General features: G+C 42.1%; 6 protein-coding genes and 2 long non-coding RNA genes across 8 annotated transcripts; 4 read left to right on the forward strand and 4 right to left on the reverse strand.

Moving 5' to 3' along the window:
• Window positions 1-35,770: 35,770 nt before the first annotated feature.
• Window positions 35,771-50,155, reverse strand: LOC149445692 (uncharacterized). Its single transcript, XR_016306377.1, has 2 exons — window positions 40,211-50,155; window positions 35,771-37,138 (listed from the first exon to the last, which is right to left on the reverse strand). It is a non-coding gene; the product is annotated as an uncharacterized LOC149445692 (long non-coding RNA).
• A 238-nt stretch (window positions 50,156-50,393) lies between these two features.
• Window positions 50,394-52,708, forward strand: LOC149445693 (uncharacterized). Its single transcript, XR_016306366.1, has 2 exons — window positions 50,394-50,467; window positions 52,458-52,708. It is a non-coding gene; the product is annotated as an uncharacterized LOC149445693 (long non-coding RNA).
• A 37,113-nt stretch (window positions 52,709-89,821) lies between these two features.
• SCYL1 (SCY1 like pseudokinase 1) lies at window positions 89,822-149,059 on the forward strand. Its single transcript, XM_089653609.1, has 19 exons — window positions 89,822-89,980; window positions 103,497-103,637; window positions 105,962-106,084; window positions 107,072-107,289; window positions 107,375-107,465; window positions 108,429-108,584; window positions 111,553-111,711; window positions 115,358-115,465; window positions 116,316-116,429; window positions 119,792-119,947; window positions 121,867-122,055; window positions 122,163-122,238; window positions 122,362-122,565; window positions 127,366-127,496; window positions 128,168-128,257; window positions 129,191-129,439; window positions 140,670-140,751; window positions 146,270-146,433; window positions 148,861-149,059. The coding sequence occupies exons 1-18, from the start codon at window positions 89,876-89,878 to the stop codon at window positions 146,392-146,394; spliced, it is 2,517 nt and encodes an 838-aa protein (XP_089509735.1). The 5' UTR covers window positions 89,822-89,875; the 3' UTR covers window positions 146,395-146,433; window positions 148,861-149,059.
• Window positions 148,992-337,026, reverse strand: CDC42BPG (CDC42 binding protein kinase gamma). Its single transcript, XM_089653608.1, has 37 exons — window positions 335,645-337,026; window positions 263,409-263,500; window positions 262,595-262,678; window positions 244,787-244,882; window positions 242,715-242,863; window positions 239,023-239,116; window positions 237,768-237,968; window positions 231,415-231,663; window positions 230,856-230,935; window positions 228,797-228,882; window positions 228,626-228,709; window positions 220,860-220,957; window positions 218,274-218,516; window positions 217,867-217,968; window positions 217,480-217,748; window positions 213,136-213,241; window positions 211,842-211,966; window positions 208,484-208,598; window positions 204,453-204,601; window positions 204,090-204,178; window positions 203,948-203,997; window positions 203,253-203,333; window positions 198,699-198,767; window positions 191,440-191,545; window positions 191,228-191,361; window positions 185,400-185,524; window positions 181,493-181,574; window positions 181,058-181,274; window positions 176,392-176,454; window positions 169,556-170,143; window positions 167,887-167,984; window positions 161,283-161,367; window positions 160,378-160,498; window positions 158,423-158,540; window positions 154,700-154,778; window positions 154,497-154,582; window positions 148,992-149,876 (listed from the first exon to the last, which is right to left on the reverse strand). Exons 1-37 carry the CDS (start codon window positions 335,820-335,822, stop codon window positions 149,829-149,831), a joined length of 4,839 nt encoding a protein of 1,612 aa, XP_089509734.1. The 5' UTR covers window positions 335,823-337,026; the 3' UTR covers window positions 148,992-149,828.
• A 29,082-nt stretch (window positions 337,027-366,108) lies between these two features.
• On the reverse strand, window positions 366,109-392,924 carry ZFPL1 (zinc finger protein like 1). The gene is made up of 8 exons (XM_089653611.1): window positions 392,706-392,924; window positions 377,624-377,739; window positions 373,854-373,965; window positions 373,387-373,580; window positions 373,073-373,148; window positions 372,814-372,981; window positions 369,869-369,992; window positions 366,109-367,242 (listed from the first exon to the last, which is right to left on the reverse strand). The coding sequence occupies exons 2-8, from the start codon at window positions 377,723-377,725 to the stop codon at window positions 367,056-367,058; spliced, it is 963 nt and encodes a 320-aa protein (XP_089509737.1). The 5' UTR covers window positions 377,726-377,739; window positions 392,706-392,924; the 3' UTR covers window positions 366,109-367,055.
• Window positions 392,925-392,982: 58 nt separating this feature from the next.
• On the forward strand, window positions 392,983-428,034 carry CDCA5 (cell division cycle associated 5). Its single transcript, XM_089653610.1, has 8 exons — window positions 392,983-393,260; window positions 398,665-398,759; window positions 410,192-410,254; window positions 410,803-410,895; window positions 412,934-413,026; window positions 419,678-419,716; window positions 420,002-420,499; window positions 427,802-428,034. The coding sequence occupies exons 1-8, from the start codon at window positions 393,203-393,205 to the stop codon at window positions 427,880-427,882; spliced, it is 1,020 nt and encodes a 339-aa protein (XP_089509736.1). The 5' UTR covers window positions 392,983-393,202; the 3' UTR covers window positions 427,883-428,034.
• Window positions 428,035-465,537: 37,503 nt separating this feature from the next.
• On the forward strand, window positions 465,538-507,061 carry LOC149445698 (uncharacterized). The gene is made up of 7 exons (XM_089653613.1): window positions 465,538-466,656; window positions 477,115-477,143; window positions 486,492-486,623; window positions 488,206-488,272; window positions 492,829-492,942; window positions 500,347-500,748; window positions 505,336-507,061. Exons 1-7 carry the CDS (start codon window positions 465,538-465,540, stop codon window positions 506,299-506,301), a joined length of 2,829 nt encoding a protein of 942 aa, XP_089509739.1. The 3' UTR covers window positions 506,302-507,061.
• Window positions 507,062-511,576: 4,515 nt separating this feature from the next.
• SAC3D1 (SAC3 domain containing 1) lies at window positions 511,577-530,630 on the reverse strand. Its single transcript, XM_089653612.1, has 3 exons — window positions 530,347-530,630; window positions 517,781-518,407; window positions 511,577-512,892 (listed from the first exon to the last, which is right to left on the reverse strand). The coding sequence occupies exons 1-3, from the start codon at window positions 530,492-530,494 to the stop codon at window positions 512,411-512,413; spliced, it is 1,257 nt and encodes a 418-aa protein (XP_089509738.1). The 5' UTR covers window positions 530,495-530,630; the 3' UTR covers window positions 511,577-512,410.
• Window positions 530,631-576,716: the final 46,086 nt, after the last annotated feature.

Here is a 576,716-nt window from a genome sequence, read left to right on the forward strand (position 1 = left end):
CCATAGACTTGAAGGACGCCTACCTACACGTGCCCGTGGCGGAAGCCTCTCAGAGGTTCCTCAGGTTGGCAGTGGGGGGGGAGGAAGGGGTTCGACACTGGCAGTTCAGGGCTCTTCCATTCGGCCTTTCCTCCTCGCCAAGAGTATTCACCAAGGTTCTGTCGGAGGCACTGATTTCTATCCGCTTGAGGGGGATTTCAGTGGTGGCCTATCTGGACGATTTGCTGCTCTTCGCGGATTCAGAGGCTCACTTACGGCAAGACCTGGTTATAGTGAGGAACCATCTGGAAAGCTTGGGGTGGATTTTGAATCTGGAGAAGTCCTGCCTGGTGCCTTCTCAGAAGGTGATTTACTTGGGCTACACTCTAGACTCGGTAGACCAAAAGACCAGCCTGACTTTGGAAAAAGTCACCAAGTTGGAGGCCGGAGTCAGATTACTGCAGGGGAGCAGGTCGATGTCCATAAGACAGGCCATGTCGGTACTTGGATTGCTGACAGCGTCCATTCCGGCAGTTCAGTGGGCAGGTCTGCATATGCGTCCCCTCCAGTTGTGGATCCTGAGGGTTTGGGACAGGAAGTGTCACTCCCTAGAACGCAGGGTCTTGGTGCCCCCCAGTGTGAAAAGGTCTCTATGGTGGTGGAGGAGATCGTCCAGCATAACTCAGGGGCTGTTGTGGTGCTTTCCGATTTCCGTGGAGGTCACTACGGATGCCAGCGCCAGGGGCTGGGGAGCCCACCTGGGAAATTTGGTGACTCAGGGGGAATGGTCCTTAGGGCAGAAGGACAAATCCTCGAATTGGAAGGAATTGAGGGCAGTGTGGGAGGCTCTGCACTCCTTCCAGGCGGAGGTCACGGGCCAGCACGTGCGTGTCCTGACGGACAATGCCACGGCAGTGGCTTATATAAACAGGCAGGGAGGGACGCGGAGCAAGGCCCTCGGGGCCTTAGCGGCGACACTGTTGTCCTGGGCAGAGCTGAATTTGGCATCCCTGTCTGCGATACACTTAAAGGGGGAGCTGAACCAGAAGGCAGACTTCCTGAGCAGGACTCGGCTCAGGGAGTCGGAATGGGCCTTGAACCCCGATGTCTTTCAGGAGATTGTGCGAAGGTGGGGATCCCCGGATGTGGACCTTTTTGCCTCCGGAAGGAACAACAAGGTCCCAAATTTCTTCTCTCTATCCCGCTGGGACGGGTCCAGAGCGGTGGACGCATTAGGTCAGACGTGGGACTACCGGCTTTGTTACGCCTTTCCCCCGGTTCCTTTGCTCCCCCTGGTCCTGAGGAAATTCAGGACAGAGGGGACCTCGTTAATCCTGATAGCTCCCTTCTGGCCGCGGCGGGCGTGGTTTGCGACCCTGAAGAGTTTGGCCTCTCGTCCACCCTGGGAGCTGCCTCCAAGAGTGGATTTGTTAACACAGGGGCCGGTTCTTTGCCCCAGCATAGGAAGATTGCGGTTAACGGCCTGGTTTCTGAGCAGCAGCTCCTCTTAGAAAAGGGGTTCTCGCCTAGGGTGGTGGCGACATTACTGGCCAGTAGGAAGGAGGAGACCCAGGCCATTTATGGTAGGGTCTGGGGTTGCTTTACAGCCTGGTGTGACCGGACAGCTGTGGCAACCCATAGTTTGGTTTCTGTGTTGGAATTCCTGCAGGCGGGAGCGGACAAGGGATTGTCTGTCAGCACGCTCAAGGGCCAGGTCTCGGCCCTCAGTGTGTTCTTGGAGACGCCCCTGGCCAGGGAGGCGTTGGTGAGTAGGTTTTTCAAAGCTCTGGTGAGGCAGAGGCCTCCGAGGTCCAGACCATTTCCAGTGTGGGATTTGGCCAAGGTGCTCGGGGGGATGACTAGGGCTCCGTTCGAGCCCTTGGAGTCCTGTCCAATAGGTGAGCTCACCATTAAGACTGCTTTTCTGGTGGCGATTACCACGGCGAGGAGGGTGTGTGAGATGGAGGCCCTCTCGATCAGAACACCCTATCTCCGTATTTTTTCAGACAGGATCGTTTTCAGACCAGACCCGTCCTTCATTCCGAAGGTAGCTCGGAGTTTCCAGAGGGAACAGGACATTGTCCTTCCCTCATTTTTTCCTAACCCGGTGGGGGTAGATCAGGAGAGGTATCATTGTTTAGATGTCAGAAGGTGCGTTCTCCAGTATCTAGAGAAATCTAGGGAGTTCAGAAGCACCGAATCCCTTTTTGTTTTTTTTAAGGGGGCTAGAAGAGGCAAGAAGGCGTCTAGAAGGACGCTGGCCAGCTGGCTGCGGCTGGCGATTACAGGAGCATATCAGGCAGAAGGCCTGGAGGTCCCGGAGGGTATCAAGGCACATTCCACCCGAGCTGTGGCGGCTACCCAGGCAGAGTTAGCAGGGGTTTCCCCAGGGCAGATTTGCAGAGCGGCAACATGGTCCAGCTATGACACATTTGCCAAGCATTACAGACTGGACCTGGTCTCGGTGCAGGAGCAGGACTTTGGTCGTAAGGTCTTACAAGCAGTTAGCCCGCCCGAAGGGTGAGTACTCGCTTATCCTCTCAGAGTGCTGGCCTGAAAGACGGTAGGGGAAAAACCAAGTTACACTTACGGTAACGTCTTTTCCAGGAGTCTTTCAGGCCAGCACCGGTTTCCCACCCACTGTTGATATTGGTTATGTGAAGATGGCTTATTGTGATTATGTTGTCTCGCATTGTGTCTCCCCAGATGACCGGAGGATGCTTGGAGAACTGAGGTCAGAGGGGAGTGGAGCTTTTTTATTGTAGGTGGAGGTGTTTCCTCAGATGGGGAGGAGCCGAGGTCTCTCAGAGTGCTGGCCTGAAAGACTCCTGGAAAAGACGTTACCGTAAGTGTAACTTGGTTTTTTTGTTTCATTGGTTGTAAAGGAGAGGGCCAGGAAGCCAGCCACCTCATCCTTAACAACAGATGAATCATCCCCACTGACAGCTGAATGTAAAATTTGAAACATTGCCAGCAACTGACAGCTAAATTTACAAAACAAAACATTGCTGTCAAAAAAATGCGTAAAAAGTGGCGTGGGGGCAGGTATGGGTTTTAAGGGAAAAAATGGAGGGGTGTCCCCCCCCCCCCCCAAAATCCATACCAAACCTTTAACAGAGCATGCAGCCCGGCAGGTCAGAAAAGGGGGGGGGGGGGGAACGAGCGAGTGCCGCTCCCCTCCCCTCCTAAACCATACCAGGCCACATGCTCTCAATATGGGGGGGGTGTTAATAAGGAGGCCCAGATCCTGGCCCCCCACCCCATGTGAATGAGTATGGGTTACATAAAAAAAAAGAGACGTCATGGGGATGGCCTCGACCCTTGGTTATTTAAAAGCTGTCAAACAGCGGAGGCAGGAGCGGTGGCACAGGCGTTGATTGACGATGGATCTACACCTGGGGACACTTATTTTTTTTTTATTAAAGGGCTTGTCAAATACCTGTGTTGCGTTTTTATTAACTTTTTTGGGGGCACCCTTATTAAAGGGGGCGTCCAGATTCTGATAAGCCCCCAGACCCCCACAACCACCATACAGAGTTGTGGGAAGGAGGCCCTTGCCCTCATCAACACAGGAAGAAGGTGTTTTGGGGTGGTGGTGCTTTGGGGGGACCTGCTCCAAAGCACCCCCCCACTTGTCACGTGCCCCCACCCTTTTCCTGGCCTGCCAGGCTGCTTGGGTATGGGTCTGGTATGGATTTTGGGTGGGACCCCATGCTATTTTTTTTTTATTTTGGTGTGGAGTTCCCCTTAAAATCCATACCAGACCCGTAGGGCATTGATGGCAATGGTTTGGGGTTTTTTTTACATTCAGCTATCAGCGGAAAATCCTGTTGCCAGCTGATGACTCATCCATTGCTAAGGATGGGGGGGGGCTGGCTTCCTGGCCCCCCTCCTTAACAATGGCCCTGCTTCTTAACACTCAAGCTACTAAATGTAGCTTACACACTAGGCTAAACACTGCTATATGCCGCCAAAAAAAATTAAAAAACATTAGTGGTTTTTGTCCAGCATTTTTACAGCAGTTTTTAGCTTCACTAGTGAGACCTAAGTATTCTGAATTGAGAGAAAACATGAAGCCAGCATTATCCATGGAGAAATCTGATCAGACTAGTAACCCCCACAGGAATTAGCAGGGGATGTCTACTGCAGAATCCAATATGTACAGGGTTAATAACCTTCCTGATTTTGTTTTACTGACAAAATATGGAAAATGTACTGCCAAGGCATACTTTTACTGACAATCTGAAATATGACAAAAACTCCTATTAAAAATGAAGACAATTCATATTTAAACCTTATGTAAAAATTAACAATACCTAAAACAAGTGACCTGCTAGCTTTACAATTCAAAATTCAAAACAGAGTGACAAAATGTAAGCATGACTAGGATTATGAAAGATGGAGCAGGAAAACAAGTTCTGTGACATTTTGAGAGCATCATGGCTAAGGATAGTCATGGTCAGGTTGAGTGTTACAGTGGGAGTGATTTAAAGATGGATGATGGAAGAGAACCTTAGTTTAGTCACTTTATATTGCACAGCTATGTCTCTGTCTTTACATCACAAAATACTTCTCATTACTGTCCCACAAGGGACAATCTCACTTAAGTGACACATAAATCTCAGGACCATTTTTTCTAAAGTTACATTTTCAGTTACATATGTTGGGACATTTAACACTTCTCAGGACTCATACAACCCGTATAGAATCCAAGGATCAGGAGCAAAGCTGACTATAAACAGGTAGTTAAAAAAGTGAACAGATTCCTCTATTCACACAAGCAAGGTAGATGGAGGAATCGCTTGGCTGGGACATCATATTCTGACAGCAGGACCCACTGCTACCAGAGTACACCTGATCGGCAGCTGCTGAGAAATGTTTTCCAATGTATCCCTTCAACAACAGTCCATCAAGCAATCCACTTCCTTTGAGCAGGAATGCCCACACACTGATTGAAATTTGGTCAGTCCCTGCTGAACCAGCTGAATGTCTATTAGTCTACGGTCACCTTAACCAGCTGCCGACCGCAGATAGCCGAATGACGGCTTCACTGCGGCCGGCCAGTTCTGGGTGGACGTCATATGACGTCCTCCCAGAACGCGCTCTCCTGCGCGCCCCAGGGGGCGCGCACCCGGCGATCTCCGTGATCGCCGTGTCCTACGGACACAGCTGATCACGTGATGTGGTAAAAGGCCAATCACAGCGGCCTTTTACCACGTGATCAGCGGTGTCCAATGACACGCTGATCACAGGGAAATGCAAGTGCCGGTTCTCGGCTGCACTTTCCTCACGCTGTCAGATCGTGAGGAAAGTACTGCCGAGAACCGGCAGTTGTCAGAGCGAGGATCGGCACTGATGATCAGTGCCCTGATGATCGGTGCCCAGCAGTGCGCCCACTAGCTCCGCCCACCCGTGCCCATCAGTGCACCCACCTGTGCCACTCTGCAGTGCCACCTACATGTGCCCAGCAGTGCCACCCACCTGTGCCCACCCACCAGTGCAGCCCAGCAGTGCTGCCAGTCAGTGCCACCAGTCAGTGCCCAGGGGTTGTGCCAGTCAGTGCCGCCAGTCAGTGCCCAGCAGTGATGCCAGTCAGTGCTGTCTATCAGTACCCATCATCAGTGTCACCTATCAGTGCCGCCTATCCGTGACCCCTAATTAGTGCTGTCTATCAGTGCCGCCTATCCGTGCCACCTCATTAGTACTGCCTATCAGTGCCCTTTAGTGCTGCCTATCAGTGCCGCCTATCAGTGCCCATCAGTGCTGCCTCATCAACGCACATCAGTGAAGGAGAAAAAATACCTGTTTGAAAAATTTTATAAAAGAAACAAATAAACTTTTTTTTTTTTTTTTCAAATTTTTTGCACTTTTTTTATTTATAGCGCAAAACGTAAAGCGCCCAGTGGCGATTAAATACCACCAAAAGAAAGCTCTATTTGTGAGAAATGATCAAAATTTCATATGGGTACAATGTTGCATGACCGCGCAATTGTCAATCAAAGTGCGGCAGCACTGAAAGCTGAAAATTGGCCTGGTAAAGAAGGGGGTATAAGTGCCTGGTAGGCAAGTGGTTAAAGATGTTATAAAGCTTAAACATTTTTTACCCTATTGTATTCCTTGCATTAAAGTAAAATAATGTGTAGGTATCAGCATCCCCCCCTCACCCCCATTTTACCTACCATTCGATCCAGTGCTGTGCCTGTCTACAGCAGTCGCACTTCCTGTTCTCACTGGCTGCCGCTGCTCTCTCTCTGTCTCTTCACTGGCTCAGACACAGTGGCAGGAGCCATTGGCTCTTTCTGCTGTCCATCAAAGCCAATGGCAAGGGAGCAGGAGGCGGGCTGAGTCACAATTGTCTGTGTCTATAGACGCAGACAACAAGGCTCGGGAGCGAGCCCACACAAGTGCCCCCCTTAAAAGCAGCTTTCTATAGGAGCCAGGAGCGCCATCAACGGACCCAAGAATAGGAGGTTTGAGGCCACTCTGTGCAATGGAATTATAAACCTGATTGTTATTTTATGTATATATTTATATTAATTGCATTTACAACCACTTTAGGTAACACAAAACACTGAATACAGAGTACTGTAGTCAGGATAAGAGGGGGGAGGGAGAGATAGAAGGCAAAAGTAAGAGGTAAGAGAAAAGGAGGGGGAGAAAAGAGGGAGAGAGTAAGGCTCCATGCACACTAGTGTTTTTTTTTTTAAACTCAAACGCTATCATAGCATTTTTTAGTAGTGTTCAGAAGCGTTTAGGAGTGTTAGTGTTTTATTAGCATTTTTCCAGTACGTGTAGAGGAAAAAAAAAGCTAGAAAAAAGCTTTTAGGAGCATTTTAGAAGCGTTTAGCTTTCTTTCTGCTGGAAAAACACTCCAAAAAAACTACAATTTTTTTCTGCTCCATGATACTGAAGCTCAAAAAAGGCTAATAGCCTAAAGTAGCATGCATGAACATATAGGATAACACGATTTAGCTTCTAAGAGCAGAAAAAATGCTAATAGCGTCTAGGAGCTTAAAAAAGCCAGTGTGCATGGAGCCTGAGAGAGGGGAATGTTTAGTGAACATAATAGAATTATGACCCCTCCTGAGGTTGGTCTTCCTGAGGCTCAGGCAGTGGAAGTGGAACAGATAGATAGCTGAGTGCTTTAAACCACCACCCAATGATCACAGAATCTCTTTATTTGGGCACAGTGTATGCATTAGACTATTCTATTGAATGCCATGTGGTTGGAGAGCCAGCTGGCGTAGGGGGTAGAATGGGAGACACAGAAGATGCAGCCACTTTATGGGGGGGTGTTAATGGTGCCTGAAAACATCAATAGCCAGTCATTGTATTTTTTAGCTTTCTCTTGTCCACTGACTTTTGCAGGAAAGAGCAATTAGAGTGTTTTTTACAAACCTGCATTATTTGATTAATCCCCATATTTCTTCTTTCATTATACTACTGTGATAAAACCCAAACATATATTGATGACTGGTGACAGCTACCAGCTCCAGATATAATAACTCAGCAGTACAAATCTCAAAGTATTCTAAACTTCTTAAGTAGATAAATATGATGACAGATTGTTGAAATGCCAACAAGATCATTCATTCAAGCTACATAAACAGTGAGTAATGGCTAATGAAAATCCCCGACGTAATCCCAGGGACTTTGTACTTAAACACTTTATGAATGGAACATGCCAGAAATTTTGATCGACTGTTACACATTGTTTATACTCCATGACTATTAAGTAAGTGATCTAATCTGATGAGTCTACCTGAATACAATATAAATTTTCTTTAGCTGCATCAGGTACTGGTCACATTTCATGGTTCTTCACCACCTCTATGACTTTCCTGGAAGTAAAGCTCACTATACACATTATTATCTGATTGTACAATTCTCGCACAACCTCCTTTAGATATATCCAAACAATGTAATAAAAGCACCTATTAACTATCCAATCAATCCGTCACCAATTACGCAGGCTCTTGCACTACATACAGTAGTTGTTCCCAGTCTAAAGGAAATTGTACAGTTAGGTTGTAAAGCGTGATGAGCTTTAGATACACGTCATTATGGAACTGAACCCAGTTTGTGTTTACCACTCAAACACCAACACGTCTTGTCTAGTCAGAATTAGACTTCATCAGGCTACAGCTGTGAAAGAAGTGGACCTATTTATTGAGCTCTCCATCAAACAACATATTTTTTAATGCCAGCACAAAACCAACAGAAGAAACTCCTTGTTCAAAAAACAGCGGACTTTACCGGCTCAACATGAGAGCATATATACACCATAAAATTCATAAACTTTATTACAAGCATTAAAATGACATGCAGAAAATAAAAGAAGAAGACTGGACCCCCAATAAGGGGGCCTATATACAAAATACCCCATATAGCAGGGGTAGGCAACCTTAAAGGGGTAGATATCTACCTAAACAACATAGGAGGAGCCAAAGATCATGGGTGCAGTGTCGCCTCCTCACGCCGGATTTAAAACGCTAATTGTTGTACTACTGTGTCACAATTGCGTGCATTGCATGGGTTTAATCAGGTGGTGAGGAGGCAATATATCGTCACCTTATCACCTGTCAAACACACTCTGATCACTTTTCAGAGAAGCAGCAGTGCCTGCTGCACTTGTGAATGAGCCCTTAGGTTCATTTGGCAGTGGCTCCCTTAGGGCTTGTTCACACCCGGCGCAGCAATAAATAAACTCCCTATTGGTGAGTGCTAACACCTACCAATCATGACCAATTCAAGTAAATGGGCCACTCTACAAGCGCCCCGCAACTGCATGCTTCTGTGGGATTCAAGGGCGTAAAGCAGGTGGTGAGAAAGCAACACACCACTGCCTGCTTTAACCCCTTGTTTGCTGTACTGCACAAGATTGCAGGGCACTTGCAGAGCAGACTCATTCACTTGAATGGGTCTTGCTTGGCAAGTGCTACAACCACCAACCATGACAGGGCATATAGGTCCTGCTGCGACATGTGTACAGCGCTGGCCACTGCAGCTAAAGGGGGTGCGGTTGGGTCAGTGGTGGTAAAAACATGTCTTAACTATGGGGTTTTACCACCCCCCACAAACTGAAAATGTAAATGAACCCGTACTGTTCTGAGCCACCTGTAAGGCTACTTTCATAATGATGTGCTGCAGTTTACCTGCACCACAGGTGCAGCCCAGTGCATCTTCAAATTTCCTGGGTTTGCTGCGCTTTGCCATAGACTTCTATTACATTCTGCAGGTGTGTCACAATTGCGCCAAACCTGTAGGATATAATAGAAGTCTATGGCTAAAGCATAGCAATCCTGCAAGAAAGCTTCAGGTACATTGCACTGCACCTGCTGTGTAGCTAAACCACAGTACATCAATGTGAAAGTAGCCCTGTACTATTCTGTCCAGTGTATTGCTTCACAACTGACCTGAAGATCTCTTTTTTACTGCTGCTGGAGACTGCTAGCCAGGATAAGAGGTGGAGTGCAGTTGGTATCACACGACATGGGACAGGAGCCGGCACTACAGTGGAGGCATCGGCTTCATGCTCCCTACTACAGATCCAACATTACAAGTAGTCCCTCTGCATTGCACTGTTTAGTGCCCTGGGATGGTGGGTCAGCAAGCCCAGATCATGATCTAACAGTCACCTGACCACAGTCTATTGGTAGCTGACCCGCCATATAGGATTGGAACTATAAACCTTATGAATGTACCAATATAACCAAATATGCTCCAGAATGATATAGTATAGGTGTGTTTGTCCAAATCCAAAGGTCAACACAGATCACACTGGACTTAGCTTCCTCGGGACCGCGAGGAATGTCGGTGTCAATCAGTATGGCTGTGCAGCAGTTACTGTGTAAAAATAATTCTTGTGGGCAGACATAGAGGTCTCAGGAAAACATAATCCCTTGAAAGGCCACATACATATACAGGGGTACAGATGGCTACAAGCTGGAAGTGTATAGTATAAATATTCTCAAGATGTGTTGCATCTTTAATACTGGAACACCATGCTGGTAAATAACAGAATAGAATGTATCTCCACTATAGGGGGGCATACGTTAAACAATTTTCTTGTACCATTTTTCTTTAGATTTACCAAAACCATATAATATGAGGTCAAACCTAAACACTTTAATTTTGTATGCAAACAGGTAGGCCCTTGCACTATATGGTTGAAGGTAAATCTAAAGGAAATCGAATAAGAAAATTGTATATAGTATGGCCAGCGTTAATGGGGATATATTCTATTCCATGGAAGGGCATTTTCTCTTTGCTAATTTTACCATGATGTTGATATCTCTTGTACTATAAGGCTAAGAATTTTTTTTTATTTGCGGGGGGGGCTCCCTTGAGACATGCAAGTAACCAAATGATGTGAAAAAGTTTTGTGAAGGGTACTTGCAGACTTATTTTTTATTTTGGAATGCATAGGTGGAGGTGCATAGTTTAACAGGGCAGGAAGCATTTTGGCAGCCTTATGGTATCCTCCTGGCTTCTTTTGGGATTGTATGTACCTAGGTGAAATGAATGAAACAAAAATATAAAAAATGTTTGCACATGAAAAGCAAAAAAAAAATGTAAAAGGGAGGAAGGACAAGAAGGACTTATATGGGACTTATTATGATTACTAAAAGGCAGTCAGAGAATAAATAGTAATAATTTTAATTAAAAAATAAAACAGTTTATGTTACTTACCTGATTTGTATAGCAAAGTAGAATTTAAAGTGCATCTACAGACAAAATGTAAAAAAAAAAATAAAAAAAATGTATAGCTGAGGAAGGATATTCTTTCTGCTGTCAGTTTTACCCAAGCTTCATGGCTGCTGCAATTTTAACTCGCTGTGCAGGGTTCAATGGCACCATATCACAATCACAAGCTGAACACTCTGCTCACAGTTGTGGTATGGCAATGCAATGCAATGTAAATTGCTTTGAGGATAAGACAGAGTTCAACAGATTATGCCTGGAGGAACCATCTTCCAATGGATTGCTTTTCCGAATATATAAAATACTTATCTCTATCCCCACCCAACCCCCCATCCAACAGGCCTATATGGGAAAATGGGAGCAGATACTGGGTGAAAAGCTAGCCCTACAGACATGGCAACTAATTTTGGTCACAGTCTTCCAAAAAGTTCACTTTGTACCTTATATAAGGAAAACCAGTACAAAATGCTCTTTTACTAGTAACAACCCCTGGATCTTCTTCACGCCATATACCTCTCTGCTGACAATTGTTTTTGATGTAAGAAGGACATGTATGTAAGGATGTAAGAAGGAAAAGGAGTACCTTGCATCATATACTGGTCTGATATACTGGATATCGTACGTACTCTCCAGCGCCTCAGGAAATGCACAGCCAAAGGGAAATCAAGGGAACCAGGACAGCGACAACCAAAGGAAATGCTTCAGGGGTGCAGCCCTCCTCAGACAGGGAGATCAGCCACTAGATAAAGAATAAACAGGTAGCGCACACACCTAGTGCATTATCCAAGGTTTATTCAAAGGTATAAAGGATAAAAACATACTCACAGACGAAGCATGTATCTAAAAATCCATTTCCCATAACAAGTTTTTATTTTTTATTTTTTTTTTAAATTTATGCAATCAATTAAAATATATATAGTCTGCAGCTACATACGATATATTTTTAACTGCAAATCATCTACAATCCAGCACGTCTTAAGATCTTCACTTTTATTATTTTTACCTCTATTTTTATTATTGTTGTCAGTATTGCTACTATTATTTTTATTTATTTATATTTACAAATGATGAATTCATTTATTTCTTTATTCACTTTTCCGTTTAGTGTATGTATGTATGTATATATATATGCGTATATGTATGTGTGTATATATATATATATATATATATATATATATATATATATATATGTTTATATGAATTACCAAATATTGCACTTTAAATAACCCCAACTCCTCGCCCTTTAACAAGTAGAGGAGGTGGAGCTCTGCTCCCAAGGCATTTAGCCATGGTTATTTACCGCTTGACCTTCATAGAGGCTGGTCAGCAGCTCTGAGGAAAGGGACTCGTCCCCGAAATGCGTCAGCCATTTGACCACACTGACAGTTGGAATACCTTGCTTGCCAATGTGGCCATCTTCATAATGCAAATGCTTTTTAGATACATGCTAAATCTGTGAGTATGTTTTTATCCTTTATACCTTTGAATAAACCTTGGATAATGCACTAGGTGTGTGCGCTACCTGTTTATTCTTTATTTGTTCTGATATACTGGCTGATGTGCCCTTTCTGGTGGACAGTCCATACTCTTGTCCACTCCATGTTTGGATCCTGGAAACTCTTCAACCATAAAACATTTCTCTTGGGACTCCCTCCCTAAACATTTTCCAAAACCTTGAAAAAACTCCTAGTGCAGGTATTGACAGAGGCGAGGTGCTTGGTTGCACTCAAAAGGAAACAGCTCCCTCTCTAGTTGAATTACACACCAGGATTCAGGATGTGAAGAGGACGGAATATCTAAACAATTCCTTAGCTATTCATAGCCAGATCTGGCAATTGTGGGACCTTCTAGAAGCTTCTCTCATCTAATATTTCTCTTGTAGGCCCAAGTTAATGTCTTATGCAGAGCAAGCAGTGGTGATTGTCTCTGGTCTTGGTTGGGTGCCACAGTAAGTGGACGTTCAACTCTACCTCTTCCCCCCTTTTCTCTTCTCCTACTCATCTCATTTTTGCACTTCCATTCTCATATAATTGGTACAGGGACTGTTTGCCATTAGCTGAGTTCCTAGGTACAGATTGGAAACACACTCGAACCATTATTTTCTTCCCCTCTTACTGAAGGCAATTCCCACGTTTTCACTTAGTCAAAGTCTTGATGGCAGTCACATTATTGTGCTCAAGGTTTACTTGTTCAATCATTTGCACAGATACCTGTGTTTTGAAACCTTTGTACTATTGAACTTTCATTGTCCTGTACCTCTTTTCTATGTGTTAAAAAAAAAACAGGCATTCAGGAAATGGCAGTAGCCTTTTAGCTGCTTCTATACCACCCCCAAGTCCAAATGAAGCCACAGTCTCAGGGCCTGTTCACACTAGCAGCACAATACAGGTGACATTTTATTCAGTTCTATCAGCCGCAGCACGGTGCAGCATGGTGGCTTGCACTGCACCTCTCTGCACTACAAAAGTACTGCATGATGTATTTTATTTTGTGAACACCAACACATCACACTAGTGTGAACTGAGCCTTTGGGATTGCACTTGGCAAGTCTGCCCACCTCAGTCCCAACACATCTGGTGTGAACAGACCTTTACTGGGGAGATTTTAATTTACTTCCTGTCTGAAAACACAACAGGAAGTGAAAGTTTATCTTTTGAAATTGAGGAAACATGCTCGATTAAATAGTTGTCACAGGAATAGGTGTCCTAAATGAAAGATCTCCCTTTACCTCCTATCCAGGTGACTACTGTAAAATGTTACATTTCCCATCACCAGAACAAACACAGAGGGAGGATCTTGTCAGCTGGGACACAAAGAAATCTGACAGGAGTTTTAAATACTCCACACTATCCAAAACTAAAAAAAATAAATAAATAAAAATGGCTGTAGACATACTTCGATAAAAATTGTTACAGTGTCATTATCTGTTGCTGACAGATATAGATATTAATAACATAACAAAATACACTATAGTGATCACTGATCATTGGAAGGAGTTTGTAAAACAAGAGATGCTGGCATTGGCTCTTTAAGGGCTCGTTCACACTTGACTGTTTTACCAACTCTTGCCAAACGCCCCTATAGCATTTGGCAAGCGTTGGTCCGGCGTTTGCGGAGCGGTTTTTAACACTCGGCAAACGCTCCACAAACGCCGCATGCGCGGTTCAGCGGCGGTTGCTAGGCGTTTGCCAAGCATTAAAAACGCCCTACAAACGACTATAATGAAGTTTGAATGGTGTTACCACTCCACAAACGCCCTGCAACCACGTCGCAACTGAGCGACACCATAAACTAGAATAGGAGGCTTCAACGCCTCCTGACTCAACCAGAGACATCCGTTTTGCCGCGATGCGACGCTAACGCTCCCGTTAGAACAGCACCATGTGCTGCAATGTGCAGAATTGTCCGAGGCGGTTGGGAAGCGGTAAAAACGCTTCCCAAACGCCTTTCTGCCGCCTGCACACAATGCTAGTGTGAACGTAGCCTTAATCCAGACCAGTATCTTGGCTAGTAATCTGACAGCAGGTCCTGTCAGTTGTACCTGCTGGAGAGCACAAAGCAGGGAGAACATTGCTACTTATATCATGTAGCACTGCCCCTTGGGACAAGCTGAAATATATTATGGGTCCTGCGCTCAATAGATCCAACCCTAAGCAAACCCAATCCCTCTGGCACAACTGGTAATGAATAGCAAGTATCCTGCCAAGAAATTTGCTGACACAGGGTTAAATTAAACAAGAACAATTTTATGGAGAATGAAATGCAGTGTAGAGGGGTGGGGTTCCCCTTTCAACTTCAAAACTTACTTTTCTTCTTTTATGCAATGCAGTAAATTTGGTCTGCCACTAGAGGGCTTCACAGCCAAGAGTCTCCAGATGGCAGAGTTGCACTTTAAGCAGAATACCACTGATATCAAACAAATAAACTTACTTATGCTCAATGAAATGTATTACCCACACCGGTGTATGATTCTGCTTCTGAGGGGCGTTAGCCAAAAATCACCTCAGAGTCAGAACAGAATGCAATAAAGAGGTACCTCTAATAAGGCTACTAAGCCAGATTCCCCCACTTCAGTCCTTGTAACGGTGGAGCTCTAGTTGGTGCACTTTTAGTCCTTACAATGAAGTAAATAGCAGCTGAAGGCTTCTTTGGAGTTTCAGCTGGTGTGGGTTACATCCAATTTCACTAGGTTTCTGGGCTGAGAGGGTCCAACCTCAGTGTCTAAACGCAACACAAAGCACCCCAAGACCAGGGGCAGTCGCAGGATGCAATCTCCCAGTATGTGTCAGTCCCCGGGGCAGACAGTCTCAATTACACTGGTGGTGAGGGGCAAAGCAGGCAGGGGGATCTGTGGCTTGCACAGGGCCCTGGATGGGTGAGATCCCAGCAGTGGGGTGCGGATGTCCCAGTCTATATGCAAAGTGTAAATGGTGTGTCTTACTCTCTCCAGGGGGACAGCTCACCAGACTCTGAACACACAGCAGGGTCCCTCTATCCGCGCTGGGTGCTGTAGTGCCTCCTCCTCTGCTTGGACGGGCTCCACATGTCCCTGTCTTTTCTCCAGCCTCGTGTCTCCCTGTTCTCCCCTTCACTTCCTGCTTCCTCCCCCTCCCAGCGTTCTTTGCTGTGTAGTGGATGAGTCATGAACTTGGCAGAATGCCCAGGTTTTACAAATAGGAGAGAGAGAGAAAGGACTGACTGCTGAACATGTGATTCCTTCTGAATCCTATTGTGCAAGGAGCCTGCTACATCATGTACAGCATGTTCTTAGTACTTAAATTCAATTTTAAAAGATCTAGCTTGTATGGCCAAAGTCTTACCCTGGTAAAAGGGTCATCCAACTTAAACTGATATTCTAAATCGAATACATACTGTTATGAAGAGTCACAAGCCAGGATCTTATCTACCATGGGATCTGTGTGCAGGATCTGCCACCTGCTGCACTTAACACAATAAGGTCTGCTCTCCCATTGACTTTTTATAATATAATGAACATTTCTGTTCCAACACTAAAGGAGGGCATTTAAAAAGCAGTGGTATGGCCACATTGGTGCTTTTAAAATAATAATTAAAAAAAACTGCACATTTATATTGCACAGCATTGATCAGCAAACAGAAGTCCATGAACTACTGCAGACTCCATACTGTGGCCTGCGTTTTATGTATGGGCTATAAAATGCAGACTGTTGTGTGTAGTTCTGTGAAGTATAATGGACAGCCCATTGTGATATCTGCTCTCCATAATAAGTGAGCCCCCTAAGAACCCATTCACACCTATGTGTTATCAATGCTTTATTAGGGAACACCCATTTATTTTGAATAGGTTCCCAATGCTCATCCACACCCCAAACAACACACATGACCTTTAAAGTGCCACAACACAAAGGTACACCAGGAGCTTTAGTACCTTTAGTACCTGTGCTGTGTTGGGGTGGGATGAAAAAAAAGGAACCAGTGCATTTTTGGTGCATGGATGTGCATTAAGGAACCAATAGAATTGGATGGGCATGAACACATCAACGCATCTAGCAACTGTATGTTGTAACACATGTAATGGCCCTAAAACTGGATTTTTGTATTTTACCATAAATTCCTTTTTTTACATTCCATTAAAGGGACACAAGAAGTATTAAACCTTCAGGTTATAGTGCCACCTACAGAAGGAGTGGAAACTGACAAACAAAAAAAATAGACTGTAGGCCAGCCCAGGGTTTAATCTCATCTACTACCAGCATTTCTCAGTTTTGTAGCAAAGCAGTATGAATAGTAAGATCATAAACACAGAGGACATAACCCTCAATGGAGTAAGCACAGAAATCCTATAGTTTTTTCTTTTTCATTCAAGGACACAGGAAGTCCTAAACCTTCAAGACGTCCAAAAGCAGTCAAACTGAGGAGTGGGCAATGCAAACAATGGCTAACATGCCCAATATAAAAAAAAAAACAAAGAGCAGAAACTGCTTGCAGCTCAAAGAGTGGTCAGAAGGACCTTTTGCCTTAAGTCACTATCAGATGAGACTGAAAAATCCACCAAATAGAACTTGAAGAATGTGTAAACAGAAGACCAGGTAGCAGCCTTGCACATCTGAGAAACAGAGGCCCGATGTGAAAAAGCCAAAGAAGTAATTGCTGCTCTAGTGAATTGAACCTTTTCTGGAAATGAGGCAACCTGATCCTTAAACTTCAGCTTACTGTCACTTTAAAATAGTTCATTTGGACCAAGCTGGTCCAAATGAACTATTACCTTCACTAACAGATGTGCCCACTTTGAGCGCTGTATAAACTGTATGTATCATCAGCTACATACAGTATACAGAGCTGTAGTCTGGCAGCAGGACAGGGACTTCTAGGTAGGCTGATCGCTGCACAGCCATTCAGAGAAAGCTTTGTAGTTTCGGAATCAATACAAGGCTTCTTCTGATTGCTTGAGGTGGTGTGGAGGGAAGATGACATCGCAATCTCCACCTCAGCCAGTCAGAGGAAACCTTGTACTCATTCAGAAACTACAAAGCTTCCTTGTGCTACATACAGTTTATATAGCGCTCACAGTGAGCACATCTGTTAATGAAGGTAATAGTTAATTTGGTATATTCACTCTTAAAAAAAAAATAATGAATGCTCAAAATATGCATTTATTATTTTATTTTACTAAATATCCTGTAAAGTATAGCACTCTCGAGCAGTGGATCTTGGGTGACAGGCTCCTGCAGTTACTTCCTGCAGCTCTCTGCCCATACCTCTGTATGGGTTTTCAGTTACGGAACTGCAGGAAGTGTCAACAGACTACAAGTGCACTGAGCTGCCCACTCATAGTCCATTGAGAACTACAAGCCCATCTACTGCGGTGGAAGATGGCACTTGTAGTTTATTCATTCACAGATCTCTGTGATTACATAATGTGGCTGTGCGGTTGGAGCCCCGCACAGCCGCGATAATTTTAAAAGTGACAGTGGCTGTGGGGGAGAGAAACCCACGCCCTCTGTCGCATGGGGTTCATAGGGTGAGGCTTGGCATGCTTATCAACATATTTACAAAAAGTAAAGCTGAAAAAAGATGTCCATCCTCCTAGGACACTAGTATAATACTTAATATTACATTTATTTATATCAAATGTTTACCATGTTCATAGTTTACAATAAGACTTGTTATACAGACATCAGCAAAATGACAGCACCCGTGGACACAGGAGAGAGCACAGACGCAGTCAGTGTGGTTTCAGTGACTCAGAACACACACATGACGATAAAGCTGTACATGTGGGATGTGGTGACAGCAGTGCTAAGTAACTGCCTAATGAAGAACCTCCCTGGAGTGTTTACCAAGCTCATTAATGGCTTTGGTGTGTTCCAGGCTGATAACACCAATACCTTTTATTGCAGTAGATAAGGCTGAAAATTAGATCAGTTGGATGTAAACATGTGTTGTGATCTCAGTGCTTTGTTCTCAGAGTTCTGTTACAAAATAAGTGATGACACCTTATAACTACATTGCATCCTAATTCACTGTATGCTACAATGTCATGTTTTATAAAATTGGTTTCGTAGGGGGGTAAGTGTCGGGCTTTAACTACTTGTCTACCGGGCACTTTTACCCCCTTCCTGCCCAGACCAGTTTTCAGCTTTCAGCATTTTTGCACTTTGAATGACAATTGTAAGGTCATGCAACACTGTACCCAAACCCACAGGGTTTTTTTTTTATTTTTTGCTAAACAAACTAAAAAATACAGAAAATTTAGAAAAAATAATGTGTTTTCTTAGTTTCTGTTATAACATTTTGTAAATAAGTAATTTTTTTCCTACACTGATGTGCAATAATGAGGCTGCAATGATGGGCACTGATGGGCATTGACAGGCATCACTGATGGGCACTGAAAAGCAGCACTGATTGGAATTGTTAGGCAGCACTGACTGGCACTGATAGGCAGTACTGATTGTAATTGTTAGGTGGTACTGACTGGCACTGATAGGCGGCACTGAAAGGCAGCTCTGATTGGAATTGTTAGGCGGCACTGAAAGGCAGCTCTGATGGGCATTGGTATGTGGCATTGATGGGCACTGATGTGTGGCAGTTATGGGCACTGAAAGATAGCACTGATGGGGCTACACTGATTATCAGGGCACTGATGATCAGTGTAGATGTCCCCACTGAGGAATGTCAGTGTGAGCAGAGGACTGCCGATAACCGGCATTTCCTATTTACATGTGATCAGCTGTGCTTGGACTCAGCTGATCACATGACAGAGCCTACGTCATCGGCTCTTTATTGCAATCGGTGATTCGTTGTGTCCGAGTATCCCTGGGGGCGCACATGTGCAGCTAGCGTGGGAGGACGTCATATGACATCCTCCCAGACTGTCCTCCCGTCATTTCCTTATATGGCAGGCGGGAGGTGGTTAAAGGGGAATTCTGGTCAAAATGTTTGTAGTTCTTTTTTATTTTGACAGGGTAGGGAAGTTTGAGCATCTTCTTTAACCCTTTTTGCCTGCATTGTGCCAAGTGTAAAGTTTGGTGGATTATGGTGTGCAGTTATATTTCAGGTGTTAGGCTTGGCTCCTTAGTTCCAGTGAAGGGAACTCTTAAGGCATCAGCATACCAAGACATTTTGGACAATTTCATGCTCCCAACTTTGTGGGAACAGTTTTTGGATGGCCCCTTCTTGTTCCAACATGACTGCGCACCAGTGTACAAAGCAAGGTCCTGACCTCAACCTGACAGAAGACTTTTGGGATGAATTAGAGTGGAGAGTGCAAGCCAGGCCTTCTCCTCTGACATCAGTGCCTGACCTCACAAATGTGCTTCTGGAAGAATGGTCAAACATTCCCATAGACACACTCCTAAACCTTGTGGACAGCCTTCCCAGAAGAGTTGAAGATGTTATAGCTGCAAAGGGCGGGCCAACTCAATATTGACCCCTACGGACTAAAATTGAGATGCCATTAAAGTTCATCTACGTGTAAAGGCAGGCGTCCCAAATACTTTTTGCAATATAGTGTATATGCACTACATGATCAGGAGGAGGTTGTTTTTATTGCTGTTTGTGTCCCTGTTAAAAAGTTTTGTCCAGTTTCTGTTTATCAAAACAGAAAGTGAACAGAATTCCATCATGGGGACATAGGAATAACATGCATATTTTCTATAATAATGGGGGAAAGGTATGAACCTCTGTCGTGCTTTTACTGTTTTGTCCCCACTGGGGCAATTCCCTCAAACGTTCCTCACTCCATCCTAATCTTCAAAAGAATGTTCACAGTAGTTGTTCTTTAGTAACATTTGTCATTCAGTAATATTGAGTAGAACACGCCAGTCTGGGGATTATAGTTCCTCCTTACCTCTAAATTGGAGCTTTTGAAGAAGGGACACCTTAGGATAGAGAAGACATGTGGGGCATGATGAAAATGAGCATGGCTAACTTGTCCTAACTATTGGGTCTGTAGTCCTTGTACCCACAAAATACTCCATAATTACTGCGCTACGAATGAGAGTCTCACATAAACTAAATAGATAAAGAAAAACAAATATAGACAGATAGCTAACACTTTGTCTGAGCCTACCTTAAAGTGGTTGTAAAGGCTCAATGTTTTTTACCTTCATGCATTATAAAAAAACCTTCTGTGTGTAGCAGCCCCCCCATTGGCTCCCACTGCTGTAAATCAAAGCCAGTGAGCCAATCAGGAGAGAGAGGGGAGCGGGGCTTGAGCCACGGCTCTGTGTGTGAACGGACACGCAGAGCCACAGCTCAGGAGCGCGCCTGCTCGGGTGCCCCCGACAGGATGGAGGGGCCAGTAGCGCTGGTGGGTGACCCGAGAAGAGGAGTATCTGAGCTGCTCTGTGCAAAAGCACTGCACAGAGCAGGTAATTATGACATGTTTGTTGTTTAAACAAAAACAAGACTTTAGTATCACTTTAAATAACTTTGTTAGCTGTAAACTACATAGTAATGATTAACTGTTGATAAACACTTTCATCAGGATTCTGTAATACACAACATAACATATAGCGTGCATATGTAATATACTACACAGCACATGGAGTGTAGCAGTCAGGACAATGCAATGTACAACATAGTGTACAGAGTGCAGCCGCAAGGAGAATGTATCATAGGGCCCCATACATTACTGGTCAGTGGGAGGTAGAAATACCTTAGTGTCAGTTGTGGGAGAACAAAGGGTCTGTTGTCATTGGGTGGGGGATGCTCTAGAATTAAAAAAGGAAAAAATGGCCAGGGATCAATGGGGAAAATCCCCTGTGATTGGTGGTCAAGAAATGGGGTGCCTGGGGTGTGTAGTTGGAGGGAAAAAAACAAAACACCCAGTGTCAGCAGTTAGTGGGAAGGAAAACCTCTGGAATCAGTGTGTGTGTGTGGGGGGGGGGGGTTCATTAGTGTCTAGCAGGGGGGGCAGGGATGAAAGATAGTGCCTAGTGGAGAACAACAGTGCCCTGTATGGGGTGGGGTAAACATTGGTGTCCATGGGCATTTATCTTGCAATGCAGTCTATGACTTACCTCTGCTTTCTAACCTCCTCTCATATATTGATCTCAGCAAACAAAAACACAGCTGACCACTGACAAAAGTTAGAGTTAGTCTAACATCCAGGGGCGGACTGACAACTCATGGGGCCCCCGGGCAATAGGGGATCATGGGGCCCTTGTGTCCTTGCCCAAACTCAAAAAAGCCTATGAAAATGGTACCAGGGGCATCTCATGGGGCCCCCTGACCCTGGGCCCTCGAGCAGTGCCCGAGTTTCCAAATGGTCAGTCCGTCCCTGCTAACATCACATATATAGCATTTTTCATTTTAAATGCATGTATGGCTGTTCCATTTTCCCTCACAGCACCAATTACAGGCATTTATTGCATCTCAAAGAGATCACAGCACTCCTCTTGACAATACCTTCATCTGCTTTTCACCCCAGAAGGATGGTGCCATCTTTGTTCAGACATTGTCCTGTCTCACAATCAGGGGCGGACTGACCATTTGGTAACTCGGGCACTGCCCCAGGGCCCAGGGTCAGTAGGGGGCCCCATGAGATGCCCCTGGTACCTTTTTCATAGGCTTTTTTGAGTTTTGGCAAGGACACAGGGGCCCCATGATCCCCTATTGCCTGGGGGCCCCATGAGTTGTCAGTCCGCCCCTGCTCACAATCTATTTCCTGGACTGAGGTGCCAGTTCAGTTCTTGGGTTTGTTTACAAATATCTTCCACAGATCAGCCCCTGTACATAAGGAATCTCCTCACCTGAGGCTGATTGCTCAAGGACTGCTTTTTAACAAAAATGGGTAGAGATTGAAAGGGGAAGCTGTTACTGTATGCTATGACAGAACAAGAATTTATTCATGAAGACTTGTGAAGTAACTAAAGAGTCCACTTTCTTGACAAGGAGGACAGCAACTGGTTTATTTTCTTATATGAATAAAGTACATTTTAAATAGTCAAATAAATACATATTCATGTAGTCATCTTACAATTATTTTCCATGGAAATAAATCTACAGAAAGTAGGGAATAAAAAAAGGAAATAGTAAGGGAGAGCAAGGTAGTTTTGTATTGGTAAGGGTGTGAGTAACAGAAGAACAGTAGGGTGAGAAGGAGGAGAGAAAGAAGCAAAAACTAAATACCAAAAACATTTTTTTTAATAGTCTACCTGATTTATCAGTTTCACAGGCAATGCTATTGTAGGTAATAGGTTAAAACTGTAACTAGATGTTGTAGAACACAAGTAGGAAATGTATAGCCAGCCATACACTCACCGGCCACTTTATTAGGTACATCTGTTCAATTGCTTGGTAACACAAATTACTAATCAGCCAATCACATGACAGCAACTCAAATCATTTAGACATGGTGAAGACAACCTGCTGAAGTTCAAACCGAGCATCAGAATGGGGAAGAAAGGGGATTTAAGTAACTTTGAACATGGCATAGTTGTTGGTGCCAGATGGGCTTGTCTGAGTATTTCACAAACTGCTGATCTAGTGGTATTTCCCCGCAAAACCATCTCTAGGGTTTACAGAGAATGGTCTGAAAAAGAGAAAATATCCAGTGGGCGGCAGCTGTGTGGACGAAAATGCCTTGTTTATGTCAGAGGAGAATGAACAGACTGGTTGCTGCGACATTCAGATGATAGGGCCAGAATTTGGCGTAAACAACATAAAAGCATGGATCCATCCTGCTTTGAATCAACGGTTCAGGCTGATGGTGTAATGGTGTGAGGGATGTTTTCTTGGCACTAGCAAGGTGTACCTAATAAAGTGACCGGTGAGTGTATATGGATCGAAATTCATCCAGTTCAGCAAGGATTGGCCAAATTTCAATCCCTGTATGGGCAGGCGGGTTGTACACAAGTCGATCTATCAATTGACTTGTTTACAATCAGCCTACTGGAAAGTTTTCTCCTGATCAGCGCTGCCAGCTATAGCCGACAGTGTGGATCAGTGAATTCTGATGGTGGGGAAGTCTACCCACTGTCAGAATACAGTAGCGCAGTGAGAAGGATTCCTCCTTTCACATCGATTGTGTAAATGGGGAAATCAAGTCATCTTATTTCATTCAACCTGCTGGCCAGCCTAATACAAAGGTTCTTGAATATCCTAAGTCAACAACAGCTAATAAGAAAATTGTGAGAAAAAAGTGGGGACTGCCACCACTAAGCTCTCTTTCTGGAAATGCTAACTGCCTGGCTCTCATGCGGACACCCTTGAGTCAGTACTTTCAATTACTAAACTGGAGCAGGTAAACCAATAGGGACATCAGTCTTTTCTGCAATAATTTGCTTTGTATGCCTCCCCTGTCTTCAAACTCAGAAAGTATTCAAACTGAGATAGCCAAGCAGCTAGCAGTTTTAGAAGGTTAAAATTGGCAGTTTGAAGCTTTTACAACAACAGGTTTCCTTTACTATGAGAAGAGGGAGGGAGTATGTGTTTTTATGTGTGATCACGTCTATAAAATACAGTATGCCTACATAAAAGCTCACAAATTTGATGATAATAAATGGCTAAAGTCAGAACAGCATAAAGAGATCTGTTGTACTGTGAAGTTGGGTAAGTAATATCAATGACAGCACCAACTGCTAACTAATACTGCTGCAATGTCTATGAATAAAGCAGCAGAGTAAAGCAGGCATTCAGAATAGCTTTCTGCTGGTCACACCTGCCAATTACAAGGAGACGTCTTGAACAAGAACCTCACTGACCAGTGCAGCTCTGTCTTCCTTCCTTTGCTTCTCACATGTGCAGTAGAAGCCATGGAGGTCAACTGTGTGAGTCAGTTATTCATACTGCCCAACTCCACCCTTATAATTAAAAAAAAAAGTAGCCAGACAAGTTTAGAAATAAAAACCAGTTGTGCTACAATACTCACTTGCTCTCTGGAAATGTCCCCTACAAATTCACTGCTCTGAGATCCAGAATTGGTCATTTTCTGGGATGAAAGACTCCCAGTGTCATCCAACTTACAGGTGAAACTCAAAAAATTAGAATATCGTGCAAAAGTTCATTTATGTCAGTAATGCAACTTAAAAGGTGAAACTAATATAGGAGATAGACTCATTACATGCAAAGCAAGATAGTTCAAGCTGTGATTTGTCATAGTTGTGATGATTATGGCTTACAGCTCATGAAAACCCCAAATTCACAATCTCAGAAAATTAGAATATTGTGAACATATGGAGCAAGCCCAGGAGGCCCAGAGAAGGGTTTATAACTGGGGTGCCAGGATTCATACCTTCAACCCTGGGGATAGAGTGCTGGTGCTAGTTCCCACCGTGGAGACATGGAGAGTAAATTCCTCGCAAAGTGGCAAGGTCCCTTTGAAATTAGGGAGAAAGTAAGTGAAGTAAACTATAAAGTTTACCAGCAAGGGAAGGTAAACAGAGCAAATAAATCACGTTAATCTCGTAAAACCTTGGAAAGACAGAGTTTACTGGCAGTACCAAGCCCCCAAAAGGACGTGGTCCCCATGGTACCTATAACTGAAACCTTGTCAGTAGTCCAACAGAATGACATTAAGGAGTTTGTGATAAAGAATTAGGATTTTTTCTCTCACCTACCTGGACTGACCACAGTAATACAGCATGACATAGTGACACAGCCTGATGTCCGTGTAAATGTAAAGCCCTATAGAATACCCAAGGCCAGGCGGGAAGCAGTGGCAAATGAAATAAAGAACATATTAGAGTTGGGAGTGATCGAGGAATCTCACAGTGAGTGGTCAGGTTCCACAGTGTTGGTCCCAAAGCCAGATAGAACAATTAGATTTTGTAATGATTTCAGAAAATTGAACAGTGTGTCTAAGTTTGATGCTTACCTGAAGCCTCGGGTGGATGAGCTTATTGACAGGTTGGGAAAGGCCTGATACATAACTACCTTAGATCTGACTAAAGGATACTGGCAGATACCCCTAACAGAATCTGCAAAAGAAAAGACAGCATTCTCTACCCCCGAGGGGTCCTTCCAATATAAGCGGATGCCGTTTGGTTTGCATGGTGCTCCTGCCTCATTCCAGAGAATGATGGACAGAACGTTAAGACCACATCGCCAATACATAGCTGTCTATTTGGACGATGTAGTCATCCACAGTCCAGACTGGGAGTCTCACTTGTCCCGGTTGCAATCGGTAGTAAATTTGCTTAGGAAAGCAGGTCTTACCGCCAACCCCAAAAAGTGTGCCATAGGCTTGGAGGAGGCCAAATATCTTGGCTACACTATTGGTCGAGGACTGATTAGGCCTCAGATCAATAAAATTGAGGCGATTCAAAAGTGGCCCCAACCTATAAATAAAAAGCAAGCCTGGGCATTTCTTGGGATCACAGGCTACTATAGGTGTTTTATACCTAATTTTGCCACCATTGCAGCCCCATTGACAGATCTGAAAAAAGGTAGGGAGTCGGTCATGATAGAGGGGAATCCTGAGGCGGAGACAGCATTTCAAATGTTGAAACAAGCTCTCTGTGCCCAACCTGTGCTTGTGACTCAAGATTTCACAAAAGACTTTGTGGTACAGACTGATGCCTCTGATATGGGACTCGATGCTGTACTGTCCCAGATCAGAGATGGGGAGGCGCACCCCGTGCTCTTCCTGAGCAGAAAGCTTAATAAACAAGAAAAAAAATGTTCATTGCCTGGTTGGGACAGTTGCTCAGCCACAGTGGCTTGAGCGGGGGGGGGATATGAAAGGTGAGGTGATCGATGGACACTACATGTCACCTCGCATGCGATCATATCTGGGAGATTAAGGTGGAGTCCACTCCGGGTTTTCTTGGCCACTATGGCAGAGGTTGTTACGGACCAGATTTTGTGGTCCACTGATGACCACCAGCAGGCGGTATAAATCAGGCAGGACTGTAGAAAGAAGTTGCTCTTGGCCTGGGACTCAGAGAGCCATATCTGAGTGAGCTGTGGATGAAAGTTTGCATTGTACAAGAAACGAAAAGGTTTGCATACTGTTTTCATTTTGTTGGTGACAGGGAGAAGCCCTTCACCGTTGAGAGAGGAATCTCCTGTTTAGTTAGTGCCTGGATGGCGAGGGTTTATTTTGATGTTTTGTTTTTGTTTATGATGCTTGCAACCTTTTAAAAAAAACTGATGACAAGTCAGATTTTAAGAAAGCCCTGCTGTCTGGACTACCTTTTTCCCAGGGAAGGTGATCTCCCACCTGAGCTACCCCCAATATATATACACATATATATATATATATATACACATATATTGTGGTATACTATTATATTTGTAGAGTGGGGCTTATTAATATATTTTCCAGACAAGAGCCTAAGGAATTGCGGTTGAGGCCTATTCACTCGAAGGGTCCTAAGACCCTTATACTAACAGTGGCCTGGTTCCAGATATTATCCATATATTTTATAACCTGCCGATGGTTTGAGCATTAGTGCGTGGTTATATATACTCCCTTTTTTTGTGGCATGTTTATGTATATATACATGCTAATGAAATGATGAGGTTTTCTCATGTGGGTCTCCTACATTCGCCTTTTTTTCTTTAGCTTAAATACAGTTGCTGATTAGGACGAAGCAATCCATACTTGATTGGAAACCATAGTTATTCAAACATGAGGAAATCTGAGAACTCTCCTCTCTTTTGCACTCAAGGCCATTTATGTAGGTATTCACAGTATATATGTTATTCTCTTGGGTACTATCTACAGTGAGGAACAGAGGTATTTGAACACCCACACCATTTTGCAAGTTCTCCCACTTAGAAATCATGGAGGGGTCTGAAATTCACATTTTAGATGCATTCCCACTCTGAGAGACAGAATTTAAAAAAATTTCAGGAAATCACATTGTATGATTTTTAAAGAATTTATTTGTCTTGTACTGCTGAACATAAGTATTTGAACACCTAAGAAACAGCAAGAATTCTGGCTCTCAAAGACCTGTTACTGTGCCTTTAAAAAGACCACCCCTACTCCACTCATTAATCTAACTTAGTAGCACCTGTCTGAACTCTTTAAAGACACCTGTCCACCCCACAGTCAGTCAGACACCAACTACTACCATGGGCAAGACCAAAGAGCTGGCAAAAGATACCAGAGACAAAATTGTGGACCTCCACAAGGCTGGAAAGGGCTACAGGGCAATTGCCAAGCAGCTTGGTGAAAATAGATCAACTGTTGGAGCAATTATTAGAAAATGGAAGAGGCTAAAGACGACTGTTAGTCTCCCTCGGATTGAGGCTCCATGCAAGATCTCACCTTGTGGGGTATCACTGATGATAAGAAATGTAAGGAATCAGCCCAGAACTACAAGGGAGGAGCTGGTCAATGACATGAAGAGAGCTGGGACCACAGTTTCAAAGGTCACTGTCGGTAGAACACTACGCCATCATGGTTTCAAATCATGCATTGCACGGAAGGTTCCCCTGCTCAAGTCATCACATGTCCAGGCCTGTCTAAAGTTTGCCAATGACCATCTGGATGATCCAGAGGAGGCATGGGAGAAAGTCATGTGGTCAGATGAGACCAAAGTAGAACTTTTTGGCCTAAACTTCACTCATCGTATTTGGAGGAAAAAGAAGGATGAGTTGCATCCCAAGAACACCATCCCTACTGTGAAGCATGGGGGTGGTAACATCATGCTTTGGGGGTGCTTTTCTGTGAAGGGGACAGGACGACTGCATTGTATTAAGGAGAGGATGAATGGGGCCATTTATTGTGAGATTTTAAGCAACAACCTCCTTCCCTCAGTCAGAGCATTGAAGATGGGTCGTGGCTGGGTCTTCCAACATGACAACGACCCAAAGCACACAGCCACGATAACCAAGAAGTGGCTCCGTAAGAAGCATATCAAGGTTCTGGAGTGGCCTAGCCAGTCTCCAGACCTAAATCCAATAGAACATCTTTGGAGGGAGCTGAAACTCCATGTTGCTCAGCGACAGCCCCGAAACCTGACAGATCTAGAGGAGGAGTGGGCCAAAATCCCTGTTGTAGTGTGTGCAAACCTGGTCAAGAACTACAGGAAACGTTTGACCTCTGTAATTGGAAACAAAGGCTTCTGTACCAAATATTAACACTGATTTTCTCAGTTGTTCAAATACTTATGTTCAGCAGTGCAAGACAAATAAATTCTTTACAAATCATACAATTTGATTTCCTGAATATTTTTTTTTTATATTCTGTCTCTCAGAGCATTGTGGCCCTTAGGGGTCGCATGGTTAAGGTGAGGAGGCACTTTAGCCACTTTTGGATTATGATATACAGGTGTGGCATGCTAACATGCATCATGTTTGGAGTGAAGAATTGAAGCACTGACATTGCGGTGTTTGTTTGCACATGATATGTCTAGCACTTTGTTATTGCACTTTATTGTGGATTTTACTTTTAACTAATATTCATACTCCTACTGAGCACCTGTCACTTTCAGTTAGAGTGTGCAATGTTATTGTGCATTATTTCACTGTGCATATATTGTATTTTGGCACTATCTAGTTAGCATACGCATGACCGGTTTTGCACTTTATTGTGGATTTTACTTTTAATCAATATTCATACTCATACTGAGCACTTTTCACTTTCCGTTAGAGTGTGCAATGTTATTGTGTATTATGTTTACTGTGCATATATTGTATTTTGCCACGATCTAGTCAGCAAATGCATGACCTGTTTTGCACTTTCAGCACTTGGCACTTATTTATTTTTTGGGGGGATTATTTAGCACTAGTTATTAATACCTTTCAAAACAGTGTGGTCACTTTAAATGTATTTTTATATCATTGTACTTACTTATTTAGTTTTTTTATGTGAAGCGCTTCACCGATATTTGTTTTTTCAAGGCCAAATATTGACATTTTAATGAATACCTGGTATTGCTTAAAGCGGAACTCCACCCAAAAAGGGAAGTTCCACCTTAATGCATTGTCCCCCCCTCCCTGTTAAGGATTGGCACCTTTGGGGAGTGGGGGGAGCGGGTACCCAATTCTGCTGAGATCACCTAAGGCAATCAGAAGCAGAAGTTGTCCTCCACCCTCCCTCCCTGTAGTTTTCCGGGACATGTGACAAGTCCCAGAAGACTACAGGACCATTCACAAAATGCAGCACTACTCCCGCATGCGCAGTAGGCACCTGGCTGTGAAACCGCAAGCTGTCACAGCCGGGTGCCCACACTGAACATGCCAGCGCCAGGGAGAGAAGACGACTGATGAAACCAGCCATGGTGAGGACACCTCTGGATCATGGGACAGGTAAGTGTGTTTTAAAAGGCAGCAGCTAATTTTTGTAGCTGTTTGTTTTTTTTGGTTTTTTTTTTTTTTTAAATCAACTGGAACTCCACTTGAAAGATGAATGTCAGGTATGGTATTTTTTTTACATATTTACTTTGGTCCAATCTAATGTACCTGTCCGATGCCCCTGGAAGCTGGAAGTCGCTAAAGCAGATGCTACTCCAGTGATCTCCACTTGCTCCTGGGTCCTGTTCTGGGCAGCTGGCCTGATGCACTGTGAGCACACGGAGTCAGCCACTCAGCATGGCACCATTGAATGCTTTGCATTTTGTGAATGAATGCAGCGTTCTCTGATTGGATTAGGTGGAAAGGTGGGGTGTTTTTTTTTCCACTGGATAGAACTTACCAATGTTTTCTGATGGGTGAAAATATTTTCTGGATTGCCCAATTATACATTTCTCATTCTATTTGTTCATGGATAGGGTTATTTTTTATTAAACTGAGCAGATCTTTTTGTACCTAAAAGGGGCATGGTGTGATTGGGGGGGGGGGGGAGAATTCAAGTGCCACAATGGCAAGGGTCTTGCACACAGCAGACGTGAGCTTACTGCATGAAGCCATAACATTGGGTGCATAGGAGCCATGAGAAATCTTCCAGCGCCTTCTCTAACACCACTTCCCAGTCCTTTTCATTTTCTTCTATGTCTGCCTCTTCTAGGGCTGGCATATTGAGAACCAAATCAAGTACAGACAGTGGAGCTGTAAAAGGAGCCTGAACAGCGATGGCTGTATTAAAGCTATTAGTTGTATGAGCAAGTGTGACATTGCTGCAAAAAAGTCTGCTTTAGTCAGGTAGACCACTTGTTGTGCTCCTGAGATAGAACTATAATCGGATGCAGAGACCAGTATTAGAACTGGGTCCTGCTCTGATGCAAGGGAATTCTCTTCACTATGAGAGTGAATGTTGTACAGGCCTTCAGCTGAGTAACCGTAAGCTTTTACCCTGGCTCATGCCATTGCTACAGGAGAGTATTCCCCTGTGGAGTACCCACAAAGTAGGGTGCAAAAACAGGGTGTGTCTAAGTACATAGCAACCCTGGTGCAGACCATCCTGTAGTGACGTCCTCGTAGCAAAAGGGCAGGAAGAAGCACCTAAATACCGTACCTTATAAGGGGATTTAGGCAAATGTGGCAGTAAACTGTACAAACTGTGGTATGATGTTACCTCTGAGACTAAGCTCTGAGTGGATGAATTTTAGCACCAAGTTTGAAAACTTTACACTGTAAAAGTGCCTAAATTCGAAGCACAGTCCCTATTTCCTTATAGTTATAACATATGAATGCATACTATTCAGGATTGTGGGGTTACAGTAACAGAGATACAGGGTTGACTGTCTTACCTGCACATATTACTGGTCCCTCATATAGGGTCCTAGCTTCGCCCATCATAGTGGCCACACCCCAGGATGGGTCTTTAGGGTCTAGGTTCGATAGGGATGGACCACACCTGGACCTGTATAGCACCCTGCACCACATTATACAAAGTGCCAGGGTGAGCTCCCACACAGGTTCCAATGCCCGAAGCAACATTGCAGGTTGTCCCCACAGCATGAAGTCTACATATGATCCCTACAATTGTACTAATCTGGATGCACTGCTTCTATTGTATTAAAAGACAAAGTGTTGAATAATTTATTATAGAATCCAAAGAGGAAATAATAAACCCATTAAGCGAAGATTTCTTCATAAGGGAGAAAAGGTCTATCACCTTATCAAAAAACTGAGCACTCATGGAGTGGGGTGGGGTGGGTTGGGTTATAGGGGGAACACCCAGGGGATGTCCTCAAATGCTTGGGTGTGTCTAGTCACCTGAAGGTACCAGCCTATAACCCAAGGTCTATGAATACTATGGACACTAGACTTGGTCTGGTATATTTAACAGACTATGAAGAGCAGTGAAAGTCTTTTCTAACTTTAAGTCTTACATACAGTGAGTTAGAAATATTTATTGTCCTAGTGAATGAAATGTAGGATATGGTTGGCTGTTAAAGCGGAGCTCCACCCAAAAGGGGAAGTTCTGCTTTAAGCCTTTGTCCCCCGCTCCCCATTAAGGATTGGCACCTGCAAGGGGAGTAGGCACCCAAATTTGACAGGTACCCGCTCCCACTGCGATCACCTTGGCGATTGTCCTCCCCCCTCCCTCCCTGTAGTCTTCTGGGACATGTGACAGGTCCCAAAAGACTACAGGGCTATTCACAAAGCACAGCGCTTCTCACGCATGTGCAGTGGGCACCCGGCTGTGAAGCCGCAAGCTGTCACAGCCGGGTGCCCACACTGAAGATGCCAGCGCCAGGGAGAGAGGATGGCCAGTGAAACCAGCCGTGGTGAGGACACCGCTGGACCGAGGGGCAGGTAAGTGGCTGTATTTTAAAAGTCATCAGCTAGTTTTTGTAGCTGCTTTTATTTTTTCAGGTGGAACTCCACTTTAAGACCAAAACATTTACACTTACAATATGGCTTATGTAGCAATTTTATATGCTGTAATTTTTATTTGCCATATTCTTTTTCCACAAAAGTGGAGTTATCCTTTAACTGCTTTAGTTTTAAAGATTCACTGCTGGAAGATATACATTTTGTGCCTTTAGTACCTAGGAAAATTAGAGTGGAAAAGAATATTTGCTAGGTTATAAATAAAATATCCAGAAATGTTATTTTGCTTAACTGGTACCCTGAAAATTTTAACTTTTGTCTGGAATTCCCCCTGAAAGATAGCAGTCAACTTCCTGGTATGAGGATCCTTAGACACTCTGCTTACAGCCTTATAACTACATATCTATAGTTTTAGAACTAAGGCACTGTGCACCTCTGATAGTCTCAAAAGAATTTCTGATATTATGCTGCTCACTGCTTTTACTGGAGGCTCTGAAATGAGGAATCAAAGCATGTCTGCCTTAGAACAAGGCAAGGAAATTAAGGGGAACATTAACTGCAAAAAGACCAGAGGTCACACTGGTGACAAGACCTTTGCTCTCTGCCTGCATATTCTGAGCACAGCTACTAGAGTTCAGTTCCTCTTATCTATATGTAAAGCCCATCTCCAGGGAAAAAAATAAATAAAAATTTCCCATGCCGCAGGGCTGTGCCCTCACTGCACAGGTGGACTGCTCATTTGGTCTAGGGGTCAGCAGAAAGCTCATACTTACCCGATCCTCTGGAAAATGGCACACCCCACAGGTGGACTGTTCCTGGTCTATGGAGCCTGCTGTCAGAATAGTCCACTATTCAAGACCGCTTGAGTGCATGCAGAGGTGCAGCACTGGTCTTCTGCTGGAAGGATCAGAGAATCAGGTAAGTATATCTCTACTATCCTCACCCCCGAAGAGAAAAAAAAACAAAACAAAAAAAAAAACAGCAGTTAATCCATGCAGTGCAGGCACAGCCCCACTGTATAGGACTTTTTTTTGCCCGGAGTTGGGCTTTAATTATTTTTCCAGGACACAGATCATACTCATCCTTCCATTACAGAAATACAGAAAACATTTTAACCACTTCCAGTCCAGACAATTTTACTCCCTTCCTGTCCAGGTCAATTTTCAGCTTTCAGTGCTATCACACATTGAACAAATTGCGTGGTCATGCAACACTGTACCCATATGAATTTTTTAGCATTTTTTTGAGACAGATAAAGCTTTATTTTGGTGTTATTTATTCACCACTGGGATTTTTAGTTTTTTTGCTATGTAAATGAAAAAGTCCAAAAAATTTGCAAAAGTGTTTTTCTAATAAAAATTTGCAAATAAATAGTATTTCATCATAAATCTTGGCCAAAATTTAATCAGTTATCTTTTTAGTAAAAAAAATAACCCAAATTATTTTATAACCAAAAATTATAATTTTTAAACTTATTTTCTTATATTGTTTTTTTTTTTTTACATACTGTCACCCTAGCAGTAGTGTCACCATGGTGACACTGTACTACTTGTGGCGGGTGGTGATTTTTTTTTTTACACCGATTGCTTTTACAGCCCTTATGGGTGTAAAAGCAATCATTTCTCCTCTCTAGATGCGTTCTTGCAGCCATTGAGAACTACTGTGTGAGCCGTGATTGGTCTCAGCTTGTCACATGGTACAAGGCTGTTGTGAATAGCCTTGTACCATGTGACCTCTGTGATCAGTCACAGATTTCACTAGTAAGCAATGATGTCAGAAGTGACATCTTGCTTACTACTCTGCATGTGATCACTGATTGGCCAATCAGTGATCACATGATTGGGACCTCGTACAGAGGTCCTGTCCGATGATCGGTATTCCACTTTGTCCAGAGGACACAGCGGGCATCGGATCGCGGTGCTGTGTGCTCCCAGGGAGCACGCACAAGCAGGGTGCGGGGAGGCCGTTTAAAAACGGCCACCCGACCCTGCACTGCCACCGTCTGGCCGTTTATATACATGGGCCGGACAGGAAGTGGTTAAAAGTAAAAACAAAAATGCAAATAAACACTTTACATTAGAACATATGTATTTCTGTTAATTGGAATGGATTTGTTCCCTGTACTGAAATGACCCTCCATATAATACAGTGTCAGGTCTCTGCCACCATAATAAACAGGGAGTCATGGTGCTCAGTATGCACTGACCTGTTTTCAGAGTTATAGCAAATGCTGGTGACTCCAATTTCATAACAATCAAATGTCCCTGCAAATTACTCATGGAGAGGCTTTTGATTGTTCAGGACCCAGATTGGTTACACCAGATGCAACTTGAAAATGCATGCACTAGCACATAATTGAACTGCATTACTATGCACTTGCAGATGGTACTGGAAGTCACAGCACCCAGAATGTGTATGCAGTATATCTTCTCAAAGAATTGTGAGGCATCAGTTTGGTCTGAATAAGCCCCTACTGACATGAATGAATTTCAAAAAAGCACCATGTGGTTTTCTTGCTTCACAGTATGCAACATACTGTACACAATTGTATGTGGGGTAAATTAGGCCACAGAATCATCTACAGTTACAGGACCAACAAACCCAACATGCTACTAGTCCTCTTAAGCTTGGTAGAGGCAAACAGACAGGATAGGAAACAGTTCTTCACACTCAAGCTAGTTTCTAGGAGAGATAGCTTGATGTAATAGGAATGGTTACAAATACACTAATGGCCAGTATATTTTGGTAGTGAAATGGTTTAATGCCACAACTATATGGGCTAACGTAAACTTGCCCTTACAGTTCTAAACCCCACCTACATTGAGAGACAAAAGACAAATGCCATTTTATATTTTAAATGGTTTAATTACACAATACAAAAATCTAGTATACAATTATCCCGCTGAATTTGTAAAACATTTCAAGTACAAACAGAACATTGACAAAAATAACATACATCAGGGCTCAACAAATCCCAGGCGCCAGGTCGCCACAATGACAAGAACATATGTCCTGGCACCTGAACACCAGGCAGCCCACCCTGTCCCCTCAGTCCCACCACCCCATGTTCGCAGTTGGCCCCTCTCCTGGACCACAGAGTGGAGCCCAACTGGAGCCCCCCATAGCACACCTCTCACGGTGATAGAATCCCCCCAACTCTCTCTGCACAGCCCCACAAAAGCCAGCCCCCTGGAGGACACCACAGCCCCCCCCCCCCCACAAAGAGCCCATGGAGCAGCAGAGAACATAGCCGCAGTGCCACACACTAGAGCCCAGTCAATGCTGCCTTTAACAACAGTGGCCAACACCGTGTGCAGACCGGAGTCACTGGAGCCACAAAGTCCCGCCACCTGCAGGACAGCCCCACCCAGCACAGCACTGACCCCCCCCCCCCCCCCCTACACACACCCTCCCTAACTAGGCAGACACAGGCTACCCTTCCTGGCACCAGATCCTTTCCACTGACGCCATCTGGAGGAGCCGCTGTTGGAGAGCTGGGAGGACTGGTACTTCCCAAGGTGTGTGACAGTGCCCTTCTCCTGTTCCACTGCCCCATCCTGTGATGCTTCCCCCCTTCTGTTCCACTGCCCCATCCTGTGATGCTGACCCCCTTCTGTTCCACTTCCCCCTCCTGTTCCACTGCCCAATCCTGCGACACTGCCCCTCTCCGATTTCAATGACCCCCCATCTGCCCCCCTCCGACACTTTACCCTCCTGTCCCACTGCCCCACCCACCTGTGACGCTTCAACCCCACCTGTTACACTGCCCCCATCCTGTGACACTTCCTCTTGTCCTGCTGCCCCCCCCCCCACCTGGCTCCTAACCTTTTTAACTGGCTCTGAGATTCAAAACAAATTTTTCAAGCCTTGACATACATTGCTTTTCTATGCATGATATACTTTATTTGTTGCTGTATCGGTGCACTACCATCAGCAACCATTGGCAACTTGCACTTTTTAAATGAGAAATTACAACCTAAAACTAGGTAACCAAGTTTGCAATTATTTTTTATGAAACTTTTAAAAGGTAATTCAAATTAGAAAACGATTCTAACGCTGGTAATACACTCGTATATTTGCCTTAATCCACCAGACTAGGATTAATAGACAAAGCTAGAGATCAAACTAGGAAATGTATATACAATAGCATACGTTAATAAGCCTTTGTCCAAATAAGACAAACCTAATACACAGTGCAATTATCCGTTTTTCTTAAGCGTAAACAAAAGACATTTATGCGTATATGTAATATAGAATGAGTAAAGGAGAGAAATAAAAGGTTGGAAGAAAAGACAGAATCAACAGAGCTCAAGTTCGGAATCATATTAGTTCTAAGTTTATGCACATAACCTATTAATAATTTTGTATTTGAATTTGATCTTACAGAATGAGTACTGCTTGGACTTTGAAGAAGGGGACATAACCCAAAAGCTTGTCCTCAAAATTGTATGTTAGTGCAAATAAAAAAAAGTATCACGTCAGTACTCAATTGTTTCTGTTGCAAATGCACTAATACGGCTACAATCACCTCAAGCATCTTACAGATCTGTAATTTTAAATATATTATTCCAACAGGACCACCTGGTACTAAATATCCTTCTAATATGAGACAAGATGGCGAAAGGCCTCTCATAAATATGAGTGTACTGTATTAACATCCAAGATTTTGAAAGTTTTAGAGGACTTCCATGCATTAGTAATTATAAGCCCGGCTGCAATTAGAATGTGGGCAATTATTGTTCTATATTGAACAGGGAATAAGCTTAAGGTAAGATTTAATAATGCCAAATGGGGGGTTGGTCTTGTAAGTACCCCAGACACTTGAGAAATTAATACAAAAACATCATGCCAAAAACTTTGTATAGAACTGCATTCCCACATAAAGTAATAAATTACCCACACTACCGCAATTTCGCCATCAGGGTGATGCGTCGGGGTACATCTTAGATAATTTATATGGGGTGATGTAGCCACAGTATAGAATTTTTAGAGCTATCCCAATGATTAGTACTTTTTTTTTTAATTTAAATTCAGCAATCCTCATTATCATCTATCTGTACATACTCCATATATTCTAAACAGCAGAAGACCATGACAACTGCAGATCAAACAGGCTATGATGGCATGTTCCTTGGCTGTAAAAGTGCTTTAACAAGTTTATGCTTGCAGGTTGTCACATGTTTCCCAGCAGATTGTAATTTGTCTTGCTACCACGTTGGGGATTGAGTAATAAAATAGTGGTGGTGTGCATGGTAGCCATCCTGCAAGGTTTCTGTTCACGTAGGGTCTTTACACAATCCAAATAGTAAGCCTTTACAGATATTTGAGAGGTCTTCTGATCATAGCAGGTTTCTAGTGCCTGAAAAGACAAAAAAAGTCTACAAAGAAATCTAAAACTAGAACTAATCAACGGATGTCATTTTTTTCTTTACCACATTTAATTGCAACAGAAACCATTTCCTTTCAGGTCCCTTTATAGTGTATAAACCACTCCTCACTGAATTATCTAAATACCAATGACTCAGTGTAACACCTTCCACTCCAGAAAGGAAAGTACAAACAGTGATAATGAGCCACATAAATATTAAATAAAATTTTTTTTAATTATGCGTGCAAAAACCCAAAATGTGATCTGAAAATGAATCTTCTAAATAAATTCAAAAGGTCACTAAAAATCATCTAGTGTCCAAAAAATGTTTAAGTAGTGAACTGTCCAAAGATATGCGTAGTCATACACAGTTCTTCCTTGTTCCCATATTACCTCAAAATAAAGAAAGTGCATTATCCTTATAACTTAATATGCCTACAAAACTCCTCAGTGTACCTGTGTGGGAAAAAAATATAAATAAAAACACTATGTGCTACCAGCATTAAGTGACTGCAAACGTGAAAATCTATCACAGCAAGAAGGATCCAATGAATAAGTCAGAATGACTAAACATGTCAGGAAGTTATGTCAGATGATGTAGCTGGAAGTTCTGAATTGGCCATCTTGGAAGGGGTTTATCCACCTGGGAGATAGTGAGTTTTATACTTTTGCTGCTGGTTTTTAGCTGCGCTAACTCTGCAATTTTAAATGTAAGCAGTTCTATGAAAGTGCCTTCAAGTTCTTTGGAGGTCTTGCATTATTGCTATATTTTTCTCTTTGTGGTACAATCATTGTGCGGAGCATGTGAAGACAGGATCCATGATAGCTGGTGGTCTATTCTAAACCCTGTTTACTTGTCCTGTGGTAAGGTGCCCCCTTCATATGTATGCAGTGCCATTCAAACCACTGATCATGCATTAATTTTTTTTTTTTAACCACAAATTACCGCAACTATATTGCCAAAAGTATTGGGACAGCCCTCTAAATCATTGCATTCAGGTGTTCCAATTCCCTCCATAGCCACAGGTGTATAAAATCAAGCACCTAGGTATGCAGACTGCTTCTACAAACATTTGGGAAAGAATGGGTCACTCTCAGGAGCTCAAGGAATTCAAACATGGTGCCGCGATAGGTTGCCACCTGTGCAATTAGTCCATCTGTGAAATTTCCTTTTTACGAATATTCCACAGTCAACTGTTGGTGGTATTATAACAAAGTTGAAACAACTCAGCCACAAAAAAAGGCAGAGCGGGGTCAGTGCATGCTGCAGCACACAGAAGTCGCCAACTGTCTGCAGAGTCAATAGCTAAAGACCTCCAAACTTGGTGTGGCCTTCAGGATTAGCACAACAGTGCACAGAGAGCTTCATGGAATGGATTTCCATGGCCAAGCAGCTGCATCCAAGCCTTACATCACCAAGTGTAATGCAAAGCATTGGATGCAGTGGTGTAAAGCACACTGCCACTAGACTCTAGAGCAAGAGATGTGTTCTCTGGAGTGATGAATCACACTACTCTGTCTGGCAATCTAATTGATGTGTCTGGGTTTGGCGGTTGCCAGGAGAACAGTACTTGCCTGACTATATTGTGCCAAGTTTCGTGGAAAGGGGATTATGGTGTGCGGTTGTTTTTCAGGGGTTGGGCTTGGCCCCTTAGTTCCAGTGAAGGGAACTCTTAAGGCATCAGCATACCAAGAATTTTGGACAATTTCATGCTCCCAAGTTTGTGGGAACAGTTTGGGGATGGGCCCTTCCTGTTCCAACATGACTGCGCACAGGTGTATAAAGCAAAGTCCATAAAGACATGTGAGTTTGGGGTGGAGGAACTTGACTGGTCTGCACAGAGTCCTGACTTCAATACAATAGAACACCTTTGGGATGAATTAAAGCAGAGACTGAGCCAGGCCTTCTCATCTGACATCAGTGCCTGACCTCACAAATGCGCTTCTGGAAGAATGGTCAGACATTCCCATAGACACTCCTAAACCTTGTGGACAGCCTTCCCAGAAGAGTTTAAGCTGTTATAGCTGCAAAGGCTGGGCCAACTCAATATTAAACCCTATGGACTAAGACGCCATTAAAGTTCATGTGTGTGTAAAGGCAGGCGTCCCAATACTTTTGGCAATAGTGTACATTGTGTGAAGCTGGCATATGTTCATTTTATGCCAACGTTGTACTTGCGACTCTGTTGCTCGCTATAGAGGATACAGCCAGCAATGTGAAGCACTTACCTACTTCCTCACAGAATTAGCTGTCACATTCCCCAGAGCTAAAGGAAACTTTGTTACTGTTATCTCTTTTTTTTAAGCTGGGGGGGAGTGGGGGGGGGAGTGACAGCTAGTTCTGTAAGCTATAGTGGGGAAAAAAAAAAAAGCTGGCAATTGCATTTAAATGACAGCCAGTGAGGGAGCCTCTCTGTATACACTGCTCCTCTCCTGCCCCCTTGAACACACAGACATAGTGATAGCCAGTCACTGTATACACTGCTCCTGTCCCGACTTTCTCCCCCGACCCATCTGCAATACAGTCTCCTGTATCAGCTAAATTTTTCCTATTAGCAAAATGCCGATAGGGCCATTTTTGGCCGATAAGTGTCGGTGGCCAAAATTTTGGTGCATCCCTAATATTGTGGACAAGAAGGTGTTTATGTGTAAAGAGTGTTCATGGAATATGTAGATATTTTGAAAGCTCAAAGACACCGCAGGGAATTGAACCCTGTCCCGGACTCCAGGAGTGCCAACCACCGGTATCTTTTGCTTTTTTGATTATGTATAAAGCAGGAAAAAGCAAAACCTGGAGGAACAAAACTTGTTCTCCCAGTAAAAGAAAACCTTTACAGACTACTGGAAGAGCACTGGTCACATTTTAAAATCTTCTAAGTCTTGATGCTTACTGACTTCAAACGCAACCTGGAAAAAAGTTGAAAAAAAAATATTGCACCCCATCCCCTCAGTATAGTTTTGTTAGCTCCCCATAGTTGAGAAAAAGCTAGGCAACACGCACACACATTTCTGGATCCAAAAAGGCCAACAGACTAAATATCGAGACAAGAAAATTAAGGTTACCTTAAATTTAAAAAAGTTAGTTAAATTATCCATTAGCAGAGGAACTCCAGCTTTTTCTGGATGCCGAAAGTCGCCACCCCACCTTTTCAGAGCAAACTTATTTTCTTGACTCCTAGAAGACTTTACACAATGCAAAATTAATCAATCCCCACCCCTTCCCTCCCACTCATTCCATTATTATTGGGATCTGGGTTATCTATAAAGGCAGTGCAGGATATGCCTATGTATACATTGTATAAACATGGACAGTTCCATACAGATTATTCTAAATATTGATATATTAAAAGGCAGAGGAGAGTTTTAGAGCCATAATAGTTTGAAGTGGCAAATACATACACACCTCTTTAGCCAAGCCCCACTATTTCTTATGCTTTAAACAAAGAAATCCTAATTCTTGGGTTGTGTCATCCCAGGCAATTACTGTGGGTTTTGACACAGAATGAAAATTAAAGGGTTTTATCTTGTGTCACAAAGTTTAAGTAAAGGACACAACAAAGGAGATACTTTGGCAAGGAAATGAGGGGTATCCTCCCACTAAGATTGATCTCAAAAGTAATACATACCACTAACATGGTCTAAACGATGATTTGCAACTCTCACATAAGCAAGCCTTGGCTGCCCTTCCATACAGAACGATATGCACCTCCTGCATTTTAATACATATAGGATCATCCTCCAATGTAAAGGAACTCTAATAGCCCACCCAGAAGAAATAAGCAAGTAACTGGAAGTCTAATCTTTCTCCATCTGTATGTTATGGACCTGCAAAAAGAATCTGGGACAAAAAGGGTGATTACAACCGCACCCCCCCCCCCCCCCCCCCCCGGTTATTGCCTCCATACCAACACTAACAAGATAACAGCATTGCCAAGACTCATGAAGTTGTGAGATATTAGCGAGTCTGACATTTCCACATATGCCAATAATTAATCTTTTATTTTATAAAATAAACACAAAAGAGTGTTCTAGTAATTGGATAGTGGCAGGACAATATTTTATATTGAGTGCTGTATATTAGAAGTTGCACTGATAAAAGGAAGACCTCTTAAAAAAAGGGCTTACATTCCAGTCCCCTTTAACTACTCAGTGTCATTCTAGCAATTGCATTGCAGATGGGGACACATTTGTGCCAAATAGGTTTCCATATATTACTCCTTTGGTATTGTTGAATTCTAGCAATTCGAATAAGGCAATTGCACTCATAAGGAGATACTTGGCATAAAATGGGCACATTTTGGATTTACATTTTCCCCCCATTTAAGCACATTTTGTTGCATTAGCATCACCAATAAAAGTAAACATGAATGGTGATTATGGTAAATAAACCCTCTAAAGAACATTTTCCGTAAATTAAGACAGCACGCTATAAAACCAAAATTTTAACCTGCCAGCTTTAGGTCTTCCATCACCTTTATCTCCAGTGATCTTGAAATTCATGAAAACATCTGAGGAATACAAGCTACAGAGAAACTTCCTTTTCACTAGACTTCAAAAGCTACTTTAAAGTTCCAAGCACCCTTCTGGATTGAAAGATTGGAAACACAAGCAGCACGTACACAAAACACAGCAGCTGTTTATAAGTCATACTGTATGAGATAGTCACTTGCTGAGCAGTGCTTTGTCAGAAGTTTCTGCAAAAGAAGAAGAAAAGAAACCCTTCCCCAAAAGGCTGCAACACACCACTTTCACAAAACATTCAGATCTGCCATGTAGCAAACAAGGACTCCACATACAAAATCTTCCAAAACCTTAGATTGGAGGAACTGGGGGTCATTTCATTCACTACAATCTAATGAAGGAGATTCATGCACGTTACCTGCTAAAGATTCCACTGTTCTAGAAAGTCTGAAAACAAAGCTGGACAGAGTTGTGAACTCCCCAATGCCCCTTTCCAATGTACGATGACAGCCAGACAAGAATTTTATGCTCCCAAATTTCACCTTAGAAAAGCACTAAATGCCAGACTGCTTGGAATGTTATAAAAGGACAAGCCTTGAAAGACTTCTGGTGATCCCAGCAGTGCCACATCTGCTTTGATGCTTCTGAAAGAAAGTCTGAAACAGAAAGTTTGCCCAACCCCATACATAAAGCCCTTAAAAGCAACATAAGCTATGGGATTTCACTTTTCTAAAAGAAATGTTATCATTTGTCATGTTCTGAAAGGAGGTTAAGTGATTTTTGGCTATTGTAAAAAAGCCATTAATGTACAGATACCAAGATTCCATTAGTCTACAAAAGGATTATGATTCTTTCCATGCTAATGATGTGAAACAGCCAGAAAAGTCTTAACTATTATGCCAGTTGGGTTACTTCAGCTTCACGGTCACTCGTTAAGACCAAGAGCCCTAGGAGACAAAAATACTACAATATCAGTCCCCCTCCCTCCCCAAATCTGTAAACATGTAAAACATACGTCTATACTAACAAGATGTAAAATGTTACATTCCTACAGCTTTGATTAAGTATTTAAAGAATACACCTTTAAGATGTCACAACATATGGGTTTAAGAGATTTCGCTAACTGCAGTCAAGGAGATGGAAGTTGCAATCCTTTCCACATTAAGATGTGCAACAGGTCCTAGAACTAAAGATGCAACAAGCCTGTTGGGTCACTTCAGCTTCATGGTCACTCTTTAATCCTTAAAAACCAAAAGCCCTAGGAGACAAAAAGGCTACAATATCAGACACCCACCCCCTCCCCAAAAATATATATAAACATGACAAATTACTATGTTACCAACAAGATTTAGAGAGCACACCTTTAAGATGTCAGAACACAAGCTACAAGGATTCCTGCTACCTATGGTTGTAAAATGAAAAATTATCAGTTAAAAATATCACTTATCTGTGACAGTAGTTTCCAATTCAAGATCAGCAAGGACACTAGTAGAAAGCTTTGCAGGCCATACTTTGGATCGATCAATTTGCACACAGCCACTGAAACACTGAAAATTGACTTCACTTCCACTTGGTCAGCTTTAAAATTTAAATCTTCCAGCAAATACAAACATCATTGGAAATTCCCTTCTTCATGAGATTTGTAAAGACACATTTCTGTGTTTTATTGCAGACATTTCTCAATGGCATTTCAGACTCCACTAAATAATCTTCAAGACTTCCATTTTCTATATAGGATTTTATTTTTCATAGATCATTTAGAGGTGATCTTATTCTAAAGCATGAATGTCTTTATAAAAAGGTACAAGAATGTACACTTCTCAATCCTGGTGAGATTATATCTACATTTTAATTTTTCTAATATATTTCTTTGAGAGCATGTGGCGCTTTGGTAATTGGCATCTCTTTTAATATCTTTCTGATATGCTCTTTATTTGCTGCACTTCCCCAAAATTATATCTCTCCTGAGGAATTATGGATTGTCAGATGCAGGATATCGCCAAGGTTTCACATTAGGCACCTAAGGAATGTTATATTCTGCCATTTCCATCCAATATACCTTATTTTAGAACACTGTCATTCTCAGCGCATTTGACTCACTTCAAAACGATGGCTCTGAAAAAAGTAGACACAAGAGGTTGCCCACAGCCCCCTCCCACTTCCCCAAAAAAGACATTTTTGCAACTCTTAACCATTACTACTACCACCTTTTGTTTATTAATCAGATTTATTATTTGTCACACCCTTACATAAAGGGTTGACTGTTTACATCCTTATAGCAAAAATTACAACCACAAGCTCCTAATCTATTGTATTCTTGATCCTTCAGTTTAAACATTAACAGTTAATAAGTTATGACAGCAGGCTACTTAAACAAAATTTTACTATGTTAGTTCACTGGTCAGATTAAGCCAGGTTGAATGCCGATATTTACTTTATTACCAAGTATATACATCATCCCTTCCAATAAAAATCAAGCTTGCAGATGTAGAGCAACTATGCGAGACTAAAACTACACATGAACTAACTAAAACCACAATAGTGGAAACCCCCCCCCCCCCCCCACTAGAGGAAAAAATTGGCAAAAACCCACCCTGAGCAATACATTTAATAGGAGCTGGCAGGACAGAAACATAGGAGCTGCCATTGCTGAACGGTTTAAAAAAGTGCATGCCCCAAGCCTGTTATCTGCCTTTTGTCACAACGTGGTTAGCAATTGACATGAAACAAGTAGAATCTGCTTATTTCCAGCATATGAGTCAACAGCTCCTGAAGCAAGGATGACAATCCTGACCCAGGCACCTTCAAAACAAAGGCAGCTCCAGTGTGGCTATCCTGACAGGTTTCCTTTAGGACTTAAAGCAGACCCACCCAATTAAAAGAATGCCACACTTTCCTCTTTACAGGATTTAACCCTTTGAATGACTGAGAAAATAAATAAAATATATCTTACCGATCACCACCAGTTGCGTTAGCCACCCTCCAGTTTCCATACACCACCTCACACAGGCTACCTACATAAATTATTGACATACTAGCTGGGACGTCTTTAGTTCTTCCTTAAATTGTTACACAAGGATTTGTTCACAGCTGACAATGCTGAAGGGTAACTGGAAAGCTCACTAGAGAAAAGAACCTGAAAAACAAAAGCTGAAGAACCCCATAACCACCCCCTTTTGCCCAGGCTCTTACTTACAAGCCAATGTGGTTCGGACCAATTAATTGATGGTATGGATTATAAACACGAGTTTTTGCTATCCAGGGCCATTTCTAGAAGATTCTACCTCTTATCCTGCTTTTCCATGCCTCATAGAGCTTTTCCAGGGGTCATTTCTAGAAGACATTACCTCCTATTCATCTTTTTCATGCTCATGGCTTTTCCAGGACCATTTCTAGAAGAGATTTAACCTCCTATTCATCTTTTTCTGTGTGGTTTTCTAGGTGTCCTGAGGTCAAAAGACCTCTTGGTGAATTTCTGTACAGATCTTTCCATCCATTATTTTTGCTCAGCCTAGCTTTATCACTTGGAAGCTCACTAGAGAAAAGAACCTGAAAAACAAAAAGCTTAAGAACCCATAACCCCCCCCCCTCACCCAACCCCTTACTTACAAGCCAATTTGGAGTTTGTGAATAATGCATTGATGACGTGGATTATAAGAATGAGATTTGTGGGGCCATTACTAGAAGATTCTACCTCATGTTCAGCTTTTCCACGCTCTTACAGCTTTGTGGGGCAGTTTCTAGAAGACATTAACGCCTATTCATCTTTTTCGCACATCATGGCTTTTCCATGGCCATTTCTAGATGAACTTCTATCTCCCATTCGTCTGTGTTCTTTTCTAAGTGACCTGATGTCAAAAGACCCCGCCGAAATCCTCTAGAGATCTTTCCATCCATTATTCTTGCTCAGCCTAGCTGTACAACTTCATGTGCTCCAATCCATAACTTATGCACAACTTTTCACGTTCTCCCATCCAGAGATTACGAACAGACATCAGCTGAAACAACTGCTTCAAAAAGGACACCAGCTTTGCATACAAGGGAACAAACTTACAAGATGCAGCCTTCACTAGGACAACTCTTAAGCAATCACGTTAACAGAATTCCTATGCTGTAAATTTCATCCACCTTTTCAGTTCAGTTGTTCCAATAAAATCTTCCCTCTTCATCTTAAAAATCTATCACTCGGTCTACCATCTTGACTCGCGATTTCATGTTCGTTTCTTGCCTAAATTACTAAATCTTTTGAAGTGTTGAATAAACTACAGCTAAGTTCATTCTTGGGTTTCCTGAAAGCCAATTAAAGCACTGATTTCTTCAGCTGTTGCTACCACCTTACTGTATGTGTTCCATTATATTTAGTCCTAATGCCAGGATACTTCTTTATTATTTATTCCTGTGTTGCTTTGTAGGTTTGATTCTAGATTTCTTGTCTACACTAGCCTTCCCAATTTAAAGGTGTCTTCTGATGCAAACTTCTAACCTTCATTTTTTCAATCCACTAGGGTCCTGATTTTCTGTCTTGATTTTTTAAGGATAGATTCTACCTTCTTATTTTGTCTTGCATTTTCAAGGTTAGTTACCCTTTTGTCTTGCTTTCTCATTGTTACTTCTATGCATCTGATTTTCTGTATTGTCAAAGTTTAAAATTTACACTTCACAAACTTGAAGTCTGCCCATGTAAAATTCTTCTAGCCTTCTTAAGCTTTCTTCCCTTGCCTGCTTGGAATATGTTCTATTCTTGAACGCTCTTGTCAGTAGTATAATATCTTGCCAAATAAGTGTCCATGAATGCAGAACCACTGCAAAAAGAGTTAGTCTAGAAGACAGCAATTCTCCTGATATACTAAACAATTTATATAAACATAGCCTATACAGCAGGACCATAACTATAGAAGTACCTGCTGGAAAAAATACATCCTACATTAGGTACCTAGCAATCTATTAAGCTGTGAAATTTACAACAAGCCAATAAAAACTACTACATTTAAACTTAAATATATGCTGCCTAGCATCTTAATGATACTTGTAAGAATATAGTTTTAATGTAGACTTTTTTGCATTCCAGCTAGTTAATCTTCATGGCTTCATTTTCTAAAATGACTTCATTTTTCAGAGATAATCCTGTTTTGATTTTATTCTAAGGCATGACTGTCTTTAGATAGATATACTTCACAATTCTGGTAAGATTACCTATTTGAGCACATTTTGGCAACTGTTTTTTTAACGTTTTGCAGATATATGCTTAAAAGATGCACTTCCCCAAAATGACCTCTCACAAGGAACTGTGGATCATCAGATGCAGGGTATCACCAAGGTATCACATTAGGCACCTAAGGAATTTTATATTCTGCCATTTCCATTCATCCAGCCAATATACCTCATTTTAGAACACCGTTCTTCTCAAAGCATTAGACTCCCTTCAAAAACTTTGGATCTGAAAAAGTAGAGACAAGATGTTGCCCACAGCCCCCTCCCCATACTCCCTCCCACTTCCCAAAAGAAGAGACGTTTTGCAACTCATAACAGTATTTCTACTACAACCCTTTGTTTATTAGTCATTTTGTCTCACCCTTACATAAAAGGGTTGACAGTTTACATTATTATTATTATATCAAAAATTACAACCACAACCTCCCAATCTAAATATTTCAATTGAAACTAATACATTTGCAATGAATACACATGACAGCTGGCTACTTTTAGGTAACATTTAGTTCGCTGGTCATAATAAGCCAGGTTAAAGGCCGATATTTACTTTATTACCCAAGTGCATCTATCTATCACAACAAAGTTTGTATAACAAACATATGTTAATCAGCCTATTAAATTACATATGTGGAATGACCCAAGCCCAACTGAATACAGAAAAAACTATATAGCAATACCTGGACAAAAGGTTTCAGTCCGTGTTCATGTAAGCATTGCGATGTGCTTTCCTTATACACAGTACTAGGAACTGCAAAAGACTAAAGGAAGAAGGATTGCAGAGCCACCCCATCCCCCCTCCTCCCAGACAGTAAATATACTTAAAAAGGATCTGGCAGGATAGAAACATAAGAGGTGTCATTTGAATTGCAATGAAAGTGCATGCCCCAAGGCTGTCATTGCCTTCCTTGCTTCACCATGCAGTGAGTCACAGAATTGACAATCATAATCTGCCCATTTCAGGTCCATGACTCAGTGTAGCAAGGATAAGGATGACAGCCCTGAACCAAGCACATTTAAAACAAGGCAATCCTAGTTCTTAATTCCCAACTAGTTTAGCTAGATTCCAGCCCCCCCTCCCATTAAAGGATTGCCACACGATACAGAATTTAACCCTTTACGTGACTGAAGAAAGAAAAATCTTACCGATCATCACCAGTCGGCTTATCCGCCCTCATGTTTTCATACACCACCTCACACAGGCTACCTAAATAGCTATTGATATCATACTAGCTGGGGCTTCTTTTAATGCTTCTTAAATCTGTTACAAGGATTTGTTCACAGCTGAAGGATAACTGGAAAGCTCACTAGAAAAAAACCTGAAAGACAAAAAACTGAAGAACCCCATAACCACCCTTTCACCCAACCCTTTACTTACAAGCCAAGTCGGAGTTCAGAAACAATTATCGATGGCATGGATTAAACAGATTTTGTTCTGCTATTCGGGGATCATTTCTAGAGGATACTACCTCGTTATTTTCAGCTTTTCCGGGGCCATTTCTAGAAGATTCTACCGCTTATTCAGGATGTCCACTCTCTCATGGATGTTTCTAGAAGACATTACCTCCTTATTCGGGGATCATTTCTAGAGGATACTACCTCGTTATTTTCAGCTTTTCCAGGGCCATTTCTAGAAGATTCTACCGCTTATTCAGGATGTCCACTCTCTCAGGGATGTTTCTAGAAGACATTACCTCCTATTCATCTTTTCCACACTCCTTGCTTTTCCGGGGCCATTTCTAGAAGTGATTCTACCTCCTAGTCATCTGTTTTCTCCAAGTTTTCTGTCCTGATGCCAAAGACCTCTAACTGAATTTCTGCACAGATCTTCCCATCATTTTTTTCTCAGCCTAGCTTCACCAATTTTCATGTGCTCCCATCCAAAGATATCAGCCGAAACAACTGCTCCAAAGAGCACCAGCTTTGCATACAAGAGTTCACAAACGTACAAGATACAACGTTCACTAGAACCGTTAGACCATCTAGTTGGAAGTATAAACCAGTCAGTATAGATCTTCCCTAACAGCATTCCTATGCTGTCATTTTCATCCACCTCCTGTCCTTTTAAATTTCAGTTGCTCCATTTCTGTTTCATCAAGCTCTTCTAAATCTTCCCTCTTCGTCCTAAAAATAAAAAAAGATCACCCTGTCTGCCTTACCATCTTCACGTGTTCTTGATTTCTTGCCTAAAATGCTAAAGCTTTGGATAAACTATGGCTGTAGTCATTCTGGGGCGTCTTGCATATTGAATGGCCTAGATTAGATCTGAGTGCCCATTTTCTGCCATTATAGTTAGTCCTAATGGCTGGGATTACTTCATGTTTTTTTTTTTCTACCTTTCTTTGTAGATCTCTTCAGTCTATACTAGCCGTATTAGTTTAAAAGGCACATCTTCTGACAACTTCTAGACTTCATGTTTTTCTCAGTCCACTAGGTCCTGATTTCCTGCGGTGCTTTTAAAGGTTAGATTCTACCCGTCTGATTTTCTGTCTTGTATTTTCAAGGTTACCCTTCTGTCTTGCTTGCTCAATGGTACTTCTACCCTCCTGATTTTCTGTCTTGTATTTTCAAGGTTACCCTTCTGTCTTGCTTGCTCAATGGTACTTCTACGCTTCTGATTTTCTGTCTTGCTTTGGCTTCCCAAGCCTGAGGTCCGCCCATGTTAAGCTCTCTTCCCTTGCCCTCTAGAAATATTTTCTATCCTTGAAGCCTCTTCTCAGCAGTATATCTTCCCAAATGTGTCCATAAATACAGAACCACTGTAAAAAGAGACAGCAATTCTCCTGACATTCTGAACACATTACATAAACAGTCTATACAAGATTAAACCAGCGGGGCAATCAGTTAAAAAGTCCCCCGCTGGGGACCAGAATATAAATAAGGTGCCTAGTAATAAACTAATATGCTTCCCAATACCAAGAAATAATATATTACATTTACCCCTAAACACATGCTGCCTAGCTAAGAACCCCTTTAGCCACCCACTAGCATTGCAGCCCACCCACAAACCAAGTCCCTAGTGCTGTCTTGCTCTTCCGTAGTCTGGAGATAAACAACTGAGGCTTACCTTATATACTCTCGGAGGGCTCGCCCCTTGCTGGAATGTATCCTTCCGCCCTATAGCGCTCCCAGTCGGCCAGTGTGAAAAAAAACCACGAAAATAACTTCATGACCTTACAGAAGTACGAAGCTTTCAGCATGTTCGAGCCTCCTTCATCCGAGTTTTGTTGCGCCGCCCACCAGCAAGCGAAACTACATTACCGAATTGTTTATTATACCCTGTAAACATAGATCCGGCATGCGAGCGGAAGGATATCTACCAGAAAGCTGGATAGAGCCGGTCACGAAGGCCTTATTGCGCAGCAAAAATGGTTGCGCAGGCGTGGAAATTCGGGCGTTCCAGAATGTCCTTGAAATGCGCATGTGCTGTCATTTGTGGAATGCAGTAGCTGTGCAGGACGTGAGGGGTGGGGGAGGGGTGAATGAGCCAAAACCTAGTTATGAAGTAAATAAAGAATGTAGTACCATGATCTATGTTCAGAAGCGATTGCAAATAAATATGTAGAAAGTAGTAGTGACAATACAAGCCATTGGCTTTCAAATGAACATGATTGCCATAGCAGCAGAGGCTGGAGCTGAAGCTTAACAAAGGTAAACAGGGTTGGCTGCTTATCCCTTTAAAACTGAACACGTTACACAGGTTTTGTGGCTGATTAAGGTGGTAATTATACTCATGTGGTGCCTTATCTGCATTCAATTAGTCTCAGAACCTGTGTAATTAACCACTTGCCCTCCTGAGGATTTATTCCCCTTCCTGACCAGGCCATTTTTTGCATTACGGCACTGCATTGCTTTGACAATTGCACGGTCATGCAACACTGCACCCAAATTAAATTTACATCCCTTTTTTTGCCACAAATAGAGCTTTCTTTTGGTGGTATTCGATCGTCTGTGCATTTTAAATTTTTTGCACTATAAACAAAAAAAGACTGACAATTTAGAGAAAAAAACAATATTTTTGACTTTTTGCTATTAAACATGCCCGGTAAAAAAATAAAAAAAATCAAATTTCGTCATAAATTTAGTCCAAAATGTATTCTGTGACATGTCTTTGCTAAAAAAAAAATCCCAATACTTGTAAATTAATTGGTTTATGTGAAAGTTATAGCGTCTACAAATGGCGGTATATATACTGGGATTTTTTATGTTTACTAGTAATGGCGGCGATCAGAGACTTATAGCGGGACTGCAGCGGGCATTCTGACACTGGGGGGGAACTGACTTGGTGTCACTGACATCCCCAGTGACACCAATATAGTGATCGGTGCTAATAAAAAGCACTGACACTGTACTAATGGAACTGGGCAGGAAGGGGTTAACATGTGGGGCGATCAAAGGGTTAACTGTGTGCTGTGTTACTGTGGGCTGTGTTAGTGCTTTCAACTGTAAGCACGCTGCTTATGCAGAGCCATACAAAACAGTGTGCAGGAGCTGAGAGGGGAGAGATCTGTATTGTTTACATACAGTTCTCTCCCTCCGTTGATAATGCTTGTGATCACCAGGTGCACCGGGACCGGTGATTGATAGCCGAGGCTGCGAATAGCAACGTGTGTAAGACGCGCGTCCCCTACCTAGAAATGCAGGATCATGTATATATACGTGATTTTGAGCACCCGTGCCGCCCTGTAGCAGTATATCTGCTATAGGGCGGTGGGAAAGCGGTTAATATGTGTTCGGTTTTACCCCTGGTTCACATATATGCCGCTGTGTGGGCCGCGTTTTGCACGGGCATGAGAGCCTATTCATTTGAATGGACTCCCATGCCCGTGACACACGAAAGAAGTCCCTGCACTTCTTTGGAAAACACAGCCCACACAGGAACCTCGGTTCCTTGTACGGTTGCGTTTTCCAGTGCAGGTGGCGTGCCATTAGAACTAATGACACCCGCCCGCGGGTTCTCATTTCTCTGTGCGGGTGGTGTGGCTGCACGGATTTTCGTGCGGATCCACAGGGGCACCTCTGGCACAGATGTGAACCTAGGGTTAAAGGGATGAGGTGACAACTATAGCTAAGCATGATGAAAACTGCGCTGCTACAATGGTATATGGATTCTAGTTAAGGACTTCTGAAATCAGCAGTCATTTGGTATAAGGGGTTCCTTGTCCATATATATCAATAAATATTCATGACTGAAGCTGATTCAAGTGAATTCGCTGGCAAGGTGTGAGCTGGAAAATTGAAATGCTTCCTTTGTAACAAATTATTCTGCAGCACAAAAGGTCTCGGCGTGCCGGCATTGTCTGGAAATTTCCAGCACACGGTATTCTGCATTGCGGGGAGGAAGCAAGCCAAAGGTTCAGTCTGGGTCCCGCCTAGAGAAGCACACTCATCCACTCGCTCCATGATCAAGGTCTTATTATTTGTGGTTGCTGCTAAGGAAAGGTTTGCAGTTGCAGAAATAAAAACCCATCCATAGTCAAATTGTTACAGAATGTAAACCATCTTAGTGAAGCCTTAGGACAGTCTGACAACACATGGGATAGAAATGACTGGAACAGATCATCTCTACATTTCAGAACCTCAGCTTGGTGGGTTGGAAAATGTCAACCAATTCCCTGTTGTAAAATGTGTTTATTTACAGTATTTTGGCTGAGTCAGACGAGAACACAAGGGAAATGTCCATCACGGGAAAGCAGCGGATCGCCTGTGTGTCACCTGACACCCCCTGACAACTTTGTCTACCACATAATACTGACAGAACAGCTCACACAATCCGAGAACTACGTTCCATCATGGATACTTTATTCCTACAAATTCCTATAGCTTCAGTGATAAGAAGAGGCCAACAAAAGAGAAAAAATTATTATAAAATAAACAGCCACATATAAATCATTTTTGAGAACTTCTCTACGGTACCAAACACCAATTTTCCAGCCATTTAAACTGTATTTTTTTCTTTGTGAATGTCAATTTTGTTGTAGTAGGTTATATATATCATACAGATGGGTCTTAACAGGCAGGTTCAGGGCATGCCCAGTCATGTTATATTATATAAGGATTTTTGTATTTTTAATGTTTCATTTATAGCATTATTAACCTCTTCACGCCGACAGTATGCAAACATGCAGCCTCTCAGAGGCTGGGCCTTGACACTGAGCGGCCGCATATTTGCATATCATTGGTAAACAAACATGCTGAGAATGCACGCCCTGCTTGCACCCAGCACATGTCGGTGTCCCATGGAAAGGTCCGGATCTCTCCTTGCGATTGGAACCTTTCCGATCATGTGACTGCCATGACAGCCAATCATGGTGGTCACATGACCCCAAACCCCGCCCAGCTTCAGAAACCCTTTAAAGGGCCAGGAGGCACCGGCATTAAGGGGTTAAAATACCTGCTCTCTGTCAAACAGAACTTTTAAACTTTTTTTTTTTGTTTTGGTATGTGTTAGGGCTCTTTCACACGGACATTCCGATCGGGTCCGCCTGAATAATTATGCAGGCGGACCCGATCGGAACCTCCATTCTCCTCTATGGAGCAGCGGGTACAAATGGAGATGCGTCCGTTTACACCCACCTACATCTGATCCGATCCGCCAAAAAGGGATGGCTGGGGATCCAATTCCCCTTCCGTCCGTTGGATCGTGTCAGATGAAAACAGACAGGCGGGTCCATTTTCATCCGATCGTCCATTGAGGAGAGCAAGCTGCTCTGTGTCTGCTCTGCAGCAGCGGTGCAGACACAGAGCTGTCATCCAGTTGCTCAACGGGGATCAGTGGAGAGAGCCCCCACTGAGCAAGCGGATTCGCTAAATGGGACCCTTTCTCAGTCTAGTGCCCAGACTCCCATGTCATTTACTTGACAATCCCTTGCCTATTACGATCCTTTCACAAGGGCGTTCCATTTTTTCATCAGTTCAGTCACGGTTTTTCAAAGAAAAAACGGATCAGTTCACATCAGTTTTTCATCGGTTTACATTCTTTACCAATGCAAAAATTGACTGTATGTCCGTTTACATCTGTTTACATCCATTTTTGTCCGTTTACATATTTTTTTGTCTGTTTACATAAATTAACATCCGTTTTTAATCTTTTACATTTTTTTAATGGAAGAAAATAGGATTTTCTTCCATTCAAAAAAGGATGTTAACGAATGCGGACATTAACAGACGTACACAGATGATCATCCGTTTACATCCACTAGTCCATAGAAATACATTGTTATCTGTTTTTCACCTGTGAACGGACAGATGAAAAACAGACATACGGAACACACGTGTGAAAGGGTTCTTAGACTAGAAAATGGCCATTACGGTTTTTTCACTTTCAACTTCAGTGGGGTTTGGATTCAGCACCTGAATTTTAGTTCTGTTCTGGTAACCTTGCACAAACTGAACCCAGATACATTTAGATCAGCCCTACTAATAAACAAGACATCCTTTTGGCTTGCAGACTCAAAACTATAAACTAGGATTATAGACCTAATAAACCAAAAGTAGGAAGGCAGGGACACATGAGCAGTCCAGTTAAAATTTTGCAGGAAACATCGCACACATTTTATGGATTCGGCTGGTGACTAATTTTCAAAAGCAGATTAATTGTTTGCACTCATTTCTATTCAACACCATTAAAACTTACCAAATAAACTTAAAGTGGAGCTCCACCCAAAATGGGAAGTTCTGCTTTAAGGACTGCTCCCCTGATCCCCAATAGGATTGGCACCTATGGGGGGTGGGGGGAGCGGGTACCCGAATTTGACAGGTACCCGCTCCCACTTCCGGTCCGATCACCTAGGCCAGTGGTCGGCAAGCCGCGGCTCGCGAGCCACATGCGGCTCTTTACACACATTAATGCGGCTCTTCTGTGTGCCGGGCACCCTCTCCCCTCCCTCCTCTCGGGCGGCCGCCCCTAAAGTCAGGACTCTGCAGCTAGCCCAGCAATGGGCAAACTACGTCCCGCATACGGCCCGGCGGACCTTTTAATCCGGCCCACGGAGCGTGGCAAACATTGGCTGTCAGGATGTAGGCGGGGCAGCGTGATGAACTCCTCTCCTCTCACAGTCTGCCCTGAAGACCGGAACGGCTCGGGAACACGGCGAGAGGAACGCGCGGAGCAAAGGTAAGTGAATTGACACAATATGGGGAATGAATTACTATAGGGTGGATGAATTACTATGGGGGATGAATTACTATATGGGGGATGAATTACTATGGGGGATAAATTACTATATGGGGGATGAATTACTATGGGGGATGAATTACTATATGGGGGATGAATTACTATATGGGGGATTAATTACTATGGGGAATGAATTACTATGGGGGATGAATTACTATATGGGGGATTAATTACTATGGGGGATGAATTACTATATGGGGGATGAATTACTATGGGGGATGAATTACTATATGGGGGATGAATTACTATGGGGGATGAATTACTATATGGGGGATGAATTACTATATGGGGGATGAATTACTATGGGGGATGAATTACTATGGGGGATGAATTACTATATGGGGGATGAATTACTATATGGGGGATGAATTACTATGGGGGATGAATTACTATATGGGGGATGAATTACTATGGGGGATGAATTACTATATGGGGGATGTATTTTCAGTTTTAAAAATGTGGCTCTCAAAATAAATTTCAATCGTGGTTTTGGCGAGATTTGGCTCAGTTGAAAAAAAAGGTTGCCCACCACTGACCTAGGCGATCGGAAGCGGGAGGTGTCCTCCCTCCCTGTAGTCTTTTGAGACATGTCACAGGTCCCAGAAGACTACAGGACCATTCATGAAGTGCAGAGCTACTCGCACATGTGCAGTGGGTACCCGGCTGTGAAGCCGCAATCTATCACAGCCGGGTACCCTCACTGAAGATGCCGGCCTCCTGGAACACAGGATGGCCGGTGAAATGGGCTGCGGGGGCCACACCACGGGACCGAGCGACAGGTAAGCGGCTGTTTTTTGAAGCTGCTGACTATTTTTTGACAGGGTGAGTGGAACTCTGCTTTAAAGCAACATTAAACGTTCATTTTTTTAAAATTAAAATAACAAACAGGTCATACTTACCTGCTCTGTGTAATGGTTTTACAAATGGTACAAAGCAAAAAATATTAAAATTATCACTAAATTTTATTACAAAAAAATGGAAAAAAATTACCAGCAAAGCTAAAAAGTGCACAATCTTAGATATGGCTCTAGGTAGATATTCATATTGAAGACCAAAGTCATATTTTAGATACATCAATTCATATTAAAGACTTAAAGTGGAGTTCCACCTGAAAAAAAAATCAGCAGCTACAAAAACTGTAGCTGCTGACTTTTAAAATACAGCCACTTACCTGTCCCTCGGTCCAGCGATGTCCTCACCACGGCTGGTTTCACCGGTCGTCTTCTCTCCCTGGTGCCGGCATCTTCAGTGTAGGCACCCGGCTGTGACAACTTGCGGCTTCACAGCCGGGTGCCCACTGCGCATGTGCGAGAAGCGCTGCACTTTGTGAACAGCCCCGTAGTCTTCTGGGACCTGTTTACAGGGAGGGAGGGTAGGAGGACAACTTCCGCTTCCGATCACCTAGGCCAGTGGTCGGCAAGCCGTGGCTCGCGAGTCACATGCGGCTCTTTACAAACTTTAATGCGGCTCTTCTGTGTGCCGGGCGCCCGCTCCCCTCCCTCCTCTCGGGCGGCCGCCCCAAAAGTCAGGACTCTGCAGCTAGCCCAGCAATGGGCAAACTACGGAGCGTGGCAAACATTGGCTGTCAGGATGTAGGCGGGGCAGCGTGACGAACTCCTCTCCTCTCACAGTCCGCCCTGAAGACCGGAACGGCGCGGGAACACGGCAAGAGGAACGCGCGGAGCAAAGGTAAGTGAATTGACACAATATGGGGAACGAATTACTATACGGGGGGATGAATTACTATATGGGGGATGAATTACTATATGGGGGATGAATTACTATATGGGGGATGAATTACTATGGGGGATGAATTACTATGGGGGATGAATTACTATATGGGGGATGAATTACTATATGGGGGGTGAATTACTATGGGGGATGAATTACTATGGGGGATGAATTACTATATGGGGGATGAATTACTATGGGGGATGAATTACTATATGGGGGATGAATTAATATATGGGGGATGAATTCCTATATGGGGAATGAATTACTATATGGGGGATGAATTACTATATGGGGGATGAATTACTATGGGGGATGAATTACTATATGGGGGATGAATTACTATATGGGGAATGAATTACTATGGGGGGATGAATTACTATATGGGGGATGAATTACTATATGGGGGATGAATTACTATATGGGGGATGAATTACTATGGGGGATGAATTACTATGGGGGATGAATTACTATATGGGGGATGAATTACTATATGGGGGATGAATTACTATGGGGGATGAATTACTATATGGGGGATGAATTACTATGGGGGATGAATTACTATATGGGGGATGTATTTTCAGTTTTAAAAATGTGGCTCTCAAAATAAATTTCAATCGTGGTTTTGGCGAGATTTGGCTCAGTTGAAAAAAAAGGTTGCCCACCACTGACCTAGGCGATCGGAAGCGGGAGGTGTCCTCCCTCCCTGTAGTCTTTTGAGACATGTCACAGGTCCCAGAAGACTACAGGACCATTCATGAAGTGCAGAGCTACTCGCACATGTGCAGTGGGTACCCGGCTGTGAAGCCGCAATCTATCACAGCCGGGTACCCTCACTGAAGATGCCGGCCTCCTGGAACACAGGATGGCCGGTGAAATGGGCTGCGGGGGCCACACCACGGGACCGAGCGACAGGTAAGCGGCTGTTTTTTGAAGCTGCTGACTATTTTTTGACAGGGTGAGTGGAACTCTGCTTTAAAGCAACATTAAACGTTCATTTTTTTAAAATTAAAATAACAAACAGGTCATACTTACCTGCTCTGTGTAATGGTTTTACAAATGGTACAAAGCAAAAAATATTAAAATTATCACTAAATTTTATTACAAAAAAATGGAAAAAAATTACCAGCAAAGCTAAAAAGTGCACAATCTTAGATATGGCTCTAGGTAGATATTCATATTGAAGACCAAAGTCATATTTTAGATACATCAATTCATATTAAAGACTTAAAGTGGAGTTCCACCTGAAAAAAAAATCAGCAGCTACAAAAACTGTAGCTGCTGACTTTTAAAATACAGCCACTTACCTGTCCCTCGGTCCAGCGATGTCCTCACCACGGCTGGTTTCACCGGTCGTCTTCTCTCCCTGGTGCCGGCATCTTCAGTGTAGGCACCCGGCTGTGACAACTTGCGGCTTCACAGCCGGGTGCCCACTGCGCATGTGCGAGAAGCGCTGCACTTTGTGAACAGCCCCGTAGTCTTCTGGGACCTGTTTACAGGGAGGGAGGGTAGGAGGACAACTTCCGCTTCCGATCACCTAGGCCAGTGGTCGGCAAGCCGTGGCTCGCGAGTCACATGCGGCTCTTTACAAACTTTAATGCGGCTCTTCTGTGTGCCGGGCACCCGCTCCCCTCCCTCCTCTCGGGCGGCCGCCCCAAAAGTCAGGACTCTGCAGCTAGCCCAGCAATGGGCAAACTACGGAGCGTGGCAAACATTGGCTGTCAGGATGTAGGCGGGGCAGCGTGACGAACTCCTCTCCTCTCACAGTCCGCCCTGAAGACCGGAACGGCGCGGGAACACGGCAAGAGGAACGCGCGGAGCAAAGGTAAGTGAATTGACACAATATGGGGAACGAATTACTATACGGGGGGATGAATTACTATATGGGGGATGAATTACTATATGGGGGATGAATTACTATATGGGGGATGAATTACTATGGGGGATGAATTACTATATGGGGGATGAATTACTATGGGGGATGAATTACTATATGGGGGGTGAATTACTATGGGGGATGAATTACTATGGGGGATGAATTACTATATGGGGGATGAATTACTATGGGGGATGAATTACTATATGGGGGATGAATTAATATATGGGGGATGAATTCCTATATGGGGAATGAATTACTATATGGGGGATGAATTACTATATGGGGGATGAATTACTATGGGGGATGAATTACTATATGGGGGATGAATTACTATATGGGGAATGAATTACTATGGGGGGATGAATTACTATATGGGGGATGAATTACTATGGGGGATGAATTACTATATGGGGGATGTATTTTCAGTTTTAAAAATGTGGCTCTCAAAATAAATTTCAAACGTGGTTTTGGCAAGATTTGGCTCAGTTGAAAAAAAAGGTTGCCCACCACTGACCTAGGCAATTGCAGCAGAAGCAGGAGCAGGTACCTGTCAAATTTGGGTACCCGCTCCCCCCCCCCCCCCCGCTACCCAAAGGTGCCAATCCTTAATGGGGAGTGGGGGACAAAGTCTTAAAGCAGAACGTCCCCTTTTGGGTGGAGCTCCGCTTTAAGTCCCCGGCTTCCTCTGACCATTTGGAAACTCGGGCACTGCCCGGGGGCCCAGGGTCAGTAGGGGGCCCCACGAGATGCCCCTGGTACCTTGTTCATAGGCTTTTTTGAGTTTGAGCAAGGACACAGGGGCCCCATGATCCCCTATTGCCCGGGAGCCCCATGAGTTGTCAGTCCGCCCCTGCTCCAGGTGTTGATATGGGTCTTCTAAGGCAGGCCATAGATGATGCGATTTTCTTTCCTGCAACCACAGGTACACCTCCTGTGGAGCTATTGTGTTCACCTGGCAGGAGGGGGAGGGGGGGATGGGGAACCATCCCTGCTGGGAGAACACAGTGATTACTCCTAGCGGCTATTGCCAATGGCAACAATCACATGTAAAAATCCGACATGCTGGTTGTACAATCAGCCTGCCCATGGATGGATCATATCTGGGCCGGTCCCAGCTGAACCGGCTGAGATTTGAACCATCTATGGCTGGCTTAAAGTGGTTGGAAACCTTTATATATACTGTACATAGTGAAGTGACTGGTCTCAGGTGATACGCAGGGATGAAACAAGTCCTCCCACATAAGTTGTACTTGTTTATCTGCAGTTTTCTCTTCTCTACATCCGTACAAAGTGCTGAATTTATAAAGCTTGTCTGAGAGTTCAGAAAAAAGGGAGTGGAGAACGGAAATTACACTCAGCAGAGCTAAGTGCAAAGAGTTCTGAGTGTTGATTGGAGAGAAGGGACACACTCTCCTCCACACAGTTCACAAGAACAGAGCTGAGCTTGTCACTGGAGGTCTCTTCCTGTCACCATGTTTCTCTTGGTGTCAGGAAAACTTGTCAGAAGTGATTCATGCTGATAGCAGAGGAATGAAGCAGCAGACAGGAATGACACTTATTGCTCTGGATTGAGACAAGTGCACACTATAGGGGTATATGCTTTATTCATATTTCATGTCTGAGGTATGAAACCACTTTAAGCCTCTAGACAGCAGTATATTTGCGACTCTTTTCCTACCTTCACCAACCTTTTTTCCCTTCTCATCTGTCCCAGTTGTGTCCTCCCTCACCCTTTACTGTGTCACCTATGTTCAGAGCAGGGGCGGACTGGCAACTCATGGGGCCCCCAGGCCATAGGGGATCATGGGGCCCCTGTGTCCTTGCCCAAACTCAAAAAAGCCTATGAAAAGGTAACAGGGGCATCTCATGGGGCCACCTACTGACCTCGGGCAATGCCCGAGTTTCCAAATGGTCAGTCCGCCCCTGGTTCTGAGATTTCTATATGCTCTTGATTGAAATTATGTATTTCAATTTTTATTTTGTAAAACTCTCAACAATGAGACAGTATTTTCTCCTTACCTGTATGTTTATACTTTGAGGGCCAGTTCACACTACATGCAATTCAGTTGCTTTTTTCTGCATCCAAAACACACAGAAAGTAGGTTATATGGTTGTCACTGTCTTATTTCACATTGGTGCTTGCAGTTCCAGTGCGTTCAAGTTGCAGAAAAAAAAAGTAGAACAGGTTGCATTTTTCATGCACAAAACTGTACTGGAACACGGTAAAACGCATCAAAAACACACCGGAACGCACCAAAAATTCACTGGAAAGCACATGTCCCTATTTAAATTAAAGAAAAAGAGAGGGGAAAAAATTAAACAGAAAGCATTAAAACACACTGGAACGTGTCAAAAACACATCAAAAACACACTGGAAAAATGTATGGCTCAGATTGCACAGCACAGAATTTGCATGTGATTTGCACAGGAATGTGGTGTGGTTCCTGTGCAAATTACATGTGATATGCTGCACCGCAGAAGTGTGAACACGGGCTCATGTATACTAGAAAAACATGAGGGTTTTAGCTGTTGCTGATCACTATCATTCCTACATGCCAGCACTTGCCTCTGTTTCTGTTTGCTTTTAGCAGACAACGCCCACATCCTGTTTCATGTCAATTGCTACAAATATTTGTAACCAAAACAGCTACTTGGAGAAACTGCTACTTTGTTCGCATTAGAACGTCACAGCTTCTGATTCACTGTAGAATTGTTTCATATTAGAATTCTTTTCTAGCAATGTTAGTAAGTGATATAAGCAAAAACAGTTTCAGCCTGGCTCCACACTTGTGCAGTGCGACATATCGCATGTGATTCGCACAAGAACTGCACCACATTCTGTAAATTCTGTACAGTGTGATTTGAGTCATACATTTTGTATGGCTCTAATTGCACCACATCCACACCAAAAACATGCAGGACCCTTTCTTTGGTCTGCACTAGAATCGGATCGCATGGGTATTCACACCTATGTGATCTGATTCTGCACATCGCACTGCATTTTGTGAACTGATTTTGGGGTGTTGTTAACTTAACATACACACCCGCAGCGGTTCGCATGAACAGGGTGCGATTGTGATGCAGTGTGGAATTCGCACAGAAACCGCTGCAAATTCCGCACCACATCAGTGTGAACCCGAGCTAAAGCATTTATCAAGGTGTGTGGAATAAAAAAGGGATTGGCCCCCTATAGGCAATACAGATTAGTTTTTATTCCATACAATTTGAAAAAAAAAAAAGAACCCAAATATGACACACAAATAATCTTTTTGATACAAAAATTGGCATAAGAACTTGTGGAATAAAATGGAAGTATATTTAAAAGAGAAGTATAGTTTTGTTTTTTCCCCAAAAATTATACTTACCCAGGTGGATGCAGCATTTTCCCGATGCTGCATCTTTCCCCCTCCAGCTAAAAGGCAAGGTTCACACCTATGCAGTTTGATCTGTTTCTGCAGTGCTTTTTGCGGTGTGTTCTGCGTTTTTGCACATATGTTTTTGCCACTCTTTTTGCGTTTTGCATCAAAAACACATAAAGGCACAGCAAAACACATTACATGCTTTTCTGCAGCGTATCCATTGAAGTCTATAAAACCAAAAACACAATATTTTACGTTGAAAAAAAAGTCCCTGGCCCTTTCCAAAAAATGGATTAGGTGAAAATGTGGAGATGTGAACCTGTCCCATAGGAAATCATGTTAAATGGACTGCAGTGCGTTTCAGCAAAATGCAGTTCAGTACGCTTTTTTTCTGCATCACAAATGCATGTACAGTGTTTTCCATGTATTCCAATGGCCCTGGTTCACACTAGTGCAGTCATCAGTTCCGGTTGGTTTCCATTGCTGAGAAAAATGTAGAACATGCTGCATTTTTTCGGCACAGAACCATACTGGAACATAGCAAACTGCATCAAAACTGCACCGGAATGGAGTGTGGTGTGAACTGTAAGCAAAAACGTATCTGGAATGCATCCGGAGTGCATTTTTGTAGCGTGAACTAGCCCTGGGCTGTGGAAGGGGAGGGAGCGGCTGGTTCAGGCTCTGAGTGGCTCACTGAAAGGCTTTTTGAAGTCTTTGAAGTCGGGATCTTTCCCCAGCCTGGACTGTCTAAGTGCGACTTGGCAGACATCTGTGTGACTTCATGCACAGATGTCTATGCAAGTTGCTCCTGCAATCACAAAAAAGTAGTGTAGGAACTACTTTCAAAATTGGTGCAACTCCGGCAGAGTCACAGTCGCACTAATTTGAATCGTTCCATTGCAGACAATAGGGTGATTTGAAATTGTCAAATCACATGACTAGCCAGATTGGTATGAGCCAAGGTTTAACTACGTGTTGCGTCCAAACCGCAGCGCAGCAGTGTGAAATGGCACTTGGGTCTCATTCATTCATCCTACATAAGAGATCCCAGGTATTCCAATCACCAGCAGCTGCTCAGTCTGTACATCTGAGTGACGGGTTGAAAAGAAGTGGGACTGTCCATTGCTATAAACATGTATTAACATGCATCTGCACAGCAAGCGGTTACCTGCAGTTAGGGACAAATGTCCAGCCCTGGATATAGATAGATTGAGCCCAAGGACAGATGTGTATCCTTAAAATGTTACTAAACCCAGGACCCTGCATTCACTATACCTGGTCTCCCACAGTACACAGAACATGGAAATGCAATTATTTTCGTAAATATAAACTGCTAAATACATTTTCCCATCAGCAGTTAGAGCAGTCTTGTGACTTCTATCAGTGTTCAGCTGAGCACTGGTTAAAGCTTGTAGATGTTTACAGCAGCAGATGGTCCCACCTATTTTTAAGCCATCACTTTGTGTGGTTACCCATCGTTTTCTATAGACTTTTTATTATGTTCCACATTTCTATCATGTTCTGCATTTCTGGTCCATATAATATTCTGCTCACCCCCTCAGTGACTAAGCTAGCTTATGCCCTCATAACCCTGTGGGAACCTGATAAGGGGAAATGGATGAAAATAAACATGTGCAGAACATAAAAATGTGTTTTGTTTCGGATAAATTTGTTATGTTACTGTAGCACTACCCCCTTAGGGGCTGCTGAATTGTGGATCCCTCTAAACTTTGCACGGCCAGGCAACACGTATTTTACCATATCTGCACATACTCGAAGCAGTAAACAGTCCTTGAGCTTGTTTTTGGAGTTATATTAAGGGGTTAATAATTTGGATGGGGTCTAGGGGTTTATGAGATGCCCGAGGAACTGCAAACTTGAGGGCAAACGTCTTAGTAACCTGTACAATGTACAAAAATGTGGATTAGAAAAATAGCACTGTCTCTTTAACCCCTTCACGCCAGCTTCTCCCAGCCCTTTAAGGGTTTCAGAAGCCAGGAGGCGGGGCAGGGTTTAGGGTCATGTGACCGCCGTGACACGCTGTCACAGCGGTCACATGATCGGGAAGGGTCCCCATCAAAAGAGGAGATCGGGACCTTTCCGTGAGTACCGGACATGTGTGCTGGGCGCGTGCTCTCAGCCCATATGTTCTTTTTTAATAGAACGCAAATGTGCGGCCGCTTGGCGTCTAGGCCCAGACGCCGGGAGGCCGCACATTTGTGTTCGGTCGGCGTGAAGAGGTTAAAGAGCACTGACGTCCCCTTGATGTACCTCCTCAGACCCCAGATGAATCCTTCCTTGTCACCTGGCTGCACTGAGGGTATCCCTGGGCAAGGGATTCCAAGAGCTGACAATTAAGTAGTCCCGGATGAGAACTACTTGGGTCTTGCACCTGACCACCCTCTCTCATTATCTAGCTCAGGGGGTGTAGAAGTACTCATACTGTCCAGTCCTGTTTGGTGGGTTGGTGGCTGCTTTCAGGCCTTATGCTGGGCTGATCCTTTTCCAACTGCACAGGATGTCCTCCCTAGGAGACTTTGGGCAGTGGAGATCCTTCTTTCCAGCAACCAGCCTGCAGGTAGGCTCCTCTATCTGGGGCCCCCTCCCAGGCTCCACACTCCAGCCTTCTCTCAGTCCACCCGACTCCCCTGCTGTACAGTTTCTGTCACATTTAAGGGTTATACTTGGTAACCAAACCTGGCCTTCCATCAGGGGATTGGCCAAGTTTGACTTAACATGCAGATCTGGGCCTCCTCCCCTTCTTCTCCCCTCTTCCAGAAAGTTCTCAGAGTTTCTGGAAGGGTGGGAGTTCCTGATGTGTAGAGCCTCTCAATCTGTACTGAGGTGAACTCACTACCTCACTCCCATGCTGACTCATCCCAGGTTGCTACCCAGCATCTAACTAACAAAACAACAAATCTTAGCTACCTAGAGGGCAATGGATTACAAATTGTGTTTCATGGATTCCTTTCAGAATTTGTTTATTTTGGTTTGTTTATTAATTTTCTAACGAATTCCAAATTTTCAGAACGATTCGAATCGATCAAAAGTTTACCAACCGATCCAAATTGAATGTGAATAATAGCTGGTTGTTAAGGAGAGGGCTGGGAGGCCAGTCATCACGTCCTTAACAACTGGTGACTCATCTGCTGTCAGTGGTTTTCCCACTGACGGCTGAATGTAAAAAAAATTGCCAGCAATGAAAAAAGAAGAAAAACATGTGGAACCCCCCCCCCCTCCATCCATACAGCTAGTTAGGTCAGAAAAGGAAAGGGGTGGGGAAATGAGCCAGAATCCCCTCCCCCCCGACCCATAGCAGACCACATGCCCTCAACATGATGACGTTGGATCTACTTCGTGGGACATTTATTTTTTAATAAAGGACTTGTCAAAAACTGGTGTTTTTTCTCACTTTTTTGGTGAAAGAGTAGGGGTACTATGTACCCCATACTCATTCACTTGGGGTGGGTGGAATCTGGGAAATTCCGATAAGCCCCCTGCACGCACACCCCCACAACCACCGCCGAGGGTTGTGGGGATGAGACCCTTGTCACTATAAACATGGGGACAAGGTGCCCTGGGGGGGAGCCCCCCTACCCCAAAGCACCCCCCCCATGTTGGGGGCATGTGGCCTGGTATTGTTTATGAAGGGGGGCACTCTCCCCCTTTCCTAACTTGCCAGGCTGCATGCTCGGATAAGAGGCTGGTATGGATTTTGGGGGGCCCCACGCTGCTTTATTTGATTTTCGGCAATTCTTTTTTTTTTTACATTCAGCTCTAAGTGGGGAAACTACTGACAGCTGATGAGTCATTGGTTGTTAAGGACGGGGCGGCTGGTTTTCAGGCCCTCTCCTTAACAACCAGCTATTCTTCACACAGAATTCGGATGGGTCGATCATTTTTTGACTGATTAGAATTCTAAAGAATTTTAACAAAATTTGTTTCTATTGTTTTTCAGAAATTCGGATACATCCAAATCTCCAAATAATCAAAAATGTGTGTGCCTAACAAGTGTATGTGTGCTGATTTTACTCACAGACTGGCTGTCTTTTTTTCCCTGATCTTAGCTTTAAACATTAAGTGAGATCAGGGACACAGAACCAGCCAGATCTATGTTCTGTGTTTACTAACACACTGATTTCTGCAGGTTCACAAACAAAATCATTGGCTATGAGCCTACTGACAAACTCGCAGTGTGTCCAACAACAGCATGAGTAGCAGTAGGCGGGAACAACAGAGTCTCCAGCCAGCAATAAATCCACAGCTGCTGGTCGGCAAGTGGTTAACTCATTTATTCTTTTCTCTTAGTTGAACTAGATGGACTTGTGTCTATTTTCAACCTATGTATCTATAACAGTGGATATATAATAATATATACATTGGATATAAAAATGAATAAAGAAATCATTTGTATATTATGGAGTATATGTACAGAATGCTTTTTAAAAATTATGCATTCTTAAAAAACACCTCCTTCTTGGCTAATTTACATAAATGCTCTGTTCCGGGGAGGATAAATCCGAATATCCTTCCATGTATGCTCGCCACACACATTCCATAGGGCGTGCAGCAAAGCAATCTGTTACCTCTGTGTCCAGCGGACATTGCAGATTACTGATCATGGTCCTGGCCTGAAGTGAATGTCCCTCATGCCTGCAGTCCACTCACAGCGTCCCTCATCCCAGGGGCGGACTGACCATTTGGAAACTCGGGCACTGCCCGAGGGCCTGGGGTCAGTAGGGGCCCCCTGAGATGCCTCTGGTACCATTTTCATAGGCTTTTTTTGAGTTTGAGCAAGGACACAGGGGCCCCATGATCCCCTATTGCCCCATGAGTTGTCAGTCCGCCCCTGCCTCATCCCCGTAGTCCACTCACAGTGTCCCTCATCCCCGTAGTCCACTCACAGTGTCCCCAATCACCCCAATCCACTCACAGTGTCCCCAAACACCACAGTCCACTCACAGTGTCCCTCATCCCTGCAGTCCACTCACAGTGTCCCTCATCCCTGCAGTCTACTTACAGTGTCCCTCATCCCTGCAGTCTACTCACAGTGTCCCTCATCCCCGCAGTCTACTCACAGTGTCCCTCATCCTCGCAGTCCACTCACAGTGTCCCTCATCCCCGCAGTCTACTCAGTGTCCCTCATCCCAGCAGTCTACTCACAGTGTCCCTCATCCCCGCAGTCTATTCACAGTGTCCCTCATGCCTGCTGTCTACTCACAGTGTCCCTCATCCCCGCAGTCCACTCACAGTGTCCCTCATCCCCGCAGTCTATTCACAGTGTCCCTCATCCTCGCAGTCCACTCACAGTGTCCCTCATCCCCGCAGTCTATTCACAGTGTCCCTCATCCTCGCAGTCCACTCACAGTGTCCCTCATCACCGCAGTCCACTCACAGTGTCCCTAATCACCGCAGTCTACTCACAGTGTCCCTCATCCCTGCAGTTTACTCACAGTGTCCCTCATCCTCGCAGTACACTCACAGTGTCCCTTATCACCGAAGTCTACTCACCATGTCTCTCATCCCCGCAGTCTACTCACAGTGTCCCTCATCCCCGCAGTCCACTCACAGTGTCCCTCATCACCGCAGTCTACTCACAGTGTCCCTCATCCCCGCAGTCCACTCACAGTGTCCCTAATCACCGCAGTCTACTCACAGTGTCCCTCATCCCTGCAGTTTACTCACAGTGTCCCTCATCCTCGCAGTCCACTCACAGTGTCCCTTATCATCGCAGTCTACTCACCATGTCTTTCATCCCCGCAGTCTACTCACAGTGTCCCTCATCCCCGCAGTCCACTCACAGTGTCCCTAATCACCGCAGTCTACTCACAGTGTCCCTCATCCTCGCAGTCCACTCACAGTGTCCCTCATCCCTGCAGTCTACTTACAGTGTCCCTCATCCCTGCAGTCTACTCACAGTGTCCCTCATCCCCGCTGTCTACTCACAGTGTCCCTCATCCTCGCAGTCCACTCACAGTGTCCCTCATCCCCGCAGTCTACTCAGTGTCCCTCACCCCAGCAGTCTACTCACAGTGTCCCTCATCCCCGCAGTCTATTCACAGTGTCCCTCATGCCTGCTGTCTACTCACAGTGTCCCTCATCCCCGCAGTCCACTCATAGTGTCCCTCATCCCCGCAGTCTATTCACAGTGTCCCTCATCCTCGCAGTCCACTCACAGTGTCCCTCATCCCCGCAGTCTATTCACAGTGTCCCTCATCCTCGCAGTCCACTCACAGTGTCCCTCATCACCGCAGTCCACTCACAGTGTCCCTAATCACTGCAGTCTACTCACAGTGTCCCTCATCCCTGCAGTTTACTCACAGTGTCCCTCATCCTCGCAGTACACTCACAGTGTCCCTTATCACCGAAGTCTACTCACCATGTCTCTCATCCCCGCAGTCTACTCACAGTGTCCCTCATCCCCGCAGTCCACTCACAGTGTCCCTCATCACCGCAGTCTACTCACAGTGTCCCTCATCCCCGCAGTCCACTCACAGTGTCCCTAATCACCGCAGTCTACTCACAGTGTCCCTCATCCCTGCAGTTTACTCACAGTGTCCCTCATCCTCGCAGTCCACTCACAGTGTCCCTTATCATCGCAGTCTACTCACCATGTCTTTCATCCCCACAGTCTACTCACAGTGTCCCTCATCCCCGCAGTCCACTCACAGTGTCCCTAATCACCGCAGTCTACTCACAGTGTCCCTCATCCTCGCAGTCCACTCACAGTGTCCCTAATTATGGCTGCATCAGTCAGTGGGCTCAGTTCACAAAAGCCGTGTCTACAGCTTTACGAACTGCAGTAAAATACCTCTCAGCATTTTTCAAAAATGTTTTTGCCATTCACAAAAAATGCTACTAACATATCACATGAGCTATTTTATGAAGTGATGTGGTATTTCAGTACTGAAAACTAATGGTATTTTCACACTGGTGGTAGCTGATGTCTTTAACAACCAGTGAATAACATGGTTGTTAAGGAGCTGGCAGCCACCAGTGTCCTTAACAACCAGTAAATAACATGTTGCTGTTGTTAACATGTTGGAGTGGGTGGCCATGACTTATTTTCTGGCAGCAGGGTTCCCTCGCTGACAGCAGAATGTAAAAAAAAGAATTGCTGACATTAGAAAAAGTTTTAAAAAAGGCACAGGGGTCCCCCCACTCCAATTTATACCAGACCTTTGAGTTGAGGCCCAGCATAAGAGTCATGGTTGTTAAGGACACAGTGGACGCATGTTCCTTAACAACCATGATATTTACTGGTTGCTAAGGATGCCTGCGACCACCGACTCCTTAACAACCAGCTAAAATCAAACACATTCCTTAAATATCCAAATTATGAAAATGTAAAAGTCAGCGCTATTCAATAAAACAAAAAAAAGCTTCATGCAATGAGTATTGATATAGATTACACCCCTTGAAACATGAATAATAATTGCTGTGCTAAAATTAAATACATAAAACCATTAAATACTGCAGGAGTATCATCTTTGCGTTTGGTGATTCTTTATGAAGTTGAAATGCTGCTACTGACCTCTAGTGGAATGGAGAAGTACAGTTTTCATTTCTGACAAAGCTGGAGCGAGAGAGCTTCTGAAAGATATTCATTAGAGATGAGCGAATCGAACTTGGCGAAGTGGAATTCGTTTCGAATATTGGGAAATATTCGATTTGCGCCGAATCCGAAAATTAGCCAACTTCGGATGCACGAATCGAATTTTCCCAAAAATGGCGGCGACATGTGTGGCGACGGAGCGGGGATCTCTGGGAAGGCGCGCAGACAAGGCGCGCTGACCCATAATGCATTCATTCATGACATGTGATCGCATTAGCCAATCAGCAGCCAGCCAGCCAGCACTGTGTAATGGTGGAGCTATAAATTGCGGCCATCTTACAATTCTCCATTAGCCTCCGGTCATTCAAGAGAGACAGACCTGTCTGTATTAGGGACAGAGTTACGGCCAGAGAAACTTTAGGGACACAGAATCGTTACTTAGGGACACAGAATCGTTACACAGGGACACAGAATTGTTACTCAGGGACAGACACAGAATTGTTACTGAGGGACACAGAATTGTTACTCAGGGACACAGAATTGTTACTCAGGGACACAGAATTGTTATTCAGGGACAGACACAGAATTGTTACTCAGGGACACAGAATTGTTACTGAGGGACACAGAATTGTTACTCAGGGACAGACACAGAATTGTTACTCAGGGACACAGAATTGTTACTGAGGGACACAGAATTGTTACTCAGGGACACAGAATTGTTACTCAGGGACAGACACAGAATTGTTACTCAGGGACACAGAATTGTTACTCAGGGACACAGAATTGTTACTGAGGGACACAGAATTGTTACTCAGGGACAGACACAGAATTGTTACTCAGGGACACAGAATTGTTACTGAGGGACACAGAATTGTTACTCAGGGACAGACACAGAATTGTTACTCAGGGACACAGAATTGTTACTCAGGGACACAGAATTGTTACTGAGGGACACAGAATTGTTACTCAGGGACACAGAATTGTTACTCAGGGACAGACACAGAATTGTTACTCAGGGACACAGAATTGTTACTCAGGGACACAGAATTGTTACTGAGGGACACAGAATTGTTACTCAGGGACAGACACATAATTGTTACTCAGGGACACAGAATTGTTACTCAGGGACACAGAATTGTTACTCAGGGACAGACACAGAATTGTTACTCAGGGACACAGAATTGTTACTGAGGAACACAGAATTGTTACTCAGGGACACAGAATTGTTACTCAGGGACACAGAATTGTCACTGAGGGACACAGAATTGTTACTCAGGGACACAGAATTGTTACTCAGGGACAGACACAGAATTGTTACTCAGGGACACAGAATTGTTACTCAGGGACACAGAATTGTTACTCAGGGACACAGAATTGTTACTCAGGGACAGACACAGAATTGTTACTCAGGGACACAGAATTGTTACTGAGGGACACAGAATCGTTACTGAGGGACACAGAATTGTTACTCAGGGACACAGAATTGTTACTCAGGGACACAGAATTGTTACTGAGGGACACAGAATCGTTACTGAGGGACACAGAATTGTTACTCAGGGACACAGAATTGTTACTCAGGGACACAGAATCGTTGAATTAAAGAGTATGTCAGACAACACGCAGAGGAGTGGCAGAGGAGGCAATGTTTCAGGAGCGAGCAGACGTGGCAGCAGAGGAAGGGGTCGAGGCAGCACTAGTCGCAGCCAGAGGCCAGTGCTCCCGGTGTCATCCAGCGGTCGTGTCTCCACCGACAACCCTGCCGTCATCGATTGGTTGGCTCGGTCGTCTTCCTCTTCCCAGGTCACCTCTGACACCTACAGCCAACGGTCGGTGGGTACGTCAGACACAACCGTTAGTTGGCATGGCCCGGGAGCAAGCCCACTGAAATCACGTGTCCTCGACCTTCCCCTGTCCTTTGGTGTTCCCTCACCAAGCGAAGTATCGCATGCTGTGGGCTCAGCCCCACTGTACAGTGAGGAAGAGCTAACAGAGGGCGGTCAGGAACGGGGGGAGACATCCGCCTCTTCAGCAGCCAGGCGAAGAAGTACTGGCGAGGAGAGTGGCTCGGTAGCCGGTCTAGAGACAGGTCTGTCTCCTGACCCACACGCAGCCGAGGGGGCTAGTAGTGAGGCGGAGACCCTAATTGATGATGATGAGGCTGATCGCACTTGGCAGCCTCGTCGTCATCTGCCAGGCCCGTAATCTGCCATGGGCCCCCGTACCGACTCCTCATGCTGCTGCCAGGCCCGTAATCTGTCATGGGCCCCTGTACCGCCTCCTCATGCTGCTGCCAGGTCCAGAGTGTGTCATGGGTCCCTGTACGGCCTCCCATTGCTGCTGTCTCCATCGCCACACTCTGCCATGTGCCACTTTCAGGTCTCCTCACACTGCTGGTGGGTTCCATTTTGTCATAGGGTGCTGGCAGATTACGGGCCTCCCATTGCTGCTGCCAGGCCCGTAATCTGTCATGGGCCCCTGTACCGCCTCCTCATGCTGCTGCCAGGTCCAGAGTGTGTCATGGGTCCCTGTACGGCCTCCCATTGCTGCTGTCTCCATCGCCACACTCTGCCATGTGCCACTTTCAGGTCTCCTCACACTGCTGGTGGGTTCCATTTTGTCATAGGGTGCTGGCAGATTACGGGCCTCCCATTGCTGCTGCCAGGCCCGTAATCTGTCATGGGCCCCTGTACCGCCTCCTCATGCTGCTGCCAGGTCCAGAGTGTGTCATGGGTCCCTGTACGGCCTCCCATTGCTGCTGTCTCCATCGCCACACTCTGCCATGTGCCACTTTCAGGTCTCCTCACACTGCTGGTGGGTTCCATTTTGTCATAGGGTGCTGGCAGATTACGGGCCTCCCATTGCTGCTGCCAGGCCCGTAATCTGCCATGGGCCCCCGTACCGACTCCTCATGCTGCTGCCAGGCCCGTAATCTGTCATGGGCCCCTGTACCGCCTCCTCATGCTGCTGCCAGGTCCAGAGTGTGTCATGGGTCCCTGTACGGCCTCCCATTGCTGCTGTCTCCATCGCCACACTCTGCCATGTGCCACTTTCAGGTCTCCTCACACTGCTGGTGGGTTCCATTTTGTCATAGGGTGCTGGCAGATTACGGGCCTCCCATTGCTGCTGCCAGGCCCGTAATCTGCCATGGGCCCCCGTACCGCCTCCTCATGCTGCTGCCAGGTCCAGAGTGTCTCATGGGTCCCTGTACGGCCTCCCATTGCTGCTGTCTCCATCGCCACACTCTGCCATGTGCCACTTTCAGGTCTCCTCACACTGCTGGTGGGTTCCATTTTGTCATAGGGTGCTGTATGGCCTCCCATTGCTGCTGCCTCCACCGCCACACTGTGGCTCCACACTCTGGTTTTGGCCCCGTGACTGCCCAAATGAGTGAAGTGTGCGGTGATTCTAAGATCGACGGCACTCATCTGCATGTCATACTGACTGACAGTATTATTTCTCTTCCCCAGCAGACTCCAAGGGCATTTAAATTAAAGGTACAGTGTTCTGCACTAATATAAAGGCTCTCTGAAGCCTAGAAACACCCTTTTTATAAGTTGAATTCGCAGCGAATATATTCGACTCGAATCAAATTTATTCCGCGAATTCGCCGAATCAGCCGAATCGAATTTTTGAATACTTCGCTCATCTCTAATATTCATCACAAGTGCATATTGCTGTTCTATCCTGAGGCCCCTTTCACACTTGCAGACCATTTGTTTCATCAGTTCAGTCAGGTTTTTTCAAAGAAAAAAACAGATCAGTTTACTTCAGTTTTTCATCAGTTCTTCCATCAATTTTTTCTATCCAGTTAAACACTTGAGTTCCAGGTACATCTGTCAACGGATGGATGAAAAATGGACAAACGGTCTGCAAAAAGGGGCTTTAGAGTCCATTCACACTTGTGCAACTTGCCATACGACTTTGGACCGCAAGTCCAAAGTCGCATGACAATTCGCACCCCATTTTCTTCCAATAAGTACCATTCAAATCTGTGCGACTTCAAGTCACACTGACTTGACAGTAGTTCCTGTACTACTTTGGTACAACTTTTGGTGCAACTTTAGTCCAGTGAATGTAAAGTCACATCAAAGTCACACTGGAAATCGCACGACTTTGGAGATGCGCTAATGTGAATGGAGCCTTAGACAGCATTGTGTTGCTGTAAGCCTGCAATTTACCTATTTGGTGGAGGATTAACACAGCTGGTGTTTGTCATATTGATGGTGAAGGTTTGAATTAAACCACCTGAATCCATTGGTTGCTCACAGGATGCACAAGAGATATATGTTGAGATTTATTGTGCTAAAGGACTTTTAATTTGTATGGACACTATTATTTTTGTTTATATCGTGATCTATGTACTTAATTTTAGTGCAGCAATTCCTTAATTATCGCATGCCTTGATCACTACATATTTACCACATTTATTTATTATGCATTTTTATGCAATATTTACCAAGTGTTTTTGCTTTTTGAGGCAAATACTGCACAATAAAATAGTGAATTGAGATTTTCAGCATTGCATGCAATATTTAGTAAAAATGTTAGATGACCTAAATATCCCATGTGATCTGCTTTAATGAATAGAGCCCTGTGTCACTTATCACCACCACCTACTCACCATGGACTCAATTTACAAAGAGTTATGCAGGCCATAGATGGGGAGAAAACCGGCCGATTTTTCTTTAAAAAAACGGAAAATCGGTCGTTCAAGCGGCCGACGTTACCAGGAATGGTAATGAAAAAAAAATTGGCCTATTTTCATCCCGTCTACAGCCGGCAAAAAGTGTTCCTGTCGAGAGCTCCGCTATTTCTTTGACAGTGCTTTGACATTTATAGCGGCTGCAACAATGTATCTATTTGTATCCATTTCAGATACAGATGTTTTTATTCGGAAACAAATAGATACATTGTTGCAACCACTATAAATGTCAAAGCACTGTCAAAGAAATAGCGGAGCTCTCTGCAGGGACACTTTTTGCCAGACTGGAATTCTTCTTCCTCTTCTTCTTCATCCTCTTCTTCTTCATCCTCTTATTCATCCTCTTCTTCATCCTCTTTTTCTTCATCTTCTTCTTTATCCTCTTCTTCTTCTTTATCCTCTTCTTCTTCATCCTCTTCTTCCTCTACTTCATCTTCCTCTTCTTCTTCATCCTCTTCTTCTTCATCATCCTCTTCTTCATCCTCTTCTTCTTCTTCATCCTCTTCTTCTTCATCATCCTCTTCTTCATCCTCTTCTTCTTGTCTTCCTCTTGCAGGTCACTGCTCATGCGCAGATTTTTTATCGGTAAAAAGATCGCCCAATTTGCCCATAATTGCCGCGAAAATCGGCCGATCGGCAAAATCGGACAATCTTTTTCAACTTTACCGATAAAAAAAATCTGCCAAAATACAGAAAAACGGACGAACAATTAACCCACTAACGATCCAAAAATCGGCCGATTTTATTTTCAGCCGAAAAATCGGCCGATTTTCAACCCGTCTATGGCCTGCATTATTCTACTCTTAAAGGGGTCAAATCACTAAGAGATAAATACCGCAAGATTTTTTTAGTTAAATTAACTCATGTGGTATTTATTTCAAAAGTAGTCAATTCACTAAAAAACATGCGTTATTTACCAAATGCATTACATATTTATGCTTTGCGATATTTAGCACTTAAATTTTGCGTTATTTTTGGTGCTGTTTTTACATAATACTTTTTTTTGTAGGCTAACATTGCATCAGAATGCACACAGCAATACTGTGAAACTATGAAAACATTGTATTGTGCTTTCATTCACAAAATGATCTTCCTCTGATGAAATGTTACAATTTATTTTCATTCCTGAGCTCAGAGGACATTTTTACACCGATACATTGTATACTTTTCACTTTCTGGCCAGTGCAGAGTTCCTCTAATTGTTATTTTGTACATTTCTAAAATACCGCCAGCAAACACCAGGTGATAAATAAGAATGTGTTTTTTTTTTTTAGGCACTTGCCCTCCAGAAGATTTACCCCCCCCTTCCTGAACAGGCCATTTTTTGCGTTACAGCGCTTCGTTACTTTAACTGACAATTGCGCAGTCATGCAACGCTGCACCCAAATGGAGTTTACGTCCTTTTTTTTTTCCACGAATTGAGCTTTCTTTCAGTGGTATTTGATCGCCTCTGTGTTTTTTATTTTTTGCGCTATAAAAAAAAAGGACTGACAATTTTGAGAAAAAAATATATTTTGGACTTTTTGCTATAAAACATGTCCAGTTAAAAAATTTAAATATCAAATTTCGTCATAAATTTCAGTCAAAATGTATTCTGCGACATGTCTTTGCTAAAAAAAATCCCAATACGTGTAAATTAATTGGTTTACGTGAAAGTTATAGTGTCAATAAATGGATAGATAGATAAGTGAATTTTTTTTCTACTAATAATGGCGGTGATCAGTGACTTATGGTGGGACTTTGGTGGACATTCTGACCCTGAGGGGGAACTGACTTGGGGTCACTGACATCCCCAGTGACACAAAGACAGTGATCAGTGCAAAAAAAAAGCACTGACACTGTACTAATGGCACTGGGGAAGAAGGGGTTAACATTGGGAGGCAATCAAAGGGAGTGTTTTACTAGGGGACCGGGGGGGGGGGGTGCTTCACTGTAAGCACACTGATTGGGACAGTGTGCCCAAACTGACAGGGAGGAGGGTTGCCTTGTAAACAATGCAGCACTCCTCCCTGTCAGTGTTTGCCAGTAATCACCAGCTCTGGCGGGTAATCACTGGCTTGAACCCGGTGATTGACACCCGTGGCTGTGATCGGTGGCGCAGGTAAGGCGGTCGCACGTGTCGCTTGCACCCCCTACCCGGGAATGCGAAATCACGTATATATACATGATTTTGCGCAGTGGTGCTGCCCCGCCACAGTATATCTACTGTGGCTGGTTGGCAAGCAGTTAATGTTAATTGCTACAAATATTTGTAACCAAAACAGCTACTTGGAAAAACTACTACTTTGTTTCGCATTAGCATTTAACAATTTTGAGAAAAAAACTATATTTTTGACTTTTCGCTATTAAACATGTCCAATAAAAAAATGTAAAAAAATTAAATTTCATCATAAATTGAAGGCAATATGTATTCTGCTACATGTCTTCGCTAAACAAAAATTCCCAACACGTGTAAATTAATTGGTTTACATGAAAGTTATAGCGTTACAAATGGCGGTATATATACTGAGATTTTTTATTTTTACTAGTAATGATGGCAATCATCAACTTATAGCAGGACTGCAGCGGACATTCTGACACTGGGGGGGAACTGACTTGGTGTCACTGATATTTCCAGTGACACCAATACAGTGATCAGTGCTAATAGTCACTGGGCAGGATGGGGTTAACATGAGGGGTGATCAAAGAGTTAACTGTGTGTAGGGAGTGTTTTACTAGGGGGCAGTGTCTGTGTGCTACAGAGATTGTACAATCAGATTGTATAGTGTATGGAAATCTTTATACAAGTACATAGGAGGGAGTGGATGGAGACACTCAATTGTCAGGCTCCATTCACATCTCCACGTAGTGAAGACTCACATTCCTGCATGCATTTGTTTTTGTTTTTTTGGAGCATTTTCACTCATCACGAATAGGGCAGCCCATTCACTTGAATGGTCTGCCCTACACACAACAATCGTCCCAAATAAGCTCCAGAACTTTTTTTGGAGTGGAGCACGGTGCGTTACCACAGTTTTTGGTGTGCTTGCCGCACGTGGGGTGCCTTTAACATGTAATGACAACACAAACATGATGCACATTTGCAGAGTGTTTCTGAAATGCATAGCAAAGCATGCATTTTCTGTGCTGTCTACCATGTGTTCGGAAACACACAGATGTGAATGGAGCCTCATTGTTCTGTGTAAATGCCACAATTTCACTTTCAGGCCCCATTCACACTGAGAGTAGAGGAAGCACATATTTTTTGGCTTGTTTTTCCAATGACACACATAGCTACTTTGTCACGTGTAGCACAGCCCATTGAAGTCAATGGGCTGCCCTATGTGTGTCACTGGAAAAACAAGTCAAAAAATATGCACTTCCTTTACTCTTAGTGTGTATGAGGCCTGATTATCCAAGAGTCAACGACTACCGCTTTGATCTGAATAAAATGAAAGAATCCACATTGATTTGGATCATTCGTTATGTCATTACATTATTTCAGATGCTTCAAACATTATCAAAAGGCCCAAACGATTGCATCATGTCATTTGAATGACACAAATGAATTCAGATACATTCCTAATATTTGCTGTTGCACAGAACTGTGCTCAGATTCTTAGGAGGAAAATCAGAGTCCTCAAGTTGCTGCTAAAGTTACTGGAGTATCCCAGAGTCATCCTAAATCTATCCCAGTTCAAGTTCTGCAATTAAGCATCAGAAAAACATATCCTAGACTGTTCACTGAGCCAAAGGAGTGACTGTGATTGTGTGTCTGGCTGCGGATGCAACTACGGGAAAAGACCTTATGGACCTTACCCACTTAGACAGCATACAGGGTACACATTGCTCAAGGCTAACCTGCCAGAGATCTCATGCTGCTGTATGTGTCTGTGTGCCTGCTTGGTCAACAACTAAGATCAATGAACATTATTATCAAATCAAACATAAGAGTGCGCTAAAAAACATATAAATGTCTATAAATCAATATGTGAAAGTCCAATATATATTACTCGTGTGACAAAATATATAACACCGTGAGCGATCCACCACCAAATAAATCAAATGCACTCACCAGAGATAAGTGCTGATCAAATTATAGACCAGCCTTAGTGATTTTGCTCTGGGAGTGAAGAAAACAGCAACCTCCAGACTTTGGATGCAATATTCTGCAGTATTAAATTCCAGCTGAAAGACACCCCTCTGTAGTATAGGCAGTTAATAAGGAGGAATACTCTGCAGCCACTCTTCCATGAGTGGGCAATCACCACAGCTCCATGTACATCGGGACCACATTCAAAAATAAAGAAGAATATAATGGTGCAGCATGTATTTACAATATCTATTGATTAAAAGGTTTAAAAGCCACTCACAAATAAGGTGTCTAGCTGACACCAGCATCAGTCGCATAGGCAGGGAAAAAAAACGCAGCCCCGCTCATTCAGCTGTCTCCCGACAATAGCAGGGAGCTTCCTGGCGTCAGCATCCGATAAACCACGCTTTATATAGCGCCAATTGTTTGCTCAGTACCAGGGCGAACTGACCATTTGGAAACTCGGGCACTGCCCGAGGGCCCGGGGTCAGTAGGGGGCCCCATGAGATGCCCCTGGTACCTTTTTCATAGGCTTTTTTTAGTTTGGGCAAGGATAAAGGCGCCCCATGATCCCCTATTGCCCGGGGGCCCCATGAGTTGTCAGTCCGCCCCTGCTCAGTACTTTACAATATAAAGAGAGACAATACAGCAATGATACAGTTCAATACAAGAGGGTTAGGAGGGCCCTGCTCCTTGGAGCCTACAATCTAAGAGGGAGGGGCTGGTGGTACAAAACGTAATAACTGTGGTCGATGAACTGATAGAAAACCTGAAGAGAGAGGTTTTCAGAGATCATCTAAAAGTGGGCAGAGTAGGCAATAGTAGGATAGATTGGGGTAGAGAGTTCCAGAGGATGGTGGAGGCTCTGGAGAAGTCCTAGAGACGAGCATGAGAGGAGGAGACAGGGGAGCTAGAGAGCAGGAGGTCTTGCGAGGAGCAGAGAGGACGGTTTGGGTGATATTTGGAGACAAGATCGTTGATGCAATTTGGGAGAGAGTTATAAATGGCTTTATATGTTATTGTTAATGTTTTGAATTTTATTCATTGGGCAATGGGAAGCCAGTGGAGGGATTGGCATTGAGGGATGGCAGATACAGAACGGTTAGTAAGGTGGATGAGTCTGGCAGCAGCATTCATGATAGACTGAAGTGGGGATAGCCTGCGATGAGGTAGGCCAATGAGGAGGGAGTTACAATAGTCAAGGCGAGAGATAACAAGGGAGTGAATAAGTTGCTTAGTGGTTTCCGGGGTTAAGAATGGGCGTATCTTGGAGATGTTGTGGAGGTGAAGTCTACAAGATTTGGACAGTGATTGGATTTGGGGCTGAAAGGACAGATGGGAGTCCAGGATTACACCTAGTACCCTGGCATGAGGGGAGGGACTGATGGTTATATGATTGATCTTGATGGAGATGTCAGGGGAGGGGGAACAGGCTGGAGGGAATAGTATGAGCTCCGTTTTAGAAAGATTTAGTTTGAGGAGGAAAAGAAGTAGCGGCACTTGTTTTGTTACATTTTTTGGGGTTGTGTTTAATATATACAAAGAGAGATCACACAAATACTTTTAAGTATAACATTTATTAAAAGTAATGACAGATACATATACAAATAAAGAAAATATAACAAGAATGCTTAACTAAAGATGCTCTTTCCGCCACGGAGTCCCATCTGCCTATGCAGTCTGGCACTGGTGATCACAGACGCATGCGTGATTGCAAGCTCTGGGTCCAGACTAAATATTTCCACACTAGCTGTGTTTTATACTGGACTTGTATGTAGGGATTAATATGATGATATTGTGGCGCCCATAAAACTGTGTACTCAAACAAATAAATTAAGCCGGCAGTGTACCGGTTGTATGGGTTAATAGCTGCCCCTATAAAGTGAAAAACACTTAAATATAAAAAAACAGTGAATAGGTAGGCGCTAAAGCAACCATGCAATAAAATTTAAAATAAAAAACGAATCATATTTTTTCATCTTATAGCAGATGTAATCAAATGTCAAATCAAATGTGACATTACATACTTCCTATGGCATCTAGCCAATGTTAAACATCCAACATTCATAAAAGTAATAATATGGCAATCACAATGTATATAGTGACAGTCACATATAAATGCATTGCTGTAGACCAAACTGTATCTGCTTTCACCATGTGCGATGAAATAAGTGAATTTCACGCTCACCAAAGGAAGTTGACCCCAAATAAGGTGGTCAAATATCGCATTGTTATATTAAAATGGAAGACCAGCAGCAGTCTGTCTTGGGATATCCGTCCTGGTTATCAGTACATCCTTGTTGCCCCAGTAGAACTTTCACAAGATTTCAAATATAGCAGAGATATAAGGGTTCTTAACATCAGGCTCTCCTTATCATGACGGTAATGCTCCACACAGATGTATAGGTGCCCAAAAGACCGGCACCAGTTTATATAGCCTGTGCAGGAGAAACTCGAAAAATTAGAATATCGTGCAAAAGTTCATTTATTTCAGTAATGCAACTTAAAAGGTGAAACTAATATATGAGATAGACTCATTACAGGCAAAGCAAGATAGTTCAAGCCGTGATTTGTCATAATTGTGAGGATTATGGATTACAGCTCATGAAAACCCCAAATCCACAATCTAAGAAAATTAGAATATTGCATGCAATCAATAAAACAAGGATTGTACATAGAACAATATCGGACCTCTGGAAAGTATAAGCATGCATATGTACTCAGTACTTGGTTTGGGCCCCTTTTGCAGCAATTACTGCCTCAATGCAGCGTGGCATGGAAGCTATCAGCCTGTGGCACTGCTGAGGTGTTATGGAAGACCAGGATGCTTCAATAGCGACCTTCAGCTCTTCTGCATTGTTCGGTCTCATGTCTCTCATCTTTCTCTTGGCAATGCCCCATAGATTCTCTGTGGGGTTCAGGTGAGGCGAGTTTGCTGGCCAGTCAAGCACAGTAATCTCACGGTCATTGAACCAGGTTTTGGTGCTTTTGGTAGTGTGGGCAGGTGCCAAGTCCTGCTGGAAAATGAAGTCAGCATCCCCATAAAGCTCGTCTGCGGAAGGAAGCATGAAGTGCTCCACAATCTCCTGGTAGACGGCTGCGTTGACCCTGGACTTAATGAAGCACAGTGGACCAACACCAGCAGATGACATGGCTCCCCAAATCAACACAGACTGTGGAAACTTCACACTGGACTTCAAGCATCATGCAGTGTGTGCCTCTCCATTGTTCCTCCATACTCTGGGTCCTTGGTTTCCAAATGAGATGCAAAAGTTGCTCTCATCAGAAAAGAGGACTTTGGACCACTGAGCAACAGACCAGGTCTGGTTTTCTTTAGCCCAGGTAAGACGTTTCTGACGTTGTTTGTTGTTCAGGAGTGGCTTGGCAAGAGGAATACGACATTTGAAGCCCATGTCCAGGATCCATCTGTGTGTGGTGGCTCTTGATGCACTGACTCCAGCCTCAGTCCACTCCTCGTGAAAGTCTCCAACACTTTTGAATGGCCTTTTCCTGACAATCCTCTCCAGGCTGCGGTCATCCCTGCTGCTTGTGCACCTTTTTCTTCCACACTTTTCCCTTCCACATAGCTTTCTATTAATGTGCTTTGATACAGCACTTTGGGAACATCCAACTTCTTTTGCAATTACCTTTTGAGGCTTTCCCTCCTTATGGAGAGTGTCAATGATGGTTTTCTGCACAACTGTCAGGTGAGCAGTCTTTCCCATGATTGTGATTCCTACTGAACCAGACTGAGAGACCATTTAAAGGCTCAGGAACCCTTTGCAGGTGTTATGGCTTAATTAGCTGATTAGAGTGGGACACTTTGAGCCTAGAATATTGCACCTTTTCACAATATTCTAATTTTCTGAGATTGTGGATTGGGGTTTTCATGAGCTGTAAGCCATAATCATCACAATTATGACAAATCACGGCTTGAACTATCTTGCTTTGCATGTAATGAGTCTATCTCATATATTAGTTTCACCTTTTAAGTTGCATTACTGAAATAAATGAACTTTTGCATGATATTCTAATTTTTTGAGTTTCACCTGTATAGTCCAAAAAATGGTCTGCATGTGCTCCAAGCCTTGCTTTTGCTGGGCTGGATGTGACATCACAGGAACCGGAAGTGACGAGATCAGTCATGCTTCTACGTACAGCGTCTTCAAGAAGACTTCTTTCACTTCTTTGGAGTCACTGTGCACATGCTCAGTTTAGTGTGTATGTGCTAGAGATGTGTTTCACTCTCCTTTAGTACCTATTCATTACTCAGAAGTCTGCTGTTTGTATATTGGAGTGCTGCTGCTTCTTTTCCTCATGTTCATTTTAACCACTTACGCTCCAAAAGGTTTTACCACCTTTATGACCAGGGCATTTTTTGCTATACAGCTCTGCACTACTTTAACTGGCTATTCCGCGGCCATGTAACACTGTACCCAAACAAAATTTTCATAATTTTTTTCACACAAATAGGGCTTTCTTTTGGTGGTATTTTATCACCACTGGGGTTTTATTTCATAATATATAAATGAAAAACGGCTGACATTTTTGAAAATAAACAAAACAATATTTTCTACTTTCTGTTATAAAACATATCCTTCAAAAATAAAATGTCTTCATACATTTAGGCCAATATGTGTTCTGCTACATGTATTTGGTAGACAAAATCCCAATAAGTGTATATAATTTGGTTTGTATGAAAGTTATATTGTCTACAATCTATGGTATATATACTGAAAATTACGTACCTATGACTCTATACTGGTAATGGCGGTGATCAGCAACATGTAGTGGACTGTGATAGTGTGGTGGGCAATATGGCACTAGCTAATGCTGGCTGGGAGGTGCACTAACTGACTAACTGACACTGCTGTCAATAGTGATTCACAGCTGGCACCACTCAGTCCACAAAAATGTTATGTGCTGTCACCCACAATAGGAGCTGGGTGCATTTCTGGTAAATTGACAGGTATGAGAAAAGGTGCATTAAAGCAGAGATTAGCTGCTTTATTATTTTATCCTAAAAAATGTTAAAAAACATTTTCAGCTGTTTATTGATGCCTGATTTCTCACTGGGTAGATTCCCATTCTCTGCCTGCCCTGGTGACCATTGACAATGGGACAGAAAGCAATGGGAAATCCAAAAGTTATGCCCAGAAATGGAATAAAGAAAACACCACTTCCAATGACAAGTTCTCATTATGTTGGAGAGATCTCCTTTCACACCCTGTTGTGTTTCCAAGACAGGAAGTGAAGGTAAATCACAGACAGCAAAAAAAAAAAAAAAAACTGTTAGGAGAGTTTATCCACAAGCCTACAGGGCATTATACCCTCTTCCTGCCCAGGCCAATTTCCAGCTTTCAGCACTGTCACACTTTGAATGACAATTGCGCGGTCATACAACACTGTACCCATATGAAATTTTTATCATTTTTTTGTGACAGATAGAGCTTTATTTTGGTGGTATTTAATCACCTCTGGGTTTTTTATTTTTTCTTAAACAAACCAAAAACCACTGAAAATTTTGTAAATAAGTGATTTTTCTCCTTCACTGATGTGTGCTAATGAGGCTGCAGTGATGGGCACTGATAGGCTGCACTGATGGACACTGATAGGTGGCACTGATGAGGAGGCACTGGTAGGTGGCACTGATGGGCATTGACAGGCATCACTGATGGGCACTGAAAGGCAGCACTGATACATGGCACTGATATATGGCACTGATAGGCAGCACTGATAGGCGGCACTGACTGGCACTGTTAGGCGGCACTGACAGGCACTGATAGGCGGCACTGATGCGCACTGATAGGCAGCACTGACTGGCACTGATAGGCGGCACTGACTGGCACTGATAGGTGGCACTGATGCGCACTGATAGGCAGCACTGACTGGCACTGATAGGCGGCACTGACTGGCACTGATAGGTGGCACTGATTGGCAGCACTGATAGGTGGTACTGATTGGCATTGATAGGTGGCACTGACTGGCATTGATGGGTGACACTGAAAGGCAGCTCAGATGGGCACTGATATGTGGCATTGATGTGCACTGGTAGGCACTGACATGTGGCACTGATGTGGCACTGATGGGCACTGGCACGAGGAATTGATGAGCACTGACGTAAGGCACTGATGGACACTGACGGGTGGCACTGCTGGGGCTACACTGATCATCAGGGCACACTGATCATCAGTGCCCTGATGATCAGTGTACATGTCCCCTCCGCGGAAAGCCGATTACTGTCTCTCCTCTCGAGCTGTCAGCGTGAAAGCTAGAGAGGAGAGAAATGCAGATAACCAGCATTTCCCTGTTTACATGTGATCAGCTGTGATTGGATACAGCTGATTACATGACCGAGCCAGCATATTCGGCCCTTTCCGTGATCGGTGATCCGCTGTGTCCGAGGGACACAGCGCACCGCCAATTGGCACGCTGCGCGCTCCCTGAGTCGTGCATGCGCAGTGAGAATGGGAGGACGTCATATGACATCCTCTTAGAATGAGAGAACCACCTTGCGCCCGTCATTGTACTATAGGAGGTGGTTAAGCACTTTTACCACTAGAGCCATTTCATATATTTTCTGAAAGCAGAGATTTTGGTGAATAAAATAGAGGTAGTTCCAATTTTTATGTCACACAATATTAGCCCAATCAGGCACAAAATTTCAGTAAAACATACACTAAAGTGAATTTGCATGAGTCTGTCAAATGGGAACATACTTCAGTATTATACACGCGCAGTTCGTTTTGTTCCGAATCAAAATTGAGATGAATTTTTTGTTCTTTGGAAATTCAGATTTATCCAAATTTGTGACTTACAATAGTAATGAATCCAAAATAAGGAATAGAATAGAAAATAAAAGAATAGAATAGAAAATAAAAGAATAGAATAGAAAAGAATAGAAAATAAAAGAATAGAAAATAATAGAATAGAATAAAAAATAGAATAGAATAGAAAGAATACAACTGTCTTCCGAAAATTGAATTTCAAATAGAATAAATTCAAATTAGAGTAGAATAGAATAAAATAGAACGAATACAGCTGTCTTCCAAAATTTTAATACATTTGAATTAGAATAGAATAGATTAAAATAGAATAGAAAAGAATAAAACAGAATAGAACAAACAATATAATAATATAGTAAGAATATAACTGTATTCCGAAATTCGAATTTCAAATAGAAAAAATTAGAATAGAAAAGAAAATAATAGAATAGAAAAAAACTATAGAATAGAATTCAATAGAATAGAATACAATAAAATAGAATATAACCATCTTCCAAAATTTGTATTTCGAATAGAATGAATTCAAATTTCAAATAAATTAGAATTAAATAGAAAAGAACAGAATAGAAAAGAATAGAAAATAAGAGAATAGAATATAAAAAAACAATAAAATAGAATAGAATAAAATAGAAAGAATACAGCTGTCTTCCAAAATTTGAGTACATTTGAATGAGAATAGAATAAAATAGAATAGAATAGAAAAGAATAAAATGGAATAGGACAAACAATATAATAATATAGTAAGAATATAACCGTCTTCTGAAATTCAAATAGAAAAAAATTAGAATAAAAAAGAAAAGAATAGAATAGAGAAAAAAACAATAGAAGAGAATGGAATAGAATAGAATAAAATAGAATATAACCATCTTCCAAAATTTGAATTTCGAATAGAATAAATTTGAATTTCAAATAGATTAGAATAGAATAGAAAAGAACAGACTAGAAAAGAATAGAAAATAAGAGAATAGAATAGAAAAAAAAACCTATAAAATAGAATAGAATAAAATAGAAGAAATTTTACTGTCTTCCGAAATTTGAATCAAATAAATTAGAATTCAAATAACAATTCTAATTCAAATGCCAATCAAATTTTCAAAATTTGGTTGAATTGAATTTGGATAAAATCAAATTCGAAAACGAAACGAATTCCAAAAAACAAATTAAATGAAATTAACAAAACAAAATGCTTTAAGTAATGAAATGAAACAAAACGAATTATTTTGTTCTGCACATGTCTATTTGGTACCCTAAATCCTATACAGGTAACACTTTTAAAGCCCCTACGGGTCATTTGTTTCCAGTTAACTATGAATAATGGGCCTCGAATTACTGCTCCCACTGTGGCATGTGCGGCAATATGTAACATGTTTAACACAATCATTGTTTTTATACATAGGCACCCCTGATGTATGTGTTTATGTTTGAATGTGTGTGTATATGTGGGGAGGGGGCTCTGATTTTTTTGGCTGGGGGGGGTTTAAGTGCTAATACAGAAAAACTAATAAGGTCCCATCTGCTGCCAGAGCTGTACAGGACTGTAGCATACCTCCCAACTTTTTGAGATGGGAACAAGGGACACCTATTAGAAAAATCATGTAGGCATAGGACACACCCCCTGCCACACCCCTTTAAAGGAGAATTAAACAAAAAACGATTAGTTAAACCCACACTTTCTTTACCACTACTATTCCTTTATACTGGCTTTTGAAATGTACAAATGCTACAATTTAGAAGATGGATGAAAGGTTTAGCACTGGGAAACACTTTTTGAAAGGTAAAAAGTGCAGTTTATATATAGCTACATAGATCAAACCAAAATGAGGGACAAATGAGGAGGAAAGAGGGACTTAGTTCAAAATCAGGGACAGTCTCTTGAAATCAGGGACAGTCCCTCAAAACCAGGGACAGTCCCTTGAAATCAGGGACAGTCCCTCGCAATCAGGGGCAGTTGGGAGCTATGTTGTAGGCCAAGTGCTGTGATGTCTCCACACTCATAGTCCATTAAAGTATAACTAAAGGCAACCCCTTTTTTTTTTTAGTTGTCTATAGAGGAGATGGATTAGACCCCCTGTTAGGTTCTATTGCTGTCTGTGCCCCCATTAGGGAGACTCACCCTCTCTGTTTGTCCTGTTTACCATTATCATTGAAAGTAAAAGAAAACCCCACATTTTGAGTTGTCCCCAGAACAATAATAGTGAGGAAATCTTCCAATGGGGACACTAGTTCTGGTGACCTGGGGGTCCCCAAGGAATTCCTTTAATTTGCAGAGATTTCCTCTCACTTCCTGTTTGGCTATAGGACAGGAAGTGAAGGGAAATCTCCCCAATGGGACACAGATGGCGAAGAACAATCCAACGTGGGTTATAACCCTCCCTTATGCAGGCCATAGATGGGTCGAAAATCGGCCGATTTTTCGGCCGAAAATAAAATCGGCCGATTTTCGGATCGTAAGTGGGCTATTTGTTCGGCCGTTTTTAGGTATTTTGGCAGATTTTTTTTATCAGTAAAGTTGGAAAAAAAATCGGCCGCTTTTGCCGATCGGCCGATTTTTGCGGCAATGATGGGCAAATCGGCCGATTTTTTTACCGATAAAAAATCTGCGCATGAGCAGTGACCTGCAAGAGGAAAAGAAGAGGATGATGATGAAGAAGAAGATGAGGATGATGATGAAGAAGAAGAAGAGGATGATGATGAAGAAGAGGATGATGATGAAGAAAAAGAGGATGGTGATGAAGAAGAAGAAGAGGATGATGATGAAGAAGAAGATGAGGATGCTGATGAAGAAGAAGATGAGGATGATGAAGAAGAAGATGAGGATGATGATGAAGAAGAAGAAGATGAGGATGATGATGAAGAAGATGAGGAAGAAGATGAGGATGATGATGAAGAAGAAGAAGAAGAAGAAGAAGAGGATGATGATGAAGAAGATGATGAAGAAGAGGATGATGCTGATGAAGAAGAAGATGATGAAGAAGAGGATGATGATGATGATGATGAAGAAGATGATGATGAAGAAGAAGAGGATGATGAAGAAGAAGAAGAAGAGGAGGAGGATGAAGAAGAAGAGGAGGATGATGAAGAAGAAGAGGAGGATGGTGAAGAAGAAGAGGAGGATGATGAAGAAGAAGAGGAGGATGATGAATAAGAAGAGGAGGATGATGAAGAAGAAGAGGATGATGAAGAAGAAGAAGAGGATGATGAAGAAGAAGAAGAGGATGAAGAAGAAGAAGAGGATGAAGAAGAAGAAGAGGATGATGAAGAAGAAGAAGAAGAAGAAGAGGATGATGAAGAGGAAGAAGAGGATGAAGAAGATGAGGAGGATGAAGAAGAAGAGGATGATGAAGAAGAAGAAGAAGAGGATGATGAAGAAGAAGAAGAGGACGATGAAGAAGAAGAGGATGATGAAGAAGAAGATGAAGAAGAAGAGGATGATGAAGAAGAAGAAGAAGAGGATGATGAAGAAGAAGAGGATGATGAAGAAGAAGAAGAAGAGGATGATGAAGAAGAAGAGGATGATGAAGAAGAAGAAGAGGATGATGAAGAAGAAGAAGGAGAAGAAGAAGAAGAAGAAGAAGATGAAGAAGAAGAGGATGATGAAGAAGAAGAAGAAGAGGATGATGAAGAAGAAGAAGAGGATGATGAAGAAGAAGAAGAGGATGATGAAGAGGATGATGAAGAAGAAGAAGAAGAGGATGATGATGAAGAAGAAGAAGAAGAAGAGGATGAAGAAGAAGAAGAGGATGATGAAGAAGAGGATGATGAAGAAAAAGAAGAAGAGGATGATGAAGAAGAAGAAGAAAAGGATGAAGAAGAAGAAGAAGAAGAAGAGGATGATGAAGAAGAAGGAGAAGAAAAAGAAGAAGAAGTAGGATGAAAAAGAAGAGGAATTCCAGTCCAGCAAAAAGTGTCCCTGCAGAGAGCTCCGCTATTTCTTTGACAGTTCTTTGACAGTTCCTTGACATTTACAGCGGTTGCAACATTGTATCTATTTGTTTCCGAATAAAAACATCTGTATCCTAAATGGAAAGAAATAGATACATTGTTGCAACCGCTGTAAATGTCAAGGAACTGTCAAAGAACTGTCAAAGAAATAGCGGAGCTCTCTGCAGGGACACTTTTTGCCGGCTGTAGACGGGATGAAAATCGGCCGATTTTTTTTACCATTGATGGTAACGTCGGCCGCTTGAACGACCGATTTTTCATTTTTTAAAAGAAAAATCGGCCGTTTTTCTCCCTGTCTATGGCCTGCATAACTCTATCCAAAATCCAAAAATGGAAAGACGTTTTGCCTGTAGTTCTAGTTTAACATTCCATCTCCACAGTTGAAGGTCCATACCTCTGTACAGCCCTGAGCTGGAGGAATAGTCTGCAGGAGCCACAGCATTCCACAGTCCACTGATGCCGGCTGCAATACTTTGCAGGTTCAAAAGCAAAATCAGAATAAATGCACCTTCTCGCAATAGAGATGCATTTATTATTTTTTGCAAAAAGTGGAATTCTCTTTCAACTCTTCCACACTCCAAAAACGGATGTAGATATACTTTAATGGAACACTTTTTTATTTTTAAAACTGATATCAGTGTGGTTGGAGGTACAGGATTTTGTTCACGTCCTGATCTTTTTAACTACTCATTTTATAGTCAATGTTACCTTATAGCATGTCAATAAAGATCGTTGAAAAAAAAGAGGTTTACATGATGATGCGGTCAGTCGGCGCCACGTGATCAGTCTGTGACGTGTCTCGGTAGACACGCCTTCGCCCGGTCCACGTCACGGTGACGTGTCTACCCCGTTGTGAAGATGTGGTTCTGGTCCCGGGACCCGGCCCGAGATTTCCCCTATGAGGTCACCGGAGAACGGGAGGAATTACCGGGAGGCTGGGGGATCCAGAAGGGGAAGAAGAAGGTACTGGGGCAGTGAGGCGGGGGTGATGAGGTGTATTGTATGTGATGACAGTCCTATAGATCAGTACACATCGTACACCGGGTCATGTGACTGCAGGAGTGAGCAGACATACACAGACAGATGTGCTGATCATCCAATCCTTCACCAGGCCATCCTGAGATGATGCTGGGCTCCCTGCATTTACTGAGGGATGCTTTAGAATGCATTTGCACTCCAGAGCTCACAGCATGTCAGCGTACACCAACCATTCACAGGTCATGTCGGCGTACACCAACCATTCACAGGTCATGTCGGCGTACACCAACCATTCACAGGTCATGTCGGCGTACACCAACCATTCACAGGTCATGTCGGCGTACACCAACCATTCACAGGTCATGTCGGCGTACACCAACCATTCACAGGTCATGTCGGCGTACACCAACCATTCACAGGTCATGTCGGCGTACACCAACCATTCACAGGTCATGTCGGCGTACACCAACCAGTCACAGGTCATGTCCGCGTACACCAACCATTCACAGGTCATGTCGGCGTACACCAACCAGTCACAGGTCATGTCGGCGTACACCAACCATTCACAGGTCATGTCGGCGTACACCAACCATTCACAGGTCATGTCGGCGTACACCAACCATTCACAGGTCATGTCGGCGTACACCAACCATTCACAGGTCATGTCGGCGTACACCAACCATTCACAGGTCATGTCGGCGTACACCAACCATTCACAGGTCATGTCGGCGTACACCAACCATTCACAGGTCATGTCGGCGTACACCAACCATTCACAGGTCATGTCGGCGTACACCAACCATTCACAGGTCATGTCGGCGTACACCAACCATTCACAGGTCATGTCGGCGTACACCAACCATTCACAGGTCATGTCGGCGTACACCAACCATTCACAGGTCATGTCGGCGTACACCAACCATTCACAGGTCATGTCGGCGTACACCAACCAGTCACAGGTCATGTCGGCGTACACCAACCATTCACAGGTCATGTCGGCGTACACCAACCATTCACAGGTCATGTCGGCATACACCAACCATTCACAGGTCATGTCGGCATACACCAACCATTCACAGGTCATGTCAGCGTACACCAACCATTCACAGGTCATGTCTGATTATCTGCTGAGCCATTTCTTGTTTTGCAAATGTCTGCAGCCGATCTGCGACTGTCTCCCCCCCCCACCGATCTGCGACTGTCTCCCCCCCCCACCGATCTGCGACTGTCTCCCCCCCCACCGATCTGCGACTGTCTTCCCCCCCACCGATCTGCGACTGTCTTCCCCCCCCACCGATCTGCGACTGTCTTCCCCCCCCACCGATCTGCGACTGTCTTCCCCCCCCACCGATCTGCGACTGTCTTTCCCCCCCCCCACGATCTGCGACTGTCTTTCCCCCCCACGATCTGCGACTGTCTTTCCCCCCCCACCGATCTGCGACTGTCTTTCCCCCCCCACCGATCTGCGACTGTCTTTCCCCCCCCACGATCTGCGACTGTCTTTCCCCCCCCACGATCTGCGACTGTCTTTCCCCCCTCCCCCCGATCTGCGACTGTCTTTCCCCCCTCCCCCCGATCTGCGACTGTCTTTCCCCCCTCCCCCCGATCTGCGACTGTCTTTCCCCCCTCCCCCCGATCTGCGACTGTCTTTCCCCCCTCCCCCCGATCTGCGACTGTCTTTCCCCCCTCCCCCCGATCTGCGACTGTCTTTCCCCCCTCCCCCCGATCTGCGACTGTCTTTCCCCCCTCCCCCCGATCTGCGACTGTCTTTCCCCCCTCCCCCCGATCTGCGACTGTCTTTCCCCCCTCCCCCCGATCTGCGACTGTCTTTCCCCCCTCCCCCCGATCTGCGACTGTCTTTCCCCCCTCCCCCCGATCTGCGACTGTCTTTCCCCCCGATCTGCGACTGTCTTTCCCCCCCCTCCCCCCGATCTGTGATGGTCTTCGCCCCCTCCCCCCGATCTGCGACGGTCTTCCATACCCCCTAGTGTGCTATGGTCTTTCACACCCCCATCTGCGACTGTCTTCCCCCCCTGGTCTGCGAATGTCTACAACTAATCTGCGAATATCTGCCCGTTCTCGCACATTTGTAGAGAGCATTATGAACAGGATCGTGGAGGAAATAATCTCCAGGAAAAGGTTGGGGGGTGCACAAATTATCAGTGAGGGTTGGTGTGCAGTGTGGTCTGGCGGGATCATTGCAGTGCTGACCTCGGCGCATCACCCCCTTCACTTAATTGAAATGTCACACAGACCCTCCATTACAGTGGATCTAAAGACTATAGGTTTTTTTTTTACCTTCATGCATTCAGTGTGCAGCTCCCCCCTAATATTTACCTGATCGGCTCTCCCCGATCTTTTCCTCCTCATTGGCTGAGACACAGCAGTGGGAGCCATTGGCTCCTGCTGTTGGCAATCACAGCCAGTAGGGGGCTGAGTCATACTCTGTATTTCCTATGGACATACAGGATCAGCTCAGGAGCGAGCAGGCATAAGTGCTACCAGAGCATGTAGCTTGCTCGGGGGGGCACTTGGCAGGGGGAGGGCCTATTAGCACCAGCGGGGTGGCAGGTAACTATGACATGTTTGTTATTTCAGTTAAAAAAAACATCTCTTTACAACCATTCACAAATGCAAGTGGCCACTACACGATGCGAGGAGGTGGATTGCCTCACACTGAAACAAAATAGGGTTTTTTTTTCAGCACACACTGCCCCCATTACAGTGGTGTGAGCTGGGCACATAGGAGACATTTTGCCTGGTCTTGGGGGTGCCCTGTGCTGGAATAGCCACCCAACCGTGTCCTATCGCACCTGGTATGAATGTACCGTTTTATCTGTCTTACTGCTTGCTCCAGTAGGCTCCCAATGCTGCCCCCTCTCTAAGGTGCTTTGGCTGCAGTCATACTGCTGCCTTCTTCATGTACAAAGCCACTTGCCATACATTGCAGATGAAGACCCTGAGGGACCGCCTGCAGCCCAGAGCACCACAGAGGTGGTAAGATAAGTAATGCAGTCTTATCACGTCTCCTTAGACCTAACCAGCATTTAAAGTGGTTGTAAAGCCTTAAGGCTTTTTTTTTTTTTACCTTCATACATTCTATGCCCCCCCCCAATACTTACCTGAGCCCCATCACAATCCATCGATGTGCATGAGAGCCTAGGCACTCCGGGGAATCGCCCTCCTCATTGGCTTAGACAGTTCATCACAGCCAATGAGGAGAGAGAGGGTGTGGCTGAGCTGTGGCTCTGTGTGATTAGACATGCAGAGCGGCGGCTTGGGAATGAGTTTGCTTGGTGCCCCCATAGCAAGCTGCTTGCTCTGGGGGCACTTGGTAGGAGGGAGGGCCCAGGAGCAGCAGGGGACCTGAGAAGAGGAGGATTGGAGCTGCTCTGTGCAAAACCATTACACACAGCAGGTAAGTATGACATGTTTGTTATAAAAAAAAAAAAAGATTGCTTTTAATATTACTTTAACATTTGGAGTGCAAAGAGAGGCCCCCACTGCAAGTGCTCGTGTATACACGCATTGCTCTGTGAAGAGTAATCCATGGTGGATCACTTTCAGAGTGTGGTGCAGGCATATCTGACAGGCATCCAGGAGGTGATACTGCTACCTCCTGAATCCCTTTTTCTTTTTTTGACAGCCAAACAGGCTGCTTGATTGGGAACACAATGCCAACACCACAAGCCTGGTATTGGGCTTCTTTAAGTTGAATGTGTCACATTCAGCCGCATTGCTGTCTACTGAAAGTGACAGAAGGATCATTTTTGCAGCACTGTAGTGTAAATCATTGCAACCATGGCATTCACCCCCCAGCACACCCCCAATCTAGCTTAAAGTGCAATTCTGATCAAACTCAAGATACTGCCACCCCCTTTCTAACACCGCTTTTGAGTAACCTGTGTAAGGCTAGGTTCACACCTATGCATTTTCCGCTGTTTTGCAGAAACGCACAGCAGTCCATTTATCATGATTTCCTATGGGACAGGTGCACATCTCCACGTTTTCACTTGGTGTGTTTTTTTAGAAAGGGTCAGGGACTTTTTTCAAATCAAAACTTTGCGTTTTTGTTCCTATAGAATTCAGTGGAGACTCTGCAGAAAAGCATGTAGTGTTTTTGATGCGTTTTATTCTTTCAACAAGTTGAAAAAAAAAACTGCAAGTGCAAAAACATACCACAGAAAGTACTGCTGAAATGGATAAAACACAAACTGCATAGGTGTGAACAGGGGCGGACTGACAATCATGGGGCCCCCGGGCAATAGAGGATCATGGGCCCCCGTGTCCTTGCCCAAACGCAAAAAAGCCTATGAAAAAGGTACCAGGGGCATCTCATGGGGCCCCCTACTGACCCCGGGCCCTCGGGCAGTGCCCAAGTTTCAAATGGTCAGTCCGCCCCTGGGTGTGAACCTAACCTAAGAAAAGATCTGTATACCTACCTATTATCAGGGTGCCCATACATGGATCAAAATTCCCTGTCCCTGCTGGACTGGCTGAATTTCGATCCATGTATGGCCGGCTTTATAGAGTCTGACCAGAATCCTACTTTAAGAAGGGGCAGTAAAAATGCAGCTCAACCACCTATTTTTACTAATTTCCCCAAATACAAGTTTAAACTAGACCCAAGGATAGATTTTGGCCAATTTCCATTTTTAAACCGGTTCAATTATCTGAAAAGGATTTCCTTACTGTGGAACTAATGTCCACAAATATTCACCTCCCTAGCAACAGTTCAACATCCAATTGGTCCCTCATCAGCTTCGGCATCTTCTCCTTGGTTACTTCTAGGTGCTGGTCTTTGTATTGATTGGCAGGCTTAGGATGACGTAACTCCTGCACATGTGTAAGGCTGCTTTCACATTGAGAAGTTTTTGAAGCGTTTTTGCGTTTAAAAAAACGCCTGAAAAACTCAAGAAATTGGCTTCCCTGTGTTTGTGAATGTATATCTATGTATGTTTTCGCACTGAGGCGTTGCGCTTGCGGTGCGGTGTAAAAACTCCTGCTTGCAGCATCTTTGAGGCATGTTTGGGGAGTTAAAAAAAAAAAAGCCTCAGAAACACCTCTTCCCATTGAAATGAATGGTAACCGCCTCAAAAAAGCTCCAAAAATTCACCGCACACGTGGGAAGGTCTGTAAGACTATGCTTACTGAAAATGTCAATTCACTATTGATAGTATGCGGTATTTACCGACAATAGCAAAAACACTCGGTAAATACGGCATAAAAAGACCTTAAAGTCAATTCACAAAAGAAAATAATTAAATGCATGCAGGAATTAAGTAGTGGTGCAGGCATGTGGTATGTACTGGTATCTCAGTACTGTCATGTGCTGTCAAGGAATGGGTGGCCGCCCAGTCCCTAATAACCTATGAGTAATCAGCTGACAGTGGGGTTCCCCACTGACAGCTGAATGTAGGAGAAAAAAGAAATTGCCGGCAATTAATAAATAATAAAAAAAACTGCATGGGGTCCCCCCCCCCATCCACACCAAGCCATTCAGGTCTGGTATGGGTTTTAAGGGGAACCCCCATGCCAAAATAAAAAATGCCCCCCCCCCCAATATCCATACCAGACCCTTATCCGAGCATGCAAACCCAGCAGGTCAGGAAAGGGGGTGAATGGGTAGTGGTACCATGTACCCCATACTCATTCACATGGGGGGGCAGGATCTGGGGGTCCTCTTGCTACAGGGGGGCTTCCAGATTCCGATAAGCCCTCCACCCGCAGACCCCCACATCCCAGGGTTGTGGGGAAGAGGCCCTTGTCCCCATAAACATGGGGACAAGGTGCTTTTTTTTGTCGTGGGCGATCACCTCAAAATCCATACCAGATCGGAAGGGATTGGTATGGATTTAGGGGGGACCCCACGCCGTTTTTTTATTGTTTTTAAATTGCCGTCAATTCTTTCTTTTACGTTCAGCTGTCAGTGGGGAACCCCGCTGACAGCTCAAACATTAATGCATGTTTTTCACTACTAAAATACCGCATGACTTGATAAAATAACTCATGCGGTATTTTAGTAGCGTTTTTTAGTGAATTCAAACTTTTTTTTAAAAAAATGCTATGCGGTATCCTACCGCCTACTCAGATACGGTAAGATACCGCTTAGTGAATTGTCCCCAATATCATCTATTAAACAATCAAAGAAAGGTGCAGTGTTAAAACAAGAACATAAGTATGATAAAGTGCAAAGTGATCACTAATTATTATCATAAACATCCAAAATGGTAATAAAAAGAATAAGTATTATGTTGTATAAGGTATATCACCACAAGGTGATTAAAATGGTGAAAATTTGTCCCCAAAAAGACGTGAGGATCGCTTCAGAATCACAATCAGTGTGCATGGGTAACTGATCCGAGGGTGCCAGATAAAGTGATTAAATATGCAAAGTGCGCACTCACCAGAAGTGCGCTATAAACACACATTTGAGATAATATCCTGTCTCATCCGGTATATTCAGGTCATCAGCTCCCAAGCTCGGCCAGGTTCCAGCGTTCTAGCGTTTCGTGCTAGGCACTTAGTCTCATAGGGTGCGGGCTTGTGGTGTCCTTCATTGGGCTCTCCTTTGTGAGCGCCATCATTTGCAGAAACCATTTGAGTGGTGACCCAACGCAGTGATACACGCTAAGGGATCCCAGAGAACCTCACACAGACGTGACCAGACCCTGTCTTAAGACCCTAATGGTGTATTGGAACCTGGCCGAGCTTCGCAGCTGATGACCTGAATATACCTGATGAGACAGAATGTTATCTCAAATGTGTGTTTATAGCGCACTTCTGGTGAGTGCGCACTTTGCTTATTTATTGACTTCATCTGGCACCCTCGGATCAGTTACCCATGCACGTTGATTGTGATCCTGAAAAGATCCTCACGTCTTTTTTTGGGACAAATTTTCACCATTTTAATCACCTGGTGGTGATATACCTTATGCAACATTATATTTATTCTTTTTATTACCATCTTGGATGTTTATGATAATAATTAGTGATCACTTTGCACTTTATCATATTTGTGTTCTTGTTTTAGCGCTGCACCTTTCTTTGATTGTTTACATTTGAAGGTTGTTTTTTGGTTACCTTTGGTGTACCAGCGGCTGTTTTTGTTAGTAGCGCTCGCTGATACTCTCTTTGCAATATCATCTATTCTATTGCATCATTTGTTGCTAGGGTTTGGGAATAAAAACTTACCAAAAACGTGCAAAACTGCCCAATTTGAGCAACAAAAGTAAGTCACATGTCCAGGATGTTCCACTTGAAAAACGCTCCAAAAACGCTAGTCATTTTTCAAGCGAACCTGTGTGAAAGCTGCCTAAGAGCTCAATTAGGGGCTTTGTTCATGGATCTTTTCAGGGATCAGCAGGATCCCTTGTTGACTGAAACGGATACAGCTGGTGTAGAAGGGCTTAGATAATTGACACGAGGACAGGCTTTCCCTCTATTCCTGTTCGTTAACTTAAAATGGTACATTTTTCCATCCCTTTCAGTCTAGGTGACAATGATACCAGTACAAAGAGAGAATGTAAATTTCTTGGTATATTCCAGGGACAGCCTTGTCTTGTTATACAAGTTTGACACTGGCTGTAGGGTAGATGACATTATTACAGGATGCAGTTGATCAGCATACTTGCCATGCTTGGAACATATGCAGTCATCAGAGGATTATTACATATTTCCAGTTATTATATGCATTCTACTTAGTCATTGGTAACTGCTCTTGATCTGACATATCCAATTAAAATAAAAAATGTGATAGCCACACAATGGAAGTGAGTAGGAACTGGGTCAGAACGAAGCACACTGCGCTGCACTGTATTACTGGATATACAGCGGCTGGAGCCTTTTGTAACAATGAGTAATCATTTAGACCGCACGATATAGGGTCTGGGATTAAAAATCCCATTTCAGTCTTTGCAGATGACACCAAGCTGTGCAGTGGAATAACGTCCTTACAGGATGTCTCCAATTTACAAGCCGACCTCAATGCACTGTTTAATTGGGCAACTATGTGGTAAATGAGGTTTAATGTTGATCAATGTAAGGTTATGCACTTGGGGGCTAAGAGTATGCATGCATCATACATACTAGGGGGGGTACAACTGGGGGGGTCAATGGTGGAGAAGGATCTGGGGGTTCTGGTAGATCACAAACTTAATAATGGCATGCAATGCCAAGCTGCGGTTTCTAAAGTGAGCAAAATCCTCTCTTGTATTAAAAGAGGTATAGACTCCAGAGAGAGATATCATATTACCCCGGTACAAATCATTAGTAACACCTCATCTGGAATATGCAGTTCAGTTTTGGGCACCAATTCACAAAAAGAACATTGGGGAACTGGAGAAAGTACAGAGAAGGGCAACCAAACTGATACGAGGCATGGAGGAGATCATCTATGAGGAAAGATTAGAGGAACTGAATTTATTTTCTCTTGAGAAGAGGAGATTAAGAGGGGATATGATCAACATGTATAAATACATCAGTGGTTCATATAGTGAACTCGGTGTAGCGAGCGGTGTATTCACCCTGAGGTCATCACAGAGGACAAGGGGGCACTCTTTACGTCTGGAGGAAAAGATATTTAATCTCCAAACATGGGAAGGTTTCTTCACAGTGAGAGCTGTGAAAATGTGGAATAGACTCCCTCATGAGTTGGTTTTGGCCAGCTCAGTGGATTGCTTTAACCACTTGCCCTCCTGAGTATTTACCCCCTTCCTGACCAGGCCTCTTTTTGCTACTCGGCGCTGCACTAATTCAACTGATAATTGCGCGGTCATGCAATGCTGCACCCAAACAAAATTTACATCCTTTTTTCACACAAGTAGAGCTTTCTTTCGGTGGTATTTGATCACCTGTGCGCTTTTTATTTTTTACGCTATAAACAAAAAAACACCAAAAATTTGGAAGAAAAACAATATTTTTTACTTTCAGCTATAAAAAATATATAGTAAACTCAAAGTTAGTTATAAATTTAGGTCAAAATGTATTCTGCTACATGTGTTTGGTAAAAAAAATCCCAATAAGTGTATATTGATGGCTTTGTGTGAAAGTTATAGCGTCTACAAACTATGGTATAGATACTGCAATTTACACCATTTTTTTTGCTATACAGCGCTGCGCTAGTTTAACGGACAATTGCGCGGTCATGCAATACGATACATAAATGAAATTTATATCCTTTTTTCCTACAAATTGAGCTTTCATTCGGTGGTATTTGATCGCCTGTGCATTTTTATTTTTTGCGCTATAAAAAAAAGGTCTGACAATTTTGAGAAAAAAAACAATATTTTGGACTTTTTGTTATAAAACATGTCCAGTAAAAAAAATGTAAAAATCAAATTTAGTCCTAAATTTCTGCCAAAATGTATTCTGCGACATGTTTTTGCTTAAACAAAATCCCAATACCTGTAAATTAATTGGTTTACATGAAAGTTGTAGCGTCTACAAATGGCGGGAAAGATACTGGGATTTTTTTTTTTCTTTATTATTCCAATAATGGCGGCAATCAGCGACTTATGGCGGTGATCAGCGATTTTTGACAGTGATCAATGACTTATGGTGGGACTGCGGCGCACATTTTGACACTGAGGGGGGGGGAACTGACTTGGGGTCACTGACATCCCCAGTGACACCAATACAGTGATCAGTGCCAAAAAAAATAAAACACTCCCACTGTATTAATGACACTGGGGAGGAAGGGGTTAACTTTTATTAGGTAAAGAAAGGGTTAACTGTGTGAGGGGAGTGTTTTACTAGGGGCGGGGGTGTGTACTTCACAGAAACATGCTGATCCCGAGAGATAAGTCTTCTCTCAGGTTCAGCGTGCTCTGAACTGACAGATAGCATGGCTGTATTGTTTAAGTTGCAGCTCTGCTATCTGTCAGTGATTACTCGGTGATGGACTCCCGCTGCCACGATCGGCGGGACGGGTAGGGCGGGCACGTGCCTTGCGCGCGCTCCCTACCTGTTTTGCATACCGACGTTAAAAGACGGCGCTGTGTGCACAGGTGCCGCCCTGCCGCAGTAAAAACACTGCGGTGGGTCGGCAAGCAGTTAAAAAAGGCCTGGATTCTTCCTTAGATACACAGAATATAACTGGATACTAACATTTATAGGTAAAGTTGATCCAGGGAATATCCGATTACCTCTCGGGGGATCAGGAAGGATGTTTTTTCCCTGCAGGAGCAAATTGGAACAGACAGGTGCCAACTGTCTGAAGAGTCAATAGCTAAAGACCTCCAAACTTTGTGTGGCCTTAAGATTAGCACAAAAACAGTGCATAGAGAGCGTCATGGAATGGGTTTCTATGGCCGAACAGCTGCATCCAAGTTTTAAATCACCAAGTGCAATGCAAAGCGTCGGATGCAGTGGTGTAAAGCACGCCCCCACTGGACTCTAGAGCAGTGGAGACGTGTTCTCCGGAGTGACAAATTGCACTTCTCTCTTCGGCAATTTGATGGATGTGTCTGGGTTTGGCGGTTGCCAGGAGAATGGTACTTGCCTGACTGCATTGTGCCAAATGTAAAGTTTGGTGAAGGGGAGATTATGGTGTGGGGTTGTTTTTCAGGGGTTGGGCTTCCAGCAAGAGGAACACTTAAGACATCCGCACACCAAGATATTTTGGACAATTTCATGCGCCCAACTTTGTGGGAACAGTTTGGGGATGGCCCCTTCCTGTTCCAACATGACTGCGCAGCAGTGCACAAAGCAAGGTCCATAAAGACATACATTTAGGTCCATGTATATTTGGACCCAGGCACAATTTTAGTTTTTTTCAGGTATTTACCAAAACATATTCAAGTTGTAGTTATATAATGGATATGGGCTGAAAGGTGCACACTCTCAGGTTTAATTTGAGGGTATGTACAGTTGCAAGAAAAAGTATGTGAACCCCCTGGGATTATGTGGAGTTTTGCATGAATTGGGCATAAAATGTGATCTGAACATCATCTAAGTCACAACAATAGAAGAACACAGTCTGCTGAACATAATACTACACAAACATTAGATGTACCCCTCGTATGTTGTTTGTTATTGTTGTACTGTGCCATGTATTGTTGGGGTTGAGGTCAGGACTCTGACTGGGCCACTCCAGAAGGCGTATTCTGTGCTGTTGCAGCCATTGTTTTGTTGAATTACTTGTATGCTTTGGGTCATTGTCCTGTTGCATCACCCATCCTCTGCGGAGCTTCAGTTGGCGGACAGATGGTCGTACGTTTTCCTGCAAAATGTCTTGATAAACTCTGGAATTAATTTTCCCATCAAATACAACAATCCGTCCAGGCCCTGAGGCAGCAAAGCAGCCCCAAACCATGATGCCCCCTCCGCCATGTTTTACAGTGGGGATGAGGTTTTGATGTTGGTGTGCTGTGCCTTTTTTTCTCCACACATAGTGTTGTGTGTTCTTCCCAAACAACTCAATCTCGGTTTCATATGTTTTGCCAGTAGTGCTGTGGAACATCCAGGTGCTCTTTTGCAAACTTCAAACGTGCTGCAATATTCTTTTTGGACAGCAATGGCTTCCTCCGTGGTGTCCTCCCATGTACTCCATTCTTGTTTAATGTTTTCCTTATTGTAGATGTGTCAACAAAAATGTTAGCGTGTGCCAGAGATTTCTGTAGGTCTTTAGCTGACACTCTGGGATTCTTCTTTACCTCATGCAGCATTCTGCGCTGTGCTCTTGCAGTAATTTTTACAGGACGACAACGCCTAGGGAGAGTAGCAACAGTGCTAAACTTTCTCCATTTGTAGACAGTCTGTCTTACCGTGGACACATGAACATCAAGGCTTTTGGAGATACTTTTGTAACCCTTTCCAGCTTCATGCAAGTCAACAATTCTTGATCGTAGGTCTTCTGAGAGCTCTTTTCTGCAAGGCATGGTTCACATCAGACAGTGCTTCTTGAAACCAGTAAACCCAAAACAGGTGTGTGTTTTTTAAGGGCAGGACAGCTGTCAGCAACACATCCAATATCATCACACTGATTGGAGTCAAGGTTGGCTCACTCCTGGCTCCAATTAGCTCTGGGAGAAGTCATTAAGCTAGGGCCTCACATACTTTTTCCTCCCTGCACTGTGAATGTTTACATGTTATGTGCAATTAAACCATGGCAACATCTAATGTTTGTGTAGTATTATGTTCAGCAGACTGTGTTCTTCTATTGTTGTGACTTAGATGACGTTCATAGCACATTTTATGCCCAATTCATGCAAAACTCCACGTAATCCCAAGGGGTTCACATACTTTTTCTTGCAACTGTACTTAAGCTTTTTTACCTTAAGGCATACTTTTGGCTAAGATAAAAAAAGTTCCATGGTCTCCTATCCCCCAAGACAACTTAATTACTTACCTGATCCTGATCTTCATCCAGTGCTGTGCTCGAGAGCAGCAGATCTGTCTCCTCACTGGAAATGGAAGGAACAGTGGGAGCCATTGGCTTCTGCTGCTGTCAATTTAATCCTTTGAGGAGGAAGCAGGGGGTGGAACCAAGCTGCAGTGTGTGTGTCAATGGACTTACAAAGCTCTGCTTGGGATTGGGCCTGCATGAGTGCAAGGGGCTTGCTATGGGGGCACTCAGAAGGCAGGAGTAGCCGGCAGGGGACCCCAGAAGGTGCGGGGGCCACTGTGCAAAACCATTGCAAACGGCAAGTAAATTTGACATGTTTGTTATTAAAAAAAAAAAAAAAAGTTAACTTTACAATCACTTTAATTGCTCATTGAGCCTAGGGGTGCATGAAATAAATATAATATTTATCTTATTCCGCACGTCAGCAGGTCTCTCTTGCTGTTTGACTGGTCCCGCAAAGCCTCCTCTCTAAGGTGCTCCTGACCATGGTCACATTCCTGTCTTCTGCGAGTACAATGCAGTTTAAATCACCTTGTATTGTACAAGATGACACCGAGGGACCGCTCACAGACCAGAGCTTTGGGAGAAAACCGCACAGGAATAGGGTTAGGGTCAGTAATACTGCCTGTTTGTGTACCCCCCTAGACATAACGAGCAATTAACTGGGGTGGGCTCTTCTACAAGGGTAGATTTCATCTTATTCCTGATGTTGGGGCCCCCAGTGAATGTTTGGAAAATATTACTGTTAATTGAAGCAGTGTTTAGGGGTGCAAGCCAGTCCATTGGAGAGCCAGGCTGCTGATGTTATGTGTGAGAGCTGCAATCCAGCTTTCTACAGTAATTTGCATATTTAATATTACATTTGCAGCTTGTGTGCATTTCAGTAATAAATCACAAGGGCGGGTATGGCTTAAAGCTGCCAGCTTCTTTCTCTTACTTTCCCTCTCTTCTTATCTCTTCCTCTCCTGTGATGCTTAGTCTTATGGTAAATTGTATTTATTTCATAAATATTTTATATTTATATTTTAATCTATGAATACGTACATATGAAGTATTTCGTCTCTTGATTTTAGACAAGCTTAATAATATATATATGTTATAGTTACAATCCAATGACAAGTTCCCTTCTTATAGATCTAAATCTTTCTCCTTCAGGCTGGTGGTGACCTAGTATCTGTATTCACTTACGATATCCGTCCGGGGGTAGATGAACAGACGCAAGCAGCCAAATCGGCATTAAAAAGAATCAAGACACTGCGACACCCAAATATTTTATCATATGTGGATGGATTAGAGGTATTTAGTCACTTGAGCTTTCCTATGCTGTTAAGAACATCTAATGACTGCAAGAGCACCTTCTACAAACAGTTATTTTTTTGACTGCTTAATGACTACCTGGTATTAGAGCTGCTGTATTCAATAGATTCTCCTTCAGTCACACATCCTCTTACATATTTAGCTGTTCAACAGTCCTAACTAGACCTAGTGTGATTTTTAACCACTTCCAGTCCGGACACTTTCACCCCCTTCCTGTCCAGGCCAATTTTCAGCTTTCAGAGCTATCACACTTTGAATGACAATTGCGCGATCATGCAACACTGTACCCATATGAATTTTTTAGCATTTTTTTTAGACAGATAAAGCTTTATTTTGGTGGTATTCACCAATGGGATTTTTATTTTTTTGTGCTATATAAATGAAAAAGTCCACAAATTTTGAAAAAAGGTGTTTTTCTTATAAAATTTTGCAAATAATATTTCCTCATAAATCTTGGCCAAAATTTATTCAGTTATCTTTTTAGTAAAAAAAAAAAAAGAACCCAAATTAGTTTATAACCAAAAATTATAATTTTTTTAATTTTGTTTTTTTGATTTTTTTTTTTTTAACATACTGTCACCCTAGCAGTACAGTGTCACCATGGTGGCACTGTACTACTTGTGGGGGGTGATGTAGATTTTTTTTTACACTGATTGCTTTTATACTTATAAAGGCTCTAAAAGCAATAATTTCTCCTTCTCTCTGGCTGCATTCTTGCAGCCATTGAGAAATGCTGTGTGAGCTGTGATTGGTCACAGCTTGTCACATGGTACAAGCCTGTTGTGAATAGCCTTGTACCATGTGACCTCTGTGATCATTCACAGATTTCACACGTAGTAAGCAGTGATGTCAGAAGTGACATCTTGCTTACTACTCTGCATGTGATCACTGATTGGCCAATCAGTGATCACATGATCGGGACCTCGCACAGAGGTCCCGTACGATGATCGGTGTCCCACTGTGTCCGGAGGACACAGAGGGCACTGGATTGCGGTGCTGCGTGCTCCCAGAGAGTGCGCACAGCTTGAAAATGCTGGCACCGTTTATGAATGGCAACCCACACCTCATATGATGGAATACACATCTATTCTAAAAATTCCTTAAGAGAATGAAAGCACAGTAAGCCTATTATAGGGTAGTAAGGAGGTGAGCGTACAGCTTATAAATCACAATAAGAAGTCACTGGAATTTATCATCACTAAGAGTTGACAACATTACTAAAGATGTCATTGGAATTTATAACCTCACTTTAATCACTGGAAATGGTTACTTCAATTTAATTAGAGACTTATTTATTATTTTTTATGATATATTATTCACTGGATGTTTGAACAGATATTTGATTACATTGTTTTTATTTAATATTGTTTTCACAGGGGGTTTTATTTATTTATTTTAAACAAAAATTTTTTTTTTCTTTTTTTGATTATATTTTTCAATTGTACGGGTACACTATTTCATTATTTTATTTATTTGCTGGATTAGGAGCGCGACATTATTTATATTTATTTTATTGACACATAAATAGAGGATGTGTTGGATGTCAGCGAACCTATACTTATTATAATTGGTGGCTCATAAGTACTACTCATATTTTCTGTAACCCGCCCGTGGACTGCCACCATCCGGCCGTTTATATACAGCGGCCGGACGGCAAGTGGTTAAGGCTAGGATTTAATGTGCATCTTTCCTGCCATCATAACAGTTCTCAACAGATCTGTTTTATAGATCTGTATGTAGGAATGTCAGTTTTTTGTTTTCTTATTCCAAATGAGTTACATATATGTTTATAATTGCTAGCAGTTTTTCTAAATGATTGCAGTTTATTTTAATGATTTTTTTTATAACATACCTATCATAGTAAAGTAAAAAGAAGTCAGCAAATGGTCATTTAATGCATTTCTTACTCACTTGAAAAGATCTCAGAAAATGGAGAACATTCCAAATATACAGTATAATTTGTTTACTAAAGATCTGTTCTAGAGCATTGCTGGATGATTTGAACTTTTATGCTCAATGTTGTTGTACTGTTTTTGCTAATTTAGGAGTCATCCCAACCAAAAGTGATAAGCAGATGGGTTGTACTATATTTTCTCCAGGAATGCTGCAAAGAGATCTGTGTACCTGATATAACAACCTTTTCCCCTCTAGCAAAGCAATCACATTGTTTAGCTTTGTGTTTGTATAGGAGGGGTTGGTAGTGTGTACACAGGGTCTACAAGCAGTTCTTTAGTAAAAGAACTTTGTGATTTAACCCACTTTTGTCCTCCCTCTAGATCTAAATAATTTTTCTTTCCCCACAGACTGATAAATGCTTGTACGTAGTGACAGAACCACTGACAACTCTGGGGACATATATCAAATCCAGGAGTGACTCTGGCGGGATCAGTGAATTAGAGATTTCCTGGGGTCTACACCAAATTGTGGTGCGTGTTTTCATCATCAATCCATTTTAACTTAGATATTTGTCATTTTCATGAAAGACACTGGTAAAGTCCATTAATGGGCTTCTGCAGGCATATGGCAAGAATCACCCTTGATCTGCTTTTCTGAAGTGATGGAAAGCCACTTATAGTTCTCTGACCCTGCGCATAGCTTCTTGAATTTTGAAGGGTATATCAATGTAACCTTGCAGTCATTGAATTCAATCTGTTAGTGCTGCATTATATGAAAAAAAAAAACACCAAAGAGCGGCTGCCCTTTGGTAGCCTTGGAGTTGTACATCCAGACAGTTGAGAGTGAATGTTGCCATTTTTAGGGAATTCCAGGCAAATATAATACAAACCCCTTTTATTGTAGTTATCTATTCATTACAAATCATAAAATGTATTATTATTTATTTCCTGTACAGTAGGTCTCAGACTGGGAGATGGAGGGTCACTGCTTTCAGCTACAGGCTCTGCTTCTTAGACATGTTCAGACTATAAGCATGCTAACAGGAAGTGATAGGTGACATAATCAGTCTGATGCTTCACCTGCATAGCTAAATCTCAAACTGGGTAGGGAATAGACAGAGCTGTAAGAATTCATGGGTTTATATATGCAGATCTCATTGTTTACATGTGTACCGGGACTTACACACTGATCAGAAAGCAGATCCTCTGCATTTGGGGCAGTGCGTAAGTCACAGTACGCATGTAATCAATGGGTTTTATGTATTTACCCTTACTGCTCTGGATTCAGCCAGCTTGTCAGGGCTGGGCACTTTTAAATGCTAGGCAAACCAAACTAGGAGCCAAGTACTTATAAACTCGGTTGACAACTTTAAGAAAATAAATTAAGGCATAAAGATATTTTCTTTTTCTTTTCTTTTTTTCCGGCATATCGCCTGTCTGGGATTTGTCTAGCCCTGATTCATTGATATTGGTATATGTTCTCATAAATAACACGTGTGTCTTTTTGTTTGCATCTAGAAAGCGCTCAGCTTCCTGGTCAATGATGGTAACCTCATTCACAACAATGTCTATATGTCATCGGTGTTTGTTGATCGGGCAGGGGAGTGGAAGTTGGGGGGGCTGGATTATATGTATCCAGCAGGTAGTGAAGACAGTGCACCTAGAAAAGGACCTGAGCTGGAGAAGTACAATCCCCCTGAGAAGTCAGACCGCTCAAAGACATCTAAGGAGAAGTGGTATGTGGAAACACTGTACTGTATTGAAATATTTTCGCTGATTTGATATGGTCCCATTTTTGACAATGTGACCTCTCTGTAACAGGTCAGCTGACGTGTGGTGCCTTGGTTGTTTGATATGGGAGGTCTTTAATGGTCCCCTCCTTCGCACAAATTCTCTGCGTTCACTAGGAAAGGTCAGTGTAACGTATTGTATATGAGATAAAGAATTGTTCCAATTCCTTGTGTCATCTGTGATGGCTCTTTTTACATATATTCTGTGATTCTTGGCCTACTCCCTGGTATGGCAAGTGATGTGCACACGTATGGTAAAAGTGGAGACTTCTTTCCATGTAAGGGATACATTTAAGCCGGACAGCAAGATAAGAAGGCCTCAACACTGCTTTTTACTGAGGCAAGAGCAGTGTAGAAAGCACATTAACTCATAGCCACCACTTAGAACTTTTACTAAGCGGATTTCAGTATACTAAAATATGATTGGCTGCATTTGGTTTCTGTCTTTTGCACTATTGCTCTTTGCAGCCCAAGAAACACATGAATGTCCCAATTTTAAGACTTTCATTTATTTTAAATCATTTGACTTAATGCGGGAACTTAGCTGCATGTAGCAATTTATTTATTTATTTATTTTTTGGTCGTCTACCTCCCAAGTGCAAAAGATGTAAAAAAAGAAAAAAAATTATTTTAGTTTTGTAAACTTGGGTGTTTTTTTATTTTTTTTTGTGCTTTAAGGCACAAAAGGAGGCACTGCCTCCTGGGATGGTTACTTCACAGCTGTGCATCTGTGTAAGCGTCAGTTTTCTGTGCAGGTGCACAAACACTGCGGGCGGCGAGGGTGCCCATACATTAGAAATGGCGGCATTCATATGCGTGCACCCATAGTCTCTACCAGGTCTCAAAAACCTAGTAGAAACCGGTGTCGCATCTGTGCATACACCAGACCTTGCATGATGGGAGTGCTGAAGAGGGACAGGGATGGGTACAGCAGCAAAGTTCCACTTTAAGGTTGGGGATGTAGTCACAGCATTGATTTATTTTTATGTATTTACAGTAAGGTCATTAAACATTTTTTTTAAATTTCTGTACATGTTCCTTTTTTATACACAGAGCTGTATATCATAGTTATTTTGTATCTGCAGATCCCTAAATCACTGGTGCCTCACTACTGTGAACTTGTCGGTGCCAACCCTAAAATTCGCCCTAACCCAGCACGATTCCTCCAGAACTGTCGAGCCCCTGGTGGGTTCTTCTGCAACAGCTTTGTGGAAACCAATCTGTTCCTGGAAGAAATACAGGTCAGTTACTGTTTTACAATGCTTTTACTTTTGAGAAGTCTTTCCCTTGCAATTATTTTCAGTTCCTGTTTGTAATGTAGTTTAAATTTGCAGAAAGCCTATAAGACTGTAGGATTTTTTGGTTTTTGTAACTGAAAATCAAAATGCAAAATCCAATAAAAAGTTTGCAAAAAAACTAAAATCTAGGTTGCTTTACATGTATAATTTAAAAGGAGCCTATCCACCCCTTTCCCCAAACATAAAAAGATAAAAGATATGTACAGCTCTGAACTGAAAACACATCACAGTCATCTGATAAATGAACATTTATATGAGTAAATGTAAACTTTCCCTTAACATAATTCCTGCTTTCCTGTGGCACTGGTAACATAGCCAGTACCTTCCAACTACCCCCCCCCCCCCCTTTAGAAGGATCCCCTGACAAGCAGCATCTAGCAGCTTTTGCTAATGTGCGAAATCAGGCACAGGCGTTATCTGTAGACCAGCACAGAGACCAAGGAAGAAGAATCTGGCTACAGGTAACGTGTGTGTGTGTGTGTGTAATTTTTTTTTTTTTTTTACATGGTAGTGTGGGTTTCACGGCAAGTGTCAGATAAACTAGTGGGATTGGGCAAGTACAAGACAAAAGAGGAAAGTAACTATAAGGAAGTTTAATTTTTTTTCAAATACACATTTCATTAGTGCTGGCTGTTTATTGATGATGAGAGAGATCTGCTTAAACTGTCCACACTCAGAAGGTACTGCTTTCTCATTCTAAGTGGAACAAATGGCACACACTGGATTATAATCATCTGGTAAGTACAGCAGAATATTGATTGGTTGGTAAAATGTGTCTACGCCACTGGTGTCTGCTGCCTAAAATGGCTATTTATTTTCCCTTAGGTGTTGCACAGTTTTTCTTTATTGTCCATTGAGGAACACAGCTTGGTAATAAGCAACCTACGGTTATATAGCTGCCTACTGGAGAAAGAGACTCCTAGCATATAGAAAACTAAAGGCCATCCTACTTGAAGCTAACACCCTTCCAGCCTCACACTTGTTCAGTGTCACATAGTGTCCTTAAGAGAATAGACGTTTCTTTCCCTTATGCTATATTTTTAACTTTATTAGGAAGATTGTTTTCACTTTCAGTAAGTTTTTATTAAAAGTTTTACAAAACACAAAGCATAACCAGTGTTGGTGCATGGGTAAATACAATGCATCAATAAATTCTCAAATGGCAACCATTGTTGGTTAGCATTGTACCTAGGAATGCAGAATTTGAAGATTGATTTCATTTTCAGTAAGTTTTTATTACAATTTTTACAAAACACAAACCTATATTGGCATGTGAGTAAATACAGTGCATTGATAAATTCTCAAATAGTAACCATCGTTGGCTAGCATTGTATCTAGGAATGTGGACTGAGCACTAGTTGGGTGCCAAAAGGCACTGGTAGGTTTAATGCAGGGGTCTGATCCACCAAATGAAAAAACAAAAAAATATATAAGCAGAGGCCTCCACGACAAGGGGGGGGGGGGGGGTCAAGGAAAAGATGTAGGGAAGGAGAGGGAGAAGGACGTCAGGGACACCCTAGCAGGAATCCTAGGACCTCGGAGCCTATGAAAGTGTATAACTTGCCATAGACCTAGATGGGTGAGCATGTTGTTTCCACAGGAAGAATGTTTGTTTTCTACTATCAACAGCTACTGATAGATTAAGGCTGAATATTAGAAATCCTGAAAGTCTTTCCAGCTAGCCAAGAAGCACACATTTTCTGAGTTTATTAAGTATCCTAGATTGCAAGCTCCAAGGAGCAGGGCCTTCCTATCCCTCTTGTATTGAACTGTATTGTTGCTGTATTGTCTCCCTTTATATTGTAAAGTGCTGAGCAAACTGTTGGCGCTATATAAATCCTGCATAATAATAATAATATACTGATGGTTTTTCTGTGACAGCCCTGTGGTTGGCAGTGACAACCAATCTGTGTTCCAGACATTAAAGGACTCTGCTTTCAGATTAAGCCAGTAAATCTGTGCATCCCTTGCTGAACCAGAGTTGCCACAGATTTCCTGTCCACGTCTCTGGAGACACTCTGTTGTGAGTGGATAGCAGGACTTTTTTCCCCTCTTGCACCTGAGGTGTATATTGTGTGTGCTATTTGCTACAGAAGTAGCTGTCACTGGCTGGGCTGCTATAGGTAGCAGTACTGATCAGTGTTTTCTGACGGCCAGGAAGTCTTCCCGCTATCAGAATATGAAGGCTCAGAGGGGAGGATTCTCCCATCAGCCTCAAATGTGTAGATGGGGGAATCAAGTGCCTGCTGGTTGAACAAAAAAAAATTAATTATGTATGGGAAGCTTTAGTCATAGAGTTTAATCCCTGGTTCACACTGATGTGGTGTGGCACATCGCATATGAATTGCACAGGAATTGCACCGCATTCCTGCGCAAATCACAAGCTATTTCTGTGCGGTGCAATTTGAGCCATACATTTTTGTATGGCTCAAATCGCACCACATCCGCACCAGAATCGTGCAGGACCCTTTTTTGTCTGCACCAGAATTGGATCGCATGGGTGTTCACACCTATGCAATCCGATTTTGCACATTGCACTGTGTTTTGCAAACCAATTTTGAGGTGGTTTTAACTTAAAATACACACCTGCAACGTTTTGCATGAACAAGGTGCACTTATGATCCAGAGCAGAAATCACACAGAAACCGGTGCAAATTTCTCACCGCATTAGTGTGAACTAGGGCTAAAGGGCACAGGAGAACTATTTATTTCTGTAATACAAAGGTAGCATAATTTAAACAATGTTTCAACTGCATAGAATACATCAATCAATCAAGGTCTGCTTTAATTTATTCTTCAATTATTATTTTGCAGCATCAGTTATTTGGCCTGTGTGTTATTGATGTACATTTTTACTGTTTGTAAATTTGATTATCAGTAATTTCTTTATTTCACACATTATTTTCCACAGATTAAAGACCCCGCTGAACGACAGACATTTTTTGAACAGCTGAGTGAAAATCTAGACTCTTTTCCTGAAGATTTCTGTCGCCATAAAATTCTTCCACAACTTCTTACAGCCTTTGAATTTGGCAGCGCTGGCGCTGTTATCCTAACACCCTTATTTAAGGTAAGCCTTTTGCCTGATTGACACGATGTGCACTGTACTGTACTTTTCCCTGAAGTAGTTTTGACTGTTGAAATGAACCAGTCGGAAACTGGAAGTGGTGGATAGTGCACATCCTATTAATCCTATAAAGCACTGTTCTGCACGATTACAAAGGAAATAAAAGTATATAGGAAGCATACACCCGGTTCCAAATTATTATGCAAATTCTATTTAAGTGTCACAAAGATTAAATATTTTGTTTTTCAGTTAAACTCATGGATGGCATTGAGTGTCAGAAATAGTTCAATGCCTTGGACACAAGGTATGAAAACATTAGATATTTCACGAAAACTTAAGCGTGATCATCGCACTATTAAGAGATTTGTGGCTGATTCAGAGCACAGACGGGTTTGTGCAGATAAAGGCACATTGAGGAAGATTTCTGCCAGATCCATGCATTGGATCAAGAGAGCAGCTGCTAAAATACCATTACATAGCAGCAAACAGATATTTGAAGCTGCTGGTGCCTCTAGAGTCCCACGGACATCAAGGTGTAGAGTCCTCCAGAGTCTTGCAACTGTGCATAAACCTTCTATTCGGCCACCAATAACCAATGCTCACAAGCAGAAACAGCTGCATTGGGCAGAAAAATACAGGAAGACTAATTTTCAAACAGTCCTGTTCACTGATGAGTGCCGTGCAACCCTGGATGGTCCAGATGGATGGAGTAGTGGATGGTTGGTGGTCAGCCACCCTGTTCCAACAAGGCTGCGACATCAGCAAGGCAGTGGTGGAGTCATGTTTTGGGCCAGAATCATGGGAACAGAGCTGGTCGGCCCCTTTAGGGTCCCCGAAGGTGTAAAGATGACCTCTGCAAAGTATGTGGAGTTTATGACTGACCACTTTCTTCCCTGGTACAGAAGGAAGAACTATGCTTTCCGTAATAAAGTCATCTTCATGCATGACAATGCACTATCTCATGCTGCAAATAATTCCTCTGCATCAATGGCTGCTATGGGGATAAAAGGAGAGAAAGTCATGGTGTGGCCTCCATCCTCCCCTGACCTCAATCCTTTTGAGAACCTTTGGAGCATCCTCAAGCAAAAGATCTATGAGGGTGGGAGGCAGTTTACATCCAAACAGCAGCTCTGGGAGACTATTCTGACATCTTGCAAACAAATTCAAGCAGAAACTGTCCAAAAACTCAGAAGTTAGAAGTCACAAAAACTCAGAGTCAGAAGTTCAATGGATGCAAGACTTGTGAAGCTGCTATCAAATAACGGGTCCTATGTTAAAATGTACTGTGACCTGTTAAAATGTTTAAAAAGTTAAAATGTTGTTAAAAGTTTGATTGAAATAGCTTTTGATTTCAGTAAATATGCTGCAAACACAACAAATGACAATTTTCAGTTCTTTACAACCTATAAAGTGTTTTGAAACTTACTGTGCGTAACAATTTGGAACAGTGCATTATAAGTTTTTTATGTATTAAAAAAATCCTATTATCATTAGGAGGTTTGTTCAATAAAATTTGAATTGTACTCTTAATAGTTGATAACATGAGAATAATGCTGACTGTTATTTACATCAATTATTTAGGTAAATAAGAAAAATTTAATTTGCATAATAATTTGGAACAGGGTGTATAACGAGTTTTCTTGTTCGGCAAAACGTAGGTAGGGGCTGATCATGTTGCAGGTTGGTTATACTATTAGTATAGCACCTCTGCTTGTACGGCTCTTTTGAACACAAGAACAAACAGGGTGCTGGATTTGGATTTTCTAAGGGTCACTAAAATTCGGTTCAGCAGCACTCCACAAAACTGGAACCACGCTTATTCCCGAGGTTCTCCATAGGTCCCTTGAGTTACAGGGCCTCCATGTTGGCTGGCTGGAGGAGAGGGTTGCCCTATATGCGGATGATCTGCTCCTCTTTCTGAATGAACCTGGCCCATCCCTACAAGGGGCCCTCAGAGTACTCAACTCTTTGCCAAAGATCACAGGTCTCTGAGTCAACTGGTCCAAATCAAAACTGTTTCCCATAGATCAAGGGACACCAGGCCTTTGCCTCTCCTGAGCTGTCGTGCAGTGGGTGGACAGTTTTTCGCTACTTTGGTATCAAGATTTCTCGTTCTGCTACAGATTTTGTCAGGTTGAATCTACTACCCATTCTCTTTGATGTAAAGGCTAAACTCCAGGGGTAGGAGAACTTGCCACTATCATTATTGGGTAGAATAAACCTTATTAAGATGAAAATTTAGGCAAACTTTACCTATCTGTTTAGGAATTCCCCCCAGTGGATACCTAAATGCTTCTTTGTTAAACTAAACCAATCCTTTTCCTCCTTCCTCTGGGGACCGCGTCCGCCTTGCTATAAACTCTCCACCCTGCTGAGACCCTCCACTCAAGGGGGGCTGGCATTACCTGATTGCTTCAAGTGTTTTTTGGCTTCTCAACTGGTTACTACCCATTGGTAGCTCTACCCTGACACATCAAATACTGCCACCGTTTTGGAAGCCGCAATATTGTCCTCCCTAGAATCCCTTTAGTCACTCCTTTTCAGGGGGACCAATGCCCCATACCCCCTCACACCGTCCATAGTCGCCACAATCGAGGCTTGGAAAGTAAGTCTAAGTTTCGAGCCCCAAACCCCACACCAAATCTCCCCAAATACCCCATTATGGCTGAATCCTACCCTGCCATATCTTTATATTCTCCCTCCCACAGGGTTGGGCCAAATACAGAATTAGGTTGCTTTCTCATGTGATTGACCAGGGCAAGCTGTTCTCATTCTTGAATCTCCAGATGAAATATAATATTCCTGAGATACATCTGTTCCGATACTGGCAACTATTTCATGCCTTTGGTGGCCAATTTTCTAGTGCCCCTGTCATCTTAACTGTATCTGACCTTGAACTCTTTTTGAGATTGGATTGTTCAGATAAACCTATGTCTGTTCTATACAAGCATTTATGTATGTCTACCCTTCCTGACCCGACTTCCCTCTGGAACAGATGGTTAGTTGACATACCCGATTTGGATGGGAAAGATTGGTTGGATATTTGGGATTTCCCCTTTAAATAACTTGTCTCCCTCAGAGACAGGCTCATTCAATTTAAAATAGTACATAGAGCGCATTTTACCCCCCCCCCCCCACCATAGAGTACACAAAATGGATCCCGCTTATTCCCCTAATTGTTGGAGATGCTCCCTTGGCCCGGGGGACTTCGTGCCCTGCAGATGCTATATACTTGGAGTGCAGAAACGAATGGGCAGCAGTGCACGAGCAACGCAGTCGCAAGGAAACCACATATATGTGAACCAGAGGTAAGGAATTGTTTCTTTATGGCTCAAAATATACCATAGTTTTGTGACAAATGCCCTTGATTTAATAATAATTCAATGATGACAGCACCATGAGTTTGTTCACCACAGTGTCTGCTTATGAAAGGTGGAGTGCACTGAAGCTCACTTACTACTTTAATGAAATTTGGGTTACAGCTGTCATTTATACCAAATGACAATCTATTTCATGCTAACCCTAACTTTGAGAAGTCCCTTCTTAGTACAAGGAAAGTGTCTGTACTTTCACTAGAGTTCCTGAAGCCTAGAAGTCTAAATGTGTGAATGTGAGATACTATGTATCTTATTTTCCCCTTCTATTACAGATTGGAAAGTTTTTGAATGCAGATGAATATCAACAAAAGATCATTCCTATCATTGTTAAAATGTTCTCCTCTACAGATAGAGCCATGAGGATACGACTCTTGCAGCAGGTAAATACCAGTTCTTGCTGGCCATACATGTGTAGATTTTCTGAGAATATTCGTAAGAAAAATTGTATGAAAATTCTTTGGTCCGTCAATGAATGTAGTTCGAAAATGCTCTTTTTCTTTTAACATTTAATTTTAACCTCTTCACTCCTGCCGCACACAAATGTGCGGCCTCCTGGCGTCTGGGCCTAGATGCCGAGCGGCCCCACATTTGTGTGCAATAAAAAAAAAACGTGCTGAGAGTGCGCGCCCTGCGCGCTCCCAGCACACATGTCCAGTACTCATGGAAAGGTCCTGATCTCCTCTTTCGATCGGGACCTTTCCCAATCATGTGACTGCTGTGACGGCGAATCACAACTGTCGCATGACCCTAAAACCCTGCCCCGCCTCCCGGCTTCTGAAACCCTTAAAGGGCTGGGAGGCGCCGGTGCCAAGGGGTTAAAATCAATGTAATTTATGAATAACCATATACACTGTCCGAAAATTCATTTGAGAAGTTTTTTTCCTTCCTGCCCCTACTGTTTTCCCACCACTACTGTTTAAAACGAACATTGTTTTGACCCCACTAACGATTAGAAAATCAAACAAATATTCTTGAAATGAAAATTCTCAAACGAAAATCTATACATGTATGGCCAGCTAGTCAGGTAATCCATGTATAACTTTATAGCAATGCTAGCTCTGTGTCTGTGGAGAGAAGTACGCTGTTTTCTAAAGCTAAATATATATTTTATATATTTTTTATCTTTCTTGGCAACTGGCGTTAATGAAGCAACTTGGCATAGTATAATGTTCTGTTTCTGTTGCTAATTACATTTGATCATTTTTTCCTTCTTTATTTTGCTCGAGGCAGATGGAGAATTTCATCCAGTACTTAAATGAACCAACAGTCAACGCACAGATCTTCCCACATGTGGTCCATGGCTTTATGGATACTAATCCTGCAATCCGGGAACAGACAGTGAAGGTACTGCCAATATGGTGTCATTTGCTCTTTGTATTGCATGCTCTATAAGCAGTCACTACTTAAAACAGTTACTTTAGGCTTTCAGTAAAGTTAAGGAACATGTCTCATTGAACATTATTGCTTTTCTCATTGACGCACAGTGGTGGATTGGTCTATTTGCCATTCAGTCAATAAGAATAGTTAGATTTTCTCTGATGTCATCCCTATCAATCAATACTGTAAAGAGCTGAAAGGAGAGCTCCCGCCCAAAATTATTGCTGTAGTTTTGGACAGAAGATGATGGGAATCACACTTTCATGTTGATGTCAGGACGCTTTGCATTGTCATTGGGCTGAATCATATTCATGGCAATCATAATCATATCAGACATAAAGGTAGTCATGATCATAGGGAGGAGGTTTCAGAAATTTACCATTTTAGATATCTTAAAGAAGCAGCAATAGACCGATCAGCCATAAAATTATGAACACCCACCATAAGCCACTAGACCACTGAAGTTATGCTGTAGTATCTAGCAACAAAATGTCAGTAGCAAATCCTTTAACCCTTTTACTGCCAGATACGTATGTCATATGGACCTGACAGCAGGGGGTTTTATACGCACTCCCAGTGGCTGCTATGTGTATATCCGACAAGCCGACTGCCTGCTGTCAGATGGAAGTGATCCGGCGGCTGGGTATTTACTTGGTGCAACCTCATCTTTTATATTTGCTAAAAAAATTGGGTATTGTATTGTTTGCCCTAAAATTAACTTTAGTGTATTTTTTATTGAAAGTTTACATTCCCTAGACCTATTCGCTAATAATGTCTAACATAAAAAATTGTAACTACCACTATTTTATTCTCTGGGTTCTCTGCTTTCAGAAAATATATAATGTTTTAGGGGTTTTATATAATCTTCAGACCTAAAATAGTTGTTTAAATGTGTGCAAAAAAACGCAAAAATGGCTTTGGCAGCGACAGGATTAAGTTGCGAGGTGGGGCCTCAATGGATTGGACTTGTTTTTCCAGCACATCCCACAGATGCTCGATTGGATCGCGATTAGGAAATTTTGTAGGCCAAGTCAACACCTCAAACTAGTTGTGTTTCTCCAGCCATTCCTAAATTTATCGGACCAGGCCACCTTCTTCCATTGCTCCGTGGTCCAGTTCCTAATGCTCATGTTCCTATTGTAAGCTGTGAACATGGGTCAGCATTGGCACCCTGACTACACAACAAGCTGCGATACACTGTGTTCTGGCGCTGTTGTATCAAAACCAGCATTAACGGTTTCAGCAATTTTGAGCTACAATAGCTCTTTCATTGGATTGAACTACACAGGCCAGCCTTAGCTCCCCACGTGCATTTGTGAGGCTTGGCTTCTCACCCTGTCACCAGTTGACCTATTTTCCTTTCTTGGACCACTTTTGGTTGGTCCTAAGCACTGCAGATCAGGAACGTCTCACAAAAGCTGCAGTTTGGGATTTGCTCCAGTCGTCTTGCCATTACAGTACGGCTCTTGAAAAAAATCACTCAAATCCCTATACTTGCCTATTCTTTTGTGTGCTTTCAACACATCAACTTCAGAGACAACATGTTCACATGCTGCCTAAAATATTATACCCACTTTCAGATGCCACTATAAAAAGATAATCAATGTTATTCACTTTATAATCAGTGGTCATAATGTTATGGTTGATTGGTGTAACTTCTACACTCTAGGTCCTCTAATCACTCTTCACGTGAAACACAATGTCTGGTGAAATATACTGTATGTTTTTACCTTCTCTAAACTGATAGAAAGCTAGCAGTGCTGGCACAAATAGCCAGATACCTTGAAGAGTTCTCTGGGAGCCACAAAGCTCAGGTAGTTCTAATATGTGAAAACAACTTTGGTTCCCATTTCCAGTTCCAATTCTAATTTCAATTGTTGGTCAGTGAGGCTATCCATCACTAGAATTGAGCAATCGCCATGGGAGGAAAGCTAACTGGAAGCTTCACGTGTATGTGACCATGTGTGCAGGTACCTTTTGTGCATGGCTTTCTGCAGTTTAGGGGAGTGTACGTGAGCACAAATTCACTTTTAGGCTGTAAATTAATTAATGGTCAATCTTGACAAAACCACAAATTATTTTTGCTGCTTAACCACTTCCCGTCCGGCCCATGTATATAAACGGCCGGACGGTGGCAGTGCAGGGTCGGTAGGCCGTTTTATAAATGGCCTCCCCGCACCCGGCTTGTGCGCGCTCCCTGGGAGCACGCAGCACCGCGATCCGGTGCCCGCTGTGTGCTCCGGACACAGTGGAATACCGATCGTCGGATGGGACATCTGTGCGATGTCCCGATCATGTGATCACTGATTGGCCAATCAGTGATCACATGCAGAGTAGTAAGCAATATATCACTTGTGACATAATTGCTTACTACGTGTGAAATCTGTGAATGATCACAGAGGTCACATGGTACAAGGCTATTCACAACAGCCTTGTACCATGTGACAAGCTGTGACCAATCACAGCTCACACAGTAGTTCTCAATGGCTGCAAGAATGCAGCCAGAGAGAAGGAGAAATGGTTGCTTTTACAGCCTTTATGGGTGTAAAAGCAATCCGTGTAAAAAAAAAAAAATCTTCATCACCCCCCACAAGTAGTACAGTGTCACCATGGTGACAAAAAAAAACATAATATAAAAAGTAAAAAAAGTTTAAAAATTATAATTTTTGGTGTTAAACTAATTTGGGTTATTTTTTTTTTTACTAAAAAGATAACAGAATAAATTTTGGCCAAGATTTATGATGAAATACTATTTTTTTGCAAAATTTTATAAGAAAAACACTTTTTTTAAAAAATGTTTGGACATTTTCATTTACATAGCAAAAAAAAATAAAATTCCAGTGGTGAATAAATACCACCAAAATAAAGCTTTATCTGTCTAAAAAAAAATGCTAAAAAATTCATATGGGTACAGTGTTGCATGACCGCGCAATTGTCATTCAAAGTGTGATAGCGCTGAAAGCTGAAAATTGGCCTGGACAGGAAGGGGGTAAAAGTGTCCGGACTGGAAGTGGTTAACGAAATTCTGTAGAATCAACATTTCCATCTTTCTTAAATTAGGCAAAGTACACGTTTCAACTAACCTATAGCAACTCCTCATCTTTCATGTGTTTTGCCACACTAAACTGAAAAAACAATGAAATGGATTGCTAGGTGTGTGCAATTAGTGTTGATTGTATGATGTTTTTTATAAAGGGAAAATATTTAGTTGCAGAATATCTGGAATGACTGCATTGTCAGCTCTTGTTTTTAGCAGTTGCATATATCTTGTGGTGTTGTAACACTCACTATCCATTGAAGCTGATCCTTTTTTTTATCCCTTTGTTTAGTCCATGTTGCTGCTGGCTCCCAAATTAAATGAAAACAATTTAAATGTGGAGTTGATGAAGCATTTTGCCCGACTTCAAGCACGGGATGATCAAGGGCCAATCCGGTGCAACACAACTGTGTGTTTAGGCAAGATCGCTTCCTACCTCAATCCCGCTGTAAGTAAACATTTTACTATGCTATTATACTGTATGTATTTTTATTTCCTTTATTTCATATAATACCATTTAAGGGTTTGCTTCATGGATTTGTAGATCAAATTTTTACTGCCAACATAATGGGGTCTATTTATACATTCACACAACTTTCACCTGAGTTTACCACATTTGATATTGGAAAAATGTGTGGACCCGAAGTGAAAGTTGTGTGAATCTTTTGTGTAAATGGCAAAAGATTAAAGCATTTGCTTTGAGCGATTTGTACAGGCTTCCTCCTCAAAGAATTTGAGGCACAGCACTGAATCTATCCAGGACTCGGGTAAGTATTTGTGGGGGGGAGGGGGCTGGAGGGGAACAACTAGTGCAAGGTTTTTTTTTTACCCTAATGCAGGTAATGCACCGAGTAGAAATCCTTCTGCCTTTAGAACCACAGGACCGCTACCACAAGAATCCAGCTGTTACCTTTTATTGGTCTGAAAGGCCTCCTTTCTGGAAAAAGCTTAATATGGCTGAAAGGGCTAATTACTTATTTATTACAGGTACTTATATAGCGCCATCAATTTGCGCAGCGCTTTACATGTATATTGTACATTCACATCAGTCCCTAACCCTCAAGGGGCGTACAATCTAAGGTCCCTAATTCACATTCATACATACACATACTAGGGACAATTTAGATCAATTAACCTACCAGCATGTCTTTGGAGTGTGGGAGGAAACCTGAATACCCGGAGGAAACCCACACAGGTACAGGGAGAACATGCAAACTCCAGGCAAGTGGTACCGTGGTTGGGATTCGAACCAATGACCCTAGTACTGCCGGGCTTAAAATTACAAGACTTTAACCCCTTGACGCCGACGTGACACAAATATGCAGCCTCACGGAACTGGGCTTTTTTCCATGGGGCCGCATATTTGCGTACTTGTCTTTTGTGCTGGGAGCGTGCCGCACTGCTCGCTCCCAGCACAAAGACTGCAGTGTCACTGAGAGCCCCGGGTCCCGTTCTAACGATCGGGACCCAGGACTCCTGATTCCGGGCCACATGATCGCTGTGATAGCCTTTGATTGGCTATCACAGTGATCAGTCACTGTGCAACCCGTCCCCCTTGTTTTTTTCTATCTCTATGAATGGAGAAGAGAGATACATTGTATCTCTAACTCCTGGCATAGCGAGAAAAAAAATGTTTGTTAATAAAAAAAAAAAAAGTAGATAAATATTAAAAAATAAAATAAAAAATACTTAGATCAAGGTTTGATCTACGTCCGTTCCAGGGTTATTGTTTGGGTCAATGTCAGGGTCAAAGGTCATGATTTAAAAAAATAAATTGGTGTCAGTGTGTTTTAGGTTAAAAAATAAAAAAGACAAAAACAAAATGCGCACTATTGTTTCTGGGCTGTACTACAGGTACAAACAACAAATAACATACACATATATGGTATCGCTGCGATCGTCAAGAGCTGGAGAATTTATTTTAGGTTGTTCTTTGGTGGTAGGTTATGGTAGTAACAAGAAACACACAGCTAAATAAAAAAATTTTTTTTTTTTTTTACTATTTTGGGACAGTTTTCCTTTGATAATACAAAAAAATCAGGAGCTGTCCATTACCATTTACCACCAAATGAAAGCCCAATTTGTCCTGAAAGAAAAAGTGGTATAATTCACCTGGATGTACAAAGCAGTTGTAATGATATGTACGGTTTTACTAACACATGTCAACGTTGCAAAATTGTGCTTAGGCATTTAGATTTGTTTTACCCTTAGGCATGAAGGGGTTAATGACAAAAGCACTGGAATCAGACCAGTGTACATCTGCTGGCTATTAGAAAGAAGATAGAATAAAAAGAACAACCTGCAATGTGTTGGAGACTCTTTATACAGTTAAACAAATGGTACACTAAAGTCACAATTTTCCCTCAGACACGGCAGAGGGTCCTCATATCAGCATTCAGTAGAGCTACAAAAGATCCATTTTCCCCATCGCGTGCTGCTGGTGTTCTTGGTTTTGCTGCTACACACAACTTTTACTCGATGAATGACTGTGCTGGTAAGATCCTACCTGTGCTTTGTGGTGTCACAATGGATCCAGAAAAGAGTGTTCGAGATCAGGTGAGAGAAATACAAGACATTGTGTGTTTTATATTTACTGTAACAAAGCACAGATGAAGATGGATATCTTTCTATTTCCATATGACATTACTTTATCCATCCCCTAGGCCTTTAAAGCAATACGCAGCTTTTTGGATAAACTGGAGTCTGTGTCAGAGGATCCAGCCCAGTTAGCAGAGCTTGGTAAGTGAAAGATGGGTTTTGCATATGGGGTAATGGAAAATATAATTTGCTTTCTCTTTAGCAATTTTAGATGTCTTTCTTTAAAGTGAAACTTGCATTTTATAAATTTGTCTGTTTTTACAGAAAAAGATGTACATGCAGCATCAACTAGCCCAGGTGTTGTAGGCGGCTGGGCTGGCTGGGCTGTCACGGGTGTCTCCTCCTTGACCTCCAAATTTATCCGGACCAGTGCAGCAGGAGGACAACAGGATGTGGCTCCTGCACAGGCAGCAGCATCAGGGCCATCCGTATCCCCAGCTACAGCACCAGCAGAAGCCAGTAAGCCGGGTGAGTGTCCCATGCAATTCCAAGGCTCACAGAGATTTTCCAGCCTTTATACACCGAGTGGCTCTTTCTCTGTTAAAGCATATTTAGGGAAGATGACACTCCTTTATCATAACAAGGTATTTGTCATCTACTGCGTAAACAGGCAATTTGTCCTGATTAAATTATTCACTTTGTGACAGAGCTGCTGGGGTTCAGTCATCAAGTTCAAACAATACTCAGTGATTGACAGATAAAAGAATTAAAGTGGAAGGCAAGTCAAAACCTAACTGAGCTTCAATCTGCTCCCACCCCTATTCTAAGCCTATAATAACAACCCTGTAAAAGGAACGTAGTCTACAGTTGCAAGAAAAAGTATGTGAACTCCTTGGGATTATGTGGAGTTTTGCATGAATTGGGCATAAAATGTGCTCTGAACGTCATCTAAGTCACAACAATAGAAGAACACAGTCTGCTGAACATAATACTACACAAACATTAGATGTTGCCATGGTTTAATTGCACATAACATGTAAACATTCACAGTGCAGGGAGGAAAAAGTATGTGAACCTTTGGACTTAATAACTGGTTGACCCTCCTTTGGCAGCAATAACCTCAACCAAATGTTTCCTGTAGTTGCAGATCAGACCTGCACAACGATCTGGAGTCATTTTGGACCACTCCTCTTCACAAAACTGTTTCAGTGTAGCAATATTCTTGGGATGTCTGGTGTGAATCGCTCTCTTAAGGTCATGCCACAGCATTTCAATCGGGTTGAGGTCAGGACTCTGACTGGGCCACTCCAGAAGGCGTATTCTGTGCTGTTGCAGCCATTGTTTTGTTGAATTACTTGTATGCTTTGGGTCAATGTCCTGTTGCATCACTTATCCTCTGCGGAGCTTCAGTTGGCAGACAGATGGTCGTACGTTTTCCTGCAAAATGTCTTGATAAACTCTGGAATTCATTTTCCCATCAATGACAACAATCCGTCCAGGCCCTGAGGCAGCAAAGCAGCCCCAAACCATGTTGCTCCCTCCTCCATGTTTTACAGTGGGGATGAGGTTTTGATGTTGGTGTGCTGTGCCTTTTTTCTCCACACATAGTGTTGTGTGTTCTTCCCAAACAACTCAATCTTGGTTTCATCTGTCCACAGTATATTTTGCCAGTAGTGCTGTGGAACATCCAGGTGCTCTTTTGCAAACTTCAAACGTGCTGCAATATTCTTTTTGGACAGCAATGGCTTCCTCCGTGGTGTCCTCCTATGTACTCCATTTTTGTTTAATGTTTTCCTTATTGTAGATGTGTCAACAAAAATGTTAGCATGTGCCAGAGATTTCTGTAGGTCTTTAGCTGACACTCTGGGATTCTTCTTTACCTCATGCAGCATTCTGCGCTGTGCTCTTGCAGTCATTTTTACAGGACGACCACACCTAGGGAGAGTAGCAACAGTGCTAAACTTTCTCCATTTGTAGACAGTCTGTCTTACCGTGGACACATGAACATCAAGGCTTTTGGAGATACTTTTGTAACCCTTTCCAGCTTCATGCAAGTCAACAATTCTTGATCGTAGGTCTTCGTAGGAGCTCTTTTCTGCGAGGCATGGTTCACATCAGACAGTGCTTATTGAAACCAGTAAACCCAAAACAGGTGTGTGTTTTTTAAGGGCGGGATAGCTGTCAGAAACACATCCAATATCATCACACTGATTGGAGTCAAGGTTGGCTCACTCCTGGCTCCAATTAGCTCTGGGAGAAGTCATTAAGCTAGGGCCTCACATGCTTTTTCCTCCCTGCACTGTGAATGTTTACATGTTATGTGCAATTAAACCATGGCAACATCTAATGTTTGTGTTCTTCTATTGTTGTGACTTAGATGACGTTCAGAGCACATTTTTTGCCCAATTCATGCAAAACTCCACGTAATCACAAGGGGTTCACATACTTTTTGTTGCAACTGTATACTTCCCTATTCTGAAGTCACTCTGGCCCTGTCACATGATCTCTTCAGCAGCTGAGCCTGGACGATGACGTCACTTATAGGCTTACTACGGGGCATCCATTGACTGCTGTCCCTTCTCTGCACTGAAGTCGGCGTTGCGACCTGATCATGTGACCATACCAGAGTGACTTCAGAATAGGTAAGTATATACATTTCCTTGTACACGGTAGTTAGAATAGACTTAGAATGGGGGTGAGAGCAGGTTTAAGCTTAGTTTGGTTTGGCAGAGGAGGGGGTGGGTGGAAGGTAGCGGTAGAGAGGTACCAGAGACCTGGGCTGCCACGCACCTAGATTTCCCCCCTCTCAAGGATAGGTGGTCTGGTTTGGGGTGTCAAAAAGACAATAGGCAGGTAGTCTAGTGCTTCCATTATCATGAGCTGTCCATCAAGTAGCCAATTATGGACGGTCACCCATGAGACTGTGATATTTGGAGTTTTTTAAAATGGCTCCAACAGGACCAGATGTGTGAAAAATTGGAGGGATTATCCTGTGTGGTTGCGATCAGTTCCTCCATATCTGCTATTTTACTGAGATGAGAAAGCCAGCCATGGACCGATGGTACATGGGTGGAGCCCTAGAAGACAGGCACAGAAAGTCTAGCTGCATGGACCATGTGCTTGGCAAACTACTTGAAATATACTTAGCTGGGCAGGGGAGTGCGGTGAAGTAGAAACTGGGCTGAAGAATAGTCCCAAGGGGAGAGTGGAGACTAAGGTAATACGGTGCAACTGCGCCCAGTATGTCTGAATTGATGGACAGTCCCATATGTAGCATGGAGCCCACTGCTGCACTGCATCTCCAACAAAGATTTGAAGCTGAAGGATTGAACTGGTGGATCTTTGACAGGGTCCTGTACCAACGTGTTAAAATTTTATACCTATTCTCCTGGGTCAAAACATTAGTGGAGCCTTTATAAGTAAAGGGATGTTCTCAGTCTGCTTCTGACAGGTTAATGGCTAGGCCTTTTTCCCAGGAGTGACAGGCTGGGGGAGTGCCTTTGGTGAATGAGTACTGACCAGTAGTGAGTAATTGACACCAGATGTTGTTGGGGCTCAGATCTGGAGCAAATGAATTCAAATGGAGTGAGGGGGCAGTTCCATTTGTTTAGGTAGGCCGTAGTCTGGAGGAAGTGCCCTACTTGAATGTATGTCCAAAGCGGAAAAGTCTGATCTTGCATAGTTGTGGCCAGAGACCTGTAGCTCATCAGTTGGCCATTATTAAAAAAAAAAAGTGTTTGGTGCGGATATGACGGTGGGGCCAGACTCTGTCATGGAAATATTTAGGCATCCCGTGGGGGAATTCCGAGTATAGATGTATAAAGGTCAGTTGACCTGGGACAGCTTTGCCTGCTGCATGGAAGGTTTTCACAGATGTCCTATGAGTGGATGATCGAGGAGCGCTTGGGGAACATGTTTTGGGGAGAGCCAGGAAGCGAACCCTAGGGGCAACTGTGAGAAGGAGTCTTCCAGGTCAACCCATGCCTTAGTGGAGGAATCGACATTCCAATCTGCGATCCTGGAGGGATGCCATGCCCAGTAATATTTTTAAAAAACTGGGAGTCCAATCCCTCTGGACTTAGGGAGCACCAGTTGAGCGTAAGAGATTCCCAGGCATTTGTGACCCCAAGGAAATTGAGTGCAACACTGCCTGCAGGAATTGAAAAGGCAGGGGGCAAATGAATAGGCAGGGCTTGTAAAGGGTAGAGGAGGCGGGGGAGGATATTCACCTTTAATATAGCTGTTCTCCCAAACCATTAGAAGGAGGGCACGCTCCCCTGTTGTAAATCAGAGTTGATACCACGTAATGCAAGGAGGAAGTTTTTCATAGAGTTCGGAGAAACTGTGTGGAAGCTGAATGCCCAGGTATGTTATGGCTTCGGATTTCCAGATAAAAGGAAAGTGGGATTTGCAAAATATCACAAGTTCTGCCGGGAGTGTAATATTTAGGGCATATGATTTGGTGAAGTTGATCTTTAGGTTTGAGATGGTTTGAAAGTATGCAAAATTTTTGAGTAAGTTGGGTAAACTGACATGAGGTTCAGACAGAAGAAGTAGAATATCATCTGCAAACGTGGCTATCTTGAAGTCACGCCCTGAAACAGAGAGGCCTTTTATGACTTTTAGATTTCAGTCTGTGGAGAAGTGATTTAGTGATTAAAGAGGGGAGGATAGGGAGGAGACGGTTACCCAGTATCTTCACGTATAATCTGATGTCAACGTTTAGCAACGATATGAGCCTGTAATTGGCCACAGAATTAGCGTCTTTGTCTTCCTTGGGAATGACCGAGATGATGTTGAGAGTGAGGGTGAGTAGAGAAGGTATTGAAGACCAATAAGAAGGGGGGCGCTAGTATATCTAAAAACGTTTTGTAGTAAGCTCCTAAGAGACCATCGGGGTCAGGGCACTTGTCAGGTTTCAGTTGTTTGACTGCCTGTTCCAGTTCCTTGGTGATGAATGGGCTTTCCAGGTTCTGGGCTGTGTCGGCCGAAACAGGTTTTGAGCTATAATGCCACAAGAAGTCAGTGATCATGCGAGATCTGGAACCTCCACCATCGTGGGGCATGGACTCGGGAGATTGTATAAGTTTTTGTAGTAACGCTCGAAGTGAGAATCAATGTCAGTGTTAGTGCCGTCGCTGCCCTGTATTCGATAGACCATCATACAGGCTTCCTTTGCACGAAGAGCTCTTGCCAGAAGTTTGCCGCTAATGTTAGCTTGCTCGTGTTGTGTTAGAAAATTATTACGCTTCATTGTTTTATCTAGTTCTTCCAAAAGTTGAGAATGCATACGTGTCAAGTCTTATATGCTTTTATGTATTGGTTTAGATGCTGTTCCTGCATCGGTACCTCCTGCTAACTTATCATCACCTTCTCACTATGAACCTGAAGAAGAGGACAATGAGGTTGATGAAAACACTTTAGACCGATGGGATGATGAAGACTGGGGAAGCCTTGAGGTAAGGAGTCATATTTGACTTGCATGCTTAATATCTAAAATATTTATATATAAAAAAAAGAAAAGCATGGTCATTCCATACAGAGACTCCACACAGGTCTGGGGAAATATATGCCTAATGTATGGCCAATATCTCAATCATAAAAAAAAAAACGGGTAAAAAAAAATTACATAAAAACTAAAAATTGTTAAAAACACAACTGGCCATACCACTATATAATCAAACTGTACAATCTCCCCTTAACCACCAAAACCATACAACAGGAGGTTGGAACTAAGCAACCCACCCAATCTGCATCCAGTGAGGTAGGCCCCTGCATCACACAGCCAACGTTGACTCCAAAGGGAACTTCACAATCAGATTGCATAGTGTATGACCACCTTTAGGAGTTATTTTGATATGTATGGGAGTATGTTTGATAGCTGCATATACATGTTTAGTGATTAATACACTTAGTACATAATTTTTTAACTAGTGAATAAGAGTTTGCAGAAATATGTAATATTTAAGTTGTTTTTCTGACTGACTGAACATTGTATTTGAAATAAAAAAAAAAAAAATCAGTTGATTTAACCAGGGGAGCCAGAATTTTTCAAATAACTGCATTTGCTTGCTTGGAATGCAGGGTTTTATTTACTAATAGCAAATGTATCCATTACTTTTGTGCACAGGATGGAGATTCGAACAAGAGACAAACAGAAAGTGATGACTGGGACACAGCCTGGGGCCAGAGCAGTAGTAAAAAGACCCAGAATGATATGGTAAGAGCAATAATATATCCTAACACTAAACCTAAAGCTTCTCGATTATCAGCAGAGACCCTATAGGTTGTATGCAGGAAAAACAAAATAATTTTGTTAAGCAACTCAATACATCAGTTTCCTGCAAGAGAAGGGGTATTATACTCTCCTTTCCAATAGCCTGTCTCCTACTTTTCTGTCCATGTCAGTCCCTTTGGTATTCAACAATAACAAGTAGTGTGATGCCTGTGTCCCCTGCCCTCACTGTGATTCCATACTTTGACCCCTACTTTTCTAAAAGACTCGAACATGGGGGTCAGAGAGTTGAACGATGCACAGCTTCCTGAATTGTCTTATGATGAAGAATCAATTGTAAGGGACTACAGAACTGGGTCAGAGAGGAAGTAGGAAACAGACAGGTGAGTTTAATACCTTTTCCTTTACAAGGAACTGCCATTTTAGCTGACAAGGTCCCTTTGAAATACGTTACCAGACATAAAAACACATATTGGACAAAAAGGGACAAAAACTCACTTCAATTTGTCTGCTTGTGTAACACATGCTGTTATTGCTCTTGTTACTTGATATTCTATATGATCCTTCACAGCAACTCTAGTTCCCACTGTCCCCCACAAATGTTACCATAGTGTTCACAGCTTGATGACTACTATCACTAGTCTTAGGTTCTCCATAAGAAATCATTGTAACAAGAGCTCACACTCCCACACCTTGTCCCTTAACCTCTTTTTAACCCTTTTCCCTTGGATGTTAACATGTGATGTGTTCATGACCTTTGGTATGTTGTCTGTACACATCCTTTACAGAACACTAGTGTTTGTACATAATATATTGGCATGCAGCAGTGTATAGATACTTCAAGATCAGATTTAACGGTACAGTTGGTGTGCGGAAAATGTTTTGTTTTATATATAGTTGGATTTATTTCCCTTTTAGGCTACAAATTCCAAATCTAAAGCAAATACTGTGAGTGACCAGAGACTTACGGATACCAGAATGTCTGCTGCTGATGAAAGTTGGGGCTGGGAAGATTCTTTTCAGCCTGTCTCCGATTCTAAGAGCCAAACACCACCTACCTTCTCCCCACCCGAAGGCACAAGAGCAGCCAGTGAATACAATTGGGACAGTGTAGGTGGTGGGAAACACGTGGATTTCTTCTCAGCGGCTTCAGAGAAAACCAATCAGGTAATTGAGACGTAATAAACTATTGATAACTGTTCACCATGTGCATATAGAAAATCAGCCATTTTGTAAAAGTAGCTTCAGTAGTAAGTTGTACCCTGAATCACAATAATTTCACATTGTTTGTTTGTTTTTCCTTTTTTTTTTTTTTTTTTTTTTTAAGAAAAAAAAGAGCTTCAGTAGTATGTTGTACACTGAGTTACAGTAATTTTAAATTTTTACTTTTTGTTATGATAGCACTTTATACAATTATTAGGTGTGTGTATAGTACTTCTATGTCCTTTAGGGATTTGCACAATGTCATCAACTTTCCATTCTTTGGAAGAAAGACAGCCACAACAATAGGGGCTTGTGTTTTGTTATTGCCACTGCAGACAAGTTTTCCTTATTCTCAGTAGTGGAAGTTTTTTTTGCTAAACAAAATGAAAGTGGTTGTAAACCCTTGCATATACCCAGTGAACTGACTGGTCTCAGGTGATACACAGAGATGAAACCAATCCACTTACATAAGTTGTATCCATCTATATGCAGTCTTCTCTTCCCTACATCTGTTCATATTCCTGAATTTTATAAGCTAGGCTGAGAGTTCAGAAATAAGGGGGTGGAGAGCTGAAGTTGCACTCTGCAGAGCTCAGTGTGCAGAGCTCTGATAGCTGATTGGAGGGAAGAGACACACCACCCTCCACACAGCTCACAGGAACAGTGTCACTTGTCACCATTTTTCTCTTGGTGTCAGGAAGAGAAAAAAGTCAGGAAAACTTGTCAGAAGTGACTCATGCTGATCGCAGAGGAACAAAGCAGCAGACAGAAATGACACTTGATGCTTTTAGTAGAGACAAGTTCACACTATAGAGGGATATGCTCTGTTCATATTTCATGTCTAACAACCACTTTAAGGATACAAATGTAAACCTGGATGTGGGTATGGTTGCTCTTGTGTTCTTCGCAGTGTCACGCCGGGATGTACTGGATAGACACTTGTAACTTTCACTAGGTGCCTCCTTTGTATGGTCTCTGCGAATACATTTAGATGGGCATCCAGGTAGCAGCCAAAGTTCTTACACATCAAGGTTGGTTTAGAAGAGCAGTTCCTTGAGGCTTCCAGAGAACACCAGAAAGCTGTCAGCATCAATGGCCTGAGCAGCTGAAGGTCACATGTTCTGACTGCATGTGTATATATTTTTTTAAACATCTGCCTATCATTCCTCCTTTGTACAAAGACACTTTCACATACAATTTGGGAAAATGAATGACACCAGCTTACATTCAGTAGGGCCCCGATATACACCAGGCTTGCTGGACTGATGCTTTATTGATATAGACTGTATTTCAGCTTCAACTGAGTTACATTAAACATAACTTTTTTAACAGGCTTCTCCCAAACCCAAATCACCCATCTACAATTAACTTAGTAAGTAGATTCTGTCTTGCTATATTTCAGTTAAGGATTTTTATACTCACAGAAAATTCTTTTACATGGAGTCCATCGAGGGGCACTGGAAGTCATCAACTGTTGAGTGGTACTCTGTTTACAGGAGGATTAGACAGTGGCAAACAAAAATTGTAGGCCAGCTCAGCATAACGCCTCCTACGATCAGCATGCCTAGGTTTTGTAACAAACCGTACCAAGAGCATGATCAATAAATACAGAAGGGTGGGACCTGTGTAATTCAATGGACTCCAAGAAAAGGGTTTTACATTGAGTACACAAATCTTATTTTCTTTCTTGTCCACTGAGGGACACACAAAATGATCAACGGTCAGTATGTCCAAAAGGAGACCAGCTTGAGAGGTATGCAACAGCAATTGCTAAAAAGCCCAAAGAACAAGAGCTAGAGACTGTCTGCAGCACAAGAACTGCCTGAAGGATCAATACCTGATCTGGCACTGGATGAATTTGAGCCCTCTACATGGTAAGGGGAACATTAAAACAAAACCGGGAGGAGAAGATGCAAGGCAGTAGTCGTCTTGGAGGTGTGCTTGGGGTCATTATCATGTTGGAATATTGTCCTGCGGCCCACTCCCTGAAGGGAGGGGATCATGCTCTGCTTCAGTATGTCACAGTACATGTTGGCATCCATGTTTCCCTCAATGAACTGTAGCTCCCCAGTGCCGGCAGCACTCATGCAGCCCCAGACCATGACATTCCCACCACCATATGAGGCATAGCACGTGCACTCAACTTCTTTGGTCAACCATGGCGAGGCCTCTTCTGAGTGGAACCTGTCCTGTTAAAGTGTTGTATGGTCTTGGCCACAGTGCTGCAGCTCAGTTTCAGGGTCTTGGCAATCTTCTTATAGCCTAGGCCATGTTTATGTAGAGCCAGAATTATTTTTTTCAGATCCTTAGAGACTTTCCCATGAGGTGCCATGTTGAACTTCCAGTGACCAGTATGAGAGAGTGAGAGCGATAACACCAAATTTAACACACCTGCTCCCCATTCACACGAGACCTTGTAACACTAATGAGTCACATGACTCCAGGGAGGGAAAATGGCTAATTGGGCCCAATTTGGACGTTTTCACTTAGGTGTGTACTCACATTTGTTGTCAATGGTTTAGACATTAATGGCTGTGTGTTGAGTTATTTTGAGGGGACAGCAACTTTACACTGTTATACAAGCTGTACACTCACTACTTTACATTGTAGCAAAGTGTCATTTCTTCAGTGTTGCCACATGAAAAGATAGAATAAAATATTTACAAAAATGTGAACTCACTTCTGTGAGATACTTTATATCTGTATCCATATGATCCTAGATCTATGCTCTCTTGTGCGGTGGGTCAATTTGAATTAATTGAATTGAATTAAAATCTTGATAAGTTCCTCAGGTCAGCTGGGGGCCTGGCTTCAGGCCAGTTAATCCATTAGTGCATCAGCAAGTCCAAGATGGATCTAATAGCAGAGGTCAGGGTCATTCCACTCAGTGTCAGAGTGCCCCTGCTGAAATTCTGCCGCATAGTCCTCAACTGGTCTCTGAGCCTGCTGAAGAGAATGAAGTATGGACTCAGCTGTCACAGAGCACTGAAGGTTATGGTAGAGCTGAGCCATGGATTCAAACAAAAAAGTTATGGTATTCAGGTGTGGACTATTCTGTTATGATGAGCCAAAGTTTGCAGTTCCCCCTAGAGTAGCGAGATAAAGAAATCCACCTTGCTGGATTCTACTGCGAAGGTGCAAGGTTCAGTATACAGTATAGTTGGTAGGCATTCTTGAAAACCAAAAACTGATGTGGTCTGCAAATCTTTCTAGTGTTGGAACTCGGGTTCAGGTGGTGGAGCCACTGCCTTAGGTACAGGAGTGGTGGCTTCCAATATGGAAGGTGCTGGAGGTGGAGAACTCTTAGGGGCAAGTATAAACTGGGATAGTGATTCAAGGCAGCCCTCTAGCTGGAAATAACCCTCCTGAAGACATTTGACAGTTTGGTTAAGTGCCATTACAGTGGGGCAAAAAAGTATTTAGTCAGCCACCAATTGTGCAAGTTCTCCCACTTAAAAAGATGAGAGAGGCCTGTAATTGGCATCATAGGTAGACCTCAACTATGAGAGACAAAATGAGAAAAAAAATCCAGACAATCACATTGGCTGATTTGGAAAGAATTTATTTGCAAATTATGGTGGAAAATACTGTAAGTATTTGGTCACCTACAAACAAGCAAGATTTCTGGCTCTCACAGACCTGTACCTTCTTCTTTAAGAGGCTCCTCTGTGCTGCGCTCGTTACCTGTATCAATGGCACCTGTTTGAACTTGTTATCAGTATAAAAGACACCTGTCCACAACCTCAAACAGTCGCACTCCAAACTCCACTATGGTGAAGACCAAAGAGCTGTCGAAGGACACCAGAAACAAAATTGTAGACCTGTACCAGGCTGGGAAGACTGAATCTGCAATAGGCAAGCAGCTTGGTGTGAACAAATCAACTGTGGGAGCAATAATTAGAAAATGGAAGACATACAAGACCACTGATAATCTCCCTCGATCTGGGGCTCCACACAAGATCTCACCCCGTGGGGTCAAAATGATCACATGAACAGTGAGCAAGAATCCCAGGACCACACGGGGGGACCTAGTGAATGACCTGCAGAGAGCTGGGACCAACGTAACAAAGGCTACCATCAGTAACACACTACGCCGCCAGGGACTCAGATCCTGCAGTGCTAGATGTGTCCGCCTGCTTAAGCCAGTACATGTCTGGGCCCGTCTGAAGTTTACTAGAGAGCATTTGGATGATCCAGAAGAGGATTGGGAGAATGTCATATGGTCAGATGAAACCAAAATAGAACTGTTTGGTAGAAACACAACTCGTCGTGTTTGGAGGAGAGAGAATGCTGAGTTGCATCCAAAGAACACCATACCTACTGTAAAGCATGGGGGTGGCAACATCATGCTTTGGGATGTTTCTCCGCAAAGGGACCAGGACGACTGATTCATGTACAGGACAGAATGAATGGGTGCATGTATTGTGAGATTTTGAGTGCAAACCTTCCATCAGCAAGGGTATTGAAGATGTAACGTGGCTGGGTCTTCCAACATGACAATGATCCCAAACATACCGCCCGGGCAACATAGGAGTGGCTTCATAAGAAGCATTTCAAGGTCCTGGAGTGGCCTAGCCAGTCTCCAGATCTCAACCTGCTAGATAACCTTTGGAGGGAGTTGAAAGTCTGTGTTGCCCAGCAACAGCCCCAAAACATCACTGCTCTAGAGGAGATCTGCATGGAGGAATGGGTCAACATACCAGCAACAGTGTGTTCCAACCTTGTGAAGACTTACAGGAAACGTTTAACTTCTGTCATTGCCAATAAAGGATATATAACAAAGTATTGAGATTAACTTTTGATATTGACCAAATACTTATTTTCCACCAGAATTTGCAAATAAATTCTTTCCAAATCAGCCAATGTGATTATCTGGATTTTTGTTCTCATACTCTCATAGTTGAGGTCTACCTATGATGCCAATTACAGGCCTCTCTCATCTTTTTAAGTGGGAGAACTTGCACAATTGGTGGCTGACTAAATACTTTTTTGCCCCACTGTATTTGCTGACAGAGAACGTTCATAGGTGAGACCCTCTCATTCAGGCACCATACGGCTGAATGGTACTGAAATGTAGACATATGCAGAGCCCAAGAAGATGAGCATGGCCCTTTGCACAAATCCTGTCAGCATCCCTGCAAGTTGAGACAGGATCTGCATGGACAATAGAAGGGCACAAGTGCAAGGGTACATACTGGAAATTGGAAGCTCTGGTATCAGATAAGCAGGGGTACAGCTGGTGGTACACAATAGATTTGCCAAATTTAGTTATAAGTGGAGTCAAGTCACATGCAGGGTCCAGTAACAGCTAAGCGAGAAGGCGCCAGATCAGATTCAGGAACATTCAGAAGTCGGCAGTGTGCAGGCAGTAAAGAATCTTGGTCAGAAGTCCAGGCTGAAGTCTGCATCTGAGATGGGCAGCAAAACTTAAAAGGCAAGGGCAATCCAAAACCAGGTCAAGTGGAAGTCAGGTCAGTATGAGGATCAGGAACACAGGAGCGAGACTGAAGACCATTCAGCAATGATCCTGTGTAGAACTCAAGTTTTAAATACCTGGATGTGCCCGCATATCCATGTGTGCTGATGCATGTACTTGAGTGCAACATTGCACTTGCCGCTAGGCTAATGTGCATGCTTATAAGCATTTACATGTTTACTGGCATAAAAGCCTGACAGCTGGCACAATGTTCCTGACATCTGCTCTCTAGCAATGTCTTTGTTGATGATGTCAAGGGAAGGTGCAAAGAGATGTCATCTCTCTAAGACCAGAAGGGTCAGGCACTCCTTGGATGCAGCCCAGTGCCTTTACCAGAGAGCTCTGCACAGTTGTTTAAAAACGATCTATACGGGAAAAAAGTCAAGACACTTCCAGCAGGCCAATACATCTAAAATGTAAACTTCCAATCATCTGTTCCACACACTCAATCATAAAAGCATGCACTGCTGCAATGGAGAGATCCCTTTTGATTGATTTAGACCATTGTGCCATAGTTTGAAAATTAAAGTCACAGCCAGAATAGGGCAGAGGGCAGGACCTGCCAGCGAGGACTGGGTTTTAAAGAGGTATTCTAATTGTTGGTCGGTAGAATCCTTGAAAGTGAGGACACCTTCTGCTATAACCTAGTGTTAACCCTGTGAAGGTGGGTAACGAGCAGACCCACAGTTGTTATAGACCACTGTTTAGCAAAATTCTTCCAAACAAATCCAGCCATCGCTCAGAGGGCAACAGAGACCCATCAGGGAGCTTCCAGTTCCCGTAGAGGAATTCCTTAACCCCTTCACGCCTAAGGGTAAAACAAATCTAAATGCCTAAGCACAATTCTGCAACATTGATGTGTTAGTAAAACCGTACATATCGTCACAACTACTTTGTACATCCAGGTGGATTATACCTTGTTTTTTTCAGGACAAATTGGGCTTTCATTTGGTGGTAAATGGTCATGGATAGCTCCTAATTTTTTTTTATTATTAAAGGAAAACTGGGCCAAAATAGTAAAAAAAATCATTTTTTTAAATTTAACTGTGTGTTTCTTGTTACGACCATAACCTACCACCAAAGAACAACTCAAAATACATTCTCCAGTTCTTGACGATCGCAGCGATACCATATATGTGTATGTTATTTGTTGTTTGTACCCGTAGTACAGTCCAGAAACAACAGTGCGCATTTTGTTTTTGTCTTTTTTTTTTTTTATATAAAACACACTGTCACTGACATTGACATTAACACTAACTGACACTGATACCAATTTTTTTTTAAAAAATCCTGACCTTTGACCCTGACCTTTGCCCTTGACCCTGACCTTTGACCCTGACCTTGACCCAAACACTAACCCTGGTACTGAACTAGATCAAACCTTGATCTAGGTATTTTTCTTTATTTTTTCTTTTATTTTTTAATATTTATTTATCTTTTTTTTTTTTTTACAAACTTTTTTTTTCTCTCTCTGTGTCAGGAGTTCGAGAGATACAATGTATCTCTCTTCTCCATTCATAGAGAGAGAGAAAACAAGGGGGCCGGGCTGCACAGTGATTGATCACTGTGATAGCCAATCAGAGGCTATCACAGCAATCACGTGACCCGGAATCGGGAGTCCCGGGTCCCGATCGTTAGAACGGGACCCGGGGCTCTCAGTGACACCGCGGTCTTGGTGCTGGGAGCGCGCCGAGCGGCGCGCTCCCAGCACAAAGACAGGTACGCAAATATGCGGCCCCACGGAAAAAAGCCCAGGTCCGTGAGGCCGCATATTTGTGTTACGTCAGCGTCAAGGGGTTAAAGACTAAATAGAATAATTTGTCACCAGGATCGCCTCAACAGAATGGTTTGCTGTCTCCCTGGTGCCAGGGTTCGGCATGTGGTGGACCGGGTTGATAAATTAGCCCAGCTTTCTTGGTCCATGTTGGAACCAATGACAGAATACATGAAAGGTGGAGGCTCCATTAAGAATCAATTTAAAGAACTAGGCTGCAGGTTTAAGGGAAGGACCTCCAAGGTGATATTTTCTGAAATATTATCTGTGCCGCGCGGAACTCCAGAAAGACGGGGAGATTAGAGAACTCAATGCATGGCTGAAGACCTTTTGTAAGAGGGAAAGATTTGGGTTTGTAGAGCACTGGGCTGACTTTTCATTGGGGTACAACCTATATGCTACAGATGGTTTGCACCTAACTGGAAGGGGGTCTGCTGTGCTGGGGGAGAGGTTTATGGGAAGGCTGAAGGAGTATTTAAACTAGGATCCAGGGGGTAGGTAGAATTAGATTATAACGGGGTAGACAGATCAGACAGGGGTCAGTACTTACTGGTGGCTGGAATGGGGAAAGATGGGGGGAAGGCTATGGTAGATGATGAGAAGGTTCTCATGTTACAAACAACCAGTGGAATTCGTACCATTTGTATGAAACTAAACAAATATGCAAAATACGTGTGAACAAGGTGTCAATTAATTAAAGTGTTTGTTCACCAATGCCAGAAGTCTGCCAAGCAAAATAGGTGAGTTGGAAGCTTTGGTGCACGAAGAGAACTATGATTTCATTGGTATTGCTGAATCTTGGCTTCATTCTTCACATGACTGGGCCATTAATATTCTATGTTCTCTTTCGGAGAGACAGGGTGAATAGGAAAGGTGGTGGTGTCTGTCTCTATGTGAGAAGTGATCTCAGAGCGAGTGTGAAAGAGGACCTAGTTGATGGAGAGTGTGATGAGGCTGAAGTATTATGGGAGGAACTGCACATGGGGGTGCAAACTACAAAGGTAATCATTGGAGTTTGTTATAGGCCTCCCAGTGTTAATGAGGACGTGGAGACTTTCACAGATCATAAAGAATATGCAGAAAGCAAATAAAGGCCACAAAAATTGAAAAGGAATGACAGATTGCAAAAGATAGCAGGACCAACCCCCAAAAAATTCTTCAAATATATTAATAGTAAAAAGGTCCAGTCCGAGCATGTAGGCCCTTTACAAAATAATCTAGAGGGGGTGACTGGGGGCAAAGAGAAGGCAAATTTATTAAATACCTTCTTCAGCTCTGTGTATACAAAGGAGCTTGGGGGAGCTTGTTCATAATGCGCATGGTATTGACACACCTCCAGATGATCCACAATGGCTCACAATTGATATGATCCAAAAATATTTAGACTGAATAAAGCACCTGGACTGGATGGCATACAGCTTCAGGTCCTTAAAGAATTGAGATCTGTCATTTCAAAGCCATTGTTTCTAATTTTTAGGGACTCTTTAATGACTGGCATAGTACCACTGGATTGGCATAATGCCAGTGTCGTGCCAATATTTTAAAAGGGGTAAAAATTTTTACCAAGTAATTATAGACTTGTTTAACTTCTATAGTTTGGAAAAATACTGGAGAGTTTAATAAAAGACCACATAGATGAGCTCTTGCTTGAAAAAATATTTTTTGATGTCAAACAAATCAGATTTTTTTTTTATGAGGAGGTGAGCAAACCTTAGACAAAGTAGTGGCTGTGGATGTGGCATACTTGGAATTTGCAAAAGCATTTGACACAGTTCCCCACACACGTGTAGGGGAACGTCTACATGTGTAAGGTAAAGTCTACAGACTTGGAAAAATCAGTTTGTAGATGGATAGAAAATCGGCTAAAAGATCGTATTCAGAGAGTAGTGGTTAATGATTCATACTCTGAATGGTCTAGGGTTGTCAGTGGTGTACCCCAAGGTTCAGTGTTGGGACCCTTATTTTTTAATATATTTATAAATGATATAGGGTCTGGGATTACAAATCCCATTTCAGTCTTTGCAGATGACACCAAGCTGTGCAGTGGAATATCGTCCTTACAGGATGTCTCCAATTTACAAGCCGACCTCAATGCACTGTTTAATTTGGCAACTATGTGGCAAATGAGGTTTAATGTTGATAAATGTAAGGTTATGCACTTGGGGGCTAAGAATATGCATGCATCATACATACTGGGGGGGGGGGGGGGGTACAATTGGGGGAATCAATGGTGGAGAAGGATTTGGGGGTTCTGGTAGATCACAAGCTTAATAATTGCATGCAATGCCAAGCTGCGGTTTCTAAAGCGAGCAAAATCCTCTCTTGTATTAAAAGAGGTATAGACTCCAGAGAGAGAGATATCATTTGTAAGACCTCATCTGGAATATACAATTTAGTTTTCGGCACCAATTCACAAAAAGAACATTGGGGAACTGGAGAAAGTACAGAGAGGGGCAACCAAACTGATATGAGGCATGTCGGAGATCCGCTATGAGGAAAGATTAGAGGAACTGAATTTATGCTTTCTTGAGAAGAGGGGATATGATCAACATGTATAAATACATCAGTGGTTCATATAGTGAACTCGGTGTAGAGTTATTCACCCTGAGGTCATCACAGAGGACAAGGGGGCACTCTACGTCTGGAGGAAAAGAGATTTAATCTCCAAACACGGAAAGGTTTCTTCACAGTGAGAGTTGTGAAAATGTGGAATAGACTCCCTCAAGAGTTGGTTCTGGCCAGCTCAGTGGATTGCTTTAAAAAAAGCCTGTATTTATCTTAGATACACAGAATATAACTGGATACTAACATTTATAGGTGAAGTTGATCCAGGGAATATCCAATTGCCTCTCGAGGGATCAGGAAGGAAATTTTTTCCCTGCAGGAGCAAATTGGATCGTGCTTTGCTGGGTTTTTTTTGCCTTCCTCTGGTTCAACTGTGGGTATAGGATTATAACTTTTTTTTTTTTTTTTTTGTAATGTTTGAACTGGATGGATTTTTGTCTTTTTTCAGCCAGACTAACTATGTAAATGTAATTTGGAAGGTCTTTTACAGCTGTAGGAGCTCTGAAAGACCTGAGGTTGGAGACAGCAGGCTGATCTTCTGGATGCAGATATGTATGTACTGCATCACTTAGAGCCAAGACAGTCTCTTTTAAAGTTGGGGCAAGAGTAGAAGACTGCAATTCCTCCAAGATGCTCTCTTCAGCGATAGACTGAGACAACTTAATATGTCAGAAATGATCACTGCCTGATTGTTCGTCTGCCTCTATGGCCCCAGGTAGATCAACAGCAGACTCTGTGGGGGAAGGCATGTGAGCGCACCTAGGCCCTCTGCAGGCAGAACCACTGAGGGACTGTGTGAAAGTGGCCACAGAGTCAGAAGTGAATGTAGTAGAGACCCAGTCAATAAGGCAGGGAACTTGGCCTCATCAGGCAAAGCTAGAGAGGATGGTGGAGTAGACTCTATAATCACAGGGTAGATGAATTCCAGATTAGTCACTGTAGATGGACAGTAGGAACGAATGGCAACATGCTTTCTTGTCACTGAATGGCAGGAAAGAGAGTATGCATGAAACTCAGCAGATGACATTAGTATTAGTTAGACTGCGGCATTACTGGTTGTAGGAGAGTTATTCGGAACTGGCCACAATGTGTTTTGTTTGCAAGTGTTAAGTCTTTCGGTAGGTGGCAGTATAACCAGACAGTTGATGGCATCCTGCATCCCAATGGACGAGAAAGAAACATCGGTTTTGAGATGCATGTGAAACTCTTGAATGACACAAGATGATATTGATTTAGAAATGGATAACAAATGTCTGAATAGATTTACAAAAGACAGTGTGCATTCTGCAGCAGTTTAATCCAGTGATAATAATAGATTGAGTATTCAGGTTCTAGCTCTTTGGAATGTATACTGATCACACATTTTTTTTGTGGCACAGAAAAAGGATGAAAGTCGCAATTCAGATGCTATAGGAGACTGGGGTGGAGATGACAACTGGGAATCTGTGGAAGCAGACCAAGGTGAGATAAAGCAGCCTTCAACCAAGCTATTGTTTTTACTGATCTATATGAAAAGCCTGAAATTGTTACTAATAGCATTGCAGCCCTCTTTTATAATTTGTGTTGGCAAAGGATGCCCTTAATTTGCAAGGATTTCCTCTCACTTCCTGTTTGGCTATGGGACGTACAGGGAAATCTCCAAAATGGAGAGCACAGCTGGCAAAAACAAACCCAAAAAAATTGATAGGAGTTATAACCCTCCCTTGCTGTATTCAAATTGAAAAAAATTGGCCTATTATTCTGCTTTAAGTATACCCCCTGACATCTAAGCTTATTCTGTCTACCCTATGAAAGGAAAGATCTGTATACTTACCTATTCTGAAGGCAGTCCAGTCACATGTCACAGCCAACCTCGGATGCCCCATAGTAAGCCTATGGGTGATGTCATTCTCAGCAGTCTCTCAACTTCACTGAAGCCAGTGCTGGGACCCGATTGTGTGACCGGACTAGAGCACCCTCAGCCTAAGTAAGTATGCAGATCTTTCCTTTAACAGGGTAAATAGAATAGGCTGAGATGGCAGGGGGTAGATTTAAAGTAGAACAATAGGGGGGAGTAGATTTAACTATAAGTAGTGCTTGACTGAACTTCCACTTGGATGCTTGGTCTGCCTGAGCCATCTAGAGATGCAAAAAAAAGTTTCTTGCAGAACAAAGCTGACCGTTAAGGCACTCGCCATGATGGCTGCCACGTATTACCATCTTGTGGATGAGAGTAGAGAAAGCAATGTCTCTAGTGCCAGCTCCATGACCAGAGAACTGACCCTTAGTGGTGCTGATAACCATATGCTGGTTCAGGCCCAGTTGCTGCAAGGGAAGGAATTCTTGTCTTTTGGCATTATAGAAATTACATGTCCTAATTGCACGGGACACATGCCTTATATCCATAGACCTTGGGTTATAATTTCAGGTGATTTGACAGCTTTTGAGGACCGGTCCCTGGGTGTCCCCCTATAACACTACCCCATTGCATGAGTCCTCAGGTTTTGCTAGTGTCCTAAGGTGAAGGACCTCCTCTCCCTTACTAAGAAATCTCTCTTGGCCTAACTAGTTTATTTTAACTTCAACTCTTCACATCTTCTAATACAATAGAAGCAATGCAACTTTGGTAAAACCTTTTGGAGCTGGATCCAGATCCCACACCATGTGCAAGGTCTGTAATGTTGCTTCAAGCACTGGATCCTGCATGGGCACTCACCCTGGCACTTGATGCAATGCATGTAGTTGTAAGTTTCTATACAGAGCCAAGGCTGTGGTTTATCCCTATAGAGCCCATACCTTGAAGGCCCCTTTGGGGTTATGTACACCTTAAGCGGCAAAGTCTGGACCCGATATAGGGACCAGAGACATGGAAAGGTAAGACAGTTACCCCACAGCAAGTATGGAACAGAATATCTCCATTACTTGCTTCCTGGATAGTATGCATGTAGACATTAAAACTATCAGGAAATTGGGAATGTGTTTAGAATTGGTTCAATTTCACTGTAAAGTTTTCAAACTTGGTGCTAAAAGTCAACCACTCTGAACTTTGTCTCAGGTGAATGACCAGGTGTTACATCATACCACAGGTTACTGTCACTTCCACCTAGGGGCCCTTAGGTACTCAGGTGCTGCTTCCCACCCTTATTCTTTGAGGACTTCATTACAGGATGGTCACCATTGGGTTGCTGCTTACCCTATATTCCATGCACTGCTTCTTAAGTACCCTACAGGGGCATACCCTTATATATAATAATGCTGGAAACCAGGCACACGGGAACTGCAGCAAAAGCTCAGGTGAACATTCACGCCGCTGAAAGTCTTCAAAACTGAAAAAGCTTGGAGTGATGATGCTTACCTTGCCCTGGAGCATGATCCTATTTTAACACTGATCTTTGCACCTGATTCTAGCTCTATCTCAGGCTCGCCCTACCTGACTAGGGCAGACTATTCTCATTATATCATAATTTCTCAAACAATTTACAGCTCTGATACAGCCATCACTGTCTAGTGCTCAAAAGGGCAAGGCACTTTCTCCACCCCCTACCTGAGTTGGAAGATTTATCTCTAGGCTGCTATATACAGTGGGGATCGAAAGTTTGGGCACCCCAGCTAAAAATTTGTATTAATGTGCATAAAGAAGCCAAGGAAAGATGGAAAAATCTCCAAAAGGCATCAAATTACAGATTAGACATTCTTATAATATGTCAACAAAAGTTAGATTTTATTTCCATCATTTACACTTTCAAAATAACAGAAAACAAAAAAAATGGCATCTGCAAAAGTTTGGGCACCCTGCAGAATTTATAGCATGCACTGCCCCCTTTGCAAAGCTGAGACCTGCCAGTGTCATGGATTGTTCTCAATCATCGTCTGGGAAGACCAGGTGATGTCAATCTCAAAGGTTTTAAATGCCCAGACTCATCTGTCCTTGCCCCAACAATCAGCACCATGGGTTCTTCTAAGCAGTTGTCTAGAAAACTGAAAATAGTTGACGCTAACAAAGCTGGAGAAGGCTATAAGAAGATAGCAAAGCGTTTTCAGATGTCAATATCCTCTGTTCGGAATGTAATTAAGAAATGGTAGGCATCAGGAACAGTGGAAGTTAAAGCAAGATCTGGAAGACCAAGAAAATATCAGACAGAACAGCTCGCAGGATTGTGAGAAAAACAATTCAAAACCCACGTTTGACTGAAAGATCTGGCAGACACTGGAGTTGTGGTACACTATTCCACTATAAAGAGATACTTGTGGAAATATGGTCTTCATGGAAGAGTCATCAGAAAACCTCTTCTATGTCCTCACCACAAAAATCATCGTTTGAACTTTACAAATGAACATATAGACAAGCCTGATGCATTTTGGAAACAAGTTCTGTGGACCGATGAGGTTAAAATTGAACTTTTTGGCCGGAATGAGCAAAGGTACGTTTGGAGAAGAAGGGGCACAGAATTGAATGAAAAGAACCTCTGTCCAACTGTTAAGCATGGGGTTGGATCAATCATGCTTTGGGGTTGTGTTGCAGCCAGTGGCACAGGGAACATCTCACGAGTAGAAGGAAAAATGTATTCAATAAAATTTCAGCAAATTTTGGATGGTAACTTGATGCCATCTATGAAAAAGCTGAAGTTAAAAAGAGGATGGCTTCTACAAATGGATAATGATCCTAAACACACCTCAAAATCCACAGGGGATTACATCAAGAGGCGTAAACTGAAGGTTTTGCCATGGCCTTCACAATCTCCTGACCTCAACATAATTGAAAATCTATGGATAGACCTTAAAAGAGCAGTGTGTGACAGACAGGCTAGAAATCTCAAAGAACTGGAAGACTTTTGTAAGGAAGAATGGGCAAAGATACCTCAAACAAGAATTGAAAGACTCTTTGCTGGCTACAAAAAGCGTTTACAAGCTGTGATACTTGCCAAAGGGGGCAGTACAAGATATTACCTTTGCAGACACCATTTTTTTGTTTTCTGTTATTTTGAAAGTGTAAATGATGGAAATAAAATCTAACTTTTGTTGACATATTATAAGAATGTCTAATCTGTAATTTGATGCCTTTGAGATTTTTCCATCTTTCCTTGGCTTCTTTATGCACATTAATACAAGTTTTTAGCTGGGGTGCCCAAACTTTCGATCCCCACTGTACCCGATGTGACATCTTCCCACACTACGCTTGGCAATGTTGAATTGCTTACTTCTGCCATATGCAGAAGCCTTGGAATTGCCACACTTAATTCTCCTTCATGTTGCCAGGCTGCTTTGGGTATTAAGATACCTAAAAAAGAAAAAACAGCCAGTCCCCTTTCATGAACAAATAGGACAATCTATGAAGAATGGGTCAACCCAGAAAATCTTTTCATACATCCGAGAATCATGGCCAAGCTGTAGCCAGTGAAAAAGAGTTCCCAAAAAGTGGTCTGTTCCTATAAGAGACCCTGCCGTTCCAAGTCTTAGCCAATTGCTGTCCGGGGCAATTTTTCAAAATGTTTATACAACTGCAAAATTAGCATTTTTTTTGGCTGGACAGCTACCTAGATCTTCCAAACATATATTTTCAGAACACAGAAGCCCTGGAAAATAAAATGGTGGCTGTTGCAATTTTTTTTATGTTGCACAGCTGTTCATGAACCACTTCAACACTGGGCACTTTCACATTCTTTTAACCACTTCCCGAGCGGCCGTTGTATATAAACGGCCGGACGGTGGCACTGCAGGGTCGGGTGGCCGTCTATAAACGGCCTCCCCGCACCCTGCTTGTGCGCGCTCCCTGGGAGCGCGCAGCACTGCGATCCGGTGCCCGCTGTGTCCTCCGGACACAGTGAAACACCGATCGTCGGACGGGACCTCTGTACGAGGTCCCGATCATGTGATCACTGATTGGCCAATCAGTGATCACATGCAAAGTAGTAAGCAAGATGTCACTTGTGACATCATTGCTTACTATGTGTGAAATCTGTGAATGATCACAGAGGTCACATGGTACAAGGCTATTCACAACAGCCTTGTACCATGTGACAAGCTGTGACCAATCACAGCTCACTCAGTTCTTCTCAATGAAAAAAATCTTCATCACCCCTCACAAGTAGTACAGTGTCACCATGGTGACACTGTACTGCTAGGGTGACAGTATGTAAAAAAATATAATAAAAAAATGTAAAAAAAAATGTTTAAAAATTATAATTTTTGCTTATAAACTAATTTGGATTTTTATTTTTAACTAAAAAGATAACGGAATAAATTTTGGCTAAGATTTATGATGAAATATTATTTATTTGCAAAATTTTTGGACATTTCATTTACATAGCAAAAAAAATACAAATCCCAGTGGTGAATAAATACCACCAAAATAAAGCTTTATCTCAAAAAAATGGTAAAAAATTCATTTGGGTACAGTGTTGCATGACCGCGCAATTGTCATTCAAAGTGTGATAGCGCTAAAAGCTGAAAATTGCCCTGGTCAGGAAGGGGGTGAAAGTGTCCGGTCTGGAAGTGGTTAATAAAGGCCTTGTCAAAGACTGTCTTTTTTCACACTACATTTTTTTTTTTTTTGTGAATGGGTAGCGGTACTATGTACTGCATACTCATTTACATGATGAGGTGGGATCTGGGGCCCCCTTTGCTAAAGGGGCTTCCAGATTCCGATAAGGCCCCTGCCCACAGACCCCCACAATCACCGGTCGGGGTGGCTCGTTCCCCTCGGTCTTCCCCCCCCCCACCCCTTTTCCTGACCTGCATACTCGGATAAGGGTCTGGTATGGATTTTGGAGGTGGGGAACACCATGCCATTTTGTTTTGTTTTTTTTCATTTTGGCGTGGGGGTCCCCCTCAAAACCCATACCAGACCTGAAGGGCTTGATATGGGTGGACCTCCTGTGCTGTGTCCCTCACTGGAAGAGAGAAATAATTTAGTTTCTTTTATAAACTGTGGTGTGTTTGGTACTACTGTCTGTTATGCGATGCTACATTACATAATTGTGGTGATTGTCACACATGACAGCCCTGAGCAAAGCTGAAATAGCAAGAAAGAAAAGAGAAGAACGGCAGCGAGAGATGGAAGCTAAACGGGCAGAAAGGAGAGCTGCCAAGGGACCCTTAAAACTAGGAGTACGAAAGCTGGATTAAGGAGAGCAGAGGGACAGCAGCCAATAGTAAGAGATGATGGTATGTACTATGGTGCTTCTATGTTTGTATCAGGACATGTGCTATTTTTACAGGCAGTAATTTGTGCATATACAAAATGAGCTAAAGTTCATTTAAATTAGTGCATGCAGTCAGTCCATTGTAAAGAACAAAGTTGAGCTGGTAAACTAAATTTACTTCACGGAACAAGGAGTGAAATCCTACCATTGCACAGTGTTTTCAGCAAAAATGTAAGCATTAGATTGCCAGCATCAGTCTGCACTGTCTTGCTTCCTGTGGGGTGAATTTACCCCGCTAAATGCATGTTGTTCACACTGATTTCAGCTTGTAAGAGCATTGGGTGCAACAAGCTTTGTTGGAACTTTTCAGTTTAAAAGAGACATTAACCTTTGGGAACGTGTTACACTAGTTTTTTTAAGGTGGAACATGTTCCCATAGCTGCAGGCACCCCATCCCCTTCCTCTGACAGATAGAAACCTCTCCCCAAACTGTCAGATAGAAACCTCTCCCCAAACTGTCAGATTTGGAAACAGTGCTGCTGTGCAGGGCTCCGCCCAGACGGCCGCATCACTCATTCAGAGTTCTGTGAATGAGCGCCTACAAGTCCCGCCAGACTTAGCGGCTGTTGGCTTGTAGTTTTCAATGAACTACCACAGTGCTGTGGAGCGCCGTGAAGCTTCCTGTCCGAATACCTGTTTTCCGTACCAGATGTACAAGCAAGCAGATTTTCTGACAGGTCTGCAGGAGACCTGCATGGCATCAGTGATCTACTGATCAATGGTGCAATTCTTTCCAGGCTCCTGCAGACAAAAATAATTGCACTTTTTTTTTTACCTGCCAAAAACTGTGCATTTATTATTTTTGTCAAAAAGGTAAACTTATCCTTTAAGAATGTAAAACACAAATCCTAACATGAATGCAGGCTGTTACTTTAAAAAAATCTTGCTAGAAAGACTTCAGCATTTCTAGAAGCATGATTAATGCCTGCTAGCAGCGTGTTTTAAAGTGACGTTCCGTAATCCCGTTAAAGTGATAGTGTTTGTTATTTAAAAAAAACAAACCTTTACTACCAAAAAAAACTTGGTTTTGCACAGCCAATGCCAAATCTTCCTATTGTGTGATCCCCCACTGGTGCTCTGTAAATACCGCTTTATTTCCAGGTCATTTTTCAGTGCTGTTATAGGTTTACTGACAGTTACTCTGAGATGCATTAGTGTACCCAAATACAGTTCTATTGTTTAGAGAGATAGTTGCACCAGTTTTAGTAAATTTATCCTATAGTGACTGGTTTACTTTACAGGCCCATGCCATAACAAATTGATATTTCAGTTTTGGTTAAGACTTTTGAGCTGAATCATCCACCATCTTCTTAAATTAGCAGGTGTTCCCTTGTGGTAGCTGGTCTGTCTTCTCCCAACAGACCTCTACGATGTGGGCCGTTTGTTTTCTGTTCTGGAGTAGTAGGATGGTATATTTATCTTTGTAAAGGCTACAGCAGTAATGGAATAGAAATTCTGGAGGCAATAGCTTAGTACTGGAGGCCTTGAGATGAAAAGCCAGCATGTACCTCAGCTTGTCAGCCATCATGAAAAACAGGAAGAACCACCTTAGTGAAATTGACCTTTTGAGGAAATCTATGGCTAGCTGGTGCCAGTTCTGAAATTAGGTCCCTGACAATAAGTGACAGGTCTGAGGAACATCACCTAAAGAGTTTGTCACACTGGCAACCTGTGTGCTCTTCTAATCTTCATTTATGCTTTACACTGTCTAGTATCTACCCCAGCACTGAGGAAGGTGGACTTGTAAGATCCTGAAATGCATTGAAAAGATTTTCAGATCTGTTATCAAGATAAACTTTTGCTGGATGTGATGCCGACCACTAGCACCCTCATCCTTTTATTTACTTTTTCTCAGAAAGGCATGGAGCACAAGCAGTATGTCATGATTTCAGTTCTAGAATTCTGAGGTCCTTTTTGTTAAACAGAGCATTGTTAAAATGTGACCACAGCCAACAAGTCAGTTTCTCCTTTATTTTCTAAATGGGAATTAGTATCTGGATGCTATGGTTAACAGACACTTGATAAAAAGTCCTGTGTGTAAAGTTAAAGAGGAAGGGATACTCACCCTAATGTTAATGAGGTCCCTACTGGCATCAGCATCTCCTTTTAGGTGCTGGTCTTTGACAGGCCAGTGCATGATGACATCACTCATGCACATGCATGGGAGCACTGTGCTGGAAATGTAAATTGAGCTGCACATGCGCAGCTCCATGTACAGTACATGCTGCAGAAGATTGCATATGGGCAAGTACAGTCATTTTATTGCAGGAAAAATATTGCAAGTCTCTTCTGCAATAAAGAACCTGTCTGAGTTAACTTTAGTTCTGCTTGAGGTTGTCGCTCTCAGTTACCAATTTCTAACACATCAATTCTTCTGTTTGTTTGACAGGACATAGAAAGTGGAAATTGTGACATTTTCTGGAAATATGTGGACATGGTCAGAGATTTCATAATATTTATGGTGTATAAATTTTATCTTAAATACAATGCTGTATATTCACAGCAAGAAGGAAATGACACTTTCCAAGTCAGAATTTATTTACTGTTTTTTTTCCTTGTACATAATATAATAAACTCCATAAAAACCATATGTATTTTGCAATTCAGTTATTGAAAGACAATGATTTGTATGTGATGGGCTGGAACAAAACAACAGACTCAAGTTATACTGAAGCTTACTTTTGACCATCCTCTTTGCAGTCTATCATTACTGCCAAGTAGGAGGCCATCGGTAACTAAATACATAGCATTAGAAACCATCTTCAGCCAAAACTTTCTTCAAGGTTTTGGACACAGTGGGGACTGGGCTGAATGTTCAGACTTTTTTTTTTTTTTTTTAATTGCTGTCCAACATTTCTTTATTGTATCTAAAAAGAAAACATTGTCTGGTGTAGAGTTTTAATAAAGACCTACATTATTTTTAGGCAAATCAAATATAGTTCTATTTTTGATGGGATGAGCAGGAAGTATTAATTGCGTAAAAACTTAAGTCATAGAGGAAAAAAGGATATTAGTTAGCAGGTGAATTTCTAAAAAGTAATTACAATACTTGCAGGGGTTCCCTCTTATTTATAAGACGTAAGGGTCAGACTTTATAAAATTTAACAAAAATTACACTTATAAAACAGTCATTATAAAATGAAACCTTTCAATGTTTTCGAACGATGATACAAATCTGTATTACTTGGCACCACTTCTTTAAGAAGTCTGTTCAAAGTTTACATGCAGGATCTTCTACGGTCACATCCAGATTAGAGTTGCTTCTTCCGTCATTTGGCTGATAGATCAGGCATGCATTTTCTGGATTTGGCAGTGACTAGAACGGACCTCACTGGATACAAGAGTAGACAAATCCTCTTAGGATGAGGTATTAGACAGGTTTAAAAAGCTGGTCGTGTCATAAGTCTGCAAAAAATAAAAAAGAATCCTTAAAGGTGAAAAATGACTTAAATTTACAAGGAAACCTATACTGAGGAAATATGTAGGCTACAATTATGAAACACTTAAATGCTAGTACACTGGGTTTCATGTTTAATCGCTGCCCAACTTGCAGACCCAGGAGTTCTCAATTTACTTGCTGCATGCTTCTTCCTGGGTCGGTGACTCTGAAACCAGAAACAACCTGCATATACCTGCAGCAGTCTCCAAGCCTTAAACCTCAATCCTGGGCCTTTCTACAAGGTAGACCTCCAGCACTTCCCAATAGGAATGTACAGGAGGGAGCAAGTATGTGTCAATATGTCCAGGCATTGCTGGAGTTTATCCTCATCTGAATGGCAAAGCATTGGAATGTGTAAAGGCAGTGCTCTTAGTTTGCTGTAGGTATGAGCACTTTAGAAGAAGAGTCTGCATTTTATACCGAATAGTTTTAAGTTTCCTTTCATACTAGTGATAGATATGCTGTGCTTTGCTTTACAAGAAGACTGCGTTAAAAACAATTTTACCAGGCTTTTCCTCAGAGGCAAAGCTAACAATCGTGGATTTCATCTCCTACATAGTTTATCCATTCACATATAATGGCAATCTACTCTGAACATAACTCATGAGCACTGTTTACATATTTCTTCTGAAGACTGTATAGCAGTCTGTACTTTTGCTAGTTGATGTTGTAAAGTGTAAATGTTTCCTAATATTCAGCCTGCCTAACTTGGGCCTAATCTACAAAATGTAACAAGTAAAAGACATCCCACTGTTTGATTAAAGGATTTTATAGTGAGCGTAAAATTCCTATTTTTCCTTACTGGGTCCATTAAGAGATGAGTCTTATTAAGAAAAAGTCTTCTACTGACACCTACAGAAGAAACTGACACTTGGTGCATAGAAAACTGAAGGCCAGCCCTCTTAAATTTAGGTTCACACCTATGCAGGTTGCGTTTGAGGCGTTTCTGCATTCCGTTTTGTTCACTTTTTCTTTTTCATTAAATTTTTCTTGTTGCTAGGTAGTTTTTAAACACAAAATGCATAAAAAAACCTCAATAAATGCTTTTCTGCAGCGTTGCCATTGAAGTCTATAGAACCAAAAAGGTAAAGTTTTGTGTTCAAAAAAAGTCCCTGCCCCTTTCCAAAAAACGCACTGGGCAAAAATGCAGAGATGTGAACCTGTCCCATAGGAAATCATGTTAAATGGACTGTACTGCGTTTCTGCAAAATGCTGCAGAAAACGCTTAGATGTGAACCTAGCATTAGGCCCCCACACCATACCCTCTCAATTGTAGGAGGCAGGCCATGAAAAAGTGGTATGAAGGAGGGAGCTTTGCGCCACCATGGACGAGAAAAGGATTTTAACAGGTAGTACAAAAAGCATATTTCCTTCTCAGCCATTTGGGGACACAAATTTTGAAATGTCAGGTTATGGTGCCATCTATAAGAGATTGGGACACTGAAAAATTGTAAGCCAGCCCTATAGAACACTACCAAACCCCCCACCCCCAAAGTACCTAGGTGGTTTTAGATCTTTTCTTCAATTCCTCAGCTTCAGCCATGTCCAAAAGGACTCCTATGTCCAGTTAGGACTTTTTTTTTTTTTAGCTGTTTGCTAGTGGGGTACCCCACACATAATGGAACCAGAGCACATTTAGAGAGCCTCTGTGGCCAGAGTCTCTCTCTATGGGTCTATCCCGAAAGAGACTGGTTTTTGATGTACAGCCATCACCTGCCTGTGGCTTAGGTTTACAAGGGGTTGTTTCCAACATTATTAGTGCAATGCTTATTACCCTTCAGGAGGCTCATCCTTCTGGTCTAGGTCTTGGGTCTTATAAAGCGCCAAAATCTTTCCACATTTTAAGGTATGCCTATATACAGAATGAAAAATACACTGAAGGGTCCTGAGTCCCTGCTGAGTGTTACAAATTGCCTGACTGCCTTCATACTCAGGGCTTAGGTCTGATTCCCCAGAACAGATGGTCCCTTCTTCAGCAGGGGAACCCACTGCAAGTCAGCCTATTGCACCTCACGCAGTGAAAATAAGGTTTCGATGTTTGACGATAAACCTCAGAGGAAGTTAACAGGTTATAAGCATGGTTGGGATAACAGACTCTGGTTGTTGAAGACCAGGTTCTGAGAGAAGGATATTCCAAAATGACAAGCAAGAAAAAAAGAAACAGGATAGAAGATAGGTTCTTGAGGCAGTAGACTTAGAGGCCATAGAGTGTTCGAGAACAAGATCACAATACTATGCTTTTTTTTTTTGGTCAATTTAGAGCTATGAAAATGACCTCAACCTTATGTCTTATAATGTTGGTTGCTGTAAAGGATTATGTCAGAGCATCCACCGCTTCCACCATTGGATCCCAATTCCTGGAGACAAATCTGTCTTTGTGCTGGCATCTCAGGTCAACACAACCAATTTCGGCATCCACTAACAGTCTTGTGTCCTGGAATATTTTGGAAAGTACACTGTCTGGCATCTCTGTCAGACTCAACAAAAAAGATCTGTATAGTTACCCATTTTTAATCCACGCTGTTCCAGTCACATGATCCTGCAGCTCTGGCCCCCCTGTGTCAGTGAGCAGCTGCTGCAGGAGAGAGAAATGCTGACAATGGCTGAGCTATGGGTGATGTCACAGCTCTCAAAACTCAGAGCCATTGTTGAGAACTCCCATACACAAAGCTGTAGGATCATATGACTGGACCAAACGCAGGTTAAAAAAAAATAATAGGCAAATAAACAGATCTTTTTTACACAGGTTAAGTAGGATAGGCTTGGGGGTGGGGGGCTGGGAGGTGAAGGAGATTGGCCTTTCATTTTCTATGTGCCTAGTCTCCATTTCCTCTTTAAGAGGAAGTACAAGGTGTGACCATATAATTCGTGGAATGCCCACGGCATAGCATTATGGTGCTATGTCAGAACACACTTGAGTGCGAGTGACTGTATGACTCATTCTAACTTGGGTTAGGAGTAGAAAAGAATGGCATAAGCATCTACTCCCATGCTGGAGGGTGGACTTCCCAGAGGTATGAACCACAAGTGGGATGCCTAGAAGCTGCACGCCTTGCTGCCCTCAAAGGACCAGGGAGATCCAGAGTACTGCATACAAAGAAATAAGCAGAGGGCGCATGGGCCTAGTGCATTACCGATTGGCTCTGAGGAAGAGGCAAGTCCTCGAAATACGTCAGCCATTTGGAGGTCTAGGAGTCCCATTACGGAAATCATCCAGTGTGACTGGACCTTGCTGTACTTTATAAGATGTGCCCTTGATATTTGTTCCTTTGTGAGTATATTACCATTTATTTACATAAGAAATGATCTTTTAAAAAGGTAATGCACTAGGTCCGTGCTCCCTCTGTTTCTTTGCATGCAGTTATGGAGTAGAAGATATAACGTGTGCGCGTTCCGCTGTCGGCGTAAAATGAGTGACAGGAATCTGAAGCAGCGGACTAACATCAAATTGTGCGTGAAAATTGGCAAAAGTGCAAGTGAAACTTAAGCCTGTTATAACAGAGCTAATGGTGAACATTTTATGAAGAAATCAAGTGTTTCTGAATGGCATAGGTGGTTTAAGGTGTCCACGGTGATGCAAGAAGTGGGCAGCCAAAAATGCAAAGGACGGATGCAAATGTGGACACAATTCAAACCCTGGTACGCTCAGATCGAAGATTGAGTATGCGAATAATGGCAGAAGAATTGAACATAGGGAAACAGAACAATGGATTCGAACAGAGGATACAGGAATGAGAGATTTCCGCAAAGATGGTGCCTCGAATTTTGACATAAGATCAGAAGAGATCCTGCCTTCAAATTTCATCTGATCTTTTGAAAAATGCAGGTGTGCTTGATATTTTTTTTTGTACAGTCCGTTCTAGGAATTAAATTATTACACCTTCCCCCTTATCGTCCTTGGAATCTTACAATCAAGCTGTGTCCCTCTGTTGAAAATATCTCTTCTGTTCAGTGTAAATAGAATGTATCTCATCTAAAGACCTTTTGGAGGCCGATGACTTAATATGAATGTTACATACACCACTGACTTGTTTTAGTTTACTTTGTTTCCTTTGAGCTGTTAGAGGTCTTGGCTATACAGGTCTAGAACTGAGTGAGTTTTATGCTCTTTGACCCAGAACAAAAACAATTCAGGAGTTATGACTTTACTCGCTGGTTACATATTCTGGGACAGGTTTCCTTCAATCTGGCTGATACTACGGTACCAGTTCAGCTCTTTGGACATACATAGTACATCCCCAGAGTGAACCTTTAATCACAAACTAATTGCTGGAGTAGCAGCCATCAGTGTGTACAGGTGTTAAGCCGCCTCCCCGTTTGACAGTGAAAGTGATGCGGCAGTGCCAAAGCTGCCATTCACTTTCATAGAGCTAGCAGCAGGGGGCACATGATTGCGAATGGTGTCTTTGCACAGGAGTGCCTCAAACCCACAGAAAACAATGGGCAAAATGGAGAAGAATAAATTATTTCGGAGGACCACAAAATGGCAGCATTTTGATAATTAACATGTCATTCTAAACAATTAAAGCTTATGACTAAACACATCTTTATTTTACTGAAAATGTCAACTGGAATGGTTGTTTTACCTCATTTACTATGTCAGAAGAGGGTATTGGGCTGAGAGGTGAGGAAAGTGAATCTTCCGATTGGGAGCTGCAGGAGCTTCGCTTTACTAGAAAGAAAGAACATACAAAAATTCAAACAATGAAAATGCAACCATGGCCATATATGTATGTGTATGGAAGAAAAAAAAAAAAAAAAATCTATATATACTGGTGATATAACCTACCAGTATCACTGCTGGAAGATAAAGGTCTTTCTGTCCCAACTGCATCATGTCCACTACTATGTCGTTTCTCTTCTTGTGCCTGGCAGGAATAGCATAAAATGAACATTTCATTAAAACTGCAGCTTGCAACTATGTAGAAGAAACATCCATAGTGCCATCTACTGGCCACCCAGTGCACAGCTGTTTATATAGATAAGTTGGAAGCCTGTTACAATCAATGGATCTGTAATGCAAAACTGAAAATGCCTGGTTTTGCAGCCTTTCTGCGCAGCTAACTTTATTATCTAGGATAAAATGACACTCCAGCAACACATACACACTTATTTTAGGATGATTTATGTCAATACTAGAGCAGACAGGATATGAGGTTTGTACTGGAAAAAGTGTGTGTGTGGATAGATAGAGACACCCCTACTGAGCTGCTGGACTTTTTGGTCCCCATATTCTTGCACAGCCAGGCAACTTGCATTTTCAGCAGGCACATGTAGTCAAAAGTCCAGTCCATGGGCTTGTTTTTGTTGTTTTATTGAGGGGGAAAACAACTTGGATGGTGATAAGGGAATACGGGATGCCCAAGCTGACTTGCAAAAAAAAAAAAAAAAGGACAAACTTCCTTCTCTATGTACACAAAATTATGCAGATCCTGGACTGTACTCCCTCTGGAATAATCAGTAGCAAAGTTTCCTCTCTTAAGAGCTCTATGTCTCCTGAATGAGACTCACAAAGTTCCAACCCTTCGTAAGAAAATACCAGCCCACCTGAGTGCTTTGTGAGGTTTCGCAGAGCAAGGGATTTAGGTTAGCTGTGACACTGTCTCTGTGAAAGCATGCTGGATATTGCATCTGGCAGTCTTCTTGCAAGTAAAAGCACAGAAAACAAGTGTTTTAACTTTACTTGCAGAGTCTTTTTCCATAAATTAATTTTTTTTTTTTGTGTTTTTTTTTTTAATCACTTGCTATGGGCAGTTTAACTTGCTGGAAAAATTGACCAGTTAATTCCCTAGCACAGCCCCTTTCTTCCTTCTGAAAGCCCTCTCTTCTGTGTGTCTAAAGACTCTCTGTGCTGGTTTAACCCTGTCATTGCCAGATCAATTTGTTGTACAGAGGTTTTTATACATACACTATATTGCCAAAAGTATTGGCACACCCCTCCAAATCATTGGATTCAGATGTTCCAATCACCCCCATCGCCACAGGTGTATAAAATCAAACAGCTAAGCATGCAGACTGCTTCTTCAAACATTTGTGAAAGAATGGGTCGCTCTCAGGAATTCAGTGAATTCAAGCGTGGTACCGTGATAGACTTATTGCACGGGTGACAACCTATCTGAGAAATTTCCTTGCTACTAAATATTCCTCGGTCAACTGTTAGTGGTATTATAACAAAGTGGAAGCAACTGGGAACAACAGAAACTCAGCCACAGTGGTAGGCCACGTAAAAACAACAGAGTGGGGTCAGCACATGCTGAAGCGCACAGTGCACAGAAGTTGCAAACTGTCTGCAGGGTCAATAGACTTCCAAACTTTGTGTGGCCTTCAGTTTAGCACAACAGTGCATAGAGAGCTTCATGGAATAAGTTTTTATGATTGAGCAGCTGCATCCAAGCCTAACATCACCAAGCAATGCAAAGCATCGGTTGCAGTGGTGTACAGCATGCCACCACTGGACTCTAGAGCAGTGGAGACATGTTCTCTGGAATGACGAATCACAATTCTCTGTCTGGCAATCTGATGGACGTGTCGGTTTGGCAATTTCCAGGAGAATGGTACTTGCCTGACTGCATTGTGCCAAGTGTAAAGTTTGGTGAATTATGTGTAATTATGGCGTGGGGTTGGGCTCGGCCCCTTAGTTCCCGTGAAGGGAAATCTTAAGGCGTCAGCATATCAAGACATTTTGGACAAATTTCAAGTTCCCAACTTTGTGGGAACAGTTTGGGGATGGCCTCTTCCTGTTCCAAAATGACTGCACACCAGTGCACAAAGCAAGGTCCATAAAGACATGGATGAGTGAGTTTGGGGTGGAGGAACTTGACTGGCCTTAATCTGACAGAAAAACTTTGGGATGAATTAGAGTGAAGACTGCGAGCCAGACCTTCTCGTCCGACATCAGTGCCTGACCTCACAAATGTGCTTCTGGAAGAATGGTCAAAACATTCCCATAGACACTCCTAAAGCTTGTGGACAGCCTTCCAACAAGAATTAAAGCTGTTATAGCTGCAGAAGGTGGGCCAACTCAATATTAAACCCTACGGACTAAGACTGGAATGCTATTAAAGTTCATGTGCGTGTAAAGGCAGGCGTTCCAATACTTTTGTCAATATAGTGTAGTTCGGTGGCTGCAGTCACCGGAGGGGGGGGGGGGGGTCTGTCTGTCTGTCCACCAGCTGTCAGATGGAAGCAATCCAGCAGCTGTCAAATAAGAAACTGCAGCGATTAAAATAACAGTCCTGGCCGTCCCAGTCCTTCACTGCTATGCGTATGGCTAGAGTGTTGTTCTTAGGCTGGCCAATTGTAAGAACAACACTCTAGCCATACACATAGCAGTGAAGGACTGCGATGGCCAGTACCACCACTTTTCAGAGGGAGGATTATCCTTGGCCTGGCTCATATCCTATTCCTAAAAGGGGACCTCCACTGATTGATTTAATGCGTATTACCATTACGCATCTGGTGAGTGTGTATTCTTACCCCACTATTTTGGCGCACCAGCACTGAAGTATTGCTGCCGTTCACCATATACCTGCACAGGATTGTCACTTATGGACTAATACCGTTTAGCTGCCATTCATTTAATATAATTTTAAAGCAAAGTTCACGTTTCTTCAGAAAAAAGCTTATGCCATCAAGTGGCCCCACCAGATATGACAGCCTGCGTGGCTTTGTAAAATGTTCATTCATTTTAATTGTCACACTTCTAAGGCCATTTGACCATTTCCCCCTGGAAGCCTGGCCTGAAAAATCCCCAGCTCACAATCCCCACAGAAGTCATACTCCTGTAATGCTGGGAATGAATATCCAACAGTTTTCACATCCTAGTGCCAAAGAAGGATGTGGGGATTGCCAATTTGGAGATTTTCAACAAGGCAAAGGCATGACAATAAAATTTTTGAACATTTTGCAAGGCTGCAGTTTTTTAATGTCTACTGCACCCCCTTAACAGCATAGGCTATTCACTGTTAAAGGTAAATTTGGCCTTTAATTCCTCCAATTACCTCCCTACATAACCTTTTACACAACTGCCAGGGAAGTGGAATACTGTACAGTGTCGTTGAGTGACACCACTGAGTCTACTGTGGCTGTAGTCTTAGGCCTTTTGGATGTGTACATAAGGGAAGCTTTTACAGGTAAATAACATGCACAAAGTGCTAAATTCAAATATATTATTACAGAAAGATCTTAATTGAAACGATGGTCGGTGACATGTTCTATTTAAATGGGAAGTTCGATATATAAAGATTATTTTCTTTAAAAGAGAAAGAGTGGAAAATGCAATAGGATTCAACCAAATCTATCCTTTGTTTTGTCAAACAATTGCCAAAAGATCACCTAAAATATCAAGTCTAATCAAATGTCCATGTTAACCCCAGCATTAGACACCATCTCTCTCCCTTATATAATCTGTAATTAAAGCAAGTACGGTTACGGAAGACAACTGGGAGAAAATCAGTCCCATTCTGATGGATAATGGGACCCCAACCCACTGTCAGCATAAATGAGTACTTACTATTGGCAAGTCTTTCAACTGATGCTTTCCATCCCCAGGACCAACATGTACCAAATGATTAAAGTTCTTAGGACTGGAGATTAGCTTTGATCTCAATTGAGGATCTTTCATCATAACCCTGCATGACACCAGAGGAAAACTATTATATTTGCAATTAACAATGTATCTACATTAAAAGCAGCAACATTTTGTAAAAAAAAAAAAAAAAAAACCTGCTATAAAGCTGCACACGTAAGTAATCAAAACCACATTAGTTAACTAGCTTGATTTCATAAGAAATTGGTGCTGTCAGACTGGCCAAAGCTTTATGCCAAACAAGTAAAGGGTCTCTGTTGTAAATGAATAGATAAAGGACTGTTGTGAGAAAAGAAGCTTCCTGGCTATCATATGTGAGCACCACCTACTTCACCATTCAGTTCAGCATGAAACCGTGTGGGGAGCAAGATGGCAGCCAAAAGAGGATAGTGCCAAAAAAAGAAGCGAAATAGGAAAAACTGACTTCATGGTGAAGGTTAAAGTGCAACCAAAGCCAAAATGTTTTTCAAATTTTATGTATATTAGCAAAGGTTAGAACCACTGCAAGGTTTTTACTGGTTCCTGCGTCACCACTGGGCATTTTTTCCTGCACATCCAAACTGATGGGAGGTCTCCCTTCACAATAAATAAAACCTTCAGTCTTTAGAATAAAATCTAGAAACTTAGTCTGCTTTTCGCTATTGCCCTGCCTACCCCTATTTCACCAACAGGTACACACAGCAATTAAAAGCAGACAGATTATACCCACTCTAAAGAAAATAAATACAAAAAAAAAGGCACAAGTTAAATTTGAAGGATGTACAGTGTAAAGAGCCATAATCCTGCTCATTCTTCGGTTGAAATTCTCTAAGCCTCAGTTCATACCTGGTGTCTTGCGGTATTCATTCATTTTGAATAGCAACCCAAATACGAACACAGCTCACTTCAGCACACATGTGTTGTAACTTATAACACAGGGGTGTGAATGATCAATGTGTTTCTTTTATAAGAAATGTCTTCTGCACAATTTTGGCTTTTGAACACAGTGGTGTGATAAAGATGGCCGACACACACGTATTAAGGCAATGCAAAGGGGACTGAAACAGGGAGGACTCAGAAGGGGTAGGTCAACAGAGTCATTTTAACTTCCACTATCTGCCCTAGCCAAACGAAACCGAAACATGGAACAATTGTTAAAACAGGTAAACAAAGTACCTGGGCGCAGATACTGTAGTATTTAACGGTTCTCCTAGGCAGGGCTCAAATAAGCCTCATATGAAGAACTAGCGGGGGGGGGGGGACGACACTATGGGGTTACTTACTTTACCTGAGCGCAATCTTGATCCAGCGCTGTGCACGAGAGCAGAGGCTCTCTCCACGCTCTCCCTCCTTACATGACAGCTTGCTAGCAGTGGGATCCATTGGCTCCTGCTGCTGTCAATCGAATCCTTTGATGAGGGAGCAAGGGATGGAACAAAGCCTCGCTCGTCTGTGTCTATGCACACAGGCAGCAGGGCTCGGGAGCGAGTGTGCACAAGTACCCCCTTAGCAAGTGGCCTGCTAGGGGAGTACATGGCAGGAAACAGGAGCGCAATCGGGGGACCTGAGAAAAGTAGGATCAGGGCTGCTCTGTGCAAAACCATTGTACACAACAGACAAGTATAACGTACAAAAAAAAAAAACAGTTTAAAAATCACTTTAATCTCACCCTAGAGAACTGATAAACGGTGGAAAATGGGCCTAAAACTAAATATTTTTGTTTGCTAACAAAGTGGATGTTTGCAGAGCAGAGAGACAGCAACTAATGATATAGCAGGGACAACTATTTTCCATCACTTTGCCCTTTTACTTTGCATTTCATTATTTCTCTGTCCAGTTATTTGCATGTTCTCCTTTGGAAAGGAACTTCTGTTAGTTAACAGTGTAAGTTATAACACCACCTTCTCTGCTGCTGCCGCTCCTCATCTGTAATCCGGAAAGAGAAATGCCTCTTGCTTTTTGTCTTCAGCAGCTGTCGCCGACTGTTGTCTGATGTCTCCGGCACTTCAAACTCATCTTGATCTGCAGGGAAAGTTAAACCACCAGCCAATTTAAAAATTTACAGAAGTAGTACAGAATAACTGTAATCACAATAAGGTGCTAACAAAACTAGAGTTACCTTGGGCATTGATATGTATCCTGATAAAATACGTATACAAATACCATAGTTGGTTAGGTCTCTTTCACATGGGGAATGCTGTTGACTCACCATCCGCAGTAGATTGCTTTGTCAGCAGAAGTTAACCCGTGGTTAGGAGACTTCTCCAGCATGCCTATTTGAAGAGGGATTTTACACTGAAATGCCTCTTCATTGTGCTGCAAACGCATCCACAAGACAAGGTTGCAGTGCACCACCATTCACTTCCATCAAGCATGTTGCCTAAAGTGACATGCCCAGCTTTCTTTTGGCATGCACCTATGGCAGTGTCTTTAGGGTCATCCAGGGGTAAATTCTGGGTTTTGACAGGTGGCTAAATTGAAATGATCTGTCAACTGCCCAGTTTGTCGCACTGACAATATCCATTTTAAAGTGGCCTTAAAACATCTTCTCTAAACATTATTAAAATGACTCAATATTTTAAGCCAAGCCTACTAGATATTAGGTGCTAGCTGTGGCTTAAGGCAATGGTCCAAGTTTCTTGAATATTTGAATTATGCATACTTTTCTTGAATAAAGAGTGGCTTTGTTAATTCTCTAAACATGTTATGTTATGTGATAGGACACATTTTTTCTTAAAGATAACACCATATTTTACATGTTTCGAAAATAAAAAGCAAAAATAGAAAAAGGAAAATGTGCACTAACCTGCTAATTTATTACGTAGATACACTAAGCGAACTTTCTCTGTTCCAAAAACACAGAGAGATCCCTCTTGATTTAAGGATCGAACCTATTGGGAAAGTGAATGTATATTACACATATAACAAATAAGAAAAATAACAAATCTCATTTCATCTAAACTAAAAACAGATCAGTTGCCAGACTTTATTATGGAGTTTTACATTTCCTGGGGTCTCATGATGACTGAGATTTTAAAGCTTCATAGAACTGTATATCATTTTCTTTTACAGAATTATTTTAAAATTACCAGTGCCAAATGTGTAGAATATATAAAATCTAGAACATGCCAAGCAGTGAAGTTAAAATAACAGCAAGTTTACGGGTGTACCATGGAAGTCATAATAGCAAGGATTTAGTAGTAAGTCTATAAATCATGTATTATTGAACATGGGCACATCAAGGTTACCTCCTTAATGATGTGACTTAAAGGCTAAGTTCACCTTTTGAAAAAGATAAGAATTAATAAATGCACATTTTTTTAACATGCATTCATTTTCTATGGAGCCTGCAGAGCCTTGCACCCACAATCAGAAGGGGCCCAAAATCCAAGGAGCACCTCCAGGTCTTCTAGGGGAATAAATTACACATCTAGTTTCCTGAATAGCTATCACATTTTTGGAGGCCCTGGAGGACCAGGGCAGTGGACATACCTACAGAATGACCATACTGTGTAAAGCAAAATCCCCAAGGTAAACTTTTTATCAGGGCTATTTGGATGATTTCTGTTATCATTAAAATGTAAAAGGCGCCAAACAACTAACATAAATCACCCAAATAGCCCCGATTAAAAATTAACATTCCCTGGAATGTTTACCCTTCGTACAGACATACAAGGTGACACACATGGGTTAAAGTGGCAACTAAATGCTAATTTCCCACATCTGTGGCTTTTTAAATTGCAATTAGTGTATGTGTATAAATAGTCAGTTTGTTAGCTCTCACATGGATGCAATGAGCAGGCTAGATACTGAGCCATGAGGAACAGAAAATAACTGTGAAAAGACCTGCATAACAAGGTAATGGAGCTTTATCAAGATGGAAAAGGATATAAAAAGATATCTAAAGCCTTTAATATTGTCAGTCAGTGCTGATCAAACAATTATTAAAAAGAGGAAAGTTCTGAGATCTCTTGATACCAAGCCCAGATCAGGTAGGCCGATAAAGATTGCAGTCACAACTGCCAGTAGAATTGTTCTGGATACAAAGAAAAATCCACAGGTAACCCAATGAGAAACGCAGGCTGCTTTTGTTTCAAGGAGCACAATAAGACTATACTTGAGCAAAGCCATGATACTGTGCTACATGGACAAGTTTCCAGAAAAAAAGCCTTTACTGTGCCAATGCCACCAAAAAGCCCTGTGACTCATGTCAAGGTGTTGTAAGGCATATTGTAACTGGGCTTTTTTGTGGCATTGGTGCAGTAAAGGCATCTTTCTGCCAACTTGATCATGCAGCTCATTTTTGTTCAATTAGTGTCGTATTGTGTTTCTTAAATAAAAAACAAAAAAAACCACACCAACTTTTTCCAGAGCAGAGTGTATTTCTCCTGAGGTTTCCTGTGGGATTTTCTTTTTATATCCTTTTCCATCGATTATACATTTTCCATCCTGTTCCATTACCTTGTTATGCAGGTCTTTTGACAGTTCTTTTCTGCTCCCCATGACTCAGTATCTAGCCTGCTCAGTGCATCCATGTGAGAGCTAACAAATTCACTGACTATTTACAGTATACACAGATAGTGTGTGAATGAGATATAGAAAATCTGCGTTGGTTCAAAATGTGATCTAATACAAAGAATTTAACAGATGTAAATATATTAGTGTAGCGCTAAAAAGAGAAATAAATAAAAATGATAATAGTGCAATCCCAGCAATTACCATGTGAAACAAAATGTGACAGTAGTCAAATACTTAGCAATCTTACTAGGATATATATAAAAAGTTACACGTGTATGCTCGTGGCCATCTTGCAAGTGGTAATATGTGGATCTTTCGGATTTAACAACGCTGCATTTTATCTTGGAGTTTGTAAGTGCATTCTTATAGCTTAATAAATCATTTTAAGATGAGTTTACACTATGGGAATTTAATGCACATGCCACCTTTGATACCTGATAGCATATGACCTAACCGTCACTACGGAGTGGATGAATGCTATTTGTGCCGTATTGGAGTTTCTCAAGAAGGCATGACTCAGCGTCATTCGTTAATATTGAGCTGTTTTTGACCATCCTATAATTTGATGGTCAAATATATCTGGTAAGCTTCTGAGCACAGAGTGGAGTGACGGGTTTGCACGGATACCACTTCAATACTTCGCTACCGAAGACTCACGTTTGAACTTGTGACTTACTTTTATGGAATTGGGACACATTTTTAAGGTTTTTCACATATACAATTTGTACCTTATATAAATCCTAGTAACATTGCTAAGTACTTGACTACTGTCACACTGCGTTTCACATGGTAGCTGGGATTGCACTATTTTATTTATTTCTCTTTTTAGCGCTACACTAATACATAAATAATTTATACACATACTAATTGCAATTTAAAAAGTCACAGATGTCAGAAATTTACCTTTAAATTGCCATTTTAACCTATGTGTGTCACTTTGTGCGTCTATACCAAGGTCAAACATTCCAAGGAATAACTTTTGATCAGGGCTATTTGGATGATTTTGGTTATCATTATGATTTAATAAGGAGCCAAACAACTATGTGATAATAAGTGGCTTCATATGATCACTAACCCTAATTAAAAAGGCAGTTTTCTGGCATGATCAGTCATATTTTCAATATAAAGGCTTACGTTGGTGTAGTGATACTGCAACTGGTGTGGCGGTGATCAGGGGCAACATGACTGGTGTGGCAGTGATCAGGGGCAACATGACTGGCGTGGCAGTGATCGGGGGCAACATGACTGGCGTGGCAGTGATCGGGGGCAACATGACTGGCGTGGCAGTGATCGGGGGCAACATGACTGGCGTGGCAGTGATCGGGGGCAACATGACTGGCGTGGCAGTGATCGGGGGCAACATGACTGGCGTGGCAGTGATCGGGGGCAACATGACTGGCGTGGCAGTGATCGGGGGCAACATGACTGGCGTGGCAGTGATCGGGGGCAACATGACTGGCGTGGCAGTGATCGGGGGCAACATGACTGGCGTGGCAGTGATCGGGGGCAACATGACTGGCGTGGCAGTGATCAGGGGCAACATGACTGGCGTGGCAGTGATCAGGGGCAACATGACTGGCGTGGCAGTGATCAGGGGCAACATGACTGGCGTGGCAGTGATCAGGGGCAACATGACTGGCGTGGCAGTGATCAGGGGCAACATGACTGGTGTGGCAGTGATCAGGGTTATTATGACTGGTGTAGCAGTGATCAGAGGCAACATGACTGGTGTGGCATTGATCAGGGTTATTATGACTGGTGTGGCCATCAGTGACACTGTGAATGGGTGGCGGTCACTGGGGACACTAACTGGCAGCACTGGTCTGGTGACATTGTACTGCTGTGGCGGGCAGTGATAAGATTATGGCTGGCGACCCTGACATACGATATCAAAGCAGCCAGCCATTGTACATGATCACCTCCAAAACAGTATGAGGTCATCATAATGTAAAAAAGTTTTTTGCACTGATTGCTTATACAGCCATAAAGGCAGTAAAGACAAATGTTTCTAATTGTTTTCGGCTGCATTCCTGCAGCTATTGAGAACTACTGTGATAAGCTGTGATTGGCTACAGCTATTACATGGTACAGGGAGGTGGTGCTTGGCCCTGTACCATGAAAATCACTATGCCAATTGCAGACATCACAGTAGTTCTGAATAGCTACAGTTGCAAGAAAAAGTATGTGAACCCCTTGGGATTACGTGGAGTTTTGCATGAATTGGGCATAAAATGTGCTCTGAACGTCATCTAAGTCACAACAATAGAAGAACACAGTCTGCTAAACATAATACTACACAAACATTAGATGTTGCCATGGTTTCATTGCACATAACATGTAAACATTCACAGTGCAGGGAGGAAAAAGTATGTGAGGCCCTAGCTTAATGACTTCTCCCAGTGCTAATTGGAGCCAGGAGTGAGCCAACCTTGTGATGATATTGGATGTGTTGCTGACAGCTGTCCTGCCCTTAAAAACCACACACCTGTTTTGGGTTTACTGGTTTCAAGAAGCACTGTCTGATGTGAACCATGCCTTGCAGAAAAGAGCTCTCAGAAGACCTACGATCAAGAATTGTTGACTTGCATGAAGCTGGAAAGGGTTACAAAAGTATCTCCAAAAGCCTTGATGTTCATTTGTCCATGGTAAGACAGACTGTTTACAAATGGAGAAAGTTTAGCACTGTTGCTACTCTCCCTAGGCGTGGTCGTCCTGTAAAAATGACTGCAAGAGCACAGCGCAGAATGCTGCATGAGGTAAAGAAGAATCCCAGAGTGTCAGCTCAAGACCTACAGAAATCTCTGGCACATGCTAACATTTTTGTTGATACATCTACAATAAGGAACACATTAAACAAGAATGGAGTACATGGGAGGACACCACGGAGGAAGCCATTGCTGTCCAAAAAGAATATTGCAGCACGTTTGAAGTTTGCAAAAGAGCACCTGGATGTTCCACAGCACTACTGGCAAAATATACTGTGGACAGATGAAACCAAAATTGAGTTGTTTGGGAAGAACACACAACACTATGTGTGGAGAAAAAAAGGCACAGCACACCAACATCAAAACCTCATCCCCACTGTAAAACATGGAGGAGGGAGCATCATGGTTTGGGGCTGCTTTGCTGCCTCAGGGCCTGGACGGATTGTTGTCATTGATGGGAAAATGAATTCCAGAGTTTTTCAAGACATTTTGCAAGAAAACGTACAACCATCTGTCCGCCAACTGAAGCTCCGCAGAGGATGGGTGATGCAACAGGACAATGACCCAAAGCATACAAGTAATTCAACAAAACAATGGCTGCAACAGCACAGAATACGCCTTCTGGAGTGGCCCAGTCAGAGTCCTGACCTCAACCCGATTGACCTTAACGGAGCGATTCACACCAGACATCCCAAGAATATTGCTACACTGAAACAGTTTTGTGAAGAGGAGTGGTCCAAAATTACTCCAGATCGTTGTGCAGGTCTGATCTGCAACTACAGGAAACGTTTGGTTGAGGTTATTGCTGCCAAAGGAGGGTCAACCAGTTATTAAGTCCAAAAGTTCACCTACTTTTTCCTCCCTGCACTGTTAATGTTTACATGTTATGTGCAATGAAACCATGGCAATATCTAATGTTTGTGTAGTATTATGTTCAGCAGACTGTGTTCTTCTATTGTTGTGACTTAGATGACGTTCAGAGCACATTTTATGCCCAATTCATGCAAAACTCCACGTAATCCCAAGGGGTTTACATACTTTTTCTTGCAACTGTATGTGAATGGCAGCCACCTTTACTACTGATGCTTGGTACTTATATTGGTGATCTGCTGTGCCCCCCAGGGGTTTGCATGAGGCACAGATCTGGGAGGATGTACAGGTATGTTCCCCCCAGATCGACACTTGCCAACTAGATTAAATAAATCATCATATGCATGAGGAAGGGTTTCTGCGCGATCATACGAGAATAAAAATCTTGTCTGTGTGCTGGCAAAATATTTCTATGTTGTACATCGTGAACAGATGACACCCATTTAACCACATGGTCAATTTCAGTACAATGTGCAAAAGGAACATGCCACATGCCTTTTATTAATTCAGAGCAGGATCTACTCCACAAACTTAGCTTAGAAAAGTGGTGCAAGAAAAGAGTCTACACCAATATCTGTTAATTCCCCCCATGGTCTTCAATTCACACTAGCAGCTGGAGCATGCCCTGTGTACACATTCAACTTTTTAGTAGGCCTTATCTGCAGTATAGTTTGGAAACTTTTCTAAAATCCAGGCAAACAACTAAAGACACAATAATGAAAACATATATGGGAGAGTTTTCACCTTCCAAAGAATTTGTATTTTTCTTTCTATCCCTGCAATTTCCACAGCTATGCGACACCATAGCCAGTTATAGAACAACACCTACATTAATTTAAAAAATCTAAAATAATAAAATACACTGGTCCTCTTTACCCTAAACCTCCTAACTATACAGTAGAAGAGCACCAGACTGCTGAGATTACTCCACTGATGGCTCTGTTCCTTCTTCATGTCAATATGTTTCTTGTCAATATATTTGAATAAAGCTCCCAGTCCTGCCCCTCACTCTTCCAAGTACGAGTGCTGCTATACAGTATGTAGGATTACAAGAGGCGGATAACAAGTAAAAAAAAGCTATAGCTGCCTTAAGTTCAAATTTAAAAGCAGCCTACGTTTGTGCATGTAATGCAAAGTGACCAAACTATGCTGGAGTAATGTCTGTGTGGCGGAATATGAACTAACAGCAATCATGTGAAGTGCCCTGGTTTCCTGTAGCTGACTAGGACAAACCTGTGTGCTTCATGAAGGACTAAAATAATGAATAAGGCAGTTCTCTCGCATTGACAGATGTATGTACATGATGAAAAAGCTTACCTTCTTGAGATGAACAGTTTGGATCCACTCGCTTTTTCGTACATCAAATATATCCACTGCATTTTCACTGAAAATGGTCAGGTGAGGAGACGTGTATGCTGGAAGGAAAACAAATCTGTTATACTCCATTTTCCATTCATCCTGACTTCACACTTAACAGTGAAGGATCCACAAGCAAATGTACATTTTTTTTTTTCCTAAACATGTATTACAATCAAAACATTTTGCCGTATTGGATGGAGTAGGGAAGAATAACCTGTATACATTTTTTATTGCTGTGCCCTCCTTGGGTAGGATTCACCCACTCTATTTATCCACTGTCCCCAGCACTGAAAGTGAGGAAAATATAAACTTTTGAGTTGTGTCTAAATAGAAACACAGGTTAACTCTTTAAATGGGGACACACTGGAGCTCGTCTAAACAACTGTCTAAATGGGAAATACCTCTTAGGTTGCAGAAATGTCCTTTCACATTCTGTTGCATCTCTGGAACAGGAAGTGAAATTTCCCAACAGGGCGCAAAAAAATAAGGGTTTAAACCCTTTAATATCCATACAAAAACTAAAACGGTAAAAAACCAAATCGAGCATATAAAACTAGTTAACCTCAAGCACTAGAAAGTATTTCATTGTGGGATGTTCTGGCTGGTAAAAGTGGCCAAGATTTATTGGTATGAGCTACAGGTCAACTGAAATGGTTTTAACCTCCAAAATACCACCTAAACCGAAAAACTTGGCCACAATAATATTAATATATTAGGCTTTCATTCTATTCTATTGTAAATGACAGCAAATAATCCCACTCCCACATAAATAAAAGCAGGAGCCATAATAAACTTTACTAGGATTATGAAATATTCTTTCCATTTTGACAGACAAGCACAAACTGCTATCTGGCACAAACACTAACATGTCAGCCTACTTGAAGCAATTGGTCTTGTGAGTAAAAAAGGAATGGCTTTCCAACAGTGGAAATTGCACTTTACCATTTCCACTTTGCTTATACATTTCAAAACACATGGTATATTCCATTCTTGATATACAGATGAATAATTTGTTCTGTCCACATTCTTTACTGTAGCACCTATGAAATGCACACAAAATGTTTGCATATACCAGAACAAGTGCTATATATGAGACTTTAAAAACTGGTATAAAAAATCCCCCAAAACATTTAAAAAATAAATAAAAGTAGTGCATTATTCAGGGCCAGAATACATCAATAGACCCAGCATGCACACAAGCTTTGGTACCCAAAGCAACATCCTTCTGCTATGGTAAACTCTTTTGTATATATTCTTTCTTTTCTGGTCCTATTACAAAAAATACAGGTGTGACTATGTATATATTAGAGGACTGTAGTTCCACTAATGTAGGGGTTGGGGTGGGGGAAAGGTAGCCAATAACTATACAGTTAAGTGTCACCCCTTTGTTTTTGCTACCTATAAGCACTCCTAGGCCCCTCTATCCTGTATTTTATACCTAAACCATACAAAGGTGTCAAAGGATTATTGGATTTGGAAAACTGGAAATTTTGAATTTGGGCATTGTTAATGTCTTAAATAAAAGGCAAGAGCCATAATAAATACTATATTGAATGCAAAATTAGAATAGGAATCAGCCACAGGTAGCAGTACCACAGCAGACGCCACATCATAGTATAATACTCACAGCATGCCAGTGGGGGTGCAGGCCACATAATCTCCTGAGATCGAGACTTTTTACCATCGGCATTCACATAGACTCCAAATGTGGAAAAGCACAGTAAGTATTCGCTAAGGGTAAGCCTTGCTGCACAAAGAGCATCATGGGCAGTCTGTGCCAGAAAAGACAGTTTAGGTTCATCTGGGTGGGGTAGGTTAAATGGAGCTCCTTCATTTAGGAGAGGGTAAAGAGAAAATCCAGAGGAATAGCCAACACAAAGTCTTTCCCCCAAGATGTCCATACACTGCACTACTCCAGGTGCCTGGAACTCTTTAATCTTCCGTGGAGGACCTTTGCGATTTATCAGCTGGAAGCAGTTGACTTGACGCTTGGAAGCAGCACAAAGAACAGCTGTGGAGCCTTGGCAAACTAGACCAGATGTAATAGCCTGACATCCCTTTGCCTCAGGGATCTTCACTCCAGTTGAATCCGGTATTTGGTCCCAAGGGAACAGGCGGACACTGTGGCTCTTTCCACTAAGCACAACCAACTGCTGGACTTCTGAGACCGAGCGCAAGGAAAGTACTCTCTTACAGTCTCCTAGCTGAGTGATTTCTAAAGAAACAATTTTAGAGAAAGAAGTTAATCCATTTTGGTGTACAGCAAAGGTAGTGTTCTGTATGTTTCAGTTCAGATATGAATAGTTATAACATGCATGTCTATCTCACAATGTGCATTCCCTCCCCAACCCATAACCAATATCATAACTGGGAGGATTATGATGTGAGGCCAAAAGGGGCATGCACTGTGCAAAAATATAGTGTTTGTAGTATGCACTGAAATAGTGACAGTGGTTGTGGAACACTGTAGCAAACTGAAGAGTTAAAAATCCGTGCACAAATATAGGGCAATAGTGGTGAAGGAAAAAAAAAAAAAGTGCCCAGCATCAGTGGGTGCACTGGAAGAAAAAAAGTCCCAGTAACTTTGGTGTCCCTGGAATGAAAAAAATGGCCCTGCTTCGGAGGTGTACCTGGGAAGAAAACAATTTTCCTTCGCTGATGATGTCCCTAGGAAAGCCAAATGGCCTGGGTCAGTTAAGTCCCTGGAAGGAAAAAATGTGCCAGTGGTCTCCCTGGAAGGAAAAGAAATCCTTACATTGGTAGTATCCCTGCATCAGTAGTGTCTCTGGAAGGAAAAATGTCCCTGCGTAAGTGGTGTTGCCAAAAGGAAAAATGAAAAATGGTGCTTCATCAGGACACTGGGGAACAAAAGCTCCTCCATCAGTGGTGTCAGTCTGAGCAGGACTACTTGGTATCTATGTAAGTGGGCTGAAGGAGTGAAGGGAAGATGGAATGGGGGCTCTGAGGGAGGAGGTGTGCTGAAGGACTCTAAGGGAGGGAGGAGGCTAAAGAGTTCCTGGAGGGGTTCTGAGGAGGAGAGGGACAATCTAAGGCCGAAATCCCCCCCCAACACTTTGCGTACTCACTGTTCAGACCGCCTTCTACATGGCGCCAACCAGCAATGCAGGCAGTTTCACCTTATCTCAGATTATGTGATACAGTATGTTACATGGCAAGGGGAGAGAGGAAGAATGGGAATCTGCCCTTACTTCCCAGCAGTGCGGTTTTCAAAAATTTCCTTCAATTGTCATTTTTTAATTCTACGTTTGATTTCAGGATGCATATGACAACAATTATGTTTTCTTAAAAGAAAATCACATTCTCAGTTGGAATGTTGATTACAAAAATTCCATCCTGCTCTGCCAGTATTCCTGGTCACTAAGGTCAAAATGAATGTTCAATTAAACACCTTGGCTTTTTAAATAAAATTCTACTGGCGTAGGACAAGGTCAAGTGCTAGCTTGGGTTAGGAGTTAGCAGGGGTTATACTGAATATGTACAGTATGTAAACATTCAAGAGTTTAATTCTCCTTTAAGTAAAATTAAAAAGATCACAAAATTACATAAAGCCGGTGTGGGCAGAGGATTCCCCACCCTACTTCGACAGTAGGGGGGGGGGGGGGTGGGCAGAAGGAATTGGAACATGTTACATGTGCCACCCAAAATAATACAGGTGGAACATGCAACATGCTCCAAAAGGTGAACTTATACTTAATATAGAAATTATACATGTAGAACACCTGAGGAAGTCACTTGTACTGTATTAAGGACTTATCTAACAATAAAGCTCCACGACCTGTTGCCTGCCAAGTTCTATAACATCACAGGAGCAACCAACACCATATGGGAAGGGAACAATATATACCCACTGGATCGAAGGCATACTTTAAACTTCTGGATAAGAAAGAGAAAGATCCCTCCCTTCTAGGGTCATATAGACTTTCACCAATAGACGCTAAAATCTTGTCTAAATTTGTGGTGCCATTCGTAACAGATATCCTCCCAAACATTATACACCAATCTTAGGTTGGCTTTGTCAAGGGCAGATCAGCAGTATCTAACATCCAAAAGTTCATAACCTTGGAATATGCCAAATCGTATCCTACAAAGAAACTGGCAATTTTACCTTGGATGCTGGGAAAGCCTTTGACAATATCAGTTTTCACTTGAAAATCAAAACCCAGACAATGCACCACTTTGCCCAAAAATTGTTGCAATTACAAATGTTTATACATTCTCATGTTTATTTCTTTTGTTTGTTTCTCCACTTTTTGCGTCATACCAATACAAAGTCAAATCTGACACATTCCACACAAAACCCCAAAAATGGACTGGACAAAATTATTGGCACCCTAAATTTAATATTTGGTACCACACCCCTTGGAAAAAATAACTGAAATCAAACGCTTCCTGTAACTATCAATTAGTTTTTTTACACCTCTCTACTGGAATTTTAGACCACGCTTTCGCCAACTGCTCCAGGTCTCTCAGATTGGAAGGGTTCCTTTTCCCAACTGCTATTTTAAGATCTGAACACAGGTTCTTTATGGGATTGAGGTCTGGACTGCTTGCTGGCCATTTTAGTACTCTCCAGCGCTGTGTCTTAAACCATTTCTGTGTGCTTTTTCGACGTGTGCTTTGGGTTATTGTCCTGCTGTAACACACATGAACTCTGATGGAGACCCAACTTTCTGACACTGAGCCCTACATTGCACCCCAGAATTCTTTGGTAGTCTTCAGATTTCATAATGCCATGCACATGGTCAAGACATCCAGTGCCTGAAGCAGCAAAGCAACCCCAAAACATCAGTGAACCTCTACCATGTTTGGCTGTATTCTTTTTTCTTTAAAGGCCTCATTGCATTTTCTGAAAACACTAGAATGATGGGCTTTACCAAAAAACTGTAACTTTGTTTCATCTGTCCACAGCACATTCTCCCAAAAGGATTTTGGCTTCCTCAGGTAAGTTTTGGCAAACTCCAATCTTTTTTAGGCTTCTGTGTCAGCAGTGGAATCCTCCTGGGTCTCCTATCATAGCATCCCTTTTCATTCAGATGGCGACGCATAGTGCAAGCTGACATAGTTGTACCCTGTGCCTGCAGGTCAGCTTGAATTTGTCTGGAATTTGATTGAGGTTCTTTTCCACCATTCAAACAATCCTTTGCTGAAATCTTTGATCAATTTTTCTCTTTCGTCCAAGAGCAGGGAAATTAGCTATGGGCTGTAAACTTCTTAATGTTGCACACAGTGGACAAAGGAACATTACAATCTCTGGAGATGGACTTGTAACCTTGAGATTGTCCATGGTTTCCCACAATTTTTGTTCTGAAATCCTTAGAAAATTCTTTGCTGCTCTTTTTTCCCATGACACACACACGCGCGTTGAGTAAAATTTTCACCATTTTAACTGGTTGCTGGTGTGATTTCTATATTGCCAGCACCTGTTAACTGATACAGGCGAGATTAAATACAAATTATAGGAGCATCACAAACTTGGAATGCAATTATTTCTTACAATTTTGAGAAGGTACCAATAATTTTGTCCAGTTCATTTCTGGGATTTGCGTAGAATGTGTCAAATTTGGCTTTTTGTTTCTCCACAGTTTTGTTTCATACCAATACAAACAACAGAAATAAACACGAGAATACCTAAACATTTGTAATTGCAACAATTTTCTGGGCAAAGTGGTGCATTATCTGACAGAAATGAAGGGGTGACAATATTTTTGGCTATAACTATATCAGTGATGCCCCTTATCCCCACTTCAATTTAGTGACAGGCCCTCTTCCGTAGATATTTACCTTCAGCAGTGCCCCTCCTTGGGATCTGCATAAGGCATGGATAACTTAGTACTGCTCTCTTAGTAGATGATATACGGAAGCTCAACTCTCCCTGGTCACTGGATATGCCCACAGCACAATTTATTTATGAAAGTTAGCAATTTAGAAAAAGCAAAATATTACCTCTTACACACCAACACAAGGACCGTTGACACAGTTATCTACCTTTGCTATAGGAAAGGATCCCATTACCTATTTTAGGGTTGAAGATAGGTTGAACCACATCCTCACATATAATTATATTTGAATTAACACCATCAGATTGTGAGAATGTTGGGAGAGCTGGATGTATGAGATTAAACTACCTCCTTAACTATTGCCACCTTGTTGAAATGATTAGTTTTGTTAATCTGTTGCATCCATCAAAAACCATCCCAGTATTGATAAAAAAAATATTTACAAAACACAAAATAAAGCCAAGACACGCCTTATTTTACACAAAAGGCCATATCTATTTCTAAATTATTGAGCACCTCGTCCTTCAGTTGGGGTGGAGTTAAATCTTCCAAATATCAGGGTTTATCATTTAGCCAGGCAGGTTGTGTCCCCCAGATCTCCTTCTGTGCTCTGGTTCAGAAATGCCCCATACTTTTCTACAGCTGCAGATCATAAAACGTACTGCAAAGCCAATGGAACTCCTAGGTTCTTCCTTGGCTCTGACATGGCATATGACCATTAAATACAACCCTATTTTCTGAGTCACTATTATAGCATTGTAAGAAATATGCAGAAACAGGGATTCCCCCCATGGATATCTAGATATTAATGCATGGCAATCCTAGATTCCTTCAGAGCATAAAGCTTGCAGCATACACCATCTTGCAACAAACATGTTTAACAGTTATTTTTCCTTTCTCTACTGAAACATTTAAACCTAAAGCTTATCAGGCAGCCTCCTAGGAGGTACACCTACCACTACAACAATTTTTCTATTATTTTCAAGTGATTGACTATGGAAAATTCTGCTGTTATGATAGGCAGAAAGCTTTCAAAACTGTAGTGGTCGATCGACTGCAACAAAAGCAAATCTACTCCAACTCAGATCTCTATAAACCACTTAACATTCATTTCACAAAAGCGGCCTAGACCACCAACCTAAAAATTTAGAATAAGGATTTTCCTGACCTGGTGGATAAGGTACTGGAATGCTACAATAATACACACAGGTTACTTGTCCGTGAAACAGAGAGAAACTCGATACAAGTCCTATGTGCCATTCCTTATCAATAACACCTCACCCATTTCTTCAACATGTCCAAAACATGATCTCTTTTGCCTGACTCCAGTCCATCAACTGTGGCACTGCCCAAAAATTTCTACCTGCTTGGGATCAGCTAGAGAATGTCAACGGTAGGACAAACAGGACCATACCTATGTTAGTTTTATTCAGCTATGAATCCAATATTCACACCGCTGGCTAAACTATAAAAATCTCTTTCACAACAGATACACACATGCCTATTGACTGCAAGCTGGACCATGTTAAGGCAATGGACTTCACCCTTACCACCAACCATAGCAGAGATTAGAAACAAACTCAAAATTCTCTGGTACATAGACAAATTGCATGCTAAACTGCATAGCTCTACCCCTACCTAAAATTTCTTCAAAAGATGGAGGAGAACCTTCATTGTACATCTAATAAATCATTCCAAGATCATGCAGCTTATGTCCAGATTCAAATGTGATATGCAAGGGCCAATCTAAAGAATATACACTGCAGACAAACTTTATTCCTAAATCTCAACAAGGGATGAAACATATTACTATTAACAGCAGTCTCCCTTATTTTGTTCTTTATTTAATAAATATTTTATCTTTTCAGGGTTATAGGGTAGTCCTGTTGCCCCAGTAGGAGGGGATTTTTACCAGAGGAAATAGGACTCCATGTCTCCAGCTCTGATGGCATGTCTCATGTCTTTTGTATTTTTAACATATGAAAGGGTTGGATGGTTGTGGGATCTTCAGAGTATACATTGTAAATATACCAATGAATGCAGTTATGCTTTAATTAAAATATTCTGCAACTAGCCTAATCTTCTGTAGCAGCAGCACTCAGACTGAAAGAAGGAAAGTCTGTTCTAAGAACAAGTCAGATGTGCTGTGGTATACTGTGCTGTGAAGGGACATACTAACGGGAAGAGAATGATGATCTCATCAGACTGATGCTCCTTTACTGTCCAGTCACAAGCTTTGAGCAAGGAAGTGGCTAAGCTGTATTGCTGAACTGCTATAGAGTAGTCAGGTCACCTACCTGGAAGGGATATGTGGCAGGCCTGGGTTATTCACAGGACTGAAAGGAATACAGCTAATTTGTCAGGTGAAAAAGCTCCCAGAAAATCAGATTAGGAGACAAGGAAGGCAGAGAGAGCACGTGTGAAAACCAAAAAAAAATATAAATAAAAAAAAAGTGCACAAGCCTGTAAGTGCTCATAGCAACTAGTGATGCAATGCACTGATATATGAGCCACCGAAAATTCATTGGCCAAAAATAGGGTTATTGACATTTTGCCGATAGGAAAAAAAAGGTGCAGATAATTGACTTAAATGCAAAACTGCGTCCCATTAACTTCAATGCAGATTCTTCATAAGTGTTAATATTCATCTGTAAAAGGTGCCTACCATCATTATTCATATGCAATAAGAAAAGTCCTTCTTCTGTTCCCAAAGCAACTCTTTCTTGATCTAGGGGAAAAAAAAAACCAAACAAACATACTGTAAATTGCCACTCTCCAATCACTGTATTCTATTACCACTATGCAAAGGCTACTTAACCACTTCAAGTCCCCTTCCAGTCCAGGACATTTTTCAGTTTTCAGCACTGTCACATTTGGAATGACAATTACTCTGACATGCAATACTGTACCCAAATGCAAGTTTTATCATTTTTAAAACGGATATATTATAGCTTTCTTTTGTTGGCATTTAATCACCACTTTTTACATTATTTGTAATATAAACGAAAAAGACCAAAAAAAAAAACAAAAAAAACACACCCACATACTTCTTAGTGTCTGTTATAACATTTTTAAAATAATCTTTTTTTCTATAAATTTAAGCCAAAATGTACTTATTTAGGCTGTGTGAAATGAATATATACCATAGTTTGAACTTAAAAAAATGAACAACCCTGATGCACTGACTGCCCATCTCATTTCTTCAGGCCCTAAAATGGCAAAACAGTACAATCACTACACAAATGACTCATTTTTGGAAAATAGACAGGTCAAAGTATGTAATAAGAGCCATGGTGAAGTTTTAATTTTTTTGTCACAATATCATGACAAAAATTTGTAATTCTAAGTTATTACGCACACACGGCATAGACAATTACATCCCAAAATACATTCTGCCACGTCTCTCTCAAGTATAAGGATACCACATGTGAGAATTTTTCACAGCCTAGATGCATAGAGGGGCCAAAAATCCAAGGAGCACCTTCGTGTTCCAGGGGCATAAATTATAGATCTAATTTCTGGACTACATTTTTGGAGGCCCTGGAGCACCAGGACAGTGAAACACTCACAAAATGCAGTATTTTGAAAAGCAAACACTCCAAGGTATTTTCTGAAAGTCATAGTGAGTCTTGGGCCCAATATGTCAATATTTTGTGTGGCCACCATTATTTTCAAGTACTGCCTTAACTCTCTTGGGCATGGAATTCACCAGAGCTTCACAGGTTGCCACTGGAGTCCTCTTCCACTTCTCTATGAGGACATCATGGAGCTGGTGGATGTTAGAGCCCCACAGATGCTCAATAGGGTTTCGGTCAGGAGACATGCTTGGCCAGTCCATCACCTTTACCCTCAGCTTCTTAAGCAGGGCAGTGGTCGTCTTGGAGGTGTGTTTGGGGTTATGTTGGAATACTGCCCTAAGGGAGGGGATCATGCTCTGGTTCAGTATGTCACAGTACATGTTGGCATTCATGGTTCCCTCAATGAACTGTAGCTCCCCAGTGCCGTCAGCACTCATGCAGCCCCAGACCATGACACTCCAACCGCCATGCTTGACTGTAGGTAAGACACACTTGTCTTTGTACTCCTCACCTGGTTGCTGCCACACACACTTGACACCATCTGAGCCAAACACGTTTATCTTGGATTCATCAGACCACAGGACATGGTTCCAGTAATCCATGTCCTTAGTATGCTTGTCTTCAGCAAACTGTTTGCGGGCTTTCTTGTGCATCATCTTTAGAAGAGGCTTCCTTCTGGGACAAGAGTCATGCAGACCAATTTGATTCAGTGTGCGGCGTATGGTCTGAGCACTGACAGGCTGACTCCCCACCCCTTCAACCTCTGCAGAAATGCTGGCAGCACTCATACATCTATTTCCCAAAGACAACCTCTGGATATGACGCTGAGCAAGTGCACTCAACTTTTTTGGTCGACCATGGCGAGGCCTGTTCTGAGTGGAACCTGTCCTGTTAAACCGCTGTACGGTGTTGGCCCCCGTGCTGCAGCTCAGTTTCAGGGTCTTGGCAATTATTTTATAGCCTAGGCCATCTTTATGTAGAGCAACAATTCTTTTTTTCAGATCCTCAGAGAGTTCTTTGCCATGAGGTGCCATGTTGAACTTCCAGTGACCAGTATGTTATGGAATATAGAGAGTGAGAATGATAACACCAAATTTAACACACCTGCTCCCCATTCACACCTGAGACCTTGTTACACTAAGGAGTCCCATGACACCAGGGAGGGAAAATGGCTAATTGGGACCAATTTGGACATTTTCACTTAGGGGTGTACTCACTTTAGTTGCCAGCAGTTTAGACATTAATGGCTGTGTGTTAAGTTATTTTGAGGAGACAGCAAATTTACAGTTATACAAGCTGTACACTCAATACTTAACACTGCAGAATGACACTTTGCTACAATGTAGTCACATGAAAAGATATAAAATATTTACAAGAATGTGAGAGGTGTACTCACTTCTGTCAGATACTGTACTTACCTAGGCGGATGCAGGATCAGTCCGATGCTGCATGTGTCCCCTATCAGCTCTAAGGGTGATAACTCAGCGGTCATATGACTTCCTGATCGCCAAGTTCTCACAGCCACTCTGAGCAGAGAGCGGTGACTGTCAGTCACCGCTGTCTGCTCTGCCCCCGTGTGGAGGGATCAGCTGGCTCAGGTTCTCAGCGGCTCGCTGATAGGCTGACCCAGGTTCCAGTCCAGACTCTGGGGTGGATCCCGACTTTAAAGTCCGGATCTTTCCCCAGCCTGGACTGGCTGAGTGACATCAGCTGACAGCGGACTTCAGTCTGCGGTCAGCTGAAAATTGGTCACAGGAGTTCAGAATGAACTGCACACCTATGATCCACAGGAGAAGTACAGCCAAAAGAGCTTTGGCTGTACTCCTTTAACAGTCCAGGGTTAGTATAGGCAGAGGTAACACTGCACTCGTGTGGAAGCAATCAGGAAACCTGCTTCTGAATTACACTGGTCTGGAGACACTAGTATTGGTGTAGTGACATTTAGGGATAATGTTGCAGGCTTACTCTAGTGTGATGACAGAGACTGGTGTGGCAATGAGAAGGAGCACTGTTGCTGACATACACTGATCTGGTGACACTAATTAGTGTGGCAATGATCAGGGACAATATGACTGGAGTGACAGTGATCAGGGACGCTGTAACTGGTGTACTGTATAGTGCTAGCCACACTGTACTGCTCTGGAGAAGTGAGCAGGTTTTTGTTCACTATTATTGCTTATAAAGTGATGATCCCTGTATAAACAATGTGACTTTAACTGTGTTTGGCATCAATTCATGATGCCATTGTTTACTATTGCAATTGATATGATTGGCCACAGCTATTTTATGGTACAGGGCCATTGTGGTTGGCCCTGTACTGTGATCACTGTGACCAATCACATAGATCACAGTAGCAAGGAATGGTATCATGAATGACAGCCATTGTTTACTACTGGACATCACATGATACCAGGGCCAATCACAGCAGCCCAGTACCCTGATTGGTGATCCACTATTTTGAAAGCATGCATGAGTGGGCAGTGCAGGAGGACATACAGGTATGTCCATTCGCAATGTCGCTGCTCCTGTCTGGCCATTTATTTACATTGGCCAGATGGGAGGTGGCTAAAGCTAAACTTCATCATTCATTTAACTATAAATAGTTCATTTAGACCAAACTGATCCAAAAGGAACTATTTCATTCACTAACAGATGTGCCTGCTGTCAGTGCTGTATAAGCTAAGCATCACCAGCTTCACACAGTATACAGAATTGTGCTCCTTCAGCGTAATGGGGACTTCCCAAACTCAGAACAAAATCAAGTCTGGCTGAGTGCAGCTCAGCCATTCACAGGAAGGTTTGTATTTTTATGAATGAATACAAGGCTTCCTCTGATTGACTGAGGTGGGCAATCTCCAATCTGCAAGGAAGCCTTGCATTTACTGATAAAATACAAAGCTTCCTGTGAATGGCTGAGCAGCAATCTGTCCTGATTTTACCCGGGGAGCAGATGGGAAGTTACCATCTGGCTGCTGAAACACAGAGCTGTATACTGTATGTAGTTGAGTCTACATACAATGTATACAGTGCCGATAGGGGGCTAAAGCGTTCGTGAAGGAAAAAGTTTATTTGGACCAACTTGTTCCAAAATGAACTAAAGTTAACTGAAAGCTGAAGTTAAGATTTAAGTCTTTGTGGTAACAGCAGAAAAATATATGGATCAGTGTTGCTGTATATTTCAATATGTCAGTTGAGCAGTCAGTTAAATAGAACAGCCAAAAACACCTGTTTAGGGCACATTTTCTTTAAAGCTGAACTCTAGACAGATCTACAAAAACAAAGCAATTATGCAGCTCTGTATTCATTAATACATCCAAAAAATTATGGTTGAATGGAAGCAGTGTAAGTACCTGAAACTGACTTGATATCAGCCTCCTGCAGACCTGTAAAGTTTGGACTGAGGGTGGAAGAAGCAGCACAGTGAGACAATCTGTTTTGCTGTAGTGCCAAGTACATGCTGGTAGGAGAAGATAGAGGAGCCACAGAGATCTCATCTGTGCTGTGTATTGCTTCTCCTTTTCACCGTCCAGTCACAGGGTGTGTGTTGGGGGGGAAAAGTGCTGTGTGGCAGAGCTGTGTAAATCTCAAAACAGTATGGACAGAAATACAAATCCTTTGGCAGGTAAAACAGCTTCCTTATATGCATTTCATCTGTGTATTTAGGTATTTGCCTGGAGTTTAGCTCTAAACTTCTTCTCTCTGTGCTAACGGTAGAGAACAGAAATAAACTAAATTCAATTGTGATCCCATTACCTAGGATGGCTGCACACTGCGCTGTTCTTATTAGCGGCAATGCACTATCATAAGCTTCCTTCAGCAAACGGACCGAGCGGTCTTGTGGCTTCTGTTCATTCAGGAGTGACTTGAGCTCTTTCAGTACCTGAACCCATTTCTGCATATCCTCTTCAGTGTCTGCCAGCAGGAGCTGAGTGGATGTGGTGGGTGGGGATGAGAGCTGAAAGAAGGTCACCTGCAATACATGGAAATGAACATGCGAGTGCCATCAATGTCTGGAGTACTCGGAACCATGGATACATAAAACTCTGAATATATGTGCGAATAGTGAAAAAATACACAAACATAATTAGGGTATCAAAACTACCCAAAACAGTAGACATAGCTTTAAAATGAAATACAGTATTTGTTTTGACAAAAATATAGAATTAGGAGTGAGTGTACACATCTTACCCGGAATATACAAGGAATGTCTTTGGGGTTTGCATGAATCACATCAGACTCCAATACTGAACTGACTGAAAAATTATTGTCCCTTTAAAGAAATAAAAAAAGAACAAAAAGCAACTTAATCTCATTTAGTGGTAAATAAGTTTAAGGGTCCATTTACACGGGGCGCTCTACTGCAAGCCCTATGTAGTTCCGTGTTTTCTCGGCACAAGGATGCACAGGAGTTGCATGCATCCCCGTGCCAGCGTCCCATTCATTTCTACTGAGACATATGGCTGCACGGACACAGTTGCTGCATCCTAATAGGACATACAGATGAGTGAGGGTCCCTGAACACACCCTGTATGCGTACAGGGACCCACACCCTTAATATGGCATGCGGGCAAGTGCCGGTTCCCAAACACATACAGGGTGTGTTCAGGGACCCACATTCATTCTCATGTCATATGAGGACACAGAGGCTGTGTCCATGCAGCCATGGGTCCCAATACAAATGAATAGGATACTGGTACATGGATGCGTGCCACACCTGTGCATCCCCATGCTGAGAAAACACAGACCTGCACTGGGCCTGTAGCAAGGCACCATTCACATGGATCAATTTGCTCCATGGCCCAAGCAGGGCCGTCGTTTTACTGGCACGAGGATGCAAAAGTGCAGTGCACATCTCTGTGCCAGTGTCTCATTTTAGTCTATTGAGACATGCAGCTGTAGAGACACAGCCGCTGTGTACCTATGACATGCGGCTGCGGGTCCCCAAACTCACCTTGTGTGCCTTCAGAGACCTGCACCACCCACATGTCATATAGGGACACAATGGCTGTGACCATGCAGCCGCATGTCTCAATAGACTAAAATGGGACGCTGGCATGTTGATGCACAGGTGCTGTGTAAAAGATGGCCTGCGTGGGCCACGGAGCAAATCGCCCCATGTGAACAGGGCCTAAAGCACCTGTGTAAACCTGTGCGAATGGACCCCAAGTAGCAGGACAGTTAAAAAATATTGTGATTGTCTAATAGACTGCAAGCCCCTACCGTAATTGCAATAATGGGTTGCTGGGAAATTTAGGCTGACCATACACTATACAATCTGATTGTAAAATTGCCATTAGATCTATCAACTATGAAACACAAGAGCCTACATGATTCAGTACTAAATGAATAGATTGTTTAGGTTCTCAAATTACATTTAGTTATGGTAAAACTAAAGGAAATTGTACAGGATTGTACAAGCAGATTGTAGAGTGCATGGCCAACTTTATGAGTCCAACAGTGTTGCTTACCTCAATAGAAGAATATTGCTAGTGCTATTGCTGCTCACCTTTCAAAAGGCTAGTTCGCTGGCTCCTTTTCATGGCAGTACACCGTGAATCACTATTCTGAGCAAGTACATAGATCAGAAAAGTCATAAGGCCTTATTTTTCAGTCAGTGACACACAGTATTGATGCAAAAAGGTCAGCCAAGCAACTAACGTTTTCAAGTTAGGAAGGCAGCAATCACAGCCTTCATGTTTCTCTGAAGACAAGCATTCTTTAAGATGAGCCACTAATGCAGAAATCAAAGCTCAACAATCCCCTATGCTGCCATCTCTTACTTGAACCAGTCTGTTTTTTTAACTATTTATTTCCACTTTACAAAGTCAAACAGAAATAGACAATCCATCTAGGAAGCAGATGATGACTACCAAGTATCAATAAACCAACATGTGAATAGCCCCATTGGACCCCTATACCAACCCATGAGAAAATTACAGCCTGTTATCTCTGTGGGACTGAGGGGCTCATATAACACAGATGACAGATAGCTGCAGGCAAGAGCATAATACAGTGGATATAAAAAGTCTATACACCCCTGTTAAAATGGCAGGTTTCCGTGATGTAAAAAATGAGACAAAGGTAAATCATTTCAGAACTTTTTCCACCTTTAATGTGACCTATAAACTGTACAACTCAGTTGAGCAACAAACTGAAATCTTTTAGGTGGAGGGAAGTAAAAATAAAAAACAAATAATATGGTTGTATAAATGTCCGCACCCTTAAACTAATACTTTGTTGAAGCACCTTTTGATTTTATTCCAGCACTCAGTCTTTTTGGGTATGAGTCTATCAGCATGGCACATTTTGACTTGCCAATATCTGACCATTCTTCCTTGCAAAAACACTCCAAATCTGTCAGATTGTGAGGACATCTCCTGTGCACAGCCCTGTTCAGATCACCCCACAGATTTTTGATCGGATTCAGGTCTGGGTTCTGGCTGGGCCATTGCAAAACTTTCATTTTCTTCTGGTGAAGCCATTCCTTTCTTGATTTGAATGTATGCTTTGGGCCGTTGTCATGCTGAAAGATGAAGTTCCTCTTCATGTTCATCTTTCCAGCAGAAGCCTGAAAGGTTTGTGCGAATATTGTCTGGTATTTGGAACTGTTCATAATTCCCTCTACCTTGACTAAGATCCCAGTTCCAGCTGAAGAAAAACAGCCCCAAAGCATGATGCTGCCACCACCATGCTTCACTGTGGGTATGATGTTCTTTTGGTGATGTGCAGTGTTTTTGCGCCAGACATATCTTTTAGAATTATGGTCATAAAGTTCAACCTTGCTTTCATCAGACCATAACACATCTTGTCACATACTTTTGGGAGACTTCAGATGTGTTTTTACAAAATTTAGCCGGGCTTGGATGTTGTTGTTCTTAAGAAAAGGCTTCCATCTTGCCACTCTACCCAGCCCAGATATATGAAGAATATGGGAGATTGTTGTCACATGTACCACACAGCCAATACTTGCCAGATATTCCTGCAGCTCCTTCAGCATTGCTGTAGGCCTCTTAGTAGCCTCCCAGACCAGATTCCTTCTCATATTTTCATCAATTTGGAGGAATATCCAGTTCTTGATAATGTCACTGTTGTGCCATATTTTCTCCACTTGATAATGACTGTCTTCACTGTGTTCCGTGGTATATCTAATGCCTCGGACACTCTTTTACTGACAGATACCTTTTAACAATGAGATCCGTCTGATGCTTTGGAAGCTCTCTGCGGACCATAGCTTTTACTGTAGGATGTGACTAAGAAAATGTCAGAAAAGACCTGAACTTTATTTGGGGTAATCAGAGGCCCTTTAAATGATGGCAGATGTGTACGGATTCTTATTTAACATGACTTTGAATGTGATTGCTTATTTCTTAACACAGCTACATCTCCAGTTATAAGAGGGTGTGCACACTTCTGAAACCACATTATTTTAGTTTTTTATGTTTACTCCCCCCCTAAAAGATTTGTTTGTTATTGAATTGTACAGTTTATAGGTCACATTAAAAGGTGGAAAAAGTTCTGAAATTATTTATCTTTGTCCCATTTTTTTACATCACAGAAACCTGACATTTTAACAGTGGTGTGTAGACTTCTTATATCCACTGTATAACCACACTGACATACAAAGTGCTTATGAGACAAGACATCTCAAGCCATCATGTGCAGTGTAATGTAAAGCAGACACTTTTCTGGATTGGTTCTGGGAAAGTTATGACACTAGTGCTAGGAACATATTGTGAGGTAATAAATGGTGCAATTAGCGTTTAAAGGTTATGTATAAAAAGTTATAAGATTGTCTTTTTTTATCACATTCTTACATAATAAAGTTGACATTTTGCAAACAGCACCAATCCCATTATATATGATGAGTATTTAGTGGTGATTGAAGAAATGACTACCGTATATATTCCCATCAGATGGCACTTTCTTTGCTGAAAATTTTAACGAAAGATATGCTTACAGATCATTTATTTTATAAGATAGAATAAAAGCATTTATTACTCCCCATCAAAACAGTAAACAGTGGGAAAATGCACACAGAAAACCAAGATTGGTAGTGTGCACATTTGACACCAGGATATTGCACTCTGGTACAAACCTCATGTCAATGGCCTGTAGAATTGTGTTTGCTTGATTGTTGACATCGTATACGAAGATCTTGAAATCACTTATGATTACGTAGGATCTCTGCCATCCCTTCTTTACTCCAGCTGGCTTGGGGACCTAAATACAGATTTTATTAGTTATACGCACAGACACACTGGTATTTACTAAAGCTGGAGAGTGCAAAATCAGGCTGACTTCTACACAGAAACCAATAAGCTTCTAGGTTTTATTGCCAAAGCTAAACTGAACAAGCTGAGGTTAGAAGCTGATTGGTTTATATGCAGAAGTGAGCCTGATTTTGCACGGTTTAGCTTTAGTAAATAAACCCCACTATTTTACAGGCTGTATACATCATCTCACGTCAAATCTTTTGGAAAAGTTACGATAATAAAGTGGGACTATATAGACACAGATCATTGCACATATAGCACCAATTTTATACATTTGCTTAGTATTGATACTCAAAAGTAGATTTCCTGGACAATTCTATTTCTAGCTACTGTGTTCTACTAAAATTTTAGCTGTAGAAATCAATCATCCAGCTCAATATACTGGAAAAGTCAGGTATTGCAAAATGACCAAAAACAGAAACAGTTTCTGTATTAGGATCATTTTATTTCCATGATTAACTGTCCGCTGGCAATGCACTATAAAATGGTAGGAAGGGAAAGCACTTCAGTTTCTATGGCTTTCAAAGAAGATAATGGTGGAGGAGCTTGATCCCTGTAAAACTATTCAATTAAGACAGGCAGCAGCACCTTGGAACAAGCTAATAAACTTACTTCAATGCATGCAAAGCCAGTCCTTTTAAAATGACTCCAGGATGTCAGATTCAGATCTTCAGTCACTAAGGTGGTGATGTGGAACATAGTATGAGTGTAGCATTAACAGAGCAGCACATTTGTAGGCAGGCATAGTAGTCCCGTAGATGATGAGCTGTGGGCATGGCTACAGACATTTGTATTAAGGGGGGACAGATTAACTGAAGCCTCTCAAAGCCACACAGTGATTTTTTTTCCCCCACATAGTGTGAAAGTTTTTAATGTCAGGTAAACATTGTGTAGGCTTCTAGAACAATTATACACTTTTCTTAGACTAGGTTCACAACAATTCAGTTTGCGTTTTATCCGTTTCTGCAGTGCTTTTTGTGGTGTGTTTTTGCACATGTGGTTTTTTAATTTTTTTTTCTTGTTGCAAGGCAGATTAAAAAATTAACAAAAACGCATCAAACACACACTACATGCCTTTCTGTAGCATTTCCATTGAAGTCTATAGAACCAAAATCACAACTTTTTGCTTTTAAAAAAGTCCCTGTCCCTTTTCGAAAAACGCATCGGGGAAAACACGGAGACGTGAACGTGTCCCATAGGAAATCATGTTAAATTGACTGCAGTGCGTTTCTGCAAAACGCTTCGTAAAACGCTTAGGTGTGAACCTAGTGTTATGGATCACAGGAGTTCAATTAGTTCTGAACTCCTGTGACCCATTTTCAGACAACAGCAAGCTAAAGCCCACTGATGTCAGAGAGCCGGTCTGGGCTGTAAAAAGGCTCCAACCATATGGTAGATATCCACCCAGAAGCCTGGACGAGCACCTGGCTCAGCCTCTCAGTGATCCACGAGAGTCTGAGCCAGTCCCTCCACGACCCAGTGCTCCAGTGTGCGATGGAAGGGCAGAGCAAAGAGTCGGAGACTGCTCTTAGCAGAGGGGGAGGACTGAGCAATCAGCGGTGTTTGATCGCTCAGTTCTCAGTGCAGAGGCATTGAGGGACAGATGAAGCATTGGATCAATTCTGCATCCACCTAGATAAGTATACATTTTTTTTTTAAGTCCATACTTCTTTTTCAAAGGAAAGCTGTACTGAAAGAATATGTAAGTTAACCAATGGAAGAAGGATATGTATTGCATGTTCTCCCATCTTCCAGTTCCTCTTGTTTTGCACTTTTATTTATTTTTTTAATTGTGTAGTTTGCTTTAGGTTAAGCCGTGCTTTACAGTGTTGGCACATTTACATTCTAGTAAAGCCCTGCAATACAGAGGATTTACCCAAGATGGCCATTACTTTCCAGAGCAACTTTACAACAGTTGCACATTACATGGATAAACCTGCACAATGTATATATGTTGTAACAGGCATGAGTCACTCATAATCCTGTCCAATCTTAACAAGAGGTAAAGATAAAATTTTACATACGGGGTTGAAAGTATTAGAGCCTCATGTGAGGATTAAGGAAGGCAGTTATCTGTTAAAAATTAGACTTTTAAAAAAAAAAAAACACAAACATTTATATCAACCTTGGTGGATGCAGCATCGACCTGATGAGGCATCTATCCCCTCCCTCCAGCTCTGCAGTAAGATCTGCACGATCAAACTGATCACTCAGTTCTCCCTCTCTACTCTGAGCAGAGAGCCGTGACAGTCAGTCACTGGAGTGCCGAGCTGTGGAGGGGGTGGAATGGCTGGTTCAGGCTCTCAGTTATTGATCCTTGCAATAATATAGATTGTTTAGGAGGGTCTTGCTAGATAAGAAGAGTACCCTTCCTGCTGATCTCCAAATTCGAATATCCTCTAACTTTGATACAGAAGTTTTTTTGGGTCTGTTTGGGCAAAGACAAAATTATATGCTCTGGCACATTGCTTCCAGGTTTGAAATGCCTGTGACGTGGGAGGTTTGGTTAGCTCACTTCATCGTCACCATTAAAGACTTTTAAAATATAGCGAGTTTTTGGGCCAAACACCTATAGCATAGTCTTGAAAGGCCTTCCATCTAATATATATGCCTATAGCAGGACCATTTAGGTAACAGTAATTCTGTACTTGGGGGTTATAGAAACTTGCCTTAGTATAGGTCAATTAGGCAGCTCCGGCCAGTAGAGAACAATGAACTATTTGTTTATCTCTGAATTCTAATATTTTCTGGCTTTGATATATATTTTTTTCTGGGTTTGTTCTAGCAATGACAAATCCTATGCCCTGGCACAATGTTTCCAGGTTTGAATTGCCTGTGAGGTGGATGTTTGGTTAGTTCAGCTTATCTTCACCATCAAAAACCTAAATTTAGTTTTTTGGCCAAACCTATAGATCTAGAAAAGAAGCAACATAGCACAGTCTTGAAGGTCTCTGATTTGGTATGAAGAGCTATAGCAGGATCTTACAGGGTCAAGTAATCATGTACAGTGTGGAAGCCCTGAAGCATGACTCTAGGGGTTATCTAACCATAGTGGGTTCGACTGCCAGATGCAGTATCCCACCTCAATGCCCACTACCAAGAAAAGCATAAGTGAGATATGATCTGAGAAAGCCCTTGGTAAGTATTCCACAGTTCATAACACATACAATCTGGAAAAGGTGTGGTATGTCTCTGAGTAACAGGAATATTTTTGGGTACTGAGGCTTTTCCATCTCCAGACATGTAGGATGCATATCTATCAAAACAGGTTGCTAAGGAAAGTAATTAGCGAGAAGTACCCCTCAGGAAAAAAAAAAAAAAATTATATATATATATACACATATATATATATATATATATATATATATATATATATACATACAGTTGTGACCAAAATTATTCAACCCCCAATGCTGTAAAGGGGTTTAGGGACTATAGTGTACATTTGGAATTGTATTCAGAATCAAATCCTACAAGGACGTTGTAACTACCCAAATGCAACTAAAATGACATCAATTGTTTATGTAATACAGTAGTAAATGGTTCTTATGTGGTTTCTTCATTGCCACAATTATTCAACCCCTTAAAGACTACCACTCTGAAGAACAGAGGTTCATACAGGTGCTTTCCATCAGGTATTGAAAACACCTGTGGATGTCACCGAGCAGCAATCAAGCATAATAAGCACCAATTAGGCAGCTTTAAAATGACTGTGATACTCAGCTCCTTCTAGACATTTACTGGTGTGGTTACAAACATGGTGAAGGCAAGAGAATGGTCCAGGAAGACAAGAGAAGAGGTGATTTCTCTTCACAGGAAGGGCAATGGCTATAAGAAGATTGCAAAGATGTTAAACATACCAAGAGACACCTTAGGAAGCATCATTCGCAAATTCAAGGCAAAGGGCACTGTTGAAACGCTACCTGGTCGTGGCAGAAAGAAGATGCTGACTTCGACTGCTGTGCGCTACCTGAAGCGTAGAGTGGAGAGAAGTCCCCGTGTGACTGCTGAGGAACTGAGAAAAGATTTGTCAGATGTGGGTACAGAAGTTTCAGCCCAGACAATAAGACGCACACTGCGTAATGAAGGCCTCCGTGCCAGAACTCCCAGGCGTACCCCCTTGCTGTCTCCAAAGAATAAGAAGAGTCGACTGCAGTATGCCAAAAGCCATGTGGACAAACCACAAAAGTTGTGGGATAGTGTTCTGTGGACTGATGAAACAAAATTAGAACTGTTTGGGCCCATGGATCAACGCTATGTTTGGAGGAGGAAGAACAAGGCCTATGATGAAAAGAACACCTTGCCTACTGTGAAGCATGGTGGAGGGTCAATCATGCTTTGGGGCTGTTTTGCTTCTGCAGGTACAGGGAAGCTTCAGCGTGTGCAAGGTACCATGAATTCTCTTCAGTACCAGGAGATATTGGATGGAAACGTGATGCAGTCCGTCACACACCTGAGGCTTGGGAGACGTTGGACCTTTCAACAGGACAATGATCCCAAGCATACCTCCAAGTCCACTAGAGCATGGTTGCAGAGGAAAGGCTGGAACATTTTGGAGTGGCCATCGCAGTCACCAGACTTAAATCCGATTGAGAACCTCTGGTGGGACTTAAAGAAAGCAGTTGCAGTGCGCAAGCCTAAGAATGTGACTGAACTGGAGGCCTTTGCCCATGAAGAATGGGCGAAGATACCCGTAGATCGCTGCAAGACACTTGTGTCAAGCTATGCTTCACGTTTAAAAGCTGTTATAACTGTAAAAGGATGCTGTACTAAGTACTAAGATTGAATGTCACTTGGGGGTTGAATAAAACTGATAATGCTGTGAGCACAGAAAAGACATTTGTGGTTATTTCATTATAACTGTTATGTTATATTTGTCTGACCTACAAGTGCCTCTTTAATGTAAATGTAAGCAAGATGACTGAATGATCAAAAGCAATGTCAAACTGGCCAAAACACTCAATTTCAGTGGGGGTTGAATAATTTTGGTCACAACTGTATACACACACACACACACATACATACATACACACATACATATACACACAAGTGTTTTTGAATGGTATAGGTGGTTAAGGTGGTGTGAGAAGATGACATAAGACTTCAATGACATAAGAAGTGGGCAGCCAAAAACGCAAAGGAAGGATGTAAATGTGGACAGTGCGTGAACCCTTGTACTCTCAAATTGAAGATTGAGTGTGTAAACGATGGCAGAAAAATTGGACATAAACAGGGAAACAGTGTGGCAGATTCTAATGGAGGATTTGGGAATGAGAAAGATTTCTGCAAAGATGGTACGTCGAATCTTGACAGAAGTACGTTGTTTTCAAATTTCATCCGATCTTTTGAAGAATGCAGACGTACTTAACATTTTGTTTTTAAAAGTCCATTCCGGGAATTAAATGATCACACCTCATACGTACATACATGCAAACACACTGGTCAGGGGATCTATAATAATTTGTTTAATTTAAATTTTAGTTTAGAACAAGTGCCTACACACAAGGTACTTGTAGACATGACCTATCCAGAAATACAAGCTCTATAAAACAACAATATTGCTCTCTGTAAATATTTACTTCGTATAAATTGGTGGTCAAAAACAGATAATTCATGTGTAATATAGAAGAATGAAGAGGAAAATACCCACTGATAAGTATCCTTCCAGAGCTGTTCCACTTCCAGTCCTTGGATCCACTCCATATATCTTCTTAGTCTGACTAGGTGGAGAAGGGCAGATATTGGCACCCTCCCGACATGACACATGGCACATGTAGCCACAAACTATACACATAAAATAAACAGTTAGATTGGTCTCACTTTATACTGTATTTTTATTTTTTGCTTTGTTGTGTTCCTCACCTTCACAGCACAATCCTTGCCGTGCCACTCCAACCATAACAGAGGTACAGCGCAGACACTTTGTTGGAGATGTGAAATTTTTCACTTTAAAAGCATGTGACTTAGGCTGTAACACAAATGTTCATACATGAAGTGAGAAATTCTGCAGACATTTTTAAAGAATAGAAAATTACTGAAAGCTTGTAGCTTAGCCCTCTGGTAGTAAAAGGGCTTGTACTGTCTAGCACTTTGACTGCAGTAGCAAGCATATGGTGTATCAGCATAGCACTGGCCTGTGAAATTGAAGGGTGACATGCTAAAGTAAGAAGCAACCATTTTGTTGAACTCCGTTCCCCCTCCAGGTGCTGAGGTGTAGCACGTTCACCCTCAAATACACAGTATTATAAAGCTACAGTGTTAAGTTCTTTAGGACAAAAAGGGAGGTAAACATATTTAATAGGCAGTAAGAGGTGAAGGAAGATACAGTGGGTATAGAAAAGAAAAATTAAATTTTCTTGATTTGCAACCTGAAATGAAGACAGACATCGTTTTTGTTTTATCCAGCTGTACTCAGTGAAACTTAGAACATTAAAGTTAAAGATATAACACCAACATGTCAGGAAAAAAAAAAAAGTCAAAAACAGAATTACTGGGTTGGAAAAAGGATCACCCCCTTGTGTCAGTATTTTGTTGAACCACCTTTTGCTTTAATTACAGCCTTTAGCCTGTTGGGATATGTCTCTACTAACTTTGCACATCTAGACTTTGCAATATTTGCCCACTATTCTTTGCAGAACTGCTCAAGTTCAGTTAAATTTGATGGTGACTGTTTGTGGACTTCAGTCTTCAAGTCATTCCACAGATTTTTAATGGGGTTTAGGTTTGGGCTCTGACTAGGCCCTGCAAGGACATTCACTTTTTCTCCTTCAACCACTGTGTGATCATTTTTGTTGTGTGCTTTGGGTCATTGTCATGTTGGAAGGTAAACTTTCTTCCCATTGACAACTTTCTGGCAGAGGGCAGCATTTTCCTCAAGAATTGGACGGTATCTTGCCCCATTTTTCCTTATATCCTGACAAGTGCTCCAGTCCCTGCTGCAGAGAAACACCCCCATAACAGGATATTACCACCTCCAAGCTTTACTGAAGGAATGGTGTTATTTGGATGGTGAGCTGTACTGGATTTCCGCCAGACATATCGTTTAGTGTTGAGGCCAAATAATTCAGTTTTAGTGTCATCTGACAAGAACATCTTTTTCCATGTGGGCTCAGAATCTCCAAGGTGCATTTTGGCAAAGCTCAGTCGTGACTGCATGAGGCCTTTCTTGAGGTGTGGCTTGTTTCTTGCAACCCTCCCATACAAGGCACATTTGTGGAGAATTAATGGAATGCGTACCTGATGCATAGGCCACATCCATACAGGTGTGCCTGATGCCTGGGCGGCATCTGTACATGTGTGCCTGATGCCAGGGTAGCATCTGTACATGCGTGCCTGATGCTTAAGCCACACCCGTACATGCCTACCTGATTACCTGATGCTTGGGCCACACCCATACATGCATACCTGATGCTTGGGCCACACCCGTACATGCTTACTTGATGCTTGGGCCGCACCCATACATGCATACCTGATGCTTGGGCCACACCCGTGCATGCTTACTTGATGCTTGGGCCACACCTGTACATGCACACTTAAATGCATACTAACAGACTGCATACCTACACTTGCGTGACCTGCATAAAATTGCAAACTTACATAGCATACTTGTGTGAACTAGGTACTAGTATAATTTGCAAACTTACATGTCTATGTACCTGCATAGTTGCATGCTTGCTTGCCTGTGCAATCGCAAAAATGTAAACCAAGATGACTATGGACATATCTCTGCAGGATTGCATAGTTAGGCGACAATGTAGTTGCTGCTTTTTTTTTTTCTTTTACTTATAGTCCCAAAATAGGTAGCCAGTAGAGAGGTAGGTACACCACCCTGGAGTCCAGTGTTCGCGTTTCACGATACCAGTGGTGTCAAGGGTAACTGGACCACTGTGTTTGTCTGGCATTGCAGCTAATCCTCGTGGCGGAGCTGCAATGGACTATGACAACATTACCCTGTGTGCACCTGATCTAGTCTAAACTTGGACTCTAATCAGGGTCAAGCCCTGGATATTGCTTGGAGGGGAGACTGCCTGGGTATACCAGGTGTTGTAAGCATTTTCCCTCCAGAGTCTGAGATGGATGTGTTTTGAGAATTATCTCGGGCAGAGGATGCTAGGGCAGTCTATGCGGCGATTTGAGTCACTTAACAGGTTCGCAGGCACTAAACCAAACGGGTGTGAGGTTTATCCTAGGTTTCATTGCACTAGACATAGGTCTAGACATCCTCCTGTTTCAGATGGGATCAGTCCAATTAGTGGTGGCTGCTCTGCAAGAGATAGATTTCGGGTGTTGATAGCTCTTAAAGTGTTACTAAACCCAGGACCCTGAATTCACTATATCTGGTCTCCAACAGAACACAGAACATGGATATGCAGTTCTTTTAGTAAATATAAACTACTAAATACCTTTTCTCATCAGCAGTTAGAGCAGTCTTGTGACTTCTATCAGTGTCCAGCAGAGCACTGGTTAAAGCTTGTAGGAGTTTTCATTCTCCTCTAGGAGGATGCAGAACCCCTGACCTCTGTCCAGACAGTGCTGAGTGTGTTGAACACATGCACTCTCCCAAGAAAAAAAAACAAAAAAACACCTCTCTAGCAATATACACCAGACCTAGCATGTGTGGAGTGACACCAAACCTCTGTTCTATCAGGAGATATTTAGGAGAGAATGGAAGAAGGGGAGGTTAAACCAGAACACCACTGGTTTATCGTGAAAAGCGAACACTGCCAGATTACCCCTCCTCGAATCAACTGGACTCGAAGGCGGTGCACCTGCCTTTTTGCTGGCTACCTCTTTTGGGACTCAAAGTAAGAAAAAAAAAAAAAAGGCAGCAACTACATTGTCACCTAACTATGTAATCCCGCAGAGATATATGTCCATAGCCATCTTGGTCTACAGTTTTGCAATCTCACAGGCAAGCAAGCATGCAGCTATGCAGGTACATAGGCATGTAAGTATGCAAGTTATACCAGTACCCAGTTCACACAAGTATGCATGCAAGTATGTAATTTATGCAGTTCATGCATGTGTAGGTATGCGGTCTATGTTAGTATTCATTTAAGTATGCATGTATGGATGCGGCCCAAGCATTGGGTACGCATATACGGATGCGGCCCAAGCATTGGGCACACATGCAACTTAAGCATCAGGTACGCATGTACAGATGTGCCCAGGCATCAAGTACGCACATACAGATGCAGCCTAAGCGTCAGGCACGCACGTACCGATGCTGCCCCGGCATCAGGCATGCATGTACAAATGTGGCCTAAGCATCAGGCACGCACGTACGGATGCGGCCTAAGCATCAGGAATGCATATACAGATGCGGCCTAAGAATCAGGAATGCATATACAGATGCGGCCTAAGCATCAGGAATGCATATACAGATGCGGCCTAAGCATCACGTATGTATGCACTAATGCATGTACAAATGTAGTTTATTCAATATAGAGTTCACAAAACTATGCAGGTATGCATGCAATATTGTAATACCATGCTGCAGCTGTCCCGCTTTCTAGAATCATATGGTTTCAAAGAACTGCATCAAAATTAAATGCATTGGTTCCATGCTAGGCAAACACATATGTAACAAACAGCCTGAATGCAGCCTCCATGCTGCTTCAGTGCAGCTAAATATAAGGTCCTGTAGATCAAGAGCAAATGCACTTAAAGGAGTTGAGTCTCCAGAATAGTTAATACCCCTGCAGGGGTGTGTCAAAAACAATTGTACAAGCCCTCCGGGATTATGCAGGCTAATGCAGGGTACAACAATGTCCTGTCTGGTCATGCAACTCCCCAAAAGGAAATAATTACACACCATCATCCAGTCATAGACTGTTGTTTCTCAGGAGCTTCACAAACCGCCAGCTACATGGGATTACAAACACAAGCTAAAAGGGCTGCCATCTACTTCTTGCCTCCATTGCCCCAGTGTAGGCTATAGAGAGAGGCCCCACATGACCTTTAGTGGCTGGAGGAGAAACTGCAGCCCAATTCTCCCTTAGAGACACACACAGCATAGCCTGGCTAGCTCAACAGCACACTGCCCCCAGTGGCTACCGAGAGAATGACAAGTCCGATTTTTCAAAGAAACACTGAAAATGCAAACTTACCATTCCTGCTGCAGGACCCTAAATCATAACAGGAGTCCAACCTTCACCCATCACGTCGGGCTTTGTCATGCAGACCTTCAAGGTCCCCATATTGTGGGGCCACTGCTGCGGACCTGTACACCACTCGCTAGAAAGCCCCTTGGTCAGTATTATAGTGCACAGGGTTCCACTATGCAGGGTCCATCACCGAAGGCTGCATTACAGGCAAAACCCAAAGGATTCTTCTCTTTATCCAGTGAGGCTCAGGTACCATCTATTTTACACAGCTTTCCGAATGGATCTGATTAAAGTCCCTGATTCTACAAGGGAATCGTTCTGGACCTTCAGGTATGCTCCAAGAGCACATGCAACATTTCAGTGACCATCCATCTTACAGACACTGTAGGTGGGGTTATATAGGGGAGGACTTCCTCTCTGATTGGTCAGCCAGTGTCCATTCACCCATAAGTGGAATATAACCCACATAGTCATTATTATAGCCTGCTCTGTGTCCCATGTTGTACAATAATGAAATAGACTTCACTGTGCTTCTAGGCATTGATAAAGACTTTGACATTTTGTTTTTTGTATCCATCTCCTGACTTGTGCCTGTCAACAACTTAATCTCAGGGATCTTTTGACAGTGCCTTGAAACCCATAGTTGATTGTTTGATTCAGTTGCACTACCAGGGACTTAAATGCTCCAGGAAAGCGCTTTTCATGCTGAGCTAATGAAATGACCACAGCTGAAAGTCAAACAGCTTTGTGTGCCATTCAGAAGGTGATTAGCTACACCTGACTGAGTTATTCTGTTTTTGAGTTTAAATTTTTTTTCCTGACATGTTGGTGTTCTTTCTCTTGGATGTTATAAGTTTCACTGAGTAAATACAGCTGGATAAAACAAACTGTGCCTGTCTTCATTTCAAGCTGCAAAGCAACAAAATGTGATTATTTTAAAGGGGGGCAATAAGAGAGAAGAGGAGAGAAGAGAGGAAAGTGAAAAGAGAAAAAAAAAAGAAGAGAGAAGAAAAAAGAAAAGAAAGGAAGAGCATTGGTCCTCCCGGTCTAAATCCTGGGCCTCAAGATGTCCTGGTGTCTGGGGGCTTGAAGATATGCAATCCAGGGATTTCACACCTTCTCAAACCTAGCTTGCTGGTCCCTAACAATCCAAGATACTTCAAGTTTGACCAAGGTAACGTTAGTCACAGGTGATTTCCATGCTCCCGCTATGGTTATTTTAGTGGCTGAGAAGATAAAGAAAATTAGGGTTCGAAGATGTCTCATCCGAAATGTCTGAACAACGCTGTTTTTGCGCTTTTGGGGATATTTCATCCTGTTGCCGAGTAGACAAGAATATACAGATTCAAAATTATTTGATCTTTGGGCAAGACCACCAGACATGGTAAATATCGCCTTCCTGCCAACATTCTTGGAAGTGGAGAGATGAGGTACCAGGGTAGAGCTTTGCTAGCCTTGCCGGAACAAGGTACCATTGGGATAGTACCTTGTAGTTCGTCTCTACTAGAGTCGTGTAGAGTATTCCTTTGTGTACTATAGTTAACCACTGTATCCACTTCTCCTCCGCCATCGTCTCCCCCAAGTCTGACTCCCATGACGTTTGATAGGATGGCTTGTTATATTGACTATTAAATAGAGCATATAACTCAGATATTCCCCCCCTGGGGGAATCAGTATCTGGAACTGGGTCCTACTGGTTATATCTACCTGCCCCTTGCTCAGAGTCTGCAAATAGTGATTAATTTGGCACAGGTGAAAGGTTTCTGTAGGGGCATCTGCAATGTTTCTAAAAAAAAAATAAGATGACTGTCTAATTCCTTTATGGTCTAGAAAGTGTGCTATACTATAGAGACCCTTGTTGACCTGTAATAAATTTTCGTGTAGCAGAAATTCTGGCAACAATGTAGACTGTACAATTGTCTGACAGTAACCAAAGAGGACACCTATTGCTGGAGAAACATTTCTCATACAGAAGTAGGCCAATAATGGACATTATTATTATTCAGGATTTATATAGCGCCAACAGTTTACGCAGCGCTTTACTACACAAGGGCAGTAATTCCTACTATATTAAATTTCATTGTAATTGTACTAAGAGGGCCCTGAACGTTAGAGCTTACAATCTAAGAGGGAGGGTCAAGAGATACAAAAAGGTAATAACTGTGGGGGATGAGCTGATGGAGAAAATAAAAGTACAGTTGTTGGGTGGGGAAATGGTAGGCCTCTCTGAAGAGAGTGATTTTCAGGGATGATCTTAAAAGTGGACAGAGTAGGAGACAGTCGGACAGACTGGGGTAGGGCGTTCCAGAGGATGGAAGAGGCTCCAGAGCAGTCCTGGAGGCAAGCAAGGGAGGAGGTGACAAGTGAGCTAGAGAAAATAGGTCTTAGGAGAAACAAAGAGCACAATTAGGTTGGTATTTTGAGACTAGGTTAGTGATGTAGCTGGAAGCAGAGTTGTGGATGGCTTTGTAAGTTGTTAGTATTTTAGATTTCATTTTTTGGGAGAGCAGAAGAGAGTGGAGGGATGGGAAGAGAGGGGTAGCAGACACTGAGCGGTTGGTAAGGTGAATGAGTCTGGTAGCAGCATTCATGATGGACTTAAGGGAGGATAGGCTATGTAAAGGTAAGCCAATGAGGAGGGAATTGCCGTAGTCAAGGCGAGAGAGGACCAGGGAGTGATCTAGAAGCTTTGTGGTGTCATTGGTTAGGAAGGGGCGTATTTTGGGAGTTTGAGGCAAGCTGCTTTGGACATTGATTTGATGTGGAGCCAAAAGGATAGTTCAGGATTACACCCAGCACCTTGGCATGGGGGGACAGGTTGATAGTTGAGCTGTTGATCTTGACAAAGAAGTCAGGGGAAGGGGCACGTGGGGGAGGAATTATTAATATTTGAATTAAAGTTTGCATTTGGGGTTGTGTGGTAATAGTGGCAAGTCATCTGATATCCCCGCACCAACCAGAAACTTATCTGAAGATTATCCTCAAAGGTAAAAGAACAAACGCAAGCAGACTTACTTTGTCTGATGGCTCTTCTGTATATTCTATGATTCCAACAGACCTTCTGTTAATCTTACTCTTCACAGACTAGAAAAAGAAAAATATTGTTTCTATTTAAAAATTCATGCTGAAAGCAGTTACCAGGAGAGCAACACCCGTCTGTCTGTTAGAATAGCACTTAAACTAAATAATAGATTAAAAACGTTTGAAATATTGTGGACAGCATCAATCAGCAAAGCCATTAACCTGATCAAAAAGTTGTGGGCTTCTTCACATACATTCGTTCTCTTCAATGGCACCCTAGTGCAATACAGCAACACACAGTAATGAACTACCATATGTTGAAGTGGGCTGCATCAGAAAAAGGCGCAGGTGAATTTTTTTTTTCTGTTTGTTCTGGTGCGTTGGCAATTAAGTAAAAAATAATGGACAGTTCTAAATAAACAAGCAGTAACATGCACCTGTGTTAATGCAATGCACTGAACATAAAAGGTGTGAAGAGACACTAAGTTTAGCCACTACATAATGTTCACCATTGTGTTAAAATCAATCTGCATATAGAGTTAATAAATTCATGGACCCCACTGACCACTAATCTTGCAAGACATGTGGTATCCCACTAACTACTAATATTAGGGAACATGTTTTACATCATTGACCACTTGTATTGAGGGATACATTGTACCCTACTGACCAATGCTGGGAAGGATTGTACCCCAATGATCATCATTATGATAAATATTCATGGAAATGTTGTACCCTACTGACCACTAATATTGGGGGATAGGTTGTACCCCATTGACCACCCGTGCTAGAAATGATTGTACCCTAATGATCACCAACACTGGGGAGGCATGTACCCCTCAAACTACCAATGCTGGGGAGGATTGCACCCCACTGACTACCAATGCTGGAAAGGATTGCACCCCACTGACCACCAATGCGGGAAAGGATTGCACCCCACTGACCACCAATGCAGGAAAGGATTGCACCCCACTGACCACCAATGCGGGAAAGGAATGCACCCCACTGTCTACCAACGGTTTGGGGAATGGATAATTTCTCCCCACCAATTGCACCAGGCCACGGTTCCAGCAAAGGCAGGGCATCAATTTTCCAAGCAGTGATCGGGCAAAGGGGGGGAGTGGCTTTTTTTTTCCTTCCACTGACCAGCAACTGTGGCCATTGCTTGCCTTTACTGAGACAAGCACCAGGTCATTTTTTAAAGATTTTTTTTTTAAGTCACTGGCCAACAAAGCACGGTCATTTTATCCCTCCACTAACCAACAGTTGGGCAGGTTTTCACTCTACTCCCAAATTCCAGGACCTATAGTCCCTTTACTCACTGTTGCCAGGGTTTTTCCCCCTCTGCACCTCAACAGCAACACATTTTTTCCCCCTTTATGCTCTGACACCTGGGCATTTATTCACTATAATCACCAACACTGAGATTTTTTTTTCCCCCCTACAGATCAGACAACAGGTTATTTTTTTCCTCTGAATCACCAACACAAGTGTATTCTTTCATCCCTTGTGCATCAATTTTTCCTCCCATTAAGCAGCAATGAAAGGGACCCTATGTTACATGCTTATTGACAGTTACCCACTACAGTATATGCTGTGTTTTACGTTACATACTCTTGACCCAGTGAAAAGTAGACCTTATGGTGCCACTCCAAGCTACGTATGGAAGGAAAAGGATCACCCCACCGGCAAGTGAGAAGAGGGGAGCATGAGTCTGAGCGATTCCAGTGTCAGCCAATACAAATGAAAGGATGGATGCTGCTCAACCGATCCCAGGAGTGCAATGTTGAGGAATGGCTTCAGCCGCTGTACTGGAAAAGCCCTCTGATGCATTTTGCCCTACCCACCAGGGCTTGGTCACAAAGGTCAGAGGAAACGTGTCAAAGGGCATGTCCAGTACGGCGGCTGAGGCTATTCCTCAACTTCGGACTCCTGGGGTTGGCTAAGCAGTGTCCATCCTTTCACTTATATTGGCTTATACTCCAGACCCATGCACTCTAAATGGTATGTTTTCATTAAATAGTTCTGACTCCTGCAGGATGCAGCTATTCAGTTCTGACCACTGTACTACATACGGGATGCTGTATATTATATACTTCTGAACCTTGCACTGCAAATACTATGTTATGTGTTCCATACATTGACCACAGTACTTTGTTGGCTATGCCATATATTACATACTTATTACCAAGCGTTTTTATGGTTTTAGCAGTTGATGGTTGGTAAATAGTCTACAGCAGTTTTAATTTGCTGTGCCTGGCAACATTGACATTTTTTCTTTTCAGCCAGGCGATTGTTTTGTGGTTATTAAGCTTGATAATTGATTCCAAAAAGGTAAATGGTATAACCACTGCCACTTTAAAGACAATTAAGCTACACTCATTTTTGCTATGGCTTCTCCACCCAGCATGCACCACTTTCGCAAATTCCATATTTGGAGGTATGAGATAGAGATAGAAAAAAAAGTTTCCCTACGAACTTCCATTGTGCACCTGTTACACACACAAGTGCCAAATAAAAGGCCACAAAACTGCTATTTGCCAGTAAAGCGACTCTTTCAGTATATAAAAGTATGCCTCAAAAGATTACATCCCCAGGTGAGGTTTGCTGCGACTGAATTTCAGGAGAGCCAAAGTCATTGGTCTGCTGCAGCATTTAGATTCCTACTGGCTTCCAGATCATTACAGGACTCAGTGGTGACACAGATGTCAGCAAAAGAGTGTTCCATTACTCCCTAGGACAATCATACAGAATCCAAAACAATTGTGAAGGGGGGGAGGGGTTGGCTGGATAAAGTATGTTACCACATATGCATCCTTCTCTTCTGTTGATATATATCTGCACCCCTTACCTTCAGCTGCCACAATTCCCTTCTGTCATATAGTTATAATAGAACTAGTAGTGGTTAAACACCAATACTTTGTGAATGGATATCTCAGAGTTAACAAATAGGGAAACAATTCACAAAGCTATTTTCTCTTGTTTGGGTGTTGAGTAATAAGCCTCATGGTTTCCATGTCTTCCAAAATATTTGTGCTTCACTGAAGATTCTTGTTAATTTCTCATTAACCAGGTTTTGTTTCAGTTAGGCTAATTAGTATATGTCTAGAGACTGTCTATTCAGTTTTAAGAAAAATTAACCCAATCAGTTTTGTAAAGTTCAAACATGGGCAAAAAATAGTCTTACAAATATCATACTAACTCCTATATATTATTAGATATTCCAACATAAAAGTCACTCCTCAACACATCGGGGGCCCCTCCTACATAATAAATAGCGGCTTTAAAGGGGAAAAAAAACTGAATTCACCTTACTCATAGATTATGTACTGCAGTATGGCAGTTTGAAATGTCACAAACCTTCCAGAGGGATGCGGAGAATGCCAAATATCCCAAATCTCACAAGAAGACTCTACAGCACAGTGCAGAAGCATGTTCTCATATTTGCCATGGCTGGCTTATTCCTGAAAAGATTAGTTGCTCAGCTAATATGGCTCAAACACTTTGAGTTACAGACCTAACACTGGTATGCAAAAAATAAAATCAGCATGACTTATCTGCACATTAGCTCCAGGTTAGTGACAAAGCAAAAGGAACAAGGTATCAGCCTAGCAAACTAGCATTCCCAGGAGGGAAGCCGCTATAATGTCCTTTATTTCAGGTTTGCTTTAAGACAAAACTGTTTCATCTCCAATGCCGTATACAGTATATTACACTCATGAATACAGCGTTCCTAATGCACCTTTCGACATTCATTTATATTGAAAACAGAAAGCTTACCTGAACCCTCAAGTAAACTTTAGGTATTTCACCAGCTTTTTTGCTTCCAAAACATCTTTGCAGTACTAGCAGATCCTAATCTCCAGAACAGATCCACCACATGAGGGTGGCATCTACATTCAGGCAAAGGCGCTTACTGGCTGCTCAAAGGCAGATAATGGGTGCTGATTCTACAACCTGAAATACCGATTAACTGGTACTTGATGAAAGCCAGAAGATCTTAAAAGGGAAGTATAAAAGAGCTGTTTGGATCAGTTTAGCTTTGGGAGCAACAGATGGGAAGTGTTCGTGTCATGGATAAAGTAGAAGAGGATTTTGGTCCATTGCAAGTTAGATAGCTCTCTGTTGGAAAATATATACTAGTTCCTTAGTCACTTGATGTGCAGTGATGTGAAACAAGAACTTTATTGCCCTGCAGTTAGCAACCAAATTGTGAGTCCCACAAGCAGCAGTCTCACTTAAGGTGGTAAGCTAAATGACAGACTACCTTTTCAAAGTATGCTAAAAAGTTTACCTGTTGTGAATGTTGCAAGTTTAATATGAAAAAAAAATGTGAATGTATAAATTCGATATCAAACACTTTTATAACTCATTTACTGCAAAAGATACTAGTTTTAAAATACAAAATTCTGTAGTGGGTGCTTCCAACTTTGACATTTCAAAGGTTTGAGAATGAAGGCGGTGGCCATAGGCAGCACAGTTCTAAAAATGTAACAACTGCTGGCACTTTTCCCTTACTGAATGCAATCCTAGTCATCACATACTCACATCAGTTCTGTCTCCACGTCTCAAAATAACATTGCTGAATGTTTGGGGCAGCTCAGAAGATTCTGTACTGACCAGATCCTTCTGAAAAAAAGAGAAAAAATACTATCAGAAAGCAATGCTCAAACTCATCAGTTATTTTTGGACTTGTGCTATTTTTTTTTTTTACACAATTCATGCTAGCTTGTTACAGACTTGAATTTTTAAACACTTTATGATTGCATTATATACACATTGCTTTAATATGCAACTTCTGCCCTTTGTTTTGGGCTAAGGTGGCCCAAACTATTTATATTACATTACTATGTGGCCACTGTGTGCATTGTATCATACTGTTGTAACATCAGCTACATACAATATACATGGATGTGTTCTAGAAGCAGTACAGGCAACTTCCTGTCAGCTGCTGGAACAAAACTGAATGGGCATGAATGCTTCTCGGCCATTCAGGAGAAGCCTTGTAATTAATCAATGAATGCAAGTCTTCCTCTGATTGGCTAATATGGAGAGATGTGCAGATAACATCACAATGTAGAAAAACGTCATCCCTAATGCCTCCACCCAAATCTCTTATAGGTGTTTCACGTAAATAGATCATTTTTTATCATATTCCTTCTTAGTGCTGTTGGAAGACAAAGGGGCACAGTTCAACACAAAACTGATAAAGTATTTCTGCAAAGAATTTAATGTGCTTGTACCTCCGAACGAAAGGACAGAAATGGTATGAGTGAACGCTGTGGCTTGTTTTCTGAAAAACAAACAATGTTATGTGGATAAATTAGAATAACCAAGCACTGTTTCTGCAATAAGGCTTTATCACAAATGATGTCCATGTGTTACCTGCTGTAACCTTTGACTTTGCTTCCTCACGCAGTTTCTCTAGTTCTGCTTTCAGCTTCTTGTTTTCTTCTTCTGCCTCCTGTAGCTTTCTATTTTAATTATGAAAATAGAGTCATAAAACATGGCAGGCAAACTTACTTTATTATTCTTCATTATTCTTCATGTCTAATGCACTCATATGGCAGCATACTGCCAAGACAAAAGACATCTGATTGTTAAACATAGTCATAAAAGATCATTAAATGCAGTGTTCTAGGAAAATACAATGGAATGACTTATAGATGAATCCAGAATATCACTCAAGAAAGGGGAACCATTATATAACTTGATGTAGACAAGCAATATACACTTCAGACAACTCACCTATCTGTTTCAAGGTTCTCAGATTTGAATTTGTTCAACTCTTCCTGAACAGTCTGCTTGGCTCGGATCTCTGCCTCAAGGGCAGACTGGAGTTCTAAACGTCCTGAAGCCTCTAATTTCTGCAGTCTGCGTGCTTTCCACTGGCTTTCCTACAATGGAAGACAATGCAAAAATAAAATGGTCTCCACTGGGACTGTGGTGTAAAAATCCTAGAGGTCAGCAACGGATGTCATTGGTGCATTCATCATGGAAAGATATGTAACAACATTTGTATTTTGCAAATCCACAAGAAGGTTATATATACAGTGGGGCAAAAAAGTATTTAGTCAGCCACCAATTGTGCAAGTTCTCCCACTTAAAAAGATGAGAGAGACCTGTAATTGGCATCATAGGTAGACCTCAACTATGAGACAAAATGAGAAAAAAAATCCAGACAATCACATTGGCTGATTTGGAAATAATTTATTTGCAAATTATGGTGGAAAATAAGTATTTGGTCAATATCAAAAGTTCATCTCAATACTTTGTTATATATCCTTTGTTGGCAATGACAGAGGTCAAACGTTTCCTGTAAGTCTTCACAAGGTTGGCACACACTGTTGCTGGTATGTTGGCCCATTCCTCCATGCAGATCTCCTCTAGAGCAGTGATGTCTTGGGGCTGTCGCTGGGCAACACAGACTTTCAATTCCCTCCAAAGGTTTTCTATGGGGTTGAGATCTGGAGACTGGCTAGGCCACTCCAGGACCTTGAAATGCTTCTTACGAAGCCACTCCTTCGTTGCCCGGGCGGTATGTTTGGGATCATTGTCATGTTGGAAGACCCAGCCACATTTCATCTTCAATGCCCTTGCTGATGGAAGGAGGTTTGCACTGAAAATCTCACGATACATGGCTCCATTCATTCTGTCCTGTACATGGATCAGTCGTCCTGGTCCCTTTGTGGAGAAACAGCCCCAAAGCATGATGTTGCCACCCCCATGCTTTACAGTAGGTATGGTGTTCTTTGGATGCAACTCAGCATTCTCTCTCCTCCAAACATGACGGGTTGTGTGTCTACCAAACAGTTCTATTTTGGTTTCATCTGACCAGATGATATTCTCCCAATCCTCTTCTGGATCATCCAAATGCTCTCTAGCAAACTTCAGAGGGGCCCTGACATGTACTGGCTTAAGCAGGGGGACACGTCTGGCACTGCAGGATCTGAGGCCCTGGCGGCGCAGTGTGTTACTGATGGTAGCCTTTGTTACATTGGTCCCAGCTCTCTGCAGGTCATTCACTAGGTCCCCCCGTGTGGTCTTGGGATCTTTGCTCACCGTTCTTGTGATCATTTTGACCCCACGGGGTGAGATCTTGCATGGAGCCCCAGATCGAGGGAGATTATCAGTGGTCTTGTATGTCTTCCATTTTCTATATATTGCTCCCACAGTTGATTTGTTCACACCAAGCTTCTTGCCTATTGCAGATTCAGTCTTCCCAGCCTGGTGCAGGTCTACAATTTTGTTTCTGGTGTCCTTCGACAGCTCTTTGGTCTTCACCATAGTGGAGTTTGGAGTGTGACTGTTTGAGGTTGTGGACAGGTGTCTTTTATACTGATAACAAGTTCAAACAGGTGCCATTGATACAGGTAATGAGTGCAGAACAGAGGAGCCTCTTAAAGAAGAAGGTACAGGCCTGTGAGAGCCAGAAATCTTGCTTGTTTGTAGGTGACCAAATACTTATTTTCCACCATAATTTGCAAATAAATTCTTTCCAAATCAGCCAATGTGATTGTCTGGATTATTTTTCTCATTTTGTCTCTCATAGTTGAGGTCTACCTATGATGCCAATTACAGGCCTTGCTCATCTTTTTAAGTGGGAGAACGTGCACAATTGGTGGCTGACTAAATACTTTTTTGCCCCACTGTACAGTGCATCCATAAAGTATTCACAGCGCTTAACGTTTGCCACATTTTGTTATGTTACAGCCTTATTCCAAAATGGAATAAATTCATTTTTTTCCCTCAACATTCTACAAACAAAACCCCATAATGACAACGTGAAAGAAGGTAATTTTGAAATCTTTGTAATTTATTAAAAATAAAATAAAAAAAAAAAAAAACACATGTACATAGGTATTCACAGCCTTTGCGCAATAGTTTGTTGAAGCACCTTTAGCACCAATTACAGCCTCAAGTCGTTTTGAGTATGATGCTACAAGCTTGGCACACCTATTTTTGGGCAATTTCTCCCATTCTTCTTTGTAGTACCTCTCAAGCTCCAACAGGTTGGATGGGGAGTGTGGGTGCACGGCCATTTTCAGATCTCTCCAGAGATGTTTAATCGGGTTCACTCCAGGACATTCACAGAGTTGGCCCGTAGCCACTTCTTTGTTATGTGGGCTGTGTGCTTATGGTTGTTGTCCTGTTGAAAGATAAACCGTTGCCCCAGTCTAAGATCCAGGGCGCTCTGGAACAAGGTTTCATCAAGGATGTCTCTGTACATTGCTGCATTTATCTTTCCTTCGATCCGGACTAGTCTCCCAGTTCCTGCCGCTAAAAAACATCCCCACAGCATGATGCTGCCACCACCATGCTTCACTGTAGGGATGGTATTGGCCAGGTGGTGAGCGGTGCCTGGTTTCCTCCAAACATGACGCTTGGCATTCAGGCCAAAGAATTCAATCTTTGTTTCATCAGACCAGAGAGTTTTGTTTATCATGGTCCGAGAGTCCCTCAGGTGCCTTTTAGAAAACTCCAGGCGGGTTGCCATTTGCCTTTTACGGAGGAGTGGCTTCCGTCTGGCCACTCTACCATACAGGCCCGACTGGTGGAGGGCTGCACAGATGGTTGTTCTTCTGGAAGGTTCTCCTCTCTCCACAGAGAAGCGCTTGAGCTCTTTCAGAGTGACCATCGGGTGCTTGGTTACCTCCCTGGCTAAGGCCCTTCTCCCTTGATCGCTCATTTTGTCCGGGTGGACCACTCTGGGAAGATTCCTGGTGGTTCCAAACTTCTTCCATTTATGGATGATGGAGGCCACTGTCCTCATTGGGACCTTCAATTCTGCAAAATATTTTCTGTACCCTTCCCCAGATCTGTGCCTTGATACAATGCTGTCGCGGAGGTCTACGGACAATTCCTTGGACTTCATGGCTTGGTTTGTGCTCTGACATGCACTGTTAACTGTGGGACCTTATATAGACAGGTTTATGACTTTCCTAATCATGTCCAATCAACTGAATTTCCCACAGGTGGACTCCAATCACGTTGTGGAAACATCTCAAGGATGATCAGTGGGACAGGATGCACCAGAGCTCCATTTTGAGTGTCATTGCAAAGGCTGTGACTACTTATGCACATGTGGTTTTTTTCATTTTTTATTTTTAATAACTTGCAAAGATTTCAAAACAAACTTCTTTCATGTTGAGATTATGGGGTATTGTTTGTAGAATGTTGAGGAAAAAAATTAATTGAATCCATTTTGGAATAAGGCTGTAACATAACAAAATGTGGCAAAAGTTAAGCGCTGTGAATACTTTCTGGATGCACTGTATATACCTGCTGATTTAGGGTTTCTATTTCTTAGTTAAAAAGCTTATATTCTGCTGTACACAATCGCTGCATAAAGTAGCTCGTTTTGTTTGAAGGGATGGCTAAAAAGCTGCTCTCTGATCTCTCTGGATCTGCACAACAGCCCTATGCCGACAATTTAGTTTCTCAGTGTTAAACTACATGCCACATATACATATACTTACATAACCCCTAAATACCCCCATAAGACCAGAGTTTCACTAAATCCTCTTAATCCCTCTTCTGAAACACTAATATTTTTTCATGGCAGTTTAAAAATAATTTCTGCTAAATCGCTAATTCTCCCATGCCTATAATACCAGAAACAAAATGGGAAACTGATGGGCCTACAAAACCCTTATGGAATGCTAAAAACTGAACGTAAATGTGTCTATCACCAAACATATCTAACCTTAAAAGATTAGGATTTTTAAAATTTTATTTTTCTTGAAAAATAAAAAAAAAATTAAAAAGTTGCATCTTACCCCTGTCTTGCTGGATGGCGTTTGATTTCCGGAACTCTTCAATGCCTCAAGCTCTTCAGTCATTTTGACAGATAAAGCCTGTAGATATATACGAGACTGCTTCTCATCATTCACCCTAAAAAATTAGACACAGTGGTCAATATTGTGTAGTGAACTCTGTAGAACAATGCCAAAACACAAGCAAATGGATCTTTCTGAATAAGTAAAATCAGAACCCTGATAGGACAATGTGTGCTTTACAGTTCAGGGCCTCCGTTCTTTCTCCAGGAGTAATTTCAGCCAAGGGGGTAGAGGGGTATTTTCACATCCCTGCAGGCAAGCTATGGCAATGCAGCCTGGAAAGCAGGGAACGTACAGTTTTTTTTTTTCCTTAATGTTTTCTTAAAGTTTTATACCATGAAAAGAATAACTGGATGACACAAGAGCAGTCCACAGAGCCTAAGATACACCAAGACTATAAATAAAAAAAAAAGATTTAATGGAATGAACATGGCTGTATTATCTTAAGTCTCCTCTGCATACCTCCCAACCCCTCACCTCTTCACCTCATCAGAGAATGCTTTGTATTCATTGAAAAAAAATACAAAGTGTTCTGTGAATGGTCGCAGTGCCCAGCTTGTGGTTTTCTGTGGTCACGTTGAAGAAGGGCAGCCAATTGACATTGGATTTGAAACACTGCTGCTATCACTGTAGTAGTAGTGACTGCTACAGTGATTTACAGCTTTTACAGATATCAATCAGGTATGCAATAACCATACTTACAATGGATCAATGTAACTATGCAATAAAATTCATGACTAAACAGCTTTAGGTCACCAGCAGAAGTTACAACTTCCAACATGCATTTACTGCAGCAGGGGCAAATGGGATTATTATCAAAGTTGCTGCAGGTACAGTGGGGCAAAATAGTATTTAGTCAGCCACCAATTGTGCAAGTTCTCCCACTTAAAAAGATGAGAGAGGTCTGTAATTGGCATCATAGGTAGACCTCAACTATGAGAGACAAAATGAGAAAAAAAAATCCAGACAATCACATTGGCTGATTTGGAAAGAATTATGAAGAAGAATGGCACCTGTTTGAACTTGTTATCAGTATAAAAGACACCTGTCCAACACCTTAAACAGTCACACTCTGTTCGGTAGAGTAGCAGAATGTATTTTGGGGTGTAATTCCACATATACCCATGGCTTGTGTGAGCAATATATCATTTAATTGACAACTTTGTGTAAAAAAAATATATATATATATGTTTTTGTCATTTTCCAAAAACTTGTGGAAAAAAAATAAATCTTCAATGGACTCAATATGCCTCTCAGCAGACAGCTTTGGGTGTCTACTTTCTGAAAAGGGGTCATGTGGGGGTATTTGTACTGTCCTGGTATTTTAGCACCTAAAGAAATGTGACAAGCAGTCCGAAAGTAAAAGCTGTGTAAATTCCATTATCTATACCATAGTTTGTAAATGCTATAACTTTCACACAAAGCAATCAATGTACACTTATTGGGATTTTTTTTTACCAAAAACATGTAGCAGAATACATTTTAGCCTAAATTTATGATGAACTTTGAGTTTACTATATATGCTTTATAGGCAAATGTAAAAAATATAATTTTTCAAAATTTTCGGTCTTTTTTTGTTTAAAGCGCAAAAAATAAAAAAGCGCACAGGTGATCAAATGCCACCAAAAGGAAGCTCTATTTGTGTAAAAAAAAAGATGTAATTTTGTTTGGGTACAGCACTGCATGACTGCGCAATTACCAGTTGAAATAGTGCAGTGCCGAATGACCCATAGTGCAATGGAAGAGGAAGGTAGGAAAGGAAGGAAGAGGAAGGTAGGAAAGGAAGGAAGAGGAAGGTAGGAAAGGAAGGAAGAGGAAGGTAGGAAAGGAAGGAAGAGGAAGGTAGGAAAGGAAGGAAGAGAAAGGTAGGAAAGGAAGAGAAAGGTAGGAAAGGAAGAGGAAGAAGGGAAGGAAGAGGAAGAAGGGAAGGAAGAGGAAGAAGGGAAGGAAGGAGGTAGGAAGGAGGTAGGGAGGTAGGAAGGGGGGAGAAAGGTAGGGGGGGAGGAAGGAAGGAGGCAGGGGGGAGGAAGGAGGCAGGGGGGAGGAAGGAAGGAGGCAGGGGGTGGGAAGGAAGGAGGCAGGGGGTGGGAAGGAAGGAGGGAAGTGGAAGGAAGGTCAGACTCACATGGCTCTGTCATCACATGGCTACCAGCTGCTCTGTATAATATTTCCTGCCCACACATCTTCTGAGAAGCAGCACAGACTAGAGTGTGGGTGGGCAAAGGGGGAGGCAGAGCAGTGCGGAGGATAGGTGGAGGGGCTGGGGACTGAGGAGCAGACAGGAAGTGGGGGGGGGGGGGGCCTGGAAAGGAACTGAAGGATCAGGAATGATCAGTGCAGCGGTGGGGGCACGTACAAGCAGCGATCTCCCTTTCACTGAAAGCCATACAGGGAGATCACTGCCTGTAACTTCCCCCACCGCTGCCCCTCCCACACAATCCTAGTCCCTACACTGCTCGCCCCAACGTAATTTCCGTTCCCACAATGCGAGTGTGCGAATGGAAATTTTGAGGGCTGTATTATAGGTATATATTTTAAACTAAAAGAGAAAAATACCCTGTCAGAAATCGTGAAATGTTGGCATTGATCTTTAAAATATGACTGATCATACCAAGGATTACCCAAATGGCCCTGATCAAAATTTCATATACCATGGAATGTTTGGCACTGGTACAGACACACAAGGTGACACACAGGTTAAAATGGCAATTTTTAAATTGCAATTACTGTCTGCGTATAAATGGTCAATGAGTTTGTTAGCTCTCATGTGGATTCACTGAGCAGGCTAGCTATTGAGCCATGTGGATCAGGAAAGAACTGTGAATAGACCTGCGTAACAAGATTATGGAAATTTATAAAGATGGAAAGGATATAAAAAGATATCCAAATCCTTCAATATTGCCATCCAGTACTATTTAATCACTTATTAAGAAGAGGAAAATTCAGGGATCTCTTGATACCAAGCCAAGAACAGGTAGACCAGGAAAGATTGCAGCCACAACTTTCAAAAGAAGTTTTCGGGATACAAAGAAAAACCCATAGGTAACCTCAGGAGAAGGAGCACTATATAACGATGCTCAAAAAAAAAAATGAGCTGCAAGGTCAAGTTGACAACACTTTGACACACCTCACCAGGCTATTTTGTGACTTGTGCAGTAAAGGCTTCTTTCTGGCAAAAATGAGCTACAGGTACAGCTCAGTTTTGTTCAAGTATCGTCGTATTGCACTCCTTCAAAACAACCACACCGTCTTTTTTCCAGAGGTTGCCTGTAGGTTTTCCTTTGTCAAAACTGCTTACCACTGAAGAATGTCTGTGATTTGGGCCTCCCAGTTGGCCAAAGTTTCTTTCTTGTCTTCCAATAACTGTATTTCTTCCTCCAGTTTTCTTTGAGAGGCAGCCATTCTTTCTGATGTTGCAGTAATCTGCAAAGCAAAAAAATGCTAGTTAATCTTACAGCATGCGAGTAACAATCTTAAAGATAAAGAGGTGGACAGTGTGGGGCCTAGATCCCAATATCTGTTCTTGATATGTCAAAAGGAATATCAGGGCCACGAAAGAAAAAAATAGAGAAGTGGCCCCATGGGATTGTCACCCCTAACACCCATTTGTTTTTTATATACATTTTACTCTTAAAGGGCTGTGATGTGATGATTGTTAAGTGCATGTCTCTCTATGGTTGCTTTGCTGGTTCTGTTCTGTGTTTCAGGTAATGCTGCCTGCTGTTGATAGGAAGATTTACCTCAGCTGCTGAGCACTGGATTGGTAACAAATCTTTAGACGGGAAACATCTAGCCAGTGAGTGTACCCTTTCACTTATATCACCTCCTGTAACTAGGGGGAAGTCAGCATTTACCTCGGTCAGCTGGATTCACCTCTTGATTCTCCTCAGCCTTCTGTCTGGATCTTTTGACCTGCTCTACCACCCTCCCTCCCCTTTGTTATTTTTCCCTTGTTGCAGTCCACCTACATGTGGAGTAATGTCGCCCACTTTGTGGGTGGATAGTGGTTGGTACGCTGTTATTTGGTTGGCATAAGATATTACTGCTTGAGTCTTGGTGACAAAGCATGTTGGTCTGTTATTGGTTAACAGTTCTGTTTGATATGGAAGACCCATCTTTATAAGGTAATGTTGCCCACTTGGTGGGTGGACAGTGGTTGGTAAACGGTTATTTGGTTGGAATAAGATATTGCAGCTTGGAGTCTTAGTGACTAAGCAAGTTGGTCTGTTAATGGTTAACTGTTAGCAGTTCTGTTTGTTGATAAAGGTTAAAGTTCATTTCATAATTAAAACAGATTTAAAACCAATAACGGGGCTGCAGCCTAAATGTTTCCACAATACTTGTGTATTTATTTTATTGTTTAGGTATTTTTTATGGTATGATGGGTGTTAATGGGGTGTACAATCCCCTGCGATATACATTGCACTGAAGATTTCAGTTGTCTGTGAGCAATGGCAATAAGCAATGGCAAGTTAAAAGTAGGGGTCTGGGAAACATTAGACCTTGAAAAATTGGATATTTTAGATAGAAATGGACAGTACTAACAGGAAAAAATATATAAAAACTAAACAAAAGCCATTCCAAGGTCTCACCCTCTGCAAATCTTCCTTGAGTTTTCTGTTCTCTTCCTTCAGTTGACTCTTCTCCCGTTCATTTGTCTTCTTGATTTCCTGAAGTTCCTCCTCTTTTGCTCTTGCACTGATTCAAATGCAAAATAAACAAACTAATATTGCCTATAAAAATTACATTTTATCCCATCAACAGGAAATAAGCAGAAATCAGGTACAGTAAGCAGGAGCGTATGATAAGAGTAGGCCAGTACCACATACCTGGAGTGGGAAACATTTCACAAAGTCAGACTAAAATGAGCATGGACCTAGCATAGATATGCATGAATGCTGCCATTCTGGACTCTTTAAGATGTCTTTCAGTCATCTCTGCTTTAGATATCTGATGACAAGCAGCCCTATGCCTTGCTTACTGAGTAGTGAGACTCCATCCATTTAGTGTGGGTTGAATAGGGCGAAAAGGAGTGAAGTGGGGAAAGTTATAACCTGCTTAAAGTTCTGATTGAGGTCTGTGTCCCTATTTGGGACATTGCCCATCACTTTCCTCATTGCTATACTCCAGCTGTAGTGATATCCCGTCTGTAGTAGTGACTGGAGAAAGTAGGTTGGAAGAAATTTACATGTGTGTGCATACAGGCTTATTATAAGCAGCGAATGTGACATTCACCAAAAACATTCACTGGTTATGAATCATTCCTTTACTCTATTTGGTCACATAGGAGAGTAAGCATTAGTGGTGCATACTGGGCAAGTGGCTGGGTCAGTAGAGTGCTTGGCTTTAGGGAGCAGTTAATTTTAGTGTTAGAGCCACATAGTTTGGAAGGGTGTTATTACATTGTTAATAAACTAATGCTATTGGAATACTCCAGTCTCCACTTAAAAATTCACATATCTCACATACTGTTGGCTGCATATGGGAACAAACGTATGATATTTTGCAAGTTTATTTGCCACATAGTGGGTTTCCAATTTTTGTGCAGATGCTCAGGCTTGTTTTTTTTGATACATTCACCAGGAAGATTCACAAGCAGTGAATTTTGGTAAAAGCCACATTCATTGCTTTAAAAATATGCCCCATAACTCCTGGTCAACGTGAACAACTTAACTCCCCAATAACTGTATTGGAAATTCAACAAGCTATTAAATACTCAGTAAACAAATAAACCCCAGGTCTAGATGGATATCCCGCCACTTTTTTATACTCCTATCCATGAAAATATCCCCTGTGCCAACAGATCTCTAAGTGTATTCTCATCCATAACACCTAGTAAGCTCGAAAGAGCAGGGCCCTCGATCCCCTCATGTTTTGCATTGTATTGGTATTGTTCTGTCACATGTTCTGTCCCCCTTTGTAATGTACAGCGCTGAGCGAACTATTGGCGCTTTATAAATACTGTATAATAATAATAATAATAATAACACTCCATATCCCAAATTTAATAAAGCCTATACCCCATTCATATTGAAACAAGGGGAAAAACAGGAGTACATTTAATCCTACCCCCTAATCTTGTTACTTAACCCAGATTACAAGATATTAGCAAAAAACATGGCAGACTGCATTCAAACCCCTATTTTCACACTATTCAATCCCTCATCAACTGGGCTTCATAATAAACACTTTACTTTGGGCATAAAAACTGCCACTGCAGCGACAGTCAAAGAGAAGCTAAATTCTTCTCTCTCAATGATGCTTTGATCCTTGATGCTAAAAAAGGCCTTTACAATAGAATAGTCCCTATAAAGCAAATATTCTCATGCAGGGCTTTTATGACTATTCCCCTTCTTTATCAAATATGTCTGTCTATCACAACTCCCATGCAAAGCTGATTAATAATAAAATCTCATCCACAATATCCATGTTGATGCCCCAGAATGGCAATCCCCTTTCTCTCATTCTTTTAAACCTAGTAATCAACCCACGTTTCAGATTTCTAAAGCACCAACTAACCTTTTTCAAGGCTTAACTATATCACAAAACCATCAAAATGACAGCCTTTACAGGTGATCTCCTGTTATGCATTTCTTGCCCTAAATCTTCTCTACCAAACATATTATCCCTTAATCATTTAGTTTGATTTCTGGTTACACTATCAGTTTTGACAAATCCAAAGCACTTTACCTAACCAACCCACCAAACCACCATGGAATAATCGTTACCCCTTTATTTGGTGCAAAGACAAAAATTACTTATCTCAGAGTATCTATTCCCAAAAACCCTCATAACTTGTACAAAACCCACCACTAAATTATTGTGCTCCCTTAAAACTCTGCTTACTACCTGGTCGCATTTCAATATATTCTACATGGGCAGGATTAGTTCAATAAAAATGGTATCATTCCCTATACTATTTTACACTATGCAGGTCCTCCCTATTTAGCTTAAACATTCTAATCTTAAATATATCTATAGGATGTTCAGAGAATTTGCCTGGGGCATTTGAAGAGCAATCAAAGGTCTGCATATTTTAGAACAATCCCCAGTAATGGAAGACTTAAATTTTCCAGATCTCGCACTGTACAGCTTGGCTTCTCTCACTAGATATGCAAGTGACTGGTTTTACAGCACTTCAGTGTATATGGATACAGAACTGGGATTAGAACATGTTAACTTGCATCAACCTAACATACACCTTCCATATCCATAAAGGCCTTTTGCATCAACATGGTATACACGGTGACTGTAAATAATCTCCTATATACTACTGGGCTTCATAATTCCTAACAAAGATTCATAACTCATAACATAAAAAAATACAAAAAAAAAAGCTTCCTGGTGCCAAATTCTGTAGATGAAAAAGAAGAAGCCAAATGCACAGGCAAAACACGTTGAACTTATTTTGATAAATGCATGTTGTTACTATGTGCTTAGTGGTAATTTTCTTTTTAATACACATGAGGGGGGCATTGTGCTCAACTATGACTTGCTTTGCTCATCTCCTCTTTTGAGGAGCATGTTTGTACTATGGGTCCTATCATGGATATATGACTCCTATGTCAATAAATGGTTATATGTATCTTAATGTGTGGTCTCTTACTGTGCCCAAAGAATCCAATGTCTTTGCCGTACCTAGCAATTCGTTTTCATACTCATAACATGTTAAATAGACATATATCCCTTTAACCACTTTTTGTGGAAAAAAAAAAAAAAAACAGTCCCTCCAGAATTCACAGTACTTCTCACCCTCAAACACAATCAAGAAGGACACTGCTAAATCAAATTCCTAGAAAACACAGAGAAAAACACAAGCAACGAAAATCCTCAAAAAAGTAGCCATGGAGAAATATCCACACTTCTCTAAAAACCCATTTCTTTTCATCAAAGCAAATTCTTACATTAACTTCATCGTTAAAAAAACACCCACCAAAAGACTGGGAAAACCCACTGGACACACTTCTGGGGTTACCCTAACCCAGATAAACAAAATAGTCTCAAGTTTACACAATTTCCTCTGCCAATCTCTGGACTGTGCGTACTTGTGTGAAATTCCTGGTGTTCCTGCCAGTCCCTCTGCTTTCCTATCAAACACTGACCACACTAGGCATGAGAGCTCTGCGTGGTCAGTTCTCTAGCTGTGCTGGAAATGCAGTGTGCACTCCTAGAATGATCAGGCTTGGGCTGACATGCCCCCCTCCCTTACACAGCTATTCACTGGGAAGACCAGTGTGCTGCGGTTTCTGCACGCCTCCATGTGGCTAAGAACAGAGAGAATATGATCACTTGAAGAAAAAAAAAAAGGGGGGGGTAGAATGTTTTTAGGTCTATACACAAATGTTTTACATTTCATTTCTATTTTAAATTGTATGGGTGGTTTTACAAGGTGAGGGCTTACATATACTTTATCTCCAGAGTGGGCATTTTTGGATTCATTGACATGCCTGGAGTCAAAATCTCCAAAGGTTGCAAAAAACTGCCCACTATTATACCTCTTGTGGCAAAGAAAGGCCTCATCCATGAATAGATTTACCCTGACCCTCCTATTTCATGGTTTATAGAAAAGCCATCATAGATATTCCGTATGGAATGGGTAGACACAGCTAAAATGACTATTGTTCATTGTTTCCTTCTCGGCCAACTGTTGCAGACATCCTTAATGTTGAATGCATTCTAGTTTAATACAAATAAAAGTAAAATAAAAAAATAATTGCCTCAGGGATATAAAGCTGAGAGAAGTTCTAACCTTTTTCCACTCCAAGATATAGGCAAAAACCAGATATTGTAGTTAGAAAAAAAGCCAGCAAAGAGAAGAACACAATTTCACATGGTACCAGACTGATTGCTAAGAGGAACAAGTCTACTTTTCTTCTGCTTTTAAAATACTCAAATTGCTTACTCAGGTGAAGAGAGGACAGAAGTAAAACCACTACCTGTCATGTCTGTTTTTTCCAATGGCCTCCTGCATTCCCTCCATCTCATGTTTTAGTGATATCAGTTCTGTCTCCTTCTCTCCTAGTTCTCTACGGAGCACTTTTGTCTCATTGGCATGATCAGCCTCCCGACGTACAAACTCTTCTCGCAACTGGCAAAGGTCACTCTCCAATTGTTGACCCCTCCTTTCAAGTTCCAGTCTCAGCTGGGTCATCTCAGAAACATGAATTGAGCCACTGATGACAGGAGAAGCAACAGCCTGCTGTGTCTGCACAGGGACAGGCAAATGGTTACAAACATAGCTGATGTAGATATGAGGCATAAAGAATTGTTCATTCAAAACGGAAGAGATGTTACAGAAGAGATCAGAACCACAAGCTCATTACCTTTACTCTTTCCAAATCTTCTAGAGCCTGAGTCTCACTCCTCTCTCGCAGTTTCCTCTGCCTCTCCACTTCTATGGACAAATCTTCTGCTAATGATTCGGCCTAGTAAAAAAAAAACAAAACACTTTTGGCTATGTCAAAAAAAGGAGGAGGTGGTGCCCAATGCTTTCACTAAGTTGAAGAAAACTCATGGTAAAGTGCCATAATTTAATAAGCATAGTTCCTAGGTACCATCATATAACTCAGTAAGTGCCAATATAATTCTCAAATCACTGCTGATCAAACAACTTTTAAGTAATTTCCTACTTTGGTCCTAATTTAGTTTTGATGTAAGAAAACCTTTTAAACAGCTCTTCAAATTTTTTTTTATGAGGACATGCCCAACCACTTAGGCTCACATCACTCACCTCTCTTCTACTAGCTTCAGCTTTCTGCAAGTCTTTTCTTAATGTCCTCACTTTCTCTGCTGCTGCTTCTGCCTCATCTTCCTTTTCATGCAGCCTGCGAGACAGACGACCATTTTGGGAACTCTGCCCTTCACACTTCTCATCCAATGCACGCAGTTCCTCCTGGAGCCTTCTCTGTTTCTCCAGAGTCGCCCTAAGTTCTTCTCCTTGAGATTTCAGCTGCTCCAACATTTGAGAGAGGTCCTAAGTAGAAAGAGCAAGATCACAAGTAGGGTGGAAGCCTTATCTCAAATGAATTAGATGAATTTAACCACTTCCTGTCCGGACACTTTTACCCCCTTCCTGTCCAGGGCAATTTTCAGCTTTCAGCGCTATCACACTTTGAATGACAATTGGGCGGTCATGCAACACTGCACCCATATGAATTTTTTACCATTTTTTTGAGACAGATAAAGCTTTATTTTGGTGGTATTTATTCACCGCTGGGATTTTAATTTTGTTTGCTATGTAAATGAAAATGTCCAAAAATTTTGAAAAAAAGTGTATACAATTTTGCAAATAAATAATCTTTCATCATAAACCTTGGCCAAAATGTATTCCATTATATTTTTAGTAAAAAAAAAAAAAAAAATAAGCCAAATTAGTTTATAACCAAAAATTATAATTTAACACATTTTTTTTTTACATTTGTATTTTATTTCTTTATATTATTTATATTTTTTTTTTTACATACTGTCACCCTAGCAGTACAGTTTCACCATGATGACACTGTACTACTTGTGGGGGGTGATGAAGATTTTTTTTTTTTTTTTTTTTTTTTTTTTTTTTACAGTGATTGCTTTTATACCCATATAGGATATAAAAGCAATAATTTCTCTCTCTCTCTGTCTGCATTCTTGCAGCCATTGAGAAATACTGAGTGAGCTGTGATTGGTCACAGCTTGTCACATGGTACAAGGCTGTTGTGAATAGCCTTGTACCATGTGATCGCTGTGATCATTCACAGATTTCAAATGTAGTAAGCAATGATGTCACAAGCAATGATGTCACCGGATCGCGTCCTGCGTGCTCCGAGGAAGCGCGCACAACTAGAAAATGCGGGTGCAATTTATGAACGGCAACCCGCCCCTAGAGTGACACCATCCTGCCATTTAAAAACAGTAGGCGGACGGCAAGTGGTTAAAGGAAGCCTGTCATGAGAAATACATGAAGGCTTCTATTATTGACCAATCATTTTGCAGATACCATTTGCTTGGCTGTCCTGCTTTTGTTTGTGGCGTGCAAAGCTCTTCCATGTGCACATCCCTTCCATTATAAATTGGGGTGACTGCTATTTTTGTATAGTTTGCTCACTTGAATTGGCATAGGGACACATTGGACGCCTTCAGTTGCCATTGTGCTCTTGCTGTGTTTCTAATGTGTCCCTGGGCCTTTATATTGGACATTTTCCCCCTTTCACTAAGATCACAGCAGTATACAGATCTGCTTGTGTATATGAAATCTTACATTCATTAAACATTTTTTGTTTTTATGTACAAATACTATTTTCCACTTCCTGGTTTCTTAAGGCACTGGTGATGTCACACTAGCCTCTCAGCTGCATCCTGAGAACTTCCTGTTACATGTTCCAGAAGGCACATCCAGAGTTCTAGGGCGAGTTCCAGGAAGTAAAAGGGAGATGGATTCATCTACCCTTTGTAAAAATGCCAATCATGTGAGAATAATGGGGAGGAAATAATATGTACCTGTTTGTAGATTGACATTTCTAAACATTTTTAAAAGGTGCCTTTCTTGTAATTTTCAGAAGGGGGATGCTTCTCTTTGAGGACTGGGCTGCTTTCATGTATCGGTTGCTACACGTGCTCCAATATGGAGACTCTAAAATATAGGAGTTAGGACTGCACTTTACAGAGGAGCCTTGACGAGCCGTCCACATATTGTGAGAGAAAGAAGTACTGAAGCCAAACAACTAGAATTTAGGGGGTGGCCAGCAAAGGAAGTTCACATATTTCTGTCAAAGCAGGTGTATTGTAAATGACCACTATAGCAAAAAATATTGCACTCTGATAACCGTATGGGGTTAAAACCCTGTAATGATAGTATTATATAAATTCCTTTTTATGCCACATGCCTTTATATTCCTAGATTGTAAGCTCCGAGGAGCAGGGCCCTCCTATCCCTCTTGTATTGAACTGTATTGTTGCTGTATTGTCTCCCATTATATTGTAAAGCGCTGAGCAAACTGTTGGCGCTATATAAATCCTGTATAATAATAATTTATATTTTCTATACATTTGCATACAGATCAAGCTTTCCAGCAAGAGTGACAGTTACAGGGGTTGGACAAACAATACAGCACTGCTGGTATGCTTACATTGGGCATGTGTTTCTCCAAATTTACATGCAGACTTAAGCAAGTAGAAAAAATATAGCAGGTCTACTGGTAGATGAACAGGTAAAATCACAGCTAAGAGACAAAGAAAACAATACTGCTGTGGTAATACTGGGGGACAGACTGCTATATATATATATATATATATATATATATATATGCAGTTCTACTTTAAATGACCTTCTAAATTCTACCTTAGTACATCGGTCTTTTTCTTGTTTGAGCGTTTTCACTTGTTTCTCCAGGGTTTGGATATGTGCTCCTGAAATAGAATCCTGCTCCTTGGACTTGTCTATGGAACAAATAAGTATTTATACAACTACAGTAGTTATTGGCCAGTGCATTATGGTAATAGGATCATAAAACATGAGGTGAAAAAATTGGTTTTGTTTTCTACATACTTACCTGTAAAATCCATTTCTTGGAGTACATCACGGGACACAGAGCAGGCCATAATAATGACTATGTGGGTTATATGCCACCTATAGGTGAATGGACACTGGCTGACCAATCAGAGAGGAGGTCCTCCCCTAGATAACCCCTCCTACACAGGAAGTACCTCAGTTTTTGAAGAAAGCAATGAAATTCCAGAAAGAGGGGAGGGACCTCTGAGTCCCGTGATGTACTCCAAGAAATGGATTTTACTGGTAAGTATGTATAAAACAAATCCAATTTTGTTTAATCATACATCACAGGACACATAGCAGGCAATAATAATGACTATGTAGGCCATCACAAACCAATAAAACCTTGAGGGGTGGGTGGCATCACACTTACCACCGTCAACATCCCAAAAGGAGCTACTCAGCAGTTCGCAAAACACTGCGACCAAAGGCAGATATCTCCGTGGTTCTGACATCCACCTGGTAAAACCTTATGAATGTATGAACCAAAGCCCATGTATCAGCCTTGCAAACCTGAGCAACTGAAGCCTGCTGGCGGTTAGCCCAAAATGCCCCCACACTCCACCTGATAGAGTGTGCTCTCACCCAAAAGGGTGGAATCTTGCTCTTCAAACCATAGGCGTGAATGATTAACTGACGAATCCACTACTTGATTTGGATGCTGCCTGACCTCTCCTGGGTCCTTCCAGCAAAATAAACCAAGAATCAGCCTTTTTAATCGGCACCTTTATTCTCAAAAAGACCCTTATTGCCTGAACCACATCCATGGCATGTAAAGATCTTCCTCTTGCCGACTGAGACCTAGGAAAAAAAAGAGGGAAATATCCTGATTCAAATGGAAACTAGAAACCACCTTTGGCAAAAAGAATGGATGAGGCCGCAACACCACCTTATCCTGATGTAAAAACAAATAAATGGTTCTCTACAAGAAAGAGTTGCTAACTCAGCCGCCCTTCTTGCAGAGGTGATTGCCACCAAAAACAGAACCTTTCCAGTTAGCAGAACTAAGGAATTTCCCTGAAAGGCTCAAATGGTGGTTTCTGTAAAACTGCCAAGACCAAATTCAAGTCCTAAAGGACAGAGGGGCTGTCTGACAGGAGGAATAGTACGCATCATTCCCTGTAAAAAAAAAAAATACAAACCAAATAGTGATAAGCAATCAGTGTTTGGGAAGAAAAAAAAAAACAGCCAAGGCTGAAACCTGACCCTTAATAGTACCAACAGCCAACTTCTTTTCTACTCCTGATTGGAGAAAAGACTAAATTCTCCTAATCAAATATTTCCACAGGTGCCATATTTGAACCTCACACCAGGAAATATATGCCTTCCAAGTTCTATAAGCATAAGCAGTATTACCAAAGCATCCACCCCTATCGCAAGAGGGTCTCGCATTCTGGACACAAACCTGTCCACCTTGCTCTTGAACCTGGATGCCAATAGATCTACAACTGGGCACCCCCAATGCTGCAAGATTGCCTAGAACACTTCGGGATGCAGAACCCATTCTCCCAGAAACAACTGCCGATGACTGAGGTAGTCTGCCTGCCAATTCTCTGTCCCTGGAGTGAATACTGAACTGGAACATGCCCTTCTGCCCAAACCAGAATGTGATGTACCTCCTCCTGAGCCCTCCGGCTCTTGGTACCACCTTGGTGGTTGATGTATGCCACTGCTGTGGCATTGTCGGACTGGATTCTGACTGCTCAACCATGAAGCCTGGTCGCCCAATATCTCAGGGCAAGCCACAATGCCCGTAGCTCCAGGATATTGATAGGAAGGATCTTTTCCTGTCCCCTGGACTGTGGTCTCCTCTAGAACAGCCCTCCAACCCAAGAGGCTGGCACCGGTTGTTACCATCTTCCAAATCACTGGTGGGAAAAATCTATATGGCTGGGGGACAGAGATATAGGGCAATACAACGTTGGAATCTTTTTGTTCCATGCCGACAGAATATTCCTCTGTAAAGGCTTTTAGTAGAACTGAGCATAGGGCACTGCCTGAAATGAGGATACCATCTTCCCCATTAACTTCATACAGAGACGAATGGAGGGATACTTCCTGCTCCTGAAACTCTGAACCTGATCTCTTAGGGCATGGCTTTTACCTGGAGGTACAAACACCTTTGCCTGGACAGTGTCTAGGATCAACCCCAAATACTCCAGACTCTGTACTGGCTGCAGAGCCAGATGTGGCAAGGGCCACATTTTTTCTCAGGCTTGGACCAGACTGACCCCTGAGCAGTATATCCTCCAGATAGCATAAAATCGATACTCCCTGAGTTCTGAGCAGCCCCAGAACTGGAGCCAGAATTTTTGTAAACAAACTTTTGATGACCGAGAAATATCGCCACATGCAAGTATGCATCCTTGATGTCTATGGATGCTAGAACGTTTCCCTCTTGTAAAGATGCGACTACTGACCAAACTGACATCTGAAATTAACAAATCTTTAGGAACCAGTTTAGCCCCTTTAAGTCTAGAAGAGGTATTACATCCCCATTCGGTTTTGGAAATGTGAACAGGATTGAATGAAATCCATGGAACCTTCCGTTCGTTGGAACCTCCGCTATCACGCCCTGAAAGTTCCTGAAATAAAAATTTCCTTCTCAATGGTTTTGTAGATACTTTGGACCTAAGAAACCGGGAGGAGGAATTCCCCGAAACTCTAGTCTGTACCCCTGAGAAACTGTATAAGTGACCACTTTTCAGCTCTTTCCAGACCTCCGGAAAAAAAAAAAAAAAAAAAGTCTCCCCCCTCACCCTGCGCACACGAGTGGGGGTGCCCCTTGATAATGAAGCAGACTTAGAATATGACTTGGCGGATTTCTGCACCCAGGGTTTCCTCTGACCCTGGCCCTGAAATGTTCCCCTAGACACAGAGCCCTATGTACAGAGAAATGCTTGCTAGTTCCACCGAGCAACTCTGACCACAAGACCCTGTGCATGTGCACCGACAGAAGGGCCATGCGAGAGATCTGCTGAATCAAATCCTTAAGGGCATAAACTGTAAAATACAAGGCATGCTGTAAATCTGCCAAATCCACAGCCGTATCCTCCTCCAGAATAGATGGTCTTTCAATCACCCGTCTAACATGGTCATTGAGACTCTGACATATACCGACAGCAGCAACCGTTGGTTGTGAGGCAGCCCCTGCCAGTGAAGAGATCCTTGAGGAGAGATTCTAATTTTCTATCCTTAAACATCTGAGCATTATCCACAGGGCAAGTTAAATGCTTATTCAGGGACAAGACACAATCAGCATGCCCTACTAACATATTTCTTCTTCATAGCATACAGAAGGGAGAATCTTTTAGACGGAATAAAAACTATCTGGGTGATCCCAGTCAGCATAGATAACTTGCTGCAAAAGAGGATGCACTGGAAAAGCCTGAGTGCTTTGTGGCAGCTTTGATGAGCCCAAAGAGGAATAAGAAACCTCAGATGCCTCCACGGGGGGTAACTTGAAACCTGACCGGACCATAGGGTCTTAACGAATTACCTCTGTGAGTGAGAAGCAGTGACCCCCTGTTTCTCATCAGGCTGTGACTCCTCTGACAGAGAATCAATTGCCTGACCCTCTTCAAGATCCTCTACTGCATCTTCGTTACATAGTTGCATGGTTAGTCTGGCTGAAAAAAGACAAAAGTCCATCCAGTTCAACCACAGAAAAAAAAACAAAAAAAAAACAAGTTATAATCCTATACCCACAGGTGATCCAGAGGAAGGCAAAAAAAACCAGCAAAAGTATGATCCTATTTGCTCCTGCAGGGGATAAAATTCCTTCCTGATCCCCCGAGAAGATATTCCCTGGATCAACTTTAGCTATAAATGTTAGTATCCAGTTATATTGTGTGAATCTAGGAAAGAATACAGGCCACTTTTAAAGCAATCCACTGAGCTGGCCAGAACCAACTCTCGAGGGAGTCTATTCCACATTTTCACAGCTTTTACTGGGAAGAAACCTCTCCGTATTTGGAGATTAAATCTCTTTTCCTCCAGATGTAAAGAGTGCCCCCTGGTCCTCTGTGATGACCTCAGGGTGAAAAATGCTACGCTGAGTTCACTATATGAACCACTGATGTATTTATACAAGTCGATCATATCCCCTCTTAATCTCCACTTCTCAAGAGAAAATAAATTCAGTTCCTCCAATCTTTCCTCATAGCTGAGCTCCTCCATGCCTCTTATTAGTTTGGTTACCTTTCTCTGCACTTTCTCCAGTTCCACAATGTTCTTTTAGTGAATTGGTGCCCAAAACTGAACTTCATATTCCAGATGAGGTATTACTAATGATCTGTACAGAGGTAAAATGATGTCTCTCTCTCTCTGGAGTCTATACCTCTTTTAATATAAGATAGGATTTTGCTTGCTTTAGAAACCGCAGCTTGGCATTGCATGCCATTATTAAGCTTGTGATCTACCAGAACTCCCAGATCCTTCTCCACCATAGATGCCTCCAGTTATACCCCCCTAGTATGTCGAATGCATGCATATTCTTAGCCCCCCCCAGTGCATAACCTTACATTTATCAACATTAAACCTCATTTGCCACAAAGTTGCCCAATTAAACAGTGCATTGAGATTGTACTTGTAAATTGGAGACATCCTGTAAGGACGTTATTCCACTGCACAGCTTGGTGTCATCTGAAAAGACTGAAACACCATTTTTAATCCCAAACCCTATATCATTTATAAATATATTAAAAAGTAAGGGTCCCAACACTGAGCCTTGAGGTACACCACTGACAACCCTAGACCATTCAGAGTATGAATCATTAACCACTACTCTCTGAATACAATCTTTTTTAGTTTTCTATCCATTTTTCTATCCATTTTTCTAGCCAGTTTTCTATCCATTTACATACTGATATTTCCAAACCTGTAGACTTTACCTTACACATTAGCCGTGTGTAGGGAACTGTCAAATGCTTTTGCAAAATCCAAGTAAGCCACAGCCACAGCCACCCCTCTGTCCAAGGTTTTGCTCACCTCCTCATAAAAAGAAATCAGATTTATTTGACAACTTCTGTCTTTCATGAATCCATGCTGCCTGTTGCTTAAAATATTTTTTTCTCTCAGCAAGAACTCATCTATGTGGTCCTTTATTAAACTCTTCAGTATCTTCCTAACTATAGATGTTAAGCTAACAGGTCTATAATTACTTGGTAAAGATTTTGATCCCTTTTTAAATATAGGCACCACATTGGCCGTACGCCAATCCAATGGAACTATGCCAGTCATTAACTAGTAGCCGACCGCAGATAGCCGAATGACGGCTTCACTGCGGCCGGCCAGTTCTGAGTGGACGTCATAGGACGTCCCCCAGAACGCGCTCTCCTGCGCGCCCCAGGGGGCGCGCACCCGGCGATCTCCGTGATCGCTGTGTCCTACGGACACAGCTGATCACGTGATGTGGTAAAAGGCCGATCCCAGCGGCCTTTTACCACGTGATCAGCGGTGTCCAATGACACGCTGATCACAGGGAAATGCAAGTGCCGGTTCTCGGCTGCACTTTCCTCACGCTGTCAGATCGTGAGGAAAGTACTGCCGAAAACCGGCAGTTGTCAGAGCGGGGATCAGCACCGATCATCAGGGCACTGATGATCAGTGCCCTGATGATCGGTGCCCAGCAGTGCCACCCGCAAGTTCCGCCCACCTGTGCCCAGCAGGGCGCCCACTAGCTCCGCCCACCTGTGCACAGCAGATCACCCACCTGTGCCCAGCAGTGCACCCACCTGTGCCCAGCAGTGCACCCACCTGTGCCACTCTGCAGTGTCACACACCTGTGCCCAGAAGTGCCACCCACCTGTGCCCAGAAGTGCCACCCACCTGTGCCCAGAAGTGCCACCCACCTGTGCCCACCCACCAGTGCCCGCCCACCAGTGCAGCCCAGCAGTGCAGCCCAGCAGTGCAGCCCAGCAGTGCCAGTCAGTGCCCAGGGGTTGTGCCAGTCAGTGCCGCCAGTCAGTGCCCAGCAGTGATGCCAGTCAGTGCCGTCTATCAGTACCCATCATCAGTGTCACCTATCAGTGCCGCCTATCAGTGCTGCATATTAGTGCCGCCTATCAGTGCTGCATATTAGTGCCGCCTATCTGTGCCACCTCATTAGTACTGCCTATCAGTGCCCTTTAGTGCTGCCTATCAGTGCCGCCTATCAGTGCTGCCTCATCAACGCACATCAGTGAAGGAGAAAAAATACCTGTTTGAAAAATTTTATAATAGAAACAAAGAAACTTTTTTTTTTTTTCAAATTTTTTGCACTTTTTTTTATTTATAGCGCAAAAAGTAAAGCGCCCAGTGGCAATTAAATACCACCAAAAGAAAGCTCTATATGTGAGAAAAAAATGATCAAAATTTCATATGGGTACAATGTTGCATGACCGCGCAATTGTCAATCAAAGTGCGGCAGCGCTGAAAGCTGAAAATTGGCCTGGTAAATAAGGGGGTATAAGTGCCTGGTAGGCAAGTGGTTAAAGAGTCCCTAAAAATTAGAAACAATGGCTTTGAAATGACAGGGGTCAATTCTTTAAGGACCCGTGGGTATATGCCATCTGGTCCAGGTGCTTTATTCATCTTTATTCTGTCTAAATATTTCCAGATCATATCAGTTGTGAACCAATGTGGATGATCTGGTGCTGTATCAATACCATGCCAATTAAGGACAACAGCTCCACCATGCTCCTTTGTATACACAGAGCTGAAGAAGGCATTTAACCAGTTCCGCATTGCCCTATAATAGAAATACTGCTACAGGGCAGCACGGGTGCGCAAAGTCACATATTTATACGTGATTTTGCAGTTCTGGGTAGGGGGCGCGCACGAGCCCTACTCTCGCCGCCATTCACGGCCTTGGCTGTCAATCACCGAGTATCTCTGACGGGGGAGAGACCTGTATGAAGACAATACAGATCTCTCCCCTGTCAGCTCCTGCAAACTGCTTTGTATGGCTCTATAACGCAGGCTCCAGTGCCCGAAGGCCGCATTACAGGCAAAACCCCAAGGATTATTCTTCTTATCCAGCGAGGCTCAGGTACCATCCATTCTGGCTAACAGATTTTTGAATGGATCCGATTGAGTTCCTTGATTCCCAGTTGAATTGTTCCAGACCTCCCAGTATGCTCACAGAGCACATGCAGCACATGTTCAGTGACCATCCACCTTACAGACACTAGCAAAAAAACTGATTACTTTCTGTTTCAGAGGGGTTATATGAGGGAGAACTTCCTGTTTGATTGGGCGGCCAGTGTCCATTCACTGATAGGTGGCATATAACCCCCAGTCACTATTATGGCCTGTTTTACGTCCCATGATGTACAATACAGGAATGTTAAAATAAATGAACCAGGTAAAGTAGTGTACAATGTGGATATACAGTATCGGCAGCCACATAACAGAATAGTCCATTTTTTTTCTGTAATTCACTACCATTACCCCTAAATAATGACGCCAGAGCATAATATGCAAACTTGGCTTATATAAGCATGCATGTCTTTGCAATGATAGTTTTAAACATAATTATATTCAGCTCTTCTGTCTATATAGGATCCAGTACTCACCTGATAATTTCTTCTGCAGAACTTCTATTTCGATCTTCAAACTGCGGATCTCATTGTCTTTGTTGATTGTGTTTTGCACAAGATCTTCAAAAACAAAGCATTGAATGTTCAGAATGCAGTACAGTACAGACAGGCCTTGCAGAAGTAATATTATTATGTACATGTACTCACCTTGATACTGATCTTTTTCCTGCCCCAGTTTATTTCCTACACCATTACTGACACAGTTGATCAGTGTTCCAGCGTCTGACAAGGAGCTAAATTTGTATTTTAAACAGATACTTAAATAACAGAAAGTGGAATGAACTACAAAAAAACTAAGCAATTAGTTGAACAACCTGAAAAAGAACACACCCAAACATCTTCCACCACATTTACATAATCTTCAAGGCAAAACCATAAAATATAGCAAAGAATATAACCCAGCAAATCCAAAAGTACATAAATACACAAGACATAAGAACTGCATATTTGCCAAAAAATTAAAGGGAAAGAAACAAAAAGGAGATTTACAAAAACTGGTGCATTTAGAATCTGGTGCAGCTGTGCATGGTAGCCAATCAGCTTTTAACTTCAGTTTTAAAAATAAATACATAAATATGTCATAATTACCTGCTCTGCACAATGGTTTTGCACAGAGCAGGCCCAATCTTCCTCTTCTCAGACCCCCACCCCCAATCCTGGCTCCTCCTCCTTGACCAGTGCCTCCAATAGCCAGCTGCTTGCTATGGGGCACTGGTGCGTGCTCACTCTGGAGCCCCGCACTATGCGTCCATAAGACACAAAGCCATGGCTCAGGCCCCGCCCCCTGCTTTCTTCTCATTGGCTCACTGGCTGTGAATGACAGCAGTGAGAGCCAATGGCTTCTGCTGCTGTCTGTCAACGAAGAGAGGAAGTCCCGGGATAGCAGTGGCTTGTCTTTACATCGCTGGGGGGGAGCAACACACAAAGTTTTTTACCATCATGCATAGAATGCATGAAGGTAAAAAACCTTCAGCCTTTAAAAACACTTTCAGCTTGTTCGATTAAGCTTTGGCAATAAAACCTGGAAGCTGATTGGTTTGTGTGCAGAGCTGCACCAGATTTTGCACTCTCCAGTTTTAGCAAATCAACCCCATAATGTTTGCCATTGCTGTTTTTTCATTCTGCAAATGCTTGGTGCCTGGATGTCATGTTTATCCTTTAACTTCAATACCCTGAGCCCCTAATTGAGAAGAAACTAGCAGAGAAGAATTTTTTACTTCAATCTGACTTTCCTAACCTGAATACTTTTTAATTTTTTTTCTAGATCAGCCACTTTAAGTACTAAAGCAGAGGGTCAGCATAAAGGGTTTGTTTAGATGCGTATATGAAGCAGGCTTTCAGGTGCATTCCACCTGTGTTTTAAGCCAGTTTAAAAATATTCTGCATTCCATCTGTATTCCTTCAGAAATTTTTGTGACCTGCAACTGACCTTCTAATCCGCATTTGACCTACATTAAAGTGGAACTACATTTTAAAATGTGAGCAGACAAGCTCTTTATTGCAGAAAAGACATCCAAAGTCTCTTCTGCAATAAAATAAAGCTGCCTGTCTGCTTGCAGTCCTCTCTAAAGCTGCACATGCACAGTTCCGTTTACATTCGGGCACAGTGCCTGTGTGATGGAATGACTGAACTGTGAACCAGTAATGGAAAAATGTGTGCTGCTCAGGCTACAAAGGAAAGCAACCCTGTGTCTACCACTATGAGTACAGGCCAAGGAAAGAGCTCCAAGCAACTGTTACGCAAAGGATAGATCCCATGAAGCCACACATCTATGTAGACCCGCTGGTGTTGGAATGAATGGCCATCTCAGCCTGGGGGAGTGGCCTAATTGGAGCCTAGGCTGAGACTGCCATTCATTTCAATACTAGCGGGTGTGCATAGATATGTGGCTTCATAGGATCCATCCTTTGCTTAATGGAATGACTGAACTCGTGCACATGTACTGGAGATATGTCGTCCCCGTGATGACCAAGATGACCAGAGAGATGATGTTGTCAGATTGTTTAAGCAGAGATAAGTATTGTGAACTCTAGTAGTTCTTTAAAGCTGCTTCATGCTGCCGTTTTATCCACATTCATTATGGGGGGGAAGTTCTGGGGGGTTACACTTCTGGCACCATGCGGAGACAGTAATGGCAGACCTATATTTCGCCTAGGAAATAATTGCCTTCAGTGATTGGTCATATATTCGTTCTTGTATACTTACCAGTTGGATGTAAATGTGAATCCCACAAAAGGCAGAAGATGAGCAGCAAACCCATTGAGGTTATTTGGAGGTAATGTTTCCTGGAGAAATGTAAAATTATATTTAATCTGTAAAATGCTATTGATGGTTCATATATTAAATTTTCCAGCAAAATATAAATGCATTGGAGTAGGGATATTTATATAACCCTGGGATAACAAAAAACACATGCAATAGCACAAATATCACATGGCTGTAAAACTCCTCTTTAAGGAAATTTCCCTTGACTTTTTGTCTGCAAACTTGACAGGAAGAATAATAATAAAAAAAAAAAAGATTAAAAACATGACAGTGATTCTATCCACTCACATAAAAACAAAAAGAAAGTAGAATGGTCTCTCTTTACATTTTAGGGAACATTTGCAACTTAAATCAGCTGTATGCATTTCTACTCTGCATTAATGTCCTTAATATATCCTATGTCATGTGGAATATCATATAGACTTGGCACAGTTAACATGTGCTTAATTTTTTTAGTTAGCATAGAAATTGAACAAATAAACAGAAAATCATCACCAACCGAACTTTTCAAAGAATCATCATCCACATCAAAGTTGGAGGTGTCTGCTGGGTTGTCAACCTCAGGAATATAGGGTGGAACAGCAGTATGTATGTTATCCCAATCTACTCCGCTAAAGAATGGGTGTTTCTTAAAATCGCTGACACCTCCTCTTCCAAGGCGTTTCTCTTGCCGGCATATAAGTCGCTTGATGAGATCCTTTGCATGCTCAGATACATCAGTAATGTCAGATGGAAACTGCAAATGTTCCTGTACCAGAAATAAAAGTTTAATAGTCAAGCACTATATAATAACCTAATGTGGAATAATTTAAGTTTCAATTTAAAAAAATAACAGGTGCATTGATAAAACACCCATATGACCTTATTTCAGATATTTGTTTCACTTATTTAACAATCATTTGCAACACCTAGTGATAAAATAGCAAACTTGGTAGCGGGAATGAGTTAACAAAGATCTCTTGTGTAGCTCTGGACTATTCAGGTGACTACCAGCAAATAGTATCAATCTCTTCATAAAAAGATTAAAGTCATCAGCTTAGCCCTAGCCTAAGGTTGGTCATACATGAGTCAGTTTCGACCAGCAGGATGAACGAAAAAAAAAAAAAAAACTGACCTGATTCCCTCATCCACTTCTTCAGGTTGATGGAGCAATCCTCCCCACTGTGTCTTTGCATTCTGATAGTGGAGAGACTTCCTAACCATCAGAATACTCTGGGTCAGTACTGCAGTCTTATTGCCTGCAGTGCTAATCAAGCAGAAAAAAAAAACACGACCGGGCAGTTGAACAAAAGTCAAATCGGTAGATCGATTTCTGCTCAACTGCTATAGCCACACATGGAACAAAATTCATCCAATCCTTGCTGAACAGGCTAAATTTCGATCTATGTATAGGCAGCTTAGGAGTGTTCTTTAGCACAATTTAAACATGCATGGGAAATCCTGGGACATCTGACCTCACCAGCATTTCCAGGGTGCTCCATGATCAAGCTCTGCCCTGCATTCCCTGCAACCTCACTGCAACATTATACTGCTTTTATAAGTAGTACCCTCTAGTGTGCTGCTAGAATAGTGTAGGCAAATCTATTGGGTATGACACATGGTAACTGTGCGAGTCTGTGATTAAGGTCAGGTTACTGCAGGTCAAGCTGGATGACTTAACAGTTCTGGTTGTGGAGGACCATGGAACCTTCCAGAAGCCAGGGAGCAGAAGGGGTGGAGATCTAATCTACATGCTTGTGGGAGACTAGCCAATCTCAGGTTTGGAAACACAGCAGCCCTCGTGAGGGTAGCGCTACATATGAATTATAAATAAATATTTAAAAAAATAATAAACTAATATATATATATATATATATATATATATAAAACTTTTTCCCATATAAATGAAACTATTGGAAATAGATCAGGTACCCCATGAAAAAACAAAAAGACACTGCAGGTGTCTGACACAAGCAAAGGTTGTTGTTTATGGCGTATTTGCATATTTGCCAAAACACTCTCACAAGCATGTGTGATGTCCTACAGGATTTTTGTGAATGAAAACCTGTGAAAATTGTGCCATCTTTATCAATTCCTGCCCAAACAAGTCTAATTTGATCTGATCTCAACGTTGCACTATATTTATGCAGATTTCTTCCTGCTTGCTGCAATTAGGCAAATCTTTTTTTTTTGCTTTGGATAGAGTAGAGAGGGATAAGAACCCCTGTCAGGTTTTTTTGTGTGTCTTGTGTCCTTGTTAGGGAGATTCACCCTCTATGTTTACTGTCATCACAGAAAGTGAAGTAAAAGAAAATTAAAAATAAAAATAGAGGGCAAATCTTCCAATGGGGGACACTAGCTCAGGTGACAACCATGGATTCCCTCACATTTCCACTCACTTCCTGTTTTGGCTATGAGACAGGAAGTGAAGAAAATTCTCTCCAAAAGGGACACAAAGGGCAACAAATCCGTCCCTTATTCTATCCAGAAAAAAAAAAAAGGAAAATTGCATCATATTTACCGTAATTTTCCTTTCCCGACGCAAAATCATGGCAGCATACATGTGATATAGCTCTGCCCCTAAATCCACTCACAGGACATTGTATAATTTATACAATTCTGACTGAGAGCAACCTCCCCCATTCACCGTACAATCAAGATCAAACAAGGGAGAGTTCGTATGCTGCCATGGATTGGCGTCAGGAAAGGAAAATTACGGTACGTATGATACAATTTTCCATTTTTCAATGACAACATGGCAGCATACATGTGATAAATAACTAGCTAAACAGGGAGGATTAAACTGTATAGTAAAACTGCATTACAATGGACATGGAAGCCTAAACTACCATTCTGTTGAATTCCATTGATGTATAAGTCCCTGGATCTTCCCTGTAGTGCCTGAGGCAGGTGCTCTGTGGTAACTAGCCTGCTGCTTTGCAAAAGTCTTCATAGACACTTTGCATGCACTACCCCGAATGTAGAGATGGTCCTGGCTGAATGAGCCTCTACAACTTCTGGAGGCTCTTGTCTGGCTGCACTGTTTTCAGGATGACCTTGACACTCCCAAGATAAGATTCACTGCAGCTTCCTCATTTGAATTTGCCTGATGTAAACACGAACAGCCTCCCATAGGATTTAAACTAGAAAGCAGCTTGAAGGTAGGCATCTTAGATACCTGGTACATCCAACTTGTGTAGGTTAGGTACCATCTGTGCCAAAGAGGATGGAATCACCAATTTGTAAGATGAAAACTGAAGCCACCTGGGGACAAAGGTGCTCAATGGACAGACCCCAACTTGTTCATAAGAAAGAAGAAGATGTAATACTCTGTAGCTTGAAACGCTTGCAGGTCCAAAAGTCTGCCCCCAGAAGTTATCGGGGGACACTGCTTCTCAAGTGATGTCCTACTGAAGACAGAGACCTGGCAAGGAAATCCAGTGCCAGAATAAAATCCCACAGGGGAAATGTTTTTCCTCCTCAGTGCCAAGTCTCAGGACCAACCCAGTTGTAGATCTTGGAGGACAAAAAGGAGAATGGGGAAGGTTGCTCTCAGTCAGACTTTTATAGATAAACACAGGTCCTGTGGATGGATATAGGGGCGGAACTACAGGTGAAACTCGAAAAATTAGAATATTGTGCAAAAGTTCATTTATTTCATTAATGCAACTTAAAAGGTGAAACTAATAGATGAGATAGACTCATTACATGCAAAGCAAGATAGTTCAAGCTGTGATTTGTCATAATTGTGATGATTATGGCTTACAGCTCATGAAAACCCCAATTCCACAATCTCAGAAAATTAGAATATTGTGAAAAGGTGCAATATTCTAGGCTCAAAGTGTCTCGCTCTAATCAGCTAATTAAGCCATAACACCTGCAAAGGGTTCCTGAGCCTTTAAATGGTCTCTCAGTCTGATTCAGTAGGAATCACAATCATGGGAAAGACTGCTGACCTGACAGTTGTGCAGAAAACCATCACTGACACCCTCCATAAGGAGGGAAAGCCTCAAAAGGTAATGGCAAAAGAAGTTGGATGTTCCCAAAGTGCTGTATCAAAGCACATTAATAGAAAGTTATGCGGAAGGGAAAAGTGTGGAAGAAAAAGGTGCACAAGCAGCAGGGATGACCGCAGCCTGGAGAGGATTGTCAGGAAAAGGCCATTCAAAAGTGTTGAGGACTTTCACAAGGAGTGGACTGAGGCTGGAGTCAGTGCATAAAGAGCCACCACACACAGACGGATCCTGGACATGGGCTTCAAATGTCGTATTCCTCTTGTCAAGCCGCTCCTGAACAACAAACAACGTCAGAAGCATCTTACCTGGGCTAAAGAGAAACAGACCTGGTCTTTTGCTCAGTGGTCCAAAGTCCTCTTTTCTGATGAGAGCAACTTTTGCATCTCATTTGGAAACCAAGGACCCAGAGTATGGAGGAAGAATGGAGAGACACACACTGCAAGATGCTTGAAGTCCAGTGTGAAGTTTCCACAGTCTGTGTTGATTTGGGGAGCCATGTCATCTGTTGGTGTTGGTCCACTGTGCTTCATTAAGTCCAGGGTCAACACAGCCGTCTACCAGGAGATTTTGGAGCACTTCTTGCTTCCTTCCGCAGACGAGCTTTATGGGGATGCGGACTTCGTTTTCCAGCAGGACTTGGCGCCTGCCCACACTGCCAAAAGCACCAAAACCTGGTTCAATGATCGTGGGATTACTGAGCTTGATTGGCCAGCAAACTCGCCTGACCTGAACCCCATAGAGAATCTATGGGGCATTGCCAAGAGAAAGATGAGAGACATGAGACCGAACAATGCAGAAGAGCTGAAGGCCGCTATTGAAGCATCCTGGTCTTCCATAACACCTCAGCAGTGCCACAGGCCGATAGCTTCCATGCCACGCCGCATTGAGGCAGTAATTGCTACAAAAGGGGCCCAAACCAAGTACTGAGTACATATGCATGCTTATACTTTTCAGAGGTTCGATATTGTTCTATGTATAATCCTTGTTTTATTGATTGCATGTAATATTCTAATATTGTGGATTTGGGGTTTTCATGAGCTGTAAGCCATAATCATCACAATTATGACAAATCACGGCTTCAACTATCTTGCTTTGCATGTAATGAGTCTATCTCATATATTAGTTTCACCTTTTAAGTTGCATTACTGAAATAAATAAACTTTTGCAAAATATTCTAATTTTTCGAGTTTCACCTGTATATCACATGTTTGCTCCCATTTTGGAGTCAGGAAAAAGGTTTGTCTTTAATTCTACTTTAATGTTAAAAGGCAGCAAGATCTCAAACTAAAAAGATGAACTCTGGATCCACCATGTCACTACATTATTTACAAATTACTGTTATGATACCTGGGTTGGATAGCGTAAAACCACTGATACTTAAATAGCCAGGACCAACCCCTTTCAAGATTTTTTTTTTCTTAAATTAAACATATTACTGATAGCAATGAATGGTTTGCAGCCTGAAAGCCTCTATTAAACCACAAAGATTTATTATTTGGTATGCAGTCACTATGTATGAAAACTACATGCACATTGTAATGTAGCAGCAATAATACAACACAATTTTGTTTCGCAAATAGGTTTTACTGGACATAGAAAACACATTTCAGATATCTTCTACATTTAATAATATGCATTTAATCTACCAAAAAAAACGTTTTGACAAGGAACAATTCAGGAATTGCTTACCATGACACAATACTATGCTACATTCGGCCTTATCATTTCTTTCCCATTATTAACATTGCCAGCAAGTCACATTTTTTAGCAACTAGGGAGGGGGCTCAACCCTATGCAGGGAAGGTACATTATGCTTATTTTTGCTTTTGGTTACTTGTTAAAAGGGATCCTATCCACTCCTGAAGCATGTAAGCATAGTAGAACCTTCATAATCTGCTCCATCAGCTTTTTATGTATATATAAATCCTCACCTTAATCCATTCAGTTTACAATATAAATATCTTTTTTCCCCTTTTTTATAAGTGATCACATACTCTCTGTTCCCAGCTGCCTAAGGAGCTGGGGGTGGAGAAACAGCAGAACATGATTTTTCCCAGTGAATGGCTTAGAAGGGGGGCATGTCAGCCAAAGTCTGATAATTGGATTAATTCCTAGCATTGCTAGAGAAATGACCATGCAGTGCTCTCCTCCCTAGTGTGGTCAATTTTTATTTGGAAAGCAGAACGACTGGAAGGATCATCAAGGATTCCATGTGGTACAGCAGTCATAACAGGAATATGAAATGTTGGCTTGACATTTTTAATGCACTCTTTTGCTGCAAAACATGTAGCAGACTAAACAGGGCTTTTATGGATAAACAAATTTAGATTTTTTTGTTAAACATCAGCAAAGCTCTCATTGCCATTTCTAACTACTCTGCCTAGCTGCTGATGTATATCTACTGCACTGTCTCAAGGTTACTGAGGTATAGTCTATAATTTTCAGACTTTAACATTCTGTATGCTGCGCAAAAGCCAAGATGGCCGGGTCTAATGGGGAATAACTGGGATGGGGTACAGACTGCAGACAGAAGAGTTTTAGTTTACTAATTATGCAACACTTAGTGGTTTATAAGATGAATACAGGTCTGCACTTTCCCTTGGGAAAGGACAAGTGCTTTTACAATGCACTGGGATGTCATTCGAAATAAAGTAACTGAATTCCAAACATTTGTAACAATGATTAAAGTATACACAAAAAAACACTAAATAATTACTCCCTTTTACTTTCTCATATGATAAAAGAATATTCTGTGAAGATGAGGACATATGACATATCTGACTAAATAGAGAATTGCTAAATAAACGTAGAGAACTTAAATTAAAAAAAAAAAAAAAAAAAAAAAAAAAAAAAGTACCTCATGATTCATAATTTTTCCATAGGTCTCTACAAGAGACTCTGCATAGAAAGGAGTTTCCCCAAACAGGAGTTCATACATGGAGACTCCTAGAGACCACCAGTCACATTCTGTTCCATACTTCCCCTTGCCATCCTCCATAGCTTGTAAAATTTCTGGAGAAATATAGTCAGGCGTGCCAACTGCCACTGAGGATTCCACCTATTAATCAAAAAAAACAAAAAGCAAACACAAAATTAAAAGTCTAAGCCAACTTAATGTGTTTTTGACTCCTAGACCAAATTTAGAAGAAACCCAAAACATCCTACTTCCTAGGACACCACACTAAATGAAGCTCTCTTCCTGTACAGCATAGTACAGACCAGAAATGAAGATGTAATGCACTTTGACTTTTTGTCAGTGTCCATTTTCCAGGGAATATATGCTCATACATTTAGGCGGAAAAAAAAGTGAACTAACTGCATAACATGTTTTGGAAATTTACAGCTGCAGCAGTTGAATAGGTACTATAAAAAAAGAGCACACATTAAATCCTAAGAAAATCCTTAGATAAATTTGGGTCACCTATAACTAAAGTAATGTTATGATGAGTAGTTGACAATAGTCGACGTTCGAGGGGTAAAATCAAGCTTTTATTCCAAATCAGCCCAGCTACTCATGTGCAAGATATTCAATTACATTGGCAGTGCCTTATGGTGATATCGCCAGACAGAAGACTATAGGATTTAAGTTATGATCAATATAATTTAAAAAATATATTTATGTGTGCACAAATAAAGTATTAAAGTGATTTTAAATGCTTCATAAAAAAAACAAACAAACGAGTGCTCTCATAGAAAGCAGCTTTCTTTGGGGGCACTTGTGCGGGCTCTGTCCTGAGCCTCGCTGTCTACGTTTGACATGGATAGTGGTACTTAGCCCCACCCCCGACTTCCTTATCACTGGCTTGGATTGATAGCAGTGTAAGCCAATAGTTCCCGTTGCCTTAGCAAAGCCTATGAGACTGGGAAGTAAGGGCAGAGAAGAGCTGCAGACAGGCACAGTGCTGGATTGAATGAGTGTTCAGGTAAGTAAAAGGGGGGGGGGGGGAGATACTGATACTGTAACCCTTCCCAACACTATTTAAAACTTAAAGTTTTTCACTAGAGTTACAATATGTACACCATATATCTTTCGTACCAATGAGATCTTGAGGTCAAATGTACATATTTTCAATCACAGAATAATTTTGGGAGAATACAAAATGCACAATTACCATGCCATCTGGTTTCATCTTCAGACATGATCCAAAGTCTGCAAGTCTGATGTGGCCTTTCATGTCAATGAGAACGTTATCTGGTTTTATATCTCTGTGTAGAGGAAATAAAACAGCAAACTCAAAATTACTCTACATACAATTACTTGTAATGTTGTTTAGAATAGTTAAGTCCTCATGCACACTGGACGTTTTTACAGCTGTGGTTTTTGGCTTTTGACATTTTTTTCTACTGCCAGTAAACTCCCCAGCATGTTACCCTATGTGTCCATGCATACAGACTGTAATCAGCGTTTTTTGGCTGGAAAAAAACTAGTGGGTTTCTAGAGGAGTTTTTTAGCTGTAAAAATGATCTCATGCTGAAAAACACGGTAAATCGTGGCAAACTGGCATTTTTGGATGTTTTTTTGAGCAAAAAAAAAATGTTTATTTGGTAAAAAAGATTTGGTATAAAAAAAAAGCGGGGGGGGGGCTAAAAAACACAAGAGTGAAAAACCGCTTAAAAACGCCGCTAAACACTAATGCAAAAATGCTAAAAAAAGTTGAAGAACTTACGTTTTTAACATGACTTTATACAGCTAAAGTTACCAGCGTTATTAAAACGCCCAGTGTGCATGGAGCCTAAGTTAAGAGGCCAAGGTGAAAATTCCATTCAATTATTGTATATTTCATAGATAAAAGGATCGCAAACTGAACAGAAGAAAATCGAAAACATGCTTGGATGTACATAATGTCCTTCTGCTTAATATGCTAAATAAATTTACAGTGTAATAATAAATTCACTGAAGGTAAGGTGATTATGAAAAATCATCTTTGATGTCCACACACACTGCAGTACCATGAGGACCCAGCTTTTAGATATAGATGTGCAGATATAAAGTAACATTCCACTTTCATTACAAAATTTAAATAATTCTTGTAATTGCTACACATCCACTTTGAAACATAATTATATCACCAATTATCTCTCCACATCAACCTGAAGCTATCTACAATTTCTCCAAGAACACAAAAAAATTTGTTGCTTCATTGCAAACATGGCAAAAGCTTTCTGGGGTTAATCTACACAAATTGGAATGACACCACCCCCCACCCCCCATTGACTTCTCCATCACATCCAACAACGACACCATCAAACCCGCCCCGCAGGCCAGAGTACTTGGTGTCATTCTGGACTTTAAACTATCCTTCCAGCCCCAAGTCCAATCTTTAACAAACTCGTGCAGACTCCACCTTCGCAACATTGCCAAAATACGCACGTTCCTAACCCCAGAAACCACTAAACAGCTCATCCACTCCCTCATCATATCACGACTCGACTACTGCAACTCCCTCCTCACTGGCCTGCCTCGCCGCTGGCTATCCCCGCTTCAGTCGATCCTGAATACGGCTGCCAGACTCATTCACCTTTCCAACCGCTCCATTTCCGCCACCCCCCTCTGCCAATCCCTCCACTGGCTTCCGATTGCATAACGAATCAAATTCAAAATCCCAACACTGACGTACAAAGCTGTCCACCATACTGCCCCGTACTACATCACTGACCTAATATCCAAGTACCGCCCAGCACGCACACTCCGCTCCTCACAAGACCTCCTCTCTAGTTCTCTGGTCTCCTCCTCCCATGCCTGCCTCCAGGACTTCTCCAGGGTGTCACCCATCCTCTGGAACTCCCTGCCCCAACCCATCAGATTATCACCTACTCTCCTCTCCTTTAGGCGCACCCTGAAAACCCATCTCTTCAGGGAAGCCTACCCCACCCCCTGCTAACTTGCCAACCTCCTCCACTCTTCCTACCACTCCATCCCCCACAGCTGTCTCCTCCTGTGCCACCATCCCCTCCCTCCTAGATTGTAAGTTTGAAAGAGCAGGGCCCTCGATCCCGTCATGTTTTGCATTGTATTGGTATTGTTCTGTCACATGTTCTGTCCCCCTTTGTAATGTACAGTGCTGAGCAAACCATTGGTGCTTTATAAATACTGCATAATAATAATAATAATATTGTTCAATTTGTGTATTTGGGTCACAGTTTTCACCAGACATCTGCAGAGACCTTTGGATACCTTTTTCGGCATCACAAGTGCTGTCCCAGGTTTACTACAGAATGCCTTTCACCTCTGAAGATAATTTTTTTTTTCCTCCTAAATCCACATGGCTGTTGAGCATTTACTGCTGTTTTATTACCAAACTGGGACCAATCAAGTGACTATAGATGGATTCTACCTACTGCTCTGACCTCCAACTCTGCCCATGAGACATAACACAACCACTAGCAACTGCAAGAGATAAAAACTCAGGAAAGACTTTATTCAGTTTGCCCTTCATATGTCTTGTATACCAAAAGTGTATTTTATCATTCTTAAAAGAGAAAATGGCCAAATGGCTAAAGTCTGCTGTCAGCTGCCATCACAAAGCAGGTCCAGGCTCTGCAGGGATCCTTACAATGTCAGGTTCTGTCTAGATGCTTTGATTGGCAGCTGTCTCAGCCTACCAGAATGCAGCTAAGAAAGTGAGCCAGATGCTCCCAACCCATGCATAGCCCAGTGCTCCAGTAAGCGCTGGAGGGGCAGAGCAGAGTGCGAGTGACTGACAGTCAACGCTATCTACTCAGTGAACACTGAGAAAGAGTGATCAGCAGTCATGTGATTACTCAGTTCTCGTTCTTAGAGCTGGTGGGGAACAGCTGCTGCAGCCATCTACGCCAGTATGTATGTTTATTTATATTTTCCAATCCCACACTTCTCCTCTGATTATATTAATAAGATTCATTGCACTATGTTGCTTTGTAATATGCTTCTTTAATATTTCACAGTTTTTTTTTTTGATTTTTTAAAGTTGAATTGGGGGTACAGTGCCCCACTTGCTTTCAATGCAAGAAACATTTGCATACATTATGTTAAATGACTTTCATTAACAAATAACTGCTGCCTCCTGAATCTACAGTATCTAATCATTTATATTACCATTTGCCTTCACATCAGTGGATGTGGAACATCAGTCTACATGGATAGACATGGATATGTTTTTAGCCAGGGGGACCAAATCTTACCAGACTTACTTACACAAGCTCATGCCTTATAAGTTAATTTGTGTAAGGAGAGAGCTTAGTTTATTTATGAGACTTTGGTAATAGGCAATTTTAGGAGGATGCAAGGATTCCCACTATATAGCTATAACCTTTTTTTTAGCATAAAATAATAGTTGCAAAAGATAGTTCTGAGCAAGTGGATGTTTCTGAATCTTGCAAGTACCTTACAGCATCTGGTTGGGTTGCTCAGAGTTTTAGTAAAAAAGGCATATCTCAGTTTTCTCTTAGATCTTTTATTTACTTTATTTCAGACTGAAACATTTTTGTCCACTTGTGACTTGCTAGCATTATTGTTTGTTTTTTTTTAAAATCAGCTATTGCTCTGCTGTCTTGTTGGTTTTTCTCAGACAGGATTGCTTCATAGTGTAGGCATAAGTATTATAATTATTATTTTCATTAGCCTAGTGCCTTTTGGAGCACTGCACAACATTTCATTCTAGTTTTGCAGCTGAAATATAAAATTAAAAAGTGTGTTTTAAATAAATCTGAACACATTTAAAAAGACACAAAAAAAAAAAAAAAAAGACCTTCAGGTCATCAGACCTCTGTTTAGCTTACAGCAGATATGGTTGCACTAGATTTCAGAATTCAATAACCATCTTACCTATGTACGTAGTTCAGTTTATGTATGGAGTCTATGGCTAACACCATTTCTGCCAAGTAAAAGCGAGCCATGTCTTCTGGTAGGCGGTCCTCAAACTTGCTAAGTAGAGTCAACAGATCTCCTCCAACATAGTAATCCATCACTAGGTACTTTTAAAAAATGCATTACATTCAGATCATCAGAGAACAATGTAAAACTGTTCATGTTCAGTGTAAGGACTACAGTATGAAAGAAGCAGATTTCCTTAACACATTACAATTCAAATATATTTAGAACAAATAGACATTCTGAGTTATTCTTGTAATGACTGTCAGAAAGCAATATTGAATGTGAATTTCACGCTTCAATAATGGTTAGAGAGACCTTGTCACCAGACTGTATCAACAAAGAACCCTTTCCAAAAGTGGAGTGGTTGGAGTCATCAGGCCACCGTCCCCTAGTTGGTTACATTTCCAACATCTTGACAGCAGCCATGTGACCGTTCAGTAGCATTCTAAAACCCACAGCTGGATAGAGTGTAGTGTAGCAGTAGATGGAAACTTTAGGCTGGTGAGGATGGCAGGTGGTATACGTATAAAAGTGTGCTCTCCCTTGTTTGGTGGTCAAATATGTAACAATCTGCTAGAATGAATCTTCAAAGAATATGACTGGATATATGAATTATCAAAAAGACACATTGTGTCATTGATTTTGAGCAAAACTGACTGGAAAGAAAATCCTTCTGTTCATAAATAAGACCATCCTGTGCATGGCCACCATTAGACTGACAGCATTAACAAAACTACAAAACAGACCTTCCCTCTACATTTTTGAATGCTGCTAAACAGTGGATTACAGGAGGCTGATATCAAGACAGATACAAGTACTTCTAGATAGTGACCGGCTAAAAAAAAAGAAAAATATACAGCATATGTGAACATTATTTTTATTGTGTATCAACTAAAAAGAGCATTTCTGTACATGCAGACTGAACTGAGATGCTTCGCTTTACTAAAGTGAGTTCCAATGACTGTGGCATAAAGTCATTATGGAAAAGAATGTGGGCTAAAATGAGCACAGTCTGAGCAATCGGCATATTCACAAATCCTATTAATTGCTATCTTGCTATCCGATTGAGCTGGAGCAGGTTTTCCTTAGAAAACATACATACAAATAGCACTGCCCTTTTTTACACCAAGCCAAAATTTTTGGTAGCTGTTTGCAATCTGGGGAAATCACAAGCCACACACCTTACAATATAGAACCTGGTTACTAAATCTGGAAAACACCCCCCCCCCCTAAAAGGTCACTAGAGGCAACACCTTTTCCAATTTTAATATCATATATGCATTTATCACCTCTTCTCCTATTTTATGTAGTCACACAGCAGAAAGTCTATTTTCTTGCCGATGAAGTTTAAATCCTGCCACTGCCACTATTCATATCTAAAATAGAAGCTAAATGAATACATAACAAAGGGCACTAACAGTGATATTGCTGTATAAACAGTTGTTTGAAGCAGAAATTCCAAATGCTATCATCTGGTGCATCTAAAGTGACAATTGACATTGTAAGGTTAGTATCACTAGAGTTCTTTAAATCAAGTAAGCCTAGGCAGGCTTATGAACTGCAAATTCACAAATACTTCTGCATAGCCACCACTATGCTCCCTACTTAACTGCACTGCCCCATTTACTGTGTCGCATTAATCACCCAGAGCTCTTGGCTATGGTGTACGCTTCCTCTTGACTCCCATAATGCACTGCTCTGTGCCTGAACAGCAAATAGCTAGGCCCTTACACTACCAGGAGTCAAGGGCCCTTACACTGCCAACCCTACCCTTTTGAAAATACAACCTTTCAGAGGGTCAGTTCTACTATTTTCAGGTGGCTAAAACATCAGAATTAGAGGAAGGGCTAGCATTGTTGTGGTGGGATCAAGTACAGGATTCTCACTACACACCATCAGTTGCCAATTAGTTGCAATTTATAAAACTGTTGTTATAAAAATGTTTGTACTCTAAAGGATGACGAAAAGTGTTGATTTTGGGACAAAAACACCATGATTTATCAACACCCAGCAGAATATCTTACCAGGTAGCTATCATCATGAAATGCATAGTGTAAGCTTGGAATCCACTGTGTGTCACCCTTCACCAAAACATCCCTTTCTTCACGAAAACAAGCAGTCTGCAAAACAGAATACCAATCATTTTAAAAGTGTATAGAAATTTGACACAATAATTACGTTGTTGATTTATCTTTTTTTTTATATTTACAACTGGTGAAGGGAAAGTTGTGACAACTTTTTATTTACTAATCACCTTCCATTCATCTCCCTTACATTATCATCCCCAATGTTCGGTCCGGGAAGCGATATTATCATGCCATTGTTTCAGTTGATCAGTACCTCACCATATACGTTTTATTGAACCACAAGTGTTATTGGTGCAGGTAGATGAATGTGAACACAATTAAGCTATGTTGTTAAAGAGAGTGGAAGGAAAGCAAAGCACTCGGAGAACACACAGTCACTTCTGTGCATGTTCACATTGGCACTCCCTTGTGGGTGCCAGTATTTGTATTTTCTAGCTTAATTCACACACAGCCATCAACATTGTAATGCAGATTTAGGTCGACTGTACATGATCAATGCATGAAACTGCTATTACTAGTTATGAAAAAGCTAATTGTGTCAGGTAAGGCATTATGTAGTCTCTTCAATGATTTACATGTAAAAGATCAGCATGATGTACATCTAGCAGTCATATTTGCTCATTACAGAAGCAGGCTTTGCAAAAATATTGAAAGTCAAACATGTACAAGTTAAAAAAGTATCACATCAAAATCTACTTTAAACCCCAAAACATAAAATTATTAAACTGCAGCTTACCAACTCTTAGATTTGGTGGCTGCAGTAGTTTTCCTTTTAGGTTTTTTTCTTATATTTTCACCTGGTGATCTGGCCAGTAAACCTGTTATTTTGGAACTTACTTTAACAGACCAAACTGTCCCAATAAAGGGGCAGCTAAAGGGTTGTGACAAACCTTTTAACACTGAGAGGAAAAAACTGTTTGCTGTAACTACTTATAAAGTGTTACTGCGAGTTCAGCAATTTAGTGAAGTCCATCTAAATCTGCTAGTCTAACATTACCCTCTCCCCAGACTGACAACAGCGCCCAAAAGGTGTCTGCTTTACTACTTTATTCAGAATGCAGACCCTCTTCATTTTAATAACAGAAATGCAACACACACGTAGTGTAGTTTATTACGTTATGCAAAGTATTTCCTATATCCCACTGCACGAAAATTTGTGTTATCAAGACATGCACTGAGATCTCCTGCATGATATACACCATATCTAGATATATATGCAATAAGAACACCAGCTTCTGAGTCACTGAAATGGTATATGATGTGCTGAGATGCTTGTCTGTACTTGCTTGATCTCTGGAAGGCATCCCAGACATGTCAGGGAATAGGACCAATGACACATCTTGGCATTCCAGTTTGACATAACCCGAGGGAAATGGAAGGCCAGCACCGCATCTCTCAAAAACCTGAGTTCACGACACTTGCGCTCTCTGCAGAAGGCAAATTTTCACTATAACCTACTGGGGACACATGAAAGCTTTTATCGCATACAAAAACAGAATGGCTATTTTCCAAATGCCTGCAGAGCACTCCACACTTGTAGTATTCCTGCAGGTTCAGCCTGTTTTGCTGTACAGTTTACTGATAGACTGATCACTTAAATCTTTAGGTTATATGGCTGAGATTTAGAACACCTTAGCTAGCTTTGAACTGAACTAGCAGATAGAGGCTTGTGAACATTTTTGTTATATATATGTATTTTTTTTTTTCAAATGACCCATGTAATGCTAATGTTTTGTGATGTTGGCCGTACAATTTCAGCTAGGGAAGAAGCAGGTTTATGCAAGTATGGAATAAAGAGTCTACTTCGCAACAACCACCAATCCGTTCTGCTCAAAAATTCCATTTTTTTTTTCAAACAAGTCACTAAACCAAACAGTCAGGAAGAGAATAAGGGCTCATGCTGTAGCAGTTCAAATAGCTCTCAATAAAACAACAATGTTGGAGAAAGTGTTTTGTGCAACAATTAGCTGTACTGCAATGGCAGGCTGGATTGAAGTTTTGAACCATTTAGTACACACAGTAATGTTTTACTGTCAGCAATATGACATGTAGGTGGGCTGCCTCTGGCAAACCCCCTGTCTAGATCCAGCCCTACAATGCAAAGAAAGTATTCATACCTCTTGAAATGTTCCACATTTTGTCATGTTATAGCCAAAAACTTAAATGTAATTTATTGGGATTTTGTGTGATAGACCAACACAAAGTGGCACATAATTGCGAAGTGGAAGGAAAATGATAAATGGTTTTCAAAATGTTTTACAAATATTTGAACAGTATGGTGTGCATTTGTATTCAGCCTCGTTTACTCTGATACCCCTAACTAAAATCTAATGTAACCAATTGCTTTCAGAAGTCACCTAATTAGTATCTAGAGTCCACCTGTGTGTAATTTAATCTCAGTATAAATACAGCTGTTCTGTGAAGCCCTCAGAGGTTTATTAGAGAACATTATTGAACAAACAGCATCATGAAGACCAAGGAACACACCAGACATGTCAGGGATAAAGTTGTGGAGAAGCTTAAAGCAGGGTTAGGTTATAAAAAAAATATCCCAAGCTTTGAACATCTCACACAGCACTGTACAATTCATCATCCAAAAACGGAAAGAGTATGGCACAACTGCTAACCTACCAAAACATGGCCGTCCACGTAAACTGACAGGCCAGGAAAGGAGAGCATTAATCAAAGAAGCAGCTAAGAGGCCTATGGTAACTCTGGAGGAGCTGCAGAGATCCACACCTCAGGTGGGAGAATCTGTCCACAGGACAACTATTAGTCATGCACTGCACGAATCTGGCCTTTATGAAAGAAAGCCATTGTTGAAAGAAAGCTATAAGAGGTCCCGTTTGCAGTTTGCGAGAAGCCATGTGGGGGACACAGCAAACATGTGGAAGACCAAAATCGAACTTTTTGGACCTAAAAGCAAAATGCTATGTGGCAGAAAACTAACACTGCACATCACCCTGAACACACCATTCCCATCATGAAACATAGTGGTGGCAGCATCATGTTGTGGGGATGCTTTTCTTCAGCAGGAACAGGCAAGCTGCTCAGAGTTGATGGGAAGATGGATTGGAGTCAAATACAGGGCAATCTTTTGCAGAATCTAGCAGGTTTTCTTCAAAGACTTCAGACTGGGGCAGAGGTTCACCTTTCAGAAGGACAACCATTCTAAACATACAGCCAAAAAGGAGCATGCATGCTTCGAATGCAAACCTGCCCATCAGCCTCTTCTGGACTTCCGATTACTTCACCGCTGTCAGCGTTGGGATCCCCCAGCCTGCCTGGAGCCTTGGTGACGACCAGCGCAACCATCCTAGGTCTGGGGAGACACTACCTTCAGTGGTCCGGATAGGATTCCTTTTGAAAGATGGCTATATGTGATATGCAGTTTAAACAGCTTCTCTTGTTAGTAAATCGTCTTTTAACCTACATACTACACTCCAAAAGTGTTGCTGTTTTCTTTCTTTTTTGCCCATCACAGAGGAGCTTCTACTCTGAGTGCATTTTGGGACATAGTCATATGGACTTATTCCTTCAAGGACAATGGACTATTAACCCTTCTATATATATTTCATGTATTTATGGTTTCCCCTCCCCCGAGTCTGGACTCCCTTAGGGTCACTATTTTTCCCCCATCTACCCAAAAAGACTTGCAGCTGTAATTGCAGCAAAAGGTGGTTCTACAAAGTATTGAATACTAATGCAAGCCACACTTTCATATATTAATTTGTAAAAAATATTTTGAAAACCATTTATCATTTTCCTTCCAGTTCACAATTATGTGCCACGTTGTGTTAGCCCATCACATAAAATCCCAATAAAATACATTTACGTTTTTAGTTGTAACATGACAAAATGTGGAAAATTTCAAGGGGTATGAATACTTTTTTTAAGACACTGTATATGTATATGAGCTCTTAACCACTTCCAGTCCGGATACTTTTACCCCCTTTCTGACCAGGGCAATTTTCAGCTTTCAGGGCTATCACACTTTGAATGACAATTGCGCAGCCATGCAACACTGTACCCATATGAATTTTTTACCATTTTTTTTAGACAGATAAAACTTTATTTTGGTGGTATTTATTCACCGCTGGGATTTTTATTTTTTTTTGCTATGTAAATGAAAATGTCCAAAAATTTTGAAAAAAAGTGTTTTTCTTATAAAATTTTGCAAATAAATAATATTTCATCACAAATCTTGGCCACAATTTATTCAGTTATCTTTTTAGTAAAAAAAAAAAAAAAAAATAAGCCAAATTAGTTTATAACCAAAAATTATAAATTATAAAGGATGTGAAAACAATAATTTCTCTTTCTCTCTGTCTGCATTCTTGCAGCCATTGAGAACTACTGAGTGAGCTGTGATTGGTCACAGCTTGTCACATGGTCCAAGGCTGTTGTGAATAGCCTTGTACCATGTGACCTCTGTGATCATTCACAGATTTCACACGTAGTAAGCAATGTCAGAAGTGACATCTTGCTTACTGCTTTGCATGTGATCACTGATTGGCCAATCAGTGATCACATGATCAGGACCTCGTACAGATGTCCCGTCCATCGATCGGTGATTCACTGTGTCCAGAGGACACCAGATCGCGGTGCTGCGCGCTCCCGGGGAGCGCGCACAAGCAGGGTGCGGGTAGGCCGTTTATATACAATGGCCGGTCGGGAAGTGGTTAAAGGATACGTTCACCTTTTAGAACATGTTACACCAACCCCTGTGATGTCCCCGCTGTGACAGCAGGCCAGGGATCTTCTCCCCATGCCTGTTGTAACAATTTTAAAAAAAGATGCAGCCTTTCTGTGAATGGGTAATTACAACTATCATCAGCTTATGCAGCTGACGGCTTGTCGTTCTCAATGAATACCTACCAGAACACTATGAGCGCTATAAATAACTCACAGATGCCTCTTGTCATTGTGCAACTGCCCGCCCATACGAGGTATGAGCAGACAGCTTACACTGAGTCTGCAAATGCCCTGCATTGCACCCGTGATCTGTTGTCGGGGGTGTAATGCTTTACAGGCTCCCAAAAAAAATAAAATCTTTCTTTTTTTTTAATCTGCAAACAATTTATTTTTTCTACCTGCTTACCTAGAATTTAAATTTCTTTGAGTACATCACAGAACATCAAGGCACTGCTCACCCTATCATGGTTTTTACCGATCATAAGAACTTGGAATATCTTTGAACCGCAAAACTGTTAAGACCAAGACAAGCTTGATGGGCCTTATTCTTTTCAAGGTTCAATTTTCATTAACATACCGCCCAGGGTCTAAAACCGGGAAAGCAGATGCCCTGTCCCGTATGTTCCCAGACACTCCACAAACTGCTGCTCCCAGTACTATTCTATCTCCACATAATTTCCTACTCATTCAGCCTGATCTAAAAGCAGCAATTAAACAAGCATCACTTTCATATGCCGGGCCTGAGAGATTATCCTTAAGGAAGCATGATGATTTTTTGTGGCATGAGGACAAGATCTTTGTTCCCCAGGAAGTCAGGCCACAAATATTTAAGATATGCCATGACCACTTGCTTGCAGGTCACTTCGGGGTACAGAAAACAACTGAACTTGTCCAAAGATCCTTTTGGTGGCCCAACCTGAGACAGGACTGTAAAGAGTATGTTACCTTCTGAGCAACTTGTCTACGCAATAAGGGCAGCCATACCAGAGCCTGGGGCTTGCTGAGACTCCTGCCAGTTCCTGAACAGCCTTGGAAGATGATTTCTAGGGACTTTATTGTGGACTTACCTCCCTCTGAGGGATTCACCACCATCCTGGTGGTAGTGGATAGACTGTCCAAAATGGCTCACTTCCTGCCCATGGTAGGTACTCCTTCCGCTACTGAAACTGCTCAAACATTAAGGAGATAGTAAGACCACACGGGATACCCAACAATATAGTTTCTGACAGGGGGGTACAATTTACGTCCACATTTTGGAGATCTCTGTGCAAAACCCCGTATATCGAAGTATGTCTCTCTTCTGCTTATCATCCACAGAGTAATGGGCAAACAGAGGACTAACCAAACTTTGGAGCAATACTTAAGATGCTTCTCCACCTTCTCTCAGGATAACTGGGCATCTCTTCTTCCCTGTGCAGAATTTGCCTACAACAACTCTGTCCATGCTTCCACCAACCAGTCTCCTTTCTGGGCAAATTACGGTTTTCACCCTTCTTTCGTTCCAGATGCCATTCCAGAAGCATCAGTACCTGCAGTCCAGGATAGGTTAACTTTCATACAATCCAATTACCAGATACTCTAGAGGACCATGCAAAAAGCTCAGGAGGATTACAAGAAACTATTTTATAAAAGGAGGAGAGGTACCCCTGGGTGGAAAGTGGGAGACAAAGTGTGGCTTGCTACAACCAATCTCAAACTTGCTTGCCCTTCTCAAAAACTAGGTCCCAGGTTCATTGGACCGTTTAAAATCAAAAGGGAGATTAACCCTGTGGCCTTCAAACTGGACTTACTCGACTCTTATAAGATTCACCCGGCCTTCCATGTTTCCCTATTCAAACCAGCCGTAATGTGCCCTATCCCTGGAAGAGAGAAACCAGCCCCACCGCCAGTCACGGTAGGGGAAGATATCGAGTTCGAAGTTGAAACCATCTTGGATGGACAGAAAAGGGGGAGACAGATTCAATATCTGGTTAAATGGAAAGGGTTATCCACCAGAGGATAGTTCCTGGGAACCAGCAAAAAATATGCAGGCTCCTAAGCTGCTTCAAGGATTTTTTTTAATAGATTCCCTGAAAAACGAGCCCACCTGGGCATCCAGAGGCTGCCCCTTGGGGGTGGGCACTGTCAGAGGAAAAGACGAGGAAGTCCAGGCACATGCGCCAATGCGCAATATGGCCACGCCAATTCGTGCAAAGAAGTGCGCATGCGCATAGGCGGGCGACACACAACCATGCATTCCTGTGCACGAAAACGCACCGGCACACACAGGGTACACTAATTACTGACACTCAGTGGCCTTTATAAGGACTGTAGATCTGCTCAGTAATTGCTAGATTATCGGCAGCCCCTCCCGTTCCTGTGTTCCTGAGTTTACTACGGATTACCCATTACCAACCCAGCTTGATCCTGTCTACTGCTCTGTGTATGATCCTGGCTTGCTCCTTACCTTGATCCTGTCTCCTGCTACTCTGTATATGACCCTGGCTTGATCCTGACCTTGCTCCTGTCTGCTGCTCCATATTAAGCCTGGCTTAGAGGGCTTTTGAACCCAAGGCTTCTGCTGCCCTACCAACTTGCCTTTAGTACTAGATGCTTGTGAGTGCCAAAATGGTCTGGAAGACTAAGCACTAGTCGCCGAAGCTCCAGACCCCCTATAGGGCATATGCTTAGTCTGTTTACTGACAGAAGCGCACCCCCCCCCAATATTTTCTAGATATACTTATCCAAATCCTCACCACACAGGCATTCGCCATGAAAAGGAAACCCAATTAGCAATTTTTTGCAAGGAAATTTAGCTGACCAGCTTTTCAACCACAAGATTCTGCGCTTTTGTACAGACAAAAGAGCCAGTCGCAAAACCTGCAGTATTGAATCTTTCAAGGCATCCACAGCAAAGCATAAAGCACACAGTAAATCTGCCAGATCCAAAGCACACTCTACTCCCTGACCAGAAGGATTCCTAATCAACCATTTAACACGGTCTTACAGGAACTGACAGACTCCAATTGCCACCACAGTCAGCTGAACAGCAGACCTGGCGAGAGCAAAGGAAGCTTTTAGCAAAGATTCAAACTTATCAGCCTGGTATTTAAACACTTGAGCATTGTCCATAAGGCAAGTCAAATCTCTATTCAGGAAAGAAACAGCAGCGTCCACAACTGACATGCTCCATTTCTTAACAAATTTCTCCTCCATAGGCTACAAGAGTGAAAATCTTTTTTTAGGAGGTAAAGAAAAAAAAAAAAACTCTATCCAAGTGCTCCCAGTCTGCATAGATCACCTGCTCCAACAGCGAGTGCAGAGGAAAAGCCTGGGAACTCTGTGGAGGCCGTAGTGACCCCAGAGAGGAGTAGGAAACCTCAGATTTCTCCACTGGGGGCAACTTGAACCCAGGGCGGAACATTCCAGTAAGAGACTGAACCAACAACCTCTGGGACTTCAATGCAGACACTGCCAGGCCCTCCTCAGAAACAGACCCTTCGGGAGCAGAGTCCTCTGCTTGGCCCTCCTCCGATTCATCAATAGCCTCTTCCTCAGCCTCTTCTACCCCTTCTTGCTCCAACATAGGAGGCTCAGGGGAGGGGGATCTTTCCTGCTTCTTACCTCCCTGTGTAACAGAAGCAGTCAGGCGAGCAATCTTATTTTCTAAACCAGCCAATGCTGATACTAAATCGTCTTTAGTCATGTATGCCAGACACAATGCCGGACAAATGTAGTGGCTCAGATTGGCCTGTGCCTTCTAATCTGTCAGGGTAGGCTAACACAGCGTTCCCCCTACTCCATTTTCTGGAAGATATTACTCACTCCAAGCGAACTGCCAATACTGCTAAGGCTTGTGACAAATTACACTTGCTTTCCTATCAGATTACTCACATTAGGCTAGGCTGTAACCCAACCAACAGCAGCTATCACAGCCCAACCACCAGAAGCACACGAATCAAGCCTCCAGTCGGGCCTGGCCACCAGTACCATGCACCCAAAACTCACGTGCACAGCAGAATAGCCTGCTCTGTGTCCACTTCTGCAGCTGACTGGATTTCACATGTATGCACACAGTGTCTAAGAAAGATGGCCACCCGCCACTTCTGGCCACCACAGTGCATGTGCAGGCGTGCCCCATGCACATCCACCGTGGCTGTGCACACTCCTGCAACTGTGCATGTGCCCCGTGGCCTAACGGCCAGCCGGAACTCTCCTCATCCACTTACTAATAGCAGTGGTCAACAAAAAGACAGCCAAATCAAGCAGGCGGGACTGCATAGTGGATGTGGTGCAACAAGAAACTGCCACCCGTTCACTTAATTTATGCCACCTAGGAACATAGAGCTGGCTTCTCAGCTGCCCTCTGGTGACCAAGACTGAACAAGCTCTGTGCTGTTGTACAAAATGGGCAGCCTTAGTTTATATATATATATATATATATATATATATATATATATATATATATATATATATATATAAGAGCTGTATGCTACAACAGTTTACAAACTACAGCACATACTAAACAATATATGTTCTCTCCTTTATTTCCTATCTCTACTTTTCTTTTTTTTTTTTTTTTAAGAAAAAAAGAAGAGGGAGCAAACTCAACAACCTCGCCACGGATTTTGTCCACAGACAAAAATCAAGTGCTTACCCATCACGGCGGGCTTTTGCATAAAAGACCATCAAGGACTCAGTCCCCCTATCTTTTCCTGGGGCCCCTGCCTTGGACCTGTATAGCACTCTGCTGGAAACGCTTTGCCCAGATAACAACTGCACAGGGCTCCATTATGCAGGATCCAGCACCGTAAGGCCTCATTACAGGCAATCCCTGCATCTTCCATCTTCTCAGCAGGGTAGGGTACCATCCATTTTAGCGTCCAGCCATCCGAATGGATCTGATTACATAGTCCCTTGAATCCTTATTAGAACCTTTTTTTGAGACCAGTAGTACCACTACAAAGAGCAGAACTTCAGTGACCATTACCTTAAAGACACTGGCCAAAAAACTGAGGGACTTCCTGTATAGGAGTGGTTATACAGGGGAAGACTTCCTGTTTGTTTTTGTCTACCAGTCATGTTTATAGCCTGCTCTGTGTCCCATGATGTACCATAAAGAAAGATGTGCATTTATTTTATTTTTTTTAACCACTTAAAAGTGGTAGTAAAGTCTTTATGAGAAACTGAAATGTTGTGCCCCCTGCAGGTTTAGGCCATAATGTACTAGTATGCAGTGCATACTAGTACGTTATGAGAGACTTGCCTACAAATGGAGACCTATAGCCCTGAATTGTCACGGCTCCCAAAGAGTCCTGGGAGCCTCCACGTTAACCCAGCCCTACTTCCCGGTTCCAAATCTTCAGCAGTTTGATTGGACAGGCTGCAGTGACATTACTCCCGTGCATGCGTACGGGAGGCACAGGCGCAGCTTAGATCGCCATACCCGCTGACAGGCAGGGGGGCATTTATGACAGAAGAGATCTCTAGATAGTCTCTTCAGTTATAAAAAGGACCGCCCACTCGCAGTACATTACGGCAGCTACAGGCAGAGCAACATACCGGTAAGTCACTCTGGCTGTACTAACACTGGCGGGTAGCACGCCTGGATATGGATCCACCGGACAAAGCAAAATGCGAATCCCGGTAATCAGGACCCGGTAGTCATGTGATTGCTATGCGATCACATTGGTAGCAAAGCTGTCATGAATCAATCCGATTCATAACAGCTTTGCTTCCCTTCCTAGTAAGCTGTGATTGGCCCACAGCTCTCACATGGTGCAAGGGCCAATCACGGCACCCTGTATCATATAATTAGCTGTAGCCATCACTAGTATTTTGAACTATCATGAACCTAACCCATTCACAACAGCTCAAAGCAAGCGTTGTATTGCAGGAGCAATAATCTTTGTTGCCTCTTCAAATAAAATTATAAATAAAATTACTTGATCAGCCCCCCTTCCCCCTAGAGTAGTACAATATTATTTTTCTAATGATTAAAAAAGAATGTTCACAAAAAATTTAAATATTGAGATTTTTTTTATTACTTTTCAGTCACCCACCCACAATGTGCTGGCAAGAGGCGGCTCTGGGCAAATAATTTTTTTCAACATTTTCGGTCTTTTTTCATTTATATCACAATAATAAAAAAACCCAGTGGTGATCAAATACCACCAAAAGAAAGCCCTATTTGTGTGAAGGACATACATTTAATTTGGGTACAGTGTTGCATGACTGCGCAATTACCAGTTGAAACAGCACAGTGCCGAATAGCAAAAAAATGGCCTGGTCAGGAAGGGGGAAAACCTTCTAGGGTTGAAGTGGTTAAAGGTGAACTTATCTTTTAAAAATGAGCCCTAGGCAGGCATAAACGACAATTGCAGTTTTGTAATCCTTAATACATCAGTAAATGCATTTTTTAAATGCAAGAAGTGTAAGTACCTGAATTTAATGTGTCATCAGCCTTTTACAATCCCTGTATAAAACAGCTGGTTTGTGAGAAGAAGCAGCACAAGGAGCCAATCGGTTCATGTGCTGACCAGAAGCATGTGGATAGAATAGAAAGCAGAGTGACAGAGAGATGAGCTCATACATAGGGCAGGTCCAAGCTGATCAGGGCTTTGGGAAAGTAGGTTGAATAATGCTGTATATCAGACTGAGAACATCTAACAGAAGAAAAAAACACTGCAGGGTAAATCTCTGAAATTAAGCTGGTTTTGGTATTTATTTTGTTATAATAGACTATTAATTTTATCTTATTTTTGGCTGGAGTTGTTAATTTAATACATTTCAAAAAGCTCATTGAAGTTTATGAAGCTTGGTGCAGACTACCACGGTTAACCTCCTCCTGAAATGGCAAGTTGCCATCTGTCTCTGGCTGCAACAGTTTTTTAGTCACTGACCAGGAATAGGATTTGCAGCAAAATTATAGTGGCTCTAAAGGCTCAAGGTTTTTTACCTTCATGCATTCTATGCACCAAGGTAAAAAAAACTTCCTGTGTGCAGCATCCCCCCCGGGCTCCCCCTAATACTCACTTAAGTCCCCTCTGGATCCAGCGATGTGCACTGGAGTCTTGGCTATCCCTCTCCTCATTGGCTGAGACAGAGGCAGGAGCCATTGGTTCCCACTGCTGTCAATCACAGCCAGTAAGCCAATGAGAAGAAGGGAGGGTGAGCTGCGGCTCTGTGTGTGAATGGACACACGGTGCAACGGGTTCCCCGATAGCAAGCTGCTTGCTGTGGGGGCACCCGACTAAAGGGAGAGGCCATGAGAGTCTGCAGCGGATCTGAGAAGAGGAGGATCTGGGCTGCTCTAAAGGCTGCTAAGTAATCACTTTAATACAGTACTCCCTGTCAGCATGTTGTCTGTTTTGCAGGTAACTAAATGCCAAGGCTACATTTTACTTTAGGTCTACCCCCTATTGTGGGATATCTAAAAGAATAGTCTAATCTCTGCAGGGACTGCACATCCTAAAATAAAAGGTAAAAGATAGCTGTCCTCCAGCATGTTTGGCAGACCAGCCTGGTTAAATGGCAGTCAAATTTCAGATTTTTTTCATTACGCATGACATTTAACCCCTTGGCGTTGGCGCTTCCCGGCCCTTTAAGGGGTTTGTGATGCCAGGAGGCCAGGCAGGGTTTACGGTCATGTAAATGCCACGATTGACTATCACAGCGGTCACATGATCGCATTCCTGTGAGGTGTCGGTAAATGTGCCGAAAGTGCGCACCTCTTGACGTGTGTTTACTTCGGATACGCAAATATGTGGCCTCTCTGCATCAAGGCCCAGCTGCCAAGAGGCCGCATATTTGCGTACCTTCGGAGCCAACAGGTTAAAACAGGAGTTACACATGCAAAAGACAACTTTACTGGTTTACCTATATGAAAAATGTAGGCGCCTGGCATTGTTATGCTACTATTGCATAACTCCCAACTGTCCCTGATTTCAAGGGACTGTCCCTCATTTGGAATATAGTTCCTCTGTCCCTCTTTCCTAATCATTTGTCCCTCATTTTGGTCTGATCTATACAAGTTGTATAGAAAATGCACTTTTATCTTTCAAACCGTGCTAAACCTTTCATCCAATTTCTAAATTGCTGCATTTGTAAATTTCCAAAGCCAATATAGTAGTGGTCAAAAAACTACTTGAGGGTTTAACCAACAATTTTTTCTTTTTTATAATTCTCCTTTAAGAGGGCGTGGCAGGGTGTATCCTATGCCTACATACTTTTGCTAATAGGCGTCCCTCGTTCCCATCTCAGAAAGTTGGGAGGTATGCTATTGTGTCTACAATCTTGGATAACTAATGCTTAATTGATGGCATATGGCAACTGTACTTTGTTCTGAGGCATTTGTCCCCATACATTGTAAATACTGGCATAGTAATTCTGCTTTGGAGAAGTGAAGAGTATGCAAATTAGGTGAAATAGTACTGCTACTAACAAACACTCAGGTTATCTAAAAAGTGTATTTGCCACCTAGTGAAACATATCTGTAATGTATATATGAATATTCTTTTGTCGTTTGTCATAGGTCTAAAGAGTTACATAACATGCCCTTTTGTCCAACATTCTTTCAAAGATCTGCACTGACACAACATAGGCTTCTTTGTGCTACATATGGGCTAGGCTTCAGAACTAGTAACTTACAAGCGTTTATAAAGTCACTTCTAAAACCGTGATTTCCTGCTCTAATCTGATTTATGCTGACTCATAAACAAGTCTATAATCTACACAAGTGTCTTTTCAACAAGCTGTCATCCTCCCTTTTCCCATTTCACTTCAAAGGATGTATTTAGAATTACAAACCTTTGGTTTCTTGGCAATTTAGGGAAAATAAACCTCACTTAATAAAATAGTACTCTTAGGTATATTTATATGTATGTTCAGCACGAAGAACTGCATGTTTACACTAACAGCAATAAGGCATTGCAAACGTAGTACAAAATGAGTGATTCTGGTACCTACATATGACAATCTGACAAAGACCTAAATAGCTTTAGATGTGGTACTTCAACTTTTATGCATCAGAAGTTTAACCCTGACATAACGCTGCATGGTTAAAGCACTGTACTTAAAAGGGGATTAACAAATGTAATCTTTGAAAGGGAGAGAGCGCGAAGAGAGGAGGAGAGAGCGCGAAGAGAGGAGGGGAGAGCGCGAAGAGAGGAGGGGAGAGCGCGAAGAGAGGAGGGGAGAGCGCGAAGAGAGGAGGGGAGAGCGCAAAGAGAGGAGGGGAGAGCGCAAAGAGAGGAGGAGAGAGCGCGAAGAGAGGAGGAGAGAGCGCGAAGAGAGGAGGGGAGAGCGCGAAGAGAGGAGGGGAGAGCGCGAAGAGAGGAGGGGAGAGCGCGAAGAGAGGAGGGGAGAGCGCGAAGAGAGGAGGGGAGAGCGCGAAGAGAGGAGGGGAGAGCGCGAAGAGAGGAGGGGAGAGCGCGAAGAGAGGAGGGGAGAGCGCGAAGAGAGGAGGAGAGCGCGAAGAGAGGAGGAGAGCGCGAAGAGAGGAGGAGAGCGCGAGAGGGCAAACAGCGTGAAAAAGAGAAAGAAAGTGAGAATTAGACACATGATTCCCTAGCAAAAAAGTAACTTTTGCTGAAATACTGTTCTGCAGACACAATGCCATTTCATTAGTAATTAAAAATGTTTATGTCAAAGGATACATGTATATTAAAAGTAAATTTCCATATATAACAAATCCCCTGATGTCTTCATCAAATAACATTAGGTAAACTTATTAGACATGACTGTCACCTGACTGCAGCTTGTGAGCAAACAATCTCAACAGTGAGCATGCGCCGGTGGTTGTTTTATACTCCTAAATCCTGAAGAATGCAGAGTGGTGTGGAGACATCTAGTTCACAGAAGGCTTGTAAACCAGGGCAAGCAACAGTGAAATTAGGTCTAGTCTGAGGTCTGTAAACTTGTAAACTTACTTGAAGAGGACAGCGGAGAAACTGCTTATGTAGTATTTTACTTACACAGTGCACTTATACTTTAAAGAAGAACTAAAATATCCAATCATTAACTATAAGAATCATTAAGCTGCCAGCATTAGTAAATAGATAGGAAAGTATCTTACATTTATTTGTTCTATTTTTTATTTATTCAGTTGCTTTTTGGTTTCTGGCATGGGCCTAAATGATGTCATATATCCTATGAGTCTTTTTGGGCATTTCGTTCTTTCATCTTGAAGAGGAGAAGAGGAAGGGCTTTCTTATCCAAGCACGCCCTTCAGCCTGCATGCCTAAGCTAAGAGCAGATGGATTCCATCTACATGAATAATCTGCTCTTAAGATGGCAATGGCTAGAAATGCTAGGGGGGTGTTTTCTCAACAAAATAAAGCATGGAGACATGAGTGGATGGGTGAATTTGCTTTGAATATTGAGTATTGTCCGTGATACTTTTATTTGCAGTAACATACAATTTTCAGGACAAGCTTTTGGGGTATGTCCCCTTCTTCAAGGTCCAAGCAGTACAACTTGACAAAGGTTTAGCAGAATGTTAAAAGAAAATCTCTGAGGGGGGTTAGGAAAACTTTTGAACAAAGAATTTTATTTCTATTTTTCTATTTGATACAAAAGATACCGACCTTAATTTGGACATGGGGTTCCTCACTCATTATCCAACAGTTTTATGACCCCCTCTGTGACTGTTGTCCCAACTCCCCCAGTCTTTGCTTTTGCTCTGTCTTATCTTTAGTCTACTCCTAGTTTTATAACCATTGCTGTGTACATTTGTGTGTTTTTTTTTGTGTTTTTGTTTCCCCCTCAGAGATTGTTTCTTTTAACTTTCTGCTAAACCTTTGTGAAGTAGTATTGCTTGGACCTTGAAGAAGGGGGGCATACCCCATACCCCAAAAGCTTGTCCTGAAAATTGTATGTTAGTGCAAATAAAAAAAAAGTATCACAGGCAGTACTCAATTGTTTGTCGCAAGTGCACTAATACGGCTGCGATCACCTCTTGGAATATTAAAAATTAAACAGTGTTTTCAGTTTGTGGTGCTCAGTTACAGTTTAGATCTGATTTAAGGACATGCTTTCAGGTTAATGTCATTATTGGCAGCCATCTCTTTAGCAAGACAGGAAAATTATCGTGCTCTACATGAGGTGACTGCTAGCAAGTGATAAACTGAACAATCACACATGTAATATAACTGTAATGTTTTAACAGTTGCTGCAAAGGCCTAAAGATGACCCAACCTCAAGCAGCAAAAGGTGAGGTTCAAGAATGTGGTTGTGGTCTGTAACCCCCACTGCAGCCAATAGGAATGGATTATCAATCTTGTAGGTAGCTGTGAAGCTATCAAAGTTCTGGTTACAGGATGATGCAACGCAAGCCAGGACCCGAACTGAGCTGAAGACCTTATTATTACATTTTCCTCAAAGAATAGCACATAGTAGCTTTATAAAGGAAGGCAAGGAGCACGTCTACATTTGTTATGTAGCATACTTCTCTAGTTATAAATGCAGAGCTGACACTTATACAATATTTAGCCCACAGAGCAACTTTTACTTTACAGAGCAACAATTATTTTATACTGAAGGCAAAAGGAAAACAAAAAAAAAAAAGCACGCCAGCCTTGTGCAATACAACAGATTAAAAAATAAATAATCATTGCACTCTAAAAACTTGCTTCCTCTGGCCAGAGATGGGACTTTAAAGGATAAGTTCACCATTTAGAAAAAAAATAAATGCACATTTTTTTGCAGGTAAAAAAGTGTGCAATTATTTTTGTCTGCAGGAGACTGTAAACTAATGCATCAGCGATCAGCAGATCACTGGTGCCATGCAGGTCTACTGCAGATCTGTCAATATATCTGATTGCTCAAACAGGATGTCCGAGCAAGCAGATATACTGACAGGAAGAATGAACTAACTACCAGGCGCTTCACAGCGCCAATGTAGTTCATTGAGGACTACAAGCCGACAGCCACAAAGGCTGTTGGGGACTTGTAGTCTCTCATTCACAGATAACTGTGAATGAGTGGTGTGGCCCTGTGGGTAAAGCCCCGCACGGCCATTTAAAAAAAAATTGACAGCTAGCGAGGGGAGAGACGATCCCCCGCTAGCTGTCAAAGTGGGGACTGAGGGTAGTGGGGGCCGGTCTGACTGTAACATGTTACACCCTGAATATGGGTGTAACATGTAACATGTTACAAAAGGTGACCTTATCCTTTAAGCTAAATGCATATCCAAGGATATTGGTATCCTTGAATGTGCATGTAGTGTTGCCCCATGTTTCCCAGCCAAACCTGTGAGAACAGCAAAACCAGTGTGATGTGCTATGTTTATACTGCATCCCTCATGTACTAACCATAACTGAAGTCATACTGTTTTCACCTTTCCTAAAGTTACCTTTTCTTGTTCATACTGTAACTGAAGGCTGGAATTAAAATGCACCCATGATCTACTAAAACACAGGTGCAATGCTCTGCAGGCTCCTGTGAAAAATAATCAACGCACATTTTATTTCCTGCAAAAATATGTGCAGTTATATTTTTCACAAAGGTGAACTGAGCCTTTAAGCAGTTGGCCAACCTATATACATAAACCATTTGGTTATTATTTTTCGTTAATTTTCTGGCTAAGGCCCAGTAGAAGTAGTAGAAATGAGTCTCAATTGTTGAGTCACCTACAGGAATCTCTCCCGGTCTTTGACCAAGTTTGCAAAGCTATATCATTCTCTACGGACAGTTGTGAAATACTAGTACAATACTTTCCTGACTTCTGATGCAAGGTGCCAATCAGCCAATCAAAATCTGAATGCTTTGAAGTGAACCCAAGAACGCAACTGGATGCACTATTGGGCCTATCCATGAACAAGAGGAGAAAAAGTGATAGTCAAAGTACTGCATCCTGCATAATGGAAGCCACTTCAAATAGCACTCCATCTTCAATGCTTTGCCTGCGTTGATTAAATGATGATTGACCCCTATGAAAGGGAGGGGGGAGGTTCTGCATGGCATTGAGGCCCTGGCAGCAGCCAGGTTCACACTCTTCAAACATCCTTCTTGCATGTGTATGTCTGGCTTTCTCGATTTTTTTTTTTTTAATTTGCGGATCATCAATATTACCTCAGCTCGTTTTAGCATCTCCCATTTGTGTAGGATTTTCATGGCAAAGATCTTTCCACTTCCTTTCATTTTTACCACAGCCACCTGGTTAGAGACAGGGAAGAAACAAACCATTTAGAATAGTAGTAAGATTATGAAATGGAAGTAAATAAGCAAAATAAAAGAATGCAGCATACATATAAAAGTTCTTGTATTACCCTAAACAACATTCTATTTGCGATTTTGTGTCATTGGCAACAAAACTACATCCAATACAGTTCCTGTATACTAAACCTGTCACGTGGGATCACTTCATATATGTCACGATTCATCATCCTCTTGCTATTTGACCCACAAGTGCATCCCCCATTTGATTTTTTAAAATTATTTTTACTTCAACAGTGTTTTATCCCAGAAGACGACTAAAGCCCCATGACTAGAGGTGAATAGGGATAAAGCAGTACCAAGAAAAAAACGCTTTACATACATTTAGGAATAAACAAACCTTTGCCTGAATACAGTGGTGGGAACACCAGAGAATCAATTAGAGCTTATAATTGGGAATCAAGACTCCCAAATTTGGAATGCCAAAGTGGCTTTTAGTTCACAATATGCCTATATTGAAAAAGAAACCAGAACGTATGCTGCACAGCAGTTACATGTACAAGTTTCATTATTTAGTTCAAATAGTACATAAAATAACTGGGAGGATGAGAATTAGCTCTCATGTAGCATAACTGGTAAGTGTATGAGTGTCTGGGCCCATGCCACTGCAATGATTACTACTGCCACCACCACGGTTGCTGTGACAATGGCTTTAAAAAGCACAACTTACCTCCCCAAATGCTCCTCTTCCAATTACTTTTAAAATCTCAAAGTCTTCTCTTTTAAGCCTCATCTGCTTGACTTTTGAGGAAAATGGTTCAGCTGACGAGAGAAAAGAAAAATTAGTTAGTCTTCTGCATATGCGTTTTCTATCAAATTCTCCGGTTTCCTCCATTTCTTCCTGTTACCATCAAGATTCCACCTTGTAGTGTCATGTACAGACCAATCACAGACTTCCTACTCCAATTCAGTCTATACATATGAACAAAAAAAAAAACATAAAACAAATCAAAATCTGTGCAATCTCCAAGATTGCAGAGAATATATAAGTTTTACTCTCAACTTGAAAGGCTATTTCCTTTTCTCCAATCTTTACAAGAAAAGATAGCAACAACTGATACGATTGTTATTGTTACTTTATTGTGCTCATTACTGCACATTCCAAACCCACACACTGCACAGTTATTCCAACATTTAAATCTGTCCCCACATTGGCAGAAATGACAAAGGGCACATTTGCTCTGGCATAACATGTCATGCTGCAGTGTTGAAACAAAGTCTTATTTAAAAACATAATACATCTTCATAGTATAATTACATAAAGACTAATCAACTCCTATTATATAAGTCCAAATATGAGTAATGTGCTACAAAAAATAAATAGTATAACTGCTCAAGAATACATTTTGTTGGCTTTATAGAAAGTGTTGCAGTAGCAAGTTTTTTCTTGCTGCATCTTCTAGAACACGTGCCAAACACAGAGCCCGCAGGTCAAATTTGGCCGACCGGGCCATTTCATGTGCCCCTCGTACCTCTCCTGTAGCTAGGGCACCCCCCGCCCCCATCTCAACCCCCACCATGTCTCAGTAGTCCGCAGCAGAGAGGAGAGAACTCCTCCTACAGATCCAGCACATGTCTGTGCAGCTGCAGCACCCCCTTGTCTCAGCACTCAGCAGACTGACAGCTAACTCCAGACCTCCCCTGTTCCTCCTCCAGATCCTGCACTTTCTGCTTTTCAGCTGCACTTCCAGTTTCTTTCGGGCGGGAGTACAAGATACGGGGTGGGGGGGTATACTGTGATATAAGTTAGGAAAAGGCTCTTGAATTCTGATCGTGGGGGGGCTCTTGACATCTGATGTATGGGGTGGGGAGCTCTGGACATCTAGTCTTATGAATACAACTGGTCCTTTGAAGATCACAAACCAACCCATCCATGTCTCCATACTTTATTTTGCTAAGAAATCACGTTGAACCCCCCCCCAGCATTTCTGGCCATGGCCATCTTCTTGAGTAAGGGCAGATGATTCATGTAGCATTTACTTCCTGGAATTCATCTGCCATTAGCTGAAGCATGCAGACAGGAGGGTGTGCTTAGGTCAGAAAACCCCTTCTCCCCTCCTGAAGACTCTTGGGATGTATGAAATCATTTGTCTAGGCCTGGAAACTGAAGAAATGTAAAGAGACGTTTAAAAAAAGTTAATATGAAAATACTTTTCTATTTACTAATGCTAGCAGTGTAAGGATTAAAAATAGTCAGTGATGACTGAGAGGGTGAAGTGCTGCTTCAAGTGACAATCACAAAGTGCTCTAGCTCATAGACAGAAATACATCTGCTTAAGGTCTATCTAAAGCCAAAGCTTTTTATCATTTGGATAGAGTGGTGAAGGGTTAGCATCTCTGATAGTGGTTTTCAGTGTTTACAGCTGTTGGTGTCTGTGTTACTGAGATTTACCACCTTTGTCCCATTGGCTGAACGTAAAAGAAAAGCCAATCTCTTCTTTTTTTTTTTTTTATTTCTCATCAGAAAAATATTAGATGAAAAGCCTCACAATGGGAACACCTGTTCCAAGTGACAACAGTTTAAGAGGGAATTTCCCTCACTTTAGAGAGATTTCCTCTCACTTCCTGTTATTTCTACACAGAAAGTGACTGCAAGTCTCCCCAATGACACACATATGGTAAGAAACCTGACAGAGATTTAACCATACACGATTCAGTGCTACATAATAGTTGTGCTTTACTGCCCTGTTATACAATACAAGTTTATGGGTCAACCAAGTCGATAAAAAACAATATACTGCTTGTGAGGCTAATATCTTATTAGGACAAAAGGCTTGAGTGACTACAGTAAAAATTGCAGTAAAATACAGCACTCCCGAGTACAAATATTTATTAACATCACAGAAAACCCTCAAAAATATTTATTTATTACAGGTACTTCTATAGCGTCATCAATTTACGCAGCACATTACATGTATATATATATTGTACATTTACATAATTTCCCTAACCCTCAAGGAGCATACAATCGAAGGTCTGTAACTCACATTCATACATATCCATACTAGGATCAATTTACACAGGATCCAATTAACGTACCAGCATGTCTTTGGAGTATGGAAGGAAACCCACACAGGCCTAGGGAGAACATGCAAACTTCAGGCAGGTGGTGCCGTGGTTGGGATTCGAACCAACGACCCTAGCACTGCCAGGTGGAAGTGCTAACCATTTAGCCACCGTGCTAAATGTGAATCAAAATATATTAAAAATATATTTTAAAAAATACAAAATAAGTCAAAATACATACTCACTAAAAAATAAACTATACTTTCCATTAAAAAATATAAATATAAATTCTGACTCAAAGCAACACTTGAATAAATGCATTAAGGTGGAAGTAAAGTCCAATTTTTACAGGTAAGTCGAGTATAAAGCATATCTGTAGGTACAGTGAATATTTCATAAACGTGCAGTTTAGGAGATATTCACACAGGATGCATCCAGAAACATCACAGGCGCATGGGCTCTGAAAAGACAGCATACCTTTCCAGCTCCATGCCACAGCCGTAACTCTCGTGCATGCATGGGAGTGACGTCATTGCAGCTCGGCCATTCATTCAGAGCCCGCAAACCGGAAGAAAGACCAGGCGAAGATGGAAGTCCTGTCAGCAGTGACGGCGTGCCGCTGGTAGGCTTCCATACTAGCACATTATAACATTAACTTGCAGGTGAACTTTTTTCCCCTCGCTTTACGGACTTTAGTACCATTTTAAGCAGCAGAGAAAATAATATATATAATAATATTAAATAACACACAGACATTGTTTCAAGTGAACCCCTGACTCAGAAGCCCAAGTTTAGTAATTTAGGACAGGTCCTCAACATTGACATGTTTATACAGACTGTGCGATTACAGAGAGCCTCTATTTTTAAAAAGAGAAACACTCTGTATTATTTGGCTGCATGCTTCATGTTCTGAAATCATTTGGCTGCATGCTTCATGTTCTGAAATCATTGAGTGGCTACTATAGCAAGTAACTGGGCAAACAGTTGCAAAAAGTCACAACAGTGTTACATGACTTGTCTTATGCAACGTCTGTCGATCATATTGACTCAATGATTGACCTCAGGCAGCACAGACTGGAGAACGTACAAAGGCACAAAAATAGCAAGTCGCATCATGCAATAGTACTGTATCTCTATTGAATACCAGACTATATTTCCTGCACAGGAACAATATCAAAATAAAGACATAAAATGTAAACAAGAATAGTTTGTCATTTTGAGAACGGCCAGAGAACAGTGTTTTTTTATTTTTTTACTAGCGCCTCTAATAATGCGGACATTTCAATAGTAAGCATACATATTGTCAATTAATGAAGGGAAAAAAAAAAAGGAGGTGGTATGATGAACATAAAGTAAATATATCCAACGTGAATATTTGCCTTTCTTGTCCTATCACATGATGGCTACACATGCAAAATTATGCAAAATGACAAAATGTTTCCATCACATGACACCATTCCACGTCTGCACTCTACTAAAACTGAGAAGGATCTTTCTTTGGCAATAACCAAATATAAATTATTGTTATTACAGAGGCAATAAATACAAACTGGGAAACCTTAAACCATTACCTACAGTTCTCAAACAAGCTATATCCTTTTCAAGGTTTTAGAATATAGCTCAAGATTGTAGGATTTAAAGGGTATGTCAGGAGAAATATTGATTTTTTTAGGTTTCAAATGGGGGGGCAGATTAGAATTCCTGGTTAGGATCTTCTGAGGGAAAATCTGCAACAAGGAAACCAACTGAAATCTGACAGTGTTGCTGACATTTACCCAAGAAAAGGCTTTGCTGGACCTACACTTTAAAAGAAAACCCCAGCTTTCATCCATATTTAGAGTGTATTATGAAACTGTCTCAGTCTGGGACTCTTCCCCTCCCCCAATCTCCACTAAAGAATGCAGGATGGAGGAGCGGGTTCTTTTCCCTGTCAGCTCCCAGCACATTTTGAATGCAGCATGGCTGTGAGCGGCTCTGCCCGCACGGAAGTGCATCATCCATTCACAGAAATCAGTGAATGAAAAAATACATAGGACTCATAGCTCCTAATGGAATGGAGCACAATTGTGGGGAGTCCATTGATATTTCCTCCAGCCCATTTCCTCCAGCAAAGTCTGCTCCTCAGTATGTACCTGGGGCTGGAGAAAAAGCCTTCAGGAGCCAGAGCAATGCACTGATGGTGGTTGCAATGCTATAAACGCTCCAAATTAATTTCATATCTTTTTAATGTAAAAAAATAAATAATGCACCCATATTGGTTAAGGTGGATTACAGCTGTCTATTGTGGTAGATTTAAAGTATACCTGGATGATATTTAATCCCCCCGGTCACTTCAAAGCCGATTTTTAAATTGTGTGACTTACAGTAAAGTCATACGAATTAAAAAATCGGGTGACCTGCCAATTTCAGTTGCAATTTGCAAGACTTCTGACACAGATGTCTATGCAAATTGCAACAAAAGTAGTGCATGCACTGCTTTAGAGATCGGTGCGGCTCCGACCAAGTTGGAACCGCACCAATATGACCGCTCTAATAACGGACAATAGGGTGCAACTTGGCATATGATTTGCAAGTCACATGGCATGCAAACTGCATGCCAAATCGCACCTGATGTGACCGGGGTGTAATTCATTGAATAACAAAAAGTACTGTAACAAACAATTGCCATTTTTAAAAAAAAAATGCCTATTTTTATCCTATTTTCATCCTTCATTGCATCTCTGTGCTGCTAACCTCCTTCAACCTCTTTTCACCACCTCCCACACACATGCACTTGATCCAGCAACTAGCAAAGTTATCGTCCCTGTTGAATGGACACATCTGCAGGGACACCACTGCTTCCATACAGAGCAAGGGTCCGACTGACTGACAGGGATAGGATCTCTAGTCAAACTTTTGTCGTCTAATAAAAATTAAATGTACGTCATTGCATACCTTTTGTGTAACAACTGTATATATTTACACAACCAAGCCAAAATTTCAGAAGCTAAAAATTGACAATTGATCTTGGAAATAAAGCCATTTTTGGGACAGTTGGCTCAGATCAGCATTCATAGTGGCAAAACTTGGCACACTCAAGGAAGCATTTCCTCTGGTGATTCAAACAAAATAAATATGAATCACAGACCTTTCACGTGCCACATCTAAAATTATCTGCACAGAGTGCTACTTTTAGACCACACCTAATATATAAACAGAGTTTCTTGTGCAAATTCAGTAACTGGATTTTGCATAGTCAGGGCAACCGCCTGGCCTTTCAGTTACAGAAATTATAATTAACCAGAAAAAAAATGTTTACAATAGTTTCATTCAAAATTAATACAACAGATACACAGCATGAGTCTCTCAACGCAAGGAAATATCTCAACTGTCAGCATATATTAACCATCTTAGGACCACCCACTCGCATTGTACTGCAGACAGGTGGCTCCTACAGGCACAGCGACGTACCTGTATCAGAAACATGTAGAAACAGAACTGTCTACATTCTGAATGCAAGGAAAGAAGCGTAACTAGATTTTGGGGCCTACAGAAGAAAATTAAGTGAATCTGAAACCTCACTTAATGAAAAACACCAACCACTTCAAAAAGTACCCTGAAGACAAAACATTCTATTGGACACTCCTGAAAGGGGAAAATTAGTGACTACCTATTCAGTAACAGAATTACATCTTAAAGCAGAACTCTGGGTAAAAACATATTTACATGTCCTTGTTGCAGATTTCCTACCTTCACTGAAAAGGCTGTCCATCTTCTGGTTCACTCAATAGTGGCTCTGAAATAGCCTATTCATTTTCAAATCAAACCGTTAATTCGCTTTGGTATCCTGTTTGTAAGACCAGTGGCTGCTATGCCTCCTATTCCCCCAGCTACTGATCTTGGCACATCCCATCTGTAGTTCTTTCTCCAGGAAGCAGTGATGTAATTCAGCCCTACTTGCAATGGTGGGCGGACCGAGACTCTCAGAAATATTCAACATGTACAGGTCTAGTGTACCCGCCCCACCCACATTCACAATTCCCTGTGATTGATGGGAACCGTAGTTTCCTTTTACTGCAGAGAGGAGAGAATATTATGTAATACCTGCTGTTACATCTCCTCCTTGGTAGATCAGATGCTGTAATCTTTTCAATTACAGAGACGAGGTCATGAAAATTCAATTCAACTTTTCTCCTAAAACGGTAAAGATTTGCAAACGTTTTTGTTAACCATTTAGTGTTTTTTTTGAGGGGGTGTTCTAATGGATGATTTTTTTTGCCTATCCCAGAGTTCTTCTTTAAATGACAGTCACAAAAGCTGTTGTAGAAATAAGTGAGCCCATAACTATTTCCTATGCAATAATCTAAATCTAATCAAAAATTTAATTCCAGGCACATATAAAGACACAGATGTAATGCAGATGCTCATAAAAATATATATTACATGTATTTGCAAATGCAGCTATTCTAAATATCTGAAAAACTGGGTAAGCGCGTGCCTGTAATCTCCTGTACGGCAGCACTGTGGTAGAATGGTAGAGGGGGTCAATTAGGTTTAATTTTGCAGGTAAAACAGCTCTGATATACAGCACATATTTCAACAGTTTTCTTAGCGGTTTGCCTGAAGTCCCAGAATACTTGGTTCCTCTTGCCAGCTCATATATTTCTACAAGATGAGAGAAGCCACAACCTGTGCTGTGGGGGAGCAGGTATTCCACCCATCAGACCAGTCAAATACTTAAAGTGGTTGTAAAGGCTCAATGTTTTATTACCTTCATGCATTCTATGCATCAAGGTGAAAAAACCTTCTGTGTGCAGCAGTGCCCCCAGCCCCCTCAATACTCACCTGAGCATCATCGCAATCCAGCAATGTAAACAACAGACTTGGCTGTCCCGGGTCTCTGCCTCCTCATTGGCTGAGACAGCAAGCGCAAGCCATTGGCTCCCGCTGCTGTCAATCACAGCCAGTCAATCAATGAGAGAGAGGGGATGGGGCCAAGCCGCTGCTCCGTGTGTGAATGGATACAAGGAGCAGCAGGAGCCCCCATAGCAAGCTGCCTGCTGTGTGGGTACCCAATAGGAGGGAGGGGCCAGAAGAGCCTGTGGAGGACCCAAGAAGAGGAGGAACCAAGCTGCTCTGTGCAAAACCACTGCACACAGTAGGTAAGTATAGACATGCTTGTTATTTTTCCAAAAAAAATAAATAAATTAACCTTTATAATCCTTTACTGTATAACTAAAGCAGAACTTTTTTTTTTTTTTTTTTTTTTTTTAGTTTAGGATAGATTGGAGAGTGGTTAGAAGTCTTGTCAGTTTTTATTACTGTATTTGCTCCCATTAGGGAGATTCACCCTTTCTATTTGTCTTGTTTACCATCATCATTAAAAAGTGAACGTAAAAGAGAACCCAAAATTTTGAGTTGTCCCCAGAAAAGTAATAGAGATGAAATCTTTCAATGGGGATGCTAGTTCTGGTGACCTAGGGGTCTCCAAGGAATTCCCTTAATTTGCAGGGATTCTCTCACTGTTTGGCTATGGGACAGGAAGTGAAGGGAAATCTCTGCAATAGGACCCAGATGGCAAAAAAAGAAAAAACACAAACCAGGGGTTATAACCCTCCCTTGCTCCATCCAAAATAAAAAAAAAGTGCCTATAGTTATACTTTAAACAAAGTGGGGAGCATAGAAGCAGCAGCTTTTTAATACCCGAGACTTTAGAAAGGCATGCATATCCTGTATCTTTTACAGGGGGGCTACTGAGTACACCCTGTGGTCACTTTAAAGTGTAATGTAAAGTCAAGATTTGTTGTTTTAGTTTTGGATAGAGCAAGTAAGGCAGGAGTGTCCAACCTGCAGCCCTAGATGGCTATGAATGTGGCCCAACACAAAATGATAAACTTACAAGAAAAAAAAATTTTTTTTACAGTAAAAATGCATTTACACTTTGCGAACACATGCAGTCAAAGGAAAATTTGACAGCATCTCTTTACTGGTTTTATTACTCACATTAGGTACACATTATATCAGTATCATTAACTTGTGATCTGCTTGACTTTTTCCTGCTCATCAGCTACCCTTATTGTTAGGGTATTTTATGTGTGGCCAAAGAAAGGTGCCAAGGAAAGGAAAGTTTGGACACCCCTGAAGTAAGGGGAAAAGCTGACAATTGAGAAGACTATACACAAAGCTCCTGCTGCTTTCTGCATCATCCAGGATCTTCCATTGTTAGAACACCAGGGTGAAAGAAGACTAGTGCATCAAGTAACTGGCAAGAAGACAACATTTTTTTAAAAAAAAGTATAAAATACCAATTAGGAGGGAGAGAGGTGGGCTTTTAGAGAGGGACCACACAGAGCCCAGCACTTGGCTTTGAAGTATTGCTGGCTATAGCTTAGCTAGATGCGAAGTTTTATGAGAAACTTTGTGGTTCACAGATCCATTTTATTTGTCTCTATCACTGAATCAGTTCTGTGTAATTACAAGGCAACTCCACACAGCTCAGCAAAAGATAGGCAGTGTGAATAGTTATTTGCTCTAGGGCAAGTGTACACGTGTTTGTCATACTTTCACATTAACAACTTCACTGATCTCAGCAGATCATACAGTATATATGACACACTCTGGAAAATGAGTACAATTATACAGATCTTTTTAAATGTATTTGGAGTAAACATTTCTAATATACAGGCAGTCCCCAGGTTCTGTAGGTTTATTCTTAAGTTGAATTTGTATGCAAGTTGGAACAGGCACATTTTTAAAGTGTAACAATAGCTAAAAAAAAAATATATATATATTTTTAAGTTTTGGATAGTATAGGGAGGGGTTAACTGGCCATACAGTGATGTGGAATTGCTGACAGGTCCACCCTATAGTAGGCAGTGAGCATGCGGCGAACAGCAAAATGGCCGCTCAGCAGTTTCCTGGGGACCAGTGTGACATCAGGCTGCCTCCATTCTTAAGTACGAGTCGGATGTAAGTCGCATGTTTGAAACTCAGGGGCTGCCTGTATTTAGAGTATATTACAGTGATAGATAGATCTATATATATTTATTTTTATTTATATTAACTGATTTATACGGAATTAAACCCTTGACTATCACAAGTAAAAAAAATAAAATGTTTATTCATTTCAGCTTTTACACATATACACCCACTATGGACCAGAACAGTTTTTACATTTGTGCCATGGGTCCATTTGACAAGAACTTTGTCATTACTTAGGATGAAATAGTAACGAGTATAGTTTTTGTTGTGACAAGCAAGGCTTTCGTTTGGCGATATGGTCTTACAAAAATGATTCTTTCAATGTAATCCATAAACTAGAAAGTAAAGAAAACAAAACATGCACCTTTTAGACTGATCAGTGTCCAATTTATATAAAGAAAAAAAAACTGGAGATAAAAAGTAATAATTCTTTGATTGGCCTGTTTAAAAAAAGGAAACCAAAATGTGATTCTGATACCGAACACTGCAAAGCAAAAAGAAAACCACAACAAGCAAAACAAAAACTACGTTTTATAAGGGTTTTTTAATGGTTAAAAAATAGAAAGGAAGAAAGATAAAAAAAAAATCTTTAAAAAAATCTTAGGCGATAAGATGAAGGTGTTAACTAGGATTGAAAATTATGTTATCTGAACATTTCATATTCCTGATATTTGTTTGTCGTGTTATGTACTTATGTTAAAAAGAATCCAGTTTTCTGTTCTCTTTGTATTGCTTCCTTTGTGTGAAATCCCTGGCGTTCCTGTCAGTCCAAACTCCCATTAGGTTTGACAGCACATGCATCCCAGCATGGTCAGTTTTCTGGGTGTGCAGAGAGACCAGCCTACCTGCTTTTTATAATGAGTTGCAGTCCAGTGCAGCAGCTAACTGAACTAATGTCTGTGTGCCATTTCAATAAAGAAAAAAAAAAAAATATAAAAAGAATAGTGCAGTGATCCTACTGGGCTTGACTGCCCTGCATGCAACCCACATGCGCTGTAATTTGTAAAATATTTATGCAGGAGCAACATAAGTGATGCTGAAGGATTTGAGAATTATAAAGAATCTTTTGGTCCCTAGTGGAACATATTTGCAGTGTCAAAAAACTATTGGGAAAGGGCAGAAATCGAAGATCCCAAACATGTAGATGTCTAGATTGGAGTGCAAATATTCTGCCAAAACTGTAGTTATGCAGATTGCCCTTTGTCTGTCCAAACCAAAAGTCTGTGGAAAACAAGTTGGCCACAGAAAAACTGAGAAAAGCAGCTAAGAACAGAAAAGAAAATAAAATAAAACAAAAACACAAAACACACAACAATTGTTTTGTGTCAAAGGCTAAAACTTCTCTAAAAAAGGGGAAGTAGGGATCATGGCAAGATTGATTACTATTAGGGCAGCACAGTGGCTAAATGGTTAGCACTTCTGCCTGGCAGTACTAGGGTCGTACCAACCACAGCACCACCTGCCTGGAGTTTGCATCTTCTCCTTGTGCCTGCGTGGGTTTCCTCCCACACTTCAAAGACATGCTGGTAGGTTAATTGGCTCCTGTCTAAATTGGTCCTAGTACGTGAATGTACGTTAGGGACTTTACATTGTACGCCCCTTGAGGGTTAGGGACTGATGTGAATGTACAATTATGTATGTAAAAGCACTGCATAAATTGATGGCACTATAAACGTACCTGAAATAAATAAATAACTAAATTACTAGGATTTGCCAGACCATAATAAAGGAAACTTTGTTAAGATGCCAGACTAATGTAGGTACTGTGTTAAGAGCAGTTATAGAAATTCCTACAAAAAGGGATAAATACACAGCCATACTATACAAAATAAAACCACCAAAACATTTAATACAATAATTCTCAACAAACCAAAGCCTGGTCTCTCTATTACTTGATGGCACTGCGGATATTCGCAGGGTCAGACAGGCATCTCTTTTTGCGTTCAGTAGGTTGACTGACTCCAAAATTCTTTAGGGCTCGTTCACATGCAGCCAGGGGGTTGTAAAAGCAGGTGACTGAGCTGTGGTATTATCATCCCCTGATCACCCACATACATAAGAGCATGCAGCCACTCAGGGCTGTACATGTGAAGACAATGCGAAACCCTTTGTCGCGTTCTGTGGTGGTTCAAGTGAATGGGGCTATGTCATGTGCGGTTGCGGTACAGTGATTCAGAATTTTCAGGGTTAAAACAGGCAGTGAGAAGACAAAATATCACCTCATCACCTGTGAAATGCCCTTTGAAAAGCAATCTGAAGGCAAAGGCTGCCACACATGAGAACAAGCAATCAGAGAGGACTTTCTGCAATTCCCTCCAGTTACTGATATGACAGGATGAGGGTAAGCTTCCCTAACTCCTTACAATAGCAATACGTATATATGCAGCAACAATGGACCTTAATGCCCAGCTGCTGCATATGCATAATTTAAGGTTGAGGGTGACGGACTGCATATATAGTCAACACTGCCCCCGTAGCTTCTGCTGTACCCCAGTTGAACCCGCACACACTGTAGCATCTCTGCTCCACCAGCAATCACTGCTGCATTCACAGACTCCATACACTTGTATGCAGCCTCCACCGCCATTGTGGCCTTGGTGGTATTCATAGTCAGCCTTCACAGCACTCTCTACAGCAATAGATCAAACCCTTGCATCACCATTTCTGCACCCCAACTCCTGCTTCCAGGTACCTAGTATCTCTTTCATTCTCCAGTTCCTCATTACCTGACACCTTCCTTTCTCCAGGCTTGTATTTGTTTAGTGGCCTGTGGGTGGTAAGAGGCTAAGCCAAAACTCCTAGTGAAGAAGTCCCTGGAGGAACACTAGCTACTGTACCTTCTAGATTTTACTCTCACAGAAAGCAGCTGCACAGGAGTCAGGTAGACATCTCAGGTTGTGGCACACAACCCCAGTGTCCAATCCTGGCTGGCCAAGTGCTGGAAGCTCACTACAGCACCTCAGGTTTGGTTCTGCTGCTCTGTCAGAAGTGATCTAGCACCTGAGAGGAGCACTACAGGCTCTGGTAGACTGAGGCAGTGGCATGGGAAACAGCATTGGCAAGAAAGTAATCCACTGACATCAATATCACCTGTCACCAGTGGCCTCACCACCTCACCAAGCATCAGTCCCCCCCCCCCCCCCCGAGTGCCAACTGCCCCCCTCCCCCTGTACTCCTACAGAGCAACAAATAACCCTCTTCCCACTGAGTACTAATACATCTGTCTCCTCCCACTGCCCCACTGAACACTCATGCCACCTAGCCTCTCTCCTTACTGGGCATATTTTCTCCCACTGACATTGAAATTTTTTCCTTCTACAGACAGCAGACATTTTTCCCTCCTACTAACCAGTAATAGAAGGAGTACTATTGCACATAGTAGTGCTGTCCACTATATGCATCAAGTTCTACTTAAAAAGTGCTATACGTAACTTATTCCTACCCAGTCTGAACATTTTTTTGTTTTAATAACTTTTCTTGATTTTGAAAAATGGTTTTACAGATGTGATGTAAAGTCTTCATATAGACACTAAATCCAAACTCCTAACATTTACATTAGAACTGAATACAAAAAAAAAAAAGAGGTCTGTTAAAATGTTGATGAGTAGACAGGAGTAGCATGGAAATCTAAGGCCCAGTCAACAGCTATAAATCAAAAAGCATACTAAAGAGTTCAAAAGGACTGCATGTAGGTCCTGAAGCCTACTTCGACCAAATGTCACACGAGTATTATTCTCAAATTATTATTGTGCAAATGGGAAAACCTTTTCAAGAAAAAAAAAAGAAAACAAAAGAGCACCAGAGAAGGAGGAAACAAAGCAGAAAAGGTACAAGAAAAAAAAAAAAAAAAAAAGGTAAGGAGAGGAGCAGAAAAGGGTAAAGAAAGAAAAAGAAAGAAGAGTTCCTATCTCGTCCAAAGGTCTGTCCCATCTTCACCTTTTGTCTTGAACTCAAGTAGCAGATAGTATATATTCACAGGTTCCAACACCTCACAAATCTCTCCTATTTTCCCCATAGGATTCAAAATTTTCATGTAGCATGATCCAGATCATCAGTCACAGCAATATCCACCACAGATGACTTCCACCCTCTGGCAATGGACATTTTTGCTGCCAAAAGTGCTGTAAGGGCACTTTTGGGAACAATGACATTTGTAATGGAGTGGATGAAAGTATGTTTCCAACAATATTAATTTCTTCTTTAAGTAAGCCTTAGCCAAAGTGTCCTTAATTTATTTTTTTAAAAGAGAATATTGTCTCTGTCTGTAAAACTCTCACTTACAGAAGAGTAAGTTAAAGCAGAACTCATTTACTGTGACTTTAAAATAGCTCGTCTGGGCTAAACTCGGATTAGCTGAGATGGAGAGTAGACAATGTCACGATCTTTACCTCAGCCAATCTGGGGAAGTTTTTTGTTGTTTTTTTTTCATTCATAATACAAGGCTTTTTATGAAGGGCTGAACAGCACTCAGCCTGACTTGATTTTGTTCCAGGAACAGGAAGATTCTCCAGAGGCACCTGGAGGACCTGGATAATAGGGGCCATCGACATAATTTGCGCCTCAGGGGGTTGCCCGAAATGGTGGAGCAAGAACAGTTGTCTAAATCAGTTCTCCATATCAACAATAACCTACTGGACCGAGATCCAGAGACACCTATTGAAATGGAGCGCATTCACTGTGCACTCCGACCCCAGGGAAGGGAAACAGACCCCCTTGAGGGACGTTGTCTGCTGTTTAGTGAGTGTTTTCACTATCAAAAGAAGATATCTTACTCAGTGCCAGGAACAGACGCCGCATTGTATTCAATGGGATCGAGCTTAAACTTTTTCAAGATCTTTCTGCTATTACATTACAACACAGGAGAGACCTTCGTCCCTTACTTGATCTCTTACGAGCTAGGCAGATATTGTACTGTTGGAAGTTCCCCTTTTGTGTATCAGTCTCTTCCATGGGCCGTACAGCCCTGCTCCGAGTACTGGAAGAGTAATCCCACTTCTGTGAATGCCTGGATATTCTGACGCCTGACCCGCTGGACTGGTATAGCGCATTCCCTCCCTTGGTGCAGGAGCAGTCTGCTCCTTGGGAAGTACCTGGCCCTCTCCCTCATACCTGCACCCGGCGCTCGCTGCTTTTCGATTCCCCATCAGCAAGTCATCGCAGGGAGTCAACGCCAGCCCAACAGCCTCCCCGGCTGATAGGAGAGCCCAACACAATGATTAACTATACTTTGCCTATCCAATTTTCACTACGGAGCCCGTTCGGGATGTGAGTGACTAACTCCCGGGTTACGGTGATACCTATCCTTGCTATGAACTTACCTCCTTGAAGATTAGGCCATTGTCCCACACCTCATGCTCCTCTGGCTCCTATCCCCTCAGTGGCCTATGGATGCTAGACCCTCTCGATTAAGGGACTACTTTGTTCTGGGGTGCCCTCCATAGTTCTGGAGTCTGTGCCCGTCATGGGGTAACATCCCCTTGGTCTCCACTATCAAGACTCTATCCAGAGACCACTATTGCCATTGAGGGACATAAGCTGTTAACAGTTCTGTTTTTATCCTGATGGCTTAGACATATTATCCAGTTGTACTGTTACGGTTTTAAAATGCATGCTGGATTTCAGCTCACGGACATGTATACCCTCTCTGCACCTTAATCTCTCCTTTCCTCCGGATTCTGTACTTCTTCTGCACGGATCCTGGCGGAACCGTAATACTCCTCTGGTTTTGCGCTCTGCTCCTTCCTTCAGTTCTCCTGGCCCTTCTCCCTTATATATCGTAAGTGTTCCTTTATGTCGAGCTTATTTTTCCTTACTCTTTACGGGTCTATGAGCTGAAATTTGACACTTAATCCTATGCGTTTATGATTATGCATGCCGTGGCTCCCCCACAGGGAGGCTCCCTAGATGCGCTCCTCCTCCTGCAGTAATACAGAATATACAGTATGTTGTTTATTGTTGTATAGCTGGTATGGTATCTACTCTGCAAACCACATGTATATAGCTTAGCAGAGCTCGGGCGGGTAAGCATCGCAATCTAGGCCTTGGAGTTTATGTGATTCTCTGAAAATCCTTATCCTGCATGCATCGGTGTCCGGTCAGCACCCTGAGAGGTGGGCCTATATTTCCTTGGATCCCCGTACTCACATCTGGATGTGTCCTATATCCGGCCCCTTTTGGTTCCCTGATCCTGTATGCACGCCCCCATGTCCAATTCCCTGCCCCTCTAAGTCTCTCTCCTTTCTCTCTCGATTATCCTTGCGTGTTTTTTTTTTTTCTCTTGCCTCCCCCTCTTCTGCACACTATACTCTTGTTACGCATGTACCTTCCTGGTCAGAGGGTTTTTCACCCCCTGGTCGCCTTTGCCCACACCCCCATAGAGTAGACTCAGACGAGTCTCCTGAACTCTCTGGCCTCCTCGCTCTCTCTTCTAGGTGGCCTAGTGTTCTAGTCCCACCTCCGGACATTCTTAAATATTTATATGGGCAGCACAATGGCTAAATGGTTAGCACTTCTGCCTGGCAGTACTAGGGTTGTTGGTACAAATCCCATCCACGGCAACACCTGCCTGGAGTTTGCATGCTCTCCCTGTGCGTGTTTCCGCAAGGTACTCCGGTTTCCTCTCACACTCCAAAGACATGTTGGTAGGTTAATTGGATCCTGCCTAAATTGGCCCTAGTATGTATGAATGTAAGTTAGGGACTTTAGATTGTACGCCCCTTGAGGGTTAGGGACTGGTGTGAATGTACAATATATATGTGTAAAAGCGCTATGTAAATTGATGGCGCTATATAAGTACCTGTAATAAATAAATAATATACCCCTCTTTCCTTTCTCCCTTTCCTCCCTGTTCTTCCTTCCACCACTCTCTTCACATCTCCTGCTCCCTCCACAATCCCCCCCCCGTTTTTTCCCATCCTTTTATCTCAGACTCCTCCGCTCCTCCCCTCCCCCCTTTTTTGTACCCCTCTCCTATCCCCTGTGCAGGCCTAAAGCCCCCTGGGGGAGCTCAGGTTTCGTTGCACAGCTTGAGACCCCCAGAGCTGTCTTATAAGATGGCCTCACACAGGCAACGATGTCCCCAATTGTATATTAAATTACTATCCCTTAACGCAAAAGGCCTAAATGTGCCAGAGAAGACACCCCAAGTCCTGATGGTGTCCCATCAGCTCAAAGCACATGTAGTCCTGCTTCAAGAGACACACTTCAAATCTGGAGCTATTCCAAAGTTACAGGATGGCTTCTACCCCCTGGCATACCATTCTTCCAATGTGGCATCCAAAAAAAAAAAAAGGGTGCATCTATTCTATCTAAATGGGTTCCCTTTCAACTGAAAGACAAACTAGAAGACCCCGAGGGCAGCTACTTGCTCCTCAAGGGCAGGCTTGGAGCACGACCAGAAACCATAGCAAATGTGTACGCCCCAAACGCCAAACAAGGGGCCTTTTTTTGCACTTCTTGCCGAGTTTGCTTCTGGGTTGCTCATCCTCGGGGGAAGACTTTAATTTACCCCTCAATACTTATTTTTCCCTCCTCCATTGGAAGCACTCCATAACTGACTACTTCTTCCTCTCGCAAGCAGACCTCCTTTTCCTGCAACAGGCTATGATTGAGCCAATGGTGCTATCCGACCACAACCTGATCACGCTTACCCTAGCATTCCCTGAAACACAGACTAGATCCAAAACCTGGCGACTCAACGCCGCCCTCTTGAAGGATCCCGTGGACATCCAACACCTCACATCCTGTGTGCACGCAACTTTTTTGAACGCAACAACTTTTTTTTTTAAGGTACCTCTCCTCTTGGGAGGCACATAAGTGTGTAATCCAGGGAGAACTCCTTGCCCTGGAGGCCAAGGGGAAAAAGGAACATCAGGCTGTGACATAAATGTACAGATTTGAGTAGATAAGATGTGACCTGTAGAAAATATGACAATGTAGATTTAGCATTCCATGTTATAATAATATAAGATGTGTTCAGAATTAAGGCAGAGGCATATGGTCACCCATTAGTGTCTGAAAAGAGACAGAGCTTCCTCAGGCTGGAAGTGACACCTGGGTGCCAATAAGATTTGGCACCTTCGGGGGAAACCTGGAAGGAAAGGGCTGGAGACAGGTTGGATTCATGACACAGCGGGAGACCAGAGCTTTGAAGTATATCAGTTGATCAAAGGAATAGGTTTCATCTCTCATAAAAGCTAAAATATTAGTTGCAGAGAGATGAAAATACTTCCTTCTGATTGGGCACTCTGTAGGCTATATCTGCATATAAAAACTGTATTTGTGGCCTATGTAGAATGCCAGAAAAATGCAGGAAATGGTTATGTGGCGCCGGATCGCGACAGCTAAACAGTGATTGGTACTGTCGCGATCGGGCTGATGTGCTGGTGTCGGAAATTCAATCCCTGACTTGGTGATTCAAACCGTTCCTGGTCTAATCAACTTTGGGCATTTCAGGACCCAGAACATCCTGTGGGCGGGTACAGGAACACCCCCCCAGAGTCAACTGGCCAAGGACTGATGTCCAGCCCACATCCATATTCCCATAAATTGAGGACCCTGAATTATGGACATTGTGATTCATATGGAGCTAGTTCGATCAACCAACGGATTGCTGACTTTCCCTGACTTGCTCCAGTCGCAGGATAAATCTTGGTAAAAGTTTTATTTCTTGTTTTTATTCCCTTTTATTTTATAGTGAATAGTCAATTGTGTGTCTTGTATTTTCTGTAACATTTTTTATTCTTTGTACATATTTTATGCACTGTCCACTTTCGGAATATTAAATCTTAAAATTAATAAGCGACTTCTGGGTACTTAAGCGGGCTCATATCTCCGGAGAGATTAGATTGTATTGTATTTTAGTGTCTTTAAAAACTCGGTCAAGTTCATTACCTATCTGTATGCAATTGCACTGTGTGTTGGCAGATTGCGTGGATTGTAAAAGGTAGCAGATCTGCCAGACGGAGATCTGTGTGTGTGTGGTGTTCCAACAGACCGTTCTGTGGATAAACTGTTGGGTGGTGGCAAGCTACCGTTTGTGGTGTGTCTGGTGTGCGGTTGTGTGGACAGTGGAAGAGTGATTAACACCGGGGTTCTGGCTTGTAGGATAGCTGGAGGAATGCTAGAAGGTTGTGTGATTGCTAGGCTGCTCCTGAACCCTAGTTAGTGCATCAGATTGTATGTAAGATTTGTATCTGCCAGTGTGTGTGGTCGGCCAGCTGGATTGGAGTGGAATCTCCCTCCAGTGGTGGCCAAGAGGTAGTGCGGGCTGTGAAAGTGTATCACGGCCGGTCTTACTATATATATTCAAAGTTAAGTCCCCCTTATTCCCTCTTAACCCAAGTCACGGCCGCACGTGCACGCCTTGGTTAGCTAGTCTCTGTGGGCGTGTGGGTGAACCGTGACACAGGCGTTACTTTACTATCCTGAACTAGCTCCCTTGAACGCACGCATAAACTAACCAGAGCGTCAGCCACTCACCAGGAACTGACCAAAGTCAGATCCCAGCTCCTTGAAGAACTGGAGGAGAAGAAATCTGTCACGTACCTGATGGGAGACTGAAATGACGAGGTCGGCCTCACTTGTGTCACTAGCCCTGACCCCGCTGGAGTTGGAACAGAGGGAGTCTAGGACCCAGGGGAACAAGAGAGCCAGTAGTTGTTTGCAGCTCTTGCAGATGATGACCTTGGAAGGCTGATGATCCTCTGATTTTGGCACAGTAGTAGTAGGCAGAGCAGGTTTGTTAGATTGCCAGGCGTGCACCAGAGCAAGTCAGGTAGTGAGGACAAGTGACACGAGCAGTGTCATGGAATAGCCAGGGTCATCAACAGTTGGGCAGCACGGTACAGAATCAGAAGGAAAAGCCAAGGTCAGGAGCAGAGTCTCAATCAGGAGAGCAATCAGAGTCAGGTGAGGAACAAGTCGGGTCAGCAACAAAGGAATCACACAGGAACAAGCAGGACACGGGGGAGCTGAAGACCAGTCAGCACTGAACATGAGCAGAGACACGCCTTAAAATAAGCCGTCTGGCGCCAATCTTTGCCGTGCGTGATTGCGCATTTCTGCGTGCATGCGCACAACCGGCAATTCACCTGTGGGAATTCCTATGCGCATGCGCATTTCCGATCGCAATTCGTCTTGCCGGAAATCCCTTACAAAATCTAAACGTCAACTTACTCTTAGAAGTAGGTTATTTTACGAATACGGCAACAAGCGTGGCCATCTTTTAGCTAGAGGAGTGCAAGCAAAACTCTCCTCATGGGTGATCCATCACGTGCGGGACGCTAAGGTGGTGTTACATGCTTCAAATGAATTGAATGCGGCGCAGTTTGAAAGATTCTATAAAGATCTCTACAACCTTTCTCCATCCACCATAGCGACTCCAACGGCGACTAAACTTGAGTTGTTAATGAAGGACTCTCGAGCGCTACGATCCAAAATGGATATCCCACACGGCAGTGCATGAATTGGAGCTTCCTCTCTCACCAGAAGAATTCGACTGAGCACTGAAAGACATGAAACCGGGCAAGAGTCCAGGCCCCGACAGTCTTACTCTACAATACTTCAAAACCTTTACCGACTATCTCATCTCAGGCCCTGATTTCTTGAAGCATTTTGACCCTTATTAACCACAAAAGTACCACTGAATTTCCTGGAGGCCCACATTGTAGTCATACCAAAAGAAGTCAAAGACAGAACCCAGGTTACCAATTATCGCCTGATGTCCCTCCTGAATGTAGATGTAAAAAACTTTTTGCGAAGATTTTGGCCAATAGGCTGCTTCCCCTGCTCCCATCTCTGGTTTCCCCGGACCAGGTAGGTTTTATCCCCGGTAGGGAGGGCCGCAACGAAAGCTCTGAATTTGCACTACTGGCTGACCTCCCACTCGCAACCAGGATTTTTTCTCTCATTGGAAGCGGAGAAGGCGTTCGACAGAGTGGCTTGGGATTACATTGATTCAGTACTGCACTCAGTGGGACTTCTTGCCCGCATGTGTGCTTATGTACGGGATCTCTACCACAACCCCGTAGCTTGGCTGAGAGTTAATGGCCACTTGTCGAACACCATCAAACTTCGCAACAGTATGCAACAGGGTTGCTCCCTTTCCCCGTTGCTATTTGTCTTGACCCTGGAGCCCTTCATAAACAAAATTACACCTGAGCGTAGATATAAAAAGGGCATCAAGGTCAAAGATCGCATTTACAAATTCTCAGCGTTCGCGGACGATATACTTCTCTATCTAATCTCTATCTTCCCTGGTCTCCTCCTCCCATGCCCGCCTCCAGGACTTCTCCAGGGTGTCACCCATCCTCTGGAACTCCCTGCCCCAACCCATCAGATTATCACCTACTCTCCTCTCCTTTAGGCGCACCCTGAAAACCCATCTCTTCAGGGAAGCCTACCCCGCCCCCTGCTAACTTGCCGACCTCCTCCACTCTTCCTACCACTCCATCCCCCACAGCTATCTCCTCCTGTGCCACCATCCCCTCCCTCCTAGATTGTAAGCTTGAAAGAGCAGGGCCCTCGATCCCCTCATGTTTTGCATTGTATTGGTATTGTTCTGTCACATGTTCTGTCCCCCTTTGTAATGTACAGCGCTGAGCGAACTATTGGCGCTTTATAAATACTGAATAATAATAATAATAATAATCGGACCCTCTTATTTCTATTCCCAACCTTTTGCGAGAACTAGAGCAATTTGGTCATATCTCCAATCTAAAAATAAACTATACGAATTCTCTTGCTCTCAATATAATGCTACCAGAGTCCGTGGTAACTCTTTGCAGATCCAACTTTCCTTTTACATGGGAGACCGACGCAATTACCTATTTGGACATCCAAATCCCTGCAAACCTGATGAACCTCTACCCCTGGAACTTTATACCGGCCTTGGACCGTTTGCGCAAAGACCTTGGGTCTTGTACGAACTTGCGAATATCCTGGTTTGGGAGGGATACTTCCTCTACCAGAAGTAAACTATACCCATCCGTCTTCCTTCTTCCTTCTTCTGCACCTTCAGACATGTCTGCTTGACTTATCTGGCAGTGCAAGCACCCGAGACTCAGTTACTCCTGCCTCACCCTGCCTAAGAACAAAGGTGGCATAGGTCTGCCCGATATCCAATGATACTACCGGGCTTGCCTACTCTCGCACATAGTAGACTGGCACATTCATGACACAATCATGGGCTGGGTCTACCTAGAGCAGACTCACACACCACACCCTTTCATTGGGCCAACCCTGGAGACATGCTTCTCGGTGCTCGGGACTCACCCTGGCTCAGATGGAGTGGGTCCCATGACACCACTGCATCTCAACCCGGCTTTCGCCCCAGGTATGTCCCTGACTTACTTACTACAGTTCTGGCCACACTGCGACATTCAGGCAGCACAGTTCATTTTCAGGGGTGTCCTCCTGCCCCTTGACGTGCTAAATAGCGCTCTCGCTCCTCATGCCTTAACCTTCTGGACTTATGCACAAATATGACGACATTTTCTTCTCTCTCTCAAGGAGCAGGTAATGTTTGGTCTAGGTCCCATACGCCCCTAGAGAATCTCTGCAACAAAAAGCATCCACAGAGGCACGTGATCTCTACTCCTTTCTCTTTAGCGATGTAACCGCACACAGGAACAAAATTATGCATTGCTTGGGAACGGGATCTTGGCATTTCCTCATCTTCTGCGGATTGGGAGTCTGTTCACTCTTACACAAAGGCACCATGAATGTAAATGTCCAGGAATGCGGTTATAAGCTATACTCTCGTTGTTACAGGACCTCCTCTTCCCCATAAATTTCTCCCCACTGTTTCCAATCTATGTTGGCATTGTGGTATGGAAGAGGGGACGCTGCTCCATGTGTGATGGTCATGCTCTGGGTTGAAACCCCTTTGGGAAAAAGTCCACCAATTGATTTATAAGGTCACGGGTTCGAGTTTGGACTTCTCTCCAGCGCAATACCTTTTACATCACACTCCTGTCTCCATGAAATTGTACCGTCACTCTCTGGCCATGTATATGATCCTGGCGCTAAGAATGTATTCCTGGTCACTGGCGCTCAATGAAAATGCTGTCATTGGAGGAATGGTTTCGAAGACTAAACAGGATGGAGGAGTTGGAGGAACTTATTGCAATATCTATAAAAGCCTTTCTATATTCTCCACCACCTGGTATGTCTGGACCCAATTCAAGATGACCTCAGGATACCTCAGTCTTCTCTCACAATATATGGCTCCCATCTCGATCAGGACTTCTGCCTCCAGACGCATCTTGCCATGCCTGAGAATTTTCTTCTTTGTTATTTTCCACCCATACCAGCAGGGGATAAGAGAATCCTTCTTTCCACAGCCTCTATTACCACTCATAACTTTCCTTTTTGTCCCCAGTTTCCTTTTCTGTTTTCTCTCTTTACTCCACAAGTGTTCTGATATCAGGCCTTAGTCCTACCAGTGGCCCAGAGATACATCCCAGTATTTACGATGGTTTAAGCAGGGCTTCGTTGGGACATCGATCACAGTGTACCAGTTCTGGTATCTCATCTCCAGTTATTACCATTTTCCTATCAACAAGTTGTAGGTTTTTGTACATTCTTTTGTGCATGCCATATTGACCTAAATATCCCTTTGTCAGCGGATCTGTATACAAATGTTGTTTGAATGTATTCTGTTATGACTGTACTGAATTTTCTGTCAAACTCTTTATTGGGGGAGAAAAAAAAAAAAAAAAAACTTGCTTTGGGCAAGCTTGGCCCACAATAACTATATAAAGTTACAGTAAACCTGGAGTTTGGCTTTGAGGAGTATTTGCTTGGTGCAAGGACTGCAGTGTATGTTTGTGAAATGTGTACTGTGAGTAGTCTCCATCTGTCTCATGGTTTTTTTTCTTTCCAGATTGTCTCTTGCTCAACTACTGATGCTGGGAAGTATGTTTTTTTTTTTTGAGTTGTATTACTGATCTTTAGGACAGAATCCTCTTTTTAATGACAATGTATCACCAAACCATGTATACAGGAATAATGAGGTAGTCTGTTACTCCCACATTAATCATCACAACATTTGTAAATTTGTTTACACAGAATATCTCTGCACACATGAACAAATTTCACCCACATCAGTGCTCCGTGAAATTAAATACAGTTCCCCCTCAAACAGCTGCCAGTTTTACAGCCAGTCTATGTGTACAGTTGCCAGTTAATGTTTGTTGGCCCCTGGCCAAATTATTTATTTAGCAAGTGAAAAGTAGTAAAACTATTTCTGGAAACGGTGTGTGGGGGAAAAAAAAAAAAAAAACCACAACAAATTGCTTGTTAAACCAAGATACTTAAATGAAATATATTGCAGATTACCAATCCTTGACAGTCATGCAACACTTCACCCAAAGTTAATTTTATCTCTTTTTTTTCAGACAACTTTCGTTTGGAGGTATTTAATCACAGCTTTTTTTTTTCATTTTCTTCTAAATAAAAAAAGGAAAAAGGCCAAACATTTTGGGGGAACAATTCTTACTTCCTGTTAGTAAAAACTTTGCAAATAAATAATCTCTTTGTAAATTCATGCCAAAATGTATTCTGCTACATTTCTTTAGTAAAAATTATAGCCTATAAACTTATGGGAAATCAATAATGTTACTGACTGCCTATTTAATTTCTTGATGCCCTAAAAATCCCAGGATAGAACAAAGACACGCAACATAAACCTTTTTTGGAATGTAGACAGTCCAAGGTATTTAGGAGGAATGGTGCATTTTTTTAAGTTGTAATTTTTTGTCACTTTATTTGGAGCATAAAATCAAATAAAATCGTTATTTCTCACACAGTGCATAGGTACACTTAAAAATACATCTCAAAAACACATTCTGTTACTCCTGAGTATGGGAGCCTAGATGCGATGCATAGAGGGGCCCAAAATCCAAAGAGCAGCTTTATGATTTCTAGAGGCATAAATTACACATCTAATATCCTAACTACCGATCACATAATTGGAGGCCCTGGAGCATCAGAACAGTGGAAACATCCAAAAGGCATAGTAAGTCTTTTGAAGACTTCATTTTTTTTTTACCAACAGTTTTTGGAAAATGCAGGATAGAAATTAAAATGTATTTTTTTTTTTTTAACCACAAAGTTGTCAATAAGATTTTTCTAGCACATAGCCTAAGCATACTTAGATTTACACCTCAAAACACATGCTGATACTCCTCCAGAGTATGGCGTATGGCGATACCACGCGTGAGACTTTTTCACAGCCTAGCTACATAGAGAGGCCCAAAATCCAAGGAGCAAATTCAGGCTTTCTAGGGTTATAAAATCTGCATCTAATTTCCTGACTATCGATCACACTTTTGGACACTGTTGTGGTGGTGATCAGAGACACTGACTGGCTACATTTTTGAGGCGCTTTCAAAAAGGTGAGGTTGAGGGGCAGTAAAACCTTATGGATGAGCCACAGTTTTACTGTCCCCTCCCCCAACTGCTACCCCCTTTAGCTGCAGTTGGGGATATACACACGCCACAGCTGAAATGCTTTGCTTCGCAGCCATGGCATGAATTTTTCCCACCATTTTCTGGGGGTGTAGAGCTCATGATTGCGACCCATTCAAGTGAATAGGGGCATTTTATGCAGGGTACAAGGAGTTAAACCAGGCAATGAAGAGGCAACAATGCCTCCTCACTGCATGTAAAATGCTCTCTGATCCAAACACGGAACACACTTCAGAGAGCACCGAACATGTGAACGAGGCATTATGGTGACATTCGGACTGGTGTGGTGGTGATTGTGGACACTGAGTGCATACACTGTTCTGGTGACATTGTGCTGCTGTGGTGGTGATTAGACATTGGATGGCTGCACTCACATACAGTGATATCAGAGCGGCCAGCCATTGTACATCACCACCACAGCAATGCATTGTCACTATAGAGACACTGTACTTGCTCTGGTGACAATGGCTAATGATCTGAGACACTGGCTGCTGCACTGCCATTCAGTGTCATCAATAGACAGAGCAGTACAAGGTCACCCAAGCTACAGTGTACTGCTCTGAGGGGCATGATCTCGCCCCCTTTATAAATATACTGAGTACTTCCTACAGTGCCAGTCATTGTAGTAAGCACTCAGGTTCCTCTCACAGGTGATCACGATGAGAGGAAATGGCCCAAAGGATGCAGGCATGCAGTGTGATTGCTGTGACTGGTTGCAGCTATCACATGGTATAGGGCCCATTTCATTGTCCCTGTACACTGCTCTGGGATCTGCTGTGTCCACCTTAGTTAGTATCCCCTGATGCCTGGGACATGCAGTTCCAGGCGCCAGGCAGGTAGTTTTTTTTCTACATTCGGCCCACAGCAATGCTCACTTGTCAGGTGGAAGCATTCGAGTGGCTCCACCGCCGCCCAATTGCTTCCCCACACGCAGGTAAAATGCCCCCCACTATGTATCCCGGGCTCTGCTTGCCCATCTGTGGTCACCGCAGGGTAGGAGGGAGGGAGGGAGGAAGGAGAGCACACACGTCCACTCTCCTACCAATCTTGTTCCTGACCCGGAAGTGACGCATAGGATGTCACTTCCGTGGTCCCCGTTGACAGTTTCCCCAGCCACCATGGCCAGGAAAGAATGTAATGTAGTGTGATCTGCAGTGCATTACATTCAGTGGAGCACAGAGAAGACATACAATGTGACAGTGGATGCGAAGAGAGGAACCTCCACCCACTGCCACAGGGAGAGGGACTTTGGGGACAGGGGGTAGGCCAACAGGAACCTGTTACATGTTACACCCTACACATGTGTGTAACATGCTCCTAAAGACAAACCTATCCTAAAAATGAAATAACCTCCTGCGCCCCTATCTAAATCCCTAAAATAACAATGTGAATACATTTAAATCATATACCTAATGATCTGTAATAAAATTTACAAAGGGAGATGCAGCGCTAATACTAGTAACAAAAAATGTGAAACAATTATAAATCACCCAATATAAAATTGCTTCATATGATGACAACATTCCATACATATATAAATAAGTGAAAAAACATGCAAAGTGATACAACCTCTCAGGCATTGCCTTTATAAAGAGGTTACATGATGAAGTGAATATCCATACACAAAATACATATCCAATTAGTGTCAACAACACTCACACATGTGATATGATCCTCCTGGGTCATAAATGTGATAAACAAAGTACAAATGGGACCATACATCTAATGTGCTCAAAATGATCCTAAATTGGATCAGAAAGTGAAGAGTTCAAAAGGACTCTTAATAGTGGTCAGGTGCTAACTGACCCAAAATGCACTTAGTGCATATATGATTCCCCCACTCTATAAAAAAATATTCCAAAACCTCCATAAATTCCTATACGGTGAAAACTCCTCGTGCTGGTGGATATATAGGTGTATCAAGTGACAGGAAGCTATCCAAAATCAGCTGCAATTCACGCTCACCTCCATGCCTCGACCCGTAAGGGCCAAAACACTTATAGGACCACTAACATGGATCCTCCATGCATGGAACTCTGGGATCTGGTCACTCTCCCCACAATCGTCTCCCCTCAGATATAGGCTTACTGGTAGTAGACCTCCTCTCCAAGCGGATATGTATCTCATCAAAAGACATAAATGAACACTTCCATAGTGTAATACCATTTATTTAGGACAAAATGGAATAAAATCCTAAACAAAATGCACTCACATTTAAGTTCAGCTTGGTCACAGCATTGATATGAAAACCTCATGTATCAGGTGTAATTGCATGGGTGTACCAATATGGCGTCCTAACCAGAAATGCGTGACCACGTGCCGACGCGTTGTGTCACGTTAATCACATGGACTTCATCAGAGCACGTAGTGACGCACTTCCGGTTTGGACACCATATTGGTACGCCCATGCAATTACACCTGATACATGAGGTTTTCAGATCAATGAAATTGGTTTATGTGAAAGTTATAGCGTTTACAAATGGCGGTATATATATAAGATTTTTTTTTTAGTTTTTACTAGTAATGGCGGCGATTAGTGACTTATAGTGGGACTGCAGCAGGAATTCTTACACTGGGGGGAGAACTGACTTGGTGTCACTGACATCCCCAGTGACACCAATACAGTATTCAGTGCTAATAAAAAGCACTGACACTGTACTAATGACACTGGGCAGGAAGGGGTTAACATCTAGGGCGAACAAAGGGTTAACTGTGTGCATTTTACTATGGGGCTGTGTCTGTGTGCTTCACTGTAAGCAAACTGCTTTGCAAGGCTGTGCAGGAGCTGACAGGAAGGAGAACTGTTTTGTTCTACCCCTCCGTCCGAGATCCTCGGCAAATACCGGGCGCCAACGAGTAATCACTGGGACCCGGTGATTGACAGCCAGGTAGGGCACACGCCCCCTACCCGGAAATGCAAATTCACGTATATATACACAGGTGATTTTGTGCACCCGTGCTGCCCTGTAGCAGTATATCTGCTATAGGGCGGACGGGAAGCGGTTAACTGACAATTGCGCAGTCATGCAATGCTGCACCCAAATGAAATTTATGTCCTTTTTTCCCCACAAATGGAGCTTTCTTTCTGTGGTATTTGATCGCCTCTGCATGTTTTAGTTTTCACGCTATAAACAAAAAGGACCAACAATTTTGAAAAAAAAAAAAAATTTTTTTTTCACTTTTTGCTATAAAACATCCAGTAAGAAAATTTTAAAAATCTAATTTAGTCATTAATTTAGGCCAAAATGTATTCTGCTACGTCTTTGCTAAAAAACAAAAAATATCCGTGTAAATTAATTGGTTTACGTGAAAGTTATAGCATCTACAAATGGCGGTATACATACTGGAATTTTTTTTTTTTTTTAATACTAGTAATGGCGGCGATGAGCGGCTTATAGCGGGGCTACGGTGGGTATTCTGACACTGGGGGGGAACTGACTTGGTGTCACGGACATCCCCAGTGACAACAATACAGTGATCAGTGCTAATAAAAAGCACTTACACTGTACTAACGGCACTGGGCAGGAAGGGGTTAACATCTGGGGCGTTCAAAAGGGATAACTGTGTGCTGTGTTTTACGGTGTAAGCATGCTGCTTTGTATTGCTCTGATATGCAGTGCAATACAAAGCAGAGTGCTGGAGCTGACAGGAGAGAGATCTCTATTGTTTACAATCTCCAGCCCTGACGCAGTGATCAACAGCTGTAGCCACCAATGGCAGCGCGGGCAGGGCGCGCACATGCCCCCTACCCAGAAATATAAAATTATGTATATATATATATATATATATATATACATATACACACACACACACACACACATACACACACATACATATACACACACACACACACACACGTGATTTTGCGCAGCCCTGCCGCCCTGTAGCAGTAGTTCTCCTATAGGGCAGTCGGGAAGTGGTTAAAGTGCAGTTACATTTTATTTCACAAATGTCAAACATAAAAACAAAGACAATGGCAATATTGGCATTTGCAAAGGTTGTCCACTTGTCCAGTGTACTGTGCATTCTCACAGGACTTAGGATCCTCAGCTTTCCCTAAACCAGTGTTAATTTTGTTGATGGAAAGATTTTTTATCATAGTTTTCTTCAGCTTCATGTTTTAAGTGATGAAAACTAAAAATTTAAAAAAAAAATTCAGTTGATTCAGATGACTAAAATATAACCAAAACTAAAATGGCATTTTAGTGAAAAGACTGACTAAAACTAAATCGAAATCTGAAGTCAAAAATACCAGAAGTTAAAAAGCCATATTCTTGTTTGTTTACAAAACTTGGTTTTATTTATAATGTTACTTGATACTTGTTTTCATTAACAGAACTTTTAAAATGTTTCTAGTCAGGTTATATGTGCAATGGCATTACAGCCAACAGAGTTTTTATTTCCATATTTTAAAGTTGCACTTCTGGTTTGTCAAAAAGCAATATTTTTGTTTATGATACTGGAGATTTTAGTCAATTAAAATACAACTAAAACAATTCAGATGACTAAAATATGACAAACTAAAAATGGCATTAAAGTCAAAAGACTAACTAAAACTAAATTGAAATTTGACATCAAAATCAACACCGCCCTGAACATGGCCCTGTGACCCCACACCTGCAAAGCGAAAACAATTTCACCAGTACACCTAGGATTCCTCAAAACGGGTGCAAAGCTTTATTAATTGGTCACATGGTGCATATACCCATGCAAAGGCTAGATAGATGATAGGCCAAGTAGGTGGAGACACAAACTACTGCAGGTAAGTGTCACTACAAGTGTCACTACAAGTGTCTCATAGCTATAGGAAGCCAGTAGCAGGCTGTCCATTTAGGGCTAGTTCACACTAGATACAATTCAGTGCATTGTTTTCTGCATCACAAACACATGCAGTGTTTTCCATGTATTTCAATGGCCCTAGTTCACACCAGTGCAGTCTATTCCAGTCAGTTTCCGCTGCAGAAAAAAAAAAGTAGAACATGCTCCATATTTTCTGCACAGAACCATACTGGGACATGGCAAACTGCATCAAAGCTGCACCAGAACTGCGTGTGGTGTGAACTGTAAGCAAAAACGTATCAGGAGTGCATTTTTGTAGTGTGAACTGGCCCTCAAAGCAGAAGTATTCCTTTTGGAGCAGGCCTAAAATACTATTTACTTAACTGAAAACTGCAACATATTAAGTCTTATGCTGGGAGTCACTTAATCTGGAAGAAGAGTGGAGAGTTTGTGGGGGAATCGGGAGAAAATAAACAGACAGATATGATTTTTTTTAATTTTCATAATTTTTTTTATTTTCAGATTCTCTGGGGGGGATGCATGGTTTATGTTTTTGACCAAGATAGAATTGGCCTAACAATATCATTTGGTAGAAAAAGAATGTACATTTTCATAAATGTCAATAACAGACTATCTGAAATGATCAGGTCCTGCTGTGCATTTGTGGGAAAAGAGCATACAGTATCTCACAGAGTACACCCCTCACATGCTGCAGCTCAGTTTTAGGGTCTTGGAAATCTTATAGCCTAGGCCATCTTTAGGTAGAGCAACAATTCTTCAGATCTTCAGAGTTTTTTGCTATGGAGGTGCCATGTTGAACTTCCAGTGATCAGTATGAGAGAGTGAGAGCGATAACACCAAATTTAACACACCTGCTCCCCATTCATACCTGAGACCTTGCAACACTAATGAGTCACATGACATTGTGGGGAATGGCTAATTGGGCCCAATTTGGACATTTTCACTTAGGGATGTACTCACTTTTGTTGCCAGCAGTTTAGACATTAATGGCTGTGTGTTGAGTTATTTTGAGGGGACAGCAAGTTTACACCATTATACAAACTGTACACTCACTACTTTACATTGTAGTATAGTGTCATTTTTTCAGTGTTGTCACATGAAAATTTACAAAAATGTGAGGGGTGTACTCACTTCTGTGAGATACTGTATATCTAAGATGTAAGCGAAGTTATTTCAGTGCTGTGTACCATGATTCCTTTAGATTTGCGTATTTAAGAGGTGCAAGTACATATTTTCTGCATTCATAGGTTAAGTAGTGCAGACACCCTCAGAGTAATCCCATATTACTGCATTCTTCCAAAAGGCTGAAATGATGGGTATCGCTCATTGTAGGAGACCTGAAGAGGAAGCAAGTTCGGCAGACCAGCATACATCAAGGAAAAAAAAATTTTTTTTTAAGCTTAACAAGCAGACATTTGCACTAGTCACAACTATACATACCTTCAGATACATGAGTGTGAAGCCGTCCTTGCATACAGAGGTTACACAGTTGGTCAGGATGAAAAAATAGACACTCGTCCATCTTGTTCAACCGTTAAACACACTATCCTATACCCATATATAACTAAAAAATCTGTGCTAGGATATTAAACACCAATAAATAGCAGCTGGACACTGTACCTTGATACCAGGCACCTACTCAATATCGTACAAATAAAGTGCAGCGCTTAAACATTATAAAACAGAATAAAGTGCAAAAGGGATTCAGAATGTTCATAAGTGAAATATCAAAATGATGAAATCAAAGCAGACCAGTCCCCAAATCCTGTGATGAAATAGGAAGACTTCCGAGGATAGCCAACGTGACACCAACCACTTGCATGCAAGGTTTACCAGAAAGTGTGTGGCCCCCTATTAGGAGTGGTCAATCACGCTTTTTAAAAGACCTCCTTGGAAATGGATGGAGAGAATCTTCCTCTGGACACCCAAAAAAAAAAAAAAAAGTAATCCTCACAAGCCGATCCCTATATGTGGTGACTCCAACCACTCCAAGTTGTACAAGACCAGAACTCATGGTGTTAAACCGGGAAGGAGTGGAGGAATATTCTCTGGAAGAAGAGAAATAAAACGGTAATCAGGATAACCAGAAGGAGGCTCTTCTCTCTCCTCCAGAGGATGGACTTCAGCGTCTTGTATGGAGATGTGAAGCAGGACGTCAAGGATGTCTCTGGACCCCGGGAAGGAGTGCAGGAATATTCCCAGGAAGAAGAGAAGTAAAACCGTGATCCGGATAACCAGAAGGAGGCTCATGCATCTCCTCCAGAGGATGGACTTCAGTGTCTTGTATGGAGAGGTTTCTGGACTCCTTTATTCCAGTTCCAGTGAAAAATGTTGGACTCTCCCACGTATCTTCACTCTCAGGGTGACCAGAAATGTGAATCTCTCCGGCGGGCACACACACCTCAGTTTCACCCCAAACTCAGTCCTCCTCTTGGCCTGCTCCAACTTTATTGCGATCACAAGGGATGAACAACACCCTTTGTGATAGCAGCATGGGCAGTGACAGGTACTCTCTTTTTTGAGAGATCTGGGGTCCATCAGACCTCAGATCTCTCCTCTGCCCTTTAGAGCATCAGATCAATTAAAGTTCGGTTTGATCTGATGCTTTCACAGGCTGGTAATGGTCTGTTTACATCAGACTGGAACCAGAAGTGACAAAATATTCGTCGTTTTCAGTTCCTTAGACCATAGAGATAATCAGAGACGTTCCGGAGAGATAGGAGAGCCCTATAAAAGGTGGTGGGATAAGATGCCCTCCCCAACATTTAGTTTATTCTTTATTACTGAAAAGACCGATACCAAGGTATCAAAGCAGCTGCAGCCAAGGCCCTGGCATAACCACTGCAACTCTAGGACATACAGGGACATCCCTGGGTGACAAGTGATTAAAGCAATCTACTGAGTTGGCCAAAACTAGTTCTTAAGGAAATCTGTCCACATGTTCACAGCTCTTACAGTGAAGGTTTTTCATATATGAAGGTTATTTCTCTTTTCCTTCAGATGTAAAGAGTGCCCCCTTGTTCTCTGTAAGAACCTGCAAGTGAATACTATTACACTAAATTTACTATATGAACCACTTATGTATTTATACATGGTAATCATATCCCCTCTGATCTCCTCTTCTCAAGGGGCTCAGAGTCAGCTGGCTTTGAGGAAAAAGATTGCCCTCCAAACACATAAGCCATTCTTTGGTTCCTGGACGGCACCTATCTGGCATCTGAGGGTCCACTGGGTCTCATTATTCATTGTACCAAAAGGCAGCAACTTGATATGTGATCTTTTACTTCTTGTTTGGGAGTGCAATTTTATCATTTTAATAAACTTTCCTAGGATAATGCACTAAGCCAGTGCGCTCTCTGTCTTTTTACAGTTATCTGGACCACCCCGATTGTTTGAGAAAGCAGCAAGGCTTCACTTATTCGTTGGTTTACTCCCTAAATACTTACAAAAGGAGAATGGTCCTGCCGCACTATCACATTCCCACTATAAGTCGCTGATCGCTGCCATTACTAGTATAAACAAAAATATTAGTTTAAAAAAAATAAAACAAATTCCAGTACACACACACTTGTAGACTAATGCAGGCCATAGATGGGGAGAAAAACGGCAGATTTTCGGCCGATTAACGAACTATCGGTCGGTCTAAAAAACTTACCTGACCACCAATTATTACGAAAATCGGCCGATTAATGAGTAACCTATAACGGGAAATGATGTCATTTTGTGACCTTTGTGATCCTTTTTCGGAAAACGATCGTTCGTTTTTGACCATCAATGAGGATAAAGTCGGGCGTTTTTCGAAAATTTTCCAACATCACCGATAATCTGAAAGTCCAAAATACACGAAAAACGGCCGACAAAATCGTCCATTAACGATAAGATAATCGGCCGGTTTTATTTTCGGACGAAAAATCGGCCGTTTTTCTCCCCATCTATGGCCTGCATTAGTTTCACGCAAACCAATTAAATATGCACTTAATGGGATTTTTGTTTTACCACAGACATGTAACAGAATACATTTTAGGTTAAATTTATGAAGAAATTTTATTTTTTTTTATTGAATAGGTTTTAGAGCAAAAAGTTAAAAATATTAGTTTTTTTCCCCAAAAATATTTGGTCTTTTTTCATTTATATACTAACAAATCCAGTGATAACCAAATACCACTAAATAGAAACTATTTGTATGAAAAAAAATTATATAAAATGTAATTTTTGTACAGTGTTGGATGACTGCACAATTGTCAGTTAAAGTAGCACAGTGCCAAATAGCAAACAATGAATAAAAAGGAGATGAATGCCCAGGGTCCAGAGAAATGCAACTTCTAAAGTATGGTTCATTTATGAAAAAGTAGCAACACATACATCAAGCCAACGAGCTTTGGGGAAATAGACTCCCCCCTTCCTCAAGGCTGTTGCTGTGTTCTATTTAAATGGGAATAATTACCATGAACAGTTATGCTGAATCAAGGTTTCAGAAATCAGAGTAGCAGAACGCTGTCTTTAGTTGCATGGGCAACTTTTTAATGAACGTCTACGAGCCATACTTTTGAAGCTGCATTTCTCTGGACGCTGGGTGCTCCTTTATTTTTATCCAAGTCTACATGCAGAAACAATCGTAAGGTCACACAGAAAAGGCAGCAGAGGGCCCATTACCACCATCCATCACTGGGCACTATCCACTGGAAGGAATTCCTTCCTTTTTGCCAACACAAATACCCATCCAGGACCAGTGACCAATCTAGTCAGTCCAGAACTGTCTCAAACACAAGCTGAATAGCAAAAATGGCCACGAAGGGGGTACAATTTTCCGCAGGTCACGTGGTTGATGAGAAAACAAAATGAATTTATATAACTGTAGTATCAGGCTGCAACATAACAAAATTGAAAAAAGTGAAGGGGGTCTGAATACTTTGGGAATATACTGTATGTTAACTTTTGGGTAGATTACAGATTCTGACTTATGAATTGAGTTTATGCCAATATATATATATGTATGTATGTATGTATATGGTGTTCAACTCAAACCAGAACTTTAATTTTAAAGGTATAATATATACACGCTGTAGTGTCCTATTACTGATAGGCGGCGCACATGTGGCGGGCCAGTCCAAAGACTCTTAATCAAGATGGCAGAGAACAGTGTTAGTGCGTGCATGAAGCAGTATGTGGGGATGAAGTTTCTTGTGAACGAAAGTGTAAAACCTGCAGATATCTACAGAAGACTTCATGCACAGTGCAGTGATAAGATGCTCAGCCACAGTAAGACATTTGAATGTTGTAAATGTTTCAAAGACGGCAGTATGTCAGTCAGTGATGATCCCAGCCCACAGCAGTCATTCCTGTGAATATTCCGTGCATTGAACGCATGATCCCAGATAATCAACGCATAACCTGTCGTAAAATTGCACAAGAGACTAATCTTTCTGTGGGAACGGTGAACACATTCATTCACGAACATTTGCATTTTTTTAAAAGTTAGGGTACGCTGGGTACCAAGAGAGCTTTCCTCTTTTGACCGACACTGAAGAGTTGAAGTCTGCACTGCATTAAAGGAGCATTTTGACGGGGAAGGCCAGGATTTTCTGGATCGCATCATTACATGTGACGAAACCTGGGCACATAAATTTCACTCCGGAATCAATCTAAGCATAAAAGCAGTAGAAGCATGTGAACTCACTCACCACCAAAGTTCAAACAATTGCATCTGCAGGTAAAGTGGCATTATCCATGTGGATTTTCTAAGTGAAGCAGGCTGTCGTAGGATTGTTCAGGTGTACTGACATCTTTCTATGATGAAGCTTTCCAGGCATTAAACGCTGGGATAAGTGTATAAATGTAGCCGGAGAGTGTATCGAATAATAAATGTACAGTCATTCCCACTATTTAAATTTATTATTCTATTATATAAATTCAAAACTCCCAGTTTGACTTGAACGGCCCACGCACGCACACACACACACACGCGGTTCGCTTTCCATTTTATAAAAAGGTGAGGATTCACATATACTTTACCCTCCTGACCTCTGGATGGTTTTACCCCCTTCATGACCAGGGCATATTCAACACTGTGCTAACTGCTATAACTGGCAATTGCTCAGTCATGCAAAACTGCACCCAAATGAAATCTATATCATTTATTTCACACAAATAGCTTTCTTTCGATGGCATTTGATCACCACTGTTTGGCCTTTTTTCATTTATATAGTAAAAAAACAAAAAAACAAAAAACAAACAAAACCACACAATATGTTTTACTTCCTGCTAAAAACATCCATTAAAATACATTTCTTCATAAATTTAGGTCAAAATTTAAAATTTGCAACAAGTCTTTGGTAAAAAGCAAACTGCGTTTTTGGGGACACTATACTATTGGGGACACTAGTATAATTCTGATCACGATTAAGATACTGATCTGTACAGACACTATACTAGAAATGGCAGTGATCGGCGACTTCTACTGTAGTGAAACTGCGAAAGTGGCAGTCAGTCAATCTGGCGCTGACACTAGCTGGGAGGGACACTAACGGACATTGCTAGTGACACCAATACAATGATCAGTGATAATACTATACTACTGACACTGGCAGGGAGCGGGTTAACATCAAGAGGCAATGAAGGGCTTAACTATGTGTCTAAATGTGTGCTGCATTTACTCACAGATCTGGATGTTTTTCCCCCCTGATTTTTAGGGATAAGGAACAGCCAGAATGATGTGTTAACAAAATTCTGTGTGTTTGTAAACACAGAACTCGGTGCTATGATTGGCTACATCCAATCAGCAGGTTTCAGCCAAAATCATTGGCTGAAACCTGCCGACAAACTCCTTGCTCTGTCCAATCACAGCATGAGTCATCAGGGGACGCATACATGCATGCCCGAAAACCAGGAAGTTCACAGCAACCTACGGGTACGTCACTGTGCCGCCCGTTACAGTAAACATACGAGCAGCAAGTGGTTAAGATAAAATAAACATTCAAACAGTATTTTCTGAATCTTTTCTCAACCCCACCACCCAACAATAACCCTAAAAGGTTGACTAACTTTGGAGGTACAAAAGAACCAAAATTCGATTTGTAACTGTGTAACCACCTTAAGGTCCCAAGCCACACCACACTGGCTCAGGGACAACCCCAACTCTTCGTATATGCCCCCATGTCCCAAATTCCCAGTTAACCCACCCTTAACTGGGATTCAACAGTAGACACCATACCATAGATGGGCCTCTAATATGAGATATAACTTTTAAAAGCCTGGCCACTAAAACCACCAATTAAGACCAATCCAGAATGCAGGGTGGGAAGTTTCTTCTTTGTCTTTTCACACATGGCTGCTTTCCAACTGCTTGAAGATATTCAAATCACTCTTTGACACCCCGCAGCCCCTCTACCTTCAGTCAAGCCAATCTTTGTAAGGAACCTCATATCTTCTGATCCTTAGAGTTAACCCTATTTATCTCCTTGAGTACCCTGTTCTCCTAGTCATGTTTCATATATATATATATATATATATATATATATATATATATATATATTTGTTTTGTTTTTTTTGCTACAGGCATATCTGCTTCTGCGAAGAATGTTACACATTAGAAGAGAGCAGCAGCACTGTCAAATGCCAGGTCCACTCTGGGAATGGTATAAAGTCTTTGAAATAAAGCAAAATGGTACCAATACATGACACATGTGCAGTAATGGCAAATGGATAACAACATTGTATCACTACTACACATATGCAATAGCATCAAAATTTTAGTGTAGAGTGGTGTTAACCACAACAGCCATACCCAGAGGGAAGCACACTCAGCATGGTCCCTGGAAGAGTTGAGCCTGTGTTGCAATGGGACATGGCTTTTTAATTTCTGTAATCTCCCACCATCTCCCTACCCCTGAACGTCTGCAAAAATAAAATAAAAAAAAATATTATTATTAAGAATAATAATCACCCATCCCACACTTCCTCCATTTTGTAACTGAGGGGACGTGTACTGACCAGGTTTCATGTTACAGCCACATATTTAGTTGACCAAAAAAGGTAACAAATAAGAAAAGTTTGTTATTGGTAATCATGGCTCTATATCTAGGGGTATCTTGAGAATAATTAGTAGAGCCCTAAAAAAAAGTCACTCTTTGGTGTTTTCACAGGTATTTATTTTATTGTAACAAAAGAAAATTTTGCTGAGTGCACTCAATTTTACCTGTGCTGCGCCATTTCTACAGAAACTAATACACCCATATATAATTTATATCTGGTGCAAAATATTTACTTGTCGGCATAATCAAACCGGTTTGCATGTTAATTGATGTTTAATAAGCAGCGTTGGTCGCTGAGAAAAATATTCTAACAAGTGATTTGCAAAGAAGAACACCACTAATTATAAGATAAACAATAATGTGCAGGTCTGAAAACACCCACACTATGTATTTATAACCAATCTTTCTTCTCAGCCAAATCTTATCTTATGCATACTTCCAAACACAGCACTTACACCCCCCCCCCCCAGACTGTGGTGCATAAACACTCAATGCTGCTTATTCCTGATCTACAAATTGTATTTTGAAGACATGCCATATGCAAAAACACATACAGGTTATATGCACCTAGCCATGTCTACTGTATTGGTATAGAGCAGTGGTGGGCAACCTTTTTTTTCAACTGAGCCAAATCTCACCAAAACCACGATTGAAATTTATTTTGAGAGCCACATTTTTAAAACTGAAAATACATCTCCCATATAGTAATTCATCCCCCATAGAGTAATTCATCCCCCATATAGTAATTTATCCCCCATAGTAATTCATCCCCCATATAGCAATTCATCCCCCATATAGCAATTCATCCCCCATATAGCAATTCATCCCCCATATAGCAATTCATCCCCCATATAGCAATTCATCCCCCATATAGCAATTCATCCCCCATATAGTAATTCATCCCCCCATAGTAATTCATCCCCCCATAGTAATTCATCCCCCCATAGTAATTCATCCCCCATATAGTAATTCATCCCCCATAGTAATTCATCCCCCATATAGTAATTCATCCCCCATAGTAATTCATCCCCCATAGTAATTCATCCCCCATATAGTAATTCATCCCCCCTATAGTAATTCATCTCCCATATAGTAATTCATCTCCCATATAGTAATTCATCTCCCATATAGTAATTCATCCCCCATATAGTAAGTCCCCCATATAGTAAGTCCCCCATATAGTAAGTCCCCCCCATATAGTAAGTCCCCCATATAGTAATTCATCCCCCATATAGTAATTCGTCCCCCATATAGTAAGTCCCCCCCATATAGTAAGTCCCCCATATAGTAATTCATCCCCCATATAGTAAGTCCCCCCTCATATAGTAAGTCCCCCCCCATATAGTAAGTCCCCCATATAGTAATTCATCCCCTATATAGTAAGTCCCCCCTGTGTCAATTCACTTACCTTTGCTCCGCGCGTTCCTCTCGTCGTGCTTCCCGCGCCGTTCTGGTCTTCAGGGCGGACTGTGAGAGGAGAGGAGTTCGTCACGCTGCCCCGCCTACATCCTGGCTGCCCCACCTACATCCTGACAGCTGCAGAGTCCTGACTTTTGGGGCGGCCGCCCGAGAGGAGGGAGGGGAGCGGGCGGCCGTCCGAGAGGAGGGAGGGGAGGGGAGGGGAGGTGAGGGGGCGGCCGCCCTGCACACGCCCGTCCGAGAGGAGGGAGAGGAGGGAGAGAAGGGAGAGGAGGGAGAGGAGGGGGAGCGGGCGCCCGGCACACAGAAGAGCCGCATTTAAGCTTGTAAAGAGCCGCATGTGGCTCGCGAGCCGCGGCTTGCCGACCACTGGTATAGAGAGTTGTTCTTCTGGTCCCCAAAAGCAATTACAGTAGCTCACTTTGTTCCTACAGTAAAGCTTTATGCTGTCATGGACTGAACATTTTCTTCTTCACAATACACTATGTAATTAATGAATTAATTTGAAGAACCAAAATGACCTTGTTTTCTGGTTAAAGAAAATAAATAAATCAGCAGACATTATACACACCATCTAAAAAGAAAAAAAAAAAAAAAAGTTTTGGTTGGACGTACACTGTAAGGTGCAGGACCACACAATGACCAAGAGCACACCAGTCACAAAGGTTCACAAAGGTTGAAGCGGATCTTATAGTAAAAATGCAAGGTCCTCAAAGTGTTACTGAACCCAGGACTCTGCATTCACTATATCCAGTCTCCCACAACACATAGAACATGGAAATGAAATTATTTTAGTAAATATAAACTGCTAAATACCTTTACTCAGCAGTAATTAGCAGTCTTGTGACTTCTATTAGTGTCCAGCAGAGCACTGTTTAATCTTATGGGAGGAATTTTCATTCTACTCTGACTGTCCTATGAGGCTACATAACCCCTTACCCTCTGCCTGGACAGCGCTGACTGGCCCTGTGCTGATAACATTCACCCTCCCTCATAAAGAAAGAAAAAACACTTTTTAGCAATACACACTAAACTGAACATGTGCAGAGTGTCTCCTAGAGCTTTGCACTATCAGCAGATGGATTGGGGACAGCAGCAGAAGGGGAGGATCAGAGCAGACAGGAGCAAACAGCCTTTTTACACAATACGGAGGATTAACCCCTTAGGTTGCACAATGAGTGCAACAAGCATACTTTACTTCTTATATAGACTGATTTTTACTGTTGTGGGTTTAGTAACACCTTAAACTGCTTCCCGACCACCCTATAGCAGACATACTGCTACAGGGCGGCAGGGGTGGGGGGGGGGGGCGCGCGCCACCAGAGCCCGGTGATTACCAAGCATCTCCGACGGGGGGGGGGGGGGGTAAGGACTGCTTTGTTTACTAACAGTCCTCCTCCCTGTCAGCTTGGGCACACTGCTCTGGACGGCTGTGCTGTGCACAGCCGTCCAGAGCAGTGTGATTACAGTAAAGCCCACACACACCGCCCCCTATGTAAAACATTTTCGGCACACCATTAACCCTTTGATCGCCCCTCATGTTAACCTCTTCCTACCCAGTGCCATTAGTATAGTGTCCATGCTTTTTTTTTTTATAGCACTGATCACTGTATTGGTGTAACAGAGGATGTCAGTGACACCAAGTCAGTTCCCCCCCATTGTCAGAATGCCTGCCTCAGTCCTGCTATAAGTCGCTGATCGCCGCCATTATTAGTAAAAGGAAAAAAAAATACCAGTATCTATAGCGCCATTTGTAAACGCTATAAAACTTTCACGTAAACCAATTAATTTACACGTATTGGGATTTTTTTTTTTTTTTTTTTAGCAAAGACGTGTAGCCATTTTTTACTGGATATGTTTAACAGTAAAGTCAAAAATATTTTTTTTTGTATTCAAAAATTGTTAGTCTTTTTTGTTTATAGCGCAAAAAGTAAAAAAATGCACAGGCGATCAAATACCACCAAAAGAAAGCTCAATTTATGTAAAAAAAAAAAAAAAAGGACAAATTTCATTTGGGTGCAGCGTTGCATGATGGCACAATTGTCAGTTAAAGTACCGCAACGCCATAACGCAAAACATGGCCTGGTGGGGGGGGGGGGGTAAATCCTCAGGAGGGCAAGTGGTTAAACTTTCTAGAATCTGTCCCCTATCATCAATAGTCACTTTGTTTACAAAAACTGGAGGAAAAAAATCCATACGGCCTAGGCAAGGGTGCAGCATAGCTCCTGGCAAAATCCCAGAGAACAGGCCAAATCACATGAGCACATGCTGCTTCACTGCACTGTTAACTTAGCTCAAGATTTGGCCTTCTCTGCATTCCCAGACATCTCATCACAAGGAGAGTGACATTATCCCCCTACAGTACAGAAGCTGGGGGGAAAGGAAGCACATGTGTCACCTTTTTTCTACAATTTATTTTCTTATTTGCTGCACACTGCATTGGGGAAGGTAAGCCCAGTCAGTAAGTAGACCTTCTTGGAGGTGCAAGCTTTAAAAGAAAATCTGTACTAGGAGAAACGGACAGGCAGTCACTGCCAACTTCCCTCTGAACACTGGTTGCCTGTCGAACGTCAATGTTAGCAAACGTTCCGGCACCGCCAGCGCTGAATGATGTATGGAATGGCAAGAGGTACTGAGGTGTGCTGCAGGGTCTATTGATGCTGGCTGATGGGGTATCTATTGTCACTGAAAGAGATCTATTGTTGCAGGTGGGAAATCTATTGTTGCAGGTGGGAAATCTATTGTTGCAGGTGGGAAATCTATTGTTGCAGGTGGGAAATCTATTGTTGCAGGTGGGAAATCTATTGTTGCAGGTGGGAAATCTATTGTTGCAGGTGGGAAATCTATTGTTGCAGGTGGGAAATCTATTGTTGCAGGTGGGAAATCTATTGTTGCAGGTGGGAAATCTATTGTTGCAGGTGGGAAATCTATTGTTGCAGGTGGGAAATCTATTGTTGCAGGTGGGAAATCTATTGTTGCAGGTGGGAAATCTATTGTTGCAGGTGGGAAATCTATTGTTGCAGGTGGGAAATCTATTGTTGCAGGTGGGAAATCTATTGTTGCAGGTGGGAAATCTATTGTTGCAGGTGGGAAATCTATTGTTGCAGGTGGGAAATCTATTGTTGCAGGTGGGAAATCTATTGTTGCAGATGGGGGTGAGTCTAATGTTGCTGGGGGTCAATTGGGAGATATCTTCAGTTGAGGGAGTGATCAAGAGAAAGCGAGAGATCGATCGAGCGATCGAGCGAGCGATCGATCGAGCGAGCGAGCGATCGAGCGAGCTATCGATCAAGCGAGCGATCGATCAAGCGAGGGGGAGAGAGAGATCTCGAGAGAGAGAGAGATCTCGAGAGAGAGAGAGAGATCTCGAGAGAGAGAGAGAGATCTCGAGAGAGAGAGAGAGATCTCGAGAGAGAGAGAGAGAGAGATCTCGAGAGAGAGAGAGAGAGAGATCTCGAGAGAGAGAGAGAGAGAGATCTCGAGAGAGAGAGAGAGAGATCTCGAGAGAGAGAGAGAGAGATCTCGAGAGAGAGAGAGAGAGATCTCGAGAGAGAGAGAGAGAGATCTCGAGAGAGAGAGAGAGAGATCTCGAGAGAGAGAGAGAGAGATCTCGAGAGAGAGAGAGAGAGATCTCGAGAGAGAGAGAGAGATCTCGAGAGAGAGAGAGAGATCTCGAGAGAGAGATCTCGAGAGAGAGAGAGAGAGAGAGAAATCGAGAGAGAGATCTCGAGAGAGAGAGAGAGAGAGAGAAATCGAGAGAGAGAGAGAGAGAAATCGAGAGAGAGATCTCGAGAGAGAGAGAGAGAGAGAAATCGAGAGAGAGAAATCGAGAGAGAGAGAGAGAGAGAGAGAGAGAGAGAAATCGAGAGAGAGAGAGAGAGAGAGAGAAATCGAGAGAGAGAGAGAAATCGAGAGAGAGAGAGAGAAATCGAGAGAGAGAGAGAGAAATCGAGAGAGAGAGAGAGAAATCGAGAGAGAGAGAGAGAGAGAAATCGAGAGAGAGAGAGAGAGAAATCGAGAGAGAGAGAGAGAAATCGAGAGAGAGAGAGAGAGAGAGAAATCGAGATCGAGAGAGAGATCGAGAGAGAGAGAGATCGAGAGAGAGAGAGATAATTTGACATAAATCATGGCTACTAAAATAGGCAAATGAGCTATGATACCTACAAATTTAGAACTACTAAAGCTTGATCAGTTTGCTTGTCAAATCAGGAAATGTGAGTAAGGCCCTGTTGACATTTGAGTGATACTGGTGTGTGTGTTTGTGAAGCGGCACCATTCATTTTGGATGGGCCTCTCTCTGCTACAAAAACAAGCCAAAGAAGCTCATGTACCAGAGCCAGGCACGTTTTTCTGCTATTTTTGTGCTTTTTTTTCACATGACAATCGTGGCAAAAAAGTAAAAAAAAAAAAAATATATATATATATATATATATATATATATATATATCACACCATGTTTGGGGTGCCATTTGGAAAGGATGGCACCACAAGCGTGTGGCACATTTTGTTGCGATTCTGGAATCACAGGCAGAATTGTACGATTCTGTCTGCAATTTCAATATGTGAAAGTGTGAAAGTGTGAACTGGGCCTAAAATTTCCAAAAGTTCATCGCAGTCCTCAGATTAATTCCCCCTCCCCCCTGACACACACGCTCTAAGTCTTACAACTGTATACAAGCATATTTAAGAGCCAGTGAGCCAGAACTAGTTTAGCAACTTCATTCTTCTGTAGTTTATGATAACCTATATTTCTAATAATTGTAAATTTGCTGGCTTTGATCATATACCTGTCCTGACTTGCTTTTATATATTAAAAGTGTATCTTTATAGTGGTTAGTGACTTAACTGTTAAAGAAGCCTACAGAAAGGGCACCTGCCATCCTTCCCACCTAGCAGAGGACAAAACGGTGGTACCCTTCATTAAGACACAATCCTACAATTTACTTACAATGGTACCTTAATATGTGTTGTCATGAGAATACTAAACAAGTATGGCATCCATGGCAGGTTTGCAGGGAGAAAGCTATTATCCAAAAGGAACTTTGCTGCCAATCTAATGTGCTGTGGATGAATGAGACCAAAATAGAACTTTCTGGCTTAAATGAACAGTTTTACATGATGAAAAGCAAACACTTCACTTCAGCATAAAAACCATATATCACATTTGTGAAACAGAACTGTAAAAAAGTATCATCGTTTGGGCCAGCTTTGCTGCCTCAGGACCAGAATGGTTTGCTAGTATAGATGAAAATAGAAATTTTGAATTGTAAAAAGCAAATTCAGGAGAATTACGGGGCTTTTGTCCCTGAACTGAAGCTCGAGAGTAGAGTAGGTTATGCAGTTAGACAATGACCATAAACACCGAAGTCACCGCTACGTCTTAGTCCTATAAAAATGTTATGAAAGACCTGGAAGGGCCAGTTCATGCAAGGAAGCCCACCAAGGTGCTAAAATTTGTTTAAGAAAATTTCCAGGACTTTAACATTTACTGGAATAGTTTAATTGCACCTATTCACCTATTCTGCCAAGAGAGGCAGACCAGTTACTAAAAAGCAAAAAAGGATCAATATACTTTTGCCAAATACACAAAGTGTACAGTTAATTCCGATCATTTTATAAATGAACAAGGATTGTTTCTGAGTCCTTTATAAATCTAAAGTTCTCATTAGATTATATTAAGACTTCTTTGTAAATATGGCCTAAAACTTGATTTTCCATTGAAGTACTGAAAATGTAAAAAAAGGATTCACAAACTTTTAAGTATCACTATACTTTTTTTTTTTTTTCAATGAGACGGGGGAACCAAACGGCCCAAGAGAGGTCACACAAAGATATTCTGATATATTAAACACATAGGTATCATTTGTCTGTTTCCATGTACCTGGTGCAATACTTCCGAGAAGGTAACCAAATTTCAGTATAAGTCGGAGAAGAATTATGGATGTCAGGAAATAGAATAGCAAGAAGAGGGAAGAAAAGGAGAGAAGCGAGTAAAAGGAAAAAAAACAAACAAAAAAAACAGTGCACAGATGTTACAGATCAAACTAATCACACTCCAGTTAAGCTATATAAGACCCCATAACAAAGACCTGGGTATCTACCTTGCTACAGTAAGCGCAGATTCAGAATGGGTGACTGTCTGCTAGTAGGTTTCCATACATGTGAAATATCTCTAGGGCCTCCACTTGTCCCTGAATTGTTCTTCTGTATTATGAAGTGTAGCGGTCAATTCTTCCATATGATGGATATCTTCAATTTTAGAATACCACAGGACTCTGGTTGGTGGCCGAGGTTGCCTCCACAAAGCAGGGATGCATGCCTTCGCTGCATTGAGTAACTGCATAGTTAGAGTTTTCTTATATTTCCGGAAGGGGTCTCTCCGTTAGGTGAAGCAAGAATGTGGCCGGATTATCTTTCAGGTCAACAGAGAATAAATGTTTAAATGGTAGGCATCACCTTCTCCAAAAAAAGTCAGAACAGTACAGGACTAGAAGACATGAAATATATTTCCCAATGCTGCGTTTCAACTCCAACATAGGTCAGGGATAGCACTGTTCATCTTATGAAGAACGTAGGGTACTCTGTACGACCTTGAAATCATTTTGTATCCCACTTTCTTTTGTGGGCCAGAAAATAGGTTTTGTCTACTTGTTGTGGCGTCAAGTGGAGATCTAAATCTTCCTCCCAATGACGGACAAAATGATGGTCTTAGGTCAACAAAACAGCTGTACAACAAAGACAATGTATGTCTCGATGATTCCCCCATTCTGCGCAGTGATTCAAATGGAGTAAGAGTGAGAGGAATATAATACACTTTTTGAAAGGTCTTCAGGAAATGTCTAAGCTGGATAGAGCTCAAATCATCGAGAGGAGGTGTTGAAAGCCTAGAAATCCCAGAAAGAGGGGCGAAGCCCATAAGATGGGATATCCCTTCCTGCGCTAACTTCCACACATTTCTACTGGTAAGACCCAGACTAAAGTCAGGGTTTCCTATGATGGGCATTATTGGAGAAGGCCATGGTGACAGGACTGTCATACGAAAGACCTGCCTCACTAATGCCATAGTAGCTCTGAACACGGAATGAGTCTGCAGGTCCCAAGGGAATGAGGTGGCGATCCAGGGTGATGTCAAGAGAGGAATAGAGGCATCAAAAATCTCCATGGCTACCCACTGTTTGAGACCTGCATTACAATGCCAGTCCACAACCCTCACAAAGAGCATAGCTCCATAATACCTGAAAACATCAGGGAAACCAATACTTCCCCTCAGACCACTATACTTTTAACAAAAACACATATAGCAAAAAGGGGGGATTATACCAACACTCTACTTGGTTTTACAAACCTAACAACCTTGAAAGGATGGAGGTTCATGGCGAGTCCTTTAAAACTGAAAATATCTAGCCACTTGTGAAAGAAAGCTGGACAAAAACTATCCAAAATCTGGATATATAAACTATTCAAAAATATTAAAAGGAACACTTTGAAAACATTAGATCTCAATGGGGGAAAATATCATGCTGGATATCTGTACTGATATGGACTGGGTAATGTGTTAGGAACATAAAGATGACCCATCGTTTGATGGAAATGAAAATAACCTACAGAGGACTGAATTCAAAGACACCCCGAAAATCAAAGTGAAAAAATGATGCAGAAGGCTAGTCCATTTTGCTGAAATTTCATTGCAGCAGCTCAAAATGGTACTCAGTAGTTTGTATGGTCCCCATGCTTGTATGCATGCCTAACAACGTTAGGGCATGCTCCTAATGAGATGACGAATGGTGTCCTCGGGTATTTCCTCCCAGATCTGGACCAGGGCATCACTGAGTTCTTGGACAGTCTGAGGTGCAACCTGGTGGCGTCAGATGGACCGAAACAGGATATCCCAGAGGTATTCTATTGAATTTAGGTCAGGCGAGCGTGGGGGCCATTCAATGGTATCAATTCCTTCATCTTCCAGGAACTGCCTGCATACTGTCGCCACATGAGGCCAGGCATTGTCGTACACCAGGGAGAACCTAGGACCCACTGCACCAGCGCAGGGTCTGACAATGGGTTCAAGGATTTCATCCCGATACCCAATGGCAGTCAGGGTGCCATTGTCTAACCTGAAGAGGTCTGTGTGTCCCTCCATGGATATACCTCCCCTGACCATCACTGACCCACCACCAAAACGGTCATGCTGAACGATGTTACAGGCAGCATAACGTTCTCCACGGGTTCTCCGGACCATTTCACATCTGTCCAATGCTCAGGGTGAACCTGCTCATCTGTGAAATGTAGTAGTGACACTGACCCTAGCCAAATGCAAAACTAGTGAAAAACAGTCAGAAAAGATGAGTAGGGTAAAAATGTCAGTGGCTTCCACCTGTAAAACCATTGCTGTCTTGGGAGGAGTCTCATTGTTGCCGATCTAGTGCACCTGTTAATTTCATTAACACCGAAACAGCTGAAACTAACAACCCCCCTATGCTACTTAACTGACCAGATCAATACCCCAGGAGTTTAACTGATTCTATGCTATACTCCAATTAAAAAGTGTTTTGTTTTTTTTGTATTTCAATGGTTTTTATTAATTTTAAACAGTATAAAACAGAGTCAACAAAACACGCCCACGCAGGGGCTATCAATTGCACCGATAGAAAATGCATAATAGAGCAGACAACGCTCTAATTCCAATAAGGCAAAACGTATGCCCGCGCAGGGACTATCAATGGCACATAGGTTACAATAACATCAGTGAAACTCAGATTATCGCACCTAAAGACAGCTGTCCACTGTCACATCAAAACAAACAGAAAAGGAAAGAAGAAAAGCAGTGAAGAAAGAAAGAGAAAAAAAAAAAAAAAAAAAAACACACACCAAAGAGCAAGGGTCCATGAGCGCCAATACAAAACTCCTTCACCTCCCTACACTGGCCGGGGGGAGCGTGGGAAAGGCATATTGCAACCACGGCTCCCATATTTTCAAAAAGTTATGTTGAGAGTCGTTGCATATAATCGACATCTGTTCATTGAGCATCATAGTAGTCATACGATCCCGCACCCCCTGAAAAAGTACAAACGGACCCTTCCAGGCCTGGGCAATTGTCCTAGTGGCCGATAAAAACAAATAGGAAGCCAACCGCTGCTGACGAGCCAAGAGGCCCGGTATGGGGCAATGAAGCAAAGCATACCGAGCATCCCGGCGTATGGAGAGATGAAACAAAGTGAAAAGGAGGCCAAACACACGAGACCAAAAACGAACCAACCTTGGTCATGACCACCAGATATGCAGTACATCGCCACGATGGCCACAACCCCGAAAACATCAATCACTACAGGCAGGGTTAGCCTGGGCCAAACGAGCCGGCACCCAATACCAACGAAACAATACCTTATAGGCTGCTTCCAGCGTGGTCGTATTAAACGAACATTTAGCTATGAGTGACCAGGCTTTATTCCAGTCCTCCGGATCCACAGCCACTCCCAGGTCGCGTTCCCACTGAACTACATATGAAAGAGAAGTGTGCGACGAGCATCTGTTCAAAGCTGCGTAAAGAAGGGAGATAAGGCCCGGGGCGCCCGGACGCTGCTGGCAAAGCCGTTCAAAGGCAGATTTCTGATATGGGAAAGCAGAAGTGGCCCTCAAAAAAGTGTTTTGTTTTTTTTGAGCAGTGTATTAGCTGTGGCATACGGAGGGTAGTATTCCAAATTTCACATTATATCCCAAACCTGGCCCTCTAAGGGCTGTGATATAGTGAGGCTAGGCTGCAGCCATTATAAGCCATGTCTGTGAAGGTTTTCATTTATCCAAGTCATAATATAGCTAGTAGTAGTCACATTCAGCTGGACTTTAACCACTTGCCATCCTGAGGCTTTACCCCCCTTCATGACCATTCCTTTTTTTGCTATTCGGCGCTGAACTATTTCAACTACTAATTGCAGTCATGCATTGCATGATCTCTTTATCTCCCTTTGATTACATGCACGGGCACGAAATGCGTTAGGGAGGTGCCCTACCCTGTGACATCACTCCGCACGGCCCATGTGGACAGCCATCTGGGTTGCTGTTAAACACCAGTCTGTGAGTGCATTTGCTTTGTTATCACCCCTATACTTTTAAAAAAAAGTACTACACTATTGGAGATTTTTTTTCTTTTTGGCTTGTTTATTACGAGCCTCCCCCTCCAAGGTGAATCCTGGTGACCCTGCATTACCTGCATGTTTGGTTCCCCCTGCCGTTTGGAGAATGTATTTCTGGAGCCTGGCTACTTCTATGGTGTGCTACCTGCTTTGCTGATGCTTACCAGATGACCCCTAGTGTTACAGTTTCCAGATGCAGATGACCAGGTCTTGATTTACTCAAACGCGCATTAGTTTGCGCTTTCTGGTTAGCGCAATCTACACTCATTCTTATAAAACATCACGGTCATGGATTTTCACCTTTTTGCTGCTATTGAACTTAGAATTTCTATACATCCCTATATGCACCTTATGACGTCAAGTCTGGATGTTTTCACACGTTACTGTTTTTAGCGCTATAGAGCGCAAATTTATATGATTGATTGCTGATGCTGTTTTATATATTATCTAGGTTTTTATATATTATCTATTTATCATTAGCGCTGCATGTATACATATTATGATATATACACGTGATCCTGCGCACAGGGGCCGCCCTGCAGCAGTAAATGTACTGTGGGAGGTCCTTATGCGGTTAACGTTTAAGACATTTCATAGCTTATTCAAGCCACTTCTTCAGTTTTAATAAGTGGCTGGGATGAGCTACAAAAACACCTTCAACATTACAGAACAAGCTCAGTTGAACGTGACTAACCACTACTAGATATACCATGACCTGGATAATTGAGAACCTTCAAAGACATACTGGAAAACATTTTGGTGTATACAGGGGTGGGGCATATATATATATATATATATATATATATATATATATATATATATATATATATATGTGTGTTCAAAATATTTTATTTTTATTTCCATACACACAAATGCATTGGAAACACTACACATTCTATTCCAAATCAAAACATGAAGAAAAATATATCAGATTTGTGTTGTTCCTCTAAAAAAAAAAAAAATTGAAGAAAAGTGATTAGACTGTTCAAAAAAAATAGCAGCGTTTGTATTCTTCTTTACAAACTCAAACATTCACTATATAAACTGAAAAATGTTTGCTTTTCTTTGAATCACTTAATATTTAGTTGTATAAGCACGGTTTCTGAGAACTGCTGTACATCTGTGTTGCATGGAGTCACCCAACTTCTGGCACCTGTGATCAGGTATTCCAGCCCAGGATGATTGGACTACATTCCACAGTTCTTCTCTATTTCTTGGTTTTGTCTCAGGAACTGCATTTTTGATGTCACCCCACAAGTTTTCTATTGGATTAAGATCCGGGGATTGGGCTGGCCACTCCATAACGTCCATCTTGTTGGTCTGGAACCAAGATGTTGCACGTTTAGTGGTGTGTTTGGGGTTGTTGTCTTGTTGGAACACCCAACTCAAGGGCATTTCCACTTCAGCATAAGGCAGCATGACCTCTTCACGTATTCTGATGTATTCAAACTGATCCATGATCCCTGGTATGCAATAAATAGGCCCAACACCGTAGTATGAGAAACATCCCCATATCATGATGCTTGCGCAACCATGCTTCACTGTCTTCACAGTGTACTGTGGCTTGAATTCAGTGTTTGGGGGTCGTCTGACAAACTGTCTCCGGCCACTAGACCCAAAAAGAACAATCTTACTTTCATCAGTCCACAAAATGTTGCGCCATTTCTCTTTAGGCCAGTCAATATGCTCTTTGGCAAATTGTAACCTTTTCAGCACGTCTTTTTTTCAACAGTGGGACTTTTCAGGGGCTTCTTGCAGATATCTTGGCTTCACATAGGCGTCTTCTAATTGGAACAGTACTCACAGGTAACTTTAGACCTTCTTTGATCTTCCTGGAGCGGATTGTTGGCTGAGTCCTTGCCATTTTGGCTATTCTTCTATCCATTCGAATGGTAGTTTTTAGCTTTCTTCCACGTCTTTCAGGTTTTGGTTGCCATTTTAAAGCATTTGCAATAATTTTTGCTGAGCAGCCTATCATTTTCTGCACTTCTTTATATGTTTTCCCCTCTCCAATCAACTTTTCAATCAAGGTACGCTGTTCTTCTGAACAATGTCTGGAACGACCCATTTTCCTCAGAATTTCAGAGAGAAATGCACTGTAACCAGCATGTACAACGTTTGCTGCCTTCCTTCCTTAACCGCTTGCCGACCCGCCGCAGTGTTTTTACTGTGGCAGGGCGGCACAGCACCGTCTTAACATTGCTGTGCAAAACAGGCGCGAGGCGCGTGCCCACCCTACCTGTCTCGCCGATCATGGCAGCGGGTGTCAGTCACCGGCTGACCCGCCGGGTGCCGGTGATTACAAGTAATCACTGACAGATAGCACAGTTGCATTGTTTACATTGCAGCTCTGCTGTCACTTCAGAGCATGCTGAACATGAGAGAAGACTTTATCTCTCGGGATCAGCGTGTTCCTGTGAAGTACACACCCCCACCCCCTAGTAAACCACTCCCCTCACACAGTTAACCCTTTCATTACCTAATAAAAAAGTTAACCCCTTCCTCCCTAGTGCCATTAGTACAGTGTCAGTGTTTTGTTTTGCACGGATTACTGTATTGGTATCACTGGGGATGTCAGTGACTCCAAGTCAGTTCCCCCCCAGTGTCAAAATGTCCGCCGCAGTCCTGTCATAAGTCGCTGATCACTGCCATTATTAGTATAATAAAAAAAAATTCCAGTATTTTTCCCGCCATTTGTAGACGCTATAACTTTCACGTAAACCAATTAATTTACACGTATTGGGATTTTTTTTAACAAAGACATGTCGCAGGATACATTTTGGCAGAAATTTATGACTAAATTTGATTTACATTTTTTTTACTGGACATGTTTTATAGCAAAACGTCCAAAATATAGTTTTTTTTTCTCAAAATGGTCAGCCTTTATTTTTATAGCGAAAAAAACAAACAAAAAATACACAAAAAAAAAAAAAACCGCACAGACGATCAAATACCACCGAAAGAAAGCTCAATTTGTGGGAAAAAAGGATGTAAATTTCATTTATGTACCGTATTGCATGACCGCGCAATTGTCTGTTAAACTAGCGCAGCGCTGTATAGCGAAAAAAATGGCGTCAATTGCAGTATCTATACCTGTCAGGGAGCGAGGAGCCAGACACACAAGGAGGTGCAATTAAAGGTAGGTTTATTAATAATACTTAATTACTAAAAATAAGACAAGAGTCTATGCAAGTCCAACAGCGGAAATCGTTGCCAAAGCCGGGATCAAGAGCCAGGAAGAATCGTCACCATAGCCGGGATCAGGAGCCAGGAACAATCGTCATCAGAGCCAGGATCAGGAGCCAGGAAGAATGGTCGCCAGAGCCGGGATCAGGAGCCAGGAGGAGTCTTAGCCAAAGCCGAGTCGGTATCCAGGAAAGCAATGAGTAGCTAAACAGGAGCTTGCTGCTGTGCAAGAGACAGGACACGTGTGCAATGGACAGCCACAAACAGCAGACTTATATGTGATAAGCCGCCACCTCCTGGGGGAGGAGCTGCAGAGGGCTGAAAGCATAAAAGGATCCCACAATGCTTTGCAGACATCTAAGATGAATGCCAGCACATGGAGCAGCACAAGCCCTGAGGAAAGGTAGGACCTTGACAATACCATAATTTGTAGACGCTATAACTTTCACACAAAGCAATCAATATACACTTATTGTGATTTTTTTTTTTCAACCAAAAACATGTAGCAGAATACATTTTGGCCTAAATTTATAACTAACTGAGTTTACTATATATTTTTTTTAGCTGAAAGTAAAAAAATATTGTTTTTCTTCAAAATTTTTGGTCTTTTTTTGTTTATAGCGTGAAAAATAAAAAGCGCACAGGTGATCAAATACCACCGAAAGAAAGCTCTATTTGTGTGAAAAAAAGGAACGTACATTTCGTTTGGGTGCAGCATTGCATGACCGTGCAATTATCAGTTGAATTAGTGCAGCTCCGAGTAGCAAAAAGAGGCCTGGTCATTAAGGGGGGTAAATCCTCAGGAGGGCAAGTGGTTAAATAAGGGCAAAAATTGCCACCTGTTTTTCAAAGAATGAATGACCTCACTAATATTGTTGACCTCACTATTATTTTGAACATGCCCCTTTCAATTAGTGATTTAATTACACAGAATCAGTAGCATGCATGTCATGACTGTTGGATTTATATTACTCTACTACACCGTCTAGTAAATTATTTGCCATGTAGAAATATCATTTCTACTAAAAACAGTGATTGATCAGGTTAGTGATGTCTGACTGCTATTATTTTGAAACACAACTGTATATTAAAACACAAAAAACACTCTCTCCCCTCTCTCTCTCTCCTCTCTCTCTCTCCAGAAACTAGCTATACTTCAACCTCAGATGTAGACATCATGGACTTACTCCTAGCAGTCTGCAACAACCACTAAATGAGCAAGTGAGACAAACATATTTAACCACTGATGCTTTGAGACAGAAAGCTGATAAAATAAACAGAATTTGGCTTGAAAATAAAACGACCTGCTTGACATCCTAGTAAAAAGTAAATGCATTTACAGAACAAGCTCAGCTAGCTGAACATGTTAATGGCAAAAAAAGACAGTAGATCAACAAGTTCACCAACTTCCTACTATGGACCAGCAACAACAGAACAGAAGAGTTAATCTGGAGAAGGGATTATTGTGGAATACCCCCAAGCAGGGGGTAGGCAACCTCTGAGAGGTGGAAATAGTCTTGGAAAACATGGAAGAAATCAAAGATCACCAGGATGCCATGCTCTGTTTTTTTTTTTTTTTTTTTTAGAAAAAGAAATGAACAAGCAAGCCCCCCAATAAAAAGCAAAGACGGCATTAAGAAAACTTAGAAAAATCTTATACAACTAATGTTACCATAGAAATATAAAAACGTAGCCTATCTTAAAATTTAGCTCCAGGGAGAAACTCGGCATTCCCTTTCACTCATTTTTTTTTTTCATGTCTGGGGAACAAATGGTCGCCCTCACAAGGCTAATGCTGGAATTCATCATGAAAGCAGACCATCTGGTACTGCAGGCTGATTATTTCAACTGGCTATTTACTCTGATTTTTGGCCAGTGTGAGTAGTATGTAGGGCAGTGTACCGAGGTCAATAGTTATGTAGGTCAGTGAACAGAGGTCAGTAGTTATGTAGGTCAGTGTACAGGAGGTCAGTAGTAAGTACAGCAGTGCACAGAGGTTAGTAGGATGTTGGGCAGTGTACAGAGGTCTGTAGTAGTTAGGGAAGTGTCCAGAGGTCAGTAGTACATAGGGTAGTGTACAGAGGTCAGCAGTATGAAAAGAAGTATATGGGGATCAAAAGGGCGAGGGGGGGGGGGGTCGGGAGGGTCAGGAGTGCACGGTGGTGGTGGTCAGGAGGGCACGGTGCTAGGAGTTCAAGAGGGCATGGTGCTACAAAAAAAGGTTAAAAATCCATTTTCTTAATTTTCTTATGCAGAGTGGTGCAAGAAAGCTGTCATGGCAGAGCTGCATGTTCCGCCGCTGATCCTCGCTGGACCTCATCCACAGGTGCCTCGGCTAGAAATGGAAAACTGAACTAAAGGACTGAACTTTTGCTATCGTACTCTGACGGTCTCTGTGCTGGATATCAATCACAACTACAGAATATTCCATTGAAAACCACTTATTAGTACACAGGGCTCATATTTCACTTAGTGGGGTTCAGGCATTATCATGCAGCCAGAAGACAAAGGGAGATGCACTGTGTTCATGAATAAATCAGATTACCACTCTTTTTAGTGACACTTATAAAAGTCACCCAACTAGCTGTAAAAGAAAAAAGGCAAAAGACTTAAAACAGCTAAAGAAGGCAAAAAGTGATCAGACAGGAAAGATACACCATGCTTGTAAGGACTCCTAAGATATACAAAGAAGGTAATTCTCTCAAACTGATTATTAGCAGCATCAACTCCATCATACAGTATATAACATTGCTAAATATTTTACTACTATCCTATCACCCTTTAGCTGGCAACATGGTACCCAATTAAATTTGTCAACAAGGTACATAAAATTAAATTAATGACATAAGAAACAACAGCAACCTATAATGCCATATCCTTTAAAAAACTTGTATACGCACTGCAGGGGCTATAGAGACTATAAGGAAAAATCTGAACTGAGAAGACTCCTTGACAGTCAAACATAAATCAAGCCAGACAGAATATGTTACTAGCTGGACCCTTTTCTCAACTCCACCTATTTCAAGTACAAAAAAGAAAAAAAAAAAAAACTCTACAGACAGAAACATGGCTTTGCTATGGGATTACCTGCATCACCATTGTAGCGAACCTGTACGTAAAAGAGGTGGAGGAAGGAGGCTTGAACAGTTTCAGGGGAAGAACACTAAAGCTGGGTATACATATCACAATTTGGCCAGTTCAGCCAATGGTGCTCAAGGCGGTACTCAAGTTGGTGTTGCAGTGTGTAATGTTGCCAACCCATTCAAAATATATAGGTTGCCTTAATGCACAGTAGTGTAATGCCCATGCATTATCCCTTTTGCTCCCAGAGCAGTTTTTTTTTTTGGAGGGGGGGGGGGTTTGTTGGGGTTTTTATGCACGTAAAATGCATGTTATGCTTGAAGACTAGTTAAAACATAATATATTTTAAATATGACAGTAAATATGTTCTGAAAGTAGAGACCGTGGAGAATAAAAACGTTGTAGGTCTAAATTTTTATGTCACATGATATTCGCACAATAGTTTATCAAAGGCATATTTTCAATAAACAATACACTCAAAAGTTAATTTAGTGCACACATTGCAATATTACCCATTTTGATAAAATATAGAAATGATAGGGCTGTGCCAATGAACAGATACCAAACATGTCATCTTAAAGTTACGTGCACCTGTGGAATGGGGATAAACTTCAGTACAAAATATTGTCCATAGGTACCACTTTAAAAGCCCTTACAGGTCATCAGCTTAGGAGGCAAAATAAATATCCCCATGTGATAGCCTGCCACACGAAATACTATCTTTATTGAAAGACAGGGGGTTTATTAGACCCCGGATGTTTCATCTGCACTGCACTCCACCTGAAGCTAATGGAGCACAGATCGTCTTCCATTAGCTTCTTCTCCAGCCAAAGAGCCCAGGAAATGTGGCAGTCAAAACTGCTAGGGACGTAATACATACAGGCTCTCTAGCTAGGAGAGATCAACAAACAGATGTTAGCTTGTTTCCCTCCCCTCAGCAACCCCTACTATGCTTGCCCTGGGCCTGCACTGGAATAACTGAGCCCTGGTAAAAATACATACAAAATGCAAACAATGTGCTCCATAAGACCATAAATTGTGCAATACCTCTACTTGAAGTATCGATACCATAATTATAGTGCTGCAAATTCATGACTAGTGTAGAAGAGATGTGTTGGAAAATGCTAAGCAGCTAAAACCATATCAACCCAACTTTCTCGTAAACCTCTCCCCCCCCCCCCCAAACTCTCCCTCTACAATAAATGTGACCACACACTGTTGGGAGTAAAAATGGCCTTCAATTAACAATTCAACTTAAATCACAAAAACATTCCATAAAACAGAAACATACAGGAAAAGTTGTTGGTCTAGGAAGGCACCAAACAATATTGATCTCCCCCTGCGGAAACGTAACCTTAATATTCCTACTAGGCCTCCAGCCGCAACATACCAACTCGTAGACAAAGACACTTTCTGCAGTGTAGAACCTGCACCTTCCAGTTAAATCTTGGTTAACTAGAATGCACCTGGGCACACCATACCACAGATGGGTCCCGACCATACACTTTTTCTTAAAACATTTTTCCGCCTCCAAAAGACCAACAACTGCCCCCAAAACAAATCAAGCACGGAAAGACCCAAAAAACACTCCAGGGGAGGGCAGTTTCCTCTTCAGCTGCTATACCAGCACTGGATCATCCGACCCCCCAAAACTCCTTAAAATCATCAAAGATCCCACCCCGTGATACTATCACCAATCCAGGTAACCTTCCTGTTTTAACCCATCTCCTGTCTTTTTCCCCTCTTCACCTAGTCATGTCTGCCCAAAGCTATTCTTCTCTCTCTTTTCTTTTTCGCTACGGGCACCACTTTATTGGTATATAATGTGGTAAATAATTTCAGATATATCCTAAATGGGAATTAATACCATACTCCCACTGTTATAGATAACACGACTTGTGGTTGTATTGATAAGTGCCCACAAAACCAATATATAAAAGGTCTCAAAAACAAAGTTTTATAGAACGCTTAATACTGTTTAGCCAGTATTTACAATTTAGCCAGTTAATTCAGATCTTGTTAAAACAGCTTCTCAGTGCTCCTAGTGCTGTGATCCACTGTGCTGCGATATGTGACGTAGTGGCCGCTTACATTAAGTATAGATCTATACTTTCATACAGGTCTAATAGACCTCTTACAGGTCTCGACTTTTACATAAAGTACCATCAGCTTCAGCTCCTTTCCACAATATACTCAGCAATAATGTTCATGCAAGCAGAAAACATTTTCATTGTGTAAAAACTATACCAAAATCTATTTATTCTTAAAAAGTATTGCACTCACATTTAGATAAAAAAAAAAAAAAAACACCCATGACTGGGTACATGCGCTTTTGGTACAACCGATGTAAAAAAGGTAAAAAAGTCCACTCTCCTGGGCTTATGGTCTTGGCCACAACTGTAAGTGATGTCACCCGGCACTGTCCAAAGCATACATATAGCAGTAAGCCATGCCTGATTACGTCACGATGATGAAAACGTGTTGGATGGAGCTGACGACACCACTTCCAGTTTTCTGTATACTAGCGGTGGAACGCAGGCAGTGTTCAAGTTTTACATATTGGTTTTAAATTTGTAAGTGCATGACTTTGTTTTACATGATTTTAAAACCCAGTATGACACTATGGAAGCTTCCCTCTCTTGATGTTGCATGAAGTGGTCCATGTGGAGGAGGAGAGGAGGATCTAAGGATTGGAAGGACATCACACCAGCACACAAGGGATCGAGGATCAATCTGAGCACTTCACAACCTCCTTTTAATAAGGTCAACAAAAAACTGTGGTGAGTGCAGTTGATGAGGGAGCAGAAGTGGAAACAGTGGCTTGATCACAATAATTTGTAGAAAAAGTGCATGGTCACTGAAGCACCACGATCACCAGAAACTGCACTGAACTTTTACTGTAGGGGAAGGGGTATTGTAGTCCCAGCGGACCACTTGTCACTTATTATTATGGATTTAATTGGATTTGTTGATTTCTTTATGTTTTTATACACTTATATGATTAGAAGGCATTTATAGTGAGGGAGGTGCACTGTATGTATATTGTCACATTTTCTGAACGCAGTAATGTTTGTCCTTAGTGGATTAATTTTACATGCAGTATTTTTTTAAGGTAATTTATTTTGTGCAATAAGTATACGAGATACACATGGTACATGAGGGCTCATATGAGTGCATTGTAGCACCTGCACAATTATGGCACTAGTGGATATCAATTTACTAAAGGCAATCTATATATTTTTTCAATCGTAGATATCACACACACACACACACACACACACACACACACACAATTTCACAGGACTGGGGGGGGGGGGGTGCATTATAGCACTTTATATATAATTTTGATAAATAGGAAGCACTACACCATTTATTTTTATAGGAGTAAGCACCACATTTTGTGATAATTCTATGTGGGGACACAGATTAAATGTGAGCAGCTGTTCAACCCTTAGATTTCATTCAATATCACTTTGAAGTGGTAGTGTATAGGACACTCTTTGCTCAAATTTCTTCTAACAGTGGTGGTTTTCAATTAGTAAAGTCCATTAATTTCTAAATTAATTGTGAAACTGGTTGCCACACCTGAATGACGTTTAGTTTAATGCATTCTCTGCATCAAGATAAAAAACAAACAAAAAAACCTTCAAATGCTCAGTGCCCCCCCACATACTTATCTGAGCTGGAGCTCCCTCCTTATTGGCTCAGACAGCAGCAGAAGGCATTGGCTCACACTGCTGTCAATCATAGCCAGCGAGGAGGGAGCAGAGCCAAGCCATGTTTGTCAGTGGACACAGAGCTGGCAGGAATGACCTCATTGCATGGTGCTTGCTATGGGGTGCCAATGTGGGACCCGAGAAGGGGAAGATCAGAGCTGCTCTGGGCAAAACCATTGCACATTATTATTATATTTTATATAGTGCCAAAAGGTTTGCTCAGCGCTGTACAAAATAGTGGGGGACAGTACATGAGACAATACAGTAACAAAACAATATACGAGGGGTTCGAGGGCCCTGCTCTTTCGAGCTTACAATCTAGGATAGCAGGTAAGTATACCATGCTTGTTATTTAAAAAAAAAAAAAAAAAAAATGAGCATACAATTGCGACACAAACGTTATATTGTAATTGAATGTTATTAAAAATAATATTTCCTTTTCAATCTCTAGCCGCTGTAGCTTTCTGTAAAATACACTTCAAAATAGCAACCTGGAAGAGTTCTGTACACAGATTGTGTACAGAACAAATGCCCCCCAGAAATGTCAATTCTTGCTTGTGTGATCGACTCACTGACTTGATCCCCCCCCATCTGCCCTAGAGTATGTCAGATTTTGGGCATCCCCTGCAACTCAAAGGGTTATCTTTGGTCCCATGTCTAAAGGAAAGCAGACCCTGCCACTTTCTGTATTAGAACCCTGCAAGTGCAGCAGCGGATGATAAAATCACTCCTATACAGAGTAACTTTGCATATGGACACAAACAGCTATTTCTTTAGGCTAACAAAAAGGTAGGTACCTGCAACAAAGTGGCAAAATCCCTACAAGTACATTGATCACCGCAGGAGAATGTTTTTTCCCCCCTCAATAAAAGTAGAGTTACTCTTTAAGTCTAGATTTCCACTTGCGGTTGGGAAGGGGCAGCCTATCTTTTGTAGAGTTTTGGTAGTGTTTACTTGGAAGAAAAAATGAATGCTCCCAAACGCTCCTAACAGATTTTTTTTTTTTTTTTTTGAGTGTTTTTTTTTCTTCATCTACTGTAAAAAAGCTAACACTACTAGAACGCTACTTCAAGCAAACACAAAAACGCTATTATCAGCGTTTTTTCATCCAGCGTTTTTGGAGCTTATAAAAACCGCTAGTGTGCATAGTCTGAAAAGCGATCTGTTGCGGAATGCTCTTCAGAGGGTGATGCTAGTGTAAACAAGCTTTGAAGGGTAATAAGGGGTTAAATTCAAACTTTTTTTTATTAAATGTCCCTTTAATCTTCATATGAATGGAACTGTAAAAAATGTAACAACATATTGCATTTTATTTCTGAATCACATATCCTGATAAGGGTTTACAAACACTGCTTGGAAGCTCAGTTTTTGACAGCTGCAGCCACTGCTGTATTACTCAGTCATTTTGAAAGCAAGGAATTTTTGGTAAAAACAGAGTGGGGAAGCCTGCAGGGAAAGAGGACCAGGGGAGCTACAAAATGTCCTGTGTACATAACATACTTAAGGTCTGAAGTCACCTAACAATAGATCACCATAACTGCAACTAATTGCTGCAGGATAGAGCTGTCCTGGCCTTTGGGCTAAGGGAAAGTGCCATATACCTCAGATGATATCACTGTTCTATGGAGCACTTGTGTGCAGCCTGCTGTACCCCGCACCGGATCAGCAGTCTAAAGTGGGGTGCTGAAGAGCACGTATGCTTGTCAGGCACCAGGGATCTAAGATCTCATGCACAGTTGCTAAGCTGTAGTCTCAGCTTAATACATTTCTATGCACCATCCCTGATCTCTGAAAAAAAAAAAAAAAAAAAAAGGGATCCGTAGCTGACCCAATGGCGTCTACATTACACATTCAAAATCAAAGTTTTGACAATGCAGAAAAATACAATTACAGCAGATCATTGACTGTTCACAAGGTTGATAACAGAGCAAGTTGCTTGTTAAACAAAAAAAAAAAAAAAACAAACAATTATGGTAAGAATTATTATATGATCATCTGTAAATACAGTTTAACCAAATAGGATACCAACGCTTTTTTCATTTTCTTGGTGGCGTGTACAGATAATAAAAAAAGTCTGCATTTAAAAAGGAGACCCCATGCAGCCATCAACAGCTCATTCTAGCAGTGTTTTTACCAAATTAAAAAAGTTCTTCAATCTAAGAATTAAAAAACCAAGCCAAACCAAAGAAGAAAAAAAAAAAAAAAAAAAAGAAAAAAAAAAAAAAAAAGGGTCAGCAGCTACAAGTCCTGTAAAAAGAACACCTACGTGTCCAAGGATCCAGCGCAAGCTCACAAGGGCTGGTTCTTCACCAGTCTTTGGGTCCCCGGCACCGCCATCTTTAGTGTGGAAAGCTAGCTGCGAGTCACAATTTCACAGCAGACTTCCCACTCAATGTCCGAGCCATGGTCCGAGCCATGTTGTACTTCGTGAACAGCCCTACTGGCTTCCGGGTCCTGTGACATGTGCCAAGAGGCTGCAGGGAGGGAGTTTAACTGGACACTCTGATCACCTAGGTGATCCAAGCAGAAGTGGGAGAGAGTACCTAAGTACCTGACAAAGCTAGGTATCCACTTCCTCCCCAAACGTAGTTGGGGAGTCAGAAAAGAGGAACTCCCCCTTTTGGGTGACATTCCTCTTGAATTACAAAACAGGTGATGGAGCTTGCACAAAAAAAAAAGTTGTTCAGGTGTACCTAGGGTAGTAGGACATCTTAATATAGCACTACTAACAGGTGAAAATTGCAACAGGTTCTGGTGTCATAACGAGCTGCAGAAGAACCAAAAGATATCTGCCTGTCTATGGTTGCCATTTTTCAGTTATTCTATTGTGGTTGTAAGGAAAGATGGTGAAACTACCCTCATCTCCTTTATTTGACCCCAAAATCTCTTAATATATGAGACTTTCCTAAGTTATCTTGTAAAGAGAATGAGGGAGCGACAGTCTGTTTTGTGTGCATCTGATCTGCAGCAGTCACGCAGCCATAAATCCTAAACATTTTTCATTAGGGCCTCATGAGCTGTACGACAAGGAAACATTCTTCAGGGTTTTGCATGGACATGTTCTACCTGAAAAACAAGCATTGTCAGATCACTTGAAGGACAGGCAGCAGAAACCTCTTCTTACACAGTTACCACTTCAAAACTACAGAAGAAACATTTGGAATTTCACGTACTAATGTATTTTAAGCCCACAGACCTTGACACTCTATACAAATTGTATCAATAAAGTGGACCTGTCCTGCAAAAAAGGTACATAGCAGTCCTTAACATCTCAGAGCAATTTTTCTTTGCTGCTTAGAAAAAAACATTGGTTTAGAAGTATGATACAACATAACAAGTTAAAATATTCACCTTTATGACCAACCACCTAATATTGAATAGGCTAACTTTTGCCACCAAAGCTGCCCTCACCCAGTGAGACATGGATGCCACTAAACATCTGAAGATATGCTGTGGTGCTTGGCACCAAGCCACCAATATCAGATCCTTTAGTTCCTGTAAATTGCAAGGTGGGGGGTCTCCATGGATCAGATTTGTTTTTCCAGAACATCCCACAGATGCTCAATTGGATTGAGATCTGGAGAATTTGGAGGCCAAGGCAACACCTCATTGTTGTGCTCCTCATACCATTCTTCAACCATTTGTGCAGTGAGTGGGGGTGCATTATCCAGCTGAAAGTACCACTACCATTAACATAAAAGGGTGTGCTTGATCAGCAACGTTTAGGTAGGTGGTACGTGTCAAAGTAACATCCACATGAATGGAAGGACCCAATTTCCCAGCATAACATTGCACAAAGCTTCACACTGCCTACACTGGCTTGCCTTCAGGCAGGGCCAGTGACGTCATCACGTTATACCAGAAGTGATCAGGCACCAGGCTCAGTGGTGCTGCTCATAACTGTAAGTGTCAGTTCTTAAGGTGATATACACGCTTTTTTTTTTTGTTGTGCACTAAATTAGTACACTTAAAAGTGAGCGTTTTATTGGATTTTGAAGAAATAATTGTACATAAAGCACAGTACATTTATTTTTTAGTTAAATCTGGGAGGATCTGGGTGTGATGAATACTGGAGCTACTACCCATCTAAAAAGGGAAAGAGCACTTTAAGTACACATGGGGAGGAAAAGGAAAGAATGATCTTGAGGCCATTCAGCAGTGTTTGAGATCCTTAAAACGGAAATGTCCACATTTGACATATAGATTTTATGGGTCAAATACAAAGGGGAGTGGTTTACAAGCACAGAGGGTGAAGCACATGAATACATTTTATTTGAAGCACAAGAGCACTTTTAAAATTTAAGAGCACTGGAGTAGGACTTTATTCATATATTATAATTTGCATAAATTCAATTTTTATTAGTATTTATGTTTTTTTGAGATAGATATAGACACACACACAAAAAAAATAGTCAAAAGTATTGGGACACCTCTAAAAATCATTGGATTCAGGTGTTTCAGTCACATCCATGGCCACAAGTGTATAAAATCAAGTACCTAGGCATGCAGGCTGCTTCTACAAACATTTGTGAAAAAAATGGGTCACTCTCAGGAGCTCAGTGAATTCAAGCATGGTACCGTGATAGGTTGCCACCTGTGCAATAAGTCCATCTATGACATCTCCTTGCTACTAAATATTCTACGGTCAATATTCCACAGTCAACTGTTAGTGGTATTATAACAAAGTGGAAGCAACTGGGAACAGCAACTCAGCCACGAAGTGGTAGGCCACGTAAAATGAGCAGGGTCAGCGCATGCTGAAGTGTACAGTGCGTAGAAGTTAACTGCCTGCAGAGTCAATAGCTAAAGACCTCCAAACTTTGTGTGGCCTTCAGATTAGCACAACAGTGCGTAGTGAGCTTCATGGAATGGGTTTCCATGGCTGAACAGCTGCATCCAAGCCTTACATCACCAAGTGCAATGCAAAGCGTCGGTTGCAGTGGTGTAAAGCACAACGCCACTGGACTCTAGAGCAGTGAAGACGTGTTCTCTGGAGTGACGAATCACGCTTCTCTGTCTGGGTTTGGCAGTTGCCAGGAGAATAGTACTTGCCTGACTGCATTGTGCAAGTGTAAAGCTTGGTGGCGGGGGGGATTATGGTGCGGGGTTGTTTTTCACGAGTTCGGCTTGGCCCCTTAGTTCCAGTGAAGGGAACACTTAAGGCGTCAGCATACCAAGACATTTTGGACAATTTCATGCTCCCAACTTTGTGGGAACAGTTTGGGGATGGCCTCTTCCTGTTCCAACATGGCTACGCACCATTGCATAAAGCAAGGTCCATAAAGACATGGATGAGCAAGTTTGGGGTGGAGAAACTTGACTGGCCTGCACAGAGTCCTGTCCTCTACCTGATAGAACACCTCTGGAATGAATTAGAGTGGACACAGAGTCAGGCCTCTCACCCGACAACAGTTCCTGACGTCACAAATGCGCTTCTGGAAAAATGGTCAAAACGTCTCAGAAGAGTTGAAGCTGTTATAGCTGCAAAGGGTGGGGCAACTCAATATAGAACCCTACAGACTAAGGCTGGGATGCCATTAAAGTTCATGTAAAGGCAGGCGTCCCAATACTTTTGGCAATATGGTGTACACACACACACACACACCCCTCAGCGTAAATGGAGTACAACCTTTTGAAAAGTAAGATTTTAATATCTCAATGAACACAAGAAGAATTTCCAAAATTTTGACAAAACAATTTTATAGAACATTTGTTTAGCTCATTACATGAAAGTAAGGTTAATAATATAAAACTTAGATTACAAAATCTTAAAAGCTTCAGTTTTACTCAAATTAGTTGATGCAAAAACAAATACACCCCACAACCAAAACTACTAGATCTAGTATTTTGTATGACCTTCATGATTTGTAGGGACAGCACCAACTCTTCTAGGCATGGAATTCACACGTTGGTGACATATTGCAACATCTATCTTTTTCCATTCTTCAAGAACAACCTCTTTTAGAGCCTGGATGCTGGATAGAGAGTGATGCTCAACTTGTCTCTTCAGAATTCCCCATAGGTGTTCGACTGGGTTCAGATCAGGACATATACTTGGCCACTGAATCACTTTCACCCTGTTCTTCAGAAATGCAACAGTGGCCTTAGATGTGTGTTTTGGATCATTGTCATGTTGGAAAAGTGCACGACAACCAAGGGCACAGAGTAATGGTATCATCTTCTCTTTCAATATAGAGCAGTACATCTGTGAATTTGTGATACCAGCCACACTCATGCAGCCCCACAGAAGGACACTGCCACCACCAAGTTTTACTGTGGGCACTATGCAGTTTTCTTTGTACTCCATCTTTGCGACCAAGTTTAGGTAGTTTGTACATGTCAAAGAAACATCCACATGAATGGCAAGACCCAAGGATTCCCAGGAGGGCAATTCATCAGACCAGGCCACCTTCTGCCATTGCTTCATAGTCCAGGTCTGATGCTCACGCGCCCGTTGTAGGTAATTTTGGCTGTGGACACGAGTCAGCTTAGGCACTCTGGCCAGTCTGTAGCTCAGATGCCACTGTAATGAGAAAACCAATGTTATTCACTAAACCACTGGAAGTACGCCCTGTAGCAGTTTCACTTCTACAGGGCGGACTCCCTGCGCAAAATCACATATTTACGTGATCCGCACTTCCGCTGTGGGTGCACACACCGAGCAGTGCTGTGATTCGGTACATCACCGATCACTCATCAGATCCACGCCAATGAGGTTTGATTGGACCTGCTGATTGGTTGTACCAAATCAAGGCTCAGCCTGTGCTTACAGAACACAGGGACAGAAAATGATGCAATCTTCTCTCCCTGGAGCTCAATCCGTTCCAGAGAGAGAAGAAAGCAGATCTATGTGAGAAGAAGTACTACACTGACAATTAGAACACAGTTAGGCACATTTTAACCCCTTCACTGCCCTGTCACCAGTGTCATTAGTACAGTGTTTTTGTTTTTTTTTTACTGATCACTGCATAGTGTCACGGGGCGATCATTAGCGTCAGATAGCATCCCTCCCATATAGCGTTAATTTGCCCGCAACTACATTACCATCACATTTAACCCTTTGATTGCCAGGGACACGCTCACATTACACACTAAACTTCCATTGTTAGTATGTCTGCACAGTTCAATATATTGAATTAAAAAAAATGAAAATAAATAAAATACTAAAAACACAAACACACATGAAAAGATTGCATACATTATGCTTTTGCTATGCTACATTAAGGGCCATACAACGTGAAAAGGCCTTTGACACAGCTCCTCATCCTAATGTAAAAAGCATGCAGATAAGTGGCCTTGATCGGGCACTGTCATGCACTCAGGGCAGCTGACCTGCACATCTGTCACATTAGGACAAGTGGTTGTGTCCATACAGCCACTGAATCTCCATAGACTTGGGCACTGCCTGCACACATCACTTGGTGGCTTCAGTTGCACAAACAGCCAAGTCACAGTGTGTGGGCCTCAGCACCCATGTGAAGTGAGACCTAAGCCTGGCTCAGCATCTATGTGCGTGTGACAAACCCATGGTTTCTTGTGTTACCCCTATACATGGTAACATGCAGTATATGCGCTTTATATTGTGTTGCCATTCATTGTGAAGGAAGGAAAAAGGATGTAGATTCCCAAGTGCACATTAAATGCAAAGTGTAAAGGAACCCAAAGGGCCCATTCACACCAGAAACTGCACTTTTTTTCCTTGTACATATGTATGCATTTGGCCTGTGAGGTCACTTCCTTTTTTATTTTCTTTGGGTGTCTATGTGCATTGTGATGCGTTGCAGTGCATTTGCATGCGTTTGTGCGCGGTTTCAGTGCGGAAAAATGCAGCATGCGGTTCTTTTCTTGCACTGCACTGGTGTGAACTATGCCCATAGGATAGCCTGGATTTTGGACTGTCTATGCAGTTGGAGTGCAGTCCTAAATGCATCCAACTGTAACTCACTGCCTTAGGTGTGAAAGGGCCTTAAGATGCATTACATAGTTGTATTGTAAGATGGCACAATAATACCCTGCTCATTGGTAGTGTGATAAAAATAGCATAAGGATGTAATGTGTAATATACCGTTTTAAAATGTCAAGAAAGCCAGAAAGACCAGTCCAAACCACAGACTAAAGATACCGATACCTCAGTGATGTGGTCAGAGGACAGGTTGGGCGATAGTGATCTCACAATATGACAAAGTCACACCCTCTCAGCCTCTTTGAAGTACCCCTATGCATGATAGGATGTCACAAAGAACAATATTTTTCTACACTTGCGTACATTTTATATATTAATATACACAAGAATTAGAATAATAAATCTGTACACTTCCTGTATGTAGAAAACAGCATTCATTCATACCTCCCACCTGTCCCAGATCCTGCGTTACTGTCCCGGGATTTAGGACAATCCCGGTGTCCCGCGGGTCCAGGAGATATTCTGCTGCTGGGTACTGTGACTGATTCCAATACCCGGCAGTGGCTCTATACAAGCACCGTCAGGTGAAGGGATCACCTGCCCAACAGGATATTCATAGTTCAAGCATTGACGTCATTAGTCAGAGCTGGGAGGTTGAGTGGGACAGGAAGTCTGCATTTCTCAACTAAGTACAAGGCTAGGGTCATATTCATGCATTGCATAACCACACAAAATTATATGCTTTCCTGCAACAAACGTGCAGCCCTTTTGCAGATGCGCAGCAGGCGCTCCCACATATCTGCTAATGTGTGCAGTTGCACCAAAACGCATGGTAAGAAAGTAAATGCACAATACAGCCATCTTTCATGCATGCTTCGCTTATCAATTAGCCTCGAGAGTATCCCTTGTCCTGATCAAAGTGGGAAGGTATGCTTATTAATACCACACCAACAAAATTACTACCACTTATTCTTACACTATCGTAAATCATTAATATTTATGTAATTAATCATTCATTCCATTGGCCTGATCTACAAATGTCCACATACTTACAAATCATATGTTGTTCAGTGGCGATATATGCAAATGTGTGAGAAATTTCCATAATATAAAATATGACTAAGCTATGAGAAGCAATAAACTAGGTAATAAAACAAATATATATATATATATCAGCAGTAGGGGCGGACAATTTAATCTAGAATCAAGAGTGAGTCAGTCATTCTCATCTAGGCGTCAGCAAGCCTTTTTAAGGGAAATGTGTGCCGAGATAAAATAGGGCATCTGCCAAGTATGCCCTTTCTTCTGAAAATGTTAACAACCCCCCCCCCCCTCTCAAGGCAAACCAATCATTTAGGCCCTGTTAACAATTGTATGCTCCATTGTGGTGCGTTAAACACGGATTAACATACCTTCTTCATTTGAATAGGCAAACAATGCAACACAACCCGGCCAAGCTATGTATCTTCCTATCCAATGCAGCACCACAAGACACAGTATGTGCATTACTATGCAATGTGTTGCGCTGCAATGTGGGTGCATTGGCAGTGCAATTTACTACATTACATATGGCATGGTACGACGCATTGTACTGTGTGTTATCTCAACACATAGATGTGAATCAAGCCTGAATTTTTTCGAGTCACTGACCTGAACAAGCATATTGATTAGTTCGATGGCAACATCCTTGTAACAGATGCATAAAACTGAAGTTCAAGGGTCAGCATTACTGCCAGGAAATAATCATTTTCAGAATGAGGTCAGCAATATCAGCCTGGGTATTTCTCTCAGAATAAATTTCCTTTATTAAATCCATGAACATGCACCTCTGTTTTCAACTGTAGTTTTGTTCTACATTTTTTGGCTACCAAGTTCCAGGGAACAGTCTATCAACTGTAAGTTGAGAATGTTATATAACACCAAAATTTACATTCCAGGAACATCTACATATGGAAGTTAAAAAAAAAATAAATTTGAATTTAGGGCCCGTTCAGACCTATGCACTCTTCATGTGATGTGTTAACATGAGTTGTTGTTTGTGAATGGACTGCCAACATCCCAGGACATATCAAAAATTACAAACAAGCACCATTTGTTCCAAAGCAGTGCACAGTAGTGTTACTATATATTATGGTGTGGTAAAACGCATAGAAAATGAATAGAACCACAATGCACTAACAGTTGTACAGTGCTTTGAATGGGCCTGTACCAATTAAAAAAGAAAGCCCAGTTTCCATTTGTTTTGGATAGAATGGAGCAGAGCCAATACTCTGTAGTCTTTATTGCTGTCCCTGACCCTTTGAGGAGGTTTCACTTCTCTCGGATGTCACCAGGACAGGAAGAAACAGACAGCAAAACAACCTGCAGAACCAGTGACTGCAGCAGATCCTATCGCCACTCTTTTCTGAACAATCTAAACTCCATCAGTTCAGTATTGGTTTCTCTTTTCTCTAATCTCAAACCCTGATGAGCGGCCCTTTTTGGGAAATGTGTTGGGATTTATTGGAAGATTACTCCAAATAAAATTAAATTCCTTATCTTTTTATAAATTTGTTTATTGCTTTAAAAAAAAATAAACATACCTATAGAAGGTACAGTAGGAAGGCATGAGACCCCTGAGTTAATGATAATCAAAATAATAAGCAAGAGGCCAAAAAGCAAAAATATGGTCTCAAGTTGACCTTGCAGTGTCATAAACTAAAAAAAATGGAATGCCTCACGAAATTTACAATATCTTTCCCCCCACTACACTCCAGCAATCTTAAACCGACAGCTGTTTTAACCTTTCTCCTTTTATCAAAAGTGTTGTGTTGCAGTCTACGTCTCCACTGGAAAGTTGTTTTTATTTTCCTGACAGAGGGGAAAATATGCCAAGAGAAGCATAGGCTCTGAAGTTGGAATTTAGGCTGCATTCACACTTGAGCGTTTTGTAGCTTGAAGCTCCAAAAAAGCTCAAACTTAAAAATCAATTGTTCTCTATGGTGCCTGTCCACACCTGATTGCACAAACAGGCACCATACAGAACTGATTTAAGTTTAAGCATTTTTGGAGCTTCCATCTTCAAGCTACAAAACACTCAAGTGTGAATGCAGCCTTAAGGTAAGCATAGTGCTGAACAGTAGGTGCTTTAATCTGTCAAATCACACCTGGTTTGTTAGAATACTTCTTCTGACAGCATTTCCACAACCCAGACTTCTGGGGGTAAAGATAAAGTAGCCTATCCCTCAACCATTCATATCTCAGTGCTGTATTGACCATTTGCCAATTCAGCGCTGTCATATGGGTTCCAAGCCCAAGCCTATGCATTTACCACTTTACACAAAGTCAGTATTTGCAAACCTCAGTATCTGCAAAAGGATAACCAAACATGTACAAATTAGGACTTCACGATGCCTACTGCCCCAGATGTTAAAGTAACTCCAGCCTAAAGCCTGGTACACACACTAAGTTTTTTTGCATTCAACACACTGAGCTGAAAAAAAAAAAAAAAAAAGGAAGATCGCTGTACTAACTAAAACGTTCAGTGTAGCAATCTCTCCCATTATGCCTTCATGTTCTGATAGAGGGAACCCCCTCTGCCAGAACACACTAATCAGCTCTTGCAATCATTGGCTGCAAGCACTGATTGGATGCTTGGTTTTCAGCATCTGATCAGCAGCTTCTGTTGGAAGGGCAGCGGTACACATGGTCCGAAATTCATCCGGTTCCTACTGAACCGACTGTATTCGAACCGTGTGTATCCAGCTTGACATTTTTCAAGATCTTGAGAGTGGGAAGAAATTACAGCCTCTGATTTTTTTTTTTTTTTTTTTTATTGCTTTTTGTCCCTATTGGGGAGAGACTTACTACATAGTAAACAAAATGCTACATTTTATGGTTGTCACTGGAACAGTAATGGTAGGGAAATCTAAAATTTGGGACACTTATTCTAGTGACAGCTATCAAAGGTGGTACTTCCCTTTATTCTGAGGAGAAATTCACTTACTGCTCTTTGTATCTCTGGGGACAGAAAGAGTACAATGCAACACTTTCAAAGTTAAGTCATTCCACATGACAGCACTAGTTCTTGCCAATTTGCCCAGCACTGTCACATGAGGATGGGGAGTATCCTCAGCCCTGTGTAAGTTCTGACTGGAGTGTATCAGATCGTACATAGGGCCAGCTTTCTTCACTCCCAGTAACCAAAGGATACTGAGGGGAAACAAAAAGGTAATAACGTGCTATTAGCAGGGAAAATCAACTGAAACTAGTGCCTTGTTCTACATAGGTAAATCACAGGTTCACTTTAATATATCAATCCATCCAAAACTAGAATTTGCAATAGTCAGTGACGCAGAGTTCAGGGGACAGTAGTAAGTCACTTACTACTGACACCTGAACAAGTGTCCCAACAGCTAATGTTGGAACCTGTGCAGTCAACCAGGGGCGGACTGACAACTCATGGGGCTCCTGGGCAATAGGGGATCATGGGGCCCGTGTCCTTGCCCAAACTCAAAAAAGCCTATGAAAAATGTACCCGGGGCATCTCATGGGGCCCCCTACTGACCCCGGACCCTTGGGCAGTGCCTGAGTTTCCAAATGGTCAGTCCGCCCCTGAAGTCAACTCAGACTCAATTTAACCACACTTCTTTAACCCATGCCCAATATCCATTATTCAACGCAATTAGAAACACAACCACTTTTTGCAGCAGTGTGCAGGCAAGGGGGCAAACTTTGAGACTAGCACATAGGTCTGCTGACCCCGATCCTACATAAAATAGAGGACTCTCAGTTCAACAAGAGAAGACTGCGTGGCTGCGAAGAGCTAGGAGCATCAGTAGAAAGATCTCCACAATAAAGACTCCAAAAGGTTCCAGAAACCAAGGAATGTTTCAACCACCCATTATCCATGCATATGCAAAAGATCAGCATTAGGTGAACAAACCCTTTAAATAGGTCACCATTTAGATTAAAAAAAAAATATGAAGATTTAAAATGTAAACCTCATTGCTGAGCCCAAAAAAATAGATTTAGGTCTGTGGGCCATTATATTTAAAATCCAACAAATAGCTCTAAACAGGACCCATGGTCGGAATATTTGACCTCTAAACTAAAGGTCTCTGGATGACATCAACCTCACCCACATTTCTGACATTAACCACATAGCATGCTTTAATAGCAAACATATCACACAATGAATAATGAGAAACAGATTTGCATGTTCTTACCCCAGGCCAGGAATTCTGTCACGTTCTTGTCCCGACGGAAAGGTGCTGCATTGCATTCCTGACACAAGCAGACAAGGATGTCTAAAAGGGTTTCCACACTTAAAGACTGACATCCAGTTCCATAGGGGCCTTTGAGGAACAGGTCCTCCAAATCCTTTAACCTTCTCTCCACAGACATCTTGATGATTCTCCCACACAAAGGTTCTGGCCAAGCCCCTTTCTTTCACGCCAGTTCAAAAGAGCCCACTATAACGCGTATACAGTTCATCCAAAGTTCCACAAAGTACAAAGTCTTGAAAACTGAGGAATGTTCCTTCAATGAAACCTTGATGTCTCCCAAAAATTCTAGGCCTCAATGATTGTGTCTTGGTAAATTGCACAGATAATTTAAATACTTATTTAAAAAAGTGACATTTGGGGGGGAAAAGGGTGTCTTTGGCTTTTTCCAAACTTCTCCTAGCTTATGGCTAGCATTGGATGCAATGAGGAACCTAGTCACCCATTCCTATCACACACCTGGATGCCTAAACTGGTTTAGATCATACACTGGCCATGCATCTACAATCATAAACATGTCATCCATACCATCACCCACACACCCAGCCACACTTTCCCCAGCTGTCACACACACAAGCATTTACACAACCCATTGTGGATGTAGCATGTAAGATTGACACACAACAGCACCATTCTTATAGGACACACAGTCACAGGGACAGATTCTCATGCTTGTCAATTGTTCACACCTTCCATTGCAGAGAATTGCAAGCCTTCAACGTGAACGCACAGGGGGTCAGCCTCCCGCAGCAGCACTCACTCACCTGTGTGATGACACCTCCAGGTATGTGTGTTCACTAATGCACCCACACCCCTGTGTTGTCCAATGCCATGGACTACCTGTTCCTACACCAAAAACGAAGGAGCTGAATGGACTACCTGTGCCCACACCAGAAATGAAGGAGCTGAAAGGACTACCTGTGCCCACACCAGAAATGAAAGAGCTGAAAGGACTACCTGTGCCCACACCAGAAATGAAGGAGCTGAAAGGACTACCTGTGCCCACAGCAGAAATGAAGGAGCTGAATGGACTACCTGTACCTACACCAGAAATGAAGGAACAGACTTGACTACCTGTACCTACACCAGAAATGAAGGAACAGACTTGACTACCTGTACCTACATGAGAGCACTGAAGAGTCTGCCTGTACCTACATTAGAAATAAAGGCGTAGACTGGACTACCTGTTCCTACACTAGCAATAAATGAACGGAATGGTCTCCCTGTGCCTACAATAGTAATGAAGGAGCTGATTCCCCTCCTGGCACACGGTGAGCTCTTCCTGAGGTGGCCGCAATCAGCTCCCTTCTTCCCTCACCTGTACAGGTCACGCCCAAACACCGGAGGGGGCGTGCCTACACGCCTCCCTGTGCACACCTGGGAACGCCCCCACCTTTGATTGGCAGCTCGCACAGCTAGTGAAAAGTGACTGATCGCAGCAAAACAAAGTCACGTGGCAGCCGGCGCTAAATGATTTGTCCAGGAGACGATGACCAGAGTTCCAGCTTCGGTGTGACAGCTCGGTGTTGTATCGTACAGAGGCAGCAATGTCGTCCAATGACAAGATCCGGCAGGTTGTGGAGTTTGCCAGCTTGTCATTCTTCAGAGGTTCCCAGCCTTCCAAACCTGCTGGGACTTGTCCTCCTGTACTAGTGAAGGAGACTAGGAGCCGACTATTAGCCGGACAGGGGTGCAGTAACCTGGAGTTGTATGGTTGCTGGTGGATTACATGACATGTAGAAAGGAAATATCTTACCTGTGTTTATCCCTGTATAGTGTTCAGCTCAATTTCCCATAAAACGAGCAATATTTGTTTACTGTGCTCTAGGGATCAACAACGGATGGTTCCACGGAGAAGTAAGAAAAAAAACAAATACTAGACTCAGTAAAAATTTAGAATTTGTTATGTTAGGGCCAGGGGCGGACTGACAACTCATGGGGCCCCCGGGCAATAGGGGATCATGGGGCCCCTGTGTCCTTGCCCAAACTCAGAAAAAGCCTATGAAAAAGGTACCAGGGGCATCTCATGGGGCCCCCTACTGACCCCGGGCCCTTGGGCAGTGCCCGAGCAGGGGCGGACTGACCATTTGGAAACTTGGGCACTGCCCGAGGGCCTGGGGTCAGTAGGGGGCCCCATGAGATGCCCCTGGTACCTTTTTCATTGGCTTTTTTGTGTTTGGGCAAGGACACAGGGGCCCCATGATCCCCTATTGCCCAGGGGCCCCATGAGTTGTCAGTCCGCCCCTGTGCCCGAGTTTCCAAATGGTCAGTCCGCCCCTGGTTAGGGCTCATTCTAACATGCAGCAGCCATTGCCGCCTCATGTAAAGCGATCCACGGTGATATCTCACCACTTGCCCTCCTGAGGATTTACCCCCCTTCCTGATCAGGCCATTTTTTGCGTTACGGCACTGCGTTACTTTAACTGACAATCGCGCGGTCTTGCAATGCGGGACCCAAATGAAATGTATGTCCTTTTTTCCCCACGAGCTTTCTTTTGGTGGTATTTGTGCATTTTTTAATTTTTTGCACTATTGAAAAAAAAAAAAAGACCAACACTTTTGAGAAAAAAACAATATTTTTGACTTTTTGCTATTAAACATGTCCAGTAAAACAACAATTAAAAAAATCGAATTTTGTCATAAATTTAGGCCAAAATGTATTCTGCTACATGTCTTTACTAAAAAAAAATCCCAATAAGTGTAAATTAATAGGTTTACGTGAAAATTATAGTGTCTACAAATGGCGATATATTATTATTATTATTATACAGTTTGCTCAGCGCTTTACAATATAACAGGAGACAATACAGCTCAATACAAGAGGGTTAGGAGGGCCCTGTTCCTTTGAGCTCACAATCTAAGAGGGAGGGGTATACTGGGATTTTTTTTTAATTTTTACTAGTAATTGTGGCGATGAACGACTTATAGTGAGACTGCGGCGGACATTGTGATACTGGGGGGAACTGACTTGGTGTCACTGACATCCCCAGTGACACCAATACAGTGATCAGTGCTAAAGAAAAAGCACTGACACTACTAATGGCACTGGGCAGGAAGGGGTTAACATTAGGGACAATCAAAGGGTTAACTGTGTGTTGGGTGTGTTTTACTATGGGGTGGTGTCTGTGTGCTTCACTGTAAGCACACTGCTTTGGATGGCTGTGCTGTGCACAGCCATCCAAAGCAGTGTGTCTGAGCTGACAGGGAGGAGAACTGTTAGTAATCAAAACAGTTTTCCTTCCCATCGGAGAGTCTCGGTAATCACCAGCTGGGATATATGTGATTTTGCACACCAGTGCCACCCTGTAGCAGTATTTCTGCTATAGGGCAGTTGGGAAGCGGTTAAAGTATAAATAAAAGCAAAACTTTTTGTTGTTGTTTTGGATAGATTGGAGAGGGATTAGAACACCTGTCAGTTGGTATCACTGTCTGTACCTAGGCTTAGTTCACACTGCAGCGACTTGGGATCCAACATGTGAAATCCCATGTTAGTCAATGAGAGCTGTCCTAATTGGCACTACTGTCGTTGCTCCAAAAGATTCCTGTACTACTTCAAGGCGACTTCTATCCGACTTGTGCCCCCCCAAGTCGCGTGACCTTCAGCTCATAGCAGTGTGAACCGACAGATTCACTCTCTCTATTTGTCCTGTTTACCATTATCATTGAAAGTAAAAGAAAATCCCAAATTGTCCCTAGAAAAGTAATAGAGAGGGAATTTTCCAATGGGGCACCAGTTCTGATGACCTTGGGGTCCCCAGTGAATTCACTTAATTTGCAGGGATTTCCTCTCACTTCCTGTTTTGGCTATGGGACATGACGTGAAGGGAAATCTCCCCAATGGGACACAGATGGCAAAAAATAAACTGAAAAAAGTTTTACCCCTCCCTTACTTTATCCAAAATGAAACTAAAAGTTTTGCCTATAATTCTACTTTGAGATATAAGAATTAACAAACAATGGATGGTTCTAGGGAAATGTAAAAAAACAAAACAAACTGGCCTCAAAATAGATTTAGATTTTGTTATGGAAGGGCTCATTCTCATGTGCTGCAGCCATTGCCGCCCCATGTAAGGTTGGATTCACACTATAACGGTGTGGGAAACTGTGTGATTCGGACAGGAATTGCACCACATTCCTGTTCAAACCACATGCGATTCTTGGCAGTGCGATTTTCATTTTGTATGGGCTCAATTCCCACTGCAACCCCAGGAACCTATTTTTTTGCCTCACGTTCACACCCATGTGATCCAATTTTTGCATTTGCACTGCATTTTGCAATCTGTTTTGGGGTGTCATTGATTTGACATTGACACAGGTGGCAGATCGCATGAACGCAATGAGATGTCAATGGGAATACTCAGGATTCACTGCGTTTCCCACACCCCATATATGTGAATTGGCTCTAAAGAGATATTGGGTGTTATATATTGCCTCCTCACTGTTTTAACCCTAAAAATTCTGATCCACTGTGCCACAACCACATGCATTGCACTCGGTTGCCAGGCTGTTGAGGTGTGGCCCCAAACAAAAAAATGGTAATACTTCCCACTTAATGCAACATGCTGTTTAATGTTTGCCCCAGCGATTGGGCATGGTAAAACCACAGCTAAGCTACCTATTTTTACTGTCCCTGACTGCCCTTGTGAATCAGCCCTTAAAGCAGAAATAAAGGCAAACTTTTTTCATTTCTTATAAAGTAAGTCCCCTTTCACACAGGGCAGACTCTGATTAGATCAGCAGGGTATCTGTCCCCTGGTCCTCTGCTGATCAGAGCAGAGTGTGCGGATGACAGGTCCGTGTCTGCTCAGTTTATGCAGAGTGGACACGGACAGAGCCTGTTCTGCTCTATGGATTGGTGGGTGTAAATGGACTCTGCTATGCGCTTACACCCAACTACCCTCCAATCTGCCTAGATGGAGGGGACGGATCCACTTCCATTTTTTTTAGTGGACCAGATCGGATTGGAGGTAGACAGGTATAAACAGACACAAATCCATTTACACCCGCTGATCCATAGGGCTGAAAAACTGACAGGCAGACCTGACTTGGGCCATTTGTATAAAAGGGACCTAAGGGAGAATTATAACTCTTTCAGGTTTTTCTTTTCTGCCCAGTGTCCCAGTGAGGAAATTTCCATTTACTTCCTGTCCCACAGCCAAAACAGAAAGTAAGAGGAAATCCTTCCAAAGTGAGGGAATCCTTAGTTATCACCAGAACTGGTGTCCCCAGTGGGAAAATTCCCTTCTATTCCTTTTCTGGTAAAAACCACAAATTTGGGATTTTCCTTCACTTAGGTTATGACATTAAACATGAATATAGCGAGAGTGAATCTGCCCAACAGGGAAGCAAACAATAAAAACCTGACAAGTGTTCTAATCCCTCTCCACTATGTACAAATCTACACTGCTCAAAAAAATGAAAGGAACACTTTTTAATCAAAGTATATCATCAAGTCCATTAAACTCCTGGGATATTGATCTGGTCAGTTAAGTAGCAGAGGGGATTGTTAATCAGTTTCAGCTGCTTTAGTGTTATTGTTATTGCACTGATTCCAGTCATTGTATAAAATCCCACAAAAATACAACTCTAGTAGTAAAAAGTAAGGCATGTATTTGATCATATTTAGTAAATCAGATCTACTCCATTTATGTATACATATACTATATTGCCAAAAGTATTTGGACACCTACCTTTACACACACATGAACTCTATTGGCATCCAAGTCTTCAGGTGGGAATACACGATAAGAAAATCGACCGACCGGTCATCCGATGACTGAGAGGCATTTGTTCGTTGATTGAAATCATGGCCCACATTAACCAATCTAAAAAAATTGTTCGTCGAGCAATACGTAGTGTTGACGGAGTGTGCGTGTGACCTTGTAGCCACGCCCTTCCGGCCAGAATGAGCGATATACACAACAATTAACAGCAATGAATATAATATAGTTTATTACATTACCAATATACATAAATAGTGATACATAAAAATATAATATGCATAATTCTGGTTTCATTATCTCATTAGGCCAATCTACTTTTAACATTTGGATTTTTCGTTCATGTTTACGAAGATTCCTTGGACATAAACATCCGGGTCATCTTCTGTTTCCGCTCATGCGTGATAGTGCTTGATAGATTTTTTTTAATATTACCGTCATACCACCGCATAGAAAATCGGTAGTTCGTATGCGAAACGACAACATTTTTCACTGTTGTTCAACTGGATTTTTTAGTTCACAATATCGTTATCGGTTAAAACATCCTACTTATCAACAAAGAGAAAATCGTTCGATCAGTGTTTCCGCAAAATTTTTTGGATGATTTTCTTATTGTGTGTATGGGGCATTAGTCCAAAGGGTTCAATATTGGGTTGGCCCACCCTTTGCAGCTATAACAGCTTCAACTCTTCTGGGAAGGCTGTCCACAAGGTTTAAGATTGTGTCTATGGGAATGTCTGGCCATTCTTCCAGAAGGTCAGGCACTGATGTCAGACGAGAAGACCTGGCTTGCAGTCTCCGCTCTAATTCATCCCAAAGGTGTTCTGTTGGGTTGAGGTCAGGACTGTGCTCAGGCCAGTCGAGTTCATGCACCCCAAACTCGCAGTCATATTGGAACAAGAAGGGGCCATCCTCAAACTGTTCCCACAAAGTTGGGAGCATGAAATTGTCCAAAATGTCTTGGTATGCTAACGCCTTAAGAAATCCCTTCACTGGAACTAAGGATCCAAGCCCAACCCCTCAAATACAACTGCACACCATAATCCCCCCTCCATCAAACTTTACACTTGGCACAATGCAGTCAGGCAAGTACCGTTCTGGCAACTGCTAAACCCAGACACAGATTGCCAGACAGAGGAGAATGATTTGTCACTCCAGAGAACACGTCTCCACTGCTCTAGAGTCCAACGGCAGCATGCTTTACACCACTGCATCCGACACTTTGCATTGTACTTGGTGATGTAAGGTTTGGATGCAGCTGCTCAGCCATGGAAACCCATTACATGAAGCTCTCTACCCACTATTGTGCTAATCTGAAGACCACACAAAGTTTGGAGGTCTTTTTCTATTGACTGTACAGACAGCAGGTGACTTCTGTGCACTGTGTGCTTCACCTGACCCCGCTCTATCATTTTACATGGCCTGCCACTTTGCGGCTGATGCTGTTGGTCCCAGTTGCTTCCACTTTGTTATAATCCCACTATCAGTTGACCGTGGAATATTTAATAGCAAGGAAATTTCACAGATGGACTTATTGCACAGGTAGCAACCTATCACGGTACCACATTTGCATTCACTGAGCTCCTGAGAGCGACCCATTATTTCACAAATGTTAGTAGAAGCAGTTTGCGAGCGTAGGTGCTTGATTCTATACACCTGTGACCATAGAGGTGATTGGAACACCTGAATCCAATGATTTTTAGGGGTGACCAATACTTTTGGCAATATAGTGTATATGGGAGGACACAGTCTGCGTGCCCTGGTCATTTATATTTTATTCTTGTATTGTTTGAGAATACTAGACCACTTAGGTGATCACTGGTGTTTTTGGATAAGGTAATCCTAAATCTGTAATTCTGCATCTCCTTTAATTAAACTGGATACGGTGCCAAACAAAGATATGATGAAAGGCCTGCTTGAGCTAGCTGAAGGAAAGGGAATATAAATAATGTATGAAAGTCCCTAAGTTAAACTATATTGAGAACCCATTCGGACTTAAAGTACCCTGCTCAAACAAATTAAAGGAACACTTTTTAATTAGAGTATAGCATAAAGTCAATTAAACTCCTGGGATATTGATCTGTCAGTTAAGCAGCAGAGGGGGTTGTTAATCAGTTTCAGCTGCTTTTATGTACAAGATGGGCAACAATGAGAAGACCCCCAAAACAGGAATGGTTTTACAGGTGGAGGCCACTGACATTTTTTTCCCTACTCATCTTTTCTGACTGTTTTTCACTAGTTTTGCATTTGGTTAGGGTGTCACTACTGGTAGCATGAGGCGATACCTGGACCCTACGGAGGTTGCTCAGGCAGTCCAACTTCTCCAGGATGGCACATCAATACAGTGGGGATTGAAAGTTTGGGCACCCCAGCTAAAAATTTGTATTAATGTGCATAAAGAAGCCAAGGAAAGATGGAAAAATCTCCAAAAGGCATCAAATTACAGATTAGACATTCTTATAATATGTCAACAAAAGTTAGATTTTATTTCCATCATTTACACTTTCAAAATAACAGAAAACAAAAAAATGGCGTCTGCAAAAGTTTGGGCACCCTGCAGAGTTAAAATCTTGTACTGCCCCCTTTGGCAAGTATCACAGCTTGTAAACACTTTTTGTAGCCAGCCAAGAGTCTTTCAATTCTTGTTTGAGGTATCTTTGCCCATTCTTCCTTACAAAAGTCTTCCAGTTCTTTGAGATTTCTGGCCTGTCTGTCACGCACTGCTCTTTTAAGGTCTATCCATAGATTTCAATTATGTTGAGGTCAGGAGATTGTGAAGGCCATGGCAAAACCTTCAGTTTACGCCTCTTGATGTAATCCCCCGTGGATTTCGAGGTGTGTTTAGGATCATTATCCATTTGTAGAAGCCATCCTCTCTTTAACTTCAGCTTTTTCACAGATGGCATCAAGTTACCATCCAAAATTTGCTGAAATTTTATTGAATCCATTTTTCCTTCTACTCATGAGATGTTCCCTGTGCCACTGGCTGCAACACAACCCCAAAGCATGATTGATCCAACCCCATGCTTAACAGTTGGACAGAGGTTCTTTTCATTAAATTCTGTGCCTGTCAGGGCAGGGGCCGAGGAACGGACAGGCAGGCCTAACAATGTAACGCACTGGCTGACGACAACCACCACCCACAGACCGAAGTCCCTCAGAGCGCGGAGTCTAAGTCCCAGGCTGCCCTTCACCAGGGCCCCTGATGGTGGGGATGGACTTGACGCAGCCAGGTACCAGGTCGCGGCCCCCGAGACACCTCAGCTGCGGTAATGGCCGCCGCCAATGGCGTGTAGCTGGTGGAAGAGACAAAAGAGTAGTCACACAAGCCGGGGTCAACAACAATAGGACAAAACAGTACAGGACAGCAGACGAGAATCACAGGTCACGAGCCGGGTTCAGCAACAGAGGGTCAGATCAAAGGAGCATACAAAGAATAGTCGAGTCACAAGCCAAATCAGATACCAGGAGAGTCACGAGAGTCAGAACAGAGTAATAGCAACATAAAGACACAAGACACAAGTGCAAAGAGTATGTGCGGGCCACAGGCTTATATGTCATCAGCCACACCCCTCTGGGGGATGGACCTCAGAGACCTGAAGGCATAAAAGGATTCCCACCATGCACAGCAGAATCCAAGATGGACGCCAGCACATGGAGCAACAACCTCAGGGAAAAGGTAGGACCTTGACAGTGCCCCTTCTTCTCCAAACGTACCTTGCTCATTCTGGCCAAAAAGTTCAATTTTAACCTCATCGGTCCACAGAACTTGTTTCCAAAATGCATCAGGCTTGTCTATATGTTAATTTGCAAACTTCAAACGATGATTTTTGTGATGAGGATGTAGAAGAGGTTTTCTTCTGATGACTCTTCCATGAAGACCATATTTGTACAAGTATCTCTTTATAGTGGAATAGTGTACCACAACTCCAGTGTCTGCCAGATCTATCTGGAGGGATCGTGCAGTCAAACGTGGGTTTTGAATTGTTTTTCTCACAATCCTGCGAGCTGTTCTGTCTGATATTTTTCTTGGTCTTCCAGATCTTGCTTTAACTTCCACTGTTCCTGATGACTGCCATTTCTTAATTACATTCCGAACAGAGGATATTGACATCTGAAAACGCTTTGCTATCTTATAGCCTTCTCCAGCTTTGTGAGCGTCAACTATTTTCAGTTTTCTAGACAACTGCTTAGAAGAACCCATGGTGCTGATTGTTGGGGCAAGGTCAGATGAGTCTGGGCATTTAAAACCTTTGAGATTGACATCACCTGGTCTTCCCAGACGATGATTGAGAACAATCCATGACACTGGCAGGTCTCAGCTTTGCAAAGGGGGCAGTGCATGGTATAAATTCTGCAGGGTGCCCAAACTTTTGCAGACGCCATTTTTTTGTTTTCTGTTATTTTGAAAGTGTAAATGATGGAAATAAAATCTAACTTTTGTTGACATATTATAAGAATGTCTAATCTGTAATTTGATGCCTTTTGGAGATTTTTCCATTTTTCCTTGGCTTCTTTATGCACATTAATACAAATTTTTAGCTGGGGTGCCCAAACTTTCGATCCCCACTGTACATGCCATTGCCAGGTTTGCTGTGTCTCCCAGCTCAGTCTCAGGAGCATGGAGGAGATTCCAGGAGACAGGCAGTTATTCTAGGAGAGCTGGACAGGGCCGTAGAACGTCCTTAACCCATCAGCAGGACCAGTATCTGCTCCTTTGTGCAAGGAGGAAGAGGAGGAGCACTGCCAGAGCCGTACAAAATGACCTCCAGCAGGCCACTGGTGTGAATGTCTCTGACCAAACAATCAGAAACAGACTCCATGAGGGTGGCCTGAGAGCCCAACGTCCTCTAGTGGGCCATGTGCTCACTGCCCGGCACCATAGAGCTCAATGGACATTTACCATTGAACACCAGAATTGGCAGGTCCACCATCCACCACTGGTGCCCTGTGCTTCTCACAGATGAAAGCAGGGTCACCCTGAGCACATGTGACAGACGTGAAAGGGTCTGGAGAAGCCGTGGAGAACGTTATGCACCCTGTAATATCATTCAGCATGACCATTGTGGTGGTGGGTCAGTGATGGTCTGGGGAGGCATATCCATGGAGGAACGCACAGACCTCTATAGGCTAGACCAGGGGTGGGCAAACTTTTTGACTTGAGGGCCGCAATGGGTTCATATATTGGACCCGGGGGCCGGACCAAGAGTAGATGAATGATGTGTATGTGTCATCCATAGTAAGTATAGTAATATTCCCCCATAGTAAGCATAGTAATTAATCCCCCATATAGTAATTCATCCCCCATATAGTAATTCGTCCCCCATAGTAATTCATCCCCCATATAGTAATTCGTCCCCCATATAGTAATTCGTCCCCCATAGTAATTCATCCCCCATATAGTAATTCATCCCCCATATAGTAATTCATCCCCCCTATAGTAATTCATCCCCCATATTAAGTCCCCAAGTCCCCCCTGTGTCAATTCACTTACCTTTGCTCCGCGCGTTCCTCTCGCCGTGTTCCGTTCCGGTGTAGCATGAAAATCTGTCTCCTATGAGGATCTGTCCCCCTCGACGTATCTGCGCATGTGCCAGTTTCAGGCATTAGCAGCCGATCGGCGATCTCCGGCACATGCGCAGATACGTCAAGGTGGACAGATCCTCATAGGAGACAGATTTTCATGCTACACCGGTCTTCAGGGCGGACTGTGAGAGGAGCCTAGCGGGAGCCTAGCTCCGCGGGCCGGATTAAAAGGTCCGCCGGGCCGTAGTTTGCCCATTGCTGGGCTAGACAATGGCATCCTGACTGCCATTAGGTATCATGATGAAATCCTTGGACCCATTGTCAGACCCTACACTGGTGCAGTGGGTCCTGGGTTCCTCCTGGTGCACGACAATGCCCGGCCTCATGTGGCGAGAGTATGCAGGCAGATCCTGGAGGTTGAAGGAATTTATACGAATGAATGGCCCCCACGCTCGCCTGACCTAAATCCAATAGAACACCTCTGCGATATCATGTTTCAGTCCATCCGACGCTGCCAGGTTGCACCTCAGACTGTCCAAGAGCTCAGAGATACCCTGGTCCAGACCTGGGAGGAAATACCCCATTACATCATCTGTTGTCTCATTAGGAGCATGCCCCGATGTTGTCAGGCATGCATACAAGCACATGGGGGCCATACAGACTACTGATGACCATTTTGAGTTGCTGCAATAAAATTTCAGCAAAATGGACTAGCCGGCTGCATAATTTTTCACTTTGATTTTCGGGGTGTCTTTGAATTCAGTACTCTGTAGGTTTATAATTTTCATTTCCATCTAACGATGGGGCATCCTTACGTTCCTAAAACATTACCCAGTCCATAGCAGTATAGATATCCAGTATGATATTTTTCCCCTTTGAGATCTGAAGTGTTTTCAAAGTGTTCCTTTAATTTTTTGAGCACTTTTGTATTTTATATTTGAATAGTTCATACATTGAAATAAATTGTTTTACAAATTCATTTTAGGGTGGAATTATGGGGTTTTATGTAATACTGTTTAAGGATAAGTTCACCTTTGGGAACATGTTACATGTTAAACCTGTTTTCAGGGTGGAACATGTTCCCAATCCTACACCTGCCGCCCGCTATCCCCCTCTCCTTATGAAAGAAGTACTGGGAGACGTTCCCTGTACTAGCTGTCACTTTTCAAACACAGCACGGCTGTGCACGGCCCTGCCCACATGGCTGTGTCATTGATTCACAGTCTTCTGTGAATGAATGGACTACAGGTCCCGACAGCCTTAGCGGCTATCGGCTTGTAGTCCTCAATGAACTACCATGGCGCTGTGAGTTCTGTGGTAGTTCATTGATTCTTCCTGTCAGAAGTGTCAGCTTGCTAGTACAAGATGTATGAACAAGCAGATACACTGACAGTCTGCAGGAGACCTGCATGGCATCAGCGATATGCTGATCACTGGTGTAATGCTTTAGAGGCTCCTGCCACATAAAATAATAAATGCATATTTTTTTTTTTACCTGCAAAAATATGTGCTTTTATTATTTTTTGTGGAAAGGTGAACTTATCCTTTAATATAAAAAGTGGTAAGTAAATGTTTCAATGTGCTCTTTTCTGTTTTTCTTCGATTTGAGGGGTACAACATTGATGAATTATTAATAATAAATGATTAGGAAGATAAAAGGACAGGAGAGTAGGACAAAAATAACTTCTACCTTCTGGTTTGGATATATGATTGGAACAAAATTAGTGTTCATTCTAGATTGCAGACTGATGGGTGATTAATAAACATATGGAGAACAATTAAATGGGACTTTCAAGGTGCCATACACAAGGAAGGTATACTTCAAATTCACTCATATTTGGATGCATATAAATAATTAAAAACCATAAATAAATATACATAACATTTTATGGGTGCTTAGCACTCCTCTATATACACTTGTCATTAACCATCTCTAGTGAAATACATAATAGCAAAATTAGATTACAAGAGCAAGAAATTGGTACTATAAGGCCTTGATAACACAGGCGTTGAAAATAGGCAGTTGTTTTGTGTTTTTACTGCTTCTAGATCATCTGTCAATGCCACTAACATTTGTTCAAACAATGAGCAGATAGAAGTGCTCACACTGCAGCATTGGAGTTGCTTTGCATTGGGACAACACTAAAATAACTTTGCCTACAGCGTTCTGGCTCATTCACATGGGCGACCAGAGAGTGAAAGCAGGCGGATGAGCTACAGCTTTATCACCTACCTAAACAGAGACATGCAACCACTTTCAGCCAGGCTGTTCACATGTCGTGGCAAAAATAAATCCCTCCACTGTCAGAACCAGCATGAGGGCAACCAGCCCAGAGTAAAGTAGCATGCAGCTTCTCTGGCAGTTCCAGTGAGGTGGCCCCCTGTGTCTTTGAGCCTTGGATCCCTCCAGATCTTCACCTGTCTTCACCTAGAGCTAACCTGGATGTCACTGTGAGGATAACTACAAGTAACTGTGTTCTGAACTGTTTTACTGAGTTCAGGGCAGTCTTTAATGTGGCGCATAAGGGGCAGCTGCCCTGGGCCCTGTCATTGTTGTAGGGTCCAAAGCAGCTGCTTCTCGAGCCCATGCTGTCTGCAAATAGCGTACTTACCAACAGTCCCGGGATAGTCCTGCTAATTGGTCCATTGTCCCAGCAGGCTGGGTCCCAATTGTCAGAATTATGCAGTAAGTCTCCTTACTCTTTCCCCTGGTCACTATAGTGACCAGACTCCGAGGCCACAGCATTAGGATTGAATCCTTTTCACTGTGGGGAGACAGTGGACTGATCTGCAGGCAAGCTCCAATCCCCGCAAGGAGCCTGCAGAAAACCACTGTGGCTGCGGAAAGAAGATCTCTGCACTGTAAGTCCCAAAGTAATTGTAGGCAATAAGTGGCAACACCCCAGTGACATGACCTGGATGGTGGTAAAAATGGTGCTGGGGGTACAGTGGTGAAAAAGATTATGGTTGAAATATGTCAGTGGTACAGAGGTATGCAAGAGGAGTATTGATGGCAGTGGTAGAGAGGCAAAGTGCAGTGGTGGCAGGCGGCACACGGGTGGCAAAGGGAGTGCAGGGTGTGGAAGGGGGTACAGTGTGCAGAGTTGTTTGTGGGAAGGGACAGTGCTAGCAGTTGTGTTTTTGGGTACTGGGGGGATAGAGGTGATGGACATTGGTGACAGATGTGTATGGTGGGAGTGCAGTTGTGGCAAAGGTGTGTTGGGTAGGGGGCCGGGTAGGTGTGCAAGGAGGTACAGTGGTGACAGAGTTAGTCAAAGGGGCATGATGATGTCAGATATGTGCGGTGGGATTGCAGTTTTTAGTAGAGGTGTGCTCAAGATGTGCAGAGTTGTGTAACTGGGTATTTGGTGAGGGTGAAAAAGTGATTGCTGAGATGCGGTAGTAAAGGTGTGGGAAGGGGTACAGTGGTGGTAAAGATGTGGGATGAACAGTAGTGATCTGCTGTAACCTCTAGCAACCAATCAGTGAGCAGTAATGATGTGCAGTAATCTCTAGCAACCAGTGAGCAGTAATGATGTGCAGCAATCTCTAGCAACTAATCAGTAAGCGGTAATGATGTGCTGCAACCTCTAGCAACCAATCAGTGAGAGGTATTGATAACATTCATCAACCAATCTGTGACCAGTAATAATGTGCAGTAACCTCTAGCAAATAATCAGTGAGAGGTAATGATGTGCAGTAACCTCTAGCAACCAGTGAGTGATAATGATGAGCAGTAACCTCTAGCAACCAATAAGCAAGCAGAAATTATGTGTAGTAGCTTCTAGCAACCAGTGAGTGGTGATAATGTGCAGTAATCTCTAGCAACCAAGCAGTGAGCGGTAATGATGTACAGTAACCTCTAGCAACCAAGCAGTGAGCGATAATGATGTGCAGTAACCTCTAGCAACCAATCAGCAAGCAGAAATGATGTGCAGTAACATAGCATCCAATCAGTAAGCAGTAATGATGTGTAATAACCTCTAGCAACCAATCAGTGAGCGATAATTATGTGCAGTAACCTCTAGCAACCAATCAGCAAGCAGCAAAGATGTGCAGTAACCTCTAGCAACCAATAGGCAAGCAGAAATGATGTGCAGTAAGTTATAGCAACCAGTGAGCAGTAATGATGTGCAGTAACCTCAAGCAACCAATCAGTGAGCGATAATTATGTGCAGTAACCTCCAGTAGCCAACCAGAGAGCAGTAAGGATGTGCAGTAACCTATAGTAACCAGTGAGCAGTAAGGATGTGCAATAATCTCCAGTAACAAATCAGCAAGCAGAAATGATGTGCTATAACCTCTAGCAACTAATAAGTGAGCCATAATGTGTGCTGTAACCTCTAGCAACCAGTCAGTGAGCCTGATCTGCTGCAGTAAACTGATTTTGAGTCTAACTGCTATTGTATGTCTCAGAGGAGAGGGGGGCCCCAAGAAAATGTTTGCCCAGGGTCCAATCAGTATTAAAGACAGTCCTGACTGAAGTAGTGATTATCAGCTAGACTTACAGAGTCCCACAGAGACTATGCTGGGCAGCTGCACACTATTCTGGTTGAGCAATAGAGCAATTGCTGTGAAGAATCCATGTTTGTGCAGCTATATACAGTATAGTAATCTGTTTTCTATTATTCTGCAGTATATGCATGCTCCTTGCTATTCTCACCCCATTGTGCATTATGAATTCTAACATTACACCTGAACTAAAACCACAACTTTTTTTTCTTTGCTGCATTGTGGAAACTGCAGTACATCATGGAGTTCTCTCTGCATAACACAGTAGAGAGAACTCTGTGATTGGATGAGAGTGAGTTACACAACTTTGACAGGTCACATGACCAGGCTTTCCTTCTAGCCTTTTGTTTTACTAATATATTTTAGTCTCTCTCTTCCATGAAGTCCATGCTGCTGTGCATGCGTACACCTGTTCAATTGTTTGGTAACAAAAAATGCTAATCAACCAATTGTACATGGCAGTAACTGCATAGGCAGATAGACTTGGTGAAGATGACTCCTGAAGTTCAAACCGAACATCAGGATGGGGAAGAAAGGGGATTTAAGTGACTTTGAACATGGCATGGTTGTTGGTATCAGATGGGCTGTTCTGAGTATGTCAAAAATTGCTGATCTACTGTGATTTTCACTCACGAAAAGAGAATATATCCAGTGAGCCATAGTTGTGTGGACAAAAATGCCTTGTTGATGTTAAAGGTCAAAGGAGAATGGGCAGACTGGTTGCTGCTACATTCAGATGGTAGGGTCAGAATTAGGCGTAAACATAAAAGCATGGATCCATCCTGCCTTGTATCAATGGTTCAGGCTGGTGGTGGTAGTGGTGTAATGGTGGGGGATATTTTCTTGGCACTAGCAAGGTATACTTAATAAAGTGACTGGTGAGTGTAGATATAGTATTTACTATGTATTTCTTTCTTTCTTTCTTTTTTTTAAGTAAGGCTATACCTCTTAAAATAGACCCCCTAGTCACTTTACAAATTGAAAATATGAAGGTAGATTTAGATGTGTCTAAATCTCCCTTGCCTCTGAAGCCTGATCCACATTCAGAATATGCTCCAGAGGCTACTGACAGGCAGCGAGGAAGAGATGCAGTGCCTACTCACCACCCATTTTTGTTGACAATCACGCACCTGCATTACCCATAGCCATGATTGTATATTCACACAGCTCTGCAAGCCATGGATTTTAATTAGTATCTATGCCCTTTTTTAGGTCTCTCTCAACCAGGCCTTCCAATTATGTCTGCTTGTCAGTTTTTGATTCGCATCTGATCAGAAGCTCCCTGCAGCTCTGGGGGCTGGTTGACATACAGTTAGGTCCATATACATTTGGACACAGGTACAATTTTAGTTTTTTTTCAGGTATTTACTAAAACATATTCAAGCTATAGTTATATAATGGATATGGGCTGAAAGTTCACACTCTCAGGTTTAATTTGAGGGTATGTACATCCAAACTGGAGGAAGGGTTTAGGAATTACAGCTCTTAAGAGTAGCCATCCCCCCTTTTTCAAGGGACCAAAAGTAATTGGACAAATGAATATAATCATAAATAAAATGTTCATTTTTAATATTTTGTTGAGAAGCCTTTACTGGCAATGACTGTCTGAAGTCTGGAACTCATGGACATTACTAAAGAGTGGGTTTCCTCCATTCTGATGCTTTTCCAGGCTCTAACTGAGGCTGTCTTTAGATGTTCTTTGTGGGTCTTTCTGCCTTTAGTTTTGCCTTCAGCAAGTGAAATGCATGCTCATTGGGTTGAGATCAGGTGACTGACTCAGCCATTGCAGAATATTCCACTTCATTTCCTTCAAAAGCTCCTGGGTTGCTTTTGTAGTGTGTTTTGGATCATTGTCCATCTGAAATGCCGTCAACTATGCTGCATTTAGCTGAATCTGGGCTGACAGTATATCTCTAAACACTGCAGAATTCATCCGGCTGCTTCTGTCTTCTGTTACATCATCAATAAACACCAATAACCCAGTGCCACTGGAAGCCATGCATGCCCATGCCATCACACTGCCTCCACCATGTTTTACAGATGACGTTGTGTGCTTTGGATCATGAGCTGTTCCAATCCTTCCCCACACTTTTTTCTTCCCGTCATTCTGGTACAGATTAATCTTAGTTTCATCCGCCCAAAGAATGCTTTTCTAGAACTGTTCTGGCTTTTTTAGATGTTTTTTGGCAAAGTCTAATCTGGCTTTTCTATTCTTCAGGCTTATGAATGGTTTGAACCTTGTGGTGAACCCTCTGTATTTGCTTTTGGGAAGTCTTCTCTTGATTGTAGACTTTGACAATGATACTTTGCATCCAAAGAACACCATACCTACTGTGAAGCATGGGGGTGGCAACATCATGCTTTGGGGCTGTTTCTCTGCAAAGGGACCAGGACGACTGATCCATGTACAGGACAGAATGAATGGGGCCATGTATCGTGAGATTTTGAGTGCAAACCTCCTTCCATCAGCAAGGGCATTGAAGATGAAACATGACTGGGTCTTCCAACATGACAATGATCCCAAATATACCGCCCGGGCAACGAAGGAGTGGCTTCGTAAGAAGCATTTCAAGGTCCTGGAGTGGCCTAGCCAGTCTCCAGATCTCAAATCCATAGAAAACCTTTGGAGGGAGTTGAAAGTCCGTGTTGCCCAGCGACAGCCCCAAAACATCACTGCTCTAGAGGAGATCTGCATGGAGGAATGGGCCAACATACCAGCAACAGTGTGTGCCAACTTTGTGAAGACTTACAGGAAACATTTGACCTCTGTCATTGCCAACAAAGGATATATAACAAAGTATTGAGATGAACTTTTGATATTGACCAAATACTTATTTTCCACCATAATTTGCATATAAATTATTTCTAAATCAGCCAATGTGATTGTCTGGATTTTGTTTCTCATTTTGTCTCTCATAATTGAGGTCTACCTATGATGCCAATTACAGGCCTCGCTCATCTTTTTAAGTGGGAGAACTTGCACAATTGGTGGCTGACTAAATACTTTTTTGCCCCACTGTAACTGTAAATAGACTTCTGTCCGTTTATACCTGCCTACCTTGTCCCTCCATGTCAAGAAAAAAAAAATGGTTCCAGAGCTAAACATGATGGATCAGATAGCCATATGTAAACAGACACAAGTTTGTTTACGTCTAGCCACCCACAGAGCCATCACAGGTCTATAGATGCCCTCTGTCAAAATACAGACTGGAGACCCAAACAGGTAAAGACTAAACTGACATTCATCCTGTTTAGTTCCAATTCACCAGGGGATCTGTTCTCAGATCCCCTACTGAACAAAGTTGAGAAAGCCCATGTTAAAAGGGCCCTACCGTATATGCTAGTGACATACTGCATTATATATTTCATTTTGCACACAGTTCCACTTCAAGTGCTGCAACTTAGGCAAAAAGATAAGAGACTTAAAGGCTGTTGAAGATGATCAGTTACAGAAACATGATGTGGACAGTGCACAGTTTTGTCATTCTCATTGTAGAGACATGCATATTCGAATCAGACATATTTGTACTTATGGAGAAGAGAATTAGAAGCACTGCAGTGCCAGTTGTCTCAAGGAAAAACAATAGTGAAGAGGCATAAAAATTAAACAACGCCTATTGATTATTTCCCTGAGCAGACTCAGCAGACACATCAGGGTTATTTAACTAAAGGAAAACAGGATGTTCATTTGCAAGGGAATTTTCCCTTAGCTTAGCGAATTAGGGGAAAATTCACTTTGCAATTATTACCCTCTATCCAAAAGGAAAAAAAAAAGTCTTTTTGCTTGCACGTGATTTCATGATGGAAGTCAGCAGAGCTTCACCTCGGATAGGTGACATAGGATCATTGCCAGATCTGACGGCAACTGGTGGAATTGAGCAAACATTTTTTTTTATTTGTAAATGCCTTGAAATTTATGTTTTAGGTTTGAAGTGTAAGTCCACCCTTTCACAAAAACATGAAAAGGTGACTTATGACTGTACACCATTCCAATCCCTCTGGCCAACTGCACTTACCTCTGTGGATGATTAACTGTCACTGCCCACACAGCTGGTGCAGAGTTTGTAGGATTTGAAAGCTATGGTCTTTTCCCAGGGTGGATCTGAGCAATTCCGATTGGTTATGTGCTGGCATGTGACCGCTTTCATCAGTCAGAATCCATCTGATCCATCCTGGTGTTCCTTAGGAAAGAAGGGGAAGAAGACTATGGCTTTCAAATCAGCAGACCCCTAATCTTTTGTAATGGTTCTATAGGATTTTTAAATTATTATTACTTTTTGTTTTTACCACTTTCTATTCTGGGTCTGTTTGTTAAAGGATTCCCGTAGATGTCTACAAGGAAAAATTCTACACCACACAGGAAAAAGGGAGGATGGAATGAATGTATACAAGGTGAATTCCAAAAAGTTGGGATGCTGTGTATAATCCACATAAAAAAACAGAATGCAAGGATTTTCAAATCTCATAAACCCATATTTTATTCACAATGGAAAAAAAGCAAGCATATCAAATATTTAAACTGAGAAAAATGTACCATTTAAATAAACAATGAAGTCATTAGAAATTGATGGCAGCAACATAAGTTGGGACAGGGCAACAAAAAGCTAGCAAAGTAAGTGGTACTAACAAGGAAGAGCTGAAAGAACATTTTGCAAGTAATTAGGTTAATTGGAAACAGGTCAGTAACATGATTGGGTATAAAAAGAGCATCTTAAAGAGTCAGATTGTCCCAGAAGTAAAGGTGAGCAGAGGTTCACCAACCTATGAAATGCTGTGTCTAGAAATTGTCAGAATAATGTTCCTCAAAGTATAATGGAAAGACTTTAAATATATAATCATCTACATTATATATTATCATCAAAAGATTGAGAGAATCTGGAGAAATCTCTGTGCGCAAGGGACAAGGCCGTAATCCTAAGGCCTTCAGATGGCACTGCATTAAAAACAGGCATGATTCTGTGATGGATATCATTGCATTGGCTCAAAAATCACTGTCTGTGAACAGTTTGTCGCGCCATCCAAAAGGTAAAGCTCTATCATGCAAAGAAGAAGCCATATCTTAAACTGTTCAAATGAATCGAAATTTGACATTCTTTTTGTCAATCATGGGTGCCGTGTCTTCTGGACTAAAGGGGAGAGGGACCTTCCAGTTTATCAGTTCTCAGTTCAAAAGCCTGCATCTCTCATGGTAGGAGGATGCATTAGTATGCATAGAATAGGCAGCTTGCACATCTGGAAAGGCACCATCAATACTAAATGATATATCCAGGTTTTATAGCAGCATATGCTTAGGTAAGAATGAGACAGCATTCTTCTTCTAAAACAATTGGTCTTCTCAGTTCCCAGATGCTTGCAGTGTTGTTAAAAGAAGAGGGGATGCTACACAATGGTAAACAAGGCTCTGTCCCAACTTTTTTGGAATTGGGCTGTACTTTGCAGCCTTTTGTTGCTCTGTTCCAATATTTTTGAGCTTTGTTACTACCATCAATTTCAAAATTATCAAATTTTTTTTTCACAGTTTATGCATTTGATATGTTTTATATTGTGAATAAAATATGGGGTTTTTATACAGTATTTGCAATCATTGCAGGAGATCCAGATGGAAGTGTTAAAACCAGGTACCCGCTCACCCCCCCAAAAAAAATAATGTGCCAAAAATTGAAAAGGAAGGGGGTAGGAGGCAAAAAAGTAGAACTTCCCTTTAGGGGTGAAATTCTGTTTTAAGTGTTCTTATATTATTATTATTTTTTTCAACTTTCAGGACTGTTCCACACTGTTGTGAAAACCATAGGTTATCCTTCCCATGCACTGTTATCCCTGGACCACACAATTCATTGCGTCTGACTGCAAAAGCAGAAAACCCCAGTACAAGACACTGTATTTTGTCAGAGCTGTACACAACAATGTAACCAGTGCTCTAGCCAACACAGGGTTGTAGTTTGAATGCATTCCTGAGGGTGAAAATGCACAGGAAAGCATGAGGGTGTGTATGGGCAGGTCTAAAAGATGAACAAAAAAAACAAAGAATAGGCTTAAGTGTTACTGCCCTTTAAGTAGAAGGTCATTAGGCTACTTTTCACTGAATAATTAATCCATTAGTTATGTCAGAGGTAGTTGACTGCATTTATTGATTTCTACACCATACTAACTAGGTCACATAGCTTTAAGCCCAATCGCAGTCATATGCATAACAGGTCATTTTCCAGTTACACACAAGTAAATTGGAAACTATTTACCTTTAGGCCATAAGTGACATCAACAAAAAAGTCAACAGACAGAACATTTTCCAAATGTATTAAACCATAACAAATAAATATTACAATTACATTTAATCACAAGAACACAAATTAACTTCGCTTAATTTAGCTTCAAAATGCTGGCAAATAATCCCATCTCAAAAATGTAACATTATAATGTACAGCAGAGGTAGGCAAAGAGGACTTTAAGTGCCTCTAATGCTACAGTCATTAGAAAAAGTAAGTATGCCCAACAGAAATTGTTGACTTTTTCAACATATTTGAGCAGGCATACAATAGATCTCAATTCAAGCAATGCTTACAGGCAAAGTTGATATAACTGAACAAATTACATTTACCACCATTTAAAATCCATGAATTTAGAATTTGGTGTTCCAGATTAAGTGCCAATGATTGGAACATCTATGGGGAGCATGCAGGTGGAACCAATCCTATTTAAACCTTAGATATCTAGGGTCTGGTGTTCTTTGTTGTTGATGTGTGTGGTGTCATCATGCCAAGTAGAGATGAGCTTGGGTGTCCTCCAAACTCATCTAACCAAATTCCAAACGTGCACTTTTTGTCTTTGCTCCAATTAAGCAGTTTTTTGTTTATACAGTAAAAAGTATAGCCGGTAATAATACATCCCACAGCATATTGGAGTAAAAAAAAAAGAACACTAAATTGGAGTTTGTCTGGAGAAGCGTTTGGAGGATGTCCCATCTCATCTCTAATGCCAAGGTCAATAGCATTCTCTAACATCTTCAGAAAAAATGTGGAGGCTTCCAAGTATGGCAAGAAATTTAAAATGATCGCCAAAGGAGTTGAAATCAGCTATTATTGTAAGGAAAAAAGTCTACTAGTGGTGTAGACTTATTTGACCAGGACTGGCCAGATCTGCATATTCTGTCCAAGAGCTGGCCATCTGATGCTAAAAGAAGTCTCCCAGAACCAAACATTTCATTGCAGAGTGATAATGTAATTCAACAGTAAGGGTCAAAGTAAATGCATAAACTGTACAATGTTGTACAATCAGTGTGCACCAATTAAACCTGCATGAGACTAGTTCGCCATTGAACATACAGCCAAAAACCAGCTCTTTTGTGCTGAAGACTGATCAAAGACAAAGTTGTTTGGTCAAAGTAACTGTTGACGTTTGCAACAAACCGAATATAGTATTTCAGGAAAAGAAATGCATACCTACTGTGAAGCATGGAGGCGAATACTGATACTTATACTCAAGTACTCGCCGATACCAATGACCGATACCTTTGCAGTGTGGTTTGTGCCCATAGAAAATTAATGGGCTCAAATCTCAGTGCAAAGAATCGCAAGTGATTTCAACAGGAATGCAGTGTGATTTTGTATGGCTCAAATAGCACTGCACCTGCAGGGAAACTGCATGTAATTCAGACAGGAATCACACTGAATTCCTGTTCAAATCACATGCAATTCTTTGTAGTGCAATTTGAGCCCATTTTGTATGGGCTCAAACTGCATCACAAAGGTATCAGTTTTAGGTATTGGAGCATTTGCACAAGCGCAAATACTCATGTAAAGGCTCAGTACTGGCACTGATACCAGTATCGGTGCAACTCTGTTTGCAGTTGCGGGTGTTGATTTACTAAAGGCAATTAGACTTTTAGAGAACAGGACATTTAGAGAAACACTGTTTGGACAAAGGTTTGGGTATGTGTGTAGCACAGTCACTATGAGAATATACAGTGCTCAGTTATAGGTTTAATATTCTCAGTGGTGATGGCATATCAGTATATAAGGACGTGTGAACATTGTCTATGCATGAGAAAAGAGCATGCAATGTGCAAATATTGTGCACGGATACAAGTGATCACCTCAGAGATGTATAAATGTTTATTTGACTTCTCTTCGTCAGGCAGTAATGGATGCCACATAGGACTGTATTAAAGTACACATCTGCACTTTTAGAGAGGAAGCATAGAAGGATGTTAGTATACATTGACCACAGTAAAAACAGATGATGTGTGGTGTTACCCTTAAAAATTAAACCTAGTTACAACAGGACAGCTTTCATTCTGATTGGGTTTGAAAGAACATTTTTTTATGCTTGCCATTATTATATAAACTCCAACTATTAACCTGAACACCAGGCAAATATAAGTAAGCTTACCCACCAAAGGGTTTGTAACTCAGGTCAGCCAGTCTTGCAATTCAGGCAAACCTGCCAAACAGCACAGATAGGTTTTCAACCTTCTCTGCAGCGAAGCGTAACAGCTTGGTCCAGGATACATTCAAATCAATGATCATACATGAAAGGAGCTGTTGTACAATAATATCAATCCTTTATGTTCTCCTTCCACCCTGATTTGCTCAATATGCTGATTTTCTCCTTACCAATCGGAGGGCAGCTCTGCAGGGTATTAGAGGAGACTAATACCAAGAGAGATTCGGAAATGATGCAATTTTGCAAAAGGTTTTTGTCATTTTCTTTTTTAATCTGTCTGGAATTCACCATTAAAGGCTAAACCAAGGAGCAGGCTATGGATTTTCAAGCATTTGCGTATTCTTGTGCTGCTAGCATTAGTAAATAGATAGGAACGTATATCATGTTTACTTGTTTTAAACTATTTTTTTTTTTTTTTAACTTTCTTTAGTTACTTCCTGGTTTCTTGACTAGACAAATGGGGGTTTATTTACTAAAGCTGGAGAGTCCAAAATCAGACTCCCTTCTGCATAGAAACCAATCAGCTTCTAACCTCAGCTTGTTCAATGAAGCTTTGGCAATGAAACCTGGAAGCTGATTGGTTTCTATGCAGAAGGGAGTCTGATTTTGGACTCTCCAGCTTTAGTAAATAAACCCCATGATGTCATACATCCCAGGAGTCTTCTGCAGGGAAGGAGGGGATTCGTCAGCTAAGCATGCCCTCCTGCTTGTATGCCTGAACTAAAGGCAGGTGGATTCTAGGAAGTCGTGAATCATCTGCCCTTACTCAAGGTGGCCACAGCCAGGCATGCTGGGGGGGGGGGGGGTGTTTTTCAAACTGATTTCTCAGCAAAAAAAAAAGAATGGAGACATGGATGAATGGGAGAGTTTGCTTTGAATATTAAAAATGAATTAAAATAGTGGTTTTGCTTTGTAGTGCTAACATGTAGTGTAGTTCCTCTTGAGCAAGCAGTTCATCTTCATGTGCACAACAGAGGCACTGAAATTGCAATTAATTTCCCCTTGCCTCCTCTGGCATCCTGATAGCCTTCTGATGTAAACAAAGAGCAAGTGCTCTAAGCTGTTCAGAAACCGACTTCAAGCTGATTTTAGAGTTTCTTTAGTAACATTAAAAAGGAACTCAAGTTTAAAAAAAAATAACAGTCAGCAGCAATAAATACTGTAGCTGCTGACTTTTAATAAGAAGTAGACACTAAGGCCTGGTTCACACAAATGTGTTTTTTAGTGCTTTTTGCAGAACCTCACTACGTTCCATTTAGCAAGGTTTTCTATGGGACATGTTCACATCTATATTTTTGAGCACCTGCGGTTTTTTAAAAGGGTCAGGGCCTTCTTTAAACACAAGCAGCATTTTTTTTACAATAGAGTTCAATGGAGACACTGCAAAAATGAATGTAGTGAATTTTGCCTAATTTTTGCAGTTTTATTCTGTCCAGCAACAAAAAATGTACCCTTTAAAAAAAAAAAAATGCTTAAAGAAAATGCAAAATGCAGCAAAAACTCATATGTAAACACACAAAGCAAAATGCAAAAAGCATTGCATAAACTGATCAAAAGCAAACTGCACTGGTGTGAACCAGGCCTTACCAGCCCAGGTATCCAGCGCTGTCTTCACGTGGGCAGGATCTTCACGTCTTCAGTCCCTGTTGACTGTGGGAAGCCAGCTGTTACTCTCCGCAGCTTCACAGCTGGCTGTGACTCTCTGCGGCTTCACACGAGGTGAAGCCGGCTGCGACTCTGTGCAGCTTTACAGCTAGCTGTGAAGCCATAGAGTGACAAAGCTGGCACCCTACCGCACGTGCATGAGCCACGCTGTGTTCTGTGAATGGTCCCACAGCCTCCTGGAACCTATGACATGTCCCAGGAGGTTGCGGGTGGTGAGGGGAAAAAAAAAAAACATTCAATACATGTGGGGGACAATCAGAGGAACTTCCTGTAGTAAGAGAAGTTCCACTTTAAGAATGAATTACTACATATTACCTGCAGCTATAGAGGTCAGTGAATGCTTGTTGTAAATGACAATCACTTCTTGCTAAGTGCGTCCAGACTATGGACATTAAAATGTCACTAAACCCAGCAGCTACAAACAAGTTTCTGATCTAACTATATGCAAAGCAACACCCCTCTATTTTAGTCGGCAAACAATTTTTACTATTTTTAGAATATGCATTTTCTCCTCACCATGCTAGCCACATTTTCCCAACTCCTAGTTTTGTGTTATGAGCAACATACATGTATTATGGTCCCGTGCACTGTTTCACACAGATTACAAAGATTCACTGTGGGGCTGCTAGGGCAGGGGAGTGATGAAAGGGCTGCAGACATATTTTACGTCATGAATGAGAGGGATTTCTCTTTGCAAACAGAATTTATATGCAGTTGCTAGATGCAGCGGTATGTACAGGAGGGTAACTACATCCCACATATAGTAGAACTATGTAGTGCCAGCATAGCCACCCTCATAAAGGAAGTCAACTGAGAAGAACTATTACATAAATATTTCATCATTAATTAGGGAATATTATATTTGATTTTTACCATTTGGTTTAATAGCATTTTAACACATTTACATATTCCTAGACAATGAAAAAGCTTTAAAACTAGCCATTCCTGGCGTATCAAGCTGCTTGTACTGTGAAGTAATCCATTCTCGAAGATCCTCAAATATTAAAACAAATACTTTAAAGTTGGAGTACAGTCAGTTTCTTAGGACTTTTTCACACAGAGCCAAGGAATTAGAGCTGAACGGGACAGTTATCAGTTTTCTGACAGCCATGCCAATTTAGTTTGTGTCAGGCGGACCGTGATAGCTCTATGGGCAGCCTGATGTACAACGTATATGGACTTGCATCTGTTTATGCCAGTCTACCTCCAATCCATCACATTTTCTGGACCTGGAGGTAGGTGGGTGTGAGGGGACACAGGTCTGTTTACATCACCCTGCCCATGAAAACTGGCTGGCAGGCAGGCCAGGTCAAAAAGCCTGTGTGAAAGGCTTAGAAATACCTGTTGTGTGTTTACATAGAAGACAGGTTGCCAACGCTATAAGGGCGTTTGGCAAGCGTTGGTAAAACAGCCAAGTGTGAACGAGCCCTTTAGATCTCAGTGCCTCTGTTGATATCTTTGCAGATTAATTTCTCCACAATATCTATAGCTACAGAGGTGAATGGGATCTTGTTTTAAAGGATTAAAAAGGGAGAACAAAATACATGTATTGCGTGTTAAAGATTTCAAACTTGTGATAAAATAGAAGGGGTTTTCACTCATTGTTTTATCCAGTATGTCATACTGCAGCAATTATGGATTATCCTGCACTCTGAGCTTGTCTGGGAAACATTTCTATCTGTATGTAAAACCTTTAAATAAAGAATGTTCAAGAAAAGAAGGGGTTTTCACTTCTGATTTCTAGTTACAAAAGTGTATGTTTTGGATTTATAATACTATGGATCCTGCGCTTTTCCAAAAGATAGGGATACTTATTTATAACAACTGCTCATAGCCAAAACTGTGCTCTTAACTATATAGTCATCAGTGTGTTCTAACATAAATCAAATAGTAGATGCTGTACTAATCATTTAAATCATACAGCAAATATAAACACTTAAATAAACATTCCTTCATAAACACAACCCTCCCAAAATAAAATTCATATAAAAATTAATGTGGATATTATATGTATAACTTTGTGACAGCATAAAATAATCCATGCTTCAAGAACTTAAAAAAAAAAAAAAATAATAAAAAAAACCACGTGATAAAAAACAGTGAAAATGCATAGGTAAAGCTCGCCATAGATGATTAGAATTTTGAATGAAATATCTTAGGAAATGTCATCGGAAAATTTGTATGTAAATTCTCAGAACTTTTGAATGTTGATCAAAAATTGTTTGCTTTTAACATTTGATTTCGAAACGAATGGACTTTACTGTACAAAAATCTCATACACAGAAATTTGTTCATTCAAGAAAAAAATTTCCATCCTGCCCCTTCGAATTTTGCTGGAGGCGCTTCTGTGTAGTTTGAGTTGATGTTCCTGATATCCCCCAATAAAAATCAGCTGAGCTTCAGGGGGCATTGAAGCTAAAATGACCCCTCAGCTCCACAGAGTCACAGCTGCCTTGTGGTGGTGTTTAACAGCGAGAGTGGGACAGTGCCCCCTAAGGAGAAGTGATAAAAGGAACTTAAAGTTGGTGGAAGAGAAGATTGATGCCAGAGCTTCATTTTGTGTTGATACGCTATCTGCTGAATACCCTATGAGCAGCACATATTAACAGTGACCATGCACTTTATGTGGGTGGTGGAGTTTAAAACACAGATTTTATCAAGGAGTGTCACCTATGCATGGGTGTTGAAATATTTTAATTTCATATAGGAGTACTATAGTATATAGTTTTATATTTGTTTTTGGTGTCACGTTGATACAAGCCTTAAAAGTGTTACTAAACCCACAACAGTAAAATCAGTCTGTATATGCAGTAAAACATGCTTGTTAAACTCACTGTGGAATCTAATGGGTCAACCCTGTGCATTGTGTAAAAATACGGTTTGATCCTGACTTCTTTGATCCTCCCCTTCTTCCAGTGTCCACCCTCTTATCTCCTGATAAGACATATCGTGTGGAGACACTCTGCACATGCTGCTCTTTTTGGTGTATATTGTTAAGAGAGTTTTTCTTTTTTTCTTCGGAGAGTGCATGTGATCAGCACAGGGCCAATCAGCACAGTCCAGACTGAGGTCAGGGGTCCTGCATCCTCCTAGAGCAGAACAAAAAAACTCTTTCTACAAGCTTTAAACAGTGTTCTGCTGAACACAGATAGAAGTCACAAGACTGCTATATACTGCTGATAGGAAAAGGTACTTGGCAGTTTATATTTACTAAAATAATTGCATTTCCGTGTACTGTGGGAGACCAGACAGAGTGAATGCAGGGTCCTGGGTTTAGGAACACTTTAATTCCCAAAAAAGGAAGGAATGGAGCAGTTCCCTAGTAGTATGAATAGTTGGATGGTCTTTTGATGATTAACTTTATATTAGGGCAGCGTATATTTGTGGGGAGTTGGCAATTCTTCTGATTCCGATTGGTGGAGACTGATATTTATTGGAGGATATCTGCAACATCAACTCATATATTACACAGAGGAACTATGAATGAAGTTTGATATACCAATTTGATGGGACTGTCATTTATGGATGTGACTTTATAGTGCTGAATTTTATTTACAAATATATTTCCATAATGCCTGTCAGTCATGAACAGAAGGAAAGAGAATGTCATGACAAAGCCATGTATAGGCAGCACCTCTTTGTGTGGTAATCGCTGTCAAATGACAGATCAGTGAGTTACTAAATTCAATTCCCAGCCTTATCTTGACCTTTCAGATTTTCTGAACCAACAACATTACAATGATTTGACAATGGGGTGAATCGGGTGGGTCAAGTCAGGAATGCTCCAGAAGAAAGATCTTCCTGCTATATCCCCATTCTGTTCTTGACTGCTCCCTTCATTTTCTGCCTTTTTCTTTTTATGAATCCATAGATTTATGTTAATACTAAATTCAACTGTGAAAGCGGAAACTCCTCGTAGTGACCACAGCAGGTAAGCAGACCCAGGTACTAAAGCATGGAGATCCCACCAACAGGGTCCTTGAAAGGTAAATAAAAATTTGCCAGGTAGATTAATGCATATCTACATCTAAAAATAAAAATTGTATATATTGCATTTTACCAGTCCATAACTATGGTAGCTGCATTAGGTTTATTTCTTCCAGGTGATGAACATTTTCAGCATGGAAATACCTATTGATCTTTCCAGAAATGTAATGTCAATGTTATCTTCCTTCCAAGCTGTCTTTGCTAAACTACAATTTCCCCTAATGGAGATGAAGAGAGGATGAAATGTTTGTAGTCCAAATCTGGAGAGAAGCCTTGTATGATAAATATCCCTCCATGGATACAGAGGAGTGAGTGATTGTAGTCACCCTAGGACAGGAAGTGTGATATTCACAGGATTACCAATTTAAAATAAATATAGAAAGAAATCCTGAAAAAAAAATGCAGCTACCCCATCTAAGGAATGGCAAGCTGCTGTAAATTACATTTTTTTTTGGGTTTGCATATGCTTTAACTCTCCAGAATCTACCAAAACCTGAAATATCCATTTTGTGTCAATTGACCCTTAAACAGGAATGAAATATGAAGACTGAAATGCCATTGTCCAACGCACTCAGTATCCATGTTTATTTGAAAGAGAATACCTGATTTTTATCACAAACATACACAAAGCAGAAACAATCTAGGACAGTATCACCAGTATATTTTGATTTGTGTTTGAGAATTATTGATGCCATTAAATATTTCAGTGTTTATTTGTTAGCAATATGTCCTGTCAGAATGGCAATATCAGAAAGAAGCTTGTATTATTGAAATTCAGAAAAGTATACAACTGCTGGTCACTTTATCCCTAATGAACCCTGTATTACTTATTCCTTCACTGTTTTCACACTGTTGGAGAATGACAAAAAGAGCAAAAATCAGATACAGGAACAAAGGAATGTATTACAGGATGGTCATTAAAAATAGCTGTATACAAAATGTTTATGTATCTGACTTCCAATTCCTGTGGGTTTTAAATTCTCTTAACTTCTGCTTTCATTAGACACAGAAAACCAATATTGTAAAATTAGACTAAAAATAAGGGTGAACTTTTCCACAAGATCTTTCATTGTGTTCAGGCTCTGGAGCCCTTTCTGGCTGTTGATTCAGCAGACTGTTGTTCTTGTGCCATTTCTAAAGGCACAAAAACAGTTACAGGGAACCACACAATCCCTGAAGCAGTAGTTATATATATATATATATATATATAAAGTATGGTCATTGTCTCTTCTGGTCTAAACAATACACACCTTGGCCATCACAGTTGGACCAACACTTTCAGGTTTTTTTTTTGTTTCCTTTCATTCAGTACAAAGGCTGAAGGGACTTGAAGTAAATGATGTTGAGTAAGTCCAGGCCCTCATGTTACAAACCGTTGTACTTCCCAAATCAGATGATCAGTTAAGTTTTCTGACTGGTACACCACAGGCCTTGTATACTGCTGGGAATTTCAAATGGGGACATAGTTCAAGGCTGTCTTTTTCTCTGGAATGGTGAAGTATCATCTACTCTTGTCCAACCCGGATGTGAGGATTCAATAATGGGTCAAGATTCGGGTCATTTTCAGCCGATGCTCTACCCCATTTGGACATAAGTAAAATTAGGGTAAGGAAGCCTAACACACCAATTATTAGGACAATGAAAAACCGCTGTTTGGTGGAAGCTGGCCGGGACTTCGAACCAGCACGGTTGCTGTAAAGGAAATAATAGATTTAAGTGAAACAGGTCACAGAGTCAGTGGAGAACAGAAAAAAAAGAGAATGTAACAGTATACAGTACAAAACCAACTTGATAAAGAAACGTCATAAAACACTGCCAGTGTTCTCTAGGAACACAGATTTTCTTTTTACAGTATCTATGTAAGAGTAGCCTAGGAGACAATATAGAAATAGGTTTCAATGTTTTTAGGGTGTAACCTAAAAACAAAACTAGTCTGCATATACCCTCCACTCCTCCAATAATCCAACGTGCCTGAGGTCCCTTGCTGGCATTGTCAGGGTGCTGGGTCTGCAGCTGCTTTGATTGGTCAGCGTGAGATGATGCAATTCCTGCGCATATGCAGGAGTTCATTTATTTTGGCACATATGCACTGTAATGAGAATGTTCCCAGGGCTGTGCATGCAGAGAAGGCTGTGAACCAGCGGGTAAGTTTGTTTTATTACACAGACACATAAGTCTCTTCTGCAATAAAGCTTCTGTCTGCTTATGTACTTTTAGTTCTGCTTTAATATAGTTACAGAAGAATATCAGGAAAAATTCAACAAACCCTAACACAAGGATGATGATCTATATTTTTAGCCATCCATGATTTTCAAATCTCAGAAGAATATGGAGCTGAAAATAGCTGCCGTTTTTTTTAAATAACTGTCCTCATCCTGGTGTGTTAGGTTTGTCAATTGAGTCTAAAGTTCTACAAGGATTTTGCATTACAGATGTACATAACATTTTACCAATTTTAACCAGTTCAAGACCACCCTGTAGCAGTTTTACTGCTACAGCGTGGCCGTTTTGTGCAATATCATATATATAAACTTGATGTTGCACTTCCTGGCGTAGGGATTTGTCACAGCAGAAGCCGATCAACAGGTGCCAATCAATGGCATCGGTACCCGTTGATCGGCGAGGAGAGTGACAGGACACAGCTCTGCATATGTAAACAGGGCAGAGTTGTGTCCTGTCAGCAGAAATCTGCTAGATTTTTTTTCTCTGCAAAAGCAGGAAAAAAAATCTTGTGGATTGCCTAGCAAAATCACATTGCTGTGTATACAAAACATTGGCTAGGCACACATTTAACCCTTTGATTGCCCTTGATGTTTAACCCCTTCCCAGCCAGTGTCATTAATACAGTGACAGTGTATAGTTTTAGCACTGATCACTATATTAGTGTCACTGGTTCCCACAAAGTGTCAGTGTCAGATTGTCCGCCGCAATATCGCAGTCCCGCTATAGGTCATTGATCGCCACCACGACTAGTATAAAAAAAAAAAATCCAGTAAATATACACACCATAGTTTGTAGACACTATAACTTTTGCGCAAACCAATCAATATACGCTTACAAGGATTTTTTTTTTTACCAAAAATATATAGCAGAATACATATTGGCCTACATTTATGAAGAAATTAGATTTTTTTAATTTTTTTTATTGGATATGTTTTATAGCAAAAATTTAAAAATATAGTTTTTTTTTTTTTTTTTTTTAAATGGTCTTGTCTTTTTTTGTTTATAACGCAAAAAAAAACAAAACAAACAAAAAAAAAAAAACCCACAGTGGTGATCAAATACCACCAAAAGAAAGCTCTATTTGTGGGAAACAAATGCCATAAATGTTATTTGGGTACAGCAATGCATGACCACACAATTTCCAGTTAAAATAACGCAGTGTCGTATCACAAAAAATGGCCTGGTCATTAAAGGGGGTAAATCTTCCGTAGAGCAAGTGGTTAAAGTACTATATATGCAGTTTTTGCAATTCTCTAAAACATTTATAAAACACTATATTCTGCATACGTGGCAGCCTTACACTACTGAATAACAGACTGGGTGGTTTGTTGGGTTTGGTGTAAAGCCTTGTAGATGGCCCAAATCCAAAATCAGTGCTTTTCACCCATGCTCTCCAAGCAGCCTGTTTTGGAACCCAGGCAGTGCACCACAATGCACATGCCTTAGAGAGCCATTCAGAAAAAATGGCACTGCATTGCACAAACACATGTAGTATGCAGTGCTGTGTGTTACATCTAAATGGGCCCTCAAAGCCAGAGTCCAGGCAAATGGCTAAATACACTTGTGAATCACATACACAGGTATGGCTTTTCCTGACAGGGGATTTGAAATTCTCTTCTGCCAGCTTCAAGATTCACACATCTCTGCCACAAAGCAAAAGGAGATCTACTTCAGCTACAGCACTACTATAGAAATCAAAACATGGACCCAGCTTGTTGACTGGACAACAAAGATAGTGAGGTCATCCCTGGCTTGGCTTTCTTCTCTCATCAGAATGTTTACTTCTACAATTTGTGTACTCCTGCAGAGCTTATTGCTCCCTAGTACTGGCACTCCTTCTCTCGGTCTAAGTTATACTGTCCACACCATTTTCATATTTGTCTGGATTTAGGCTTATCATAGGCCAAATGGAAAGAGTTGCTAAAACCCACAAATGGCCCAGATCTATTTGTGAAAGCATGTCCCTCTCTCCAAGCTCAGTGTAGTCCTACCTAAAACAGCATATTACTCACATGGAAAAACACATTTCATTAAAGTAAAATTAACAGAGTACTTTAGTTGTAAAGTCTAAAATTAGTCTTGGTACTAAACTAACCGCAGTATCCTTGCCAACCAGCTCAGTGTCGGTCTCCTCCTGTATTTGTCATCATCAAAATCGATCACTGTGTCTTGGGAGCCAGCAGCATCTCGAGTATCATAGATTTTCCTAGGAGTGGAGGCTAGAAAAAAAAAAATCCTGTTAGTCCTATGAGTAATAGTATTTCTAGGAATCTTTCAGGACAGCCTCTGTAGATTTGGTCCACTGGTGATCCTACTCTCTCTGCCCATGACATTGCCAGTAAATATGTGGAATGTACCTTGACTGAAGATGAGAGCTGACAGCCATCTACGCTATAGATAAAAGGTATCTGTGTCTCTAATGGTGCCAGTGAACCTTTGGATGCCTGGAAACTATTCCTAGTTCTACTGAAAAGAATCAAAAATGTGACTGGATCTTCTAAAATCAGATTCCAGATCTTACAAAAGATTTCTCCAGATATCCAAGCAATTAAACTTTCTTTGTCATTTTTGGGACTCTCACTAAATCTTTTTATTTCTGTGGTAATAAAAAACTACCCTAGATAGGTACATTGGGCCAGGCCTCAAAATAATCCTGGCTGAAAGGACCATAAGATATGGATGCTTCATAGACACAGCCTGTACATCCCTATTCTTCTAGATGTGGTTACAGCCAACAAAAAAGCCATTGCAAAGGCTATGTTCACTTGTTACAAAAATAATAAAATGTAAATTTTTTTGCTGGTTAAAAAAATGTGAATTTACTATTTTTTTTTCTTAGGAGCCTGTAATGTATTGTACCCGTGATCAGCAGATCGTGAGTGCAATGCAAGGATCCCGCAGAATGTCAATATAGCCGTCTGCCTGTACCACTGATATGGGTAGGCAATTACTTCAATCCAGGAAGCTCAATGGGCTACGAGAGCTTTTATCAGAGCCTTTTCACCGAAAACAACAAGCTGTCAAATTGGCGGTACTTGTAGGCATTCATTCACAGCCACTCTGTTTTCAAAATGTGACAGCAGGTGTGGGGAGAAGACTCCCAGACTGTTGTTCACAGGGAAACAGGTGAAATGTAACATGTTCCCAATGGTGAACGTATCCTTAAAGACTCAAATCTCTAATGAATACATCATGCATAGGTTCAAATGGAACTTCAGTTGGACCACTGAGTACTTCATAAAAGATCCCAGGGAGGCACAACCTTATGAAGAACTGAGAGTACAATCGAAAACCTCTGGGATTAGAAGATCCTCTGCTAGCTTCTTATCCAAGTCTGACAGGGCTGAAACTTGGATCCTCGATGAACTAAGCGCTAACCCTAAATCTATGCCCTCCTGAAGAAAATCCAAAATAGTCAGAATGGTGGGAAGGTAATTTCTGTTTTTACACCAACCAGAGAAAACCTTCCAAACCTTAGAGTAAATCATTCTAGTTACCAGCCTTCTGCTCTTAAGTAGGTGTTAATAACCTTCTCTGAGCAGCCTCTCTTTTCAAGATCTATGCCGCAAGATGAAAAAAAAATAAAACTGTCACCCTCCCTGGATGAAAAGGAGACTTCATAAATGGCAACCGCCCAAATGATGGCAATTCCAGACATGCAGAAGTGATGATCAGACACTTCTGCACAAAATCATCAGAGTGCATGGGAAAAAAAAGTGACCTGAGGGACAGAGGCAAACCCTAGGGGCTTCAGGAGCCCTTTTTAAGTTTGTGGGGCAAGATCTTGGCATGGGTCAATCTCCCTGAACAATACATGGAACCTTCCAGTCAAATAGGCCACAGAAAATCTGGGACCAGAGTGGAATCACTGGCCCAACGACCAATAGGTACCAGATGAAAAAAAAAAAAAAAGAAATGTTTCTATTTACTTCTGGACGGTAAAATACACAAACTAAGCAAACTAAAAGATGAGGGGCTAGGAGAGGTTTTTAATCTGTTGGCTTGTGTTCCCTGTAGAGAGAAGAGCGAATTATCTCCCATCTCTCATGTGTCTGTCCTGAAAGATGATTAGAGAAACAATAATATTGTTTTTCCCATCAATACTCTTGAGACTTCAAAACTTCCCCTCTTTTCCCATCCTCTTTTTTTTTTTCAAAAGTAATGCAGGATGTGAAAACGACACAGTACAGCTCAAAGGCAGAGATATACAAAATATTTAATTTTATGATTTTCTCAGCCTATCACGACATTAAGAAAAAAAAAAAAAAAAATCACCTCTTTAAGACTAGATTCAAGCCTTACTGCTGAAATGTGCGTGTTGAAAGCACAAATTTTTCTTCACGTTTATGTGTGCTGTCTAAGAAAGCCTACTCAAAATTAATTTGCTGGCATGCACTTCAGCAGCCCACAAATCAGACCTGCGCATTTTGGCAGTGCATGTTAATAAACTGACATAAACTGCACTGCATGTGGTAGCGTGTGGTGCCTCACACTGCAATAATGTGCACAGAAACATGGACATTCCCACAATGCGATAATGTGAACGGGGCCTAAAGGTTGCTGCAACTGAAGCTATGAACATATCAGAGAACAAACCAGTGTACTGCTGTAACACCTGCAACTAATTACAATGTAACAAAATGTTTGATTCATTTTCATCAATGCAACAAGTGGTTGCAATGAACACTGAAGCAGAAGCTGATGTACCTGATGCCTGCTTTACAATGGGAATTTCTCTGTCAGACTTATGGTGGATCCCTACAGATATGTGCGGAGGAGTAAGAACAAGGGTGGGAAACATAGGAAGACGCACTGTCCAGCATTCCAAAATCCTGGGATGTAGGCGAGAGGCTCTGAGATTAATGCAATGCCTATATATTTTTTTTTTACAGACAGCACACTCCAGGTTTATGAGGGTGTTGCAAACAGTGTATAAAAGACAAATAATGTTTTTAATGTGACAGGTTCCCCTCAAATACCCGATCAAAGAACATTTCTCTGGTTATATCACCTATATCCAGCTCCCTGCACCACTCTTACCTGCATTAATAGCCACACTCTCCCCTCCAGTGTCTCCAAGAATGACAGGATGGTCTTTTGATGTGCTTCCTGACAACCCATGCTGTACTATAGGTGCGGGCACAGAGTTGTACAGATACCCTGTCTGCTGTGCTAATTCTGGACTTTCCAATAGGTGATCAGAAGATGCTGAGGAGACATGCAAACAAAGTGTTAAACTCATAGAAACAGCCCATAGTTTATATAAAAGTAGGAGAAATCGAAGTAATGGACAACTCACAGTTCACAACTGACCAGTCCCTGTAATCTGTGATGTCATGCTGGGAGATATCATCTATAGACTCTGGCTCCTCGATCTAATAAAGAAAAAGGAAGTATGACACAGGACAGTAATGAAGGCATACTTATTTTCTACCAAATGAAAGCCAACAGAGAAAATGGATACAATAGCTACACATTGTATGTTTACTATACAAGTATAACCATATTTACTGAGAATGAACAGGAAGGCAAAATGTAAAACAAAAGGTTTTCAGCCCTATATAGCAGAGATAATTAATAGAAATTCAAAAAATAACATAACTTGTGACTTACCAAAGGAAGGCCAAGCCCTGCTCTAGCCCAGTTGACCAGTGAGAGTTTATCCCGCAGTGTGGAGGCTACTGGGCTGACAAGATTGCTGGGGGGAAAGATGGGTCCCTGGCAGCTTGGGCATTGGTACCCTGCGGGTGCTGTGTTTGGTGGCAACTGGGAGGCCAGATCATTCAGACAGGACCAGTGAAATAAATCTGATAAAGCAAAGTAAAGTAACGTGAAAAAAAGCCTTTCTATGCACATTCATGGAGATGGCAACGTTTTTACAACTGGTAAATATTGCTTCATTATTAGATTCTAATAGGTTGTATTGAATTATGTTACAATTATACTGTCTCTCTTTATAATGTAAAGTGCTACACAAATGGTTGGTGCTACATAAATCCTGTATAATTATAATAATTTCACCAAAAGCAAACAAAAAACAAGAGATTCTCCTCTTGCAACATAGATAAAAAGGTTCATACCATAACAAACAAGGCGTACAGTATCCTTAGATGAAAGCAGTGTATTGCAGAGACGACAGTTTGGGTTGTAATCACTGTCCTGAAGCCACTGTAGGTATGACTGTACGATACACTGAAAAAAAATATATACACACATTTCAGAGAAGGCTATAGAGGGGAAAATGAATAGTTTGTGGCCATGCTCAGCTAGGAACACCATAAAATAAAAAAAACTAAACAACCTTGGTATAGTAACTGGGCACAGAAAGCATTATATCAGTGTGCGAAGAGCAATGCTATACTTACTGTTTTAAAAAAGGATCTGTGAAACAAAGGCAGACATGTCCTACCAAATAAGTCTTAGAGAAAAAGCTGCAAAAAGTATTTTTCCCATATGATATCCACTTTTAAAGCGGTAGTAAACTCTACAATTTTCTTTTTTTTAATGGCCCCTCCTATAGGTTTGTGCCATGATGTGCTAGTAAGTATCACACACTGAGCTGAGCTGTCACTGCTCCTAATGCTTCCATCTTCGCCCAGTCTTCCTTCCAGGTTTGCACTTTCCAGCGGTTTGAATTGCCAGGACACGATTATGTCTCTCCCACGCAAGTGCAAGGAAGTCACCATCATGGCATAGTGGTCTCTGCAATTACGGCATAGTCAGTGTGTCATGAATGCGTAGCAAACTGCGCATATGCCACTGATGTAATCGGCTTTAGCTGATATGAATATCTATTAAACGGCACCACCTTAGGAGATATTCAAAGTACCTACAGGAAAGATATAATATAAGCTTAACTGTAGGGACAAGTTTGAGTTTAGTACCACTTTAAAGCTTATTTTTGAACCCAAGATTTACTGGCTTGCATCAAAGAAATAGAGTTGATAGGAATGAGTTCCCAGTACTGATAACACATCAATTTAGTCCCAGTTAGCCTGTAAAAACAGAGAAATGAAGCCTTGATGGTAATAAAATATAAAGTGGGTATCCTCTATAGATTGTGCTTCCCTTTTTAAAAAATCAAGCAGACCACATAATAACATTACAATGAGATGGTCTCTACTCAGAACAGAACACATGAACATTCCATAATCAGTAAAGGGGAATACACTAAAAGGAGACAATTGATCTTTCAACTTCCCCTCTCACACCTTTTCACCCCCTGCTGACCAGAGCAATATTTACAATTCTGTTACAGACCTGCTGATTTGCTAATAACTTTATTATTATTTATGATCAGGGGCAGACTGACCATTTGAGCGCCCGGGCTCAGTAGAGGGCCCCATGAGATGCCCCTGGTACCTTTCATTGGCTTTTTCATAAGCTTTTTTGGGTTTGGGCAAGGACACAGGGGCCCCATGATCCCCTATTGCCCGTGGGCCCCATGAGTTGTCAGTCCGCCCCTGCTTACGATAAACAAGGTAACGCATATATTGTTTTTAAGGACAAACATCTTTTCGAGATGTCTTGCAAAAATTATTTATTTTTTGCAATCCTTAGATGATGAAACATAACAAAATGCACTCTCTTTTTTGAGCAGTGTTAGTTTAAAAATAGTGTTACTGCAGATATAAAAAAAAAAAAAAAAAAAGGAGTACATTTTGATCTGTTATTTGTCCAGTTTAAAATTAAACTAAAATGATTATTCTGGTACAAAACATTACAAAGTTATTTACAAATGAAAAAAAAACAAAATCAGCAGGAAAATAAGAGTTGAATGGAGGAGAATAAAGAATCAGACAGCTTTTTTTGACAGCAGCAGCTGCTAGAGCTGCTCTGTCTACACAGCAATTCTGGCTGTGATTAGTCAAAGCTGAAAATTTCTGGGAAATGGGAGAGGAGGTCCCGGCAGCGGGGCAGAAGAATTGGTCATGCTACACACATCTTGTATATTATAATAATGTCTTTTGTGGTGTGTAGTATAGCATATCAATAGTCTTAAACTAGTTAAAAGAGATGCCATTTTTTTCCTCTTCATTTCCAGGGTAACCCACTGAGTGGCACTGGTGTTTCATTTAGGAAATATTGAAAAAAAATGGTAACGTGCTGTTCAGTTAAAGTGGTTGTAAAAATTAAAAAAGCATATCTTTGTTTAGTGTGCACTTGCTTAAAGTGTTACTAAACCCACAACAGTAAAATCAGTCTCTATATGCAGTAAAGCATGCTTGGTATACTCAGTTTGGGACCTAAGGGGTTAATCCATTGCATTGTATAAAAAGGCCATTTGACCCTGACTTCTCTGCCCCGCCTCTTGTTCAGATGTCCATCTGAAAAGACAGACTGAACCTATAGCCATATGCACATGCTCAGTTTACTGTGTATTGCTGGAGAGGTTTTTTTTTCTTGGGAGAGTGCATGTGATCAGCACAGGGCCAATCAGCACTGTCCAGACAGAGGTCAGGGGTTCTGCATCCTCCTAGAGCAGAAAGAAAACTCCTACAAGCTTTAACCAGTGCTCTGCTGAAGGCACAAGACTGCTCTAACTGCTGATGAGAAAAGGTATTTAGCAGTTTATATTTACTAAAAGAATTTAATTTCCATGTTCTGTGTACTGTGGAAGACCAGATAGTGTTACTAAACCCAGCATTCACTCTAAGTCTATAGCACTAGTAGATCCTTTCTGCCTTCTCCTTCATCTGCTATTTGCAGTCAAAGTGACAGTTTTCCTTTAGACAATCCTTGAGAGATGCAAACCCCCATTCCCCTCAAAGACAGAGCAGTGATTGACAGTATTAAATGTGCATGTTTCCCAGTGCAGACCATGTGGAGGTGATGTGTCCATTCCCTCCACTCAGGCCTTAGATTACCCTCAGTTTTGTGCAGTGCAACATTATCACCTAAGGCTAGTCATTTCAGTGGGCCTATGTAAGGGTTTACCATCACATTAAGTCATTCCAGCTTTGCTGCACTAGAGTGTCGACCCCACTGGCAAAAAAGTTACTTCTGCTCTGAGCTGGAGGGAGGATGGAATGGAAACAGTGACTTACTCACCGTGATGTCAAAATGTTTTTCTGAAGACTACTCTATGGATTTTATTAGGTAATGTAAGGGCCTTCAAAAAGTTAATATCCTATGTATTATTTAAACAAAAAGCACGACTGATGCTCATTATACTTAACATAACTACCGATGACATCATATATACTATCGCAAATATGAAGAGCTTAACACATCACACAAGTAAAGGATTTATTTGCTAAAATTTAATGTACGTTAACCAGGGGCTCACTGACAACTCATGGGGCCCCCGGGCAATAGGGGATCATGAGCCCCTGTGTCCTTGCCCAAACTCAAAAAAGCCTATGAAACAGGTACCAGGGGCATCTCATGGGGTCCCCTACTGACCCCGGGCCCTCGGGCAGTGCCCGAGTTTCCAAATGGTCAGTCCGCCCGACGGTAACATATTTGCTTGAAACAAATTTTAATCTGAACCTGAGTTCCCTTTAAGCTTCCTAAACTGTCACCAGTTATGAACAGCAGGCACTGGAAAGGTGTTTACATTAATCACTACATATCTTGTAGACATGAGGTACCTTACAGTACATTTATCTTGGATTTGGGCTTCAAAAAAAAAAAAAAAAGGAGAGACATTCCTTGATTTTGGAACAGAACATACTAGCTTTCTCAGAATGAGCCCAACAAATGCAGCTCACAGATTTGTCCCATGACACGTATATTTCAAGTGGATGCCCAAATTCATAACCAACACACAAGTATATGAAATATATAATTTCTTTGGATTGCCAAAAAAAAAAAAGATGCCACTAGCAGACTGATTGCATGCTCTTACCTTGGCATGATTGGCTACCAGGCAATGTTCACAAACATTGACCCGGTGCTCAAAGCAGAAAAGATTTGTAACTTTTCTCTTGGGACATTTGCAGAGACCCATAATGGCAGAGACACCTGCAAAAAAATGAAGAAACACACACATTAGAGCTTCAAGAATATACATACACAGATTAATTAGATAAATATCTACTGCAAATACACTACTCAAAAAAATTAAAGGAACACTTTGAAAACACATCTGATCTCAATGGGGAAAAATATCATGCTGAATATCTATACTGATATGGGACTGGGTAATGTGTTAGGAACGGAAGGATGCCCCATCGTTTGATGAAAATTATCAACCTAAAGAGGGCTGAATTCAAAGACACTCCAAAAATCAAAGTGAAAAAATGACGCAGCAGGCTAATCCATTTTGCTTAAATTTCATTGCAGCAACTCAAAATGGTACTCAGTAGCTTGTATGGCCCCCACGTGCTTGTATGCATGCCTAACAATGTCAGGACATGCTCCTAATGAGACAACATGGTGTCGTGGGTGATTTCCTCCCAGATCTGGACCAGGGCATCACTGAGCTCCTGGACAGTCTAAGCTGCAACCTGGCGGATGGACCGCAACATGATATCCCAGAGGTGCTCTAGTGGATTTAGGTCATGTGAGCGTGGGGGCCATTCAATGGTATCAATTCCTTCATCCTCCAGGATCTACCTGCATACTCTCGCCATGTGAGGCCTTGCATTGTTGTGCACCAGGAGGAACCCAGGACCCACTGCACCAGCATAGGGTCTGACAATGGGTCCAAGGATTTCATCCTGATACCTAATGGCAGTCAGGGTGCCATTGTCTAGCCCAGCAATGGGCAAACAACGGCCCGGCGGACCTTTTAATCCGGCCCGCGGAGCGTGATAAGAAAAAAAAACAGCCAGGGCAGGCAAACATTGGCTGTCAGGATGTGTGTAGGCGGGGCAGGGTGACGAACGTGAGGGGAACTAGGCTCCTCTCACAGTCCGCCCTGAAGACTGGAACGGCATGGGAACTCGGCGAGAGGAACGCGCGGAGCAAAGGTAAGCAAATTGACACAGAGGGGACTTGGCTTACTACTTGGGGGGGAATAGTACTATGGGGGATGAAATACTATATGAGGGATGAATTAATATGGGGGATGAATTACTATAGGGGGGATGAATTACTATAGGGGAGATGAAATACTATATGAGGGATGAATTAATATGGGGAATGAATTAATATGGGGGATGAATTACTATATGGGGGATGAATTACTATATGGGGGATGAAATACTATGGGGGATGAAATACTATATGAGGGATGAATTATTATGGGGGATGAATTAATATGGGGAATGAATTACTATGCTTACTATGGGGGAATATTACTATACTTACTATGGATGGCATGGTAGTGTTTAAATTAATCTAAACATTTAATGTTACAAATTTTAATTTAATTTATATTAATTCACACATACACATCATTCATCTACTCTTGGTCCGGCCCCCGGGTCCAATATATGAACCCATTGCGGCCCTCAAGTCAAAAAGTTTGCCCACCCCTGGTCTAGCCTGTAGAGGTCTGTGCGTCCCTCCATGGATATGCCTCCCCAGACCATCACTGACCCACCACCAAAACGGTCATGCTGAATGATGTTACAGACAGAACGTTCACCATGGCTTCTCCAGACCCTTTCATGTCTGTCACGTGTGTTCAGGGTGAACCTGCTCTCATCTCAAAGAACAAGGCGCCAGTGGCAGACCTGCCAATGCTAGTGTTCAATGGCAAATGCCAATCGAGCTCTATGGTGCCAGGCAGGGAGCACAGGGCCCACTAGAGGATGTTGGGTCCTCAGGCAACCCTCATGAATTCTGTTTGATTGTTTGGTCAGAGACATTCACACCAGTGGGCTGCTGGAGGTCATTTGGTATGGCTCTGGCAGTGCTCATCCTGGTTCTTCTTGCACAAAGGAGTAGATACCGGTCCTGCTGATGGGTTAAAGACCTTCTATGGCCCTGTCCAGCTCTCCTAGAGTAACTGTCTTCTGGAATCTCCTCCATGCTCTTGAGACTGTGCTGGGAGACATAGGAAACCTTCTGGCAATGGCACATATTGATGTGTCATCCTGCAAGAGTTATACTGCCTGTGCAGCCTCCGTAGGGTCCAGGTATCGCCTCATGCTACCAGTAGTAACACTGACCCTAACCAAATGTAAAACAAGTGAAAAACAGTCGGAAAAGAGGAGTAGGGAAAAAAATGTCAGTGGACTTCCACCTGTAAAACCATTCTCGTTTTGGGGGGTTATCTCATTGTTGCCCATCTAGTGCACCTGTTGTTAAATTTAATTAACACCAAAGCAGCTGAAACTGATTAACAACCCCCTCTGCAACGTAACTGACCAAATCAATATCTCAGGAGTTTAATTGACTTGATACTGTACTCTGATTAAAAAGTGCTCCTTTTTTGAGCAGTGTAGTTCCAAAGCATTGAGAACTGTAATCTGAGTCATCTCAACCAATGGTCACCAAACACATTCTTGTAATTCATACATAGCTCTCATTTACCTTGGATGGGGCTTGAAGGAAGCTCTCTATATCATAAAGATCAGCAGTATATGTTTCCAAGTTAAAAAAAATATTTAACCCATTATTGCCTGAATTCTACTTCCACTGTAGCTCTTATTCCCTTTAATTCTAGTATCAGGATGACAGCCCTCAGAGGGAGCAGTCAGCTTAGTTGCGGCTGCTGTAAATGAATCACTTCCTTCACATACCCCTTTTACTCTGCTGGTTGGTCTAGGAATTATGAACAATTTTGTTTATGTGAATTTTGGGCAAATAGAAAAAAAAATTATAATTCATTTTCATTTACAAAAACAGTTACTATTAGAATACCACATGAATGTGAAAAGGTGAACAATCAAATTAGTATTTGAAGACAGCACTATCGAAGCTTAAAATTCAATCAATCCTAAATATTACAAGGGATAACAAAGTAATTTTCATATCAGCCAAGACTAAGTGAAAAGCATGGACACCAGCAGTGTGTTGTGGTCCATTGTGTGCCCTGTGTACATGCACTCATTTAAAATGAATGGAAACACACATACACATCAAGTTGCGTTGCAGTTAGGTGTGGTAAAAGTGTTAAATCCTAGACATAAATTAAATATGAGTGCATCTATATCCATATCAGAAAACAAATGTGTATGTGCTTAAAAAGCTTTGTAGGGGCTTACACAACTGGTCCTCCATGTTTTCCTATCAGTGGGACTGCTCTCTGGTGCTGTAGATCAAGCAGTAGATGACCAGTCCCATTCCCTGCCCTGTGTATTGTCATACAGGTAGTGTTGGTGTCCCTCACTCATTGCTGTATAATCTGGGTGTCCCTTTTTCTAGTCCTTGATTGGGAGAGGACAAGGGTCATACTCTGCTCTGATGCCAATGCTTAAATCTCCATCAGTATCAAGGCTGCTTGTGGAGGGCTTATTTAAGCTGTAGTTTGGCAGTGAGCTACTACGTCACCTATATGAAACAGGCACTTAGCCTGCCATTTTGGTAAAATGAGGGGTAACCATCATTAGAACTTCCAGGGGGAGAATTAGGAATTTATTTGGCTGGAGTTCAGCTTCAACAACAGTTATGTTCCAAAATCCAAACCATCTGGGCATTGCACTCACGTTACATTAAACTAATTAACTGTGAAAAGGCTACAAACATAATCAGACACATTTGAATTTAAAATACACACTTATACAGTAAACATTTGATTGAACTACAATAAAACTTGATCAACTAGTGTAACAAGCCTCAGATATGATTCAACACCATTCACAGACACACCTCTGAGTTACTGGGGAGTGAACTACATATATGCAGGTAAACATAGCTGAATACTATATACAACTAGACTGATTTTGATTTATTTATAACTTTATTTTGAAATATAATATCCTATAATGATGACCAAACTGATGAGAGGTATGGAGGAGCTCAGCTATGAGAAAAGATTAAAGCGGAGCTCCAGGCTCCACAGCAATTTTTCTTTAAAAGCACCATCATGATTGTCATTACTTGTACTGAAATAATTGGCTATTGTTATAACTGTATTGATACCTGTTATTCTTACATCTGTAATCGATCACACAATCTTGTCAGTAGGCAGGGGCCATGGTATATATGGGCATCTGAAGCCCGCTCCTGTTCACTTCTGGGATTCGGTGCACCTCGCTACACAGCATGCACCTCCCGATCTCGTGCCTGGGCAGAAATGACACTATGCAGCGCAGTTTGTTGATTGAAGGTTGCCATAGCAATGGTGGCATCGGCGGAAGTTCCCTCCCTATTATATGGCAACCTGTCAATCAGAACACCCGGAAGTCGGATGCGATCTGGGAAATAACGCGATTTTTCATTTTTAGTCAATTTGCTTGAACTCCTGTGATAGATAACGCCAATATCCCGGGAGTCCATGGGAAGCACCTTATGACGAAATTGCCTAGGCGGCTGGACCGGAAGTGCTGCATACACAGATAAAAATAAGGTATTCAGACATAAAAAAAAAATATATATATATTAATATCCATTAAGGAATACACTGCAGGTGGACATGTAGATGAAAGCAACTTTTAAAAATGGGTGGAACTCCGCTTTAAAGGAGTTGAATGTATTCTCTCTGAGATTAAACCGGAGCTCCAATCTCTGTTGCAATTTTTTTTAAAAAGCACCCCCGTTATTCTCTTTACTTGTACAATCAAATTAGGACACTTGTTACAAGTGTAATCATTCTTTTTACTTCTAAATCTGTCATTAATTACAGGATCCCAGCAGGCAGGCACTGGACATTTATGATGTGGGCATCTGAAGCCCTCTCCTATTTGTTTCCAGAATTCGGTGCAGCTGGCTACCCAGCATGCACCTCCAGATCTTGTGCCTGCGCAGTAATGACACTGCATGGCGCACTGTGTATAGGTTGCCATAGCAATGGCAGCGTTGTTGGAAGTTCTCGCCCCATTGTTATGGCAACCCGTCCATCAATTATTCCAGCGGTGTTTAAAACACAGCATCTGTACTTCCTCCCCGCAGATCCTATTTCTCAAAAATTACGTCTAACTCTTCCCGATCGCATCATTTCCGGTCTCAAAATATTGTGAGATTTCACTATTATTAGGCTTCCCGAGGACTACTGGGATAGATGATGCTGATATCCCAGCAGACCTCAGGAATCGCCTAATGACAAAATCGCCTAGGAGGCCAGGACTGGAGGTGCCGCCTGTATACAGGAAAAAGGTATTTTTTTTTAAAAAAAAAGGATATCCATTTATAACTGTACTATGGGTGGGCTTTCTGATATCAGAAACATATAAAAATGGGTGGAACTCTGCTTTAAGGGGGGATATGATCAACATGTATAAATACATCAGTGGATCATATAGTGAACTCGGTGTAGAGTTATTCACCTTATGGTCATCACAGAGGACAAAGGGGGCACTCTTTACGTCTGGAGGAAAAGAAATTTAATCTCCAAACATGGAAAGGTTTCTTCACAGTAAAAGCTGTGAAAATGTGGAATAGACTCCCTCAAGAGTTGGTTTTGGCCAACTTAGTAGATTGGTTTAAAAAAGGCCTGGATTCTTTCTAGATACACAGAATATAACTGGACAGTGATATTTATACGTAAAGTTGATCCAGGGAATATCCGATTGCCTCTCGAAGGATCAGGAAGGAATTTTTTCCCCTGCAGGAGCAAGTTGGATCATGCTTTGCTGGGTTTTTTTGCCCTCCTCTGGATCAACTGTAGGTATAGGATTGTATCTTTTTTTTTTTTTTTTTTTTTAATGGTTGAACTGGATGGACTTTTGTCTTTTTTTAGCCAGACTAACTATATATTAAAATTGGAGTTCACAGTACTTGACATTATGATTACAAGGGCAGATATTTTGGTAAGGGGTGATTGGGGGGGGGGGGGGGGGTGGCGTAAAAAAAGTCCCTTGTAACTAAGGAAGCTTTCACACCGATCTGGTGTGCTTCTCCCTCAGCACAGGTGCAGCGCAGTGTACCCGTGGTTTCCATGGGGTTAGCTGTGCTTAGACTTCTATTTTGTCCTGTGGTTTTGGTGTGCTTTCTGAAAATGTACAAAAAGCCCTGCATGCAGGAGTTTCTCATCCCTCTAACCACTACTTTGCCTGGACAGCTTAGGTCTGGTAAAAGGTAGATGGTAAAAGGTAGATGAAAAAATGACAGACTTACTGGCAGATTACCAAATGGAAGCAAAGGAAAAGAGCCTAAAAACCAGAGTTAGACTTATTGGTAACTCGGTTTCCAGTAGTCTTCTAGGACAGCCCTTGAGAGAGGGAGCTTTTCCCCTCCAATCATGAAACACATTACAACTAAGTCTTTTAAGGCAGTCTCTCAGGCCCATGAGCCGTAATGCAAGAGAACCGAAGGGCGGATCTGGAAGGCATATCACACAACAAAACACCGAACAATTTTAAATCCTAGGGTGGGAACGTGTTCTCCTGGAAGACTACTGGAAACCGAGTGATCAGTAATTCTAACTCTGGTCTTTCCCCCAGTCCTCTTCCAGGCCAGCCCTTGAGAGGATAAACAAGTACTCACCAGATTGGGAGGGGGGGGGGGGACCACTGCTTGGAGGACCTTCCTTCCAAAAGGCCCTGTCCTGACTGGAAATAAGGTCCAGACAGTAATGCTGGACAAAAGTGGAGAACCTTGACCAGGGTGCCACCCTGCAGATTTGCTCTGGGGTAGTGCCCGCTCTTTCTGCCCATGTAGCCGCTGAAGCCCTAGTGGAGTTTGACTTTAGAACTTTCGGTGGAGGAAGTTGCATGATTCCATAGCATTCAATGATCGCTAGCTTGATCCAGCTAGTTAAGGTTTTATTGAACGCCTGCTTACCTTTTTGCTTCCGCTCACAAACAAGGCTACCGAAGACCTAAATTGGCTTGTAACCTCAAGGTATGTCAACAAACATCTCCTGACATCCAGGAGGCTCAGGTCTTGCTCCTTACTGTTGGAGGGTGTGTTACAGAAGAAGGGCAACACTATGTTTTTGGATTTGTGAACAGCCGAGGTGACCTTTGGTATGAAGGCTGGATCTGTCTGCAAAATTATTCTATCGTCTAAAATCCTTACGAAAGGCTCCCTGATAGACAGAGCCTTAATTTCCCCTATCCTGTAGGCTGTGGTGATGGCCACTAGGAAGACCGTCTTCAGAGTTAAGCTGCGTCGTGAGGCCTCCTGCAGCAGCTCAAACGGAGGTTTGATGATACCCTCAGCACTACCGATAAGTTTCAATTGGGACATTTCCAGGACTCAGACGGTTTGTTCTTACCCATGGCTTTGCAAAATTTTGAAATTAGAGGGTCTTCTTGCAGAGAGTACTCAAGGTACATGGATAGAGCCACCATTTGCACTTTTAGAGAGTCTCTTTCGAAGTCCTGCTGCAAGAATTCCAGAATCGCAGGAGTGTCCATACTCAATCTATTATTTTCACAGCACCATGAGTTGAACTTTTTCCACACCTTTTTGTAAATGGCTCTGGATTCAGCTTCCTAATGCTCAGTAAAGCTGCCACAACCTTCTCTGAGAGCCCTTTTGCTTTTAGCTCCTCTTCAGAAGCCAGGCTGTCCACTTTAAATTTCCTAGCTTGAGGTTGTGACAAGGCTCCTGCCGCATCAGATCTTCCCTGAGAGGAAGCGGCCAAGATTGTTCTGTCAAAAGGGAGATGAGTTGCGAATGCCACACCCTTTTGGGCAGAATGGAGTGATCATACTTAACATTGTCAGAACTCTGGTGATCCGATCGATCGGGGGGGAGGCGTAGCACTTCCCAAAATTCCAGGGATTCTGGAGAGCATCGATTGCCAGGGCTGGATCTCGTGGATTTAGTGAATAAAAAACATCCACTTTTGTATTTCTGGCTGATGCCAAAAGATTTATTTCTGGCATCCCCCAATGCTGTGTAATTTCTGCAAAACACCTCTGGATACAGTTCCCATTCCCCTTGTGACAATTCATGGCGACTGAGTAAATCCGCCACCTGGTTGTGATCTCCTTTTAGGTGAACCTCTGGCAGGGATAAAAGATTCTTCTCTGCCCACCAGCAGATCTGATATGAAATCTTGATGAGGGAAGGACTTCTGGTGCCCCCCCGTTTGTTTAGATATGTGACTGTTGTCAAATTGTCAGATAGGACCATGAGGTGGCGACCCCTCACCTGATCCTGAAAATAGGAAATGACTCTTGCTACTGCCATAAGTTCTCTCCAATTTGAAAAGACATGGGCTTCCTCTAGGGTCCATTTTCCTAGGGCTGGCTACCTTCCTAGGTGGGCTCCCCAACCCCACCTGTTTCGCATTCCTTGTCAGCTTCTGCGAAATCAGAAAAGACCAGAGTAATCCCTGACATAGATGTGTGCGGTCTCTCCACCACCATAGTGCCCTCTTCATTGCTGCTGGCAGATGTACCTTTCTGTCCAGGTCCTTCTGCCCTTGTACTTGCAGTAGAAAGAACTATAAGGGCCTTAGGTGGAACCTGGCCCACTGAACAGCCGGGATTGCTGATGCTATCAAACCTAGTACCGACATCAGTTCTTGCACGGATACTGGCTGATTGTTCTGTAGAGCCTCCACTCTTCTAATTAGATTTTGAACTTTCTCTTCTGGAAGTACTGTCTCTAGGTTACTATCTCAGGTCATTAGACCAGAAGACAAGATGTTTTGAGTGGGACAAAGATTTGACTTGCCCAGGTTGAGAATCCACCCCAGGGACTTCAACCACTGTGATGTTTGAATCAGATTTTCTGTCAGCTGTGCTTCCATGGGGGCCACAAACAGGAGGTCGTCCAGATATGGGGCTACTATCATGGATTTAAACCTTAAGGGCGCTAGAGCCTCTGCCAGTACTTTTGTAAATATTCTTTGTGAAGAGGAAAGGCCAAAGGGAAGTGCTCTGCTCTGGAAATTACACTCCTTTCCATCCATTTCGAACACCAGCCTCAAGAATTTCTGTGAGTCTTCTTGAATGGGGACATGGAGGTAGGCGTCCCTTAAGTCTATGGTTGCTATGAATGCTTTTTGATAAAGAATGTTTTTTATCAAAAAAATTGATTCCATCCGGAATCTCTTGTAACGAAACGCCTTGTTCAAGGATTTGGGATTTAGAATCCAGACGACTTCTTGACCACGAACACAAACCCCTTTCCTCTTTCTTCCTTCAGAAATGTGATGAGCACTCCTTGGTCTACCATTTCCCCCAGGAGGAGAGGGAGTGATTGAGCCTTATTGGGATCTCTTGAAAGTTTTGTCAGAAGAAATCTTTCTGGAGGGAGAGTGTTGAACTCCAGAGCATAACCCTTGGCGATTATTTTGGGGACAGATTTGTTGGCTATAATCTGCTACCATTGGGGAAGGAAGGTAGCCAGCCTTCCTTCCACTGTTGTCCTGAAGTCACTGTTGTTTTGGGGTTGCGCCAGAAGAGCCAAACAAGAAGTTGCTCTTTGGTTTCCCCTTGTGATCTTTTCTGCTGTTCTCTCTAAGGTCGCTTCCAAACCTGGCCCAAACAGCAGGTCTCCTGAAAAGGGAAGATTACATAACCTTAACTTAGATGCCATATCCCCGGACCAGGTTTTTAGCCAGATAGCCCTTCTGGCTGCCACTGTCAGAGCCCCTGCTCTTGCAGCAAACTTCACTGACTCAGAGGATGCATCCGTGATGTAACCAACTGCTTTGAACAGAACCTGCATGGAATTCAGAATATCCTCCCTCGGAGTGCCATTCTTAATGTGATACTGTAACTGAGTCAACCAGAAATTCAAATTTCTTGAAACACAGGCGCTAAGGCGCGTTTAAGGCTATTCAAGCTAGTCTCCCAGGCTCTTTTAAGGACTATGTCGCCTTTTTTATCCATACAGTCCTTCAAATGCCCCATGTCTTCAAAGGCAAGCACCGACTTCTTGGACATTTTAGATAGGGGGGCATCAAGCTTTGGATACTTATCCCAAACCTCCTGAGGGTCTTCATCGAATGGAAACCTTGTCTTGTGGTTGGTTACAAAAAATGTTTTTTTTCCTCAGGATCTGCCCACTCTAAGTACCACATCCAACATCACCTGATGAACCAGAAATACCATAGATTACATTTTCTGTAACGCCTGATACATCAGGTCATGTTTTGAGGGCTGACCCTTCTCTTCCTCAATTTCTAAGGTCTCGTAGATGGCCGCTAATAGGTCCTCCCCATCATCTAAGGGCAACTTAAATTTAGGGCCTTTCCTTTCCTCTTCCTTTTTTCCTGCTACGATTCCGAACTGGAAACATCTGCGTCACTAGTTACCAGGCTAACTGCCCTGTCCACTGTGACATCCTGAGATCCCAAAGCCACCGACCCTGGTGAGGCTATGGATGAGGACTGACTTGCTGCAGCAGCCGGAGTTCTGATATCACCAATCAGCTTCTTAAACTCCTTAAAGGTAGAGGCCATTTCCTCTGTGACTGATCCAAAGATATTTGCATAAAGGGTGTCTGACTATTTTTTTAATTAAACGAGCGACACACTGTTTACAAAGTGGCTCCATAGGGATCTTTGTCCAACATTTTTCACAGGTAACCATGGAGGAAACACAATAACTGGATATGGGCCTGAGGGACCATCTTAAAAGACACAGTGGCAATGTATTTCCTGATTGGAGGGGAGGAGCTCCATCTCTCAAGGGCTGGCCGGGAAGACGACTGGGGAAAAAAGAAATGTAACGCAGCCACCACATCTAGGAACTGGTAGGCTGCAATTTAATACATTTTTTAAAAAATGTATTACCGCTTTAAGGTATGAAGCTGTCCGTGTTACGGGTTTTTTCATGTGATAAGCAGTTGTTCAGGTGCTTCCCTGATCCAACTAGGATTCTAATACAGCAAACTTTTGAAACAGAGCTCATCTGTCATCTGGATCAAGCATGGATGGCCTGTGAACATTTAGTACCTGCAGGTCACACTGGTATTTAGGATCCTTTGACATATTGTACCGATGTGTGTTACCACAATGCTTGTTAATTCATACAACTAAGGGTGGTACATTGTAAGATCATTTTTTAAAAGCACCTACTGTAAAATCTCAAACATTTGGTACATATATGTAAAATGAATGGGTAACTTTAGCCCAATAGAAGAACACACATAGGGGTAGATTTACTACAACTGGTGCACTCAGAATCTGGTGCAGCTATGCATGCTAGCCAACCAGCTTCTAACTTTAGCTTGCTCAATTAAGCACTGGCAGTAAAACCTGGAAGCTGATTGGTTTCTATACAGAGTTGCACCAGATTTTTCACTCTCCAGTTTAAGTAAATAAACCTCATAGTGTGAATAGAACTTTAAAGAATATAGGGGTGCTGTATGAGAGGAAGGGACATGCTTTTTAAATACCAGGAAGTACTGGCGGGTTCTTCACTACCAACGATCAATCAGGAAAATGAAAGAAAAGTCATGATGTGAGGCTGAGGAGGTGGGCATTAAAGAAAAAAAAACATCCTGTATGGGCAAAGCATAGATCTGCTTGAAAAAGGACATGTAGCAGGCAGTGTTGACAGTGCCAAACACCACTAAAATGTAGGTTCTATTATTATTATACAGGATTTATATAGTGCCTACAGTTTTCACAGCACTTTACAAAATTAAGGTAGACATTATAGTTACAATACAATTTGGTACAAGAGGAAACAGAGGGCCCTGCTCGTTAGAGCATACAATCTAAGCAATGGTTGAATGATACAAAAGGTAATAGCTGTGGGGGGATGAGCTGATGGAGGAAATAAATGGCGGTTTACTAGGTAGAAGGCTTCTTTAAAGAGAAGGGTTTTCAGGGATCGTCTAAAGGTGGATAGATTAGGAGACAGCCAGACAGATTGGGGTAGTGAGTTCCATAGGATGGGAGAAGTCCTGTAGGCAAGCATGGGAGGAGGTTCTAAGATATGGACTTAGCTGAATAGCGCAGAATGAATGCAATTCTTGAGCCATCTCTCATTGCTTTATATTGCTTCAAAGCTGCCAGGAGAGAAGTACAACCACAAAGAGGACTGACAAAGGACAATGCCCATACCACACCAATAGAGAGGAGATGTTCAACTGCCTGTCACCAGACCATTCATTTCAACAAAAATCTTCCATGAGACAAGATGTCCATTTAACTTTTTTTTTTTTAGACATGTCATTTCCTTGAAAAAGCCTCTATTTAGCAATCAAAAAATCCCTAGACTGCATCTGAGCACCACCAGCTTGGATGTAATGACATCAGCCCCGCCAATTTCAGATTTGTCATTTAAAGTACTTGATTTTTCAGTGCTTTTAGCTACATTTTTTTAAATTGCTGACAAGATCTCTTTAAGGTGATTATACACAATCTGATTGCACAATCTCTATCAACTACAAAGTACAAGGGCCTGCCTGACTGGATACCAATTGAAAGTATTGTTTGGTCTTGTCCTCATATTCTATAGTTTTGGCAAATCTAAAGCTTACCACACGTTACAATCTGATTGTGCAAACGTCTTTAGATCAACTAACAACTATGTAGAGGAAGGGCTTGTCTAACTGAATATAAATTAACTGGATAAATTAGGTAGGTTGTTATATTACAAAGATTTTGCTGACTTAAAATTGATTATAATGTGTATGGTGATCGTATAATCAGGTTGTATTGTGTATTATGGTCAGCTTTAAAGTGGCATTCACCAGTTGAACACTTTGCGCATTCTGCACATGCCCAAAAAAAGGTCATCCTTGTACACAGGGCGTGCATAGCACATCCAGTGCTTTTGCCGGGACCCCACTTGTCCCAGTACACTACAATTCAGCTCCGATTTATCAAAGTGGCATTGCTGACTATAAAAAGAAGGTTTCAGCAGCTGGAGTTGTCATAAAAAAAAATAAAATAAAAAGCAGTCTGACAATGTTTATCAACAACATTGGTCAGCTGCCAATACAGAAAGATACAAAGTAATATATTATTACATATGTATCTTTCTGTTCATTTAACTGAAGATCAAAAGGGATGAACTACATCTGCAGATGAAGTTAGTTAAAGTGTAAAGTGCTAAACCCAGGACCCTGCATTCACTATATCTGGTCTCCCACAGTACACAGAACATGAAAGTGCAAAATTTTAGTAAATATAAACTGCTAAATACCTTTTCTCATCAGCAGTCAGAGCTGTCTTGTGACTTCTATCAGTGTTCAGCTGTATATGCAGTAAAGCATGCTTGTTATACTCACGGTGGAACCTAAGAGGTTAATCCTCAGCACTGTGTAAAAAGGCTGTTTAATCCTGACTTCCCTGATCCTCCCCTTCTTCTAGTGTCCCTCTCATCTCCTCATAATACATATGGTGTGGAGTCACTCTGCTCAGTTGGTGTATATTGCTAGAGAGTTTTTTTTTTTCTTGGGAGAGTACATGTAATCAGCACTGTGCCAATCAGCACTGTCCAGACAGAGGTCACGGGTTCTGCATCCTCCTAGGGAAGAAAGAAAACTCCTACAAGCTTTAACCAGTGCTCTGCTGAAGTCACAAGACTGCTCTAACTGCTGATGAGAAAAGGTATTTAGCAGTTTATATTTACTAAAATAATTGCACTTCCATGTTGTGTGTACTGTGGGAGACCAGATATAGTGAATGCAGGGTCCTGGGTTTAGTAACACTTTACGTAATGACAGTTATCGCTGAATAAACAGGTCCATAACAGAAATGTAAAAATTGCTCTGGTCCATAGGGGGTGAACAGGTGTGAGAAGCAAAGCGATTAAACCTCCTTTTTTAAATTTGCTGACAGGTAGGGTTTTTTATGGCAGACGAGACCCTATGAATCACTTTTGGAATAAATATTTCCCCCTGCCTATCAGCTGTAATGTACACTGAGCCTTGCATGCCCAGTTCAGTGTGCAGTGAAAGAGAATTTGAAAATGAAAAATAAAAAAACAAACAATTATAGCCACTTAGGAGGATACTGCATCTGTCCCCTGCCGCCTCCAAGACCAAGAACCTAGTGATCAAAGACCGTTGATTGCTTAGTTCTCCAGCTTCAGTGACCAGAGTGCTGTGACTGTCATCAGCTCTCTGCTCTGCCCCTCCAGTGCTCACTGGGGAACTGGGCTGTGGAGGGGTGGGAGTGGCTGGCTCAGATGCTGAGCCAGCTGTTGGTCCAGGCATCTGGGTGGATCCCGACATTGAAGTCAGGATATCTGCAGAGGCTGGACCGGCTCAGTGATGTCAGCTGACAGCTGTTGGCTAAATCTGAGTCACAGGAGTGCAGAACTAAGTGCCCTCCTGTGACCCAGAGGAGAAGTAGGGGCCAAAAGAGCTTTGGCCCTACTTCTTCTTTAATAGTACCCAACCTGTGCTGTGATGATATGACTTCCATTCTCCAGCATGGGATTGATGTCATTACAGCCAAAGAGACGGAACCTGGAGAGAGAAGATGGGGTGAAGATGGCAGTGCCTGTGACCTGCTGGATTGGCGACAGTGCATGCACTGGAGTGCACATTATGACAAGGAAGTCTGTTAGTATGTGGTGTAAACTATGACCTAAACCTGAGGCCATTTTTATTTTTTTTTTAATCTGAGTTTTCTACTGCTTCAAGCAGATTCTGGTTGGACAGTTCAGGGCTTTTAATGTCTATGGTCACCAGCACAGCACGCCATACACTCAGGTCATCTCAAAAGGAACAGTGATCATCTGTCAGGTTTTACTCCACAACACAGGTACCTGCCAAAGATGTAAGGCGTGCTCTCCTCCTGCCAGCCGTACTGGAATAAACACGCACGCTGGATGATCTGCGCACACCTGTGTCAGAAGAATCTTCCAGCAGTCAGACTGTCTCAGTGACAACCCTGGGATATTTTTCTGCCATCTTAAAAGTGGCAAGTCCCCTGTGACTGGTGCAGCCCCTTCCCATCATCACATGAGGAATCAGACAACAGGTCTCCAGGCTCCTCATGTACACAGCACAGCCAATGCCCGTCAGACAGCAGTACTAAATATGTGACATGTATCTATGTCCACACTTACCTTACACTGCCAGGGTCAGACACGCCCCACCACCCAGCCTCCTCTCCCCTCTTCTCCTTCCAGTATCCGGCCTCTGCTATAGTCCAGGAACCCCCTAACCTCCCCTCCACCTCTCTACACCCCTCATATAATAGCTGCCGACTTTTCACTAATTTTTTTCCTCTGACTTCTGCCTGCCACGTCTCTTCCGGGTGACAGTGACAGGCGTACGGCGCAGCGCCCAGCACGTCACGTCCGCCACACGCAACATGGTGGCGACTGGAATTGCATCTGTCACTTCCGCTTCCGTGGGCAGAGCGGGCGCGGGCATTTTGAAAGCCTTCTTCGGGTGTTCTCGGCGGGGAAAGTTGTGGAAGTTATTGTGCGTTGCTGCGGCGGTGCTCGGGCGATGAATCCCGGGGATCGGTGAAGATCAGACTTCCCTATTATACGAGGAGAGTGTGGCGGAGGCCGCGGCGGTAGAGGAACCAGAGAAGACTTCTGCAGGAGCTGCCACCATGTCTGATCGGAAGAAGAGAGGCAGTAGCCGGGGCACAGTCAACTGGAAGAGAGACAGTGAGTGCGGCCCGGGGAGCCCCTAGTGTCCCCATGACTGGGGGGTGCAGATCATTCTGGGATCTCATACATTGCTGGTAGTTCTGTCCAGGAAGCGTTTCCTGTATTCAGTGTTCATCTACTTCACATTATTCAGTTAAGGCGCAGGCCACCTTTTACAAATCTGGAATACATGCACGCAGACACTGGAATACATGCATTCTGGATGTGACAGTCCACTCGTTTCATTGGGAGCCAAATGTCCTGGAACACATAGTGCAAGCCCCACTTCAAGCTGTGCCACAGCAAAGAGCGCAGTACTTCGGTACCATGCCGTACGGTGGCCACAAACATGCTGCGTTTCCAAAGAGCACAGTACTGTGGTCCCATGGCTTACGGTGGCCACAAACATGCGATCCCGAAGAGCACAGTACTGTGGTCTCGTGGCTTACGGTGGCCACAAACAAGCGACCCCGAAGAGCACAGTACTGTGGTCTCGTGGCTTACGGTGGCCACAAACATGCGACCCCGAAGAGCACAGTACTGTGGTCTCGTGGCTTACGGTGGCCACAAACATGCGACCCCGAAGAGCACAGTACTGTGGTCTCGTGGCTTACGGTGGCCACAAACATGCGACCCCGAAGAGCACAGTACTGTGGTCTCGTGGCTTACGGTGGCCACAAACATGCGACCCCGAAGAGCACAGTACTGTGGTCTCGTGGCTTACGGTGGCCACAAACATGCGACCCCGAAGAGCACAGTACTGTGGTCCCATGGCTTACGGTGGCCACAAACATGCGATCCCGAAGTGCACAGTACCTTGGTCCCATGGCTTACGGTGGCCACAAACATGCGATCCTGAAGAGCACAGTACTGTGACCACAAACGTGCTGCATTCCCGAAGAGCTCAGTACTTCAGTACCATGACGCATGGTGGTCACCAATGTGCTGCGTTCCCAAAGAGCACAGTACTGCGGTCCCATGGCGTACGGTGACCACAAACGTGCTGTGTTCCCAAAGAGCGCAGTACTGCAGTCCCATGCCATAGGTGGCCTCAAATGTTCTGCATTCCTGAAGAGCTCAGTACTTCGGAATCATGCCGTACGGTGGTCACCAACATGCTGTGTTCCCAAAGAGCGCAGTACTGCGGTCCCATGCCGTACGGTAGTCACAAACGTGCTGTGTTCCCAAAGAGCACAGTACTGTGGTACCATGCTGTACGGTGGCCACAAACGTGCTGTGTTCCCAAAGAGCGCAGTACTGTGGTACCGTGCTGTGTTCCCAAAGAGCGCAGTACTGTGGTACCATGCTGTACGTTGGCCACAAATGTGCTGCGTTCCTCAAGAGACCAATACTGTGGTGGCATGCGATACAGTGGCCACAAACGTGCTGCGGTCCCATGCTGTGCGGTGGCCACAAACGTGTTGCGTTCCCCAAGAGCACTGTACTGCCATCCCATGCCATACAGTGGCCACAAACGTGTTGCGTTCCCAAAGAGCGCAGTACTGTGGTACCATGCTGTACGGTGGCCACAAATGTGCTGTGTTCCCAAAGAGCGCAGTACTGTGGTACCATGCTGTACGTTGGCCACAAATCTGCTGCGTTCCCCAAGAGACCAATACTGTGGTGGCATGCGATACAGTGGCCACAAACGTGCTGCGGTCCCATGCTGTGCGGTGGCCACAAACGTGTTGCGTTCCCCAAGAGCGCTGTACTGCCATCCCATGCCATACAGTGGCCACAAACGTGTTGCGTTCCCCAAGAGCGCAGTACTGTGGTCCCATGCCATACAGTGGCCACAAACGTGTTGTGTTCCTCGAGCGCAGTACTGCGGTCCCATGCCATACAGTGGCCACAAACGTGCTGCGTTCCCGAAGAGCGCAGTATTGCGGTCCCATGCGGTGCGGTGGCCACAAGCGTGCTGTGTTCCTGAAGAGCTCAGTACTTCGATATCATGCCGTACGGTGGTCACCAACGTGCTGTGTTCCCAAAGACGCAGTACTGTGGTCCCATGCCGTACGGTAGTCACAAATGTGCTGTGTTCCCAAAGAGCGCAGTACTGTGGTACCATGCTGTACGGTGGCCATAAACATGCTGCGTTCCCCAAGAGCGCAATACTGTGGTACCATGCGATACAGTGGCAACAAACGTGCTGTGGTCCCATGTCGTGCGGTGGCCACAAACGTGTTGCGTTCCCCAAGAGCGCAGTACTGCTGTCCCATGCCATACAGTGGCTACAAACGTGTTGCGTTCCCCAAGAGCGCAGTACTGCGGTCCCATGCCATACAGTGGCCACAAATGTGTTGCGTTCCCCAAGAGCGCAGTACTGCGGTCCCATGCCATACAGTGGCCACAAACGTGCTGCGTTTCCGAAGAACGCAGTATTGCGGTCCCATGCTTTATGGTGGTCACAAATGAGCTGTGTTCCCGAAGAGCACAGTACCCCGGTACAAATCATTAGTAATACCTCATCTGGAATATGCAGTTCAGTTTTGGGCATCAATTCACAAAAAGAACATTGGGGAACTGGAGAAAGTACAGAGAAGGGCAACCAAACTGATAAGAGGCATGGAGGAGATCAGCTATGAGGAAAGGTTAGAGGAACTGAATTTATTCTCTCTTGAGGAGAGATTAACCACTTGGCAACTGCACTATAGCTGAATGATGGCTACAGCATGGTTGTCCAGTCCTGGGAGAGCGTCATATGAAGTCCCCTCAGCGGCGCACATCCGGCGATCTCCATGAGTGCACAGCCGATTACGTGATGTGCTAAAAGGCCAATCACAGCAGTCTTTTACCCTGTGATCAGCTGTGTCCAATGACACAGCAGATCACCGGGTAAATACAGTTGCCGGTTATCGGCTGCACTTTCCTCACGCTGTCACAGCATGAGGAAAGTACTGCCGATAACCGGAAATTGTCAGAGAACAGATCAGCACCGATCATCGGGGCACTGATGATCAGTGCCACCCACCTGTGCTCAGTAGGCGAACTGTTCAGTGTTTTTTGCAGCAGCTCCTGAACCCTCCCTAATGTTTTCCTATGTGTTCATGTACACATCGTCGTTTGCAGTCATTTTTTTGAACGCACCAAACTTGCGTTCAGGAGTAGATTTTACCAGCGTTTCAAACGCTTGTAAACATGGTTAACCATGTTTATAAGCGTTTTTAACTGTTCCATGTCCAGATGCTGTCCAGAGCCTTTTTTCATCATCAGAAATGCATGCAAAGCGTTTTCCATGTATTCAAATGGACCCGGTACACCAGCGCAGTCAGTTCCAGGTTTCACTTGAAGGAAAAAATGGTAGAATGTGCTGCATTATGCTCATGATGGGATCCATAGTGAATACAACCAGAAAAGACATCTCAACACATACTGATCTCTCTGCTTCTGCTCTCTATTCCTCTCAAAATGTCTGAAATAGTTAATTGTTTACTATTTTTCAGTGCATTCTGGGCATTTGGGAAGGTCTCCTGAGGTTATCTTTTAAAAGTGCTTCTAAACGTAAATGCATTAAGCAAACACACCTAAACTGACATTCTTTAACCTACATTTTCCAGCAGTCAGTTTCCATCATTCAGAAGAGTTTTCCAAACGTTCCGTGTATATGAGCCTAACTGTGAAACCAACAAATACGATAACAGGCTGTGAAGTTGATTTACTAAAGGCACATTAGATGGGAAGTTGAATTTTGCAGGGTATTTTTCTCCAAAGCTTAGAGAATGTAGTGAAAAAAGCATTTTTGCTTGCACATGATTGGATAGTGGAAGTCAGCAGAACTTCTCATTCACCAAGCTTTGGGGAAAATTCCCATGCAAAGCGCAGCTTCCCTTACAAAGTGAATAGGCTATTTGCCTTTAGTAAAGCAACCCCAATGTTTTAGGGATTTCTTCTATTTTGCAGGCATAGAAAAATGCAGTCATGCTGTGGTGTGAACAAGTCCTGATACAGTACCCACATGTACTAATAAGAGCCGCAGGTAGCAGACCGCATACTCTTTCAGGCTACACTTTTGCACCTTCACACCACCAGAAATCCCCTTAATAAAAGGAAATAATACATTATTTTCTCAAGAAATAGGAACCCACCCCCACCTACCTCTGGGTATTGTATCATGTAATGGAGACAAGCCTTATTACCACTGCAATGGAGATGAATAGACTGCAGGACGTTACTGAGAATTTCTTTAGCATTTTGTATGACCGATTTGCTGCTGCTAGTTAATATTTTGTGTACAACACAGGCTTGCATTAATATTTATATTAAAATGACAAATATGTGTCCTTAATAATTTAACAAGCTTGGTAAGCACTAGGGATGCACCGAAATGTATCGGCAGAAAAAAATTTTATCAGCATTTTGCCGATAGGAAAAAAGTGCTGATAATGGCTGCCCGAAAGCGCACAATTTTGCTGCAATTTTACCACGTTTAGGGTGCTTTTTTTATAGCTCATGTGACCCAAACGCATCAAACCGTAACATGTGTTTTTGATGGGTTTTCAATGTATTTCAGGCCTGGTTCACACCAATGCCGCTTGCGGTTTTGTCCATTTTGCAGTGTATTTTGCGTTTTTGCATGCTTGTTTTTGACGCTTTTTTAATGCATTTTGCATCTTTTAATGGGGTTTTTATTTTTTTGGGCTAACTTGTTGCTGGGCGGATTAAAACACATCAAAAACACAACATGTGTGTATTTTTGATGTTTTCAGTGCATTTCAGGCCTGGTTCTCCAATGCACTTTGTATTTTCTGGTTTTGCAGTACATTTTGCAGTTTTGCACGCGCGTTTGATGCATTTTACGTGTTTTTTTTTGGTTTTTTTTAAAAACTTGTTGCTGGGCAGATTAAAAATGCAAAACACATACAAAACGCACCATGTGCATTTTTGGTGTGTTTTTGCAGCGTTTTCAATGCATTTCAGTTTTTTTTTTTAACTCGTGTGAAGACATGCAATCATTTTAAAGGGATGCATTTTTCTTGAGCTTTTCTTGTGCCTTTTTTGTTTTGTTTTTTTCTTTTAACACAAAAGTGCTGCAAAAACGGTTCAGTGTGAAAGCAGCCTAATGGGCGAAAGGTTATAAAAATAAATTCATATTAATTTAAATTAATATTAATTAAAAAGTTGAATATAATACAATTGTATATAAAAAAATATATATTTTAAAAAAAACTGTTAATTTCATTTTTGGTTTTTGGCCAAATGCATCCTAAATGTTCAGTTTTGGTCCAAAAAGTTTCATTTCAGTGCACCACTAGTAAGCGCCGGATAGCATTTTTCCATCAGTTTTGTTTTTTGTTAAATATACTAATCATTTATGGTCAATGATATATCACCTTATTTTTATTGCTTACAAATAAATAATTGTTTTATGTCTTTTGGTAAATTTTAGTTTAAAGGGAAAAAAAAAAACCTCGATATTTTCCAGGTCTTACTTCTCCACCCACCAGAAGATCTGGAAGAAATTCTGCTTCTCTCAACAAATCTACAGATAGCCAGGTCAACAAATCTACAGATAGCCTGGTATGTATTTGTGCAATGAGTTTTATCTTCAAGTCTGCAGCTGTGAATTATCTCTCAAACCCATGGTCAGATAAATGTAAAATGACCCTGTCAGGTAAATAAAGACTCATTAACCACTTAACCCCCCCCCATCATCCCTGCAAAGCAGGGATGAGAAACTGAGAGATCTAGTAGTAAATCAGCACTCTTTATACACAGTAAACATTGTTTCTGTCATTTAACCCCTTGATCGCCCTAGATGTTAACCCCTTCCTAGCTAGTGTCATTAGTACAGTGTCAGTGTATATTATTAGTACTATTCATTGTGTTAGATTGTCCGCTGTACTATCACAGTCCTGATATAAATCGCTGTTCAACACCATTGGAAGTCCATAAAAAATTAAATTCCAGTATATGTCAGATAATTTGCAGATGCTGTAACGTTCACGAAAAACCAATTAATACACAGTTATTGGTATGTTTGTGGTTTTTTTTTTTTTTTTTTACCAAAGACGTGTAGCAGAATACATTTTGGCCTACATGTATGAAGAAATTAGTTTTTGGGTGTGTTTTTTTTTTTTTTTTTTTTTTTTAATAGATATTTTGTATTGCAGAGTAAAAAATATATAGCGTTCCAAATTTAATTTTTTTTTTTTTTTTTTTTTTAATTCTAATTAAAAATAAAAAACCCAAGTGGTGCTCAAATACCAATAAAAGGAAGCTCTGTTTGTATGAAAAAAAATTCTATAAATTTAATTTGTGTACAGTGTTGCATTAGTGCGCAATTACCAGTTAATGTAGCACAGTGCTGCATAGCAAAAAATTGGTCTGGTCACGAAGGGGGTAACACCTTCCAGAGCTGAAGTGATTAAAAAAAAACCTGCATTGTTCTTTCCTCTACCAGTCATATATACTGCAGCAGTGGGGGTTTGACCTAATATTTCGTAACTGGGTTGCTGCCCTCTCCATGTCCCTTAACCACTTGCCTACCAGGCACTTATACCCCCTTCCTTACCAGGCCAATTTTCAGCTTTCAGCGCTGCCGCACTTTGATTGACAATTGCGCGGTCATGCAACATTGTACCCATATGAAATTTTGATCATTTTTTTCTCACAAATAGAGCTTTCTTTTGGTGGTATTTAATCGCCACTGGGCACTTTACTTTTTGCGCTATAAATTAAAAAAAGTGCAAAAAATTTGAAAAAAAAAAAAAAGTTTATTTGTTTCTTTTATAAAATTTTTCAAACAGGTATTTTTTCTCCTTCACTGATTTGCGTTGATGAGGCGGCACTGATAGGCGGCACTGATGGGCACTGATAGGCGGCACTGATGGGCACTGATAGGCAGTACTAATGAGGTGGCACGGATAGGCGGCACTGATAGACAGCACTAATTAGGGGTCACGGATAGGCGGCACTGATATGCAGCACTGATAGGCGGAACTGATAGGTGACACTGATGATGGGTACTGATAGACGGCACTGACTGGCATCACTTCTGGGCACTGACTGGCGGCACTGACTGGCACAACCCCTGGGCACTGACTGGTGGCACTGACTGGCAGCACTGCTGGGCTGCACTGGTGGGTGGCACTGGTGGGCAGCACTGGTGGGTGGGCACAGGTGGGTGGCACTGGTGGGCACATGTAGGTGGCACTTCTGGGCACAGGTAGGTGGCACTGCAGAGTGGCACAGGTGGGGGCACTGCTGGGCACAGGTGGGGGCACTGCTGGGAACGGGTGGGCGGGGCTAGTGGGCGCACTGCTGGGCGGAACTTGCGGGTGTCACTGCTGGGCACCGATCATCAGGGCACTGATCATCAGTGCCCTGATGATCGGTGCCGATCCCCGCTCTGACAACTGCCGGTTTTCGGCAGTACTTTCCTCACGATCTGACAGCGTGAGGAAAGTGCAGCCGAGAACCGGCACTTGCATTTCCCTGTGATCAGCGTGTCATTGGACACCGCTGATCACGTGGTAAAAGGCCGGTGGGATCGGCCTTTCACCACATCACGTGATCAGCTGTGTCCGTAGGACACAGCGATCACGGAGATTGCCGGGTGCGCGCCCCCTGGGGCGCGCAGGAGAGCGCGTTCTGGGAGGACGTCATATGACGTCCACTCAGAACTGGCCGGCCGCGGTGAAGCCGTCATTCGGCTATGCGCGGTCGGCAAGAAGTTAAAGCACCTGACAAATACCCAGGTTTCAAGTCCTCAGGGTTCCCAGTCTTTCCAGGTACCAGACAAGGCTGCCCTATTTTCCCCCTACCCAGCTTGCTACAGAACATTTAGATATAATTGACCTTCGCATTGCTGGCCACCATCATAAACTTGAGCCATTTTCAGATGATGATATGCATTTATCACTAGCCCCTTTATTACCCCTGGTTCACACTAGTGCGAGCCGTGCGGCCCGCATTTGCACGGGCACAGCAGCCCAATGATTTGAGTGGGCAGCTGTGCCCACTTTTCTTCCAAGGAAAAGGTGCATGCACCTTTTCTAAAAGGCATCCATATGGAAACTGCATGGTCTTTTTGGCCATGCGGTTCCTGCGATCATGCTGCTTTATGAGATGCACGGGAGTGCCCTTTGAGAATAAATGGCTCCCCTGCGCATCTTGCAAGAGAAACTCAATGCAGCTGTGGTTGGTTGCTGGAATCACATTGATTCCCGCAACCAGCCTGCAGCGTGTGGGCTAGTGTGAACCTAGCTTTACTCTACCTTTTTTTTTTTTTTTTTTTTTTTTTTTTATTTAAATATTTATTAATTTTTCACATTATTACAAAAATTCCATAAGAAGAGACACAATACACATAAATAATCAATACATTTCTACTCTGTCCCCTCTATTTACCTCTTTTCCCTCCCTTCCCTCCCAACCCTCCATTTCCCCCCTCCCTCCCCTCTGCAAGGTCTCCAATCTCTCCAGGCCCAGTAACTTCGAATAACTTCCTAGTTTAGAGTTTTCTATATTTCTTTCAATCCCGATTTTTCCCATTTTTTTCCCACCGTGAGTAGTATATTTTCATCCTATCTTCCTGAATATGATAAGATTTTTCCATTCTGCTAATCTGGTTTACCCTATTGATCCAATCCTCCTCCGTTGGTACCTCTGTCTTCCGCCAAAACTTGGGGATCAACCCTTTTGCAGCACTTAAGTAGTACCATACACCTGATTCTTTATATTTATTTACTGTTGTCTCTACACTATGTAGGAGACACATGGTTGGGTCTAGTCCTATGTCATTTCCAGTTATTATTTCTATTAATTTGACTATTGTCTTCCAAAAAACCTGAATTTTTGGACATTGCCACCATATGTGAAACACCGTGCCCTCTTCCCCACATCCTCTCCAACACATTTTTGAATTCTCCGCCCTCATCCTGTGCTCAGTGCTCGGTGTAATATGCCATCGTGTCAAACATTTATAATTAATCTCAACGTCTCTCATACTAACACTCTCGTGAACTAATCTAAATATCTTATTCTGTTGATCCTCATCTATCACCACCCCTATATCTCTTTCCCAATTTGTTATAAAAATTAACTTTGTGTCTGTGTCTAGTTCTGTAAGTATTCTATACATTTTTGTAACACCGTGTTTCCCATCTCTACGTGTTTCTAATAGCCTTTCAAACATATTCCACTCCTTTTTTAATCTCAAGGGTTTTGGGAGAGTTCCTATAAAACATTTTAATTGATGATATTTCCACTCATCTATTTTAGTAAACATATCTCCTCCCATCTCTTTTAATTCTTTAAATGTTCTCAATTCCCCCTCTACCAATACGTCTCTCAATTGGATACCTTCCTTTTTAAGCCATCTCCCTGATATCTCATCTTTTCCTGGGGGGAAAAATTCCGTGTTTGCAAGAGGCATTAATATAGAGTTGAATTCCCATTTCATGTGTTTATGTAAATTATCCCATATCCTTAAGACAATTAAAGTGTAAGTGCTTGTGCCCTCTTTAATTCTTTTATGATGTGCTGGAACCCAAATCATCTTACTCAAATTAATTCCACTCAGTTCATTTTCTATTTTTACCCAACTTTTCCCCTTATGATTAAAAGTCCAGTCATAAATTCTTGCTAACATTACTGCTTTGTAATATCTCTTGACATCAGGTAGTCCCATCCCCCCTTTCTCTTTAGTCCTACTTAGTGTTTCATATGATACTCTTGGTTTTTTATTCCTCCATATATATCTTGTTAACATTTTTCTCGTTATCTTAAAAAACGCCTCTGGGAGTTTGATCGGGATCATTTGAAATCTATAGAGTATTTTAGGTATAATTACCATTTTAATTAGGTTCATACGTCCTAACCATGATGGATTTCCTCCTTCTAATCTTTTTAGTTCGTCCTTAATCTCATTTATCAAAGAAATATAGTTTAATCTATACAGTTGTTTATATGAGGTAGCAAGTTTTATTCCTAGGTATTTTATATCTTTTTCTCTCCAAATAAAGGGGAATTCTTTTTGTAGCTTTTCTTTTTCGCTCTTTGGTATATTAATGTTCAAAATCTCAGTTTTTGTTGGATTAATTTTTAGATTTGATAGTTCACCATATTCCTTCAGGATCTTCATTATATTTGGTAGTGTTATTCGGGGGTTGCCTACATAAAACAGTAGGTCGTCCGCAAAGGCCGCTACTTTATGTTCTATACTTTCTATCTGGATTCCCTTTACCGCTCCACTATTCCTTATTATTGATAGCAGGGGTTCCAATGTCAATACATACAGCAAGGGGGACAATGGGCATCCTTGCCTTGTTCCATTGGACATCCCAATGGATTCCGACCTCTCCCCATTTACCGTGATGATTGTGGTGGGCTCCTTATATAATTTACCTATCCATTCACGCATTCTCTCTCCAATCCCCAACACTTCCAAGTTGTCCATCATAAAGCCCCAGTCCACTCTATCAAACGCCTTTTCGGCATCAATTGACAAGAGCACCACCGGGGCTTTCCCTTTTCTACTTTTCTGGATAAGCATCAGAGTTCTCAAGCCATTATCTCTACCCTCTCTCCCCTGGACAAAGCCCACCTGGTCTCCATGGATCCATTTGGGCATTAGATCTTTCAACCTGTTTGCTAGGACCTTTGCGTACAACTTAGTATCAGTGTTTAATAATGAAATTGGTCTGTAGCTAGAGCACTGAGAGGGATCTTTTCCCTCCTTATGGATGAGGACTACATGGGCCTGAAGGGATTCCCTCCTCCCCTCCATCCCACCTCCCAAGTCATTCATATATTTCTTTAACTTTGGTAACAGTACTTCACTAAATTTTTTATAGTACTTAACTGTATAACCATCCGGGCCTGGGCTTTTCCCTCCCCCTGTACTTCTTAATGCTGCTTCTATTTCTTCCTGAGAAATTTCTGCATCCAAGGAGTTCAGTTGTGTTTCACTAAGCTTTGGCAATCCCGCATTTTTTAAATATATCCTTCTTTTTTCGTTAATACCTTCTCTAATTTCTTTTGGTGATCCTTGGTGGCTGATGTTATACAACTTTCTATAATACTCCGTGAATACTTTAATGATTTCTTTAGTTGAGTGGACCATCTCCCCCTTAGGGCTTTTTATCTTTTCTATATAATTCCTGTTCTTCTTTTTCAGGGCTCTCATTAAGTATTTTCCTGGTCTATCACCCCATCTATATTTTTCACTTAATACTTTATTATATACTCTTCTCCTCTCCTCTTCCATCAATCTCTCTAACTCGTCTTTTTTATCCCTTAACTTCTGTCTTGTTTCTATTGTTATTTTTTTCTTCTGTATCTGCTCCAATTCCAGGATTTCCTTTAAGAGTCCACTAACCCTCTTTCTTCTTTCTTTTTTCTTCCTTGCTCCCATCGCAATCAGGATTCCTCTTATATATACCTTATGACTTTCCCATACTGTAGCTGTCGATACTTCCTCTGTTTCATTCTCCTGGAAATATACCTTAATCTCTTCACTGATCTTCTGCACAATATCCTCATCCAAGAGAAGAGCCTCATTTAACCTCCATCCTAAACCTCCCGTCCACCTTTTTCCCCATCCCATTTTCATTACGACTGGGGCATGGTCCGAAAAAGTTCTTGTCTCTATTTCTATTTTAACCAGCATTTCAATGAGTTGATGATCTATTAGAATATAATCTAGTCTCGAGTATATCTCATGTGCGTTAGAGAAGAAGGTATAGTCTCTGTCCTTCATATGCATTATTCTCCAGGTGTCCACCAGCTGGTACTCGTGGATCACCTTCCTCAAAGCTTTCAGGGACCTACCCCCTTCTCTCTGCACAAGGGAGGTTGCATCCATTTGTGGGTCCATACAGAGATTCAAATCTCCTGCTATTATCAAACGCCCTTTTTTAAAATCTATCAATTTTTTTAGCAAACCCTTCAGAAAGATCTCAGGTTTCTTGTTGGGGCAATATATATTGGCTAGTGTGCATTCGATTCCCTGTAGTTTACCTTTCAAAACAGGAATCTCCCTTCCGGGTCAGTCCTTCTATCTTCCAACTCAAATCTCATATTTTTTGCCAATCCTATTGCCACCCCCTTTGCTCTTTTAATTGGAGAGTCAGCGTAATACCATGTTGGATAATATTTGGATTTTAGTTTCACATTAGATTCTATCTCAAAATGTGTCTCCTGCAAAAATACCACTGACGATGCCCTATGATGTAACTCTTTAAACAACTTAAATCTTTTCCCAGGACAATTCAACCCATTCACATTATATGTTATAAACTGTATTTCTTCCATCCTTCTTGATTTTATTTATCTCTCTTCTAATTCGTCTCCTCCTATTAGGCCCGAATGACTTGCAGAATATTAGCCCCACTCCCCCTCCCCCCCGCCCTACCCCCATCTCCCTCCCTCCCTTCCCACCCCCACCCTTGTTTAGGCTTTCCATTTGCCTATCCATCTTTTGAGGGTCCCATCCCTCCATAGATTTATGCCTTGGGGTTGAGCTCCACCCATGAACGGCGCCCTCTACCTCCCCCCCCGCTTTAAGTCTTCATTTGGTACCAGCATCTTTCTAAAGTCCCGGACAAATATTTTAAAAAGACCCCCCCCTATGTTAATATAGAAAAAGAGGGAAAAAAAAAAAACTCAAATCTCCCCTCAGTCTCCTCTATTATGTCCTTCTTCTAACCAATTTCCAGTCTTCTTTTCCTCTAGCTTCACAATCCCCTTCTTCCTCCTCCCACCCAGGGATCTCCGCTATTTGTAGATCAAGTCTCTTACAAAAGTCTCTCAAGTCTTCAGGGAATCTCAGATGGGCTGTAACTCCGTTCTTCCACCCGATTAAGCATTCTGGTATACCCCATCTATAGTGCACATTCTGCTTTCTCATCTGTCCTAACAGGGGTTTCAATGTTCTCCTTCTCCATATTGTCTCTGGTGTCAAGTCCGCATAAATCTGTATTTCCATATCTCTATACTTGATATTTGCTTTTCCTTTTGTCTTTTTCCAAATCTCTTCTTTATCTCCTCTTGTCTGGAATTGGACAATTATATCTCTTGGTTTCTCTATTCCACCTCTTTGTTGCATTCTTCCTACTCTATATACCCCTTCAAGATTCACCACTTCTGTTTCTAATTTATCCAATATAGAGTTTATAATTCTACTTATTGTACTACGTATCTCTTCTCCCTTTACGGTCTCTGGTACTCCTCTTACTCTGAGATTGTTTCTCCTGTCTCTATTTTCTTGTACCTCCATCTTATAGAGTAATTTATTTTGTTCTTTCCTGATATCAATTGTTCTCTTTTCCAGTTCAGAAATGTCTTGGGTGTGGTTTTTAACTCTTTCCTCCGTCTCCTCTACCCTCAATAATATCTGCCCCAGATCACTCCGGATATTTACCAGTTCTTGCTTAATCGTTTTTTCTAAGTTTTTAAACATATCCGCCATCTCCTTCTTGTTTGGTACTTGTAGCTCCTTTTCTAGTTCTCTTATCTCCAAATTTTCTGTTGTATGTTGGTTGCTATATTGTATTCCACCCGGGTGTTTAGGGCTACCTTCCAAACTTATTTCCAGTTCACTTTTTTCCCCAATCACTTGAGACCTTTCTGGGGTCATATTACCTTGAGACATGTATTTTTTTATTGTACCCGTCTGAGACCCCTTTGGCCCACTACTTTTCACATTTTTGTTTTTCATCTTTTAGGCTCGACTTTTCCTCCTTCTTTTCTCCTTACTCTCGCCTAAAGAAAACTGGAACCACAATAAAGTCTAGACACCTTAAGCCTGGGGCTCAAATTTCAATCCTCTATTCATTAGTCCACTTTATTTCCTTTCTATTTCTTTACATTTGGGTCACTTGCAAACTCCCCCAGGGAATCCCCCCCTTTTACAGATCCTCTTTATTTTTCCAGCATCAATATCCATTTGTGCATATTTTACCGTCCCAAACTGTCCACACTCACCCTCTCCATATGATTCTCTCCAGTGAGTTTATTCAGACAGCATGGACCTCTGACAAGGAGCTTTTATCCTCTTTTTCTTCAGGGGGATTCCTTTGGGCTTCTCCTCCAGCAGTTCACTTCCCGGTCCTCTTCAATCAACCTCTCTTCACCCAGGGGCTCACTAACCTTTGTCCTGTCACAGTACCAGAGTGCTGGGGGGGAGTAGCATCAGCGTCTCTCTCCTTCCTCGGTGACCGGCCGGCTTTCTCCCCTTCCCAGAGCTCCTCTGCGGCTGATCATGTGATCCTGTCCCGTCTCTTCGTCCTCCCAGCAGCCCCTCTCCTTGGGTCGTATCTCCTTCAGCGTCTCCACACTCTCTCTCCCCGCCGCAGCCCGGATCGCCGACCGCAGACCCGGCTACTAACGGACAATTCCCTGGCTCAGTGTCCCCATCTCAACAGGCATCCGAGGTAGGGTGGAGGCGTCAGGGAGCACTCACTCCGTGCTCATCCACGCCGCCATAGCCAGGCTCCGCCCCCGTCCCCACTATACGGTTTGACCTTCACGGGTCCTAGCTTTACTCTACCTAATCTAAGCAACCACTTAATTCAATTTGGCAAAATCTATGGTCTCCAAATTAACCACACTAAATGCAAAATTCTAAGCATCACAATGTCCCAACAGTTAATTAGCTCTGTACAATATGCATTTCCCTACCAATGGGCACCCACTCACCTTCCCTATTTGGAGATAACTCTCAATGCTTACTACAGTCTATTATCCATCTCAGTTATAAAACAAAATCTAAAAAACCTACCTAGCTGCCAAAACTACTATACCTTCTTTGAGTATTGTCATTCAGAGTGCCTCCATATCTTCTCTGCATTCAGCAACAGCAGATCTTACAGTTTTACATGGATGCATCAAAGACCCAGACTATCAAAATACACTTTATATCAGCCCATGTCAGGTATGGTGTTTCACATTTATAAAAATAATAAATATTAGGCCTTCCAACTAGCCCCACTAACCAAATACCACACTGTCACTGAGACACTCCAGTGTGTATGTTCTCAGAACTACATGACTCCACCACCTTACTACCATGGAAAGGGGTCTAACCAGTCCCAGTCTTGCAGGCTACCTAATAAACTTTCGAAATCAGAACTTTTATGATACTTACAGATTAAAAATGTTGTTACTGCTGTGATTTGCCCCCAATCATGTGGTGACATCCTTGAACAAAAAGGCTAAGACACGCTCGATCTTTGCTGTACACTGTTCTCAGTGGTTTCTCTCCACCACATCATCTGTACATGGACAAGTGGACAACGGACCTCAATATCAAATTGTATTAGAACAGTAGACCCAAATTTGGGACACCACAGTCATGTGTGCAACATGTTTCAGCATGTAAATTGTCCCCAGTGTCTCCTACCTTCTCTTAATTTCAGTGCTGCAGTCATGATCCGTGTCTTCAGCATTCAACGCTTACAGGGGAGTGTCAGAGACCTGTGTCCCTCAGCATAAGCTGTGGCTCCGTCTTCCAACCCTTCTGTCACTACATGACTTAGCAATGACAGGAGCTTGAGGATAAAACCACAACAATGGGACTCAGGTCTTTGACACTCCTGGAAGTGTTGAATGGTGGAGGCTGTAGTGTTGAAATTGAGGGAAGGTAAGAGACGGGAGAATGAGTATAAGAGCACTTCATCTGTGTTGCTTTTATTTATTTATTATCTGATAGCGTTGCTTTTAGGTAATCCCGTGTCTTGCTCAGGCAGGCCAAAGCAACAGGTTCACTTTACTGGCAGTCCCACCAGTAGCTTAGACTCCTTGTTCTTTAATTCCTCTGCTGCTCTGTTCACTGGGATTGAAGAGTGTAAGCACTATATCATGTCTTGTAGCCTACACAGGTCTGATTGCCTACCCATGGTCCAGGGTGCCTGAACAGCCAAATACCCCCTTGCCCAGGTGTATTTCTTGCACCTAGCAGGAGACCAAAGGAATGATGAGCATATACAGTTTCTGGGCCTGACTTTAAAGGCTAGCTCCACCTTTCTGAGACTGTTACAGCCTTATTTACAGTGTAACATAAAGCATGGTTGGAGCCTGCAGGTGCCCATCCTGAAATTGCCCCCCTACCCCCTTACAGAAGCCAGGGCTGCCTCTTCCATCTGGCTCTTGTCTTTCTTTCACAGGTATTGTGGCAGAGGGACTCACAAGTTCTCAATGAAGAATAGGTGCGGAGACATCACTGCACTTGTGGTCTATTGATATTTCCTCCAGCCCTGTTACCGTTGGTCTGTACCTTGGTACTAACCAGCAGCTGCAGAATGAGCCTGCAGGAGCCACAGTAATGTACCTGCGATCCACTGATCATGGTTGCATTCCTTTCCAGGCAAAAAATATAATTGCCCATTTTTTTTTTATTTTATTTTTTTTTAATAACATGGGTGTATTTTATTTTATTTAAAGGTGTGCTTGGCATTTAAAGTTCTCCTACTGTGTTTGTCCTATATGGACAAAGCATAGTTTGGCTTGAAAGAAGAACCACAATCTGCAATACTTACCTCTGCTCTGACTTTCTGATGCCTGCTAGGACCCATGCCAGGTTCTTCTTGGTGCTGGTCTGTATGGGTGGGCATGGGATGATGTAACTTGCAAATGCACTGGAGTTCAGTTATCCTGGCACACAGGTGCTGTGCTGGGAATGTAAATGGAGCTGGACAGAAGATATTAGACTTGTAAGTTCATATTATTGCAGAAGAGGCATTGCAAGTCTCTTCTGCAGTAAAGAGCTGCATGTTTGCAATTTTTTTAGTCACACTTTAGACTTTCTGCCTTAATGGGGAGCCTATTGCCAATCAATTTTTATTTGCTGTACCTTATTAAGCAGCTTATTTGCCGATTTCCTCAGTGTCAGAAATATGAATAGTGGGTTCCCAAACTATCAATTTTCCCTTGTAGATTACCCAGCAATAGCATTTATTTACAATATTAATACTGTGGATATTAATGATACTGCCTTTTAATATTTTTAGATACCTGCACCAGTTATGAAACTATCAATTACGGCTAAGAAGATCATGCCTAGGAAGACATTGGTAAATAAAACATGTTCTGCAAACAACTGTATATTACATTGGTTGGTTGGTTTTAACAACTTTTGTTCCTCAATATGTTTAAAAATGGCAAAGTGGTGGACAATTATTTACTTAGTGCCATTTATAGTGCACTGGATAAAGCACCACTGGGCTACCATTTCTTCTGTTTATTGGTGAACCAAGCCATCACCAAGTAGTAGTGCTCCATTCACAGACACTCTACAGAGCTGATCAGGGTAGTTCTGTTCTTTGTTTACATCTCAGATCAATCACAGAGATCACAGTGTGTTTTACATATGAGAGCTCTTCCCTTACTCTTATAACACAAAAAGGGGAAGAAACGGGAACTAATGAATGTATGAGTCATTCATTGATTCCTAAAGCCTAGTACACACTATTAGAAAATCGGACAAAATTATCTGTATTTGGAACAATCATTCGATTGTTCATTAGTAGTGTTTTGTTGTAGTATTACTTTGATATAACGCAGAAAATTCCACTTTAGCTCCATGGCATTCCTAGGAATATTGCATCTTTTTCTTTTCCAGGCTGCACTTGTTTCTGCTGAATCTCAACCCAAAACTACTTTCACTGCACAACAATCAACTGCTGCTGTAGCCACTCCTCGGTCCACCCCTAAGGTAAGTCTTCTAAATGTAAATAGTGGAATCTATGAACCTCTCAATAGGCAGGGGAACATTCTCCATTACAGCTGATGGCAATGGAGGAGGTTTGTTGTCCAGTTCTCCAAAGTTTCTTTACTTGATCTTACAGTACGGGGATTCATGGGGCAGCCCTCAGTCCCAACATTTTTAAATTATAAGTTTTTCTTTCATTTATTTCCACTTTTGCAGCTAAATTGGGATAATGCCTACTTTATAATTGCTAGGTGTTCCTGCTCAAGTAGTCAAGTAGTGTAACTTAAAAAATATGTAAATCACAACTTACCTTTTTTTAGATTCTAGAATCAAGGAAAAATACAAGGTGTAGTTAAATTTTTTTTTTTTTTTTGTGGGGGCTAGGCAGCTGTGTTTGCCACAATTAACCCTGTCTATACTGTGTAGGACATTTTTCATTATCAGTTGTAACTAGATTTGAACATTGTCCTTACAAAGGGTTAAAAATGCAGAAACAACCCTTCTGCATTGTATGCTAATGGACAGGCCTTGAACAGATTAATTCTAACATTATTCAAAAAAAACCTTGCAGTCAGCCATGACACCTTGTAACAAGAAACTTCTAAACGGTAAGAAATATTTCTAATTTTTTTTTTTTTATACTGTGTGCATGGAAAAAAATAACAAACCTAGTGGTATTCCTAAATTTATCTGCAAAAGTGGATATACATTCCATTGTGACATCTGTGTTTTAGGGTTCCCAAGGAGCCCTGCAGCAGCTATGACAGGGTTTACTTTAGCTGCAACCACAGTAAAGCTACGGAGCAGGGAGGAGAGAGACCTTGCAGTGTGATGAACAAAGATTGGTTGCTCATCAGGAATGGGTGGGGCAGGGCTTATACTTTATCCCTTTTGCTGCCATAGCCGTTTTTGTGTTTTTTTTTTTTTCCCCACACATTTTAAAAAATCATTTTAGACCTGAAGATTACACAACTCTCAAACATGATATATTTTCTGAAAGCAGAGACCCTAGAGAATAAAATAGTGTTAGTTCCAGTTTTTTGTGTCGCATAATTTTACCGCAAAATTTTAGTAAGTAATACAAGTAAGTTAATTTTAGGGCACAAAAAAAGCAATAAATTACCCTATATTTTTTTTGTAAAATATAAAAGATGAGGTTGCAGCGAGTAAACAGATATCCAACATGTCAAACCTTAAATTTGTGCTCGTTCGTGAAATGGCGACGAACTTCAGTACCCTATATTTTCTATAGGTTGACACTTTTAAAGCTCCTTAATAGGTCACCAGTTTAGTGTTACGGAGGAGTGCTAGTGTTATTGCTCTCATCCTAGCATGCGCAGTGATATGTGACGTGTATTGCAATCAATGGTTTCATGCGTAGGCGCCCCAGCGTGTGCTTTTACTTTGTACGTGCGTATATGTGGGGGCCTTAATATTTTTTCTGGGGAGTGGATGGTATATGCTTGCGTGTAACTTTCATTTTTTACAATTAAACAAAATTCACTTTTTTTCTCACGCCTTTTTTTTATTTTTATTTTTCTTTCATCACATAGGGGACAGTGTCCCCTATGTGATCACTTTTGGTGACGGGTTCTATTTGAGACATCCAAGGTCTAAAAGACCCTGCATGTCTCCCCTCTGCTCCACTGAATGTAATGTGCACATTCATTCCCAGGAATTGTATTACAGTCTCTCAATAGGGACCTGGAGGTGATATTGTAACGTCACTTCTGGGTCAGCACAAGAAGGGGAGCGGACTTGTCCTCTCTAGCCGACGGCGACCCGGGCCCACAGATGGGCAAGCGGAGCCTGGGAGAGGCTGGCACTGTGTGAAAGCAATTGTTTCACCTGACAGGTGAGCCTGCTGCAGGGCTAAAGGAAGAGAAAAACTACCTGCCCGGAACTACATGTCCCGGACGTTGGCGATAGGAATCAAACATCCCTGCTCTGTGTTTAAGAAGAATTTCTTTGATATAATGTTAAACATTCCTTTACAGCTCCATGGTAACCTGTAGCCATATTGCATTATTTCCTTTTCCAGGCTTGCCTTGCTTCTGCTAATTCTCAATCCAAAACTACTTCTACTGCACAACAGCCAGCTACTGCTGTAGCCACTCCTCGGTCCACCCCTAAGGTAAGTCTTCAAAATGTAAATGGTGAAGTTCAAGAACCCCTCACCGTTCTACAATACAGCTGGTAGCCACAGTAGAGGTTTATTGTCTGTTTTTCCAAAGTTATATATTCCCTACATCCCATTGAATAACAATGCCAGAATTGTAATGCTCCACTTGAAATGCTGTTATAAGGTATTCTGCTTTATGTGGCTTCCAGCCCTCACATCTAAGAGGATTAAATGGCTTTTGCCCTTCAATCAAATCTACCTGTCCTCCTATAGAGTCTGCTTAGTTCCTACTGATGTAAGCACAACACCAGAACTACATATCACAAAGCCTTTCTCTACACACAGTGTGGGCAGACTCTTGTGAGTCAAGGCAACAGCTTTATTTTGCAGGAAAAAAATCCCTCTATGGAAGGAGAGGAAGAGAGAGGGGAGGGATAGGTGGGATTCTGTAGTCCAGCACGCAAAGTTGACACTGTTGTCCGCCAAACAAGACATTAGACCTCACTGGATTTCTGATAGATCAATAGCTACTTTTTTGTACTCGTAGGGATAAAACATGGTGAATTGTGAATGTATTGTAAGGATTCACTGAATATTTAGCCCTGATGTGCATTTTAATGTTCATATCATACTCTGATCCAGGTCTACAACACCTGCTATAAGACCACTGTGCATTAGTATCTGTAATCTTTATTTTGACTGGAGATTTTAAAATGAATGCCAAGCAAGAAGACCACTACGGCAACAAGCATCTGATAGTTAGGGCCAATTTACACCAGTGAGTTGATCTGCATTTTACACCTGCACTAAAACGGAAGAACACCTCAAAAACAATTTCCAGCTGTCCTATTGACACCATTGCATGCATGGCAATGGCAATCAAAATGTATGTCAGCGGGTGTCGGCCCGCCTTAAAACCAGACTAAAATTAGTGGTGCGCCGAAATGAAAACTCTGGCGCTGAAACCGAAGATTCAGGATGCACTTGGTCGAAAACCGAAATGTCTGCGTATGGGGGGGGGGGAGGTTGGGTAGGTTACATTTTTTAAAATTTTATTTTTTTTGTTTCTTGTATTTTTTTTTTACTTTTAATGTATGTTTTTATTTATATATTTTTTTTAACTTCTGATATAATTGCTATATTGGGAACTATAGTCCTCTATGTGATAGCATATAATTGACAGGCCCTCTTTGTGGGGGGTGGTAGTGTGTGCAAGGAGGGGGCAAGAGAGGAGCAGTGTATACAGACAGGCTCCCTCACTTGCAAACCCCCACTGGGGTTGCGGGGGTCACTGAGTGACCCCACCCCTTTGTTTACTTTGGTGACAGCAAATGATAGCTACTTCTCGGAGCTTTAAAGTGAAGTGGAGCTGGCAACAATGACCTTTATCAGTGTCAAGTGAAGGGAGCCTGTCTGTATACACTGCTTACCTCCTCTCCTGCCTTCCTCCGCTGCCCCTTCCCATTCCCCCCCCCCCCCCCCATCTGCAGTACACACAGCCCCCAACCCCCCAGCCAAATAGTCAGTCTGCCCCTCAGGTTGCAATTATCGTCTCACTTTTTCCTATCTGCAAAATGCCAATAGGGCTACCGAAATTTCGGTGCAACTTTAACTAAAATGGATGGAAATTTACATGCATTTTCCATACATTTTAGCGCAAGGCTGTGTGAATTGGCTCTTAGAGCCCACCTGGCTTCCAAAGCAGCTCATAATTGGTAGGGATGACTATCGTAAGAGCTGTAAGTGTGTTTAGATACAGATACTTGTTTCACGTTTAGAACTTTGCCATCTCTTCAGGGATACAGCATTTGGAACATCGGACAGTCTTAAAGTGGAGTTCCACTCATGCTATCAAAAAATGTCAGCAGCTACAAAAACTGTAGCTGCTGACTTTTAAAAAACAGACACTCACCTGTCCTGTGGTGTGTCCCCCGCAGCCCATTTCACCGGCCGTCCTGCATTCCAGGAGGCCGGCATCTTCAGTGTGGGCACCCGGCTGTGATAGCTTGCGGCTTCACAGCCGGGTACCCACTGTGCATGTGCGAGTAGCACTGCACTTCATGAATGGTCTTGTCTTCTGGGACCTGTCACGTGTCCCAAAAGACTACAGGGAGGGAGGACACCTTCTGCTTCCGATCGCCTAGGCCAGGGGTCTGCAACCTTTAAGACATAAAGAGCCACTTGGACCCGTTTCCGAGAGGGAAAAAAAGACTGGGAGCCGCAAAACCATTGCAACATTTAAAGCAAATCCGACACTGCATATATTGCAAAAAGCGCTCTGGTCATGAAGGGGGTTTAAGGGCCCAGTAAGCAAAGGGTTAATCAGGGCCACAGTGTATCGTCATAATCACAATCATAGCCTTAGGTCAGTGGTGGGCAACCTTTTTTTTCAACTGAGCCAAATCTCGCCAAAACCACGATTGAAATTTATTTTGAGAGCCACATTTTTAAAACTGAAAATACATCCCCCCTATAGTAATTCATCCCCCCTATAGTAATTCATCCCCCCTATAGTAATTCATTCCCCATATTGTGTCAATTCACTTACCTTTGCTCCGCGCGTTCCTCTCGCCGTGTTCCCGCGCCGCTCCGGTCTTCAGGGCAGACTGTGAGAGGAGAAGAGTTTGTCACGCTGCCCCGCCTACATCCTGACAGCCAATGTTTGCCACGCTCCGCAGGCCGGATTAAAAGGTCCGCCGGGCCGTAGTTTGCCCATTGCTGGGCTAGCTGCAGAGTCCTGACTTTTGGGGCGGCCGCCCGAGAGGAGGGAGGGGAGCGGGCGCCCGGCACACAGAAGAGCCGCATTGAAATGTGTAAATAGCCGCGGCTTGCCGACCACTGAGCTACGGCAACCCTATTGCCTGTCACCTGGTGGGCAGTGTGCTCCGGAGCTGCAGCAAAGGTGAAAAAGAGCCGCATGCGGCTCTGGAGCCGCGGGTTGCCGACACCCGGCCTAGGCGATCGGACTGGAAGTGGGAGCAGGTACCTGTCAAATTAGGGTACCCGCTCTCCCAAAGGTGCCAATCATTAATGGGGAGCGGGGGAGCAGTCCTTAAAGCGGAACCTCCCCTTTTGGGTGGAGCTTCGCTTTAAAGTGTTACTAAACCCACAACAGTGAAATCGGTCTGTATAAGCAGTAAAGCATGCTTGTTATACTGTGGAACCTAAGGGGTTAATCCCTTGCATTGTGTAAAAAGGCCATTTGATCATGTTTTCTCTGCCCCTCCTCTTGTTCAAATGTCCAAGTCTTATCTCCTGATAAGACAGACTGAACCCATAGCCACATGCTCAATTTAGTGTTTATTGCTAGAGAGGTTTTTCTTTTTCCTTAGGAGAGTGCATGTGATCAACACATTCTATGCATGAAGGTAAAAAACCTTGTGTGCAGCAATACCCCTAGCCCCCCTAATACTTACATGAGCCCCAGCGCAATCCAGCGATGTGCATGAGAACCTCGGCTGTCCCGGGTCTCTGCCTCCTCCTTAGTTGAGATATTGTCAATTTAAAGCCAGTGAACCAATGAGGAGACAGAGGAGGTAGGGCAAAGTCTTGTCTCCGTGTGTGAATTGACACATGGAGCAGCGGCTCGGGAGCGCGCCTCTTCGGGTGCTCCATTGCAAGTTGCTTGCTATGGGAGCTCACCGACAGGAAGAAGGAGCCAGGAGCATCAGCAGGGGCCCAAAAAAGGGGAGAATCGGTGCTGCTCTGCGCAAACCCATTACACAGAGAAGGTAAGTATAACATGTTTGTTATTTAAAAAAAAAAAAAAACTGAACCTTTTAGTATCACTTCAAAGAGAAGTTGAGGCTGCACCTCAAATCACATTGAATTATACTAATCTTTCTGTCCAAGCAGCCAATGTGAGAGGACGCTGATCTCTCTCCTGCTGCCGCTGGATCTCTGCTAAAAATCCGCAATTTAGGCTTCTCAGAGTGGCTCTCCACGACACGTCACACTTCTGTACACTTGCTCTCCCTCCTGATCCACCCTGAAGCAGCGAACGAGCACCAGGGCCATGACTAAGAAGAACAGAGAGGAAGCTGAAGAGCTGTACCCGAGCAGCCAAGATGGTGCCGTCCCGCTCCCTCCTTGCATTCACCAGTGGGACAGAAGCAGGGATGCGGCCGTAAAAGCTGGAGCGCTTTTCCAGAGACAATCGAGCGGTCTCCCCTACCACCTGCCACCACTTCAACTGCTTCCCCCAGGCTGACCGGGAGTGCCATGGTCTGGCGAGTCTGCCACAACCGCACATACAGCAGCCCATGAGGAGGAGAGGGGAGCACAGCCTAGGCCAGAGGGTGGAAACTGGGCTACACAGTCCCCTGCCATTTCACCAGCCTCCACTCCTGAGCCTACTTTTAAAGATGTTTTCCTGGCAGTGCAGAGCTGTAATTCTTCCCTGTCAGCACTTACTGCCCAATTTCAGCATTTATAGGAAGACATGTCCTTTATTCGGCATGATGTACAGAAAGTGTGAGAACACACTTCTGCTTTGGAGGACAGAGTATGCTCCATTGAGGATGAGCTGGGTCCAGCCAGACGGGCATTGCAGCCACTAATCTTGTTATGCAAAGACATGCCAACCGTAAAGCTGACATGGAAAACAGATTGAGGAGGAACAATGTGAGAATACTGGCCTTGGACAAGAAGCACCTTACTGCATTCTTTGCGGTAGAGAAGGCACACCATATTCTGGCTCGCCCTCTTCCTCTGTGGAATTATCTTGATTTTTGTAGTGAAGTAACTTCCAAATGAAAGGGTGAAGATCATATTCTCGCAATGGCTCGCAACAAGGGACTAATTGAAATAAATGGCACCAAAGTATCCTACCCAGATTTCTCAGTGGAAGTGCAGAAGTTGCAGGCCTAGTACAATGATGTGAAATGCTGGCTCTGCACAGCACAAATCCCATGCACAATGTTATATCCAGCTAAGTTGCATATAATGGCAAAAGGAGAAACCCACTTTTTTGACCCCTCCAAGAGTGCTGCTCAATGGCTGGACCGCATTGAACACCATGGCCTTTAGTTCAGGCATACAAGCAGGAGGGCATGCTTAGCTGACGAATCCCCTCCTTCCCTGCAGAAGACTCCTGGGATGTATGACATCATGGGGTTTATTTACTAAAGCTGGAGAGTCCAAAATCAGACTTTCTTCTGCATAGAAACCAATCAGCTTCCAGGTTTCATTGCCAAAGCTTCATTGAACAAGCTGAGGTTAGAAGCTGATTGGTTTCTATGCAGAAGGGAGTCTGTTTTTTGGACTCTCCAGCTTTAGTAAATAAACCCCCATTTGTCAAGATCTCATACCCCCTCTTGAGGTTCAGCTTCTCTTAACCTACTGAAGCTACCTTGATTGGGTGTGAAGTCTATCTCAAATTCTGAATAAGGCAGAGGCAGTATCTGGATTGTTGATTGTTTTTGTCCACCTGCTTCCAGTAAACATGTAATTACAAGCACCTTCTCAACAATGGCCTTGATGCAACCCCCCCCCCCCGCCAACTTTCCCGCCCCCCGAGAGTCTTGCAGGAATAGTTTTCTGTTTTTGTCTTTTCCTTGTTTTAAAATTGTTGCATTCTTTTTTTTTTCTTGGAGTCTTTGGAAGTCAACCTTCCTCTTTATGGTGACTGCGGTGAATCGCAGGCTCTGCTCCGGTCTGTAAGCTTTTTCTAACACTTCTCAGCTCACCAAGGCCCAGTTTGTGTCACCCTACCAATACTTACTGGAATATCCTGGACACTCTGGATTCTTATTTTTTTTTTCAACAGCAGGACTGGGGGTGTTGACCTTTTTCTGGGACTTGCTGCTTACAATTTTTTTTTTTCTGCTTATGGCTGGAAAACGAATTGTTACTTCCTAGAATGTCCGAGGCTTAAAGGACTCTACTAAATGCAGGGCACTATTTACCACACTAGCTCATTATGGGACTCTTAATTGCTTGTCTACAAAAAACACATTTGACAGCGGATTCCACAAACCTCTTGCATACTCGAAGATATCCAACATTTGTTTCTTGCGCTGTTAGTATTCTGATCTCTTCTAAGGTTAATTTTTCCTGTCAAAATCTAATATTGATTTTGGAGGGAAAATATATTTTTCTGTTGTGCATGATTGACAATTTTTCCTTCTGGAGGAAATCTGGGTGGTTCCACAATTGCTGGCTGATAACCCAGGGATTCCCCTCCTGGTGGTAGGGGATTATAATGCAGTATGTAATCCTGCATGAGTAGGTACCCTCCAGGAAACCAAGCCTCCTCTCCATTCTTGAGATAGATCTTTGAAATAAGCCTTAGAGATGCTGCGTAATCCTTCCTCCACCCAATATTGTTGCTCTAGCTCTTATTAATCTTTATCCAGGATAGGTATAGTGTTGAGTACTAATTCCATTATACCTTGTATTGCAGAGGTTTCCTATAAAGCCAGAGGTCTATCAGACCATTCTCCATTAGTCATAAGTATTCTAACCTCTCTATCTGGAGAGTTAATCCCTTTTGGTTGAAGATACTCTGAGGGTGAGACCATCCAGGGTTACCTTAAGGAATTTTTCAATGTTAGCTAATGTTTCTAAGCATTTGTATCTGAATATTGGTCAACACAGATGATACTTTGCTATATGGTTTTGATTTGTGTATTGTTGTGTAATTTTTTTAATTTTACAATTTAGGTTCCCAGTGTTACACCTACACTACGAAGAAGCTCAAGGGTATGTTTTTTTTCTGTTCTATAATTATCCCAGGAATGCAGCTCTGTGCTTACATGCATTTTCAAAAGTAGTTGAGAAGTCAAAGCCTCAAAAATTTTCCCCTGACTGGTGTACATTTTGCATGCATATTAAAAAAAAAAATCCAGCTGAATACTTTTATGAAGTAACTCAGCCATATTAGGTTCAGTGCCATTCAGTAGCTATTGCTCATTTCAAGTCAAAGCTCAGCCAATGTTGTTATAACGTGTTTCTAAACATCTTTTTGTATTATACCTCTTTCTTCAGATTTCACCAAAATCAGAAAAAGAAAACACAGTACTCGATAAGTCTCATGATGTGCGTAATGGAGCTAAAGATCAATTGGATGTTTCTAAAATAGATGTCCTGTCTCCAATCCCCTTGAATGTTCCTCAGTCACCTTCCTATGATGACAGAGCGAAGGTGATGTCTCAGAAAGTGCGACGTTCCTACAGTCGCTTGGAAATGTCACTGAATGGTGGCTCATTTCTTTACAGTCCCACCAGAGAGACTGACTCAGATACTTCCACTCCAAACCCAGCCCCGAAAGCAGGGCGTAAGTCACTTTTTGGGTTTGATAAACTTCTTAGTTCTGAGAGCCCAGAGGAAGAAGCAGAGAAAAAAAAAGGAGAGGAAAGTAAACAGACAAATGAAAGTGCAAGTGGAACATCAATGAAACTCCCTGCAGAAGAACCAGACCTCAATATTCCTGGAATAGCATTAGCCAAGCGGAAGAGGAGGAAACGGAAGGTTCCACAAATTGAGGTAAGAACTCTCAGTATTATCAGCCATGCAGAACGCTACTCGTGATTTCTAGAGGATATCCATTAGTTGTCTTTCACCAGTCATCTTCCTAAACAAAACATATGAGAGGCTCCTTCCACCTAAGTAAAGAAGACGGAAGGCTCACAGATTTAAGCATACACCCAGAGGTTTGCCTTCATTCTTCTGTTTCCTCTAGCAACAGTGACATTGTTAATCTTAGGATGTCAATTTTCAGCCTTGTCTCAGTTGCAGGTACCCCGACAGGAGGAATTACAAACTAGGGACAATCACTTGAGGCCAGTTACCCAACACCCTCCATACCTGCCACTTGGTTGCTTCCTCTCATTGTGGAATAGGAGGGGAGCAGTGAGGGATCTAGAGCTGCTCCATCCCTTCCCTGCTTGTTGTCTAGTTTCCACTGTCCTGGATCAGATTTTGTTTTTTTTTTTCATTTTCAGGGCTGCCAGCACAGAGTGTGTACCTCCTGAATGTTTCTTTTACAAATATTGTACTCTGCCTTCTCTATACAGAATTGCTATAGCAGTAACATAGTTTGGATAGTTTCTCAGGAATTGTGTAAACTTTCTAAACCACTCTGAGTGTGGACAATGCAACCTGAGTGTCTAAAGCTCTGCTAAAAGTGGATAAGCAGTGAGGCACCCACATGGGGACTAGAACTGCACAGCAGGGATCAAAGGGGAGTGAGCTGGCTATCTGACACTGTGTGCAGACATGATGTCTACAGGAGAATAAGGCTGGCCATACATTATTCAATTTTTTTGAGAATTTTGCTTTAGATTTACCAAAAACCATATAATATGAGGTCAAATCTAAACAACACTTTCAATTGTATCCAATTAGGCAGGCCCTTGCACTACATAGTTGAAGGTAAATCTAAAGGAAATTGGACAGAAATTGGACAGAAAATTGTATAATGTATGTCCAGTTTAACACTGACTCAAATCCCTTTTTTGAGTCTTATACATTCAATGCAGACATGTACTGTAAATTAGATGAGAATTTTAAATCAAGGATGTTGATGACATCTAATGTTTTCATCTATAGGATTCTGCCCCAATATTATTTATTCAACTCAACATTAGTTTACTCATCTTTTTGTTTTAAAATCAGAATCTCCCTGTAGTATTACCAGAGCCACAAAGAAACAAAGGGATCTGTCAAAATAGTGGATAATACTGCATTCACTAAAGACCAAAATGAACTAAATTGATGTAAAGGCTTCATCAAGCACACAGATGTTTTACATCATTATACTAGAAAGATGATGCAATACTTGTCTTGCAAAATTAAATTTGGTGCCAACTAAGTAGCCATGCACGCAAACAGGAATACTCCCTTTAGGCTTTATGATGAATATATTGCTTTGTCAGTGACAGTCAGCTGCCCTCCAGTGTCAGAATTCCTGCCGCAGTCCTGCTATAAGTTGCTGATCGCCGCCATTATTAGTATAAAAAACCAAATGCCAGTGTATATATACCACCATTTGTAGACGCTATAATGTTCAGGTAAACCAGTTAATTTACACGTATTGGATTTTTTTTTTTTTTAGCAAAGACATGTAGCAGAATACATTTTGGCCTAAATTTATGACTAAATTTAGATTTATTTATTTTTTTATTTTTTTCCTGGACATGTTTAATAGCAAAAAGTCAAAAATGTTTTCTCAAAATTGGTGGTCTTTTTTTTTTTTTTTTCTTTTTCTTTATAGCTCAAAAAATAAAAACCACAGAGGCAATCAAATACCTCCGAAAGAAAGCTCTATTTGTGGGAAAAAAGTACATAAATTTTATTTGGGTTGCATGACCGCACAATTGTCAGTTAAAGTAACGCAGCGCAGTATCGCAAAAAAAGGCCTGGTCAGGAAGGGGGGCAAACCTCTGGAGGGCAAGTGGTTAAGACTGTGTCAAAGCATATACACAGGGCTAAGGACTCTTCCTTTCTCTTCCATCCCAGTTTGACAGTGCTCAAGCATGGTGATTGGCCACCAAAGCTACAAGCATTACATCATGTGAGGAATGGGTCATGTGTTCCATGATACCCAGAAGTACCAGATACTTCACAGTACTCTGATTTGTGGTGGGAGTATGAATAAGGCAAGTACTGTATATACAGACAAGGCAGCTATCGGTTAAAACTGTTACTTTGACCTGAATGGGCAAAGTGATAGGTGTCTGTTTTTAATAAACTCTTTAGGTAACACCAGCTTTAATGGTCAGCACCAGGCAAAACTGAGTGCATTTAAAGTGGTTCTAAAGGCTGAAGTTTTTTTTTTACCTTCATGCATTCTATGTATGAAGGTAAAATCCTTCAGTGTGCAGCTCCCCCCTACAGAACCCCCCGCCCCAATACTTGCCTGATCGCTATCCAGTGCTGTGCAGGAGAGCAGCGGATCTCTCCCTCCTCATTGAGCAAGATATAGCAGCTGGAGCCACTGGCTCTCGCTGCTGTCAATCACAGCCAGTGAGGAGGGGGCAGGAACGAGCCGCGTTCTCTGTGTCTTTATAGACACACAATAATGGCTCTAGAGTGATCACACACGAGTGCCCCCAGAGCAATGAAGAGCACTAATAGATTTATTCTTCATCTGTTTTTAGCAATCTGTTCCTATGAAAGGACCTCCTGTATTCTCCACGGCATTCAGCCTAGAGTTTAGGTAGATTAAAAGATCATTGAGCGTCATCTTCTGATACTTTTGAGTGACATCACATCTGCCCAAATATTGTCTGGAGGTACCAAAATTGTTTCCCGATGCACACCTATTTTGGGTACTGTGCTGTCTTCTAGTTATTTTTCGTTGACTAAACTTCAAAAAAGAACATGGCTGAGTTTCAAGGGTAATTATTGGTGTGGTATAGGCAATTGTCTTTGTTGTCCCTGTTTACAGAGAAGAGGAGTTTAAATCCACAGTTACTGGAACATTTCACATGATTCATGCTTCACTAACAAGGTTCATGCTTCACGAACATCTACTATATTGTACTGGTCTTTCCATATATTTGCACACACATCCCCAGTTTAATAGGCTAATCATTCATATTTGGACAACTTTTCTGTTGTACTTAGGAAGGAGAAAAATAATCATTACCTTAATAATAACAATTTAAATAGATTTATTCAACTGAAACAATCACATTACAGCATATGGTATTTGCTTAAACAAACATCCATGTTTAACTAATTTGGCTAAACAAAATATATATATTTTAAGAAACTTAGACTGTCAGCCCCTTCCTCCTCACACTTTGTTTCACTTTCTTCTTGTGCAGATCTATTCCACTCCAAACAATCAGAAAAATATTGTTTCTATTCTATTCACTGAACTTCTTGAAACTTAGCACTGAAGGGGTTGATTCTGTATTCATAGGTTTGTAGAAGTTAGGATTAAGGTCTTTTTCTTAACTCTGTTCATATTATAACATTTTTGCTGTGAAGAAGAGGCATGTGATCTCCGCTGAGTCAAATTCAGTTTTGATAACTGCGAAAGTAAACCAAACATCTGTGATAATATCTTGTAGGCAGAGAAACTGCCCAATTATCTTACAAAATCCTCTGGAAGAGCATGACATTGTGAATGGATTAATGGAATTTATTTGCCAAAAAAATTAAACATATACAGCCTTATTGTACATACAGTCATGGCCGAAATTGTTGGCACCCTTGATATTTTTCCTGAAAATCATGTATTTCTCACGAAACGTATTGCATTAACACATGTTTTGCTATACACATGTTTATTCCCTTTGTGTGTATTGGGACAAAACAAAAAAAGGGAGGAAAGAAAGCAAATTCGACATAATGTCACACAAACCTCCAAAAATGGGCTGGACAAAAGTATTGGCACCCTTTCACAACTGCGGATAAATAAGAATGTTACAAGCATGTGATGCTCCTGTAAACTCACCTGGGGCAAGTAACAGGTGTGGGCAATATAGAAATCACACCTGAAAGCAGATAAAAAGGAGAGACGTTCACTTAACCTTTGCATTGTGTGTCTGTCTGTGCCACACTAAGCATGGACAACAGAAAGAGGAGACGAGAACTGTCTGAGGACCTGAGAACCAAAATTGTGGCAAAATATCAACAATCTCAAGGTTACAAGTCCATCTCCAGAGAACTAGATTTGCCTTTGTCCACAGTGCGCAACATTATCAAGAAGTTTGCAACCCATGGCACTGTAGCTAATCTCCCTGGTCGTGGACGGATGAGGAAAATTGATGAAAGATTGCAACGCAGAATAGTCCGGATGGTGGATAAGCAACCCCAAACATGTTCCAAAGACATTCAAGCTGTCCTGCAGGCTCAGGGAGCATCAGTGTCAGCGCGAACTATCCGTCGACATTTAAATGAAATGAAACGCTATGGCAGGAGACCCAGGAGGACCCCACTGCTGACACAGAGACATAAAAAAGCAAGACTACAGTTTGCCAAAATGTACTTGAGTAAGCCAAAAGCCTTCTGGGAAAACGTCTTGTGGACAGATGAGACCAAGATAGAGCTTTTCGGTAAAGCACATCATTCTACTGTTTACCGAAAACGGAATGAGGCCTACAAAGAACAAAACACAGTACCTACGGTAAAATATGGTGGAGGTTCAATGATGTTTTGGGGTTGTTTTGCTGCCTCTGGCACTGGGTGCCTTGACTGTGTGCAAGGCATCATGAAATCTGAGGATTACCAAAGGATTTTGGGTCGCACTGTAGGGCCCAGTGTCAGAAAGCTGGGTTTGCGTCCAAGATCCTGGGTCTTCCAGCAGGACAATGACCCCAAACATACGTCAAAAAGCACTCAGAAATGGATGGCAAAGAAGCGCTGGAGAGTTCTGAAGTGGCCAGCAATGAGCCCAGATCTAAATCCCATTGAACACCTGTGGAGAGATCTTAAAATTGCTGTTGGGAAAAGGTGTCCTTCCAATAAGAGAGACCTGGAGCTGTTTGCAAAGGAAGAGTGGTCCAAAATTCCGGGTGAGAGGTGTCAGAAGCTTATTGATGGTTATAGGAAGCGACTGATTTCAGTTATGTTTTCCAAAGGGTGTGCAACCAAATATTAAGTTAAGGGTGCCAATACTTTTGTCCAGCCCATTTTTGGGGTTTTGTGTGACATTATGTCATATTTGCTTTTCTGCCTCTGTTTTATATTTGTTCCAATACATACAAAGGGAATAAACATGTGTATAGCAAAACATGTGTTAATGCAATACCTTTTTTGTGTGAAATACTTGATTTTCAGGAAAAATATCAAGGGTGCCAACAATTTCGGCCATGACTGTAAATAAAAAACTAATCTTTATTTCATGATGGAATAACCTTTGGATGGTAATATATTTTCCTCAAAAAGCATTTTATTCAAAAAAATCCGATTTAAATAAAAAAATCAGTTTTTTATTTATTTTTTTTATTTTTTTTTTTTAAATCGTTGATTTTTATCCACTGTGTGTGTGTATATAGTGTGTGTATATATTGATAGAGATATGTATATATGTGTGTAGGTAGATAGATGCAGAGATCTATATATAGATATAACATTTTTTTCTTTTTTTTTATTGCAACTTTTAGTACCAATTTAGGCCATATACTCATTCAATATAAATGAACGAAAACAGATTTTTTTTTTTATTTTTTTTTTTCTACATCAGTCTATATCTTTTTTACTGTTTCTGTGAATTTATTTCCCTCCAAGCAAGACTTTACTGAGAAGAAGCAAGTCAGGATGAAACAGCGCTTTGGCCCACCATGCTGCCACCCAGTGCTACCCTGAATCCTGGCAGATTTATCGCATAGCCCTGCAGCACTAGTTGCTAGTAAACCTTCCCTGCGCTTACAATAGTAAATGAATAGTCGACACTGGTAGGGCTGTGTGTGCCCGGCAGCTGATCATACAGCCCTGCAGTGCTGATTGATTTATCTGCCGGCTGTGGGATATATAGAAGACCACAGCAAAATAGAGCAGTGTGGAGTGCACATGAGGTGATGTACATGGTATTTTCGAAAAGCACAACTTGAGCTCCAGTGAAGGGAAGTGGCTTTTGCATGTGCTTACCATGCAATATTCTATTCTGCTAGGTCCACTTTAAGCAAAGACAGCTAAGAGTTTGTGGAAATGGCAGCCCCATATGCTGTAAAAATCTTTGTTGAACTTTTGCCCTCCAGTTGTTTTTTTCTTTTTTTTCTTAACCAGTTTTGTGCCGCCCTATAGCAGTAATACTGTTACAGGGTGGCATGGGTGTGCAAACGCGTGTGTGATTTTGGAGCTCCAGGTAGGGGGCGTGCGCGTCCTGAGCACGCCGCCATCCGTGGCCTCGGCTGCCAATCACTGGGTCCTGGCCGGTGATTACTCGCCGGCACCCAGTGATCGCCGAGTATCTCCGATGTGGGAGAGAACTGTGTATAAACAACACATATCTCTCCCCTGTCAGCTCGTGCACACTGCTTTGTATAGCTCTACAATGCAGTGTGCTTGCAGTGAAACACAAACACAGCCCAAGTAGTGAAACTGCACACAGTTAACCCTTTGATCACCCCATGTGTTAACCCCTTCCTGCCCAGTGCCATTAGTACAGTGTCAGTGCTTTTTATTAGCACTGATTACTGTATTGGTGTCACTGGGGATGTCCGTGACACCAAGTCAGTTCCCCCTAGTGTCAGCTTGCCACAGTCCTACAATAAGTTGCTGAATGTCGCCATTACTAGTGAAAAAAAATAAAATAACATTGTGTGTGTATGTATGTATGTGTGTGTGTGTGTGTGTGTATATATATGTGTGTGTGTGTGTGTGTGTATATATATATATATATATATATATATATATACTTGCCATTTTGGAAACTCTCTAACTTTCACATAAACCAATTAATTTACACGTATTGGGATTTTTTTTTTTTAAGCAAAGACATGTAGCAGAATACATTTTGGCCTAAATTTACAACGATATTTGATTTTTAATTTTTTTTACTGGACATGTTTAATAGCAAAAAGCAAAAAATATTGTGTTTTTTTTTTTTTTCTCAAAATTGTCGGTCTTTTTTTGTTCTATAGAGCAAAAAATTAAATGCACAGGCAACCAAATACCACCAAAAGAGAGCTCCATTTTTGGTGGGAAAAAAAAATACGTAAAATTAATTTTGGGTAAAGCATTGCATGACCTCGCAATTGTCAGTTAAAATAACACAGTGCCATATCGCAAAAAAATGGCCTGGTCAGGAAGGGAGGGGGGGTAAATCCTCTGGAGTGGTTAAGTAGTAACTTGATTATAATGCAGTTTTTTTTCTATTTTTCTCTTTTCCAGGTATCTGTCCTTGATGAATGGGCAGCTGCCATGAATGCACAGTTTGAAGAAGCTGAAATGTTTGATCTAGTAGTGGAGTGACAGAAACTGGGACTGTTTGCTATGGACATTTTCTTGTACATATACTTCTTAGACCCTTTAGATACATCTTTATTTCTTATTTACATCTTACTTTGCCTCTTTGTATGTTTTTAGAAAGGTGGTTTTATGCTAAATATATCATGTTTATAAGATCTGTTCTGTTCTGTTTTTTTTTTTTCTTTTCTTTCAATATTTATGTAGTTGCTAAAATTTGAATCGTCATTCAGAATTACAGGAATCTTAACAGTTGTACTATCTCCCCCTTGTACAAATTGAGATTAGTAAATCTAAAGCAAATGTGGCCCACAATGAGACTAGTCATTACTCCTAGCATGTCAGTTTACAGAAGCAACAACTGGAATTGCTTATAAGCAAATGCTGGAAACCTGGAACACACTGAACAGAACAAAATGAATGCTGTATGTTGTATACTGTATGTATACTCCTGACATAACAACGAAAGTGGTACACTGCAACTAAAAACACACGGTTTATGTACGTGAAGCTGGAAAAGAGCTAGTGCCAAAGTTGCATTTTGCTCTGTTGATAACGACAGTTAAAGGTTATGAAAATTGTAATAGAACACCGTTCACAACAGCATTTTTCTGTCAGAATGTGTTTTGGATGAGCTGGATGTTTAGGATTAAAAGACACGGGTGGACATGTATAAAATCTATACAGTAATGAGTAGGCAGTGTCTACAGGTTAAATATTTTAATGAAGTTAATGTAAGACTGGCCTGTGATTCAGAGTTCATTGTGTGCTGCATGACATGCTGATCAATGGCTGTATGCCTGCTTAAAAGGGTCTGGCTTTTATTGCACTGTTGAAATATATGCATGTGAATGGTCTTTTCTCACAAAAGGCTTGGCTGGCTCACAGTCTCCACTCTAATTCATCCTAAAGGTGTTCTCTGGGGTTGAGGTCAGGACTCTGCAAGCCAGTCAAGTTCCTCCACCCCAAACTCTCTCATCCATGTCTTCATGGACCTTGCTTTGTGCACTGGTGCGCAGTCATGTTGGAACAGGAACATGCCATCCCCAAACTGTTCCCACAAAGTTGGGAGCATGAAATTGTCCAAAATATCTTGGTATGCTGACGCCTTAAGAGTTCCCTTCACTGGAACTAAGAGGCCAAGCCTAATGCCTGAAAAACAACCCCACACCATAATCCCCCCTCCACCAAACTGTACATTTAGCACGATGCAGTCAGGCAAGTACTGTTGCCTTGGTAACTGCCCAATCCAGACATGTCCATTGGATTGCCAGACAGAGAAGTGTGATTTGTCACTCCAGAGAACACGTCTCTATGTTCTAAAGTCCAGTGACATCGTGCTTTACACCACTGCATCCGAAGCTTTGCATTGCACTTGGTGATATAAGGCTTCGATACAACTGCTTGGTCATGGAAACCCATTCCTTGAGGATCAGAAAAGAAAAAAAAAAAGAATTGTTGCTCTACATAAAGATGGCCTAGGTTATAAGAACATTGCCAAGACCCTGAAACTGAGCTGCTGCCCGGTGGCCGAGACCATACAGTGGTTTACCAGGACAGGTTCCACTCAGAATAGGCCCTGCCATTGTTGACCAAAGAAGTTGAGTGCACATGCTCAGAGTCATAGCCAGAGGTTGTCTTTGGAAAATAGATGTATGAGTGCTGACAGCATTGCTTCAGAGGTTGAAGGTGTGGTGGTGGTCAGCCTGTCAGTGCTCAGAACATATGCCGCACACTGCATCAAATTGGTCTTCATGGCTGTTGTCCCAGAAGGAAGCCTCTTCTAAAGATGATGCACAAGAAAGCCCGCAAACAGTTTGCTGAAGCCAAAAAGGACTATGTACATGGATTACTGGAACCATGTCCTGTGGTCTGATAAGACCAAGATAAACTTATTTGGTTCACATGGTGTCAAGTGTGTGTGGCGGCAACCAGGTGAGGAGTACAAAGACAAGTGTGTCTTGCCTACAGTCAAGCATGGTGGTGGGAGTGTCATGGTCTCGTGCTGCTGGCACTGGGGAGCTACAGTTCATTGAGGGAACCATGAATGCCATCATGTACTGTGAAGCAGAGCATGATCCCTTCCCTTCGGAGACTGGGCTGCAGGGCAGTATTCCAACAAGATAATGACCCCAAACACACCTCCAAGATGACCACTGCCTTGCTAAAGAAGCTGAGGGTAAAGGTGATGGACTGGCCAAGTATGTCTCCAGACCTAAACCCTATTGAGCATCTGTGGGGCATCCTCAAATGGAAGGTGGAGGAGTGCAGGGTCTCTAGCATCCACGAGCTCCATGATGTCGTCATGGAGGAGTGGAAGAGGACTCCAGTGGCAACCTGTGAAGCTCTGATGAACTCTATGCCCGAGAGGGTTAAGGCAGTGCTGGAAAATAATGGTGGCCACACAAAATATTTTTTGGGCCCAATTGGGACATTTTCACTTTAGGGGTGTACTCACTTTTGTTGCCAGCGGTTTAGACATCAATGGCTGTGTGTTGCGTTATTTTGAGGGGACAGCAAATTTACACTGTCATACAAACTGTACACTCACTACTTTTACATTGTGTCATTTCTTCAGCATTGTCACATGAAAAGTTTTATAATAAAATTTTCACAAAAATGTGAGGGGTGTACTCACTTCTGTGAGATACTGGTATATAATTTTTTTTTTTTATACACACACAGCTCAAAGAAATTAAAGGAAATATTTGAAAACACATCTGATCTCAATGGGGAAAAATATGCTGGATATCTATACTGATATGGACTGGGTAATGTGTTAGGAACGTAAGGATACCCCATTGTTTGATGGAAATGAAAATTATCAACCTACAGCGGACTGAATTCAAACACCCCAAAAATCTAAGTGAAAAAATAATGCAGCAGGCTAGTCCATTTTGCTGCAATGTCATTGCAGCAACTCAGAATGGTACTTACTGTAGTAGCTTGTGTATGGCCCCCATGTGCTTGTATGCATGCCTGATAACATCTGGAGGATGCTCCTAATGAGACGATGGATGGTGTCCTGGGGTATTTCCTCACAGATCTGGACCAGGGCATCACTGAGCTCCTGGACAGTCTGAGGTGCAACCTGGTGGTGTTGGATGGACTGCAACATATCCCAGAGGTGTTCTATTGGATTTAGGTCAGATGAGCTTGAGGGCCATTCAGTGGTATCAATTCCTTCATCCTTCAGGAACTGCCTGCATACTCTTGCCACATGAGGCCAGGCATTGTTGTGCACCAGGAGGAACCCAGGACTCACTGCACCAGCGTAGGGTCTGACACTGGGTCCAAGGACTTCATTCTGATGCTTAATGGCAGTCAGGGTGGCATTGTCTAGCCTGTAGAGCTATGTGCATCTCTCTATGGATATGCTTCCCCAGACCATCAATGACCCTCCACCAAAACGGTCATGCTGAACGATATTACAGGCAGCACAACGTTTTCCACAGCTTCTTCAGACTTTCACGTCTGTCACGTGCTCAGGGTGAACCTGCTCTCATCTGTGAAAAGCACGGCAGCAGAGGCGGACCTGCCAATTCTCGTGTTCAATGGCAAATGCCAAACAAGCTCTATGGTGCAGGGCAGTGAGCACAGGGCCCACTAGAGAACGTCGGGCCCTCAGGCCACCCTCATGAAGTCTGTTTCTGATTGTTTGGTCAGAGAAATTCACACCAGTGGCCTGCTGGAAGTAATTTTGTAGGGCTCTGGCAGTGTTCATACTGTTCCTCCTTGTACAAAGGAGCAGATACCGGTCCTGCTGATGGGTTAAGGACCTTATACGTCCTGTCCAGCTCTTCTAGAGTAACTGCCTGTTTCCTGGAATCTTCACCATGCTTTTGAGACTGCTGGGAGATACAGCAAACCTTCTTACAATGGCATGTGTTAATGTGCCATCCTGGAGGAGTTGGACTGCCTGTGCAACCTCTGTAGGGTCCAGGTATCACCTCATGCTAGCAGTAGTGACACTGACCCTAGTCAAATGCTAAATTAGTGAAAAACAGTCAGAAAAGATGAGGGGAAAAAAATGTCAGTGGCCGCCCTCTACCTGTAAAACCATTCCTGTTTTGGGGGTTGTTTCACGGTTGCCCATCTAGTGCACCTGTTGTTAATTTCATTAACACCAAAGGAGCTGAAACTGATTAACAACCCCCTCTGCTACTTAACTGACCAGATCAATATACCAGGAGTTTAATTGACTTGATGCTATACTCTGACTAAACAGTGTTCCCTTTTTTTTTTTTTTTTTTAGGTGTGTGTGTATGTATATACTCTCACACATAGGCCCTGATTCACTATTGGGCGTGGGCGCATATTTATGGGCTTAAGCCCAATTTTCATGGGCGTCCGTCATTTTTTACCCTGCAACCTAATTCACTATTGAGCAGAGCCCATAAGCAGATGCCCAATCTAATTCACAAAAAGACACACGCCCGAAATCAGACTCACAAAACAGACTTGCTAAGAAGCAAGTCTAAAACCATGAAAAATCACTGCAGAGACATGTTCACTTAGAAATTTGCTTTGCCAAATATCAGGACTTCACTTTAAACAATATCTGCTATTTCCAAAAAAATTAAGAATGTGTTAAAAATCGTTTTTTTCAAGGAAATCAACACAGTAAAAATCTAGAAGCCCGTGCAGTGTCTTTGGCAGATACAACTGAGCATGTGCAGAACACATTTTAGACCCCTGCCATGGGCGTTTGCTTTTTAGCCACTGACTAATAGTGAATCTGATTGTGGATTCCTCTGACAGCCGGCACTCGCTCGCGTCTATTGTGTTTAATAAACAGCACTCGGCATATCTTCATGTAATCTAATTAGATTTCCTTAGTTCTAGTGATTCTATTTTTGTTTCTTATCCTTTATAATTATTTCTGTAATGATTTTACTTATTTCAAAGGTCTAGATAATATTTATTTTGACAGCTGAATGTAAAAATAAAGGTCCACAATAAAAAAAAAAAAAAAAAAAAACAGCGTGGGTCCCCCCTCTCATCCTTACCAAGCCCTTCAGGTCTGGTATGGATATTAAGGGGGAACTCCACGCTGAAATTTAAAAAAAAAACAGCGTGGGTCCCCCTCAATATCCATACCAGACCCTTATCCGAGCATGCAGCCCGGCAGGTCAGGAAAGGGGGGGGACGAGCGAGCGCCCCCCCCCCTCCTGAACCATACCAGGCCACATGCCCTCAACATGGGGGGGGTGCTTTGAGGCAGGGGGGGCTCCCCCCCCCCAAAGCACCTTGTCCCCATGTTGATGAGGACAAGGGCCTCTTCCCCACAACCCTGGCCGGTGGTTGTGGGGGTCTGCGGGCGGGGGGCTTATCAGAATCTGGAAGCCCCCTTTGACAAGGGGGCCCCCAGATCCCGCCCCCCCCCTACGTGAAGGAGTCTGCGGTACATGCTCCCGCAGACTCCACAAAAAAAAAAAGTGTGGTGTAAAAAAAACACAGTACAGGGTCTTTGACAAGTCCTTTATTAAAACAATGTCCCCCGAAGTAGATCCAACGTCAATCGCGGCGGCGGCGGCAGGGACCCGAAAAAAGAAAAAAAAAAAGGTTCCGCTCCCGTCGGAGGCTTCCAGCCTAGTGAAGAAGAGGCTAGCTGACAGTTCTTATATAGGTATGGGGTGGGGCCAGCCGGGGACATCATCCGAGTGACCCGCCCCATGTCACATGCTTGCTGTTCCCGGCTGGCCCCGCCCCATAGCTATATAAGAAATGTCAGACTGTCTCCTGCATTCAGCTAGTTAGCCTCAGTGGAGAGACAGGGTGACATTTCTCAAATAGGTAAGGGGCGGGGATGATGTGCCCGGCTGGCCCCGCCCCATACCTATATAAGAACTGTCAGCTAGCCTCTTCTTCACAAGGCTGGAAGCCTCGGACTGGAGCGGAACCTTTTTTTTTTTTTTTTTCTTTTTTCGGGTCCCTGCCGCCGCCGCGATTGACGTTGGATCTACTTCGGGGGACATTGTTTTAATAAAGGACTTGTCAAAGACCCTGTACTGTGTTTTTTTACACCACACTTAGTTTTTTTGTGAATAAGTCTGCGGAACCATGTACCGCAGACTCGTTCACGTAGGGGGGGGGGGCGGGATCTGGGGGCCCCCTTGTTAAAGGGGGCTTCCAGATTCTGATAAGCCCCCCGCCCGCAGACCCCCACAACCGCTGGCCAGGGTTGTGGGGAAGAGGCCCTTGTCCTCATCAACATGGGGACAAGGTGCTTTGGGGGGGAGCCCCCCCTGCCCCAAAGCACCCCCTCATGTTGAGGGCATGTGGCCTGGTATGGTTCAGGAGGGGGGGGGCGCTCGCTCGTCCCCCCCCCCTTTCCTGACCTGCCGGGCTGCATGCTCGGATAAGGGTCTGGTATGGATATTGAGGGGGACCCACGCTGTTTTTTTTTTTTAATTTCAGTGTGGAGTTCCCCCTTAATATCCATACCAGACCTGAAGGGCTTGGTAAGGATGAGAGGGGGGGACCCACGCTGTTTTTTTTATTATTTATTTAATTCACGGAAATAATTTGAAATTCAGCTGTCAGTGGGAAACCCCGATGACAGCTGAAACATTCCTTCTGTCCCTGCAGAGAGCTCCGCTATTATATTTGACATTAAAAAGTATAGAGACTGCAACATTGTATCTATTTGTATCCATTCCGGATATAGATGTTTTTATTCGGATACAAATAGATACAATGTTGCAACCTTTATACTTTTTAATGTCAAATATAATAGCGCAGCTCTCTGCAGGGACAGAAGTAATTACTTTGCTATTATATTTGCAGGCCGTAGACGGGGCGAAAATCGAACAATTTTTTTACCATTGGTGGTAACGTCGGCCCATTGAACAACCGAATTTTTTTTTTTTTTTAAAACGGTCAGTTTTCGCCCCATCTATGGCCTGCATTTTTCTTATTCTTTTTTTTTATTCTTCTTTTTCTTGCAGGTCATGGCTCATGTGCAGATTTTTTATCTGTTAAAAGATCAGCCAATTTGCCGATCATTGTAGCTAAAATCGGCCGATCTGCAAAATCGGCCAATTTTTATCCAAATTTACCAATTAAAAAAAGTTGCAAAATCCCCAAAAATGGCTGACCAATTAACCCACTAACGGGCCGAAAATCAGCCGATTTTTTTTTGCGGACGATTTTAGACCCATGTAAAGCAGGCCATAGATGGGTCTAAAATCGGCCGATTTTTCTGCCGAAAAAAAAAATCGAACGATTTTCGGGCCGTTAGTGGGTTAATTGGTCAGCTGTTTTTCGGGATTTTGGCACATTTTTTTTATCAGTAAATTTGGAACAAAAAATTTTCAACTTTACTGGTAAACAAAATATGCTAAAATCCCAAAAAATGGCCGACCAATTATCCCAATAACGGAAGAGGCCCTTGTCCCCATTAACATGGGGACAAGGTGCTTTGGGGGGGAGCCCCCCTTCCCCAAAGCACCCCCCCGTGTTGAGGGCATGTGGCCTGGTATAGTTCAGGAGGGGGGGCGCTCGCTCGTCCCCCCCCTTTCCTGACCTGCCGGGCTGCATGCTCGGATAAGGGTCTGGTATGGATTTTGGGGGGATCCCCAAGCTGTTTTTTTTTTATTTCAGCGTGGAGTTCCCCCTTAATATCCATACCAGATCCGAAGGGCTTGGTACGGATGTGAGGGGGGACCCCACACTTTTTTTTTTTTTGTACATTCAGCTGTCAGTGGGGAACCCCGCTGACAGTTGAAACATTAACACATGGCTGTCGCTCCTACAATCCCGCATGAGTTATGTTATCAACTCATGCAGCATTTTAGTAGCGAAAACCAATGCAGCGCTCATGTTTCAGCTGTCGGCGGAGTTCCCCACTGACAGTTGATGTAAAAGTATTGCAGGGAATTATAAACAATTTGTAAAAAACCCGGCGTGGGGTCCCCCCTCTCATCCATAATAAGCCCTTCGGGTCTCGTATGGATGTTAAGGGGTAACTCCACGCTGAAATTAAATAAAAAACAGCATGGGGTACCCCCCAAAATCCATAACAGATACTTATCTGAGCATGCAGCCCAGCAGGTCAGGAAAGGGGGGGGGGACAAGCGAGCGCCTCCCCCCCTCCTGAACCATACCAGGCCACATGCCCATACCAAATTATTCAAACATTTGTAAACAGACCAATTAACTGAAATGGTTTGGCATTTGTACCCCAAATAAGACGTTCCCTGAGGCATTGGTAAACCGAGGTACGCCTGTATTAGTATTGCAATCCTTTGTATTGGGATACATAGAACCAACATACATCTGAATTGGCAACATAGCACAACATTTGTGTCACATTGGAGATATCTGGTAGTTATACTGACCATGCCCAGGGACCTAAGATTGATTCACAGCACAGAAATACAGGCTGGCTTAGCAATGTAGCTCCGTGGATTAGTGGTTAGTACTGCTGCCTCACAACTCTAGGGTTGTCGGTTTGAATCCCAACCCTGGTGAGGAAGTAGCATGATCTCCGTGTGTGGCTGTCTTCAAATAGATGTTCTGGCAACATCTTTGCTTTCTGTCTAAATGATCCCTAAAGTGTGAATTAGAATGAGGCCTTGTCTGTTGAAACACCTTCAAAGCTGCACCTTATGTGAATGTCATACAATGGGATAAGAGCCTGGAGCACTAATAGATTTGATAATGATGGTTTACACTCCATCCACTTTTGTGAAGGATTTGGCAAGCAAAGAGCTGACAGAGAGAGGCAAAGTCGCACCCTATTGTATGCTATTAGAGCGACCACATGGGTGTGTTTCAAACATTGATTTCTATAGTACATATAGTATATGTATATAGTATGTAGTATATAGTAGTACATGTACTACTTTAGTGGCAATTTGCATAGAGATCTGTGTCAGATGTCTTGAAAATTGCATTGAAATGGTCAATTTTACTGTAAGTCGCAGGATTTGTAAATCAGCTTTGCCCAGAGTGTAATGTTTGGTGAAGTTTGATTTCTGGAGTGTTTTGCCAATTGATGGGAAATTCACCATACTAGTCAAATCGATTTGTCATTTTCAGTATTGCATACAAGATGTGGTCATGTGACTGTCTTAACTCATGCGAGAATCTGGAGGGAATTGTGACCATAGTAGCAATAAAGGTTCCAATTGGGGTTCCCTTTCACATCCCTGCTCAATGTTCTGTTGTATGCTGCACACGTACATTTCACTGTATATTTCTTTCTGATTTGTGGGGCCTGTATACCAAGGGTTAATGCAGGTAGGAAGCGGATTCATCAGGTGAAAACACTTTCACTGACCAAATTAAGGTCAGTGGTGGGTGTGGCTTCATTGGGGGTGGGGCCTTGTTTGGCACGCTCCAAATACAACCTAGCTTATATAAAGATGTGCAGTAGGGAGTGATTTGGCCTGTTACTAGGCCGGGTGGTTTTTGACCAAGTCCTTGCTTGTAGTGGTTTGGGGGAAGAAGAGATTTTGTGCTGAATTGCCCCAGACACCACTCAGGCTGTGTTTGGAAGTGGGCTGGAAATGTTTGCATATTTTTGGCCTTGTAAAGTGTTTGTGTATTATTGCACAATGATTGTGTTTTTTCTCTTTGCATTGAAAGCCTCACACATGTCAATCGTTTTGTTTAAAATCTGCTCTTGTTTTAATTTTGTTTGCTTATTTAGACTCCAATGCATTTTTCTGACAAACCTGCTGACAAATGTATGTGTAGGGGGTTTGTAGAGGTGGGAGGGGTTTTGTAGAGGTGGGAGGGGTTTTTTTTCACATGCTTTGTTTTCTTGATATTTTGATCTGTAGACTTTTTTTGTGAATGGATCTTCATACTAAGTGATTGTGTAAGTAAATCTTATGTGCACGAAAATGTTACTTGATTCATCTTCCCCTTTGTTTTCTGCTATAACCTGAGCACACACAGTTCACTAGAAGTATCTTTAGATTGTAAGCTCTTATGAGCAGGAGTGTTTTATTTTTGCCACATCAATCCTATTTTTGTGACTCACCAAGATATTGACTGTACCTACTTGTTCCTGCTGACCAAATAAATGAAGATATATTTGATCAATAAATATTTGACCGATGTTTTTGTGTTTATTTTATGTTCAATATATGAACAACCTTAATAGTTACTTTGTATACTTATATAATCTGCTCAAATGTAGCTTGTAACAGCGTGAATATGCAAGTGTGTGCAAACTGGCTTTTTCAAAACCAAAAAAAAACAAACCCACTTGCACCACAATATTGTTATGTACTAATGAATGTCACATTCACTGTGCAGCCAGCTACAGGTTTTCTACAATTCGATTTATAGTAATAAAATAGTCCACACTTTGTTGATTTTTGGCCTTTGGCAACAAATATTAGCCAAGGTTAAAAAAAACAAATCAATAAGAAACACACATTTGCGAAAGCTATCATAGCCGTGCATAGAAATGCGCGATTGCAAACAAATAAGCACCAAACAGGTGTCCGCATGGCGCATGAACGGCTATCCTGGAAGTCCATCATCACGTGCGCGCGCACCCGGAAGTGGTTGTGGGGAGTGTAAGTGGATGACAAGTGGTTGGAAGTTTTGTGTTGGTTGAAAATTTTGATAACTTTATTGGCATTTGGACATGGCGAGAGCACAGTTCTCAACTGAGGAGATGATCCTTATATGTAAAGTAAGTGTGGCCATTGCAAATATGTTTATAACATGTGAGGGACAGGTAATTGCAATTTTGTGGGTGGGGCCTAGCAGAATCTCACTTGGTGCACATGCTACTTATCTGTACATTAGCTCCTGGGTATTGATGGGTCAATGATATTAACCACTTTCCTACTGGGTACTCCTACCCCCTTCCTGTCCTGGCCAATTTTCATCTTTCTGCACTGTTACACTTTGAATGACAATTGTGCGGTCATGCCACATTGTACCCATCTTAAATTTGTATCAGTTTTTTCAGACAAATAGAGCTTTCTTTGGGTGGTATTGACTTGCTGCTGTGAGTTTTACTTTTTGCTCGATAAACCACAAAATAGCTCATAATGAATAAAAGTCTGTTTATATTATAACATTTGGTAAACTGGTAATTTAGCAACACTGATGTGCGTTGATGAGGCAGTACTGGTGGGTGGCACTGCTGGCCACAGGTGGGCGCTGATCATCGGGGCCGACCCCTGCTTTGATAACTGCTGGTTCTCGGCAGTACTTTCCACACATTCTGAGAGCGTGATGAAAGTGCAGCCAAGACCCGGCAAATGCATTTCCCCCGGTGATCAGCGTGTCATTGGACATGGCTGATCACATGGTAAAAAGCCGCTGTGATTGGCCTTTACCACATCACGTGATCAGCTGTGTCCTTTGGACACAGCAATCACGGAGAGCGCGTTCTGCCAGGATGTCATATGACACCCTCCCAGAGCTGCCTGGATGCAGTGTAGCGTTATTCGGCTATCTGCGGTCGCCAAATAGGTAACCAGCTAGGCCTTCATGGCTAATCTTTGAATATCTGGACATGTATACTGCGTATAATGCATTACATTCTACAATGTGTTGGTGTACATGGTATTACAGTGTGCAATGCGTTGCTGGATTCTGCATGACAGTGGACAGCGTATCACAGTGTGCAATGCGTAGCTCCAGCCTGCATGACAGTGTACAGTGCATTACAGTCTACAATGTGTGGGTGTACACGGTATTACATTGTACAGTGTGCAATGCGTTGTACACTGCAGTGTGCACTAAAGCATTTTACACTCATGCACTGTATACACTAACGCATTTGACATTTCTAGTGTGCAATGCGTTAGTGTGCAATGCCTTGGACAGTACAATGCATTTGCAGTATTGGTGTATGTTTATGAAGCACAGATAATTCATCTGATTTTAGTTACAAGGAGAAGTCTTCTCTGTCCCCCTGTTTATGAGGTGGAGGACAATTGTTTTCCGAAGAAGAGAGGAGACATTTTTTCAAGGAGATCTGTATAGATTTCCAGAGATATGTGTAGATGGTTGAGGGGCTGCATGTGATCTCCGGAGATAATTGTGATTAATGATCACCTGAGTTAAACCAGTGAATGAAAAGTGTAAAAAAACATGGATTGAAAATAATCTGCACTGACCAGTGTGCTTTGTCAACCACATATTGGCACATTCTGGTGTCACACAGATGCCATGTGAAATTTGCAGTGTTTTCTGTGCAAGCGCTGCACCGCATCACAACCGCAACCCCTTCATGCCACCTGCTGCGGCTTTCTAGGTGAAGTTACCAACACACCAATATTGGTACACAAAGCGTATTGCGATTTGCCAAATTGGATGGCATGCCTATTCACACCCATGTGCATACCCTGAAAAAGGGTCCTGCACATTTTTGGCCCGGATGCGGTGCAATTTGAGGTGTGCAAAATGTTTGTCTCTAATTGCAACGCACACAAATTGCATGTGATTTGCCCAGGAGTGCGGTGTTAGACCACAATGCATGTATGTGAAGCCACAATAAAAGGATGTGGATTTTGTCTACTTTTACTTGGCATGTTAACATTATGTAAGTGCATTTTTCTTCTGTTTAACATGCTATAGAAATGCAACATGCATTTGGATGTAGTGTTTTTGTATGTGCATTTTGGAAGTATTCTAAACACACATTGACCCTAGGGCCACACCATATCTTATGCAGGCCATAGATGTGTCGAAAATCGGCCAATTTTTCGGCCGAAAATAAAATCGGCCGATTTTCGGATCGTTAGTGGGCTATTTGTTCGGCTGTTTTTCGGTATTTTGGCAGATTTTTTTTTTCGGTAAAGTTGGGAAAAAGACGGCCGAATTTGCCGATCGGCCGATTTTTGCGGCAATGATGGGCAAATCGGCCGATTTTTTACTGATGAAAAATCTGCACATGAGCAGTGACCTGCAAGAGGAAGACAAAAAGAAGAGGATGAAGAAGAAGATGATGAAGAAGAGGATGATGATGAAGAGGATGATGATGATGAAGAAGAAGAAGATGATGAAGAGGATGATGATGAAGAAGAAGAGGAAGAAGAAGAAGAGGATGATGATGATGAAGAAGAAGAGGATGATGAAGAAGAGGATGATGATGATGAAGAAGGGGATGATGATGGTGAAGAAGAAGAGGATGATGATGATGAAGAAGAAGAAGAGGATGATGATGAAGAAGAGGATGATGATGATGAAGAAGAAGAAGACGATGAACAAGATGATGATGAAGAAGAGAATGATGAAGAAGAAGAAGAAGAGGATGATGGTGAAGAAGAAGATGAGGATGAAGAAGAAGAGGATGATGAAGAAGAAGAGGATGATGATGATGATGAAGAAGAAGAGGATGATGATGATGAATAATAAGAAGAAGAGGATGATGATGATGAAGAAGAAGAAGAAGAAGAGGATGATGATGATGAAGAAGATGATGAGGATGATGATGATGAAGAAGAAGATGATGAAGAGGAAGAAGAGGATGATGATGAAGAAGAAGAAGAAGAAGAAGAGGATGATGAAGATGATGAAGAAGAAGAGGATGATGAAGAAGAGGAGGATGATGAAGAAGAAGAGGATGATGATGAAGAAGAAGTAGAAGAGGATGATGATGAAGAAGAAGAAGAGGAAGAAGGATGAAAAATGAGAGGAATTCCAGTATGGCAAAAAGTGTCCCTGCAGAGAGCTCCGCTATTTCTTTGACAGTTCCTTGACATTTACAGCGGTTGCAACATTGTATCTATTTGTTTCCGAATAAAAACATCTGTATCCAAAATGGATACAAATACAATGTTGCAACCGCTATAAATGTCAAAGAACTGTCAAAGAAATAGCGGAGCTCTCTGCAGGGACACTTTTTGCCGGCTGTAGACGGGATGAAAATCGGCCGATTTTTTTTTTTTACCATTGCTAGTAACATCGGCCGCTTGAACAACGGATTTTTCATTTTTTAAAAGAAAAATCGGCTGTTTTTCTCCCCGTCTATGGCCTGCATAAGCATTAGTGTGCCTGGGGGAGGGGGGGACCTTGGGCCTTTCCAAACACAGTAGATGCTCCAAGAATGTTTCCTTGAACTCTTGAAATGTTTAAAAAGGAAAGACACTCTAGATAGCCTGCACTGAGAATTGACTGTCATGATGACGTGTCAATGATTATTTGCTCTCATTTTTCAGGAGTGGTACTGCTTGCGGTTGAAGCTGGTAGAAATCCACCTTCACGTCCTCCACTCACCTTCACTTGTGGCCAGTGGATATTTTGTGGCCGCAGGCAAGAACTGGCATCGAGGACCTGCATAATGACCCTGGCATGCCAGAGGTGGTTTGGAAGCAGCACAGCAATTTGACCATCCCTTTCCTCTATGTTGGTTTTAGGGGTGCAGAATTGCTTCTCGTTCGTGAACGGACTGTCGCCGGATATCAGAGTCCCCATATTTTCAAGATATGTTTTAGCCATGTTGGCTTATTTTTATGTTATTTTCCAAGTGTGTCGCACCTAACCGCACAGTAGTGTGGTGCCATGCGTATTTGTGGCTGTGAATGGGGCTGTTTTTAATAGACGTGTGTAGGTGCAACAACGTTTTCATCATGGTACCTGCGCACATCTACATAGGGCATTGCATTTCTTTGCTGTGCTGGAAAATGTGTGTTCTTGCATGCGTTTCTGCACCACCAATGGTGTGAACAAGTCCTAAGGGCTGGTTCACACTATAGAAACAGTCTAGATGTGTTCCTGATGGGTTTTTTCATGCCCTTTTGGCATGCATGTTTAGTGTGTTCCAGTACATTTTGGATGCGTTTTGGACATGTTTACATTGCATTTTTGTATCCCTTCCACTTATTTTTTTCTATTTTCTTTGTATTCAATGTAGTTAGGGACATGTGCGTTTTAGTACATTCAAGGACGTTTCAATGTGTTCCAGTACAGTTCTGTGCAGAAACAATGCAGCGTGGTCAACTTTGTTTACAGCACCTGCAATGCATTGAAAATGCAAGCGCTGATGTGAACTATGACATTGACAACCATATAACCTTCTTTCTGTGCGTTTGTGATGCTGAAAAAGCAACTGAAACACATGTAGTGTGAACTGGCCCTAAAGGTTATTAGAGGTCAGGGAACAGGACTGACCAGCAATTGTGAATTCAATCAGACTAGTGGTAAGATACAATCAGCAATTGTATAATAATGTGAGATCTGAGCTGTAGCTGATAGAAAATGAGACACATTCACTTGATCAGTAAATAGATAGTTAAAGAGTGGGGCGGTGATCCATAGATTTGCATATGGGACAGGTGATGATGGGGTGGGGGAGGGGGTCAAGTTGTATAAGGAGACAGATTTAAAAGAGAAAAAAGTTACAATGAAATATACACGGCATGAAACTTGCACATTTCCTAATTGGCAGAAGAACAGTACGCAAGTAACATTCATCCACTTTCTAGTCATTAGGCAAAATCATAATTGATTGATCAATATTCCTGCCACAACCCAGAAAATTGATCTCCATTTTTTTGGGATGTTGCCAAGGCTGGGATTAGAACCCATGACCCAAGTTCTGAGCTCTAACCACTAAACCACTGTGGGAGACACAGTTCGAGCTATAATGTAGAATAGTTACATTGTTTAAAAATGATAAAGTGAGCGCTGGTCAAATGATATAGACTAGTAAAATGGTATTACACAAGATAAATATAACCATGGACAGTAGTGCATGAACTCGTGAAAGGTCATCCACCCCTGTGACAGTGTACTACACTATTGAGCACCTTTCTGGCTCCTGTGGCTGAGCTAATTCCTCCCCAGGACCATTTGGGCACCCACCCTGATGGATGGATGGATGGATGGAGCTGGATGACTAACCCATAACTGCCAGCATACCGCTGCACCCCCAGATGTGTGATGTGTATAACCCATACACATTAATACTTTTGTTCTGGTGAGTGTAGACCAGTCCCAAGGGTGGTTTACCTTTCACAAGTTCATGCACTACTGTCCGTCACGGAGAGACCACACGTGCCATTCATAGGCACTCTCTGAGTTGGTACTCTCACACGAAGGACATTCCATTATTCAGGAATGATTCTATGAACTTATTTTAGCACCATTTACAATATTACATCATTGTTGCAATTCTTTGCACTTTTTGGTTTTTACATGCATTCATTATTGATCACATGCATTTATAGCGCTGCACTTGTCTTTAACATAGAATAGTTACGTGATTAAAGAGAATGAAGATATATCATTATATTGGGAAATTAGAAGTATATAAATTATTTGAGATATAAGTGTGAAAATGTTTAACATTTGAGTACAGAATGCATGACATTCATTAGTAAATGCATTAGTTTCCTGATCATTTTGGAGACACAGCAAGAAAAGAAATAGAAGAAAATAGAAAATTCTAATACAGGTGTACTATTTATTACATTCTAAGAATTCTATTTTGCCATCATAAGAACGCCAATGTTAATAAAGCCCGCGCTTGTGCGCCATCGAGCGAACATATCCGGTATTGCACCTAAAAATGTGCCAGACGGGATACCACATTTAGTGATAGCAAAGTAGTCAGTAGACACTCGTCAATGAGCTTGCTAGACGCTGGTCAGACGACTGATTGATTGACCGGAGTCTGCCTGAATGGTCAGTCTCTGCTAATACACTCACATCTTAGTGAATCAAGGCCATAGAGTCTGTCATTAGCTTTAACACAGCAGTCTGGTTTTCTGAGTACCCCTCTAACAGTTTTATTATTTTGTGATCCAGTCAGTAAGTCTGTTTGTTCAGCTTTTTTTTTTTAACAGCCCAAGCTGTCCAGCAAAGGTGGTAGGTAAAGACTTAAGACAAACCATTTAATGCTGACATGGGTGCTTACAATGGTGAACTTTTATAGCAAAAGGTAAAAAAACTCTACCTAAAAAGTGTTTGTTGAAGTTGGGCTTCACATTGTTAGTCATTACTGTTAAAGTCCATCTAAATCTACTAGTCCATCCAACATCACCCTCTTCACTGACTGATGGTGCTGCTGTCCAAACGTTTCCCCATAGAGATAGTGTTAGAGTAAATGTAGCCATCCTAAGACAGGAGCTGCATTACTGACTGATCTCCAGGTGAAAATAAAGGAATGACAGCCTGACAAAAAAAAAGGAAAAATAAAGCAGCCACCTTGTCCAGTGCTTGGTAAGCTACAATATATTATATTTTTGCATTGGATTATGCTTTAAAGCTCTGCTGCCCCTGCCTGCAATAATCAAGTACCTTGAAGTGATATTTGGCTAATTCACAACTGTGCTGTTTGCTGTTCTTGCCGTATGCCCTGATATGAGGGAGCAAAAGCTTGCCTCTAACAAGATGGCTGACATAATGCAGAACAAAGCATCGTACATCTGTAATGATCAGCTGCAGGGAGACCACAGGTAATACCGGTGATGACTTCTTTGCTCTCTGCCTCCATTGTATGGGGTACAGCTTCCAGGTTTCAGTTCACCTTTTAATAATACAGCATGGGCACTAACCAGTCTCAAGCAAGCCGTTGACAAAAAGAGACATCACCAAATGATGTAATCACTGCCCTCCTTTTCTGTTAACTAGATTCTAATGTTAGATTAACAGAGCTGTTCAACACTCCTATTTGTATTTCATTTTGAAAGTGAATAATTTATCTGAAAAATAAAACAAAACACTTTGCTAAAAGTGATTGTCCTTAGAATGCACTCAGGTGCCTAAATATAACAATTGTCAGTGTCTGCAGCACCAAGGGAGGCCTCAAACCTGTGCTGTTCTGATATGCAAATCCTCAAGCTGTGAGAAAATTGTGGTCTTACTTGTCTCTGGGGCAGAATTAATCTCCAATATGGGGCTGTGGATAGGGTGGGGAGGAACTCTGTGAAAGTTGAAATATGCATATCAGAGGCCCCCTGAATTTTTGGACAGTGAAGATGGTGACATTTATGGTTAGGCATTTAAGGGTGTCTGCACTGATCACATTTTAGTTTATTGGATTATATTTAGGAAAACTGTTCACTTCAAAGTGGAGGTAGGCAACCTTGGGACTCCAGCTTGTCCCATAAGGTACTGCAAGACTGACAGCCACAGGCATGACTCCCAGAGACATGATGGTTTTTGTAGGGTCACCACAGCTGCAGTGCCAGGGTTGCCTAAACCTGTATTAACCAGTTCAGCATTTTGGACGTAGGTACATTAATGAACGTAAAGCTTACCTGAAAGAAAATATCTGCTTCAGATGTTGTGCATCCACAAAACACATTGCTAAAGACTGCATGGTCAATATAAGATGCAGAGGGTGCAGTAGTGACCAGCATACCTAGGCACTGTATCCAGGTCCAGCCCCTTGGGCATTAGAGACTCTGATAACCAACAAAAGAGCAAGGCCAGGAGGAAGATGAACCTACCCCATCAACTGTTGTATCCAAGTGTACGGAGGTATGTGCAGAAGGGACGAGGCCCAGAACATGCGCCACGATTTGTTTGGTGACTGTATACATCTTTAACAAACCTGACCTGTGAAAATGTCATCTCGTTTAATGATGTACTTAGTGGTTTTAATTTGAATAATACTCTGCTAGGTGTCCTTATATGTTGAAGCTAATTTCACGTTGGACAATAATCTGCATGGTAGCATACTGTAAATGGTTGGTATTTAGAAGTATGAATACTTATAAGAAACTGTATTTGGGACTTGGTTATAAACGTGGTGACCTCCTAGCACCCACCCTTAAACTGGATGATTGGTCATATGGTCTCTGTCAACACCCCTGAGATACCACAATGCCAGGACCTTTTTTAGCTAGCTCTTGTTTTAACATCAACCAAGGAACATCTATCCAGACTTGAGAAAGCCACTGTACTGTTTTTCCTTGATCAGTTGGACTTTGCTAAAACCAAGGACTTTGCAAGTATTCTTCATTTTCTTTTTTATGTTTTAATATTTTATTAATTTTCATTTCATCTATTCCATTTCAAGAAAAAAAAAACAAATTACATAACACTTATTCAGATGTTTTCACAACAGATAAAATTACAAATATGAAAAAAAACCCTCCCCTCCTTTCCCCTCCCCTCCTACTCAGCATCAATCCTCATCTTTTCACATCCTAGGGTTTTTAGTACACTTTCAATTTATTTAACCTTTAATTAGTTTGACCTTATACTCCTCCCACTTTTTCCATTTCTCACGGAAACCTTCAATTTTATCTTCCTCCAAATGGTAGAAGTCCTCCATTCTCTATATCTGATCCACTCTCACAATCCAGTCCCTTATTTTTGGAGCTTCCTTTTCCATCCAGAATTTAGGAATTAAACTTTTTGCTGCATTTATATACTGCAATAACACAGAAAGTTTATATTTTTCTACAGTTTGATCTGTTGCATGTAAAATACATATCCTAGGGTCCTTCACTATTTTTATCCCTGTTATTACCTGTATCTGCTGGATTATTTCTTCCCAATACACTTGGATTTTATAACACTCCCACCAAATGTGACCTGCCATACCCTGTTCCCCACAAGCCCTCCAGCATAAAGGTGATTTATCTCCATTTTGTCTGTGTACTATATTTGGTGTCATATACCATCTCGCCAAACGTTTATAATTCATCTCTACATCTTTCATACTTATATTACCGTGTGTTAACTTAAATCTTTTTTTGTTTATCTTCTATCTTAAGTCCTAATTCTCTTTCCCATTTCCCAATATATGCCGGTGCCATACTTCTTGTTAATTTAGTGAGAATTTTATATATTTTTGAAGTTCGTGTTTCCCATCACCCCGTGTACTAAACAAAAGTTCAAATGGATTCCACTTCTCCTTCTTCCTTAACGGCTGCGGAAGTTTTTCTATAAAATGTTTAATTTGTAAATAACTCCACTTACCGTATTTTTCGCCTTATAAGACGCACCTGACCATAAGACGCACCTGACCATAAGACGCACCTAGGTTTTAGAGGCAGAAAACAGGAAAAAAAAAATTCGGAACTAATGGACTGCAGACACAGTACAGGAGATGACCAGAGACTGCGGACAGCACAGGGATGACCAGAGACTGCGGACAGCACAGGGATGACCAGAGACTGCGGACAGCACAGGGATGACCAGAGACTGCGGACAGCACAGGGATGACCAGAGACTGCGGACAGCACAGGGATGACCAGAGACTGCGGACAGTACAGATGACTGCTGACCTTTGGGGAGGTGGGGAACGGGTACCTGAATTTGACAGGTACCCGCTCTTACTTCCGCAGAGTTTTTGTTTGATCTTACCTGTTCCTCGATCCAGCCGCGCGCTGTCTTCCCGGCTTCTGTAATGGCGCTCGGCATGACAGCCGGGTGCCCAGTGCACATGAGCGAGAAGCACTTGCGCTTTGTGATTGGTCTGGCGGCTTCTGGGATCTGTCATGTGTCCCAGGTACCGCCTTACCATTCACAAAAAGCACCGCTTCTTGCGCATGCGCACTTGGCACCCGGCTGTGATGCCCAGTGCCCACACTACAGAAGCCGGGAAGACAGCACGCCGCTGGATAGAGGAACAGGTAAGGTCCCGCTGCAGAGCTGAGCTGCCGGCCCGGTATTCTGATACGGCCGCGGTGGAAATACCGGACCGGCCGCTCCATATTCGCTCCATAAGACGCACTGACATTTCCCCCCAGTTTTGGGGAAGAAAAGTGCGTCTTATACGGCGAAAAATACGGTATCCACCTGAATAAACAATTCCCTCTTCCTTTTCATTTCCCCTAAGGAACATATTTCCTCACCCTTCATTAAATCTCCCAATTGTGCATCTTCCCTTTTTATCCATCTCCCTGCAATCTTTTCATTTCCTGGGGGGAAAAAATCTGTATTAACAATAGGCATTAACATTGAATTAAATTCCCGCCCCAACTGTTTGTGCATTGTGTCCCAAACTCTTATAACCATTCTTGTTAGTGTGCTTGTACTATCCACCATTCCCCGACAGTGAGGTGGTAACCATATTATCTTACCCAAATGTGCTTTACTTAATATATTTTCAATATTTATCCAACTGTTCCGCTGTGCATTGTGTATCCAGTCGAAAATTCGCGCCATTAACACTGCGTTATAATATCTTTTAAGATCAGGAACACCTAATCCCCCATCTTCTTTATCTCTAGTTAGGACATCATAACTTATCCTAGGTTTTCTGTTCCTCCATATAAACCTTTTCATAATTTTTTTCATTATCTTAAAATACTGTTCTGGCACCTTTATTGGGATCATCTGAAATTTGTACAAAATTTTTGGAACAATTACCATTTTAATTAGATTTATTCTTCCTAACCAAGATATACCACCTATCTCATATTTTCTCATTTCTTCTTTGATTTCATTTAATAATGGAATATAGTTTGCCTTATATAGATTCTTTAGAGATACTGTTAGCTTTATTCCCAAGTATTTTAATTCTTTTTCCTTCCATGAGAAAGAAAATTCCCTTTGTAAAGAATCTCTCTCCTTGGTAGGTTTATATTCAGGATTTCCGTTTTATTTGGATTAATTTTTAAATTGGACAGTTCACCATACTCCTTCAATGCCCTTATTAAATTAGGTAATGTTATCCATGGGTTACCTACATAGAACAGCAAATCATCAGCATAAGCTACTACTTTATGCTCTACCTTTCCCACAAAAATTCCCCTAATATCTATATTTTTCGTTATTTTTGCCATCATGGATTCTAAGGATAAAACAAATAACAAAGGTGACAGTGGACATCCTTGTCAGGTACCATTATACATCCTAAAGTTCTCTGATATTTCCCCATTCACCTTTATTGCCGCTGTTGGCTTACTGTATAATTTCTCTATCCATGTTCTCATTATCGGGCCTAAAACTTTCAGCGTATCTAACATAAGCCCAATTTAATCTATCAAATGCTTTCTCAGCTTCTATTGACATTAATACAACAGGGGACTTTTCTCTTTTACTTTTTTGTATAAGCAACAGCGATCTTAATCCATTGTCCCTACCCTCTCTCCCAGGAACAAATCCCACCTGATCCATATGAATATAGCACTTTTGCATATAATTTCGTGTCTATATTCAACAGGGATATTAGTCTATGACTAGAACACTGTGTACCATCTCTCCCTTCTTTTGGTATTATTGTTATGTGGGCCTGTAGGGATTCTTCTCTCATCTCCCCTCCCAATGCGTTCATATATATACTCAACTTAGGCACCAGTTGATCCCTAAACTTTTTATAATATCTCACCGTATACCCATCCGGCCCCAGGCTTTTCCCTGCTTTAGTGCTCTTTAATGCCCTCTGGATTTCCTTTTCCTCTATTGGTCTCTCCAGGGAAATTAACTGCTCTTCTTCTAATTCCGCTAATCCCGCTTCTTTTAGGTATGTATGCCTTTTTTTACTTCTTTCTTCCTCTTCTGCTATGGACCGTTGGGGATTAATAATATATAATTTACTGTAATACTCTTTAAACACTTCTGCTATATTTTTGGTAGAATATTTTAGCTCTATATATATACTCCATCCAAATTGAGAAGTCTCTGATGCCGGTCTTATGGTATTCATAATTTTACATATTATACCCGTTAGGTCTTCCCCATGTGAAGTCTCTTATATTCCTCATATCCTTAGATTACTTCTCCTATCCCGGTTCTCCTGATCTTCCAATCTACATAGCAACTTTCTTTGTTCTCTTCTAATTTCTGTCATCCTTTGTTCTAACTTTAAGATGTTCTGGGCATTTTTACTCACTTTCACCTCTGTCTCCTCCATTCTTGTTAACATTTGCCCAACGTCTTTCTGTACTATTGCTATCTCTTGTTTTATTGATATTTCAAGGCCTTTAAACATATCTGCTATTTCTTTTTTATTTGCCATCTTGTTCTCCCATTTCCGTTCTTTCATTTATCTGTTGACCTTTATTCACTATTCCCAGGGATACTCTAGGACTATCTTCCACACTCATTTCCAATACGCTTCTTTCACTTATTCCTTGTTGTCTTTCTGGGGTCACATTCCCATGTGGGGGTATATATTTTTTAATTGTACCTGTTAGGGAGCCTTTAGACCCACCTCCTTTAGCTATTTTATTTTTCATGCTGGTCAACACTAACTCCCTTAGTCCAAATTCTGGAAAGAAAATGGGGGGGGGGGAGATTTACAACCCCCTCCTTGCCGAACTCAGTATCTCCAAAGATTTATACTTCACTGCTTCTTATCTTCTTCTTTTTGTGGACCCCCTAGGTGATCTCCCCTTATTCATTCACATTACCATACAGTTCTTTCCCTTAGGTATAATATACACAGATTGCTTGGTCGTTCTCACTCACCCTCTTGTTTTCTTTAGCCTCTGTGTTTTCCAGGGGGGGATACGGCTGTTCCTTCCTAGGGGTAGAGGGGAAAGCTTCCCCCTTCTATGTCTACTTCCTCGTCGGTTCTTCTACCGTAGGTATTCCTTGTCTTATTGAATTTCTATGGAGAGCCTCCTTCACACATGGACGCCGGCTAGCTTCTCCCCTTCCCAGTACTCCTCCTCCAGACTGAAACCATCCCTTAGTGGCGTCCACCCGGAGCTCCGTCCACCTCTCATCGCTCGCTCCATGTCCCCTGCTCTCCACGGTCTTCCACCCCCTCCAGGTAGGTCTACTATCGGTGGGGGATTTAGCAGGTTTCCCTAAGGGATAGACGGCAAGCTTAACGGAGAGCTCTTACTCTGAGCTCTCCTCCACCGCCATGCTCAGGCTCCTCCCCCCTCGACAGCTAGAGAAGAGTCGTATTCATTTTCAACGCCTTTTAATTCTCTGTTGCTTTATTGTCTCTATTTCCTTGTAACACCCTTTGTAAATATTTTATTTGCACCATATTGACCTCTTCATTATTAAACCCTATTTTGAAAAGTGTTAAAACTGCCACTAAGGCTTGTAGTGCAAACTAAAGAATCTTTGTCTTTTGAAGAGTGCTATGGTATATGATAAATCTCTGAATATACCTGTCTGGGGTGACAATGTGTGTACAGACATTTATTTTTCATATTTTGTTCTTGCTAAGATTATGTTTTCCCCTTCTCAGTCAAAAGGTGGTGGTTGTAGCTTAAACAGTTAATTGTTTAGTTGAATTAACCCAGTGATAATAGCTCTCAGGCTGCTGGCACGTAGATTGTGGTCCTGAGAGCTGCAAAATCTTTGTGCAGAGGGCAGCTGAGAATGGCATTGTTACATAAGTGACAGCGCAGTGTGAGATTAGCCAGTCCTTTGTCACCAGTCGCTGAGAAGGGCAGGGGTCACACCTATGTGCCAGTGTCGCCAACATCTACAGCCAGTGGTGTATTTTGGTTTTTGTGCTGCACTAGGCAATACTAAAATCGGCAGCCCCCACATCTAAATTTGTCCCACCCCTTCCTGTTTAAGATCCACCCCTTCATCTGTAAACCCCACCCCTTCCTGTTTAGGCTCCACCCCTTCCTATTAGAGCTCCACCCGCTGACAACGATGGGGCGCTATTCCTCCTGCTGACATCAATGATGGGGCACTATTCCTCCCACTGACACCAAAAATGGGGCACTATTCCTCCCACTGACACCAATGCTACTATTACTTCCACACTGACACCAGTGATGGGGCACTGTGGGGGAAGGAATAGTGTTCCATCATTGGTGTCAGTGGGGGGTGGAATAGTGCCCCATAATTGGTGTCAGTGGGGGGAGGAATAGTGTTCCATAATTGGTGTCAGTGGGGGGAGGAATAGTGTTCCATAATTGGTGTCAGTGGGGGGAGGAATAGTGTTCCATAATTGGTGTCAGTGGGGGGAGGAATGGTGCCCCATCGTTGGTGTCAGTGGGGGGAGGAATAGTGCCCCATCGTTGGTGTCAGTGGGGGGGAAATAGTGCCCCATCATTGGTGTCAGTGGGAGGAATAATGCCCCATCATTAGTATCAGTGACATCAATGATGGGGGCACTATTCCTCCCACTGACACCAATGACACTTAACTTGCTGACCCCTGCTCCAGCCTAGGTGCTGCTGCAGCCAGCATACCTAGTTGCAGCAGCACCATCTGCACGGCACACTTACAAGACGGTCAGCTGTCCTCCTTCATTCACTCCGGCCACTCTCTCACTCAATGTTCCCGCTGCTGCTTGGCTCCGCCTCCTTGCAGGTGATTGGCCGCCTGTGTGCCTTTCCTGAGCTACAGTTCTGGCGCCCAATCACCGGTGAGGAGGCGGAGCTTGCAGAGGGTGTCATCCCGCCCACACATCGCGTCTAGGCACCGGACCTGTGGACCTCTCTACCCCTCCTCCAGCAGCGCTTCCTGGACTGGATCGTCGTGGGACTGGGACCGAAGCCAGGTAAGACACAGCAGCCCCCTGCCCGCCCCTATACTAAATGTCCCTTCCATTGGAAGGGGGAAACGCCTTGTTTGTCTCGCAGCAAGTACGCCCCTGTCTACAGCGAGAAGAGAAGTATGTCTTTTCTGCTGCTTCTACTGTGGTGATAGCAGCTGTAGCGTATCTCAAGGTCATAGACAGTATTGGTCAATGTCATGTAGGCTTTATTATGGGCAAATCTAAACTAGCTCCAAGAGCAGCTCACACGGTGCCACGTTAAGAGTTATGTGCAACTGTTTTGTCAGCTGAGCTAGCAGAACTAATTTTTGCAGAAATGGACTTTGAGCCCGAAGCAGTTAAGCAGTTAAACATTGACAGCAAAAGTGTGTTAGGCTATATTCACAATACCTCCATAGGATTTTATGTGTATGTCTCATACAAGGTAATTCGCATTATAAAATCCACTGAGTCAGGTAAGTGGCATGATGTTACCAGACTAGTTCAAGCAGCTCACCTGAAACACACCAACTGGTTCTCAGGCCCAAATTTTTTGCATCATGCAGATAGATACAAGCAAGCCACCTGAAGCTGAGGTACTTTTCCTCATTGAACCATATTCTGACCAGGGGCGGACTGATCATTTGAGCACTCGGGCACTGCCTGAGGGCCCGGGGTCAGTAGGGGGCCCCATGAGATGCCCCTGGTACCTTTTTATAGGCTTTTTTGGGTGTGGGCAAGGACACGGGGGCCCCTATTGCCCGGGGGCACCATGAGTTGTCAGTCCGCCCCTGATTCTGACAGATCAAAAGTGACAGCCTTGGCAACTAAAATGCAGGAACACTGGTTAGGTTCACTCAGATTTCTCAGATTGGAAGTCTGGAAATCTTTGATTCAAGGTATAGCAACACTTATTCACATCAATAAATCCTTATCCAGCAGCACTCAAAACAATATATGTAAAGGTTAGCATTATTGTGAAAAGGCATGCTGTCCATCAGATTTCTTGCAAGCAGACCAAAGCTCAATCAAATGTCTGAATCCAATAATGGATAAAGATTGACTAATCAGAGTAGGAGGGCATTTGTAAAATGCAGACATGGTTGAGATAGAGAAACACTCTCTTGTAATTCTAGCCAACCATCACATGGCCACTCTCTTACTCAGACACTACCATAGGGAGGTATACTACACATTAAGATTAATACATGTGGTGTGCTATCCCTTTAAATCTCTCCATACAAAAATAAACCCTAAGTCATTGATATGTCTATTGGTCCATAATAGAGTGTATAGTTCATTCTCACAAATTCGGTGCTATGCAACCAAAAAAAACATGCTGTCCCTCCTTTGAGTTAAAAACTTGCTCACCTTGTGATTAGACCTACAAAACAATATAGGTCAAGTGCGCTGTGTTAGGCTGGCCATACACTATACAATTTTCTTACAATTTTTTGTTCAATTTCTGCCCAATTTCCTTTAGATTTACCTTCAGTTATGTAGTGCAAGGGCCTGCCTAAATTGGATACAGTTGAAAGTGTTGTTTAGGTTTGACCTCATATTATATGGTTTTTGGTAAATCTAAAGCAAATTTCTCAAGAAAATTGTATAGTGTATGGCCAGCCTTAGTCAGTGGTATTGTTTCAGACCAACTCTTCCATCCACACTCTCCTTGATGGCTCCAAAGATGTGGAAAATGCACTCAAACAAAAAACATATTTCATTGTGCAACACTGTATGACTTCTATAATGTGAATAACCTCAATAAGTGCACTCACATAAAGTGTTAAAAGTGTGCTCATTGAACCAAATTATCCTCTCTTATGCAGGCCATAGATGGGTCGAAAATCGGCCGATTTTTCGGCCGAAAATAAAATCGGATCGTTAGTGGGCTATTTGTTCGGCCGTTTTTCTGTATTTTGGCAGATTTTTTTTATCGGTAAAGTTGGAAAAAAAATCGGCTGATTTTGCCGATCGGCCGATTTTTGCGGCAATGATGGGCAAATCGGCCCATCAAGAAGAAGAAGAAGAGGATGATGATGAAGAAGAAGAGGATGATGAAGAAGAAGAAGAAGAGGATGATGATGAAGAAGAAGAAGAAGAGGATGATGATGATGAAGAAGAAGAAGAGGATGATGATGATGAAGAAGAGGATGATGAAGAAGAAGAAGAAGTAGGATGAAAAATAAGAGGAATTAAAGTACGGCAAAAAGTGTCCCTGCAGAGAGCTCCGCTATTTCTTTGACAGTTCTTTGACAGTTCCTTGACATTTACAGCGGTTGCAACATTGTATCTATTTGTTTCCGAATAAAAACATCTGTATCCTAAATAGATACAAATAGATACATTGTTGCAACCGCTAAAAATGTCAAAGAACTGTCAAAGAAATAGCAGAGCTCTCTGCAGGGACACTTTTTGCTGGCTGTAGACGGGATGAAAATTGGCCGATTTTTTTTACCATTGCTGGTAACGTCGGCCGCTTGAACGACCGATTTTTCGTTTTTTAAAAGAAAAATCGGCCGTTTTTCTCCTCGTCTATGGCCTGCATAACAGGTGGTGGCGATTCTCAAATAACACCTCCAAAACGTGCTCAATACCCCATCACCACTAGGTGCAATGCACGCTCACCTTCTTGTTAGACCCATATAAACATAGTTCCCAAATGCTTGATATTCATCCATCTCGGTATATTAGCTTTCCACCTCTTAGCAGCTACTTCACTCCTCCTGTCCTTTTAAGGGACTGGTATCTTGCTGTATTCATCCAGGTAAGTATAGGCTCAAAGGGAGAAAGGATAATTCATAGTGCAACCCCGTACAGACATTAAATATTTTATTGAAGTCAACATTTCACAATCTCAGAGTAAAAACAAAAAAGGCTGATTCCCTTTATCAAAATGGCTCCTGCAGTCGCCCTTCTGGTTTCTGCAGTACCGAAAGTTACATCACTAGGCTCCTCCTAACGCGTTGCATCACTGGTCATGTGACTTCCTCAGGGTGGAATCACAAGGTGAGCAAGTTTTGCACTCAAAGGAGGCACAGCATGTTTTTTTTTTAGTTTGCATAGCATCGAATTTGTGAAAATGTACTATACACACTATTATGGACCTATATAGTATCAATGAATAGACATATCAATCACTTAGGGTTTATTTTTGTATTGAGAGATTTAAAGGGATAGTGCACCACATGGTTGGTATTTATTTATGTTAGGTGTGTTAGAGTGCACATTATTAGAGGTTGCAGCAATCCTTGTTTTGATATTTATGTACTTATTATTTTGTTTGATTTTTATATTTTCCTTACATTGTTTCAAATTAAGGAATTGGGTGGAACTATAGCAGTGCACCAAGCACTGTTACTCCTTAGTAGCACATTTAGGTTTGTCATTTTACCAAAGGTTTAAAAAAAAAGAAAAACATTTTTTATCATTTAACCATTAGCCGCCCGGCCAATGGCCGAATGGCGGCGTGCAAAACCATTAGCATTCCGGGTGGACGCCATATGGCATCCTCCTGGGCATGCTCAGTTTGCGCGCCTGCAGAGCCACGCAGTGGCATGATCTGTCACCGGCCGTGTACCTCGGACACGGCCGATGACAGATCTGAGTACCGGCCCCGTTGCCGATACCATGTGACCAATCACAGCAGGTCACATGACAGTTGTATACAATGGATGGCTTCATTCATGCCATCCATTGTATGCTAGTGTGTGTAGCTGTGATTGGTCACACCGATCACATGCACAAGCTGGGCTAATCACATCCCAGCTGTGTCATGTGATTAGCTGTGGCCAAATCACAGCTAAGCACGAAAAAAAAAAAATGAATTGATGTCATTCAGGTAAATGCTTGCTTATAGCAAAGTAATTCTTTGCTATAAGCAAATTGTGTAAAAAAAAAAAAAAAAAACTGATCACTTCCCCAAAGTAGTACAATGTTACTATGGTAACATTGTACTACTTTGGTCATAGTGAAATATGAAAAAAAAATCGTAAAAAAAAGAAACAAAATGTAATAAAAAATTAAAAATAATAAAAAAAATTTAACAAAAATTATATATTTTTTTTTCATACTGTCACCAGTCAGTGTCCCTGATCACTGCCATGCCAGTTATATGATGACGCTGTACTGCACTGGTGACAGTATGTAAAAAAATAAATAGTGAAAATAATTTTTTAAATTTAGTTGTGTGAAGAAAATGATAAAATTTTAGTTTGGGTACAATGTTGTATGACCGCGCAATTGTCATTCAAAGTGTGAGAGCGCTGAAACTTGAAAAATGTCCTGGGCAGGAAGGGGGTAGAAGTGTCCGGTATGGAAACGGTTAATATATAGGTACTCCAAAAATCCATGTGCATACCTTATGATTTATTGCTGTAATGATTGTTCCATATTGATCATGCATTGTTCTCTGGAAATTTGCCCATCATTATGTTTGATAGAAGTGGCCAAGGGTGTCCATGTTGGACTTGTGTAACCCAGAGATATAAATTCCCTGACCTGTGCCATCGCTTTATATGTTATTTTGGTTATATAATGCTATGATTGAGAATACGACAAGATAGTATCATAGTTGTTATGATTTTTTATTAATTTTTGTTTACAAGGTATATGGGACAACACTGGTTGGTGGTGAAGTCCAGCTGGGTCCGGGTGACGCCACATGCCGGATTCTGGCGTGGATGCCTCAGCCAGGCACGCATAAATAGCGGGGGAGGAGGACACAGCTCAGATGGCACTCTGGACATTGAGGGGACAAACCCAAACAGCGGACTACTTACCTGGTGAATTGGTGAATTTGGCAACCAAGCCTTTGTTTTACAGGTATATACTATGAGGTTTTAATGAGAGTGACCTGGCAGTCTACATGTTTGTCTGGAAATCTAGGGGACAGTAATACAATATTATGTCAAGGATCGTTTTATGCATTTTCAGCAGTTGCTATTCGGCCTTTAGTGAGAAGTACATTCGCCTAGCAGTAGCAGTATATATGGACAGACTAGTGGGAGTGTGGAAGATACAAACTTAAGATTGGCCATTGGAATACTCACCTAGTAAAGGCATATATATTGTCCTATTTGTGCCGTAGTCACTGCTCCTTCGGCGTCCTCCATTTTACAGGTATTTATAGGGGGTCCTTTTTCTGTTTAGTTACTCTTTCTTTTAGGATTTATATTACATTATAACACTGCCTTCTGCCATAATCTTTTCATGTGGAGGATTTGAAAGTACTGAGCAGGCCTGATGGCCATTTGTGAAATTCTACTGAGTATATGCCTTATAACTGGACCTATAGCTTACTGGGATATTCAATTTGAATTCTGATGGTGTGGTCCCTTCCTCCCCTAGTTGTTGTTTGTGTGCCCCCGCATTCATTAGATGGTGAGGGATCCACTCCCGTGCTGATGGTGTCCCCAGTCATTGCCTTTATTACTGTGTGTACATATACAGTGCCTTGAAAAAGTATTCATACCCCTTGAAATTTTCCACATGTTGTCATGTTACAACCAAAAACGTTAATGTATTGTATTGGGATTTCATGTGATAGACCAACACAAAGTGGTACATAATTGTTAAGTGGAAGGAAAATGATAAATGGTTTTCAAAATTCTTTACAAATAAATATCTGAAAACCATGGCGTGCATTTGTATTCAGCCCCCCTGAGTCAATACTGTGTAGAACCACCTTTCACTGCAATTACAGCTGCAAGTCTTTTTGGGTATGTCTCTACCAGCTTTGCACATCTAGATTTAAATTTTTGCTCACATTTTTGAGCAAGATAGCTCAAACTCTGTCAGATTGGATGGACTTTGCCTGGGCCATTCTAACACATGGATATGCTTTGATATAAACCATTCCATTGTAGCTCTGTCTATGTTTAGGGTCATTGTCCTGCTGGATGGTGAACCTCCGCCCTAGTCTCAAGTCTTTTACTGACTCTAACAGGTTTTCTTCTAAGATTGCCCTGTATTTGGCTCCATCCATCTTCCCATCAACTCTGACCAGCTTCCCTGTCCATGCGGAAGAAAATCATCACCACAACATGATGTTGCCACCACCATGTTTCCCGGTGGGGATGGTGTGTCCAGGGTCCAGTGGTAGTTTTCTGCCACACATAGCATTTTTCCTTCTAGGCCTAAAAGTTAAATTTTGGTCTTCATCTGACAGGAGCACCTTCTTCCACATTTGCTGTGTCCCCCACATGGCTTCTCACAAACTGCAAACGGGACTTCTCATGGCTTTCTTTCAACGATGGCTTTCTTCTTGCCACTATTCCATAAAGGCCAGGTTGGTGGAGTGCACGAATAATAGTTCTACTGTGGACAGATTCTCCCACCTGAGCTGTGGATCTCTGCAGCTCCTCCAAAGTTACAATGGACCTCTTGGCTGCTTCTCTGACTAGTGCTCTCCTTGCCTGACCTGTCAGTTTAGGTGGGCGGATATGTCTTGGTAGGTTTGCAGTTGTGCCATACTCTTTCCATTTTTGGATGATGGATTGAACAGTGCTCCGTGAGATGTTCAAAGCTTGGGATTTTTTTTTATAATTTAACCCTGCTTTAAACTTCTCAACTTTATCCCTGACCTGTCTGGTGTGTTCCTTGGCCTTCATGATGCTGTTTGTTCACTAATGTTCTCTAACAAACCTCTGAGGGCTTCACAGAACAGGTGTATGTATATTGAGATTAAATTACCCACAGGCGGACTTTATTTACTAATTAGGTAACTTCTGAAGGCAATTGCTTCCACTAGATTTTAATTAGGGGTATCAGAGTAAAGGGGGCTGAATACAAATACACCCCACACTTTTCAGCTATAAATTTGTAAAAAATCTTGAAAACTATTTATCATTTTCCTTCAACTTCAAAAATTGTATGCCAGTTTGTGTTGGTCTGTCACATAAAATCCCAGTAAAATACATTTATGTTTTTTGGTTGTAATATGACAAAATGTTAAAAATTTCAAGGGGTATGAATACTTTTTCAAGACACTGTACCTCTACTCATTAGTAAGTAGATATTTGTATACTTTCTTTGTTGGCAACTATTGTGAATACTTTGTGGATATTATTTATAGACTTTTGCCTCTTAAATATAACGCAAGCCCCTGAGGAAGCGATTTTGGTCGTGAAACATGTAGGGCACTACTATTCGAGGTGGAAACCCCTGTGGTTGGAGAAATTAGAATTGATAACGCTGAGATGAGTACCTCAACTAAATGTTCGGGGAATATATCATTCCACCTATGAAATGGTTGAAGTTTTTATTATATGTTTGAATATGTTTTTTTACAAAAAGGTTTTGTCAATAAATATATATATTTTTTTTATCAGATTATGGTGTTTAGTGTACATGCCTAAAAAGTCCACATTCTATTTTTCCAAAAATCCTTCACTTGTTTAAATACTAGAGTGATTAATTTGGAAGTGTTTGAATCAATGTCATCTTCAAGCTTTATTAGACCTTGAGAAGATTATTGTTCCTCCGTGGACCTGTCAAGCAATTCCTATCTGACAAAGAAACAAACTTTGTAGGAGCCTGCAAGGAACTCCAAATAGCCTCAGATGATCCTGTGATCCAGAATTACCTTCTAGGTTAGAGATGCACTTGGATCTTCAAAGCCACCCACTCATCTCATATGGGAGGAGTGTGGGAGAGAATGATTGGCATAGCTAGATGTATTCTGGACTTTATATTGATGCATAGTCCTTACTACATTGTTGACCAAAGTTGCAGCCATAATAAATGCTAGGCAATTGGTTTCCATTTTAACAGACCCCAACAGACAAGAAATTCTTATACCAGCAATGCTCTTGACTCAGAAGGCTTGTGCAGTTATTTGCATCACCTGGTGAGTTCACTGTAAAAGATCTTTACACGTGCCAGTGAAAGCAGGTTCACAACCTTGCTGATACCTTTTGGCAACTCTGGAAGCAAGAATATTTGTCATCCCTCCAAACAAGAAGAAAGTTGAAAGAGGAGAAACTAAATGTTTAAGTAGGCAACTTCGTTTTGTTGAAAGACCCTGAAGCAAAGCGCATTCTATGGCCAATGGGTCTTATTATGAAAGCCATTCCCACTGGTGATGGTAAAGTTTGCAAAGTAGAGGTTAAAATCATAAATCGGGGGACTGCTAAAGTATACTTCCGACCTGTCTTAGATTTTCTAGTCCTTTTCCAGAATAAAGAGCTACCTAGTTACATATTACAGTAATTCAAGGATATACACTGCTCCAAAAAATGAAGGGATCCCTCTGAAAACACATCAGATCTCAATGGGGAAAAATATCGTGCCGGATATCTATACTGATATGGACTGGGTAATGTATTAGGAAGGATGCCCCATCGTTTGATGGAAATGAATGTTATCAACCTACAGAGTACTGAATTTAAAGACACCCCGAAAATCAAAGTGAAAAAATGATGCAGCAGGCTAGTCCATTTTGCTGAAATTTCATTGCAGCAACTCAAAACAGTACTCTGTAGTCTGTATGGCCCCCACGTGCTTGTATGCATGCCTGACAACGTCGGGGCATGCTCCTAATGAGAGAACGGATGGTGTCCTGGGGTATTTCCTCCCAGATCTGGACCAGGGCATCACTGAGCTCCTGGATAGTCTGAGGTGCAACCTGGCGGCGTCAGATGGCCCACAACATGATATCCCAGAGGTGTTCTAGTGGATTTAGGTCAGGCAAGTGTGGGGGCCAGTCAATGTTAGTAATTCCTTCATCCTCCAGGACTGCCTGCATATTCTTGCTACATGAGGCCGGGCATTGTCTTGCACCAGGAGGAACCCTGGACCCACTACACCAGCATAGGGTCTGACAATGGGTCCAAGGATTTCATCCCAATACCTAATAGCAGTCAGGGTGCCATTGTCTAGCCAGTAGAGGTCTGTGCGTCCCTCCATGGACCTAGGCCATCACTGAATCACCACCAAAACGGTCATGCTGAACAATGATACAGACAGCATAATGTTCTCCATGGCTTCTCCAGACCTTCTCACGTCTGTCACATGTGCTCAGGGTGAACCTGCTCTCCTTTGTGAAAAGCACGGGGCACCAGTGGCAAACCTGCCAATTCTGGTGTTCAATTGCAAATGCCAATCGACTTCTATGGTGCCAGGCAGTGAGCACAGGGCCCACTAGAGGATGTCAGGCCCTCAGGCCACCCTCATGAAGTCTTTTTCTGATTCTTTCGTCAGAGACATTCACACCAGTGGCCTGCTGGAGGTCATTTTGTAGGGCTCTGGCAGTGCTAATCCTGTTCCTCCTTGTACAAAGAAGCAGATACCGGTCCTGCGTATGGGTTAAGGACCTTCCATGGCCCTGTCCAGCTCTCCTAGAGTAACTGCCGATCTCCTGGAATCTCCTTCATGCTCTTGAGACTGTGCTGGGAGACAGTAAACCTTCTGGCAATGGCATGTATTGCTGTGCCATCCTGGAGCAGTTGGACTGCCTGTGCAACCTTTGTAGGGTCCAGGTATCGCCTCATGCTAGCAGTAGTGATACTGAGTAAAGAATACTCAATCACATGTAAGGAAAATGCGAAAAAAAAAAGTAATTTATGCTTGCATATGATTGGATAATGAAAGTCAGTAGAGCTTCACTTCATTCACTCTGCTCTGGGGGAACTTCCCTTGCAAAGTGAACAGTCTATTTGCCTTTTTCCAACCCTTCCCTATGCAATCCAAAATAAAGGTTTGGCTGGAGCTAAATTTCAAACCCAAATAATTAAAATTGCCCCCAGCTAATAAAAAATATAATGCTTGTTTTGTTTAGGGTATTATTTACCTTACTTCAAGGTCACTTTTCTTATATATATATATATATATATATTGCCTATAGTTGCCATCCCTCTTGCTGGGTGGTATGCAATATTAGGGTTCCACAGGGTACAGTTCTGTCTCCCTTTTCTCATTACTCCAGTGATTTCAGCTACCAAACAGTCTTGCCATCTTTAGAAGTTTTCTGATGACTCTGCGGTTGTGGGGCGTATCAGGGATGAGGAAGAGACAAAGGAGCTGGTTGTGAATTTGAGAAGAAGGAAGGCACTGGTGACCCCTGTCTCCATCTGAGGAGTGGATGTGGATGTAGTAGAGAATTACAAGTATTTGGGTGTGCACAAAGATAATAAGCTGGACTGGAGCAAGAGCAGCAAAGTGCTCTATGGGAAGGGGCCAGAACCGCCTCTATTTTTTGAGGAGGCTGAGGTCTTTTAACAACTGCCACACAATGCTGAATATGTTTTATGAGCCTGTGGTGGCCAGTGCTTTCCTGTATGTGGTTGCATGCTGGGGAAGCAGGCTTAGGGAGGCTGACACCAACAGACTCGGCAAACTAGTTCGCAAGGCCAGTGATGTTGTTGGATTAGAGTTTGAGCCTTTAGCAACAGTGTTGGAGAGAAGAATGTTGTTCAAGGTACATTCATTCTTGGACAACTCCTCCCACTCCACAATACGTTGGTCAGTCTGAGAAGAGGAGGTCTGAGCTGGAAAATTTTGTTTGTTGTGTTTTGAAATACATTGGCGTTCCATGTCCTCCTTGATGCAAAGGCTAGTAATAGGTTGGGATGGATGCCATTTGTTTGAACTATTGGTGAATTGGTAAGGGGACACAATGGATACCTTCACTGCCACTGTGCTTTTGCTGTGTGTCCAGTGCATCCCTATACCTTTAAGGGGGGGGGGGGCTGCCTCCTGGCATACCTGCCCTAAGTCTATCCATTATTATATATGTGCGCCAATTCAGGAGACTCTCAAATGTATAGAGTTAGGACTGCAGCTTATGCATGTATTTGCAAATGTGTGCAAACTAAACCCTTTCTAATGTGAACTGTTACACAAGGTCAATTTGGTTTGTTGCAGGCTGGCTGGTAAGTGAGCTGGGAATTTTTGTTTGTTGTTTTGTACGTGTTGCCCTTCCATGTTCTCCTTGCTGCAAAGGCCAGTTATAGGTTTTGATGGTTGCCATTTGTTTGTTTAGTCTGAGGAGTACCTTCAGTGATAGATTGTTACAAACATGATGCACCACAGAGCGACAAAGGAAATAATTTTTGCCTGTAGCCATCAAATTATATAATTCTTCTCTGTGAACACTGAATGTGAGGATTTAATCCAATTTTATGATCTAGATTTTTATGTAGTTTTTATATTATGTTGGTATTAGGTTATCGATGTGTAATGATTTTTGGGTAATGTGAGAGAAAGTGGTGTCATTTGCATGTTGGTTTTTTGATTTTCTGTTATTTTTGCAATCGGTATTATTTATTCTATGTAGTATTTTAATAGTATGGTATGGTTGATTATAGTACAGTATTAATTTAGTTTTATGTGGTATTAATTGGTTATTGGTAATGTTGTTGTTGTTGAGCCTTGGTATTGTGATTCTCGTATTGTCTTGTTGAATTTCCCTTTGGGATTAATAAAGTATTTTGAATATTATCCCATTCCGTATAAAATCAGCCACCACCATTGCTTTTGCATTTTACCTGATGATGAAGGGGTGCTGGCCAACTGGTGCTGGAGCTCAGGCACAGTGGGCAAATATAATTGTTTATTGCCCAGAGTTCAGCTTTTAAAGTAGTTGGTGCTGTATTGCCATATCATGATACTAGTTCTGATTTCCCTATTTTGTTTTTAAGACATCAGCAATGTCCAAGTCCTTTCGGGTGTCTGATTACTATAATGATACAGTATATAAAACAGTATTATATTTTATTTTAGATTACCACAAATTTAATGCACATTGTGAGAAAAGAACACTTCAGAAAATGCATGTTAAATAGTAGCTTGTTTGTGCAAGAATGATAGTACCCCAGATTAATGTGGCTTGTGTGTTTATTAGTATCATATACATTTGTTTGAAAAACAGAAATGTATTTTAGTAAAAGTTATTGTTGGTTTTTTAATCAGGGGGTATTTTGTACCATTTTGTTACCTAGCAGATTTGATTATCTAATTAAAAGTGTAGGATCTCTCTATAGTAGAGTATGCAATACTACTACATTTCACTATTCTATAATGATTGTTTGCTTCTGTAAAGCTGTCATCATCTCAGATGTTACGTAACTGTGCCATGTGCTCATTCATGCGCTATGGCTTATTGATTAAATGCCACAGTACATATTCACAGATAGTTGCGTTTTGTATTTCTCTTGATAATGGAATGGATTGCTTCCTAGTTTTGTAGTGCCTGAAGGACCATTTCACTGAAATAATCAATATCATTTAATGCCTGCTGGGCTACATTTTCCACCCATGTGATTTTGTGAAACATTCCTGACGTCAGTAGGCATCAGTATGCTACTCATATTGAGATATCCCAGACAAGGTTAAACATAGTTGCTTTCTACTAGCATCAGGGTGAGTTTGAGAAACCATGAGCATTCAGAGAGAGGGAAGAAGAATCAGACTGCCAGAAACTAGAACATCTTGGGAGGACAAAGGTACTTCTGAAGTAGCAGCTGGAAAACTGGAGGTTATGGAGAAGTTTTTCACACCACTGCCCCATTCTAGCAGCCAGAGACCATCCAAGAGCAGTTCTAAAGGAAAATCTATCTGGGAGGGGGGCAGGAACCATTACTATAAAGAATCTATATCTTCTTCCTCACCTTCTTCCTCTTCAAGCCAATGGTCATCAGAATCTAATTTCAGAGTCCATGGACAGTTTCCTGGATACAACTCTCGTGCTCCCCATTCACGTTCCTGTAACGATCTATCGCTGGGAAAGGGGAAAGGAAATGAAGACAAAAGGAATTTTGTTCTTAAGCAAGATGCTTTACACGCCAAAAAGGCTGTCCGAGAAGAAATAGATAATATGTCTCCAGTAAGAAGTAGAGCAGGATCAGCTAAAAAGAGCCATTTAGAGGATTCAAAGGAGGCTGGTCCCAGCAACAAGAGTGGAAGAGAGGATAAAAGAATTTTAAAAAATGGAGGTCGAAGAGCTAAATCAATGGAGGCATTAGTGGAAAAAGAAGCCAGAAAGAAAGAAGGTAAAGACAAAAGACCAGTCACTAAAGAGAAGCAGAGATTTTCTCGTTTTCTAGATGAAATTACTGTCCAGGTGTTAAGCCCATCAAACCTGAACTCATTAGGAGTTAAAGAAAGGCAGAATCTAGGCAATCGTGAGCAGTGGAAGAACTCCAGTACTGACAGCTTGGGTTCCAGAGGAAAAAGAAACCAACATAATTCTGTAGCAGAACATCAGGAGGGGAGAAAGAAAGGCAAAGGAAAAATGGGATCTGCTACAAAAGCAAAAGTGAGTGTGGATGCCCCTGAGCCCTGGAGGAGGAGAGATAAGAGTACCAGTCCGGACTCTGTGACCTCCTCAACACGACACAGAGGAGACAGAGAGGATACAAACCTAAGTGCTTCAAACATAGGTCACCAACCAAGAAGAACAAGCTGGAGGCTGTCACAGGAAAATGTTGGAAAGCCACTGGATCACAAAGAGAGGGATAAAAAAGAAGGTGCCTTAAGTGGAGCGCCAAAAGGAAAGGTGGGCTGAATCTTTAATAGGGCCAACAGTCACCACAATAGTGTAAATAAATACTGCATACTAAATTCATTAGGAATGCATGTTAATATATTTGTTAACAAAACTAACTTGAAGTTTACAATGTCTTTGAAATTATGTTATCTCAGTACATATATAGATAGAGTTTAAAGCCCAACCCCAGGAAAAAAAATCCATCCTTGCAAAGAGGGGAGGATTAATGCTTGTTTTGCCTAGAGTTTACTATACAAACAGCTATACTTACCTTACAGCCCAATCCAGCCAGCTACAAGGCTCTCCTCCTCCCCATAGCTTTGACGTCATCACGTACAATACAGAGACATTAATTCTGTATTGTATGCTGTAGAGGCTGGAATGTGACTGGAGCCAGTCGAAGTTTGTAGAGGCAGTTGAGGGGGACCCAACACAGCGCTGGAGGGAGCCTGCTGGAGCAAGGTATAAAGTGTTTCTTCTTAAACCTCTGTCCCCAGACTAAACAAACAATCAACCTTTGTGGGGGAAGGAGGGGGGAGCCCATAGCAAGGGTGAATTTTTCATTTTCTGTGAGGTTGGCTTTAAAGTAGATGTAAAAACCCTAAGGCCTGGTTCACACTAGCCCGCATACTGCGGGCTGGTTGCAGGTGCAGAAATTGCTGCTCTTGTGAGATGTGCGGGGCTGCCTTTAATGCTGAATGGCACCCCCACACATCTCAGCCCACAGCGCGATCGTGGGTGCGGGAACCGCAGGGAAACCGCATGGTCAAAAAGACCATGTGATCTCCCTGCAGATGCGTTTTTGAATAGGTGCAAACGGGCCTTAATGAATGGTGTTTACTTTGCTAACACACATTATAAAACAATTGCAATTTTTATTTAAAAACGTTTTTCGTTCAACTTGTTTATGCTTTCTTAATGCTGTTGATCTTCTGCAGCCACTTCTTGTCTACATGTAGGCATTCCAGCAATCCCTGCAGAACGTCAGTGTGGGTCTCCTGATTGTGACATACTTGCCTAATGTGTGTTTGGATCGCTACCTGTAGTCTCCATCAGAAGGCCATGTGACAGGGTGACAGTTCAGGGGTACCATTGGAAAAGAGGCGCAGACTGTTGTCACCCTATAACAGGAAGTATCTGCGAGTACGAGTACCGATACTTTGCGGTGCAGTTTGCGTCCATACACTGCTCCTGTGAGAACTCAGGCTATGACAAGCCTGGGTTTACACAGGAGCAGTGGGGAAACCACTTACGATTCGGACAGAAATTGCATTTCTGTTCAAATTGCATGCTATTCTTTGTGGTGAAATTTGCGTCCATACATTATGTATAGACGCAAATCGCACCGCAAAGTATCTGTTTGGGATCGGGAGCATTTTCATGAGTATGGGTACTTGTGAAAATACTCAGTATCAGCACTCCTATCGATATCGGTCCATCCTTAGCATAAACCTTTCTTATAGGTTAATAGCCACAAGGATATTATACTATAGCAAGCTGGCATTTTATGACTTAATAACAACCTGTTGATTTCTAATATATATGTAATATACTATATGTATTGAACAGCTGAAGGTACATCTTCTGATATACTGATCTGCAAGCAATTGGGGCCAATTGTTTCCTATGTGTCCCATTCACACTGCAATGCAGCCTAGTGCTGCACTAAAATACAGACATGCTGCATTTTATCACAGAACACCTGCCTGAATTGCACTGCAATGTTGGGCAGCGAAGCCCGACACTGCAGTGAATGAAGTGTACGTTTTGTACACTTCAAATAAAGCTCAAACAGAAAAAAAAAAGTGGTGCAATGCACTGAATTGCGCACCACACTGCCCCTTAGCGCAGCCAGCAACAGAGAGCTGTCGCAGCAGTAGATCGCTGTGACAGCTCTCCTAATAGTGTGAATATTCTCTAAATATCCAGGAGAAGGACAGGTGTTAAGATCACAGGGTCATGTAATCATAAATTGTCTTTTTAAAGCTTCCAATAAAAATCATGAGTTCATAAAGGTATACCTAACACCGAACGACTACCAGGTGTATTTTCTAGGAAAAGTTTAGTATGTTTTTAATGGACACACATTTGAGTCATTATTGCAGTGTTACCTTAAAGGAAAACTTTAATATTTTTAATTGCTTTCTCTTCTATAGTTTTGTTATATTAAATATAGTGGTTTGTAGATTAACTAATAGTGGGATATCTGTATTTGATGCAGCCTCCTTTATCTCGCTGCCTAACAGCTGTTGATAGAAGATATCGGCCTCACAAGTAGTGTATTGTTTTGTCGGCCAACTAAAACGGGCCATAGATGGATCGAAATCCAGCCAGTTCAGCAGGAACCAGATGAATTTTGAGCCATCTATGGCCATTCCTGTTCCAGAGGAGTTGACCTAGTAATATACTCCTTTAGAACAGGACTGTTGGAAAGTTTGGGTTCGATCAGCGCAATCGGCTGCAATTCTGATCAATGTATTCTGGCAGTAGAGGAATCCCGCTGTCAGAATACAACTCCTCTTCTAATTTCAAAACAGAGGTCATAGTTTGCAAATACGGTTTTTGTGGAAGATGGGTAACCTCTATAATGTAAAGGAAACCAATTATTGTATATCATGTACTGTATGGTCATTTCTATTTGGTACAACCTGAGTTACAACTGACCATTCAGAAAATACATCGTGATGACAATGCATTAAACAGATTTGGGGCGTAACAGACATAAGGCTGGGTCACACCAGCAGCATACTCTAATGCATGACTGTTCGTGTAGATAAACAACGTATCGAACTCTAACCTTTATTTAGGACTTTATTGAAATGTCAGATCATTCAGTTCTACAGTCCATGTCACAGTGTGATGTGGTCAATTGCATTGAGCCATGCTGTGCTGGGAAAATGTACAGCATCCAATAAAGAGAACAGGTACCACTAAGGTGGAACAAAGAACTCAAACCTCATGCAAGTGCAGACCCTGGCTTGCCACCATGCTGATATAGAAAAGAAGAAAATATGGTCGCAGATCATAGGCTTGATGAAAAATATGAAAAATGTTTATCGGTCCATAAAACCAGGGCATACAGCATCAGAACTATGCTGGCTGTTAACGCATTTCACACGGTCACATGCTTAATCATAACCAATGACATGATCAAGTATATGACCAGCCAGCATAGTCCTGGTACTGTATGCCCTGGTTTTATGGACCAATAAACATTTTTTGTATTTTTCATCAAGCCTCTGGTGTGTGACCAAATTTTCTTCTTTTCCAAAATATACAGCATGACGCAGTAGACCACTGCAGCACAGTGGTGTAAGCTGCCATATTGGGAACAAGGTTTTTTGCCTTGTCTATACATTGGGGCTGTATTGGGCAAGGCTGCCCAGTGCAGCTCAACCCATCTGGTGTGAATGAGCCCATATAGGACAGCTATTTTTTTGTGTTAAAAAAGATAGCAACTGCAACAACTACAAAGTTGTGTTACAAAGGTATACTAGGTGAATGAAGGCAAACATCAGAAAATGCAATATAGTGTTGTAGTAAATTTATATCTAAGCACTTATCTTCAGAACCCAGAAATATTATTATAATGGATATATCCCATTTTGTGTCTTCCATTAAATAATTTGCTTGAGACAGGAGATTCCTGATGCATGAATGGCTGTAGAATATACTGTATCTCATACATATTTCATAATCCTGCTCATATACTTTACTAACTTGCAAACATTTTAACATTTATTTTCCAAATCTTTAGATACGTTACTTTTTCTTGCAGTCTGATTGATCAGACTTGGACTTCACAATTTGGGCAAATGTAATTGAGAATTATTTGGTCGAAAGGTTATTCTAGGAAGGAGTCAATTTAGATTTGTGCAGACACGTTAGAGATAATTTACTGAAACTGGAGAGTGAAAAATCTTGTGCAGCTCTCCATAGAAACCAATCAGCTTCCAGGTTTTATTCTCAAAGCTTAATTGAACAAGCTGAAGTTAGAAGCTGATTGGCTACCATGCACAGCTACCCCAAATTCTGAGTGCTTCAGTTTTAGTAAATCCCCCCATTATGTTGTGTATTAACATGCATTGTGCTAAGGCAGTCCATTTATTCTGAATAGGCTGCCAATGCACACAGCATGTCCAAAATCAGACATGACCCTTTTTTTTTATACTGCAATGCACTTTCATGCTTTGTGGTATGCTACAATACAGGTGCACTGGAGAAGGTTCATTGGAGTGCTATCCAAACATAATGCAAAGAACTTCCAAGGTACTAGCTGCAAACTTCCCATTGCTCAGCTACTGGTCCCTGCAAACATGGTGATCAATGACTCCTTTATGCAATTAAAGATGTTCCACAATCTTTATACCTTACAACTGAAGCCTTTCCTTATATGTTACTCTACCACAACCGTGCCTAATATTATTACAGCTATTCATAGCCCAAGTACCTACTTCAGCATAATGAAGTTAAATAATAACCTTAAAGTGGAGCTCCAGTCAAAATCTAAAAAATGAAAGTCAGCAGCTACAAAAACTGTAGCTACTGACTTTTAAAAAACAGCCACTTACCTGTCCCTTGATCCAGCATTGTACTCACCGCAGCCGATTTCACCAGCTGTCCAAACTACCCGAAGCCAGCATCTTAAGTGTGGCTTACAGCTTCAAAGCCGGGTGCCCACTGCGCATGCGTGAGTAGCACTGTGCCTTGTGAATGGCCCCGAAGTCTTCTGGGATCTGTCACGTGTCCCAGAAGACTACAGGGGGGGAGGGAGGACAACTTCCGCTTCTGCGGCAAAAGCGGGTACCCGCTCCCCCAAGGTGTCAATCCTTACCGGGAAGCAGGGGACAAGGCCTTAAAGCGGAAATTCCCCTTTTGGGTGGAGCTTGACTTTGAGGAAATTTTCCTTACCCTTAGACAGGACATAGATGATGGGATTTTCTTTATTCCAACCTGTGGTTGCAGGAAAGGAAAACGCTCGATTCCCCCATCAACACAATAGCTCCCTCACGCGGAGCTATTGTGTTCTCGTGGCGAGTGGTGATGGGCGTAGGGAGCCATCCCTGTTGGAAGGACACAGTGATTGTTTGCTAATGGCTATAGCCACTAGCAATAAATTCGTGTTAAAGTCCGACATGCTGGTTGCACCCAAGTTGATCGATGGATCGACTTGAGTACAATCAGCCTACCCATAGATAGTTCATAACTCAGCCTGTCCCTGCTGAAACGGCCGAGATTCGAACCATGTGTGGCTGGCTTAAGTTTTATCCACACCCAAAATCTAGTGTTATCTTCTGTTTCATGGTATGTTAACTATGTTATATCATTAATACCTAAAGTGGAACTGCACTGCACCTGAGCACCACAAACCAAAAATTCTATTTAATTCATTGTTCATATTTAAATCAAACTCCCCCATCCATCCATATCGCCATGATTTATTTTGCTGAGAAATAATTTTTTAAACCCCCCCCTAGCATTTCTGGCAGTGGCCATCTTGAGTAAGGGCAGATGATTCATGTAGCATTTACTTCCTGGAATCTATCTGATCTTAGCTCAGGCATTGAGAACCCTCCCTCCCCACCTGAAGACTGCTGGGATGTATGACATCATTTGCCTAAGCAGGAAACCAGAAAGTAATTGAAGAAATGTAAAAAAAAAAGGTTTAAAACAAGTAAACATGATATACTTTCCTATATATTTACTAATGCAAGCAGCATAAGGATTAAATGATTAAGGAATAGAGAGTGAAGTGCTTTAATCACTGAAAAAAGGGAAAAGAAAGGTTACTAAAATGAAAAAAGTAGGAAAACCTTTGTGTACCAGACATGTGATACTATCTAAAGTATATCTGTATTTATTTTTCAACTTTCTGCCTCCTGAACATCTGTACACATTTTTCAGTCTTGTTTTTAATGTTAAGGTCACAATGTATCATTTGATCTTAATGACTTCATAAAAATATTTGAAATAAAATGAATGGTGCCGCATTGCACTAATCCATACATTATCACAGCACAAATGAAATAAAAAGTATCTACCGTACATAGTGGTTGAGGCCTTTCAATGTGCTTCCAGAGAAATATGGAGAGCTGTGCATAAATGACATTGTTTAGATAAAAAAGGTTAGTTTTTATTATACAAACATATTGTGAAAAGTTCTATTGTGTCATGCATAACACCCCCATAAAATCTGTGCACAGAGGGTAGCTCTAATACATAAAAGCATTTCCTAGAAATATGCCCATCTTTAGTCAACGTGTTTCGGGGATCCGTCTCTTCTTCAGGACTGAGCATATAGTGTTTCAGTTCTTCCATATGCAACAGCTTATTCCATCTGTAAGGGAAACAGTAATGCAGTATTAGTACCTTGAGAAAAATAAAGCTTCATAAGGAAAGACTGATCATATAAACATCACAAACACATAATTCCAGAAGTGTATTGCTTTCATAAGTTTTGTCATGACCAAAATTAGCGCATAGATAACACTGATGAATGTTATGATATTATGTAAGGATTTTCAAATTTTTGTAAGTAAATGAAACTAATCATAAATATATAATAAAAAAAGATGACACTGATAACACACCTTTACATTCATGGTACAGCCTCAGAGGATCTCAATCACCAGATATTGGGAAAAAAAAGCACAACACAATTTCCACCAGAAGATCCCCACAAATACCGCTAAGGGAGCTTAGAAATTTTTATGGCCTGTAGGGGGAATTCTAAGACAGAAACTAGCAGAAAACAACCATAAATACATACATTTTATTATTTGAACCCCATGTAAAGTAAAGATTCTCACCTTAAATAAACCAACCAAGCAGACACACTATATATCAGTAAAGGAGTAGTCCTATACTCATTGGTATTTGTGGGGATCTTCTGGTGGAAATTCTGTCTACGTTTTTCTGGTGGCCCTTTATTCTTGTGGTGCTATTGTGCTATATTTTCAATATCTGGTGGTTGAGACCCTCTGGGCCATGAATGCAAAGGTCAGACATGCATTATCAATGTCACCTACATGCTGATTTTATGCATGACAAATCTTATGTAAGCATTAAACTTATGGAATTATATGTTTTTGATGTGTATTTGATCAATCTTTACTTACAGAGTTTATTATTATCAAGGTACTATTACTGTGTTACTATTTCCTTTATAGATGGAATAATCTGTTGCATATGGAATAATTCTGAGAATTGAAAACATAAATGCTCGGCCCATCCCTGAAGAAGTGTATCCACAAAACGTTTCGACTAAAGATGGGCATATTTCTAGGAACAGTTTTAATGTAATAGAGTTAAATATATATATATATATATATATATATATATATAAATATATACAGTCGTGTTCAAAATAATAGCAGTGTTTTGAAAAAAGTGAGTAAAGATCAAAATCCTTCTAATAGCTTTTATTTCCATACACACAAATGCATTGGGAACACTACACATTCTATTCCAAATCAAAACATGAAGAAAAATATATCAAATTTGTGTTGTTCTTCTAAAGAAATTGAAGAAAATGAATATTAGACAATGTCTGGAACAACCCATTTTCCTCAGAATTTCAGAGAGAAATGCACTGTAACCAGCATGTACAACATTTGCTGCCTTCCTTCCTTAAATAAGGGCAATAATTGCCACCTGTTTTTCAAAGAATGAATGACCTCACTAATAGAACTTCACACTGCTATTATTTTGAACATGCCCCTTTCAATTAGTGATTCATTTACACAGAATCAGCAGCATGCATGTCATGACTGTTGGGTCTCTTGGATTTCTATTACTCTACTACTGGAGTCTGGAGTTCTATTACTGAGGTCATTCATTCTTTGAAAAACAGGTGGCAATTATTGCCCTTATTAAGGAAGGAAGGCAACAAATGTTGTACATGCTGGTTACAATGCATTTCTCTGAGAAGGGAGCAGACAGAGGCAGCTTGGGAGCAAGCACACGTGAGTGCCCCCTAAGCAAGAAACTTGCCCATCAGGGAAGACTTGCCAGAAGCGCCAGCAGGGGACCTGAGAAAGGAAGGATCAGGGCTGCTCTGTGCAAAAACACTGCACCGAGCACCCATATGGAACAAAAATATATTTGAAATATATTTTAAAAGTATTCTTCCCAAATAAATTGACATATATTTGAAATGCTACAATTTTTTAAATATATTCTTCAGATTTTATTTAACATATAAAAAAGTATTTTTAACATATATTTTTACATATATTTGTAAATGCATTCCAAAAATTTAGATTTGTTTTTTTAAAGATATACAGTATATTTGAAATTTATTTTTAAAAATATCTTTCATATATTTTGTAATAAAACACATTTCAACATACAATATATTTCAATATATATATATATATATATATATATATTGAAATATATTGAATATGGCCAAAATTGTAGGATTTCAAATATATGTCAATATATTTGGGAGGAATATTTTTAAAATATATTTCAAATATATTTTTCTTCCATGTGGGCAAATATGACATGTTTATTTAAAAAAAATCTGAACCTTTAGTCGCTTTAATGCCCCTGTAATCTGTCATGAAATTGTTTCTAGCTGTGGTTTTCTGTCTCCTTGTAAAGTCCTCTGTGAGCTCCGAAACCTCTTCTTTTCTTTCTCGCTTCCATTGTTTGGATCAAGCAGTGCATATTAGTTGCAATCATGGGCACTGCCCTATGCACACTACACATCCCAGAAAAAAAAAAGACATTTGGAGAATTGGAGGTGGCCGGGAGTGAGAGAGGGTACTTTTTTGAGTTAATAATATACGCTTGAATAGAATTTCTTTAAAAAGTTTAGTGTCACTTTAAATAGACATTTAAAATACATGTACTCAGTTTTACCTGCCCAAAGACTGTATTTTCAGCCAGTCAGTAAAATCACGCAGCTAATTCATGGTATAGCTACAGAGTTGCTGGTGTTACAAGGCCCTTATGCTATATCACGAATTAGAACACCAGCAACTCTGTAGCACATATTTGTAGCAGTTACAGACCTCTTTGCTTACTTTCTCTGGCAATTTGTAGCTGTCTTCAGAGTTGCTGCTGCAGCTGGATTCCAACACTATATCCTAAGAGATAATACAGGAAACTGAAGTACCTTGCAGCACTGGGGTCTCCAGTTCAAAATCCAGTTAGGACACTATGTACATGGAGTGTGCATGTTCTCCCTGTGCTTGCATTGGTCTCCTCCAATGCTCCAAATACATACTGATAGGTTAATTGGATTCTGCCTAAATTGGCCCTAGTATATATGAGATATGGGACCTTAGATTATAAGCTCCTTGAGGGCAGGGACTGATGTGAATGTATAATATCGAGTAGTGTGTAAATTGATGGTGCTATATTACCATCAATACATAAAACAAATTGCATACAGTACAATTTCAAGACTGTATGACAGTCCAAACTTGTTACTATGTGATGTACAAGCCTTGTAAAGTAAATCTTACTCTACCACCCCTGAGCCAAATCTCCCTTCATTTGGGTCTCACACAGCCTCCCTCTTAGGCACTGCAGCTCACATTAGGAGGGCTTCAGCAAGAGGCAATACTGTTAATACAGAAAGCAGTGTGCAGGACTAGGTGTGGCCAGGCGCTGATTGACAAGCTACTGGCTTGTGATTTAGTAGTGGAAATGTAGCCGCAACTTTGGAGATACCAGGTAAACTCCGGGCACAAACGTGAGGAAAACAAAGCTTTTATTTACCAGCTGGGACTTAGCCAGACAGTGTCTGTAAAGCTAAGTGCCTTCAAAAGCCTCTTACATGGTGTATATACCAACAATTATGGCCTTTAATAACAGCTACAGATAAGGATACCGGCTACAAGCTGGAATGCATTAATTCACAGGAAATAAGGGAGGGAGGAAGTGAGCTGGTGACCTTGCTTTTGCAGATAGAAGTTGCCAGAAATGTTAGAGTTTAAATGGGAACTCTGCAATATTTGGGTGCTGCCACAATAATGCTGATAGCCACACCCCCTGCAACATTTTTTCATTTGTACAGCCTACATAGGAACAGTAACTCTGCTCTAAATTTAGGAACAGCGCAGCAATGTTGACAAATCATCACAGGAAGCTGTAGTAGGTGGACTTCACTGGCAGGATCAGCAGGCTCTTGTGGGACTTTTTAGGAGGACTGAGAGAAAACTGAGATATGCAGATGCATTTAAAATTTGTTGCTGCAGCACGTTTTTTTTTAATTAGAGGCCATAGTTCTACCTTAATTAGGAACCTATCCCTTGTCTGTCTGTGCAGTGGATAATGTGTGTATATAAGAAGATTGTCTACAGAATTATAAATCACTAACTGTGCATTTGTATTTCAACTGCATGTTTAGTTGTTTGCCTGGAGATTCACTATTTAGGGACAAAACATAAATATACATTTTATTTAATATCTTCCTTAGTAACTCAGATTTCATTATTTAATTTTGTTTTACAGACTCAATACACAGAGAAAGCACAAACCAGGTGAGTATCTTTAAATATGTACTGTATATATTTAGGTGTGTTTCCCTGCCTAATTGTTGCATGAACAATGCAGCGCACAAAGAAAATATTTATCCCTTTTACAGTTTACAGCTTTAACATTAAATTTGAATGGATCTGTTTATGTATAATAGCTACAGTGGTTGTAAACCTCAGACATGAAATATGAACAAAGCATATCCCCCTATGGTGTGTACTTGTCTCAATTAAGAGCACAAAGTGTCATTTCTGCCTGCTGCGTCATTCCTCTGCTATCAGCAGGAATAATTTCTGACAGGTTTTCCTGACACCAAGAGAAAAATGGTGACAGGGAAGGGACCTCCAGTAGATTGACAGCCTCAGCTCTTTTCCTGTGAGCTGTGTGGAGGGGGCGGGGGGTGTCTCGTCCCTCCAATCAGCTCCTAGAGCTCACCACACTGAGCTCTGCAGAGTGTAATTTCAGCTCTCAGGCCCCTTTTTTCTGAGCTCTCAGACAAGCTTTAACATTTCAGCGCTTTGAACAGATGTAGAGAAGAGAATATACAGATAAACAGGTACAACTTATGTAGGATAATTTTTTTCATCTCTGTATATCATCTGAGGCTAGTCACGTCACCCTGTGTATGGTTTACAATCACTTTAATGTCACTTCTGAATGATTTTCAAGGCTTAAAGTAGAATTCCATCTTACAACTAACTAGCCTTACAACTCCCCTCTCCTTACACCTATGCTGGCTATCTTGTATAAGAAAGATGTATATACTTGCCTATTTTCAGGCTGCTCCTTTCCAGTCATGTACTCTGGCTCACCTGTGTCAGCCTGCGGTGGCTGCATCTGAGAGGAGGGAGTGCTGAGAACAAAGGGTCTTTGAAGACTATGGTGACACCATCGCTCCAGACTTTACTAGCCATTGTCAGAGCGTTCACTCCTCTCCTCTGAAGCCATGCCGGCTGACATAGGGGAGATCACATCACTGGACTACAGCAGCCTGAAAACAGGTTAGTGTATACATATTTCTTATACAGGTTAGTTAGCATTGCTGGAGAAGGGGGAGGGGACATACTAGTTCTGTATAAGCTGGAATTCCACTTCAAGTTAAAGCAGAGCTAAACCCTCCTATCTTTTTCAGCCAAGGAAGCTGCCATCTTAGCCTTTGTTTGATCTGCAACTGTCATAGTGCTGTACGTAATCAGTTATGACAGCAGCCATTTGATTGTTTGACAGTTTGGTTGAGAACACAAGTAAATGTGACAGTGTAGTGGCAACTTTGGGGATACCAGGTAAATTCTGGACATAATAAAGTTTAAAGGGAAACTCTGCAATATTTGGGTGCTGCCACAACAATTAGCATTACCACGCCTGTTTTTTTTTAACTGTTAAATTGATGGGTTTAGTTCCACTTAAAGCAACATAGATTGGTATGTTAATCAGCATCAGCCTGTAGTTGGATAATGAAGAAGAAGCAGTTCTTTCTCTTCTCTCTCCTCCTGTCAACACATTCTCTGTTAGCACAAATGCAATAGAGTCTGATTGGCTTAGATCAGCTCCCCTCCCTATCCCAGACTGAACGGGAGACTGATATCATTCCAGTCAGAGCCCAGTATTTAAATACAGTAATACATTCATTAATATTTTTTATAATGAATTTAAAACTTCCTTAGATGATAATTTTATATACTTGCAGTGAAAGTAGTACAAGCCAGTAAAGTAAAGCTGTGCGGAGACAAACTAGGCAGCATAGTGGCTTAATGGTCAGCACTTGTTCCTTGGTTTGAATCCCAACCAGGACACTACCTGCATGAAGTTTGTATATGTGACAAACCCAACCGGGACAGGGACTATTGAAGGGGAATGCAGGCTAGCCTCTTTCCTACTGACCATGGCCCTGGCGTGTGTCTGTGTGTCCCTGGGGGGAACTGTGGAGTAGTTTACTTCGGATTCAAGTCCATGACTCCCCAAAACACACAGACTCTGAGAACTGGAGGATCAGGATACAGATTTTGGGTCTCTGTGCCCAAACCAGCATTGATGGCTTTAACCCCCCCCCCCCCTCCCTTCCTAGAATCAGAGACTCTAAAAAGATGTTGATATAATCTGCTCAAAACAACCTGATGCTGAGGACTCTTGTTCAAATCTGTTTATTAACCACTTCAAGTCCAGACACTTTCACCCCCTTCCAGTCCAGGCCAATTTTCAGCACTCAGTGCTATCACACTTTGAATGACAATTGCGTGGTCATGCAACATTGTACCCATATGAATTTTTTAGTATTTTTTTTTAGACAGGTAAAATTTTATTTTGGTGGTATTTATTCACCACTGGGATTTTTATTGTTTGCTATATAAATGAAATCTTTCTTCATAAATCTTGGCCAAAATGTATTCATCTATCATTTTAGTAAAAAAAATAACCCAAATTAGTTTATAACCAAAAAGCATAATTTAAAAAAAAAAGTTTTTTATTTTTTTATATCATTTATTTATTTTTACCATACTGTCACCCTAGCAGTACAGTGTCACTATAGTGACACTGTACTACTTGTGGGGGGTGATGAAGATTTTTATTTTTTTACACTAATTGCTTTTACACCTATAAAGGCTGTAAAAGCAATTATTTCTCCTCACTGGCTGCATTCTTGGGGTCACAGGTGTTCCGTCACAGCACGTTGTCATTGTGCTTGTGTGGGTTTCCTCCGGGTACTCTGGTTTCTGCTCACAATCCAAAAACATGCTTGTAGGTTATTTGGCTCATGTCTAAATTGTCCTTATTGTGGATGTAAGTGAGGTAAGGACCTTAGATTGTAAACTCCTTGAGAGCATGGGTACTGCCTAAACTGTAGGTGCTATATACATACCCATAATAATAAATACAAAGGTTACTGTTGCTCTCCTCCCTCCAAAAAAGTCTTCTGATTTTCTTTATTTTCTGGGTAACTGGAATAGAAATGCATGTAGTCAATGAATTCAGAGTAAAGCCAGAACCATGATATATACAGTGGGGATCGAAAGTTTGGGCACCCCAGCTACAAATTTGTATTAATGTGTATAAAGAAGCCAAGGAAAGATGGAAAAATCTCCAAAAGGCATCAAATTACAGATTAGACGTTCTTATATAATATGTCAACAAAAGTTAGATTTTATTTACATCATTTACACTTTCAAAATAACAGAAAACAAAAAAATGGCATCTGCAAAAGTTTGGGCACCCTGCAGAATTTATAGCATGCACTGCCCCCTTTGCCAAGCTGTGACCTGCCAGTGTCATGGATTGTTCTCAATCATCGTCTGGGAAGACCAGGTTATGTCAATCTCAAAGGTTTTAAATGCCCAGACTCATCTGACCTTGCCCCAACAATCAGCACCATGGGTTCTTCTAAGCTGTTGTCTAGAAAACTGAAAATAGTTGACGCTCACAAAGCTGGAGAAGGCTATAAGAAGATAACAAAGCGTTTTCAGATGTCAATATCCTCTGTTCGGAATATAATTAAGAAATGGCAGTCATCAGGAACAGTGGAAGTTAAAGCAAGATCTGGAAGACCAAGAAAAATATCAGACAGAACAGCTCGCAGGATTGTGAGAAAAACAATTCAAAACCCACGTTTGACTGCACGATCCCTCCAGAAAGATCTGGCAGACACTGGAGTTGTGGTACACTATTCCACTATAAAGAGATACTTGTACAAATATGGTCTTCATGGAAGAGTCATCAGAAGAAAACCTCTTCTACGTCCTCACCACAAAAATCATCGTTTGAACTTTGCAAATGAACATATAGACAAGCCTGATGCATTTTGGAAACAAGTTCTGTAGACCGATGAGGTTAAAATTGAACTTTTTGGCCGGAATGAGCAAAGGTACGTTTGGAGAAGAAGGGGCACAGAATTTAATGAAAAGAACCTCTGTCCAACTGTTAAGCATGGGGTTGGATCAATCATGCTTTGGGGTTGTGTCGCAGCCAGTGGCACAGGGAACATCTCACGAGTAGAAGGAAAAATGTATTCAATAAAATTTCAGCAAATTTTGGATGGTAACTTGATGCCATCTGTGAAAAAGCTGAAGTTAAAGAGAGGATTGCTTCTACAAATGGATAATGATCCTAAACACACCTCGAAATCCACGGGGGATTACATCAAGAGGCGTAAACTGAAGGTTTTGCCATGGTCTTCACATTCTCCTGACCTCAACATAATTGAAAATCTATGGATAGACCTTAAAAGAGCAGTGCGTGACAGACAGCCCAGAAATCTCAAAGAACTGGAAGACTTTTGTAAGGAAGAATGGGCAAAGATACCTCAAACAAGAATTGAAAGACTCTTGGCTGGCTACAAAAAGCGTTTACAAGCTGTGATACTTGCCAAAGGGGGCAGTACAAGATATTAACTCTGCAGGGTGCCCAAACTTTTGCAGACGCCATTTTTTTGTTTTCGGTTATTTGGAAAGTGTAAATGATGGAAATAAAATCTAACTTTTGTTGACATATTATAAGAATGTCTAATCTGTAATTTGATGCCTTTTGGAGATTTTCCATCTTTCCTTGGCTTCTTTATGCACGTTAATACAAATTTTTAGCTGGGGTGCCCAAACTTTCGATCCCCACTGTACTTATTCCAAGTTCGAGATTTGGAAAGTATAAAAACAATTAGAGAAGCATGGCAGCCAGGCAACTAGCATTTTCAAAGCAGGTGGTCAGCAATGGCAGCCTATATATTTAATATAGCCCCGATTCCTTTTTCCTTTAGATCTGAGTAAACTAGGGAAGTGTTAGAACCTTTGTTAGATTTTTGTTGTGTCTGTACTCTGCTGGGGAGATTGAGAACATCTGATATTTTACAGCTTTCACCTGAACAGCATTTAAAGGTGAGGTCACCAGGGTACAGGTTTACTGCTTCGCTGGTAGGAAAACCTGTACAATATTGAGAGAAAGTGGACACCTGGCACTGTTGATTTCTCCTTTTGAAACTGCTAGTTACCTGGCTGCCATGTTTCTCTAATAGCTATAACAATTTATGAATTGTTGGCCTAGACAGGATTTCTGACTTCATTTAGACTTCACTGACTACATGCTGGTTTCATAAAGTCACAGAATAGGCACAACGGCCAGGAAATTAGCATTCACAGCAATGCCAAAGTTTGCTAAGTAGCACCAAGATGTCTGAAAGAGATGGGATGTTCTGTAGACCAATAACTTTTCTGATCACATGGGGTATACCATTTAGTTGGACGACCTGGGTGGTGTGGGATACTTCTGCTGCCACAGGCCCGATTGCCTGCTACTATTCAAGGAAATATTCATTCTTTCTACAAAGAAATGTAAGGAATGTCACACCCTCCGTTTATTGACGGGACCTGAAGCTTTGCTGTGTCATACAGTAAGACTTGTTTCCAGCACGTTCAAGCAAGTCAACAGCAGAATATCTAAAGAAAGTACATTTCTGAACAAAAAAAAAATCTCTATATGCCCATGGGACTTTTGAAGAGTTATGCCAGAAAGAAAAAACACAGTATTAAAAAATTATATTTTTTATTCACATTCTACATACAGTATCTATATTAAAAACAACTTGGTAGAAAGACAGATAAGCAACCTAAATATTCACTGATGTACATTTCTCATACAAAAAACACTGTGAGCACATAAAAGTAAGCAGGCAATGTCATGAATCTCGGCACATTTCGTAAAGCAATGTTCACTTCTTCAGGAGAATTGGTAATCATACTGACAGAAATATCTGCAGAGAAACCATATCATTAAAGTTATACTAAAGGTTATTTATTTTTTTTGTAAAGTAAGAGACATGTCTATACTTACCTGCTCTGTAGTGGTTTTGCACAGAGCAGCCTTGATCCTCCTTCTTGGGTCCCCGCAGGCTCTCCTTGCTCCTCCATTCTGTCGGGTGCCCCCACAGCAAGAAGCTTGCTATGAGGGCACCCGCTGCTCCATGTCGATTCACACACGGACCCAAGGATTCTCCCCACCCCCTCCCTCCTCATTGGCTTAATGGCTGTGATTGACAGCAGCAAAAGCCATTGGCTCCTGCTTGCTGTCTCAGCCAATGAGGAAGCAGAGACCCGGGACAGCCGAGGCTGTTGTGCACATTGCTGGATCTCGATGGGGCTCAGGTAAGTATTAAGGGGGCTGGGGGCACTGCTGCACACAGGTTTTTTCACCTTCATGCATAGAATGCATGAAGGTAAAAAACCTTCATCCTTTACTACTGCTTTAATGTATAATAATCAATAGCATGCACCCACATGTGCTGGTGTGATGACATCACTGACATCGCTCGTCATCACGCCCAGCCACCTATGCAGTTTGTCTGACCGCCATCTTAGAGGCGCCGTTCTCTCTGCTGTTCTGTCGGTGGAGGCCACGGATGTGGTCTTGCTCCTCCCCTGTATGATGCTGGATGGCTGGTTTGCTGCCCCCCCCCCGGGGGCTATTATAGGGATTTTCAGGGAGGGGTACTTGGACATCTCTGTTGGTTATGGCTGCCAGACACGCTGGTGTTCCTGCTTTTTCTCTTTTTACTTAATAAGTAGGCTAAGGTCAACCATGCAGTTTTCTTTGGCTTTTCTTTTTTTTTTCTTCTTTCATCTTGGTTTCAAACCTGTTTATGGTTTTTCCTCATCTGGCTGCTTCTGTTTTCTGATGTTACTTTACAGTTTCTTTTTCACTCTTTTACTTTTTGTGGGCTAACCTTGGCAGGTTTTATGCTTTTACACACTGTTTGGATTTTTTCTTTCATTTAATATTCGTAAAAATGCCCGCCTCATCCTATATATCTTTCTACATCTCACTCGGATTGGGTTTGGTCACGCCCATGAGCATTTTTGTTAGATTTCATTAATTCAGGGACTGAGCTGCACCTAGATTCATGCACTCTATCCTTTAGTATCGTTAATACATTTATGAAACAGACTAATCAAAAGTTATGCATGAACCCGATTCACAATGCTATGACAATGCAGGAAAACAATTGCTCAATAAAATCTTTCCACATTTAGAGCCATTCACTCTTATGCATTAGAGTAACATGCAGTAAGGGCCAGTTCACACTACATGCATTTCAGTTGCTATTTTTCTGCATCCAAAACGCACAGAAAGTAGGTTCTATGGTTGTCAATGTCATAGTTCACATCAGTGCTTGCAGTTCTAGTGCATTCCGGTTGCAGAAAAAAAAAGTAGAACAGGCTGTATTTTTTCTGCACAGAACTGTACTGGAACGTGGTAAACACATCAAAAACGCACTGGACTGCACATGTCCCTCTATAAATTGAAGAAAAAGAGGGGAAAAATGAACTGGAATGCACAAAAAAATGCACTGGAACGCATCAAAAACGCGCATACGGAAACACATCTGGAACGCATCTGGACTGCGTTTCTATAGTGTGAACCGGCCCTAAAACATTCGATTTACCTACCCCATGTTGGAGGATGAACCATAGTGTATTGCCATGCCATTCATTTTGAATAGCACTGCGAACACACTGTTACAGTAGGGGGCAACACATCCACACTATGGTGCACCACAACATATGCCCTGCATTAGAAAAGGGGTCATGTTTGTATTTTTATGTCCATTAAATACTGTCCATGCTTTTTTTATTACAGTGATCTCTGTCCTAAGGGAAAAAGTACATGTAGTACTTTATCCCATGTTCCTACATGTTGTGGAAAGCTAGCAACATGTTCGGACAGAATGCCCCTCTGGGAGGGAGTCCCAGGATAGCCAAGACTCCAGTGTACATTGCTGGATCAAGAGGAGTCTTAGGTGAGTATTAGGGGGGTTGCTTGCACACAGAAGCTTTTTTACCTTCATGCATAGAATGCATGAAGGTAAAAAACCTTGAGCCTTTAGAACCACTTTAAATCTGCCTTAATGTTAGTTTCTTTCAATCCAGTACATAGAATGAGTCTGAATGGAAGAGGAGGGTCCAATAATGTGAACCAATTTGACTGTCAGTCTAACACTGGGAGCTTGCCAACAATAGGCTCAATTCACAATGTTTACACACCAGGATAAAGACTGGTATTTTCAGAAAAGGGACAGTTATTTCCAGCTAAGTCCAATTAAATTCGGAAATGACAGTCACATGGTTAAAATAAAGATATTTATCTGTGTTTAGGCTTTGTGAATTGAACTATATGACTTCATCAGTGTGGTGATGCTCCCTGATATTTTAGATTTCATATCAGCAGGCTAAGGCCAGGTACGTTATCATGCTACATTTCTTAAAGCGGATTTCCAGTCATTGTTTAGGTTATTAAAAGTCAACAGCTAAAAGAACTATAGCTACTAACTTTTAATAAACACACGTGCCTGTCCAAGGGTCCAGCGATGTGCTCACTCGGGCCGTCCCTTCTCTCTCTCTCTTCTCTTGGGCTGTCCCTTCTATCCCTCTTCTCTCCCCGATTCGTCCGGCAGTCTTCTGGGACCTGTGACGTGTCCCAGAAGACTGTGGGAGGAAGGAGGGCGGGCTGAACTTCTGGAAGTGGGAGCGGGGACCTGTCAAAACAGGTATCTGCTCCCCTCCCAAAAAGTGCAAAATATGGCCACGGAGTGGAGAGGAGGAAAACAAGCAGAGCTTCCACTTTTGAGTGGAACGCCACTTTAACTGCAGTAGAACAAAGTGATATCACTATGCTGTCTAGTTCGGGTGACTGGCTCCAGTTCTGGCAAGAAAGACAGTTACTTAAACTGGGTTTTTATCCGATAGTTTAAAATCAAGGTAACAATATGGAAGTTGGCATCATTTTTCTGGTTTGTGTTTTTTTTTTATCATAGTCCTTCTTTTACTACCTGATGAGTCACTGACCTGGAACAATCACGTGATTACCAGATGTCAGAGCACCCAAAATGCAGGGCTTATTAACAAACATATTTTCAGTGCATTTTATATTTAATTTGGTTCACCGGGACTTCTTATGTCTAAATATGACTAACAGGCTTTCAAAGGGTAGGATATTATTGTATAGCTGGACCATAGCTATGAGAACCATTAGGCTGCAATCATCACAGCTATAGCGGAATCAACTATTTTTTAAGAATGAAGGGGTAGGTAACTCTTTACACCATTGACTTCACATTTCATCATTCATTCCTGACTAGCAAACCACAGAATTGACAGGAAAACACAACCATCCTCAGGTGTTCCTCTATTAGACACCATTTAGCATTATCACAACTGATAAAACAGATCTGATCAAATTTAAAAGGCAATAACTGAGGAAGCTAGACAATTAAGAAAAACAGAGCTGTATGGACAGAATGTATAGAGTGACCATACACTCTAGATGTATATTTATGTAAGTAGTTATGTCTTATCTAACACCCTTCCTTTCTACATCAGTAACCTTACCTTGGATTCTACTACAAAAGTGCCTATAATACCTCCACCAGCTTGGTGGGGAGACTCTGGGAGCCCAGCAGCATCTCAGCATTCAGACAAACCCATGGAGAACCGTGCAGACCAACCAAGAAGGTGAGGAAGCTACCATATTGTCTCCATTCACAAATGTACTCTATGCTAAAAAATGAGATAGAAATTCCATTCTCATCCTTGTATTCAGAACTCACGTAAAACACATTTCTCCTTAAAGTGCAAACTCACATTTGCTAAGGAACTTGCTTCCCAATAGAGGATATTTTCACAGTTAATTACAAAAATTCTCCCTCATGTGGTCCTACTTGCCCAGAAACAACTGTTGCTTGCACGCCATAGCCCAGGCTTTCACTTCAGCATGCTTCAGCCCCCATAGTCCTAAGTGCACATATGCACAGTGTTTCCCGGGGAAGTAATGGTCCCTAAATGGTACATGCATGCAGCTCAGAGCAGGGGCGGACTGACAACTCATGGGGCCCCCAGGCAATAGGGGATCATGGGGCCCCTGTGTCCTTGCCCAAACTCAAAAAAGCCTATGAAAAAGGTACCAGGGGCATCTCATGGGGCCCCCTACTGACCCCGGGCCCTCGGGCAGTACCCAAGTTTCCAAATGGTCAGTACAGGCAATTTTATGTCCCATAAACATGGAATTACATATGCACACAATTTGTGTTATGAGAACTGGAGCATGCTTGAAAGAAGTCCAAGGCCAAAGCCACTGTGTGTGGCCATGGGCTGCCTTGGACCAACTGGTCATTGAGAGGTAGTATTTTTGACTTTCAGTATGAGTCTGGGAGGGTTGGAGGCCATTTGATGAAGTAAAATGCACTTACACTTTCAAGTAAACCTGCCACAAAACTGGTCAATCCAAACTGAGCACATGATGAAGAATTCATAACCAGCAGTTACATCTGGTGAGAACCAACATGCCAAAATGATCTGTGGATTCAGAGATATAGATAGCTGAAGTTATATTTTCCAGTTCAAGTCTAATATACCGCTGCCCTATCCTACCTGCCTATTAGTCTTTTTAATGCCCATTTTAATGTCATGGACAGCTTAATTAGGCAATGGGGAGACCTTGGAGATGAAAAGAGATAGGATCAAGTAAAGCTTACTAGAAAATGTAAGTTTTGCATTTAAAGTCAACCGCTTTTATCTTTTTATTTACTCGTTTGATTTTTGGTTGCTCAGTTTGGAGTGCCAGACTTTGTAGAGGGTTCACTTTAAAGATTAGCTGTTATAACTGCCTAGGACCCTAATCAAATATAGTCCACCCCAGATGCATGTGCCCCTGCATCTCAAATATGCAACCAGCATCAGTATTTACAACCCACAGATGAAGTCTTTTTGCCTCTGGCCAAGCTCTTCATAGACCTCTATGGGGCCACTACTTGAAGTGGGAGAAACGTGGGTAATATTGGAGTTTTTGGGAATCAACTGAGCAGACATAGCCAACAAGTATATTTTGACCATTGTATGTGAAGAAGTATACGTCTGAGGCAGGGGAGGGAGGATAACTCTAATCAGAAAGCATAGGATGTTACGACAACTGTACTTTATATGAAATTTCAGTTATTCTTTAAAGATTCTTAATAGTAGTCCAAGGTATGCATAATAAAGTGAAACATAGGTTTACTGGTCCTTTTAACAGTATCCCACATATTTTTTTTATCTTCAGGATCAAAGATAAGTTTACTGGCACTCAACCATCCAGTCAGAGCCAAGAAGCCAATCTCAACTCCTCTGTAAGTCATCATCTTCTGAACTTTACTAAATTGCATTACTTTTGTTTTATTTAATCTGATACTTTATATGACTTTTACTGTGCTTTATGGACATTCTTCCATTTCTTGTTATCAGTGTTTGCAGTGGATGATTATTCATTACTATTATTACTTTGTACAATTGTTTCCTAGAATCATTCCACTCAAATATTCAACTGTGAGTGTTCAAAGGTATCCACATTGACAAAGGTACCTGCAGAATCTAGATGTCGGCTGTGTGGGAAGATTATGAGATTATCAAACACTAGGCCAGGAGAAATTCCCAACTAACCATTTAGTAAAGCAAATGTGCATGTTTTTAAAGCCATTGTGGATAGAGCATGGAGTTTTTTCTGCTATCTGAATCCTATTGAAATTTCCCTACATTTCCTATCCAGGCAGTAAGAAGAAATCTCTCTACAGTGAGGGAAATACCCTTTTTTTTGTCACTAGAACAAGTTTCTCTGTTGAAAGACCTCTACCCTTCTCCAGTACTTCCCCTCTATTGAAAATTTTGGATTGTTCCCAACTGCATGTGTTAAAGACAATGGTGTTCAGAACAAATAGGAACTGCCTGTATACTCTTGCCACATGAGGCCGGGTATTGTCATGCACCAGGAGGAACCCAGGACTCAATGCACCAGCGTAGGGTCTGACAATGGGTCCAAGGATTTCATCCAGATACCTAATGGTAGGCAGGGTGCCATTGTCTAGTCCAGTGTTTCTCAACCTTTTTTCAATCAAGGCACCCTTTAAAATTATGGACAGTCCTAAGGCACCTTTTAAAATTATGGACAGCCTTGAGGCACCCCATTTTAGAATGGGGTGCCTCAAGACTCTCCATAATTTTAAAGGGTGCCTTGTGACTATTCCGAATTTTAAATGGGCATCCCATTCTAAAATGTGAAAAACTATTCTAAAAGTTTTATACAACGCAGCAACATCCACACATGTAGGAGACCCAACGTTAAGCAATTTATTCTTCCAGAGCAAACATACTTTTGCATACTGGTACTGACTAGTATTCCAGTGTTTCTTTTCCCCCTCAGTTTTTCTCCATCACTGAGTTAATGTGACCCCAGCACTGATGGAGAGGGGCAGGCAAGGGTCAAACTAGGATGCTGTGCAGGCAGCAGACATCCTCCTTATTAACTGATGATGTAATTGGTTGTTAGGACACCGGCGGCTAGAAGGTCGGAAATTGTGCGCAATGAAAACTTGCAACTTTGTGTAACTAAAAAGCAGGCTTGTTCCTCCAGCTGGCTTGTATACATGTTTTGGGCAATTTTTAGACATTTTGCCAAGGCACCCCTGAAGAAACCTCAAGGCATCCCAGGATGTCTGGACACGCTGGTTGAGATAGGCTGGTCTAGTCTGTAGAGGTCTGTGCATCGCTCCATGGATATGACTCCCCAGGCCATCACTGACCCACCACCAAAACGGTCATGCTGAACGATGTTACAGGCAGTATAACGTTTTCCAAGGCTTCCCCAGACCCTTTCACATGTGCTCAGGGTGACTCTGCTCTCATTTGTGAAAAGCACAGGGTGCCAGTGGTGGACTTGCAAATTCTGGTGTTCAATGGCAATCAAGCTTTATGGTGCAGAGACATTCACACCAGTGGCCTGCTGTAGGTCATTTTTGGGCTTGGGCAGTGCTCATCCTGTTCCTCCTTGTACAAAGGAGCAGATACAGGTCCTGCTGATGGGTTAAGGACCTTCTACGGCCCTGCCCAGCTCTCCAAGAGTAACTGCCTGTCTCCTGGAATCTCTTTCATGCTCTTGAGACTGTGCTGGGGTACACAGCAAACCTTCTGGCAATAGCACGTATTTAAGTGCCATCCTAGAGGAGTTGGACTGCCTGCGCAACCTCTGTAGAGTCCAGGTATCGCCTCATGTTACTAGTAGTGACACTAACCCTATCCAAATGCAAAACTAGTGAAAAACAGTCAGAAAGGATGAGTAGAGAAAAAAATGTCAGTGGTCTCCACCTGTACAACCATTCCTGTTTTGGGGGTCATCTCATTGTTGTCCATCTAGTGCACCTGTTAATTTAATACCAAAGCAGCTGAAACTGATTAAGAACCCTCTCTGCTACTTAACTGACCAGATCAATATCTCATGAGTTTAATTGACTTGTTGCTATATTCTGATTAAAAAGTGTTCCTTTAATTTTTTTGAGCAGTGTACTTTAAGTAAGAATATAACGTAACTTGGGGACTTTCATACATGATTCCTATTCCCTTTCCTTCAGCTAGCTCAAACAGCCCTTTCATCATATATTTGTTTGGCACTGTATCCACTTTAATTAAAGTAAATGCAGAATTACAGATTTAGGATTACCTTATCCAAAAACACCAGTGATCACCTAAGTGGTCTAGTATTCTCAAACAATACAAGAATAAACTGTAAATGACTAGGGCACATAGACTGCATCCCATATACACTATATTGCCAAAAGTATTGGGACACCCCTAAAAATCATTGGGTTCAGGCGTTCCAAATACCTCCATGGCCACAGGTGTATAAAATCGAGCACCTAGGCATGCAGACTGATTCTACAAACATTTGTGAAAGAATGGGTTGCTCTCAGGAGCTCAGTGAATTGAAGTGTGGTACCGTGATAGGTTGCCACCTGTGCAATAATTCCATCCATGACATTTCCTTGTTACTAAATATTCCACGGCCAACTGTTAGTGGTATTATAACAAAGTGGAAGCAACTGGGAACAACAACATCAGCCACGAAGTGGTAGGCCATGTAAAATGACAGAGCGGGGTCAGCATATACTGATGCGCACAGTGCGCAGAAGTCACCTGTTGTGTGTACAGTCAATAGCTAAAGACCTCCAAACTTCGTGTGGCCATCAGATTAGCACAACAGTGCATAGAGAGCTTCATGGAATGGGTTTCCATTGCCGAGCAGCTGCATCCAAGCCTTACATCACCAAATGCAATGCAAAGTGTTGAATGTAGTGGTGTAAAGCATATGTATAAAAAGTGCAGCGCTAAAAGGTGTATACTCCAATAAAATATGTTAAGATCAATATGTACTCCAGTCCAAATAAAAGAATATAATTACTAAAAAGATTAAAAATTCAACATAAATTAATAAAATGGTGACAGTTCGTGATGAGTGATCGATACAGGAGTTGTTAGTGACTTCACGATCCAGTGGTCTGGTAATAAAAATAGTAAAAATACGCACTCACCAGATGCGTATCTTTAATACGCATGTGATAAATAAACCAGAGGACCCCCTCATGGGATGGTATGGAGGAGATGGGCCATCTTAACAGACTCTCCTTCCTCTGGGTGTAGAGCAGCCAAACCATTGTCTCCCTCTAGGAAATGGACAGGGTACTGGGCAACTTACAGCAGGATGTGCGTTATCCTTAGGGTTGGTGTCATGTGTTACAGACTCCTGATACTTGGGCTCTGGAACGGTTGTTTGGCTCACCAAGGAGCCAGCAAGAAGTAGCCCATTGTGTAGTAGTTTAAAATTGGCGTTTATTAATCCACGTGGTAAACAATTCAAATGTAGGTAAAAGCAAGTAAAAACAATTACTGACCAATGTGCAATAGATGTCACGGCATGCAGGCCCCTTTAACGCGTTTCGTACAATAGCACTTCATCAGAAAGGCATGGTGTAAAGCATGCTGCCGCTGGACTCTAGAGCAGTGAGACGTGTTCTCTTGAGTGACAAATCATGCTTCTCTGTCTGGCAATCCATGTCTGGGTTTGGCAGTTGCCAAGAGAATGTACTTGACTGACTGCATTGTGCCAAGTGTAAAGTTTGGTGGAGGGGGGAATTATGGTGTAGGATTGTTTTTCAGGGGTTGGGCTTGGCCCCTTAGTTGCACTGAAGGGAACTCTTAAGGTGTCAGCGTACCAAGACATTTTGGACAATTTCATGCTCTCAACTTTGTGGGAACAGTTTGGGGATGACCCCTGCCTGTTCCAACAGAACTGCAGGTTTGGGGTGGAGGAACTCAACTGGCCTGAGCACAGTCCTGACCTCAACCCGATAGAACACCTTTGGGATGAATTAGAGTGGAGACTGCAAGCCAGGCCTTCTCATCCGACATCAGTGCCTGACCTCACAAATGGGCTTATAGAATAATGGTCAGATATTCCCATAGACACACTAATAAACCTCGTTGACAGCCTTCCCTGAAGAGTTGAAGCTGTTATAGCTGGAAAGGGTGGGCCAACGCAATATTAAACCCTATGGACTAAGACTTGGATGCCAATGAACATCATGTGCATATAAAGGTAGGCGTCCCAATACTTTCGGCAATATAGTGTATGTATCTGTATACATATGGAGTATATCTGATTTACTAAATATGATCAAATAAATGCATTACTTTTTACTACTAGAGTGTAGACTGTGAGATTATATACAATGACTGAAATCAATGCAATATAAAATATGTTTTATTGGTGTAATCTTTAATGAATTCTGTAAAATAGGTCTTGCTTGTTTTATTGAGACTTGCCTAAAACCTTTTCTTTCACTGCCCTTTGCCTTAATAGACTGTGAGTGAGAATTTGGAACAAGATAAAGACTCCTTGAACCAGAAGATCACTGAGCTCCTGGACCATCTTGTACGGGCACAAAGTACCATCTGTGCCCTGGAGAAACTCAACGTAAGATCTTTTCTTTAGTTCATATTACTGCAAAAAATTTCACAGGTTAGGAAAAGTATATACACTGTACCTCGATTTTCTTAAATTTATTACAATTACCTTAAGCTCATTAACGCCTGTCTAATGCCCATACTAAGGCATGCTGAGTTGTTCTTTGCATTTTTTTAAAAATATATATTCCACCATTCGACCATCTCAAAAAAAAGGCTTTTTTGCTGATGGATAAATAGAGGAACACAAAGACACAAACACTCACCTTTGCTGGAAAAATCTTACTGAAGTCGCTCTGCAGTCTAGGTCAGATGAAAAAGCCAGGCCACATAGTCATGCGAGTTCTACTGAAGGGCAGGATCAGAGTTCAGAATGCCTGGTCCTATAAAATATACAGTTAGGTCCATATATTTTTGGACACAGGCACAATTTTAGTTTTTTTTCAGGTATTTACTAAAACATATTCAAGCTATAGTTATATAATGGATATGGGCTGAAAGTGCACACTCTCAGGTTTAATTTGAGGGCACGTACATCCAAATTGGAGGAAGAGTTTAGGAATTACAGCTCTTAAGAAGAGTCATCCCCCCTTTTTCAAGGGACCAAAAATAATTGGACAATTGAATCAAAAGCTGTTTCATGGCCAGGTGTGGGCTACTCCATTATTTCTTCATCAATTAAGCAGGTAAAAGGTCTGGAGTTGATTCTAAGTGTGGACTTTACATTTGGAATCTATTGCTGTGAACCTACATCATACGTTCAAAGGAGCTGTCCATGCAAGTGATGGTAAAGAAAAACCCATTCACAACATCCAGACAAGTGAAGGACACTCTCCAGGAGGTGGGCGTATCATTGTCAAAGTCTACAATGAAGACTTCACTAGAGCAAATACAGAGGGTTCACCACAAGGTGCAAACCATTCATAAGCCTGAAGAATAGAAAAGCCAGATTAGACTTTGCCATAAAACATCTAAAAAAGCCAGAACAGTTCTGGAAAAGCATTCTTTGGACAGATTAAACTAAGATTAATCTGTACCCGAATGACAGGAAGAAAAATGTGTAGAGAAGGCTTGGAACAGCTCATGATCCAAAGCACACAATGTCATCTGTAAAACATGGTGGAGGCAGTGTGATGGCATGGGCATGCATGGCTTCCAGTGGCACTGGGTCATTGGTGTTTATTGATGATGTGACAGAAGCAGCCGGATGAATTCTGCAGTGTTTAGAGATATACTATCACCCCAGATTGAGCCAAATGCAGCAAAGTTGATTGGACGGCGCTTCACAGTACAGATGAACAATGATCCAAAACACACTGCAAAAGCAACACAGGAGCTTTTGAAGGAAAAGAAGTGGAATATTCTGCAATGGCCGAGTCAATTACCTGATCTTAACCCAATTGAGCATGCATTTCACTTGCTGAAGGCAAAACTAAAGGCAGAAAGAACCAAAAACAAAGAATAACTGAAGACAGCTACAGTTAGAACCTGGCAAAGCATCACAAAGGAGGAGACCCAGTCTTTGGTAATGTCTATGGGTTCCAGACTTCAGGCAGTCATTGCCAGAAAAGGATTCTCAACAAAATATTAAAAACGAGCATTTTATTTATGATTATATTCATTTGTCCAATTACAATTGAGCTCCTGAAAATGGAGGGATGGTGTATAAAAATGGTTGCAGTTCCTAAAATTTGTACTTGATATTTATGTTCAACTCCTTGAATTAAAGCTGAAAGTCTGCAGTTCAAATTCATTTGGATTGTTTCGTTTCAATTTATTCTGGTGGCATACAGAGCCAAAAGTATGAAAATTGTGCCTGTGTTGAAATATATATGGACCTAACTGTATATAACTCTCCTGTACTGCACAATTCTCTTTCTGATCAATTTCAGCAGCCCTCATACCCTACTTGTTCTACTATACTATAAGAGCTACTTATTCTACTATTTATTTATTACCATGAGTATAAACATAATAATATTAAATCAACTCAGGGATGTTAAATTTATGACACCCGGGACATGTAGTTTTGTTTACCTTTAGCCCTGCTGTGCGCAAGCAGCAGGGCTCACCTGTCAGGTGGAAGCATTCGGGCGACAGCGCTGCCGCCTGATTGCTTCCACACAGCCCACTATGTTGCCAGCTTCCGCCCCCCTTGACCGCTATGTCTCCCGGGCTTCGCTTGCCCATCTGCGGGCCTGGGACCAGTTCAGTGGTTGCCGGCAGGTACAGGGGAGGGTGGAGAGCGGACACAGCCACTCCCCTCCCCTTCTTGTCCTGACCCAGAAGTGATGTGACGTCACTTACGGGTCCCCGGTGACAGATTCCTGGCCATCAAAACCGGGAAAGAATGTAAAGTGGTGTGATGTGCACTGCATTACATTCAGTGGAGTACAGGGGAGACATGCAGGGTCTTTTAGACCCTGGATGTTTCAATAAAGAGAACCTGTCAGCATAAATCTTCACATATGGGACTCTTTGTCCCCTATGTGGTGAAAAAAAAAAGTTTAGTACAAATTTTTTTTTGTAATTTCTAAAAAATTAGTTACGCCCAAGCATATAACACCCCACAAAATTTTTCAATGCCCCCCCACATATGTATGCATGTTCAAATGTAAAAGCACATGCTGGGGCACCAACGTATGAAAACGACAATTGGAATACACGTTACATATCGGCACACACACTAGAATGAGAGCAATAATTCTAGCACCAGACTTATGACCTATAAGGGGCTTTAAAAACGTCGCCTATAGAAAATATAGGGTACTATAGTTTGTTGCCATTTTACAAGAAGACGCAAATTTATGAATGTCTAATATTTACAAATGTTGAATATCTATTTACTCGGTGCAACCTCGTCTTTTATAATTTACAAAAAAATTGGATAATGTATTGCTTTTTCTACCCTAAAATTAACGCAAGTGTATTTCTTTCTGAAATTTTGTGTATCACCTTTGTGATAATATCATGTGACATAAAAATTGGAACTACCGCTATTTTATTCTCTAGGGTTTCTGTTTTTAGAAAATATATAATGTTTTGGAGTTTTGTGTAATCTTCAGGCCTTAAATGATTTTTTTAAACGTGTGCAAAAAACGCAAAAACAGCTATGGCAGCGAAAGGGATAAAGGATAAGCCCAACACTCTCTTTTCCTGACAAGCACCCAATCGGTGCTCAATACACTGCAAGGTCTCTCCCCTCCCTACTAGTTCCTGGGTGCAGTGCTGGAGACAGGCAGGGAGGGGAGAAGGAGATATGCAGCACAATGTTAAAACTATTAAACGTTTAAGTCGCCATAAAGCCCCTTTTTGTTTTTAAAAGCCCCAGACATTACTTAACCACTTGCCTACTGGGCATTTTTACCCCCTACCTGCCCAGGCCAATTTTCAGCTTTCAGCGCGGTCACACTTTGAATAACAATTGTGCAGTCATGCAACACTACCCACACAAAATTTGTATCACTTTTTCTGAGACAGAGCTTTCTTTTGGTGGTATTTAATCACCATTGGCTTTTTTATTTTTTTGCTAAACTAAAAAAGACTGAACATTTTGGAAAAAATAGTTCTTAGTTTCTGTTATAAAATCTAGTAAATAAGTAATTTTTCTCCTTCACTGATGTGCGCTAATGAGGCTGCAGTGATGGGCACTGATAGGTGGCACTGATGAGGAAGCACTGATGGGCACTGACAGGCATCTTTGGTTGGCATTGAAAGGCATCACTGTTAGGCACTGAAAGGCAGCACTGATAGGCAGCTCTGATGGGCACTGATATGTGGCTACACTGAATCAGTGCCCTGATGATCAGTGTAGATGTCCCCTCTGAGGAATGCCGTTTACTGGCTCTCCTGTCCTCACACGCTGTTAGCGTGAGGAGAGAACTACCGATAACCAGCATTTCCTATTTACATGCGATCAGCTGTGATTGGACACAGCTGATCATGATAGAGACTACGTCATGGTCTCTTTACTGTGATCGGTGATCCGCTGAGTCTCAGGGACAGTGCACCACCGATCGACACGCATACACAGCTATAGTGGGAGGATGCCATATGACGTCCTCCCAGAATGAGAGAACCGCCTGTCCGTCATTTCCTTATATTGCAGGCAGGAGGTGGTTAAAAAAAATAATGTTAACCAAAACCGGATTTAAATCTGCTTTATCAGCACAAGTAGATTGTCATGAGGGACAAGTAGATTGGAGCACCAACTTAGTCCCTGGACAAGTAGTTTTTAAAAAATTTCCACACCCCTGAAACTCCACTGTGCCAAAATTCTGAATAACCCAGCCACTCTCCCTTCCCATTACATATAAATTCTACTTGCATATGTATAGGTGTATTACAAATATTTAACTCCAATATACCATAATATGGCTTTCTCCTCCACCCCAATATATGTGATATTAAACATAAATACAATCCACCGTGCTGGAAATGAAATATTGTGAAATACAAGTCTAATCTAAGTTATAAATATGTACCCAAATTTTGCTGTGATCTACCACAAATACACTCTTCACCCAGGTTGTGCTCTCACCTTTGGTATATATAACCTGTATATGATAGAAGTTCAGTATAAGCCTTTCCCTTTCAGGGGTTACAATAGCACTTTTCACCTCTCCTCCTCTGTGTTTCCTCCTCTCTCTGGGTTGAGTTACTCTTTTTTTTATTCATTCCACAATTTAAAGCTGAGCTCCAGCCCCCCTAAAATATTTTTGTTAAAAGCTGATCCACGATGACCTTACAAATAGCATTAACAATTGGAATAATTCAATTAAAAGTAATGTAATTACTTAGAAAATCGTAAACATTTACCAGGATCTCGGAAGCAGGCAGGTGCCCTGATGGCTGTGGGCATCTGAAGCCAGCAGGTATTTATTTCCTGGAATCGTGCTACTGGCTATCCCAGCATGCACCACTCGTTCTCACGCATGCGCAGTACAGACACTGCTTGGCGCGAGGTGTGCAGTTGCCATAACAATGATGGGGATGGATGAAGTTCCCGCCCCCGTCATGCAACCTGTACAGCACTGTACTGCAAGGAAGGGAATATATCATGGACTCTGGTAAAATGGCGCAAAACACCTCCCATTCATTTCCGGTTTCCAAGTCCTGCGATTACAGGAAACCAAAGGACTCCTGGGATACAGGAAACGACATCCCAGGAGACCTTGCAAATCACCTTACGACGTCATCGCCTAGGTGGTCGGGACCAGACCTGCAGGCTTGCAGTGGATTAAAAGGTATGTATAATAAAAAAAAAAAAATGTGCTTTACTTGTGCTTTATTTCACAGGGACTACATAATAAGGTAAAGTATTAAAAATGGGTGGAACTCCGCTTTACTATTTGATTATAGGGTCACCTAATCATCTTCCCAGCTCACCCTTTTATTGTCAGTACTGCTGAACAATAGTTACTTGCCTGCTTCTGAAGAGTTGAAGAAGGGGGATACCCTCTCTTCATGCCCCCGTTCCCTTTTCTCACTTCGCCTTTGCTGCCAACAAGGAATGTGCTTGAGATACTGTATCATAACAAGCCAATCTTTCCTCTCCTTTTCACTCCTTCCTGTACCTGAAACAAGAGGCATTATATATCCAACATGAAGTTGCAAAACCTTACATTAAAACTCCATACCTCACCTAACTGATGCACTGCCCCAAACCCAAAGATCAATTTACCCCATCCTCACAACTCTTAAAAATATAATGGATGCTCCCACCACCAGGTTTTAGTTTACCAATGCATAGTGTTCTTCAATCTTGAATACTATGTATGCTGACAAGTGTTGTTCTTACCTTTTGGTCCTCGTGCATGAGGAATAAGAATTACCCATTGCCTATTTTTTGTTATTTGTTTTTAAACCTAATAAAAAATGAAATTGAAAAAAAAAAAGGTTTTACAAAGTCCTTTGCTAGGAAGACTGATAACTGTGGTATTTGGTAATGTCCACTTGTAAAATTGATGTCTTCTGTGCAACTCCTAGTTTGACATTTATTAAAGGGTTTGCCAATTTTGTTTTACTATATTTGGAGTATATAAGAGAGGTCTTTATCTGCCTTGTGCAAGTCTAAAGTTCTCATATTGTATAAAGGAACTGTTAGAGGTTAGGATCATGTTTTGATACATGGCTAACGCTGAGCTCCAGGCAGGCAGCTAAATATGAAGTAGGAATACAAATAATCTAGCAAATAATTTGTATTCTGAGCAGGCAATCTTGTGATCCAGACACCCCCTTCCAGATTTACATCCACATCCTTAACCTCCACTGCAACAAAAACACAAGCTGGTCATGAACAGTGGTCAAAACACACCCAAACCTGCCCTTCCAGCCATATAAATGCCAAAAGTAGGATATTCCCCTAAGCCATAAAAAATACAGTCATAACCTGTGCTCTTCTTTGGAAAGTATTGAGCATTTACAATACCCCATCCCATTTGTACTTGAGATTCCATCCAGATTAAGAAAATTAACGTATTTCTATCAAATTGGGGCTTCCACTATATGACAGTAGCAGGTGGTCTTCATGGAGAGATGATGGTTATAAATAGACCCTGATGCCTCTTTTTGCCTTCAACCACTGTAAATCAAGGACTGAGAACCCATGTTCTGTATCTTACCAAGCTGGTGCCACTGGTACCAGCTGTACTCCAGTACATCCAACATTTTTGGAAGTGCTGTTCACACATTGTAAATCTCCACTTGAGAGTGAGTGCAGCTTGGAAGACAGCCTACCTACCTGCATACTTTTATCTCCTCACTTTCTGAGCTTGGGGAGAGCTTTTCTGACAAATGGAAAGATGATCATACCACAGATGTAAGAATAACCCATCTGTGCTTTGTAGTTCCATCCATCAGCTTCCATGTCACCAAAGGACACATATTCTGCGTCCGTTTGTGTAAAAAAAAATTCTGATCTTTAAAAATATACCAATATTTATATTTTTTTCAATACTTTATGTGATGCTTACTGCATAAATCAACATGAAATGCAAAAGGAGGTCAAATACAGATCAGAAGGAGCTTAATTGTAGGCAAATGCACATGTGAAATTCTGAATGATCTCTAATGGATCTCAAATGGAAGCGGAAAGCACCAAAATCAAGCTGCATTTCTCCCTTGACATAAGCCCAAAGCCTGTCGACACAGGCCCTAGGACTGGCAGCTGCATCATAGTTGAATATAAAACATGCATGTTGCTTACAGGCTGGTGTATAAAACTGGATGAGAGGTGAAATGCTTGTTGTGCCCAGTTATATTTCACATTCGCGTTCCACAGGTTAGCAAATAAAAAGTATATAATTAGTTACTATGGGCCACATGTCCAACTTTACCTTTCTCCATTTTTATATATCAACCTCACCAGTGCTTTTTCTTTCTATTTTCCCATCATATTCCATCATATTAACAGGTAGCCTCCCTTCTTCGATATTTACCTGCTGATGTGTTGGCTTCAGTGAAGGTTCCACACCAAGGTCCTGATGGCAGCATACAAACAGAAGGCATTAAATGCCCATCATCATCAATTGCCATCACTTCACAGATGAGTAATTTAGCCATCAATACTGGCAATCTGAAACATACTAAGGAAGAGAATACAGTGGAGTCTCAATCTACACCAAGAGTGACTGCTTTTACCCCTTGGAGTCCTAGAAGGCAAAAGTCAATTTCTACTCTTCATACACTGTACACCTCCACTGAGAGTGAGTGCAGCTTGGAAGACACACCACCTACCTGCAAACTTCTATCTCCTCGCTTTCCTAACCTTGGGGAGAGCTTTTCTGACGAACGAAAAGATGATCAGATGACTGATGTAAGAATATCAATTTATTTAATGGGTTGTACAGGAAAAATATATTTAAAAGACAACTTCGTTTTATATACTCTAGGTCAGGCCTGTACAACTCAGCTAACACTTGCAGTATATTGAAATCTTAAGTAGCCTGCAGAGAGCCCAAATGTCCTCACTACTGAACACCTGTAGGATGAATTGCTATGCCATTGTAAAGCCAAGTCTTTTTATCCAACATCAGTACCTGACCTTACAAAATGGTCACAAATGCACATATTCCTATAGAGACACTGCAAAATCTTGGGAAAGACTTTCCAGAAGAGTGTAGCCTGTTATAGACACGGGGGAGAGGAGGGAGGGGGGGCAACTTTTTTAATACCAATAGTTTTGGATGAGATGTTGAAAAAGCTGATTAGGCCTCTTGCACACTGCAGCTTGAAAAAGCTCAGTGCAGCATTTGTTTTACTGATCTAAAATGCAGTCCACATATAGTGGATATAAGAAGTCTACACACCCCTGTTAAAATGTCAGGTTTTTGTGATGTAAAATAATGAGATAAGGATAAATAATTTCAGAACTTTTTCCATCTTTAACGTAACCTATAAACTGTACAACTCAATTGAAAAACAAACTGAAATCTTTTTTGGGTGGGGGGGAGTAAACATAAGCTGAAATAATGAGGTTGCATAAGTGTGCACACCCTCTTATAACTGGGGATGTAGCTGTGTTCAGAATTAAGCAATCACATTCAAAATCATGTTAAATAGGAGTCAGTACACACCTGCCATCATTTGGTTAACCCCAAATAAAGTTCAGCTAGTAGGTCTTTCCTGACATTTTCTTAGTCACATCCTACAGCAAAAGACATGGTCCACAGAGAGCTTCCAAAACATCAGAGGGATCTCGTTGTCAAAAGATAACAGTCAGGAGAAGGGTACAAAAAAAGTTTCAAGGCATTAGATGCATGGAACACAGTGAAGACAGTCATAATCAAGTGGAGGAAATATGGCACAACAGTGACGTTACCAAGAACTGGACGATCCTCCAAAATTGGTGAAAAGACGAGAAGAAAACTGGTCTGGGAGGCTGCCAAGAGGCCTACAGCAGCATTAACCTCCTCAGCGGTCTGATTATGTCAGTATTTCTGTGCTCAAAGTGGTAAATTTTTTTGCATGGAAATATGTATTTTTTTTATTGTAGGCCTGTAATTTTTAGGAATAACTTACTGAAATCTGTCCAAACAAGAGTCTAGTAAACATCCCGAGTAGGATAAAACTTGAAACACGAAATCTTAAATTATAATTTAATAAATAATCATAAAAAATAATATAATAATACATTTAATTCAATAATATAATCAAACCAAAAACACTGAAATTTGAAATATAGCGCCAAGTTCGCACATCACTGAGCTTAGTCACAAAATCGTTTTCAGTGTCTGATGACGAATTTCCCCACGAATCATTATCACTCAATTCTGCAAGTGGTTCTGATTTACTATCGCTGTTCTCTAGCTGGTCTAAAACCGCTTTTGACCTAAAGTGACGCTTTTTGGACGCCATGGACATTTCTCAGTTTCCGGGCAATAAGGACAGTAAAAATGCAGGCAGGGCACAGGACAAAGCACTCGGGACAAAATGTATCTGAAATGGTTTGATACAGTAATGTTTTACTATGTGATTTTAGTGAATGTCACTTTTTGGCATTTTCAAATTTCCCACCGTTTCGTCCCCCGTACGTCCCGACACTCGCAGGGGACGGAACCCAGATGACAGATGCCAGCAGCCACCGGATTACATTGCCGGGGACACCGCAGGAGGGACCTTGCAGGAGCGCAGGACAAGGAAAGTGATCGAGGGATCGTAGAGCAGCGCCGCATGGTAAGCCCGAGTGTAGCTGTGGTACTGAAACTTTACTCCGAGCTACACTCAGGAATACCACCAGGGAGGCTACAGGAGCTACAGGAATATCTGGCAAGTACTGGCTGTGTGGTACATGTGACAACAATCTCCCGTATTCTTCCTATATCTGGGCTATGGGCTAGAGTGGCAAGACGGAAGCCTTTTCTTACAAAGAAAAAAATCCAAGCCTAGCTAAATTTTGCAAAAACACATGTGAAGTCTTCCAAAAGCATGTGCTAAAATGTGTTTTGCTCTGATGAAGCCAAGGTTTAACGTTTTGGCCATTTTTCCAAAAGATATGTTTGGCGCAAAAACAACTCTGCACATCACCAAAAGAACACCATACCCACAGTGAAGCATGGTGGTGGCAGCATCATGCTTTGGGGCTGTTTTTCTTCAGCTGGAACTGGGGCCTTAGTCAAGGTAGAGGGAATTACGAACAGTTCCAAATACCAGTCAATATTGGCACAAAACCTTCAGGCTTCTGCTGGAAAGCTGAACATGAAGACAAACTTCATCTTTCAGCATGACAACGCCCCAAAGCATACATCCAAATCAACAAAGGAATGGCTTCAGTAGAAGATTAACGTTTTGGAATGGCCCAGAAGAGCCCAGACCTGAATCCTATCGAACATCTGTGGGGTAATCTGAAGAGGGCTGTGCACAGGAGTTGCCCTCGAATCTGACAGATGTGGAGTGTTTATTGGCAAGTCAAGATGTGCCATGCTGATAGACTCATACCCAAAAAGACTGAGTGCTGGAATAAAATCAAGAGGTGCTTCAACAAAGTATTAGTTTAAGGGTGTGCACACTTATGCAACTATAATTATATTAGTTTTTTATTTTTACTTCCCTCCACCTAAAAGATTTTTGTTGTTCAACTGAGATGTACAGTTTATATGTTACATTAACCACTTGCCCTCCTGAGGATTTACATCCCTTTCTGACCAGGTAATTTTTTGCATCACGGCACTGCATTACTTTATCTGACAATTGCGCGGTCATGCAACACTGCACCCAAATTAAATTTATGTCCTTTTTTCCCTCACGAATTGAGCTTTCTTTTGGTGGTATTTGATTGCCTGTTTTTTAATAGCGCAAAAAATAAAAAGACGACCATTTTGAGAAAAAAAACTATTTTTGACTTTTTGCTATTAAACATGTCCAGTAAAAAGTTTTTTAAAATCAAATTTAGTCATAAATTTACACCAAAATGTATTTTGCTACATGTCTTTGCTAAAAAAAATCCCAATATATGTAAATTAATTGGTTTACATGAAAGTTATAGCGTTTACAAATGGCGTTATAGATACTGGCTTTATTTTATTTATTTTTTCTAGTAATTGTAGCGATCAGCGACTTATAGTGGGAATGGGAGTGTTTTACATAGGGGGCGGTGTGTGTGTGCTTCATGGTAAGTACACTGCTCTGGATGGCTGTGCTATGCACAGCCATCCAGAGCAGTATGCCCGAGCTGACAGGGAGGAGGACTGTTAGTAAACAAAGCAGTCTTCCTCCCCGTTGGAGATGCTCAGTAATCACTGGGCGCCGGCAGGGAATCACCGGCCGGGGACCCGATGATTGACAACCACGGCGGAGAATAACAGCGTAGGTAGGGCGCGTGCACACCCAACCTGGAAACACAAACTCACATATATATACATGATTTTGCGCAACCCTGCCACCCTCTAGCATTATATCTGCTATAGGGCGTTCGGGAAGCAGTTAAAAGGTGGAAAAAGTTCTGTAATTCTTTATCTGTGGCTCATTTTTTTACATCACAGAAACCTGACATTTAAACAGGAGTGTGTAGACTTTTTATATCCACTGTACATGTAACACAAATGCCTGCGATTACGTCTAGAAATGCTGATTCTCAAACATTAGTACTGTGTGAAAGAAGCCATGGATGTGATAGTCTAGTGTTTACAAACTTTTTACCCTATAATGCATGACCAACAGCTCATATATGAATGCCAGACAAGTGCTCTCAGATTAAAAATTCTCTGAGAGAAGATTTTTCTGCACCCTGGGAAAGCATAAAACAGGAGCATAGAGACAGTTTATAAAACACATTTAGTATAAGATCATGGCTTGATACAATAATTCTTCCCTATTCTACTCAAAGGTATCACTGTGCTCATATAAATTAGGCCCCTGGCACCTTGTCATTTGTTCATATGTTTTAAGGTGAAAACAGTTAAAAGGATAAATCTGATAGATCTACACAAAACTATCATGGTTGTCTGTTCAGTATTCGGAGGGCCATAAAACGCTGTTGCAAATCCTTTACCAAATGAGAGGCTGCCTGATTTGCTCAAAGTATAAGCCTCATTCTGTCCTTGTTTGGGAAATGTCCTCCTTTGTATTATGCATTTCTATAGTACAAATTGGGAAGAGGCTAACCAGGGAGCCTTAATTTTCTACAGTGGCTCCTGGTGGCTTTTGCACAATGTGTTATTAGCAGGAGAGTAATTGATAACTGAACCAGTCAAAAATACTCCACCTATAGTATAGCATCATCATAAAGAGAAACTTAAACGGTTAACACTGGTAAAGGCTACAGTGGATGTTGCAACATTTTACTAAGTAGATCATAAAAATGATTATATGGAGCTTGGGGTTGAAGGAGCTTTGATATTTTCTAAAATATATTTACAATACATGTTTCTTTTCTTTACCAAATCTCAACAATGTATCCCAACAGGGCTGTGATTCCAAATCAGAACAAAAACATGCAGGAGCTTCAAAGTCTTCATTACCTCTACATTCTTCATTACCTAGTCTCTTACCTGCACATCGAACCCCTCAACGTAACCATCACTCCAGGACCAGCAGTACTGAAAGCTCTGAAGATGATCCGCTCATGAGCTGGACAGATGCACCTTCATATGAACCACCACTGGATTACAACTCTGCCCAAAAGATTTTAGATACCCTTTTGGGGTTGCAAAATTCTGGCACAAATATTGCTAAGCATGAAATTGCTGGTGGATTTTCCTCTGTTGATGCTTCAAAGATTGATGGGCATCTTATTAGAAGTGAAAATAAGTACTCAGATAATCCAAAAAGTGTTTCTCCAAGAATTGACGCAAAACATATGTCTTTTTCAGGAGTAAACAAAGATTGTCTACACACTTCTGGTAAACATTCTCAAAATGATAGCATACTTTGCAACACCCACAATCCTTTACCCAGTCCAGTTTGTGCAGACAGCAAATTACCCCCACTACCAGTCAAAAGACCTTTAGTTCCAGGAAGTTTTGTCAATACATGTCCAGTCCTGAGCCCTGTAGGAGAAGTTGGTTTTCGCCCAGTGGGTAAAAATGAGGGTTTGACCCATCATAAATTAGACTTTCTTACACCAACATGTTATTTGCCCTCACCAATGCAGTCTACAGATCCTCTCAATCAACATCCTGATCCATTTGGGCTTAGAAGCCTATCAGGAACTGATTTGGCTATGGGGAACTGGGAAACTAGCCAGAGTCATCAGCAGGAGGGGCAGAGGGAAAGGAAGCCTAGAAAAGACAGAACAGTGACTTTCAGTACAATGAACAATGATGGTCAGACAAAGCAAAGTCTAGTAACAGCGAGGTCAAAATTCATGTCCAGCAAGATTGCAGATCAAGGGCAAGAAGATAGTACATCAATGGACTCAACCCTACTTTGAAGAGTTAGACTATATATGAATGGATATTTGTAAAATCATTTTGATCATACAGTTGGTGATCAAAACAACAAATAATGAATTCTTTAACTTTGTGTTGGTATCTTAACTGTTATATAATTTAATTCTGATAGGTCAAACATGTTTAAGTTTGCTGCTACCATTATACTCACTCAATCAGATGTAGATGTACAATGATCGACAAATGAAATCTATTTTGTTTCTAGAGGCAACAAATACTTCAATATTGAGGACGAATTCACGTCACAGTGCATATTCAGCCAATCTCAATGCACATCTGAAACTGGAATTTGAACAAGCTAGATTCATTTTGTTTAAAATAAAATGATACTCTGCATGTGTGTTGGGAACATTGTACCTGGGAGAAAATCTTTTCTGTGCTGTCTGCTTTGAGTATTATCTCACAACTCTATTAATTATTGAATATTATCGCTCTAATAAAGAATGGCAGTTGATGATGGCAATTTATGAGATCACATAACCCATTCCGCAGACTGGCATGTGATGGGAAACAGGAACACTATTAGTCAGTGTACAGTTGCTGGAATGTCTATCTTCACCATTATAATAACAACATACTGATATATAATGTCAATTGTGTTTACCTGTGGTTGCTAGTATTACTATTGTATACTTTATCTGTTTACATTAGGTTATTGCATGAATAATAAAAAAGTTCTGTGGAAACATAGGATTTTTTTAACAGCTATATTTAAAATAAATCTGTCATGAGTGAATTACACAGGCTGCACTTGCTCTCCTTTTGAAAAAGCTAGTTACGTAGCTTTCATGACAAAGATTTGGTTTTAATACCATTGGAGTCACTGACACAGAACCAATAGTGATAAACGTTTCTCATATGACAGGTATCCTCCCGCGAATAATAACTTCCCTAATATTTATGTGCAATAACAATCCCGCGCTTCCCTCTAATGAGTTTGTGCTCATATTTAACAGTGAATATAGTTCCAAATAAAGTGATAAATAAATAGTGGCTGCAAACAAAACAAAAAAAAACTAGAAAAGCTACAGTTTCTGGGGAAATAGTGTGAAGTGTTCTTGTGTTCAGCTCCCACTCTAGTTTTGAACATTCCGCCATTCATTCCTATGGGAAAATTTCACCACAAAAATGCCGATATTTCGTGAACAATTCGTCGAAACGTTCTACAAAGTAATAGCACACCAAACGGGAACAATCCGCACGTTTCGGTATATTACTGTCTATGTAGTGTAGAAACTGTGGGAGGAGTTAGGGTGTTAAATTTGGCTATAATAATAAGAATATACCGTATATGTGAGATAACAGTAAGTGGTCTTGCCATGCAAGAACACTTAATTATATATTTATTGCACCACAGTGGTGGTGGGAGTCACTATACATGGTTTTTATAATTAAACACCAAGATTGGCTAAGGATTACATGTGGTGCAACACACTAGAGGCTGTTTCTTGATTTAAATTGAATTTATTGTTGCACATTCACTGAGGATATACTGCAGTGAGCACTTTTTATTGGGTACATAAGAATACTAGTTGGCACAGCATATATATTTTAAAGTCCTTAATATTGTTAGCTGCTAAGGTAATGTGTACATTATTAAAATGAAAAGCTTTTGCTGTCTTACAGTCGGAATTTATCGATGCTCTCATTGCGTTAATTGTGCACAGATGTTAAAGCCCAACTCCGGACATTTGCTTAAAGTGGTTGTAAACGCAAAACTATAAAGCTGCATGATCTATTCGAATATAGGGTTCTTAAAGCAATAGTGTTTTTTTTTTTAATAAAATCTTTAAATACCCTTTTAATGGAGTACTATAGTGCGGTCATGCTATTTTTTTTTTTTTTTTTTTTAACTTCGCTTTCCCGAGCACAGGGACTAGTTAGCAAGGGGCTGCTAATTCTCAGCAGAGGAAGGAGCAGCTGCAGAGGAATCCTCACTCCATCAAGGCAGGAGGGGTGGAGAAGGGGATGCAGCTTTCAACAGACGGGAACTTACAGACACGCTGTGCTATTGTAAAGCATGTCTGTACAGACAACGGCATGACGAAAGACATAAAGGGACCACGGTATCATGGATTGGTAGCCATGATTAGCATGGTCAGTTTGCTCTCAGGAAGAGGCACAGGCAAGATCAACCAGGTATTATACCACACAGGAAAGCGTACATAACATTGCACTATTACAAAGCATATTACCTTGCTTTAAAAGACAGTAGCATCATTTTTAAGGTTTACAAACACTTTAAATAGTTCCCTATAAAGTTAAAAGTAGTTCTGGCTGCAGTGCACATCTCCTATGGTACTGTCCTCCCACAGTACAACCAATTAAGGGGGTCATTCAACCCAGAAGACTGAGGACATGAGGTGAGTGCAGGGCAGGTCATGTGCTTGCCCCCTGAGAGTGGGTCATAACTGCGTCCTGCAATCTCACTTTAATGATGCAGGGAGCCAGGTGATCATGTCAGCACTGCTCTTACTGCATCATTCAGGACTACCCACAGCTAAGAGAGGATATAAAAAGAAAGAGGACCGTGCAATTCACATACCAGACTTAAAGACATCTGAAAAATGCAATCTAGGGCACACAGAAGGGAAAGCACTAGGGGGGGTGGGAGGGTGCAATCTGGAGTTGGGCTTTAAACAAATCTACTGTATATGCTCATATCAATCAATGGCGGTTTACTTTCCAAATGTTTATTTTAGGGGTGTACTGAAATGTTTCGGCCGAAAACACCCCTATCGGCCATTGGTCGATATGGAAATAAGTACTGAAACAGGTGCCAAAACAACCCCGCCCCCTCGCAGCTGCTGCCCTTCGGTAGTTCTCAGCCTTACCTGAGAAACCAACGAACGATCCCGGCACTGGACAGAGAGATAAGTGAAGGAAAGATGGCTTCCTCTCATCTCTATGCCCTTGGAGGACCAGAGCCATGTCACTTCCGGTGCCTTGGAAAATAGGCCATTTTTTTTTTAAAGCACTAGAGCAGTGCTTTTTTTGATCTAATGCTTTACACTGTAGAGAGATGTGAGATCTCATTGATCCCATATCTCTTCATAAAGAGGACCTGTTACTAATTATTTCTATCACAGGGGATGCATGCATTCCTTGTGAAAGAAATAAAAGTGATCACAATTTTTTTTTAAAGGGGCAGTGTAAAAAAACAATTTTTATTAATTTAAAAAAAAGTACTGTAGTTTGACGCCATTCCACAAGCGTGCACAATTTTAAAGCATGACATGTTGAGTATCTATTTACTCGCCGTAACATCATCTTTCATATTTTACAAAAAAATGGGCTATATGGGTTTTTTTAAATCATTAAAGTGCATTTTTTTTTACCAAACAATATATATTAATTTTTAAAAACCGTCCATTTTGGTTTTCGGCCAAGTGCATCCTGAATTTTCGGTTTCGGCACCAGAATTTTCATTTCGATGCACCACTAGTTTATTTACTTCAAAGTAAAGGTACAAAGGTAAAGTAGCATAAATAGCATAAAGTGAAAAAGGGTTAGAACCTATACCAGATTTTTTTATTCCAAATCTGTTGTCATTAGGATTCATACCTAGAAAAAAGTACTGACTAAAGATTTACTTTATCTCTTGAAATTGTTAAATGAACCATCTAGAGTTATTTTTACAGCATGAAGGAGATCCCATTGTTATCAGTTTAAGAATCCAAAAGTTGATACTTGAGATAAAGTGGTTGAAAGACAAATAGGCTGATTGCTTTGCAAGGGAAGTTTGCTTTAGCTTAGTAACTGTGGTAAACATTCACTTTGCAAAGATTACCCAATAATGTTCAAGCGAAAAAAAAAAAAACCAAAAAACAGTATTTCTGCTTGCACACGATTGGATGATGGAAATCAGCAGTGCTTCAAGTGGAAGAAGACAAGAGAAGAGAAAGAAAAGGGGTAGATGAGACTATGGAAAGAGGTAGGGGTGGTAAGAGGACAGGCTGGGGTTCTCTGTGGGGTCAAGCTAATCAGATTGCATGCTCTCAAGTGGAATTTTTTTGTATAGGATTGCAGGGAATTTATATTTCCGCATCAGATAGGGTGCATTAACCATCTGGCTATCCAAAACTGACTCATGTGACCCAAGTGGAACACTAGGATCTGTCTTGGAACTGTCTGATATGTCTGACCACTTTCTGTAACCAACGTTGGATATGACCAATCTTGTTCCCCATTCAGTTTTACCTGAGAAAATGAAACAAGGAATAAAACTTGTCACCAGCGCTACGTCCACTGTTTTTCCCTATCAGCAAAGGTTTAAAAAAAAAAATTTAAAAAAAAAGGTTACGTGATTGTCAAGGGACCTTGATGAGTTTGGAATCCAGCTCATGTAGTATTACCAAATCCACTTAGCTACTCAAAAGGGGCTGCTCTAACCACTAATTACTTTGTTGCTACTAAGGATTGGTGGAGATTTACTAAAACTTATGCACACAAAATCTGGTACAGCTGTGCATAGTAACCAACAAAATCTGGTAGAGCTGTGCATAGTAACCAATCAACTTCTAGGTTTTATTGTCAAAGCTTAATTGAACAAGCTGAAGTTGGCAGCTGATTGGTTACTATGCACAGCTACAGCAGATTCTCTGTGTACCAGTTTTAGTAAATCTCACCCACTGTGTCATTTTTAAGACCCCCATAGGCTGATAGCCAGCTTGCATACTCATTTCTGATCAGTGGTAATACTACATGAGCTGGATTCCAAACTCATCAAGGTCCCTTGACAATCACGTAACCTTTTTTTTTTTTAAACCTTTGCTGATAGGGAAAAACAGTGGACGTAGCGCTGGTGACCAGTTTTATTCCTTGTTTCATTTTCTCAGGTAAAACTGAATGGGAAACAAGATTGGTCATATCCAAAGTTGGTTACAGCCCTGAAGCCTGCACCATTGTAAAGCAAGTCATAAATTATTATTATTATTATACAGTATTTATATAGTGCCAACAGTTCGCTCAGCGCTGTACATTACAATGGGGGACAATACATGAGACAGTACAATAACAATACAGTGCGATACACGAGGGGTTCGAGGGCCCTGCTCCTTGGAGCTTAAATGGCAGCTCCCATATTTGTAATCCCACAGGTTCACTTTAATGTATGAGACTTTAATGTATGAGACCTTTGGAAAAAGAAATATCATTTTGAGTGAGATAACAGTAGGAAAACACTAGTTATTTGTAAGCAAATCATATGGATAAATTTAAAATCGTAACCATTAATTTAAAAAGAAGACAATTCACTAACTAAAACAGCGAAACGGTTTATTTCTAATTAAAATAAGAAAAAAATATCTATTTTCTTTTTGAAACAATCTAGAAAACAGAAAAGCATACAAAATAATATTATATAAAATAAGAAAACATCTTTAATAACAGTAACACTCCTCAACTTCTTCCAGTGTAAGTGCTTTTCGTCTCCATCTATCCCTCCATTTAGTAACACAGAAGCCCTTCTAGTCCTTTAAAACTACTTCTCATCCAGCGTATGTATATAAAAGTATTACACCTCCTGTATATAAAAGTATTAGTATGTCTTCTCAGCTTTCTGCTCCAGTTGGCTAACCACAGAATTGTGCTCGGTTTGCTGTACACCGGGCTTTCTAGATGGGATTTTGACAACACTGAACCAGAAGAGCTTTGAGCTGGTCGCTTCATAGCGCTGCAGAGCAGATCGGGGAACGGATGTGCCCAGAAGTTTTCCCACTCACCATCCTGACATTAACTGTTGTGGTTAATGAGAATTAGCAGGAGGGCCTGGGAACCACCAGGAGGGGACCCGATGGTCCTGCAAAAGGGATCGGCCGGCTTCAGATCCACCGAGATCCCATTTATCTAAAAGCCAACAGCCCGATAATAAAAAAATAGAACAGGCTCAGAGCTGCTACTGCAGTCTTGAACTCATTTTAATTGGTTCACTCTTTCAATGAGCCATGCACATCGAGAGAGTTGAACTAGTTGAACAAGATAAAATTAAGGAAATTAGCTTGTTTTCCAAACTTAAGACCATACAACTCCAGTATAGGTTTAACCATCAAAGTTGTTACATGAAAATCTTTCCCCTGTGTTAGTGCAATCTCACACACTGCACATCTGGTGCCCCATCATCACTTTGGCCCAAGATAGGTCCTCTTTCTTTGCTTCTACTAATTGAATCTCTCTTCCTGAGCACTCCAAATCCACATCCTTAAATGAAGCTTTGTGGAATAAGACAAATTCCTCTTCCCCGGAGGTAACTTGCAGTCCTCGAATCTTGCACATATTGCTAACCCTGGAGGGGCTATCAACTGCTAGGAGGCAGGTAAGATTACCAAGTGGGAAACGGCAATTTCGGCTGCTGTACGCATTGGTGTAAATACGTATTGCTTGGTTGCGGCAATCAGGCAGATGGCGGTAGAAAGCACAGGCTTTTAGGCAGTCAAGTTTGCAGACCAGACGAAAGAGCCTCACCCAGTTCTTCTCTAGGTAGGACCTATTTATATCAAGAGCCAAGCGAATTTCAGGAGAATTTAGAATAATATGGGGAAGTTGCAAAGCCCTGTGCATGGCATCCATATTTCCTGTGGTACACAAGCAAGATAACATAATATATTACAACCAAATTTTAATTACCAATTGCAGGCAGGTGTACGAATAAAGCAATTTAGGCAACAACAATCATTGGGTTACAAACACTACTCAGCAAAGAATCATCTTGTTATGAAATCCAGTTCTCTGTATGTCATACACAGCAAGGTGCCTACAGTTGGTGTTTTTGGAAATTCCTTTTTACAAAAAGGTAAACAAGAGGGGCTCCCAGATCACCAATTTACCTTCAAAAAAAGGAGTGAGAAACTGGTGCATTAAAGCTCACAATGCCCAGACAATAAAACCGTGATCAGGTGGGCTGCACTCCCTGTCTGTATGCAATTGAAGATGTTATTTTCAGTTCTGACTTGGGTATACCTTTAATTACTGCTAAGAAGGGAGCCTAATCCGCATTTTTAATTAAATAAAAAGAACCTTTGCACTTGTGCATTTTTTACGTTCAAAAGCTTTAGATTAAAAAGGAACTGGAATGAGATCAGTGGACAATAACTGAGATACTAACATTGAAAGTGATTGTAAATGCGTAATTAAAAACAAAAGAAAACAAAAAACAAAAACATGTTCTACTTCCTTGCTCTGTGCAATGGTTATGAGCAGCTCCAATCCTCCTCTTCTCAGGTCCCCCACCGGCACTCCTGGCTCCTTCTCCCTGCTAAGTGCTCCCATAGCAAGCCACTTGATATAGGGGAAATCTTGTGTGCTCACTCCCGAGACACGCTCTGTGTCTGATATTTTAACTGACAATTGTGTGGTCATGCAATGATGTACATAAATTAAATTTACGTGATTTTTTTCCCCCACAAATAGAGCTGTCTTTCGGTGGTATTTTATCACCTCTGCTGTTCTAATTGTTTTGCGCTATAAACAAAAAAAGACCATCAATTTTGAAAAAAACAAAACAATATTTTTTACTTTTTGCTATAAAATGTATCCAATAAAAATGTTTTAAAAAATCTAATTTCTTCATAAATTTAGGTCAAAATATGTTCCGCTACATGTCTTTAATTTTTATGTTTATAATTTTTTTTTTTTTTTACTAGTAATGGCGGTGATCAGTGACTTATAGCAGGACTGCAGCAGACATTCTGACACTAGGTGGGAGAATGTAATAGAGATACATAGTAGCATGTCCATGCTGACAGAAGGGAGACCTGTGTTGTTTACACACGTCTCTCCCCTGTCAGCTTTGTCCAATGATCGCTGAGTGCCGGCCAGGAATCGCCAGCCGGGACAGTGATTGACATCCCTAGCCGCCAATAGCGGCGCGGGAAGGGCAGCACGCGCCCCTTACCCAGAAATGCAAATCTCACACACACACACACACACACACACACACACACACACACACACACATATATGCATATACACATACATATATACACACACACACACACACACACACACACGATTTTACACAGCCCTGATGCCCTGTAGCAGTACTTCTGCTATAGGGCTGAGGGCAAGTGGTTAAAGCAAAATGGACCTGTCCTCCAACCTGTGTAACCTTTTGCTGGCCATACATTATACAATTTCTTTGTTCAGTTTCCTTTAGATTTATATGGTTCTGGTAAATCTAAAGGAAAATTGTACAAGATAATTGTGTAATGTATGTCCAGCCTAACTACTGTTAGTAGTAGAGGAATAGTCATTGTTGTCTTTATTATTTTCTCTGAGCCTGGGAAGGAATCTGCTCCTTAGGCACAGGCTGTATAAAGGTCTTGGATTTCCTCCAAATCCAGATTATGCACCCTTCATCAGTCAATTGGCATATGGTAAAACCTTGGTGACACATAGAGGCTATGCTACTTGACAGTTCAATGACAGGGAGATGGATTTAGAGACAGGAGAGGGCTACTTCTGCTTCCTGCAGAGAAGTTGAGAACCTTTATGTTTACTAGCCCTGGGATGTGGAGTCCTTGTTATGCTCAAAAAAAAAATGACTGGGGTCAAGTATAGATAAACACCAGTAATGTTAATCTGAGCAGTTTGTTGGAAAGGCTAACCACTTTAATGCAAACCTGTAGTGACCATCTAAACCTCTTCAGACAACCAAACCACCACATGCCTGTATATATGTTTTCTTCAAAGTATCCAAGTAACCCTGAGACCAGGGGCACTCTATTCCAGACATACCATCTAGAGAGCTGTAGATTGACCTTGGCCCCCCTGCCACTTACTACTGGTCAATTAATGTGCTAGGTGGTCTCTACTCAGGAAGAAAAGGACAAAGTGCCAGCTTCCTAACCGAAGATGGTATTTACAGCACATAACAATTTGCTCTCAGTTTTGGGGCTATCAGGACACACTTGAAAAGGTCTTGATAGCATTTGTTTTTGATTTTAATAGACCATGGACAGAAACCACAGGTACCAAAAATACACTGCAATGTCAGTGAGGCTAGACTGGTTTCTGATATGTAAAAAACATTTTGCGCTGCTACTAGAAAAGATGGGACTATTGTGACAGCAGCACACACCTGGCTATACCACTAGCAAAAAACAACAAACAGAGAATTGATGTTGCGCTAATCACAATAATGCCACAGATCCAAAACAAATAATGAGATGAGAAGACAATAGATAATACACCATAACATAATCAGTAAATGGAAGGAATATGGGAGTGAAGGGAAAGGTGAAATCATAAAAGGTCCAAAATGAGGTCCAAAAGGTGTAACAGACAATAAACCGTGACCGTGGGCAAAACGCACGGAAATGATCAGGGAAAAATAATATATTAACTAAATCTCAGTAATAGTGAGACATATGAGTCCATCAAAACGTAAATGAAATAATGTGAATACAACTGATGAGAAAGTGGAGCAAAATGTGAAAAATACAAAATGAAGTGCTTAATATTAAAAGTGGACAAACCACTTATCACAGGAGCATGACAATAACAACGCACAGTGAGGCCAAAAATTGACCATGTGACTAAAGAGTCATAACACAATGTGCATCAAAAGGCCATGTGACATAAAACGACTAATAAGTCACCATATAAATACCATAAATAAATGTGGCAAACATATATAGAGTGCAACTAGTATAAAGCAGAAAATGGTGATATAAACGCACAGTGAAACCAAATGAATGTATTACTGTGCACCGTAAAATACAATAACACATGTAAGAAGAAATAAATAATATGTGACAAAAAAAATCATAAATGCGACAAAGTCCATGTGCAAAAACATCCCACAAAATCGCATCAAAAAAAAAAAAAAAAACACAACGTGGATAGGTAAATGATTGTTGAATCCCACATCGGCTAAATTGCCTCCTCACTTCCGCGCCCAGACCCCAAGGGGCCAAAAGGCTTTCAGGACACTCACTGCAGGGGCCCTTTAAGTGGAATCCCAAACGGCGATGTAGGAATGATATCCCCCTCACTGGTGGACCATACTGTTCAGCGGTGGTAATATATCTTTCACCTTTGGACACGGAAATCCGCCAACGCACAGGACTCCTGCCAGGGGTCTGTTGGACCAGAAAAAACTGCCAGCTCACAGCACTCCCAGGGAGACAAGAAAAAGTGCTTCCATAGTGTAATATTGTAAATGAATCAAGTTTATTGTAAAGACAAATGCGCACTTACGTGGGAACAGATCAAACAAGGCATCAATCACATGTGCTGATATGGGTGTACTGGGTGTGCCTATATGGCTGTGGCCGTTAGTGTCAGAAATAACGTCGCCACATTCTGCTCTCCGACCTACGCGTTACATCACTGTCACGTGACTTCATCAGGGACTCATTATTGTCTTTACAATAAATTTGATTTATTTACAATATTGCACTATGGAAGCACTTTTTCTTGTCTCCCTGGGAGTGCTGTGAGCTGGCAGTTTTTTCTGGTCCAACGAACCCCTGGCAGGAGTTCTGTGCACTGGTGGATTTCCGTGTCCAAAAGGTGAAAGATATATTACCACCGCTGAACAGTATGGTCCACCAGTGAGGGGGATATCATCCCTACATTGCCGTTTGGATTTTCACTTAAAGGGCCCCTGCAGTGAGTATCCTAAAAGCCTTTTGGCCCCTTGGGGTCTGGGCGCAGAGTTGAGGAGGCAATTTAGCTGATGTGGGATTCAACAATCATTTACCTATCCACTTTGTGTTTTTTTTTTGATGCATTTTTGTTGGATGTTTTTGCACATGGACTTTATGTCGCATTATGATTTTTTTTAGTCACGTTATTTATTTCTTCATTGTGTTATTGTATTTTACGGTGCACAGTAATACATTCATTTGGTTTCACTGTGCGTTTGTATCACCATTTTCTGTTTTATACTAGTCGCACTCTATATATGTTTGCCACATTTATTTATGGTATTTATATGGTCACTTATTAGTCGTTTTATGTCACATGGCCTTTTGGTGCACGTTGTGTTATGACTCTTTAGTCGCATGGTCACAATTTTTGGCCTCACTGTGCGTTGTTATTGTCATTCTTCTGTGGTAAGTGGTTTGTCCACTTTTAATATTAAGCACTTCATTTTGTATTTTTCACATTTTGCTCCACTTTCTCATCAGTTGTATTCACGTTATTTTATTTATGTTATGATGGACTCATATGTCTCACTATTACTGTGATTTAGTTAATATTTTATTTCTCCCTGATCATTTCCATGTGTTTTGCCCACGGTCACGATTTATTGTCTGTTACACCTTTTGGACCTTTATGATTTCACCTTTCCCTTCATTCCCATATTCCTTCCATTTACTGATTATGTTATGGTGTATTATCTATTGTCTTCTCATCTCATTATTTGTTTTGGAATGTCTGTGGCATTATTGTGATTAGCGCAACATCAATTCTCTGTTTGTTGTAGACTGGTTTCTGGTAATCTGAAATCCTTACCCAAATCATACAGAAGAAGAAGTGCGTGAAATTCAGTTTGCCTAGGGAATCTTCCACCTCTGCTGTAACAATCCATCAGCCCGGCAAAGCTTTCCCGCACCTGTGTTGAATGAAGGGTTTCATTATAATCTTCCAGCGGCAGGTCCCTCACCAGGTAAGGGGAACAAAGCAGGAAACCAAGACTTCCTTCAAGGACAGGAGCTCCTTCAGTACCACTTATCCTCTGGACTGTCAAGTCTTGCCTTACTGCTCGTAGCCGGTCAAACACAAAAGAATAAGCCAAGGACAAAGATGTAGTATCTTGCTCATTAACGTTCTCCCAGATTTCCATTAGATATTGAACAGTTTTGAGAAGAGTTGCAGGAGGTCGCAGGTCTCTTGGTGAAGACAGTTCTTTCCCTGCCGCAGGGCGGCTGTACTCTTTAACCATCCTATTAGCGTCAGCAGTAGGATGGCCCCCATGTCTGAAATGTCTACTCTTCAATTGTCCATTCTGCATTTCTAATGGATGGATTCGTCCATGCCGCTCTCGTTCTTTACGCTCGTGTTCTGAACACATATCAAGGCATAAGCCAACTGGGGGAGGTGGAGACACATTCACATTTCTGGACTGCAATTTATAGTCACCTGAGGGGAGAACAGTAAAAATTATTACATGTAATTTTAACCTTTAAGAAATTAGGAGACATAAAGAAATAATACCATCATCTTTTCCTTCTACATAACTTAAGGGAAAAAAGTGTCTCTATTGGTGTTATTGCAAAATCACATTTATATTAACAAACCAGACTTTATAATTCAACAAACAGTACTAAGAGAAAGAATGATGTACAAAAAAATGAGTAAACTATAAAATTCAATCAAATGTCAATTTACTGAGATAAAAAAAATGAATTTGGATTGCTTGGTGTATCTGAAGTGGCTGATCCCCCTAAGAGGGTGTCATCATGGTGTGCAGTACTCTGTAGAAGTACAGAAAGAGGTGCTTATGTCTCCACATCAACACTGATCTCTGCATCATCCATGACCCCATAATGAAGAGAACCACGTGCATCACAAGATTACAATGGGTGAGGGGGCTGGTTACAACCCCTGCCAAGTATTTCTTGTTGTCTTTATACCAACAGAGATTTCCACTTCCAGTGACATCTTAGCTAAATGAGTGTCACCAGAAAATTATCACAATGATGCCGATATAAATCAAAACTGTCAAAGAGTCTAGAGCTCCTCCATGCTAGTAAAAATGTCTTTTTGTAACTGATCTGTTAGTGTAGGAAAGCCTACTCTGGCCATAGAAACTATCAAAATAACCAAATCTAAAAAACAAACAAAAAAAGCTTTTTTTTTTCAACACAGTGGACCACAACACATGGCACAGAATTACTCTGCAATGCACCACAGACGCATGGCTTAAGTGTGTTGGGGTGCCATTTAAAACAAACAGCACTGCAATGTGTGTAGTATGCACTGTGGTAATGCATGCATCACCATAATGTATAGAATTGAAGTTGGCCCTAGGCAAGCATGTACCTGTAAAGAAGAAACAAAGTAGCTACCTCCCGTACTACTCTGATCCTGCAGAACCAAGTCCGCAGTATTGACACAGTATTGACATGGAAGAACCAGCAAGTCCTCAGGGGACCAAGAAGTCTGACAGCTCCAAGTGAATTTGAAAGTTTATTTTTCAAGATCAAAGCAGCATTCAGCAGGTATGTGCTTGCTTGAGTTTTTCAAAATGTTCCAGGACTGCTTTAACCCGTTCACGCCAATGTCACACAAATATGCTGCCTCACAGAACTGTGCTTTTTTCCGTAGGGCTGCATATTTGCGTACCTGTCTTTGTGCTGGGACCGCGCTCCCAGCACAAAGACCGGGGGGTTACTGAGAGCCCCGGGTCCCGTTTTAACAATCAGGACCCAGGACTCCAGATTCAGGGTCACATGACCGTTGTGACAGGCTCTGATTGGCTATCACAGTGATCAGTCACTGTACGGCCCACCCCCCTTGTTTGTTTTTTATCTTCTCTCTGAATGGAGAGAGTATAGAGAAAAAAACAAAAACAGTTTGTTAAAAAAATAAAGAAAAAATACCTAGATCAAGGTTTGATCTAGTTCAGTGCCTGGGTTAGTGTTTGGGTCAAGGTCAGGATTTTTTAAAAATTGGTATCAGTGTGTTTTAGGTAAAACAAAAGACAAAATGTGTACTATTGTTTCTGGGCTGTACTGTGGGTACAAACAACAAATAACATACACATATATGGTATCGCTGCAATTGTCAAGAGCTGGAAAATCTATTTTAGGTTGTTCTTTGGTGGTAGGGTATGGTAATAATAAGAAACACACAGCAAAGTTTTTGAGCAAGTTTTCCTTTGATAATAAACAAAAATCAGGAGATATCCATTACCATTTACCACAAAATGAAAGCCCAATTTGTCCTGAAAAAAACACAGTATAATTCAGCTGCGATGATATGTACGGTTTTACTAACATATGTCAAAGTTGCAAGATTGTGCTTAGGTGTTAAGATTTGTTTTACCCCTAGGCGTGAAGGGGTTAATAGCAAAAAGTCAAAAATATAGGTTTTTTTCACAACATTGGCGGTATTATTTTGTTTATAGCGCAAGAAATAAAACCGCACAGGCGCTCAAATACCACCGAAAGAAAGCTCCATTTGTGGGAAAAAAGGACATAAATTTCATTTGGGTGCAGTGTTGCATGACCGTGCAATTGTCAGTTAAAGTAACGCAGCGCTGTATCGCAACAATTGGCCTGGTCAGGAAGTGGGGTAAATCCTCTGGAGGGCAAGTGGTTAATCTACAAAGGTGATGCTTCTATTTACTCCCCCCCCCCCCATTCTGGTCCACCCTGCCACTTCAATATCAGTGTCTGATATTCCAGGAGGCATCACAGCACTGGAGGAGGGGATAATAAACAGACAACCCAGCAAATAACCAACGCCTAGGGGATCCAGTGTTTATCTGTTATATTCCATTGCTGCAGACCAGGTACTGCTCCAGAATGTTCATTTTTGTAATTGGCAGTTGGCTGTCTCTCCCGGGTTCTTGCAGCTCTGCCCGTTGATGACAAAAACAATGAAGACAGTGGCACAGGACTGGTGTCCAGCATCAGACCATAATACACGTGTCAAACACTAGGCCCACAAGCCGAATTCAGACCACCAGGTCATTTCATGTGGCCCTTGCACCTCTCCTGCAGTTGTGGAACCCCCACCTTGTCTCAGCAGTTGGCAGCAGAGAGGAGGACAGAACTCCTCCTGTGCCACTCTGTGCGGCCTCTGCACTCTCTCTTCTCCGCATCCCCTGGTCTCAGCATTCAGCAGACTCTGGCAGCTGACTTCAGCCATTCTCCAGACCCTGCACCTTCTGCTTCCCAGCTCTGCCCCCAGCAGCAGCACAAGGCAAGGGGGGTGCACTGTGATGGGGGGGGGGGGGAGACTCTTGATTTCTGATGATGAGGGGGCTCTTGGAACTAATGTTTTTAAAAATTGTATAATAGTTGTACACTTGAATGTCTGCTTTACGTTATTTTTCTATAACACCCTGTTATAATACAGTTTGCAGGATGTTAAAAAGACACAAGGTGGCAGTTTCCTGCAGCTCAGTGGCACAGACTCTGTTGAATGCTTTGTGGGATTCGTAGGCTGACTGCAGGACTTTGCAGTGAGACAGCGAGCTAACAGATACATTTCGCAGGGGAGCTGGCGCGTGGGTGAAGGTAGATAAATATGAAAGCCTGGGAACCTGGAGACAGGTGGTACAGTTGTGTTCAAAATAATAGCAGTGTGATGAAAAAAGTGAATAAAGCTCAAAATCCTTCTAATAGCTTTTATTTCCATACACACAAATGCATTGGGAACACTACACATTCTATTCCAAATCAAAACATGAAGAAAATATATCAAATTTGTGTTGTTCCTCTAAAAAAAATTGATGAAAAGTGAATATTAGACTGTTCAAAAAAATAGCAGTGTTTGTATTCTTCTTTACAAACTCAAACATTCACTATATAAACTGAAAAATGTTTGAAGATTTTGCTTTCCTTTGAATCACTTAATATTTAGTTGTATAAGCACTGTTTCTGAGAACTGCTGTACATCTGTGTTGCATGGAGTCAACCAACTTCTGGCACCTGTGAACAGGTATTCCAGCCCAGGATGATTGGTCTACATTCCACAGTTCTTCTCTATTTCTTGGTTTTGCCTCAGAAACTGCATTTTTGATGTCACCCCACAAGTCTTCTATTGGATTAAGATCCGGGGATTGGGCTGGCCACTCCATAACGTCAATCTTGTTGGTCTGGAACCAAGATGTTGTATGTTTACTGGTGTGTTTGGGGTCGTTGTCTTGTTGGAACACCCATTTCAAGGGCATTTCCTATTCAGCATAAGGCAGCATGACCTCTTCAAGTATTCTGATGTATTCAAACTGATCCATGATCCCTGGTATGCGATAAATAGGCCCAACACCGTAGTATGAGAAACATCCCCATATCATGATGCTTGCGCAACCATGCTTCACTGTCTTCACAGTGTACTGTGGCTTGAATTCAGTGTTTGGGGGTCGTCGGACAAACTATCTCCGGCCACTAGACCCAAAAAGAACAATCTTACTTTCATAAGTCCACAAAATGTTGCGCCAGTTCTCTTTAGGCCAGTCAATGTGCTCTTTGGCAAACTGTAACCTCTTCAGCACGTCTTTTTTTCAACAGTGGGACTTTGCGGGGGCTTTTTTCAGATAGCTTGGCTTCACATAGGCGTCTTCTAATTGTAACAGTACTCACAGGTAACTTTACACCTTCTTTGATCTTCCTGGAGCTGATTGTTGGCTAAGTCCTTGCCATTTTGGCTTTTCTTCTATCCATTCGAATGGTAGTTTTTAGCTTTCTTCCACGTCTTTCAGGTTTTGGTTGCCATTTTAAAGCATTTGCGATCATTTTAGCTGAGCACCCTATCATTTTCTGCACTTCTTTATATGTTTTCCCCTCTTCAATCAACTTTTTAATTAAGGTACGCTGTTCTTCTGAACAATGTCTGGAACGACCCATTTTCCTCAGAATTTTAGAGAGAAATGCACTGTAACCAGCATGTACAACATTTGCTGCCTTCCTTCCTTAAATAAAGGCAATAATTGCCACCTGTTTTTCAAAGAATGAATGACCTCACTAGTAGAACTCCACACTGCTATTATTTTGAACATGCCCCTTTCAATTACACAGAATCAGCAGCATGCATGTCATGACCGTTGGGTCTGTTGGATTTCTATTACTCTACTAAACCTGCTACTAAATTATTTGCCATGTAGAAATATCATTTCTACCAAAAACAGTGATTGATCAGGTTAGTGATGTCTGACTGCTATTATTTTAAACACAACTGTAAGTGGGGAGAGCTGGAAAGCAGGTGTGAGGAGAAAACTGTTCTGAACACTGGAAGACCAGGCCAGGCCACAGAGTGAGAGAGCAAAGGAAGTGGGAGGAATCATTGACAGCTGACAAGTCTGAAGAACTACCCTGCTGGCTAGTGGTCAGAAGTGCTGCTGTCAGGAGTGATCCCTGATGGAGGAACCGCAAGCCTACTGGGGGCCCCCCATCTACAGAGAGATCATCGGTTACCTGATCGGTACCACGGACCAGGTGAGAGAGTTCCATTCTCAAGCCATTTAAGTTGACATTATTCAAGTTTGCTGTTCTCTGCCTAGTTTAAGTGACACTGTTTACAAGTTACACATGTTGAGGCCTAGTTCGCTTGGTCTGCTATCAAATATATCTTCAGCATTATCCAATCACAAGAGCCCACTGCAGTGTCTGCCCTCTGCAGGTCAAGCCACATTATTGCTTCCCTTGCAGTTGACCCACACTCATCAAGGAACCCCCTTCATTGCTGCAGTTTGCCACTGTAGTCCAAAGAAGAATGAATTCCTGCAGTAAAATTTTTTTATATCTTCTGCTTAAAATTCACATCTCATCCTTTGTGTAAAAGGGGTATTGCCAAAGTTAAATACCACTTAGAGGGGAAATGTCCTTCCTTTATATTAACCATTTAAGGAACTTCCACCTTTGCTTCCAAAAGAGATTTGAATTCGTAAAGTGCACCAACTTGAGCCCCATTGAGCATGCAGAAGATATTATGCATTTTAAAGGAACATTAACCTATTCAACTGAAAGCTCTTTCTTTGACTCAGCAAAGGAGGGGGGGAATGGACGACACATCTCAGGACTGAGGATACTGGTGAAAGAGGAGCTCCACCCAAAAGGAAAGTTCCGCTTTAAGCCTTTGTCCCTCCCGGATTTGACAGGTACCCTCTCCCACTGCGATTGCCTAGGCTAGAGGAAGTTGTCTTCCCCCATCCCTCCCTGTTGTCTTCTGAGAAACGTAACAGGTCCCAGAAGACTACGGGCCATTCACAAAGCGCAGCGCTTCTCACACATGTGCAGTGGGCACCCAGCTGTGAAGCCGCAAGCTGTCACAGTCGGGTAGCCACACTAAAGATGCCGGCACCAGGGAGAGAAGACGGCCGGTGAAATCAGCAGTGGTGAAGACACCGCTGGACCGAGGGACAGATAAATGACTGTATTTTAAGTCAGCAGCTACAGTTTTTGTAGCTGCTGACTTTTTTTTTTTTTTTTCAGGTGGAACTCCATTTTATATTCTGAATTGCAGGACATCTAAAACGAATTGAGATTTTGCTGCTGTAACGGAACTGGAACCCGACCACTCTTGGGTATATTCCTTTATACCGCAGCTTCCCCTGACCGAACACCATCCACGGACCACAGCCTTGAAATCCCTCAGGAAATAGACAGCACCCAGCTCTTCTTAAAACAGGAAACCAACTCTTTTATTTTACACACACAACAAGTTATATACGCAGGGCGGGGAAACACAACTAGGAACAGGAAACACATCATCACCCCTCCCCATCCAACCAAGACACAGAACACTGGGGCAGCACATGGCAAAAGACAATAGACAGCCATGTGGCCGAGAACAAAGAACAACACATCAATACACAATAGACATTCACATACCCTGTGCCCTAACAGGCACAGGGTCACTTAAACATAAGAATTTGGGAAGATGATACAGAGGTTCCCTCACACCCAAAAGTCACTCCCGTCACATATCTCCCCTTTTGGCAGGAGACTAACGCAGGAGTAGATCCCAGATGGATGTACACTGAAGTTAGTTTGTACCTCCAGTCCCTCAATGCCAGCACCCACACAGTACCCCAAACAAATTGTCCCACACAAAGCATTGCTCACCCAGCCAATCTCTGCCTCTTCCGTAGACCATACCCGCCGCTGGGGAGAAGTACGAACTGGTCCTTCTCCCTGAAATCCTCTCAGCCGCTGGAGAGAAGACAGGGTGGCTGGGCCGACTCCATCATTCTGTGGGGGATCTGGACCGACTGTCCAGCATCCCTGGGGTATCCAGGTGGTGGCTGTAGTCTCATCCACGGACATCAGCTCAAGCTGCTGTTGTGAGGTGCCGCTTGCATCCTCTTGCTGTAGCTCCTGCGGTGCTGGTTGTTGTGAGCAGAGGTCGACAATGCCATGCCCTGGTGCCAGCTCTTCTGCTGGAGATGTGCCAGCTAGTTCCTCCTCAGCAGAAAAGTCAATCAAATCCCCAGCCTCTGGAACTGGTGTCTGGGGATAGGGGTTCACTATCTCCTGTCCGTGGAACTCAGGAGACATTATCAGTGCTGAGCAGAGTTCAGTACTGTCTGGCCCTGTTGCCAGGTCTAGTGCTGGTTCCTAATCAGCCAAGAGGTCTATCAGATCCCCAGTCTCTGGAATTTCCACTGCTGATTCTTGGGCATGCTGCCGAACATGTCCTAGCAGTTGCCTGTATGCCCTTCCTAGATCCAGTGAGACCGAACATAGCCTCTCTGCCTTCTCGCAACTCCTTCAGGGTGGGTTCTCCATCGCCAAACACAAAAAGATTTGTAAGGCTCTCTCACAGCAATCCAGGCCCACCAAAGTCATGTCCCTCAGGAAAGCATTCTGTTGCCTCCCCTAAATACTCCTGCTCTGCGTACCACCGCAGAGCCCGATATCTATTGTCCAGTTGTATCTCCTGCTGAACCAGCCTGTCCAACTCAGTCACCCATTGCTCCTGGGGTCGCTCTCCCGGGAATGGTATCCATAACTTCCGATGGTCCCTGGCCCTTTCCTCTGGCGTTGGATACCACTTACCTTTCTCCATACCAGCAGCCTGGATGGCTCCTCTCCAAAGGACCTCCCAAATCCGCTGCCTGAGCTCCAGGTACTGATCCGTAGACAGTCCTGGGGTATGTTGCAAGAACAGTCTGCAGCAGCCCTGGGAACTCTGATGCCAGGTCCATAGCTCCACTGGGGTGACTGACATCTTTTCCTGCTCTTGAATCCCGGTGGTGGTTTGGATGTGTTTACAGCTTGGAAGCACAATCCCACTGCTTGCCACCAACGTAACGGAACCGAAACCCGACCACTCTTGGGTATATTCTGTTATACCGCAGCTTCCCCTGTCCGAACACCATCCACGGACCACACCCTTGAAATCCCTCAGGAAATAGACAGCACCCAGCTCTTCTTAAAACAGGAAGCCAACTCTTTTATTTTACACACACAAGTTATATACACAGGGCGGGGAAACACAACCAGGAACAGGAAACACATCATCACCCCTCCCCATCCAACCAAGACACAGAACAATGGGGTAGCACATGGCAAAAGGCATTAAGACAGCCATGTGGCGGAGAACAAAGGACAACACATCAATACACAATAGACATTCACATTCACACACTGTACCCTAACAGGCACAGGGTCACTTAATAATAAGAATTTGGGAAGATGATACAGAGGTTCCCCCACACCCAAAAGTCACTCCCGTCCCAGGTGCATGTTGACCTTTGCTTGAAGTTGCTAAGAGTGATAGCTGTTATAACATGCACACATTTCTCTTTACAGTGCCTTGAAAACGTATTCTCACCCCTTGAAATTTTACACATTTTGTCATGTTACAACCAAAAACGTAAATGTGTTTTATTGGGATTTTATGTGATAAACCAACACAAAGTGGCACATAATTGTGAAGTGGAAGGAAAATGATAAATGGTTTTCAACATTTTTTTACAAATAAATATCTGAAAAGTGTGGCGTGCATTTGTATTCAGCCCTCCTAAGTCAATACTTTGTAGAACCACCCTCCGCTGCAATTACAGCTGCAAGTCTTTTTGGGATGTCTCTACCAGCTTTGCACATCTAGAGAGTGAAATGTTTGCCCATTCTTTCCAAAATAGCTCAAGCATTTATGAACAGCAATTTTTAAGTCTTGCCACAGATTCTCATTAGGATTTAGGTCTGGACTTTGACTGGGCCATTCGAACACATGATAATGCTTTGATATAAACCATTCCATTATAGCTCTGGCTGTATGTTTAGGGTCAATTTCCTGCTGGAAGGTGAACCTCCACCCCAATCTCAAGTCGTTTGCAGACTCTAACAGGTTTTTCTTCTAAGATTGCCCTGTATTTGGCTCCATCCATCTTCTCATCAACTCTGACCAGCTTCCCTGTCCCTGCTGAAGAAAAGCATCCCCACAACATGATGCTGCCACCACCATATTTCACGGTGGGGATGGTGTGTTCAGGGTGAGGAGCAGTGTTAGTTTTCTGCCACACATAGTGTTTTAGGTTTAGGCCAAAAAATTCACTTTTGGTCTCATCTGACCAGAGCACCTTCTTCCACATGTTTGCTGTGTCTCCTACATGGCTTCTCGCAAACTGTGAACAGGACTTCTTATGGATTTCTTCCAACAACGGCTTTCGTCTTGCTACTCTTCCATAAAGGCCAGATTTGTGGAGTGCACGACTAATCATTGTCCTGTGGACAGATTCTCTGACCTGAGCTGTGGCTCTCTGCAGCTCCTCCAGAGTTACTATGGGCCGCTTCTCTGATTAATGCTCTCCTTGCCAGGCCTGTCAGTTTAGGTGGATGGCCATGTCTTGGTAGGTTTGCAGCTGTGCCATACTCTTTTCATTTTTGGTTGATGGATTGAACAGTGCTCTATGAGATGTTCAGAGCTTGGGATATGTTTTTATAACCTAACCCTGCTGTAAACTTATCTACAACTTTATCCCTGACCTTTCTGGTGTGTTCCTCGGCATTCATGATGCTGTTTGTTTACGAATGTTCTCTAACAAGCCTCTGAGGGCTTCACAGAACAGCTGAATTTATATGGAGATTAAATTACACACAGGTGGACTCTATGTACTAATTAGGTAACTTTTGAAGGCAATTGCTTCCACTAGATTTTAATTAGGGGTATCAGAGTAAAAGGGGCTGAATACAAATACATGCCACACTTTTCACATATTTGTAAACAATTTTGAAAAACATTTATCATTTTTCTTCCACTTCAGAATTATGTGCCACTTTTTGTTAATCTATCACATAAAATCCCAATAAAATACGTTTATGTTTTTGGTTGTAACATGACAAAGTGTAACATTGCAAGTAGTATGAAAACTTTTTCAAGGCACTGTATGTTGCTCTACTGTGCTTTCATTTGATCTAAATATAATCAAAATATCAGTTCACGCTAAACTGGTTTCGGTTTTCTGGTAGCAACCAGAGGGTTTTTCTGACTAAAAGTATACGGTGGTGTCAGCAGGGGTTGGACTTCCAGAGTGGGTCAAGATCAACAGGGAGCCCGAAAATTACTTAGCAGCCCCTGGGCAGGGGGGGGGGGGGGGCGCGGTAGCGTTACGTTTCCTAGACTTCAGCTTTCAGAGCTAGGTGTTACTTATTATTAAACCAGTAATAAATGAATTCAGAGATTTCCTTGATACATTTATCAACATGTGTAAATATATGATCAACATGTATAAATACATCAGTGGTTCATATAGTGAACTCGGTGTAGAGCTATTCACTCTCAGGTCATCACAGAGGAAAAGGGGGCACTCTTTACGTCTGGAGGAAAAGAAATTTCATCTCCAAACACGGAAAGGTTTCTTCACAGTGAGAGCTGTGAAAATGTGGAATAGACTCCCTCAAGAGTTGGTTCTGGCCAGCTCAGTGGATTGCTTCAAAAAAGGCCTGGATTCTTTCTTAGATACACAGAATATAACTGGATACTAACATTTATAAGTAAAGTTGATCCAGGGAATATCCGATTGCCTCTCGGGGGATCAGGAAGGAATTTTTTTCCCAGTAGGAGCAAACTGGATCATGCTTTGCTGGGTTTTTTTGCCTTCCTCTGGATCAACTGTGGGTATAGGATTATAACTTTTTTTTTTCCTATGGTTGAACTGGATGGACTTTTGTCTTTTTTCAGCCAGACTAACTATGTAACTATTTATAGTCTAAGCCGGGGTACACACTGATGCGGTGCAGAATTCACTGCGGTTTCTGTGCGAATTCTGCACCATATCACAATTGCACCCCGTTCAGGAGAACCACTGCAGGTGTGTGTTAAGTCAACAACACCCCAAAATCAATTCAAAAAACGCGGTGCGATGTGCAGAATCGGAACGCATAGGTGTGAATACCCATGCGATCCGATTCTAGCACGGACAGGAAAAAAAAAGGGTCCTGCACCTTTTTGGTGCATATGCAGCGCGATTTGAGCCATACAAAATGTATAGCTCAAATCGCACCGCACAGAATTGGCATGTGATTTATACAGGAATGCAGTGCGGTTCCTGTGCGAATCACATGTGATGTGTCGCATTACAGAAGTGTGAACCCGGGCTTACAGATACAAGCGTCTATTTGAGGGCAAACATAATGCCGATGTGGCCCACAATGAAGTAGAGTTGACACCCCTGCCATAATAGATCAATGTTGGATTTGCTGGGCGTGCGAGGATGCTTATTATGCAAAACCCATCATAAAACGTCAGAGAATAGGAAAAAAGTGTTTAATAACATACTACATATGACAGTCACCCTTCGGTACTGTGACACCTCCATCCACTATTAGGCCTCATGTACACAGATGTTTATACGATAAGTCTTGGATTGCAAGCTGTCTGGCATTTTCCCGTGTCCCAGGAGCTGCGTACAGCTTTGAAATGCTGATGGCTCCTACCTCAGTGTTCACCCACACGTGTGTGCAGTGTATATCCCCAGCCGTGTCATTTCTGTGGTACACACGGGTAAACATGGAAGAAGAAATCAGCGTTTCTGTCTGCGGCCCGAGCACAGCTCCCCAAGTGCATGAAAGCGTCAGGAGCATGTAAACGTCTGTGTGTACGAGGCGGCCTTCTCTGACGAAGTCTGCCGTCGGTAAAGCAAAGTGTAGAAATATATAGCAGCTCCTAGGACAGCACCACTGCCTAGGACAGCACTATATATGAGCAGGGTATGGAATATTCACTGGAAGATTCCAAGGCCTGCCTACAACCGAACCCCAAGCCATAACAACTGATAGAGGCTGTCTAGCAGAGACCAGCGACCTCACATCCTCATCCTCCTCCTCCTCCTTGGTCCCCGGAATCCTTCCCACAATGCACCGCGCCGGCCCGGACTCACTTCCTCTTCAGCCATGGTGCCCTCTTACCTCTATGTGTGACCTCAGTGTCCTCCTTCTTGAGCGGCCTACGAGCGGTACGACCTTCCCTGCTCATGGCTTGTTTCTCAGGCTGTGTTGCCGGAGATATGGTGACATCGCAGTGAATGCCACCAGTCCGAATCCGCAACCAAACCATGGGGCATGCGCAGTAGAGCTCAGGGCTGCCGGTGTAGTGTCAAGATGAGTATCGCATGCAAATCGGTATCCCCTGAAGCCACTACGCATGCACCGGTTTAAGGCACGACAAGCCGATAGTCATCTTACCGCTCCACATGAAAAAAAAAAAAAGTCCCGTTAAGGGGGTGCGGCCTGCTGTGGTGAAAGGTGTGGCCATGAGCTGAGGGGCGGGGCCAGGCTTGGTGTTGAACGAAATACTGAAGGGACCTGTCATTTACTATGGGAGTAGCGGAGGGATGAGTGAACATGCCTCTAAATCCTGAATAATAATAATGATAAGTGATGGTGATGTCCAATTACAAACGGATAACTCCCATCACAAATTACAGTTCCCTGTTGCTGATGGAATTTTAACAACAGCATTGGGAAACCTGCATCAATGGGGTAACAGTCAATGACATCACCAGGAGCATCACCCAGGTTTTTTTTTATGCTAAGAATTGGTGATGGGCTGAACAACCCCCTGTTCGGTTCATGGTCGAACATTCAAACCTAATGAAAGTTCGATCGTGAACTTTGAACGCAGGGGACAATTCACTATCTTGGAATTTGTTGCCATGCACTAAAAAATTGCTACAAAAGTACTGCATGAGTTATTAGGTCATTCGGTATTTTAGTAGTGAAAACCATGCGTTAATGTTTCAGCTGTCAGCGGGGTTTCCCACTGAAAGCTGAAAAAGAATTAAACATTTAGCAAAAAGGCGTGGGGTCCACGGGTGATGTCTTTGAGCAGGGCATGCTGGGTTGATGATGTCACAAGGGTTGATGGTAATGGGAGGCCCCGCCCCTTAGATATTTAAGAACTGTCAGGCAGTTGGAGTTGCCAAACGGTGGGAGCCAGAGTTGAGAGTCGAGCCTTTTTCTCTTTTTTTTGGGTCGGCAGTGGCGGCAGGCATTGTGATTGATGTTGGATCTGCTTCAAGGAACATTTTTTTATTTTTGTTGTTTTAACAAAGAACTTTTTTTTGCGAATGAGTAGGAGTACCACGTACCCCATACTCATTCACATAGGGGGGCTGGGATCTGGGGGCCCCCTTGTTAAAAAAAAAAAAAACAACCCCCTGTCCGCAGACCCCCACAAACACAGGCCAGAGTTGCCCAAAGCACCCCCCATCTTGAGGGCATGTGGCCTGATATGGTTCAGGAGGGGGAGAAGTGCTCGCTTGTCCCCCCCCCTCCCTTTTCTGACCTGTTGGGCTGCATGCTCGGATAAGGGTCTGGTATGGATTTGGGGGGGCACACTGTTTTTAAAAAAAATGTTGGTGTGGAGGTTCCCTCAAAATCAGTACCAGACCCGAAGGGCTTGGTATGAATGGGCCATTTGTTTTGCTAAATTTATAATTGTGGGCAATTCTTTTTACATTCAGCTGTCAATGGGAAACCCCGCTGACAGCTGAAACATTAATGCATGTTTTCACTACTAAAATACCAAATGACTTAATAAAATAACTCATGCAGTATTTTAGTAGTGTTTTTTAGTGAATGGTTAGGTTTGAATGTTCAACCACGAACCGGACAGGGGGTTGTTCGGCCCATCACCAATTCTTAGCATTAAAAAAATCCTGGGTGATGCTCCTGGTGATGTCATTGACTAAGTGTTAACCCATTGATGCAGGTTTCTCAATGCTGTTGTTAAAATTCCATCAGCAACAGGGAACTGTAATTTGTGATGGGAGTAGTCTGTTTGTAATTGGGCATCACTTATCATTATTATTATTCAGGATTTAGAGGCATGTTCACTCATCCCTCCGCTACTCCCATAGTAAATGACAGGTCCCTGCCAATTGCTGTATGTCAACAAACTGGGACAGGGAACCTAAGAGACATCTTTGACCAAATATGGTCATGCATTTACTGGGTTGATGACCCAGCCCTGGTTCACTCTGGTGCGACTTGTCATGCGATTTGACAGTTCCAAATTGCATGACAAGTCGCACACTATTTGTGCCTGTGAAACCGTTCAAATCAGTGCGACTCGAACTTGTAAATTCAAAAGTACCCATTTTGAAGGCTTATATGCAAGTTATTGGCCATAAAAGGAGTATGGGGACTGGGGTACTGCCCTGAGGGACATGAATCAATGAAAACAAAAATTTCAAAAAGTACCATTTTTAAAGGGGCAGTTATTTTTATTGCATAGTAAAAAAAGAAAAATTCCTTTAAATATCATACCTGGGGGTCCCTTTATACTACCTGCAGAGTTGCAAATCTGTACAATATATAGAACCTGCTGCAGCAAGACTGACAAAAAAAACAGCATGGGGTCCCCAGCCTAATCCATACCAGACCCTTTAGGTCTGGTAGCAAGGTTAGGGAGGACCTCACAGAAATTTTTTTTTTAAAAGTGCATGTGGTTCCCCCTAAAAGCCATACCAGGCCCTTTAGGCCTGGTAGCACTTCTAAGGGAAACACCACCCCCCAGAAATGGGGGGGGAAAGCTTTGGGGTTCCTCCTAAATTCCTACCAAACCCTTGATCTGAGCACAGGCCTGGTAGGCCAGGAAAGGGGGATGAACGAGTGCCCCCCCTCCTGAACCACATCCCCTCAACATAGGGGGGTGCCTTGGGGTAGGGGGCTCCCCCCCAAAAATGGACAATGGCCTTTTACCAATAACCCTGGGCTGTGGTTATGGGGGTCTGCGATGACGCCGACTCGCCAACATAGAAAAAACCCAGATGCCCGCAGACCCGTCGGCACCCACCGAGCACTCGCCACTATCTGACATTTGCCAGTCAGATGTAAACAATTGGGCAGAGCTGGGGGTGACATCATTGCTAATTCCACCTATGATTGGCCAAAGCATTGCACCTGACTGGTCAGGTGAATTGCTTTGGCCAAATACAATGCACTGTCAGAGCGCAGTACATTGTGGGGGGCAGTGGGCGAACAGCTCGCTGAACGCCCTAACCATTTGTTTGTATGCAGAACACATGAACACCCAATGTTCAAGTCAATAAAATAAATAAAAATGATTAAAAAATAAAATATAACACATTTTAAAAATGCCTAGATCAAGGTTTAATCTAGTTCAGTGCCAGGGTTAGTGTTTGGGTCAAGGTCAGGGTCAGGGTCAGGATTTTTAAACCGTACTACAGGTACAAACAACAACTAGCATACACATACACTATATTGCGAAAAGTATTGGGACACCTCTCCAAATCATTGGATTCAGGTGTTCCAATCACTTAAATGGCCACAGGTATATAAAATCAAGCACCTAGGCATGCAGACTGCTTCTACAGACATTTGTGAAAGAACGGGTCACTGTCTGGAGCTCAGTGAATGAAAGCGTGGTAGCATGATAGGTTGCCGCCTGTGCAATAAGTTCATCCGTGAAATTTCCTTGCTTCTAAATATTCCACAGTCAACTGTTAGTGATATTATAACAAAGTGGAAGCAACTGGGAACAACAGCAATTAAGTGGTAGGCGAGGTAAAATGACAGAGCGGGGTCAGCGCATGCGCAGAAGTCGCCAACTGTTTGCAGAGTCAGTAACTAAAGACCTCCAAATTTTGTGTTGCCTTCAGATTAGTACAACACCAGTGCGTAGAGAGCTTCATGGAATGGGTTTCCATGGCCAAGCAGCTGCATCCAAGCCTTACATCTTCAAGTGCAATGCAAAGCATTGGATGCAGTGATGTAAAGCATGCCACCACTGGACTCTAGAGCAGTGGAGACGTGTTCAATGGAATGGTGAATCACGCTTCTCTGTTTGGCAATCCGGTTGACATGTGTGGGTTTGGTGGTTGCCAGGAGAACAGTACTTGCCTGATTGCAATATGCCAAGCGTAAAGTTTGGTGGAGGGGGATTATGGTGTGGGGTTGTTTTTCAGGGTTGTGCTTGGTGCATTAGTTCCAGTGAAGGGAACTCTTACGGAGTCAGTATACCAAAACGTTTTGGACAATTTCATGCTCCAAGCTTTGTGGGAACAGTTTGGGATGGTCCATTCCTGTTCCAACATGACTGCGTACCAGTGGTCCATAAAGACATGAATGAGCGAGTTTGGGGTGGAGGGACATGACTGGCCTGCACAGAGTCCTGACCTCAGCCCGATAGAACAACTTTGGAATGCATTAGAGCGGAGACTTCTTGTCTGACATCAGTACCTGACCTCACAAATGTGCTTCTGGAAGAATGGTCAAACATTCCCATAGACACACTCCGAAACCTTGTGGACAGCTTTCCCAGAAGAGTTGAAGTGGTTATAGCTGGAAAGGATGGGGCAACCTAATGTTGAACCCTACTGACTAAGACTGGGATGCCATTAAAGTTCATGTGTGTATAAAGGCAGGTGTCTCAATACTTTTGGCAATATAGTGTATGTTTCTCAGATTTGCTTGCAAATTAGTTTATATTCTGCTTCCCATTATATTTTATGGGCATTTCCTTCTGTCATTCACCTTTGTCTTTCCATGGAAAACAATAATAATCCTGCATGATCTCAATATTAAACATCACCACTGAATTTGGAAAGTATGTCTGCTAAGGATTTATTTGTAATGTTGAATGGTTCTGAATCCAAATCACACCTCGATTCCCATTATACTCTATGGGCATTCCATTTTGTCATTCACCTTGGTCATTCCATAGAAAACAGCTATAATCCAAAGTATTCTCAATCTTACAATCTGCTACTCCACTTGGGAGGGGGGTCACCTGTGGTAAATGGTAAATGGCTATGTTTCTCAGATTTGCCTAAAAATATATTCATATTTTACTTTACCATTATATTCTAGGGGCATTCCCGTCTGTCATTTACTTTTGTCATTCCATAGAAAACAATGATAATCCCGCTTAATCTCAATTTTAAACATCACAAGTGACCTTCGAGAGTATGTCTACTAAGGATTTATTTGATATGTCTAATGGTTCTGATGTTAAATCGCATCTTGCTTCCCTTTATATTCTATGGGCACTCCATTCTGTCACTCAACTTGGTCATTCTATAGAAAAGAGCTATGTCCCAAGTATTTTAATTTTACAATATTCTACTCTACTTGGGGGTCACCTGTGGTAAATGGTAAATTGTTATGTTTCTCAGATTTACCTGGAAATGATTTTATATTTTGCTTCCCATTATACTTTATAGGCATTCCCTTCTGTCATTCACATTTGTCATTCCAGAGAAAACAATGATAATCCCGGTTAATCTCAAATTTAAACATCACCACTGAACTTGGAGAGTATGTCTGCTAAGGATTTATGTGATATGTCTAATGCTTCTGATGTCAAATCACATCTTGCTTCCCAATATACTCTATGGGCATTCCATAGATAAGAGCTATAATCCCCAATTATTTTAATCTTACAATCTTCTACTCTACTTGGGGGTCACCCAATGAATGGTAAATTGCTATGTTTCACAGATTTGCCTGCAAATGAGTTTATATATTTTTTTCCATTATTCTCTATGGACATTCCCTTCTGTTCCATTATTCTCTGTGGGCATTTCTCTGCCCTGTTAAAGTTTGTGGACATGCCATTCTGTCATTCCTCATTCTATTAGTATGTTCCCCAAAATGGTTCACAGTTCAGTGATGGGCAATTGCTCTATTTAATTTGTAGCTTGCCTTACCCAACTGTACTTTTTTGGATCATGTGGGTCAACAGAATGTGTTTTACTAGCTATAATGGTTTATGATAGGTTTTTAGCAGTCTGCAAACCTTTACATTATCACTCTCTCATGACCTCCAGGATCTGCAACTGCTTGGTGAGTTGTTGTTGGTCATCAGGTTTCATATCTACTATGTACTCTATTCTTTCATCTCCTTATTGCAGTTTTGTGGTCCTGATCACACGGAACATTTTTTTTGGGACATCACACCACTTCTCAGACTGCCTTACACCAATGTGCATTGGATGGAATTGTTTATCAATCTCCTAGCTTCTCTCATACTGGTGGGATCCTGTATCATCACTTTGCTATCATACTTCAGAATACTCACCACTGTACTGGCAATATCTTCAGGAATGGCAAGAAAAAAGCTAGTTCAACATTTACATCACACCTTACTGTAGTTAGACTACTACAGTGCCAACAACCAGAAGATTCTCTAGTTTCAACAAGATTCTGGCTGAGCTTTAGACAATCTTAACTCCATTGCTTAATCCTTGTATTTTCTAGAGCATCTTTTTGGAATGATCATGCTTGGTTGACCTGTATTAATTTATGGGTCCACGGTAGGAAGTAAGCAGCCATCCATATACATTTTAGGTGGAGGAACACTAAGTCAAGGTGGAGCACCGTGTTTTTTTAAATAGACTTCATTTATCTGGAGCACATCGTATTGATTTTTCACCATTTAAGCACTTTATTGATTTTCACCATTCAAGCACTTTATATATTTATATTTCATATTTTGATTGAACTATCACATTTGTATCTGTTTATGGACTAATATGTTTATATGAGTTAGCTCAACACTATTTATGTATGTATTAAATTGAATGTGATGCTTTGCCTTCTATATATACTCCAGGCACTCCTGGTGGGATTCTTGACAAACTTATGGGCCATATTTCTGAATTTTATTTGGGCAGGAACATCTAACCAGAGTAGTTGACTGGTGTACCTAATATGAGGTGAAAACATGGATCAAATTGGAGCCAGTGTCCATAGATCCTTTGTTAGCAGGCCTCCCTTGGATCCTAGAAGGATCAGTCAGCATCTATGAAACAACATCCACATATAGGACTACTTTGCAGACAACTAGGACGGTTTTCGGGTCTACCTCTAGCCTCATGATCCCCAAACTTTTCACATGGAAAGGATGACTCCCAATTTAATGACCTTATCCTACAGGGGGGCTTTCTGGTTGCTACATTTCTGCTTTAACAATCATCTCATGTCTAACCAGGACCCTTTTTTGTGACCCTTATGCCTTGTTCTTGTACTTTATGATATTCTGTCTATCCATAATTTTGTAGTGCTGCTTTTCTCAACCCCTTCATGCATAGGGGGTAACACAAATCTGAATGCCTAAGTACAATTTTGCAACTTTGACACGTGTTAGCAAAACCGTACATATCTTCACAACTACTTTGTGCATCCAGGTGGATTATACCTTGTTTTTTCAGGACAAATTGGGCTTTCATTTGGTGGTAAATGGTAATGGATATCTCCTGATTTTTTTTTATTATCAAAGGAAAACTGGCCCAAAAATGTAGCTGTGTGTTTCTTGTTACTACCATAACCTACCACCAAAGAACAACCCAAAATAAATTTTCCAGCTCTTGACGATTGCAGTGATACCATATATGTGTATATTATTTGTTGTTTGTACCCGTAGTACGGCCCAGAAACAATAGTGCGCATTTTGCTTTTTTTTAATCCTGCCACTAACTGACACTGATACTAATTTAAAAATTAAAAAAAAATCTTGACCAAGAAAAAAAAATACTGACCTTGACCATGACCTTTGACCCTAACACTTACCGTGGCACCAACCTAGATTAAATCTTGATCTAGGTATCTTTTTAAAAAAAAGATTTAATTTATTTATTATTTTTATTTATGTATTATTTTACACACACTTTTTTTTTCCTCTCTGAAAGGACAGAGAAAGATACAATGTATCTCTCTCCTCCATTCAGAAAGAGAAACATGGGGGCGGGCTTCACAGTGACTGATCACTGTGATAGCCAATCAGAGGCTATCACAGTGATCAGGTGACCCAGAAACGGGAGTTCCAAGTTCCGATCATTAGAACGGGACTCAGGGCTTTCAGTGAGACCTGGTCTCTGCTGGGAGTGCTGGCTACCCCCTGTTGACATCAAATGGGTGACCCCGCCCTCTTGTGACATCGTCGACCCAGCATGCCCCGGTCGAAGATGTCAAAATGGGGTGGAGGTCACTCAATTGATGTCACAGGGTGGCCCCGTCCCTAGATATTTAAGAACTGTAAGGCTGGAAGAGCTGTCAAATGGCAGGAGCCAGCGTCGAGAGCCGAGACTTTTTTTTCTTTTTTCAGGTTGGCAGTGGTGGGCATCGTGATTGACATTGGATCTACTTCAGGGGACATTTTTAAAATGTTCATTGTTTTAATAAAGGACTTGTCAAAGACTGTCTACTGTAATTTTTTTACACTACACTCTTTTTTAGAATGATTAGCAGTACCATGCACCCCATACTCATTCACATTGGGGGCCGGGATCTGGGGGCCCCCTTGCTCGGATAAGGCTCTGGTATTGATTTTGGAGGGGGGACATAATGTCATGTAAAAAAAAAATTTGGCCTGGGGTTTCCCCTCAAAATCCATTCCAGATTTTTTTGGTAAATATTTAATTTCCGGCAATTCCTTTTCCATTCAGCTGTCAGTGGGGAACCCCGCTGACAGCTGAAACATTAAGGCATGATTTTCTCTGCTAAAATACCGCAGGATATAATAAAATAACTCAAGCGGTATTTTAGTAGCTTTGTTTTAGTGAATTCCAACGTTTTTGTGGAAAAATGCAATGCAGTATCTTAAAGCTTACTCGGATGCGGTAAGATACTGCTTAGTGAAATGTCCCCTGGGTTCAAAGTTCATGGTCAAACTTTCATTAGGTTTGAATGTTTGACCATGAACCGAACAGGGGGGCGTTTGGCCCATCACTATTTCTTAGCATAAAAATAGAAAACCTGGGTGATGCCACTGGTGATGTCATTGACCAAGTGTTATCCCATTGATCCAGGTTTCCCAGTGCTGTTGTTAAATTTCCATCAGCAACAGGGAACTGTAATTTGTGATGGGAGTAGTCTGTTTGTAATTGGACATCGCTTATCATTATTATTATTCAGGATTTAGGGGCATGTTCACTCATCCCTCTGCTACTCCCATAGTAAATGACAGGTTCCTGCCAACTGCTGTATGTCAGCAAACTTGGACAGGAACCTAAGAGACACCTTTGACCAAATATGGTCATGAATTTACTGGGTTGATGACATCACTTAGGATCCCCTGGCTGCTTTGCTTAAAAACAAAATAAAGTTGTCAGGAAATCATCATTTAGCGGCAAATTGTTTTTCAACTAAATTGACACTTTTAACCTGGTTCACACTGGTGCGCCTTGTCAGTTTCAATGGAACCGTTCAAATCGGTGCGACTCTGACTTTGCGGTGTTGCACTGATTTTGATAAAAGGTTCCTGCACTATTTTTGGTGATTTCATATGAGACTTGCATAGACATCTGTGCATAAAGTCGCCAAGATGTCAGGCAAGTCACACATGAAATCGCTTTGACCAGTGACTTTGAATTTGTTCTACTTCAAGTGAAGTAGCACAATTTCAAAGTCATGTTCAGTATGAACCAGGGCTCAAAGGAAAACATTGTACTGGTGCATAACTTCACATGTGGGTTTAGGCATTCCTATGTTATTTAAAGATTTCGATTTTGCCCTTTAAGCCACATTGAAAGACCCACACCCCAGTGAATGGCATTTTTTTCTATTGTACATCTCCTGTGGCAGTTTCCAGCCACTAATGCCTTTTTTTCAAAAGCTTAAAAACTCGTCCTGAAAAATTCCAGGAAAACATAACAAGATTAGCCTTCTTTGGATTACAATAGGATTTTCTGCGATGTACAGATCTTTTTTTAAGCATCAGTCAAGAGTCCAGCGATCTGAACTTTGATCAGTTTTCTCATCACTACTTTCAAGTAGTTCTTAAAAGCTTCATTGATAAATAGAATGTAACAGTTATTTGTGTCTTCTGATATACATATGAAGTCAGTTAAGGCAACCTTACCAATAAAAAATTGTAAACTTGAAAACTAAAAATTGTTTTCATGTAACCCATTATTAACCCTAAATAGCCCTAATTTTCTAATGTTTCCCCTTTTGACTGTTATTTTTGTGATTTTTTTTTTTACCACAGTATTTAAACTTTTTTTATTCGTGTGTTCTTTTTTTAGCGTTATAGTTGAAAAAAAAATGAATTTAATTTGTCATTCGTCATAGCAGAAGCATAATTTAATGTCATTAATTGCTTGCCCGCTGGCCTATAGCAGAAATACTGCTACAGGGCGGTAGAGCTGCGCAAAATCACATATATATATATATATATATATATATATATATATACACACACGTGATTTGCATTTCTGGGTAAGGAGCACACACGCCATTGGCGGCTAGGCATGTCAATCACCGGGTTCCAGTCAGAGATTCCCCGCCTGCACCTGGCAATCAGTGTGCAAAGCAGACAGGGGGGGTAGAAATAGAAAACAGTATGTCTCCAAGGTAAAATAGCACACAGCACCCAGTTAACCCTTTGATCGCCCAAAAGTTAACTTCTTCCTGCCCGGTGTCATTAGTACAGTGTCAGTGCTTTTTATTAGCACTGTATCAGTGTCACTGGGGATGTCAGTGGCAGTTAGTCAGTTCTCACCCAGTGTCAGAATGCCCGGTGCAAACCCGTAGTCCCACCATAATTCGCTGATCGCCGCCATTACTAGTATTAAAAAAAATATATATTTTTTTTAGAAAAGATGTAGCAGAATACATTTTGACCTAAATTTATGATGAAATTAGATTTTTTACATTTTTTTATTAGACATGTTTAACCATTTGCCCTCCAGAGGATTTACTCCCCTTAAACCACTACTCGGGGGTGCACTAATTCTGATAATTGCGCGGTCATGCAATGTTTTACCCAAACAAAATTTACATCCTTTTTTTCACACAAATAGAGCTTTCTTTCGGTGGTATTTGATCACATGTGCACTTTTTATTTTTTGCGTTATAAACAAAAAAAGACCAAAAATTTTGAAGAATGTGGAATTACACCCCAAAATACACTCTGCTACTTCTACGGAGTATGAGGATACCACATATGTGAGACTTTTTGGGAGCCTAGCCACATACAGGTGCCTGAAATCCAATGACCACTTTGAAAGCCTGAAGGTGCATAACTTCCTCATTTCTCTTCCTCACTACCTCGGAGGTCCTGAAATGCTAGGATAGCACCAACCCCCCCCCCCCCAAATGACCCCTTTTTGGAAAGTAGACACTCCAAGGAATTTAAAAAGAGGCATGGTGAGTATTTTGCAGATATCATTTTTTCTCACAAGGTTTTGAAATATAAAAATAGAAAAAATATGTTTTTGTTTTTTTTTCTTCATTTTCCGAAAACTTGGGGCAACAAACAAGATCTGAAAAATACTCACCATGCTTCTTATCAAATTCCTTGGTGTGTCTACTTGCCAAAAAGGGGTCATTTGGGGAGGTTTGGTGCTGTCCTGGCATTTCAGGGCCTCCGAAACTGTGATAGGTAGTCAGGAAGTGGGGAAATAAAGCCATTTAAAAGTCTGAAGGTGCTTATTGGATTTTGGGGTCATGTACTTGGCTAGACTGCCAAAAGGTCTTTGACATGTGGTACCCCCATACTCGGGAGAAGTAGCAGAATGTATTTTCGGGAGTAATTCCACATATAACCATGGCATGTGTGAGCAGTAAATCATTTAACTGACAATTTTGTCTAAAAATAATAATAATAATAATTTTTGTCATTTTCCAAAAAACTTGTGGTAAAAAAATATATTCTTCTATTGATTCAACATGTCTCTCAGCAAATAGTTTGGGGTGTCTACTTTCCAAAAAGGGGTCGATTTATGCCCAGCATTAGAAGTTTATGCCACACATCACTGACTCTTCTAACCACCTGAAGATCAAGCCTTTTCTGACACTTTTTGTTCACATGAAAAAAATCAGTATTTTCTGCTAGAAAATTTGTTTAAACCCCCAAACATTATATATTTTTTTAAAGCAGACACCCTAGTGAATAAAATGGTTGGTGCTACAATTTTTATGTCACATAGTACTCACACAGCGATTTTTCAAAAGCAAATTAAAGAAAAAGTACACTTTTTTTACTTTTAATGCACAAAAACACAATATATTGGCCAATTATTTGCTAAAATATAAAAGATGATGGTATGCCGAGTAAATAAATACCAAACATGACACGATTTAAAATTGCACATGCCCCGTGCAATGGCGACAAACTGCATACATTTTTAACATCCATAGGCAATGTTTTAAAAGCCTTTACAAGCTTCCATTTTAGATTTACAGAGAAGGTCTAGTGTTAGAATTACTGCCCTTGATCTGATGTTCACGGCGATACCTCACATGCATGGTGCAACCGCTATTTACATACCGGCACAGGGTCAACGCTTGTAACGCACCGTAATTGATTTGCATGTGAATGGTCTGGCAAGGTTTGAATTTGGGTTGGCGGCGATAAATTGTTGTGCATATAAAATGCTTTGATCCACAATCAATGCATACAGATATTCTGTGAAAAACTGCTCCAAAAAAATCAAAGGGAGTAGTTAAATTTGCTGTTTCCACCTGAATTTCAGGTTGGGCAGTGGATGGGGGAAGTACGGGTGGCAGTTGTAGGCTGTATTTGCAAGCACATCCGGAAGAATTCTAGGGGCTCTACGGGCCTGTGTGCGAATTCTTGGTGGTTACGGGAAAATACTTGTGCTTGCCACTGCACCAGCTTGTACTACACTTATTGGACTCGCCAAGTCACCTAGTGATACTGCAGTGCTGGTATGTGAAAGACCAGGATGTACTAGGCCACTGGTGCTCACCAGTTCACCAAAAGGTAGCGCAGCACTAGTACTGGCACTCTGCTGCATATGAGAGTCATCAAAATTTACCGGCAAGTGCTAACAGATCAGGCCTGATTCTGTAAACACTGAGGTTTTGTGTGCTATGTATCAAGTGACCTACTGACACTGCACTTGCTGGGACAGAAGGGGGGGTAAGCGTAGGGGCTAAACGCAGGTGCTGGCAGGTTCCGGGGCTGATCCTGCCAACGCTGCATTTTTGGGGACATTATACTAATGTGAACGCTGGTATAGTGCTGATCTGATAAAAGATATTGATCCATTCAGACACTATTCTAGCAATGGAGGTTTATTGTGTATGAGCGTGTTTCTGGCAATCAAGGGGTTAAATGTGATGACTGGTGTACTGACGGGCAATCTGATGCTATCTGGGGGGGGCGTGAAAGCCACGGGAGTGCAAATCATGTATATATATGTGATTTTGTGCACCCGTGCCGCCCTGTAGCAGTATTTCTGCTATAGGGTGGTCATGAAGCGGTTACAGAAGCGGTTTGTGTTACGGCGCTGCATGACTTTAACTGACAATTGCGTGGTCATGCAACGCTGCACCAAAATGAAATTTACGGTTGTATTAGATCGCCTGTGCATTTTTTATTTTTTGCGCTTTAAAAAAAAAAAAGACCGACAATTTTGAGAAAAAAACAATATTTTGGACTTTTTGCTATAAAACATATCCAGTAAAAAAATTTAAAAATCTAATTTTGTCATGAATTTAGACCACAATGTATTCTGCGACATCTCCTTGCTAAAAAAAAACCCCAATAGATGTAAATTAATTGGTTTACATGAAAGTTATAGTGTCTACAAATGGCAGTATATATACTGGAAGTTGTATTTCTTTTTATACTAATAATGGTGGCAATCAGCGACTTATGGTGGCGATCAGCAACTTATGGCGGGACTGCAGCGGACATTCTGACACTGGGGGGGAACTGACTAATGGCACTGGGGAGGAAGCAGTTAACATTTGGAGTCAATCAAAGGTTTAACTGTGTAAGGGGTGTGTTTCACTAGGGGGCCGGGCGTGTGTACTTCACAGTAACACACTGATCCGGAAAGCTGTGCTCAGCGATCCGGACCAGTGTGCTCAAACTGACAGGGAGAAGAGCTGCAGTGTAAACACTGCAGCCGTCCTCCCTGTCAGTGTTTTCCGGCAATCGCCAGGCTCCGGCAGGTAACTACCGGCCGGGACCCTGTGATTGACCCCCACGGCCGCGATCGGTGGCGCGGGTAGGGCGTTCGCGCGCCTCACGCTCCCTTACCCGAAATGCAAAATCACATATATACATGATTTTGCGCAGCAGTGCCGCCCTGCCGCAGTATATGTACTGTGGCTGGTCTGCAACCGGTTAATAGCAAAAAGTCAAAAATATAATAAAAAATGCAGAGGTGATCAAATACCACTAAAAGAAAGCTATATTTGTGGGAAAAAAGGACATGTCATTTATGTACCGCGTTGCATGACCGTACAATTGTCAGTTAAAGTAACGCAGCTCCGTATTGCAAAAAATGGCCTGGTCAGGAAGAGGGGTAAATCATCTGGAGGGCAAGTTGTTACAAACAAGGCCAATTATAGAATAAAATACATATTTTGTATCTACACTAACACCAGCTACATTTATACTAACACTGTTCAACTTAAAACTTTTCTGTTTTGTTATGGCTTTTTGTCAATAGAGCATATAAAACATAATTTTTAACCGCTTGCCTACAGGGCACTTATACCCCCTTCCTGTCCAGGCCAATTTCCAGCTCTCAGCGCTGTCACACTTTGAATGACAATTGCGCAGTCATGCAACACTGTACCCATATGAAATTTTTATAAATTTTTTGTGACAGATAGAGCTTTATTTTGGTGGTATTTAATCACCTCTGGGTTTTTTATTTTTTCTTAAACAAACCAAAATCTACTGAAAAGTTTGAAAAAAAAAGTTTTTTCTTAGTTTTTGTTATAAAATTTAGTAAATAAGTGATTTTTCTCTTTCACTGATGTGCGATAATGAGGCTGCAGTGATGGGCACTGATAGGCTGCACTGATGGACACTGATAGGTGGCACTGATGGGCACTGATGAGGAGGCACTGGTAGGTGGCACTGATGGGCATTGACAGGCATCCCTGATGGGCACTGAAAGGCAGCACTCATATATGGCACTGATATATGGCACTGATAGGCAGCACTGAGTGGCACTTATAGGTCGCACTGACGGGCACTGATCATATGACGTCATATGACATCCTCCCAGAATGAGAGAACCACCTTGCGCCGGTCATTGGACTATATGGCGGGTGGGAGGTGGTTAAAGACAATGTTACCAAATAAAAGCTTTGTTTATCCTAAAAGTATAACACTTTATGTATTACACTGTTAACCTAGGTTTGTATTACATCACTATTATAAGTAATGTCAAAGTTATAACTACAGTTGCAAGAAAAAGTATGTGAACCCCTTGGGATTACGTGGAGTTTTGCATGAATTGGGCATAAAATGTGCTCTGAACGTCATCTAAGTCACAACAATAGAAGAACACAGTCTGCTGAACATAATACTACACAAACATTAGATGTTGCCATGGTTTAATTGCACATAACATGTAAACATTCACAGTGCAGGAAGGAAAAAGTATGTGAACCTTTGGACTTAATAACTGGTTGACCCTCCTTTGGCAGCAATAACCTCAACCAAACGTTTCCTGTAGTTGCAGATCAGACCTGCACAATGATCTGGAGTCATTTTGGACCACTCCTCTTCACAAAACTGTTTCAGTGTAGCAATATTCTTGGGATGTCTGGTGGGAATCGCTCTCTTAAGGTCATGCCACAGCATTTCAATCAGGTTGAGGTCAGGACTCTGACTGGGCCACTCCAGAAGGCGTATTCTGTGCTGTTGCAGCCATTGTTTTGTTGCATTACTTGTATGCTTTGGGTCATTGTCCTGTTGCATCACCCATCCTCTGCGGAGCTTCAGTTGGCGGACAGATGGTCGTACGTTTTCCTGAAAAATGTCTTGATAAACTCTGGAATTCATTTTCCCATCAATGACAACAATCTGTCCAGGCCCTGAGGCAGCAAAGCAGCCCCAAACCATGATGCTCCCTCCACCGTGTTTCACAGTGGGGATGAGGTTTTGATGTTGGTGTGCTGTGCCTTTTTTTCTCCACACATAGTGTTGTGTGTTCTTCCCAAACAACTCAATCTTGGTGTCATCTGTCCACAGTATATTTTGCCAGTAGTGCTGTGGAACATCCAGGTGCTCTTTTGCAAACTTCAAACGTGCTGCAATATTCTTTTTGGACAGCAATGGCTTCCTCCGTGGTGTCCTCCCATGTACTCCATTCTTGTTTAATGTTTTCCTTATTGTAGATGTGTCAACAAAAATGTTAGCATGTGCCAGAGATTTCTGTAGGTCTTTAGCTGACACTCTGGGATTCTTCTTTACCTCATGCAGCATTCTGCGCTGTGCTCTTGCAGTCATTTTTACAGGAAGACCACGCCTAGGGAGAGTAGCAAAAGTGCTAAACTTTCTCCATTTGTAGACAGTCTGTCTTACCGTGGACACATGAACATCAAGGCTTTTGGAGATACTTTTGTAACCCTTTCCAGGTTCATGCAAGTCAACAATTCTTGATCGTAGGTCTTCTGAGAGCTCTTTTCTGCAAGGCATGGTTCACATCAGACAGTGCTTCTTCAAACCAGTAAACCCAAAACAGGTGTGTGTTTTTTAAGGTCAGTACAGCTGTCAGCAACACATCCAATATCATCACACTGATTGGAGTCAAGGTTGGCTCACTCCTGGCTCCAATTAGCTCTGGGAGAATTCATTAAGCTAGGGCCTCACATACTTTTTCCTCCCTGCACTGTGAATGTTTACATGTTATGTGCAATTAAACCATGGCAACATCTAATGTTTGTGTAGTATTATGTTCAGCAGACTGTGTTCTTCTATTGTTGTGACTTAGATGACATTCAGAGCACATTTTATGCCCAATTCATGCAAAACTCCACGTAATCCCAAAGGGGTTCACATACTTTTTCTTGCAACTGTAAATCAATTGCCCCTATAACTGAAATATAAAAATGTCTCTACCCCTGCTCTAGCCCATAAGGGTTATACCATCTGGCATCAGGATCTCAGTGTTATATGCTTTCATTGTGTTAAGGATGGCCCAGTTTAAGGGTCAGGTTAGTGTCAAGCTTAGTCATTACATGTTTAGGACTTTAAATATTATAACAGAAAATTATGTGTTAAAGTGGTAGTAAAGTCTGCTCTTTTTACTTATATAATCAGGCCTATCTGTAGCTCCAAGTTGTAGCAGCGGGTTAAGTGCTAAGGATTAGCTTAAATAAACGCTGCTCCTAGAGGGGTTTACCATTTTGTCCGTAGAAGCAACTAATGTTATCCTATGTATCCATGCACATTAAGTAGTCTAGAGGGGTTTCTTTAACTCAGAGGCAGAAAAAAACCCTTCCGTTTTGTGTTTTTTGTTTTTATGGCAGAAACAAAAAGGTTAAAGCTACAGTGCATGGAGCCTTTTTGTTATTTTGTATGTTTTGTGTGTATTGAAGTGGAGGTTTAGTTTTAAAGGGATGCTTTTAATATAGAAGTCACTTTATTTGATCATTTAGGACCCATTCACTCACATAAGAATGAAAAAGATTCTTGTTCATAGCTCGCTGTATCAGATGCCCATCATAAGGATAACCAAAGGCCAGTTTTTTTTAGTTTTTCATTATCTTTAAAGGTATAAATGAAAGTAACTAGATGTTTATGAAGACCCTAATGAATCCTCTGTGTTGGAGATCAATCATATAATTTAGGCCCTACAAATTTAGCATTTAGATATTAAAAAGTTTGTCTTCTAAAGCCTTTTTGTAGTTTTGGGTAGAGTATGCCCATACTCCTGTGAGTTTTGACCCCACAACTCGTGCTTGAGTGGGAGAATATATCTCCAAACTAAGAAGACATTTGTAAATCTTTGGATTTCAATTTCAATCCTAGATTTAATCAATCTCCTAGGGGAAACAAACAGCAATAGAAAATTGATAGTTTTAACACTTCCATGCTGTATACAAAACTAGAAAAAAGTTTTGGCTTTTGAGACAATTAAAATTCAAAGAAGTAATTCTCATACTGGTTTCATAGAGCAGAGGTATAGCATCTTATACTAGCTAAGAGTGCCTACAATTGGCATGGGAGGATCATATCCCTGCCCCCAGCTGACAAAACCCAAATCCACATAACAGTCCCCAGGCTGAACTATTTCCCCCTGCCCTTCACTGACAGCCCCCCCTCAACTACTGCCCCCTTCACTATCCACTGATATACCAGCGAGTGGACAAACATCCTTTCACCCCACCTTCCATCCCCTTCCCCATCCCACCAACTACCGCCTACCACCCACAAATCTCCACAACCCCAACTACCGACCCCAACCAACTACTGACAGACTCCCACCCCCAAGTACCGCCTGACCCCCCACAGACATATCAGGACCCCCTCAACTACAGACCCCTCCCCGACCCTAAAAGTACTTACCCCCAGTGCTCCCCCCCAGTGACCACCACTCCTCCCTCCGAAAGACCACCACCACCCCTCCAACTACCACCCCCTTCTGCCATAAACAGCCCCTCCTCCCAAACTACCATCCTCCATTGACAGACCTACAACTGCACTGACATCCTATATCCCCGTGTACCCCTGGGATTGGCGCTGTTAATTATCAAGACACATGACTGAATCACCGCTTGCCTGTGTCCCTGCTGATCACACAGCATGTAAGAGGTTAAATATTCTTCCTGTGTGCCGCTGATCATTCAGCATGTAAGGAGTTAAATGATTCTGCCTGTGTCCCCCTCCAATCACTCAGCATGTAAGGGGTTAAATGATACAGCCTGTGTCCCCTGCCGATCGCTGAGCATGTAAGGGGTTAAATGATTCACCCTGTGTCCCTGCCAATCCTGTCTGTGTCCCGCTGTGCCCTGCCGAACACTCAGCATGTAAGGGGTTAAATGATTCCCCCGCCATAAGGGGTTAGTTGAACTCAGGTACATGTTCGGCTGCAGCAGCTCGATGATCGACTTGTCGTGCCTTAAACCGACGCATGCACAGTTGCTTCAGGGCAGGGGCGGACTGACCATTTGGAAACTCAGGCACTGCCCGAGGGCCCGGGGTCAGTAGGGGGCCCCATGAGATGCCCTTGGTACCTTTTTCATAGGCTTTTTTGAGTTTGGGCAAGGACACAGGGGCCCCATGATCTCCTATTGCCCGGGGGCCCCATGAGTTTTCAGTCCGCCCCTGCTTCAGGGGATACCGATTCTCATGGGATACTCATCTTGCTGCTACACCAGCACCTGGTACATGCAGAGCTGGTTCGGGTCTTCACTGGATAGTCCGTTTCCTTGTGTAGCATTCATTTGCCGCCTAAGGAATTGTAGATGTGTACACGTGTGATCCACTCTATTGGTTTTCATTGATTCCTACACGTAGGCCTGACTTTGTGGGACACCAATGCTAGTGTATGAGAGTTGTGACCACAGGGTGGCGTTCTTACACTGTACACAATGGACGTGCAGGTTGTTGTGGTGCAATTAACCACTTGCCCTCCAGAGGATTTACCCCCCTTCCTGACCAGGCCATTTTTTGCGATACGGCTCTGGGTTACTTTAGTTGACAATTGTGCGGTCATGCAGCGCTGTACATAAATCACATTTATGTCCTTTTTTCCCCACAAATGTTATTTCTTTTGGTGGTATTTGATCGCCTCTGCGGTTTTTATTTTTTGCACTATAAACAAAAATAGTCTGACAATTTTGAAAAAAAAAAAAAACAATATTTTTGACTTTTTTCCTATAAAACATATCCAGTAAAAAAAATTAAAAATAAAATGTCTTCATAAATTTAGGCCAAAATGTATTCTGCTACATGTCTTAGCTAAATAAAAATCCCAATACATGTAAATTAATTGGTTTATTAATTGGTGAAAGTTATAGCGTCTACAAATAGCGGAATATACACTGGAATTTTTATTTATTTTTTACTAGAAATGGCAGCGATCCGAGGCTTATTGTGGGACTGCAGCATGCATTCTGACACCGGGTGGGATTTGACTAACTGCCACTGACATCCCCAGCGACACAAATACAGTGATCAGTGCTAATAAAAAGCACAAATACTGTACTAATGACAATGTGCAAGAAGGGGTGAACATCTGGGGAGATCAAAGGGTTAACTGTGTGCTGTGTGTGTTTCACATGATGTGCTGTGTGTGTTTTACTATGTAAACATGCTGCTTTGTATTGCTCTGCTGTGCAGAGCAATACAAAGCAGCATATTTGTGCTAACCGGGCAGAGCTCTGTGTTGTTTACACACAGACCTCTCCCCAATCAGCTCTGCCAATGAACACTGAGTCCCGGACGAGAAGCGGTATCCAGGACCCACTGATTAACATGCCGAGGAGCCAGTAGGGGAGCGGGTAGGGCGCGCACCCCTACCCAGAAATGCAAATCACGTATATATATATATACAGTATATATATATATATATATATATATATATATGTGATTTTGTGCATCCCTGCCACCCTGTAGCACTGACTGGCACAACCGCTGGGCACTGACTGGTGGCACTGACTGGCAGCACTGCTGGGCTGCACTGGTGGGTGGCACTGGTGGGCAGCACTGGTGGGTGGCACTGGTGGGCACAGGTGGGTGGCACTGGTGGGCACAGGTGGGTGGCACTGCTGGGCACAGGTGTGTGACACTGCAGAGTGGCACAGGTGGGTGCACTGCTGGGCACAGGTGGGCGCACTGCTGGGCACAGGTGGGCGGAGCTAGTGGGCGCACTGCTGGGCACAGGTGGGCGGAACTTGTGGGTGGCACTGCTGGGCACCGATCATCAGGGCACTGATCATCAGTGCCCTGATGATCCGGTGCCGATCTGACAGCGTGAGGAAAGTGCAGCCGAGAACCGGCACTTGCATTCCCCTGTGATCAGCGTGTCATTGGACACCGGTGATCACGTGGTAAAAGGCCGGTATGATTGGCCTATTACCACATCTCGTGATCAGCTGTGTCCGTAGGACACAGCGATCACGGAGATCGTCGGGTGCGCGCCCCCTGGGGCGCGCAGGAGAGCGCGTTCTGGGGGGACGTCATATGACGTCCACCCAGAACTGGCCGGCCGCAGTTTAGCCGTCATTTGGCTATCTGCGGTCGGCAGGTAGTTAATCACCACTGGGGTTTTTATTTTTTGCTAAATAAATGAAAAAAGACCGAAATGTAAAAAAAAACCAAAAACAAAAAACACGTTTCAGAGATGCGTGATTCCCGACACGCTGGGCAAGAGATTTTTCTTCACATTTAGCCCTACTGCAGCCCCCAGTGACACCAATACAGTGATCAGTGCTAAAAAAAAAAGCACTAACACTGTACTAATGACACTGGGCAGAATGGGGCAATCAAAGGGTTAACTGTGTGCAGGGAGTGTTTTACTAGGAGGCAGTGTCAGTGTGCTTCACTGTGCACAGCCATCCAAAGCAGTGTGTCTGAACTGACGGGGAGGAGAACTGTTAATAAACAGTCCTCCTCCCCGTTGGAGATGCTCGGTAATCACCGGGCACCGTAGGATAATCACTGGCCGGAACCTGGTGATTGACAGCAGTGGCCGGGAATGACGGTGCAGGTAGGGCACGTGCACCCCCTTCCCAGAGATACAAAATCACATATATATATATATATATGCATGATTTTGCACACCCCTGCCACCCTGTAGCAGTATATCTGCTATAGGGTGGTGGGAAAGCGGTTAAAAAGAGAAAATAATTTAATCACATAGATCCTGGTGTAATCAAATGACATCTCTCCAGCAGAAAGGAATGCATGCTTTAGCAGCATTCAAGAGTTGTATGGTGAGGGAGTGCTTGTATTTTTTAGTAGATTAGGTGCCACAGGCAGGCCATAGAGTCATCTCAGCAGTGAGTTGCCTAATGACGCAAGGCACTGGTTGCCAGAAGGGCTGAATTAGTAGGCACTGCCAGAAGATGTGGACCATGGATCCATCACCCACCCCACAGCGCCAGCAGGAGCCAGGTATCTGAGGGGAGATGCAGTGAAGTATGGTGGGAACCTTATACCAGCTGGTGAGTATTTTGTAGTTGGTTTCCTGAACCTTTGAGGCAATAGAGAATTTGAGGGAGAAATAGAGTTTTTTCTCCCCTTGCTGCGTTGTGAGTTGTAGGTCCAGGTCTGCCTTCCATTTGGCCAGAAAAGGTGGGACATAGTCGGCTCCAGGGTGGATCAAGGAAGCATATATCTTTGAGAGGGAATGGTATACCGGTTCCCCCCTATGACATATGGACTCAAAACTTGTAAGAAGTCTGGAGGTGCCTGGAGTGAGAGAGCGGAGGAGGAAATGCAACTGAAGTCCTCCTCAAAAGTCCAAGAGAGTGTCAGCGAGTCGAGAAAGGTCCGTGGAAATGAGCGCACCTCCCGAGGTCAGAAAATTGGTCAGATGAGTACGGCCGGAAGCTTTAAAGTGGAGAAATTGGGGATGGCAAGGACTGGGGCAAAACTCTGGGTTATTCAAGATGGGAATAATACGGGGGGCCTGTGGAGAGACCGAAGATGCATGGAACGTTGCCCTTGAAACCTGTAAAGTGCTGCCTAGGGTAAAGTGTGCACAGAGTTCCTTTGGTAATGGAGAGGAAATCCAGCGCTAACTCATGGCAGTACCCCCTGAGTCCTCCATTTCCATGTCAACCTTGGTCAGTCCTTGGCCCCCCCCATGACAGTGCCAGTCCACCAATTAGCAAGATGAGTTGCCTTATAGTAGGCCTGAATATCCAGAAGGCCAACGCCCCCAGACATCTTAGGCAGGGTCAAGCGATGTAGAGCTAGACGGGGCTTCCCATGAGACCAAAGTTCCGAAAGAGGGAACTGAGTCTTTGGAAAAACGTTGAGGGGAGGCATATTGGAAGGGCTTGTAGTAGGTAGAGAACTCTGGGGAGTAACGTCATCTTAAGAGTAGTGCATCATCCAAACCATGTCAATGTTAATGAATCCCAGTGTAAGAGGTCATCCTAATTTTAAGTAGAAGTGGTTCATAGTTGGCCCCGCACAATTTAGAGGGATTGGGGTGATGTTAATGCCCAGGTACCTAATGGTAAGGGCGGAGGACTTCGACAAGTTGACCATGAAGTTGGATAAAGAGCTGTACATCCACAGCGCCCGTAAAATATTGGGCAATGATGTAAGCCGATTTGTGACAAAGAATATCAGGTCATCTGCAAAAGCTCTGACTTTGTGGCTTCCCAAAAGTTTAAAAAACCTGGTAATATTAGGATCTGTGTGGACTGGACACAGGAACGGTTCCAGCATTAAGATAAAGATGAGAGGAGAAAGGTGGCACCCCTGACACCTCCCATTTGAAATGGGGAAGAAGTCAGACCTGGTCTTGTTGACTTTTACTGCCTGTCAGGAAAGGGCTCACCGCTGGTGGTGCTGTGGCTCACCTGCTCTATGGGCTGCAGTACTGGGACTTAGCAGCGAGTGCCTTTCAGCAGCCAGGATCTCACCTCCTGCAATCAGGCCATCACTGTCAAGGTCCTACCTTTTCCCAGAGGTTATGTTACTCCATGTGCTGGCATCCATCTTGATTTTCTGCTGAGCATGGTGGGAATCTTTTATGCCTTCAGGTCTCTGAGGTCCATCCCCCAGAGGGGTGTGGCTGAGTACATATAAGCCTGTGATCCGCACATGCTCTTTGCACTTGTGTCTTGTGTCTTTGTCTTGCTACAGCTCTGTGTATACTCTCGTGACTCTTCTGGTATTTGACTCGGCTTGTGACTAGACCATTCTCTGTGTTTTCCTTTGATCTGACCTTCCGTTGCTGAACCCGGCCCGTGACCTGTTATTCACTGTCTACTGTTCTGTACCGTTTTGTCCCGTTGTTGTCGACCCGGCTTGCCTGACTACGCTATTGTCATTCTCACCAGCTACACGCCATTGGCAGCGGCCATTATCGCAGCCAAGGTGTCTCGGGGGCCGCGACCTGGTTCCTGGCTGCATCAAGTCCATCCCCACCATCAGGGGCCCTGGTGAAGGGCAGCTTGGGACTTAGACTCCGCGCCCTGAGGGACTTCGGTCTGTTGGTGGTGGTTGTCGTCAGCCACTGCGTTACCCTGCCACTAGGCCTACCTGTCCGTTCCACAGCCCTGCCCTGACAATCACCTGAGGCTGATTGCAGGAGGTGTACTTAAACAGCATGTTAATGCCATGTGGTTGTATCCCATTGTTCTATTGTGTGTCTTGATTGGGAGCAAACTATTATGGGATGTATGTGTTTGTGTGTATTGGCTTGGTGGGGGGTGTTTGCGGCAGCCCTTCCCCCTGATGGGTCTGTCTGCTGATGTGTCTCTTGTTACTGGGTGTGTATTGCCCGTCCTGTATATATATCTTGTATCTGTGTTAAAATAAAGCAGTCCATTTCCTGATTTATTACAAGACTGGTCTTGCCTAGTCTTGTATGGCCAGCGGTGGGGTCCATGGACGGTGTTCAGACAGGGAAGCGGGAGCCTAACGGAAATACCCAAGTGCAGTCGGGGTCCGGTTCTGTTACAAGTAGTCTCTGTCCTGGGGATACATTATACGCCATGGGTCCACTAGCTGCAATAAATGAAGTGCCGCCTTGAGACATTTCAGTCTGGCAAAATAAAGGCGAGACTTGCCCCTTGAAACATCCAGGGTTGGGTCCATTGCAAAAGTCTCCACCGAATATCAGAGTTCCCTCAGCAAACTAGACTAGAACCGGCACCATACTGCGCAGGAAAGGGAGATAGTCCACATTGGGAAAGTATACAGTACATTCGCCAAAATGACAAGGTGAGTACCAATTTTGCCTTTGACTAAAATGAAGCAGCCCATGGGATCCTGCTGCACCGCTGAGAGAGACCAGGGGACAGACCTAGCTATCAGAATGCTCACCCCCTTCGATTTGGATATAGAAGGGCTGTGATAAGCCATCAGGAAAGCTCTATTGGTCAGTTTGGGGACATGGTCAATTTTAAAGTGTATTTCCTGTAAGAATGTCACTTGTGTCCAGGGGCAGACTGACCATTTGGAAACTCGGGCACTGCCCGAGGGCCCATGGTCAGTAGGGGCCCCATGAGATGCCCCTGGTACCTTTTTTATAGGCTTTTTTGAGTTTGGGCAAAGACATAGGGGCCCCATAATCCCCTATTGCCCGGGGGCCCCATGAGTTGTCAGTCCGCCCCTGCTTGTGTCTTCAGCTTCTTCCGATCTGTGAGGAGCCTGGAGTGTTCTTCAAGGTAACAAAGGCCTTGCACATTGAAGGAGGTAAAATTGACAATGTCCATGGCCATCCCAGCACCTTGTCCACCAGTATGGGACAGGTTAACGGTCACCCCAAGAGAGGGAAAGGAAGAGAAAGGAAAGAAGGAAACCCCCAAACCAAACCACAGAATGGGTGGGGGGCAGGAAAACTAGGAGAAAGGAGAAGAAAGAGAGAAACATGAGAGGAAAGAAGGGAAGGAGGGCCAAATGGGAACGAAGGGAACAGAAGGGAAGAGGGCGGAAAGGGGGGGAGCTCCTTCTGCAACCAGAAACAAAAATACAAACCAGGAGAGCAAATAGGAATAAGAACCGGGGGAGGGGAGAAGCCTAGAGGAGGGGAAGAGGGAAAGGATTATAGATCTAAGGGGGTAAAATAATAATAGAATGAGATGAGAACAAGAGTTTTCTAATGATACAGCGTACCAAGTTCCCATACTGAGCACAGTAGTGCACCGTAGGGGAAATACCCTAACGGGGGGGTGGTGAAGTTAGACTCGGATTAGACAATCAGAGATGTGAGACCGGAGAACCGAGACAGAAATAAGTTAATGCATACCGCTGCTATCAGCATTCCCCAAAAGAGAAACAGGCAGAATGATTAGACCAAAGGGCCTCAGGAGGATCGACTGTATCTGAACACACTCTCTCTCTGGAGAGGAAAGGAAATGCCCTCTGGGCATGCCCCCCTCCTCCTCTCAGCCGGCCATGACTGGGGCCATCACAGGAGGGCCAAGAAGCAAGATGCAACCTGCAGCCGCCGTCAAGGGGAGCAACCCCCCTCGGTTCTGAGGCATCAGCTGACACTAGGTACGTCATCCAGCGCAGGAGAGCCACTCTACCATCGTCTATGTAAGTTATACAGTCGGCAAGCAGTCTTCATCAATATGTTTTAATAAATGCTACACTTAGGTAGTGGAGCTTTTCTCTCCTTTTTTCTGTTTATACATGCTTTGCTGGTTGGAGCTTCCCCAGATCCTGCTTGGAAGAGAGACTGCTGGCATTGCCATAATGTGAACTTCATGCCACTGTGTTTCATGTAGACTTTTCTCAAAGACTAAAAGGAGTCCTTTAATTTGTTTATACGTTTAGGATGCTAATGCCCTTTACAAATGCACTTTGTAGTTTTATACAGACCTATCCCTGTTATTCCTCTAACTGCTTATTACTAGTTAAAATTAGTTATATCTCCTCACACACCCACCTTGTCCTCTGTTAAAAAAGATCTGAAATCACTTTTATACCTGGAAAATTTGGATACCCTGGTCCAAAATTTTGGCCCCACCAAGCGTTTTTTCACATGTTCGAGGGCCTCCTCCTCTTCTTCTTCCTCCTCCTCCTCTTCTTTTTCTTCCTCCTCTTCTTCTTTCTTCTCTTCTCTCTTCTGTACTTCTTCCTTTTTTTCAGCCTTCTCTTCCTTTTCCTCTTCTTTTTCTTCCTTCACTTCCTCCTCCTTCTATTTTTCTTCTTCTTCCTCTTCTTTTTCCTCCAATTGGGGGTGATCTGTGGTGTGAAGCTGCAGAAATTGAGGTGATCTGAGGTGTGAGGATACAGGAATTGGGGTGATCTGAGGTGTGAAAGTGCAGGAATTGGGGTGATCTAAGGTGTTAAGGTGGAAGAATTGGGGTGATCTGAGATGTGAAGAAACAGGAATTGGGGTGATATGAGGTGTGCAGAGACAGGAATTGAGGTGATCTGAGATGCGAAGATACAGGAATTGGGGTGATCTGAGTTGTGCAGATACAGGAATTGGGGTGACGTGAGGTGTGAAGAGACAGTAATTGGGGTGATATGAGATGTGTAGATACAGGAATTGGGGTGATCTGAGGTGTGCAGATACAGGAATTGGGGTGATATGAGGTGTGCAGAGACAGGAATTGAGGTGATCTGAGATGCGAAGATACAGGAATTGGGGTGATCTGAGTTGTGCAGATACAGGAATTGGGGTGATGTGAGGTGTGAAGAGACAGGAATTGGGATGATATGAGATGTGAAGATACAGGAATTGGGGTGATCTGAGGTGTGCAGATACAGGAATTGGGGTGATCTGAGGTGTGAAGGTGCAGGAATTGGGGTGATCTAAGGTCTTAAGGTGTAAGAGTTGGGGTGATCTGACATGTAAAAATACAGAGATTGGGGTGATCTGAGGTGTGGCGGTGCAGGGATTGGGGTGAACTGAGGTTTGAAGTTAGAACCTGATCGGCTTCCATGCACCAATTTCGGAGTGCACAGGTTTCAGTAAACCTCACCCTAAGTCTTAAACAGGATTTAATAAAAAAAAATAGAAAAAAAAATGTCCCGTCAAGTCAAAAGGAGGGGGGAAGAGTTGTTTTTTTCGTACCGGATGACTGTATTTATACCTGGGGCCAGTCTGTGCCAGGTCACGCTCCACCTAGTGGTAGAATAGAGGTGGTGCAAAACCTTACAGTTTGAATGTCCTGTTGCTCCATCCTGATGAGAACTGCTGGAAGATCTATTCGAATTAAAGGATAAGGCTGGCCATACATTATACAATTTTCTTTGGAAAACTGCTTTAGACTTACCAAAAACCATATAATATGAGGTCAAACCTGAACAACACTTTCAATTGTATCCATTTAGGCAGGCCCTTGTACTACATAGTTTAAGATAAATCTAAAGAAAATTGGGCAGAAATTGGACAGAAAATTGTATAGTGTATGGCCAGCCTAAGTTCACCTTTTAACAAAAAATAATAAATGCACTTTTAGCTAGCTGTCACAATGGGGATCGGAGAGGTGCGGGGCAGGTCTGATCATGACATGTTACGAAAGGTGAACTTATCCTTTGAAGGAGAACTGAAGGCCAAGCTTTTTCTTAAGCTTTAGATAAGAGTGGAGAGGGACTAGAACACCAATCAGGTATTTATTGCTGCCTGTGCCACTGTTAGGAAGATTCACCCTTTCTGTTAGTCTGTTTTATTTACCATTATCACAGAGAATAAAAGCAATTCCCAAATTTGAAGTTGTCCCCAGAAAAGGAATAGAGCGAGAATCTTCCAATGGGGACACTAAATCTGGTGACAACCAGGGATTCTCTCACTTTGGAGGGATTTCCTTCCACATCCTGTTTTGGCTATGGCACTAGAAGTAAAGGTAACTCTTCCTAATGGGACACAGATGGGGGAAAAAAGCTGATGGGTTATAACCCTCCCTTACTCTATCCAAATTGAAGAACATCATTTTAAACCTTTAGTTTTAATTTTATGGCATTGAGATTGGCATTGGAATGTCCAAGGGCTCTTTCAGAGGGGTGCGGAGACCCATCCTCAACACTAAGCTGCTTTTTGCTGTATGTGCAACCACCTCTTAGCCACGTACAGGCAGTCTGTATAGAAAAGAATGCAGACGCAGCAGCTGCATGGAGAGAGTCACATGTCAACATTTGGGGTGCACAGATCCAAACGCACATTGTCTGCATTCAGATCTGTACACCCACTCCTGCCCACATGTCAGATTTTGACATGTGACTGTGTCTGTGGAGCTGCTGCATCTGCATCCACTTCTATACAGGCTGCCTGGCACAGCTCCGGGATGGATGTGCACACAGCAGAAAGTGGCCCATCACAGAGGAAGGGTCTCAGCACACACCTGAAAGAGCACTAAGTCATGCATTTTTATATTACTTGCTCTTTGATTGGCTTCATATTTTAACAGTTCATCCTTTTAAAGTGATTTTAGAGGCTTTTTTTTTTTTTAATAACAAACATGTCATACTTACTTGCTTTGTGTAATGGTTTTGCACATAGCAGCCCCGATCCTCTTCTTCTCAGCTCCCCCACCAGCGCTCCCCCCTGCTGAATGCCCCCATAGCAAGCCACATCCATATCGGAAGTGCCCCCCACTCTTTCCTTACTAGCGGTGATTGACAGCAGTGAAAACTAATTTGTCCCGCCGCTGTGCCTTAGCCAATGAGGAGAGAGCAGGGGTGGACTGACAACTCATGGGGCCCCCGGGCAATAGGGGATCATGGGGCCCCTGTGTCCTTGCCCAAACTCAAAAAAGCCTATGAAAAAGGTACCAGGGGCATCTCATGGGGCCCCCTACTGACCATGGGCCCTCGGGCAGTGCCCGAGTTTCCAAATGGTCAGTCCACCCCTGGGAGAGAGTGACCCAGGAGAGCTCCTTCTTTCATGCGCATCGCTGGATTGAGATTGGGCTCAGGTAAGTATTTGGGGCTGTGGGGGAAGCAGAACACAAAAGGTTTTTACATAGAATGCATAAAGGTAAAAACCCCTCAGCCTTTACAACCACTTTAAAGGCATACTTCACCTTACCCAAAAACCTGGCTTTGCAGATACAGTAAGTGGTGTCTGTAGATAACAACAAACTGTGCAGCTCTGACGGAAGTTGAATAACGCCCTTGCTATGGGTGTTTTCCATTTTCTATTCAGGCTTCATGAGGTACGTAAATGACCTACACCTATAGCAAGAATATCATCCAACTTCGGTCAGAGTTGCACAGTTTGCTATCTACAGACATCCCTTATCTGCATAGGCAGTTTTTTTATAAAGGTGAACAAACCCTTTAAGCTTAATGTATGAAATGTCATTTGAATCTCTTTACATTTGATGAGCGATACTCTATGTACCTTGTGCCCACAGACTTTTATATATCACCCTAAACTGAAGAAGCTGCAGCTCTTTGCTGTCCATCCAACATCATGACTCTGATCCAGATATACCATACTCCCATTACACACTCCAACAGAGGCCTCTGCCAATCAGAACACTGACTGGCTTTTCGTCCTTCTCCACCCACTTGACAGCCCCTCAGAGGACTCAGGATCGGGACCTCCAGGGCATCGAGAGGGACCAAGCTCATCCTGTGTGAAGACAAAAGTTATCTCCACCTGTGATCACAGAGGGTTCCGGGCCTAACCCCAAGGGGTGACTGCACCTTCACCAGATGTAAGTCATCTTGTTTTGTCTTTTTCTACTTAGCGGGTTAAATCACCTTTATATAAAAAAAAATCTAAAGGTAAACTCTGTGCACCCTCCTCACCCCCTCCAGTCCCCGCTGTACTTATCTCCGGTGATCCTGAGCAGGTCCAGTGGTCCAGAGATTTGAAATCCCCGATCTTCTCCCTCTTCTGTGTACAGCACTGCTGGGACAGTCCAGATCAATTCATTGTGATGGCGCTGACCAATCATACTCACTCCTGTCCATCTCAGAAGTTCTGCAGAGAAAAGGAGAAGAGCGGGGATTTCAAATCCCTAGACTCCCGGACCGGCTGGGGGGACCCTGACAGTTTAGAATATCTGGTGTACACAGCAGGGACTGGGGGGTGGGGTTGATGTGGAGAAGTGTACTGTGTTAGTTCACCTGTACATTTGTGACCCAGCCCCTGCTCTCATTCTATAGGTGTTTCTGCTGGTGAAGACATATATATCCAACCTTCTAGAAATGTTTATATATAATATGTGCAGTATATGAAGGATCAAATGGCATATGTTCTATTCCCAGTTTTAGGGTGTAAACTCAGAATTCATCCCAGTCTTTACCAGTATGAACATCCATAGAATGAGAGAAGATGCTGGATCACGTTGTTTTAACATTTGTTGGCCAAATAGTTTGAATTGATTTGTGTATGTTCCTCTGTGGATTCTGTGTTTCTGAATAAAGTACACTGTATATTTTTGTAACTTGTGTATGGTATAACCGGATTGTCCCCAGACGGATGAAAAAACATTTTGTATTATACTTTTGAGGAGGTGTTGTGGAGTAGAGTCTGAGCTAGGTTTTTTTGGTTAGGATTAGTGTGACAATTAATTACAAACTCATGACTCCTCACAGCCTTCTGTATGTTTATATCATTATGGGACTTAGAAGACTTTTGGACTAAAGCCGGCCATGTGTGGGCAAGCCTTTTGTATACTGGTTGATCCATCATTTGACTTGGGTACAACCAGCCTGTTTGATTTTTTTCATACAATTACCGGTGGCTATAGCTGCAATCAGTAATCATTGTTTTCTGCCAGCTGAGAAGGCTCATTGCACTCCCCATTGGCAAACACAATTGCACTGTGGGAGGCATTCCTCCATCAACAAGGACTGTGTTGATGGTAAAATCGAGCAATTTTCTTTCCTTCTACCTGTGGTGGAAGGAAAGAAAACTGAATAATCTATGGGCTGAATAACACGTCAACATCATATACAGTATATCACTATAGAGCCCCCCTGTCACTTCCTATTTCTTGTAGATACTCCAAACTATCCTATGGGGTCTAATTTGCCTTCCATGGCTTGACCCATCAGACCTCTGGAGGACCACCACCACCCACATTCACAAAACGTCAGGATGGAAGCATAGCAGGATGGAAAACAAATATTAAATGTACTGTGAATGTTATCATTTGAGAAGATTTTACATATTGTAATGAAACCTTAATACAGCTGGATCTCATTCAAATAGTGGGTTTGGGTGTAATCTTAAAGGGGATCTAAACTGTAACTGAGCGCCATCAACTGAACAAGCTGTTTAATTCATTTTTAATATTCCATGCAAACTCCCCCATACAGCATGTCTCCATGCTTTATTTTGTTGAGAAATTACTTTAAAAACACCCCCGACTATTTCTAGCTATACGTCTATCTTAGGTAAAGGCAGATGATTCATGTTGCATTTATGTATTTGAATCCATCTGCCCTTAGGTCAGGCATGCAGGCAGGAGGGTGTGCTTAGCTGAGAAAGACCCACCTCGCTTCCTCCAGATGAATGAAAATGCTCATGAAGACCCCTGGGAGGTTTGCCATCTTTTTGGCAAAAGCTAGTAACCAGGAAGCAACTGAAGTAATGTAAAAAAAAAAAGTTCAAACAAGGAGTTCTAAAATACCTTGCTATCTATTTACTAATGCTAGCAACATGAGGATTAAAAATAATCAATGTTGATGGATTGAGAATTTTAGTTCCAAATTAACTATTTAAAGCAGAACTAAACTTTCAATCATATTCTTGATATAACATTTTTTATTTATTATTTTTTTTATATGCATTCAGTTACTTCCTGGTTTCTGGCCTAGGCCAAAACAATGTCATACATGATATGAGTCTTCATCAGCATTTTTTTTCTTTTATCAGGAGGATGCGCTTTTTCAGTCAAGTATGCCCTCCTGCCTGCATGTCTGAGCTAATGGTAGATGGATTCCAGGAAGTAAATGCTATGTGGATCATCTTCCCTTACCCAGGATGGCTGTGGCTAGAAATGCTAGGGGTGTGTTTTTCAGAGTGATTTCTCAACAAAATAGTTAGTTTTGAATATATAAAAATGAATTAAATAGCGTTTTTGGTTTTTGGTGCTCAGAGAGAGTTTAGTACCACTTTAAAGCTAAAGCAAACATAGAGTTAGGCTTTAAAGTGTAACTAAACCCATCAATTTAACGTTTTTCCAAAACATTTACATTCAAAGCATGCCATGAATGATAACTGTCACAGTTGCTTGCCTTCTCAACCAAACTGTCAAGCCATCAAATAGCTGGTGTTATAACTGATGACATGTGCAGCACCTTGGCAACTGCAGATCAAGCAGCAGCTTTCTTGGCTGTAAAGGATCGGAGGGTTCCAATTTAAAGCGGAATTCCAGTTGAATTAAAAAAAAGTCAGCAGCTACAAAATCCCCGCTCCCCAAAAGTGCCAATCCTTAATGGGGAGTGGGGGACAAAGCCCTAAAGCGGAACTTTCCCTTTTGGGTGGAGCTCTGCTTTAAGTTTGCTAGAACTGGCAGAAAACTGCACTCTAATCTGCAGATAGCTGATGTGCACAGAGGAGTAAGGTAAGTGAATATTCACAAAACCCCGACATCATCAATATGCCTGACCTGCTCACAGGTTCATATGTACTGTATTTATCTCTTATATATTTATTACCACTATTATAAAACATTGCTCCCCCTCTTTCTAAAAGGGACACACATGTATTAGTGTCCCTATTTCTGGAGGACTATAGATGTGGGAGCTCCCTTCTGTGCTAGTACCAGCCCTTGTGGGCTTTAGCATCAGGCAGGTGCTTAAAGGAAGGAGCCAGGAAGGGCGGCTTTTCAATACAAAAACTTTGTTCTGGCTGTGTTTTCCAAGTGCCTTAGGAGGTGGTGCAGGAATTTTTTTTTTTTCAGTGGCTGATAAGTACCCCCATATAATACAGTCCACAAAGGTTCATCAAATATTTTTTGTGCAGTGTCCACATTGGAGTGCTGAAAAGTAAAGTGCTTATTTCCACATGTGCTCCCCTCCTTGTACCGCACTCATCAGTTCTCTGGGACCCCTGTTTTGAAAGTGCTTATTGATCCATTCAAAACAGGGGTCACAGAGAGCTTTGCACAAAAAATCATTGAAGAACTTTTCTGGACTGTATTATATAATCAAAAAAATTATTTCAAAGAGGAAGGCTTATTATAGTACGGTTTTCTATATATTTTAATGTTAAATATTGGAAGTTGGTTGAAGCTATTTGGGCACATGCACTTTATTATATAAGGAGATTAGCACAGACACTTTTCAGTACAGATGGAGGGAGGTGTACTGTAGCATGGAGAAGGATCACTTTTTTTTGCATCTTGTAAGATTTGCACTTTGGCACTTTATGGGGTTGATTTACTAAAACCAGAGAGTGCAAAATCTGGTGCAGCTCTGCATAGCAACCGATCGGCTTCCATTTTTTTTGTCAAAGCTTACTTGAACAAGCTGAAGTTAGCAGATGATTGGCTATCATGCACAGCTGCACCAGATTTTGTACTCTCCAGTTTTAGTGAATCACCCCTATGTATTGCAAGTTATAGTGGTTTTGATATACTAATACTAACAAATCGTACAGCAACCACATGGTGCATTTACATTGTAAACACAGCAACTAGAAAATAAGTCACAAGAGCATTTCTCTTGGGTTGTGATTTGTAGATTTCTACCACCAAACTGTCTTGCTGTGTCTCCCTGAACCCCCAGGGGTCTATAACTATAGGTGAATTGAGGAGAAAGGAGGCAGAGAAGGTGTTGATGTAGAAGAAGGAATTTATTTAATTTTTTTATTTATTACAGGTATTTACTGTTCATAGCATCATCAAACGATTCAGTATAGTGTACATTCACATCTGTCCCTAACCTACTAAGTGACATATCGACATGGATGTCACTCCACTTCCTCAAACTCAATCTTTCCAAAATGGAGCTCATACTATTCCCTCCAGCCCGTGCCCCCTCCCCTGACTTCTCCATCAAGATCAACAATACAACCATCAGTCCCTCCGCTCAGGCCAGAGTACTAGGTGTAATCCTGGACTCCCATCTGTCCTTTCAGCCCCAAATCCAATCGCTGTCCAAATCTTGTAGATTTCACCTCCGCAACATCTCCAAGATATGCCCGTTCCTAACCTCTGAAACCACTAAGCAACTTATTCACTCCCTTGTTATCTCTCACCTTGACTATTGTAACTCCCTCCTCATTGGCGTACCTAATCGCAGGCTATCCCCTCTTCAGTCTATTTTGAATACTGCTGCCAGACTCATCCACCTTACTAACCGTTACATATCTGCCAACCCTCTCTGCCGATCCCTCCACTGGCTTCCTATTGCCCAACAAATAAAATTCAAAACATTAACAATAACATATAAAGCCATTTATAACTCTGCCCCAAATTACATCACCAATCTTGTCTCCAAATATCACCCAAACCGTACTCTCCGCTCCTCGCACAACCTCCTGCTCTTTAGCTCCCTTGTCCCCTCCTCCCATGCTCATCTCCAGGACTTCTACAGAGCCCCCCCCCCCATCCTCTGGAACTGTCTACCCCAAATTATCAGACTATCGCCGACTCTACTCACTTTTAGGCGATCTCTGAAAACCTATCACTTCAGGGAAGCCTATCCTGCCTTCAGCTAATAATGGAATGTTCTATTCCTCCTACCAGTCCATCCCCCACAGTTGTTACCTTTTGTACCACTAGCCCCTCCCTCTTAGATTGTAAGCTCCAAGGAGCAGGACCCTCCTAACCCTCTTGTATTGAACTGCATTGTTGCTGTATTTTCTCTCTTTATATTGTAAAGCGCTGAGCAAACTGTTGGCGCTATATAAATACTGTGTAATAATAATAATAACCTTAAAGTATATGTAAACCTTCACCTTGTAAAACAACCCATTCAAATTAAATAAGGCAAAACATTTGTGTATAGATATACAAAAACAATTATACATACCTTTTTCTCCTATTTTATAAATTATCACATTCCTTCTGTTCTCAGAGAGCTGGAGGAGGAGAAACAGCAGCATACCGATCTTCCCAATGAAAGGTTGTGCAGAGGGGGTTTGTCAGGCAAGTGATCATTGGAGGAGAGCACTTTTAGTTCCAGCATAGCTAGAGAAATGACCACAGTGTTCTCTCATGCCTAGTGTGGTCAACTTTTAATAAGAAAGCAGAGTGACTTGCTGTAACGTACCTGGTTGGGGAGCCTGATGTGGAGAGAGGGCATCATCTTACCACTCCCGCTCGGGACCCCTGATAAGGTAGACAGAAGGTATCGAGCTAGGAGGGGCACGAGTGCCTGATGGGTCTGCGGTGACAGCTGGCAGGTGATGACCCGGAGGACCAAGATGCAGGACAGTTGCAGATTCAGGTGAGCAGGTGCAGCAGCAGAAAGGTATAGCGGAGATGCGGACAACCGTGGCAGCTGGTAGCCAGGAATAATCACAGGCAGGAGAGGCAGAAGCGTCAGGCAAGCCGGGTCAGGATCAATCGGGCGAATCAGGTACAGAGGAGCAGGCAAGCGGATAGTCAAGGGGTGAGCCGGGTCGGTGCTGGCAGAGTTCAATCGTAGTCAGGTCAATCAGGTAGATAACTGGAGTCAGGATACAAGCACAGAACGTAGTAGACCAGAAGGCACCATTCTAAGTGCAGCAGGGGTTTAAATAGCCCGCCTGTGCATGTGTGCGCATGCGCACTGGCACGGCCAACGGGCACATATGTGCACAGATGCAAAGATCTTTTTCTCTGACAGTGCCCCCCTCTTAAGGGCAGCCTCCGGATGCCCAACTGGGCCATTCTCTCAGGGTGCTTGCGTCTAAATGCCAAGATTAGGTCTCTGGTGTGGACGTTGGATTCTGACTCCCATGAATTATCTTTAGGTCCATATCCCTTCCATTTGATTAGGTATTGGAGCTGATTCCTTCTTTTTCTTCTGCAATCAATGATCTTTTCTACCTAATATTCTTCCTCGCCATTGACGATCACTGATTCAGGTGGTGTTGATTTTCGGTCAGGAAAAGTGTTAGGAAACGAGGGTTTGAGTAGTGACACGTGGAAAACAGGATGTATCCTTAGTGTTTCTGGCATGGTAAGCTCATATTATACACTATTGATTCTCTTCTTTACTGGAACTTTTGACTAAGTTTCTTTGAGGGACAGGTCAATTTTAAATTCATTGTAGACAGTCATACCTCTTCACCAGGCTCCAGGATCAAGTCCCCCTTTCTTTTCTTATCAAAAAATGTCTTGTTGTCTTGTTGGGCTTTCAGGATTGCCACCTGTAGTACTTTGTTGTTCTGTTGGAGGAACACAAAAGTATTCTGTACTGCTGGAATCGATAGTCTGAGAAGAATGGAGATTGTTTTTTGCCGAGTGCTTTGAGTTGTTATAAGCAAACTCGGCCAAGGGCAACAATGACACCCAGTCATCTTGGGAAAATGAAGTAAAGCAACAGATATATTGTTCTAATGTCTGATTTGTTCTTTCCGTTTGTCCATTAGTCTGGGGGTGATAGGCGGAAGAAAATGAGAGTTCTATTCTTAATTTTTCCCAAAGTGCTTTCCAGAACTTTGAGGTAAATTGTACTCCTCGATCGGAAACAATATTTCTCGGGACTCCATGAAGTCTTACTAATTCTTTAATGAAGCTTTGGGCCGTCTCTGTTGCAGAGGGTACTCCTTTCATGAGAATGAAATGAGCCATCTTCGAAAATTGGTCCACCACAACAAAGATGGTCGAACAACCTTCAGATGGGGGTAATTCCACGATGAAATCCATTGAAATCATCTTCCAAGGTTGGTTGGAGACTGGTAAGGGCCTCAATAGTCTCCATGTTTTTCTCCTATTGCTCTTATTACGTATGCACATAGAACAAGAGTTTACGTAAGCTTTGCAGTCCTTCTCCCATTCAGGCTACCAGAACAGACGTTGTATTATGTCTAGAGTTTTGTGGACCCCAAAGTGTCCTGCCAGGGGATGATCATGACATAATCCTAAAATCTTTAGCCGTACACTTTCTGGTGCAAAAATTCTGTCTCCTGACCACAGTAAGCCCTTTCTAGCCGTTAAGGTTACTTCTGGCGGTGAGGAAGCCCCCACTGATGCCTGCTGGACTTGTGACAACAGTTCAGTTCGTAAGAGACAGAAATTTCCTGCTGAAAGCACCGTGTCGGGAATGGGAAGATCCCTAGGATCATCGAACCTCCGAGACAGGGTGTCGGGTTTGACATTCTTGGAGCCTGGCCTATAGGTTATGTGAAACGTGAATCGTGAAAAGAAAAGTGCCCACCTTGCTTGTCGGGTTTCAAATGTTTTGCGTCCCAAGGTATTCCAGTTCTTATGGTCCGTATAGATCAGGATGGGGTGTGCTGCTCCTTCCAAGAGATACCTCCACTCCTCCAAAGCGTATTTCATAGCCAGCAGTTCCCGATCCCCTACATCATAGTTCCTCTCTGGAGGGGATAATTTGTGGGAAAAGAATGCTACCGGGTGTAGTAGAAGTTTCAGGCCCTGACGCTGAGATAGGACTGCCCCCACTGCATTCTCCGAGGTGTCAACTTCCACCACAAAGGAGGTGTCGGATCTGGATGGCACAGGATGGGTGCTGAGGTGAATAGTTTTTTAATGAATTGAAGGCCGTCTGCGCTTCGGGTGTCCAATGGAATTGGATACCTTGCTTGGTCAGTTGGGTAATGGGGGCTATGATGGCTGAGAAGCCCTTGATAAATCTCCTGTAGAAGTTTGAAAATCCGATAAATCGTTGCATTCCCTTCTTGTCTGATGGTGCAGGCCATTCCAAGATGGCAGAGACCTTCTGGGGATCCATCCTGAACCTTTCAGTGGAGATGAATAATCCTAAAAATTGGATGCTCTGGTGTTCGAATTCGCATTTCTCAGGCTCGGCATAAAGACCATGAAGTCTTAGGCGACTGAGGACCTTTTGCACATGTCCTCGGTGGAGTTCAAGGGAAGCGGAAAAAAATTTAAATGTCGTCAAGCTACACTATAACGACAATGTCTAGGAAGTCTCTGAAAATATCGTTCACAAAATGCTGGAAGGTTGCTGGAGCGTTACATAGGCCAAAGGGCATAACTAGGTATTTAAAATGCCCAAATCTGGTACGAAAGGCAGTTTTCCACTCATCTCCTTCTCAAATACATACAGTTGCAAGAAAAAGTATGTGAACCCCTTGGGATTACGTGGAGTTTTGTATGAATTGGGCATAAAATGTGCTCTGAACGTCATCTAAGTCACAACAATAGAAGAACACAGTCTGCTGAACATAATACTACACAAACATTAGATGTTGCCATGGTTTAATTGCACATAACATTTAAACATTCACAGTGCAGGGAGGAAAAAGTATGTGAGGCCCTAGCTTAATGACTCTCCCAGAGCTAATTGGAGCCAGGAGTGAGCCAACCTTGACTCCAATCAGTGTGATGATATTGGATGTGTTGCTGACAGCTGTCCTGCCCTTAGAAAACACACACCTGTTTTGGGTTCACTGGTTTCAAGAAGCACTGTCTGATGTGAACCATGCCTCGCAGAAAAGAGCTCTCAGAAGACCTACGATCAAGAATTGTTGACTTGCATGAAGCTTGAAAGGGTTACAAAAGTATCTCCAAAAGCCTTGATTTTCATGTGTCCACGGTAAGACAGACTGTCTACAAATGGAGAAAGTTTAGCACTGTTGCTACTCTCCCTAGGCGTGGTCGTCCTGTTTTCTTGCAACTGTACAAGGTTATAAGCTTTTCTTAGATCCAGTTTGGTAAACAAGGTTGCAGATCTCAGTCTCTGGAATAGTTCTGGAACCAATGGTAGGGGTATCTGTTTTTGACTGTGATGTTATTTAGCTCATGGTAGTCAACACAGGGATGAAGAGAGTGATCCTTCTTTTCTACTAAGAAGATGATAGCTCCTGCCGGGGAGATAGATGGGCGGATGAACACCTTCTTCAGGCTGTCATTAAGGTACTAATTTAGTGCTTCCAATTCCCGCTCTGACAAAGGGAAAATCCGACCAGAGAAAATCTCAGCCCCAGGTAATAATTTGAATCGGCATCCAGACATAGTAGTTCCTTGTGGCCCAAGAAAGATATGACTGGTACGGGAATCATTTCGTGGGTAACTGCTCCAGATTTGATGTTGGATCCATCAGCCATATATACTGTAAGTCTCTGTGCTTTGGCTAGTAAGGGTATCTGGTGTAGCTGGGCGAAGGTTACATCAATAAAACAGCTGTAAGCTCCGGAGTCAAGGATAGCGGAAACTGGAAGGGCTCTTTCCGAAAGCTGAAATGAGACGGGAATAGAGAAGTGAGAATGGTTGATGAAAGCAGGAGGTGGTTTGGTGGGTAAGTTGTTTGGCGACTTATGCAATTTGGCGGGGCAGTTTTGCACGTAGTGCCTGGATTCTCCGCAATAGAGGCATAAGTTGTTCTGGCGTTCTTCAGGTGTCAAAGAGGTTCGTAACAGACCCAATTGCATGGGTTCAGGTTCTTCCACTGAGGGTGTAGCAGAGCTGGTTGGCGCCATGTTTGTCGGTGGTGGTGCCCTGAGAAGCATCCATATGGGGCGGCCTAGCACGGTGGATCTCTCCAGTCTACACTTTCTGATACGACGGTCAATCTGTATGGGGAGATTAATGAGCTCCTCCAGAGTGTTGGGTACTTCCACGCGGCCTAGTTCATCCTTGCGGGATTCAGCAAGGCCTAGGAGGAACTGGTAACGTAGTGCAGTGTCATTCCATTTGGTATCAGCGATCCAGCGATCTGGTACTGTAACGTACCTGGTTGGGGAGCCTGATGTGGAGAGAGGGCGTCCTCTTACTACTCCCGCTCGAGACCCCTGATAGGGTAGACAGAAGGTATCGAGCTAGGAGAGGCACGAGTGCCTGACGGGTCTGCGGTGACAGCTGGCAGGTGATGACCCGGAGGACCAGGATGCAGGTCAGTTGCAGATGCAGGTGAGCAGGTGCAGCAGCAGGAAGGTATAGCGGAGATGCAGAAAACCGTGGCAGCTGGCAGCCAGGAATAGTCACAGGCAGGAGAGGTAGAAGCGTCAGGCAAGCCGGGTCAGGTTCAATCGGGTGAATCAGGTACAGAAGAGCAGGCAAGCAGATAGTCAAGGGGTGAGCTGGGTCAGTGCAGGCAAAGTTCAATCGTAGACAGATCAAGCAGGTAGATAACAGAAGTCAGGATACAAGCACAGAACGTAGTAGACCAGAAGGCACCATTCTAAGTGCAGTAGGGGTTTAAATAGCCCACCTGTGAACGTCAGCACTTGCATTCGAGTGCGTGCATGCGCACCGGCGCGGCCAACGGACGCCCGGCGCTGGCGCACAAATGTATGCAGATGCGAAACTCTTTTTCCCTGACACTTGCAGGAACACCAGGTATTTCAAACAAAGGAAGCCATACAAAGAGAACCAGATACTTTTTCATACAAGTACATGGAACTGCAGGCACATATCAGGAATATGAAATGCTGGGTTACACACTCTTTTAGGAGCTTACAATCTAAGGTCCCTACCTCACATGCACACAAATACTGTAGAAAGGAGCCAGCAGTTTATTGGCGTGTTGGAAGAAACCATAGTACCTGGAGGAGACCCATGTAAGCACAGGGAGAACATGCACAGTCCATGCAGGTAGTGCCCTTGCTGGGATTTAAACTGAGGAGCCCAGTGCTGCAAGGAAAAAGAGATGACTACAAAGCCATTGTGCAGCCAATGAAAGTAAGAGGATGAGCAATTATAAAGAGGAATGGGAGTGAGGATGTAGGTATAGGTCAGGGGTACAGAGAGGAGGGGAGGAGGAGGCAAGGAGCAGTGTGACAACTCTAGCTTGCATAAGGGTTAAGCCCTTTGGGTATACAGCAGGACACCAGCCTTTTTTTTGTTATAGGATACTTGTTCCTGAGGTTTATTTACAAAACTTATCTCCCCTTAGAGGGAGTATATTTATGGGTTAGATAGACTGCCGTACTCATAAAGAGGATCAAGGGGACCCCAAAGATTGTTGAAGTGTCATGGGTATAATTGGGTTGGGCTGTTAGGTTCTCCATTCACATTAGGGAGTAAAGTTCATGTAACCATTCTGGTATGGTGGGAATAGTGGAGGGATAAGTGTGTGTATGGCCAAAACAAAACAGCAAAGTCAAGTCTTGGAGACACAGGAAGGATAATAAAAACTGACCATGTGTGTAAAGATGCCGCCAAAGGCGGCAGGACGTCAGGATGCTGTGGCCCCTTACCCTGCACCCTATGACGAAGTGCTTTGCATGAAACGCATCAGAGTAAGGGGCCACAGCATCCTGATGTCCTGCCGCCTTTGGCGGCCATCTTTACACACATGGTCAGTTTTTGGTTTTATTCTTTCCCTGTATGTTTTGCACCTTTGTTGGGGAGCCTGATCGATTTAAGAAGGGGGACTCTGGAGACCTTGATTGATGTAAGGAGGGGGACTATGGGGACCTTGATGTAAGGAGTGTGACTTTGGGTACCCTGATGTAAGAAGAGGGACTATGGGTACCCTGATGTAAGGAGGGGGACTATGGGGACCCTGATGTAAGGAGGGGGACTATGGGGACCCTTATTTTTTGTTGATTGATGTAAGGAGTTGTAACTTGTATTGTGATGGATCAGCTCTGCCATGAAGATCTTGCTGTGATTAAGGCAAGGGAGGAGTGGAGTGTAAGGAGGGGGGTTATGGGGACCCTCATGTAAGGAGGGGAACTATGGGGACCCTGATTTTTTGTTTTTGTGACACCTTACTGCCGCTTTAATATAAGGGTTGACTCCGGGGACCCTGATGTTAGGGGAAGTGACTCTAGGGACCCTGATGTAAGGATGGTGACTCTGGGGACCCTTATGTAGGGGGGACTTTTGGGATACTGATGTAAAGGGGAGGACTTGATGTAGAGAGGGGTCTCTATGGACTGTGTTTGAGGGGGGAACTCTTATAGGGATTCTGATATGAATAGGTAGGCTTGTTCTGATGTAGCACTCTATATGTTGTTTTGAATGTTACTTACTCCTGATCCCTGCACTCTATACATTATGTTGTACATTACGTAGTCCTGACCAGAGTGTTTATTGTCCCAACAGTTGCTGGTTTTAATGAAGTTCATCTTTAGAGTCGGCTCAGATAGACAAAATGATCACTTTTTATGTACTGAAAAGAATATGTGATGGAAACGTTTAAATATTTAAAAATGATTCTTCGTTCTGAGGTTTGTGTATCTGTGAGATTGTCATTTGTGACATAATAAATTTGAGTATTTTGCAGGTACAAGGACTGTGATATATGTGTGCAAAGTATACAGTGACTAGACACAGATTTTGTTTGCTCATTCCCCTTGAAGCTTCTCCCACTGTTAGGCAAAATCTGTCCTCTGCGTCACGTATTACTGGCCCCTGAACTCTGCAAACTTACTACTAACCTGTGAAGTCTACCTCATATACTGCTGACCCCTGTCCTCCGCCCTGCTGACCCCTGTACCCTGCCCTATAAACTACTGACCTCTGTAAACTGCAATACAAACTTCTGACCCTATCCTCTGCCTTGCTTACCCCCTATACACTGCCCTGCTGACCTTCCATCTTCTGCCCCCCCCTGACTTTTTTTTACTGCACCCCCACTTCAGACAGGCTAGATCCAGCCCTGATTTACAACCAAACTGTAACTTGTGTGGTTAGTTTTCATAACAGGATTGGGCAAGGTTTTAATTATGATAATAATATGGTTTCAGGTGTATGAAAGATCGTACTTTGGTAGTTTACCCAGGACCAGCAAATACATACAGATTCTCATTTGAAGCACTCACATTTTTTGGAGATTATAAAGAGGTAAGTACATTTAGGGTTCTAAGATACTTTTTTGTAAAGAGAGCAGAATTTAGTCCCATTCACGCTATTTATAATGGAAATCTGTGGGATTTCCTGTTAAGCATAATGTATTGACTTTTTTTTTTCTTACCCTTTTTGCTGCCAGGCCCCACACTCCATTTTAATCTCCAGTGGCCAGACCATTTTGTAATAATTTTTTTATTTTTTTTCCACTGCTTTTTTATTTTTCCCTTACAGCTTTCAGAGTTTGTTTAAAGACCCCCCAAACTATACATTTTCCAAAAGCAAAGGACTAATGGAATAAAAGGAAAGTGCTACTAATTATTTAGGGTCCGTAATAGGATAAATGATATTTTCACTAAAAACTCATAGAAATCAATGTTAGCGGACACAACATAACTTACAATGTACAAATTTCTGCTAAATTCCAACTAAATCTAATGAACGCTAAAACAGTTTTGCATTAATTACATAGCACATATTTGTAAACTTTAAAGTGATTTTAAACCTTTTATACTAAAACAAAATAATAATAATTGATTGGACTATCAGTACTGGATGCTGCTTTTGGGCTTGTCGTAATTATGCTAATTATCTACAGGATAAGATGGGCTCTCTTTGTGATTGATTCAGATTTAACCTGCAGTTTTGGAAAAGGTGGTTGTTAGACAGCATCTCATTTTTTCTGTGTGTGAATCAAACTACCCGGGTTAATGTGTTATGATACTTGGATATTCTAGGGCAGCCATTCTCAACCAGAATTCCTAGATTACCTCCAGAGGTTGCTAGAGGTTTCTTGAGCTGTGGCTGATTGACCTCTGACTTGATGGTGCCTACATAGTTCTGGGTCCTAAACTACTGGGCAGGGCTACAAGTGATCTTTAAAGCTACAGTATCTTTAAGAGGGATGCATTTTTTTCCCCACTGATTGCCAATGAAGGGATGAATTGGTTTAACAGGAGTTACACGAGGCTGGAAAATGATTTCACAGTTTAATCTAGGGTGCGAAAGTTAAGAAAGGCTGTTCTAGGGCTCATAGACTGCCATGTTTCATAGGAAATAAAAAAGGGTTGATAAGTGACTCTATCAATCAAATCAATGTGTGATTAGAAGTGTTCCCTGTAATTATGACAGTAAATACCACTTTTGTGCTTGTGGTGCTGAATGCAGTGGAAAGGAAGAAAAATTGCCGCATGAAGAAACATTATTGGGAGTGTTAATCCTGGTCCCCTGCTGTACTCATTGGTTCCTCATGCTGACCCCGGCCTAGCAGAAGGAAGAACTGTAAGCTCCTGATACTATCAGAATATGTGGATGCACGTTATGCTCTGTGGGAGCATGCTAGGAGATGGAACCCCCCTTAAGTAGAAACTAGGAGACCATCCTTTTTTAGAGGTCCAATGCAAAGCAATTAGAGGCTTTAACTTGACGATAAACTCTGTTTTTAAAGAACATTCTATTCAAGTATGTATTCTTAACTAGAGATGAGCAGACTGTTTGGTCCAAACCCAGGTTCAGACCAAGCTTTAGCTGTTTGTGCATCCAGATAAATGACTGAACTTTAGCTTGCTCAACCTCTCCGTTGGTGGGAGCCGCACAACATATATAGAAGCAATATTTCTGCTACTTCTATATATGACAGCTTCTTGGTGTCTCTGCTTCCCTGTTCCAAAATGTATCAAAAAGGTAAAACTAATAAACTGTTTGATCAATGCCCCCTGAAGAGCGATCTGTGGTGAATTGCTTTTCAAAGGGCATTTGACTGGCAGTGAGGAGGTGATATATCATCTCCATACCACCGATTTTAACCCTGTAAATGCTGCACTACCGTGCCGCAATTACACGCGGCTCCATAGACCTGCATTAGACATGTTTGTGACATGCAGTTTCATTTTTTCCAGGGTTGCAAAGCACAGTGGCATGTGTACACTCCTGAGCAGCTGCATGTCCGTGTTCCGGCAGGCGGTCAGGGGCCAGTAAAACTGCCACTCAATTATCTTGTTTGGCTGCATGTGTGAACAAAGCCTAAAAAAACAATGAATCCCCTTCAAGTCTAATATATTCATATCTGTAAGAAAGTTGGTGTGTTTTGATATACTGTATATGTGGAAAACACTCTGAGCTGATCATGTAAAGTCTTGTAAGTTTTCAGTAAAACAATCTACATGGGAATCAAATCAGGGTATTGACTAGAGCAATCTATAACCCTAAGTTTTTGTTTTTTTTGTTATTTTAATAACCAATTTTTGCTGCATATACTAGTTTGCTTTGGATCATTATAATGTTCAAACACTCATTTTTAGTTCAATTTTAACTTTTCTTGCAGATTGCCTAACCTTCTCATAAAACACATTTTGACATTGTGTTCATTTCCCCTCTTCCCTGGTTTGCTTTCTGTGGGGACCTGTACTGTGGTTGCTGAAGCGGTGCATGACTATCAAAGTATATATGTACACATTCATTTCTCTTTTTGATTGGCAGGTTTGATGAGGCTGGTGTTCCCCAGTACATAAACAGTCAATTTTTTGTTTCACAGAACCTGAGGAAGTGGGCTTCATTACGCACGAAACTTGTTGAGTAATTGCCATAACAACCTACCCCAAGCTGATCAGCACACAAAACAATGAAATGCTTTTCTTATGTATATTGAACAATAATGAACTAATGAAGTGTAGAAATGCTGATGGTGGGGGAATTAGGACAAACGATGAACCTTTTTGCGTACATATGATTGAAAATATGTGGTGTACACTTTTTGAGATGTTTAAAAAAACAGCCTTATTAAGGCTTGTGGCATGAATTTTTTTTAACCCCTTCATTCCGACGTAACACAAATATGTGGCCTCACAGAACTGGGCTTTTTGCCGTGGGGCCGCATATTTATGTACCTGTCTTTGTGCTGGGAGCGCACCGCACAGTGCACTCCCAGCACAAAGACCGGGGTGTCACTGAGAGCCCCAGGTCCTGTTCTAACTATCGGGACCTAGGACTCCCGATTCAGGGTCATGTGATCGCAGTGATAGCCTCTGAGTGATCAATCACTGTACAGCCTGCCCCCCTTGTTTTTTTTTACTATGAATGGAGAAGAGAGATAAATTATATCTCTCTCTCTCCTTGCA

This window comes from Staurois parvus, unplaced genomic scaffold (assembly GCF_062004578.1).
Source record: "Staurois parvus isolate SC_StPar_1 unplaced genomic scaffold, SC_StPar_1.0 ptg000715l, whole genome shotgun sequence".
Taxonomy (NCBI): domain Eukaryota; kingdom Metazoa; phylum Chordata; class Amphibia; order Anura; family Ranidae; genus Staurois; species Staurois parvus.

Bases quoted from the DNA above. Each gene is read 5' to 3' on its own strand.
- ZFPL1 (XM_089653611.1), bottom strand. From the start codon at position 377,725: ATGGGTCTCTGCAAATGTCCCAAGAGAAAAGTTACAAATCTTTTCTGC. The intron at 372,982-373,072 runs GTGAGTTGTCCA...ATGTCTCCTCAG, and splicing joins GGACTGGTCAGTTGTGAACT to CATCTTCTGATCACCTATTG. The intron at 369,993-372,813 runs GTAAGAGTGGTG...TTTTTTTTCTAG, and splicing joins GAGTGTGGCTATTAATGCAG to CCTCCACTCCTAGGAAAATC.
- SAC3D1 (XM_089653612.1), bottom strand. From the start codon at position 530,494: ATGGTTTGGTTGCGGATTCGGACTGGTGGCATTCACTGCGATGTCACC. The intron at 518,408-530,346 runs GTAAGAGGGCAC...TTCTCCCCTCAG, and splicing joins CACTGAGGTCACACATAGAG to GTGACTATAAATTGCAGTCC. The intron at 512,893-517,780 runs GTAAGGATTTCA...TGTGTACCACAG, and splicing joins TCTTCTTCTGTATGATTTGG to GAAATATGGATGCCATGCAC.
- CDC42BPG (XM_089653608.1), bottom strand. From the start codon at position 335,822: ATGTCTGTGGAGAGAAGGTTAAAGGATTTGGAGGACCTGTTCCTCAAA. The intron at 198,768-203,252 runs GTGAGTATGTGA...TTCTTTTTCTAG, and splicing joins GACGTGGAGACAGAACTGAT to TCTGTGAAGAGTAAGATTAA. The intron at 170,144-176,391 runs GTAGGCACCTTT...TTGTTTCTTTAG, and splicing joins ATTGCATATGAATAATGATG to AAATCACTCAGCTAGGAGAC.
- SCYL1 (XM_089653609.1), top strand. From the start codon at position 89,876: ATGTGGTTCTGGTCCCGGGACCCGGCCCGAGATTTCCCCTATGAGGTC. The intron at 103,638-105,961 runs GTATTTAGTCAC...CTTTCCCCACAG, and splicing joins CATATGTGGATGGATTAGAG to ACTGATAAATGCTTGTACGT. The intron at 140,752-146,269 runs GTGAGATAAAGC...CACACATGACAG, and splicing joins ATCTGTGGAAGCAGACCAAG to CCCTGAGCAAAGCTGAAATA.
- LOC149445698 (XM_089653613.1), top strand. From the start codon at position 465,538: ATGAGCATTCAGAGAGAGGGAAGAAGAATCAGACTGCCAGAAACTAGA. The intron at 486,624-488,205 runs GTGAGGAAGCTA...TTTTATCTTCAG, and splicing joins CGTGCAGACCAACCAAGAAG to GATCAAAGATAAGTTTACTG. The intron at 488,273-492,828 runs GTAAGTCATCAT...TTGCCTTAATAG, and splicing joins AAGCCAATCTCAACTCCTCT to ACTGTGAGTGAGAATTTGGA.
- CDCA5 (XM_089653610.1), top strand. From the start codon at position 393,203: ATGTCTGATCGGAAGAAGAGAGGCAGTAGCCGGGGCACAGTCAACTGG. The intron at 410,255-410,802 runs GTAAATAAAACA...TTTCTTTTCCAG, and splicing joins TCATGCCTAGGAAGACATTG to GCTGCACTTGTTTCTGCTGA. The intron at 413,027-419,677 runs GTAAGTCTTCAA...TTTACAATTTAG, and splicing joins CTCCTCGGTCCACCCCTAAG to GTTCCCAGTGTTACACCTAC.